The sequence below is a fragment of the Tursiops truncatus genome, chromosome 2, assembly GCF_011762595.2.
Source record: "Tursiops truncatus isolate mTurTru1 chromosome 2, mTurTru1.mat.Y, whole genome shotgun sequence".
In the NCBI taxonomy this organism is placed as follows: Eukaryota; Metazoa; Chordata; class Mammalia; order Artiodactyla; family Delphinidae; genus Tursiops; species Tursiops truncatus.
The window spans coordinates 84,926,495-85,407,132 of record NC_047035.1 but is presented as its reverse complement, the minus strand read 5'-3'; the positions used below and the strand labels follow the sequence as shown (position 1 = coordinate 85,407,132).

The window sequence follows — 480,638 nt, the reverse complement described above, 5'->3', positions numbered from 1 at the left end:
GCTTCTGAATGGCTTCTCTACTCACTGTGCTTTGCAGTGGAAAAAATGGCTGTATTAGGGAAAACAGTATGAAATTTCCTCAAAAAATTAAAAATAGAGCTACCTATGATCTAGCAATCTCACTTCTGGGTATATATTCAAAGGAAATTAAATCACTATCCCAAAAATATATCTGCATCCCCATGTTCACTGCAGCATTATTTACGATTAGCCAAGATGTAGAACAAACAACCTAAGTGTCCATCAAAGGATGAATGGGAAATTTGATATATATATATATATATATACATCTCAAATTGTATGTGTATATATTTATGTATATATATATATATATATATACACATACAGTGGAATATTACTCATCCTTTAAAAAAAGAAGGAAGTCCTGCTGTCTATGATAACATAGATGGGCATTATGCTAAGTTGAATAATTCAGACAGAAATATCCTGTATGATCTCACTTGTATAAGTATCTAAAAAAGACAAACTCATAGAAACAGAGAGTAGATTGGTGGTTGCCAGGGCTGGGGTTGGGGAAAATGAGATGTTGGTCAAAGGGTACAAACTTCCAGATGTAAGATAAATAAGTTCTGGGGATCTAAAGTGCAGCAGGGTGACAATAGTTAACAATGCTGTATTGTACATTCGAAAATTGCCAAGAGAATAAATCTTAAATGTTCTCACCACCACTACCATCACCAAAAAAATGGTAATTATGTGAGGTGAAGGATATAGTAACCAATATTAATGTTTCACAGTATATACATGTATGAAATAATCATGTATAATTTAAACTTCCACAGTGTTATATGTTAATTATATCTCAATAAAGCCGGGGGGTGGATGGAAAGTATTGCTGCATTAATATATTTCTATCTTGGGAATTCCCTGGCAGTCCAGTGATTAGGACTCCGTGCTTTCACCCTGGTCAGGGAACTAAGATCCTGCGAGCCACACGGTGCAGCCAAATATATATATATATTTCTATATTCAGGTTGGAGAAGTCAGCATAACAATATTCTGTATTTTTGGTTATATCACTCATAAGTATTTCAATATGTGTCTTTGAAAGATGAGGACTACCTTTTTAACATAACCATAATACCATTATCACAACCAAAGACATTAGTTTCTTAACACCATCAAATACTCAGCATTCAAATTTCCCTGATTTTCTCATAAGTTTTTTTAACAGTCTCTTTGTTTGAATGAGGATCCAAATACAGTGTGATTGATATGTCTTTTAATCTTTTATTCAGTAGCTTCCTCGTCCCTCTCCTTTTTCCCCCCTGGCATTTATTTGTTTAAGAAACCAGGCAGTTTTCCGGTAAATTTCCCACAGACTAGTTCTGCAAGTTAATCCCTATGGTGATATTTAAATGTTTTTCTGTCCTCTGCATTTTCTGTAACTTGGTAGTTCAATCTAGAGGCTTGATCAAATCAGTCGGCACCTATCTTTCTTTTTGTGTTATTTGCAGTCACTAATGAGCAGCCTCTGAGTTAATTAGATCATCACTTCATTAGGAGCTTAAAGGTTCTGGACCCAATTTCCAACGTGGGGCTGGGGGGCGGTCCCCACAACACCAGGCAATTCTCTAACACCAGCTGGGTGTCCTACAATTCAATTCTGACACTATCTACTTAGAGATAGCATCAGATTCCACAGGTTGAGTTCAGTCTCACAAGATTGCTCTCCACTTCTGACCTCAATCGTAAGCCCACGGTTGTTACCTCTTCTTCTGACCCACCGGCTATAGATTAGAGATTCTGACTGTCTCTTCCCTGGGCACAATTAATTTGCTAGAGCAGACTTCAGATCCCAGTCGAAAATCCAGGTTGTTACTTTTATTGATACTTCTGACCTTACTGGCTATAGAATCAGAGGTTCCCACAACCCCCTTCTTGGGTTTGACTTATTTGCTAGAGCAGCTCACAGAACTCAGGAAACCCATTTACTCACGAGATTACCAGCTTGCTACAGAGGCTATTAAAGGACATAAATCCACAGCTAGTTCAAGAGATACATAAGGCAAGCTCCTGAACAAAAGAGCTTCTGTCCTTGTGGAGTTTGGGGCCCTGCACATGATACATAGAAGTGTTCTGGTCCCCCAACCTGGAAGCTCTCTGAACATCATCCTTTGGGGGTTTTATGAAGGCTTCATTACATAGGCATGGATGATTAAATCATAGGCCATTGCTGATTGTTTAAACCTCCAGCCCCAGGAGGATTGTTTAAACCTCCAGGATTGGAACTAAAAGTTCCAATCCTCTAATTATATGGTAGCTTCTCCTGGCAACCAGGCCCCATCCCTCAGTGGGGTCAAAAAGTCACCTCATTAACATAACAAGAGACACCTTTACCAGACTCATCATTTAGGAAATCCCAAGGGTTTTAGGAGCTCTGTGCCAAAAGTGAGACAAAGACCAAATATATATTTCTTACTATAAATCACAATATCACAAGGTTGCAAAGTGATAAACTCCAATTTTATCCTTTTTCATTTATGTGTTGACATACTTATAAAGAGCAACTTTTCTTCATCAACTGAGGGACAGGTAGCATAGTAAAGGCAGGACAAATGCTTGTTTCAATTACTAGTTTTCAAAATAAGTTGGTTCCCTAGCACTTTCCAAAGGTGGATAATGAGCTGTTGTTTTTTTTAACATTATTATAAACTCATGAATTTAAGCATATTTTGTTTGCTTCAGCCTACTGCAGTTACTATTCTTTTTTTTTTTTTAATTTGGCTGCGCCGGGTCTTAGTTGCGGCATGCAGGATCTAGTTCCCTAACCAGGGATTGAACCTGGACCCCCTGCATGGGAGCGTGGAGTCTTAACCACTGGACCACCAGGGAAGTCCCTGCAGTTACTATTCTTTTTTTTTTTTTTTTTTTGCGGTACACGGGCCTCTCACCGTTGCGGCCTCTCCCGTTGCAGAGCACAGGCTCCGGACGCGCAGGCCCAGCGGCCATGGATCACGGGCCCAGCCGCTCCACAGCATGTGAGAGCCTCCCAGACCAGGGCACGAACCCGTGTCCCCTGCATCGGCAGGCGGACTCTCAACCACTGCGCCACCAGGGAAGACCAGTTACTATTCTTGATAGCCAAAATCATCCCAACTTTGGCCAGTGGGAGCCTCACTGACTTTTGACTCAGCTTCAGTAATCTTTGCTAGCTTCCTTTATTCCTGACGTGATAAGAAGTTCCAGGTGCCTCTTGAACATGTTCCAAGTGTGCTATCAGCCTTTTCTTCAAGGATTTCTGGTTCCTTTTAGGTCTCTGTTTTATTTTTTTTAATTAAAAATATTTAAATTGAGGTATAATTGACATATAACATTATATTTGTTTGTGTTAGGCCACAAAATAATTCTTAATAAATTTAAGAGGATTGAAATCATATCAAGCATCTTTTCTGACCATAATGGTATGAAACTAGAAACCAATTACGAGAAGAAAACTGGAAAATTCACAAATATGTGGTGATTAAACAACATGCTACTGAATAACCAATGGGTCAAAGAAGAAATCAAAGGAAAAATTTTTAAATATGTGAGACAAATAAAAATAATAAACACAACAAAATTTATGAGATGCAGCAAAAACAGTTGTAAGAGGGAAGTTCATAAATGCCTACCTTAAGAAACAAGAAATATCTCAAATAAATGTCCTACATTTACACCTGAAGGACTAGAAAAAAATTTCCAAAATTAGTAGAAGGAAGGAAATAACAAATATCAGAGCAGAAATAAGTAAAATGGAAACTAAAAAGACAACAGAAAAAAAATCAGTGAAACTAAGAGCTGGTTCTTTATCAAGATTTTTTGAGTTGATAAACTATTAGCTAGACTTACCAAGAAAACAAGAGAGAGGACTCAAATAAATAAAATCAGAAATGAAAGAGGAGACATTACAACTGATACTACAGAAATACAAAGGATCATAAGAGATTGCTATGAACAATTATATGCCAACAAATTTGAAAACCTAGAAGAAATGGATAAATTTCTAGAAACACACAACCTATCAAAACTGAATTATGAAGAAATAGAAAATCTGAATAGACTGATTACCAGTAAGGAGACTAAATCAATAATCAAAAACCTCCCAACAAACAAAAGTCCAGGACCAGACAGCTTCCCTGGTGAATTCTATCACATTCAAACATTCAAACATTCAAAAAAGAGTTAATACCAATCCTTCTCAAATTCTTCCCAAAAATAAGAGAGAACACTCCCAAACTCATTTTACAAGGTCAGCATTACCCTGAGGACACCACTAGAAAAGAATATTACAGATCAAATTCCTGATTAACATAGATGCAAAAATTTTCAACAAAATAGTAGCAAGCCTATTTCCACAATACATTAAGAGGATCATACACCATGATCACATGAGATTTATTCCAGTAATGCAAATATGGTTCAACATCTTCAAATCAATCAATGTGACACACCACATTAACAAAAGGAAGGATAAAAATCATACAATTATCTCAATAGATGCAGGAAATCATGCGACAAAATTCAACATCCTTTCATGATGAAAACTCTCAACAAATTAGGTATAGAATGAATGTGCCTCAACATAATAAAAGCCATTTATGACAAGCCCACAGCTAACATCATAATCATACTCAAAGGTGAAAAGCTGAAAGCTTTTCCTCTAAGATCAGGAACAAGACAAGGATGCCCACTCTCACTACTTTTATTCAACATAGTATTGGAAGTCCTAGACAGAACAATTAGGCAAGAAAAAGAAATAAAAGGCATCCAAATTGGAAAGGAAGAAGTAAAACTGTCACTAATTGCAGATGACATGATATTATATATAGAAAACCCTAAAGACTCCACCAAAAAAAACTCTTAGAACTCATAAAGGAATTCACTAAAGTTGCAGGATACAAAATCTTGCATTTCTATACACAAATAACAAACTATTAGAAAGACAAAAAATTTTTTTAATTCCATTTACATTGCATCAAAAAGAATAAAATACCTAGGAATAAATTTAACCAAGGATGTGAAAGACCTATACACTGAATACTACATTAATAAAATAAATTGAAGAAGACAAATAAATGGAAAAATTTTCCATACTCATGGATTGGAAGACTTAATGTTGTTAAAATAACCATACTACCCAAAGCAATCCACAGATTCAATGCATTCCCTATCAAAATTCCAAAGGCATTTTCACAAAAATAGAAAAAAAATTTCTAAAATTTGTAATGGAATCACAAAAGACCCTGAATAGTCAAAGAAATCTTGAGAACAACAAAGTTGGCGACCTCATACTCCCTGATTTCAAGCTATATTACAAGGCTATAGTAATCAAAACAGTATGGTATTGGCATAAAAACAGACACATAGATCAACAGAACGGAATAGAGAATATATGAAAACAAAGCAAAGAATATACAATGGTAAAAAGACAGTCTCTTCAATAAATGGTGTTGGAAAAACTGGGTGGCCACATGCAAAAGAAAGAAACTGGACCATTATCTTACACTATACACAAGAGTTAACTCAAAAAGACCTGAACATAAGACCTGAAATCATAAAATCCCTAATAACATAGGCGTTAAGCTCCTTGACCTGAGTCTTTTTTTTTAAATAAATTTATTTATTTTTTATTTATTTACTTTTGGCCTTGTTGGGTCTTCGTTGCTGCATGCAGTCTTTCTCTAGTTGCAGCGAGAGGAGGCTACTCTTCATTGCTGTGTGCAGGCTTCTCATTGAGGTGGCTTCTCTTGTTGCAGAGCACAGGATCTAGGTGCACAGGTTTCTGTAGTTGTGGCATGCGAGCTCAGTAGCTGTGGCTCGCAGGCTCTAGAGTGCAGGCTCCTTAGTTGTGGCACATGGGTTTTGTTGCTCCGCATGTGGGATCTTCCCAGACCAGGACTTGAACCCTTGTACCCTGCCTTGGCAGGCAGATTCTTAACCACTGCACCACCAGGGAAGTCCTTGACCTAAGTCTTGGTGATGATTTTTAAAATCTGACGCTGAAATCAAAAACAACAAAAGCAAAAATAAACAAGTGGGACTACATCAAACTAAAAAAGCTTTTGCACAGCTAAGGAAACCATCAAAGAAGTGAAAAAGCAAACTACAGAATGGGAGAAAATATTTGCAAATCATGTATCTGATAAGGGGTTAATATCCAAAATATATTAAAAACTCATACAACTCAATAGACCAAAAAAAAGAAACCAAAAAACAAATTCAATTAAAAAGTGGAGTTTTTAAATTAAAAATGAATAGACATTTTCCTTAAGAAGACATACAAGTGGCTGACAGGTATGTGACAGATGGGCAACAGGTACATGAGAAGATGCTCAACATCACCATCATCAGGGAAATACAAATCAAAGCCACAATGAGATCATCAGCTCACACCTGTTAGAATAGCTATTATTAAAAAAAGCAAGCTACAACAAGTGTTTGCAAGGATGTGAAGAAAAGGGAACCTTTGTGCACTGTTGGTAGCATTGTAAATTGGTGCAACCACTATAGAAAACAGTATGGAGGTTCCTCAAAAATTAAAAATAGAACTACCATAGGATCCAGCAATTCCACTTCTGGGTATTTATCCAAAGAAAACAAAACCACTAACTCAAAAAGGTATATGCAACCCCATGTTCATTGCAGCATTATTTACAATAGCCAAGATATGGAAACAACCTAAGTGTCCATTGATGGATGAATGGATAAACAAGATATGTTACACACACACACACACACACACATACACACACACACAGTGAAATATTACTCAGTGGTATAAAAAAGAATGAAATCTTGCCATTTGCAACAACATGGATGGACCTCAAGGGCATTACGCTAAGTGAAATAAAACAGAGAAAGACAAATACTCTATGATCTCACTTGTGTGTGAAATCTAAAACAAAACAAAAAACAAACAAAAAAATCCAGCTCAAAATTAAGAAAATAAATAAATAAAAATTTAAACTTAAAAAAAAGAAAGAAAAAAATCAAGCCCATAGATACAGAGAACAGATTGGTGGTTGCCAGAGGTGAGGGGTCAGGGGTGGGAGAAATGGGTGAAGGTGGTCAAAAGGTGCAAACTTCCAGTTATAAAATAATCAAGTTGGGACTGCCCTGGTGGTCCAGTGGTAAAGAATCTGCCTTACAATGCAGAGGACGCAGGTTCAATACCTGGTCAGGGAAATAAGATCCCACATGCTGCAGAGCAACTAAGCCCACACGCCACAAGTACTGAGCTCGTGCACCTCAACTAGAGAGACCGTGTGCCACAAACTACAGAGCCCACGTGCTCTGGAGCCTGCGTGCCACAACTAGAGAAGAGAAACCCACACGCCACAACTAGAGAGAAGCCCGCGCACCGCAATGAAAGATCCCGCACACCTCGACAAAGATCCCGCGTGCCTCAACTAAGACCCAACACAGTCAAAAATAAATAAAATAATATAAATAAATATTTTTTAAAAATAAATAAAATAAACAAATCATGGGGATGTACTGTACAGCATAATGTGGTTCCTTTTAGTATGAATTGCTTTTCAGAGACTATAATCTTGGTGCTTGTTGCTATTGTGTTTGTCATTGATTTAAGGCCTTTTTTCCATTTGCATAGTTTTTAAAATTTATTTTATTTATTTCTATTTTTTAAAATTGAAGTATAGTTGCTGTATACATACTTTTAATTCAAATTCAGGACCACAGAGTTTTTAGTCTCATTGAAATCTTACATCTATAAATACTGTTTCCCAATAGAGAACAGACTTGTGGTTGCCAAGGGGGAGGAGGGGAGGGAGAGGGATGGACTGGGAGTTTGGGGTTAGTGGATGCAAACTATTACATATAGAATGGACAAATAACAAGGTCCTACTCTATAGCACAGGAAACTATATCCAATCTCCTGGGATAAACCATAATAGAAAAGAATATAAAATATTGTTTTCCATTATGTATATATAAAATATATATGTGTATACCTGAGTCATTTTGCTGTACAGCAGAAATTAGTACAACACTGTAAATCAACTATACTTCAATAAAATCAAAAAGTTTCCAAAAAAGAGTATAAATACTGTCTTCCATAACATATACTGCTATCCTAACTATATCAACATAATTAGTCATTTGCTTTATCTCATGGTATACTCACAGTCTCTGAGTAATAATGATAATAATAATAATAATACCATCAATAAGAAGAGTACTGAAAACAGTTTATTTTTTTGGAGTTTTTTTGTTCATAGGGAATAGCTCACTAGGAATATTCAGTCAAATTTACTGAATTTTAAAGTCATTTGAAATAATTACTCTCAGTTTGATTAGGCCACCATCTTGATATATAGTCAAATGTTTCATTTTTCTATCAATGTTAGGAATCCTTTAATTTTGTTTTATAATTATATATTTACCTGGTTCCAAAGTCAAATTTACAAAACGAGATCTATTCAGAAGTTTAGCTTCTTACCCTGTTGCCTCTACCCTCTTGCCTCCCTCCCCCATAGGTAACCATGCTTTTTAGTTTTGTATATATATATATATTTTTTTTTTAATCTCCCCCCTTTCTTACATAAGCAGTAACATATCATACATACAATTCGGACTTTGTTTTTTTTTGTTTGTGTTTTTGGTTGCACTGCGCAGCTTGCGGAATCTTAATTCCCTGACCAGGGATTGAACCCTGGCCACAGCAGTGAAAGTGCCGAGTCCTAACCACTGACAGCCAGGGAATTCCTGATTCTGACTTTGTTTTATACTTTACAGTGGATCCTGTAGATCACTCCTTGTCAGTAAATATAGATATACTTCATTCCCTTTTACAACCGCATAGTGCTCTACAGTGTGGATGTCCATGGTTTATATTATCACTCCCTGATTAACTGCAAATTTGGTTGTTTCCAGTCTTTTGCTATCAGAAATATTCCTGGTATGAATAGCCATGTGCATACATATTTTCTTATTTTTGCCAGTATATCTCTGCAATAGTTCCTATAAATAGAATTGCTGAGTCCAAAAGGAAATGCTTATGTAATAAGCTAAATATTCCCCAATTCTCCTCTGTAGGGGCCATATGACTGATCTTTGCATTCCCATCAGCAATGCTAAGCATGCCTGTATTTCCACAGCCTCATCAACAGAGTATCTCGACAAACTTTTGAATTTATGCCCATCAGAAAGGTGAGAAATGATAACTCAGAAGTTTTCATCTGAATTTCCTCTGTTGTAAGTGAAGTTACACTGTTCTGTGATTTAACCAAGCTAGCTCTCTCCCTCTTGACTCCTTAGAGTGACCTCACCATGATTTACATGGTAAAATTTCAGGGAACCCAGAAAGGTCTCTTTAACTAAGTTCCACCATATCTAACTCATATTTTTGGAACTTATTGCCTGAAGGAATAAAAGGAATAGCTTAGAAAGGGAATTACCAAAGCCATCTTTGTTTTGGTTATAACTAATAACAGCAATGACTTTCAATTATTGTGTACTAGGAACTGATTGTTTTTTATGCATTATCTCACTTAATTTTCCCAAGAATCCATGAAGTAGGTACTGTTATCATCTCATTTAGAGATGAGGAAAGTGAGACTGATATTAAATAAGTTAGGAAGAACATAGGGCTAGTAAATGGCGGAACTTGGATTCAAAACCAGGTATAATTCTAAAGCCTTTGCTATTACTCTCCATATTGTAGTAGCTAAAGACAAGCCCTGTCTCTAAATCTCCTGAACTTGGGGGTGGAGATGGAGAGAGGAATATAAGATTAAGATGAGCTTGGGGAGATAAGGCAGTTCAGATTACTGATATCCTATTCCATGATTCCCACCTACCATCAGGTATTCTACGGAAAGACTTCCATCCAGCAGTTTTCCAAGTAAATCTTCATTGACCAAGGTAAATTTTTATGTCCCACAAAAGCTAAGACTCAGAAAAGAAAATGTAAGTTACAGAAAATTTTATTAGCATCTACTGATCAAAAATAAGTATATGGGACTTCCCTGGTGGTTCAGTGGTAAAGAATCCGCCTTCCAAGGCAGGGGACACGGGTTCGATCCCTTGTCGGGGAACTAAGATCTCACATGCCGCAGGGCAACTGAGCCTGCGTGCCACAACTACTGAGCCTGCACGCCTCAAATAGAGAGCCCGTGTGCCGCAAACTACAGAGCCCAAGCGCCACAACTAGCGAACAGAAAAAACCCCGCATCCCACAACTAGAAAGAGGCCTGCGCCCTGCAACGAAAGATCCCGTATGCCTCAGCAAAGATCCCACGTGCCACAACTAAGACCTGAGAAAGCTCCAAAAAAAAAAAGTGTATGTTGCCCTCTAGAGGTAAATTGATTTTTGATAAGGAAGCATATTCAGAGTTTGTGTAGGATCTCCTTGAAAATGTCATCTCACCACAACCTTCAAGAAATGAATGACTTTTACTAGCCTTCCACATTAAGAAAATAAAGTGATTCAAAGTCTCAAGTAAGATATTTGACTCCTATTTTTTTACCCTAAATTCTGGTTGAGCAACATCAGAGGTCTATAGTCTCCCAGGAAAAGTTCATAAACTGCTAATGGGACTCCTGCTCCTACCACATCCTAATGTAAATTTTTCCTACAAACATTTATGAGGTATTTCCAAAAGGAGAAGAGAAAATATAACTTGGAAATGGTGAAAAAGGAAAAAGAAAAGGCAAAATTAAAAGAACTCTAGAACGTGATCTGCTTATCTTGAACAAATTTAAAGTAAACTCAATTACATGAGTAGATTCCCCAAATTGTAGAATAAATCTCTTACATAAATTCATTTTACATCTCAGGAAATTCCACAATACATTGATTAGTTTTATTAAGATCTAAACTCTATATTTTGCATGTCAAGAAACCCTTTGGGTTTTCCTATTCCTCAGACTATTTTCCTAACTTTATGGAGGTTTGAGAGGATAACAGGGGTCAGGCTGGCAGAGTCACAGATCAGAGCAAGGAGTAAAGTAAGAAAAATGCTGGAAAAACCAGGTAGCATCTCAATTCCTTCAGAATAATCTTCATAAAGTGGCATCATTATTATGTTGGAAGTGAATTCACAAATCTCACACAACTTCTGGTGTTAAATAGAAAGACATTCAGAGTTATTTTTGTTTGTTATTATCCACATATCTAGAAGTGGAGGAAAAAAAAACTGATGCACACTTATTGACTCTAGCACAGACTAAATTAGCTTTTCTCTTTGTAGTAGACCTGTCTCAACTTACCTCAAGCTTTTGTGAATCAGATAACCTGTATGCTTACACTTTAACTGTGTATATTAAATAAAGAATCTGTCCTTTTAATCATATAGGATTCAGACAAGAGCCACAAAATTTTAGTTAAAAATCACAGGTTTATCTGTGATTTATTTTGAAAAAGACATAAAAGTCAAAAAAGCAAAAATAAAACCCAAAACAACCAGGTGTATCAATAATTGTGACATATGTGATGTAAAAATATACATATATATACACATATATATGTGTATATATATATACACATATATATGTATATATATACATACATATACTCATATATATATATTTGACAATACATGACGAAGCTTAGTAAGATGTTTGAAACTTAGGCTGGGCTTGAACAGATTTCTAATGAAATACAACTAAAAGTTTTGCTTAAAGAGTCTAGGCAATGTTCAAGAAATTATGACCACTCTTCTATAACCCATTTGCAAAGGTCAGCAAAATAGGCTTCAAGACATGTTTTTTTAGCAGGGTAGTTCTGGGTAATGATCCTGTTTCCTTATGAACAACTACTTAACTCATCCACTATGTTGAGGTCTTCTTGCCTTTAAGAGTGTGAAGAATACAAGGATGAGTGAACTCCAGTGATACAGAGAATAGGACAGTATAAAAATATTGAAGCATCCATTTAAAGCAGAAGAGGGGACTTCCCTGGTGGTCCAGTGGTAAAGAATCCACCTTCCAGTGCAGGGGACGTAGGTTTGATCCCTGGTTGGGGAACTAGGATCCCGCCTGGTGCAGGGCAACTGAGCCTGCGCGCCACAACTACTGAGCCCTCGTGCCTCAACTAGAGAGCCCGTGTGCCGCAAACTCAAGAGCCCATGTGCTCTGGAGCCCGCACACCACAACTAGAGAGAGAAAACCTGCACACCACAACTAGAGAGAAGCCCGCGGGCTGCAACAAAGAGCCTGGGCGCCACAACAAAGATCCCGCATGCCACAACTAAAACCTGATGCAGCCAAAAATAAAATAAATAAATAAAATAAAATTTAAAAAATTTAAAGAAAAAGCAAAAGAGAACCCCAAGTCTGAAAGTAAGCCAAGGGTAGTTCTACTACTGATATAAATGAAAGCATCCTGAGACTTAGTATACCACCCCCTTATATATGCATAATAATCTCAGGTAAAATATCTGAGCAATTTGTAACGTAAAACCGCTATAAGTTTTACAATAATGTGCCTTTTTCTTTGCTTTGCTCTACTTTCCTTCTTTGCCTATTCCTAAGGCTGCCAGTGAACACCCTCTGCAATTGCTTAGTGTGTCAGGTCCCCAAGAGCCCCCTCCCCACCTCCTGGGTTTGATGATATGCTTGGAGGAGTCATAGGACTCAGCATATGACTGTATTCATGGCTATGATTTACTACAGCAAAAGCATACAAAGCAAAACAGCAAAGGAAAAGGTGTATGGAGCAAAGTCCGGGGGAAACCAGGCACAATCTTCCAGAGTCCCTGCCAGTGGAGTACCACAGGAGGTGCTTAATTCCCCTAGCAACTGAGTTGTGACATGTGTGAAATGCTGTCTACCACAGAAGCTCATTAAAGATGCAGTGCCAGGGTTATTATTGAGGGATAGTCACATAGGTACCTTCTGCCTAGCATATACCAAAATTCTAGACTCCCAGGAAGAAAGCTGGTGTTCAGCACAAACCACACTGTACAAACGCCTTAGTCACAGCAAGCAACTCTTATCAGTGAGAGTGGAGGGAACCCTAGAAATCTAAGTTCCCAGATGCCAGCCAAGGACCAACCTTACAAGCAGGCCTTTCAAAGCATAGTGGTCAAGTCTGCTATTTTGCTGTTTTTTGCATACTTAGCGACAATCTCACAGGAATAAGCAACACACTTTCAGATTCAAGACTCTTCTAACCCGGAAACAAGCATTTTTTAAAAAAACAACATAATAAAGTCTGCTGCCTAAGATATGGTTAATGCATTCACGTTAATTATAGTTGTATTTGAGTTTTATTGAAAAGTGGAATGAAAATACATGAAAAACAAAGGAAAATTCAGTTTTGTCTTAATGAACTTGGAATCTCAGTATTTCAATATAAAGAGGGCTCTTTCAGTATTGCTAGTGGCAAAGTCTATAAATACCCATGTTATAATTGACTAGAAATGGATTTCACATGACTACATATAATTAAACAAAAATAAAAAGTTGATAATTACTTTTCATTAATAGTTTGAACATTAATTTTAGAAATAAAAGGTTAAGGAGGCACTGTAACATCATATTTATGAAGAAAATTTTCTTCAGCTAATATTCTGGGGATACAAGAGGAAATTTCCTTCTGTTGTTCTCGCCACTTGAGTATATTCTCTGCCAGTTCTGCTGTCTCAGCCACCAAAATATCCATCTCTGCTAAGGCTGTGCTCTATAACATTTGAAAGAAGGGGAAAACAGGAGAGAAATCATGTGTCATTAATACATTACTATATCATAAATAATTATGACACCAAAAGTTGACAACTCATCTTTTCCAGCCCCTTAATACAAAGGCTCCTTAAAATTGTGCTGTCCTACATGTTCTTTTTCTTTGTGAGTTCATCTCTCCTTTGTCTTCAATAATCACCTCAATGCAGATGACCCTCAATTATATTGTCAAACCTAATCTTCTTCCTAAAATTTAGTCCTACATTTCAGTTTGCTGGAAATCTCCATCTAGATGCATATTCAATATCTCAAACTTGATTTAACCACAGTTCAACAAACCATGACTGAACATTTACTGTCTCTGCAAGACATATCAAAAAACAAACTCATTGGCTTCTTTAATCTCTTGATCCTACTTATCCTCAAGTCCCCAAGGCTAGAAACTTCATTCTTTGGATGTGTCCCTTGTCCAAATAGTAGCCATGTGCTAGAAATCTGACCTCCAAAAATCTAAAAATCTACACAATCCTTTGTATTCCTATGCTTTAAATCTTTTATCTGAATGACTGTATTTATTCTCCAAGTTCCTCTGCCTTTTGTTGCTCTGCCTAGTCCTCTAACCCACAGTTCATCAAACTTTAATGTGCATAGGAATCACCTGAGGAACTTGTTAAAATGTAGATTCGGATTCTGAAGGTCTAAAGTGAATGAAGTCTGCAATTCTGCATTTCTAGCAAGCTTCCAGGTGATGTTGATGCTCTGCCCATACTTTGAGTGACAAGCCTCAGTCTACTTTACCCAATATTTTCTCCATGATTAAGGTACAGTCCTGCTCAAGTCAACCCTCTGTGCCCTTCTCTAAAAAACAAAAGAAAAAAACATCCAGTGATTCCCCAGTACTCAGACAAAGTCTAAATTTCTTAGTCTGGTTTTCAAAATATTCCATAAACAAACCCCGAGTCAATCTCCCCCTCAATACCTTGAAGCATCAGCGAAAGTGGAGTACCACTCTTCCCTCAAACTACCTGTACTCTCTAATTTTCATGGCTTTCCTCACATTGCTGCTTTCGGCTGAACTACTCTTTCTGATGCACATCCAGTTTTCACTGATTCTTCAAGATGGAGCTTGCTATTAACTCCTATTTAAAACTTTATTCAAGTATTCCTACTTCCTATCCTATTCCTAATCTCCCTAAAGTGAAAGTAATCACCCCCTTCCCTGTGTTAAAAGACAGCATCTTCTTTATAATTCTCTGCTGCACTCACTGTGCAAATACAATACTATAAAGTAGAGAGTATCTTATACTTTCTCTCACCAAACCTTGAGAATTTGAGGAGAGGGATTGGTCACATCTGTTTATCTCTCTTGATACCTATAGCACAGTCCCTTGCACAATGAAGATAACACATATTTAATAAATACTGGAATAAAACAATGTAAAATGACTTCTAAATAAAGAAAAGGCATCTTGATTTAAAAAAAGTAATTTGCTCATAATATTAGCCAACAAAGAAGTTAGACAGGGAGATCACACATTTGAGATTCTAGTATAAAAGAACTAAAGATAGCTAAAAGCAATGTGAAAGGATTTGATGAGGTACTTAAATGCTATTGGTAATACTCACCATTTTCTTTAGATTTTCATCTAAATGAGGGACATTTCTAATTATTTCAAGATGATCTTCTAATCTCTCAATGAAAGTTACTGCCAACTCCAGCAAATGCACCATGTATCTGAAGGAGGGAGAAAAAAAGTCAACTCTTTTTTTTTTTAGTTCAGGTATTTTGTGTTCTCTTTTTTCCCTTTAATTAGGACTTTTAATATGAAATTAAGAGAATTACAATCCACCCAATGAGCCGTTAATAACCTTTCTGCATTCATGGAAATATCAGTGATAAAAAAGGTTCTTCTTCTGGGCTTCCCTGGTGGCACACTGGTTGGGAGTCCGCCTGCCGATGAGGGGGACGCGGGTTTGTGCCCCGCTCCGGGAGGATCCGGCATGCCGCGGAGCGGCTGGGCCCGTGAGCCATGGCCGCTGAGCCTGCGCGTCTGGAGCCTGTGCTCTACAACAGGAGAGGCCACAGCAGTGAGAGGCCCGCATACCGCAAAAAAAAAAAAAAAAGGTTCTTCTCTTTCAATTTAAACAGGAATTAACTTTTCATCCAAACACAAAAACAGAAAGAGACAACACTAATCATATCTGTAGCCCAATCTATGTTAGACAAACATCAATGTTAATAATTTTCTCATATAAGTAAAAAATTGGGACTTCGGCGCAGTGGTTAAGAATCCGCCTGGGGCTTCCCTGGTGGCGCAGTGGTTGAGAGTCCACCTGCCGATGCAGGGGACACGGGTTCGTGCCCCGGTCCGGGAAGATCCCACATGCCGCTGAGCGGCTGGGCCTGCGGGCCATGGCCGCTGGGCCTGCGTGTCCGGAGCCTGTGCTCCGCAACGGGAGAGGCCACAACAGTGAGAGGCCCATGTACCGCCAAAAAAAAAAAAAGAATCCGCCTGCCAGTGCAGGGGACACGGGTTCAATCCCTGGTCCAGGAAGATCCCACATGCCACACAGCAACTAAGCCCGTGGGCCACAAACTACTGAGCCTGCGTGCCACAACTACTGAAGCCTGCGCACCTAGAGCCCATGCTCTGCAACAAGAGAAGCCACCGCAATGAGAAGCCCGTGCACCACAACGAAGAGTAGCTCCTGCTCGCTGCAACTTGAGAAAGCCCGTGCGCAGCAACGAAGACCCAAGGCAGACAAAAATAAAATTTTAAAAAACTTTAAAAAATAAATAAATTTTTAAAAAAGAGTGAAGAACTTAAAAAAAATTTCTCTAGGTAAAACCTCATTCCATTTCAATCTACACATTCTTGGTGAAGGGTGAAGACAATAAGGATAAATGTACTTCACTGAAATAGCCTACACATGAAACTACTTTGAATCTTTGTATTTGCAAAATGCCTTAAAACTATTACTCAGTTCTTCTGATATATATAATGTATAATATACACATTAATGATATTTAACTACACTGAATAGATACTGAATATATCCACAAGAATGGGATTTGTATATTTATTATTTTACTGCAAGATAAAAGATCTGACACTTAGAGGAAATATTGATTTGCTCGGGGTCAGTTAGTGAGGCACTGGTGGAGAAAGTTAGCAATCAGATCCCCAGATGACTGCTTTTTAATTTTATTGTTATTTATTATAAATAATTACCTACACCTTCAATTTGATACTTTCCATACTCCTATGAGAAAGAGAGCAATAGAAAGCATCCCCATTCTATGGATTGGGAAACTAAGGCAAAAACTTAAATCATTTGCCCAAGGCTTTGAGGCATATAAACAGCAGAGGTGAGATCAGAACTGTTATTTTTCTCCTTTCAGTTGACATTGTTTTCATCTGTCCCTGCTTAAACTCCCCCAACAGAATTTTTATATAGAGGCAACATTAATGCAACAATAAATTTACATCACAGAAAGCTGTCTATACATAATAAAAATGATTTTTATCCACCTTACTATATGTTATGGATCTAATTTCTTTCATTAAAGTCATTATTTATAATTCCTAAGACACAATGGGCAAAAGGAATGTCTTTCTCTTAACCATTGCTACAATTCTTTAAAAGTAAAGGATTTTCTTTCTGGTTTAATGTATCAGCATTAATAACAATATTAATAGATACGATCACTCATATACTGTTTAATGAATTATGCTATGAAATAACTATTAGTCTAAACAAAAACTACCCTCAGGGAACACGTGTGACTGTTAACGTCTACTTTTTAGTCTAACCTGTGATAAACAGCTTCAATAGGCAAGTTTTCTTGGCACATGGGTTTCAACAGTCTTTGCCTGAGGGACCGCTTTTCTTTTAGCACCGCTTCCAAATGATTATTCATGCTTTGCAGAGTATGACACTTCTGTGCTACACAAACCAGAAACAGTAATTATAATTAGCAGCAGGACAAGTTTTGAAGTCACTAATACTATCAATGGTCAAAAATTAATCCCATTTCTCTCCTAAATATCTCCCCTTTGCTGTTTTTAATACCAATACCAGTTTCATTTTCAACTATTTTCTCTTACTTTTCCTACTGACAACCCAATCTAGTGCTAAATTCTTTGTTTCCCAATTCTACTCCTAGTTCAGTGTTTATAGCCAGAGCCATATTCTTCACATAAAGTGTCTGTCTCTAATATTCTATATCAGAGCATTAAAAAACAAACATTTGTCTTATAAGCTACTTTTATTTCAATATTTTCCCCAGAATTGTTAATGGTTGTCAGTTGTCTCTTCTTTTAAATTTTCATTTAGAAAAAATTTGAAACTTAAAAGTTTCAAGAACAGCTCATTGATTGAACTCTCATATACATTTCCCCTAGACTCACCAACTAACATTTGGATACGTTTTCTTTTTTTCCCCTTCTTCTCTACACGCCCATACATATATTTTTGCTAACCAATCTGAGAGTAAGTTGCAGATGTCAGGACCTTTTACTCCTAAAACTTCAGCATGTATTTCCCAAAATAGGAACATTCTCTTATATAACTATACTACAAGTATCAAATTCAGATAATTTAACATTAGTACAATACTACCAATATTTAATACAGCCTATATTTAAACATCACCAAATATCCCAATAATGTCATTTATATTAAAAAAATTTTTTTCTAATCAAATATTCAATCCATGACTACCCTGTGCTTTAGCTGTCATGTCTCTTTAGGATCCTTTCATCTGGAAAGTTCCTCAGCCTTTGTCTTTTAAGCTCTACTGACTTTGTTAGCTTTGAGGCAATACCTGGAAAAATTATCATAATTTTATAGCCTAGTGCTTAAAGTAATCCAAGAAAAAGTTGAAATTTCAATGATTACTCATTTAACTAAACCACTTACCCAAAAAGGAAGGATGGACAACATCTGCTGCATCTTTTTCTAGTCTTAGGAGTTCAATTTCCAGGTTTTTCTACATTAGAAACAAAAAAACACTTAGCTCATGCAGAAAGTAGCCTGAAGTAAAGGCTTTGATAAAAATGGACAGTCTTTAACTCAGGAATATTTAAGGGGGCCAGGAGGATGATTTGTTATGAGAGCCCAGGGATTTACTGAATCTTTTCATTTTGGTGTTCAAGCCCTGTTGCTGCTACTGCTACTACTCCTAACTACTACTATGACCATTACTACTATTATTAACTACTGCAAAGAAAAGCCCATACGACTATGTGCTAGACACTGTTCTGCATGCAAGAGGATCACTGTTGGAGCCAGTTAAGATTTTTTTCCATACTAGAGGTAGAAAGTAAAAACTCCAACATAATTTACCTGGTAGATTTCAGCTTGAATATCTGTGATCTGCTGTAGTCTGGAGAAGTTCACAAAGCAAGAAGTTGATTTCTTAGATATATTTAACATCTCCTATTGGTAAGTGAACAGAGAAAGCAGCAATATGTCAGAGTTTATGTGTGTGTTGGAATAGCATGGCCACGTGTCTAAAATATGAGGATATATTATGTCCAACGCTGCCCCTGAAAAATGAAATACAGAGTAGGACAGTGCAATGTATATTTCCTGTTTTTTAAAACCTGCACCATCACAAATCTTTTGCCCAAATATTAATGTTTTAAAAATAAGAAAAAGAAGAAAATCACTTTGTACTATTTCTTAAGGCATCATGCACAATAGACTGGCATTGCTGATAGCTTAGCAAAAAATTCTAAAGTTGAAATTGTTGGAGAATCACTTCTACACAAATGACCTAGTCTCTCAGACCTTCCTGGGGCTAAAATTAAACACTTCCTGGGCTATGGAATCATTCACCTGACTCATTAAATGACCTCTATTGGTTACAAGTCATTCATACTGTCTCTTTCCGCATTCTCCCTCTCTTAGATAAAGGAATGTTTTGTCCAGGCATAATTATTCCTTGAAAAAGCCTACCCCCCACCTCCTTTTTATCCTTTCATTCTATATTATACTGCTTTCTTAAATTGCAGGTTATCTCAGAATAAGAATATTATCTTGTTCATCCCTTGGCTTCATCTATAATTTTTTCTATCCTCTTTTTCTTCTCTAGAATGTTAGCACAGGAAAGAACTTCAGATATCATATAGGCCAGGGATTGGGAAGCTACAGCCTATGAACTAAATGCACCCATTGCCTGTTTTTGTATAGCTTAAGGGCTAAGAATGGTTTTTATATTTCTTAATTGTTGGAGAAAAAAAATCAAAAGAAAAACATTGTGACACATGAAAATTATATGAAATTCAAATTTCAGGGTCCAGAAATAAAGTTTTATTGAAATTCAACTTCACTCGTTCATTTACTTATTATCTCATGTTGTTTTCATACTACAACAGCCTAGTTGCGACCCTATGGACCTAAAAGCCTCAAATACTTATGCTCTGGCCCTTCATAGCAAATGTTTGCTGACTGATGATAATCAATTTTATAACATTTATTGAGTTAGGCAATAGAAGATTCAAGGATGAACGAAACAAGCTCTCTGCCCTTAACAAGCTCATGATGGATGGGAAGGAAAAGGTATTCCAGACAGAAAGAACTAAACATTATAAATGCTCAGTAACTGGGACTTCCCTGGTGGTCCAGTGGGTAAGACTTCATGCTCCCAATGCAGGGGGCCTGGGTTTGATCCCCGGTCAGGGAACTAGATCCTGCATGTATGCCACAACTAAGAGTTTGCATGCCTCAACTAAAGATCCCGTGTGCTGCAACTAAGACCCAAGGGAGCCTAAATAAATAAATATTTTTTAAAAAAAGAACAAAGCTGAAACAAACAACATTTTCTATAAGAGTTGTATCATATCACATCACAATTTTAAGCATCACTCAATTTTTAATTCACATGGGAGGATGTGCACTTAAGGGATGGACTGCTTAAAGGGATCATATAATACATCATTTTAAAGAATCAATGATAAATCCTTGTAATAAAAATAGGTTTTTTATATGTAAAGTTTGCTTAAAGTAAAATCATGCTACAAATCTTCAAAGTTTCCTCACTGGGCCTAGCTGTGCAGTAAGATTATAAGAAGGTCTTTTTAAAAAACATTTATTTACTTATTTATTTGTTTATGGCTGCATTGGGTCTTTGTTGCTGTGCACGGGCTTTCTCTAGTTGCGGCGAGCGGGGTCTACTCTTCGATGGGGTGTGCGGGCTTCTCATTGCTCTGGCTTCTCTTGTTGCGGAGCATGGGCTCTAGGTGCACGGGCTTCAGTAGTTGTGGCACCTGGGCTCAGTAGTTGTGGCTCACGGGCTTAGTTGCTCCATGGCATGTGGGATCTTCCCAGACCAGGGGTCGAACCCGTGTCCCCTGCATTGGCAGGTGGATTCTTAACCACTGCACCACCAAGGAAGTCCCTATAACAAGGTCTTATGAAGCTATGGATTGACAAAACAGGTATCTGTCTAATTAGTGTTACTTGAAGGACACTATGAAGATCGTCCCAAAGACAACCCACAGCCCAATTCTCAGTCCCAAATGTCTTATAGTATGAATTTACCAAATTACTTTGTTACAGAACTGGACAATACAGGTGAGAGCACTAGGTAATCTGGTAGCAAGAAAACACAGGAGAGAAGTGAGGAAGGTGAGAACTGGGGAGTGCTGTGGTTATGTTTTGCCTATTTTCCAATGCATTCATTCCTACCCCTTGTTTCCCCCCAAATCCATAAGGTCTGGCTACTGGGTCTTCAAGTAATCTAGAAAAGTCCTTCAACAGACGTTTAAACTCTTTCAAGATAGTGTTACAGTATCTATCATCTATTACAGTTCATTTTAGAGATGATATAATGTGTCAGAAAAGGGAGAGCTCTGGGATCTAACTCTACTTCACTAGTTGAGTGGCCCTGGACACGTTTCTTGGTCTCCTCAGGTCTTAGTTTCTGCATCTTAAAATTACTGTAAGTAGATAGTAGAATTCTCTAATGACTCTTCTAGGTATAAAAAGTTGTCTATTTTTCATAAATCTTTCATCATGTGCATAGTGCTAATCTCTGTAGATGGTTTTACCTTTTCTATTTTTCTCAGTTGCCTTTTTAGTGAAATTCCTCAACTTCCTCATTGTCTCAAATTTTCTTTCCCTTCTCTCAACCTTCTCCCATTCCCTTGTCACATCTGCCATTTCTATTCCATTATTCCCTCACATCTTCAATTTCTCCCTCTGTTGGCTTGTTCCCTTTGGCCTATGAACATGCTCTACCCGCCGAACCTAAAACGACCACCCCTTGGCTAATCTCCCTCTTCTCTCCTTCTCAAAATTAACTCCTTCCTCCAATCATGTTCCAAGGTCTCTCGGGTCTTTTTCACCAATGTTTTTTTGTTCCCCCCCCCGGCCTTTAAAGATGCGTGCTTCCCTTGGCGCTCTCCTGTACCCGGCGCCTCCCGTAATGCTTCAATATTTCACACAAACGAGCGTTCTTTGGGAACGTATGTTTTAACCACCTACCCGTTATTTCCCAACCCCGCCACCGATTACAATCTAGAGGCGGTATCACTGGATGAAAAAAGGCGGGTAACACTAGTCTTTATTACCGCCCAAGAACTGACCTGGGATAACTCGCCTGCCAGACACTTGAAACACCATCTCCTTAGAGCCCCGCTTTTGCAGAACCCACCGCGGACCAGTCACTTCTGCTGCCTACAAGGAGCTCCATCGGCCCCGACTCTAGAACAGCCCCCAGCCAGCACCCTCCCACCCACTCCCGCAGCCAGCACCACCACCTCACAGCTATCTTCTGTCGCCACCGTGCCACCGCCCCTTAATGACGGCATCGCCCACCACGCACCTGAGTAACCAAGCCCGAAGCTACGAAATGTCCCAGCAGTAGCCCCGCAGCGTTTGGCCCGGACGCCGGGTCCCAAGGTTTCGCCTCAGCCATGGCTGGCAGCCGCCTTTCCGGGTGGCGCGGAGAGTGAGCGGAACGCACCGCGCGGCTCGATGACGTCACAGGGCGTTTCCGACCCGGCGGAAGCCTAGGGAGCGCATCCCAGGCGAGCGCGGGTCCCGGGTCCTCCCCTGCGGAGCCGGCTGTGAGCGGAGGGGTAGGAGGCGAGTTCGGGGATCCCTGATCCTCTGTAGGCTCCTAGCGGCGTCTAGCCTTGGAACAGCTGCAAAAGCGGTGGGGCCTGGTGTTCTTCCCTTTCTTCCTTGCCACTCTTGAGCTGGCCCCCAAGATCCAGGGATCGGCAGGAGGTGACAGCTGGAGCTTGAGACCTAGCCGGGAGGCCGACGGGGTGGCTGGGTGCAGGGCCGAGTGGTGACAGCTGCTCTTCCTTCCCGCAGAGACCCGAGCCTTGGCGCTAGGATGGGAAACAGTGCCCTCCGCGCTCATGTGGAAACCGCGCAGAAAACTGGTGTCTTTCAGCTTAAGGACCGTGGGCTGACCGAGGTGAGACTGGGAGGGATCCGACCAAGGGAATTTAAAGGGAGAGGGACGGCGGGCGGTGAAGTTAATAGGTAAGGGATTCTCCGCGCTGAGAGCCCCTTTCTTCAGTTCCCCTCAGAGTTGCAGAAGCTGACAAGCAATCTCAGGACCATCGACTTGTCCAACAACAAGATCGAGAGTCTACCGCCTATGATTATAGGGAAGTTCACTCTGCTGAAGAGCCTGTCCTTGAACAACAACAAACTGAGTATGGCTTTTGCGCCTGGGAATTTTGCTAGTTATCAGCTGTTAAGAAGGGTGGTTTTTCTCTTGGAATAGAGTGTGGAGTACGATTATAATGTTATTAAACTGGTTTTCAAATAAATGTATCAGAATCTTAAAAAAGAAAAAGAAGGGTGTTTTTTTTTCTTACAAGCTGATTTTTGTTGTTATGAAACTGTTCAGGAGCTCAAGATGCAGAAGAATGTCAGAGTCCTTGAAGCTTTCTATCTCTTGTAATTACATATATAAGCCTCCTCTCCTGGTGTAATGATTGGTAGGAGGTTAATTTGGACTTGAAAGGGACCATCTTTGGGGTATAATGTAAGCAGAGCTAACTTTGCTGCTAATTTGGAAGGGCGGATGGGATGGGAAGGAGAGGGCCTTCCAAATCCCACAAAATTGCTGTGGGATTGTGCAGTGGCCCCTTCACAAAAGGAGCCTATTATACACATAATGCTTTCCTGAATTTTGATGGCACCCTCACCTTCTGAAGACGATGTTGGTAAAAATGAAATACTTAAAAATGGCACAACATGTGAAATGCCTATGTATATTAACAAGAGGCATAACAGACTGCCATATAGTTTTTATAAACTTCATCAAAGGTGTTTTTCAGCTGTGTTGGATTCAGGTTTTTAAATTTTTCTTTGCCAGCTGTCCTTCCTGATGAGTTATGCAATCTGAAAAAACTAGAGACACTAAGCCTAAACAACAATCACTTGAGAGAGCTGCCATCTACTTTTGGGCAACTATCTGCCCTTAAGACCCTGAGCCTCTCTGGGAACCAGCTGAGAGCACTACCATCCCAACTTTGTAACCTACGGCACCTGGATGTAGTGGATCTCTCCAAGAACCAAATTCGGAGCATACCTGACACAGTGCAGGAGCTGCAGGTCATCGAACTCAACCTCAACCAGAACCAGGTCTACAGCTTAAGGGTTTTTTTCTACAGCATGTATGTGGGTTTACGGTCTCCTGAATAAACAATTGTTCTCTAAACTGTAATCATGGAGAGGGGTATCAGAGGCTAGAAGAGAGGTGTATTCTATGGGCTGGACTAATTTCAAAGCCCAAAGTGCCGTGAAGTTAGTTGAGACACTGGGTGTGTTTGTTGTGTAGGTGTTTTTTGGAGGGTAGGATGGGTAACATGGTGAGGCAATTTCAAAAGTTAAACCTCTGTTTCACAAACCTTGAGTTCTTCAGATCATCTTCAAATATACCTCTAATCATCTAGCAAGGAGCTATGTCAGGAAGATAGAGTGGAAAAGAGGCTTAAACTCATATGTTCTCAGAGTTGGACATCAGAGTTCATTCAGTTGTCCTTTGCTGACATCTTTGTCAAGTGTTTGTCCTGCTTTTGCGGAAAAACCGTCAGTGGTAGGATTTTTGGAGATTGTTGGACAGCTTTAACTGCAGTATTTGAAATTTATTTCCATAACTTCAGAAACTCTTTGGTTAACACATATCTGACGGGAGAAACAATCTTTGGTCTAGACATAAGGCACAAATGATGAAACACTGATCATAGTGAGACTGGGTAGTCTTTAGTTTTTCTAGTGTCTACGCTTCTAGATCTGCAGAGTCCATTACAGTAGCCACTAGCCACATGGCCATTAAAATTCATTTAAATTAGACTTAAAAATTCAGTTCCTCGGTTGCACTAGCCATATTTCAGGTATGGCTCAATACAGCCATATGTGGCTAGTGGCTACCATATTGGACAGCACAGATATAGAACATTCCACTAGTTGCAATAAGTTTTATTGGACAAAACTGTTCTAGAATGTCCTGACCTTACGTTATGATGAAATTCAGTCAGCCTTGGATGAAATTGGCTTTATCTTTTCCTTAAAGTGGATATTCTTGTATGTTCTTGAGCTTTTTGGAAAAAAATTCTGAATATTTGGGGAAAAATATTGGAAAAAACTTGTTAAGCAAATTGAGCACTTGCTCTACATTCACCTATGCTGCCTTAAATCAATGGTTCTCAGGTTTTAGTGTGTATCAGAATAACCTGGAGAGCTGGTTAAGAGATCACTGGACTCCACACTCATTGTTTCTGATTTTGTAGGTCTGGGGTAGGGTCTGAGAATTTGCAGTTTTAACAAGGTCCCAGGTGATGGTCTGAGATGATACCAGGCATAGTAAATATAACTAGGTGGCTTGGAGCATTTAAAGGGCAGAAGAGCTGAATGAATCAAAGATAACTGCTTGGTATTGAGCTCAAGAGCCTAAAAGAAGAGTGGTGCTATTGGGAATGGGCATGCTGAGTGGGTTATGACGGTGAAACATCCAATGTGTTTTACTAAAAATCAGAGACATAGGAGTGGAATAGAGGTGGGCAGAAATGAATGTAGATAGATAGCTTAAAAGAAGTGGTAGCTTTAAGAATGAATGGCGGCTTCCCTGGTGGCGCAGTGGTTGAGAGTCCGCCTGCCGATGCAGGGGATACGGGTTCGTGCCCCGGTCCGGGAAGATCCCACATGCCGTGGAGCGGCTGGGCCCGTGAGCCATGGCCGCTGAGCCTACGCGTCCGGAGCCTGTGCTCCGCAACAGGAGAGGCCACAACAGTGAGAGGCCCGCGTACCGCAAAAAAGAAAAAAAAAAAAGAGAATGAATGAGCTTTCTAGGAGAAAGTTTAGAAAGATTGAATATTAAGTATTAGGGACTGCTGTTTGAAAAATGTCCATACAAACAAGAAGGGAAGCCAAAAATCAGGAATAATTCAAAAGATAGGAAGAAAAACACAGCACTTAGGTACAAGAAGTGGGAGTTTCAAGAAAGGGATAGCACAGTCAAATGCAACAGGGAATGAGGGCAACGAATCCTTGACTTTGGCAGTAAAGTGGTTGGCATCTATGTACACGTAAAAGATTGGCAGTAATTGTACCAAAATGTTTACAGTGATGGATTACAGGTAACTTTTTTCTCTAACCTCGTATGATTCTCAAATTTTCTATAATGAACAGTGCTTTTATTATCAGAAAAATGTGTTTCCAAAAAGCCACTGGTGACCTTCAAAAAAGATTTGTTTTTTCCCCCAAAAAAGTGTAGTAGTAACAGAAGCTGGATAACACAAGAGGAGGCTTCTGGAGTGAGTGGGTAGTGAGAAAATGGAGGTGGTAGAAGAAAGAACTAGGACAAATAGTCAAGTAAAGATTTTTTAATTTAGTAAAAAATAATCATTACAGTGCTTATACTTTTTCCTATTATCCCTTTTATAAATTGTTCAATAGATAGCTCAGATCTCAGTGAAGATATCTTGCTGTCCTCGCCTTAAAGTTCTTCGTTTGGAGGAGAATTGTCTTGAGCTCAGTATGCTTCCACAGAGCATCCTCAGTGATTCCCAGATCTGTCTGCTTGCTGTAGAAGGCAACCTTTTTGAAATAAAGAAACTTCGAGAACTGGAAGGCTATGATAAGGTATGTATTAGTGTACTTCTGAATTTCTAGTCACTGCTCCAGAGAAGAGAAAGGTGAAGTAACTCACACGAGTGTTTCTAGGTACGGGACGTATGTATAATCCATTTATGTCAATAAGGATTTGTTCTCCATTTTGGAGGTGGGTTCTGAGAATCAGCCAAATGGTATTGTGCCAAGATGATCTTTTTCTCTAGACAGCTTATTGTAAAGCATCTTTTTCTTTTGATAGGTGTCCTATTAAGATATAAAGGAAAGAAAAAAAACACCCCACAAAACCATGTGCTTTAAATTTGCATCTAGAATAGGTAGATTTTGTAGGAAATGAAGGACCATAAAAACCTAAAGGATGGGCTTCCCTCGTGGCGCAGTGGTTGAGAGTCCGCCTGCCGATGCAGGGGACACGGGTTCATGCCCCAGTCCGGGAGGATCCCACATGCCGCGGAGCAGCTGGGCCCGTGAGCCATGGCCGCTGAGCCTGCGCGTCCAGAGCCTGTGCTCCGCAACGGGAGAGGCCACAACAGTGAGAGGCCCGCGTACCGAAAAAAAAAAAACAAAAACAAAAAAACTAAAGGAAAATAAATCATAAAATCCCAAATAACCAATAAGTTAGTTATTTGCTCAGGGAAAAATAACACATGTATTCTTTCATGATTTTCAGTACATGGAGAGGTTCACAGCCACCAAGAAGAAGTTTGCATGATGTTCTCCAGGAGCATGTGAACCATACAGGACACTGACTTGGAACCTGTTGCAATCTGGCTGAATGAAAGGCTCCTGTTGTTGTCAAGGATATCTGCAGTGAGGAGATGATATTCCAGGAGGTTATATTTCACTCAATGATCTTTTTCCTTTCCAGGGCTCATCTCAAATAAGCTAAAGGGAATCAAACACAGGAAGACTCTTCCATTTTGAGTCATGGATAGGGCAAAGGACAGTGTTGATCTTTGAAACCATCATTTGTTTGGCTTTGAGAAACCCAGTAGCTAGTTGCTATGTATACAGTGAGGGGATGCTGCCTGGTACCAGAATAGCTCCACACAACAGCTTGAAATTTCATGTGTCTCAATGTGCGAGCTTTCAGAAAATCATTTGCCATTCCACCCTGTGTTGACACTTCATATTTTTATGAAATTCAAATAATTCATGAGAGGCTGCTATGGTTAATCTAAGGATTTATGATTTTACTCCAGTCCATTAGTTCAATTGCAATGTTTATACTTGGAATTTAGGATGTACATAAAGGTATGACTCTTGATTAAAAGTGTACTTTGTCAGAGAAGCAACAACACAACACTAAGAGGTGTTCCCAAGGCTGCAGTAGCAATTTTTTTTTTTTTTTTTACTATTGCAGGTGCCTTATTGATAGAGGGCTCTGAAGAGCTAAAACTGTATGCAAAACTTGTAAGATACAGGGTTTTAATAATCAAGATTTTCCTGAAGCTTTGTTAGAAACAGTCTCTTATTTCTGGTCATCTTTTTGTATTTAGAACTCTAATAATCAAATTACCTATCAAAAAGCTACTGTTACAGTATTTTACAACAACTTATGTTTATCAAATTTATTCTCTGAATGAGAGAATATACTAAAGATTTTTTAATAACTATGGCTGGAAGAAAGGTTAATCCTTTAAAGTAAGACGACAGGGGAACTTTAACCTGTAAATGGCCCTTTGTTTGAAAGTAAACTGATAAGAAATGTTTTATGTTCTTGTTCGGGTTGCAAGAGTACTGAAATGCCTTCATGTGACTTATAAACATTTTGTGGTACTGGAAACCATGCTTATTAAGAGAAACTGAAGCTATAAAAGTAGATTTTTTCAGACTGTTACTGGCATGAACATTTAGAAAGCTACAACTCTGCTGTTTTCTGATGTTTTGTCTTAGCCAAGAGGCTGTCATTTACCATGTACTGTTAGTTCTCATTTTACAAACCTAGTTTAACCATTACGTCAAGAGATCACAAGAGCCTAGTGTTTATATGAGGAAAGTCTCTCTGACCTTAAATCTGGTCTAGGGGTTCTTTTTTCCCATGTTATTCTCTGTTTCTCAACTGGGGAGGGATGGGGGTGCCAGTTTACATTACCAATTGAGTTTTGTTTTTTATAAACTTTGTTTAATGCTTAATCTTATTGATCTACTGAACATTTCTCTATTTTATCAATACTTATCTAATAAATCAGAACTTATAAATTAAGTAACTTAAATGTCCCAAGACATTTATTAATGGGAGTTTTAAAAATCCCTACCCTTAAGAGAATCCCGTTTTGATGGCTAACTTTCACAACTTGGACCCAGCCTTGTTTCCAGATACCCTCTCTTCACTCTCATTCACTTGCCCAGTCTTACCAGGTTATTCTGCTCCTTAAACCCACAGTGCAACGTCTGTCTCCTTTAACTGTCTTTACATTGTTTGCTCAGTCAGAATGCCCTCTCTTACTAACACGCTCCTTTTCTGTCTAAGCCCCTTCCTGAGAAGTCTAAGCCGAATTAACTGCTCCATCTGTTACGGCAGCATTTCTCACATTCTGTATTCATCTGCCTCTTGCTAGACTGAGCTACTTGAGGGCAGGGATTAAGTAAAGTAATATGCCCAAAGATATAGTACACAAGTATTTAGACTTAAATATGAGCTAATAAAGTGGGTTGACTTGAGGTCTGGAGACTGAGATTCTAAATCACCTACCTTCTTTTAGAGCTTGGTTAGAAGTCAGTGTAGTATACTGAGTAAGAACATGGGCCTTGGAGTCAGAAAGATCCTGATTTGAATCCAAAGTCTATCATTTACTAGCTTTATGACTTTGAGCAACTTACTCTCATCCATAATATGGGGAAACACCTCCTACCTCTCATGTATGTTATGAGGATTTGGTGAAAAGATACATAAAAGCATTTAGAATAGTGCCTATGACAGAGTAAGCGCTCAATAAATGGTGCTATTTATTTTACCTGTAAAACATTAAAATAGAATTTAGCAAGTTGTACAGAAATGGAAGGCTTGGAGCAAACACTACATCAGGATGAAAAACAAATGAGTAGAGAATAAGGAACCTGAATATCAACCTGAGAACTATAAGTATGCTTAGGAATGTAACTGGGATAACTTAGGGTTTTAGTAAGGGAGTAACCTAAAGAATAGCGTTTAAAGAAACTAATTCCAAGAGCAATTGAGTATAGGATGTCTGGGAAGTAGAAGTTTAAGTTAAGGGGAGATTCCTAATCCATACATGACATGAAAAGATCTAGAGTTGAAATGTGGTAAACAAAGGATGAATTAAAACTGTGAAAGAAGAAAAAAACAGGCACAACTATAGGGGATAAAGATCACTGTCATAAGACCAGAAACCTGAAGAGGGAGCTTATTGTTAAAAAAAAATTAAGTTCAGTGGAGAATAATGTTTAACTCCTTAATTATAGGTCAGTTTTATGCTCAAGGTCACAAAACTAGTAAATGATTGAACCAAAACTTGAACACAGTTGGTCAGACTCCAGAGCTTGTGCTAACCACCTCAGTCACTACCTTTCAAAAGTAATAGAAACAAGTTTCCAGACAGTGTCACAGGAGAAGACTTTTAAGTCAACAGCTTCTATTTCTAGTGTATTATGAGCCTAAGTTCTAGGTCCTCATTCCTCTTTTCTCAGTAGCAGAAGCTTTGAAAAAATATGTAACCTGGGATCCATGGATGGGCTTTCAAGACCCATTTATGCATGATTCACGTGTGTGTTTGTGTGTCTGTTTCTCTGGAGAGATAGGCTGTGTTGTCTTTCATCAAATTCACGAAGAGATCCTTGACCCAAAAAGAGCTCCGCTCTAGAGAGAATAGCAGCTATCATTTAATAAGCTCTTACGTTTGCTGGGCACTGCTCTAAGTGCTTTACGTGCATTACCACATTAAGTCTTCGCAGCAACTCTATGAGGTAGGAATCATTAATCCCACTTTACGCACAAGGAAACTGAGGCACAGAAATGGTTTTATAGTCACTCAGCCAGCAAGTGGCAGAGCTAGAGTGTAAATCCAGACAATATGGTGCCTTAGCTCACACTTCTAACCAATTATACTGTTGGAACAGCATACTGGTATCTTTAGAACTATTTCCTTCAGCCATAATAGTGTTAAAAAATTTTTTTAACGCTTTTAGGAAGGATATTTAAGTATAGAACAGCCCCCAGTGTTTTATACCTTCTTATTATACACACACATTTACTACCACCTGCCAAACTACTCCTTTTTGGCATGTGGCATTTCTATTACTGAGGGCCTAATTAAATCTCACTATAAATATTTTCCTTTTCAGCCTTTGAAAGTTCCCATGTTAACTCTATCTCCTCCAGTAAGTGCGTTGCAGTTTTCACTCATAAACACTTTCAGTCGCTAGTGTATTATAAGCTCAAATGAATAAAACACCTAGTAATGATTAAAATGAACCTCATGACAAATCATAGCAATGAAAAGTCCTATATTTCCAATGAAAATGGGAAAGGTGCTAATAAAGTCAGGTGTTTGTTGGAGTGCCTTTTGATTTATGGATCTTTGCTCTATTCAGTTTGTCAAATAAGAGCTGACAAAATTATTGCTTTCCACCCCCCAAAAAGTACTCACAGAAGCACATCACTTATTTGAAAAAACAGTTCCATTAGTTAGTTACAAAATTTAATTGTAAGGATCAAACAGTGGTTATTGGTCAAACCAATCGACATTAATAGCTTTGAAGTGTGCAGAAGCTAGTTTTTAAATAAAGGTGACAAATACCAGTCAGATTCTTATTAACACTGTTCAGGATCTAAGCAAATGTGATTCTGGAAGTTGAATCCAAAAAGCTAAGAGAATCATAGTGCAATCATCAATAAGTAAACCAAAGACATAATTTTCTAAATCATTTTTAAACAGAATAAATTCTAGTTTTTAAAAAAGTTTAAAGCTACATAAAACTCAAAGTAATCTAACTATTTTCTACCTGAGATCAAAACAAGTTTCTTTTTTCCTATCTAAACAATTCTTGGCATTGAGGTAAATCTGAATTCACGTGATATACTTTGTCAAACTTTTCCAAAAAATTTTAAGCCCTGCTGTAGAGAGAAATTCTCATAATATATATACATATTTACATATTTCTTCTTCAAAGACTAATGACAAATTTATGAGGTTAATAGGCCTGTAATGGGACCATGATACTATTAATAATATGAAAATAAAAAGCCATTCATTTATACCATGTGTTCCTATATGGTGCAATATGAAATGGGATCATAGAATCTATGTACATAGATGAACCACCAAGAGTTCAGAAATTAAGCTCACTTTAAGAAAACTCATTCTGTTATTTGAAGCAGAGGTTGCAAAGTTGTGATGTATAACAAAAATATTGTGTATACAGGCTCCAAAACCAAGCATTGGCCTAAACTGGCAAAAACTGCAACTTAAACAGAAATTAAAACCAACTAGATCTTCACTGTGGTTATGCAACTTTTGGCTTTAGGGTCTGCAGGTTTTACTGAGGTAACAACCTCTTATCTCTTGCCTCTCCTCCTTGTGCCTGCCCCTACTGCCCCCAGCCTTTGACATGGCTGTCTTTGGCAATGCTTCCAAAGTTTCAAAGCAGAAGAACTTGCTAAGTAAATGGAAAGAATGAAAAATAACATTATATATGATGTATGAAAACCAACCTAAGAGTATGGACTGAGAAAGAAAGTACTAGAAGGAAAACTAAGCCACAGTCTACCCTCAAGGGAAAAAGAGAAAATAAAAGAATAGGGGGGCTGTTACTCCTAGATCTTCTTCCACATCATCTCCCGATTAGAAGAGTGTGGAACCAAAATTTCAAACTCTGGAAAGGTAATGACTGAAGGAGGAGCTAGGGAAGTGAATAAATGATAAAGAAGTACAGCAGTAGCTTTAGCTGTCAATGAGTTTCTTTGCTCTGGCATTGGCATTGTCAATACGATCTTTGTTGGTGTCAGCCTGGAAAAAAGAAAAATACACCCGCATTACTTCACAAGATAAGCTGCTCTAAGAAACATTAAATTTCATGTACTTAGAGTAACTGACACATTGAGAAAATTCAGGAAATAGTCCAAGCCACATTACAAAACTCATTTTGGGCAAGAAGTGACAGAATATCAAATTCATTTGGAAAAACCTGGGTGTATAAACATGACAAAGATATAACAGAAGAAGTTGCCAGTATTTCATGAGTTCTATAACATTTTTTTTCATAGTTTAACATGTCTGAAACTAGGATGCATCTTATAATCAATGGCATGTAGATGCAGTGAAAATATAATGCTCTTCTCTGCTATAGATCTGGACCTTGTGGGAGTCCCCTGAACTGAATCATAGAATCTCATCTGGAGCTAGCCTAGATCTCACCCAGAGACTGAAATAACCTACCCCAAGATCTGTGGAACAGATGTATCACCATCCATATCAATATGTAAGTTAAAATGATGGGTAATATGTAGCCTAAACCCATGTAACAGCATTGAAAACATCTTATGAACCATTGTTTGCCTCAATGAAATCCATCATAAGTGATTCAACAGAAAGCCAAGCTGAAAAACTTACCCCAACCTTTAAAGTATACTGAGATTTTAATGAAGTAACAATAAATAAGAACAGCTTTTAGATGTGACACAACCAAACACAGAACACAATTTCAGTATATTTTATATCATATGAAGTAACAAATAGCAACCACACTTTTTTGTTACTCTTGTTTTTGTGTGTCCACCCCATGAGAACCATTCTGCAGAACTGATTTTTACCTACTGACTCATGAGATTAAGATTCAGGAACTTACTAATTTGTTATTAGTTAACAAAATAAAATTCCAAAAGCTAACTCGCTCTTTCAGGGGAAAAACAAAAAAACAAAAAGAAAAACCCCGACAGCTCACAGAAAGGTTAGAGGAGATTGTGAGCTTCATGTGTGAAATTTTAAATAAAACCACTTCGTCCCAAGGTCTTGGTTTCAAAATGAACCAGTTGAGTAAGACAGGAGGACTCGACTATTGTTTTTCAATGTGTTAGAACTCATCAAAACTGCAAGGCCTGTGAGGACAGGATCTTACCCCTATTGCTCTCCCCCAGAGCATCTAGCACAGATGTCTATTACTAAACACTATACCGGATGTCTCATTTTCCTGTGGCACTAAAAAGCTCTTACCTTTTCTGTGATCCGTTCTATTTGTCGATTTTGAGCATCAATCTCATTGCCTATGTCCAGGGCCATGTTTTTTAGATTTCCTAGGATACTGCCCACTTGAGTCAGGTTCTCTTCCATTTCATCTTCCCTGGCATCATTTGTTATACTATCACAAAAAGATAGTTAATTCAGTACTTTGGGGTGAATTAGAAATGGAGTGAGTCTGGATTTAGTTTTTATAAAAATAAGTAACCAAAATGACCTCAGCAAGTGTTGGACCCAACAGATGCAGGTTACCATTCTTGGGAAACATTCCATAGTAAAAATGGAAAGACTAATCCAAGAGAGCACAACATCTTAAAGCCATTTAAGATTAAGAAGTAACTTTAGGATAGTGGTTTTTCAAAGTGTAATTCCCAGCATAACCTGGGAACTTGTTAGACATGAAAATATGCTAATTCTCACACTCCACTCCAGATCTCCTCAATCAGAGACTGGAAGGCACCCCAGCGATCTGTGTTTTAATAAACCTCCCAGGTGATTCTGATGCATGCTTAGGTCTAAAGAACTACTGCTCTAAAATAAGGGTTGCAGAATCCTGGCCCAAAGCCAAATCTGGCCTGCCTTCTGAATTTATAAATAAGGTTTTATTTGAACACAGCCATGCTCATTTGTTTATCTATTGTTTATGGCTGCTTTTACCCTACAACAGAGTTGAGCAGTTGAGTAGTTGTGACTGAGACTGTATGGCCTGTAAAGTCTGAAATATTTACTATCTGACCTTTTACAGATATCCTTATAGGGATTTGGTCGACTCCTACTCTAGATGATACATTTTAAAACACATCTTCTTATTTACAGAAGTAAAACATGATTACTTGAATAATTTGGAAAGTACTTTACAAAGAAAAGTTAATCCATCCTTGAATGTCAACAATCCCAGTCACCATTTTGTCAGAAGGCAAATATTAAAATGGAATAAGGGACTTCGCTGGTGGTCCAGTGGTTAAGCCTCCCCGCTTCCACTGCAGGAGGCACGGGTTCGATCCCTGGTCGGGGAACTAAGATCCCACACACCCCCACATGCTGTGCGGCCAAAAAAAATTTAAAAAAATCCAAAAAAAAAAAGGAATAAATGCTATTTCTAATTAATAAGTTGGGGTTCATGCATAATTACACCCAGTCTCCAGAGACAACCATTCATTTAGGAAAAGAATAAAAATATCGGGAAGAGCTGGCATACCGTTTAATGTATCCGCCGCTGGCTGCTCCTGTGGTTGCTTGCTGAGGCTGACCATTTGTCACTCGGCCTGGCTGCTTAGATACTACATTGCTAGGAGAGTTGTCTCCACCATCTCTCCATGTTGCCTTATAGACTTTACTAGACTCAAAGTTCTTTGTCCTATATAAGAGTCAGGAGTGTAGAGAGATACCAAAAAGCAGGAAAGGGAGAAATGACATTATTAGTGCTTGTTACCTTAGGGATGCCCTAGCACCCTTAGAATAAAAGCTACATGCAGCTAGATCTAGATTATCTACACTATGCTCCATCACAATCTGGCATTGAAAAAGATGAACTGTGTAAGCCCACTAACATTAAAAACATTTTTTTAAAGGTTAAACTACTTCCACCAAATCTTCACTGAGCAGTTAGCAAGTACCAAAATGTAATTATTTGATTTTTCAGGTTCTCCTAGCCTCTGACACTCTCCAGAAAAGAGGTTAATGGACACTAGGAAAAAAATTCCTTAGGAAAGGTGCTCTGGGATGCCTTAATGGTTCCTTGGAAGCGTCTCAGATGTTGATGAGGGATGGAAGAGAAAGAAGGCTGAGTGGGCAGTACTTAGACCTCAGTTGCTCACTTACTTAAACTGTAGTAGTTTCAGCTGATCTGTTTTTTAAAGTTAGAATTGTGCATTAAATTTTTTTAAAAAGGTTTCTTTGGGGGGTGGTGGTGATGTGATGAATTGGGAGATTGGGATTGACATATATACTCTAATATGTATAAAATGGATAACTAATAAGAACTTGCTGTATAAAAAATAAAATTTTAAAAAAGTTATTATAAAAAAATTTTTTTTAAGAAAGGTTTCTTAAGAAACAAACATTATGAAGGAAAGGCAATGAATGAGTTCTTTGGCTACAATGGTACCAGTTACAAATCCTTTGGTTTAGGACTTTTTCATTTAAGAGTTTACTGTTCCACCTTAAAAAAAAAAATGATCCTAAATCCAAGCCTCTTAAAAATAGAAGCATATGTTTAGATTAACTGACATAGCTAAAAATCAGCCAAAGCCAGAATTTTACCGTGGGATTTACTATTTGAACTGGTATAAATGGCAAGAAAAAGAACCTAGTAAAATGACTTTTAAGTGGCTGTTACAAAAAACACAAATAAAACTTTTTCTTACTGATTATTTGGCTAGGTAAAGTTTCCACTCACACAATTTTAGTTTTTGCTTTTCTATAAACAAAAACAAAGTAATATATGGCTATAACATTGGTTTCTGATTTATTCCACATGATACATTAATGAGGAAGTTTTGAAATCGCAAAAGCAAAGGAGAGATTTTAGGAAAGCAGTGGCTCCTTTCTTAATAGGATCCTGTGAGGATTCATGTTTGGCAAACCTAGAATTGGATCTTAGACCTTAATCATCAATGCCACAGAAAGGGTACTATATGTTTAATAAATCAATCTATTTAGTTATTAATAAGCCATGTTAAATCCTTCCTGGAACAAGGTGGGATACACATTATTTAGTACTACTTTTTTTTTTTTGGTTGCATCGGGTCTTAGTTGCGACACACAGGATCTTCGTTGAGGCATGCGGGAGCTTTCCTTGCAATGCGCGGGCTTCTCTCTAGTTGTGGCGTGCAGGTTTTCTCTTCTCTAGTTGTGGAGTGCAGGCTCCAGGGCACGTGGGCTCTGCAGTTGTGGCGCTCAGGTTCCAGAGTGTGTGGGCTCTGTAGTTTGCAGCACGCGGGTTCTCTAGTTGAGGTACACGAGCTCAGTAGTTGTGATGTGCACTTAATTGCCCCGTGGCATGTGGGATCTTAGTTCCCTGACCAGGGATCGAACCCGCATCCCCTGCATTGGAAGGCAGATTCTCTACCACTGGACCACCAGGGAAGTCCCTGATATACACATTATTTAAATGAATATTTATAAATAATTTCTGTTTAGTAAAAAACCCATTTACGTGTATTCTTTGTTAATAAGATGGGTCTCAGGCAAAATTCTGAAGCAGAGTAATAGCAACCAAGTAAAATAAACAACATATAAGTTTATCAGAAAGTTAACCAGAAATATTAATAGAAGTAATATAAGTGAGGCTTTTATCAGGATGTTAGACTGTAAAACAGGTCAAAGATTGAAGGCTGGAATTCTAATGTCACTAAATAATAAGACACTGTGCTTCTGAGAGTCTTAGCACAGAAGCACTGGGTTGGGACAGACTTGTGGGCTCTTGGTCTAGTAAGGGATATACACATGCTCCAACCTCCTCAACCTTAAGAAATAATATTTGAAATTCCTTCAACTTCTGAGAATTCTTCCTTCAATTAGATATAAGGGGCATAAGATGCAAATGAATTGTTTTAACATGATATTGTGAATGAGGTTCAATTAAAGCATAGTTTATAAATAATCAGACTGGTTATCAAACCCTTCTCCCTTTAAGAGGACTGGATCTTTGATGTTCTTCCAATATCAAGGGGAAAAGGTACAAAAAGCTGACTTGAATTGTCACATTTATTTTCAAATGGATTGGGGAAAAAATCTCTGCACTACTTTTTCATGCAGTTTTGACATGCTCTGCATGTTTATAAAGCAGTGATTTTTATATGCTGTTGATTTCATATCTTCATCCTTGTGATAGTTCCATGTCTCTTTCAGCATCTCTACTCCAGGTAATAATGCCTTCTGCTTGCTCAAGGTCCTGCCACATGCTGTTACCCTGGAGCTTCTCCCACTGAGTTGTAAAACCCTTAAAGACACCTGTTTTTAAGGGCATTGTCAGAGAGCTGAGTATCTAATAAAAACAATGGTTTTAATCTAATTTGTCTTCCTTCAAAGGGTCTTAAGTACTTTAAAAGGTAGCATTTCCTAAACTTGACTGAGCACCAAAGTGACCTGGATGATTCTGAATACACAGATGTGTATTTCAGGCTACATTCTGAAAATTCTACTTCAATTTTTGTCTGATGGAGCCTGGGAATCTTCTGTTATAACTATGATTTTATTTAAATTCAATAGATCATTTAGCTGCCCAACCAGGAAAAGAAACACTGTTCTAAGAGACATCCAATCTGTTGTAGAAGGAATATTTTAGATTACTATGGTAGTACACCTTAGTATTACTATATATTGGGACACTGAGGAATTAATCTGGAGGAAGTGAACGTATACATAAGGTTTTTTTTTTTAAGCCACAAGATTTAGAGTAAATTGACTTGAATCCCAATCCTAGACCTGTCATTCAGTAGCTACAGAACCTTATGCAAATTTCCATCTCTGAGCATCTTTTCCTTATATGTAAAACTAAGATGATAACAGTACTTAATAAGTCACAGGGCTGTTGATAATAGATGTAAAATTGTTCTGTAAAGCATTAGACAATTTTTTTTTTTTTTTTCAGTATGCGGGCCTCTCACTGCTGTGGCCTCTTCCGTTGCGGAGCACAGGCTCCGGACGCGCAGGCTCAGCGGCCATGGCTCACGGGCCCAGCCGCTCCATGGCATGTGGGATCTTCCTGGACTGGGGCACGAACCCGTGTCCCCTGCATCGGCAGGCGGACTCTCAACCACTGCGCCACCAGGGAAGCCCAGACAAATATTTTTGTTCTTTGGTTTCAACTCAACCTGATCCTTAGTTAAAAGTTCATGTCTTTAATTGCACAGATTACCAATTGGCATGTTTATTCTTATAGCCCATTAACATTCCCTAGCTTTGAGATCTACAAGCAGCCGAATATAGTTGGAATATAGCTATATAAAAAGACATCTAGGGCTTCCCTGGTGGCGCAGTGGTTGAGAGTCTGCCTGCCGATGCAGGGGACATGGGTTCGTGCCTTGGCCCGGGAAGATCCCACATGCCGCGGAGCGGCTGGGCTCGTGAGCCAGGGCCACTGAGCCTGCGCGTCCGGAGGCTGTGCTCCGCAGCGGGAGAGGCCACAACAGTGAGAGGCCCGCGTACCGCAAAAAAAAAAAAAAAAAAAGACATCTAGGCCAGGGTTGTTTCTGGTCTACAGTAAGAAAGAAATGGTTCTGATTTGCAACAGAACTCTTCTGCATAACAAAATTAACAGCCCCTCTGGGAAGAAATTAGATTTCATAATAAAATGCTTAAGCAAATTTGTGGTAGATTTTAATGCAATTAAGAACTCCATCTAGAAAGTTAGATTTACCCCTGACTGTCAGTTTTGAAGAGTTTAATAATCTTTAACTACTACATTTTTTCAGATAAATATCACATTCAAAAATGGCATGTTTGAAATAAGAATTTGAAATATCCCTTAAGAAGCTGCTATAAATGTAGAAAACAAGTATCAGGATATGAACACAGTAACTTTAACAATTTCTTTTTTGAGTTTTGGTTGTCAACATTAGTACTAACTGAATAAAATAGCAAAAAGAAAGCCCAAGCTGGGGGGCGGAGGGTGGGGAGAGAGGTGATCAGGTTATAGGAAAGAAGAAAAAGAAGGGCAAGAAACAAAGGGTAGAAATCAAACAATTTTCTAACATTTAACCATGGTATTCATAGTCCCCATAAAGATCCAAAATTTAGGAGTCAAACATTATAATAAACAGTAGGCTGACTAGAGGGTTAACTTCCATAAAAAAATTAAGATTAGTTAGCTCTGCATTAGTTCAGTACGAAACCACAGCAAGCTAACACATGACATAATAGGTATTATGGAACAGATGATAATATATACAAAGAGGGTAAACCCTCATTTAAAAAAAGGAGATAACTAGATATGGCAACATTTTAAATTTATATCCCACCTTGTTCCAAATGGCATTTAAGATGACTTACATTGGCAGTTAATTCCTCAATTTGGTAGTGGCCTAAATCATGGGGAATCCAAAATCATTAGAAGCAATACTTCAAGAGAGGAAATACTGATTCTGGAACCAGAAAGGAGTAGGAAAACTTAACAGAAGAAAGGAAGCTGAAATCAAAGTCTATGTATTTAGCCTGAATTCCCTTGCCTTTGATCAGAACTAGAATGCAGCAATTCTCTACAAAGATCAACCTATTTAAAACTTCTTAGGAAACTTTAGGGGTGTTTTTACTTTTATAATCTTAAGTGTTTTTTAGCAAAAACTTAGTATCAGAGCCATTAGTCAAAGGGTGGTATTATAAATTAAGATCCTTTCGTCAATCCATCTTCTGGCAGACAGCACTCATCAAGAACAAATTCACTTTACATTACACACCACAGCACAGCTTTTAAGAGTCTCTACCATTCACAAAATCCATGCACATGCACAGAAAAGCCATTTGAAGCATCACCTTTAGATAGCAGGTTAACAGCCCAAATTGCGCCACAAGACTGCATCTTAAAGTTCCCTTTGATCAGTTACTGAGCTCAGCTTCTGATGTTAAATCTTCATTTTTAGTAAGCATATTAGAAAGGAAGAGATTAGGTGAGAGAATGAAATGCAGAAAACAGTGAATGCCAATCAAACAGAACAGAAACAGGTTTAGTTTTCAAAGCATAATGCATTTAAATTCCTGCCTGGTTTCATAGAAACAACCAACATCTGAGAATCTAGATAAAAAGAAAAACATGAAAACTATTTAAACCAGAGCATACTTCGTTTTTCCTAAGAAAGTCTGAATGATGATATTCTGTCCTAAAATTATGAAAATTAACATGAAGAGAAGGCAAATACTTTGTATCTCGAGTGAGTAGGATGGAGGAAGCACTCAAATGTTGACTAAAATACAGTAATTCAATATTTATTTTAACTAGTCAGAGTTGAATATTTACATTTTAATATGACGTAAGATTCAATAGTATAAAACCTGTAGTACCAATTTTCAACTTCTCTAGTAAGTGGTCCAGAAATACCAACCTATCTTCAAACTATGTGCCAATATGTTTGACATTTTAAGCACAGAATGAAGAGAGGCAGGTTAAGACAGAGGAATACTTTGTCTGACAATGGTTAAAGTGGGACATCAGGCAGTTTACTATTCTGAGACTTCCCATTTTAAACCTGCCTCTTTTTAAACTCGTTAATTAGAATTACAACTTATCAAAGTTACTGACAAAGGGACTTCCCTTGAGGTCCAGTGGTTAGGACTCGGGTGCTTTCACTGCCAGGGGCCTGGGTTTGATCTCTGGTAGGGAACTAAGATCCCGCAAGCAGTGTGACGCGGCCAAAACAACAAAACAAAACAAAACAAAAAAACCCCAAACTTACTGACAAAGATATAGGATTTTTAATAAGGATCTGTTCTATTTTGCTTTTAGGATTCAAATAGTAGCAAGCTAAAAGAATGACATTTATTCACAATTTTAAAGTTTAATCCTGGTAGTCTGTTTTCAAATTCTAGTAGTCCTTTAAAAAGAATTAGCTAAAATTAAAATTCGCTTCTAATATAGGGTTCTGTTAAGTGAAGCTATTTCCATGTCTTATTAGAAAAAGATCTGCTGATATGGCTTTAATGAATACTACTAAAAAAAGAAATCTCAAAGAACAAATCTACTCAAGACATTTTCTATATAGTAATGCATCTAACAAAAGCAACAACAAAAAGGTTCATTCTTTTCTTGCCAGTCAAGCAATGTAGCATACAGTTAAAAACTAGGGCTCTGCCTGGTTTTGAATCTCAGCTCTTCCACTTGTTAGTGTAGCCTCCTTATGCCTCTGTTTCCCCATATGTAAAATGGTGATAATAAGAGGAACTATCTCATATTAAGGGTATTGTAAGGATTAAATTTAAAGTGCTCAGGATAGTAAGAGCCTAAATTAATATACAGGCTCACAACTCTCATGCAAACCTTTGGATGTGAGACATTTTGAGCAGTACCACACAATCACATACATCAATATTTCTGCAGTGAAACAGATTAACATTTATGCTAAGTGTAATAAAGACTATTAAATAGCTTCAGTTCAGGTTACATCTCGTAGCCTAATTAATAAGTTGTGGCACTACATTCCGAAAAAAACAAACGTTTGGCTCTCAGAGTTTTTTAGATTTCTAAATGGCAGATAGGAGACTGTGGACCTGAGTTGTTATTACTAGTACCAGAATTAGTACTAGCTTTATACAGAAGACTAAGATACCGTCTCTGCCTTTAAGAAGCTCATGTTATGGCTATTTATATGATAAGCCTAACTGAAACACAGATTAGCAGATTAAGCTTAGAAAGATCACGCCCCTGGCAGGAGTGAAAATAGATAAAGCTGAGGACAAGAGATACCATAGAGGGCAAGGACTCAATGGTGTAAAGGAGAGATGGATGGAAGGGAGGCAATTAAAATCGGAATATTTAAAGTGAAACACTACTCTCTCCTCTTCAGAGAACAAGTGTTCTGTTATAGGAGCCCCTTGATTCCAACTGTTAAGAAGTGCTTTCTTCTCTTGACCCACTAGGAAAGGGCTCTGCTGAGGTTAGAGGCTGACGACAGACTGCTTCAGGACCATACTCTACCTTCTCTCTCAGACTGTCCAAGAAAATCCTGCCTATGCTTGTCTGAGTACACAAAGAAAAATAAAATTAATACTTATGTAGCTCCATTTCCCACTTTTTATGATATCAGACCACCTTATTCCCTGCTCTTCCTACTCATCAGAGATAATTTGCTCTAGGTTCTAGGGAGGACTTCCTCTTCCTTGCTCTTCTCTTAATATGTATCTCAATGAAGTTCATTTACTTTTTCCCCTGAACTCTTCCAAGAGGGTACATAGAACACAGGAGAAAAGTGCAAGTAAGTTTGCAAAACATAGTTAAAAAAAGAGTTTAGATTTAAAAAAATCTGTGCATTTCAAACTTGTTTGCTGAAAGTAATCTGCTAAACCCTGATTCGCAGGTCATAGTTATTAAAATATGCACTTTTGGAGAGTCAACCAAGGTCTAAACAGGTCAACAGACTTGTCTTTCTTAGCTTCTTATGCCCAAAACAAACACTAAAGTTGACCAACAAGTAATTTAACTCTATTTTCTCCAGTAGAAATGGCACAGAGAATGCTGTCACATGAAACACTTATCTGAAAGCATGACAGAGCAAAACCTCCTCCATTCCTAACTCCTTTGAGGAGTAAACAAATGCTGAGAGTCTGTAAACCTTCGTATCTCATTTTTGGTTTACCACACCAGCTGAGACAACTGGATGGAAGCAGTAATGCTTACAAAGCTCTTTAAAAATGAATACTCTCAGCAGAAAGGATAGTCACTCAATCTCCAGACAACGTCATTTCAGCCAAAGGTAAAGTTCAAAGTTGCTTTGTTAATGACTCCTCATCTTTGTCTGAATACATGTACTTTTGTCAACACCATGGAGTTTGTATTATCCAAGATTAAGTAGAGAATTTAAATGTTAATAATAAAGTCACTAAAAAGAATGAATTCCTTTCTGTCAAGTATAATCTCATATACTATACACAAATAATTTGAAGACTTTTCATCTCCTAGTTTACTAGAGGCCTCAAATCTTCAGAGTCTTCTTTAATGTTTCCTTCTTCATGTTTGATATATAATCAGTTGATTTAACGTGAATTTTTTTGACTTACATTTTTCTCTCTAATCTTGATGATAAAGTTATACCCCACAGGCCTAGTTTACAAAAGGTTCCTAACTAGTTTCTTGGTGTGCAGTTATATACTCCAATCAATCAACCCCTTAGGCTGGCATTCAAAGTTCCTCTATTGCCTACTTATGTATTATTTTCCACTTCTCATCTATGTGAATCATGTAGTACAGTTAAGTCAAGCTCCTCTGTAATCTTTATTTAAATTAAATCTTCCACAGGAAATGTCTTCCCACTTCTTTCATGTCCATCCAGATCTTTCTAGTCATTCAGAGCCCATCTCAAGTCCTATCTCTCCTATAAGATGGTCTCCAAACCAACCTTTATCAGTTCTATACCTTTAGCCTCAGTTGGTATCACATGATCTAGCCCTAGATTTATATAGTTCTTACTTTTTGCTATTCTCTCTCATATAGCCAACCACCTGGTAAGTCTTTTGAAGCCAGGATCCAAGTCCTTTATTCCCTTGACCATCCCTCATGTGCCTACCACAGAACATATATTTTGTTAATTCTCCTTATTTGAAGGGAAAAGACACTAATTCTATCCTGCTCTGTATTACCCAGATGTATATTTCCTAACCTTTTCTTGTATTATTAAAAAATGAAATTGGGACTTGATCGAAAGATTGATCAAATTTAAGCGATGGTTTGCAGTGAACATGCCCATTTATACAAAAAGTTTGATCTGACTGAAGGAGAAACAGCTTCACTTGATCTAACAAAGTTCCTTATTTAGGCCCTGTCATACTTATTGGGAGGTGGGGAGGGGTGTGCTCTCACTTTAGATTTATTTGAAAAAGGTCTTGATTTATCAACTCACCTATTACAGGGGCATACACAAAGGCCACAGCACTTGTTTAGTTCTGTTAAAGTCTTCTCTGCTTCTCTCATGTCTTTGTTTATTTGGTCCATGCCTTCTTCTACGCGTTTTAGTTGTTCTAAGAATAAGTTGTGGAAGTTACATTTTGTGTTACATTCACGGTGCCAACCAGAAAACGCCATTATGATGGAACAGCAAAAACTTTAACCTTGAATCCACCAATAACCCATCACAGTGACTGTATCAGGGCCAGATGGTATTACAGACTGTCCAGAATGAAAATAGTCTTTCACATACTGATCCTGGGGCACCTGGCCTCTGACTGTGGAAAGATTTGTTCTAAAGAAATTTGTATAATAGGAGCATGTGAGGATTGGTTTAGACATCACTTCTGCAACCAAATTAAGTGTACTGTGACTAGACCAGATCCCCCACATTTCTATTATTGGATAGGCTCAAAACCTGAAGGCTGTCATAAGATTAATAAAAACTAGACCAGATTGCTCAGGGCCAAATCAAACAGAATGTTTCCAAGCCTGCCTGAATCTGACCTATTTAAGGACTTAACTTGATTTCTGAAAATGGTGCAAAAATATCATAATGTCTAGTTCATGTACGACCAATACACACAATAAGCCCTGCTAAATAATAAATACTTGGTATACAATGGGGTATTGTGGCCCCCACCTCAAATAGGCAACAAACATGATATAATTCAAATCAGCAGAAAAGAAGTAAAATGTCACTCTTATCTTACAAAGGGAAGGTACTCCCAAAGGCTTAATTAATTTTATACACGGCTGATTTGAAAAGGCTTTCTGGCATCCTAAATCAAATCAAGAATTTCTGCCAATGACTGCAACTCACCCCCTTGTTCATCCAGCGTAGTGATAGTCTTGATTCCTGCATCCTGAGACTAAAAGAAGGGAAAAACGCTGAGAGCACAGCAAAATAAAAACAAAACAGAAACAGAACCTACAAAGTCTGAAAAACAGCAAGAGAGAATCATTAGAAACTTAAGTTTCTCAGAGGACTAGAGCTACAGAGGAAACTAATCTCCCCAAACCAACACACTTTAACATATTAACCCCCCAAAATAAGTCGCAGACTCATGGTGAATTGTCTTCCTTGTCATATTCCAATACTATCAATTAGAAAAACAAAAAGGCCCATTACTGCATGGTTTGACAATTTCAGCAATTGCTGGTTTCAAATAATAAAGCTTATTGATACAATACCCTTCTGATTCTTAACAGTAATTCCAGCCTGTGCTATCAGAATCCCTTCTATACAGTTACTATACTTAACTTGATGATTAAACACCTTCTTACCTCAATGGCTAAACCCAGGATTCTCCTTGTACTTTCCAGAGACTAGGAAAAAACACAGAGTTTCAGCATTCTACAACAATTCCCTTACCCCCCCCCGCCCAAAATCTGAACACAGGCCATATTCATAATGCTACTCTATTTTTAAAGATTGCCAGCCCACCCACCTCTCCCTTTAAAACAAAAAAAGAAAGCTTATTACTATAATTTTGGTTACTTTCTTCCTAACAGATGGTCCTTAAGAGAAAATTTGGAAGGTGAAGTTAATGGGATTTATAAAAAATTTAATGTAAGCAGAAATCTAGGTATATTACACAGATATTAGAAAATTCTGTTAAAATTAAATGTCAGAATTCCTCAAATCTAGAATATCTTTGTTGTAAGTAACTGTTCAGTAATGACTAAAAAAAAAACAAAAAAAACATACAAATTGTTTTCACTTATTTAGCTTTTTGATGAGTTGAAAAAATAAGGAGCTAGTAATGGCGCTCTAGAGCAAATGCATTCTTTGATATAAAGAGACTAGGAAGAAGCCAAAATGGTCTTCTAAGAAGGTCCTCTCATCCTTCCACTGTGAAAACTGAAAGAGAATTATTACTTATTCCAAGTAAAACCTTTACCTCATCAGTAACCTGGTTAGCCCTCAGCTGAATTTCTTCTGCTGACAGATTATCCATGATGAATTAAAACTTGATAGGTGGAGAAACTGAAATGTGGATATTCTGTAAGAATAAGGACACAAAAAACAAGTTTGTTTGAGCAAAGAGTGTATATTTATGGAATTTAGGATACTTGGAAAACACAGTAAAATAGCCTATCTTTATCCCTATCTATTTATCTGTCTGTCTATCTATCTACCTATCTATCTATATTTCAGGTGAAGAAATTAAGGCTGAGAGATGGTAAGTAAATGCTTAAATGCTAGTTATTACCAGAGGTGAAACTAAAACTCAGGTTTCAGGACTTCCAGTGAAGCACTGTTTCTAATAGGAAAGTGGTCCTTCTACTTTGAGAAGGAAGGCATTACTAGAAGACAAGCTTCAAGAAACTATTAAAATGAATTCCTGGTTGTACAATGTTCTTGGTACATTGTCTGAATATGGAAAAGCAATAAGGTGAAGAAGTTGAAGTTAGGTAGTGTTCCATTAGTAAAGTAACAAATTCAAAGTCCTGTGCTTGCAAAGCACAGGAAACATTCTAAAAATGTGCCAGTTGTCCAGGCTACTCATTGGAAAAAATGAAATACTTTCATTCTTAACAAGAAAAGGATAATGCTGATACAGAGAGCTCAGAAAAGACCTAGTTTTTATTAAGAGTAGACTCTCCCTTTCCAATTACTGTATGGTCTGTTATTTTAGTGAAGTCCCTAAGAAACTGTACAATTATTCTTCTATACTTAGTAACTTAGTAACTCATAGTAACTCAGGAAGTGATCTCACAGACATTCAAACTGCAACATAAAACTTTTTTTTTTAACATAAAACTTTTAATAGGTGAAGATTCCAAGAGTCCTGCCCTCTAATATTAACAGCGATACACTGTTGTATAGTATTCTTCTTTGAGCAGTCATGTGGAGTAATAAGCACTGTGTGACTTACCTAGGTTGTTTTCTTTTTACTACATTTGCTAGCTTCGTTATTAAAAATTTGAAAACCAATTTTACCATAGCCCTTTCTCAATGACACATATAAAAGTGTGGTTCACATTCTGGATTTATCCCCAGGGGACATGTGGCAATGTCTGGAGAATTTTTTGATTGCCAGGAGTTGGGGGGGGTAAGGAGGAGTAATGTTACTGGCATCTGGTTGGTAGAGGCCAGGGATACTGCTAAACCTCCTATAATGCTCCTTGGGACAGTCCCACAACAAGAATTATCTGGCCCCAAATGTCAAAGTGCTCAGGTTGAGAAATCCTGCCATGGAGTACACTCACTGACGAGCAGGGAACTTTGTTAACTTCTTAGTACTGAACACTTGGAGGGAAAGGATTTTATTATATCTTTGTACCTCTAACACCTAACAGGATCTGACAGTTCGTACCCCAGTAAATGTGTGCTGAATGAACAAATAAGTAGAAAAACAAGATGTACGCTCATTTAAGTGGATCTTAGAAACAAAGCTACATGTAATAGTAGCACAAAGCCTTCAGATCAACACTAGAACCACAAACCAAAAATTGCCATTACATGTGTATGATTTAGAATGGCCTGCTGGTCACATACAGATATTTTTAGTCACATCCGTAGCTAACCAACACTTTTATTAGAACCATCTAAACAAAAAGCGACAATATCCCATTCCTAGGACAGGAAGGCATTACATTTAGAGCCTTGTTTATAATTCTACTGTCATTGCTAACCATTTCAGGATTTAATTAAGATTTTGAGCCTTGATTAAAGACATTAATGTTCATAAAACTACTGTTATTAAAATTATTAAATTGCCAAAAGTTGCAAATTTAATCTCATAGCTTGTATGCCATAGTAGGACTGTGGCTCTGCCAAAAGGTTCATATACTAAGATACATAATCAAGATATAAAGGCCTCTCTTAAATTAAGAACTGATCATTCATTAGATATAAGCATAAACAGAACCACATGCTTTATTACCTTGCTAATTGTTTATGAGACTTTAGCTTTAATCACACATATGATTATGCTACAGTTTCTCTTCTGTCAATCTTTCATAGTTGTAATTATAAAAAGAAAAGGAAGTTCCTTTGTACCCTCCCACCGTTTTTGTATGCTTTTCCTTTCTATAATATCCCCATCTGCCTGCCCAGGCAGTCTCGTGCTTTCCCACACAAGGTTCCTTTCAAAGCCTGTCCTTCCTAGGCGGTACGCTCCAAAGTTATCTATCCCTCTCACGTGAAACTCCTAAATGCCCCACAGAGCAGAAAGTGTTAAGAAAAGCAATACACACTAATCAGTTAGTATCTGGAAATGACATCCCGATTAGGTTTTCCGATATAGTGTACTATGGGTAGGAAGATATTTTGGGAGTAAGGAAGCTCAGATCTCTCAAACTGTATAATTTTGTAATTCTACTCCTAGAAGTGATTCTTGCCAATTACAAGTCAATATCTGTTATTCTCCTAGTAACTATGAGCAAAACTCCATGTAGGTTCAAAGAGAGGCTTGAATGTAAAACTGACCTCTGTCAAACTTAAAGATTCCAAGAGTCCTTGCCTTTAACTATCAAAAAGGCAGATTAAAAAAAAAAAGGCAGATATAGCTGGGAAGCAGATGTGAAGAGTCACTCCTGGCATAGCAGTGGTGCCATGTTTTAGGACACACCTTTTAAGTGAACTCAAAGTGCTGCCTAGTACTTCTTTTTTTCCCTCCCTGAGCAGATGACACACAAACAAGAAACAGACTTCTGTAAAGTTCTCACATGTTTGGCATGCTGATATCAGGACAGAGCTGCCTAAGACTTCTCTACTCTGGATTTTTGAGGATGTTGAGCACATTATTATAGTAAATGGGAGTAAGTGAGACAAAGCAGAATTGTAAGGGGAAGGCCAAAGAGAGATAAAGAATAATACTCCCTAGGCTCTTTTAGCCTTTACTAAACTGCTCAGAAGTGTCAGGCAGGGTGCAAGCTAGAACTAGCTATATAGCTTTACTCGTATTTATTATCTCCAGAAGTTTTTCTCATGCAGTCAGGAAAGGCTATCCAGAATGGTAGAGTAAAGAGAATTAGAGAAGGGGCGGGGAAGGAAAAATGAAACATCACTTGACACAAAGATCCCATTAAACTCACTTTTCTTAGGTATAACCCAATAGATTAAATATCTGTGTCATTTTCCCAATGCTCCTGGGAACTTACGCTACATGTGCGCCTTTGAGATGAAAATGCAAGATTTTTCTCATTGCCTTTACACCCTATTTCCCTTACTATGGTTCATTTGGGCTTACTAGCAGACTCCTAGTTATCTTTCTTAATTTCTTTTCTATTATAAACCTTGGGGGGAGAGGGGAGGAAGAAATGCTCACTGAGCATGTACTATGTATCATATAACCATCTAAGTTATTTATATATGTCATTATGTCTGTTATACCACTTTATAGGTGGGGAAACTAAGGCTCAGTTTAAGTAAGTAATTTGCCCAAGGTGACCGAGTAAAGAGCAGATTTATTATTCAAGGCTGGATCAACTCTGAAACCAAGGCTAGCTCATGGTCTGGTAAATAGTCTTACTGTTGGATGTACCACCCCTTAATAAGATATGAGAACTGTTGAATGTAAGAATATAGGCTAAGCACTCTACCTGATGGCTCATTTCAAAATTTCAGATACTTTCTATAGTAATACCATGAAATCTTATCTCTTCCACAGACTCAAAGATGGTTAAACTGAAGGAAGAACTAGAAAGACCAGAGTAATCATGGCGTTCATCTGTTTTATAATAATTTAGAACCTGAAAAATATCTACATTAATTTAGAAAATGAAAATAATACTACTGGGAAGAAGGAATACAAAGTAAAAAGGACTCAGAACTTAATCAACAGGAGATCCACATGTCTTCATTGATAAAAATGGAGGGATACTCAGGAAGTAATGAAGAAATAGCACTTTAAATCACTGATTCCTGAAAAGACCAATATAAGAATGATTTTATAAAGTATTAACTCAGTTTATACTGGAAGGCAAGGATTTTGCATTAAAATATTCTACCATTAGTTTCCTGCCTATTCCTTCTCTTAAAACATAGTTAATCACAATGTAAGTTGCTCTATGAGTTACACTCATACAGTTATTACTGTACTCTTTAACAGTTTGATAAAATGTGCAATTCTCTTTGGCATATTTTGATTAGACTTTCATGGTAACTAATGTATTTACAACAAGTAGAAACTTCTGTTCAGAGCAGGCTAGCACAGTGGTGAGTAGTGGGAGCTCCAGCATCCAAATTCTGGCCTCAAAAATGTATTTGTTGTGTGACCCTGGGCAAGCTACCTATCCCCACTAAAGTTCAGTGTCTGCGTTTGTAAGATAGAGATAACAGATCTATTTCAAAGGCTTTTTTGGTGAAGATTAAAAAAGATGATCCATACAAAGTGCTTAGCACAGTGCCTGAAGCATAGCTGATGTTCAAGTGTTAGCCATTATTTCAGTATCATTAGGGAAGCAGAAATAGTAGGCAAAACAAAAGTAAAGTAACAATGTTAAATATGAGTGATATCAATGTAAATGCAACTGAAAATAATCACTACTAATTAACTGTTCCATCTGAAGACTAAATTTGAATATTAAAGTTGACGATACTGTATAGGCTATACAATTTTCATGCCAGTCATGAGGCCTGTGGTTCTCCCACTTAATCAATCAGCTCATGGAAGTGATGCTGGTCCATGAAGGTCACCTTTCAGTACTGCTTAATTAAACTTCACTGCTTGTTATCAAAAAAAAAAAAAAAATCCATCAAGATGGAGAACTAAACCAAGTTTCCGGTTGATAGATACTTAGCTAGACAAATATATATAAATTTGCAAGTCTAAAAAATTAAAGACTGCCCTTAAATGATTCTTTTTTTTCTGGCTAAAGCCGGCAAACACAAACCACAAAAGGGCTTAGGTTATGAAGGTTAGTATATTATACAGTGAACAAAGAAGACTTAAAAAAAATCAAATATGTGCTATAATTACTGGGGGGTTAAAATATGTGTAGAAAAAAGTCTGGAAGGGAATCATCAAAATATAACCAATGGCTGTTGTGGTATAGTAGAATTAAGAGTGATTTTTCTTCTTTTTCCAATTTTCCAAATAGTTTGTAATGTACTACTTTTAAATTTCGTACATTTATTTTTATTGTAAAATATGATAGTTTATGACAACCAAGAAAAGAGATTTATAAGATTGGAGAAAACAAGGACAAGGAATAAATTCTAGACCCTAATTCATAAGCATAATATCAATTCTTAGCCTTTCCTGAGACAGATCTTCCAGTTGGCACATATTCACAGTAAGTGTAAATCCGTGGAAACATTTCTATCCACTAATTGATGATCACCCACCCCAACCATAAAAGTATAGAAATAATACAGTGGAAAAATTTGTCCTAAACTGCTAAAAGTTGTTTAGAGAAAAGGCCCTTGCTACGGTTTGGCTGGGAAACATACTTCACATGATGTGGCAGGAGCGGGTTCTAACTGAGTCTGAATAAGTTCTTAGTACTTTCATGGCAAAATACTAAGAAGTGGATAAAAGAGGATCCCATAAAGAAGCAGAGAACGTAGCTATAATTGAGAATTTACAACAGCTCCATCCTGGAGTACAGTCAATCTTCTGTCATAGCCCCTCACCTCCAGTGTATTCTTGTTCTCTAACTTTTCTACTGACATTCAGCACCGTCAGGGATTCAAAGAAAATGTATGAAATGAGAAGCCATTTAAATGAAAGTCTGGGACTTCCCAGTTGGCGCAGCAGTTAAGACTCCGCGCTCCCAATGCAGGGGTCCCAGGTTTGATCCCTGGTCAGGGAACTAGATCCCACATGCATGCCGCAACTAAAGTTCGCATGCCGCAACTAAGGAGCCTGCTGGCCGCATCTAAGACCTGGCACAACCAAAAATAAATACATAAATTAATTAATAAATAAATGAAAGTCTGTAGGATTTGCTTTAAAATAATTTGAAGTTGGGACTTCCCTGGTGGTCCAGTGGTTAAGACTCCACACTTCCACTGCAGTGGGAGCAGGTCTGATCCCTGGTCGGGGAGCTAAGATCCCATATGCTATGTGGTGAAAAAACAAACAAACAACAAAGGTGGGGAAATGGGTGGGAGTATAGAAGATGCAAAGAATGGCCATGATTGCTGAAGCTGGGTGAATAATACATGGAGGGTCATTATGCAACTTTCTCAACTTTTTATTATGAAAAAATTTAAAAATATACAAAAAATATTTTAAATGGCAGCTAACTTTTTAATAATCTTTACTCACCGTTTTGAAAGTCTAGATAGTGGGTAGGGGATTGAGAGGACTCTAACTACAATAGTTGATATTTATAAAGCATTATACATGCAAGACACTATTCTAAGAAATATTAAAAAAATATAAATACACACACACATTCATTTAATCCTTACAACACTGTCTTAGTCCATTAAGGCTTCAATAACAAAATACCACAGACTGGCTATTTAAAAAGTTCTTGTAAGGGCCCTCTTTATGATTTAAAGCACCCTCACATGGTGGGAGGGGTTAGGAGCTCTCTGGAATCTCTTTTATAAGAAACTAATCCCATTAATGAGGGTTCCACCCTCATGGTTTAAACACCGCCCAAAGGCTCTACCTACTAACACCATCACATCCAGCATTACGATTTTAACATATGAATTTTGGAGGGGAGGACATACAAACATTCGACCCTAGCAAACACTGTTTAATCCCACATTTTACAGATGTACAAACTAAGGAACAGTGAGGTTAAGCAACTTTTACAAGTAGAGCCAGGATGAAACCCAGGAAGATTGCTCTAGAGCATGTGTTTTCAATTACTATTATGCATATTAGATGGAGAGTAGAGAACCACATTATCAAGTCATTCAAATCTGTAGCAGCTTTGCCCAAAGAAAAGTACAGTTGACCCTTTAACAATGCAGGGGTTACGTTAGTACTGTAGTAGGTATTTATTGGGAAAAAAAAAATCTGAGTGTAAGTGTATCCACCCAGTTTAAACCCACCTTGTTCAAGGGTCAACCTGTATACACATGAAGTCCCTGTGAGACAGGAAGGGGGCTGGGCACAACCTTTAAAAGAATGGCATTGCCACTGAGGACACAACATAAACTGGTTACATAAACTGGTTAGGTCCAAGATGGCGGAAGAGTCGACTTCCACTAGACCTCGGGCCTCAGTATATGCTCATCATAATACATCAGCAAGCTAAATGACACACCCACAGGTGCCATGACAGTTCCGAGGCTGACCATAAAAGGCCAAAAAGTGGGTGGTGGCCCAATTCCTGGAAATCCCTGCCCCTTCCCCAAAATAGCTGGAATAATCTTCCCACTCATTAGCCTATGAAACTACCCACTCCTATAAAAATTGACAACCCCGTATCTTGGGGCCCTCGCCTTCTGAGATGGCCCACACTCTGTCTACGGAGTGTGTATCTCTCCCTGAATAAACCTTCTTTCACTTTACTATGGCGCTCTTGAATTCTTTCCTACGCCAAGCCAAGAACCCACATTCAGCGGCCCTCCCAGCGACTCACCTGAGAGCTGGGACATGACCATCCTCTCAAGTCCCAATTTCTTTCCTGCAACACCTTGCCTTCTGCCTTTTCCAAGTTGCAAGTCTGACTCCATGCTTCAAGCACATTTTAGAGCAGTAATTCCCAGCCTTGGTTACACGTTATAATCACCTGATGAGCCTTTATAAATTTAGAGGCCAAGGCTGCAGACCACACTAATTAAATAAGAATCTCTGCGGGTGGGAGCCAGGCATCAGTCAGTTTTAAAACTCTCCAGGTTTCCAATGTGTGGCCAAGGTTGAAAATCACTGTTTCAGATAAAAGTTTTCATTTTTTAATATACAAACAAGTACTAATGGATGATATTCTCCCTGTTACAATTCTGGTACCTAATGGAGGAAAAACATAGATAGAGGTTAACGACAAAGGACAAGAACAACTTAGGCTTCAAAAAGTTAAACACAGAACTACCATGGGATCTAGCAATTTCATTCCTACATATATTAGAAATGAAAACATATGTCCACACAAAAACTTGTACACCAATGTTAAAGCAGCATTATTCGTAATAGTCAAAAAGTAGGAAAAATCCAAGAGGGAGATGAAAATGGCAGAGTAGCATGACGTGGAGCTCACCCTCCCCAACAAACACATCAAAAACACATCTACAAGTGGAACAATTCTCAGGGAAAACTGCTGGAAACTGACAGAACAACTCCTATACAACCAAAGCTACAAGAGAGATCTCCACTTAATGGAGTAGGATAGAAAAAAAGCATCAGGTCAGGATCTGAAACCTTGGGAGGGATCTGGAAGGAAGAGAAGGTCTGAACGGGCAGACTCTCACCCTGGGGAACAAGCAGGTCAAGCAACAATCTGGGCATCCCAGTCCTGGGGGTCTGTGCAAAAGAGAAAAGCCCTGTTGGCTGCTGGGAGAACCACTATGACAGTATGAAGGGCTGGAGAAGAATAGATTCTACTTGGGAGGAGTGCACATTTGCTGGCCTGCCAACAATCAGGGAGAAGAGAGCCTTGCACTGGTAGTTGCCCCATCCCTGCAGATCCTGAGTTCAAAGGTGGTAATAAAAATGCTAATTGAATTAAGAAAGATTATCAATAGAAATGCAGGTCACTGTTACAAAGATCTAGAAACTAATAAAAATGAACTAGTCAAAAACAGATCATTCAATTGCTGAGATAAAAAGCAATCTGGGACTTCCCTGGTGGCGCAGTGGTTAAGAATCCGCCTGCCAATGCAGGGGACACGGGTTCGATCCCTGGTCTGGGAAGATCCCACATACCACGGAGCAACTGGGCCTGTGCGCCACGGCTGCTGAGACCCGCGCACCTAGAGCCTGTGCTCTGCAACAAGAGAAGCCACCACAATGAGAAGCCCGTGCACCACAACAAAGACCCAATGCAGCCCAAAATAAATAAGTAAATCAAATAAAAAAAAAATTCTAAAAAAAAAAAGCAATCTGGAAGCAATGAACAGCTGACTAAATGACACAAAAATAAGTGATCTGGACGACAGAATAATGGAAATAACCCAGTCAGAACAAACAGAACATACAACTCAATAACAACAACAAAAAACAACCCAATTAGAAAATGGGCAGGGACTTCCCTGGTGGTGCAGTGGTTAAGACTCTGCACTCCCGCTGCGTGCCACAACTACTGAAGCCCGCACGTCTAGAGTCCATGCTCCGCAACAAGAGAAGCCACCGCAATGAGAAACCCCCGCACCACAACAAAGAATACTCTCCACTCACCGCTACTAGAGAAAGTCGATGCACAGCAACGAAGACCCAATGCAGCCAAAAATAAATACATAAAATAAATTAATTTTTTAAAAAATTAAAAAAAAAAAGACTCCACGCTCCCAACGCAGGGGGCCCAGGGTTCGATCTCTGGTCAGGGAACTAGATATCACATGCATGATGCAACTAAGAGTCCGCATGCCGCAACTAAGGAGCCCGCCTGCTGCAACTAAGACCCAGTGCAACCAAAAAAAAAAAAGGGCAGAAGGGACTTCCCTGGTGGCCCAGGGGTTAAGAATCTGCCTTCCAGTGCAGGGGATGTGGGTTCGATCCCTGGCTGGGGTACTAAGATCTCACATGCTGTGGGGCAACTAAGCCTGCACATTCTAGAGCCTGTGCGCCACAACCAGACAGCCCGCATGCTGCAACTACTGAGCCTGTGCACCACAACTAGAAAGAAGCCCACATGCCTCAACGAAAGATCCCACACGGTGCAAGGAAGATCCTATGTGATGCAACTAGGACCTGATGTAGCCAAACAAATAAATATTTTTTAAAAAATGGGCAGAATATCTAAATAGACATTTCTCCAAAGAAGACATACAGATGGCCAACAGGCAGATGAAAAGATGCTCAACATCACTGACTATTAGAGAAATGCAAATTAAAACTACAATGAGGTATCACTTCACACTGGTCAGAATGGCCATCATCAAAAAGTCTATAAATGGGCTTCCCTGGTGGCGCAGTGGTTGAGAGTCCGCCTGCCGATGCAGGGGACACGGGTTCGTGCCCTGGTCTGGGAGGATCCCACGTGCCATGGAGCGGATGGGCCCGTGAGCCATGGCCGCTGAGCCTGCGCGTCCGGAGCCTGTGCTCCGCAACGGGAGAGGCCACAACAGTGAGAGGCCCGCGTACCGCAAAAAAAAAAAAAGTCTATAAATAATAAATGCTGGAGAGGGTGTGGGGAAAAGGGAACCCTCCTACACTGTTGGTGGGAATGTAAATTGGTGCAGCCATCGTGGAAAACAGTATGGAGGTTCCTTAAAAAACTAAAAATAGCGCTACCATACGATCCAGCAATCCCACTCCTGGGTATGTATCTGGAAAATAATGAAAACTCTAATTCAAAAAGATACATGCACCCCAATATTCACTGCAGCACTATTTACAATAGCCAAGACGTGGAAGCAACCTAAATACCCACTGACAGAGGAATGGATAAAGAAGATATGATATATATATATATATATATATATATATATATATATAGAATAGAATATTACCCAGCTATAAAAAAGAATGAAATATTGCCATCTGTAGCAACATGGATAAACCTAGAGAATATTATGCTTAGTGAAATCAGTCAGACAAATACTATATGATATCACTTATATGTAGAATCTAAAAACTAATACAAATGAATCTATATATAAAATAAAGATCGACTCACAGACATAGAAAACAAACGTATGCTTACCAAAGGGGAGGTGGGAAGGAACAAATTAGGAGTATGGGATTAACGGATACAAACTACTATACATAAAATAGATAAGCAATGTGGATTTACTGTATAGCACAGGGAATTATACTCAATATCTTGTAATAACCTATAATGGAATAAAATCTAAAAAAATAAATAATTGAACCACTATGCTTGTACACTATGCTTGTATAGTTGTAAATCAACTATACTTCAATTAAAAAAAAAGTAGGGAAAAACTCTAATGTCCAGGACTCCCGTGGTGGCACAGTGGATAAGAATCCACCTGCCAATGCAGGGGACATGGGTTCGATCCCTGGTCCAGGAAGATCCCACATGCTGTGGAGCAACTAAGCCCACACACCACTACTGAGGCTGCGCTCTAGAGCCTGTGAGCCACAACTACTGAGCCTGCGTGCCACGTGCCACAACTACTGAGCCTGCGTGCCACAACTACTGAAGCCTACATGCCTAGAGCCCATGCTCCAGATCAAGAGAAGCCACCGCAAGGAGACGCCTGCACACCTCAACGAAGAGTAGCCCCTACTCACCACAACTGGAGAAAGCCTGCACACAGCAACAAAGACCCAACGCAGCCAAAGATTTAAAAAAACCAAAAAAACAAAAAACTTGGGACTTCCCTCGTGGCGCAGAAGTTAGGAATCCGCCTGCCAATGCAGGGGACACAGGTTCAATCCCTGGTCTGAGAAGATCCCACATGCTGCGGAGCAACTAAGCCCGTGCGCCACAACTACTGAACCTGCGCTCTAGAGCCCAAGAGCCACAACTACTGAGCCCACGTGCCACAACTACTGAAGCCTGCACGCCTAGAGCCCATGCTCCGCAACAAGAGAAGCCACCACAAGGAGAAGCCTGCGTACCACAACGAAGAGCAGCCCCCGCTCGCTGCAACTAGAGAAAGCCCGTGCACAGCAACAAAGACCCAACGCAGCCACACATAAATAAATAAATTTATTAAAAAACAAACAAAAAACTCAAACGTTCATACAATGGAGTATCATTCAGCCATAGAAAGGAAGTTTACATGCTACAACATGTATGAGCCTTGGAAGCATTATTCTTAGTGAACAAAGCCAGATACAAAAGGCCCCATATTGTATGATGCTATTTATATGAAATGTCCAGGATAGATAAATCCATAAAGGCAGAAAGTAGATTAGTGGTTGCCACAGTTAGGGGGACGTAGGACTGACTACCAATAGGTATGGGGTTGTTTTGGGGTGATGGAAATGTTCTGGAATTAGTGGTGATGGCTGCACAGCCTTATGAATATGATAAAAGCCACTAAACAGCATACTTTAAAATGGGGAATTTTAAGTTATGTGAATAGTATCTCAATAATATCTCTCAGTTTTTCAATAAAAAACAAAAAAAAAGACTTAAGGTTGGAGAAAGAATAGTCAAGCAAAAGAAAAAAAAGTATGAGTAAGAATTAAAAGGAAGATAGGAAGGAAAACATTAATTTTGTAGCTTTTCCTATGCTAAACTATTTTCTGCCACAGTGTAAAATCTAAGTTAAGAGATTTAGTTAAAATAAATGATAGTAGTTATAGAGTAGGCACCACTGAAATAAAAAACATATTTTACATTAAATGAATCACATTTCTTCTCCAGGAAGAGAAATGGTTGTCGGAAAATAGGGTAGAACAACCACATTAAGAAATACACCTGATGCCCTTCTTCATTAACTTCTTCATTCCAACTTCTTGGAATTCTGTAAACATGACTTTCTGTATTTTTAAAAGGGGAAAAATTCCAAGTTTTCTTTCTTGTAATGAAAGAAAATTATTTTTTTTTAACTGGTACTCCTGGCTATTATTAATAAGTATGCAAGACAAAGTGAAACCTAAATAAGGCAACAAATTCATTATTTATGTTAGTATATCTGAAAACACTGACTTTTGCAAAAGACTTAAAATGGTCATTATATGAGGTTAAACACTGTAATTCTCATCAATAAATCTTAAGGCTACGCTAAAAACTATGTACAGTTTAAAAACTAAAGGCCCAAAATGTGAAGGTCCATCCTATCTTAAATTACATGGAATAAAAATGTTTAAAAAATTTTACAGGGCTTCCCTGGTGGCGCAGTGGTTGAGAGTCCACCTGCCGATGCAGGGGACACGGGTTCGTGCCCTGGTCCGGGAAGATTCCACATGCCGCGGAGCGGCTGGGCCCGTGAGCCATGGACGCTGAGCCTGCGCGTCCGGAGCCTGTGCTCCGCAATGGGAGAGGCCACAGCAGTGAGAGGCCTGCATACCGCAAAAAAAAAAAAAAAAAAAAAATTTTACAGGTGATTTTTAAAATAAATTTATTTATTTTATTTATTTATTTTTTATTGTGTTGGGTCTTTGTTGCTGTGCGCGGGCTTTCTCTAGTTGCGGTGAGCGGGGGCTACTCTTCATGGCAGTGCGTGGGCTTCTCATTGCAGTGGCTTCTCTTGTTGCAGAGCACAGGCTCTAGGAACACGGGCTTCAGTAGTTGTGGCTCACGGGCTCTAGAGCGCAGGCTCAGTAGTTGTGGCACACAGGCTTAGTTGCTCCGCGGCATGTGGGATCTTCCCCAACCAGGGCTCGAACCCATGTCCCTTCCATTAGCAGGCAGATTCTTACCCACTGCGCCACCAGGGAAGCCCTTTACAGGTGATTTTTATTTGCCTTATACAATAATGTATTTTCTAAATTTTTTGTAAAAATCACTTTAACATTAGAAAAGTTACAAACATACACTGGTTTTGTAGACAAATTTCAGCACACTCTAGAACTTTGTTAACAGCAAAAGTCTATGCTATAACTACAAACCTTTGACTGATAATGAAAAACTCTAAAAGATAAAAAATGTTGCAAGCTCCAATGACAAAAGAAAAATTGATATGATAGTATTTTTCAAGCCCAGGTTATCTATGGGCATTTCAGTTCTTACTCCTATACAATTAAAGTTTACTTGACCACTATTTAAGAAAATAAAATGCTGATTAAAAAAAATCAAAACTCTCGGGCTTCCCTGGTGGCGCAGTGGTTGAGAGTCCGCCTGCCGATGCAGAGGACACGGGTTCGTGCCCTGGTCCGGGAAGATCCCACATGGGCTGGGCCCGTGAACCATGGCCGCTGAGCCTGCGCGGCTGGAGCCTGTGCTCCGCAACGGGAGAGGCCACAGCAGTGAGAGGCCCGCGTACCGCAAAAATAAATAAATAAAAATTAATAAAAAAATCAAAACTCTCAAAAGATAATGCAATACAAGAAAAATTTAAATATCCCTATTCTTTGGCCTTTCCCACTTTTATCAATTTAGAAGAAAATCACAGATATAGGCAAAAATACATTAGTCCCAGTATTATTTATAGTGTTAAAATCATTGAAGTAGTCTAAATAACCAGTGATAGAGATTTGACTGAAAAATTATGGTATAACTACATGATGGAATGTTATTCAGCCGATAAAAGTTATTTTTGAAGATGTGATATTCTTCCATATTTAATTTTGATCTAATACATATACATGGTTTGAGACGTCGAACAGTTCTACACCAATAAATAGCAGTTCCCCTGACCTTCCTCTTCCCCCAAACCAACTCCTGCTCCCAGGACCCCAGAGGCAAAATTTTCAACAGTATTAGTTATTTTAGTGTTTAACTCCCAACTTCTAAATCATGCTTATGGTGTTGTTTCTTGATATTTGTCAATTTTGGGTATCATCCACTGACTTTCTACAATGAAGATATTTAGCTCTTACACCTTCCCATCCCCTCCTAGTTTTGATGCTTATCCTCACATTATAGACTGGCTGGCTTATTAAATTCTTGGCTGGAAATCATAAGTTCTAAAGAAGTGAAGGAGTATATTTATTTACATTTGTCTATCCCACTCAAATGTAGATGACCATAAAATCCTTCCAAGAATACTTCTATTAAACCCAAGGAACCCAGGGTTCCATGGAACACCATTTGGAAAACACCAGCCTACAGAAATTTCTGCTTAATTAACCAACTATGTGTGAACAAAGTTTCTGTTTAATTCTCATCTCAGAGAATTATCTCTAAAGAGAAACCTCAGAGATCATCTAGTCCAACTTTTTTATGCTAAGAGAATAAAATGCAACTCTTAGGCTTTCTTTACACAGTCGTTACTGGAGAAGTGGCAGGGGTGCGGTATACTTCTTGGAACAGACTTGATGATAGCTGAGAAAGAGAAAGCAGAGGAGTGTGGTCATAAGAGGGCAAGCGAAACAGAGGTCCAGCTGAAGAGGAAAACTATAGGCCAGGGCTGTCAGATGAGAATTGGTAAAAACTACCATGTAGCTATGGTGACCTCCCCAAGGGAGCTGAAAACTTCCTTTTGCTGACAGAGAGCAAGGAGGAGTCAGCAGCCTACCTAGTCTGAAGGTGTGGAAGAAAGGAACCCTGGTCCTAGAATTCATCTCTCTCAATACATTCCACAAACATTTTTCAAGCATCTACTATCAAGTAAGGGAACATATTTTGATGCCAAGAAAATTACCTTTATTTCTTTTGCAATGTTTATTTTATACTACCTGCCTCCAAATATATACAGTTTTCCTTTTCACTTAAGTTTTCTAATTGTTTTATGCACATAAATTCTGTCTCTCTACAAGACTATCCTCTTCCTAGCCTGAGGCTAAGACCATCTGAAATACTGTCAAGGCCTAGTTGGGTTGAATATGATTTCAGTTATAATTCTCCTGTGACTAAACTTTCTACATCCAGATAAGGTGAGATAATTTAATAAATTGTGTTGAATGAGCATAATGTAGTGGTTCATAACACAGACTCTGAGGTCAGATAGACCCTGAGTTCATCCTAGCTCTGGTACCTGGGCAATTTACTTAACATATTCAAGTCTCAGTTTCCTCATTCGTTAGGATTACAGTTCTACCTCTCAGGGTTGTTTCAGAAATAAAATTAGTTAAGGTATATAAAGTGCTTAGCACAGTGCCTAGCACAGAGCAAAGACTCATGAAATGACAATTACTAATGAACTGCTCATTTTCACTCATGTTATTTGTTATGTTCTCTGTGGCATCTGACTCCTGGTATCAAAATGTTTGAGAAGCTACTCAGAAAGTTTCCAGGTAAACTTAGAATCAGAGCCAAAATACTTGATGGTTGGGATGAATATTTTATTCAGGCTATTGGAAGCCTTGCCAATCATCCCTACCTCACACGTGGTATCTCATGTTGTGAGTTATTAGGTGCCATTCCAGGCGCCTAATAAAGTACTAGTATATGCACAATACACCTAAGCAGCTCTTTTTTGAAGACTCTTAAACATGAGTAATGGAGAATAAATGGAAAGAATAGAAAAAAGGATTACAGAGAACGGAGTAGAAATTCAGATATGAACCATCACTTACTGCATAAAAGAATTTAGTTTCTCTTTAGAAATATATTTCATTCTTAGATTCCACTTTTAATATGGAACATTAAAAGTGTTCACACACAAAGAAGAAAGGAAGGAAGAAAAAATGTTCACACTTATACTCACAAAGTACAGGTACATGGTATTTCAAAATACTCTAAACATTCTAGGTTAGGCCAAAAAGAATACACGCTCTGATCAGGAAATTTAATTCTTCCTGAAAGCATTTAGATGAGATGAGAGTCTTATTTATGTTAGGGTTCATTTCTTCCTTCTACTTCCCTCTATAGGAACAACTTTAGCAATTCTTATACCAAAGCCCCAAAGCTATGCAAATATAAGAAGTACACCTCTGAATCATACCTATTAAATACCTTGGTTTCAAAGACTGCTGAAGCACATGAATCAAGACAGAAATCATACTACTGAGGGGAAAAGTACCACTAAAGATCACTAACCAAAAAGATCAAAATTACACTTCAGTTTTACAGAAGCACCTATTATAACTTAATTGCTTGATGTCCAAAACCTAGTTTTCAAGTACTGCTCAGCCTTGGAACTTCTGCAATTCTACTCTAAGTGATCAGGATATAATCCTGGGGAGGAAGATCTAGATGTGATTATAATGAATTATATTGACCACGTCTAAAGGAAAGGCCGTGAGAACAGAAAAGGGATGATCTATATGAAAGATAAGAAGGAGGCTCAAGAATGCAGCAGTCGTTCCCCAGGGAAGACAGAGATGCAGTCTGGCAGACATAAGTATGGAATCTGCCGGGGAGATACCAAGTGTGAGGTGGGGAGGACTGGCATGGCTTTACCTTGCCTGAGAGAAATATTCATCTAAACCATCCAAGTATTTTGGCCCTAATTCCAAGTTTACTTAGATGTTTTCTGGTAAGTTTCTCAAATATTCTGATGGGAGGAGTCAGGTGCCACAGGCAAACATAAGCATTCAGATCCCTGGAAAGGAATATCCCCCACAGCAGATGGAATGGCATTCTTGTTTATACAAAAAGCAGTATGGTGTAGTGGTTAAGTGGCCAGTATTTGGAGGCATAATGGTTTCAAATCATGACTATTGCTTACTTAACTTCTCTGTTCTTCAGTTTTCTCATTAAATGAGAATATAATGCTTACTTCAAGTGTTGTTATAAGGATTGAGTTAATTTATACAAAGCATTTAGAACCCTGCTAGAATGTAATGCTAACTGAAACTAACTAAAATGCTAACTAATGCTAACTAAAAAGGATTTGATTTGGGAATCAAAGCACAATCAACTCTAAGAAAATTGTGATTTTGGACTATTAAAGAAGTGCCACAGGGAATTCCCTGGTGGTCCAGTGGTTAGGATTCGGTGCTTTCACTGCTGGGGCCTGGGTTCAATCCCTGGTCAGGGAACTAAGACGCCATGAGCTACACCACACCGCCAAAAGGAAAAAAAAAAAGAAGTGTCACAACGTAGTCATGCAGGAATATAACGTGTGTATGTATGTGCCTGTGTACAGAGGGGGCAGGATGGCTTTAAAAGGCAGGTAGGAGAGAGGTTATGACGGGCTTATATCCTATACCAAGAAGTTTGGATTTTATTTTATAAGTATCAAGAGGCAGTCTAAAGGTAATCTCAATTGTCAAACCTTGTTAAAATAAATGTTAAGATTTTAAGATGAGGGAATTCCAGAAAAACATAGTGAACAGTGATTTAAATATTTTAGTAGCAATTCGACCTAAACTGAAATCAAAACCAAAATGTCAGTGACTTAAAGGACTGCAAATGGAATCCCATCTCCACCCCCCAATATTACGAAAAGAACAGTAGATGCTGTTTCCTGGCTCCACAATCCACTTCCTCCAATTGTTAGAGGCACTGGATCCATCTGTTCCAAGCCTCTACCCGCCCAAGACAAAGAAAAAACCAGTCCTTGTCATCTACTTCTCTGTCAATCTACAGACCTGGAAACAAAATATGGCACTGGAATAAAAAGTTCAGCACTCTTAGATGCAAGCAACATCATATATTATAAATGTTAACATATACAAAATGCAGAGTACAAACACAGTTAAAAAACAGATTTCCAGAATATTTAAGACAGAGGAACACACAGGAGGAAAACAAAGCACCTTAATTCAGAGGAAACAAAACAAAAGGCAGCTGATTTCACACAAAAATGTCAAAGAGCACACATCCTCTTTTTCACTTTTGCTATTCTAATCTACTTTCATCTGGTGAAACCAGATAAGTAAGTTTGTTAGAACTGTGTCACAATAATGAAGGCCACCATCACAAGGCTCACAGAAAGAACAAAAAAAGAAAGAAAAAAAAAAAAGAAAGGCTCACAGAATTTTGGAGTCCACTGGCCTTAGAGTTTAGGTAGTCCAGTCTTCACTTTCTCTTAAAAATGAGTAGATTAGGCCCAAAACAGTATTTTCCAAAGTGCAGAACAAGAACAAGAAATTATTTTAGTTGTTATACAAGCAATACTTATGCACTTAATACTTATGTATTTATTATAATATGTACTAGAAAAAGTTATAAAATATAGCAAAACCGTGATTTCACAGATTATCACTTTGGAAGAGGGTAATGTTTAAAAGAAAGTCTATTAAAATTTGATGTAAAATAGTAACACAAATGATCTTCTAAAATGCATAATTTATGATGGTGGTATGGTTCATGCCAAGTGAAGTACCATAGCTGTCCCATGAGCAACAGGACCTGTTTGTTTGCTCTCCTCTTGGTTCAAGGTTGTGTCCTGAATGATTAGAAGAGATGTGATCTTTAGTTCAGTGAGCTTGTTACTAAAGTTGATTTAGAGTAAAACAAACAAACAAACAAAGAAACAAACAAACAAAAAAAAGATGCATACAGAAATTCTACTGTTTTTAGGAAAGAGTATAATATTGTTAAGAAAATAATGGCACAGTAAGTCATTCCTATTCTGGAACTAAGATAACAGCAATTTTCTAGTGCATACTCACATACCACAAGCACCTAAAAAAAGAACTCTAGCAACACTGATAAATATTTAAGTTGTAGGTTGTTATATGATCATTTTATTTACTTTAACATGACCTGTCGAAGGAGCAGGGTAATGTAAGAAGAGGTTTTTCTAATATCAATATTTGTTAAAATTTATATGAATGCGTTTCTTCTCATTACCTCTTGCCAAAGGAATGAATGACCAGTGATCACTGGATGCCTTTGGCATCAACTTTACTGGTGGCAGAAATACTAATATTTTTAAATTTTACTATGAAATATTTTAAGATTAGATGTCAAAGTATTCTTGCTAATGATGTCTCATGAATTTCAAGTGTGGTATTTTCCAGGCAAGACAAGAAAGTGGGAGAACCATTTCTATCTGGTCATAAGCTGCAGTATTTCACCCGGACATCTGAAAACCAGTCTTAAGGGCACCAGGGCAGACGGAGTAATATCACTCTCAATTCTCGAAATATCTGCTACTAAGAAGCTACATTATTTTCACAAGGCAAAGGGAACACTGTCAGAAGCTGCCAGTGTCCATAACTCTCCTTTCCCAATAGCCCCCACCCCTCCCCGAAGTAGATGACAAGTAGCAAAAAGCAAAATACTACCCCTTTCTCATCTTCTTTTCCTAACGTTGACGACTTTCGGTTTCCTCTAACTCCCACCTGCCTTTCCTAGTAGTGTGGTGACTAACAATGAAAAAAAGTCCCAGGTAAAATAGTACTTTCCAGGACTTTCCCCCCGCCCCCCTTACTCCGTGGAATTCGATCTTTAACCCACCCTTTCCTTCGTGTGTCTTCAGTAAAGCCGCGAGGTAAGAATGGATTTTCCTGGAGAGCATGGACTCCCCAATGCCATGAACCTCAGAAACCTTCAAACAACTAATTCAGAGTTATCTGATCACTGTGGCCACCATACAGTCTATTAATCCCGATCGCAGCAACACTGCGAGGGTGGGAGATGAGGGAGTGGGAGTTTACCTCTGCTAGGTTTCAAGGAAGGGTCCAGAGAACCACCATCTCTCCACCCTTCCTCCTCTAGCCCCTAGATAGTCTCCAGGCACCTCACGTCCTCGATCCGGGCCGGACCTGCCCAGTCGGGGCCAGAGCGCCCGCTCCTCCCCTTAAGCCCGACGCCACCAACTTTTCAACCGTCACGATATACTCTTTCTCCCTGGGATTATGATCACAATCTTCACTCGGCCAGCTCGTTCAGCCCCACTCCTGGAGACTCACCAAGCAGTTCCGGCCACTCCTCTCCGGCCGCGGCAGCTCGGACACCCGCAGGCCGGACTCCAGGCTGCACCCCAGCTGCGGCCTTTTTGCGCCTGCGCTCGCCGGACCTGCGCGCCTGCGCATTTCCCCAGCGCGGCGGGCGCGGACACACCCCTGAAGCTGGAGCCAACCACCGTGCGGAGGCTTTAAATCTCCTTGCCACGCAGGCGGAGAGCTTGGGGACTCGCCCGATAACCGGATAATTCGAGTCCCGCGCGAAGTTGGGAAGTGTTCACACAGCAAACATTTACTGAGGGCAAACAGTGTGCCAGGAACTGTGCGGGATGAATGCTGAGGAAAAGAAGGCGAATAAAATGCCTTCCCTGCCCTCTGTCTAGACTTGGGAGAAAGATATGTAAACAAATTATGGTGGACTGAATATAATGCTTGACATATAAAAAATCCGAGGCGCTGCTGGCGCACAATGAACTAAGCGCTTTATTCTTAGGGGTATCTGGAAGGGTTCCCGGAGGAAGTGACTTTTGAATCGTGAAGGATAAGCAGGAGTTCCCCCGGAAGTCCGGGAGGGAGATAGAGATTTCCAGACTGTGGGCACTGGAGAGTCCAAGAACATAGCGCATTCTGGAAATTTCCTTGTAGGTCATCCTACTTAGAGGCTTAAACTTCATCGTATATCTTTCGGTGAAGGGGGGAATGAGTTTTTAAAAGTTGGCAATGGCCAGATCTTGGAAGATCTTGCATTTTTGGACTAGTGAACCTGCACTTTACCATGATCACCGAAAATATTGAAGGGTTTTAAGCAGGTCCGGAAACGGTTCCAGGCACCTCTAAGAATAAAGCATAGTGCTGGAAATAAAAAGAGTTTCAAAGGAGTTGTCTGTTCCTAAGGAGTCAAGGAAGATGAACCCTGAGAAATATCTTTTCAATTTAGTAACAATGGTGATCTTAGTGAAAGCTATGTGGTGAAATGATGAGGTTGAAAGATAGATTGTACTAGTTTGAAGAGAGAGGAGATGCAGAAACGGGGACAAATTGTACGGCTTTTGGAGAGTTTGGTCTTGAAGGGAGGCTGAAAAGAGGATGACAAGGGGTCAAAGTTTTTGTTTCTGTTTTTTTGTTGTTATTAGAATTAAGACAGGAGAAACTTAAGCATGATAGGGAAGATACTGAGAAAAGACTGTTTTAAAGAGAAGGGTTAGTAGGTAAAGAGCTTGAGTGGGTAAAAGTAGAGGCAATCTAAAGCACTGTTGGAAGGAAAGTTCTTGGAAACAAGATAGAGAAGATATCTCCTCAATTTTAATGAGAGGAAGTATTTGTAAGTTTGTATGTTTAGTAACAGGAAGTTAAAGAATTTCTCATCTGATGGTTTCTGTTTTCTCTGTGAAGTAAGAGACAAGGTCACCTACTGATAAAGAGTTAGGAGTTTTAAGAAAAGTGGAGAAGATTTGGAATATTGTTGTAGAAAGTTATGAAGCAAGTTGACCAGAGAAAAGTAGTAGGACAGGTAAGTGGTGTTGAGGGCCTGTATAAGATTGGAAAAAATGAACTCACCAGTTTCTGCCCTCCTGCATGGCCTTCTTAAGCAGTAATCACTTCTTGAGGGTAGAAGTGGAGAAAATGAGCTCATTTAGGGTTGGGATGGTGGCTGGTATAATGCTGTGGTTCTCAACCAAGGATATTTTTGCTCCCCAGAGGACATCTGGCAAAGTCTGGAGATTTTTTTTTTCCTTTGGGAGATATTTTTGACTGTCAGGACAACAGGTGTGTATGTGTGGGAGGTGGGAGTCATAAGGGGGGTACTATAGGCATGTAGTGTCCAAGGATGCTGCTGCATATCCTGCAATGCACAGGACAGCACAAGTGTTATTTCCAAAATGTGAATAGTGCCAAGGTTGAAAAACGCTGATCTACGATTACCTTGATGCTCACCAACAGCTGACCTTGGTCTTCTACAAGCTTTCTCTTGGACTGTGGCCCTGAGATTACAGGGTAAAGCAATTCTTACACTGCATGCCTTTAACGCTAACCCTAACCCTAACCCTTGGTGTTTCAAAGACTTGTGATGTCACAAATACGGAACTGGAATAAGTTCCTCAATCCTCTAGAAGCAAATCTGGATTTACACATAGATGGAGGGAGCTGCTTACTTTGATTTGAGGTATTGAAGGTCTTGTTAAACATAGATATTATTAAAAGTTTTCAATAATATAGGAAATTCACATCATTATCAACTTTAATGTAATTTGGTTTATCTGACTAGTTTTAGTCACTAAAAGATCCTGAGGGAATGATTATGGGCTAACTTTAATGATGAATATAAATACATTAGGTACTAATAAGAAATATAATCATTGGTGTTGATGGATTTAGGCACCATTCATGGACAGGCATTTGACCTATGTTTTGTCATTCACTCCCAGCAACACCCTGAGAGATAAGATTCACTCCCAGCAACACCCTAATTTTAACTCTGAGGGAAGTGAGGTTCAAGAAAACTTGTAATTTTCCCAATATCACAAATTACTAGTATCTAGGTCAAGATTTGACCTGAGGTCTGTCTGTTCTAAAGCTCTTGCACCTTCCATTAAGTTTCAATAAGTTTTACAAGGAAGGCGTGGTTGGAAATTTAGCCACAACAGTTGCCACTACCTAAAGGGAATGGTCGGGACTTAAGAGAGTAGGAGCAAAAGGGAGGCCCAGAAAGAGCAAAATGAAAAAGAAACGAGGGAGGCTGGTCACAGCACCGTCCGGTGCAGCGGATGAACTCTTCCGGCCTTTGGTCTTCCTCCATTCTTTTGCAGTAAAGCCTCTTTCCTCTGTGTCCGTTGCTCACTCTCGTGTGTTCAAATAAAGCTAGGTTATTGAGAAAGGCTGAGCGCAGAGGGAAAAAAAAAAGGAGCGCGACGGCGGTGCTGTGCGCCTGCGCTCTGGCGGCGGCGGCGGCGGCGGTGCCAGGCGGGGAGCGGGTCCGGAGCGGGCCCTCGGACCCGAAGCTGAGGTGGGCGGCTGGGGCGTCCGTGGGCTCCGTCGCTGGGGCCTCGGAGGCCTGATGGAGTAAGAGGGTTCGGCTGCAAGTGTGAGTATCCAAGGGCCGGGTTGTGCTGAGGCATATCGGAGCCCGAGGGTCCCGGTGGTCTGCCACTTTAGGGAGGATGTTGGGCTTCAGGACGCGGCAGGTCTCTGCTCCTGCGGGCTGCGGCGCCGGCGCGGCGGGTCGTCCCCTCTCCCAGAATCGGCGCGGGTTTACGGGCAGGCGGTGCTTCTGGCTTCGGGGTACAGGTTCTCGCGGGGGCGTTCCGGCTCTGCTCCCAGCTCCAGAGGGAAACGTGGCTCCAGAGGCTTGACCTTTCGGAGAGGTCGCTGACCTCCTTCGCCCCCCCCCACCGGGGCCGCAGGGAGCCCATAGACCCAGGTGCCCTTTATGGCCTACACGTCTCAGGCCACGGACACCTTTCCACCTCTTGTGACCGACAGCCTTCGTTCTTTTTCCTCCTTACGTCTTCTGTTCCTGTGTGAGTCGTCTTAATAATAGCTGCTAATTATGGAGCGCTTACTATGGGTCAATTTAATATTTAGTCCGAATCTCAGTGTATACTTATGGAGAGGAAATGCTTTGCACCCCACTTCCCCTTCAACCTGCTCAATTTAATCATCTTTGAGAGGCAGATTAAGCCATCTTGTTGGGAAGTTTGAGATTTCCATGGCTTTTAGCAATTTGGGACACCCATCCTAGTTAAGGAAAGTTCTCTTACCTAGCAAATGAGTCTTTTTCCACCATAATGGTTTATATCAAAGTTACTCAAGCCAAAATAACTTTTGAGCACTTACTAAGAGCCTAATACTCTTCTAAGCCCCATGGAAAATCTTAAAATTTGTTTTAAGCCCTGTTCTCAAGTGAGTGAAACAATGGAAGATAATATTTAGATTCAACTAGGATTTATCTAACACCTACTGCACATGTGCCAGATACACTCAGGTCTGTCACAAAAAATTAATGAGATATTATAATGAAAGGTGGTTTTTTTGGAGCACATTTCAGGTGAGGTCGCTGAGAGTTTGATGGTAATTTGCTCAAGATAACCTAGCTAGGGTAAGTGATGAAGTGGTGAAATCCACATACGATTACAAATCTCATCCTTTTCCTGTTACATCAAGTTAGATATTGTAAGCACTTCTGTTGAGAAGCAACTATATTACAGTTATAGTTTCTAGAGTTAACTATTGAGTCTAGAAAATGATAGGAGCCTTAATTAAAGATACTAGATCAGGTTAGTTCACAACCAATTGCTTTGATTAAAAGGAAGATATTTAAAAAGGAAAAACTGAGCGGTGACTATTGTACGTATATACATGCATAGAATATCTCTGGAAGAATACATAAGAAACTGGTAACAGTGATAAGTTGGAGGTGGCTGGGAGTCACCAGCCAGTGGGAGAGGAATAATTTTCTCTATAAGCCTTTTTTTTTCTTTAATGAAAACTTCTAAACATCCAGAAAAGTAGGAAAAATACTACTTTGAATCCCCTGTAAATCGATCACTCAGATTTTAAAATCTGTTAATATTCTGCTGTATTTGTTTTTATTCCTGACATTTCACCCCTAAATACTTTAATGTGTGTTTCTAATAAAAGAACATTTTTTTGCCTAACCCTATATAATAATCACACTGAACAACAATAATTTCTCTATATTATCGAATACCCAATCCTTATTAAAATTTCCCCAAATTATTCCTTTTTTTTCTTTTTACCATTTTTGATCCATCTTCCAATCAAAGTTTGTGCATTGAGTTTGACTGTTATGTCTCTTGAAGTCTTTTTAAGTCTGGAAGTTACCTTTTTTTCTTATCCTTTTCTTTTTTCATCATGACTCATAGAATGTTGTACAATTATCTGGATTTATCTCATTGATTCCTAGTGTTATCATTTAACATGTTACTACAGAATTGAAGGTAGAGGTAATACTTGATTAGTTCAGGTAAACACTTTGGTGACTGTATCAAAGATCAGGCTGTGTAGTCTAGTTTTCCCCAGGATAGTGGTGCTAAGATTGATTAGTGGGTTCAGGTGGTAAGTCTGAGTCTTTCCTTGTAAAGTTGCATTTCACCCCTTGAAACCAGCTGTAAGCCCTTTTGTACCTTTATAATTTTGAAACTTGTGTTAACTATTCAAAATACAAATAATTATCTTTAAAAAGACAAAACTCACTGCAAGAAATTCTCTTTTTTTTCCCTCTAATCTGAAACCCTGATAACTAGGTGGCATTGTTCTCATAGAAGAGAGAACCAAATTTGGAGAGACCAAAATTTACTCAAGGTGGTAGACACATTAGTTATTTTTGCTTAATTCCAAGGTCACGCTTTTTCCACCATATTTTGTAAACTATAAACTAGTATGTAAATATAAAATTGTTATTACTCTTGGTAGTTATGCTGTTTGTCCCTTTGTATCTTTTTAGGTGGGTAATCAGTATCTAATGAGATTAGACTTTTTGGAGTATTAGTAAACTGGAATCGATCTTTGTGGTGTGATAGCCTGTAATGAACCACTCTGAAGGTTCAAAATATGTGAAAGTCAAACTTATTATTATTTTTTTTTTTTTGCGGTACGCCGGCCTCTCACTGTTGCGGCCTCTCCCGCTGCGGAGCACAGGCTCCGGATGCGCAGGCTCAGTGGCCGTGGTTCATGGGCCCAGCCGCTCCGCGGCATGTGGGATCCTCCTGGACCGGGGCACAAACCCATGTCCCCCGCATCGGCAGGCGGACTCCCAACCACTGTGCCACCAGGGAAGGCCAGAAAGTCAAACTTCTTGATGATTTCTGGAGTTCCAAAAAAGTTCCTTACCTGGAACCATTATATAGTCTTGGTTCTTGGGCCTAAAGTCGTCTTTGTTTAAAAACATATTATGAGTTAAAAAAATTTTTTTTTTAATTTTAAAAACAATTATACAGTTGACCCTTGGACAGCATGGGTTTGATCTGCATGGGTCCACTTATATGGTGATTTAAAAAAAAATTAAATACTACAGTATTGCATCATCTGTGGTTGGTTGAATTTGTATATAGCGAGGGCTGACTACAAATTATACATGGATTTTTGACTGTGAGGAGGGTCAGAGCTCCTAACCCCCATGTTGTTCAAGGGTCAACTGTATATGTGTATTTTGCTTAAATTTTTGGAGAGTACAAAAGGATTTATAGTGAAAAGTAAATCCCTGACCCCCATGTCCTCAGTTCTTTTTCCCAGAGGCAATGACTATTACTAGTTTCTTGAGTATCCCACTGGAGATATTCTATACATAGGTATATGTCATCAGGGTAAATTCTGACATTCATATGTAGAAGTATTTTAGTAGTATAACCTAAAATAATACTACTGTTGAAGGTTATACTGCAGTTTTTAGTATGTTTCTGTTACAGACATCTTTGCTGATTTCATTCATTGAACAGATATTGCATACCTATTCTATACCAGATGGTGTGCCACGTAATGGGAATAAAATGGTGAACAAGACAGGCATTCTGGCTTGCTGTCATGGAGCTTACACTCTGTTGGGAGAGGCAGTTATTAAGCAAATAATTATACTAATAACTAAATATAGCAAAGATTTAGTACCTGCTTTGTGCAAAACACTATGGACTTTCTAATTTATTCCTCATAACAGCCCTCTAACATTGGTACTGGTATTGTTTTTATTTTATAAGTGGAAACTGAAGTATAGAAAAATTAACTTACTTGCTCAGGATCACACAGCTAGTACGTGATAGAGCCAGGTTTCAAACCCAAGCAGTCTGGCTATATAGATCTTGCTTTCTTCCTTTACCCTAATGCAGTGGTTTTCAGTGATGGTTTGGGGATCATCCCTCAGGGAGGTTTGGAAATTTTCAGGGGTGTTTTTGGTTTCAAAATAATTGGGAGGGTGACACTGAGTTTAGTGGATGGAGATCAGGGGTGTTAGACATCCTGCAGTGTAAGGGACATCCATGTATAGTAAAAAGTTATTCCACATCTTGTGTCACTTTAAAATGTCCCAGAGGGTTTTTCACGTAGGTGAAAAATGTGTTTATGATTATCTGAGCCTAGAATCAAATTCATTTTACATATAAACACACAGTATTATTATTTTTTTGCGTAGAGCATAGTTATCATGTAAATCAAGAGACTGGTTTCTTTGTTTCAGAAAGTTTATCAAGAGTCGGTCACTATTTTGGAAGGTCATATCACAGACAGCAATGTTATTCATGGTATTTTTATCAACAATAAAATACCTATATCTGTCTATATTTGTAATTGTCACATTTGTAGTCTTATTTAATATCATGCCAAAGCATTTATATGTTGAAATACATATTGTTTTATGATAAATTTTCTTTTTTATTATAGCTAGCACATTATTTTAAAATTTACATGGGTAAGTTACAGTAGCTCTGAATTTCATTTCAGGAAGGATAAGGAGGTGTTATAAAATATTTACAATAAAAAGAAGGTATAAAAAATCTTTAAAGAAAAAAATTGTATGGTGACAATTGGGAAAGGTGACTGAGGAGCACACTGGGGATTCTTATAATAATCCCTCATATTTATGTATGAATGAAAGTTCCCATAATGTTTTAGAAAAAAGAGTATTGGGTCTGATATGGTTGAGAACTGCTGCTCTACTGTGTGCCTCAGAAATAGTCATAGTTGTGATAAGTGGTATAAAGAAGGTACTGGATTTTAGGGGAGTAGCATATAGTGAGGAAATACCTAGTCTGGGAGATCAGGGAGAGCTTCCTCAGGCAACTGACATTTGGACTGAGATTTGAAGGATGAGTAGTTAACTAGATGGAAAGGAGTACGAGCATTCTAAAGAGAGGGACCAGCATAAGAAAAAGCCCTGTGGGAGGAGCATGTTAGGTGGGAAAAACTGAAAATACCATTTTGTCTGGTGCACAGAGGTCAAGGGGGAAAGTAGCTAAAACATGTGTAGTACACATAAGCAAGGATCATATCAGTGGGCCTTGTAAGACTTGTTATATATTTTGGTATATGTCTTAAATAATTGGATGTCATTGAAGGGCCTTTAAAAATGAGGGACTGAGGCATGAAAACATAAGTGTGTGTGAGAAAGGCATTTTCTTTGTACGGTTGAGGGACTCATAAATTTCATGTTTAGATGGAGGTGAAATTGAAGTAGACTGGAATGCTGAGCCACCTCATGAAAGACAACTGCCATTCAAGAGTCACTCAAACCCCAGCAGACTTCATCACTAAGCCTAGGGCCTCTTACTCCATCACATTGATTGAGGAGTATGTCTTCTTTGATCAGCCCCACCTGCTTGACCATTGCCTGGAGTTATTCAAACACAGTGAGGGCTCTTAAAAGTGCAAGCATGGGAATCCAGTTCTGGTCATGACTAAGCTCCTCCTGCAGATAACAACTGTTAAATCTGGACAGAAATACATAAAGCAACTAAAATCACTGTAGAGTTACCAAAAGCAAACAGATTCTGGAAGGTAATTGACACTTGGGGAACAGAACTACGTGATTTCTCATTTTCATGGCCTCAGTTTGTGCCAAGTAGGATGGTTAAAATTCTGATAGTAAACTGCTAGTCTTTGTGATCTAAAGAACCAAAAATAAGGCTCAAGACAGTCACAGGTGTTGGAAAGTAAGAGGAGAATCCTGGAAAATAGAAACATCAAATTCTGTGAATAAACTCTTCCCAAATCTTGGCACACTGTTGAGAACTATGTGTGCGTGGAGCAGACTCCAGGAAGCCCAGCTCAAGATAAAAGAACTGAATCAAGATCTCATCTACCTGAGGAACAGAGTTTTCAGTTTGAGTCAACCAATTTAGATACTTACTAGAACAAAAATAAATAAAAATTAAAATCAACACTCTTCAAAGGAATATAAAGGAATCCAGAGTCTCCACAAATAACAGTTATGTTTGTTATTTAATTTAACAAATATTTACAATAGTCAGGATATATTCCAAAATTACTCATGTACAGAGAATCAGGAAAATGTAACCTATTCTCAAGTTAAAAGACAATCTACAGAGACGGACCGTAAAGTACCCAAATGTTGGGATTAGCAGGAAAAGATTTAAAACTTTTATAACTATTTATTAGTGAAGGAAAGGAAAATGATGCAAAGGAATTGTGCTCATAAAGAATGAGTATGAGATTAAGAAAAGACCAAATAGAGATTCTAGGACTGAAAAATATAATTTTGGAAATAAATTAAACTAGGTGGGCTAAGCAGCAGAATGGAGATGACTGAGGAAAGAATCCATGAAATTGAAGGTCAATAGAAATTCAATGCGAGGAACAGAAAAAGAGTAGGAGGAAAAAAGGGCCTGAGAACAATATCAAAAAATCCATCACACATAATTGGAATCCCAGAATAGGAGGAGAAAAAGTGGGGAAGAAAAAAAAAATACTTGAAAATATAATGGCTGAAAATTTCCCAAATTTAGTGAAAGGCATATATTGACATATTCAATAAGTTCAGCAAAACCAAGAAAAGTAAAGACAAGAAAACCTCTAGTTTATAAATGAAGAAAACCGTGACTGGATTTTTCATAGTCAGACTGCTAAAAGCCAAAAATAAAAGGAAAAATCTAGAAAGTGGCCAAAAAAACCCCAACGTGTTATATACAGGGGAGTAATCATGGAGGCCAGAGTGAATAGAGAATATTTAAAATGCTGAAAGAAAAATCTGAGAACCCAGAATTCCAGATTCAGTAGAATAGCCTTCAAGAATGAAAGCAAAATAAAAATATTGTCACATAAAACCAAGATAATTTGTTTCCAGCAGATCTGCATTACAAGAAATGCTAAAGGAAGTTCTTCAGGCTGAAGGGAAATGAAACCAGATGGAAACCTGAATCTTTGTTAAGGGAATGAAGAGCATCAGAAATGGTAAATATCTGGATAAATAGAAACTGGTTTTTTTCTTTTAATTTCCTAATACTGTCTATGATTATTTAAAAAAAAAAAGCATCATCTTGTGGAGTTCATCATGTATTGTAGATATAAAACATATACCATAGATCATGGAATGGGAAGTGGGGGTAAATGAACCTGTATTGTTGCCAGGTTTCTACAGATTACGTGAAGTGGCATGTTACTAACAGTGAGTACAGTGTGAAAATGATAAGGATGTATATTCTCTATCCTAGAGCAACCACTGTGGGAAAAAAATGATGCAAAGAAGTATTGCTAAAAATCTAGCAGAAAAATTGAAGTGAATAATGCAAAAGAAGACAGAAACAGAGGTACTGCCAAACAAAAAAATAGGAGATTAAAAATAGTAAAATGGTAGACATAATCCACCCATATCAGTAATTTCACTTACTTCAGCGGAATAAACGTTGATTCAGTGCATAAAGACAGATTGACTAAAAGTAAATGCCAGAAGATATACCTTTCAAACAGCATAAGAAGGCTGGAGTGGCTGTATTCATATTAGATAAAGTAGATTTCAAGATAAAGTATATTGCCAGAATTAAAGCAGTTCTTTCATAATAATAAGAGGGTCAGTTCATCAGGAAGACAGTCATAAATATGTATGTGCCTAATATCAGAGCTTCAAAATACATGAAACAAAAATGGATACAATTAAAGGAAGAAAGAGACAACAATCACAGTGATTTTAACAATTTTCTCAACAATTGATAGACATCTAAACAGGCAAAAAAATCAGTATAGATGATGATTTCCACCCAACAACTACAGAATACATTTTGTTCCCCAAAGGTATGTATAGGCCAGATGCTTGTCTATAAATCAAGTCTTAATAATTTTAAAAGGGTTGAAATACTACAGAATATTTTCTTTGACCATAATGGGATTAAAGTAGAAATCAAGATGTCAAACAGAACCCTGCAAATATTTGGAAATTCAGTGAAACTGGTAAATCGATGAGTCAAGGAAGAAATTGTAAGAGAAATCAGTAAATATTTTGAACTGGATGATGAAAATACAACATCTAAATCTGTGGGATAACTGTTATAGCCAAGAAGAACCTAAGGAGACATGATGATTAAACGTATGTGGGATCCTTGTTGAAATTCTGGAAGAGAAAAAGAATACTAAGTGAAAAAAGGAAACAAAGTATGGACTTGATAATATCAATATTGATTTATTAATTGTGACAAATTATACTAATATGAGATGTAAATAATACAGGAAAAGGGGTGGGCTATATGGATACTCTCCTGTTTTTTGCAACTTTTCTGTAAATTTAAAACTATTATAGTTTATTTAAAAGCGCTAAGATATTTGTAGGACACAGCTAATGCAGTTCTTAGAGGGAAACTTATAACTTAAACACCTTTAGAAAAGTAAGGTTTAAAGATAATGAATGAGCTAAATAAAGTTCTACCTTAAGCTAGTAGATGAAGAGCAAGGTAAACCCAAAGTAGATAGAAGGGAAGAGATAAAGACAATAGAAGAAATCAGTGAAATAGAAAAAGACAACCAATAGACAAAATTACAAAGCCAGGGTTGGTTCATTGAAAAAAATCAGCAATATTGATGAACCACTTGATAGATTGAAAATGAAAAACAGAGATAACACAGATTAGTAGTATCAGAAATGAAAGGGATCACTACAGATCCTGTAGGATAATAAGGGGATATTATAAACAAACTTTATGCCAACAAATTTGACACTATAAATGGACAGTTTCTTAAATGTCAATGTACTAAAAATGTCAATGTGCTAAAATCTGAATAAGCCTATATTAAAGAAATAGAATTAATGAAAAAAAAGGGTTTCACTGATGAATTTTATCAAGTATTTAAAGAAGAAATAACATCAGTCTTACATAAACTTTCAGAAAATAGACAAAAGGGAAACACTCATTTCACGAGGCCAAAACCTGCTAAAGGTATTACAGATTGAAAAGAAAATTACAGGGACTTCCCTGGTGGCTCAGTGGTTAAGAATCCACCTGCCAGTGCAGGGGACACGGATTTGAGCCCTGGTCCGGGAAGATCCCACATGACTCAGAGCAGCTAAGCCTGTGCGCCACAATTACTGAGCCTGCGCTCTAGAGCCCGCGAGCCACAACTACTGAAGCCCGTATGCTTAGAGCTGGAGCTCTGCAACAAGAGAAGCCACCACAATGAGAAGAAGCCCGTGCACTGCAACAAAGAGTAGCCCCCGCTCGCTGCAACTAGAGAAAGCCCACACGTAGCAATGAAGACCCAACGCAGCCAAATAAAAATAACAAATTATAAAAAAAAAAAGAAAATTACAGAACAGTGTGTCTTATGAACATAGACCCAAAAAATTCTAGGCAAAATATTAACAAATCATAATACATCATGACTAAGTGACCAAAGATAGATGGCTAGGTATCTGATAAAGCAAGTACTGTAGAGTAAAATGGTAACCATAGAATCAAGGTGGTGGGTATATGCGTATATGGTAAACTGGGTGTGGGATATTCACTATAAAATTCTTTAAATATTTCTGTGTTTGAAATTTTGCAAAATACAGTATAGGGAGAAAAATCAAGGGAATATTATGATCAGGTTTGCATTTTAAAGAGATTACTTCTGCTGTTGTATAAGGAATTAGGAAAGTACAGGATTACCTGAGAGTAGTTTGAGAGGGGCTGCTGAGACCACTTAGGAGGATATTATACAGGTATACTTTTTAGGCTGATAATTTCAAGGTGAGTTTGGGAAGTTTTTCAAGCTCTTGGAATACTGTACTTTTGAACAAGAGCTAATTTTGTCTAAGCATATTTTTTACTGTATTGCTGGGATTTGGGATACATCATTGCCACATGTACAGTATGCATGTGAGCTTTTGACTTTCGACATTTACAAGGATATGAGATTTTTGTAAATTCCAAAATTTGCAAATACCACTATAGTAGCATATAAATTCCTTCTTAAAATCTAATAAAATATATGGTGACCTTTTCAGAGACTTAATGATTTTTTAAATACAGGACAAAGGCATTTAGAAAGCTGTTAACATAAATTAAAACTGCTAAAATAAATGCTTTACTGTAATACTGTGATATGGTCACCCATGAACTTAAAAGATTCTATAAAAAGAAGAAATAGTGAAAATGATTGTTATTATAGTCATACTTGTATAAAGTGGATGAAGATTATTGAATGTACTGTTAGCAATAAGATGCACGGAGAACAGCAAAGCTTTTTGAGAAGAATAGTGAGCAGTTAGTAAGGCTCACTCAGCTTACATTGATTGTAATTCATGTCATAGAATTTTACATTACTATGTGGATCTTTGAGGTTGCTTGGAAATATATATAAATGATATGTTGAATACAGGAATGCCAACTTTTTCAACTGTTAAATAAATGCAACAAGCTACCCAGTTAAACTTTTAAAACAGTGTTTGTATAAGCTATCTTTGGGCTTATGACTTACTCTGTTATATGATGACAACTTTTGCTAGTATTTTTATTACCTTGTTAGAGTTGGCATTATCCCAGTTTCTTTCTCAGTTATTTTTCCCTCTAGAACATAATGCTTCCAAGTTCCAGAAGTGAGTAAAGTATTGGAACCTGACCATAGTTCTGATTCTGAGGTAAGGAATCAGATTGTGGTCTGCCCTGTCCATTTCCTTGCCTGGTGATGGGCAATATGAACAGCTTCATCTGTTGGATGCTTGACTTTTGATCCCTTTTCCTGAGTCACAGCCTTAACTTCCTGTCTTCGTTTTAGCCCTATGCTTACTAATAAAGAATAAAGAGTGGGGTGTGTGTGTGTGTGTGTGCGTGTGCATATGTGTGTATACACATACATATATGATACTGGTGAGTGTTATGTTAGGGCAGATAATATAAAAAGTAGGAATGCTAGTGAGTAAAATGCTTATGAACTTATGCTCCATCAGAGATAGTGGATGGATGCAGGAAACCACCAATCACTTGCCTTGGGAAACAAGAGCCAGCCAGAATTTAGACCTAGTAAATAGGACAGGTACCCAGAATAAGCCTTTGAAAGTTGTGATTACAGGTTCATATGCCCCAAAATACTTCTTGACCTCTGTTGTCAGCTTACTAAAACTCCTTCCTTAGCTAGGAGCCTTGAAACTTTCTGGGGAGTCCCACTCAGCAAAGTGAGGACTTTTCAGAAGTGCCAGTCATATCTTTGTTCCATAACCTGGGCAACCTAGGGGTAGTGACAAAAACTTGTTGTATCACTGAACACTGTCTCTCTGTTGCCCTGTCTTGCTCACCAGAAATCCATTAGTTTTTTTGTCAGGATTAAGGTGGACAAGTTACCTGTGGAATTCAGAAAAGGGATACTAATCTGACTACCACTTCCCCCACCCCAACAAACCAATAATTATGCTTTTTTTCTTCAGTGTTTTACAATATATTATCATATAGAGTCTCAATTGGTTTTAATTATGTCAGAGTTCAAATATCTTAAGTACTGTGTTCATTGTAACCAGTGTTATAGGTATATGAAAAGACAGATCCCTTCCTCATGGTAAGGTCAGTGAGACCAGACATACCTACCATCAAACAGCCTTCAAAGCATGGTGAAGTACAGAATGGGGTGTCTGGGGACTAATGCAATAGTTCTACTCTGCCCACACAACTGTATTTCTTTTTATTAGTAAGCTGTGTGGGTGATTCTGATGTACTGCTTGGATTTAGAACTTGTTCATTTATTGGGAGCAGGAGTCAAGGCAGGAAACATTAGTGAGTATAACAGTTGAGTGAAGGGAGAAGAATACATATAAAGTCATGCAGGTTTATCACACTGAAGAGTAAATAACAATTGTTTTTCCTCTTTTTAAAAAACTTTTATTTTATTGAATTACAGTTGATTTACAACGTTACGTTAATTTCTACTGTACAGCGAGCATAAATAACAATTTAAAAATTGAAATCTGTCAGGACTTGGTGACTAAATATGAGAATCTGAAAGAAAAGAATCAGTAATATGGTTTTGCCTATGAGAATGATAATTGTATTAATAGAATAGTAATTAAGATATTGAGAAAAGGTACTTATTGTAGGATTTTTTAGACTTATGACTAAGAAATATCACAGATATTTCTCACAGTTATTTGGGGAAAATTTGAAAGATTTCATAATGGGTATATTTAAATGATATGGGGGAAAATGTAAGGTGGTTAAAGTGAGGACAGCAGTAGTTGAATTGACTTACTTGGCTTGTATAATGTAACCTCTCAAGCATTTTGAGGTTGCAAAGTTGGATGGTTTCTATTTCCTTGACTTCTAATCCTTGTTAAGACCTTTAAAGAAGGCTGTGAGCTAATTTCAGTATTTCAGAAAGCGTAATGGAAATTATATTTTTACCCAGTTTAAGGATGTACAAATTAAAGTTCTTTTGTCTTTAGATGTAATCATATCAACTCAGTATTTTTATTTTTTATCTATTTATTTTATTTATTTATTTATTTTTGTGGTGCGCGGGCCTCTCACTGCCGTGGCCTCTCCCGTTGTGGAGCACAGGCTCCGGACGCGCAGGCTCAGCGGCCATGGCTCGCGGGCCCAGCCGCTCCGCGGCATGTGGGATCTTCTCGGACTGGGGCACAAACCTGCGTCCCCTGCATCGGCAGGTGGACTCTCAACCACTGCGCCACCAGGGAAGCCCTCAACTCAGTATTTTTAAATACTAGGTCTTTCTTGATTAAATACTTTGCTAGCAGTTTACACTTTTTATGAAAGTGAAAATTTTTACAGAAATGAAACTTAATATATGCAGATTAGAAACATGGAGCTCGTGAAAAGAAGAAATAAATAAAAAGAGGGAGTCTTTGGTTAAAAGGTTGATAGAGAGTATTTTTATTATATGACTTTCTCTATCCATTTACTACGAGTTGATGGCTTTATTAAATAGAAACACAGTTGGTATTTTAGTACTTAGTTTTCAATTGAGTAAATATATAAAAACCCCACAGCAACTGCTGTTGCTTGTGCCAGGAAGTCTCACTTTTTCATTGCTTTCAAGTTTTTTGTTCCTGTTTTGCTTTAATGGGTAATCATTTGAAGCAGTATTAAAAACATTTCTGGATATATCGTCTTTATCACTGATTTCGCAGCTCTTAGAACGATGCTTGCTGAATGAAATAACAAAATACTGCTTGCAAATAGTAATTAAAGTTAATGTTAAGAGATAAGGGAATTAAAAGAATAATTGTGCTTTGACACTTTGCACCACAGTGGTTTGTGTTAATTTTGAGATTTAGGATAGGTTAGTAATACTAGAAGCATAAATAATACTATACCTATCCATAAAGGTATATTTCTTTGTTTTATTAGCTAGTTAACATTCAGCTTTCTCAAATGGTCAAAATTTTACCCACAATCTTGTTTTGGTGCTTTGTAATTTGTTATTGAATAGAATTATTTCAGACATTTAGTAGTGGTATGGAGTGGGTTGCAATAGCAAGGAAACTGAGTGACAAGAGAGGTAGAGAACCTTAGGCTTCTTTCTCATTGGTTTTTCCACCATGTTGTGTAAGGGTTAAAGATTAAATTAGGGCAGCTTATAACTTCATTACATCACAATTTTAAGTCCCATAAGGAACAAGCCCAGGCAAGGAAGCAGATAAATCTATTAGAGTCTGGTGTGTGTGTGGAGGAAAAATAATTTTGCCTGGGGAGTGGAATTAAATTCTCAGGTAGGGCATCCTTGCAGGGATGCAGGAGGAAAGTATGGTAGTGCTAGAGGATTGTAGAATAGAGACCCTTCTGGTCTTAACCCAAACCTCAGTATTTATCCAGTTATCCCCGTCTTACATTTAATAACCTAAGATAGTTCTATTTGGAACAATTCAACAAATAATTATGGAGTGCCTACAGTATGCCAGACACTGTTCTCAGTGCTAGACCTATACTAGTGAACAAAATATACAGAGTCTCTGTTCTTGTGAAGCTTAATTTTTAATTGGGGAAACAAAGAATAACAAATATATACTATGTTAGGTAGTAAAGGATGCTTGTTTCAGATATTTCTTGCTGTTTAACAAGCTGTCCCAGTATTTACTGGCTTAAAACAGCTATTTTGTTTCTTACAATTCTGTGGGTTGAAAAAGGCTCATTTGCATGGTTCTTTAACTGGTCCCACTTAGGATCCCTCATTGGCTGTCGTTTGGGTGCTCAGCTGGGGCCTCAGTTCTTTTCCCCTTGGCCTCTCCATGTGGCTGGGTTCTAAGAGGGAGTGTTCCAAGTGTGCAAAGGCAGAAGCTGCAAAGTTTCTAAGGCCCGGCCTCAGAAATTGCATTGTCACTTCCGTTGCATTTTATTGGTCAAAACAGGTCACAGGGAGGGAAAATAGACTCTACCTTTTGATGGGTGGTGGTGACAACATCACACTGCAAAAGAGCGCGTGGGGTGGGAGATAATGTTGTGGCCATCTGGGGAAACAATCTACCATAGTACTATTAAAAAGTAAAAAATTAAGCAGGTTATTAGGGGGATAGAAGAAACGGAGGGCAGGAAGTACAGTATTTTATAGGGGGTCAGGGAAGGCCTCCCTGATGAGGCAGCATGAGAGAGTGAGCCTTGAAACCCATAAATACTTTTTTTTTTTGGTCTGAAGGATTTATTTAAATATTTTAAATGTCAGCATAACACAGAGAAAAGGCTCTTAAACCAGAAATAAGAGATGTGGGGTCAACTCTCTGCTGTGCCATAGGTACATCTAAGGAAGAATATTCCAGGCAGAGAGAACAGGAACTATAGAAACCCTAAGGTGGGAGAATCCCTGGTGTGATCAAGGAATGGCAAGGAGGACAGTGTAACTTGAATGGAGCAATACAGGGAGAGTGATAGGGCGTGGAGTCAGAGAATGAGAGAGAAACAGATTTTGTAGCCCGTGACAAAGAACTTTGGATTTTCTGTGAGTGAGATGGGATTCTATTGGAAGATTCTGAGCAGAGGAGTTAAATTTAAATTTTAAAAGAATCCTGTTCTGAGAATCTTTGGTTGCTAATTTGAGAATAGACCATGAGAGGACAGACAAGAGTGGAAATAGGGAGTCAGGTCAGTAGGCTGGTGCCATGTGAGATGGTAGATATGCTAAGCAGTGAGGGGTGGTTGGATTTCAGATGTACTTCAAGGTGGGACTGGCAGGATTTGCTGATGAGGGTGGATATGGGGTGAGAAAGAGGGATCAAGGATGACTCCCAAAGTTTTTGCCCTAGGTACCTGGAAACTTGGAATTTTCCTTTACCAAGATGGGAAGACTGGGGGAGCAGGGTGGAGGTGAGGGAGTTGCAGGATTTGTATTTTGGGCTGTGTTAAGATGAATCTAAAAAGACATCTGGGAAGAAAAGGTTACTAAATGTTACTTCCTCATTGCAGGTATGACGTTGAGTGCATCAGATCTGGTCACTATGGCACGAGAACGAAAATGCATATTGTGCCACATTGTGTACAGCTCAAAAAAGGTAATAATAGAAGAGGGAGAATCTGAGGCTTTTATGACTGATCATTTTTTCAGAGACATCATGTGGAATTTATAGATGGGTAAAAACTTTTAACATCTTACTTATGCTTCTTTCCTAAACCTTAGTCTTATTTCACTGGTTTTTTTCTCATTACTGCCTCATAAAACCAGTAACTATATTATTAAACCTCTACCTGGAATTTGAGGATACTCAACAGTATGATAAAGAGATATTCAGTTAGTAACCAGTTATAGAGAAAAGACATTAAAATTCAGGTTGAGATTATAACAACTTTCTGATTAGCTAAGGTAACAGCATTGATACGTAGCGGAGTTCTCTTTCTGCATATTCTTGTGAAAAGTGCGGCACAGCAGCAATGGTACTAACTATATTCTTAGACGTCCACAAGGTGGGGATGTTGCTCAAAGAAAAACGCATTTTTAAGCACTAAAAGAATTTACCTTTGCTTTATAGAAATTGGCTGCAGTTTGTCTCACATTTTGCTTTTCTTTTTTTTCTTCTTTATTCTTGCTTTCCAAGAGTGCTGCTAGCTTAAATACTGAGGAATTTTTTCTCCGTGTTTTTAAGATGTTCTTGATTGTCATTGGAAGTTCAGAGAACTGGGAAGATTATCATGAGTGAGGTTAGCCAGCGAAGTCTGAGTAAACCTTGAAAGGTTTGGGTGTAAAATGGCTTAAAAGAAATGGAGAAGAGATATTTTAGGTGAGAGAAAAGTACATACAAAGGTATAGCGGTAGAATGGAGTATAACAGTTCTAGGAGTTGGTAAGAAGGCTTACCTGATTAGAACAGTTTCATCTTGGGAGTAGCGGGACCACAATTTAATTTGTAATTTAAGTGAAGATAGTTAATAAACAGTGTTGAGTGCTAGACTGAGGGGTTTGATTGTGATCCATCTAGTAGGCTGGGGTGAGGAATTTTTTTTTTTCCTATTTAGGATTTCTGTTAGTGATGGAAAAATCAGCTGAGATTTTTAAATCATGTTTAGTAATATACTTGCTGCCTTTTACAAAAGGCTCTTCCAATTTTAAAAATTTAGACCAGGGTTAACTCAAATTTTCAATAAGGCTACTTTCAGATTAGAGGGAAATTGAGAAGGTATGAGATGGGTACTCAGAGGTGTGGTGTCAGATCTTCATGGAGTAGCAGGCCTGTCTTGTTATATTCTCATAATTTTGCTACTTTAAGTCTTTTTGGCATTTCTTCTCTGGATTAAAACATGTTTCGTCTCTTCATACTTTTCCATGGGTCACAACAAAGTTAAATAAGGGCTGGGGTTATTTACTCCTGCCTTAGGGACAGCCAACTATAGGTTTTTAAGCAAGGGAATGGCGTGATTAAGTGTTAAGATATGGGGTAAGAAATTAACAGAATGGGTTAACTGAAAGGGATAAACTCAGACACTTATTTTTAGATAGACTATGAACAACTTATGTTGATGTGCTTTCCTCTAGTTTCCCAAACTAGTATTACCTTGGTTTCTCCAAATACACTGTGAAGGAGAAAAGAATCTAGGGTGACTGTGTATTATATCCCTGAGTATCCTGATGCTTATTAACTTATGAAAATCTGAGAAGCCCTGGAATTAAAAAATATTAAAATTTTTTTCTGTTACTCAGTGTTTTCCAAATTTGTTCAACCCCAAATCCTTTTTTTCTCCCTTTCCCCCCCTCCTTTTAACAACATAATACTGATGTAAGGGACTAAATAGAAGCTTGGTAACTCTGCAGGTATGCATTTGGAACTGTGCCTGTGGATCTTTCTCAGTTATTTTGAAAACTCAGTTGTCTCATTATTTGCATTCATTCCTTATAGAAGGATGGAAGAGGATTTCACATTGTAAATTTAGAGACAGATTATTGAAGTATTTTAAACAATCAAAAGTCACATTAAGGGAATTCCCTCACGGTCCAGTGGTTAGGACACTGTGCTTCCCCTGCAGGGGGCACGACTTCGATCTCTGGTCAGGGAACTAAGATCCCGCAAGCCATGTGGAAAAAAAAAAAAAAATCACATTAAAACTAGTTTTGAATGATAACATTTTTTATAACTGAAATAGAATACAGAATTGGTTTTTACATCAGAGAGAGTAACCTATTTCAATGAATACTCCCTTGGTTAGGAATAGTTTCATTGCAAGAAACAGTCCCACTTAAATTTAGCTCAAGAAAAGGAGATTTGGCATATGTTAAATCTAATCCAAGGAAAAACTGAGCAACAGGAAACAAAAACTGAACAACAGGAAGCATAGAGATTTGAGCAGGTGTTGTATATTGTCCATGGATTTTTTCATTCTGTATCCTGTCACTAACTGAACTTAGTTTTCCGCTCTATAAATGTTCATTCTGGTTAATGGCCAATCAGTTGTATCTAGAAGGGGTCACATGTAAAACTATCCCTTCCGGATGAAGCATTTGTAGAGATAGGAAGGAAATGGTGGTCATCTTCAGTAAAATTGCCATTTAAAGGAAGTGTTTTGAATCATAACACTGTGTATCACACTGTGTGTAGATAACTTAAAGAAGAGGTTGTTGTACTCATTTTGACAAATGAATTGTATATAATAAAAAAATCTCAATGCACTAGATGTTTGCAACATGACATGGTGTTTGAAATGTTGACTTTGGTGTCGGATCTGCCAGAGTTTGATCTGCCAGAGTCGGATCTGCCAGAGTCCTAGTTTCACCACTTGATAATCTGTGACTCTGAGAGGGCAAGGCTAAATATTTTCACACTTATCCCTTCAATGCCTAGGTACTTGGCACCTAAGAAGCACTTGATAAATATTTGGTGAATAAACAAATTAGCTTCTCTACACCCTTGTGTCCTTATGATGTTAATAATCCTCCCTTAGCAGTGTTTTGTGGTTCAAATGAGAAAATGTTTGAGGCATTTAGCACAGGGCACAGTTAATAGTAATACTCAACAATTGTAGTAACCCTTTTATCATATTGGTAAACAGCCATTCTCTGTTATGGCATACTGGCTATATATACTTTGTGTGACAGAGAGACAGACATTTGCAACTTTGAGTTTTTGGAGGGGTGTGTGCGTGTGTCACGCTTACACTTATAAGTGGAAGCTCTTTCCACAGATTTTATTTCCTTCCCACCAAGGGTGGGAGGGAGGGAGGGGAGAATCTAGTATATTTTCAAACTTTTCATTGGAACCAAACAAATCAATTGGTGTGGGGAAGGGAGTGGGCAGTGAAGGTGAAGCCATGATTGAACTGCCGTGTTCAAGGCATTTTTTGACCTACCATAGGAAAATTCTGTTATATCTGTAACTTCTGTGTAGAATTGATGTATCCATCTGTTCATTCAACAAATATTAGTAACTGTATGTCAGGCCCTGGCCAAGATATGGGTAAGAGTTGTAACTAACTCTTGAGAAACTCTCAGTTGAGTGGGGAAAGAGAGTATGGTGAAAAGTAGCCAAGTAGTTGAGAAGTTACGTGATTTCAGGCCGTTTTTTAAATTTTTAATAAACTTAAGTAAATTCCTTATATTGGGATATAATTTAACATATTTGTTTATTATTTACTTTTTTGCCTCCTAAATACAATATACTTTCAAACCTTTTTGAAAAGCCACTTAAATAGGTCTTTCTTAACTATTGCTTTATTTAAAAATGAAATATGTCTAAAAACAAGCTAAAGAGTTACTTAATAAGGAACTGATTCCAATATTGAATTGAGAATGGTAACCACAAACACGACTTTGATACAAGGAGCTTGAGCCCCAATTGTTGATTGAACAGGACAGAGGAATTTTTTTCCCCAAAGCAATCCCCCTTAGTTTAACCTGCTTTCTTTAATTTTGAAGGAGATGGACGAACACATGCGGAGCATGTTGCATCACAGGGAACTTGAGAACCTGAAGGGCAGGTATGGGACGGCTGTCTTCCATAAACTTCTGGATGTGGGGGGATCTGAGGGCTGATGGTGCTTGTCAGCTTATTTTATAGTAATCCTTCATAAATGAATGTTGTCTTATGGCATAGTACTATCCTTTGGAATTAATAACAAGTACAGTAGATTTTTTTTGGCCTTCAAAAGGGATAAATCTTTGTGCATCTCAAATGTGTAGAATTCACAGCAACTCTAGCAAATAGATTACAACAAAGGTGGGTGGGGATGAGCTAGTTCTCTCATTAGTAAGCTTTCTTATTCCTACACAGCAGCCTTGCAACTAGGACATTTCATATTATTGCCTCAGCAGTGTTCAAATTATTGCAGGCCATAAACCTTTACTGTTGCTGGAATAGTCTGAAAAGTCCAAAGTCTTCTAAATAGCACTGAATCTCATTAGTGTAAATAAAATAGATGTATAAACCCTGAGTATCTAAGAATGCTATTTTGTGAATTAAAGCTTGAGATGTTTAAGGAAAGAAAATCTAACAAATAAGTACCTTTAAGACATTAAATGTAGCATGTATGTATATCCTGTGTCTTTTTTTCCAACTAAGTTTCCTCTTTTGATGTTTTGGACATGTGTGAATTTGAAGTTTGGAGACAGTATGGAACAGAGAAACTTTGGGAAACAGAAATATGCCTTATACCTTAGTCCATGAGTAATGGTTACAGTAGGTCCCTTACATATGAACCTTCAAGTTGTGAACTTTCACAGATGGGAATGTGTGTTCCCATGTCCAATTACGTAAGTTAGTTCATGTGTCTAGCATACATTGTCATGTGCGTGCATCCTCTGCAAGTGGTTGTGCTTTTGTGTGCTTTACTGTAAAGTACTATAGAGAGTACAGTAGTACAGTATTTTTATTTCAAGTCCAGGATGTACAGAAGCAAGCTTAAAAGCAGCAGTGAGGTAGCTGGTACTGCTAAGAAGCGCCAAGCGATAACGACGGAAACAAAGTGAAATTGAGAGAGTGGAGCAAGGCGAAAAGATGATAGATGTCACTTGTTCTTATAACATGAATTGTTCAACCATCAGCATGATTCTAAAGAAGAAGGACGAAGGCTTCCCTGGTGGCGCAGTGGTTGAGAGTCCCCCTGCCGATGCAGGGGACGTGGGTTCGTGCCCCGGCCCGGGAGGATCCCACATGCCGCGGTGCGGCTGGGCCCGTGAGCCATGGCTGCTGAGCCTGCGCGTCTGGAGCCTGTGCTCCGCAACGGGAGAGGCCACAGCAGTGAGAGGCCCGCGTACAACAAAAAAAAAAAAAAAAAGAAGGACGAGATCATGGAACAGCAAAGTCTGCTGGGCCAATGATGCCGACAATAATACTGAAGAAGTGTGGAAAAGTGATGGAGGAGATGGAGAAGCTTCTCAATGTGTGGATGTAGGATCAGCATCAGCGTTGAGTCCCACTCAGCCTAATGTTGATTCAGGAGAAAGCTAAAAGCCTTTATGAAGACTTGAAGACGAAACGCGGCAAAGAATCAGAGGGCGTGTCTTTTAATGCTAACCATGGCTGGTTTCATCGGTTCAAGGCTAGAGCCAACCTTTACAATGTAGAAGTAAGTGGTGAGGCAGCGAGTGCAGATACAGTAGCTGCCCGGGAATTTCCTGAAATGCTTCGAGAAATTATTGATGAAGGCACGTATTTACCCAAGTAGGTTTTTAATGTGGTTGAGACAGGACTGTACTGGAAGAAGATGCCAGACCAAAGTTATATCAATAAGGAGGAAAAGTGGTTGCCAGGCTATAAAGCAGCAAAGGATAGGCTAACTCTGTTGTTTGGTGGCAATGCTTCTGGTGATATGAAGCTGAAGCCTCTCTTAGGTTATCATTCAGAGAACCCAAGAGCCCTTAAAAACATAGCCAAGGGCTCTCTTCCTGCTGTGTGGAAGAGTAACCCCAAAGCCTGGGTTACACAGGCCATTTTCCAGCACTGGTTTTTCCACCACTTTATCCCAGAGGTAGAGACATACTGCTTGGAGAAGGACGTCCCATTCAACATTCTTTTGCTGCTTGACAATGCTCCAGGCCACCCCCATTCATGGACAACTTTCATCCCGAAGTCAAAGTAGTGCATCTGCCACTGAATATATGTCGCTCATCCAACCTACAGACCAGGGAGTTGTAGCAACTTTCAAGAAATATTATTTATGTCACACTTTTCATCAGGCGGTAAAGGTGAGTGACGAATCAGGAGCAACCTTGTGACAATTTTGGAGGGACTATAACACCTACAAGACCATAAAAAACATTGACTTTGCTTGGCATGAGGTTACGGCTGTCACCATGAATGGGGTTTGGAAGAACCTTTGCCTGCAGTTTGTTCACGATTTTTGTGGATTTGAGAAGGTGGATGAGTCCAAAGAGGTCTTCAGCAACTTAGTGACCCTCAGCAAGAAGCTGGAGCTTGATCTGCAAGAGGACAACTTCATTGAACTCTTTGCTGTGCAACAAGAGGAGCTGACTAATGAAGACCTGGTGGAATTGGAGGCCCAGAGAAAGGACGAAGAGAGACAAGAGGACGAAGAAGTAACTGAAGAACCGAAGAGATTCATGACGCAGGAAATATCAAGGGGATTTTCTTTATTTGAGGAGGCACTGTTAGTTTTTGAGGCACAGGACCTGAACGTAGAATGGTACATGAAGGCTGCAGCGGCCGTTAGAATGCAATCCAGTGCTACTGTGTTATCTATGACAAGAAAAAAAGAGCTACTACTCAGACATCACTGGATCGTTTTTTCAATATGGTAAATAGAATTGAATCCAGCAAGGAACCAGAATCTGTGCCGTCAACGTCAGGTGTGACGATCAAATAATTAAGGTAATCCACATATAGGGAATCAGAGGTTGACGGTATTTCATAGTTCCCAATGATAATGAGTTAAAGATCATATATATTCAAGGTATTATAAGGGCTCTCAACATTAAATCTGAGTGAACGCAAGTTGCAGCTTGCCCTCCATCTCATTGCTGACGATCCTTCAGCTCTACCATCTCCCTCCTCCTCTCCCTCCTCCAGTTAGTAACTCTTCTTGCCTGTTCACTTGATGCCAGCCCCTGTATGCCAGCTGGTGTACTGTACTACTGTACTTTTCAAGGTACTATACTGTAAGGTTAAAAATGTTTTCATTATTTTTTGTGTTTTTTATGTATTATTATTTCTGAAAAGTATTATAAACCTATTACAAGTACAGTACTATATCGCTGATGGTATTAGTTGGGTATCTAGGCTAACTTTGTTGGACTTACGAACAAATTGGACTTATGAATGTGCTCTCGGAACGGAACTTGTTCGTATGTAGGGGACTTACTGTGCAAGATTTGATCAAGATGCCAACCTAAGTCATTTGGAATTATTTGTGTTTTAAGTAATATAGTTTTAGGTTGTGTGGGCAAATTAATATGTTATTAAACTTTCAGCATCTGTTTAGCATACTGGTGGAATTTTTCCATGGTCTCAGTCTTTTACTGTGTGAAGGTTAGGTCTTAGTAGCAGTATAAAAGAGGTGTTCACTCAGATTTAATGTGGAGAGCCCTTATAATACCTTGAGTATATATGATCTTTAACTCATTATCATTGGAACCTATGAAATACAGTCAACCTTTGATTCCCTGTATGTGGATTATTTGATCCCATTTCCAACATACTTCTTTCTGGAATTCACCTTTTTCTGGGCTTCTTAGTGACCTGTAGTGTATTATAAAATCAAACAAAACAAATGAGGTTAGTAAATCTAGTCATTAGGAGAGAAGCTCATTTTGTTCTAAGACTAATGCCTTATTTTATTCAAAGATCACTAATTAGCTAATTAAAACATTAAAAAACAAATTTTGATAACTAAGATTCATGTTCATAGTCAGTGCAGAATCATAAAAAGTAAAAAACGTAGAGGTCCTTTCACTCTCTCCCCCCCTTCCTACTCCCCTCTTAGAGGAAAGTCAACAGTTTAGTGTATATCCTATCCAAACCTCTTTTCTGTGTGTATACATAGATTTATATTTATATATACACACATTTTGTTTTGTCTTGCTACTATAACTGAACCACATGCCATATATGTATTGTTCTGTAATTTGTTTCTCCTTTCCTCCCACTCATCAACTTAATTGTGCCATGGAGATTTTGTGTGCTGTTTTTAGTTATTTGGAGCATAATCAGATAGTTAAGGAATAAGCATTGGAAGCCTCTGAACTGACAATAGTAATGTCAGTGTTAACACCCAAACTCATTTTATTTAGAGGAGAGCACTTTGGTACTTAATTTACTCATATTTTAGATATAGTGCTATAAGGTTTGGTATGGTTTCCTGGCCAGTACAAATTATAAGGGAGAAGGCAAGCAGGTAGCAAGGAAAAACAGCTGGCAAAACTATAAAAAACAACACAATCTTAAAAATCATTTACTGACTTGGAACATTTATTGCCATGACAGTCATCACTAGTTTGTACCAAAGGGACAAATAGTTATCAGTCATTATGTTTTTTCCTCCTATCCTCAGTTTGTGATTATTTCCTCTGGATTCCATGTTTAACTACTGGCTTTCTGATATTAAGTATCACTATAATTTTTGGTTGTGATCTGGTTAAGAAATGTAAAGAGCATTTTTTTAGGTTTTGAATGCAAGCTTGATTGAGAAGTGAGTAACTTATTTAGTTCACGATTGTAGACATCTGGAACATTTCCCTGTTTTTTCCTGATGTACTTGTTCAGATGTATGGCCTGTAAGTAGTTTCTACAGATAGATGCTATTAAAAGGGCACAAACCTTAATTTATCAACCAGCTGTTGTGGTATAGTTAGAGCAAGCTTAATAAAGAGGAGCTTATGGATAGAATATCTGAAGGCTTTGCCTTTCACACATGAGAGGAAATTGTGTGGTAACAGGATGAAGCTAATTTGGGCCTTCGGTTAAAACGCTCTGAGGAAACTTATTGCCTGTATTAGTCAGGAAGTAAACCAGTACTTTTTTACCAACAATTATTTATATATTTATACAAAGTAGTATTTTAACTGGTTATTGATAAAAAATTGGAAAATAGCATCATTCAAATATTATTTAATTTGCTATTAGCTTTAAAGAACATGTGGTTTCCCAAACACCCTATTTGGGAGCCTGAATGCATATTGTAATATGCTTGACTCCAGACACAGACACATTTGAATTTTCACAAGATGTGGTTGACCTATCCTGCTCTTTCCCAGTATAAATGTAGAGTCTCTCTTTTCTCTTTTTGAAGTTTCTTGTAAAGCTTATCTTTAAAAAAAACAAAACAAAAGACTAGATTTCATTTATAAGAAAAATGTTAGGGATTTCTGTGTTTTGATAAATCTGTGTTTTTAGTGTTAACTTTTATGTTGCACTTATTGCTATACCCTTCTGGGTAGGATCTCGAGGTATTTTTCTATCAAGTAACTTCGGAATTATGGTTAATACTCTTTCTTGCAATGAAAGCAAAAATGTTTAAAAAATCTGTGTTTGAGCGTTTGATACATGTCCAACATATACTTGTGCCTTGGAAATTGCAAAATATGTGGGTTTATGATTATGGATATTTATTTTTAACAGAGTTAGTTACTGTCTACTTTGTACTACATTCCTTAATATTTTAAGAAGTCAGTGTCGTCTTCCAATTATGTCTTTTAAAGAGGGATTTTGATGGTTTGGACATATGAAAAATTCTCTGTGGGAATTCCCTGGTGGTCCAGTGGTTAGGACTCCGTGCTTCCACTGCAGGGGCCACAGGTTCCGTCCCTGGTCGGGGAACTGAGATCCCGCATGCCAAGCGGCACAGCCAAAAAAGAAAAAGAAAAAAATTCTCTGCATTTTGGAACTAAGGATAAAATCAGGGATTTTATTCAAGAATACCTTTTAGAATGATGTTCCTGGTACTGCAATATATGGTTTAGCGTTCTATAAACTTTGAGGTAGAAAAGTGGACTAAAAACATTTTCCACAGTTGTAGAGAGTTTAAAGCCCAAAAGATTTTCTAACCAGAAAATTCAGTTGATTTGAGTTGTTATTATAGTGTAAATTATGTATGCCAGGTTTGTTACAGTCTTCAGATTCTTCTGGTGCTGCCCATTGGGGATAGATTTCTATTTATATATACATTTTAAAAAAATTATTTATTTATTTTTGGCTCTGTTGGGTCTTCGTTTCTGTGCGTGGGCTTTCTCTAGTTGCGGTGAGTGGGGATCACTCTTCATCGCGGTGCGTGGGCCTCTCACTGTCGCGTCCTCTCCTGTTGTGGAGCACAAGCTCCAGATGCACAGGCTCAGTAGTTGTGGCTCACGGGCCTAGTTGCTCTGCGGCATGTGGGATCTTCCCAGACCAGGGCTCGAACCCGTGTCCCCTGCATTGGCAGGCAGACTCAACCACTGTGCCGCCAGGGAAGCCCTATATATACATTTTAAACTTCATTCTGTGTTGCTGTGAGAAAAGGCTTGCTTTCTGTTACAAGTTAACATTCACTTTGAATGAACTACCTTAATTTTAGTTGCTTGAGAGAAGAGTGTGGATATCCCAGGTAAACTGAGGAAAGTTGAGGATTATTTTTCTTTAACTATATAATTGTAGTAAAATACAGTTGAAAACTCTCAGCGAAAATAATGTATTTAAGTTCCTGGAGGATTAGAATGAATTAAACTATCGATATTCAGGGTAATTCAGGGAATCTGGTCAGAACTCATTAAAATGAATCTTAATGTCAAAGACTATATTGCCTCCAGAGCATTTGAGGTACAAAGTCAAGAAAAAAGATGGAAACTTATGAAGTTTCTCCGTTTTTCTGAGGTGTTTTTCATGATTCGTACAAAGTAAAAAACTGTTTTGTTTACTTACTGGGCATTGTTTGTTTATAATTTGTCACCATTAACCATATACTTAGCTTGTTTCCTGGAATTAGTAGTTGCTCAGTAAGTTTTTTGTTTTTAATGAATATTCAGATGATCTGTAACAGAAACCATCTTCTAGTAAATGAGGTGCTTAATTTTGAGGGTCTCTTCTGGCTAACTGATGTGAATTCTGCCCGTGTCTTGTTGGATGTATGTGAGGGGAAGATGAAGCAGTGTTGTGTATGTATTTCTTATGTCTGTCTGTCTTATCAAAGACAGCATGTCTTTGTATGTGTGTTTTTATAGAATGGCATAGGAAGTGCAAAAATATCACTAGTATTAACCCAAGACAAGTGATAGAGTTAAGCCAATTTGGATTATTGAGTGGATATTACTGTCCATTTATTACACATGTGCCCATGGTGTTCAGGTGTTTCTCATCAATGACTGCATAGATTGCTGAACCAATCAAGGGACTCAGGAAGCTAAAAAAGCAGTTAAATTATTCATCTACTACAGCTCTGGACATTGATTCAAGACTTTGGCTTCTTAAACTGGCCAAGTATGAGATATACCATTAAGTGTGTAAAGTAAAAGAAGAAAACGCCTGCCCAATTATCTTTCTTAACCGAGAACCTGATTATACTTCTCTCTAAATGGTGTTCTTTTCTGAAACCTGAGAAAAACCATTTGCCTAGCACAGCTGTTAACTTCCTACAACTGAAATGCTTTCCATTCCCTTTAAAATAAGCCCTTCTGAAGCAGAATGTAGATCACATGTATCATCCGACCAAAAAAGTTTGCTGAGACTACTAGTATCATTTGCCCTGGGGTCCGGAATCTTCACATTCCAGGCAGAGCTCCAGCTGCTCCGATTTAGTTACCAGGTTGTGATTGGCTACACCGCCTACCCTTTTCTCCACCCCTTAATTTTCACTGGGAGAAAGCTTTTGAGCCAGAGATTAAATGTAAGAGCTGTCGCCAGGCTTTCTGAGTGCAGCTGGCACCATGGGTGTGCTCTGGAGCAACTTCTGTTTGCTCTGAGCCCCCCGCCCTGCCTCCCCTTTCACCACGTTTCCTCTGGCAAGGTTTTAAGTACAGCAATTCAAGAAGATTTCTCCTCCTAAACTGTATTATTCTGAAGTGTATTGCCTCTTGATTGCTGGAAAAGAATCTTTAATTCATTTCAAAAGTAACTTATGAACAAACTTATTAAAAGTGATGAAAGGAGCACTGAAATTGATTAGAACTAATTTTTCACTGTGCCAAAGTGTGCAGTGTCTTTCAGAGGAAACTATAACAGATCTTGTGAGTGTGCCATGCCAGTGGGGAGAATTGAATGTCCCTCATCTGCCTCTTTCCCTAGGGACAGTAGTCATGAGTGCCGAGTGTGCGGGGTCACAGAAGTGGGTCTTTCTGCGTATGCAAAGCACATTTCTGGCCAATTGCACAAAGATAATGTTGATGCCCAGGAAAGAGAAGATGATGGAAAGGAAGAAGAAGAGGAAGATTATTTTGACAAGGAACTCGTTCAGTTAATAAAACAAAGGAAAGAACAAAGTCGGTAAGTAATAATTTTGATATTTTAAAAAGCCTATCTGCAACAGAATGTAGTAGAGAATACATTTTCCATTTACATTCTTTTCAGCCTATAGCATTCAGACTTATCTTTTTTTAAAATTAAATTTTGTTTTTTTATTGAAGTATAGTTGATTTACAAAGTTGTGCCACAGATTTATTTATCTTAATTATAAAGTTTACCTTGAAGTTGCTGTCTTATTTATAAAAGGCAATGGAATGCTTTCTTGAACTACTGTATTAACTCCTTAAAAAAACCCCAAAAACTCAGTATTGACCCTACCTAAAAGCTAGGCTATGTATCTGAATTTTACCATGTTGATAACTATGTTTGGAACTGTTTTTATTCGTTCCAAATTGTTTTGGATACCAATAAATTCTTATTTGGTATCCAGATTTTCTAGTGGAAAGGTATTAGTGAATAAGCTTCATTTGAATATGTTATATGGCATTTCTTATTTCATCCCTTAGGAAAAAATTGTTTTGCCTAATGTGAATTAACATGGTGCTTCTACCAAATTTGATTTATCCCTTTATTATTAATTTCTTCAGTAAATATTTATTGAATAAATTTATATTCAGTTGGACACTGTCAGGATCATTTCAGCAATAGAAGTTTTATAGCTTGTACTACATAATTTCATACCTACATCTATAATTCAGGTATTAGCGTTTTGTATTTTAACATTACTGATTTGTGGTCTGAAGAGTTTAATTAATGAAGCAGAAAATTTCAGATATGAGTAAAAGAGATATAGAACCAGTTATGAGGTGGGGTAATTTTTTAAGTCCTAGAACATGATAAAAAACATTTCAAATTATAAAAATTTTAAAGATCCTTCTTGAATACTAGTTATCCCTGGTCTGTATTTCATTTTCAGTTAGAGGTTTAAATATAAAAAAGAAGTAGTTTTTATTCTGTATGCTAAAAGTTTTTTGAACAAGTCCTTGAAGGAGACTTTCTTAGTTTTAAAATGTCCGTAGCAACATGGTTCTTAAATTGTTTAGTTGCTTATCCTTCAAATGACATTCTCACTACTTTCAGTATAGCTGTAGTTTACTCTTGTTTTAGGGTGTTGGAGCCTCTAGGAGACTAACTTCTATTTTTGTTCTTACACTCTTGTGCCACTATTAGCTTATCTGTGTAAATGATTAAACATTAAGTCAGAGGATAAAAGAGCTTCTCAGTAAATTAGACATTCATGTTGTAGATACTATTCTTTGATCATTTTTATATGCCTCTTTGGTGACCTATTTATAAAGTCATCTACTTATTTCTTCATGAGGTTTTTTTCTTTTTTCCTTCATGAGGTTTTTAGTTTATATTGTTCTTTCTGGGCTGTGGGTTTAGCTGCATGCTATTGTCCCCCTGACCTAGCCAATTCATGATGATCTAGGAATTTTACTTTGTGACTGACTTAAATTGCCCAATTCTCCTCATTTCTGGATGATAATTAGTAGAGCCAAGTCAGTGATCTCCTTGGATGTCATAAGTTTCATACTGCCTAGAAACAAAAAAACAATTTGGTTAATGGTGGTATAAAAATCTTCCAAGTATCTGTAGTAACACTTGTCACTTGGGAACTTAGGGTCTCCTGTTTAGAAACAGTTGTAATTCATAATGTAAGTGGATGTTTGAACTTTTAGGTAAATTAATTCCGTCTTGTGAAAAAGGAGGAAATTCCAATTTGTGTCCAAAATCTTATAGACATTCGAAGCTTTTAAAGCCAGTTAAAGTCAATACTGAGTTTAAAATTAAGGAGGGAACCCAACTGCCGAAACTTTGAGATTTTTATTCTATCAAGGTCTAGTGGTTAAGAATGTGGGCTCTAAACAGACTTGTGGTTGCTAACGGGGAGGGGAGAGTGGGGGAGGGATGGACTGGGAGTTTGGGATTAGCAGATGCAAACTATTATATATATAATGGATAAACAACAAGGTCGTACTGTATAGTGCAGGGAACTATATTCAGTATCCTGTGATAAACCATAATGGAAAAGAATATGAAAGAGAATGTATATATATATTTGTATATATATCCATATATATGTATAACTGAATCACTTTGCTGTATAGTAGAAATTAACACAGAATTGTAAATCAACTACACTTCAATTTTAAAAAAAAGAGCTCTCGAGTCAGACACCAAGGTTCAGATCTCTGCCGTAACACTCACTGCTATCTTGCTCTAGGCAAGTTACTTAACCTCTCTAATCCTCAGTTTCCTTATCTAAAAAGTAGGAATAATGCTACTTGCTGCAGAGTTGTGAAAATTAAATGAGATAATCTGTGTAAGGTGATTAGCACTAAATGCCTTATGATAAGTAGGTACTCAATACATTTTAATTAGTATTATTCAATTTTTTGAGCACATACCACATGCTAAGCACTGAGCCAGGCATACTATAGGCGCTTTTTAGAGAAAAATGGTTTTACGCCTATTCCTGTGATGTTTGCTTAAATTTATTCACGTTTCTGTGAGCTCCTTGTCTAACATGAATAGTTGAAACAGCTGTAGCTTCTTTATAAAAACCGCTAGCTCATGGAGCTCCTTGTAGCACTTACTGTGGGTGCTACTTGTTATGTGCTATTTTACTCCTGTTTGTGACCCTGCTTATTTCCTTAGCTAGATTATAAGCCCTTCAGGAAGAGGAACTATACATAAAATTTTTCTTTTACCACTAACAGTCACTGAATGTGTACTTAATAATAAAGTGTTTATTAATGAAAGTGATTATGCATAGTAAAATCTTATCACTTAAAATAGGTTAAGAAACTGGGTTTTCAGAAAGAACCAACTATTGAAGAAATCATAGTATTAAGAGCAGGTGAATTTAAATTGTATTAACTATGATAACTAACCATAGCTACAAAATATACTTGTTCTTATTCTCAAAAAATTGTATAATATAAAAATAATAATTGGATGATAGGGACAAAATCCCAGAATATGCCGAGAGAAACAGGAGCAGGAGAGGGAAGATAGTATAAATGTGTCAAGTTTTTAATATTTTGGGGGTGATAGGAGACACAAGATGTTAATTTCTAATCAATAAATTGTGAAATATAAGTTTATATCATTTAAAGATATGAAAGCATCTACTATTTGAAATAAAAGTAGTCTCTGTTACATATTCTAGGTAACAGAGGAGGAAGGCAGAGCGGAAGTTTGGTGGGTTATGCCTTTAGAGGGACCAGGAGAACTCTTTTAAGTCACTAATGAAAGACTTTTTTTTCCAGGCAAGATGAACCTTCCAATAGCAGCCAAGAAATAAACTCTGATGACAGGCGATCCCAACGGAGACGAGAAGACCGAATTCCTTACCAGGACAGAGAGAGCTACAGTCAGCCAGCATGGCATCATCGTGGACCTCCTCAGCGGGACCGGAAATGGGAGAAAGATGGCTATAATAATACTAGGAAAAACAGCTTCCCACATTCTTCGAGGAGTAGTGGTGGATCAAGAGGATGTTCTGGGTGGCATAAGGGTGTTGCAGGAGGCTCCTCAACTTGGTTTCACAGCCATAGTAATTCTGGAGGTGGTTGGCATTCAAATAGTGGAATGGTAGATTGGAATCATAATGGTACAGGAAGGAATTCCAGTTGGCATTCTGAAGGAACAGGTGGCTTTTCCAGTCGGCATATGAACAGCAGTAACGGAAACTGGAAATCCAGTGTACGTAGCACAAATAGTTGGAATTACAGTGGCCCCGGAGACAAATTTCAACCAAGCAGAAACAGAAATTCTAACTGTCAAATGGAAGACGTGACTATGCTATGGAACAAGAAATCTAAGTCAAACAAATATAATCAAGAGAGATATAAGTGGCAGCGGCAAGAAAATGACAAAGTTGGTGCAGTCGCCACATACAGAGGTCCCTCTGAAGGATTTACAAGTGATAAGTTTTCGTCAGAGGGCTTACTTGACTTCAATTTTGAGCATCTGGAAAGCCAAGCCACTAAACAAACAGATACCTTAGCTTCCAAAATTGGTGGGAAGAATGGCAGTGTGGCAAGGGAAAAGCTCCGTCGCTGGACTCCTTACCCTTCCCAGAAGACTCTGGATTTACAATCGGGAGTGAAAGAAGTCACTGGTAACAAGTTGGAAACGATAGATAATGATTTTAGCTTGATAACCACAGGAATACAAGAGCCCCAAACTGATGAAAGAAATAATTCTCCAACACTGAAAACACAAAAAGAAACACATACTAGATCTCTTAATCACAAAGCCACTTCTGACTGCACTGCTTCCTATGAGGTAGTGAGAGAGGGCCCCATTGTAGAAAAACCTGAACAAGAGCATACCTTAAATAAGATGCCATTGCTAAAATCCCCACTCCTTCCAATTCCAATCACTAAATCAGCTCCTCAAAAGCAAGATTCAAAGAATCCCTCAAAAAATACCAAAACGAATTCTTTTTTTCCTGGCGAACACTCAAACCCCTTGAACAAACCCACAGTGGAAAATAATCAGGGTTCTTACATATCCAAATTGCGAAATTCAGGTCCTCGTGTTTTAAAAGGGCATAAAAGTACATTTGGAACTCACAGGGAACCTGATGAAAATTTAAGTGATACGTTACAAAAAGCCAAAGATGTGCTAGAGTGTAATGAGTCATTGCAAAATCCACTTCTTAGTGCTTCTAAAAGGACCAGGAATTATGCAAAAGCAAGTAGGAATGTAGAAGAGTCTGAAAAAGGATCTTTGAAGATTGAGTTTCAAGTAGACGCATTAGAAGATGAAAGTGATGGAGAGATATCTGATGCAGAAAAGGATGGAACAAAAATTGGAACCCTGGGTTCTGCAACTACAGAAGTTTTATCCTGCAGTACTCATGCTGCTGATGAGAAAAGCGGGGAGGAGCAAAACCTGAAAACATCTAGAAAACCATCCACTTCCCCATGTAACTCAACAGTTCACCAGAAAGAATCTGAGTTACAAATGACATCTGTAGCCAGCCCACACTCTGACTTACTGCTAGATTTGAAAACCTCTCTAGAAGATGCACAGGTTGATGACCCTGTTAAATCTCCTGTATCTTATGAAACAGAAGGCTTTGAGACTACTAGCTTGGATGCCGAGCTTCAAAAAAACGATATAGGTCAGCCCTCAGGCCCTCTCCTGCCTGAACTAAGTAAGCTTGGCTTTCCTGCCTCACTCCAGAGAGATCTAACCCGTCACATTAGCTTGAAGAGCAAAACTGGAGCACACCTTCCTGAGCCAAACCTCAATAGTGCTCGCCGCATCCGCAATATCAGTGGTCATCGAAAGAGTGAGACAGAGAAGGAGTCTGGGCTCAAGCCAACCCTCCGGCAGATTCTAAATGCATCTCGGAGAAATGTCAACTGGGAACAGGTCATTCAGCAAGTAACCAAGAAAAAGCAAGAGCTAGGCAAAGGCTTACCCAGGTGTGTGCCTCTTTTCAGTATCCATTTCCCTTTTTTTCTTTTAAACTTACCCTTTGACTCTGGTCAAGAGAATTCTCCTTGTTAAATTTAATTAAATGTTTGCAAAAAATATACGTTGTAGATGTCTGGTTTAAATATCCAGGAGTGACTACTTGCCTATTCTATAACCAATGGAATAAAGTGTTTGCTAGCAGGGAATTCAGGTTAAAAAGAAGCCCACCTACTTCTGAGAAATGAAGTAGGGACAAGGAAAAAACTTAGAAATCTAACACTTTGGTGATAGGAGCCATAAAGTGACAGCATAAAAAAAGTCAATCTATAGCTCTGTGTCTATCTATAGATCTTAATGAGTGGTACAACTTTTAGGTATAACTGTTCTCATTACCTTTTACTTAGAACGTGTGGATGGTTATCCTTCTGTATTTGCTCTGGGCATTTGTATTTGTGATCGCAAAATACTTTCTCCTAAGTACTTGTGTCATAGTTCGGCTATTCATCTTATGTTGAGGCACTAAACTTTTCTGAATGGTAAAGCAGCATTCAACATAGGTTTGCTACTTGAAAATCATCCTGCTTTATAATTACATAGCCCTCTAGGCTTAAATTTCTATCCTTGTCGAAATAACATACTTATTGTGCCCCCTTTTCTTTTCCTGTAACTTGTGAGTATCATTGAGATTATAAAGTTCTTAGCATGGTGTCTGCTGCTTGTAAATGCTTAATAAACATTTTTATTTATTTTTTATTTGTTTGCTGTTAAAAATTACGTATTTATTATTGTTGATTTAGAGCTCCATATTAAATAAAACCCTCAGTTTTTATTCCCTCCTTTTGTATATAGCTGTATACAAATATCTAATTTGGTACTTGTTACATTATAATACTTACAATAGAGTTAACTTACTTTATGTTTAGAACTCTTAATGCTCCTTGCGGGCAGAAACCATCTATTTATATTTGTAACCTCAGTGCTTAACAGAGTCTGGCACATTAAGTGGTGCCCCCTCTCCCAACCATGTCTGATTAATTATTTTTCCTTTTCTTTCTTTCTTGAGGTTTGGCATCGAAATGGTGCCTCTAGTTCAAAATGAACAAGAGGTCTTGGATTTGGATGGGGAGCCTGATCTGTCCAGTCTAGAAGGATTCCAGTGGGAAGGTGTTTCCATTTCTTCATCCCCTGGGTTGGCAAGGAAGCGAAGCCTTTCAGAGAGCAGTGTGATCATGGACAGGGCTCCTTCTGTGTTTAGCTTCTTCAGTGAGGAAGCTACAGGCAAAGAAAATGAGCCCCAGCAGATTTTTTCACCTAATAACTCATTGAGGTCTGCACAGAGTCAAAAAACCATGGGCCTTAAGCAGGAAATGACACCTCTAGCTGCCTCCCTAAGAACAGGTGAAAGAGCTGAAAATGTTGCTACTCGAAGGCGACATAGTGCTCAATTATCATCTGACCATACGATACCTTTGATGCATTTGGCAAAAGACCTGCACAGCCAGGAGAGCTCTACACCACTTTCAGAGAATCACAATGCCCAGGAGAGTAATGGAGAAGGAAACTCTTTATCATCAAATGCATCCTTAGCCCTTGCAATCTCCAGTTTGACAGATGCAGCCACAGACAGTAGCTGTACTTCTGGTGCTGAACAAAATGATGTCCAGAATATTAGAAAGAAACGAAGAGCCACTGGAGTGAGTATCATTCCTGTGCTTTTTGTAGAACATTTCATGTGGTGACTTGGCCTTAATTAGAAAGACTTAACTGTTTAATTTTTCTTGGGTATCTGGGGTTGTGGTTCTCCCTACTCTGGAATAAAAGATTTTGAAGCTGACTCTTACTTTCATATTCTTATCCTACTGGATTCTTTAACTGAGTAACTCTAGTAAGTTAGATGTAATTGAATATGAATGTATAGTACTAGGAAAATATGAAGTCATCTCTAAAACTAGTATCTAAGCCAATGATTCTTTGTATCACCTGATCACCAGCCACATCTTCAGCTGTAACTTTATCTGTTTTCATGATGCATTCTGGACTGCTGAAGAAAGGTACTCTAGTGTTGCATTTGCAGGGCATGTGTGCTTGTCGGACCCAGGACTACTAGGCTTAACACTAAGGTAGTTTTATACTATGAGAGTACATCTATATGAGCATAGTCTTAGTCTCTGTTACTCTATCTTTTGTACTTAAGTTACCCAGCCTGGTCTTTTTAGAATCCATTACTTCACTGATACTTCTCTTTTGGCACCTCTGATGTTAATATTGCCTAACCCTTTCAGGAACCCTTTCTGAAAAGAAAGAGTTGCTGGTGGTAATATAGTCTGGAATCTGTCACTGTGTGAAAATGGGCTGTTTCCTTTAATATTGGGACAATATAACAAAGTAGTTATTCCAACTCTGCTCCTTTGAGCTAGATGCTGTGGTGGATATTATCGGATGAGAGATTGTCTTATGACAAAGCTAATATCTTGGGGCTTGTCTCAGGCTGTTGAGTTTTTGGTTGTAAAGATTTTCTTGCTGAATTCTAAAGTAGAAACTGAAATCAGATACATGTATTATTAGCTTTTACCAAGGTGATATGCTTTGCCTAAGCGCTGTGGGATTAGCATCCCTCTAGGTTGCTAGGGAGGTACTTGACCTTGGATTGTATTTTTTTTTAATCAGATACATTCATTCAACTAATATGAGTTCATACCATGTTCATGAGACTCCTACTGCCCTGTTAGAGATGGTAGCAATAATGAAGAATAATGTATGACTATCTTAGAACTGGTTCTTTTTTTCCCCTCCTGGATAATGGCCTTTACATATTTAATATTATTCAATTTTCTTTATCTCCTTAGGATGGATCTTCTCCTGAACTCCCAAGTCTTGAGAGAAAAAATAAAAGAAGGAAAATTAAAGGAAAGAAAGGTATAGTATAGAATATTCTGGCAGAAAGAAATTGTTCTTACAGCAATTCAGCCTTTTTACAACTTGATACAGAGTGTAGCTTATCAAACATGGAATGCCCATTTATTTATTTATTTATATTTGATATTTTTGTCATCTTGCTTAAGGGCATAGAAAAAGTTTGATTTCCTACTATATCCAGTTGCAGCTGTAGAAGAAATATGTGATGCCACCTAGACCTGAAAGCTAAAGTTAATATATATCTTGGACAAATTGAATTCAGTGTATAGCTAGAAAGTGTCGCTGGGCCTTTTCAGTGGGGTGAAGAGGAATAGGACATTTAGTAAAAATTTTATCCCTCTTGGTCATTTATAGCCATTTCTCTCACTTTCCATTTTTGAGGCATCTTGGTTGCTTTTCTCATGTGAGTTAAGTAGAGAAGTTATTAGTGTGGCTCCCTGACTGATATGCTTCTATGACTCTTGCCTTACACTGACTCTAACACTGTTAGGGTATAAGGGCTAGTGCAGGAAGTGATTGGATGAACTTTCGGTGATTGGATGTGATAGATAAGGTGGGAGTCAAGGGTGACCTCATTTTCTGGCTGTGGCAGTTGGGTGGATGATGACATTATTTGTAGAGCTAGAAAATTCCATGAGAGTTTCAGGTTGAGGGTAGAGGAAGGTGGTGAGTTCCCTTTTGGATCCCTTGAGTTAAAGGACTTTAGAGACACCTAGGTAGAGATATCAAGTTGGTAGTTGGATATGTGGGTCTGGAGTTTAGGGGGAGAGGTCTTGGAGTATTGAATGGGAAAGAGGCAAACATAAAGATGACAAATACGTGCACATAGTAGAACATTTTATTTAAAGTAACTTAAGTGTACTGTTTCAAAGCTATATTTTCTTCAGGATGCCTTTTGTAATAAAGAGAACTACTTTAAATTAACAGACTGGAAAAATATGAATCGGGAAGAGAGTGCAAGCAGTTCAGGTTTGGGGCCCAATCTAAGCCAAAGCCTTGGGTGAAGAGGGTAGTAGATAAAGGAGCATGGGAAATGAAACCTACAAGAGTTGATTTGCCTGGGGCAGAGATTTTGCTTGGAAGGGTCATGGTGGAAGATGGTGATTTGGTAAATTGGTACCATGTGGTGGTACGCTTGAAACCCTGAGGCTTGGTTTCTGACAGCATCAGGCTTGACTACATGATTTGTAAAATTTGATGAGTCTCCTTCCAGTGACCTAGTGGGGAGAAAATAAAGGCCTGTCCTAGACAATTGATGCAGTTCCATCTTCTGAGGAACTGTATTATTAATGAGAAGTCTCCAGTATTAAACTGAACCTTATGGTTTCTTTTGACAGAACGTTCTCAGGTTGACCAGCTGCTGCATATTTCTTTAAGGGAGGAAGAACTAAGCAAATCATTGCAGTGCATGGATAACAACCTTCTGCAAGCCCGTGCAGCTCTTCAGACAGCTTATGTTGAAGTTCAGAGGCTACTTATGCTCAAGCAGCAGGTAGTAGCAGATGGAATGTCTAGTGAAAATGGATCATCTTGAAGTTGGATTTAAAAATGCTTAACAAAATACTTTATTTTTAGATAACTATGGAGATGAGTACCCTGAGGACCCATAGAATACAGATTCTACAGGGATTACAAGGTATTCAGAGAATCTGATGGATTGGACCCTCTGTAACTTGTTACTTTTTGGTTCTCTGTGGAGGGGAATTAAAATGTTATGAACAAGTTAACATGATTTTTCTCGTGTCTCCTTGGCTTCATCCTTCTATAGAAAGGCCTGTGAGACTGTATATCCCCAAAATGCTTATGTTACAGAAAGAGTCCTGGGTTAGGAGTCCCAAGACTAGGGTTCACATTTTGTCTCTTCTTTTAGTACCGATGTGACTTTGGATAAGTCACTTAAAATCTGAAAAATTGGAATATTAATGCCTGTTCTTTGGTAGTTATATATATATATAATATAATATATATTATATATAATATAGCTTATATAATAATCTATTTTAAAGAATTATGAGGGTTTTTAAAATTCTCTTGTAATCTTTAAAAATACAAATTGGCTCAGAAATGAGTGGCTTTTCAGATAACATTTTTGCATTTGTGTATGTTTCCCATTCTAGAAACATATGAACCTTCTGAGCGTCCAGACCAGGTTCCCTGTAACCTTACACAAGAACAAAGGAACATTAGATCTCAAACATCTGCTGATGCCACACTGCTGCCTACTCCTTTTTTCCCGGTTTTCCTGGAGGCTTCATCTTCCCATGTGTCTCCGTCATCCACTGGAGCCCCTCTCCAAGGAATCACATCTACTTTCCAAGCCCATGGCAGTGTTCCTGCTCCAGACTCATCAGTTCAGATTAAACAAGAGCCCATGTCTCCTGAACAAGATGAGAATGTGAATGCTGTGTCACAAGGCTCTGCTTGCAATGTGTCCAAGGAATTACTGCAAGCTAATAGTATGTAAACTTTTCTCTGGGTTAAGGGCAACCCTGTAGTGGGTCTACGGCAATTTTATATCAGTGATGTAACATCATACTTGCCCATTAAAACTGAAGTTATTACAGTTTTTCTTGAAGTTTTCTTATTTAGGAAGATTATTTAAATATTGGTAACCTTTTTCTAATTTTCTCTAATGTAGGATTACTGAAGTGACTTTGGATTAGCACTTAACAGGTTTCATTTATTAGGATTGGTGCAGAATTATTTAGTTTTTGTGAGATAAATGGCATTGAAGTTATTTAGTCAATTTTCTAGATAAGATATATCCTCTGAATTTCTCATTACTTAACTATCTTTATCATTTCAAGTACAAACTAGGGTTAATATAGACCTGAGGAGCAGGTGGCCATGATGAAAGGCAGAGGGCTCTGGGGTTTGGAATCATCTAATAGAAACTTGGGTGTTTTTGAGAAATAGCCAGGGTTTTTACTCTCTTCATAGAATAATTCTTACCTAGTTACCATTTGAGAATAACTTCCAAGCTATTTAAAATCTCATCTGAAGTTTGCATAACCACAGTGGTGCTACATTGAAAATTAAGTAAGAAGCAAACAGGGACTTCCCTGGTGGTCCAGTGGGTAAGACTCCACCCTCCCAATGTAAGGGACCCGGGTTCGATTCCTGGTTGGGGAACTAGATACCCCATGCATGCCGCAACTAAGAAGTCTGCATGCTGCAACTAAGAAGTCCGCATGCCGCAACTAAGAAGCCCGCATGCTGCAACTAAGAAGCCTGTGAGCTGCAACTAAAGATTCCACCTGCTGCAACTAAGACCTGACACAGCCTAAATAAACAAATAAATAATAAATAAATATTAAAATGAAAGAAGCAAACTGATATTGTGTGATTTTTTTTTTTTTGAGCAAAAACAAAGTCTGAAGAATTATCCTACATTTTGCTATCTGTTGCAACACTAATCACTGATATCTACATCAAATGTATATTATCTTTCATATTGAATTATGTTATTTTTATATGGATACTATTTAGTATTTTTTAAAAACTAGTAGTATTTTTTTCAAAAATAGCTTGTATTTTATTTCCTTTTCTGATTGCAAAACTAATTCATGTTCATTGTAAAAAGTTGGGAAACTATAAAAATGTGTATTTGTTATTTTGTTATATATTTCAGTCTTTTAAAATTATAAATGTTTATGTGCTTACATGAGACTTTATACAAAGGACAAGTATAGTCTGTTATAACTTGATTTTTTTCCCACTTAATTATGATCATTTTCCTGTGTCATAAAAATAATTCATCTAAAACACTATTTTGCTAGTTGTATAATATTTCAGAAGTTGCATAATATGAATATACAATAATTTATATAATCTTTGAATACGTTTTTTCCTTTTTTTGTATTCTGTATAACGCTGCATTGTATATGTCTTTGAGTATGTCTGTGATTATTTCATCAGTTTAAATTTCTAGACATGAAATAACTAAGTCAAAGAAAATAGACATTTTAAGTCAGCTGACTTTTTAACTGCTAGTATGTAGCTAAATTGGATGATATACAGGTAAAATGCATAATGAAAACTTCTAAGAAATAAAGGTGAAAGCACTTTAGCTAAATAGATATTTGTGTCTACTAAGAATAAAACACATTGTTAAATATGTGGACATTTCAAACAAAAAAGAAAAAAGATCAATAGAAACAATCCCTGCCCATAAAAGGAGCTTTTGTAGGGTATAAGACATGCATGTAATTTGTGAAATTAATGCAAGGCAAAGTATATAAATACTGTAATAGAAATATGTGTAGGTTATGGGAAGCTGAGGGGTCAGATAACTAAACCATGACTGTTAAAGTTGTTAACATATCAAAATGTCATTATTTGGTAGAAGTTCAATCAGTGATAACTGTAGTTTATGACTACAAATACCAGACACAAAAACGATGGAATAATTCTTTTTTTCCTTCTCAATTCAGGAGAGATCAGTGACAGTAGTCCAGTTTATCCAGTTATCACTGCAGCATTGTCCTTATCAGAGCTAACAGAGAGATTCCATGAGCCTAGCCAAGAACTGAAGTTTTCTGTGGAGCAAGGAAATACCAGAAACAGAGGGAACAATCCCTCTTCCCAATCAGCTGGTCTTCCTAGCATAAATAAAGAAGGTGAAGAGCCAAACAGAGGCAACAGCGGGTCTGAAGCCTGTACCAGTTCTTTTCCAAGATTGTCCTTTGCTTCAGAAACCCCTTTAGAGAAAGAGCCCCACTCTCCAGCTGACCATCCAGAACAACAGGCAGAGTCCACTCTGACATCAGCTGAAGCTAGGGGGAACAAGAAAAAGAAGAAACTTAGGAAGAAGAAAACTCTGCGGGCTGCCCATGTTCCTGAGAACAGTGACACTGAACAGGATATATTTACTGCTAAACCTGTAAGGAAAGTAAAAACTGGAAAGTCCACTAAAGGGGGGAAAGTGACAACCTCCACCTGGGAAGATAGCAGAACTGGTCCAGAACAAGAGAGTGTCAGAGATGAACCAGATAGTGACTCGTCTCTGGAAGTCCTAGAAATTCCTAATCCTCAGTTAGAAGTGGTAGCCATTGATTCTTCTGAAACTGGAGAAGAGAAACCAGACAGCCCATCTAAAAAGGATATTCGTAACTCCACAGAGCTAAACTCATTAGAAACTTCTCGCTCTGGTTGTGATGAAGTTAGCTCTACCAGTGAGATTGGCACCCGTTATAAAGATGGCATCCCTGTAAGGTAAGGACACCGTGTTGGTCCAATCAGAACAGCTTTCACCATTCTATTCTTGAAAAATAGAACCTTTTGTTCTGAATCAGAATTTTTTTAAAGAGTCACATTTATAGAAAATCAGTAGGGATAATGGATATGGAAGAATCAAACCTTAGCAATGGAGATTTTGTGTTTTCTCATTTGTGTTGTAAATATTTACTCTACTTTCATTTCCTTTCATATAGAAATTTCAGATGGAAAAACCGATCTCTTATATCATTGCTATTTTGTCCATTGTTTAGAACAATCTTTTGAGTCAGGAAAATATAAGTTTTACTGCCTGGCCTGTTCACACAGATGCTAAGAAGACTTTTGCTATTATTTTGTAGTGTGGCAGAAACTCAGACTGTGATCTCATCCATTAAAGGATCAAAGAACTCTTCAGGTATTTGGTTGTTCAGTTTTATTTAAATTAATCACAGAAAAAAAGTCTTGTAAATATTAGAGCCAGGGTTTAAATCTACTTAAATATGCTTATACAATAGGGGACGGGAACTGGGCTTGTTACCAAGAGGATTGCTTTGACCAGCAGTTATGGTATTCGTAAATCCTCAGATCTGGCATTTCAGTTTCTTACTCCCATCTCTCTTACCTGGCTGTCTTACGTGTTCACCTAATTAGTATAGTTGGCCTTCTGTATCTTCGGTTCCGCATCTATGGCTTCAACTAACTGCAGATTGTGTAATATGCATTTATTGGAAAAAAAAAAAAACTCGTGTATAAGTGGACCTGCACAATTCAAAGCATGTTGTTCAAGGGTCAGCTGTAAACAGGAGGATGTGTATAGGTTATATACAAATACTACACCGTTTTATTTAAGGGGCTTGAGCATCCGTGGATTTTGGTGTGTGTGGGGGTGGGGGAGTCCTGAAACCAGTCCCCTTTGGATACCAAGGGACAATTAAGGTTTTTTGGCTCTTGGGGGGTTTTGCTTTGAGAAGGAACTACTTAAAGATAATGCCTTGGGCTTCCCTGGTGATGCAGTGGTTGGGGGTCCGCATGCCGATGCAGGGGACACGAGTTCGTGCCCCGGTCCGGGAAGATCCCACATGCTGCGGAGCGGCTGGGCCCATGAGCCATGGCCACTGGGCCTGCGCGTCCGGAGCCTGTACTCCGCAACGGGGGAGGCCACAACAGTGAGAGGCCCACGTACCGCAAAAAAATAATAATAATGCCTTACTCAACAGGATAACTGGCAGCAGAGGAAACTGGATGTGGAAAGATGCTTGGTGCCTTATGGGTATCACTCAAAGCTCACTATATAAGTATCTTGTTCCGAAGTGAAAGGTCTTCCCTGCCTTTTTTTATTATGAAATCTTCATAATGAAGATCACTAATGAAAATGTGGTGTTTTGCTGGGGGAACTAGGCTTTAAGGAGAATCCAGAGACCACTTTTTCATAATGGTTTAAATTTTTTAGTATCTTTTGAGACACAGGCAGACACATCTCTGAAACATATTCTTGTTTTCTAGAAATATCTTCAGAGCCAGGAGATGATGATGAGCCCACAGAAGGGAGCTTTGAGGGGCACCAAGCTGCAGTGAATGCAATTCAGATATTTGGGAATTTACTGTATACCTGTTCAGCAGATAAAACTGTCCGAGTTTATAATCTCGTGGTAAGTTGATACAACAATTTGAATATTTTTGCTTGGTTGCAGGTTTTAGAAACTCCAAGTAGCTCTCTCTTAGACTAGGAGTTTATTTGCTGTCCAGAGATGGAGTGGGCTTTAGACTAACTTTAGATACAGTTGATCCAGTGGCTCAGTGGGGTCACTGGAGACTTAATTTCTTTCTTTATTTCCATTCTGCCTTCTCTGATATCACCTTTTCCTAAAGCAAGTTCTCCTCCTGCTCACAGATAGATGTCAGTAGCCACAGGGGTTTCTTTTCCCTCCCACCACCAAAAAAGGGTCCTGTGCTTTCCTCTCCGAACAATCACTTGGCAAAAGGAAATGGGATTATAACAATAGGCTCGCGACAGTCAGGTCCCAGCCCTGGAGTTGATGCTGAGGTCTGTCACATAGCTGCTACATAATAGAGAAGGGATAGAGTGAGTACTGGAGAAGTAGTCAATATAAGAGGAGGCATTTTCCCTGAGAGTTGATTAATTATCCCGGTTATTAAGAAGAGCAACGGTCTTCCACTACCCCACACTTAGGATAATCTGATGCTCATTACTCTCAATTTTCATAGAATGGACTTTTGAGTTTTGAGTCTGGTATGCGTCAAACTAATTCTTTTTATCCACAACGATAGCCAAGAAACTTTAGGAACACTATGTTTGAACAAGTATGGTGAAAGTATTTGAAACTGATGAAGTCCTTGAAAATCAAAAGGTTAGATAGATGATGGACTGAGAAAACGTTTGCTGTAGGCAACAGGTATATAGGTTCCTTTAGCCTAATAATGTGAGGGCAACAGGGATGACTGAAGGAAGGAAGCAATGGTACCAGGAGGTGTGACTGTAAGATTTGGGGAATTGGCTCTAACTCTGAACTGAAAGGTAAGTATAGGTATATATGTACATTCTAAATATATAACAGTATGTGCACAGAGACAACAGGATGTTCCATTATGAAACCACACCTGGAACACTAGACCTGTGATGGCACCTGACATATCTTTGAATATTGTGGCGCATTCTCTGCGTAGTGATCAAATGCAGGAACTTATCTGGGTAATTAGCCATAGTTTGGATTTGCTAGCTTTTTGGTCCATATGTTAGAGAGCCTTGCCCTAGATATTAACTAAAATTCTGATCTGTCTTATACCAAATTGCCCTAAGTATTGGATTGGCCAAAAAGTTTGTTCAGGTTTTTCTGTAGCATCTTATGGAAAAACCCGAACTTATGGCTCAGTTAACATATAGTTGCAGGTTACCTCAGTACGTGTGACTGTTTGCTGGGCATTCAGTGAACAGGTATTTACTGAACACCTTTTGATACCAGGTACTGTTCTAGACTCTGAGGCTACAACAATGAACTGTATGTTTTAGCATCGTTTTTTTTTTTTTTTTTTTTGAGGAAATGCATTATCTAATCCATTTATATCCACAAGTAATGATCTGAACTGTGCTTGACTTTAGAGTCGGAAGTATATTGGTGTCTTTGAGGGCCATACCTCCAAAGTGAACTGCCTCCTGGTTACTCAGACCTCTGGGAAGAATGCTGCCCTTTACACTGGTTCCAGTGATCACACCATTCGCTGCTATAATGTTAAGGTAAGTGGGTCCAGCAAAATCAAACGTGATAATATTGAAACACTTTGACTGTATTTACTGTGTAGAGTGGAGACACTGAGACAGATACTACATTCTGTTCACTTTCTTGCTTCTGAACTTACTCCAGTACCCTGTATAGCCTTTGGAAGAAATGAGGCTTAGATCTAAACCATGTTTTCTGTTTCTCTCCACCAGTATCTTTTCACTTACTACTATTAATAATATACCTCCTTTGTTCTTTTCAACAATTACTCTTGATTTTTATTTTCGCATCATATGCCAAAATTAATACTAGAGAGAAAACAAAATGTTTAAATTTTTTAAACCTGAAAACATAGAAGTAGATATCTCCTCTGAGAAAGAATTTTCTAAATGTATTGTAAGAAATGAAGGAAAATCATTTGCATTAAATATATATATTATAGGACTTCCCTGGTGGCACAGTGGTTAAGAATCCACCTGCCAGGGCTTCCCTGGTGGCACAGTGGTTGGGAGTCCGCCTGCCGATGCAGGGGACGCGGGTTCGTGCCCTGGTCCGCGAGGATCCCACATGCCGCGGAGCGGCTGGGCCCGTGAGCCATGGTCGCTGGGCCTGCGCGTCCGGAGCCTGTGCTCCGCAACGGGAGAGGCCGCAGCAGTGAGAGGCCCGCGTACCGCAAAAAAAAAAAATAAATAAAAAATAAAAAAAAAATAAAAAAAAAATAAAAAAGAATCCACCTGCCAATGCAGGGGACACGGGTTTGATCCGTGGTCTGGGAAGATCCCCCATGCTGCAGAGCAACTAATCCTGTGCACCACAACTACTGAGCCTGTGCTCTAGAGCCCGTGAGCCACAACTACTGAGCCCACGTGCCACAACTACTGAAGCCCATGCTCCTAGAGCCCATGCTCCACAACAAGAGAAGCCACCACAGTGAGAAGCCTGCGCACCGCAAAGAAGAGTAGCCCCCGCTCACCGCAACTAGAGAAAGCCCGTGCACAGCAGCAAAGACCCAATACAGCCAAAATTAAATAAATTAAAAAAATAAATATATACACACATATATTCTTTAAAAGATTTGATTATTTAAGACAAAATTTATAATACCAAAGATTAGGTTTTTAACATATATAGATGGAATGTGTGGTAACAGGAACACAAAGGAAAGGGAGGATGGAATTGTGCTGGTGCAAGGTTCTTGTATTTTATTGGGGATAAGTCAGTTTTACTTTGAACTAGATGGTTACAATTTAAAGAGGTAATCTCCAGAAGGCTGGCTCACAGCTTCAGTGTGCGTCAGATAGACCTGGAGAGCTTGTTAAAACACACATTATTGGACCCCACTCCCAGAGCTTCTGATTCAGTAGGCTTGGGATAGGGCCCAAGAATTTACATTTCTAACATGTGATACTGATGCTACTGGTGTAGGGGCCACACTCTGAGAACAGCTGCCCTGGAGCAACCACTAAAAGAATAAAGCAAAGAAAGACAGCTAAAAAATTTAATAGAGGAATTAAAATGGCATACTAAAAAACACTTGTTTAATGCAAAACAAGGCAGAAATGGGGGAACAGAGAAATAAAAATGAGACAAATAGAAAGCAAATTGGAGTCTAAATCTAGCCATATTTAATAATTATATTAAATGTGAATTAACACTAAAATCAAAAGGCAGAGATTGACTAGCTAAAGAACAAACATCAAAATCTGTGCTGTCTACAAGACACACCTTTTAAATTCAGACACAAGTAGGTTGAATTAAAAGAATGGAAAAAAATGTACTATGCAAATAATAACAAAAAGAGCTAGAGTGATTATGTTACTATCAGGCAAATAGACTTTAAGACAAGGAATACTACTGAGACAAGGGTGGCATTCCATAATGATAAAAATGTCAATATGGCAGGAAGATAGAACAATTAGAAATATATGTACGTAATAACAGCACCAAAATATGTAAAGTAATACTGATAGAACTACAGAGGAGAAATAGACAAATCCACAATTACAGTTGAAGACTTCAACACCTCTCTCAATACTTGATAGAGTACTGGACAGAAAATCATCAAGGATGTAGAAGAACTGGACAATACCATTAACAAACAAGATCTAATTAATATTTATAGTTAAAAAAAATTAACATTCATAGACTCTGCCACCCGAAACAGCAGCATACACATTCTTTCCAAGTGCATATGGAGCATTCACCCGTATAGACCATTGCTGGGTCATCAGATAAGTCTTAGTCTTATTGAGAATCTTAATTAAAAGGATTGAAATCATTTAGAGTATGTTCTCCAACCACAGTAGAGTTAGAAATCAATAACAGAAAGAAATCCACCAAAAAAAAAAGAGAAAGAAATCTTGGAAGTCCGCAAGTAAGGGGTAATGAAATAGCATACTTCTAAGTTACCCATGATTCAAAGAAGAAGTCACAAAGGAAATTAGAAAATATCTTGAACTAAATGAAAATGAGCATCCAGCGTAACATTTGTAGGATAGCTAACGCGTTGCTGAGGGGGAAATTTCTAGTTTTAAATGCTTATATTAGAAAAAAAAGAAAGTTTAAAATCAATTATCTGAGTTTGTAAGAAAATAGAAAAAGAAGAAAAAGTTAAACCCGAAATAGATATATAAAGGAAATAATAAAGAGCAGAATGGAAACCACCAATTTATAAAACTGACACACAATAGGGAAAAATCAGTGAGACCAGAAGACTAGTTTTTTGAAAAGATAAATTAAAAAAAAACTTTTAGCTAAATTGATCAAAACAAAGAGAAGCCACAAATTTCAAATATCCTGAATGTAAGAAGGAACCTCATAACAGCGTTATTAATCAATACATCCATCAACTGATAAATGGATAAATGTGGTATATAAAAAGTGGAATAATGCTAGCAACAAAAAGGAATAAACTATTCATACATGTAGCAACATGGATGGATCTCAAAAACATCATGCTAGGGGAAAGAAGTCATATGTAAAAGACTACATACTGAATGTTCTCTTAATATGGCATTCTAAAAGAGGCAAAACTATCAGAGTTGCCTGGGGTGGCAGTGGGGACTGACTGAAAGAGGGTACGAGGTAACTTTTTAGAGTGCTAGAAATGTTCTGAAAGTTGATTGTGGTAATGGTTGCATAACTGCATACTTTACTAAACTTAATGAAACGTATATCTAACATGGTGAATTTTATTATATGGAAGTAATACTTAAGTCTGTTGAAAATTGTAAACAGATTTTGGCAAGAAATCGTCTTAGGTAAAAAGAGGGAAAAATAGTTGTAACAGGACAGGATAAACACAGGGTTAATATCATATGTTGTAAGGAGCTTACACCTTTGAGAAGAGAAATAGTAAAATCCCTACACATAAATTGAAAGACAGAAATTCTTTAAAAAGAGAATATACAAGTAACTATTTGAAAATAACAGTCTTGTCAATAAATGGAAGTTAAAACAGAAGTTCAGTACCATTTTGACTTATAAAATTAACAGAAACTTTTAAAAGATTTTTCAATGTTTTTAAGGGTTCTAACCCGCAGTAGTATTTGGCATAGTGGGACTGTATGTTAGTGAAAAAAATTCTTAGTTTTTGAAATTGAGGTGTAACTTTATATAGTAAAGTACATAAATTTTAAGTATACAGCTTGATGAATTTTTACATAGATACACATTTCTTTAACCACCACCAAGATCGAAACACAGATCATTTTCATCCCCCTGAAGCTTCCCTCATACACCTTGCACTCACCACCCCCAGCCAAAGAAAACCATTGTTCTGATTTCTGTTATTATAGATTATATTTGTCTGTGCTTGAACTTCATAATAAACCATACTGGATGTATTCTTTCACATTAGCTTTAGCTCGCTATAATGTCTGAAATTCATCTTTATTGTTGCATGCACCAATAGTTTTTTTATTACGGCAACGTATTCCATTTCTCCTATAAAATTACAAAATGATCTCACATGGATGGGTTAGCCAGAGGCAACATATATCTTATCATTTGAGCATATTCACTGTCTTTTCCTTTATTTTACAATTGCATATGCAGCATTTATATTTGTAATTTTATGCAGGGAAAGTAATTTAAAAGACTGACTCTTTCAGGTATGAAAGAAGGTTGGAAGAGATCAAAGACTTGGATAGTCTACAGCTTTTATCATCCAACCCATAGGTTGTCCCATCCTACTTATAGGATGGGACAAGCAGGTCCTACTTATAACTGTCTTGATTTTAATGTCTGTATCCAGACCTCTTTAAAAAGCTAAACTTGGGCCTTTAGTCACTTAGTATCATTCAACAGCATTCAGTCTTGAGCACTTACTATGTAACTGGCCCTGTTCTAGGTTCTAGGTAAGTAGATTTTATCAGTATAACCCAGTTCTGGAAATTCATGGAAATAGTTTCTTGAAGGTCAGCTCAAACTGTGTTTGTATAACCTGGATATGCATCAGAATTATGAAGGAAATTTTTAAAAACACATATTCCAGGGCCTGAATTAGAATCTCAGGGACTGGGGTGAAGCTTGGGGTTCTATATATTTTCAGAGCTTCTTGGGTAATTGTAGACCAGCTAACCTGATACTGGTTTGAAGGAGGCATTTGGGAGCTATTAAAATAGAGAATCAGTTGCAGGAAAGCACATATTTGATTAATGCAATTATCAGATATACAACTATAATCTTTATTTTCCTTTTTAAGTGTCAAGTGCAGCTTTAACTTTATCTTTGGCTACTTAATTTAAGAGGCTAGAACCCAATCCATAGTGCCCTTTGAAGAATTTCTACATTCCAAATTAGAAACATAGGTAACATTAGAAGTTACATTTGTTTACTATATTACCTACAGCTTGAGGGTATTTGGCTACATATTTCAAAGCAGAAAACAGTCTAAGATAGTCTTCTACAAAATAGAGGACGCTACATTTTCTTCCTCATAAAAAATCATTTCACACTATTCTCAGGAGGATTGTTTTCACATCTTATTTGCCTTTAATCTCTGCTGATCAGGTGTTGTGTGCTTTTATCAGACTCGAGAGTGTGTGGAGCAGTTACAGCTGGAAGACCGGGTTCTCTGCCTCCACAGTAGGTGGCGAATTCTCTATGCAGGACTGGCAAATGGCACTGTGGTCACCTTCAACATAAAGGTTAGTGGTTGGGGAGAGAAGGCTGAATTCCCATGCCACTTGAAAATGGTGTGAGTGTGTGTGGGAAGAAGTTGAAGGCAGATGTTTTCCTGTTTTTGTGTGTGTTTGAGAAAGCAACAGAATTAGCTGCTACTCAAAAATTTATCTTCTGTTGTAAGTGAAACAAGATGCTGCATTCTGTCTGCTCAGGCCCAAGTGTGCCAGGACCAAAGTGTAACTCTACTAAATTAAACCAGGCCTGATGATTTGGGGCCAAATAATGAGTCATAGGTTAAACTAGTCTGTCTCATTTTAAGAATGACACCGTGAAATGAGCTTAAATTCCTTTGAGTATGACGTTGATGTGGTTTGGAACTGATTTAGGGTTTCATGAGGGTAGCTTGTTCTTGACTTGAACTAAGTCAAGGTTTGCCTTCGTGCCTGTGGGCCTCATTCTTTCCTGACCCAAATATAAATCCATTTGTTGAGCAAACCTTTATGGAGCACTATTACATGCTAGGTCTCAGGATAAGGCTTAGGAAATGAATACGGACCAGTTCTTAATGGCCCTGTGTGCTTTGTTAATGTAGTTGGACTTGTAAGCTTTAAAGTAAGAGAGACATGATCTAATTTGTATTTTAGAAAATGTCACTCTGGAGTTGAACAGGATGGAAAATACTGCTACTAGTAGAAGCTTGGAGACCATTTAGGAGGCTTTGTTATGGCAGCTGACATGAAAGATTAGACTAAGGTGAAGAGAAAATGGATAAAAGATGTAATTGGAGGTAGAAGTGATAGGTTTGGTTACTAGTTAGTTGTAGCATTCTATCCGGAGGCCATCTGGTCATCTTTTAACAGTGTGTTAGAATGTTACTGTGTTATGCCTTGTTACAGTATCATATGTTTAGTTAGTACCTATTATCTCTCCTTCTACCAGCTAGCTGGAACTACTTACAAGGAATGCAATAAAATATGTCGTGGTTTCTGCCTTTAAGAAGCTTAAAATCAAATTAGAAGAAACTAGCACATATATAATCAAGCGTCAGATTATTTGGTTCACTAGATATGAATAGATCACAGAAGGGTAATTAGTAAAGGTTTTTGCATTCTAAATGCAAAGTGCTAACAACGTAGATTAGATTTGGTTAGGGCAATAGAAATGAAGACAGAATAGATTTAAAATATTTTAAAGGATAAAACTTGATAATTACCCAGTTCTCTTCTATTTTGTGAGATTAAGGTAATCAAAGGTAGGTAGAAGTTTTGGGGCAAGATGATGACAAATTCAAATGGGAATGGTCTTTACTTTTATTTTTTTGAAATGGTCTTTAAATGGTTTAAAAGCCCCAGCAAAGATGGACTTTGAGACAGAGATTTGAGAGTTTCTGCAGAGAGATGAATTTTGAAGCCTTGTTAGGGCTGGACCTTTTCTGTTTTGCCCATACTCCTGGAACGCAGTGCTTTCTGGGGCTCAACAGAAAGCATGGGCTGTTTACCTGGGCCTTCCCGCCATTGGGCCCTGAACTCCATTGATCTACCTCCCCAGCATCTCAAGATGACTGAGATTGATGCTCAGCTCTGTAGGCTCCCAGCTGCTGCTCTTGCCTAGTTTCTAGGAGTTTTATCTCGTGCACTCACCTTAAACTACCTCTTTAGAGTTTTGGGGAAGTAGGAAACTTTATGAACAAGTTTGGTTTGGGAATGAGGGAAGCAAGTCTAAAATCTGAGGTAAAGGAATGTTTGGGAATTCAGGATGTGACCATGCCACTCTGACTGATACAAAGGCTTCTGTAGTTTAACTTAACTGATGTCATGAGAGATAGACATAGAACCAGAAGTCAGAAGAAGGTCAGAATAACAGAAAGGTGGAGAATGAGAGACTCAGATTGTCTAAGAAGGTAGTTCTCAAAGAGAATTTTGGAAACAATCATGGCATAGTGCATAAATTTTGGATGACAAAAAAACAGTGAGAGTTCTTGGGTCTGTGGAAAGTGTATTCAAATATGAAAAAAAGGTTTATCATTCATTATCATTAACTTAAGGGAAGTGAGAGAGGGCATAAAAGAACCAAATTCTAATTATGATCAGGATAGTGCGGGTCAAAGGTAGAAATGAGTTTATAATGTAAGACTGTCCCCACTAGAATCAGGAAGGAAGGAGTCATGAATGCGGAGTGTTGGAATAGGAATGGCAGAGGTTGGGGAGTTAGGGATAGGGAGTAGATATGAGAACTTACTGGTGTTAGAATTTAGAGTTTGTATCAAGGTAGTGATTTGGGTTAGTTGATGTTGAGTTTTTCCAACTAAGTTGCTTTTACTTCATATAATGGTGGTGTATTTTTCAGAACAACAAACGACTTGAAATCTTTGAATGCCATGGCCCTCGGGCTGTCAGCTGTCTTGCCACAGCTCAGGAAGGTGCCCGAAAGCTGCTGGTTGTGGGGTCTTATGACTGTACCATTAGTGTGCGTGATGCACGGAATGGACTGCTCCTTAGAACTCTGGAGGGCCACAGCAAAACCATTCTCTGCATGAAGGCAAGTATAGTGCAGAAAATAGGAGTTCATTGTCTGGTACAAATAGAAGGGTTTGAATGAAATTTACCATGTTGTCTAATGCCTTATTTAGAATACAGATTACTATCCTTTTTTATTTTCTTTTTTTAAAAAATTTATTTATTTATTTATGGCTGTGTTGGGTCTTCGTTGCTGCGCACGGGCTTTCTCTAGTTGCAGTGAGTGCGAGCTACTCTTCCTTGTGGTGCGCAGGCTTCTCATTGCGGTGGCTTCTCTTGTTGCGGAGTACGGGCTCTAGGTGTGCGGGCTTCAGTAGTTGCGGCACGTGGGCTCTAGAACGCAGGCTCAGTAGTTGTGGCGCACAGGCTTAGTTGCTCCGCAGCATGTGGGATCTTCCTGGACGAGGGCTCGAACCCATGTCCCCTGCATTGGCAGGCGGATTCTTAACCACTGCGCCACCAGAGGAGTCCCTATGACCCTTTTCTTTAGGCTTGGATTACCACAGGACATACTGTTTTTTAATATATTAACCAAGAGACAAATAAAATTGTATCTTATTGTAGAACGTAGATATACTCGAATGCCCTTCTAGGCTGCTTCGTAATCATTCCGAAGAAGCAACAAACCCAGTAGTACATTGTCAATTCATCACAGTACTGGGTGGCAGCACATAAGTTTCAGTTCAGAAAATTTGTCTGAGAAACTTATTTCATACCTCGTTCATGCTCATCTCAAAATAGGGTGGGAAGTAGAATTTGCTAATGTGTATTACAAGTTAAAGGAAACTCAGAACGTTATATCGAATCTCATTAACTGAATTTTTTTTCTTTAAGGTGGTGAATGACCTTGTGTTCAGTGGCTCCAGTGATCAGTCAGTCCATGCCCACAACATTCACGTAAGCCATGTTGGTGTGAAGAAATCTTTAGTAGAATGATGATTGAAGCTTAAAGGATGCCTCAGACCTCTTGCAATTTAAATTAAGCCCTTTTTCTAGTGAAAGACTTAATAATAATCCCTGCGCATAAGCTCTTGGATAATATTAAGTACTGTAGAAATTCTGACCTCATCAAAATTCTTAGTGGGGAATAGACTCAAAATTTACGTAAGGTTTAGTTTGAATGCCTCATCTAAACATGAGATAAATTGAGCATCTGAGGCTCTAAGAAAGTAGATATGATACATAGTTTAAAATAGCACAAGTAAAAACAGCCAAGAGACTCTGCTCAGGTCATAGAGGCTGCTTTTGAAGCTCAGTTCTTAGTCTGTAAACCTGGGGGTTATCCAGCCTCAGGGACATGTCCAGATGCAATGAAATGATAAAAGTGAATATACTTCAAAAGCTATAAAATACATACACACATAGCTGTGGCCCTTCTCTTTCTGTGACTTGGGGTTCTCTCCATCAAGATACAGTGCAGGGCTTCCCTGGTGGTGCAGTGGTTAAGAATCCCCCTGCCAATGCAGGGGACATGGGTTCAAGCCCTGGGCCGGGAAGAGCCCACATGCCGCGGAGCAACTAAGCCCGTGCGCCACAGCTACTGAGCCTGCGCTCTAGAGCCTGTGAGCCACAACTACTGAAGCCCACGCACCTAGAGCCAGTGCTCCTCAACAAGAGAAGCCACAGCAATGAGAAGCCTGCTCACCACAATGAAGTGTAGCCCCCACTCGCCAAAACTAGTGAAAGCCTGCACGCGCAACAAAAACCCAACTCAGCCAAAAATAATAAATAAATTTATTTAAAAAAAGATACAGTGCATACATTTTGTAAAAGTAAAAAATGCTTGTGGGAGTGCTTCATCCGTTAAAATTAGTACAGCTACGTTTGTACAAGTAGTCTCAGAATTATGTCTTCTAGGATTACAGAATTATAAATCTCAAAAGTCGGAAGGAATCTTGAAGGTCAGTCTAGTGACTCTTATCTCTCTTCTGATGCAGACTGGTGAGCTTGTACGGATCTATAAAGGTCACAATCATGCAGTGACTGTGGTGAATATCCTAGGAAAAGTGATGGTGACTGCTTGCCTGGATAAATTTGTTCGTGTCTATGAATTACAGGTAGAATTTAGACCCAGTATTTTGCTTGAATGACTTGGGGAGACTGTCTATTTGGATTTGGTGTTGATTTTTCTATATGGAAAGGCTGGGGTGGAACTCAGGAATCTGAGTTCTTCACAAGTGCTATAGATGATTATGAAGTAGCTGGTCCTTGGAGGATGCTTTCAGAAACACTACTCTGAGATACCTGGTCAGGCTCACACGTGTTAAAAATTAAATGGTGGGCTTCCCTAGTGGCGCAGTGGTTAAGAATCTGCCTGCCAATGCAAGGGACACAGGTTCGAGCCCTGGCCCGGGAAGATCCCACATGCCACAGAGCAAGTAAGCCCGTGCGCCACAACTACTGAGCCTGAGCTCTAGAGCCTGAAAGCCACAACTACTGAGCCCACATGCCACAACTACTGAAGCCTGTACAACTAGAGCCAGTGCTCCACAACAAGAAAAGCAATGACAATGAGAAGCCCGCGCACTGCAACTAGGGAAAGCCCGTGCACAGCAACAAAGACCCAACACAGCCATAAATAAATAAATAAATAGATTTATTTTTTTAAAAAAATTAAATGGTGTCAAAAAAATTTAAATGGTTTATGGAGAGCAGCTGTAGTCTGTAACACCTGTCTGATTCTCTTTGTGTGCAATTTCAGGTTTGAGACTTTGACACTACACAGAAATTGGTTTTATTTTTTCCAGTTACCAGCTCTTCCCATGAGGAGAAGGAGTTGTTAGATTATGTTTCTGTTAACATGCTACTGGTACTTCAGCTTGGTACCTCAGGTGTAGTTTTAAACCTTTCAAAGGCCTTCAGGGACTATGCCTGTTAAACACAAGGTATAAATAACCTTAATTCTCTCTCTCTTTTTTTTTTTTCCCTCCACCCAAGTCGCATGATCGATTGCAAGTTTATGGAGGACACAAAGACATGATTATGTGTATGACCATCCATAAAAGTATGGTGAGTATAATTTGCTGTGCCACATATTTGTCTTTGAATGTGTTTACTAAAAATTGTACAAACTATTAATAATGTTACTACTTGTCACTTCCAAAAATGACTTCTGTTTTTGATATGCCTCATTACTGAATGTCTTTCTATCTCTTGGTATTATAATATTGAAAACCCAGTAATGCTGTTGAATATTCCTTTTTTTATTAAGAGCTAAAATAATTACAATACAAAATATAATACCACCATTAAATAGAAGGTAAATTTAAGATGTTTCCAAAAAAAAAAATTGAGTGGTGCTTTTTTCAGTGACATTATGATCTGGACAGTACATTGGAATAGAGTCAGGAGGTTTGGCCAGTGTGGCATAGTTATAGCAGACCTAAAAGTAGAAGCTAACTCATGTAACCCTGCTAATCCTTGATTTATTTTATTTTTAAATTTTGAGGTTGAACCAGAATGGATGTTTTTCAGACTTTAAGCAGTAGAACCTTTTGTTCCAATGAAATACAGATGCCTAATATGCAATGCCCAGTAGAAGCCAGAGCTACACCAGTTAAAGTATAAGTGGTGCCTCTGATCCCTGCCACTTCCGGTCTCAGCCACAATCCCAAGAGTGGCTCTCTAAGGAGCACAGCTTCAAAGTGTCCAGACTAGAAGATCTACAAGATACTTTCCCATTATGGTACTCTGGGGCTGGTTTGGGTTTAGGTTTAGGTTTTCTTGTTGTTGTAGCTGGTACCAGTAACTTTTGACTCTTATTTTGAGGATGATTGTAGTAGTTTTATTGTGTGTTGTTTTGGTCTGATGTGATAAACCTTTTTCTCTAGATTTATACTGGCTGTTATGATGGCAGTATTCAGGCCGTGAGGCTGAATCTGATGCAGAATTACCGCTGCTGGGTAAGGAGTGAAACTGTTCTTGTCACCAGACTTAGATGTTGCACAACCCCAGGCCAATTTATAGATCTTCATTATCATCGGTTTAGCATTTTTATATTGAGCGTCTACTTTTGCCTTCCGCTGTAGGACAAATAAGCTTATTTTTTAAAAACTACATAAAATGCTTCCATACTTCTGTAATGAAAAGTCTAATCTTAGGATTAGATATAAAGCATATTTGAGTATCCACTCAAAGTTTATCTCTTTTGTGTTTTTTATTTTGTTTTATTACTCTATTGATACATGCCTACAAAAACATCAACAGTACAGAAGTGTGTGAAAGAAAAGTATAAGTGCTTATTTTCATGACCTGCCCACAATACTTTACCCATTCCTCAGGCATTACATGTATAGTTTGGTTTGTTCCTCATTGGTTTTTGAGGAATAGGCAGATAAAAATTTGCATGTTTGAAGTTTTAAACCTCAGTTTACTAGGCTAAATTGCGTGGTTTTTATTTTTGGGTGGGAGCTGGTGATTAACCCTCAAAACTTTCATACTGTTTCTTATAAGCCTTAATTTGTTTCATCAGTTCTAATAGTTAGTTGTGACCAGAGAAAAGTTGATGGCACTGAATTTTTTTTCCCCTAAACCCTGACCTCCTTTTTCAGCATTGATGAAATGAACTGGATGCTCTCCATTTTAAAATTTGATTTTGGGTTTGTCTCTGGCCTAATTACTTTTCAGCTTTTTACACATCACTATCTTTGATTTTTAGTCTTCTCAGTGAAGACAAGCAAAATCTAGTACAACAGGCTCCAGAATATACAAATAGACTTAACTTATCTAGAGAAACGAGGAAAATACCTTCTGGTTTTAAAGCTGGGGGGTTGGAATAGTGCTTACAGAGGAGAAACTCAAATTTGCATTACTTTTTAGAAATGAACATGTTAGAATGAGAATCATAGGATTTCTTACAAGCCTGTAGGGGAAAAAAGCCAAGACAAAGAGTCTTTATGCTTTCTGACTAACAATTGAAACATAGCCACATTTATAATACAGTAAAAAAAAAAAAAGGTATCACAAGACTTGATTCAAGTAATAAAAATTGTTAGTAAAGTCAGGCTTCCTTGGCAGTTTTCTACAAGTTTTTCCACAAATGTAGTTTTCTTTATCAGACATTTGTATTTTCAAGTTTACAAGTCAACAGTTCTTAGAATTGTTAAAAATAACCCTTTAAGTATTGCAGGAAAGCTCTTTGCCTTTCTTAAATAAATGGACTAAGAAACTCATTTTATGATGGCACGATAAAGCATAAGTATGGTTTAAATTGAATTTTATGTAACTTGTCAGTCAGTATTTGCTAACAGCTTCCTTATCTAATGACGTAATGGCTGCCTTAGTGCTTTGCCTTCTCAAAATATTGCACTGTCAAAAGACTTCCCAGTCTTTTCAAGTTTCTCATTAAATTGATGATTCATTTGGTTACCTTTCGCTTTGTTGAATTTCCTAGCCAAGAATAAATTAAAGAATAGGGGCTTACTTACAGGATGCAAGTGAGGAATATTCTCATTGCATGTTTCCCATGCTCTTTATAACTTACCTTTTCATTCTGTTTCTCTCCAGTGGCACGGTTGCTCTCTGATATTTGGCGTTATAGATCATTTAAAACAACATTTGCTGACTGACCATACAAATCCGAACTTTCAAACTCTGAAATGTCGCTGGAAGAACTGTGATGCTTTTTTTACTGCTAGGAAAGGATCCAAACAGGTACATCAGTGGGATTTGAGGTCAACCTGGGGTCATTTGACTGCTCATAGCAGGGTTCAGTAAACCTTTTTTGCCTTATTAGAATGTTCACAATTGCAATAAACAGGGAGAGTGTAGGCATTTTTCTTTTTATTACTATCCAGGGATTTGGTGTATAGCTTAATGAGGTTTCAAATGAAGAACAGGTAGTTTTTGAGAAAGAGCCTAAAGAGAATGTTTTCACATGTTTCCAGTCCAGTAACTGAACCTAGAGGTTTATTACAGTGCTCTTGTTAAGAACTCATCTTTAAGTGCGCAGTTCCATGTAAATTAGAGTACTGGGTCCTAACTGCCTTTCATGTATGGATCTTAAAATGTACCTGTGAAGCTCCCTGGCTTTGACTTTCTCTTGTCCTCCTACCATCCTTTCTCTCATGGGCCCTTTTCCCTTTATTCCTAGGATGCTGCAGGACACATTGAACGACATGCTGAGGATGACAGCAAAATTGATTCATGAAGTTTTTTGCCTCCCATGTTGGGAAGTCTTTAGTTGAACTAATTTCACATCAGCCCCTTACACAGGCCAGTGTCTTCCCTTCCCTAGTGAATCAGGGAAGGAGAGAGTGGTTACTAGCCAGGCTTACCACTAGCATAAGTCTGGGCAGCTCTATGGGGTGATAGGTTACACTTCTAAGTTCTTGCTGAAGGTCTGTCAGATTTAAACAGATTTTTAAGGAACCATACTCTTCTGGGACAGCATGGCATATAGTAATTTATGCTACTGGTGTTCTCCAGATGATTATTAAAATACAGATCTTAATTGGCTACCCGGTTTGACCCTAATCATATGTATATTTTATTGATTTCAGTCGGTGATTGTTAGTTTCTGTTCTTATGATGGTTTAAACCTATAGGCAGGCATTTAAGTACAAATTTGTCCAGTGCTAGATTTTTAGGATCAGTTTTAACTTCTCCTTAATTATTACAATCAGTTAATTGTAACAGCTGGATATTTAAATTGGAAGCAAATAGTTCCCTTTCTTAACAATTATGTACAGTGTGTTTCAGTATGCTCTTTGTAGATAGACAGAGCTGGCTTTAAATGCTAAAGGGATACACAATAGGTTTTTAACAGTTAAAGTAACTGCTCTGCTGATTATATTTTAGGAACTCAGGCAGCAAATCACATAATGACAAGTCCTTACAGACAGTACTTCCTATTGAACTTCTGCAGATTTTGATAGAGTGCTCAGTTCAAGGCAGTGCATAGACCTAATGTCTGCTTGGAAATCTCACTGTTAGACCTGGGCACTCACTGCAGGTATTGGCAGGCTGTTCGAACTGGAGGTATAACCTTTATCTCTCTTTCCAGCTTCTGACTCTCCAGGCGGGCTGTGGGTTTGAAACCTTTTCATTTACTTCATTGCCAAACCCCACTCTTCTATTCTCTGGCTGTGCCTAGACTGACAGTAGCCATCATATACTTCCTCTGGGTTCACAGGGTACTTTCCACCCACCCGCAGTACCCAAATGGGGGAGTCAGGATAAAGCATCTGAATATAGTTTTCAAGGCCTCAGGCAGGCTTCTTAAAGACCAATGTCTTGCCTTCATCTCCCCACTAGCTGGGAAGGGTGGAGTAGGATGAAGGGAAAGACCCTACCTGTCCATTGAGAGCAGCCAAATGAACAAAGCCTTCATGAGACTGCTTTGTTTTTGGATTTTCTCTGGACTCTTAAGAGAAGCCATGGAGGCGTTGCTTTCCAGCCTTTTGTTTCTAGATTCTCAAAACTCCGAAAGTTTCTACAGAGAGAGAGAGGAAAAGGGAGAAGAGCCCAGCGCCACATACCAAGCTTCAGATGTGATGCCTATTCTTTCCTAGGACTGCAGAGCATCCAGGTTTATCTCCACCCATCTTAGTGCACACACTTCTACTCACATGTCTTCACTCAGGCTCTGGGGCAGGGGGACTTCCCCAGGGGTTCATGGATAGGTTTCAAGAGGGTATCCAAACCCCCTGGAATTGTGTGTAAGACTAAGTAGGTGTTTTTTTCCAGGGAAGCCTCCAGTGGTTCTCACTGGATCCAAAAAAAACATTAAGAACTAATCTAGGAGCTACATCTAGATAATGAATGGCTCCACAAGCTGTTTACTTCTGTCCTTATGAATGGCAGAACTCTTGTGTTGACCACACTATTGAGATTTGCATGATACTTGAGAGAGAACAGAGAAGATCCTGTTGCATAAAGTTTATGTGTGCTGTTTCTGTCTGAGAGCAAGCATTCCCATCTCTCACCCCATTTCCTGTACAGGTGACCAGAGAAGCTAAGCTGTTCTGTGGGTTTGGGAATGGTGATTCCCAGGAAAGTACGTTTGGATTTATTGCTAAACCTAGCATTTTCCTTTGGGCTGTAGTGAACCCACATTTCCGCGTTGGCTGGGCAGTGTGCTGAGGAAGTCTTGCATACTCTGTTGCGTAGGTGCCCTTCTGTCCTGCCTGAGGACATGTCTGAAAAGATGAGAGTGGTGGAGCCTCCGTACAGCTAGAAGGGGGTATATGAGGTGTTGGGCAGTCATGGGGAACTGTAGGTATGAACAGACTGATAGAATCAGTAAAAACTGATTTGATTTTAACTTTCACAGAATCGCGCACAGTCTGTCTGCCTTTATGTGTGCAGTTGTGGATGTTCTTTGTACATGTGTATGCGCGTGGGCACCTATACTTGTAATACTTTCTCTCATTTCACAAGAATTTTCTTTGAAGCCGTGGCAATAATGTTTTTGTTTCAAGAATGCATAAAATTCGTTTAACACCAGGTTAGTATATTGCCCTCAATGCACTGTTGTAGCCACCTGTTTAGAAATAAAGGCACCATAAGCATCTTGACTGCTTATGGTTGTACGTTATGACTTTTAAGTGTCTTGAAAGGTATGCAAAAGTCTTGTTTTAAGTCTTCTACAACGTGTTGGCTGATTCTGGCCTTCTGTTCCCCCTCAGAGTAGAGCAGTGGCTCAGGGATTTGTGTTGGCTCTGATATTTAGTACTTAGTTGAGGAAGGCAATTATTACATGACCTGACAAAACACAACTCGTTTCTTATAAGGAATTGGAGGCCATTTTTAGAATGTTGTTTTTAATCACTCGTGTTCACCTCTGACAGCTAGAAGACAAGAGAACCATAGCATAAATGCTTTTGTGCGCATATGCTCGGGTTTTAATGGCAGTTTATTCTGATGACATATCAGTCACTTCAAGTTTTATCCTGAAGTTTTTAATCAGGTTCAAAATTTTGGTATACGGCTCTACTCAGTATAAAGCAGTTAAACACAGTACAAAGTTATCTTGATCTGATGTTACTTGAATTTGAGAGAACGTCATTGCTATTACACTTCTGCTTTTGTGGAGAATTTTTTTTCTGCCTCAGAAGAGTTAGCAGTTGAGTGTTGAGCTCCTGACCTATCTATAATTTATAGGCAACATCACTGCCATTTAAGTGGTTATTTGCCTAACAAAGGGTTTTTTGTTTTTTTTTCTTTTTGGTAGATTATACAGTGCACAACTTTAGTGACTAGGTATGTGGATGATTTGGTGGGAGTAGGTGTACAAAACTTAGCGGAATGGTATGGTATATTTTATGGAAGAGAATTCATTGGAGGGGAAATGAAAGTATATTGTGAAGTGGGATTTAAACAGCATGTACCCTCTGGTTTGCAATTTATATACGCTGTCTTATAAATTTTGTTCCTGTTACCTAAAGGAGAACTCCTAAAACTGTTAAGAAGGCCATGCCTGTCACATTGTTAAAACAGTGATTTTATCCCTGCCCCAAATCATCAGATTCCTCAGGATTTCAGAGAAGCTGTCTAATGGTTAGAATTAGAAGTTGTGGTAGAGATGATTTGGGTTATACTGAGTTCCATATACAAGTGGATGTGAAATCCTGATTAAACCAAACCTACTGCTTACCAGACAATAACCTCTAACCTCACCTCCAACCCCCAAGTATGTGGCCTTGCTGGGTCACATGGTGACTAACGTTTCCCAGATTTCCTCTAAATTCAAGGTAGTAGCCCAACTGAATTGGGGGAGGAGGGAGTCAAGGAGGAAAGGCTGTTGAAGATCTTCCTCCTACTCAAGAGAAATATATGCCCTAGAGCTGTGCCAGCACCCTTGGTGTCTGATTTTTTTTTTTTAATTGAATATGGGTTAGAAGAATGAAATCAGATGACACTTGACTGCAAAAATGTTTATAAGCAAATAGCTTTAGCCTTCTTACATTTTGGTATAAAGCTGCGAACTTCCTAACTTTGTAAAGCAAGATATAAAGCAAATATAAGGGGAAAATAAAGTACTTTTACTAATTGTTTATTTTTGTTACCTTATCTGCATATTCATATTCACAGCCAAACCCTTCTCTTCCACATTGATATAGAGAACAAGAAGGAAATGGGGTAGAAAATGAAAGATGGTTGTAGATATGCCACAGATCATGGTCCAGATAAGCTCGGCGGACCGCTACATATAAGGATTTGTTCAAGGTCATACAGTAGGTCAATATTAGTGGAGGAACTAGGATTAAAAACTTTATCTCTGCTCCATTACACTCAGGTAACTGGCCCCTCTGGTTATAGGTGACCCATTTTGTCTTGATCTAGACACCAACAGCTATTCCCCTTCCTTTCCTCATGTGTCTTGGAAAGTATTTGACTGATTCCTGTGCTCAAGAAATAACAAAAGCCATGATTAAAGCGGGGTTTAGGATTTATTTGTGTATGTGTGTATTTTCCATTGCTGTGTTCTGAAACTACGGCTCTCTATACGTGATGGGTAAGATTGGAGCTACTCATCCCTGCTGTGGCTGACATCTAAATGTGAGAAAACAAAACACGATCAAGCCAGCTATACAGGTGCCTTTATTTAGATCAACTTTTTTTCAAAATGCAACCAAACTTATGAGTCAGATAACCCAAAGTGTCCAACCCTCTTCCGCCGAGCTAGTTTACTCTGGAGCAGGCCCATCCTGAAACAGTCAGGCAGAACCAAATGCTCATTGGGCTGCTGTCCCGGGACTGGGAGAATATAAAGGTGATAGAGGGCTCTAGCACCAGGAAGTGTTGAGTGCCACTGGCAAATGCTTCTGCGAACAGCCGAGGGCAAGCTAAAGGGAGTGTTTGCTTCAGAGCTGAGGCCACTCAGACTCCAAGCAAAGCTGTCACTGGGCCATGGCTAGCTGAGGCAAACAGAGACACTTGCCTCCATGTGGCACAGGGACAGAGTTGTTCTCCCTTCCCCATTCCTTAACTAAAGGGTGAGGCTGGGCATGACAGATGGACAGATACCCTGAGGCTGAGAAGGAAGTGAGTAGAGGAGGAACAAGACCGATGAGGTGCCTGGAGGTCTGCTGAGGGTGCAGCTACTGTGTCCTTTGAGGTAAGTGGCTCTAGCTCTGTTGGGTGAAATTGAAATCCTGAGTGATCCTGCATGGCCTTGGATGAGGCCAGCTTGGTTCAGGCATACATGGTGAGCTGCAGCCACTGAAAGAGGAAGTCCCAAGATCAGAATGCAAACAAGAAAAGGGAGCCCAGCCCTAGGGATCTAACGGGGTAGAGGAAAGGGACAGCCCCCAGCATGCCAGACACTGGGAAGATTTTCTGAGAAGCAGCGGTGTACTGCATCCTTCCCACAGATCTCTCCTAGAAGGTACATATTTTCCACCATAAAGTCATTGTAGAACTGAGGCCTCCCTGGAGCCTTCCCCGAGTCCTCGTTCCCGATGAGCCACATCCTGCTGAGCCGTGAGCTTCCCTTTATGTCCCTTTCCCATCCCATCCCTCCACCACCATTGGGAAGTGAGGAGTGCATAGTGTGTCCAGTCTTCCTCATGGATTCCTCTACCTCGAATTTTAAGGTACAGGGGGATTGTACGGCTTCTATTAGGCTTTACCTCTAGAACGTTGAGTTTGATGATACCGTCACCATCCTTGTCAAATGCATTAAAAGCTCCTGTGTGGAAGAACGCACAGGCCAGAGGCCAGTTAAAGGCTCAGTCCCCCTCCACTGCTCTACCTTTTCTTAACTGTGTGCTAAGTGCTGCTCTTCAGCACAAAAATCTACCAGGCAGAGTACCACCCGTAACCCTCCCTTTGCCATCCCATTCTGAGCCTGAAGAGGCCCTTCACCTTTGTTCAATCTGAATACAGTAGATTGGGATTTGTCCAAGGTCATACAGTAGGTCAGTTAGTGGAGATTCCCGCCACCACAGCTGTCGCTGCAGGAGAGGGGGCAGGAGGGGCAAAGAGAGCAAAAGGGTAGCTGTCCACTTACTGAACATGCCCTCCAGCCTGAGGAGGCAGCAGATGAAGCTGTCGAGGTCAATGTTCATGGACCTGTCTGCATAGCGCATGGTGATGATGTCGTAGAGCTGGTTGTTGAGGTGGAAGCCTGTGGGGGGAGCACAGGAGAGATGGGGTAGGCTTGGAGCCCTTAGGCCTGTGTGCTATCTCCCCTGCCTCCTGGTCACTCTGGGGCCTGGGAGAGGAAAGCGAGAAGCCCTCTCTCATTCCTTTCTCTAGTAGGGCCCAAGTGGCCCCATCCTCCCCTCCCATTCCTGCTCCCACCGGCTCCAGTCCGCATCCTGGCCACCCCCTTTCTTCCCCACACCTGCGTCATTGACTGCATTTCGCATCTCGTAGCTGTTGATGGTGCCGGATTGGTCTGTGTCATAGTGCTTGAAAATTTTCTGGCAATAGAAAATTTGAGGACAGGGGTCGCACACTGAATCTCTGAATCAGTCCCTTCTCACTCCCACCTTCGTTCTCTCATCCCACCTGCCAGGCCTTAATCTTCTTCCAGAGGTGATGGAACTCTTGCAGGTTCAGTCTCCCAGAGCCGTCTGTCTGGAGGAAGGAAGTCAGGGCTACAGGGCACATAGCAAAATCCCCCTGGTTGGGGAGAGGGCTTTCTAGGCGGCTGTGCAGGGAAAGTAGCCCCATAGGAGAGCTTTGCCCAGGATATCCCACTCTGCCCTGTCCTGGTATTTAACACCCCCCTCTATGCTTCCTGAGTCAAAATTAATGCCTGCTCTATAACCCAGGGAACCTTTCTCCTAAGGACCACTTTCGTTAGGGCCCCAGACAGAATCCTAGGCTGGAGGTTAAGAGCAGGGGCCAATGTTCTTCCCAACTGTACCTCCTCCAACAGCCCCTTTCAGACCAGCAGCCAGGAGGTTCTAACTCAGGGCCTCCTTAAATGTTTCCTCGGGCATGAATTTGAGCCCCGCTGCTTGACTGGGCCCCCCCCACCCCATTTGTTGCCCTAGCCCCCAGAGGCTGCTCAGGGGCTGATGACAGAGGCTTGGGAAGGGGTGGCAGGAAGGATACGTCCATGAGAGCAATCATGCTACGGCAGGACTCCAGCGTGAAGCCTTGTGTCTTCAGATCCTTATCTGGGAGGTATGGAGAAGAGTGAGGAGCTGCTTTCAGATAACTGGACACACACTGCCCCCACCACCCACCTGTTTCTCACAGAGTTTGAGCCACTCACGTTTGTTCACAACTCTGTTAAGGATATTCTTGAGCTCATCTGCACAGATCTCCATGTCCTGAGGAGGTAGGGAGAAGAAAGTCATGGTTCAAAAGTACAGCAACTGATGGAGCCCGGGCTTTGCAGAACAAATCCCGGCTGTCCATGGTTGTAAAGTCCCTGTCCGGGCTATTCTGTCGTGGGGAAGCAGGGGCTCTTCTGAGGAAGACACACTGCAGCCTCAGCTGTCCAGACTGCAGTGGGCAGCTCAGAGCCACCCAGTGGGTGTGTTGGTCAAAAACTCGAGGACTTCACTTGTGGATTTCTGCGCTACACTCATACACCCTGTTTCCACCAAAAGCCAAAATGACCTCTACTGAACCATAATGAAATAACTGGCAAATTGAGCAATTAAGGAGAGGAGTGTCTGTGGGAGTCGGGGTTGGAGGTACTCACGTCGCCTGCTATCTGCCTGAAAATGTTCCCAAATTGCTGCTGTTCCTCACTTTCCTGGTCAGCGCTGCTGGGCTCTGACTATGGAAGCACAAAGGAAAACTGGTTGGTGAGGACCAGGGAGATGGACAGACCCGAGAGGAAAGTTCCTCTGGACTGAAGGAGCCAGGTGCCTAAAACAGGCCTAGGTGGCAGCAGGAGCTGGATACAGGGCAAATGCTCTTCTTTCTCAGCTGAACCTGGTGATCTGGAGTGAGGATCGTCTAGGCCCAGGTGAGCCTTCACTCCATACCCCCGCAGCTCAGACATTCTAACCAGAGGAGGTATATTAGCTCTGCAATCATGTAGACAGCCCTCTTGGTCCTCTCCCCCCATCCCCACCTGCTAGAGCCCCCTCCACTGTTTTGAGCCTGACCATCCCAACCAAACCAGCCCCAGCAGGACAGAGGGGGCCAGACCAATCTGATAGCTCCAGCTGCCTCTGTCATCAAGGCCAAATCTTCAGAGGACCCTCCTCCCCTCCCCACTCCGTTGGGCACTACAGGATAGAGATAGCCCTGGATTTATCTGTGGACTTTTGCCTCTTAGTCTATAACCTCCTGTAAGCTTTATATGACCACCTCTCCCCCATCTAACACCGTCCCCTGAGCTCTGGAGGACTCCATTTCTGGTGTCATCCCCCTTTTCCACTACTATTCTTTATCCTCCTCATTGTTAATGACACCAGGAAACAGGAGTTGTTCCATCTCAAGCTGCTTCTGTCTTAGGCTTTGCATCCCTCTCTCTTTCCTGGCTGGATGGGCTCCAGCGGGGAGGCTCGGCCTGTCCTTCCCAGGCCTAGGACCAGCTTGGTGTGGCAGCCAACCCCAAGACATTCACCCAAGCAGCATCCCAGATTTTAGGAGAACTTGATGAGAGAAAAGGTCAGTGGGACAAAGCCAAACCTCTAGATGTTAAAGGGACACCCCACCCCTGTGGCCCCTCCAACCCCCATGCACCCCAAGAGGGTAGACCTCAGTTGTGTGTTGGCTACCCCATTCATGCACATGCTCGGAAACCTGTGGGGATTTCGCTTGCTTATCAGGGCTTGTTTTGTCTTTGCCCTCCTCTGATTCCTGGTCCACACCCAGCTCCTTGTTGCTGTTTGCTCTGTCTGATACGAAGATGATAGGCTGGAGAGAGGAGGGAAGTAGGGAGGGGGCAGGAAGGAGACAGGGATTACTGGCTGAGCGGGCACAAGGAGGCAACCTCCCTCCTGGACCAGCTTTGTCCAGTGGAGAGGGAAAGAGCAGAGTTGGGAGTTCCTGAACCTCCGTTCAACCTCCATCTCTGCCACTAACAAGCTGTGTGACTTGGGGAAAGATGCTAAGTCTCTCTGGACTTGCAGTTCCTTATCTCCTCATGGTAGAATTATGAGGATTAAGCAAGGTAGTTACTGCACGTGAAAATGCTAAGAATGCTAAAAGCAGCATGATCTAGTGCAGTGATTTTCAAGTATTTTGTAGATTTTTTTTTTTTCAAATGGAAGCCCTGTTCAAATTAAATTTCCCCAGAAGTCATTAAAAACAGAGCTTCTCTGCTTGATGAAGAAGGCAGAGCTCTTTTCCCTCAGCATCCCCACATCACCGTGGCAGCTACTGAGGCACCTCCAAGGAGCCTCTAGGACTCGGCAGAGGACACATTGAAAAAAGGACTCTGATTAATGGCATGGTCAGTGAGTGAGGTCAGAACACTTGGCTGGCGTCCCAGCCATACCCCTCACATCTGAGAAATATCCTCTGGACTTGGTTTACTCATCCATTAATGGGGATGATAAAACCTGCTTTGCCTTTCTCATTGGGCTCTTATGGGGATCACATGGGATACTGAATGTAAAATTGTATTGCAAAAACATTTAAGATGCTACACAAATATAAGGGGTATTTGCCAGACATGCTCATGCAAGTGAGGAGGATATAAAAGGGTGGAGAGCAGCTGCCATGCTGTGCCAGTACTGGTTGGTGTATACATCCCACAAGGAAAGCCAGAAGAGAAAGGCTAGGCTGATGGCTGCAGGGCAGAGAGCAAGGGGGCAATCAGAGTCTCTCAGAGCAGAAATGGAACCTGACCGCTGAGTCCCCATTTGCCTTTCCATACTGTTTGTCTGGGACAGCACAAATGGACAGACCTATGGAAAGAGCTTCCCTGGCTTTGGCTCCCAGCAGGCCCCAAGTACCTTGACTTGCTCTGCCTTCCAAGCAAAGGGTCTTGCTCAAGTAACTGATGGTTGTAGGGAATCGCAGAGCAAGTGGGGCTCACAGTCTGAGGCGGGGATGTGTGCCCATGGATATGGTGTGGCCATGGGGCACCCCTGCCAGGCACACATCTTGGGGCCCACGTGTGGGTCTGGGCAACACAGGCAATAGAGTATAAGGGGCCTGCACCAGAGAGCTGAGGGCAAGAAACATGGGTTTCGGAGCAGACAAATACAATTTCCAGTTCCATTAGTTGTGTGTCCTTAGGCAAGTACTTCTGAGTCTTTATCCTCATCTATAAAAGGGGAATCATAACAGCACCTACCTTGTAGATACTGTTGTAATGAAAACAATGTATATTTTACCCCCAGCACAGGGCCTTAATATGCAGTGTTAGGTGCTTAGGTGCTTGAGGAATCTCAGCTCTGGTCTGCATCAGCACCAGTGCTCGGAGGACCCCTATGACGGATCCTTCCAGACGCTGTCATGAACACTAACACCAAACCTTGTCTGATAGCCTATGGCTACTGCTCCGTGGGCTTGAGGATGCCCAAAGGTCAGTCATTTCTGGATGGCACTCTGGGTGGTCAAACCAGAATTCTAAAAGGGGCACCGTTATTGTGGGCACTACCACCCTGAAGGCTATGGGGAGGTTATGGGGTGAATGGAGCAAGGATGAGGTTGTAATCTCGAGCTCCAAAACCACACAAGGGAAACAGTGACCTTGGTCTCAGATGGAAGCTTTCATCTGAGGCCCCTGAGATGCTCTTAGCACACATGGTCACCTTTAGTGATGGTGTTCTTACAGCAAAGTGGTCTTAACCAGGACACCCGGGAGGGACTATTCCTTAAGACCCCAGGAGGGGAAGCTGCCCAGGTAGCTCTCCTCATTTCTCCCCTTTAAAGCAGTCACGTTGAGCAGCTCCTCTGGGGCTGTGCCAGTGAAGCTTCTCTTCCCCTTTCCCCTTTGCCGTCTGGACACGCACAGCAAGCAGAGTCCATCAGGGCCTATGACTTAGGGGGGCTTAGTTCAGAGAGAGAGGTCACTGTCTAGGAGGGGATTTGCAACAGGCTTCACCTGGAACAAGAGCCCTGGCAGTGACAGCCCCTCTGGGCGTCCTCACCGCCCCTTCCGCAGAAAGCTAAGAAAAAAGGAGGAGTGGGGAGCAGGCAGGGAAATAGAGGGGGGAGAAGGAGCCGTCCTGTCTGCTGAGCAGGCAGCTGGCATCACAAGGCCCTCACTCTGCATGGAAATCCTCACACAACTCTCTCACTGTCCCTTGAGGAACAGAACCCATTGCCATTACCCGCAAGAATCAAGCCTTGCTTAGCTTAGCCAAACCGGTTTCTGAAAAAGAAGAGGTGCTCCTTCTGGTTTGTGCAGGACCCCCATGTCAGGCCCATTTTCACTGGAGGGCCATCCTCTCCCTCCCTCTTATGAGCGGGCAATATAACGTGGTGGTTCAGAGCACGGACTGCAGAGCCAGACCTCCTGGTTCCAGCCAGACCTCCTGGTTCCAAGGGCTGGCTCTGCCACTTACTGGCTGTGTGGTCTTGGGCAAGTTAGTCAATCTGCCTGTACCTTTTCTTCCTTTGAAAATGGAGATAATAGTAGTACAGGCATACCTTGTTACATTGTGCTTTGCAAATACTGCCCTTTTACAAATGGAAGGTTTGCGGCAGCCCCGTGTTGAGCAAGTCTATCGGTGCCATTTTCCCAACAGCATTTGCTCACTTTGTGTCTCTGTGTCATTTTGGTAATTCTTGCAGTATTTCAAACTTTTTCACTATTATGTTATTTGCTATGGTGGTCTGCAGTCAGTGATCTTTGATGTTACTACTGTGACTTGCTGAAGGCTCAGATGATGATTAGCATTTTTTAGCAATAAAGTATTTTTAATTAAGGTATGTCCTTTAGTTTTAATGCTATTGCACATTTAATAGACTACAGTATAGTGTACACATAACTTTCATATGCACTGGGAAACCAAAAAATTCGTGTGACTTGCTTTATTCCGATACTCGCTTTATTGTGCTGGTCTGGAACTGAACCTGCAATATCTCCGAGGTCTGCCTGTACCAATCTGACAGAGTTGCCATGAGGGTTGAGAGAATCCATGGAAAACACCTAGAAGAGTGCCTGGCACGTAGCCTCCGCTCAGCAAGCATTAGCTATCGTTGCTGTGTACCCACAGATGCCACAGGAGCTCAGGGAAGGAGGTGGAGGGCTGGGGGGAGGGGGCAAGTCCAGTGCACGCATGCTCATGCGCACGCACACGCCGTGCTCTCTGCCCACTCACCCTCTTACACCCACCTTGGTTTTTTTCTTCTTCTGCACAAGGAAAGGAAATGATAAATGCAGAATAAGTGAAAAGCAAGTTCCCAGAAAACCCAGTGGCTTTTGGCTTCCCTGTGACCTGGTCCTCAGTGTGGGGTGAGGTTCCAGGGTCCAGAAATCCAGGTCACATGGAGCCAAATGGGCCTGGAGGGTGAAAGGAGAAGAGACTTCTCCAGGCCCAGAGACTGGTGGCTGCTATGGCTTTGCTTCTATAGTCCTATAGGCTATTGGACGTGGCCAAGGAAGGGGATCTTCTGGCAGATGTTTTGTATCTTTTAATGAAGTTGGTTACTAAAACACCAAAAAAAGTGGCTCACCCAAACTGGCCTGAAAATGAATTTTATTTGACTTACAGAGTTTCGGGTTTTGTTTTTTTGGTAAAATTAGAAGGTCTGGCAGGCTGCACGGGCCTGTGACCCCCTGTGACAGCAATCCAGGGAGCTGGGAGCAGCAGCTCTCTGCACCCTCCAGATTGCTACAGACACCACCACACCAGTTGTCTCTCCGACACTGAAACCAAGTGTCAGTTGAGAACTACAGGCAAATATACCAGTGTAGGGACACCAAAACCCCCATGCCTGCCTGCTCCACTCAGGTAGGTGACCTGCCAGTCCCCGTAAGCTTTTGAGTTTGCAACGTCTGATAAATACACTGATTACTGACATTCAAAAGATGAGACTAGCACCAAATGCACTTAATACTAAAACCAACATCTGTGATAATTCAGAAGGCACTTGGAGATCTGCCACTAGCACAGGGTCAGGATTAGAACCATGAGTGTCACTACCCAGAAGATGACTCAGTGGGGCATTTGCCCTCCTCTTATTGGCCCAGGACGCACCCACAGAACACAAGGGACAATTAATTAGCCAGAGCCCAAAGTCCAAGGCAGTCACAAGACTCCTCAACACAAGGAGACCCCAACACACACCAGCTCTGTGCATCTAACCCTGGGTCTCCCACCCTGGGGGGGGACAGGCCTTGGCATGGGATGGGGGAGAGAGCCTGAGTCTGGGCTCAGAGAATCTGGATGTGAGTTCCAGCCTTGCCATTTACGAGCTCTGTGAATTCAAGGGAGCCCTTTAACCCCACTGAGCCTCTGCTTCCTTATTTGAAAATCAGGGAGAATGACCTTATTATTACATCTCAGAAACCTTGCAAGGATCAAGTGAGATGACACATGTGAGAAGTACCTTGTAAGATGTAAAACACGTGAACAATAATCACCATTTAAGGGCCCGTGCTTTGCCAGACCCTTCATGTACATGATCTCATTGATTCAAAGCTCACAAAAGCCTTGCAAGGCACATATTACCATCCCTATTTTACAGGGTAGGAAACTGAGTCAGACGAGTTACATAACTTGTCTAGGTCACAGAGCTGGCAGGTGGAGGACCCGGGTTTTGAGACTCCAGAGCCAGTGTAGGGCTGGTTTTTTTCTATGTGAGATTCTAACTCAGAATCCAGAGCTGGCTGCTGCTGTTGTCATCCCTTCCTGTGGCCTTGATCCCTCCCCCTAATTATTCAAACTGCTGCTCCTTCTAGGACTCTCTTCTGTCCTTCTAGCCCCTGGACTAAGTAAATATCCCCAGGACGTAAGTCCCATGACTTCAGGCCATGCCGCACAGAAGTTGCAGTAACGCGGAGTAATTGCTCTGTGCACCCCAGACTCCCACGTCCCTCTGCTGATACCCACTCTCTCCTCCATCACCCGCCTGTGCCCTGGGCTTTCTCACACGTAAGAGCCAAACCACTTACCACTGGCCGATCCACGGAGATTGTATTCTCAACTTCCCTGTGAGGAACACAAACATGAGGGTATCTCAGTGTCACCAGGAGTAAGTAGGAAGCACAGAGGGGATTTGCTCAGGCCACCTGGCTTCTCAGAGTCAAGTTGGCACTGACCTCAAGAGAACCCCAGGAACTAACATCCTCCACCACAGGTATCATTCCCTGCAGCCAAGTGCAGACACAGGGCTTCTTGTTGGCTTTGTCCAGATTACCCCAAATGCATTACCCAGCCACCCTGTGCTTCTTTTAGGGACAGAGGTCAAAGTGGCAGGACCTATGAACTCACCTCTGATGACCAAGAGGGCAGGATGTGGCCTTGCTGCCCTCCCTGGACATCCTAATCCTAAAAGTTCAATCAACCCCAACTGTTCCTATCCCTCTTCCCACTTTATGTTTTCTCCTTATCATTTATCTAATGATATACTAATGATATCTAATGAGTATACTAATATACTCAGTATACTTTTTCCTGTACATTGTCATCTCATGCTAGAATGTTAAGCTCCATGAGGGCAGGGATTTCCTTCTGTTTAATTCACTGCTGTATCCTCAGTGCCTAGAGGAAGAGTGCCTGGGACATAGCAGGTGCTCGATAACTATCTGTGGGATGGATAGATGTAGGGGAAAAGTGGCCAGTGGCTTGGGAACAGGGGAAGAGGTACAGCCTGGTCAGCATATCCCAGGACTCCTGGAGGAGACCTGTCCAGCTGCCTCACACCTCTGATCTCTGGAATGGGCCATGTGGGCTCTTAGGGGGAAAAGCCAGGCTGGGACTCACTCAGAGAGGTTCCTCTTTTCAGAGAAGACCCGGAGGATGAATTCCCCCTCCTGGTGGGGCTCGTAGGTGGAGGGCACAATGACGTACTCGCTGGGAGGCAGGCGGAAGCGCTCAGACACCTCCCGCATGTTGATGTAGGTTTTGCTCCTGGCCTTGGAGGCGTTGTACAGGAAGAAGTCCTTCTGCAGGTGCTGCTTGTTCCCGTGCATCTGAGGGAGAGAAGAGCCCAAGGGACCTGAGCCCCTCGGGAGGGACGCCCTGTCCTGCTCAGTCCTCCTCTAGGGAGTCCTCCCTGCCGATTCCCTGGTCACCCATTTCGCAGTCATGACCTACCGACTTCTGATTCCTAAGGACTCGAATAGTTCAACATCCCTGGAGCTCCCTACTCCATCCATATCCCCTTCCTTTTCTGTTGTGATCCAGAAGTGAGTGTCAACTCTGGCATCCCCCACTCAGGGCCACTTACCAGAACTGCCACTGCTTAGCTCCAGATCACCTCCAGGCTGGGGAAGGACCCCAAGGAGGCAGGGGGAGCTGTGGCTGGGGTCTGAGGGAAGCGATCCCTCCACCCCAAAGAGGGCAGTCAGCCTCAGAATGTGTCTGTGTGACTCTGTGTGTGAGTGTGAGCGAGTGTGTGAGTGTGCGACAGTCTCTGGCGGGAGGGGTGAAAGGGCACATTGTAGGGGCGGTGGTCAGGAGGCCATGCAGTATGCTGAGGCCCTGACTCTGGAGTTGAGTAATGAGGGCAAGGCCCTCTCCTATCGTAGTCCTGCCCACAAACCCCACAGGAGGCTCCCCGATGTGCCACAGGTGGACACAGGCCCTCAGGTAACACTGCACGCACTGCTGGCTGCTCCACTTCTGTACCTCTTTGGGAACCTTGGGGAGAAACAGAAAAGGAAGGTGCTCAGATTCTGTGATTTCAGATCTGAATGGGGATGGAAAGCTTGCCAGAAGGGCATGCTAGCAATCATAGAGCAAATGCAGGGGTCTGACTCCCCGTGTAGCTACCTGGAGAGCCCTGGCCCCCCTCCACCTCCCCTAGACGGGGGGTTTTTTCCACTCATTACAAACTTCTAAGAGGTTCTGACACAAGTGGGCCCGATATCAGGAGTTTGGTGGGGTCATGGGTATTGGGGAAGCCGGGGGACCCCTCGGGAAGCCCCCTGAAAGCCTCCTTCCTGAAAAGGAGCTGATCAGGGACGGCACACCTCATAGATGGCGAAGCCGATGGTGAAGAGGTTGGCCCCCAGCTTCCGGTCCTTCCGCCGGTTCTTCTGCATCAGGGCCACCAGGAAGCTGCAGATCACCTCGGACTCGTCAGGGTCGTCATCCTCCTCCAGGAGCTTCAGACGGTACTGAGGGTTGGTCCAGAAAGTGTCTGTGCCCCGCAGAAAGGAATTGTACATTCAGATCTGCCTCTCAGAGACAAGGCAGGATGATGGGAGATGAGACAGAGGGAACCTATTCATCTCTATCCCACCACACCTAGGTGCTCAAATATGTACAGAAAAAAAATGATCCAGGCATTTGTCTAATTATTTGGTGTGTGTGGGGTAGCCTTTACACCTTTATACAGATGGAGCTGCACTGATGCCTGCGTGGCTCCTCCTTCGTCTCTGAACTTTCATTCTCTGTCTTTGCTGATGGTTTCACTTTCCTCACCTCTCTCGTCAGTGTTGTTGGTCCCTGGGATTTGGTCCTAGGCCTCTTCTCTCACCCCATCATTCTACCTCCCTAGGCTGTCTTATCAACTCCCACTTTCGAACTGCTCCTTGCATGCTGGTGACGCTTGAGCTGCAGATCCCAGCCTCAATCTCTCTCTTGACTCTCTCCCTTTGTCCCTTTTATCTTTCTTTTTTTCTTCCTCCCTCCCTTCATTCCCTTCTTCCCTCCTTCCCTCCTTTCCTTCCTCTCTTCTTTCCATCCTTTCTTCCTTCCTTCCACAAATCTATATTGAGACCCTATCGTAGAGTCAAGTACCATTCTTATCTATGCATCCAGTTCTCTATCACACATCTTCACCTGGATATTTACAGGTGCCTCAGACTTCCCATGTCCCAAAGTAAACTCCCCTCCCTCCCCTCCCCTCCCCACAACCGACTCCATCCAAAAAAACAAACAAAAAAAATCACCGATTGTTTTTCTCTTGTGTGTTTCATGTTACCTCCCTGGCACCATGTGCTCAGGCCCCCAGAGTGGGAATCTTGAAGTCGTTCTTCCATCTCCACATCACCCAGTATTGCCTCCCCTCAACCTGCCCCATCTCCCCTCCATCTCTGCTGCTCCTGACTTGGCCTAGGCTTTCCTCATCTCTGGCTTGAATTCTTGCAGAAGCTGCTAACTCAGTCCTCCAGACCCATCCTCAGCATTATGAACACAATCCTGTTCTGACATAATAACCTGCTTCAAGGTTGTTACCAGCTCCTTAATGCAAACTCCTCAGCATGGAGGTGTCCTCAGTAAAATGGGGACAGTTTAATAAGATAATGTGTGTCTGGGACTTCGTAGAGACTCAGCAAATGCTAGTTAGTACTCTTCTACCTGGAACTTGTTCTGCTTGGACCCTTCCCCCATCCAGAGCATCTCCCACCTGGGAAGTTGCGGCAGCCTCCAGCAGAGCAGCCCCTCACCCAGCGGCCCTCGTTCACGGACACTGTCCAAGTCTGAAGCTTGTCGGACTCCAGGGCATCAGCTGTGAGGTTGCAGATCTCCAGCTTTGTGAAATGGTAGATGAAATCGTCATAGGACATCCTGAGAGGTTGGAAGAAGAGAGAGACCCATATGGGAGGCTGGGAAAGGTAAGACTCCAGGGCTAACACAGCACAATGAAATAGTCCAGAGCCACTTGGTCATGATCCTAGAGAGGACCCTGTCCTTCCTTTTTAGGGTCAGTACTGTCAGTTCTGATGTATCCCTTGCAATAACGACTCAAACTCGTGTGTTCTTGATGGGAGAGCTTGGCAGCAATTCAGTTCTCCAACGTGTTACTGTGTGCCCCTCCGCCGGGCTCAGGCACTGGGCCAGGGGAAAGAGAGAGAGTTGGGGAAGGACAGACGATGAAACAAGCAATTTGAAAGGTGGTGAGTATCACAGATAAATTAATCACAATCCTGAGGAAAACAAGGGGATCCTGAAGAAAGTTCCCTTTAATCTGAGACTTGAAGGCTGAGTAGAAATGATCAGAGTGAGGGTGAGGAGGGCCTTGACTGAGCAGAGTAAGTAGAGCTTCCTCGGCTCAGGAAACGGCCCCGCGGAGGCCGGGAGGGAGCAAGTGGCTGGAGCAGCGTGCGTGGTGGAGGGGCACAGAGAGGTGGGAGCCACAGCGTGCTGGCCCGGTCCTGGGCTCAGTCATCGCCATGACTCTTGGGCTCCTCTCAAAACCTCAGTCTTGCTGGGTCTCTGGCTGGATTTGGAGAACAGGGCCCAGATGTCCCAAGGGCTGGAATCTGACGGCCTCTGTCCGGGGATGGAGGCTTGAGATTTCAGCTCCCACCCCGTCCCTTACCCTGTAGGGTCCTCTTGGGTCCTGGACTCACCAGAACTCTCCATCCTCCGTGACCTGGTGTTGCAGACGGGCCTTCTCGTTCTTGTCCACAAAGCTCCAGTTCTTCCAACTGGAGGGAGAGTGGAGGAGTTAGGGAAGGAAAAAGAAAGGGAAGGCCTGGTGTGAGTTGGGACAGGAGGTGTCAGAGAAATATGAATAAGTTCAGAGAATAGGTCATCTCCAAACTGCAGCCAGTGTGAACCATCGAAATGCAAATCTGATCTGATACCCTCAGTGTAAAACCCAATAATTGCTTCCCACCATCCTCAGGATTAAGACCACACTTTTTGAATGGTTTATAAGGGCTTGACTCTTCTCTGGCTGAATCTTTAACTGTTCCTCACACTTTAAAGTTAGGAGTTGGGCTCTGGAAATAGGTAAACTGGGATTTCAATTTAATCATACCAGTACTAGCTGTAACCTTGGGCAAGTCACTTCACCCCTCTCAGCTTCTGTTTTCTCAACTGCAAAAGGGGAATGATTATATCACCTACTCACAGGGCTGTGATGAGCAAGAAATGAAATAACGCATGCAAAACTTTTAGAACAGACCCATCATCTAATAAGTAACTGTCTGAGTTACTGAGAGAAAGACCAGACATGTAAACTTCTCCTTCCTCCTGCCACCCCACGAAACATCCCAGTTCTATGTTTTAAAAGGCTGGGCAGTTTTACACACTCTTTCTCCCGAAGAAGGAGGAAATAAAGCACATTTGTGTTTCAGGCATGTGGAGGAGAATGAAACTAAACGAGTTTGGAGAGGTAAGGGATTGAGGAAGTGCTTGGAACCAGGGAATACCTACCGGAGGGGAAGTGGAGATTCCTGAGACCGGCAGGAGGGGCACAGTGGCGGGGAGTTGGGGGGAGGGTCTCCTTGTGTGACTGAGGCTGGGCCCCACTAGTTAGTGACCCCTGCAGTGGAGGTGTTGGCAGAAAGTGAGTTAAGGCCGGACACCAAGATCTGAGACTGGAGGACACAGCGAGGGTCCCTGTGGGTGACTCGGGTCAGTGGAGTGGACAACTGATGGGGCACCGAGGGCCTTTGCAGAGCAGAGAGCCCAGTTCAAATGCCACTCCCTCCAGGCAGCTTTCTCCCTTCCTGTCCCACCCAGACCAGGAGAAGGGCTCCCTCTCTGTGACCCTTACCATAGCATTTCTCTCAACGACTAGTGTTTTTCTGTCCTTCCCACTGGACCTTAAAGCCTACAGGGCAGGCCCTGAATCTCTGTGTTCATTTCTAAGTCCCCAGACAGTAGCATGGGGCCTGGCACGTACTGCACACTGAGGAACTGGGGATTTGTCGCACGGATAAGAGAAGGGAACGGTAAGGAGACCAGGATCAGCACCTTATCGGTCTACTGAGCGAGGCTGCCTGCTCACGGAAGGGCCCCAGTGCTTAGACCTGTGCTTGGGATTCAGTAGGTGCTCAGCGAATACTTGCTAAGTGAATGCATGGCCAAATGAACCAGTAATTACGGTGCCCTGAGATGAGAGGTATGTTGAGGTAAGCCAGGGGCTGAAGGACACACACAGCCTGGGTGTGGTCCTTCCCAGCTGCTGAGTCCTGCTTTCCCCGCCTTGGGAATAAAGGAGCTCCAGGGCCTACTCTCCAACCAGAGAGGCGGAGTCAGGAGCCAGCGATTGGGGTGGGACAATAGAGGCTTTGTGAACATTCTGCAGCCTTCATAACAGCTTCCCCAGGTGTGCTATTTTTGCTGCCCCCAGTCACTTGCTCTCAGTGATAAGCAGTACAGTTCTTGCAAAGGGCCTGTGCATCTCTTTATGGGGATAGTGAGGGAGAGGAAATCTTAGCACTGGTTAGGCACTCTCCTGACACAACCGCATTTTCTCCTCATAACAGCCCACCGGGTAGGTGCTAACGTTGTTCCCATTTTACAGATAAGGCAACAGAGATTCCGAGAAGGGAAGTCACCTGCCCAGTCCAGACTCCTGCATCAAGACTCCCCTCCTGCCTGGACCTAGCCCAGGCTTTCTAGACATCTTTCCTTTCCAGACAGTGGCCATCAGCAAGCTCTCTGGATCCCAGGTTCCCATGGCTCTGCTCCCAGCCCTTCCTGAAGCCCACGTCCCCTCTTCTCCTCTGCGGATCCTTGGTTTTAAGGGTGATTTTAGACCAAGCATTTGTAGTACTCTTGTGGTTCGGTACCCAGCCCTGCCTTGCCCCAGGCCTTGTTGTCCCCTATTCGTGGGGTCCCCGCACCCACCTGTCACTCCAGGAGCCATTCCACTCCACCTGGCCCCAGGGGTTCCGCAGCCGCACCAGCTTCACTTTCTCACCCTTGTACAGGGCCTTGAGCAAAGAGAAAAAGCTTTCTCCCTTTGGGCCCTTTCTGAAAGGGGGTCTTCTGTCTTGCCCTGAGGGCTGGGGTGGGAGTGGGGAGAGAATCCTGTACAGGGGCCTGTCCTGCCTGGCCCCGGTCAAGGACACTAATCACAAGTGCCCTGTGGAATGGCAGGGTGATGGGTCAGAACCTTAGGGCTGAGTCTGCAGGAGTCAGGCTTGGCCACCACCTTGCCATCTTCTAAGAAGTGATTTTCCCAGCGAACATTTGGCCATTCAGAGCTTTGGGAGAGGAAGCAGGGAATATAATGTAGGGCTCTGCTAGCACAAGGTGCCTCTGTGTGAATTAGATAAAACGCCCCTGCTGGCTGAGGAACTATAGAAAATGTCCCTTCCAGATGGATCCATCAGAAAAAGGGGCCCTTCCTCCTGTCTGCTGCATGGGCTGCTGCAGACGACTGCCCCTCTCTGCCCATCTCTGTGAACAGGGCACCACTCACCCAATTGTGCACAAGGGGCCTGACAAGGTTCCTGTCTGTGACGTGACCCAGTGAAGGCCAGACATCCCAGGGGGAGCAAAACCTTGGAACTGACCATGGAAAACAAGGAACACAAGAGCCCATGATATCAACTTCATAAAACCAAAGTGCTTTCTATTTGTTTTTTGGAAATGTTGGGGCAATTGCTAGCTTTAGCACTAAAAACAAACATAAACAGCACCATCTTGTGGCAAGATCCACCTGCCAGTCCCAGTGGTCTCCTTCAACCCCAGGCGCTCGGCCTGAGTGCCTGATTGGAGGCAAATTCTACAGATGTGAAGGGACACAGAAAGCCAAGTCCTGACTTCGGGAGGTTCACCCAAGTAGCCCCTCAAGTCCCGTCCCGCCGAGTCCCGCCAGGCTCACCTCCTCCAGCCCAGTGACTGAGTAGGCGTGGCCTTTGACCAGCCCGCAGGCCATTCTTGTCTCGTACTGAACTGGAACAATCGTCTGTGGAGTGAAAACCAGACAACCTGTCAGGGGTTGCTGCCTGAGACAAAGTTCACACTGGTTCATGTCCTGGGTTCTGCGAGGACGAGGACTCCTCCGCGCCCTGGAAGTGTGCCTCCCAGCCATGAGAAGGCCCTCACCAGCCCTTTCAGAGAGCCAAGAAGATGCAGCCCAGACAAGTGGTTTCCCCAGACCGTCGGAGAGCGACATGGAGCTGGGGCACGAGGTGGGTGAGAGCGTGCCTGGCCCTCCTTTCTCGATCCCTTGGGGTCCTGCAGAGGAGGAAGTGGGGGCAGATGGAGGCTGCCCTGGATTGGGCTCCCCTTCCCCTGAGCCCACCCAGGGTTGACTATTCCTGGAAGAGAAAGGGATTGGGAAAAGACGAAACATGTAGGTCTAACCCTTTATCCTCACATCCCCTCACGTCCTCCACACACCCCCCACCCCAGAACACGCTCAAGAAATCAAAAGCGCCCAGGGAAAGAATTCTGAGGAGGCCAGAGGAGAGTCCTGCTGAGACATGACCGTGCCTCAGGGAGCAGGGGTAGCTCTTCCATTTGAGATTTGCAGCCACAGGAGATCCTCGGCAGAGGGGTAGGATCACCAAAGCCCAGTGAGCCCTAGACGGATCTCTGTGGCTTCACTTTGCCTGATAGCATAACAGCTTTAAGAGGAGCAGCCTGGAGGCCTTTTCAAGGTGAGGGGTTTGTGGAGGGCCAGGGCTTTTTGCATCTCAGCCTCTTCCAGATTCCAGTCTTTATAGGACCCAGACCATGCTGAATAGAGAGGGAGGGGGGCAGGAGATGCGTGCATCTCTCAGTTCTAGGTGGTGGGGGCAGGGGAGGAGGGGAGGGAGCCACTTGAAATGACTCTTGTGGCATTACTTATGCATACCTAGCTATTGCACTGCTAGCCATCTGTCCTAAGGAAATCATCATGGACAGACACAAAGATGTATCTTATAGGATGTTCGTCGTAACATTTAAACGTAATAGCCAAGAACAGAAAAAGAAAACAATCTAAATTCCCAATAATAAGGTATTGGGTAGATAAATGATAACTTATTTGCATGGTGGAATATTGTGCAGCCACTAAAAAAAATGTCAGAGGAGACACATTAAGAATATAATTCTCATTGCCACATTAGGAATATAAAGCTAACTGGAAAAAAGCATGCTGCAAAGAGGTACATACAGTATGACAGCTATTTTAAAATAAAAATTTAGATTCATAGTATGCATAGAGAAATACTAGAAGGACGTATACCAAACGTTATTATCCTTAGATGGGGAAAATAATAGCTTAATTTTTCTTCTGCTTTACTCCATGGCACATATTACTTCTAAAAGTACTAGAATATAAGCTCTGGGGCGGGGGTGTTGGGGGGAGACTGCTTGTTCACTAGAATCCTAAACAAAGGGGAGAGAATTTTCTGTGTTTGCTAGAAGACTACCTAGTGCCTAGTAGGAGCTCAATAACTATGTGTTGCATACATAAATGAACAAATTAGAAGGGGAGAGAAGTACTTTAAAATGAATGAAGTCTCTCTTGTATTTCTGTCTATTAATTCGTTATCAGAGAAACTGCCTGGACCATGGAGTTTGAAGGACCTCCCACAGAGATTCCCTCCAAAAGCTGCCTCCCGCACCTTCCTCAGGAACCTTGGAGAGGGCAAGTTATTCCAACCCAGACCCTTGGAAGGCCTCAGGAGGAGCCTGTGTGTGAGGTGCTGGCTGCTGAGGAAGGTCTGACACCACATACAACAGGGCTGGGTCATGCAGGTGGGAGGGATGGTCAGCCCTGACGATCAGAGGCGTACACACCCGGGTCGGTCTGTCATCTGAGAATCCCTCAGGGATGAGGTCTGAATCCCTGAGATGCGAGTTATTCATATTCCTCACCATCCGCTCAATCAAGTCCCTCATGTTCAGACCAGAAGGAGAGGTTCCATAGGTCATGTTTGTGCCATCCTGAGGCCCGACGGGGAGGGCAGGGGAAGGGGCGGGAGAGAAAGCAAACAAAGGAGGGTGATAGAAAGGGAAGGAGAGAGAAAGAAGGGAGGGGACAGACAAAAGAAAAGAGTAGAGGTAAGTAGAGCATGAATGCAGAAAAGATGGAGAACAGCGATGCAGAAAGAAAATGTTCATCCGTGGGTGCTTTATGCTGGCTTATCTTCCCAAGCTTCCCAGCTACTGGGTGTACTAGGAGAGGAAGGAACAGGAATTTAGCTTGGGGCTCTTCTTCAGCAATGGAAATCGCCAAGACTATTTATGATACGTTGAGCAGCCCCCAGGAAAGGTGTGTCTCCTGGCCAGTCTTCCATTCCCTTACTCTTGGCTCTGGTCTCAGTTCACACCACTTTGTTGCACAGGCTGAGTTTCTCCCAGATTACAACACAAAGTCCGTATCCCAAGTGAGAGATACAATCAAAGCTCAATGACCGGGAGGCTTTCTTAGGGAACTGGTGGGCTCAGGTCCATAAGCCAAGTGTGTGGCCAGCTTAATAGTGGCATGCTGGGACTGAGAAACACTGACCACAGAGGCCTACACTGACATAGGCCTCTGGACCTATTTCCACCTAAATTCCAGGGCTTAGAATGTCGTTGCTGAATATCTTCATTGAAAATCTCCACAAACTCTTCTCCCTTGAGAAATTCCCACTTTTCAAAGTTGAGAACCAGTTCCACCTTCCTAAAACAGTAGATTCACCCTGTCCCAGAGGAAAGCCCTCTGCTGCTAGTCACTGGGTAAGGCTTCCCAATAGTTGGCAGCTTCCTGCCCTGCATCCCACACCCTAGACTTACATCAATGGAGCAACCCATGAGGGAGCCCCTCTCGATGGCTTTCTTCATGATCTTGTACATGTCTCTGGGAGCATCCTTGATTTCAAAAAACTCTGTTACTCCTCCTGTGAAGTCCTCCATGGCCTCTGTAGTGTTCCCACCTTTCAGGGCTTCATATGAACCATGGAGCCTTAGAGAGAGGATGAAGACCAATCTGGGGTCACAGGGTTCTAGGAAACATGACCCAGGTACCCCTACCACCAGAACTTTACTCTTTGGTCCTGTGATGTTGTCTCATCCAGTTCACCAACAAGCCTGTAAGCTGTTGGAATAGGTACTATGATTCCCTTTCTTCACAATGGAGAAACTGAGCTCTAGAGGCTAAGTGACCAGCTAAGGCCACAGAGAGGAGAAACACTGGGATGGAACCCACTATTGCCACTTCCTGATGCTTTCCACTATACCCTGAACCTGAGGTAGGGCTCTGTTAAAGCCATTAGCAGCTGGGGTGGGGCTTCTAAGTTTAGAGACAACATGGCTTTATTAATATATTGCAAGCTCGTGAGGTGGAGCCAAGCCAGACTCTGGGATCTGAGCTCCAAAGATACAATGAGCTCATCTAGGATTCGCAATGCCACCAAGAAGGCAGGATTAAAGAGCTCACTACGAGAAGCTAAAGCTAAAGATTTCCTACACACGTCTTATTTCTACTCTTAGTGGTTTTACTTAGAATCACCGCTGCCTGGACCAGATCTTCTCTGACTTTGTGTCACAGTTGAAGACACACACACACACACACACAGATCTTCTCTGACTTTGTATCACAGTTGAAGACACACACACACACACACACACAGATCTTCTCTGACTTTGTATCACAGTTGAAGACACACACACACACACACACACACACACACACACACACACACACACACACACACACACACACACACACACACACGGGCTGGATTTTGCAGTCCACCTCCTCGCCTCTAGCCCTGCCTCTCAGTCTAAAGTGCTGCTTACTTAGCATAAGCCTTCTCCAGCAGAGCGCTCCAGAACTCATTGTGGTGGTTGGATTTGGTGAAAACCAGTTCATTGTTGTAAGTCGGCAGGCAGTCATCAATAACCACGTCCACCCAGTCTCCATAGCGCCAGAACTGCACAGAAGCGTCAAGCACAGAGTCACATCCTCAGATTACCATTGGGAAATGTGTCCCTACCCCACATTCCTTAATACCAAGCACCTTGGGTTTGGAGTGTGTGACTCTTTCTCTAACTGGACTGGGAGCTCCTTGAGGGCAAGAAGTGGTTTACAAACCACCCTGTCTTCCACCCAGTCCAGCTCGGTATGGGGGATGGTAGGCGCTCCCTACATACCTGAGGGCTTGAGATTTTCCTTTTCCTGCTCTGTAAGTCTGGGGTGTGGCTTAGGTATCAGTGTTTTTAGGCATCTCAACTGATCCTGATATGCAGTCAGGGTTGAGAACCACTGGTCTAGGTGAAGATGATGTATGATTTCTGTATTTCTTGATGACAAATAAGGTAGAAATTGCTGCTGAAGAAGAAGGATTGACGTGGAAAAGGAAAGTGACCCAGAATATACTCTGGCTAAAGCAGGAACACTGTCCAATATTCTCAATTCTGGATGATGTTCTTTTTTGAACAAATCAGTTTTGACCCAAGAAATCCAAATGTAGTTTAATTTCCTTCTAATGACATTTTCTCCCTTACGGACAAGAGGGCAAAAATCTATCTGGTCTTTGTGTTTATGATCCTTTAGATATCAGACCTTTTAAATATTTGAGGGAGGTGAGTCGCTTGATTTTGAAGAAACAAAATTCAGGGCCCAGCTGCCTTGCCTGAGCTGGGACGGCAGCAGGACACTGATCCTGAACATGCAGAGAAGACCCTTTCTGAAGTCTTCAGTCCTGGGAGAGGAGATCAACTGATGATCTGGGTCAGCCCAGGACATTTGGAGCCTTAAGGGCTGGAGACAGATTGATGCCTCAGAACCCCAATATCTGCTAGATGCCCACATACGAAGCTCATTTCAGTTCTGGGCCAGCACAGGGTTTGGCTCTTTGCCAGGACAGTTTGGATCCAGAAAGTTTCCAATGGCTGAATTGATTCTGGAACCAAAAGACTCATTGCGGGGCCGAAGCAGAAGCCTGGTTCCCAGATTAACCAGACTTTTCTTCCAGAGGCTGGAAAGGGTGCGTGATAGTCTTGGTATAGACCTGTGTTTAAGGGACACAAGTAAAAAGGAGCTGCAGCTGTGGATGGGATTGCCTTTACAACCTAAAGGGCCCTCTGGATTCCCAGTGCTAGTATCTTAGGGATTTACTTGAGAAGGGCTGCCAGTAATAACACAGAAGCCAGCCAGCTGGAGAGGAAAAAATAGACCCACAGGTCAGCAAACAGGATATCCTCCAACCTTTCTGGGGCCTAGCGGAAGGTGTAGGGGTTTGAGGGTAGGAAGAGATAAACAACTGCTTCCTCACAGGCTTGAGGCCTGAAGGGGATCACTGCCCATATCCATGGCCCGGAGGGTGGGTGGGAACCTTTCCTGGAGCCACTGGGAAGTGAAGGCAGGGAGACCAGTGGTGAGTAGACAGCAGCTGGCCCTCTTAACTACACTCCCTTGACCTCACCTGGAAGTGAAAGATCCCCGCGTAGTTTTCGGTGAAACTCTGATCATGGGGTATGACCCGGAAAAGCAGTCGCTTGTTCAGGGTCAGGCAAGCGATGGCTGCGAGAAACCAGCAATCCCCTGCAGGCAAACACGCGGCACAGGTCACGGGAGGGCCCACACCTCCAGGGAAGACGGAGACTCCATCCCCATCGGCTGCTCTACTTCTCTGGAGAAGGGCGTTCACTTGGCATTCACTGTCCCACTTCCAGATCTGACCTTACAGAGGTGTCAACCCAGGGAAGGAGTGTGACAGCAGTCTCTGGACCATGTGATCAACAGGGTAACTTACTCCCTTGTGACTGGCTTTCCTGAAAGCTGTAGGCAATTCCTCTGTCTGCAACATAAGCTCAGACCTCCATTTGGACCTCAGTGGAGATGGGGCAGTAGGGGTCATAACTGGGTCATTCTTTCCAACACCCGCAGGAAATCTGCCTGCCCTGTAACTTTGCAGTGTGAGTCCATTTCCCCTTCGGACCTTGGCAGAGACTGAGCATCTGAGAGCCATCAGTGCAGCCCATTTGTATTGTAAGGAAAGCTGGCTAGTAGTTGGAGGCGGCATCTTGCCCTGTGTATGTGTGTGTATGCGTGTGTGAATGCCCAAGGGGCAGGCCTGGATCACTAACAGAGCACAGACTATATACAAGGCCTTCGTTGTGCTCTGTGGGATATGACAGCATCTTTGAGACTGCAGAGGGGAGGCTGAGAGCTGCCACAGCCCTCCTCCCACCATTGGCCCCCCCCCAGACCCCCCCCAGGCAGCCAGCCTCTCCTCTGAAACAGGCCCAGATTATTAGCTTGCCCAGGGCTCTGCAGGCAGTCTTCCCTCGAGTGCAGGAACTCAGATATCCAAAACTTCTTCAGCCTCTCCTTCTGGGGCCAGATTAGCCAAATTCATTTGGTCTTGAGTGCCCTTTTCCCACAAGTTTTAAACTGTGTTTGTCGTTGTCTCTCCAACTTTATTTCACAGAGCTTTCCCACAGTCCATACCAAAGATAATACTTCCCGAACAAGAGGCTGAGACAGAGGAAAGACTGGTGAAGCAGACAAGCTAACCAACCAGACAGAATATTGGACGCTCATCCACATGGCAAATGTCGTCTTTGTTGAAAGACTCCTTTAATATGAAGCTATTCTGGGGCAATTTCAACAAGAGTTCGAGTTACAAAAGCACATTTTGTGAGCATATAGATTCCATGTGCCCAAGGGACACGCGTGGTACATGGACAGTTTCAGAGCTGACTTCTAAGGAAGGTGGGTACAGCTAAAAGCAGGGCTTTTGTCTCGCTGAGTGGGGTGTGTGAGTGTCCTGGAGACTCTGGAGAGGAGGCTGTGGAATGAGGCACACCTCCTGTGACACAAGGCAAAGAACTAGTGAGAAAGGTGGGAAGGACAGAAATTAAATGAAGCAATCACCAGCGCGTTGATAAATGAGTATAAGGTAATGTTATCAAAACCTCCTCCCCCCAATTCATTAAAAGCAAAAACAGGTTATTGTCCCTTTACTTACTGTGAAAGGATCACACCTTTTAATTACCCCTTGATTGTTTGGCTAGATATGACCCGAGGGACTTTCCTACCTAGATCTCCTTGACAGATGTCAGTTCTGTTGGCTCCGCCAATGATAAATCGGGGATTCTCACAAATTTCCTGTGAAACAAAAAGGAAATAATAATAGTAGCAGTAGCTATTATTTACTGAGGTCCATACGTAGTACTGGCATCACATATCAAGAGTTTTACACACACCACCCATTTAAACCTCCAAAAACAGCCCATGAATTGGATACTATCATTCTTGTTTTTCAGATGAGGACACCAAGGCTCAGAGAGGTTAAGAAACCTGCCCAAGGACACACAGCTAGTAAGTGAGAGAAGCCAGATACATGGCTTCTTTTCCCATTGTTCCACACTGCTCCCTCACACTGATATACTGTCTGAGTAAAGATGCACCTTGAGAGTTAGGGCAGTGTCATTACTGTCACAGCTTTGGAGGGACAATAGAAAACATGGCTCTTGCTTTTTTATTTTTTTCTCTGCCAGGGAAAAGAGGTACAGGAAGGAAAGTAAATATCTTTTTCCCCAAGACATGGTAACATAGATATTTAGTATCAGCATATGTCCCAAGGGCCACAGGACTTGAAAGCTGGGGAGAGCCGAGGGTAAATTTGGTGTGGGCCTCAGAGGCCTCCCCATCTGTTGGCGGGTGCGTTCTTTTTTTTTTCTGGCGGGTGCGTTCTTTATTCAAGGTAACCCAATAGGACACCCCTGGCCTGAGCAGTTTTCAAATCCAGGCACTGCCAATTATGTGTATTCCAACAGAGACCAACAGAGGGTGCTCTTGTTTTTGTTTGGATGTGTCATGCTTTGGGTTTTTTTTGGCTTTTTAAAAATTTTTTATTATTTTTTATTCTTTGGCTGCGTTGGGTCTTTGTTGCTGTGCGCGGGCTTTCTCTAGTTGCAACAAGCGGGGTCTACTCTTCACTGTGGTGCGCGGGCTTCTCATTGCAGTGGCTTCTCTTGTTGCGGAGCACGGGCTCTAGGTGCACGGGCTTCAGTAGTTGCAGCATGCAGGCTTCAGTGGTTGCCGTGCGTAGGCTCAGTAGTCATGGTGCGTGGGCTCTAGGGCGCGCGGGCTTCAGTAGTTGTGGTGCACGGGCTTAGTTGCTCTGCAGCGTGTGGGATCTTCCTGGACCAGGGCTCAAACCCATGTCTGCTGCATTGGTAGGCGGATTCTTAACCACTGCGCCACCAGGCAAGTCCCCATGCTTTGTTTTTTAACTTTTGAAATAATTGTAGATTCTGTGTTTTTGTTTTAACACCGTTCTTCACAGCTTCGAGAAGCTTATCGCAGTGACACAGCCCTCTCCTTCTGTCTCCCCCATCACAACAAGCTGGTATACTCACATGAGTTGAAGCTCCCTGCACTCAGGAATCTCTCTCTCCTACTAGATGGAAAGTCAGTCATGCTTAGACCACACCACACACACATCCCGCCTGAAGTTCTTAATCAATGGAAGGATAAACCCAAAACAATAATTTTTAAAAAGGTTACCTATAGGAGAGGGAAGGATTAAGGGGGTGAATATAGGGATGGAAGTAAAACTCTGAATATAACTGTTTGAAAATAGTTTTGACTTAGGAATCATGTAAATTTTATAGAATTAAAAGCCAAAATTAAATACAATTTTATAAAGCAATCTTTAAAAGCTGAGAGCAAATTGAAGCAGAGGAACCAAACGGCTTATCAAATTGATGGCATGGCCACACACATAAAATGAATTCTTTCAAGTGACTTAAAATATAAAATTTTGGTTGTTTATTCCTTTTGGGATATAGCCTAAGGTCAAAAACCAAAACCATAAAGAAATGTGAACCATAATAAAGAAAAATAACATTGTTATTACTTCAGAACTTTTACATGTAGGATAAGGTAAATAAGAATGTACATTAATGTCATTAGGAACCAGGATATTTTTAGTGTAAAAGAAAATATGTAAAATGATAAAACTGAATGACTTAAGTAACAATCCTGCAATGTTAAAGTTGAATTGGATATATAACTCATGATTTATTTTTGTCTCCCTAGAAAAAATTTTCTATCTCTCTGCACTAAAACAAAAGAAACAAAAAAACTAGAAGCAGTAAAAATCTAGCAGTAAAGAAAACATCAACATCCGGAATGTGGTCTTTAAAAACCATTTCCCACTAATAAAATATAAAACTCTCATTATTCCAAATAAGAGTCTTTCCTCTTAACAAAGAAACCAATTAAGGTATAGTCAACATATGTTATTTTTGTCTCCCCAGTGTTTTGCCTCCTTAAAATACATACCACTTTCTCCTGGCATTACACCTCAATTTTCAACTGGGGAGCAGCACCACTGTCAGCCCATGTTGTTCTGGTGGGCTTCCTTCTTCACCCAGATCCAGATGGCTATTAAGGGCAATTAGAGTGAGAGTGACTGGTTCAGGGATGGGCACATGACCAAATCTGGGCCAATGAGATATGGGCCAAGACTTTCGTCGTAACTATTGAGAAAGAAATACATTCTCCTCTGGGAGTTACTAAGCTGGTGGAGTGTCAGCCTGAAGCTGCTGGTGGCCATTTTTGCCCCTTTGTGAAGTTAGCCCACTTGAGAATAAAGATAACTCAGAGGAAGCAGATGGGGGAGTGGGTGGAGAGGTCGGAGGTGATAAATAGACAGACAGGTAGATAGACAAATAGATGATATTAGGGATTGTGTCTTGATGACATTGTTTGAGGCCTGGATTCAGTGTGTCTAAACCTGATCATCACTTTTGAACATTCAAGTTATAGAGCTTTTTTTCGGTTTAAGTTAGTTTGTGTTGGGCCTCTGTTACTTGCCAGCTGGGACACTTGACCACTGAATGTCATGCCCTGTTATAAGGAATATATTATAGAGTAACTCAAATACTAGAATTATAGCTACATTTTTTAGCTGTCACAAGGATAGATTTCTCTCCTTGGGTCTATAGGTACAGAAGCACACCTCATCTCCTCACCTGCCACCAATTCCAGGGCTGACTACTTGGAAAGGCAGTAGCAACTGCACTGCCTTCTCTTCCATCTGCTTAGAGGTCCAGGTATTTGAATGGAGTTACATTTTTTGCAGTAGTAGAGATTCCCCAATATACTACATTTACCTTTAATACTACCTCAGCTAAATTCACCAAACATTAATTGAGCTTCCAAGTATGCACAGGGCTGGGGGATTTAAGGATATAATAAAAATAGGAAATCGTCCCTGCCCGCCCTCCAGGAAACCCCCAGCCTAGGGACCCTCAGTTGTTTGTCCTCGTGAGAGATGTCTGTTTGGTGAGGGTCAGTTACCAAACTTGTTGAGGGTTAAATCATAGAACAGCTAGATTTACCTAGATACCCCTTCCCACCACCTACTTTCCTGGAGTATCTGAGATCTGTTTTTGTTGGTTAATATGAACAAAGGGTAAATTGTCCTGGCTCTGTCACTTTAACTTGGGGACCTAAGACTTCCAGTCACTTGTTTGGCTATAATTTAGCATGGAGACTGGATCTGTCAGTGATGGATTCCCAGCAATTAGCAACAGATGACCATTTCCTCAGTTTTTGAGTGCTATGGTTTGCAAACATTTTTTTTTATTGTATACCTCCATCATTAAAATATTCTGAACATGCAACTGTACATATTCTTATTAGTTTTAAATTATGTGTGTGTGTGTTATCCTAACATATAATGTGCATTATAAGAAAAACAAAAGCATACATTTAAAAGGGTGGGCTAATATAGATATATGTAGGGGACTTCTGGTTTCAGCTCCAACATGTAAAAAGCTTGGAAGTCATCCCTCCCATCCTTACCACAAGAAAAAGCCAAACACCTGAAAACCAGTGACTTTGCTTGGATCCATCAGAGAACTGAGGTTGCAGGGCAACCTACCACCCTGAGATATGGACACAAGTGAAACCAGAGAGTTATAGCCAAGATCTGTTTATCTGGAACAGAAGCTGCCTCAGCCACAAACTGGGAGGAACACTTAAATGGTTACTTTGATGAATTTCAGGAAGCTGAGTGTGGACTAGCACAAAAGTGAGAAACTTCTGGAGGCCACAGTTTTGGGAGAAACCCCCAACCCTTTCATGGTTTTTACCTCCAAAAATTCCAAGTTCTCATGGTGGAGATCCAAGAAAGATCCCCCCTACAGGGGAAAAGACTTTTCCAGTCTTACCTATGTTGGGGGAAGTGTATTACTCCCACTCCAGCCACCTCCAGGCTTTCTCACCTAAGAAGGGGTAAAAGCTATACCAATGGAGAAACGTGTATGAAGGTCATAGCCCAGAGAGACAGTCTCATTAAAAGAAAGAACTTTAATCATTAGATTATAGAACACTTCCTCTCCCTGATCATACCACCACATCAACAGAGCTCCAGTGAAATAACAGTGACTTACAGCTGAAAGAGCTGCAAGATGTAAACTCTGATAAGTATTTAGGAAAGCCCAAAGTCAAGAGAGGAGACAAAACAAGGATATTAAAGGAATTTGAAGCTTCTGACTCCTGCAGCTGGAGGAAACAAACACAGCACAACTTCTAGCCAGCTTAACGTAAATCCTTATACCAAAGGCTAATGTATCTCAGTTCTTATTACCCAAAGCAATGTGTCTGGCTTTCAGTAAAAAATTACAGGAGATGCCAAAAGCAGGCAAATGCAATCTGAAGAGCAAGCATCAGAACTAGATTCCGATATGACATAGATGTTGGAATTATCAGGCAGGGAATTTAAAATAACTATGATTAGTATGTCAAAAAGTCTAATGGAAAAAGTACATAACATTTAAGAAAAGATGTGCAATATAAGCAGAGAGATGGAAACTCTAAGAAAGAATCAAAAGGAAATGATAGAAATAAAAGACAGTATAACATGTATTTGATGGGCTCATCAGTAGATTAGACATGGACAAGAAAAAAAAATCAGTGAAATTGAAGATGAGACAATAGGAATTTCCTAAAGTGAAATGCAAAGAGAAAAATATAACAGCAAAAACAACAACAACAAAACAGAGCAGAACATCCAAGAACTGTGGGACAATTCAAAAGGTTCAGCATATGCATAATTGGAATACTGGAGGCAAAGAACAGAGCAGAAGAAATATTTGAAGTAATAATGTCCAAGAACTTTCCAAAATTAATGACAGATACCAAATCACAGATCCAAGAAGCACAAAGAACATCAAGTAGCATAAATGCCAGCAAAATAAAACATAACTACACTTAGGCATATCATATTCAAACTGCAGATAACCAAAGATAAAGAAAAGATCTTCAAAGAAGCCAAGAGGGAGAAAAATACCTTTGCTCTAGAGGAAAAAAGACAAGAATTATAGTAGACTTCTCTTCAGAAACCATGCAAGCAAGAAATATTTAAATTGATGAAATATTTAAATTGATGAAAGAAAAACCCACCAACCTAGAATTCTATATGCAGAGAATTTATCTTTCAAAACGGAAGGAGACTAGAGGCTTTCTCAGACAAATAAAACCACAGGGAAGGGACTTCCCTGGTGGTGCAGTGGTGAAGACTCCATGCTCCCAATGCAGGGGGCCCCGGTTTGATCCCTGGTCAGGGAACTAGATCCCACATGCATGCCACAACTGAGTGCGCATGCCACAACTAAGGAGCCAGCGAGTTGCAACTAAGGAGCCTGCTGGCTGCAACTAAGGAGCACACATGCTGCAATTAAAGGAGCACATCTACTGCAACTAAGACCCGGCACAACCAAATAAATAAATAAAATAAATGTTTAAAATAATAACCCACAGGGAATTCATTTCCAGCAGACTTGGCTTGCAAGAAATGTTTAAATAAGCTCTTCAAGGAGAAGGAAAATTATATAGATCAGAAACCTGGACTACATAAAGAAAGGAAGCGCATCAGAGAAGGAATAAATGAAGGTAAAATAAAACTTTTAGTTTTCTTATTTTTAATCTAAAGATTATTTAAAGTAATAATCACAGCAACGTGTTGAGTAATTATATCATATGGATAAGTGAAATGCATGACAGTAATGTCATGGGAAGGAAGGGAGGAATTGGGAATTTTCTGTTATAAAGTACTAGACTACATATACAGTGGTATATGTTATTTGAAGGTGAAATCAGATTAGTTGTAAGTGTATATTGGAAACTTTAGCGTAACCATTAACATTTTTTAAAAAGTATAATTGATATACTTAAGAGATAAATGGAATCATATAGAATACTCAATTAAAGCCAGAGAAGGCAGGAAAGGGGAGAGGAGAGAAACAAAAATTGCAACAAATAGAAAACAGTTATAAACATAGTAGATATTAATCCAACTATATTATAATCACTTAAATGTGAATGGCCTAAATATATCAATTGAAAGATAGAGATTGTGGGCTTCCCTGGTGGTGCAGTGGTTGAGAGTCTGCCTGCCGATGCAGGGGATGCGGGTTCGTGCCCCGGTCCAGGCAGATCCCACATGCCGCTGAGCAGCTAGGCCCATGAGCCATGGCTGCTGGGCCTGCGCGTCCGGAGCCTGTGCTCCGCAACGGAAGAGGCCACAACAGTGAGAGGCCCGTGTACCGCCAAAAAAAAAAAAAAAAAGAAAGGTAGAGATTGTGAGAATAGATTTTTTTAAAAGACCCAACGATATGTTATCTACCAGAAAATCGCTTTAAATATAAAGACTCGGATAGCTAGAGAAGGATACACCATGCTAATGCTCATCAAAAGAAAGCTGGAGGGCTTCCCTAGTGGCGCAGTGGTTAAGAATCCGCCCTGCCAATGCAGGGGACAGGGGTTCCAGCGCTGCTCTGGGAAGATCCCACATGCCACGGAGCAAATAAGCCCGTGCGCCACAACTACTGAGCCTGCGCTCTAGAGCCCGCGAGCAACAACTACTGAGCCCACGTGCCACAACTACTGAAGCCCACGTGCCTAGAGCCCGTGCTTCGCAACAGGAGAGCCACCACAATGAGAAGCCTGCGCACCGCAATGAAGAGTAGCCCCCGCTTGCCGCAACTAGAGAAAGCCAGCATGCAGCAACAAAAGACCCAACTCAGCCGAAAAAAATAAATAGATAAATAGATAAATAAATTAAAAAAAGAAAGAAAGAAAGCTGGAATAGCTGTATAAATTTCAGACAAAGCAGACTTCATTACAAGGAAAATTATCAGAGATAAAGAGATGCATTACATAATGATAAAGGAGTCCTTTGTCCAAGAAAACATACAATCCTAAATGTGGATGCACCTAACAATAGAGTGTCAAAAGACATGAGGCAAAAAGTGATACATCTGAAAGGAAAAATAGACAAATCTAGTATTATAGTTGGAGACTTTAACACCCCTTGTTCATGAACTTCAGCAGGTAGAAAATCAATAAGGATATAGTTGACCTGAATGGCACTAGCAATCAACTTAATCTAATTAACATTTATAGACTACTCCACCCAACAGTAGCAGAATACGCATTCTGCTCTCAATATCACATGGAAGAGTCACTAAGATAGACCACATTCTGGGCTATAAAACACACCTCAACAAATTTAAAAGAATAGAAAATATGCAAAGTATGTTTTCAGACTACAGTGGAATGAAACTAGAAAGCAATAAAAATAAGACAACTGGAAAATCCCAAATTATTTGGAAATTAAACAGCACACTTCTAAATAACACACAAGTCAAAGAAGAAGTTTCAAGAGAAGTTAAAAGTTGCTTTGAACTAAATAAAAATGAAAATATATCATCAAAATTTGTGGGATGCAGTGAAACCAGTGCTTAGAGGGAAATCTATAACATTAAGTGCATATATTAGAAAAGAAGAAAGATCTGATATCAATACCAATATTCTACCTCAGGACACCAGAGAAAGAAAAAAAATTTAAGCTCAAAGCAAGCAGAAAAACAGAAATAATAAAAGAGCAGAATCAATGAAATTGAAAATAGCAAAACAAGAGAGAATCAATAAAGCCAAAAACTGGTTCCTTGAAAAGGTCAATAAAATTAATAAACCTGTAGCCATGCTCACCAAGGAAAAAAGAGAGAAGACACCAATTACCAACAGCAGAAATGGAGAGATCACCACTACTGATCCCAGGGACATTAAAAGGATAATAAAGGAATACTGCAGATACCTCTAAGCCCACAGATTTGATAACTTTAGATAAAATGGACTAATTTCGTAAAAGACACAAAACTCACACAAAGACAAACAGACCATCTGAATATGGCTATACCTATTGAAGAAATTTATTCAATGATTAATAACCCTCCAAAAAAAAAGCACCAGATCCAGATGATTTATTGGTGAATTCTATGAAACATTCAAGGAAGAAATGATACAAATTCTCTACAATATCTTCCAGAAAAATCGAAGCAGAGGGATCACTTCCTAACTCATCCTATGAGGCCAGTATTACCCTAATACCCAAACCGGAAAAAGACATTGCCAAAGAAAACTACAGACCAGTATCTCTTATGAAAATAGAAACCAAATCCTCAAAAAAAAAAAATTAGTAACTCAAAAACAACAATGTATAAACAAAATTATATAGTACAAGTATATAATTTACCTGGGATTTATTCCAGGTATGCAAGACTGGTTCAACATTTGAAAATCAATCAATGACATCCATCACAACAGGCTAAGAAGAAAAATCACATGATCATATATCAGTTGATGCAGAAAAAGCATTTAACAAAATTCAATACCCATTCATGATAAAAACTCCTAGGAATAGAGGGGAACGTCCTCAAGTTGGTAAAGAAAATTTACTTTTAAAAAGTTTTAAACGAACTGCAGTTATCTTCATATTTAATGTTAAGAAATTAGATGCTTTCCCCTTAAGGTCAGAAACAAGTCAAAATGTCTCCTCTTACCACTCTTATTCGACATCATACTGAAAGTCCTAGCTAATGAAATAAAACAAGAAAAGGAAATAAAATTTATAAAGACTGGAAAGGAAGAAATAAGCTCTTTATTCACAGATGACATAATTGTCTATGTAGAAAATCCCAAACAAATGCCAAAAAGAAAAAAAAACCTTTTTGGAACTAATAAGCAAGCACAGTTGCAGGATAGAAGTTTAGTATATAAAAGTCAGTCGCTTTCCTATATACCAGCAATGAACAAATGGAATTTGATAAAAACAAAAACAAACTTCATTTACAATAACACATACACACACAAAGAGAAATACTTTGGTATAAGTTAGTATGAACTCATGTTTTGCTTATTATAAATACAGATAGTTAATATAGAAATACAGTTATGTCTGGGATGAGTCCTAGGAATCTGCATTTTAAACTGGCATCCCAAGGTGATTCTGATGCAGGCAGTCCAAAGACCACACTTTGAGAAGCACAGAGTAGCTGAATACAGTTGAAACAAATGGACTCCTCAATTGCCAGGCAGTAAGGTATCTTTGAGCAAACTGCTTCTCCCTGTAGGGAGTGTGGCTGGTCAGCATGGACCTTTTTGTTTACACAGAAGTGACACATCACTAATGAACCAGCCTTAGGCAAGAAGTTAAGAAGGCAAATCTCTAGCCTCCTGCAGCCTCCTATGTCATAACTGTTCACCAGATTCCAGGGAACTCTCCTTGAAACTGTGAGCCCTAGTCCTCTTCACCACTCCACTTTCCCACCCCCAGAATACCTGCTCTCGAGAAGAAACATCAATTATTCCTTACTGTTTTACTACGAATTTAAGTCAGTGCATTAGCTCTCTTAAAAATATTTACAGTCTCAGGGATCTATAAAGTATTAAATAATCTCTAGTTCAGGAATAGAAAATAACAGCTCCAGTTTCAGGAGGAAGCAGGAAAGTATTTTGGGGGCAAATGGGTAGGAGAATGTTGATAAGCCACTTGCTCAGATCCGGGATCTGTGGCCTCAGGCTCTGGACCACTTGACCTCCCATCCCCAAGAGCTGTCTCCTGAAGCCCCGTCCCTCCTATCCCTACCTTTGGCCTTTTCCACATGATGGCCTTCATCTTGGTTTTCTGGCTCAGCTCATGGGAGCCCAGGGACTGAACACCTGCTGGGAACACACGGTCTTCAAAGAGGCACTTCTGAGCCAGGCACCGTTGTCTGAGAACAACAAAATCCTGCCCCTCATACTTGAGGGGCCGTGTGGCGGTGCCTTCTCCGTTTCTCCTGTTCCTCTCCCGGATCACACGGTCACAGAAGAATCCTGGCAGCAGGTAGGGCATGGTGACCGCTCAGGGAGTGGAGCTGGGACTTCACTGTGGCCTCTCTCCTGCTGCGCCCTCAGTCCAAGGCCTAATCCTCCCGTGAATGGGCCGGAGCCTATATAGCTCCTCCACTCTCAGCAGCGCAATGCAAATGAACACAGCCCAGAGAAAGGCCGTGGTCAGAGTCAGCAGCTTTGGCTGGAGGCCCCTGAGCCCACGGTCAAGGGGCAACACCATGCCAGTCAGACAGGGAGCTGGCAAGGGGAGCGAGAGAGCCAGGGACAGCCCCAGGACAGGCCACAAGACCTGCAGACCTTCAGGCTACTTCCATCAGCCTTGCTGGGATTCTTTCTTTAAAAAGAGAAAATATAGTTACAGAGAGGCTTACCCTGCCTCAGCAAAAGGCATTCATGCCTTTAACACTGGCGGCCAATGGGATATAGCATGGGGCCTTCGAAACATGCTGTATACACTAATCCTATACAGGCTCCTGAATGCATAGGAGGATTCTGTTCCGGGCCATTGTCTGAGGTTAATGAAGCCTTCATTCTCCTGATGTCCCTGCCCCATCCCCCCAAAGACCTTGACTGGCCATTTAGGGACTCTAATCTGTGAGAGGGACCCAGAGGGTAGGTAGCTTGACCTCAAATGAGAGTCCCTGTTAGAGTGGGTTCCAGTGCAGTGAACAGACATCCACGGTTGTGAGTTCAGGACCTTTGAGGCAGAGAAAGTGGTAGATGGGGAAGGAGGATAAATGTGTGTTGGAATATATTCACAAGAAAACTGAGCTTTTTCAAAATTTCACCATGCACAGACGGGCAACTCGAGAGTAAGGGCAGGGAGCTGGCATGGGTGGAAACTCCGTTCTGGCAGCCTTCCCACTAGGAGGATGCCGTCTCCCTGTCCACTTGTTCACTCTTGTCAGTTTTTGTCAGTGCTTCTCAAAGTGTGGACTTTGGACTACCTGCATCAGAATCACCTGGGATGCAAGTTTAAAATGCAGATTCTAGGGCTTACCCCAGACCTAAGGATTCAGATCCTCTTGGTAGGGGTTTGGGACTCTGCAATTTAAATAAGCACATCAGAGATTCTATGTTCACTAGTGTTTGAAACCATGACGTTGGCTTTACAGGACACTATAATAGCTCAACGTAATTCTTTTTTTTTTTTTTTTTTTTTTGCGGTATGTGGGCCCCTCTCACTGTTGTGGCCTCTCCCGCTGCGGAGCACAGGCTCCGGACGCGCAGGCCCAGCAGCCATGGCTCATGGGGCCCAGCCACTCCGCGGCATGCGGGATCCTCCCGAACTGGGGCACGAACCCACGTCCCCTGCATCGGCAGGTGGACTCTCAACCATTGCGCCACCAGGAAAGCCCTCAACGTAATTCTTGAGGTCAGTTTTTTTAAGAAATAATTTTATTTTTATTCAGTTTATACATGAACAAAGTTTTAAAAAGTCAAACAAAAGTTACCTAGAGGAATAGCAGTCTCTTGCCCTGCAAATTTCTCTCCTCAGAGACAGCCACTTTTAATTCTTTTAGCTCTTTCTTCTGGTATTTACCTCTATATTTCTAAATAATATGCTTATTTTATTACTTTTTAATTTATTATTTTTAGAAAGTATCAATAGAATTCCTATTTGGGGGAATGAGATTTAGGTTTCTCACATTATGCTCTGCCCATCATCTTCCCAAAATACTTATGTCATAAATTTTAGAGAAATTAAAATTCATTATTTCCTTTAATATAATTAAATATTGTTCACTTCTTAACTAAGTAGTATGCTGTGTTACATTTCCTTTCTGTATAAATGTTTCTTTTCTCTTATTCTTTATAATTCTCTGATTTTTTTATGTATCCATCAGTGCTTTTCTTCAGCAGTAGTTTTTACAAATACTTAAATGCATAGATAACCTAGAGGTTCATTGCTCCCCAACCTAGGGCCTTCCTTTGCAGCCCTTCTCCCCTACAGACCAGACCAGCAATCTTCCAGGTCTGGAGCAGTGGCCTGGGACTGACTGCCCTTCTCCTGGGTGGAAATCTGTTTCCTGGATTTTAACCCTTCTTTGGTTCACTCCTCGATTTTACTGGCACACAACTTGCAGTTTTCGTAAGAATGGATGAGTGGGAGGTAAGTCACTTGAGTCCTTGCCCATCTATCTCTTTTCTATCTTTGCACTTGATTGAAAATTTGTCTAGGTGTTTTAGGTTGAAAATCAGTTTCCTTCAGAAGTTTTAAGGCATTGTCTCATTGCTCCTGGCATCTGGTGTTGAGAAGTATGATGCAATTTTTATGAACATTCCTTTGTATGTGACCTGTCTTTTCCCTCTGAAAGCTTTTAGGGTTTTCTCCCTTCTCCCTCTCCCCAACAATCCCCCACCCCAATTCCGAAAGCTACATTTGTGTGTCTTGGTATGAGTTTATTTATTTTTAAAATTCTTTGTGCTGAGCCCTCAGTGACTCCTTTCAAGGTAGAGAATTTTGTCCCCAGTTCTGGGATATTCTTATATTATTTCTTTTACATTTCTCTCCCTTTCAATTATTTTTTCTCCCTTTCTTCCTTTCTCTCTTTCTTTTTTTCCTTTTCCTTGATTTTATATTTTAACCCTGTTATTGAAATGTTAGATTTTCGCTATCACAGTTTTTTAGCTTTTTATTATGAAAAATTTCAAACTTGCAGAAAAGTTTAAAGAATGGACACCCATATAACTTACATCTACATTCAACAATTGTTAACATTTTGCCATCTTTGTTTTACCTACCTATGTATGTATAGATTTTATTATTTTTTTGCTGAACCATTTGAAAGAGTGTTGTTCATACAATGACAGTTTACACCTACTTAGGGATATACTTAGGATACACCAGGCATCTCCTAAAGACAAGAACACTCTCCTACTGACCATAATGCCATTATCACTAAGAAAATTAACTACTGCTCTCTAATATTATCCAAGATCCAAATCCCTGTGATAATTTTTTCAGTTGTTCCCCAAATGTCTTTTATAGATGCTTTTATTTTTTGAACCAGTATCCAATTAATGTTCACAATGAAATTTAATAATTCAATAATTGGATTAGGTGGTGTTAAAGTGGGAATTAGTGAATTGGAAGCTACTTCAGAAGAAATCACGTAGAATACCACACAGAGAATCAAAGATGGGAAATTTTTTTAAAGAAGAGGTTAAGATATATGTGATAGAGCAAGATAAGATCAGCATATATTTCATTGGAATTCTAGAAGAAGATAATAGAAAATATGGGGAGAAATAATATTCTAAGAGATTTTCTACAATGGATTAATGACTCCTATCCTCAGATTCAAGATCCTAATGAATCCTAAGCAGGAAAGATATAAAGAAATACACGTTTAGACACAACAATGCAGAATACCATAGACAGAGAGGAGTTTGAAAGCAGTCAGAGAGAAAAGGCAGATGGCCTATTAAGGGATACCAAATAGAATGATTGCTGACTTCAACAACAACGTAATCCAGAGGACAGCACTGAGAATAAACCTAGGGCTGATTACTCAGGAAAAGTATTTTAAGAGTGACAGCAAATTTCACACAAATAAAAATTGAAACGCTTACTACAAACAGACCCCCACTAAAGGAACTTTTAAACAATGTACTTTAGGAAAAAGTAAAATTATTCTAGAAAGAAAAGTCTAAGACTCAGGAAGGATCAGTAAACAAAGAAATTGGCAAATGTGTGTAAATTTAAGCAAATATTGAAAAATTATAATATTTTCTAAGTTTAAGGTTGAAAAATCAAGATAGAGATAAAATTCTGAACAACCATGGCATATTAGTTAGAAGAGGAGTACTTAAAGTGCTCTACGTTCCTCATATTATTTATGAGAAAAATAATGGTATTGATATTTCAGGCTTCGTCAAGATAATATGTATGCTAACAATTTAAGGCAACCACTGAAAAGACAGAAACAATCAATAACTTCCAAACTAGTAGAAAGAAAAAAAAAAATGAGAGAAAGCACTTTTAATCAATTAAAAGGACATAAAGAGGAAAACAGGAACATTTCAAAAGAAATACAAACAGAAAGGTTATGGTTAGGAAGATAGAAATAAACCCAAAGTACATCAAAGCTCATAATCAATGTAAATAGACTAAAATCTCCAGTTAAAAGACAAAGGTTTTGGACTTCCCTGATGGTTCAGTGGTTAAGAATCCGCCTTCCAATGCAGGGGACCTGGGTTTGATCCCTGGTCGGGGAACTAAGATCCCACATGCCGCAGGACAACTAAGCCCCCACACACAACTACTGAGCCCATGCACCACATCAGGACATAGAAATGTTGAAAGTAAAAGAATGAAAAAAAAATATATCAAGCAAAAACTTGCCCCCAAAGTTGCTGTATCTACATTAATATCCAATATGATTGACTTTAGAGAAAAAAAAAAAAGGTTTTTAAAGAGATAAAATGGTTACTAAAAATTCCTAGAAGAATAAATATTACCACTGACTCAAGAAGAAAAACAATTTCAAATGATCCCATTATTATTGAAGAGGCTGTATTTTCATTAATAAATAAAATCTTCCCTTAAAGAAAACACTGGCAAAATTCTACCAAATATTTAAGAAGCATATAACTCCATCTTACACAGTCTCTTCACAGAATAGAAGAAAGAACATTCCCCACTCATTTTAGGAGGTTAATATAACCTTGATCCCAAAATGGGACAGCACCAGAAAGGGAAATATTAAGCCAATCTCACTAATGATCATATATGCAAAAACCTAAATAAAGGATTTGTAAGCCGAAATTCAGTGACATGTAAAAATGATAATACATTCTAAGTTTGTTTTATTCTAAGAATGCAAGGGGTCAATACTGGAAAACTCTATTAATGTAATTTTGTATATTAACTGTTTAAAGAAGGAAAATCACGATTTTCTCAATAAATGCAGAAAAAGTATTAAAGTTCAACAACCATTTATGATTTTAAAAGAAACTCTTAGCAAAGCAGGAATAGAGGGGAACTTTCTTAATGATAAGTTGTTTCTACAAATCAATGTGTAGAAAATCTATTCAACAGTGAAACATTAAGAATACTCCCTTTAAAATGGGAAACCTGAGGAAGATGCCTGCTATCTCCTTAGTTATTAACATTATGCTAGAGGGTTTCGCCAGTGCAATAAAACACGAATTAGGCTGCTAAATACAGTTGTGCATAATGCACTGGGTAGCTCCATTATTATTTTCACATGACCTAACTATTTATACAGAAACATAGACTCTATAGACAAATAACTTGGGATCAATAATCAAATTATTAGAATTACTAAGAGTTTAGTGGGAGTTCCCTGGCAGTCCAGTGGTTACTCGGACTCGGCACTTTCACTGCTGTGGCCCGGGTTCAATCCCTGGTATCCTGCAAGCCACGTGGCTCGGCCAAGAGAAAAAGAAAAAAGGCTTATTGGCACAAGGTGTGTTAGCACAAAGATAGACACACACAACGGAACACAACAGAGAGCGCAGAAACAGAGCCACGCATTGATAGATATTTGATTTATTTAAAAAGTGTCATGTAAAAGGGATTGTCTTTTTAATGAATTGTGCTGGAAACTTTGAATATCCATATGGAAAAACAACAAAATGTGATCCCTATCTTATATGCAAAAATCATTTCTAGATGTATTATAGACCCAAATATGAAGGCAGAAAAATAAAGTTTCTAAATGATAATAAAAAAGAATTACTTTGGTTTAGGAAAAACATTCTTAACAGAACACAAAAAGCACTAACTATAAAGGAAAAAATAAATTAAGAATTAATTTAGAACTTCTAATTAAGAGCTTTTAATTTAGAATTTTTTAAGTAAAAAAATACCCTTAAAAGAGGGAAAAGTTTGGACTTCCCTGGCAGTCCAGTGGTTAAGACTCTGGGCTTCCAATGCAGGAGGCGCGGGTTCGATCCCTGGTCAGGGAGATAAGATCCCACATGCCACGTGGTGTGGCCAAAAAATGGGAAAAAAAGCACATCTAAACAATAAATGATTAGTATCCAGGATACATAAAGAATGCTTATGATTCAAGTTGAAAAAAACAAATGACTCAATAGAAAAATGAGCGAAAGACATTAACAGCTATTTTGTGGACAGCAAGATAAATAATCAAGAACTACATGAATTATGAAAAGATGATCTTCTTTATTCATAATCAATGAAATGCATCTTCTCATACCTTTCTTGGCTATTTCTGTCTCTGCCCCTCCCATTCTCAGAGCTCTACTGCTGAGTTATTTCAGCTTGTTCCTCCCATGATGTCTAGAGTCCTGTCTCCATCACGACTTTCAGGAGGAGCTGCTGTCTTGCGGAATATAATGGGAGGCAGTCCTAAATGTTATCGATATTTATAGAATTGTCACACTTTCGCCCAAACTTATGCTTCCCCAGCCCCACTCCAGGATGGCACTGTGATGATTCTCTGCTGAGTAGAGAGGGGGCTGGCTCTCAACTGGGTACCTCATTTTGCCTTTCACTTACCATCACCGCTATTGACAATCGCGCTAAGCAAGTCATGTACGGTATCTCATTTAATCCTTACAACAACTCTATGAAAGTAGGAATTTTCATTTTCTTTTCACATGGGAGGAAACTGAGACCCAGAAATGGTCCGTAACTTGCCTGAGGTCACATTGGTAAGAGGGGGAGCCGGGATTTGAATCCAGTTTCTTTGACTTGAAAGCCTGTGCACTTCGTCACCGTGTTATGCTCCTGTCCTCAGCTGCCTATCCTAATATTGCTACCTAACCTTGAGCACCTACTAGGATTTTATGGATACTCAGATACAGCCATATGATGAGAATATCACTATGTGCATTATAGAAGAGAAACTCGAAACTTGGAAAGTTTATGTGACTTGCTAGGGGCAGAGCCAAGGTTCAGACCAGGTCTGTTTGGTTCTAAATCCAGCTGTCTTAACCACTCTGCACCATGCCCCCAATTCTTCCTTTTAGCGGCTAGCCCAGGGATCCCCACTTCTTTCTAAACTGTCTGACAGATGATGACACTAAAACAGATTACAAGCAGACCTCCCAGCTGGTTTTACTGGAAAGATGATACCCCTGAGAGAAGCAGCTGCACAGCGACTGGGCTCTAGGCCCAGAAACAGAGGGCTCACTGCACACAGCATCGGTGTTTCTGTAGCTCTGCTCCCTCCCTCTCATCTCACACTGGAATGAAATAAATTTATTTTGTGCCAAACTAGGATTTCTTCTTTTCGGAATTGAGTAACTCAGGTCACGTGACCCCCTGCGGGGAAGTTACCCAGGGTGGGGTGTTAATTATAGAGGTGATGGGCATGTGGAAGAGGTCGTTAGAGCAACAGACCTCTGGTGTCCCCACAGATTGTCAGAAAACTTTCAACTTCAGAGTGCTGATGTAAAGGCCAAGCACTGGGTCCCAGGAAGTCAATAGGCAGCTGTCTTCTACATTTCACTCCTTTTCTTTAACTCTAGTTCAGACTAAAAGGAACCAGCCTCCTTGAAGAAATGATTCATTCCAGATCTAGAGCAAGAAATGTACAAGATGAGCCTGAGACTTTTTGTTGTGGCCAGAAAACAAGGAAGCTATTGAAAATGAATGGGGTCATGTCAAATGATACAGGCAACTTGTAGGAGGCTCCCATTGTCTGAAGATGGGACAATTTGAACATCAAAAAGAATAATGACTGTAATAGATTAAACTATGTTGCAGTGTTTCCTACTGATCACACTGTTCATAGGGTATTATCTCAAGCTGTGATACCTAGGAATAGAGAGAACATACGAATACTGTTGATTCTCATTATTCATGGTAGTTACATTCTATAAAGTCACTGTGACTGTGAGTGCTCAATTAGTGAATATTGAGTCATTGCACCTGGAGGAAATACAGCATTAGATTCCTGGGTGTCTACCGTCAATACATAACCTTATTTTATGTGTGTTTCTGTGTAAAGACACCTTATTTAATATATATATTAATTCATTAACATTGAACTCACAGCACTATAGCTCATGCCTGAATGAAGCTTATCTAACACATGTATTTTCTCTCCAAGGCACATCACAGCCTTCTTGCACTTAAGAACACTAAATAGCACTTCAGCACTACACGTTGGGGGACATTTTATTTATTTATTTATTTATTTATTTGCCCTAAGCCTGTTTGCTTCATTTTTTTTTAAAACATGTTTACTCTTCTTTTTTTTTTTTAATTTTATTTTTGGCTGTGTTGGATCTTTGCTGCTGTGCGTGGGCTTTCTCTAGTAGCGGCGAGCATGGGCTACTCTTTGTTGCTGTGTGCAGGCTTCTCATTGCGGTGGCTTCTCTTGTTGTGGAGCACGGGCTCTAGGCCTGTGGGCTTCAGTAGTGTGGCACGCGGCCTCAGTAGTTGTGGCCCAAGTGCTCTAGAGCGCAGGCTCAGTAGTTGTGGCATATGGGCTTAGTTGTTCCGCAGCATGTGGGATCTTCCCGGACCAGGGCTTGAACCCATGTGCCCTGCATTGGCAGGCAGATTCTTAACCATTGTGCCACCAGGGAAGTCTTCATCAGGGACATTTTAAACAGAGAAAAAACGTGGCACCAGACTATGAAAACGATACTTGGTTATAGTCTGAGAGCTGAAACTAAAAGGCAGAGGGTAACCTTGTCTGACTTCAGCTGGGAACATGCATGGAGGGAGACTCAAAATTTTCACTGCCCTACACATGTCAGCAAATGACCGAAGAGGCACCATGGATATTGATTTGGGGGTTACAAATAAATTTCAGTGAGTAGGTGAATTCACAAATACAGAATCCACAAGTCCTGAGGATCGACTGTATGTGGATCATAGCATTGACAACTCCAGGGTTGGAAAAATCACACCTATGGGGTAGAGTTGAGAAGTTTTATGACTATTTGATCTGAAGCAACTAAAGGAAGGATGGCATTATTCACGAATAAGGAGAATTACTATATAGAGGAAATCAGCTGACTCAATTTCACTGTCTGCTGGATCAGGGCCGGATATAATGTGCTAAAATTGTGGCCGGAAGAGTTCTGGCTAGAAATAAGGGTGAACTTTCAGACTGAGAAAGGTACTAACTATAGGTTAATAAAGGAGATGGGGGCATCGTTTTCCCTTCAAAACCTTAACATCAGGAAAGAAGTCCATCTACCTGGAGTGGCAAAAAGTAGTAGTTCCCAAACGTTTTTCAAGCCTATGATTTATAAGGAGTTTTTTTATAGCAGCTTTGATACTGCTTTATAATATATACTCTCTATTCCTGGTGTTCTTGGAGGGTATAATACACTCCTAAAAGTTCTGATGGTGATTATTTAAACCTGAAGTTTGGTTGAAACTGTTAAAGCAAGTGTCAGCTTCTCTTAAGCAGTATGCTTCCCAGGTGTTAGCTGAGGGCTCATGGTTCCTTGGAGATCCTGAATCCCCACATCATAGCCTCTGAGAGGTCAGACCCTCCTCCCTCCCACCACAGTTCGGCGGGTTCCGGGCAGCTTGCTTCTTTATGCTTCTGTCTTTCCCCACTCCTGTGCTTTCCACATTCTGACTTCCTGGTGTGCTGGCCCAGTTCGGCCTGTGTAAATCAAGACGCTAACTTCCGCCCTTTACTGAGAAAAGTTATATACTTGCCTCCGGCGTTTCACAAATTCATTGGTAAAGAGGTCTTTGAGGGTCAGGTCAAGGGGAGGGATGACCCTCACCTGTGTGGTCTCCTGCCCTGTTGCTTCCCCCACCCCCCTTTGGTTTCTGTTCTAGCTCTCCTTCCTCTTGTAAGTAAATCAGCATTTTTTTTTCCTTTTTTTTCCCCTAGAAAACAACCATGTCCAGCCCCCTTCCTATAACTACAAGAATCTTCCTACTTTTTCCTTATGTGTTTTCCTCTTGAAGAGAAAAGCTGACGATTCAGCCACGGTAAGGATTCACATATAAACACATCTGGATAAATATGTATAAAATATCAAAGATAATTTTGTAGTGGTAACAAGACCTAACCTGAAGAATGTAGTGGTTTATTTTATTTTTTAATTTTTGTCTGGTGTAACAGCTTGGGACAAGGGAGAAGTTAGCTCTGCCTGGATGCTGGGGACTTGGGAAGGGGTAGGAGACCAGGTCAGACAGAGAGCAGCAAAGCCCAGCTGGTGGGGTTGGATTCAGGCTGCTAGGCAACAGAGGAGAAAGAAATGGTTTGGGAAAAGGAGTAGGAAGGGGATGGCAGGACTGTGAGTTAAGGGGGAAAGGGGTCTTATTTGTCTATTCTCAAGGTACTTTTCCCCCCTCATATTTTAACATCCCTGAAATTGTGATGCATGTTATATTAGAAAGCCTCCTCCAATTGCATTCAGCTGGGTGGTGGTCGTGACCTTCCATGGATACCCTCTGATAAGATCTTAGTACCAGCATCAAAATCTTCTAGACTTGTTGAAAGATGGTTCATGATAAATTACAACTTGGGAAACTTACCTAAACTCTAGCCTTAAAAAGAGTGTAAATCAAGAGATTTCCAGGTATGGAAACTATAGGAAATAAAGTCACCTGTTCAGAATATAAAGGGGCTGCTGTCTGTCTGGGAAAGAGGTTTCCTCAGGTCTAGGTGTTGGCAGAGGGAGCTAGCTGACCCAAGGAGTGCAGGAGAGCAGGGCTGAGAGCCAGTTAGACCAACCAGGGCAAAGCACAGTTGGATATGGGGTTGTAATAATAATAACAGGTAAGAGGGAAGGCATACACCAGAGGAATGTGGGTGAAGTTGGGACCCAGCTCCGAACTGGCAAAGGGTCAGGCTCTGAAAAGATGGAGCCATGGGGACAGGACCTGAGGGGAAGAGGCAGTTAGGCAGCCTATGGCTGGAGGCCCAGCCATTGCCGGTCAGTTATAAAGCACTGGATCTGGAGATAAAGGAAAGATGGTAAATTCCCCCAACCCCCAAGAACAGTGGAAACAAAGCTGAGCAGAAAGTGGCTCAGGGAAAATGCAGAATCCCAGCTATCAGCCCCAGGAGCTTAGACGGCAGAGGAGGAAGGGAAAACAGATTTCCTAGGGAAAGAGCTGACGGGATAAATTGGGGGTGGCTGTCCATCAATGATGCAGTTTTGACCTCAACTCAGCTGTGAATGGGAGGCCCAAATAGGTTATAACCTCTCCTGGCAGAGCCAAGAGACACTGAGGCTGTATCCATCACGTGCAGTTTAACCTGAAGTCTGACTTAACCTGGTTCCCAAATAGGTTGACTCCTGCTTCTCTGGGGTCCAGGTTAGGGTGGGGCTGGAATGAGATGGAATTTCCTGAAAGGTGACTCTGCCTAGAGCCAGAGACAGGGGAGGCTCAGGAACACGTTGCCAGTCTCTGTTGTTGGCGGCCTTAGTGAGCTGAGCTGACTCAGAGGGTTAGCACTGCATAGAATCTTCTATGCAGAATCCTTGCACAGAATCCTTGTGCCCTGCACCACAAGAGGATGTGAGTCAACTTGCCTATGGAGGGGCCCTCGCCGGGAAGGGCAGAGGCACCAAGAAGGGAGATGCTGCCTCCCAAGGGAGAATTCCCTCGTGGGCTTCTGGGTCTCCGTGGAGCGATCTGGGGGTCCTGCATTCACAAGGGAAGGAGGGTACCAGATGCACAAGGCCTTGTAGCTGGCCCGTGTCCCATCCCTCCAAAAGCAAAAGGGATCTAGGTTGCCCCTGATTTTAAGAGTGATTGCAGGAGAGTACGGAGAAATAACCTGGAATGCACAAGGCAAAGGCAGATGGGGAAAATGGGAGCATTTGCTCACCGCCTTATTCCAGAGGTTGTCATAGCCGACAACTGAGTGAGGAGCCAAGTTCCCCGACCCAGTGTGATTCCCCCTTTATGTGGTCACCTTCACCCTCGAATGATGCACTCACATTTCACAATCAGACACACATTTTGTATTTGATGGGGATGACTGTAATGGCCCAAAAGGACAGGCAGTTTCCTGCCCACGAGGGGATGGTTCATACGCATATCCTCTTGTTCAGTTGGACCGATTCACTTAGATCAGGCACGAGATACTCAAACACATTGCTTTGAGTAGTATCTTGACTGGTCTAAAGGCTGTGTATGAGAAGACTTAGAACAACAGAGCAGCTGAATGTGTAGGGGTCCAGGAGAGAGGGTGACGGAGAGATGGACAGGGAGGCCGGGGCTGACTGGAGAAGGGCCTATAGCCCAGGTAAGGAGTTTGGACTTATCTGAAAACATGGGGGGAGGGGAGAACAGTGTCATTGAAGATATTTCATCAGGGATGCGACGTGTCCCAGTTCCCTCGCAATAGGGCAGTGACTAGGTTGGAGAATGAAGTTCTTTCCAGTCCTCCCTTCCAAACTGAGGGCCCTCAGGACAGTCACGGGCCTGAGCATAGAGCCGGCAGGGAAGGAAAGGGGCCCTTGTGGAACACACAGGGTGAGGACAGGGTTGTTGGATATTTAACCTGGATATTTCATCTCAGGTTAAAAGGAAACACATGGCTTGGGACTTCCCTGGCGGTCCAGTGGTTAGGACTCCGCGCTTTCACTGCCGAGTGTCCGGGTCCAATCCCTGGTCAGGGAACTAAGATCCCACAAGCTGCACTGTGGCCAAAACAAAACAAAAGAAACACATGGCTCATGAATAGCACTGGGCCTCAGTTTAACCTGATGAATCTCATGAATAGCACTGGGGCTCAGATGAAATGGTTTCCTCAGGAGGGTTTCTCTCCCTGGCCTGGGTTAGCTCTCCTTTGCCTTCTGAAGCGCTCTGAAACTCATCACTCTTGTTCAAAGCCTGTCTTGCCTTCAGGACTCTAGGCTCCAGGAGAGCAGGAAGTTTTGTTTTCCTTATTTACGCTGTCTCCTCAGTTGCTTGCCTGGTTTCTGGCTCTAGAAGATGTTCAATAAAGATTTCTTGAATTAAGGACAAGAGTCATGCTGGAGGTGTGATCAGAGCAGGGAGCCGGGGGAATGTGACTTTCCTCACTTTCCTTTCCTGACTATTCCTGGAATAGTCACTAAAAGAAACAGGGTTTTAATCCAGGCTGTCATGCGTGCCCTGGATGTACTTCACTCTGGTGTGCCTTTATCTCCTCATTTGTGAGGTGAGGTAGATGGACTCAAATGCTTGCAAGGGATTCTCCTTCTAATCCTAACATTTTGTGCATGAAAAAGTAGTCTTTGCTGCCACTCTCCTCTTCCCAGGGTTCTTTCCATTTCAGAAAGACATGGCTACTGGCAAACTTAAAAGAACATCATGATTTTAGCCCTTCAGTAAGAAAGTGAAGGAATCTTATAAAGATGCAAGATACTTAAACAGGAGGGTAGATCTGGACTACTCTCCAGGTCAGAATTTTGGAATTTGTTTGGAAATTCCAGTTTGGAATTTGTTCTGGGAAAGGAATATTTACTTTTATAGGGTGAATTAAACTGACTTCCAATTGCTTTCATAAAGAGCAAGGGTTTTTTTTGAGAGAGAGAGCAGAGAGTGAGAATCAGCCCTGCCTCACCTGAGGACAGAGCCCTGCAGGGCTACTGCCAGGATCCTTCGCCCAGTGCCCCATGCACCACAGAGCTGTGCTGTGGGGAGGTGCGGAGTGGGAGGACTACTCTGAGGGAAAAAAACCCAAGCTGCAACCACTCAGCTACTCACCGGAGGTCTCTTCCAGATGAACTGGATGGGGAACTTCTGGCTATAAAAGAGAGAGGTCTCATCCGGTGGGAACTCAGGATCCACATAAAGAACCTTCTTTTCTAGACATTTCTTGTGAAGCTGCTCAAATGTCTTCTCTTTCACCCCGATAATGGGAAAATTGCGGCTGATGATGGCTGAGTAGATGCCACTTGGGTTTCCGCCACCGGCCTCGGTGCCCTTGCCCTGGTCTGCCTGGGGGATTGGCCCCGGAGACCTGGGCTCAGCCCCTGTCTGTGGGGCCACAGACGTGCTAATGACGGTTAGCATGACAGGCAACTTTGGAAGGAACAGGCTTTTAAAGACAACAAGATTCAGCTACCTTTAAGGAAAGGAAGCAACTGCAAGGAGGAAGTTGTAGTGATTCTGTCATTGGAGAGAAAAATGTCCACATCCACTTCAAAGTTGAAAGCCCATCAGAAGGTCGTCCAGCTTGTGTTCACGTTAAAAACTGAGCTGTGATCCAGAAGCCATCCAGTTTTCCTGAGGAAGGAGTAAGGATTTCTGTAGCAGTTTTTACTTAGGGGGCTCCTACCAGCAGCATACATGCCAGAGGGAGAGAAAGAAAGTGAGGGTTGTGTTTCAGTGGCCCGAAGAAGCCTGAGCCAGGAAAACCAAAAATAGACATGAAGAAAGATCATGAGTATGAGAGCAAGAGAGAGGCTAGCAGTGCAGCTAGACTGCATTCTCGAGAGAGAAGGACCTGGCCAGGGATGGTCCTGTGTTGCCATTAAGTTCTGGTGTTGTCAGGAAATGAAAGGGGAATATTTGAGTAAATTGAACACTGAAACTTAGCAAAGAATGGCAGATACATTATTGAATTGGCAGTTATCCAGACTATCAAACTTAGCCACCAAATTAATGGAAAACAGTATTGAAAAAAGTTTGCAAGGGTGAATGTGAGATACTGAATTCTAGGAGAATGTTCTAGGCATTTTTGAGAACATGATTTTTACTTTTTAAAATTCTAGGATATCAGAATATTATTCAACTGGATTTGGCATCTCTTCTAGAATGTTCTGATATCAGCGTTCAGTGAAACTGTCTGGGTGGAAAATGCCACTCAGCAGAGTCCTCAGTTGAGAAAATCCCTGTCTCTTCTTGCCCACTTGACCTAGCTATCCCTTGTCTCTCCCCACCCCCAAGATAAACACTGGGACCAAATCTTCTACAAAAAGTGCACCTGAGTACAGATTATTCAGGCGTGCCACATTAGGCATCTGAGTCAGAAGTTGGAATTGGATACTGAGCCAGGTTGGCCATCAAGTCCTGGCATGTCATACCCAAACAGTTGGCTTCAGGGCTCTTAGATGAGACCACAAGTGGCTCTGGGGAAGGAAGTTGCCTGCCTGGCCTCTGCCTTGTCTTCTACTCACGGTAGCTGCTACCCAGGCTGTCAGGAGATGGCCATATACCAAGTGTGGCTGAGTGAAGGCTAGTCCCAGACTGCAGCTCTGCCTGTTCCCATGTGCCCATCTCATCAGCCCAAGGCTAGAGGCTATGAGAGAAGGTAGGAAGTGACAGCTGAAATAGGGAGTCCCGCCAGGCTCGTGATCCCTGGGGTTGCAGCTTTGAGGAACCATCAGCTTATTCCCCCATCCCTCTAAGGAAATGCCCAAGGATCTTTATTACTACTCTTGGAGAGGCAGAATAGAGAAGGGCAGCATCTGAAGCTGACTGCCTAGGTTCAAAGTCTAGGCCTGCTGCTCATTGGCTGTGCCTGTGTAGCTTTAGGTGAGTCACTTCTTCCTTTCTTCGTATGTCTCAGTTTTCTCACCTATAAAATGGGTATAATGATAGTCATTCTGTTATTGAGTTGTTGTAAAAACTAAACACATTGTGTACATTTAAAATAGTGGCAGGATTGTCTTAAGCACATAATAAATGTTAGAGATGAACCGAAGTTAATATTGTTTGGGGTTATATCAGGTTGAATGACAGTTACTCATTGGCACAAATCAGCTTTCACCTTATGAGCATTTATTGACCATCCTCCATGTGAACAGTGCATCTGCCCAGGACCATGTGGTCACAGAGTCTCCAATCAGAGGCGTGCCTATCTGCCTGCACTAAAAGAGCCTCTAAAAAGACTGACTTCCACCGTCAAACTCACTAATGGAATGGAAAACAAAGGGGGGCAGTTTCCTTCTCCCGCCATAATATGTGCCATCACATGTTTGAGTCCCAGCTCTATACCACCTTGAAATTCACAGCACCGACCCACATTTTATTGTTTCTCTTTACTGAGCTTCCTGTTTGCCCACAGGACTATAAGCTCTGTGAAGGTGGGAACTGGGTCCCCACTGCACCGTAAGGGTTAAGCACATAGAAGGTTCTTAATAAATATGTGTTGTATATCTGTTGAATGATGTTTCCCTACGTGAGAAGAAATTTCTTCCACTTCTTATTGCTTTGCCAATACAATCAAAGTATCTTGGCTGATCTGCCTCTGGGGGAGGAGCTGTCTCTGGCCCCCACACAGCTGACCTTCTCTTCCTCAGCTGTCTAAGCTAGCTCCATCCTTGGTAATGAAGATGGGTGTGCGATGGAGATCAGCCTCTTGTCATAGCACAATGGGAATACTGTATCAAACACACAGAGTGCAAGGTGCTATTCATTTTGCTCTACCAATTGTTGTGAATAAAACCCCCTCTCAGATTAGCAGGTCCAAACTCAAGGTTTATTCAGCTGCACAGCTGTAGAAGCTCATGCTATCAGCGAGAAATCCAATCTGAGCCCACAAACAAAGGCAGATGATGAGCATGTAAACAGCTGCATGTTTTCAATTCCCAGAGCCTCTTCAAGGAGAAAGAACTCATTTTTATAACATATTTCAGCTAAGGTCATGCAATATCTGCAGCTGGAATGGCTTCTGTTGCACCAACAAGGCAGTTAATGATTGCGTATCACTGTCTTCCATCAACATTTCTTTGATTCAACACTGTTGGAATTAATGCATTCGCTTATAATTAGAACACCTACCACTCATTAAGTGCCTACTGTGAGCTAGCCACTTCACATAGTTGTAAAAACGTTCTTTTTTTTTTGGCCACACTGCACAGCATGTGGGATCTTAGTTCCCCAACCAGGGATCAAACCCGTGCCCCCTGCATTGAAAGTGCGGAGTTTTAACCACTGTACCACCAGGAAAGTCCCCTAAAAACTTTTAAAGTAATTTTAAACATACAAAAGCATTGCAAAGATAGCACAGATTTCCCGAATACCCTTCAACAGCCTCCCTTAATGTTTACACCTTACATAACCATGGTACAATGATCAAAAGTCAGAAATGAATGTTGGTAAGATACCACTAACTGAACTACAAGACATATTTTGATTTCTTCAGTGTTTCCGCTAGTACTTTTTTTCCCCTTCTGTTATAGAATTTGATCTGCACTGCATTTAATTGTCATATCTCCTTAGTGTCCTCCAATCTCTGACAGTTCCACAGTCTTTGTCTCTCTTGAACTTGGCACTTTTGAAGAGTACTTGTCAGATATGTTGTAGAATGTCCCTAACTTGAGTTTGTCTGATGTTTTTCACATGATTAGACTGAGATTATGGTTTGGGGGATGAATATCACAGAGGTTATGCACCCTTCTCATCAAATCAGATCTGGGGGTACATGACATTGATGTATTTTATTACTGGTGATATCAACCTTGAGTACTTGGCTAAGGTGGCATCTACCAGGTTTCTCCAAAGTAAAGTTACTATTTTTTTCCTTTCCATACACATGGAATACTTTTAATCTGTACACAACCCTGCACGTTTGATTAATCCCATTTTACAGCTGAGAAAACTTGAGATATCTGCTCTATTTTTACAGTTAAGTCATGGGAAACACACAGAATTTTAGAGCTTATCTCTTTTCTTGAACAAAAGAGGAAACCAAAGCCTAGAGAGATTAAATGACATGGTCAAGGTCATTCTGCCAGTTAACTACAGAACCAAACAAGACCCCAGGTCTCCTGATATCCAGTGAAGGAATAAATGCATGACTAAGACTCCAGTAATGTGCATTAGGCATAAGATCTCTGGATCCTTGCATATAAATAGTCAGGGCTTCCCTTCCCCTAGCTCTGAAGGGAGTGGAATCTAACACCATCAGCCGTGCTGAAAACAACAGTCAAGAAGCAGCTGTCTGATTCTGGTTGGCCTTGCTGTGGCACTGCAGTCTTTAGCTGGTCATAAGACAGGCAGATCTGATATCAGATGCCAATGTCTCCTTTCTTTCTGCTAGAATGTGAGCTATATGGCCCCCATTGTCTGCGGTTAATATGGTAATCTGTTTCCAGTGGAGTTGCTGATGGCTTTCTATCCCCTGGACTGAGAAGTTATTTTAGTCTAGAGCGCCACTCCCCCCCACCCCCACCCCCGGAATTATGCTGGGCATTCAGAGAGTTTGGTAGATGGAAATCTTAAAAGCAGAGTGGAATGCTTGATATTGTCATAGGAGTTCCATGACTAAGAAGGCTTTTAGGTAAGATGGTCAGTTATGAGCTAAAACCCATTAAACTCCAAATATTTATGTGTTTTGACTGTGTTTCTGCTGCCTATCACTATGATACACTGATACTGAAAAGGATGTGAAAAAGTGAAGGAATTCTGCACGCAGACCAAACTCTGGAACTGCGGTCTTCCCTAGGGCTACAACAATCTGATAGGCTGGTATTAGTTAACCAGGATGTAAGGCTCAGCACAACTTTAAGGCAAACTCACGGTGACGAGCTGTGCTTTCCACTCGAGGGAGCCTTTAGGAGAATGGCCCAATCTGGGACTGGCCCTGGTCATGTTGATGTGTGGGACCAGGACCCTAGGATTCACTTAGTTCTGAAAGTGAATTGTACCCCAGAACATAAATAGTCCTATAGGTACATTTAAATGAAAATAGCCAGGACTTCCCTGGTGGTCCAGTGGCTAAGAGTCCATGCTCCCAATGCAGGGGACCCGGGTTCGATCCCTGGTCAGGGAACTATATCCCACATGCTGCAACTAAGACCCAGTGCAGCCAAGTAAATAAATAAATATTAAAAAAAAAAAAAAAAGAAAGAAACTAGGCCTCTAGGGCAGGGAATATTTTGGTACCTGGTCAAACTGGAATCTACATCCTGGGATCACTTCTGTCAGGAACTGACCACCCCAGGTCCACTATAGCCAGGATCCGCAGGATGATTTAGACCTGGGAAAAGAAGGAAGGTGACAAAACTGGCCTTCCAAATGCATGAAGGACTTTCCCTGACCACTATACAGGGCATCTGCCCTAAATAAATGCCTGCCATAAACATGTATTCCATTCTGTTTCTTAGTGTGAATACCCTCCTGAAAGCTCCATGGTCAGCTCCTGCAGTCAGACAGGACCTCTGTGGGGAAGCACATATAGAAGCACGTACAGCACTGCCATAGTGTGGGTGGTGTGAGGTCAGGGGCTGCTGGCCTAGTGCTCCGAGGGTGGTATTTGTGTTCCCTGAAGTAGGGGGCTTGGTTTGGCCCGGCATTTCTCCGGTGAAGAACAGCTGATCTGATGATTCTGAAGAGGTCTGCTGCATCAGAAATAAAGGTGTTTTCTTGTACTGGAGTTCATTATTTTCATTTTTATTAGAAAAAATTTTAATTGAAGTATAGTTGATTTACAATGTTGTGTTAGTTTCAGGTGTACAGCAAAGTGATTCAGATATACATATACTTTTCCAGATTCTTTCCCATTATAGGTTTTTACAAGATACTGAATATAGTTTCCTGTGCTATACAGTAGGTGCTTGTTGTTTATCTGTTTTATATATAGTAATGTGTATCTGTTAATCCCAGACTTCTAATTTACCTCTCCCGCACTTTCCCCTTTGGTAACCATAAGTTTGTTTTCCATGTCTGTAAGTCTGTTTCTGTTTTGTAAATTCATTTGTATCATTTTTTTTTAGATTCCACATATAAGCGATGTCGTATGATATTTGTCCTTCTCGGTATGACTTACTTCACTTAGTAAGATAATCTCTAGGTCCATCCATTTGTTGCAAGTGGCATTATTTCATTCTTTAAAAAAATTTTTTATTTATATATTTTTAAATATTTATTTTGGCTGTGTCGGGTCTTACTTGCGGCATGCAGGATCTTTGTTACAGCATGTGCACTCTTTAGTTGCAGCATGAATGTGGGATCTAGTTCACCGACCAGGGATTGAACCCAGGCCCCTTGAGTTGGGAGCAAGTGAGTCTTACCCACTGGACCACCAGGGAAGTCCCATTGTTTCATTCTTTTTATGGCTGAGTAATATTCCATTGTATGTGTATACCACATCTTTTACCCGTTCACCTGTTGATTGACACTTAGGTTACTTCCGTGTCTTGGCTGTTGTGAATAGTGCTGCTATGAACATAGGGGTGCATGTATCTTTTTGAATTACAGTCTTCTCTGGATATATGCCCAGGAGTGGGATTGCAAGATCATATGGTAATTCCATTTTTAGTTTTTTTAAGAAACCTCCATACTGTTCTACATAGTGGCTTGGAGTGCATTCTTAACTCCATTTGTTTCATCCTATTTTACATGCTACAGCTTATAAGCCTTTACAACAATAGAAAGCAAACATTTTAAAGCTATTAGATACTAGGAAGATATGGCCCAGCATCTTTGTTTTTAAAACTTTTTGTTTTGAAATAGTTTAAAACTTAACAGGAAAGTTGAAAATATAGTGTAAGGAATTCCTGTATACCCTTCATGCAGATTCTTCAGTTATAACATTTTAATACATTTTGCCAATTTTCTCTCTCTGTCTCTCTCTTTTTCTCATACATACATAATTTTCTGAGCCATTTGAGAGTAAGTCAGAGCTATGCTACTTTAATACTTCCATATGTATTTCCTAAAAATAAGGAAATTCTTCTATGTAATCATAGTACAATTCTCAAAATTAGGAAAATTACCATGTAATCAAAAGATCCTATTCAAGTTCTGCCAACTGTCCCAGTAATGTCCCTTATAGTTCCAGGATGGAACCCAGGATCATACATTTGTTGTCATGTCTTTTTAGTCCCCCTTTAATCTGGAACAGTTCCTCAGACCTGTTTTTCATGGCCTTCACATTTTGAGCAGTATAGGATGTGCCTCAATTCTGTTTTTTTTAAAAATATTAATTAATTAATTAATTAATTTGGCTGTGCCAAGTCTTAGTTGCGGCACGCGGGATCTTTGTTGCTGCATGCGGGATCTTCGTTGCAGTGTGTGAACTCTTAGTTGCAGCATGTGAACTCTTAGTTGCAGCATGTGGGATCTAGTTTCCCCGACCACGGATCAAACCCAGGGCCCCTGCATTGGGAGTGTGGAGTCTCAGTCACTGGACCATCAGGGAAGTCCCCAGCTTTGGTCTGTTTATTATAAACTTACATAAATGAAATCACTCAGTAAACATTTTATCAAACACATACTTCTATGTTGATATATATACATTGTTATTTTAATGGTTGCATAATATTCTACTGTATGAAAGGGCTATATTTAACCAATCCCCTGATAAAGGACATTTAGTTTATTTCTAGTTTTCCATAGTATAAACCACATTACAATTAATAGCTCTGAGCAATTTATCTGATTTATCTGAAGTGGAATTTCTGGGTTAAAGCAAATTTAAAATTTTGATGCTATTGCCAGATTGTCATCCAGAAAGATTATACTTAGCATAATTCCACCAATGATGCACGAAAATGCCTATTCTCCACACCAGCATTAGCATTTTCATTTTAATCTTGGCCAATCATGGACACCCCCATTTCTCTGAATATTAACAATGCTGAGTGTATTTCATGCTTATTTTGCCTATTTCAATTTCTTTTATGAATTACCTTTGCCCATATTTCTTTTGAGCAGTTTCTAACGTTTAAACTGATTTGTCAACTCATTCCTTGGCATTTAAGTCTTAAAGGAAAGACACATTATATATTCATTTTAGAGCTTTGTTTGAATCTTTGTTAAAATGATTCTAAGTTCTTACATAAAATCCAGTTTCCTGAGAAAACATATCGAGAATTAGCCACAACAAGGTAACTCAACACTGTAGGCCAACTCGGCCCCGCTTAGCTCTCTGGTCCTGAGCTTCAGATATAGGAGGGGGGTAAAGTGTGAGAAGCAATAAGAGCAGATAACATTTACGCACACCCAGGATGTATTTCTCTCCATTCAATGTATCTAGTTAAACCTTTCAGGATAGTTCTGGGTCAAGACAGAGCAGTTCCTCACTAACCTACTCTAAAGTTCTTATTTCATTCCTTCCTCCAAAAATATTTTAAATGGATGAATAATAGACACATAATAAATGTTGAACTGAAGATAGGTCTTAATTATACAGCCTTAAGTGCTGTTAAAAACCATCATTTATATTAGGTAAGAGCATTCAGTTTTCAGTTTAAGTCTTACTGTAGCTTGGCAAGGGAAACTTGAAGCTGGGAAATCGGACTTCAGCTAATGGAGGCTTCTTCCTTTCTCCTTAATTGCAAAACTTACAGAAATAGGAGCAAAGAATCTGTATATGTCTATGTGCGCTTATATATGGTGCAAAGCTCAAATCTCAACTGATACAATCAAATGTGTCCATGAGGAAATGTGTAATGTTTACTATATCTGGAGGGAAGAGTTCTAGGTCAGAAGAGTAAATTAGAAACAAATACATTCAATTCTCAATTTTAAATAAATCCATCAGTCAACCAATTATAGCCAACCATTACTAAAAGCCAAGTATAATCATGCTCTGGCAGATATAAGACAAATATAACATGATCTTGAAGAACATACAATCTAGTAAGGGAACAAGACAGACAAACCTGAAACACTGAGGCACCATCCCTGAGAATGCTAAGCAGAATGCATATTATAAGTGGGGCAGCATTTCAGAGAAGGGCAAAATCACTGCTCATAGTAAAGGGGAGTTGAGGGTGTTAGGGTAGTTAGAAAGGCTCTGTGGGGAAGTGGGATTTGAGTTGGGCCTGGATGGATGGTAGGATTTGCATAGGTGGAGGGCAGACCGTGGATATTGGGACCCAGGGAACAGAGGCATAGAGGTGACAGTTGGCAAGCTGCTGAGCGGAAGAAGCCTGATAAGCAAATGTGCATCTTGAGCAGTGCTGAGGACATGTGACTGCCCCAGCAGATGCTGTGGCCACAGGGTGTCCCTGGGGAGCATCCTGGGGAACTGGCATAGATGTAGTCTTCTAGCCCACGCCACGCTGTACTAGAGTCTGAGGCAAAAGTAAAACGCAGTACTATCGATCCTGTCCTTATTTAAAATTTTGATATTTTGTTCATCATGGATTTTTTTTGCTGTTAATTTTGTCTTTTTTTTTTTTTTGCGGTATGCGGGCCTCTCACTGTTGTGGCCTCTCCTGTGCACAGCACAGGCTCCGGACACGCAGGCTCAGCGGCCATGGCTCACGGGCCCAGCCGCTCCGCAGCATGTGGGATCTTCCCAGACCGGGGCATGAACCCACGTCCCCTGCATCGGCAGGCGGACTCTCAACCACTGCGCCACCAGGGAAGCCCTGCTGTTAATTTTGATTTTTAAAAATATTGCATTAAAATATTATTTATTTTGATTACTGTGTTTTGGGGCATCCCCTTAAATTTTGTGCCCCAGGCAAGTGCCTTACTTGCCTCCCCCTCATCCCGGCCCTGTGTTCTATTTCTGAAGTTTGAGGGTGGGGACATGGGTAATTATTTTATTATTTTAAATTATAGCTTACTCATATTACAAATAAGCTTTGGTTAGTGGACAATATTTAATAAAAAAATTAATATAAAGAAATGAGAATTTTAAGGAGATTAATTTGGAACTTTGGACCCCAAAAAACATGACAGGGAAAAGAGCCCTTTGTGTTCCTGAGTCAGTCTCTAGGGTAGAGTAACTCCCTGTTGCTGCAGTGAATACACTCTAAGCAGAAAAGGTTGTCTTGTCCAGGTCTAAGTGGGTAAAAGATAACTGGGGTGGGGAGGCACCAGAAGCTGCTGTCCACTTGGAGATAGGCCTTGAGCAGCTCAGCTGCTGGAGCCCAAGTGGCTCTGCCACATGGACTGAGACAAGCTTCCACAAGGTGGGTGGGCTTGGCCCACTTCTCACATAAAACAAACCCATCCAGCTGTGCTCAAAGAGAAACTGCCCACTGGGCCAGAGTGCATACCACAGGTCATGGCCCACGGAGCAATGCGAGATCTGTGAACGCTATAAATGTCTCTGGGCCACTTGCATGTAGGAGAAGAGGGCGTGTGTGACACAAAGAGTATTATTAGCACATCTAAAAATGTAACATCTGAAAAATCTGAAAGCTATTGTTCGTTAGTAAACTGGTGACTTATGAAAGATGACTTTGAGCCAGAGAAGTCAATAGCATGCAGCACAAATCGCAAAAAAAGGCCCGTGGAAAGGCAGAAAGGTGCAGCTGCTCCCATCACTTGTCACCAGGTGCACTGCTCTGTCACTGGATTTGGACCTTCCAGTCAGCACCAATGTTCAGTGAGAACTTCTCCAGGTTCAGGGTGGATGTTTTGGCACAATATGTAAAAGCCACAGGCTGAGCTTTACCATCTAGATATCAAAATTGTAAAAGGGAAAGTTTGATGAACATCTAGGAGAGAAATTTTGAATTTAAAATGTTTCTGACTCTGTTATAAAACCTTATGCCCCATATAGGAGAATCCAAATTAATAGTACTTGTACCCATGGACTTCCATGAAATTTTAAAACATGAAACACTCCACTGTTTTGAGTGCAAGACTGATTGAAAACAAACTAAGGAACAAAGTGATTTGTCCAACAAATTCAGTAGAAAGGATAATTCAGTAAAAAAGGACATATCCTATCCCATGTCCTTTAAGAAACTCCATAAACTCCATGAGCAGGATTCCCCAGGACTTCAGATATCTACAGTTTAAAAAAAATATTCAGAGAAGCTACAATATTATTTCAAGTCCCAAATAATTTCCTTTAGGAAAATATTAACTGCTTACAACGAGCAGAAAGACCAGTTGATGAAGAGAAGCAGAATGGCCTCACGCCCTCTAGATACTAGTATATTTGACTCCTGCCAGAAAGAGCAGAGTCCACTTGGCTAAGGACATTTTGTCAGTTTTAGACTAATCATCTCTTCACTGCAGATACTTCTATGTTTACAAAAACAAATGGCCTGTTTCCTCACCAGGTGAGTGGCTGGTCACAGAAGATGGCTGCTTCTTGAGGCCTAGGACCAAGATCTGCTCCACCACACACTTGCTGGGATAATGACCCCTCTTGTCAGCACAACTGGAATAGATACAACAAATGGCATTAGGAGAAGGAGAGGAATAGGGGTTTGTACTGGTTACCAGGTCACCATCCCGAGCCTTGTGAGTTCCCCTCCCATCTTTCTCTGTGGAGACATGAAACATATAGTGGGCACATTTACTAGGATGAAGAGATGGTAAAAGATGACCCTATGTGCCGAGGACAAGCTAACCAGTAGTCTCCCTCTAACAAGCCATTTGGAGAGGCATCACTTAAGGATACTGAAGTCCCAAATGTTACTTGGACGCTACAATCAAATTGTAAGAAATCAGATACTTAATGAATGGCTGAAGAGATGAATAAATTGGATTAATGGGAATTTATACTGAATTCTTTTTTATTTTTCAGAGAGGGAAGGAAAGGAAGACAGAGACAATAAGGAAGGGATGTTCATGAAGTGGTTGAAAAATACTCCTGGGGGGTTCCAGACCAAGATGGCAACATAAAAGCCTCCTGAATTTCCCTCCTTCCACAGACGCACTGAATATAAAGCTACACATGGAGCAATTCCCTTTGAGAGAAATCCGGAAACTAGCTGAGTGACTCCTATACATTGGGTGACTGAGAAAATACCCACATCAAAACAAGTAGGACGGACTTTCCTGGTGGTCCAGTGGGTAAGACTCCATGCTCCCAATGCAGGTGGCCCAGGATCGATCCCTGGCCAGGGAACTAGATCCCACATGCACGCTGCAACTAAGAAGTCGGAATGCCACAACTAAGACCCGGCACAGCCAAAATAAGTGATAAATAAATAAAAATAAGTTAAAAACAAGAAAACCAAAACAAGCAAACAAACAAAACAAGTAGGCGAGCAGAAGCAAGAAGAACTACAATTCTGCAGCCTGTGGAACGAAAACCACATTCACAGAAAGATAGACAAGATGAAAAGGCAGAGGGCTATGTACCAGATGAAGAAACAAGATAAAACCCCAGAAAACCAGCTACATGAAGTGGAGATAGGCAACCTTCCAGAAAAAGAATTCAGAATAATGATAGTGAAGATGATCCAGGACCTTGGAAAAAGAATGGAGGCAAAGATCGAGAAGATGCAAGAAACGTTTAACAAAGACCTAGAAGAATTAAAGAACAAACACCTAGAAAAATTAAAGAACAAACAAACAGAGATGAACAATACAATAACTGAAATGAAAAATACACTAGAAAGAATCAATAGCAGAATAACTGAGGCCAAAGAACAGATAAGTGACCTGGAAGACAGAATGGTGGAATTCACTGCCATGGAACAGAATAAAGAAAAAAGAATGAAAAGAAATGAAGATAGCCTAAGAGACCTCTGGGACAACATTAAATGCACCAACATTCGCATTATAGTGGACCCAGAAGGAGAAGAGAAAGGACCTGAGAAAATATTTGAAGAGATTATAGTCGAAAACTTCCCTAACATGGGAAAGGAAACAGCCACCCAAGTCCAGGAAGTGCAGAGAATCCCAGGCAGGATAAACCCAAGGAGAAACACTCCAAGACACATAGTAATCAAATTGACAAAAGTGAACTGAAAAATTCAATAAATACTGCATGGTGTCACTTATATATGGAATGTAAAAACATTTTCAAAAAAAGGAAAGTTGAACTCATAGAAAAAGAGAGTAGAATGGGGGTTGCTAGGGGCTGGGGGGTGGGGGAAGTAGAGAGAGGCTGGTAAAAGAATACAAACTTTCAGCTATAAGATGAATAAGGTTTGAGAATCTAATGTATAACACGGTAAATATAGTTGATAATACTGTATTGCATAACTGAAATTTGCCAAGAGAGTAGAATTTAAATGTTCTCATCAAAAGGGGAAAAAAAGGGTTAAACATGTGAGGTGATGGATGTGTTAATTAACTTGATGATGGGAATACTTTCACGATGTGTACATATATCAAATCATCACATTGTATACTTTAAATATATTACAATTGTATTTTTATACTAGTATATTTTATTAAAATTTTATTTCTAAATTATACCTTAATGACCTAGAGATTATCATACTGAGTGCAGTGAGTCACACAAAGAGAAATATCATATGATATCCCTTATATGCAGAATCTAAAAAGAAATGACACAAATGAACTTATTTACAAAACAGAATAAGACTCACAGACTTAGAGAACGAACTTATGGTTACCAGGGGGGAAGGGATAGTTAGGCAGTTTGAGATCGACATGTACACACTGCCATATTTAAAATGGATAAGCAACAAGGACATACTGTATAGCACAGGGAACTCTGCTCAATGTTATGTGGCAGCCTAGATGGGACGGGAGTTGGGGGGGAGAATGGATACATGTGTATGTATGGCTGAGTTGCTTTGCTGTGCACCTGAAACTATCACAGCATTGTTAATCAGCTATTCTCCAATATAAAATAAAAAGTTAAAAAAATTATACCTTAATGAATCTGGGGGGGGAAATGAAGAATACTCCACAAGTGGCCTTCATCATTAATTTCTTAAAATAGCAGCTCTGCATTTGAGGATAGCAAAAGGATAGCATAATTTAAGAAAGCACACAGCTCTTTTAGCTGCCATTACCTGTTGATCAAAACACCTGAGGCGAATGAAAACTTCCTGTGCAAGAATTGCTTCTGGTGGAGGTATTGGAATGAATGACCATCATCGAGATAGAATTCACCCACAGCAGAACCCTGGAGAGTGAATCACGGATAGAGAATGTGCTTATGTAATAGCTTTCTAGGAAAAGACTGTCGCCTCCCTAAAGGAAATAATAGATTTTAAAATCTATGAAAAATTATGTTGAACAACTGCTTAATATTCAAGCTGTACGAAGCAGTCATACAATATATACACTTACTACACATTTGTGAAATAATATGAATAAACAAGTCACACAAGAGGAGGGCAAAGAGTTAGGCCTTGTTGAAAGAGATTTAAACTATGAAGTATGGTCAGCGGCATAGGTGGCTTCCCCCAAAATACCATCCTAGAAGGTGACAACAGGTCAAGAAAAGTTCACAGAATGGAAATGAAATTAAAAGAAAAAATTACAACGTATGAGATCAGCTATCTTTAGAAGACCCTCCATTTAGAGAACGGCATCTAGTTCCTACTGTCTTTTAGTAGGAGGACCACTTTTGCATGTCAGATAATGTCACAGCACTCCATATAGCAGTTCACTGTTATTGACAATGTTTCATGTGCAATGGACCTTGAGTTTCTTGTAATTATTCCATGGCCTCACATGAGCCTGAGGTCCATAGTTTGACCCAAGAAAACATGCTTAAATGAAACGGATTGAAAAGAAAGATGTAAGAAAAAGAAAGCTTAATTATTTTATAATATTTGCTTAAGGGGCTTCCCTGGTGGCGCAGTGGTTGAGAGTCCACCTGCCGATGCAGGGGACACGGGTTCGTGCCCCAGTCCGGGAGGATCCCACATGCCGTGGAGCGGCTGGGCCCATGAGCCATGGCCGCTGAACCTGCGCGTCCGGAGCCTGTGCTCCGCAACGGGAGAGGCCACCACAGTGAGAGGCCCGCGTACAGAAAAAAAAAAAAAAAAAAAAAAAAAAAAAATATATATATATATATATATATATTTTTTTTTGCTTAAGAGTAAGGATTTGTGTTTGGCACTGTATTTTGGCAGATGGCTAGGGGAGGAATCTGTTATAGGCCTCCTTTGGCTCAAAAGATCTCCTCAAAAGGACAGATCAACTCTGGATCTTTCCAGGTTTTACCCAAGGAGATTGTAATTGTTTGAGCCATCTGATGAGCATAGAAGTCAGTGCATGAGACTGTGTCCCTGGAATGTTGCATAGACACAGGACCCTTTTACAGGAGACTGAGATTCAGGGCTAATCCGTATGGCAGGCTGCCTATGGCTCAATGAGCTTTCAGTCCAGTGGTAATCAATGTCAAGCTGCAGAGCACCAAGGGTCACAGTGCCCTAGAGGAGATTTCTATTATTTCTAGTTCTAAGAGTACCCTTAAGGATAATTCCAGGAAAGTCAGACAAGAAATGATTCAAAACTTTGATTTCTAGATAAACTTCAGAAGCACCTACCCTGTAGATGGGGTTCACCACTTTTACATAGTGTCACATACTCAAAGGCTACAACTATAAAGAGATAGAGTAGTAACAAACAAGATGTGTAAAAGTAACATTTTTCAAATACCTTAGTGCTTAGGGCCACCCAGAGTCCATATGGGGAATCAGTCATGCAGCCCGTGGATCTTCCTATAGTTGTCTTTATTGGTACCACACTTCCACCTCGTTGAAACACTGGTATCTATAACAGAGCAACACTCTCAGAGAAGGAGGATTCATATAAGGCAATTTCAAAGTAGACTTTTAAAATATTTCATTGTACAAGACTCACATTTGTTACAAGTATAGACTCAAAGGCAATATAAATTTGTGAACACAGAGATGGCAAATATGGGGGCCCTGGCATTAAAAGGAAAAGAGTTCAAACACTAAAAATGGTTCGTTTTTAAATTATTAGGGAAACTTCTCACCCTTCATCAATTTATTATCTGTTCTGACTATCCTATAAGTAGCCTTTCCTGTTTTGTATTTTTAATTTTCCTGTCAATATAACAAACAAGTTTATTTCTAGGACCCTGCTAAAGAGGGAATTTGTCTGTCTGTATGAGCAGGCCCAGATGTACATATGTATGTCTTTATAAAAGATGGTAGGGACTTCCCTGGTGGTCCAGTGGTTAAGATCTCTGGTCGGGGAACTAAGATCCCACATGCTGCGGGGCAACTAAAGCCTGCAAGCCGCAACTACTGAGCCCACGTGCCACAACTAGAGAGAAGCCCACGGGCAGCAATGAAGAGCCCACGTGCAGCAACGACAGATCCCATGTGCTGCAACTAAGACCTGACTAAGCCGGAAAAAAAAAAAAAAGATGGTAGTTTCTTGGTTTGGGAAAGATGACTGTTGTCCTTACTTCAGCCTATACCCTTCTTGCTCCTGCTTCCCTGATCACCAGGATGACTGACTCAATTCTGAGGGTAAAACTGTGAAACTTTTGCTATAGAAGCCACCAAGGGCACTTGAAGTGACTCTGACAACAGGGTTGTAGGCATGGCCCCTATCTATGGGTCTTCTGGAATGGCATTCCCAGCCAGGACAGCCCAGTAGTTTCCCTGCCTCCCAGTGCAATCCTCTGTAAGGAAGCTCCCTGAATCACGTGAAGGCCTGTACTTTGCTCTGAGTAATGTACAAGCAGGAAGAAGAGCAAGAATACAGTAGTCCCCCCTTCCCCACGGGGGATTCGTTCCAAGACCCCCAGTGGATGCCTGAAACCGAGGAGAGTACTGAACCCTATATAAAGGTATTTCCCCTACACTAATGGGCGGGTAGCACACACAGTGTGGATCTGCTGGACAGAGGGATGATTCATGTCCTGGGCAGGAGGGAGCAGGATGGCGCGAGATTTTGTCATGCTACTCAGCTCAGCATGCAATTTAAAGCGTATGAATTGTATATTTCTGGAATTTTCCATTTAATGTTTTTGGACCACAGTTAATGTTTTTGGGTTTTTTCTTTTTAAAAAATTTTATTTATTTATATTTATTTATTTTTGGCTGCACTGGGTTTTCATTGCTGCACGCGGGTTTTCTCTAGTTGCGGCACGTGGGCTTCTCATTGCGGTGGCTTCTCTTGCTGTGGAGCATGGGCTCTAGGAGCGCAGGCTCAGTAGTTGTGGCACACGGGCTTAGTTGCTCTGTGGCATGTGGGATCTTCCCGGACTAGGGATTGAATCCATGGTCCCCTGCATTGGCAGGTGGATTCTTAACCACTGCGCCACCAGGGAAGTCCCACAGTTAATATTTTTGGGCCATGGTTGATTGAAGGTAAATGAAACTGTGGAAAGTGAAACCGCAGATAAGGGGGACTGCTGTATACATGAAGTTGGGAATCAGGATGGAAGTAGTCAAGATGTCCACCCTCTGCTTGACTTGAAGTCAGCAGCAAGAAGTAAAGTACATTTACCTCCCCACCCTCATCAGCCAATCTCTTCTTATTCTTTTTTTTTCCTTCAAAGAATGCGGCAGTAAGTTAGTATGAATGGGCTCTGGAGTAGGTGTTCAGTTGACCCGGGGTCTTGTCTCAGTTCTGCCACAAGTTAGCTGCAACCCTGGGCAAGGAATTTAACTTCTCTGAACCTCACTTTCTTCACCTGTAAGCATGAGGGATTCAAATAGATGAATGGTGGGGTCTCTTCTAGACCTGAAAGTTGGCATCTGAAATCATTTTCTATATAATGGAGTTCATATTGCTGCTGAGATTTTAAAAAATAACATCAATATCTCTTTATAAATCTTTACACTACTTAGGGCCTGTGGTAGTCATGGTGATTCAGCTGCAGGAGCAAACTTCCCTTCAGAAATGCAGCCTAGATGGGCCACTCTGAGTCTAAAATCATAACACATAGCCTCCCCTTGGGCCTAGAGGTCCAACTAAAAACTCATGTTTTCTGAGTTGGTGTTGTAGAAGAATATTCTGTATGGTGTATGTGGAGACCATCATGTATACTCTCTGTTGTCAGTGTTATTATTTTTCTTAGACATACAAATGTAAATCAGAGTATGTTTTTTTGTTGTTGTTTTTGTTTTTGCGGTACGCGGGCCTCTCACTGTTGTGGCCTCTCCCGTTGTGGAGCACAGGCTCCGGACACGCAGGCTCAGTGGCCATGGCTCACGGGCCCAGCCGCTCAGCGGCATGTGGGATCTTCCCGGACTGGGGCACGAACCCGTGTCCCCTGCATCGGCAGGCGGACTCTCAACCACTGCGCCACTAGGGAAGCCCCAGAGTATGTTTTTTATATTCTTTTTTTTCCTCACATTTAACAGCCTTATTGATATAATTCATGTCATACAATACACCCATTTATAGTGTACAATTAAATGTTTTTTAGTATATTCAAAGTCATGCAACCATTACCATAATCAATTTAAAATCACCCCCAAAAGAAACACTATACCCATTAGTGGTCACTCCCCATTGCTCCCAAAACCCTCTCCCTGCCTTCAGCTCTAGGCAACCACTATCGTGCAGAACACTGATGTCCTTGGTTCTTTCTGTGTAGGCACATGTTATGGACTAAATGAGTCCCCACAAAATTCACGTTGAAGCCCCAACCCCCAATGTGACTGTATTTGGAGACAGGGCCTTTACAGAGGTAATTAAGACTAAATCAGGTCATAGGAGTGGAGCCCTGATCCAAATGATTAGTGTTATAAGAGACAAGAGAGCTCACTCTCTCCCTCTGCCATGTGAGGACACAGCAAGGTGTCTGTCTACATGCCAGGAAGAGAGCCCTCACCAGGAACCGAATTGGTTGGAACCTTCATTTGGGACTTCCAGCCTCTAGAACTGTGAGAAAAGAAATTTCTGTTGTTGAAGCCACCCAGTCTATGGTATCCTGTCATGGCAGCCCGAGTAGACAAATACAGCACAATAGGTAAAATATTTTACAATAGGTAAAAATAACAGTCTGAAAATAACTTACCGTGTCCAAGGCTACTGGGATCTTTACAGTACATGCTCCTTCCCAATGAGCAAATGTCTTAGAGTCATACCAGACCTGAAAAGAAACAGACCCTATGAAAAAGCGTGTATAAGCAACTCTGTTCACAATTTCATTATTTAGTGAAACATCCATTTATCTGGATTTCAAATAACCAGAAAGCTAAAATAAATACAATTAAAAAAAAAACACCTTGAGTAGAAGTTAGGAAGAACATATGCTTTTAAAAAGATCGCAAAGGAAAAACCTAGTACTGTGACGGATTAAGCTGACTGAAAGGCCATTCGTTTTTCCATTCATCCATCCAAAAGTTATTTATAGATCAATCTACCATGCACCCAGCATTGCTGGGTACACACGAGTGAACAGAAAGACACGGAACCTGCCCTCATGGATTTTACAGTCCAGTTGGCTTATAAAAACTTAATGATCAGGACCTCCCTGGTGGCGCCAGTGGCTAAGAATCCGCCTGCCAATGCAGGGGACACGGGCTTGAACCCTGGTCCAGGAAGATCCCACATGCTGCGGAGCAACTAAGCCCATGTGCCACAACTACTGAGCCTGCGCTCTAGAGCCTGTGAGCCACAACTACTGAGCCCACGTGCCACAACTTCTAAAGCCCACATGCCTAGAGCCCGTTCTCCACAAGAGAAGCTACTGCAATGAGAAGCCTGTGCACCGCAACGAAGAGTAGCCCCCGCTTGCCACAACTAGAGAAAGCCTGCGTGCAGCAACAAAGACCCAATGCAGCCAAAAATAAATAAATAAAAATTTTTAAAAAAACAAAAAACTTAATGATCTAGTAGTGAAAAAGACAATGGAAGAGAGAAAACCACAACAAAGCAGAACAGCACATTGCAAGCAAACAGATTACAAATGAGGCAGGAGAAAAAAAAGTGTCAGACAAGGAAACAGATCTTAGAGAAAAACAAATGGAAACTTGGATTACTACTATAGTGTCATTGTTTCCTAACAGAGTTCAATTCAGGGATGAGGTTCAAACTCTTACCTGAGAGGCCTGTCAAGGGGGTTTACTTGCTAAAGTGCCAAAAAAGTCCTGCAAAGTAATTTGGTGGGATAAATCCTTAAGATACCATCAGAAGCAGCATGAAAACAAAACCTTTTTCTCTCTTCTAGTTCAATATAATTTCTGGCAGCCACAGAGTCTATTTCGCAAGTTCACCTCCTGGGATTACCAGAGCCTTTATAAAGCTGGGCTGTTGAATCTGTCATTGTCTTGCTGTGAATGTGAGAGGGCTGTGACCTGACAGTTGCTAGCTACAGTGAACTCTTAATTCAACTGGATCAGCCCCACCTTGTCATGAAGTATTATCTTTGGCTGGATTCAATTTGCTAATGTTTTGTCAAGGATTTCTGCATCTGTGTTTACAAGGGATATTGTCTTAGCTTTCTTTTCTTGTAATGTCTTTCTTTGGTGAATTCTACTAGCTTTAGATAAAAAGCTGGTGGGAGGGAAAGGTAAAAAAAAAAAAAAAGGATTCAAACAATATTTGGGGATTTCCTGTCGACCATTTCCAGTCTAACTAACTGAAACGAGAGGTATAGAGTGTGTGCTCTGGTGCCATATTCAAAGATCTCCAGCCTAGGAAGCATACAACTGGCACAAAACATAATGTAGATCAGACCCAGAGCTTAGTCACCAAGCTCCTCACCCAGCAAGTACTTACAAAAGGCCTACTATGGGCCACGTGCCCATCTAGATGCTGGGGATACAGCAGAGACCATAACAGATAAAAATCACTGTCCTCAAAATGCTAACATTCTAATGGGAGAGATAAATAATAAACAAAACATAAAAGTAAATACATAGAATGTTTAAAATGGCATGTTCTGTGGAGAAATATAAAGGACGAAAGAGGGCTGGACAGAACCGGGGCAGTGGGAGTAGTTTATAATCTTTTTTTAAATTTTATTTTATTTATTTATTTTTCGCTGCATTGGGTTTTTGCTGCTGCATGCGGGCTTTCTCTAGTTGCAGAGAGCGGGGGCTACTCTTTGTAGCAGTGCGCAGGCTTCTCATTGCATGGCTTCTCTTGTTGCAGAGCATGGGCTCTAGGAGCGTGGCCTTCAGTAGTTGTGGCATGAGGGCTCAGTAGTTGTGGCTCACGGGCTCTAGAGTGCAGGCTCAGTAGTTGTGGCACATGGGCTTAGTTGTTCTGTGGCATGTGGGATCTTCCCGGACCAGGGCTCGAACCCGTGTCCCCTGCATTGGCAGGTGGATTCTTAACCACTGTGCCACCAGGGAAGCCCCGGTTTATAATCTTAAACAGGGTGTCAGAGAAGCCCTCCCCGATAAACCGATTTGCAGGAGAGGGAATGGGCCACACAGAAACACGGGGAAGGTAACAGCAAGGCCTTTAGATAGCTCCCTGCACAGTGTGATGCAATACTAGCTAACCAGCAAGGTAAGGTTCTGGCAAGAAACGGCTTGGCTTTCCTACCCAGGCTTTGGGAAGATGTAGCAAGAGAAACAATCACAGAACAGTCTGGGAAATAGTGTTGAAGGAATAGGTTACATAGTCACAACAATGTGATTGAAATGTTAATAGGTCATTATAGAAATTTGTGGCTAAGTCAGAAAGGGAGCTAGTTCTCATTGGGAACTTACGCTTTGTCAGAATCGACTTGAGAAACTCTCAGCAGAAATGCTTGGCAGGACAATTTATTTAGCTGTTGTTATATTTAACTTTTTTCTCAGGTTTCTGCTTGGCAGGGGAACCTTTGTAAAGAGCCCCACCTTCAGAACTACAAATTACTAGAGAAACCAAGCAGAAAGAACATCATTCATGAGCACTCTGTAGAAAAGCCTGGTTATTGTCATATCAGTAATGACAAGTGTAGTGGGCTGAATGGTGGCTCTTCAAAAAGATATATTTGCTTCCTAATCCCTGGACGGAGTGAATATTACTTTCTATGGTAAGAGATTTGACTAAATTAAGGATCTTGAGATAAGGAGGTAATCTGGAATTATTCAGATGGTCACTAAATAACAGACAATGGTAGGGGAGACACAGACACACACTGTGAAGATGGAGGCATGGACTGAAGTGATGCAGCTACAAGCCAAGGAATGCCAAGGAGTGCAGGCAGCCACCAGAAGCTAGGAGAGCGGTATGGAACAGATTCTCCCTCAGAGCCTCCAGAAGGAACCAGCCCTGGTGACACCATGATTTCAGACTTCAAGCCTCCAGAACTGTGAGAGCACAAATTTTTGTCATTTTAAGCCATCAAGTTTGAAGGGAAGAGACGTGAGGCACGTAAGGTATGCGGATGTTTGTCATTTACTTTTACCTCACTTGATCCTGGCAGAAACACATCAACCACAGTAGCTTTTGGTTCTGTGACTGGGTGAACCAATAAAGCGCTTCCTGAAAAATGGAGAAGAAATAAAGTTGAATATCATGATAAGAGGTCTGAAAACATCCCTTCTCTTTGTGGTTTCAAAGACCACTCAACTGAACTTCTTGAAGGTAGAGATCTTGGTGAGTTGAACCAATGATTCATCAGGGAGATGCACTGTTAGTTAGAAAGAGGACAGGTGCTCAGAGGTAACTGTATTATTACCTGTCATTAATCCTCCTATGGTATAGTAGGATTACAGGCAGCGACCCTGACAAGTCTGGCACAAGTCTTTACTTTTTTCTACTTCCCTTCCCTGTGGTGGTATCATAAGGCTTAGGAGTGGACCCAGACAAGAATCCCAACTTACATCCACAAATAAAATGGGTTTATGTGAAGTTAACATGTTATGCGAAGCGCTGCATGACAGGAGAATAGAGCTGTGATCCCACTAATACACTAAAGATCTTGGTGATGGAATTTCTTTTATTTTTGTTTTTGGCTTTCTTGAGATTAGGGATTTTTTAGCATTCTTACACTAGAAAATACAATAAGAAAAACATAATTAAAGTATTTATCATAACTATAATTAATCAAGAAATGCTCACCCAGCATGTATTCATCTTCCACACCGAAAGTCTCTACTTCATCAGGGAACTCTACCCACAGAGGCCTGGGGAAAGGAAAAAAGAAATTTCTTACTTCAATATCATTAGATTTTTATTATAATTCAGTCACTTAGATTTTCAGTTTTATAACTATTCAAAGGAAATTGGAAAAAGCCAAGACTCTTTTTGTATGATTCATGATTTTATGAGGGCTTCCCTGGTGCTGCAGTGGTTAAGAATCTGCCTGCCAATGCAAGGGACACAGGTTCGAGCCCTGGTCCAGGAAGATCCCACATGCCATGGAGCAACTAAGCCCGTGTGCCACAACTACCGAAGCCTGCGCGCCTAGAGCCCACGCTTTGCGACAAGAGAAGCCACCGTAATGAGAAGCCCGTGCACTGCAATGAAGAGTAGCCCCCGGGCTTCCCTGGTGGTGCAGTGGTTGAGAGTCCGCCTGCCAATGCAGGGGACACGGGTTCGTGCCCCTGTCTGGGAATATCCCACATGCCGCGGAGCGGCTGGGCCCGTGAGCCATGGCCGCTGAGCCTGCGCTCCGCAACGGGAAAGGCCACAACAGTGAGAGGCCCGCGTAATGCAAAAAAAAAAAAAAAAAAAAGAGTAGCCCCCCGCTCGCCGCAACTAGCAAAAGCCCACATGCAACAACAAAGACCCAACACAGACAAAAATAATAAATTAAACAAATACATTTATAAAAAAAGATTTTATGAGCACTTGTGATTACTATGTATTTTTCTTATGTGAAAGAGCTATGTATTAGCTTAAATGGTTCAATGAAAGCTTGAGAATTCTGGTACCTGAAATTTCCCCTTCTTATTATTGAACACTAAATACTACTCTGACAGAATCAGAGCTTTGTCCAAGTCCAAATGCCTAACACGTTTGGTGTAAAACAACTTAAATGTTTGTAAAACTGAATTTTATAGTGTTGTAAAATCTGTGCCATTTTTTCATTCTGTCACTGCTTTTCATGAATCGTTAATCATTGCCTATTTAAATAAAAATAACTGGTTTTTCTTGTTCTCAAGCTGGCAACATTTTTGGAGGTTTCAGAAACTTGTGTGGGTTTTGAGTTTTGTTTCATTGTTATTGTACACAACTAACTAGGAGGCACGTGGGCTTATAAAAATCATAAAACTTTCAATATCTATGTATCTGGATATTAACCTAATGGTTCTAATATTATTTTCAATTTCATGAGGAAAAGATATTTTTTAATAAGAGAAACTTACTTTTAGTTTATTCACTAGCCTTTGTAATAATCTATTCCTTTTCTACTAAATATAGCAAAGCAGCGGTCTCTAAACCTGGTTGATGTCTAAAATCACCAGGGAAACTTCTAAAAAATATATATCCCTGGAACTTAACCAAGGGATTCCTAGTAGGTTGGTGGTATGGCCTTGGAATCTGTATTTCTCAAAAGCTCCTCGGATGATTCTGATCTGACCCAGGCTGAGGAACTGCTAATCTAGAGGTCTTGATGTATTTACTGTGTTTGTCTCTGTGTGTACTGTTCTCTAACCCAGAAAGTTGCTATTCACATCCTGTCTTCAAAATAGAATCAGAATATAACTCATACACTAGGAAAAGCCCTAAGGGTAAGATAGAGCTAAGCCTGGCAGAATAAGTTGTTCTTCATGAGAGGATGCTTGTGGGTGTTGGGATGAAAAAACAACTTTCCTCTACCTGTCTAGGTTCTTCTGGCTGGTCTAAGAATTAAATCGACGTGAGAGTATTTAAAAGGAGAAAATCAAATTTAATTATGTACATATGAGGGGGTTCCATAAAAATATGATGCCTAAGGACAAGAACGGCAATTGAGGCTTATATAACACCTGAGAAAAGGAGAAGGGAGTGCGTTTGGGACTTTAAAGGGGAGGAAGGATATTCACTCGGAGATGGAAAAACAAATGTTTGGTAAACAAATGTTTGCTGGGCCATGCAGAGACAATGGGACACAGAGAGGACTTCGGTCCCCACGTTCCCCCTACCATGCTTAGCTCAAATTCCTTGTAGATATCTCTGATGATAATGCACTTCCTGGACCAGGTCCTTTAACTAAATTCTTTTAGGCAGTTAAGGAGGAGGTTAAAAAGAAAGACTTCCTGAGCCTTTTGTTTCTTAAAAACAATCAGCCCCCAAGAATCCTCAAGCCAAAGAGACACATTTTGCGGTGGCAAGTTTTGTAGGGTAACTACATGGGTTAAATATTGGATGAATTCAGTTACAAAGTCACTTTTTCTTTTCTTTCTTTCTCCTACAGGTGTTAACACTTGAACCACCAAGTAGCAGGAGATCTAGTTTTTATCTTCTGTGACCTCCACTGCCTGACCCTGCTCACAGTTGGTGCTCAGTAAGCCGATTGGCACTTGGTTAAACACCTGGCTTTTCTTTTGCAATCACTGTAATCACTCCACTGCCAGTGGCTAAGGGGATCTTCTGGTAGAGATTGGTTGCTGGTGTGACTGGTGAAGCCTGTTTACCTCATGACGGGTTGGGAAGCCACGTGTGCAGAGTAGAACAGAGAATACCAGTAGGGCAGGAGGGTGTAGCGCTCTCTGATGGCTTCTTGGATGAGCCGGGTGTGCTCCTCCCCAAAGAGCCAGGGTTCCCGTCGCTTGGTGTTCTTGGTGGCATGGCCACGGAAGAAGGGTTGGTAGGCTCCAGCCTGGTACCACCGCACTAGCAGCTCTGCCTTTGGATTCCCAATGAAGCCGCCTACATCCGCTGATTAGTCAATTAAGAAAGGTTGAGTCAGACACCCAGACGTCTAACAGACGATGTACACAGGTAAGATAAGGGCTTGAAGACGGACAGGGCAAAGGCGCTGTATGCGCACTCAAAATGACAGCATAAAACTGTGGCCTCAAATTAGGGAGCACATACTAAAAAACTCAAGGCTGTTTGGGGATCTGACAGTACGCTCTTTGAATATATTTTTTTCCTGTCAAAAGGCTTTACTGTAAGATCAACATTTCTGTATGTCCTGAGCCCAGGTAACCCAGAAATTGCAAAATGTCTGCCTGATTCAATAAGTCTGTGTTTAGGGGTGGGGTGGTGGTTTGGCAATTGATTTTGTTTGAAATCAACAGCTGAAGCAAGATAAAAATTATAGAAAGAACTAAAGGGAAAGATATAATCAGAATTAGAGGTTTAGGGAGAAATTCGTGCTTATCCCTTAAGCAGGATACATATTCCTTGTATTGAATGTGGACCAATGCCATAAAAAACCACATCTATCAAAAAGTGATATTAAGGTGCTCCCAGGCCCACTGAAAACAAGGAGCAGCTGGACCTGTAGCCATGCTGAGCACCTTCCATACTGGGATCTCTCATCTGCAGGGAATTGTTAGGATTAGGGAAAGGCAGCCCATCAGAGAATCTTATTTTAATTAAATTTATCTTTTCCGAGAGAGAGAGAGAGAGAGAGAGAGAGAGAGAGAGAGAGAGAGAGAGAGTGTGTGTGTGTGTGTGTGTGTGTGTGTGTGTGTGTGTATTTAACAGTTAAAATGTGTCACAGGAGTTCTGTAAGGCTGATTTCTGATTTGCTAAATTCTTTGTAGTTCTCTCCATTTTTCTCACTTTCAGGTAGAAAAGGCATGTTTTAAGAAGAGAAATTCAGTTATCAAGAGTGTCTAAGGAGGGAGCAGTAAGAGAATGAGGGAAAGAAACACTCTGGCTCACTTTCTGATGACTTTCTTCATGTTCTCAGTTCAGACAGTACACACACAGCTCTGAAGCATCCCCTTCACTCTCCTCTCTAGTCTGCTCTCCTTCACTCTCCTCATTTTCTCTTTCCCATGTTTACCCCTGTTTCCCATCCAAGTACTAACCAGGCCCGACCCTGCTTAGCTTCTGAAATCAGAGGAGATCGGGCACGTTCAGGGTGGTATGGCCATAGAGTATACCTGTTGAAAACAGCTCACAAGAAGAGATTTGTGACCAGCTTTGATGAAAATACCCTCCCTTTATATGGCTGATTGATTTTGTTCTGCAGTGGAGGCTAACAGCATTGTAAAGCAACCACACTCCAATAAAAATTAATAATAATAATAAAAAGAAAACACCCTCCCTTTGATTTTCTCTCACGTCAAGCTTGAGGATATCACTTACCTCCACAAAAAGAGATCCCAGTCACGCTGAGGGTGAGTAACATAGGGATAGAAATTTTCAGGTAACTCCACTTTGCTGTGTTGTCACCTGTCCACACAGCACCTTTGGTCATCAGTAAGAAGGTATTAAAAGAAAAAAAATCACAAATCAGCCCAGGTACTCAATTTCATATTTAGATTCCTTATTTGTAATAGGCAAACCAACATAAAGGAAAACATTTCTTTCTTTTTATATATTCTGGATACAAGTCCTTTGACAGATATATATGTATATTGCAAATATCTTCTCTCAGTCTGTGGCTTGACTTTCATTTTCTTAACAATATCTTTGAAAGGGCATAAGTTTTTAATTTCGATGAAGTCTAGTTTATCTTTTTTTATTTTATGGTTCATGTTTTTTGTGTTCTAGCTAAGAAAGTCCCAAAGTCACAAAGATTTTCTATATTTTCTTCTAGAAGCTTTTTGTTTGTCATAGCTTTTATAATTTAGGTCTATATTCCATTTTGAGTTACTTTGTGTCTATGGTGTAAGAGTCAAGGTTCTTCCCCCTCCCCCACATGGATACCCCATGTGCCAGCACGATTTACTGAAAAAACTCCTTTCTCCATTGAATTGCCTTAGCAACTTTGTTGCTAATTATTTGATCATATATGTGTGGGACCCTGGATTCTTTATCCTGTTCCATTAATCTATATGCCTATCCACCACACACCGCCCCTAACTCCACAAAATCCTCTATAAGAGGACTTAAGACGGTACAAGGGAGACATAATAGCAGCAATAACATTAGTTAACATTTACAGAGCCCTCACTGAGCCAGGTGTCACATTGCTTTGCCTGTATTATCCCACTTAATCATTACAACAACTCTATCAGGTAAACATTGTTTAACTTTATTTTACAGTGAGGGAAATATGGCAAACAATGGATATGGTAGGATTTGAGCTCAGGCAGTCTGACTCTAAAGTCAGTGCTCTTGCGCACTGAATAGTTGATAAGAGCTTGTAAAGGTATATAACACTAAAGAGGATCATAAAAGGAAAAAAACTCTTACGTTACTAAGTCTAGATTACTCCTGAAACATTTTTGTCAATCTTTTACCAAAATACTTTTGGTAGCTATTTTTGCTTTAATATTCTGAAGAAATTTTAGGCTGTCCTATGGGGAGCAAAGAAAAATATTTTCGAGGGACTTTTAAAATAGTATTCTCATAATTTCTCCTTGACTTCAGATGAGTTATGTACATATCTGCATAATGATGTTGAAACCCACATGACAACATTCTTATCAAGAAACGAAGTTCATGTAAACGTTCAGATGTTTTCAGGTCTCATGTGGTTGTTCTGCTGAAAGCTCTCTCTGGCTATTGGTCTCAGCATAGAACTTGACACAGCAGTGTTCTCTGTAATGCCTCACTTGCTATGCTTTGGGGCAAATCGATAGCTTCACACAGAGTACTGAAGACTAGGCAGTGAGCCAATACTTAAGAGATCAAAGATTACTTAGTATGCGTATCTTCTGTTATCTTCTTTGTAAATTGGAGTATAGTTGATTTACAATGTTGTGCTAATTTCTACTGCACAGCAAAGTGATCCAGTTATACATATATATACAGTTTTTAAAATTCTTTTCCATTGTGGTTTCTCTCAGGACATTGAATATAGTTCCCTGTGCTACATAGCAGGACCCATTGTTTATCCATTCTCTATGTAATAGTTTGCATCTGCTAACCCCAAACTCCCAGTCCATCCCTCCCCCACCCCCATTATCTTTTTTAAACTGCTGCTTATAAGTGTTTTCATTCAAAGACTTTACTTGTTATAGTGATTAAAAGGGATACTTGTAGAGAATTTGGAAAATAGAGATAAGTAAAAAGAAGAAAATTAAAATCACTCATAATCACCACAGTATTATAATTACTTAGATTACTACCTACATATATTTATTTTTTTTAACAAAATCAGGATAATATATAAACATTTAGGCTTTCTGCTTTTTTCTTTTATCATGATGTCACAAAAATTTTCTCATGCAATTAATGCTACTATATTAAATAGCCTTATGATAGTGTATCATACGGATATACCATAATTTAATAACTATTCCCGTATTGTTGGATATTTGTATTTTCTTTAATTTTTATTTTAAGGACTAATGCTGAGTATCTCTGTACTTGAATCTTTGCCTGATGATTATATTTTGGCGTCTTTCAGAGTGCCATTGGGGCTGGTTTTCAGGGGTGGAGTAGGAGGCCTAATATTGTCTGTGGTACAATAAAGGCTGGATTCCTCAAACTAGGACCTAAGCTTCAGGTTATTTATGCAAGGCCAGGGGACTTAAAATAGCCTTCCTGCCACAGGGTGGTTAAGTTGAACTAGATCTACATTAGCTAGTAAACTGGATCCAGTTATAGATGACGCTGACCACAAGCAAAAGCTGGGTCTATTTTAAACCACATTGCTGAGTGGAACAGGTGGTTGAAGGAGTGTGTTAAAGTATATTTTCTCTGGTCTTGATAAATAAAAGAGACAGGATCAGAGATGACCATCCCAGGACCTAGAGTCTGTCACACAGAGTGAAGTAAGTCAGAAAGAGAAAAACAAATATTGTATGCTAACACATATATATGGAATCTAAAAAAAAAAAAAAAAAAAAAAAGGTTCTAAAGAACCTAGGGGCAGGACAGGAATAAAAATGCAGATGTAGAGAATGGACTTGAGGACATGGGGAGGGGGAAGGGTAAGCTAGGACGAAGTGAGAGAGTGGCATTCACATATATACACTACCAAATGTAAAATAGAGAGCTAGTGGGAAGCAGCCACATAGCACAGGGAGATCAGCTGGGTGCTTTGTGACCACCTAGGGGGTGGGATAGGGAGGGTGGGAGGGAGGCGCAAGAGGGAGGAGATATGGGGATGTATGTATATGTATAGCTGATTCACTTTGTTATACAGCAGCAACTAACACAGCAATGTAAAGCAATTATACTCCAGTAAAGATGTTAAAAAAAAAGATGACCATCCCAGCAAACAGATACTCTGAAGTCATTCTCCCAACAAGTGTCCAGTTCTTCAGTGGGAAAAAAGTAACTAAACTTTATTAAAATTGGTTTACTCAGTCTCAAAGGACAAAATGCACACTTCAGAGCACATTGCTCTCTACAATCTAAGACCTGACCTACTGAAAAGGAAGGCATCAACACAGTAGCACCATCTGTCAAAAGAGACAGATTGCTAGCTTGTGTTTTTAAGTCTGATCATATGAACCAGTCCTTACCATATCTTTGTGATCCAGCAAAGAAAGAACGTGTAAGAACAAAGGGTCTCTCCTTCCCTTTAGATCGTTGGATCAGTCCTTCTGCAGTGGCCATTTGCTATAAAGTCAAAGGAGAAAAATTTCAAAGAGATGACTGGATTATGTCACTGTGCAGACATCCCCAATAAGCTATTTCACATGCAAAAAGTAAATAGTAGGTGGGAATGTGAAATGGAAAATATTAAAAATCTGCCCAATAATTTTCATGATGTAATGAAACTACTCTAAATTCTCCTATTAAAAGAGTGAAACAATTTATCTCATTAAAATAGCAATGAAATAATGGTAAATAATAGTATTTACTTGGTGCTTACTACTGTGAGGCATTTTTATAAGATTTTCTCTAGTAACCTACACAAAAACCTCTGAGACTGATTCAGAGAGGTTAAGTGACTGGCCCTGGCCTACATAGGAAAATTCTCCAGCTATAAAGTATTGATAGTTTACAGTTATAGCAAGAGGCTGTGTAGAGAAGTACACAGATAGCATCTGAAAATCGTGCTATATGTAGCCAGCAGCTCCCGCTGGAAAACAGCAATTTGTGGGAGGCCCATAGGAACACCATTACATTTTGAAGATAACAAAGAACCAAGGATATAAATTAGGGCAAGTGACTGCCAAGTTTTTTGGATGTGACTGGCAAGTGGAAAACAATCCTACCACCTTCTATTGAGAAGGCTAAGTACTTAAGGAAGGCTTTCTACATTTAGAAGTATACATATTGAAATTGTGCATCTGTGTTCTAAATCTTACTCCCCTGGTATGAATATAAGACTTGCTGTATTTAGACGTTTGTGAAGTTTAAAAAAATCTGTTTTAATTGCCTTTGTTTACATAATTATACACAGCCTACTTCAATAAAAGGTTTGAGGTATTATCTAATGCCATGTACCAATGGCTCCTGTCAAAGAAGATGTTTCTATGTTATCATTAATCAACCAATATCTATAAATTAATCAAGTTCATTATAGATGGAAAAGATGCAAAGGGAGAAATAATGAGTCTTATACTGGCTACAACCTGATGAGACCCATTGTATCAACAGTTGTCAGAAAAGACACACAAAGAAATGAACTGTATAGCATGGTTGTTAAAGCAAATGACTTTCAGCCCAAAAGTCAGGGCACATGGATCCAGGTGGCTGCTTCTTAGATGTTTTACCTGATAAAAGCCATAGATGTTGTGAAGTTCTCGGTGCTCCCAGTTGCCATGATGAATGGCATTCTTCTGCATGGTTAGTTCTGGCCCTCTAAAGACAGAGGGCTCATTCATGTCGTTCCATATGTGGAGGATGTCAGTAGATCCCTAGGAAGTCAATCTTGGTCATGATAAAACTCCTACAGTGACAAGGTTAATATGATAGCCGTCCCTATTCCTCTTTCTTACTCCATTTAATTTATTATTTGTTATGTTTATTATCTATGCTCTGTCCCCTGCTAGGTTAAAAGTTCCACAGGGCAGGGAATTTTGTCTGTTTTGTTCATTGATAAATCCCGAACACCTAGAACAACCTAAATGGCAGAGGGTTCTCAATAAGTACTTGTTGAGTACTTATGAATGAAAGAGTGCTGTGCTGTACTCCCATGTGGCCCACAGGTCTGCTCTGAGACCCCCTGGAGAACCACTACAGGAAAGGTTGTGAATGTTCACAATTAGGCTCCTCATCATCCATCATCTGCTACAACACTTAACTATGGGCAATTATAGCTGTCCATGAAAAGATTCCCCCTTCCCTCGAACACTATGAAAGGTTTGACAGCTAGGATACCCGTTTGTTAGCAGGATCTATAGTGTGTGTTCTACATAGAATTGTTAGCTTTAGAGTGGGAAGGGGCTGTTGAGTCATGTAGTTAACATGGTGCTGCAATCCCTTTATAGAATCCCTGGTCTCTCAGCATTTGACTCAATAGCTACAATGACCGGGAGTCCCTCAGGCAGCTCATTCCATTATCTTCTGAAAGTCTTGCTCCTTGTAACACCCTCTCACAGGGCCTAGCTTGCCTTCTGGGATACCACAGAATACATCTGCTGCCTCCCCGACATGGTAGCCTTTCAAATGACTGGAGGAGGCTTATATGTTTTCTTTTGACTCTTTACTTTGAATTATTTCTAATCATGTATACTTCTATGAACACGGCTATATGGGTTCTAAATATTTAACCACTTTGACTGTTCTTTTTAGCACCCTCTAAGGCAGGGGTTGGCAAACTTTTTCTGGAAGGACCAGACAGTAAATATTTTCAACTTTTCAGGCCATAAGTCCTCTTTTTCAATAACCCAACCCAGCTATAGTTATGTGCAAGCAGCCTAGACAACAGGGAAACAAATGAGCAAGGCCAGATTGGCCCACGTGTTCTTTACCCCTGCTCTAAGTTATTTTCTATATCCTAATACAGGATGCTCAGAAACTAGAGTTTAGTGGTTAAGAGCTGGGCTTGGGAGACAGACCTGAGTTCAAATCTTAGGTCCACCACTTACTAGATGGGTGAACTTAGCAGGTTTTTACACTTGTCCATGCCTTGATTTCCTCACCTGTGGGATTAGAGTTAATTACAATTCCAACTTAAAAGAGTTATTGTGAAGATGAAATGGTATAATGCACACAAAGTGAGTAGCATAGTGCTTGGCACACTGCACATACTCAGTTTATATCAGACATCATTATTCTCATCACCACCGCTGATTGAAAACGATTCTCTAGATGTGGCCTCTCCAGTTCTCTCTGTGATTCTTATAAGGTTTTAAGAATTATTATTGTACCTTACTTTTAATATCACGTTATACTTTGCAAGATACTTTCTCATATAACATTATCATCATCTTTAATAATATTATACAATACTATTTTATGTAAAAATTTATACAGTTTGAAAATATAATAAGTCTCTATTATTAAGTACTTTGATATATCATAGAGTCTATCATAATAGAAGTCAAAATCACAGCTTTTGTGCACTTGGTAATTCATATGGTACCACCAAGGTCTGTAATGTGGTTGGCATCCCCGTCTTTTTTTTAAGATTTATTTTATTACTTATTTATTTATTTTATTTCCTTTTGGCTGCCTCAGGTCTTAGTTGCGGCACATGGAAACTTTGTTGAGGCATGCGGGATCTTTTGTTGAGGCGCGTTGGTGGCACAGGCTTCTCTCTAGTTGTGGCGTGTGGGTTTTCTCTCTCTAGTTGTGGCGCGCAGGCTCCAGGGGACGTGGCCTCTGTAGTTTGCGGCACACAGGCTCTCTTGTTGAGGCGCCCAAGCTCAGTATTTGTGGCGTGCGGGCTTAGTTGCCCCATGGCATATGGGATCTTAGTTCCCTGACCAGGGATTGAACCCATGTCCCCTGCATTGTAAGGCAGATTCTTTACCACTGGACCACCAGGGAAGTCCCTGGCATCTCTGTCTTTTCATACAAGTATTATTTATCAAGAGCTCCTCAGTGAAGCAGAGTAGCTCTATTTAATCACTTCTTTTCCTTACTTTATCCTTCCAAGTAACTAGGAAAGAGCAAAAGAATAAAAACAAACCTGATAAACAGAGAAAGCAAAAAGACTGGAATACCACTCTCTGACTTTGGGACTGGTAAAATCCAGGTAAGAGGAGAGACCTGCAGAGGCAGAGGAGTAGACAGCCTGTTAGGAATGGTGCTCCTCATGGTAATATATTTGTAAAGAAGAATATCAGATGTGAAAGCTGGGTAATGAATGGGCACCTGACATCAAATGTGAAAGATAGCTGATACAGAGGCACGGTCTGGTGAGAAACGAATGAAGAAGGCAATGCTGGACTCCAGTGACAATCACTAGCTCTCTCAAGCTCAGCGGCCAGGGGAATGCCAATGAACAAGCATCAAGATGGAGCCTGTCCCTCACTGATGGCCTCAGACAGGCCCAGTAAGGATGGCAGATAGCCTGGAGTGACCTCTCTGTTCTTAAAGAGAGGAGAGACATGTTTATAAGTGGTATAGGGAGAAGAGGAATGCGTGTGGTTTCTCTACAGTGCATGGACTTGTGATAGAGTGCTATCATATGAGAGTGGTGATTCCCTTTTGTCCTTGAGGAGTTTTTACCAAGGCTTTAAACTAATAATTTCTGAAATGAAGACTTCAGAGTTGTCAGGGGCAGCTGAGGTCACTCATGAAAGGCTGGGAAGTCAAAACTACGGGCTAACAGGGCAAAGAAGAATCACAGGGAGAGAGATTGCAGGATTCTTCTTCTTTCTTCCTCTTTCTCCTCCTCCCATTTTCTCATTCCCTGGCTTTTAATTTTTATTTGCTTAGGGAAATAGCAAGTCACTGGGGTTTGCTTGTTAATTTTTCATTCATTCATTGACTTATAAATGTATACAAAGAACACTGTACCAGATGTTAAATGAAAGATATAAAAGAAGATAATACTATCATCTTCAAGGAAAGGCACATAAATGTAGCATGTGACAACTACAAGAAATTAGAAAGATGGCCATGCAACCTTCATTAGTTGGGACTAAACAGTGGATAACAGGTGTATCAAATGATCTTACCAGGCCAGCATACACCTTCAAAGTCTCCCCCTTCATGATTCCTCACAAAGAAGCCCTGTTCTTTGGCCTTAGCATACACTAAGTAGTCGGGATCAATCTTGATGTGGGGGTCACTAATGACCACAAGCTGTTAGGACATAAAGGTTTAAAGATTTCATCAGTTTTATATGAGCCATATGTTCATTTACTTGTTTTCATCATAGTTTTGGCATTCAAATTTTACTCAAAACAACTACTATTACTGAAGTATTTCAGACACCAGTAAAATCCTATAAACTTTCATGGGCTTATGGGAATATAAATTGATATCAGAACCAGACCCATCCTTTTTCACAATTATTGCTGCCCCACCAATACATGTTCTTAAGATCACATTTATTAGGCTTCTATCTCTCTGTGGTGCTGGGTGCTTTACATAAAGGATTAAGCAGGCAAGGTCCCTGCTCCCTAGAAAGCCAGAGGCTAAGATAACACAAAAGAAAACATTAAAGAAAAGAAACTAGCATATTAAAAACAAAAAATAATCCCCAAACCTAAATATGGTACAGCCATATTTAGGCAGGAGGTTTGAGAAGAGCTGTGACCACAGCACTATTCTCCAGTATCTCTCCCTGCCCTTCTAATACCATCACTTCCACCTACTCGGGGGCCTCAAAACCACTTTATTTGGCTAGAATAACCTTCTAATAATCCTTCCTCATATCTATCCAAATCTATTCTACATACTAAAGTTTAATTCTCCATTGCTCAAAAACTTACAAAATTTTTTAATTGTGGTAAAATATGCATAACATAAAATTCACCATCTTAACCAATTTTAAGCATACAGTTCAACAGTGTCCAAAAGATTCACAATGTTGTACAATGTCTAGAACTCTTTTCATCTTGTAAAACTGAAACTCTATACCTATTAAAAACAACTTCCCGGGACTTCCCTGGTGGTCCAGTGGCTAAGACTCCGTGCTCCCAGTGCAGGGGGCCCGGGTTCAATCCCCGGTCAGGGAACTAGATCCCACATACCACAACTAAGAGTTCGCATGCCACGACTAAAGATCCCGCATGCTGCAACTAAAAGATCCCACGTGCAGCAACTAAAACCTGGTGCAGCCAACTGAATAAATAAATATTAAAAAATAATACTCAAAAACCCCCCCAAAAAACAGAAAAACAACTTCCCACTCCCTCCTCCCCACCAGCCTTTGGCTACCACCATTCTTCTTTCTGCCTCTATGATTTTGACTACTCTAAGTATTACAGATTAGTGAAATCATATAGTACTTGTCTTTTTTTTTTTTTTTTTTTTTTTTGCGGTACGCAGTCCTCTGTTGTGGCCTCTCCCGTTGTGGAGCACAGGCTCTGGAAGAGCAGGCTCAGCGCCCATGGCTCACGGGCCCAGCCACTCCGCGGCATGTGGGACCTTCCAGGACCAGGGCACAAACCCGTGTCCCCTGCATCGGCAGGCAGACTCTCAACCACTGCGCCACCAGGGAAGCCCAGTATTTGTCTTTTTATGACTGGATTATTTCACTTAGCATAATGCCCTTAAGGTTCATCCATGTTGCAGCATGTATCAGAAAGTCCTTCCTTTTAAAGGCTGTATAATTTTGCATTGTATATGTATACCATGTTTCCTTTATCCGTTCATCTGTCGATGGGCTCTTGGGCTGCTTCCATAATAAATGCCTGATAAATGGTAGGTGTTTATTAACTGGGAGATTAAGAAAACAGCATTGGCTCTGACCACCTGTGAAAGGCCTGGGGCTCAATGCAATGGGTTGAAAAGGCAACTTTAATCTCGGATCCATTTATGTGATACATATGGGGTTCCTCCCTTTTCCTCTCTTGTTTTTTTCTCCTTCACCCTTTTCATTATTGCTATCACTCCCCCCCCCGCCCCGCATTACACACTTTCCAGTGTCTTCTCCCTGTCCTCATTTTCTATTTTAGTTCTTTCCTTGGCCATATGGACAGATGGAGTCCATCAGGGAAGCATGCAGGAAAAATGGTGTAATAAAGAAACTGACTCCATTTCTGAGCGACTGTTAAGAGTTTCAAGCCCCATCACTCCCCCTTAGCCTTCCACCCACATCCGTGTGTACTGACAGAGAAAGCCCTGATGCTCCCTTCTTTGATGCCAACAGGAAGTTCAAACCACACAAGCCCCGGTGCATGCACAGGAATCCTCACTCCAGTTCAACCCCCTAACCACCTTAAAACCTTAAAACCTGATCCTGTCTCCTTTCCCAGCTCTCTCAGGCCAATTTCAAAGGAGCTTGGGAGCTAGTCTGCTCCCCCAAGAACACCTCACTATGGGACTAATTAGCCTTTTCATACCCTCTTGGTGCCAGTGTGACATACTCAATCTTGACATCAAAATCAAATTTTGCATCATGGGGTGCATCCATCACAGCACTACAGGGTGGCCACAACGAATGGGACTGAATGCTAGGCCCCTTCATCCTTACGGGGACCTAGACCACTAAGGCAGGGATGGATGGCAGGGATGGCCACCTTCTCACCATTGCTTTTCTGTTATCACAGTTACAGTTACAATTGAAGGTACTATTTTCCTGGCCATTTTTTACCAGATGGTTCTCTTCCACTATTGTATCAAGGCAACTTTAAAAAATTTAAAAATGCTTTGTAATGAAAAGGTTCAGAGTGCTGGCTTATTTTACCTTACGTTTTTTGCTCCTGAGCAGCTCTTGCATCCTTTTGGGGTTTGGGAACCTTTTCTTGTCCCAGGTGAAGTACCTCTTGCCTTCAGTGTGCTCTATGTCCAGCCACATGACATCGTAAGGAATGTCATGTTCATCAAATCCTGCATCCACTGCCTTTACATCATGCTCATCTTCGTAGTTCCAGCGGCACTGATGGTACCCCAAGGAGAAGAGAGGGGGCATGGCTTGTGTGCCTAAAAGGGGGAGATGACAACTGAGCCAATTAGCACCACAATGATAATTATACAGTTGATAAATGTTTCCTGAATGTCTACAAGGTCTAAGCACTGAGCCTGGTACTTAGAATATCAAGAAGAAAGCAGAGTCCCTACCCTCAAGTGCTGTGGGACGGCAGAGGGGCTGATAAATTTTGGCTGCAGTGAAGTATGGAGTCTTGAAAGGCTTCACAGAGGTGGTAACACTTGGTTAGAACGTTGAAGAATAAGTAAGAGTATTCTCAGGCAGGGAGAATGAATAGATCATTGAGGCACAGGAAATAGAAAAGATACGGAGGCAGAGAAGGACATGATAAGCTTAGGGAAAAATAAATATTCCAGGGTGGTTACACTGTGAAGGAGGCCAGCAGAAGATGACACTGGAGAGGGTCAGTTTGTAAAGGACCCTGTAGTTCAGGCTAAGGACTCTAAATCTTCTTGTATAGGAAGTCATCAAAAGTTTGGCAAGATGTAACCTCAGCAGACTATGTTTTAGAAAAATTAGTTGGGAGCAGACTTGAAGGCAAAGAAACTGAAGGCAGGAAGAACTGTCAGGAAATTATCATCAAAACATTTACTGATAACATGGAGGACATCTGGTCAACCACTTGCATTTATCTCCTTCCCCTCTTAAAGTCCCACTAAAATCAGAATAAAGAAAAGAAAGAAAGAAAGAAAGAAAAGAATAAAACCACAAGAACAAAGAGAATGGGAGAGGAGTAATTTCAACAAAATTTGGAAGGCTGCAGGCAGGGGTGGTGTGGTAACTATTGAGCAAAACCAAGTAAGCTTTCACCATAGTGCTTATGAGGGGGATGACGACGAGAAGGGTTCATCCCTGCTCCCAGAACACTAGCGGACAGGAGAATTCCCCCCTCCACCTCAACACGAGAGTGTAAAACTCATCCAGGTACACAGAGCTTCCAGGCAGAACCTTATTCTTAAGTATGCATGGATAGCCAAGGATCATCCAACATTTGAGTAAAGCCTCCAAAATTAGACAGAGGGACTCACATAAAGAAATAGAGTAAAAGGATCTCTGAGAAAATAGGGGCAATACAAGGAATCAAAGTAAATATCAAAATGTTATCATTAGTACCTCTGGGAGATGAAAAAAAGTTGCACCCATAAAATAAGACTAGGGTAGCATAAAACAAGTATAAGATATTAGAAAAAAGGAACAATCAGAGGATAAGAAAGAGTCTGCAGAAATTAGAAATATGAGCATAAATGGAAAGGCCTGGAAGATAAAATTGAGAAAATTGCTCAGGATTGGACAAAAAAGAGAAGATTATAAAATCTGTAGAGTAGAAAGAGAAAAAGGAGGTGAAGATATTTTCAGAGGAATAATAACTTTTCCAGAACTGAAGGATACAATTCTCAAGAACGAAAGAGTCTACATCTAATGTGCAATTATTTTAAAAGGTCTATATCAAGGCATTTGGTTGTAAAATTTCAGAGTTTCAGAATATTAGAAATTTCAGACTATCAGAGATAAAGAGAAGATATGTCAGAGAGAAAAGATAGATCATATACAAAGGAACAGAGTTCAGAGTGATTTTGGAACAAGAAGATAGATTATAGAGAAATGCCTTCAAATTCTGAGATAAATAATTTTCAGTCCAGTTACCAAATTATCAAACAAGGGTGAAGGTAGGAAAAGAAGATGTTTTCATATCTGCAAAGATGCAAAAAGTAGACCTCTAATGCACTTTCGTAGGAAACTACCAGAAGATGCTTCGAACAATGAATAAAAACCAGGTTAAGGGCTTCCCTGGTGGTGCAGTGGTTGAGAGTCCGCCTGCCGATGCAGGGGACACGGGTTCGTGCCTCGGTCCAGGAGGATCCCAAATGCCGCGGAGCGGCTGGGCCCGTGAGCCATGGCCTCTGGGCCTGCGCATCCAGAGCCTGTGCTCTGCAATGGGAGAGGCCACAGCAGTGAGAGGCCCACGTACCGCAAAAACAAACAAACAAACAAAAACACCAAGTTAATAAACCATGAAAAAGAAAAACATGGGCCCCAAGAAGGGAGAGATCTACCACCAGAAAACAGAAAACAGTAAGTCCTAGGGTGACAGCTGTGCGGGGAGCCTAGAGAAAAACAGTCCAGATAGAGATCTGGGGGTAAGTCTCCAGGGGAAAAAGTGGAATGGATAAAGCATCTGACACCCCTGAGCATTGGAAAAATGTAAACACTGAATGTTGATTAACCAAAAATTATGATATAACAATGTTGGGAGGAAGAGGTAAGAGGATATTATTGAACTAAATCCTCATTAGGAGTTAACAGATAATCTATAAATTTATAAATCAGATTTCTTTGACCATGGTGGCAGATCCACTGTTTTTGAAGCACTTTCCTGTAAACCAGACTATTCTCTCTAATAACAATGTTGAAAGGGGCTGTAGGGGGGCTTTGATGGTACTTATTCCTATATGGGTGTCTTCCCATATCCACAAATTCTCTGTTGTTCCTCTCATCAAAATTGGAATCAAATTCTTCCCTTGCAAATGGGCTAGACTCAGGAAATTTTAACAATGGAATGCAGCAGAAACGATGCTACATTACTTTGATTTTTAACAGTTTTATTGATATGTAACTCATATATCATACAATTTACCCATGTAAGGCATACAATTCAATGTGGGTTTTTTGTGGGGAGTGGAGCATATTACATGACCAATTTAAAAAAATTGTGGTAAAATATATGTAACATAAAATTTGCCATTTTAACCATTTTTAAGTGTACAATTCAGTGGCATTAGTTACATTCACAGTGTAGTACCGGCATCACCACTAGCTGTTTACAAAATTTTTATATCACTCCAAACAGGAATTCTATAACCACAAAGCAATAACTTTCTGTTACTCATCCCAACCTTCAGCCCCTACTAACTGCTAATCTTAACTTTTTGTCTCCATGAATTTACCTACTATAGGTACTTCATACAAGTGGAATCATGTTATATTTGTTCTTTTGTGTCTAGCTTATTTCATTTTGCATAATGCTTTCAAGGTTCATCCATGTTGTAGCATGTATCAGAACTTCATTCTTTGTTATGGCTGAATAGTATTCCATTTTCTGTATATACCACATTCTGTTTTTCTTTTTCTTTTTTTTTTTTTTTTTTGCGGTACGTGGGCCTCTCACTGTTGTGGCCTCTCCCGCTGCGGAGCACAGGCTCTGGACGCGCAGGCCCAGTGGCCATGGCTCACGGGCCCAGCGGCTCTGCGGCATGTGGGATCCTCCTGGACCGGGGCACGAACCCGCATTCCCTGCCTCAGCAGGCAGACCCCCAACCACTGTGCCACCAGGGAAGCCCTATCCATTCATTTTTGATGAGCACTTGGCTTGTTTCTACCTTTCAGCTATGGTGAATAATGCTGTAGCGATCATTGGCATACAAATATCTGTTCAAGTCCTTGTTAAGTTCCTTTGAGTATGTATCTGGGAGTGGAATTGTTGGGTATATTAGTTAGGGTTCTGCAGAGAAACAGAATCAATAGGATGTGTGTATATGTGTGTATGTATTTGTACATATACAGAGAAAGAAAATGATTGATTGATTTTAAGGAACTGGTTCATGTGATTGTGGGGACTGGCAACTCTGAATTCTGCAGGCAGGCCTGGAGACCCAGGGAAGAGTTGAAGTTGTAGCTTGAGTATGAAGACAGTCTGGAGACAGATTCCTGTTTCTTTAGAGCATACCTCAGTCCTTTTCTCTAAGGTTTTCAGCTGATTGTATGAAGCCCACTCATGTTACGGAGACTAACCTGCTTTACTCATAGTCTACTGATTTAACTGTTAATCTCATCTAAAAAATAACTTCACAGTGGTATCTAGACTAATGTTTAACCAAATATCTGGGCACCATGACTTAGGCAAGTTGACGCAAAATCAATCATCATGCTGGGTCATATGGTAGTTCTATGTTTAGCGTTTTGAGGAACTGCCAAACTGTTTCCACACCAGCTGAACCATTTCACGTTCCCACCAGTAATGTATGAGTTTCCAACTTCTCTACATCCTCACCAACACTTATTATTTCCCCTCTTTTTTTGATTTAGTCATCCTAGTGGGTAGGAAGCAGTATCTCATTGTGGTTTTAATTTACATTTTCCTAATACCTAGTGCTGTTGAGCATCTTTTCATGTTCTTGTTAATCCATTTGTACATCTTTGGAGAAATGTCTATTTAAGCCCTTTTCTCATCTTAGAGTTAGATTGTTCCTTTTTATTGTCGAGTTATAAGAGTTCTTTATGTATTCTGGATACTAGACCCTTATCTTATGTATGACTTGCAAATACTTTCTCCCATTCTATAGGTTGCCTTTTCACTTTTGTGATAATGTCCTTTGATGCACAAAAGTTTTTAGGTTTTCTTTTTTTTTTTTTTTTTTTGCGGTACGCAGGCCTCTCACTGTTGTGGCCTCTCCCGTTGCGGAGCACAGGCTCCGGATGCGCAGGCTCAGCGGCCATGGCTCACGGGCCCAGCCGCTCCGCGGCTTGTGGGATCTTCCCGGACCGGGGCACAAACCCGCATCCCCTGCATCGGCAGGCGGACTCTCAACCACTGCGCCACCAGGGAAGCCCAGTTTTTAGTTTTAAATAAGTCCAACTTGTCTAATTTTTTTTTCTGTTGCTCATGATTTTGGTGTCATAGCTAAGAATCTGTTGCCAATCCAAGGTCATGAAGATTTATCCCTGTTTTCTTCTAAGAGTTTTATGACTTTAGCTCTTATATATATGTCATTGATCAATTTTGAGTTAATTTTTTGTATATGGTGTGAGATAGGGGTCCAACTTCATTCTTTTGCATGTGGATATCCAGTTGTCCCAGTGCCATGTGGTTAAAAGACAATTCTTTCTCCATTGAATGGTCTTGAACATTTATTGAAAATCAATTGGCCAGAGATGTATGGGTTTATTTCTAGACTCTCAATTCTATTCCATTGGCTTATATGTCTATCCTTATGCCAGTACCACACTGTTTGGATTACTTTAACTTTGTAGTAAGTTTTGAAATCGGGAAGTATGAGTCCTCCAACATTTTTTTTTCAGGACTTTTGGGCCATTCAGGGCCCTTTGAAATTCAGTATGATTTTAAAGATCAGCTTTTCCATTTCTTAAAAAAAGGCCATTGGAATTTTGGCAGGGATTGTAGTAAATCTGTAGATTGCGTCCAATAGTATTGCTTGCTTAACAATACTAAATCTTTCAATACACAAACATGGGATTTCTTCCTATTTATCTAGGCCTTCTTTAATTCAGGAATTTTTTGTAGTTTTCAGCATACGAGTCTTTCACCTCCTTGGTTAAATTTATTCCTGGGTATTTTATTCTTTTGGATGTTATTGTAAGTGGAGTTGTTTTCTCAATTTCTTTTTTAGATTGTTCATTGCTGGTGTATAGAAACACAGCTCATTTTGTGTGTTGACCATGTACCCTGCAACTTTGGTTAATTGTGTGTGTGTGTGTGTGTGTGTGTGTGTGTGTGTATTCTTTGGGATTTTCTATCATATAGTATCACATCATCTACGAATAGAGATAATTTTACATCTCCCTTTCCAATTTGGATGCCTTTTATTTCTTTTTCTTGACTAATTTCTCTGGCTGGAACTTTAACTACAATGTTCAATAGCAGTGGTGAAAGAGGGAAGCCTCATCTTGTTTCTGATCTTAGGGAAAACCTTGCAGTCTTTCACCATTGAGTATGATGTTAGCTGTGAATTTTTCATAAATGCCTTTTATCATGTGGATGAAGTTTCCTTTCATTCCTAGTCTTCTGAATGTTTTTATCATGAAATAGTGTTGGATTTTGTCAAATGCTTTTTCTGCAATCAATTGAGATGATCTCATATCTCTTATTTTATTTTATTTATTTTTTTTGCGGTACGCGGGCCTCTCACTGTTGTGGCCTCTCCTGGCGGCATGTGGGATCTTCCCGGACCGGGACATGAACCCGTGTCCCCTGCATTGGCAGGCAGATTCTCAACCACCGCGCCACCAGGGAAGCCCCAATCTCATATCTTTTAAAGATAAAATGCTTTTATAGTGCTAAAGCCACTATATTTTAATGGAGAAGAGAACATAGAAAAGTTCAGGTTGGGATACTGGTCATCTGAGATAAAGGAAGAGAAAGCCCAGGGGTTAAAAGGCTCTAAGGAAGGCAGATGGTGAGTATTAGGGATTAGAGATTGGAGAGTTCCAGCCCTAGTGGAATGTTTAACCAAGCTGAATGGGATGAGAGTGGGAGGAGAAATGCTTGCTTCTTTAAAAGCTTGGGTAAGTTGTTTATAAATACTATATGGTGTACAACAAATATTAATTTACAGTGATTCTACATGGGATAGAGGAAATATAATGGAACAAGAAACTGGCACTTCCACATGCAAGTACCTGTAAGGTATGAGTACTGCTTGAAGACGTCAGAAGGTGTAGGTCCTGTCAGCAAAAAAACATCAATGATTCCACTCTCTGACATCCAGTGCACATCAGTTTGAGATCTGACCTTTTGTTTAACAGCAACTGGGCCCGTCTGGGTCAATGCATCCTGGAAAAGGAATGGAATGAAGGTCTGAAAAATTTCCCTCTAACCCACAACACCCATCCATATGTGTGTAATAGTCTGATCCTTTAGTACATACCAATAACCTTCACTGATTATACTGCGAGGACTCTGGAGGCAGAGGACTGCCATTAAAAGCCCAGAGCTACAATTACACTTCAGTGGTTTTGTTTCTTCTCTGAGTATGACATGCAGCCATGATCCATTGCTCACCTTTACAGCAGGCTCTGTATCTCCACTAGTGTTGATCTCCACTAGTGTTTCTGAGGCATTTAGCCAAAAAATGCCTAGAGTCCTGCCCAGTTTGTGGGCCAGGAGATAAGGCACTGAACCATAAATGCCCATTTTGTCATGTATTTTATATCCATAGACATCTAGGTTATAAAGACGGTAAGCATCTCCATCACTGAAACACACAAGGAAGGATTACCAATTACCACTGCATATATATTCTTAATGAATATTATAGCTCCATTCTCCCCTGCATTCTCCCCTTGGGTACAATACATCTTTCAAAGCTCAACTCCTAACACTTCCCTAAAGGTTTCCTGACCCAATGTGGGTGAATATGATCCTCCTCCTTTGATTCCTTTGGCATCCCCTCAGGCTACTATTGGCGTGTATGATCTCATATCTTAGATAGCTTTTCTAAATATCTCTTGTGAGGTGAGGACCATTTCCTGTGAATCCTGCATAATAGCAAGCACACAATAAATTGACAAATTTTGTATTTCTCTGTCGTGAAAGCAAAATGATAGTATCCTAACATGTTTCCACAGTGCTGAGTAGGGAAAGATTAGGAACTGAATTGAGGTGGGGAACACGGAGCTCAGGTTGGTGTGAGAGCAACACAGTTTCTGATTCACTTGTCACTATGTCTCCCTATTATCTAAACAGCATCTGAACCTGGCAAACAGCAACTTTGACCAGACTCTGTTTCTCTTTGGTTCCGCTTCCTCTTAGAGTGATACCCCTGGCATTTGTTTGTCAATAGTGTTAGTTTGAAATAATCTCCCCGAGGGAATCAAAGGTGATATGAGATGCCACACTCTTCCATCCTCTGGCTCACTGTCCTTTTTTGGTAAAAGCCTTTTTCTAGGTCAGTGATCTTCACAGTGTATTTCCCAAGGTTCCACAGAAAGGCCTTGGGAGGTGAAAGCAAAACCCGGGGAGGTGATATTATGAAGCTCTCCCCGCTACTTCAACCACAGCAGCTCCATATTTTTACTTCCTCTATATTTTTAGGTTCAGCAATACAGTTTTTATAATTGTCTTCTTTTTGCCAAAATATAAAAATTGAAAACCACTGCTCTGGGCGATCATTAAAGGGAAATTCTTAAAGATCTACAAGCAATATCAAGAGGGGAAAGGCCAGATACATATTAGCACTGGCTCAGACATCTCACATATTTTCCTTTCAAACTTTTCCAGTCCAGAAACCAGAACCTCCTGTAAGAATTCTTGTTTTCACTTTACCTGGTATTTTTAAGTTGGTGTGATTCTGCATGTTGCGGGATCCCATAGACATGCTCAAACCCATGCAAGGAGAAATCCAAACCAATGGAGGCAGGACCTGCAGGGACCAGGATAGTGACTGAGTTTTGCTTCTCAGTGGGACATTCGATTAAGGAGATTCAGCAACTATAAGAGCAGCAAGATGACTAGACTAGGGATCAAGAGACCTGAGCTTGCCCTGATCAATCAGTAAATCATGTATGCTGACTCTCTGTACGGTTATATTTAGGTATTGTGGGGATACAAAAATGCACATGGCAAAGTTCTGGGCACTTATTAGTTATGTTTCCTTAGCTGTGTGCTAAAGTTCTCTGTGTCCTCATTTATAGTAAATCTCCTTTCTATCTGTAAAATAGGATTACAAAGTTTTAGATTTTTTCCCTAATCTAAATTTTCCAGAAATGTATTGCATACTTGTTTGCTTTAGGAAGCAGATGATAGCGAGCACTTTTAATACTTACTAGATGAAAGGCTGGGTGTCTTCTGCCTGACGGTTCATTCTTACTGCATACAGAAACTATAAGGTCAAGGGCACCAGGAGGACCTTTCCTGGCTCCTCAAAATACCCCCTTTCCTGTGATTGTAGATATATAAATTTCCTTTAGCCAAAGACAAGTCCTTTATCTAACAATTATTTTAGAGATATGGGGAAAATGAAAGTAACTAGGAGAGATAACATTGACTTAAATTCCCTCTCAGGTAAAAGTATTTGCCATCAAATGGTCCTTATTTGGAGGAGTTTATGGAAAGGGGGTGCTTTAGGTAAGGTAAAAAGGATTATAATGTTACAGAAAGGGAAGCTTTAGGGCCCCTCTACTTATAATTTTTGGGCACATGTCAGTCCTGATCATTATATGAGGCTATAGAAATAGATGCTAGAACAGAGATTCTCAAGGAGTTAGGGAAGGTCTGTTATTCCCCAGGGTAGGGAGAAATAAGGAGAAAAGTGAGTGTTTTTTCCAACTAAATAAGCCCCAAGTATTTGAACCGTGTCTCCTAAAGGGACAAATTCCTTCCCAGCCACCTACACCCTCCCCCTCCATCACTAAGCCTAGTGAGAAATGTCACATGATGCTCACATAAATGATGGGGAGGCCTGGAAAAGGCTGAGAACCACTGCATTGAAATGTTGGAGGCAATGAGCTCTAGAACTTGGTTTCTCATCACTTGACTCTCATAAAAATAGAATGTAGAATTTGCAGCTGTCTGATTCACTGCATAGTGCAAGCAGTATGCGGACCTCCATGAGACCAGAAACTCCATGAGGCCTATACTTCTACGCACCCCACAAGTCATACACTCACTATTTCTCTATTGCAATGCATTACTGAAGAATAGGGGACCCAAACATGAGATTTCTGTTCACCTTACAGAAGTCATGTGTTTAGGTGCCAAAGCTCAAGGGACTTTTAGATAGAGACTTTTGGCCATTTTGGAAAGGTCTGTTTTAACACTACACCAGTTTTAATTGTACCATTATCTTTGACATCCACAAAATTTCTGAATTTCTCCTCCCACAGGCCCAGTTCCTCTTGATTTTCCTGTTGGCACAAAAAAAGGGAGCAAACTGAGGTTATATATTGCAACAAATGTTGTTACCACAATAGCACATTTATTTGATTAAAATATTAGACTGAGGAAGTGATTTCATCTTTTAAAAGGCCAATTTGTGATATCAGTATATTAATCAAATTAGATCTATGTTCTATATAAACGCCATTAATCATCCTTATGATCTATAGCAGACATGAATATATTTTTTATTGTGGTAAAATGTACGTAACTTAAAATTTACCACTTTAACCATTTTTAAGTGGCATTAAGTACATTCACATGTTGTACAACCATCATCACCATCCATTTCCAGAATTTTTACATGCTTCCAAACTGAACCTCTGCACCCATTTAACAATAATTCCCCATTCTCCCCTCCCCCCAGCTCTTGACAACTACTTTTCTATTTCCTGTCTTTATGAATTTGACTACTCTAGATATCTAAGTAGAATCATAAAGTATTTGTCCTTTTGAGACTGGCTTACTTCACTTAGTATAATGTCTTCAAGATTCATCCATTTTGTAGCATGTATCAGAATTTCCTTCCTTTTTAAGGCTGAATAATATTCCATTGCATGTATATACTCCATTTTGTGTGTGCATTCATCTGTCAATGACTCTTGGATTACCGGATTGCTTCTACCTTTTGGCTACTGTGAATATCATTCTGCTATGAACATAGGCTGCAAATATTGGTTTGAGTCTCACTTTCAGTTTTGGATATATATCCATAAATGGAATTACTGGATCATATTGTAATTCTTTTTTTTCTTTAATTTTTAATTATTTATTTATTTATTTTTATTTTTGGCTGCGTTGGGTCTTTGTTGCTGGGCATGGGTTTTCTCTGGTTGTGGCAAGCAGGGGCTACGCTTTGTTGCGGTGCACGGTCTTCTCATTGCAGTGGCTTCTCTTGTTGCGGAGCATGGGCTCTAGGCACACGCAGGCTTCAGCAGTTGCACCAGGCGAGCTCAGTAGTTGTGGCTCGCGGGCTCAGTAGTCATGGCACGCGAGCTCTAGAGTGCAGGCTCAGTAGTTGTGGCGCACGGGCTTAGTTGCTCCAGGGCATGTGGGATCTTCCTGGACCAGGGCTCGAACCCGTGTCCCCTGCATTGGCAGGCGGATTCTTAACCACTGCACCACCAGGTGAGCCCCTCATATTGTAATTCTATGTTTAATTGTTTAGGAACTGCCACACTGTTTGACGTGAATATCTTTAAAAGAGCCAAAATGATGTGAAAGCACTTTGCAAAATGCAGTCTTTTACATATGTAAGGCAAAACATTTAGAATCAAATAACTTGGGTCTCTTCTGAGAGACCCTAAGCAAAGATTTTGGCTGAGATGGGCACCTTCCCCCCTGCTTCAATTAGCCAAACTACTGGCTGTGTTCTTGTGCTGGATGGAGAAGTCAACTGGGATGGCCACTGCTCAGGTTCACTATCTTTTGACCTAGAGCCATGAACTTTCAAGCTTTACAAAAGTCACCTTTTCTCTGGTAAAATGAAAAAAGTTTTAAAAGAATTGTGTGTGTATGTGAAAAGCACATTTCTTTTTAAAAAGTGAGGGACTTCCCTGGTGGTCCAGTGGGTAAGACTCCGCACTCCCAATGCAGAGGGCCTGGGTTCGAACCCTCATCAGGGAACTAGATCCCGCATGCATGCCACAATTAAGAGTCCGCATGCCACAACTAAAAGATCTCTCATGCTGCAACTAAAAGATCCCGCATGCTGCAACGAAGATCCTGAGTGCCACAACTAAGACCCAGCACAGCCAAAATAAATAAATAGATAGATAAATAAATAAATAATAATAAAGTGAGCCCTTTCCCTATTTCTAGGCTGTTTCTTCATAATTAAATCTTCTGTAAAGTGAGTCTGTTTTTTTTAAAACGACACCTGAATTCTTTTTTTTTTTTTTTTGCGGCACATGGGCCTCTCACTGTTGTGGCCTCTCCTGTTGCGGAGCACAGACTCCGGACATGCAAGCTTAGCGGCCATGGCTCACGGGCCCAGCCGCTCCGCAGCATGTGGGATCTTCCCAGACCGGGGCACGAACCCGTGTCCCCTGCCTCGGCAGGCGGACTCTCAACCACTGCGCCACCAGGGAAGCCCGACACCTGAATTCTTAATGTGGGATTATTATCCTGAGGTCTAGATAGGCTTTAAAGTTTGTGAACTCCCTGAAACAGTAGGAAAAAAATTTTTTTTCTACAGAGGTGGTTCACAGCTTTCATCAGAGTCCTGCAAAGGGGTGTTTGACTCAAAACCACTATCTAAGCTATCTGATTAGAGGTCTCCCAAAAGCTAATATAACATATTGTCACAAAGCTGTGTAAGGCACAAATGTGTTAGTTTTTATCTTCCCTATTTGAAAATGGAAAAATTATTCTCTCTCATATTCATCAGTATGGGCCAGTTCTCAAGAGGGAGAAGCATTTGTCTTATTGCACTGGAAATATTTTTCACCATTCTTCGTGGCCATAGCTACTGTCAGGGTTCCTTTAAAGATGTGTGGGGCTTTGGATGAAGAGACGATTTCTGGAATGTCCATTCTCCAGAATTTAGCCAAAATAATCTTTCCGAAACAGAAATCAGACCATGTATCTCTGCTGCTTAAGACCCTTCCATAGTTCTCCTTTGCTCTTAAAGTCCAAAAAAGTTAATGTGACTTAGAAGAATATAAGCTCCATGATAATGAGGGAATCGGATTAGTTTGATGATACAGCACCAATTCCTTGAACGGTGCCTGGCCTACAGGAGGTCCCATTTATATGTGGTAAAGCATTTACCAACTACCCACCTGTATAAGGGAAGAACAGACCTATTATACTCCACATAATGATGATGATAGTGAAAAACATTTTAAAAAGATAAATTACTCTATGTAGATTACCTGAGTGGTATCATCTGATGTATCCTCCTCATTTTCCTTGGTGGCTCTGCTGTAATATAAAGTTGTTTCACTCATGGCAAGACTGACAATTTGTTCAATGATAAAGATTTCCATTTCCAAATATTGAGACCCCATAAATTATATCCTTTAACTTATTAAAAATAACATCATTATAAAAATAAATTTATGAAATTAAACATTTATGATGAACATTAATCCAACAGCTTGATTTCTTATAAAATATAGAGAGATTTGAATTTCCTTAAGTCTTTTAAAAATACATTAATCAGTTTTTTTATTATAAATGTAATACATGTTCATAGTATTTAAACAAAACGTAAGCAAGGTAGAACACAGTTCCTCTCGTGCAATATTACCCTAGAATGGAGCAACATGATGCACTGTCTTGCACGATGATGACAACTTATTCTAACACCTATAGTTGTATTTGAGTGCATATTTCTTCCATTCTTAACAATACTAGACTTCATGGATTTTTTTTTAACTCTTTGCCAATCTAAAGTTTTAGAAAAGATAATGCATTTCAATTTGAACTTGTACCATTAATGATGCAGACTACCTTTTTATACATTAAATGGTATTTCTAGTTCTGTGAATTGTCTATTCATACTCATTATACATTAATTTTTTCTTTAGTGTAAAATGCAGCATGCATATAGAAGAGTATCTAATGTATGCACAGAGTTTAAAGAATAATACTAAAGTGAACAATTATGAACCTACCAGTGAGCATAAGCAACAGAAATGACTTGTTCTTTTGGAGTTCCTATGTGCCTCTCTTCAAATGCATCTGCCCCCCTAATATTTGCATTCAATGCTACAAATTTCCCTCTAAGCACTGCTTTTGCTGCATCCCACAAATTTTGATGTTGTATTTTAATTTTCATTTAGTTTGAAATCTTTTCCTTTCTTTCTTTTTAGATTTCTTCTTTGTGTTATTAAGAAGCATGTTGTTTAATCTTCAAGTATTTTGGAATTTTCCAGCTTTCTGTTGTTGATTTCTAGTTTAATTGCATTGTGGTCTGAGAGCTGGCGTTGTATGATATCCATTTGTTTAAATTTGTTAAGGTGTTTTATGACACAAAATATGGTCTTGGTGAATGTTCCATGTGAGCTTGAGAAGAATGTGTATTCTACTGTTGTTGGATGAAGGAGACTATAGATGTCAATTATAGCCAGCTGATTGATGGTGCTTTTGAATTAGAATATGTCCTTATTGATCTTCTCCCTGCTCAATCTGTCCATTCCTGATAGAAGGGTGTTAAGGTCTCTAATTGTAATAGTGGATTCATCTACTTCTACTTGCAGTTCTATCATTCTTGCCTCAAGTATTTTGATGCCTTGTTATCAGGCACATACTTTCCCTGTTTTGAAGTTAGCTCTTTCTGAAATTAATATAACTACTCCTATTTTCTTTTTTTTTTGAGAGTTGGGAGTTAAGTTTTATTGGGGGCAAAATGAGGACTGCAGCCCAGGAGACAGCGTTTCAGATAACTGAAAAACTGCTCTGCTATTTTCTTTTTTAAAGATCATAATGCTATCATTTATTGGATGAAAAAAACAAAGAAGAAAAAGAATTGTTTTGGAATGTTTGGGGGAAAAACAGCTTGCTTATAAGTAAAATTCTTTCTCTTTGAAATGAGTTAGTAAAAAAGAAAACAATCTTCATTATATGAAATAACATCACCAGGTAGGAAAAGCAGCACACAAGAATATATTTTTGGATATAAAAATTTATATTTATATATAGTTATGCCATCAGCAGCATTCAAAATTAGCTGAGTATCTACACAATTACACATATTGATTCATGTTTTAACGAAGTGTTTTAAAAGCTCATCATATTAGAACATGCACAATATTCTGAAGGCATATAAATTCCCCATGGGTTTCTGAACATCCTTACCCTCAACTTCACAATAGAATGTACAAAAGCAGTGAAAGATCAGAGTTCAGAGGTGTTTTATTTTTCTTTTCCTTGTTCAAAGTGCCTAAGTCAAGCAAATATATTGAAAAAGGCAAAATAAACACTTTGCATAGCAGAAGACTGCAAGATTGCATGTAAACTATGATTCTCCTTTATGACATTACACAAGTACAAGGTACATCTGTACGTAGAATAAGGCTCATTACCTCTTCTTGCAGCATGAATGTTCAACAGGCAGAGAGCAACGTTCTGCCCAGGGAACAGTCTCAATTTGGTCTCAAAGAATGCCTCCCAAGGATCCACAAGGACAATAAGTCTAGGCAGCCATTTATATCAGGGAACTTTTGTCCCCACTATGTCTACTTTTTGGTGCTGTCTGTTAAATGTAGTGACATTACTTTGTTGTGAATATACACATTAGTGTCAATACGATGCTGTGGACTGACCTTTCACTCCAAATAGCCATGTTCCCCCCATCTAGTGAACTCACTCTTCCCTGGTTTCAGTTCAGCCCGTCTATAGAAATTTTTTTTTACATTTCCAAGCCCAGTGTCAGTTTATCAGCTCCTGCTAAGAAGGATATAATTTTATTTGGTCAATTTACATTAACAATATGGTCGGCCTGTTAAACTTTAGCCATTCTAATAGGTGTGTGGTAGTACATCACTGTTGTTTTAATTTGCAATACCCTAATGACTAACGGCATTGAACATATTTTTCAAGTGCTTATTTGTCACTTGTATATCTTCTTTGGTGAAATATCTGTTCAAATCTTTTGTTTATTAGATTATTTTCTTAAATTTTGAGAGTTCTTTCTATATTATGTCAATCCATACAACTTCTTTATTAGATATATACTTTGCAAATATTTTCTCTTAGTCTATGAATTATCTTTTCATTCTCTTCATATAGTCTTTTTTTAATATACTAAAGCTTTAAATCATTATACAGAGGGATTAATATCCCTTTTTTATTGTTGAATAATATTTTATTATAATTGATTATGGTTAATTATTCAGGTTTTTTCTAGTTTTTACTATGACAATGCCACAATAAACGCCTTCATACATTTATCTTAGATACATGTGTGTTTGATTACAACAGGACAAAGTCCCAAAACTGGTACTGCTAGTTCAAACTATGCATATTTTAAATTTTAATGCATTTCCAGATCATTTCCTCCAGTTTGAAGCAACTCATACTCAAATGAACAAAGTCTAAGGCCTGGATGAACCTTGAGGACATTCTTCTAAGTGAAATAAGCCAGTCACAGAAAGATAAATACTACATGATCCCACCTATATTAGGTATCTAAAATAGTCAAATTCATAGACTCAAAGAGGAATGGTGGCTGCCAGGGGCTAAGGGGAGGGGGAAATGGGGAGTTACTAATCAATGGGCATAAAGTTTCAGTTAAGCAAGATGAATAAGTTCTAGAGACCTACTGTACAGCACTGTGCCTACAGTTAACAATACTGTATGGAACACTTAAAATTTTGTGAAGAGGGTAGATCTCATGTTAAATGCTCTTACTACAGTAAAATAAAATAAAATAAAAAAATAAAACAAAATAAAGTAATTAATAGTCAATGCAAATTAAAGGAAGAATAATAACCTATTTCTTCATATAGTCTTTGAATGGGCAGGCATTTTTACTTTTGGTTATATCCATTTAACCCATTTTTTCTTTTGTGGATCATGCTTTTGGTGTAATATCTAAGACATCTTTGCCTGATCCAAGGTTTCAAGATTTTCTTCATTGTTGTCTAGAAGTTTTATAGTTTTAGGTTTTACATTTAGGTCTATATTGTATTTTGAGTGATTTTCTTTTTTTTTTTTTGATTGACGTTTCATTCTTGTTTGTGGCAACTTCTGAGCTCCTCACATGCCAGACTGGAAATTACAAGTCCTTGCCTTTTCATTTTGTTCAAGTTTTTTTGTTTGTTTGTATTTTGTTTTGGCGGTTATAATAAAGTTTAAAGTTTAAAATTTCTAAGTAATCGAATCAATCACCCTTTTTCCTTATGGCTCTTCAGTTTTTCTTACACTAATAAGATTTTTTAAATTCTACATTTTTTCCTATTTTTATTTTCTTGTGTGCTTTATTTTTATTTATCTGGAATTCATTTTTGCTAATGTTCTGAGGTTAGGACCTTACATTTTTTTTCCAAGTGGATAATCTAATTTTCCTAACACAAAGATAAATACAAATAATGGAAATATAAACTAGTACACAACCTCTATGGGAGGCAATTTGGAAACATCTATCAAAAGTATAGATGTACAAACCATTTGATCAGAAATTATACTTCTGTGACTCTGGTCTATGGATATACTTACATGTATGCAAAATGACACATATACAAGGTTATTCATGAAGTAAGTAGTTGTAAAACAATATCAGAAACAACTTTAAGGTCTACTAGCAGGGATTAACTAAATGAATCACAGTGTAACCATATAATAGAAACTATGTAGCTGTTTTAAAGAAATTAGAAACTACCACATTGGTAAAGGGAAAAAAAGCAAGGTACAGAATAATGTGTAAAGATGATATCATTTGTGTCAGGAAAGGAAAAAACAAAGAATACATTAATCTTATTGTATAGGCATAAATTATCTCTGGAAGGATACACAGAAAACTGGAAACACTGATTACTTTCAAGGATGGAATGAGGTAGCTCAAGCACAAATGGTGAGGGAGACTTTTCACTATATACACCTTTTTTTTTTCACATCTTTATTGGAGTATAAATGCTTTACAATGTTGTGTTAGTTTCTGTTGTACAACAAAGTGAATCAGCTATATGTATACATATATCCCCATATCCCCTCACTCTTGAACGTCCCTCTCACCCTCCCTATCCTATCCCTCTAGGTCGTCACAAAGCACCAAGCTGATCTCCCTGTGTATATACACCTTTGTACAATGTGCTTATTTAAAAAAATAAATAAAAATTAAAAAGCCCAACTTAGATATCACCTCTAAAACAAAAATAATGGGAGTTTAGTAAAAGGAAAAAATGTTTTAAATATTAATGCTTTAAATATAAATAAATAATGAATTAAATCTAAATAACGAATACACAGGGATTTGTTATGCTATTAGTATTTTCAGTCAAAAAAAGTAATTGAATTATATTCATAAGGCACTAACAGAGTAGGTGGAAGGATTATGGGTATTTTTTCTTCTTTTCAATATTTTCTATTTTTCCTTCAATGAACACATTTCTGTGATAAAATAAGTCGTTTATATTTTATAAATTTATAAATTTATTTATTTATTTTTGGCTGCATTGGGTATTCGTTGCTGCATGGGCTTTCTCTTGCTGAGGCGAGCAGGGGCTACTCTTTGTTGCGGTGTGTGGGCTTCTCATTACGGTGGCTTCTCTTGTTGCAGAGCATGGACTCTAGGTGCGTGGGCTTCAGTAGTTGTAGTGTGCAGGCACAGCAGTTGTGGCACATGGGCTTAGTTGCTCCACGGCATGTGGGATCTTCCTGAACCAGGGCTCGAACCCGCATCCCCTGCATTGGCAGGTGGATTCTTAACCACTACACCACCAGGGAAGTCTCAAAATAAGATTTTTTAATATTAAAATTTTAAAATAGAAATAAGTTGAAACTCAGAAAAAAAATCACTATGTTGAATGCTTTCTGCAGCTCATATAAGATGTTCATTATTTGGGTAAAAATAGAAAGACTGGAGGATTTAAAGACAATATTGGTAAAAATGGAAGAAGAATCTCCTTCTACTACTATCTTCCAATTCATGCGACCCACACACAAACAGCTTTGATCAAATGGTTGGTTCCAGAAAATTCCTGGACAACTATTCAAGTCTAAGGTAACTCATGTTATTCTAAGGAGGTAAAATGAAATTCTGAAGACATGTTAGTTCACATTAGCATCTATCAAGTTAACACGGTGTGGGCTTCCCTGGTGGCACAGTGGTTAAGAATCTGCCTGCCAATGTAGGGGACATGGGTTCAAGCCCTGGTCCGGGAAGATCCCACATGCTGTGGAGCAACTAGGCCTGTGCGCCACAACTGCTGAGCCCACGTGCTGCAACTACTGAAGCCTGTTCACCTAGAGCCTGTGCTCCGCGACAAGAGAAGCCACCGCAATGAGAGGCCTGTGCACCGCAATGAAGAGTAGCCCCTGCTCGCCGCAACTAGAGAAAGCCCGCGTTCAGCAATGAAGACCCAATACAGCCAAAAATAAATAAATACATTTATTAAAAAAAAAAAACAGTTAACAGGATGATTTTTTAGAAGGATGTGTAGGGTAGAGAACATCCTCAGTCAAACATATAGGATGTGTTAAGAGTGTCATCTTCACAAATGTCTGAGAATAATTTTTGTCATCAAGCCTGCATTCACCTGCACAGGTGAAAAGATGAAATTTCTCAGAACAATATCCCAGCAAATAAGGCAAACCAGTTTTCTATGGTGATGTATTATCTATTTAGGCAACTGGTATTCACAGTCAGGTTTTCTTAAGTTCTTTGTGTGTTAAGTAATGTGCAAAAATACCTTTGCTTGGGAGGAATCTGCAGCTGCTCAAAGTACAATTGGCCCAGGGAGTTTATGCTCATCACAACCTCTTCTTCAGATACCAAGTCTATCTTGAATGGGTTTGCTGTGATGTGACACTTCAGATCTCCTTTTCCATTTGCCAATACAAGACCGCCTGTATCCCCTGAGCATGAAATCAGCCTGGAAAACAAGGCAGGAAGAGAAAAATAAATTGCTGTAGGTTTACATGGCTCAATGCAATTCTCAATTCAAATTAGTAAATCAATATTCATGTGACATAGCACAGATAAGGCAGTAGAGAGCTGTAATTGAGAGCATGGGCTTTGGTGTCAGAAAGACTGGACTAAACATAGCTCTCCCACACACTAGGTGTATAACTGTGGACAAGTTAATCTTTCTAGTTCTTGTTTTCCTCATCTGTAAAGTGGAAATGATAAAAGCAAGAACAAATAGAGATTTTTGAGAGGATTAAATGAGATCACACATGTAAAGCACTTGGCAAAGAGCCTGGCATATAATAAGCGCTCAGTAAATGTTAGCTCTCATCATCATTATTACTTTGGTCTGGTAACAAGTTGGTGCATAGAATTTAAACATTTTGCTTTTCTTTCTCGTTCCAACCCTACACTCAGAAACTGAGTAAATAACACAGATTCGGTTATTGATTCACTCAGTCCAAAGTGAGATGGAAAGGTGAAACTTTTGTTTATTTATCACCTAACTTCCAACAGCCCAATCAGACACGTACACTTTTTGGATGCTTTGGATCCCCAGGAGTTATATAAGCTCAGAGACAGCACTTAAAATCCCTAGGTCTATCATCAGGAAAAAAAGGGAGACTCAAATCAACAGAATTAGAAATGAAAAAGGAGAAGTAACAACTGACACTGCAGAAATACAAAGGATCATGAGAGAATACTATAAGCAACTATATACCAATAAAATGGACAACCTGGAAGAAATGGACAAATTCTTAGAAAAGTACAACTTCCCAAGACTGAACCAGGAAGAAATAGAAAATATGAACAGACCAATCACAAGCACTGAAATTGAAACTGTGATTAAAAAACAAAAGCCCAGGGCCAGATGGCTTCACAGGAGAATTCTATCAAACATTTACAGAAGAGCTAACACCTATCCTTCTCATACTCTTCCAAAATATAGCAGAGGGAGGAACACTCCCAAACTCATTCTACGAGGCCACCATGATCCTGATACCAAAACCAAACAAAGATGTCACAAAAAAAGAAAATTACAGGTCAAAACCACTGATGAACATAGATGCAAAAATCCTCCACAAAATACTAGCAAACACAATCCAACAGCACACTGAGAGGATCATACGCCATGATCAACTCGGGTTTATCCCAGGAATGCAAGGATTCTTCAATATATGCAAATCAATCAATGTGATACACCATATTAACAAACTGAAGGATAAAAACCATATGATAATCTCGATAGATGCAGAAAAAGTTTTTGACAAAATTCAACACCCATTATGATAAAAACTCTCCAGAAAGTGGGCATATATGACAAACCCACAGCCAACATCATTCTCAATGGTGAAAAACTGAAAGCATTTCCTCTAAGATCAGGAACAGGACAAGGGTGTCCACTCTCACCACTACTATTCAACATAGTTTTGGAAGTTTTAGCCATGGCAATCAGAGAAGAAAAAGAAATAAAAGGAATCCAAATTGGAAAAGAAGAAGTAAAACTGTCACTGTTTGCAGATGACATGATACTATACATAGAAAATCCTAAAGATGCCACCAGAAAACTACTAGAGCTAATCAATGAATTTGGTAAAGTAGCAGGATACAAATTAATGCACAGAAATCTCTTGCATTCCTATACATTAACAACAAAAAATCAGAAAGAGAAATTAAGGAAACAGTCCCATTTACAACTGCAACAAAAAGAAAAAAAATACCTAGGAATAAACCTACCTAAGGAGATAAAAGACCTGTATGCAGAAAACTATAAGATACTGATGAAATAAATCAAAGACGATACAAACAGATAGGAAGATATACCATGTTCTTGGATTGGAAGAATCAACATTGTGAAAATGACTATACTATGCACAGCAATCTACAGATTCAATGCAATCCCTATCAAATTACCAATGGCATTTTCACAGAACTAGAACAAAAAATTTCACAATTTGTATGGAAACACAAAAGACCCTGAATAACCAAAGCAATCTTGAGAAAGAAAAACAGAGCTGGAGGAATCAGGCTCCTTGACTTCAGACTCTACTACAAAGCTACAGTAATCAAGACAGTATGGTACTGGCACAAAAACAGAAATATAGATCGATGGAACAGAATAGAAAGCCCAGCGATAAACCCACACACATATGGTCACCTTATCTTTGACAAAGGAGGCAAGAATATACAGTGGAGAAAAGACAGCCTCAGTGGAGAAAAGACAGCCTCTTTAATAAGTGGTGCTGGGAAAACTGGACAGCTACATGTAAAAAAAGAATGAAATTACAACACTCCCTAACACCATACACAAAAATAAACTCAAAATGGATTAAAGACCTAAATGTAAGGCCAGACACTACAAAACTCTTAGAGGAAAACATAGGCAGAACACTCTATGACATAAATCACAGCAAGATCCTTTTTGATCCACCTCCTAGAGGAATGGAAATAAAATAAAAAATAAACAAATGGGACCTAATGAAACTTAAAAGCTTTTGCACAGCAAAGGAAACCGTAAACAAGACGAAAAGACAATCTGCAGAATGGGAGAAAATATTTGCAAACAAAGCAACTGACAAAGGATTAATTTCCAAAATATACAAGCAGCTCATGCAGCTCAATATCAAAAAAACAAACAATCCAAAAATGGGTGGAACACCCAAATAGACATTTCTCCAAAGTAGACATCAGATTGCCAACAAACACATGAAAAGATGCTGAACATCACTAATCATTAGAGAAGTGCAAACCAAAACTACAATGAGGTATCACCTCACACTGGCCAGAATGGCCTTCATCAAAAAATCTAGAAACAATAAGTGCTGGAGAGGGTGTGGATAAAAGGGAACCCTCTTGCACTGTTGGTGGGAATGTAAATTGATACAACCACTATGGAGAACAGTATGGAGGTTCCTTAAAAAACTGAAAATAGAACTACCATACGACACAGCAATCCCACTACTGGGCATATACCCTAAGAAAACCATAATTCAAAAAGATACATGTACCACAATGTTCATTGCAGCACTATTTACAGTAGCCAGGACATGGAAACAACCTAAATGTCCATCAACAGATGAATGGATAAAGAAGATGTGGCACATATATACAGTGGAATATTACTCAGCCATAAAAAGGAATGAAATTGAATTATTTGTAATGAGGTGGATGGACCTAGAGTCTGTCATACGGAGTGATGTAAGTCAGAAAGAGAAAAACAAATACCGTATGCTAATGCACATATATGGAATCTAAAAGAACAGTACTGATGAACCTAGTGGCAGGGCAGGAATAAAGATGCAGACGTAGAGAATGGACCTGAGGACACAGGAGCAAGGGGAAGCTGGGACGAAGTATGAGAGCAGCATTGACGTATATACACTACCAAATGTAAAATAGATGGCTAGTGGGAAGCTGCTGCATAGCACAGGGAGATCAGCTCAGCGCTTTTTGATGACCTAGAGGGGTGGAATAGGGAGGATGGGAGGGAAGCTCAAGAGTGAGGGGATATGGGGATATATGTATACATGTAGCTGATTCACTTTGTGGTACAGCAGAAACTAACAACACAACATTGTAAAGCAATTATCCTCCAATAAAGATATAAAAATAAAAAAATAAAATCCCTAGGTCTAGATATTTTTCTAGTGCATAGTCACCCTGGTCACAGGCCACTTTAGGGAGGATTAGGAAGGATAGTTTATGATCTTATATATCTTTACAACCTCCTCCATGGATTCTAGGCCTGCCCCTCAAGCAAGATGCTTTGGGTTCTGGAAATTAACTTTGTAGTTTGAGAGGTTGTGTCTCACTGTTCATCAAACTTAAATAGAGTTCTTTTGATTATTCTGTCAAGTAGGACTCTAGTCCATCTATTTCAGCCTAATGGACCCCCTGACGTATCATGCACTGCCCTGAGGCTTGAGCCATTTTGAGTACCACACAGGCCCTGTTATGGAAACACGTCTACCTTGTCTCTTACAACTAAATGCTGCTACTTTGACTCTGCTACCTAGAGTCTCATCATTTCCACTGAAATCAGGGAGCCCATTTTAATGGTACCATTCCCACCATTATCTCTAGCTCAGAAAAGACATTCACTCACTATAATGCTTTCCAAGTGTTCCCTCACTAATGTATTTCTCAATGAAGGAAGTATCTTTTGGATCCTTTGGAGAACAGACTTAGGGGCTAGATGCATATGACATATCCACTTCAACATTTTTATCTCCCTAAGTCTATGAATCATTTCTTCTACACAGCGCCAAGGAATTTCTGGTATCTCAGCTTCATTCAGCACAGTCCATAGCTGAGTTCAAGTTATACTTAACCAAGCAAATAATTAGAACCATTTTCAGCTGTCTAAGCTAGCATATTAAATCTGGATTCTCTGGTACCTGTACCCATGTCAGTAAATTTAGCATGATCCTAAAATTATGGTCCTTCCTTCTGGTCTAGAAGTCCCTCAGAAATCATTTCCATGCATATTTCCCAGATTTTTGCCAGTATAAAATCTTACAATTCTTTAGGTGTGTAAGCCTTTTCCTCCTGGGTTTGACTGTAATTGGCTCCCTAGGCATGTTGGGGTCTGACTTGATAGTGGGTCTGGAGGCAGTGAAGAGTGGTAAGGGTGAAGCACAGGGAGCACTGGAATCCCCTGGCACAGTATATTTCAGGTGAGGTTAACCGGGGTGTCCAAGCAGGTGAGATCAGCCTTATCAGATGGAGGAGAAGGAGCTGCTTCTGCTGAACTGGGAGGCTCAGTGGAATTTTGAAGTTTGGGACTCATGGTTATCCAAATCTTCCCAAATGTTGCTATTCAATTTTGGGGAGTCCTACCTTTTCACAGCGATGCCCTAAATTCATAGCCCTGATGAAGCTGTGAATTCAACTTACGCTCTAATTCAGCAGACCACAGAATCTAACTCTGTATCTGATTTTCAGCTACGAGGACTCTGTAGATATGACTTTTAGGATTGTCACAGAAATCTGTTAGGTTTCTGACAATTTAAAAGCCTGAAACTGCTGTTTTCTTTAAGTTCTTCAGTGAAATTAATAGCAGCCAGGCCACCTCAGAGTTTTGAATTTTGTATGGCAATCATGCTATGCTATGGCCCCACCACTTGGTTTGCCAGAGCCATGCTTTCAATAGGCACTCTATTTAAGGCAACCACAAGTAGTAATTTGACTGTCACAGAATGCCGTGGTTTATTGCTAGTCGTACTAATTTGCTAGAGCTTCCATAACAAAATACCACAGACCGGGTGGCTTAAACATCAGAAATTTATTTTCTCACAATTCTGGAGGCTGGAAATCCTAGATCAAAGTGTCAGCCGGTTTGGTTTCTTCTGAGGCTTTTCTTCTTGGCTTGCAGATGGCCATCTTCTTGCTGTGTCCTCACATGGCCATCCCTCTGTCTGTGTTATCTGTATCCTCATCTCCTCCTCTTACAAGACACCAGTCATACTGGATTAGGGCCCACCCTAATGACCCTATTTTAACTTAATTACCTGTTCAAAGGCTCTGTCTCGGAATAGTCACATTCTGAGGTATGGGGGGTTAGGGCTTCAACATATGAGTCTGGTTGGGGAGGGTAGTATTCAGCCCAAAACATTAATATCTCACCGCCTAATGAAAACCAGGTCCTCACTGCCTTCAAATCCAAGTAGATCAGCTAACTAAGCTCAGATTTCCATCCTTGAGGGTCTGTTGCTTATACTCATTCTGATATCAATGACTGTGTTAACCAAAACTCAACTGCAGATAACAGAAACAACTCTGGCTATTTTAAGCAGAAAGTAAATGACTTAATATGGAGGAATTATTAGCTTACAACATTATGGAAGGTTTGAGGTAGCAGGTTCCTGGCTGAGTGTCCAGTAATGACTCCTAGAACAATACTGCATAATTGCAGGCCAACAGAACTTCTCTCTTAGCTGGAATCAGGAAGCTGGGTAATCAGAAGTCAATGTGGCAACTGGTGGGCTCCAGGATCATGCCAACTTAGCTGCAATCCAGAGACTGGGAAACCACTGCCCTAACTAGTGGCTCTAGAGTCATTCTATAACTGCTGATGCACACCAGCAAAATGGGAGACTCAATTCTGAAATCAAGATAACTGTAAGTGCATCTGATTGGTGGAACATGAATTACATCAGAAACTAGCTATATGGGAGTCTGGGAAATGGAGAAATGTAGTTTTTATTTATTACAGTAGCCAAAGGTCCTCTAGAAAAAGGCTGAAATAGAGGCAAAACTAATATACCACATTTACTACACAATGCTAATATTACCCTGACTCCAAAACCTGGCAAAGATAGCACAGAAAAACTATAGACTAATGTTACTTATGAACACAGATGTAAAAATGTTAAAGGTCTACTAGTAAAATGAATCGTCCAGGAGAGTAAAAAATAATGTAATGTGACCAAGAGGAAATACACACACACACACACACACACACACACACACACACACACACTCTCTCTCTCTCTCTCTCTCTCTCTCTCTCTCTCATTTGCCAAACTGCAAAGCTATGAGAATAGTCCCTTTTTAATTCTTATTTCCTAAGTTCTTAGCCTATAGTAGTGGCTCAGTGATATATTTTAAATTTATGATAGTTCTAGCATAGCTAAATTAATTTCTCCTTATAATTTATTAGCTTTTTTTTGGCTGTGTCAGGTCTTAACTGCAACACGCAGGATCTTTGTTGTGGCATGTGGGCTCTTTCGTTGCGGTGCACAGGCTCTTCGTTGCAGCACGCGAACTTCTCTCTAGTTGCCGTGTGTGGGCTCCAGAGAGCATGGGCTCTGTGTTGCAGCGTGGAGGCTTAGCTGCCCTGCAGCATGTGGGATCTTAGTTCTCTGACCAAGGATAGAACCTGCGTCCCCTGCATTGGAAGGCGGATTCTTTACCACAGGACCACCAGGGAAGTCCCATAATTTATTAAGTTTTTATTAGATTTTCATGGAAAAAATAATCTACATAAAACTATGATAATGATGTAGTGAAAATTAAAGCATCTGGCATAATCTTATATTCCCTTAGTGACATGATATAAAGAAAATAACAAACCAACAGACAGAACCAAGTTAAAATATCACCGGAAAATGTGCTGAGAACTGATGCAGATTCTGCAGGTACATGAAAAATGCTTTAATCCCCAAAGATTTTTTTTCCACCTAGAAACTGATCATTAATTTATCTCTGACTCTAAGACAGATTATATGTTAGACTTCTGAGACTGCCGTTAATTAAAAGTGAGTCAGTCTAACTGTATAAATTACTGTAAGCATGGGAGTTTTGCTAGTACATTGGATCTCTGGAGCCCTGCTGTTCATCTGAGTGAGTCAATTAAACAGGTCTCCTGCTTGCTCCCAAAGTCTGGCTGATAAACCGCTTACTTTGTCAGGAGGAGAGAAGATCAGAAGCTCTGCTTCTGCCCATTAATAAGTGCTGATGAGTCAAATGGTGGAGGAAGAGAGTACAGAATGGATAGCATCAAAATGGATAAATTTATCCCCAAATAACTAAAAACTAACTCTGCCAATGGTTGTATCTTTGAAGAAACAAAATAAGAGACTCATACAAAAGCTGCTACTCAAGGTATGATAGAAGAATATATTAAGGGTGTATCCAAGGTAACGTGTTTCTTGGCTTACCTTACAGTGCTTGGCTTGCTTGTGAGGACATCAGGAACTTCATACCTGGGTTTCAAGGGTGTTTCTTCATTGATTTTAAGCCTGAAAATATTTCCCTCTATACCATAAACTTCAGCCAGGAGAGGAACCTGGGAACACACACGCGATTAGTTTCAACAGGTTACCCAGGTCAGTTCTACAAATTATGATAATTAGAAAACTATGTTTAAATTATTATAGGCCAAGCAAATTGGAGAACAATGGCAATCATGAAGGAAAGCCTTTCCAATCTATATGTACTTGCTTGGCTCTATCTGTAGTAGAAACAAACACCTCCTATGTGTTCTATGGTTAGGCAAACATATAATTGTCCAGACCAGGACTGTTAAGAGTGAGAGGGCTCTCTATTAATAACGATAGTGGATGACAGGCATAAACTGAAACTGCCCTTGGAAAATTGGGACATGTGGCCCACTGTATCTATGATACATATCTAAGATATGTACAGGTATCTTAAGAATAAGTGTTTGGTGTTAAAACTAGAGTAACTGGATTCCAGTTGAACGAAAGATGAAGGGTAACAAGCCACAGAATAGAAAAGAATAGACAGTAAAACGGTGGTCATTGGGGTTCTCTACTGTAGATGAATAAGGCTTCCTGTGTTAAAATCAAGGCACTTCCTGTACACTTAGATTAAGGTCTGGGGAACTTTCTCTAGAGGCTGGGATATTCTCAGCTTTCTCAAGAAGATCAAGAATTTAGGTTAAATACTGCCTACGATGAAAGATGGAAGCAACATAGAATCATAAAGAGAATACAGAGTTTGAAAAATAAAACAATAACAACAAACTCTGAAGGCAGAGATGGCTGGATTTAGATTACAAAATGAGGCATCAAGATTAGGGAAATATCTTAAGACAGTGGTTTTCAACTGATGTGCCATGCTGCACTGGCTGCAAATCATTAAGTACAGTATGATGCCAAATTCTGGTTACAACTGGGTCTGTGTATTGTTACTATAATGTCTGTTAAATGAAAGGCTAAGCTGGGTAGCCTGTGTGAGGTAACACACAGAACGGGTATGCCGTGGTGCAAGCAAGATATAGGAAGCAGGGAGAATATTAATGCAGCACCAAAAAACAAAAACAAAAACAATCCCTCCCCCACAAAACGATGTTACTGGAACCTTGCTTCTTCAGAATATAGGAAAGGGCACTTGAACAGTGACAGGACACTGAAGAGTCACCAGGTAAATAATGGTAAATAGGCTGTGGCTGCTTTTACAGACATTCTTAAAACAAGGTTATGGGGCTTCCCTGGTGGCGCAGTGGTTGAGAGTCCGCCTGCCAATGCAGGGGACACAGGTTCATGTCCTGGTCTGGGAAGATCCCACATGCTGCAGGGCGGCTGGGCCCGTGAGCCATGGCCGCTAAGCCTGCGCGTCCAGAGCCTGTGCTCCACAACGGGAGAGGCCACAACAGTGAGAGGCCCGTGTACCACAAAAAAAAAAACAAAAACAAAAAAACAAGGTTATGATGTAGTACTGATCATACAATAATAATTTTTTCCCCAGCTTTATTAAGAAATAATTGACATATTCTGTAAGTTTAAGTTGTACAACTCCTTGATTTGATACTTATATATTGCAAAAATGATCACCACCATAGCATTAGCTAACATCTGCATCAAGTCACATAATTACCATTTCCTTTTTGTGGTGAGAACATTTAAGATCTACTCTCTTAGCAACTTTCAAGTATATAATAGAGTATTATTAACTACAATCACTGTGCTGTTAGTCATCTTATTATAGTTGGAAGTTTGTACTCTTTGGCCAACACCTCCCCCCTTTCCCCACCCCCAATCATACTGTAATTACTGCTTATATGTTTAGTATTCTTTTGTATATTTGATTTACTTCAAGTGTGCCATCAGAATTCTAAGATTTGAAAATGTATCCAAGTATAAGGCTGAAATCCTGTTAGATTATGTATTCCCTCCCAAGTTAGACATAAATTTCCACTACTCTCTCAAATTTAATTCAACTAACATTTATTTGGCATCTAATATTGTGAAGTGCTGATTGCTGTGAAAAGGATGGCTAAACTCTTAGGGAGAGTGCAATTTAGAGGAGATGCAACACCTATGTTGTAACCGTAAAGCGTTTTATGATAAATGCTGAGATAGGACGAGGACATGTGCTGCGGGAGAACAAGGAAGGGGAATATTGATGACTGTAAGGAGAGGGGTTCTGGGACATCTCTCTGGAGGAAGAGGGACTTAAGCAGGGCCTTGAGGGATTAGTAGGACTTTGGGGAGGCAAAAATGGGCAAGAACATCCTAAGCAGAGGGCACACAGGTTGTCCCTTATATGTGATTAACAAATTGCATTTCGTTTATATACTCAGAGATCCTCCCATTATTAGTAAAATAACTTTCTTAAAAATCTTTATTTTTTTAAACCAAAGACTGGTCTGATATGTTCTGTTCTTGAGGCTGTGGCCTAGTAAAGAATCCTAATTATATGAGAGAAGGTAGCAATAACCCTGCTTTTCCTATAATAACCCTAGGCAAGCAAACATACAAATCAGAGTAAAAGCCCCACTTTGTTTTCATTTTAACTTAATTAAGCAAACCAATTTTGCCAATAGGTAACCCTTTTCAAAGTCAATATCCAAATTCATTCTTATCTCTTATTATCATCAACATAGCTTCATATTCCAAGCACATAATTTCCTTAGACCTTAGTATACATTTGCTTGTATGATCTGGCTCATGCCGTTTTTACTGGCTTAAAAAATCAACAGCAGCAGACTCTCAGAAGTCCAATAAGTAAAGCTACTTGGACTGAAAACAGCAGGAAGTGGCTCAGAGCCTCTACCGTTGAGCCCGCTCCCCTCCCTGCATTGAGTTCTGACACCCCTCTACGGAAACCTCAGGGCTCTGCGCATGACAGTTTATAAACCACTTCCCTGGGCTTCTTAACTGCCAGTTATTGTCCAATTTTTCAACCAAAACTGGGCTGTCAAAAAGTCTGGACATGAATGTTATATCCTTCTATCTAAAACATTAAGAATTTCTAAACATTTCTGTTCTCTAGAGACCTGTTTGGATATTTATTTTAAAATAATATACAAATAAATTATTGAATCTCTATTAGTGATTAAAAATGACAATAAAAAACACGTTGTGGGCTTCCCTGGTGGCGCGGTGGTTGAGAGTCTGCCTGCCGATGCAGGGTACACGGGTTCGTGCCCCGGCCCGGGAAGATCCCACATGCCGCGGAGCGGCTGGGCCCGTGAGCCATGGCTGCTGAGCCTGCGCGTCCAGAGCCTGTGCTCCGCGGCGGGAGAGGCCACAACAGTGAGAGGCCCGCGTACCGCAAAAAAAAGCAAAAACAAAAAATTATGTTGTTACAGAAGTTAGACTGCATAAACTCAGAATTATTTAACGTTAATATTTAGAGAATAGCAGTAAAGATTGCGGCAAGATGGATTTATGTAAAATAAGTGAAGAAACATAAAATTAAACATTTAAAATAAGGTGAGACAGCATGGGTTTTGCTCCCCTAGAAAGATTTAAGATGTGTAAATGTCCTCCTACACAGAGAAGATGAAATAAATCCTCAAAGAAAGGAATACATTTTGGAGGTTCATTTTAGTACCACAAGTCTCTACTTGGTTTTTCATTCAGAGGCTCACCTCCCATAATCTGGGAGAGCATAAATTCCCTTTTCCTATCTTATTTCTCCCATACCGAATAAAAATAAAACCCAGTAGTTTGTCATCCCTAAGTCTAGTTTTTTTGGCCACAAGGGCAAAAATATGAGACAGGTTATAAAAATCATGGTGGTAACAACAGCCTTGTCTGTACATTCAAGCAGTGGAATGGATCACAGTTACATTAAAAGTTTTTTTTTAATTTCACCCCAAACTAGTAGAGACTATGACTGAGTTAACAGAATAGCCCTCTAACATATATTTAAATGATGGTGGGTATTAATAAGGGAAATTATGACCCCAACAACTTCTCCGTGATGGGTAGATCTTGCTTGTCCTCTGGAACCAGGTCTTTCTACTATATTATAAGGAATAGTTAACCTAAAAGGCCTAGAGAAGTGAGCAAGGACCTCTCTCAGCTATTGGTCAAGACCTTCCAGGATTCAGAGAATGGTCTAAGATTCATTAAATTGCTGTAGGGCACTTATTGCCCCTTCCATAGTTGTAGCCAGTTGGTTTATTGCAAGCACTGATTCTCTATGGAGAACGCTGGCAAGTTCACACTGGGCATTAGCATGTTCCCCAAGGACAATTAGCCTGTCCAGGTATGCTTCTGATTGCTTGGCCAGTTCCCCAATAAGCTGCCTGTTCCTGGACATTTCTGCAGAAACAGTCCTGGTTAACAAGTAGTAGTTGTTCCTCATCTGTTGAGGAGGTGGCTGGTTGGGCAAAGTCCCATTGCTTAGATGAAGACGCAAGGGATAACTTCATGGAGGTGCTCAGAGATATCCCTGCATCCTTGGAGAAGCTGCCAGAAGTGTTGCCACCAGTGAAAACTTGCAAACAGGCTGCAAAATAAACATTTTGCCAAATAGTTCATCCATGTCATGAAAAAGCATAAAAATTAGCAATATAAAGTAGGTCAAAGACGTAGGTCTGTTCCAAATAGCCTTGCTAGCAGTGCTTTTTAGGTACACTCAGAAGATAGCATAAATTTCCCTGCTCTGGTGTCACAAGACTAGATCTTCTCTTTTTCTCAATCCAGGTCAAATTTTGACTGAAGGTAAAAAATTGATAGTAGTAGGAAAAAAGGAGGTCTAAAAAAGCAGTCAACACTTTACTGATAACTCCTTTAAGATTATTTTCTGGAAGCTTCTTTATCAAATATCTGATTATTTTGTCATAAGAAATAGGACCCTATGTGAGAAAACTTAGGGATCTGAACCTGCAACCAGCTTTTCTTCAAAGCCTAGATGTCCTGACCTAGAGGCAACACACAGGGCAACACTTCAGTTTGTTTTGTAACATTACTGTGTCCCAGGAACATCATGTTTGCTATGGACTGAATTGTCCATTGTCATTTTCCCCCCTCCCCAAACCTTCCCCATTCTCCAACCCTTCAATTCATATGTTGAAGCCCTAACCCTCAATGTGATGGCACCTGGAGATGGGGCCTTGGGAGGTGTTTAGGTTTTGATGAGGTCATGAGGGTGGAGTCATGATGGGATTACTGCCTTTACAGGAAGAGACCAGAGAGTTAGCTGTCTCTCCATCATGTGAATATACAGTTGACCCTTGAACAGAGATTTGAACAGCATGGGTCCACTTATACATGGATTTTTTTTCAATAAATACTTACTATAGTACCATACAATCCTTGGTTGGTTGAATCTGTGGATGTGGAACCATGTATACTGAGGGCTGACTGTGAAGTCATACTTGGATTTTCCACTGCTAACCCCTGCGTTGTTCAAGGGTCAACTGTACACTAAGGAGGTGACAGTCTACAGGGCAGGAAGTGGGACCTTGATCTAGGACTTCGCAGACTCCAGAACTGTGAGAAATAAAGGTTTGTTAAGACACCCAGTTTATGTTATAGCAGTGTGAGCTCACTAAGACAACGGTGAATGAAACTTGGTTCTGTTTCCTGGTTGCTTATTAAGTAGCAGGTTGGGAGAAGGGAATTGGGAAGAAGGATTTCAAAAATTAACAACAGGGCTTCCCTGGTGGCGCAGTGGTTGAGAGTCCACCTGCCGATGCAGGGGACACGGGTTCGTGCCCCGGTCCGGGAAATCCCACATGCCGCAGAGTGGCTGGGCCCGTGAGCCATGGCCGCTGAGCCTGTGCGTCCGGAGCCTGTGCTCCGCAGTGGGAGAGGCCACAACAGTGAGAGGCCCGTGTACCGCAAAAAAGAAAAAAAAAAAAATTAACAACAAAGCCTGACAACAAAATTATTGCTTTAAGAGTTTTAATGGTGTGAGGGCAGGTAGGCACTAAGAATGCTGGGTTTGTCAGAATCTGCCTCATCAGTGAAATCTGAGAACTGCAGCTGTGAGCTGAATATGATCCTCTTAGACTTTGGGCTCTGTCTCTCTGAACCTGAAATAAAAAGCTATCATTCTAAATAAGTGGATGTACGTGGCTTTTTAAAAATCTCCAGACCATATCCATACCATATCCTACTGTGAAATCTCCCATGAAACACCCATCTCACCCCAGAAAAAACCTCTAATGGAGGCTCCTTGACTATGCAGTGAGCAGGATACAAGGTTCAGACAACTTTAGAAATTACTGTTTGGATCTTTGTTGTCCCTATCAAACTGATATAGGGCACGAAGCCTTAAGTCCCTATTAGTCATCTCAACTCCAAGTGACAAGGAGGACATTAAAATGACATTCAGTTCAGAATTTTAGGGTGACCTCCCAAAACATACATTGCATGCATTTGCCTGACATCAGAGCATGCAGATTCCCTGTGCAGCACTGTTATTTCCAACACCTGAACATTGTGTCTGTTCCAAGGGGTCCTCAAAGTTCTCAGTCTTGGGAGCCACGTTGCTGACATCCTGGATCACTTGCCCTTGCTTGTCCGGCTCCTCAGCTCCCTTCTGAGCCATGTGCTGTCTTGCGCTGAGCTCCCGTGGGTCCTCCTGGACTGTGGCTTCTTTTCCTTTGAAGGCATCCATAGCTGGTGGGCTCTGGTTCTGGCACCTGACCTGAACAGCATTGTCCCTCATATTTTCAGGATCCAAAGAGCGGTGTGTACAGAAAAACTGACCTATAGTCTTGTAAAAGGCAGTGTGAGAGGCTCTACCACTAACTTCACTGGTATGGAGCTGCATCGAGAAGTTGCATTTTGGCCCACACTGGTATTCCGAGTGCCTCATTTACTCTGCCTCGGCATGTGTCATCATGACAGTGGATTGTTCAGGTGCTCAACAGACTGAGCCTCCCCAAGGAGAGAAAGGGACTGTCCCTGACCATGGGACAGCTATAACTCTCTGGGGCTAGACACATCAGAGGCAAGAAGGAAAAAGAGCAAATGACAGGAAAAATGAGAAAGGAAGGGAACTGACTGCTGGTATTAAACTCCTGGAAGGTCTCTGGTGGACTCCTTGCATTTCCTGGAGCCAGCTGCTTCTGCTGACCCTGAATACAGGGGTTTGGCGGGGTACTGGGCTATTAGACCACATGCAAATGGCGGGTGGCTCTCTAGGAAAGAAATTAATGCTGCCCCATGTTTTCCCATGAACAGCTTTCAAACTTGGTTACAAAAGGATGTAAAGTTTGGGAGACCTGGATCAGTACTCTACCATGAGCTGTGAACTCAAAGGTTGCACAGATGCCAAGCAAGGAGGGAAATTCCTCCAGAAAAAAATGAGTGGTGTTAAGAAGCAGCACTAGGTTTTGAAGAAAGGCTAACCATCCCTTCAGTGTAGTTAAGAGAAAAGAACTAAGTGTGCTGCTACCACAACTACATCCTTAAGTAACCATAAGTTGGGAAAAAGGGATGGGGATAGAGAACACAAACTATTGATATGATTCTAGCCCCTATTTTGAATTCAGGTAAGAAAGCTATGTTAGAGAATTCTACATCTTTGAAGTGACTAAAATCTCTAAAACTTCATATGGAAGGTAGCCTTCCTCACTGTGCCATTGCTCCTCCTGCCTGGGAATAAAGTTGAGCCTCCCGACGAAGTTAGAGACCTTACAAATGTTACAGAGAATGCCCTGATGTTGTGGGGCAGTGTTTGCTCTGTCTTCTCCGAGAAGATTCCTCAGTGTAATGTTATACGGCAAGCTCTACGGTAGTCACAAGATCTCTCACAATGCTGCAGTGAAAGTGGGGATGTCTTCTCAGTCTGCTTCCCAGAACTGGGATTTGTTAGTGAGCTGATGGAATTACTATCTAAGCTGTTATGGGACTAGACTGCATGTCTTTACCTATGTCCTTCAGCGAATTACCAATTAAACCAGATTGGTCTGGGAGGCCTTAGAAGCTTAGGACACCTTTCAAAGACAGGGGAGGATGTGAAGTGAGGGTCAGGTTGGAAGCATCAACTACTTGTGCATAACCACACTTCCTAGCCCGGCCCACAGCACTTCCTCTGTGACTGGCCCATCTGAAGTAGTGTGAAAATTTGACAGATGAGAAAAAGCACTTAGGATACTGCTCTAATCCTTTTAGCATGTAACAACTATGGTGATCTGTTAGTGAAGCAGCCTAGGGGTGGGAATATCTGTGACTTATTCAACTGCATAGACCATTGTTCCTCTTGCCCACTCACATTTTGAGGTTTGGACATTCACTGAATCTGTACCTTGCTTGAGGTATGTTGTATAATAGTGATAAAAAGAGCATGGGTGCGTGACAGAGTCTACAGTCACAGGTGAAAATTCTGGTTACTAGCTATGACTTTGAGCAAGTGGCTTTTTAGACTTCAATTTCCTTATCTGAAAATTAGGGACAATGCAATGTACCTCTTAGATGATTCTGAAGATTAATTAATAGGAAATAACATTCGCAAAACATCTAAGAAAGCATCTGATACAAGGCAATCTATATGTTGATAGTCATATTACTTTTAAAGTAGCATTGTGTAGATATTAAAAAGATGGCATTACTTCTCTCACAAAGTTTGTTTTTGAAGCATACATAGTTTAATTAGCCTTTGTGGAAATTTACTTCATTCAACCCAAATAAATACAGAAACAAATAATTCTCTGTAGAAAATACTTTTTCTCACCTTAGCTGCTTCGTTGATGATTTGGAACCTGGTGCTCTCTTTGCCTTCTGTGACTGAGTCTAGTAATGCCCGATAGGTAGACTTCTTGGAGAGCCGCTGTTTCTGACGCCTACAGATTTGGAGTATACAGACGTCTGAGAATGATTTGTGATTCTCAGCCTCCAAAAGACTATATTACCATGTGGAAGTCATTAAAATTCACTTCAATAGTAGGTGAACTGGGCACAAGCAGTATATTAGTACTCCAATAAAGCACTAAGAGGAGTATCAATAATTTAGAGAGCTAAGAAAATTAATAAGCAGAGTGCTAATGCAATTAATAAAATAATAAGAAGAGTACTAATAAAATTGTTCACCATAACACTACTCAAGGATGGTATTTTGTCCCCTTTATTGAGAAGGTGGGGCAGTTTTCATAGATGACACATATTAGCTTGTTGATGTCCCTCCCTCTTTCCATGAAATGTATACTTTAATTGAAACTTAATAAATTTTAGTGGAAATCCAATATAATCCAGTGGTTTGTCAGGGTGACCAGGAGTTCACTATAGAATTCCCTCTAAGGTACCTGTTCAGAATTAAAATGATATGATTTTCTTTCTCTAGAGTTGTGTGTATAAATTAGAAAGTTGTATGATATAATTTTTGGTGATTTCAGTTTCAGGACCACATAAAGGTAGACACTCAAAAAAGTTTTAAAGAAATATTTTTTGAGGCTCTGGGGAAATAGGCAATCATATAGTGGTGATGGTAGTGCAAAATGACACAATCTCTATGGAGGGATATCTGGTAATAGTTAAAATTTCAAATACATTTACTCTTTGACCTAGTAATCCCACTCCTGGAAATTCATCCTACAAATATACCTGCGTGTGTAGGAAATGACATATGTATAGCTTTTCACTGTGGCAGTGATGTTACAGCAAGACTGAAAACAACCCAAGGGTCTAGCAATAGGAGAGTGAATACGTTATAATTTACCCAATGGAATACCATACAGCTATGAAAAAGAGGACAATTTCCATATACTCATACAGAGCTCTTCAGAATAAATTATGAAGCAGAAAAAAAGATGTATACAACAGTGTATATAGAAAGCTACTTGGCCTAAGAATGGTGGTGATATAAGAATATGTGCATTCACAAAAAGAAATACTGGAAAGATAAATAAGAAATTAATAAATCTGGTTACTTACAGGGAAAGATGTTGAATGGGGTGGAAGGGGACAAGAAAGAGAGTAACATTTTTCAATGTGTATCTTTTTATATTATTTGATTTTTGAACCATGTAAAAGTATTATTTCTTCAAAGATTCAAAATTTTAACGTTAGTTGAAAAACACTTTGACTTTTAAAATACCTGTTTATTAACACAGTAATGTTAATTATAATGTATAAGTATACAATATAATTAATTATAATTAATAACATATTAATAATAAAATGATACAGGAGTTAAGCTAGAGTAGTAAAGGTGAATTTCTCCTGTCAATAAATTATTTAATCACTGAATTTCCTAATCGACTCTTTCCTCAGAAAGTCTATCAGTTCTCAAAAATTTAATAAACATCAATTTTGAAATATTTTCAGAACTATTCTATCTAGGTCATATACTTCCTCTTCTTACCTGTAGAAAGCAATCTTGCTGCAGTCTTTGAAAATGTTTTTATCCACAGCTTCATCTTCAACACTAATAAAAAGACATTTTAAGAAACTTATTTTATATAGGGTTTGTGAATCCAAATTTTGTTCTTTCTCTAACTATAATATAAATCATGGGACATAAATCATTGTGATGCAAAATTGTGTCATGGCCATAACACAATAATGTGTTTGCTGCAGAACAACATCCTTTTGTAAACCACCCATGGTAAACAACAAAACATGAAGTTCTGGGATTGCTCAGAAAGCAACAGAAAAAGAGTACTGTCACTTATGAGAAAGGGTTCTTTAAAATGAATGACTGAAGGCTATGGCTACAACAATAAAATCTGAAGGAGTAAAAACAAAAAGCCCCAAACCGGACCAACAAAAACAACCCTCCCACCTACTTATTCAACAAAATATTTTCAGAACTTTCTTGCTGAGTGTTGGGCTCTGAAGAAGATAAGAAGTACTGTGTCTGAGTTTTCTTTGACAGCCTAACCAACATCACAAATCAACCTGACAAATGATATAACAGAGGTATGTACGAGGTGCTAGAATAAGGATAGAAACAGAGAAGGAAAATCCTTTGCTTTTTAAGATGATGCTGATCATCTAGGGGCCAATGTTTTTTATTTCTTATTTATTTTTAACATCTTTATTCGAGTATAATTGCTTTACAATGGTGTGTTAGTTTCTGCTTTATAACAAAGTGAATCAGTTATACATATACATATGTCCCCATATCTCTTCCCTCTTGCATCGCCCTTCCTCCCACCCTCCCTATCCCACCCCCCTAGGTGGTCACAAAGCACAGAGCTGATCTCCCTCTGCTATGCGGCTGCTTCCCACTAGCTATTTTACGTTTGGTAGTGTATATATGTCCATGCCACTCTCTCACTTTGTCCCAGCTTACCCTTCCCCCTCCCCGTATCCTCAAGTCAATTCTCTAGTAGGTCTGCATCTTTATTCCCATCTTGCCCCTAGGTTCTTCTGAACATTTTTTTCCTTTTCTTTCCTTTTTCTTTAGATTCCATATATATGTGTTAGCATACGGTATTTGTTTTTCTCTTTCTGACTAACTTCACTCTGTATGGCAGACTCTAGGTCCATCCACCTCACTACAAATAACTCAGTTTCGTTTCTTTTTATGGCTGAGTAATATTCCACTGTATATATGTGCCACATCTTCTTTATCCATTCATCTGTCGATGGACATTTAGGTTGGTTCCATGTCCTGGCTATTGTAAATAGTGCTGCAGTGAACATTGGGGTGCATGTGTCTTTTTGAATTATGGTTTTCTCAGGGTATATGCCCAGTAGTGGGATGGCTGGGTCATATGGTAGTTCTATTTTTAGTTTTTTAAGGAAACTCCATACTGTTTTCCATAGTGGTTGTATCAATTTACATTCCCACCGACAGTGCAGGAGGGTTCCCTTTTCACCATACTCTTTCCAGGATTTATTGTTTCTAGATTTTATGATAATGGCCATTCTGACCAGCATGAGGTGATACCTCATCGTAGTTTTGATTTGTATTTCTCTAATAATTAGTGATGGTGAGCATCTTTTCATGTGCCTCTTGGCCATCTGTATGTCTTCCTTGGTGAAATGTCTATTTAGGTCTTCTGCCCATTTTTTAACTGGATTGTTTTTTTGATATTGAACTCCATGAGCTGTTTGTACATTTTGGAGATTAATCCTTTGTCTGTTGTTTCATTTGCAAATATTTTCTCTCATTCTGAGGGTTGTCTTTTTGTCTTGTTCATGGTTTCCCTTGCTGTGCAAAAGCTTTTAATTAAGTCCCATTTGTTTATTTTTGTTTTTATTTCTGTTACTCTAGGAGGTAGGTCAAAAAAGATCTTACTGTGGTTTATGTCAAAGATCTTTCCAGTTTTGAAGAATAAACTCTGGAATGATATAGGAAGAGATGTACTTAGCTGAACCTGGAAAGCAACCTGTTTGAAATTCATGTGTTAAGAGTTCTGATCACAGGGCTTCCCTGGTGGCGTAGTGGTTAAGAATCCATCTGCCCATGCAGGGAACACGGGTTTGAGCCCTGGTATGGGAAGATCCCACATGCCGTGGAGCAACTAAGCTTGTGCACCACAACTATTGAGCCTGTGCTCTAGAGCCCACGAGCCACAACTACCAAGCCCGCGTGCCACAACTACTAAAGCCCACACCGCTAGGGCCGTGCTCCACAACAAGAGAAGCCACTGCAATGAGAAGCCCGCGCACCGCAACAAATAGCCCCCGCTCACCACAACTAGAGAAAGCCCGTGCGCAGCAACGAAGACCCAACGCAGCCAAAAATAAATTTATAAGATAAATAAATAAAATACCACCATGTTAACGTTAAAAAAAAAGAGTTCTGATAACAATTCTTCCGGTTTTGTTAACCATCCTTCAAGTATTTCACGAGAGGCTATTAATATCAATTAATTCCGTGGAGAATTGAGAAGGCTAGAGATTGAGTCCACAAATATAAAATATGCAAATAAGACATGCAATCAAACAATCAATAAAGTCTTCAGGGTCTTCCCTGGTGGTGCAGTGGTTAGGAATCTGCCTGCTAATGCAGGGGATACAGGTTTCAGCCTGTGTGCCGCGGAGCAACTAAGCCCATGCGCCACAACTACTGAGCCTGCGCTCTAGAGCCCGCGAGCCACAACTACTGAAGCCCGCGCGCCTAGAGCCTGTGCTCTACAACAAAGGAAGCCATCTCAACGAGAAGTCCGCGCACGGCAACAGAGTAGCCCCGGCTCCCCGCAACTAGAGAAAAGCCGCACGCAGCAATGAAGACCCAACGCAGCCAAAAATAAATAAATAAAATTTATAAAAAAATAAAGTCTTCAAAGCCAGAATGTTGTTTTCAGGTACTATCTATCCCCTGCTTCCGTGGACCCTGGGGTCAGTCCCTGCTGGACCACTGGGCCTTTACCTGATTTCCTCTTTCTCAGCTGCGTCCATGGCTTCCCAGTCACTTCACAGGCTCCCAGATCTCAGGCCAAGGCCCCAAGCGATCTTTTAGATTGTCAGTCTTTCTAAATAACCGCCAGCACTTCACCACCATCAAGTTTCTGGGACTTTCATGTCCTTAAGGAGTGACAAATTGACACTTGCTCCCGGGATTTCCAGGCCCAGATAAGGGTTTCTACAGAGATTGATCTGGCAAATTTTTCTTGGTTCTGAGTAGCTGATGAGGAACTGCCTTCATTAGAAACTGAAAAGGTTTTTGCATCCGAGGAGGCGTGTACTCAAAGAGCCCTAGAGGATGCAGACCAAGGGCGTGACAACGAGGAAGTACCGACACGCCCTGCGTGATTAGGGCGAAGCTTCTGCAGATCTACCTCAGTGACTGTCACGCCACGGATACTGAAAACTGACCCACTCTCTCCTGTATTTTAGTTTTGAGTAGGAAGTGCCGGCGGGGTTGTTGCTGGAGGTTGATGTTCTCCGACCAAACTCTACATCATACTCTTCACGGGTAGAATGGTCTTTTAAAAGGGGTTGTCTACTACATTATTCCGTTTAGGAAGGCTTATACTCCACCACCGCCAAACTCCAGTCTTTGCTTAAATACCTCCGGAAACCGAGTACTCACTACTACACGCTAAACAGGCAGCCAGACTTACGGCTTTCCCAGACTTTTGGCCCCAGCGTCTGACTCAAACGATGAGGGACTGGGGCGAATGGGAGGAGGAGAGAGCCAAACGCCACATGGGGTTCTTCCCTGGTCCCCAAACCCTTTAAGGGAGAGAGAAGAGCCAACAGACTCGGCTGGTAACTTTTGCAGATCATCCTAACACTCCAAGGTGACCAGGTTACGGCAGGAAGACGCCTGCGCAGTAGGTCCAAAGCCTCATACGAAGCCTGACAACTGCCTGAGGGCGGGGCCGCTGAGTCGCTAAACAAACAAGCCACCAGAGGTTTTGAGGACCCGGATTATCCCGCCCCCAGAGAGGAGCCGGAAGAGGGCGGGACGAACCGGAAGAAGGTGAAATGCTTTCGGTAGGCACTCCACGGCTGTGAAGATGGCGGCGGCTGCGTGGCTTCAGGTGCTGCCTGTCATTCTTCTTCTCCTGGGGGCTCAGACGTCTCCATTGTCGCTTTTCAGTGTAGGACCGGCACCCGTCGCTGCTGCCGACCGATCCAAGTGGCACATTCCGATACCGTCGGTGAGTGGTCACTTCAGGAGCAACTGAGTCCGGAGGAGCAAGGGGTGGGGCTACGGTAGCCCAAGGGGTCCATGAAGGTTCCACTAAAGTCCGCTTCCAAAGGGGTGGGATTGCCGGGAGTGTCTGTGTAGCTGCTTAACCGGGACTCACCTCCCTGGAGCGAGAAGCTGTACGCTTCTTTGGGTAAATTAGCAGGAATGTCAGGGTCAATTCAGGAGCGGAGAGTGGCGGTGGAGCGGTTTCTTATCAGCAAAGGCAGAGAACTTTCATTGTCTGACTGGAAACGTGTAAACTTGATGTATAGGTGGAGAGTGGTTTCTCTTTCAGCAGAAGTTTCACAGAATGTTGTGACCCCGGGTTGGATGAGAGGAATATGTAAATAGACATCTTTCTTTTTTTTTTCTCTGCACTTTTTTGTTACTGGATAATTCTACTTACGAAGTTGGTGGATTTCATTTGGACTTTGAAATGGTTATTCTAAGCCCTGCCGTGTAATTAGGAAGCCTAGGCATTTAAAATGATGTATTCAAACGTGAGAATGTTTAAAACGGAAGAAACAGTATTCTAAAATTTCTTATGATAAGTTCGTTTTTCTTAAGGATAATTAACTGGATTGGTTGACCCTTTCTTCCCTTTACCACGTTTTTGAAACGTCGTTTGAGTAAGAGCTATAGTGCTGTGAGCCGACAAATCAGATGCTGGCTGGAAATGCCGAAAAGCATTAGTCTTATTAAAACCACGGTAGCCTTTTTGTTCTGCTGTGCTCACTGGTTGTAATGCCCAAATCTTATTTGAGCTTTTGATATGGTAAGAATTACAGCTTTTGTTAATTTGGTGACGATGTTCAGATTCTCAGTTTTAGGTATTTATTTGTTACCTGTAAAATGGTTAATAGTTAAATATGGCTGTCTGCTCATAGAATAGTTTATTTGAAGAAATGATTGGTTATTCTGGACGGTGATTAGTGAATAAAGGGAATGAACTGATTAAGGAGGACCTTTTAGAAAGATTTAAGTTAGGTTAGGATTTCTAGCAGCCTTCCTTCTGGAGTACTTGCTTCATGGCCTGTGGAAAAAAGAAAAAACTTGTCTCTGCACCAAGCTTCAAAATCCTGCAGTTTGGATATGGTTGAATTTTACTAAAAGGAAGGATATTGATGCCTTTTTTTGTGTGTGTGTTAAGAAAACTAACGTCAACATTTTATAAATTTTAGCTTTTTATATCAGTTATATTCTGCTTTGGGAATTAAAGTGATCTGATGCTAATTATCTCTCCTTTATCTTTGCAGGGGAAAAATTATTTTAGTTTTGGAAAGATCCTCTTCAAAAATACCACTATCTTCCTGAAATGTGAGTTTTTGCATTTCATGAAGTTTTTATTCGAGTTTTTGAGTGATCTTTAAACTTTCAAATTACCTGTTTTCTACCTCTGATGATTTACTCTCAACATAAGTTCTGAAATTTAATAGTCAAGCACTATCTAGGTATAAACCTATGTAGTGTAACTAAGGTCCTTTCACAGAATAATCTTTAGAATACTTACTTTTATGAACTTTATTTTCTTCTCTTGTTTTTCTGGTGTTAACAATATATAGTTAGACACATTGTTTTGGTTGATTGCCTCCATGGGTTTTAATCTGTTCTGAGTCATGGAGATAACTGCCGATTTTGTTTTTGTGTGCTTGTTAGATGTTTACTGGACACATGACCTAGGTTTGTCAGACCATTGGCTCTGAACAAATATGTTCAGTAAAGCTTTTGTTTGCTGAAGGAGTATTTTACCACTTGGATCTTTGGAAGAGGAAGCTCAAAGATAATTACCAGGAAATAGGAATAGTAGAACAAAACCAGTCTGTCCAGTGGGAAAACCACTGTATCTGAATCCAGAATACCCCATTGTGCATTAAAGAAAAGCTTCCTTTTATTTCTGAAACTGGCTTTATTTTTAGAGAATGAATGATCACGGGCAGCTCCATTTCAAGATCAGGAATAAAAATCCAGATCATCCATGTGTGCTCCTATGCATATTTCTCTCTATGAAAATGCAAAGTATGTCATAGTTGGATGATTTTATTCTTTTAATCACTTAGTAGGTAGTTACTGAACACCTACTATGTATAGTGCCAGGCACTGTTTTAGACAGCAAGGAAGTGATAGAAAAGACCCTTTCTCTTATTGAGATTATAGCCTGGTGGGATGGAGGGGTTAGGTAGAATTTCTATGAAGAATGTACTGTGTCCATGAAAATATGATCTCTTGGCTGATAATTTAAGTTTGATTTAAATCAAATCTACTCTGACACGCTGGTATTTCTTGTGAGATTGGCTTTCTAGAAAAGAAGAGCTTTTAGGGATAGCAGTATTTTGTCTTTTGAGATACCCTGACAGCCTGTATGCTATTCTGTCCTTTTATTTTGTACAGTTTCTTCTTACCTGTATTTTGTTCTAATGGTTTTTCTAGTGGTTTTTGGTCAAGCTGCATATTTTGAAGTGTCTGTGTTTCCTTGTTTTTGGAGGGTTTGAAGCTTCTTAAAATTTGCATTGTCTTTCACTTTGTTACTTCTGTGTTTTCTCATACTTACCTTGTCTCTGATTTTATGGTTTTGTGGGTATGGTATACAGTAGATTTCCATGAAATTGGCAGGGCCATTTTCTTTTCTTTTCAAGCCTAAAATTACAATTTTTCACCTACATTAAAAATGTCTGTTTTGGAGAAAGAAGTGAGATTTGCTCAAAGCTTGGAACTCCAATCCTTTCTAGAGGTAGCCACTTCTCCCTTACACCTGCACCTGGCTCATGTAAGATTCTTAGGGACTAGACCTGCCAGCCAAGGGAAGGTGAGGAATGTGGCAGGACCATTTTCATTGTCTCTTAAAGCCATTCATTTAAAGTTCTTTGTGTTTTGGGAATTCCCTGATGGTACAGTGGTTATAACTCCGAGCTTTCACTGCAGAGGGCCAGGGTTCAGTCCCTGGTCTGGGGACTAAGATCCCGCAAGCCTCGTGGCGTGGCCAAAAAAAAAAAATTCTCTGTCTTTTAACATAAATAGTAGTATTTTTGCAGGCACATTTCCCTGCAAATCTCCTGTTAGGGCTTTGATTTAATTAATTCCTTTTCTGTTTGGTTCTTCTGAGTAGTTCATAACAAGATTGCAGTATCCTTTACAGCATATCCATACATTCTATCCAACACATCAGATTTTTGTGTATTTTAGCCTTATAAAAGCCTTATAAAAGTTGAGCTTTATAAAAGTGTGCCGCTTAAAATTAGTCTGAGAAAACCACTTAAACCAAAGAAAAGGGAAAGTTTGTAATTTTAGGTGTGCTGCTTTTAAGAACCAAAAGTAGGTTTTTAGATGCAGTCGTGTTTATCTTTGTCACATTTGCACAAAGTATGTATTTCTAGTATATTTTCCCTTCCTCAGCTGGAATCAAAGATAAAAGGAAATACTGACTTCCCCCAGGTGAGACAGTTAACAGTCATATAGTCAGGTTTACACCCCAAGTCTTCAGACTAATGCTTTGGTTCACTAGAATATTGTGCTCCAAAATATGTTGAATGAGTTATGTGAGGCTTCTATGATTTCATGAGGTTCCTTGAGGCTTCTCTTAAGGTGAGTTTTAAAAAGAATCTAATAACTCTTTTTATCTTTGTTTTTTCTATTCCTGCCTTCCCCAGCCAGGTTTGCTTTTTGTTGATAGTTCTTTTCTATCCAATTTTGATATCTCTCAAGGTTTAAGCCATGAGGTTTTCCCTCAGTGGAACTATTTTTGTTGCCTTGTGACATTCCTAATGTTGTTATTCCTTGACTCTTCAACTAGAATCTTTTTTAAGACTTAAGAGTCTTCAATAATTTGTTCCCTTCTGTTCCCCTGTTTGGCCTAACACAGTGCCATGTATCTTTGTATACTTAAGTGCTCTGCTCAGTAAATATTTAAATGATAACAGAAGACTGATTTTAACTTAAGGCTGCTTTATCACTTCCAGGTTTTTTCCCAAGAGAGAACCAGAAATGAAGGTTTTAAGGCATAAAAATAGATACACGGTTTCAAAGGTTAAAAATCCTTAACTGCTTTTTATTTCTGTGAGCAACAATTCTTACTTTTAACTGAAGAATATCTAGTTCTTTTTAAATTTATTACTTCATTACCTTCTGTTTGGAGAAAGGATGGTCTTTGAGTATCTTAGTTTAGCAGGAAATGGGATGTGGGGTAATAGTTTAGGAAAAATGCTTTGTTTTGGGAATTATCTTTTATTCACAAAGATTTCTTCTTTTATAGTTGATGGAGAACCTTGTGATGTATCTTTGAATATAACCTGGTATCTGAAAAGTGCTGACTGTTACAATGAAATCTACAACTTCAAGGTATGGAACATAAAATTACAGACTTTTCTTAGTGTTTAGATATCATCGGGTCCCAACCTGATAGAGGAAAGAGTGTCATGTAGCTATGGAGAAGAACTGGAACTAGAATCATGCTTCCCAATATGCAGGCAAATTTGTACTATCAGTTCTCAAACTTATTGGTCTCAGAACTCTGTTTACTTACTACAGACCCCAAAAAAGCCTTTATTCATGTGGGTTACTGAATTAGAAATTATAACAGAAAAATACAGAAATATTTATTAATTTGTGAAAACTATTTTTCAAAGAAACTGGGAAGAGTGGTGTTATTTTGTATTTTTGCAAATCTATTTGTTTAATATCTAGTGTAATAGAAGATAGCTGGATTCTTATACTTCCTTCACTCAGTCTATTGTGATGTGTTATTTTGGTTGAAGTGTATGCACAAAATGTGGCCTCACACAGATATGTAGTTGGAAAAGGGAATGGTATTTTAATAGTGTTTTCAGGTAATTGTGGATATTGTTCTTTGATTCTATACCCAAACGCAATAAGTGGAGTTTCTTAAAGGTTAGTTGCAGTGTGGAATCTGAAACCATATCAGTGAACTTTTTCTGTGCTCTGTTATATTAAAATAAATTGGTATGTCTTGCACTTTGAATGGTCTTTTGCCCATGTCTGATTTGGCAGCATCTTTCATGGTCACTTAGAAAATATTGGTTGGCTGAATTATATAAACCTTCCAAATACTAATTCATTTTACAATTAATTCAAAATTACATTTGTTAATATGACCTTTCAGTCTCATCAGATACTCTGTAAGTATTGGAAACTATAAATCATGGTAGGGAACATGCAAGTTTTCCAAAATTCCAGTTTTTCCTTGAAAGCTCAAATTTTATTTATTTACTTATTTTTTAATAAAAAAATTTTTTTTCAAGGTCCAAGAAGACTTTATTATTTATTTATTTTTGGCTGCATCAGGTCTTAGTTGCGGTACGCGGGATTTTCATCGCAGCATGCAGGATCTTTTGTTGCGGTGCGAGGACTTCTCTCTAGTTGCAGTGCGCGGCCTTCTCTCTAGTCGTGGTGTGCGGGTTTTCTCTTCTCTAGTTGTGGCATGCAGGCTCCGGGGCGCCTGGGCTCTGTAGTTGTGGCATGTGGGTTCCAGAGTGCGTGGGCTCTGTAGTTTGCGACACATGGGCTCTCTAGCTGTGGCATGTGGGCTTAGTTGCCCCACAGCATGTGGGATCTTAGTTCCCCAACCGGGGATCGAACCCAAGTCCCCTGCATTGGAAGGTGGATTCTTTACCACTGAACCACTGGGGGAAGTCCCTTAAATTTTATTATTGACAATGGATGCTGTCAGTTGCCTTCTTTGACGTGACAGCCTCCCTTTGCCCATTTTCAGGAAAATATCTCCCAAATACCCAAGTCTGAATATCTGTAGTTTGTTGGTCTTTCTTTCAAGTAAATGAAAACGGTGGATAGTTTAGCTTACAAGTTAAAATAGTTGCAAAGTGCTTTGTCTTAAGACAGTCATTTATAGTATTTTGCATACTTATTTTTTTGTCTGATAGAATATTTTAAAAGGCATGTGCTCAAAGGTCCAGATTTAATGACATTAATAATTTTTACTGTTTCATCAAGGGCATTCTTACATAAAACTGGCCTTTTTTTTTTAACTGCAAGTTTGTGACTGTGAGAGTACAATGACTACTAACTAGTACAGTTAGGTACCACTGATAGGAGGCTGCCATTTTTCGCATCATTACTTTTGCACTGTCAGTACAAGGCAAATAGATGATGATGATGATGAAGATGAAAATAATTTTGACCTGTTAAACCTCATGAAAGCATCCATGGGCCACACTTTCAGAGTTGCTATAATACACTGTATATGAGCATTGAAGATATGTAGCTCCTAGATGGATTTTTCAGGCCTTTTGCATTCTGTTTTCATCCCACTATTTGCATCATTTCTTTTCTTTTTTACATTTCCCCGACTATTCTTGAGGTTTCTTTTAAAAAAATAATAGGACTAGTCTTTAAAAAATGTCCACCATCCAGTTGGTTTTTTTAAACCTTAAGCATTTTGAATTTCTGCCCAGTATTAGGGTTTTACATTATCTTTTTTGTAGTGTTGCTGATTGTATTTTGCTTTTGTTATATAACATTGGGTAAGGTTGGTGTGATGAGGAGGACTGAAGAATTTAGAGAGAAATATTTCCAGAATATGGTTTGAAATATCATTGACCTTTTCTCCTAATCGAACACTAGTTAAATTTACATATGCTTGAAACTTGTGATAAAAACTGGTCAAGCTTATCAGATTCAGTCTTCATGGGTAGGACAACTTAAGAATGTAAAAATTATTTTGAATTGCCACAGGACAGAATTATGGAAATGACAAGCAAATAGTTGGAGGTGTGAAATTAGAGCTTCGAAAAAAAGAGGGTGCGATTAGGGATGTTGGTATGGGAGAAAACTCACAGAACTGATGAAGCCAGAGAAATGATGATTTTTTTTTTCATAGTATTAATAGTGGGTTGTGAATGGCTACAACAGTTTTGTGCTCTAGCTTAGAAGCACAAGTTTTTTGTTGGTGGTGGTGGTGGTGTTAATTTAGTCAAGGAACTCTCTTGTAAGTATATTTTCTTATAACAAAACCCTGTGGACTCTGACAGTTTCCCAGTCTTCCTAGAATTTTTAAGAGGAACTATCCTTCATGAGTCGTAGACTAGAATTCTGCACTTTAGAGTCCAATGCTATTAGATTCTTGAATACTAATATATAGTCTTTATCTGATGTTGTTAATTTTATTTATTTATTTTTTTTGTAAATTTATTTATTTTTATTTATTTATTTTTGGCTGCATTGGATCTTCGCTGCTGCGCGCGGACTTTCTCTAGTTGTGGCGAGCGGGGGCTACTCTTTGTTGCCGTGCGCAGGCTTCTCATTGCGATGGCTTTTTCTTGTTGCAGAGCACGGGCTCTAGGGCTTCAGTAGTTGTGGCACGTGGGCTCAGTAGTTGTGGCTTGCAGGCTCTGGAGCACAAGCTCAGTAGTTGTGGTGCACGGGCTTAGTTGCTCTGTGGCATGTGGGATCTTCCCAGACCAGGGCTTGAACCCGCATCCCCTGCATTGGCAGGAGGATTCTTAACCACTGCGCCACCAGGGAAGCCCAAGATGTTGTTAATTTTAAAAACAGCAAATCCAAAACTATATTTCTACCAAAGGCAATCTATTTGTTTTCTTTTAAATATCTTACATAAGTTAAATACTTTGTATTTTCTCTGTTTTTCCAGGCAGAAGAAGTGGAGACATACTTGGAAAACCTTAAGGAAAAAAAAGGCTTGTCTGGGAAATATCAAACATCATCAAAATTGTTCCAAAACTGCAGTGAACTCTTTAAAACACAGGTAATATTTGATAGTAGTTGGAGGGAAATAGAAGAGGTGAATAATATGATGGCTGTATTTTTGGTGATACGCATTTCTCACTCCTCAATTCCTTCTGACAGAAGCAAGTTAGAATCATGTTCTGATAGGTACATAGTCAGCCACTTAAATATTCATCTCAAAGAGAGGATGGGCTTTCCTTTGTGTGTAAAAAGCAAAGCCCTGGGTTTTTTTATTATAGTAAAATATATATAACATAGAATTTACCGTTGTAACCATTTTTAAGTGTGCCATTCGGTTACATTAAGTACATTCACCTTGTTGTGCAACTATCAGCACTAGCCATCTCCAGAACTTTTTCATCATCTGCAGTGGTTACTTCATAACGATTAAATAATAAAAACACCCACCCCCCCTTCCACTCCCACTTCCCTGGTAACAACTATTCTACTTTCTTTCTCCGTTAATCTGACTGCTCTAGATATCTCAAAGAAGTAAAATCATACAGTATTTTTTTGGCTTCTTTAACGTAATAAAATGTTTTCAGGGTTCGTCCATATAGCATGCATCAGAATTTCATTTCTTTTTTAAGGCTGAATAATATTTCATTGTACATATATACCACATTTTCTTTATCCATTCATCCATTGATGGACTTTTGAAACCCTCATTTTTTAAACCTCTTGTCATCTCATCTAATTTATATATCCCAGAATCAACATTTTTAGATTTTCCTACTATAGACTTGAAATCAAAGGGTTGAACTTCACAACTTTTTTCGAATAAAGGGGAAGAGGTGAATAATACTGTTTATTTTATTTTATATTATTATTATTTTTTCTTGGCCGTGCTCTGTGGCTTGCGGGATCTTAGTTCCTTGACCAGGGATTGAACCTGGGCCACGGCAGTGAAAGCACCAAGTCCTAACTACTGGACTGCCAGGGAATTCCCAATATTGTGTATTTTAATTCTTATATATATGTAATCATATAAATGGGGTTTATATTATAAAATTCTCCTTTCTGAGAAGTAGAATCTGACCCCAGTTTTTTGATAGAAAAATTATGTATTTTATAGGTGTTGAAAATAGTTATTTTAGCTATAGCCTTTACTTTGTTTTACTGCATTTAAGTACTGCTTCAGATTATTTAGCACCTTTCCTTGAAGAGGCAAGTTCATGGAAAGTTAGGTTTTCTGTCTACTTACTAGAAGTAAAGTTTATTGATAAGAAGTCTTTTACTTAATAATTATTAATTGATGAGCAAATGAAGTCATTGATAATTGAACTACAAGGGTTGTGTTCTTGTCATACCGTAGATTTTATGACCTCGGATAAAAAGAAAATAGCTTTAAAATAGTGGAAGTATGGTAGAAAAAGGAAGCTAGGCACAATGTGATATTGAGGAGGGGGTTTTCTGTTGGTTTTCCAAATTTATTCCCCAGGCTAGGAGGATTGGTTGGCCTTTCTTGGATTTGATTGTGGAAAGTTACCTGTTGTATATTGTTGCCCAAGGTTCACTACTTTTAGATCTGTTATCAGCTTTCCAGGGTTTTGGCATAAACCCCTCTTCATAAGGTTTCCTCCTCCAGTCTAATGTAGAATTGAAATACATGTCCTAATTACTCAGGAAGGATAATGCCTCCTTTGCTGATAACTGGTAAGAAAGGTAATTAGTGGAGGTTTTTTTTTACAGGCATGGCATGTGTTGTGATGGAAGGAGCAGTGGACCTCAGAGTTAGGAATCTTAGGTTCAGATCCCATTTCTGCATCTAAAGCTTTATAGCTTTGAGCCACATTTTCCTCATGTGTAGAAATTCAGGGAACTATGACATCCATTTATCCTACTAGTATGTTTTCTGTCTAAGGTTTTGTCAAGAATGACAATATCTGTAATCTTATAGAAAAATTGAGTGGCCAGTTTGGTTTGATACTATTTTTTAGTTTCTAGCAAGGTTTTATTCACTTGTTTGTGGTTAATTGGAAGTATTTTGTCTGTTACTGCCATATTATTATGTCTACTTTTATATGTTTTGCTTTAACTGTTTCTGTGGATTTTGAGCTATGCTTTTCTTTTGCTGTTATGCATCTTTAATTTTAGTTTTCTATTTCTTTCATAGAGTTTTTCTGGGGATTTCGTGCATCGATTGCCTCTTTTAGGAGAAAAACAGGAGGTAATTGTTTTCCTTTTTATATATTTCTGAGAGTACAGTAGAAATTCTGAATTAATTTTCTTTTTTGTTTGTTTGTTTGAAGGCCAAGGAGAATGGAACAAATCTTACCTTTACTGGAGACAAAACTGTAAGTGTGATAGGGAATTTAGGGCATTGAACACATTTTAGTGTTCTTATGTTTGTTTATTTTAAATTCTTATCTTATGCTTACATTTAAAAAGAAACTTAAGAATGGAAGTTATACACCAAAATGTTAATAACGGTTATATCTGGATGATATTGTGAATGATTTTTATTTTCTTTTTTATGTTTTCTGTCTTTTCCATGTTTGCTACAATCAGTCTGTATTGTTTTGTAATTATCACCTTATAAATATTGTTTGTAAACAGTAAGAAACTTTTAAGGAAGAACCTTAAACTCCATGTAAAATCTTGTGATAGAATATAATTGGAAGAGTACATCTCAAATTTTACCCTTTTAAAATGTACAATTAAGAGGTTTTTAGTTGTACGACCACCAATCACTGTCTAATTCCAGAACATCTTCATCACCCCGAAAACTAACCATGCAGTCATTAGCCGTCACTCCTCATTCCACTGTTCCCCCAGCTCTAGGCAAACACTATTCTTTCCGTCTCTGTGGATTTGCCTGTTCTGTTCACTTCATATAAATGGAATCGTTACAATTTGTGGCCTGTGTCTGTCTTCTTTCACAATTTAAAACTCTGTTTTAACTTTTACTTCCTTCTTGTACAGAGCCTTAAGATCAGTCGGGGTGAGCAGTTAGGGCCTACTCAGGCCTCTCTTGGGCTGCTTACTATTTTACCATGATTTTTATAATAAACTCCCAGTTGATGTACATTGGGTTGCTTCCAAATTTTCACTGTTATGGATAGGATCATGTTCATAGTGTCTAGCTGTATCTTTGTGCACATTTATAATATTTTCTTTAGCCTAAATTCCTAGAGGTGGAACTGTTGGGTCCAAGTATATGCACAGTTTATAAATTCTTTTGTAATGTTTTGTCAAAGTGCTCTGGAGAAAAGTTGTAGTGATTTGTGGTCCGAAGAAGGTAAGATTGCGTTTCTCTCTTTCCTCACAAACAATGGCTATTATAATTTAAAACAGATTTATGCAATTTTTCAGGTTAAATTTTTGTAAATTGTATTAAAAAATAATTGTTGATGCTGAATATCCATTTACATGCATATTGGCTGTTTGTAATTGTGCTTTATTCAGTGGTCTTCTGTGCATAGCATACTTTTAAGTTCTACTCAGGGCTTGAGCCCTGTTCCCAGTGATTAAAGCTGGCTGAAAAGATAACCCTGTTGAATATCACAAGTAATATTTAGAAATATTTAGTCTGTTTATAGTCAAAAGAAGTCAAAGAATTATCTGTCCTTTGATTATTCTTCCTGAAATTGAGCCTAAGAGAATATAATCCTATTTAAAGGATACTAATAAGTTCAGTATCTCTACCCACTTTTATTAAAACTCTGATAAAACATGTTTTTTAGAGGAAGGAGCCTCTCTCTGTCCCTTCCCCTAAGAAAAGATTTAATATCTTGATTAACTGAGTTTTCTGGTTTGATTTAAGGAATAATGTGATATGTTTACTATTATAATTTTTTTTTTATTAATAAGTTTTATTTTTTGGAGCGGTTTTAGGTTCACAACAAAATTGAGCAAAAAACACAGAGAGTTCCCGCATACCACCTCCACAAATGCACACTCACACTCCCACACCATCAGCATCCTGCACCAGTGTGGTACACTTGCTACAATTGATGAGCCATCATTGACACATCATTATCAACCGAAGTCTAGTTTACATTAGGGTTAGTTCTTTATGTTGTACATTCTTTGGGTTTTAAGAAGTGTAAAATGACAGATAAACACCATTATAATATCATACAGAATAGTTTCATTGCCTTAAAAATCCCCTGTGCTCCAGTTATTCATCCCTCCCTATCCCCAAGCCCCTGGCAATCACTGATTTTTTTTTTTTACTGTCTCTATAGTTTTGCATCTTCCAGAATGTCATATAGTTGGAATCATATATAGTCTTTTCAGATTGGTGTCTTTCACTTAGTAATACGCATTTAAGGTTTCTCCATGCCTTCTCCTGGCTTGATAGTTCATTTCTTTTTAGTGCTGAATAATATTTCATTGTCTGGATGTACCACAGTTTGTTTATCCATTCACCTATTGAAGGAGCTAGTAATAGTATCTGATAGGATTGTTGTGAGAATTAAAGAAAGTAATAAATATTACATGCTTAACAGAGTGCCTAGCCTATGAATATTATTTTTACAGCATCAAAATATCTATATTTCAGAGTTAAGTGCAAACTTTATCAAATCTTGGAATATGAGAATCAGTCCCTTTGAGATTTGTAAGAGGTAATTTTTAAGATACGTAAAATTAATAGCAGAGCAGCTTATTATACCAAAGTTTTACTGGTTAATGAACAGTTAAGTTCAGGAGAGCTTCAGTGGATAAATAGGACATGATTACCTATAACTTTGAATATGTACAGTTTTCTTACAAAGTGCCCCTGCATTTTGTCAGAAAGAGACTATCAGGCAGAGGTAAATCAACGTATGATTCAACATGACATTTATGTCCTTAAGTTACTAAGATAACCTAGTAAATGTAAAGCTGAAGAATCATTTAATCTGCTTTGTTTTGACACTTCGAATTTGTATCATGGAATATAATTTTTGAACTCTTGTTCAGAATTTTCTTGGGTTGTAGGATAATTTTAGCATTTGAGAAAAGCTGTGGCTCCCTAGGAAAATGCAGAATCTATTATCCACTTTGAGGGGTTTCATAGATCAATGAAGCTTACCCAGAGGTCTCTGGATAAAAGTTCCTTTTAAGACCAGAAAGTAATAAATTGCAAGTCTAAGTAGTAGTGCCTCCTTTCAGACATGAGGAAGGAGCAGCCAAGCTTTTTCTATGTTCATCTCCCTTGTCTTTCTGTTTTAGTCTTGCTTTTGTGAAGGTCCATAGTCCATCTAGCATTTAAGGCAACACATCCTTTGATGGCTTTTTGGTAGGGCTGTGCACAGACTAACTGGCTTTGGATCAGGTAACCAGTTCCATAAACATGGAGGCTATTTATTCTACTTTCTTGACTTTGGGGGACAGTGACTCTTGCTTTCCATATAGCCTAGCCAAGATTAAATTTTTGATATAAATGTGAGACCTTGTTAGCAGAAATTGTGGTGGTCTTGGGAAGGGCATTGAACAAAGGGAATTAGATTCAGGAGCTGGTGTTTATAATTCACCGATGTCATCATGGGTGATTTTTTCCAGGTGATTTAAATTAAATTTCTTTAGTTTGTTTGGGATATCTGTGTAAAATATAACCTAGCATCTTAGCATGGCTTAAGTAGAGTTTCATTTTAGGAATTTAAATTGAGGTTTTCTTTGTGAAAAGAAAAATGTTAAACATGAGATTTTTGTGTATAACAAAATATAAGATGTCCTGCCTTTTAGTAATTTATAATTAACCTACTTTATTGTATACACTGTAGGCCTGTTTGTTTTGTTTTGGCTACTGTTGTAATGAGTAAAAGTGAAGGACTCAACCAAGTTTCTGGGCACATTCTGGAACGAAATATTCATATTGTGTAATTAACCTGTGGGGTTTTTTTTTGCCACTTTGTAATTTTTAAATTAATTTTTATTGGATTATAGTTGCTTTACAATGTTTTGTTAGTTTCTGCTGTACAGCAAAATGAATCAGCTATACACATACATATATCCCCTCTTTTTTGGATTTCCTTCCCATTTAGGTCACCACAGTGCATTAAATAGAGTTCCCTGTGCTATACAGTATGTTCTCATTAGTTATCTGTCTTATACATAGTATCAATAGTGTATATGTGTCAATCCCCATCTCCCAATTCCTCACCCACCTCCCGCCAACCTGTGTTCTTAATTCTTAAGATTGGGAGATTTGATGTCTTCTTTCTTCTCTAGGTAATGCATGAGCCCTTGAAAACTTGGCAAGATGCACCATACATTTTTATTGTACATGTTGGCATTTCACCCTCCAAAGAATCATCAAAAGAAAATTCACTAAGTAATCTTTTTACCAGTAAGTACATTTTGTTTCTTTTTATCATTTGTATTACTGTTATCTAGCTGTGTCGCATGGTGGGTAGTGTAAAATTGCTTTAAAGAGGTAATAATAAGGGGAATTCCATTGCTGTCCAGTGGTCCGGACTTCATGCTTCCACTGCAGAGGGCACAGGTTCGATCCCTTGTCAGGGAACTAAAATCCCACAAGCCACGCAGTGCAGCCAAAAAAATAAAGAGGGAATAACAAATTAAGAATGTTGTCAAGTAGAAAAATAGAGGGAGAGAAATTAACATTTTTCTGCATTCAATATGTATGTGATAGGCACTTCATGTATGCTTTCTTATTATGTATTATAGATACTAGATTTCATTTCCCTTCATTTGATCCTCCTGCTTTTAAAATTTTCAATTAGTATTATGTTCTCAGTAGACTTGTTAAAACTTAGTTATGAAGTCAAAACTTGGAAATTTTTAAATCAATTGACTTGGATAATTTTTTAATGTCTCAATTTTTCTTAGTGTTCTCCTTTCTACTTTTGCCGCCCAGTTTAGGGATTCATCATTTCTTACCTAGAATTTTACAATAACTTACTAATTGGTCTTATCTTCTGTGGTTTCTTTTTTTGTTTCTTCCTTCTCTTTTACAGTTTTCTTCCCTCCCCTGCTTTCTCAAGTAGAATGTTGAATAGAAACAATGATGGTGGCCATCCTTTCTTGCTCCTGACTTTATTGGCAATATTAGCACATTTCACCATTAAGTATGATGTTTACTATAGATTTTTTATTGTCTTTTTTTTTTTAAGATTTTTATTTTATTTATTTTTTGGCTGCGTTGGGTCTTTGTTGCTGCATGTGGGCTTTCTCTAGTTGCGGTGAGTGGGGGTTACTCTTGTTACAGTGCGTGGGCTTCTCGTAGCCGTGGCCTCTCATGTTGCGGAACACGAGCTCTAGGCACGTGGGCTTCAGTAGTTGCAGCACGCAGGCTCAGTAGTTGTGGCTCCCGGGCTCTAGAGCGCAGGCTCAGTAGCTGTGGCGCGTGGGCTTAGTTGCTTCACGGCATGTGGGATCCTCCCTGAGCAGGGCTCAAACCCGTGTCCCCTGCATTGGCAGGTGGACTCCCAACCACTGCACCACCAGGGAAGCCCTACTGTAGATTTTTAAAAAGTATTCTTTATTTGGTTCAGGATATTTCTTTCTATTCTTGGTTTACTAAGTGAATTTTTTCTTTTTTCTTTTTTTAGTATTGAGAATGAATACTCAGTTTTGTGGAATGCTTAACTGTATTGATTAAATTGATCATATAGATTTCCTCATTTAATCTATTAATGTGATGCATTGCATTAACTGGTTTTCTAATGTTAAACCATTCTTGAATTTCTGAGATGCCACTATTTAGCCTTGATACACACACACACACACACACACACACACACACACACACACACACACACACACACACACACACACACACACACACACACAGATTCTATTTTCCAGCATTTTATTTAGAGTTTTTTGTCATATGTTCAAAGTAAGATTGGCCTATGATTTTAATTTCTCGTACATCTTCTATGGGTTTTGGCATCCAGGTTATGCGAGTTTCATACAACGAATCAGAGAATGTCCCGTTTTTATATTCTGTTGAGCAGTTTTTGTAAGGATAGAATTATCCATTCCTTGAATGTTTGATAGAACTCACTTATGATAGTGTTTTGGCCTGATGTTCTTTTTTTCCCTCATGAAGGTTTTTGGTTTTTTGGGTTTTTTTTTGGCTCACTGCGCGGCATGCAGGATCTTAGTTCCCCGACCAGGGATCGCCCTGCAGTGGAAGCACGGGGTCTTAACCACTTGACCACCAGGGAAGTCCCATGCCATGAGGATTTTAAACAACTGATATATTTTCTTTCTTTCTTTCTTTATTTTATTTTTGGCTGTGTCAGGTTTTAGTTGCAGCACGCAGGATCTTTCGTTGCGGCACATGGGCTTCTCTCTAGTTGTGGTGTGCAGGCTCCAGAGTGCATGAGCTCTGTAGTTTGTGGCACTTGGGCTCTCCAGTTGAGGCACACAGGCTCAGTAGTTGTGGCACGAGGGCTTAGTTGCCCCGCAGCATGTGGGATCTTAGTTCTCCAACCAGGGATCGAACCCACATCCCCTGCTTTGGAAGGTTGATTCTTTACCACTGGACCACCAGCAGAGTCCCAACAACCGATTTATTTTCTTTAATAGTAATAAGTATTTTAGCTTTAGTTTTTCTATTTTTCCTTGAATCAGGGTTTTTCTTTTTTTTCCCACTGAGAAATTGTCCATTTCATTCAAGATTTCAAATTTGCTGGCCTAAAGTTAGTAATGATATTACTTTACAAAAAAAAAATCTTTTTTTATTCTTAATATTGCTTTTGTGACTTCTCTTTTTAACTTTTAAAATATTTCTAGAATTCTGTTTTACTATATTTTTATCCCAATGAAGCAGCTTCTGGTTTTGTTAATTTTCCTATTTCATTGTCTATTTCATTGATTTCTACTTTCGTCGTTATTCTTTATTTCATTTGACTTAATTTTAAACTTTTGTTTTTTATGGATTCTTGTATTGAATGTTTAATTCCCAAGACAGAGATGGGTCTTATTCTCCATAGTAATATGGAATATAGCAGATCTAGGCAAGCCAGAGGTGGCCTGGCAGTTTCTAGACCCAAGACATATGTATATCCTCCTGTATCTAGGCCCATGGCTTCCTAATGAGTAATAGTCTCAAGGAGCATTTGCCAAGATTTACTTTGTACCTTCTTTCTTTGAAAAGGGTGGAGAAGAAACCTTGCTCCACTCCACTTCAGGCTCTTCATGCATCAAATCTGGCTCTGGTTCCCCTTTATCTTAGACTCCTACTAATTTCAGTGATCCCACAGGAGCTGCACGCTCAACTACTGTAGCATACTTTGGGGCCCAGAGTCCACCATGACCATGGATTCAACCTCATGCACTGTTCTGAGTTTTTGTTCAGTTTTGATACATGGAGCTGTTTATCTTGTTTTTGAGCTCATGTCCTTTTTGTTTCCTCTCTTTTTTGTTTTTGTTTTATCCATCTGTTGTTTGGAACTAAAAAGACGATACTCAAAACTTAACTACACCTTGTGAAAGTCCTAAAATTCTCTCTCTAAAACACTTTTATCATCTTTCTTACCTTCATTAAAACCTTTGATATCTTCCTGTTACTATAAAATGTCCAATTCTGCAGCAAGGCTTACAAACTCTACAAATTGTCCCAGTTTACCTTTTGCTGCGTTGTGTCAAAATGCTACTGTATGGTACCATATGGAGTCTCAAACTACATGTTCTTTAAATATATCATGCATTTTCACACCAGTCTTCGTTCATGTAATGTCCTCTACCTGGATGGCTTTTTACTTCATCATAGAAAATACACACTCATCCTTCTGGGTCTGGCTCAGGGGCACAGTTCTCTGTTGCTTTCCAACTCCCTGTCCCCTGAAGATAGTAATCCGTTAGATGGCAGAAAACATCCTCTACATCTTTCCATCTCCTATATTTTCCATAGTGTGTGTCACGTGGTAAGTGCTCAGTAAATGTATGTTATATTTTAGCATAGAGCAGGGATTAGCCAACTTTTTCTTAAAGTGCCAGATAGTAAATGTTCTCTCTGCTACAACTACCCAGCTCTGCCACTGTGGTGTAAATGTAGCCATCAACAGTATGTAAGTAGGTGGATGTGACTATTTTCCAATAAAACTTTGGAATAGATGGCCAGATTTGGTCCATGTGCTATATTTTGCTGACCCCTGCTGTAGAGTCAACAGAGAATTGACAAATATTTACTAATTATTTTATTTACTCTTTTATTAAATTAAGAGGGCTTAGATTACTAACCAGTTCAGCTATGAAATTTTTGTGATTGCTACTATGGGATGCTCCTTTTCTTCATATAAGTATTAGACCTGATTTACTTTTAATAATGGTATGTCCTTTTTGCTTGATAAAAATTAGTAGGAAATTTTTGTTGAATAGTCTCTCTCTGGTGATAGATACCACTTCTCAGATAAATCAGTTTATTTATTAATCATACTTAAAATTTATCCAAGTAGTTTTATCACTTACAGTTTTAAAGTAGTTATAGGTTTGCTTCAGGAAGGCAAATCTTTCAAATTCTTGTTGTTACTGTCATTTGTTCTCTTCATTAAACACTTCCTTATTATTAAGCACCTTCTGAAAATGATGTATTAATTATGAAAGTCACATAAAGTTAAAGTAGGTAAAAATGAAAGAAAGCAGTAGGAAAATATAGGTAAGGAGAGAGAAAAGAACAAAGAGGGCAGCAGAATGAAGGAATGAAGTCCAATACTTTTCAAAGCATATTAGTGATGTAAGAAAAAGCATACATGAAGTATGTTTGGAATTTAGAGGAGATGGGGAATAGTTCCACTTGGGCAGCTCACCAGGTTTTGTGGAGGAAATACATTCAACTTAGTCTTTAAAGGATGTGAGTATGGGAACAGAGGGCTTTTCCACCTAAGATACTGACTAGAGCAGAGTCATGCTGAGGCCTGTGCAGGACACAGCACAAACCATCAGAACACTTCATGAATTTCAGAGTGCTTTACAAATGTAATATTCACCAGGATTGAAATGGATAAAAGTAAATTACCCAATGGAGTTTTCATTAATTTAATCAAACAAATATCAGATAATGTTCTTGTTTAATTTTTTCATTCTTTACATTAATTCTGAGGACTGTGTTTTGGCAGTGACTGTTGAAGTGAAAGGTCCCTATGAATACCTCACGCTTGAAGAATACCCATTGATGATTGTAAGTGAACTTATATTCTTTAACCTCAACATTAAATGAGTTTAGCTTGAAAGATTGTCCATGTTTTGTGGCAGTATTAAAGACTTGTTCCTGAACAGTTCCGAAAATACTGCTTGTAGTTCTGTACTTACTTCCTACTAGAATGTGATCTTGGAAGTGTCAGTGAACCCCCCTGTGCCTCATTTTCTCATTTGTAAAATGAAGTCAGTGACTTGTGGAATTTTAGAGTTGGAAAGTACCTCAAAGGTCATTTCACCTCTCACATCCTCTCTAGGATCCAAAATGGGGTACTTCTTAAAACCCTATAGTTTCTGATCCCATTTAGGATGAGTAAATGATGACACTTTCTCCTTTTCAGTCTGTGTGTCTGAGAACATCCTTAATCTGTTTTCAGATTTCGTTTGTTTGTGGAGTTTTTTTCTTTTTCCTTGTGCTTTTATAGTTTTCCCACTCTGTTGTGTTTCCTTGCCTTCAGCTGTATCCTAACCCTACCGTGCCTTTTTTCCTTTCATTGTCTTCATTTAAATAATTTTAGATTGTGAGTTGAAAAAACTCTTTTAATAAAAAGAGTGGTCACTCTCTAAGGGAAACTCTTAGGTAGTCTCTCTCTGCCCGAGAGGAGACAGTTTTTTCATCTTAGTATTGAACTTCAAAGAAATAAAATAATTTTTAAAATAGAAGGTGTAGTATGTATATTTTTTACATTATGTTAAGACACTGTATTGATTCTAAATTGGCTCTTGGCCTTAATCCTTCTTTTTCTCTTTTACCCACTTGGATGACAGTTTTTCATGGTGATGTGTATTGTATATGTCCTATTTGGTGTTCTGTGGCTGGCATGGTCTGCTTGCTATTGGAGAGATCTTCTGAGAATTCAGTTTTGGATTGGTGCTGTCATCTTCCTGGGCATGCTTGAGAAAGCTGTCTTCTATGCAGAATTTCAGAATATCCGATACAAAGGAGAATCTGGTATGTGACCAAAAAATGTTTGCCAGTTTGTTAGTGGTTGGCAGGTGAAACTTAAGACAATTTTCCTAAGGTCAGCAGTCATTAAGTAGCTGTAACTTTGCAGTTACTTAATTATTAGAATAACTTAAGCAGAATCACTATGATTGTGACTTTGTTTTTAATCTCTTAAATTGTGGTTTCAGTTATTTAAGAGTAATTTTATTGAAATAAACTCACAAAAGTTACTACAGTAGTGGCCACTTTGGGACTATTATTATCATTATTGAATCTCAGTTGCTGTTGATTTTTAAGGTACCATTATTATATGCATCTAAGAAAGAAGGTAAATACTGCTAATTTAATTGTAAGATGCCATTGATTGTAAGACCTACCTTGATTTCAGAGATACTGGGTTGGGGGGCGGGGTTGGTAAAATATACTAATACCAAGAAAATAGGAGGGTATGTATGGTTTAGTAAGGTAAACAGGTAGTGATAGAAATTGTTTCGTACTGAAGTGTTTTTTTTTTTTTGCGGTACGTGGGCCTCTCACTGCCGTGGCCTCTCCCGCCGCGGAGCACAGGCTCCGGACGCGCAGGCCCAGCGGCCACGGCCCACGGGCGCAGCCGCTCCGTGGCATGTGGGATCTTCCCAGACCGGGGCACAAACCTGCGTCCCCTGCATCGGCAGGTGGACTCTCAACCACTGCGCCACCAGGGAAGCCCTGAAGTTTTTTTTTTGTGATAGCTTCAGTTCTCTCTCATCAGACCACTTAATTATTAATAATTCTTGTTGCAAGATATACTAATTAGATCTTTCCCTGGTCTTTGAAATGGCTTGAAAATAATAGATGTGAAAGTGAGTTGAAAATTCTGTGTTGTGTTTTGTGCTCTCCTACATATAGGTAGCTATATTTCACAGTTTTTTAAACTGGGAGGAATATTCCTTAGATGCTATAAATTGTTGAAGTAGGCTGAGGTATTTTGCTGAGGTTTTAGTGAAGCAGGAGGTGGAGAGGGAAGGTAAATTGAGCACACCCAGATTGCTATCCACATGAGTAAGATAGTAAGTGATATCAGCTTGTACTTGTAAACATCGCAGAAGAGGTATTCTTTTTAAGTAGGACTAATATCAGTGCTTATTCTGAAGAGTGTTAGAAATCTACATTCTGGTTCTAGAATTGTGCCTTTTCCCAAACCTAGTTTACATACTGCATTTTTCCCTCCTTTTTTCTTTCTTACAGTCCAAGGTGCCCTGATCCTTGCAGAGCTGCTTTCAGCAGTTAAACGCTCACTGGCTCGAACCCTGGTCATCATAGTTAGTCTGGGATATGGCATAGTCAAGTAAGTATTAACTTCCTATATGGAAGAGCAAATTAAAATGCTGATTAAATTGAAACAGTGTTGCAGGTTTCCAGTGTAATTCTGAAAGAGTCGATATAAGAAATATTTCTGAAATCAAAGGTATCTGAAATATTGTAGATTTGTAAAAGTTGGAAAAATATTAGTGTTTCATTTTACTACTTAGAATTTAAGGAGCATCTGCAGGAAAACCTGCAGTATAGCAAATGACATTGAAACATCAAACTTTTAGAGTAAACTTATTGTGACTTTCCTCTTCCAAAGTATTCTTGCAAGTCATATTTTTTTAATGGGAAGAGCATTCTTGAGTGCCTTCTATATATTAGACATTCTAGGCCCTAGGGATACAGCAAGAAAACAAAAGACTTGGAGTTTACATTTGTGGACAGACTGGTGCACAGATAAAAATATGTGAGTAAAATAAAAATACGTGAATGAAAAATCTAATATGTCAGTGAGCAGATAAAGCAGGGAAAGCATATAGAGTTCTAGGCAGGAGGTGGAACTTTCATTTGTAAATATGGTGCTCAAGGAAGGCTTCACTTTGGCAGTTAAGCAAAGATCCAAGTTGGTGAAGAAGCTATATGTACACCAGGGGAAGAAATGTTAAGATGTGGTCAGATTCTTTTATATTTTGAAGGTAGATACAGTGGACTTTGCAGGTAGATAAAATGTGTGATGTGAAAGAGAAAAGGAATCAAGGATGATGCCAACTATTTTGATCTAGAATCAAGGATAATGTCAACTATTTTGATCTAAGCAAGTGGAAGGATGGAACTAACGTTTACTGAGTTCAGGAAGATCTTAAATGGAATAAGTTTGGAGTGGAGGCAGGATTAGAAGGTCAGTTAGATATCCAAATGAGGGAAGTAGGAGGGAGAAATTAAGGCAGAGATATAAATTTGGGAGTCATAAGGATGTAGCTGTTATTTAAAGCCATTAAGACTGGATGTGATCATCAAGGAAGTGAGTGTATACAGAGAAGAGGTCAAAGGACTGAGCCCTTGGACTATTATTATTTAGAAATCAATGAGGTGAAGTAGAATTAGGACAGAGGAAATTGAGTAGTGACCAGTGAAGTGGAAGACAAAGCTGAACACTGTTTCAAGGGGGGAGTGATTAATTGTGTCAAGTAAGAGGACTGAGAAGTGATCACTGGATTTAACTACATGGAGGATATTAGCGACCTTAAATGAGAACAGCTTTGATGAAGGGGGTAGGACAAAAAGCTTGATTGGAGTGAGTTTAAGAGAGAATAAGGGGAATTCTCTCTTAAATAGGGGGAGAGGAATTGGAGTTAGGTATAGACAGTTATTCAAGGAGTTTTGCTTTAAGTAGAATTAAAGAAATGGGGGACTTTAATTTTTTTAATTTATTCATTTATTTAAAGGAGTTTTGCTTTAAATGGGATTAGGGGAATGGGGGGTTCTCACTTTTAAAATGTATATATTCATTTAACATATGTGGTTGCCTCCTGTATGCCAGGCAGTATTCTGGGTTTCTAAGATAACACCATTGGGGAAATAAATACCTGCTCATTTGCAGTTTTTCTAGCATATAACAAAATATAAGAACAAATATTGCTAAGGCTTAGGTAGACATGATTTAAGGCAGTGCACCTCCTAATGTAATGCACTGATGAATCACCTGGGGATCTTGTTAAAACGTAGATTCTGATTCAGAGGTACGTTGAGTATCAAGGATCTAAGATTTTTCCTCCTTGACACAGAAGCTACTCAGACTTTTCACATTTTGCTGGATTTTGAGCTTGATAACAGACTATTTAATGAGTTTCAATAAGATTTTGATTGTATTAAGGAATTGTTAACATTTTTAGATTTGATAATGATATTGTGGTTATGTTTTTTCAAAGTCCATATCTGTGTAAAAACATACGGAAATACATATAAATAAAAGGTAAGATCTAGGATTTGTTTCAGAATAGTATGGGAGGATGGGCAGTGGATGAGGTGTGCATGGGGCAGGATTAGATGGCTTTTGGGACTGGATGATGGTTTTATAGGGGTTCATTATACTATTGAATATGTTTCAGAATTCTCTGTAATAAAAAGTTTTTTTAAAAATGCAGTAACCAGGGACCGGATCTCAAGTTCTAGAGTTCACTGTCTTGATTTAAGACCATATGTGTGTTTGAGTTTTTCTCAGCTGAATCAAGTATGTCTGGCTTATATCTGTTAAGTTGTTGGCCTGCGTTAATCAACATGAGTTTTTGTTACTTAGCTTGTCTCGGGGTTTGTTGCATTTGTACTCATTTCTTTGCTTCCTCTTTAGGCCTCGCCTTGGAGTCACTCTTCACAAGGTTGTGGTAGCAGGAGCTCTTTATCTTTTGTTCTCTGGCATGGAAGGGGTCCTCAGAGTTACTGGGGTCAGTATTGCTTAATCAGAGTTTTTGTGGTCATTTCAGATATATAGTTTTTGTCTTGAGGAGGTTAATTGGAAATGTCTGTGGGCTTCTTTACTACTTCCTCTAAGTCACCTTTGGGCTGTGGTTTACCAAACGTATGTATAATTCATTTTTTCTTTTTAATCTATCTATTAGAGCTTCATAAATTTAATGTGTGATGGGGAATGAACACTTTCCCACCTGTCCCCAGATTACTGCTTATTTACTAGTTCCCCAGTGGGAAGCAGCAATGGAGCAGCTGGCTCCATTCTTGCGTAAGTGACAAACATTGTAATCATGCACTTGCTGGTTAATCTGATTTTTGTTTTAAAGTGACAGTGCTCTTTGCTTAATCAGCACTTGCATTTCAGAGGCTTTCTTAAAATTCAACTGACTATACTTTACATAATTATTTACAATTACATAATTATGCCTTTTGTTAGGGAAGGAAACCAAAGCACTGAGACATATGTGATAAAGAAATTTATGTTAGAGCTGGATTAATGTGAAGAAGTGGGCCTCCCTAGGTCATTCCAGTTATTTTCCTATTTATTTAAAAATTTCTGTCTGCAATAACTTGTTAGATTCAAGATGGTAAATGCTGTAAACTTTTCTCTCAATTAAACAGGGCTCAGTAAGTTTTGCAACAAATTGCCCCTTAAATGAAACACTTTATGGATGCAAATTTGGTTTTCAAACCACACTGTCCTCTGTATGTAATTTCCTTAGACTTTCAGCAACTTTAACCACCTGTCAATTTCATTTTCTTTCTTCTGCTGCTGTAGTATTTTTCTTATCCTTTGGCTTTGATAGTAAACCTGGCCCTCTCAGCAGTTGATGCCTGTATTATTTTATGGATATCCTTTCAGTAATGCCCTGGTGATTGGGTAGTTAGGGTTAAATAAATAGCGTCTTAAACTTTATGAAAGCAAGCAGCATAGTTTTGGAGATAGATACTTGCCTTACATCTTATTTTGAAAAATACATTGTATATTACAATTCCAGAAATCAATAATTCTTAGTATATTAATGATGCAGTAATTTTAAATATGAGAAGGGTCTTTAGGACTTATAGCCAAAACCAAAATGATGGGAAATGATAGGATGGAATGGGAACTTATACTGCCATAAAGTTTTTGGTGTGATCGCTTCTTACCATCGATCTTAGGGTGCTAAGAACTCTATTAGCACGTTATAACTCTGTATTAAAAAAAAAACACTTATTAGTTAGCAGCACGTTTCATTGTACTGAGATTGTAATCAACAATTTGTGTAAAATGCTTATAGCTGTATATTATACATGATGGTTTGTCAGAAGGGAAGAATGATGCAGGTGCCAAATGTTACTACCTTTTTGTTTTCTTTCAGTTCAAATGCAAAACCACTCCAGATGATTATATAAATGCAGAATCTTGTGCTGGTTTCATCTCTGTTCCTCTCTGGACATCTCTTTTTTCACCACCTCTTTTTCTTTGTCTGCAGGCCCAGACTGATCTTGCTTCCTTGGCCTTTATCCCCTTGGCTTTCCTAGACACTGCCCTGTGCTGGTGGATATCCTTCTCATTGGATTCTTTGATGGCAGTCCATTTTCTCCTTTTTGGAGATGGGTTTCCATTGATCTTTCTGCAAAGATTTTTTTTTTTTTTTTAACAGTTTTGTTGATTACTCCTTAGTCTGGGATTAGGGTGTTTTTAGTCTAACAACCTGGGGCCTCAGGTAAGCAGTTTTTTTGGTTTTAATTTTTAAAATTGCATCAGAAATTGGTGACTGTGATCTGAGCACAAGATAAAAGCTTGTGGCTTTCCTTTTTTTTTTTTTAATGAACATTTCACTTTAATTTTGGACTTATTTGTGCACCCCACTTAGCATTAGAATCACTGGCCGCTCTGCTCCTGACATTTCTTTCAGCCTCTAGGAATTATTAAATGCTTTGAAAATTATGAAAAGATTTTGATTCTTAAAATGTGGTTTGGGGACTACATAAGGTTGTTTGACTCTCTTAAAATTCTATGTAGGTTTAGCAGATTTAAATCCTTATGGGGTAAGTGTTTTATATCCCTGTTCAAAAGCTGACTTGGGATTGTCTGAAGGCTTCCACTCTTTGAAGTAAATATTGATTCATTTGCAGGTGAAGTCAGTCAGCATGTAACAGACAAATTTCTATTTAAGTAATCGTTTTCTCTTGCTTCTTAAAATTAAATACTGTTTATTAGGGACTTGGCCTATTGGATGAAGGATTTGGCTTTTGGGACTTTTATCCTTTTTTTTTTTTTTTAAATTTGTGTTGCTTTTTGTGTATTTGCTTCTATGTGCAATATTATTGTCTTGATAAACTGTTATAAATGGCTGAATGTAAACAAAATAATAATTTTATGGATTTGAGTAGATTATCATATATCAAAAATCTTTGAAATCGAAGTGTTCTTGCTTCAAATGGTCAAGCTTTTCCAGATCACTATCTTTCAAGTGTGCTTTGTGAACCTCTATAAATATTAGGAGGAGTGGAGAGAGGAAAGTGGGACTGGACCAAACAATGAGATAACCCAGTGTTTAGGTAGCAGCTTGTTAATAAGTCTTTGTCAAAGCACAGACCAAGCTCCACCTCATTCATTTTTGTATCTGCTCATTCTGAAAGTCAGACATGAGAGCAGATATCCTCTTCAGTAGTCATCAATTCCCTTCCTGTCTTCTGTGGCAACTTCTCCTTGGGAATAATGTTCTGAAAATGGAGAGTCATTACTTTTAGAGCCTAACTGCCAGGAATACTCAGCCAATTGTAATTGTACTGTCCTTTTAATTCAGGATTGATCTGGCAGCTGATGGCAGTTCTCTTAATATGGCACAAGGGGTCTAAGTGTAGAACTCTGGAAGGTTGTAGGCACAAGTGTATTTATGACCCTAGACTGGATTACCTGGGACAGTGAGAACAGAGCTACCTACCTTAAAGGAAGAGAGAAGATAATGCTGACTTCTCTTCCCTTACCTGTTACTCATTTTCATTTCATTTTCTTCCATTTGTCTTTCTTTTTCTTTTTGTTTCTCTAGAAAGCTGCTTCCTGTCTTTATTTCTCTTTTTAATATTTTCCTCTTTTTTCTTCTTATTTTTCTCCATTCTCATTTTATCCTGGTTCTGTCTTCTCTTCAGTATCTCATTGAAAATGAAGACTTTCTTATTAATCATGGTGAAGCTTGGGGTGTTTGTGAGATTGAGAATAAGAGAGCTGTAAGTCCTCTGGGATCCATAGCTCTATCATTATGACCCCAGATCCTCAGAAACTTGAGGATTAATTTAATAGCTTATGGTTTTTCTGAATGTTGATTTCCTTGACCTTCAAACACATATTTATTAGCCTGACTCAAACAATGAAGCTATTAAAACTTCGGAGGAACATTGTAAAACTCTCTTTGTACCGACATTTCACCAACACACTTATCTTGGCAGTGGCAGGTAAGTTGGGGACTTTCTTCCTGATGTTTAAATGTGATCCTTTTAGAACAGAGATTCTTAACCTGAGAGGTTATAGGTGTGCTCTGTAAAATTACATGGAAAAGTTTTGTGCATTTTACTTGGGGAAGGGGTCTTTAGCTTTTGTCATTCTCCAAGGGGTCTGTGGTTCAAAAAAGATTGAGAACCATTTAGTTTAAGTATAATAGATGAAAATTAATTCAGCTGTTAGTATATCCTGTCTCCATTCTTTTTCTTGAGGCAAGTTAGCTTGAGTGCCATAGAGCATTCAGATTCCTTTTAGAAGACATTAATACTTACTTGGTTTTATTAAATAGCTATAGTATTTTAGGTTAGGGTACATTGCCATTATACTCCTTTTATGTATGTTACTAAGCATGCATAAAATATAGACATTAGGTAGACCATAGCCAAAGTAGGCTTATTTTCTGCCTTTTGGCCCTTGTAGCAGGAAAAGTGAAGTCCGGCCTGTGATTGGAACCAACAGTTATGTTTGTCGTGCAGTCATTTTATCAGCCTTTTTTTCCCCCATCTGACCAGCTAAAGAAAAATTAGCATTACTATACTAAGGATTAAAGGAAGGGGAAAAATTGTATTATTGATATTGCTGGGAAAAGCCACGTTTCCAATTCTCAGGGTTACTGAAGTAGCCAGATAGTAAACAAAACTATTCTTTAAGTACAGAAAGGTTTGACAAGAGTACATGGGCCTTGTATAGAGTAATTAAGTAAATTTGTATTGAATAAATATGTTAAAATAACAGAAAGTGACGGTGATGTTTGGGGGTTAGGGATGTGGGGGATTCCACTTAACCAGAATTGGAGAATGTAATTGGGGATGTAAACCAACATTCATACTGACCAGGTTTTATATTTCCTCTTAGCATCTATTGTGTTTATCATCTGGACAACCATGAAGTTCAGGATAGTGACTTGTCAGTCGGTGAGTTAACAAACACATGCATTTAGGAATAGTGTACTGTTTGTTATACACAGACAATGATGTTGATGACAGTGGTAAGGTTTGTACCTTATAAAAAATTAGGGTTAGGGCTTCCCTGCTGGCGCAGTAGTTGAGAGTCCACCTGCAGATGCAGGGGACACGGGTTCATGCCCCAGTCTGGGAAGATCCCACATGCCGCGGAGCCTGTGCTCCTCAACGGGAGAGGCCACAACAGTGAGAGGCCCACGTACCGCAAAAAAAAAAAAAAAAAAATTAGGGTTAGGTCTCCACTCTGAGGGTTAGTATGCTTCTCTCCTCTTGAGTATTCTATATGTATCATATACTATATATACTAGTAGTTCAAGAGAATTTTATAAGTGATAACTACAGTCTGCCATAACCCAATTTTGCTTTAACTAAAAATTCTCAAATAAGAAATCCAGAGTCTTAAATACTAAGTATGTGTGAATAATGCTAATCTGAGTAAAAACCATGTCCTTAAGATCTGAGCACAAAGACTATGGCCAGTAGCATTTCTTTGGAGGCAGCTATGGCTCTGTTTTGGTAAAACTAAATAAATGAAAATGAAAATTATAAAAAATAACAACCTGATGTTACTTTCTCTTACCTTATATAAAAACCCTTCCCTAAAGATTCTCAGAGCTGTAATGAAGCATTGACAAGCACTCTGTTTGGTTAGTGCCTTTTCTTTAACAATGGTAATCACTACAAGGGAAGAAATTAGGTTCATTCACTTTGTGCTTGGCGCAGTGCTTGTTAGCATATATAGCAGGCCCTTAGTAAATATAAGTTGAATGAATAAACAAGTAGTTCTTGTTCTATGCAAAGGGCTTTGCGAACAAAGGGTTAAGATAATGTATATAAATGTGTTTTTTCCCCTTTTGGTAGGATTGGCGGGAGCTCTGGGTGGATGATGCCATCTGGCGGTTGCTGTTCTCCATGATCCTCTTTGTCATCATGGTTCTCTGGCGACCATCTGCAAACAACCAGAGGTTTGGGGATTCTTCTTATTTACGCTGCTAACCATTGAATGGCCACGTTATCGATTGGGGTGGTTCAGTGGGTGACACTGTCAGGGCTGTATCATGTAATGGAAACAGTACTCATTGGGTCTGGACTCAGGAAATTGGGTTCATGTCTCAGCTCTCCTATTAATGTGAGTTGTGTTTTTTGGCATGCTGCCTCTTTTCACCTCTCTGAACCTTAGTTTCCTCTTCATAAAAGAGGGGGAATTGATACCTATTGATATGAGGTCCCTTTCAGTTCTGCCATCTTCTGTTAATATAAGTATTTGTATGGGTAAATAAGGGAGGTAGATAGATTGTGACAATTGTAATGAGAGTCTCACCTATCTAGTGTCCAGAAGGAAGTAACAATTTCTATAGTCGGTAGCTCAGCTTATTTTGTAACAACAGAGAGGGTAAAATGAAAACTTAAGTGACTGACTATGGAATAAAAATCAACATGTGAATTTGCTTTGTCTAACTATAGGCAAATCTCAGTTATTTACGAATTGGCTATCTTTATTTTGTTATTAGCCATGCCTTTATTTCCCTTCTTTTTTTCCCCCTCTTCATGTGCTTTTAGACAGTTAAGAGCTTATATTATGCAGCTATACCACCGAAGAAGGAAAAGGATGAGATGATATAACTAAGGGTCTTGTGACCCTCCTTTACATTAATCTTTTTTTTTTTTTTGTAGATAGACCTCTTGCAGATTTATTTCTGTGTCATGTTATATATAGATATATGTATATATACTCTTTTTATTACAATATATCTCCTGCCCTTCCCCCACCAAATTCACAAAAGGAAGTATAAATCCGTCCAGGATTGCCATCAGGCTTTCTAAGATAGTCAGGGCCAAGAATGAACCATCTCACAACAGCCCAAGAAACAGCTGCCCTTAGGCTATGGAGTCATCAAAGCAGTAGCATTCCAGGACCCAAGGTGAGGAAAGAGGAAAGGAAACAACAGCAGTGTGACAGGATTCTGGGTTGAAAGTGTCCTAGACTTTCATCAATGACTCCTAGAAAGGCAGGCTGGCTCCCAGAACTCTCAGGATGGGAATAAAGGTGGGAGCCTTGTGGCTCTTCGGATGCTCCCCAAATAGCCTGGGGGCAGGGAGTAAGAGCTGGGGGTTAGGTATGCAGGGCTGGGGTGGTGGGAGAAGGAACACGTGTGGGTTATGCTGAGGACATAGCAGCCCTGCCTAGTCAATGACATAAACAGGGACGGATGCTGGCTTCTAAAGAAATAGGGGAGAGAGCATGGCAGGGAGCAGGAGGGAACAATGGGACACATAAGGAAGTTAGGTACAGGACTTCCCTGGTGGCTCAGTGGTTAAGAACCCGCCTGCCAATGCAGGGGACACAGGTTTAACTCCTGGTCTGGGAAGATCCCACATGTCGCAGAGCAACTAAACCCATGCACCACAACTACTGAGCCTGCGCTCTAGAGTCCGTGAGCCACAACTACTGATCCCGCATGCCGCAACTGCTGAAGCCTGCGTGCCTAGAGCCTGTGCTCTGCAATAAGAGAAGCCACCGCAATGAGAAGCCCTTGCACCGCAACGAAGACCCAACACAGCCAAAAATAAATAAATAAATTTATTAAAAAGAGAGAGAAAAGGGAAAAAGAAAGAAAGTCACATAAAACAAAAAGTACCAACAAAAACATGACTTGGGGGCTTCCCTGGTGGCGCAGTGGTTGAGAGTCTGCCTGCTGATGCAGGCTACACGGGTTTGTGCCCTAGTCCCGGAAGATCCCACATGCCACGGAGTGGCTGGGCCCGTGAGCCATGGCCGCTGAGCCTGCATGTCCGGAGCCTGTGCTCTGCAACAGGAGAGGCCACAACAGTGAGAGGCCCGCATACTGCAAAAACAAAAACAAAAACAAACCCATGTACTTGCCTCCTCCCTTGGGAGTCGGGGAGAGAAGAAGGGAGGTGTGAAGGGTCATGAACCTAGGATTATCAACTGGTCAGGGGCACAAGAAAGCTCTCTGAGGACTCCTAAGGGGCAGGCAGATAGCTGGGGTCCCACAGTCCCAGGGAAGAAATGACAGTCCCTTCAGTTCGACCTGGACCAAATCTTGGTGCTCCCTCAGAGCCCCTTGCCCTTTGAGGCTTTCTCGCTGGGCTGGCACTGGTTGGTGCCAGGAGTTGGTTCCCTCAGCTCAGTCACGTGTTGCTCAGGTTCCTGAGATGTGGCTACATGGCTCACCTGCTCCTCAGTGCCTGACAGCACCACTTTGCTGCCCACTCACCACTCCTGCAGGGTTCAGGCAGTGGCACTGAGGTCCTGGTGCTGGATGTCAACCTCCAGTCTCTGGTTGGGCTGGTCGAGGGAGGCGAATCACGTCAGCGTACACGGCCTCAGTGACAGGGTCTTCCAGATGCCACACGTTCTGCAGGACAAGGGCCTCCAGTGGTACTGCATATAGGATACACTTGACTTTGGCAGCCAGGGTGACGATTGATAGATGCCAAAACTTAACCCTTCTGAGCCTCTGTGAGTGGAGGAAGATTCTGGGCTTCAGCTAAGTGGTCAGCATGTGTCCTGTAAGCAAACACTGTGAGCAGCCGAAATGTGGACTGTGGAAGCAAACGTCCCTTTCACCCACCTCTCTTCCAGCACACTGTGTGAGGCCACTGCTCTGTCACTTCCAGCAGCTGTTCCCAGCCTTTCCTGCCACCTCCCTCTACACTGATCTATTGATCTTCTGTTCACTTGCTAGCTATATCTATACATAAAATTTTTCCCTTTCTTTAGTCTTTTTTTTGTGTGTGTGGTACACGGGCCTCTCACTGTTGTGGCCTCTCCCGTTGCGGAGCACAGGCTCTGGACGCGCAGGCTTAGCGGCCATGGCTCATGGGCCCAGCCACTCCGTGGCATGTGGGATCTTCCCTGACCGGGGCATGAACCCGTGTCCCCTGCATCGGCAGGCGGACCCTCAGCCACTGCGCCATCAGGGAAGCCCTCTTTAGTCTTTAAAAATTTTTTTTTGCTTTACCTGTCCTCTTCCTTTCTCCTTTTTTAAAAAGCATTGTGCCCACTCCCTATAACTCCAGTGTTAACAGCCCAATGTGATGTATCCTGCCACATTTTATTCCTTGTTCATATGTGGAATCTTTTACTCACTCAACAGTGCATAGTGGAAATGCCTTCCAAGACAACTGGTTTAAATTAAACTCATCTATTTTCATGGATGGCATTATATTACATAGTACAGATGTAGTATAGTTAATTAACTTGTTTCCCTGTTCATGGGCATTTGGACTATTTCCAGTTTGGTTGTTTTAGGGTCCTCAAGATCACTTTTTTTTCTTTTAATGTATCTATTTTATTTATTTATTTTCGGCTGCGTTGGGTCTTCTTTGCTGTGCACTGGCTTTCTCTAGTTGCGGCGAGCGGGGACTACTCTTCATTTAGGTGTGCTGACTTCTCATTGTGGGGGCTTCTCTTGTTGTGGAGCACGGGCTCTAGGCGCTTGGGCTTCAGTAGTTGTGGCTCACGGGCTTAGTTGCTCCGCAGCATGTGGGATCTCCCCGGACCAGGGCTTGAATCCGTGTCCCCTGCATTGGCAGGCAGATTCTTAACTGCTGCCCCACCAGGGAAGCCCAAGACCACATATGTTTAAAAGGACTCATGAGACTCAGCATACAGTTGTACTTGGAGCAAAGGTTTAGGGACTTCCCTTTCCGTTTCCTTCAGGGAAAGGCTTTTAAAGACAGAGTAAGGGAGCAGGGGTGTGGGGTGCATGATCAGCTTGTAGACATTTTTCTGATTGGTTAGAGGTGAGGTAATCCTGTCAGCCTTCTGGTTCCAACCAGTCTAGGATCTACAGGCTTTTGGCAGCACACAGTTAACTTCTTCCACCTGGTGTGGGTTTCAGTATCGGCAAAACAGCGCAAAGGATATGGCTCAGCATATTATCCATAGCCCTTAAGGAGGAACTAAAGGTCCTTGACTTGGTTTAATGGCTAAACTATTATTATTTTGTCTTGCTTGACTGTTTTCCTTTGCTTCTACATTTTCTCATTTCTCTGATTAAATTTATTCTTTGGAACTCGGGGAAGGTCTAGGAAGCTAAAGTTTTTCTAAAGACAGGCAGAGGGTTTGGGGCCAGGGAAGAGGGGTTATCCCAGGAAGGTCCCATAGGGTCTTGCTCGGTTACATACATTTATTTTTATACACTCGAATACCCCTATGCCTCATTTTTTTTCTCTCATTGCACTTATTATCTTCTAAAATCTATATACTTTATTTATTACTTACTATCTATCTTCTCTTCCTATCCCCCAACCCTCAAACCAGATGTAAGTTCCATGAAGGCCAAAAACTATTCCTGGCTACATGGAGTTAGCCAAGCTGCAAAATCTGAGGGAATGGTCCCTATAAGACTGTCCTCACTTCTGATACACAGTTGCGAGTTCAAGGGTTTGCAAAACCGTCTCAGGTTTGATTATTCACTAAAAGGACTCAGAACTCACTGAAAGCTGTTATGTTGATGGCTATAGTTTATTACAGAAAAAGGATAAAAATTAAAATCAGCCAAGGGGAGAGACTTACAGTACAGAGTCCGGGAGGGGTCCAAATGCGGCATTTCCAGTTGTCTGCTCCCATGGAGTCACAGATGGTGTTCCCTCCTCCTGGTTGCAGTGTGTGACAGTACACACTGAGTATTGCCAACCAAGGGAAACTCACCCGAGCCTTTGGTGTCCAGAGATTTTACTGGGGCTCGACCACCTACTATCTGTGTGGCTGAACTTCAGTCTCCAAGGAGGGCCTGGAGGTCAGGCTTATCTTTAATTGCTAGTTCCTCTGGAGGCCAGAAGTAACATTGTGTGCCCCAGAGACCTTGTCACAGGTCACACTGTTAGACTGTCCTGTGGCCAGAGCCAAACTGGGTGACCAGAGACACTCCCATCATGCAGGACATGCCAGGGGCATAGAGATCACCTCTCAGTAGTCAAGGGCAAAACCAGTCCTCTCTTTGTGTACACAAGGTTAAATTTTCACTACACACTGGCACATAGCAGATGCTCAGTACATATTAGTGAGTGGCCTTGAGATTGCTGGGTTATAGGGTATGTGTATTTGTAATTTTTAAAGTATGACCAGATTGTATTCCAAAAAAAATCTGAAACAAATTGCGTATCTACCAACAGTGGTATGAGGAGCTCTTTCCTCTTCCCTTCTACACTCCCATTATTTTATTTAATTTTTGCAGATCTGATGGATGAGCGTTAATATTCAGTGTTACTTTTATTTGCATTTAAGACTGAGCTAACTTTTTGTGTCTTTTATATGTTTACCGTCAGTTACATCAATCAGCTTTTTATATCTTTGGCTATTTTTTTATTGCCTTGTTGATCATTTTTGTATTGATTTGTAGGAATTCTTAATATATTTTAGATGCCAATATTCCAGATATTTCCAATGTTCAAGTATTCCAGATATTTTCTCCTAGTTTGATTATCTTTGAACTTTTTTTAGTGATGTTTTTGGTTATAGAAAAACTCAAAAATGTGGAGTCAAATTTGTCATTTTTTTTCCTTCACAGATTATACATTTTGTGTTCTAAGAAAATTATTTCCTACCTTGAGGTGAAGTCATAAAGTTCTTCTATAAGTTTTAAAAAAATTTCACAGTTGAGCTTTCATTCATAAAGAGTATGTTTGTTTATAGGATCTCTTGTCCCTTTTGCTCTCGTCCTGCTCAGTAGCACATTGTCTTAATCTTAATTATCTTAGCTTCCTGATAAATCTTGTATCTCCAGGGCCTAAACCGCCCTCCCCCTTAATCTTCTTTTTAAAAAATATACTTTGTTATTGGGTCTTTGCTTTAAAAAAAAAAAAAAAAGGAAATCAGCTTATTTAATTCTAGGAAAACCTTATGAGATTTTGATTGCAATCTAATTAAGCTTAATGGATTAATTAGGGAAATTTTGTATCTTTTTGATAATCCCATCCTTGAGTGTGTTATCTCTCCATTTTTCAATCCTTTCAGTGCCTCGGTTATGTTTTATAACTTTAAATGTGTTTTTTAAAAACCTTTGTGGATCTTATGGATGCAACCTCTTTTAAAATAATAATTTAGGCTTTTCCAATTATGTAGGAATGCTATTGATTTTTGTATATCACATCCATTAACTCTCCTGTGTTACCTTGTTCTAATAATTTCTAGATTTTCTCATTAGATTGGTTATTATCTCAAATTAATAGTCTTCCGGTCTCATTTCTGATTCTTGTGTTTGCTAGGCCTTCCTGTATAATACTGAATAGAGGAAATGAGAGTGGGCCTCTTCATCTTATGCTGACTTTAAAAGAAATGCATCTCAAGGATCACATTGACTTTGATATTTACTGTGAATTTTTTTTTTTTTTTTTTTTTTTGGTGGTATGTGGGCCTCTCACTGTTGTGGCCTTTCCCATTGCGGAGCACAGGCTCTGGACACGCAGGCTCAGCGGCCATGGCTCATGGGCCCAGCCGCTCCGCGGCATGTGGGATCTTCCCGGACTGGAGCACGAACCAGTGTCCCCTGCATCAGCAGGCGGACTCTCAACCACTGCGCCCATACTGTGAATTTTTGTTAGTTACCCTTTATCAGGTTACAGGTGTTCCCTATTATTCCTAGCTTATAAGGAGTTTTATCAGGTAAGGGTGATTTTAAAACAAAGTAGAGTGAAAGTAATAGGCAACAGTAAAATGGAAAGTGCAGAATGAGTTCAAAGCTAAAGCATTCTAGGAATTACCTATCTGGTAGCTGCTTTGCTGAATCTCTTGTAAGTTGCGAAGGAAAGATAACAGATATTCCAGATCAGGCCTTCATCTTCTCAGCTTCCCACTTAGAAATTGAGATTTTAAATTACTTGGAACACAACAAGATCAGGCTTTCCCAATCATAACTACCAATTTGAAGTCTGAAATTTTGAATTACAAGAGAATTTACTTACCCCTGTGTGATACATATGCTTATAAGTGAACATTTATTGAGTGCTTACTGTGAGGTATTGTTCTAAGCACTCTATTTGAGATGACTTACCTGCTTTTTTCATTACCTCTATAAGTAATGTTCTGTTATTATTCCCATCTACAAATGAGGAACCTGGGGCACAGAGAGAATAGGTAACTTGTGTAAGGTCACAAGTAGTCTGTGGCTGAGCCTGCACTCATAAATATGATACTGTCCTGCTTCTCTCTTGTTAATAGCGGCAATTGAGAGCTTTCTGAAGGGGAAGAATTACTTTATTATTCACTAAACTGATGTAATGAATGACTATAATTGAGGTTTCAATAATTAGTCCTGTAAAATCCAGATAGTGGAGTAGTTTTTTTTAGTTTTCTAATTTTTTCCTTCTGTTACCTTTGTTCTGTCAGGTTTGCCTTTTCACCATTGTCTGAGGAAGAGGAGGAGGATGAACAAAAGGAACCTATGCTGAAAGAAAGCTTTGGTAGTGATAAAATTCACCTTTTGTGCTTTAAATATTCTTTTCTGGTTTTTAGAAATAGAGTAAAAGAAGTATAACATTTTGAGTATCAAAATCAAGAGACTTTGATGCATGTATTTATTCTTTTACAACATGTTCTTCAGTTTGATATGCAGTGAAGTTAGGGGGAAGTGAAAGTAAGGGTATGAATCTTTAGATGAAACCATGTTCAGTAAATAATGGCACATTAAATGTCCAGTTTACTTGCTAGAGATGGGCTGAAAACTTGACTTTGAACTTTGCAGCACAAATGTAAAGATGGAAAAACTTATCTGTAGTATAATTTAGTGCCAATAAGCTTAAAATAAAGCTCTGAATCCATTTTTGCTATCAATGCTGGTCTACTGACCTAGTTAACCAGTGTATTTTTTTTCTTCTACAGAAGGAATGAAAATGAGAAGTACCAAACAAGAACCAAATGGAAATAGTAAATTAAACAAAGCAGTAAGTATGACTTCTTTTTTTTTTTTTCTGTCTAGGACCTAGTAATCTTTTAACTAGATGGTTTGCTGCTATGTCCTGAAAAGGTTCCAGACCATTCTGATGGTTCTGTTTAATGGTTTTCATCAATGAAATCATAGCCCCATTAATAATCTAAGGTGATCTTTTTTGTAGTAAAGATGATTTTTTCAAAACTACAATGAGGTATCACCTCACACCGGTCAGAATGGCCATCATTAAAAAGTCTACAAAAAAAAAATAGTCTACAAATAACAAATGCTGGAGAGGGTGTGGAGAAAAAGGAACTCTCCTACACTATTGGTGGGAATGTAAGCTGGTGCAGCCACTATGGAAAACAGTATGGCGGTTCCTCAAAAAACTAAAAATAGAGTTGTCATATGATCCAGCAATTCTACTCCTGGGCATATATCTGGACAAAACTGTAATTCAAAAAGATACATGCACCCCTATATCCATAGCAGCACTGTTCACAATAGCCAAGACATGGAAACAGCCTAAATGTCCATCAACAGATGAATGAATAAAGAGGATGTGGTACATATATATACCACGGAATACTACTCAGCCATAAAAAAGAATGAAATAATGCCATTTGCAGCAACGTGGATGGACTTAATCTCTGTCATACTAAGTGAAGTAAGTCAGAAAGAGAAAGACAAATACCATATGATAACACTTATATGTGGAATCTAAAATATGATACAAATGAACCTATCTACGAAACAGAAAAAGACTCACAGACATAGAGAACAGACTTGTGGTTGTCAAGGCGGGGGGTGGGAGAGGGAAGGATTGGGAGTTTGGGATTAGCAGGTGCAAACTATTATATATAGGATGGGTAAACAACAAGGACCTACTGTATAGCACAGGGAGTGCTACTCAATACTCTGTAATGACCTATATGGGAAAAGAATCTAAAAAGGAGTGGATATATGTATATGTATAACTGATTCACTTTGCTGTACACCTGAAACTAACACAAGATTGTAAATCAACTATACTCCAATAAAGATTTTTTTTTAAATTCTGTGATAAACCATAATGGAAAAGAATGTGAAAAAGAATATATATATGTATAACTGAATCACTTTGCTGCACGGTAGAAATTAACACGGCATTGTAAATCAACTGTATACTTCAATTTTTTTTTTTTTTTTTTTTGCGGTACGCGGGCCTCTCACTGTTGTGGCCTCTCCCTTTGCGGAGCACAGGCTCCGGACGCACAGGCTCAGCGGCCATGGCTCATGGGCCTCGCCGCTCCGCGGCATGTGGGATATTCCCGGACTGGGGCACAAACCTGTGTCCCCTGCATCGGCAGGCGGACTCTCAACCGCTGCGCCACCAGGGAAGCCCTGTATACTTCAATTTTTTAAAAAAATCAAGAGTTTTTCAGTCAGCTTTTTTTTCCTTAAGAACTGTGCATTCACTCTGCATTTAAAAGGGCTTTAGAATTTATCTCAGTTTTAAGGAGCAAAGCTTACATGAAGCAAAAACTCTAGGTATTAGATTACTGAGAAGAAAGCATTTAGGGATGAGGATATCATTTTATATTTCATTCATATAGTTTAGTTTTTTAAATTAAATTATTTGACTTTTCTGTTATTTGTCCTGTTATGTGAACATACTAGTTCAGAGTGACAAGAGACTAAATTGAGACCTCTTTAGATCGTTACTTGAGATGTATATTTTGGTGCATTTTGGTAACATCTGGCATTTATATGTTCTCAGCAGGAAGATGATTTAAAGTGGGTAGAAGAGAATGTTCCTTCATCTGTGACAGATGTGTAAGTTTTTGAATCCTTACCACAAGAATCCTTTTTCACAGTTAGTATTACTTTTATTATTTTAAATGAATGAGCTGAAGAGCATAGTAATGAGAATGCTTGTAGTTAACTCTAGAAGTAAAAGGTTAAATTACTGAAATAATTTGAAGTGTTAAAAATATTAAAAAGATGTTAGAAAATAAAGACCAGGAATGATATACAAACAAAAATAATCCAGATTATTCATTCAGATGACACTTCTGCTCAGAAAGATTTAGCTATAGGTCTTCCTAAAATCAGTGGGATAATCCTTTTGGAATTTTTGAGTTCCTTTCCATGCCTATAATTTTAATTAAACATTGTTCCTATTAAAGTCCATACAATTCTAGTAACTGTGATTCTTTTTTTTTTTTTTTGTATTTGCTTTTTCTTTTCCTGAAATGTCTTCAATGGGATGCAAATCTTAGGTAGTTACAAAAACTTTAAATTGTAGTCATTATTCACTGTCCTTTTTGAACCATTTATGGCTTTATTTTACATTGTTTAGTTTGTTTTTCTCTCTGCAGAGCACTTCCAGCCCTTCTGGATTCAGATGAGGTTAGTAATCAAATCATATGCACATAAACTATGGGTCTGGTGGCTTCTGTTCAAGGAGATTTATTTATATGACTCGGTAATGGACTGATGAACTATAGTTGGTATAGTTGACAAAGGATGAAAAGAGAAATACTAATATTATAACTAAAATATTCAAGAATGTTTCCTTTCTGTACATGTCCTCCTTTTATTTCTTACGAAGTGTGGTCAGACTTGAGAATGTCTTTGTTTAAATTGGGTAGCCAGTACCGTACTCTTCCACTAATTCCTTCGTCTTTAAGAAATTCAAATTTAACCCTTATCTAGTCTAGGCAAAAATAATAAAGAAAAGTTGGGGCTTCCCTGGTGGCGCAGTGGTTGGGAGTCAGCCTGCCGATGCAGGGGACACGGGTTCATGCCCCAGTCCGGGAGGATCCCACATGCCGCGGAGCGGCTGGGCCCGTGAGCCATGGCCGCTGGGCCTGCGCGTCCGGAGCCTGTGCTCCGCAGCGGGAGAGGCCACAACAGTGAGAGGCTCATGTACCGAAAAAAAAAAAAAAAAAAGTTATTTTAATTTACCTACTATGCAGTGTTATCTGTGTCACTGTCCTCCAGATAATAAGGATAATTAGTACCTCTAATGTTTATGTTGATTATTAGTCTTTTAATATGGCTCCATACACTTTATCTAGAAGATTTCACATGAGGTTTTATGTAAGAATTGCAGTCTGAGTTCGTGGAAACCACTTCTAGACGTGTTCTGAATGTTTAGGTTATTCTAGGGTGACGATTTGAGAAAGCCTTTTAAAAGCCTCTGCCCAATTGTGACTTACTGTGTTGGATTGACTGCTAAAAAATGGTCACTTCTCACTGCCCTGCTGTGTGGTGCAGTACACAGTGTCAGATTTCTTAGCTGTTGCATGCATTGAGATAATTGAGAACTCTACCTTTCAGACAAGCCTTTGCTTTTTGTGGTATATTCTGCAGTTCCTAGATCTTTCTCTTGGGAGCCATCTTCTGCTAACAGTTTGCCTTCAGGGTATCCCGTTGGCTCCAGCTCTCCAGACACGCATATTTCAGCCAGAGGAGGCTGAGTATGTGAAACCCAGTTGTGCCATTTATGGGAATATGGGTTTATTGTAGTACTTTTGGTGGCACTGAATTCATCTGTTTATATTTTCCTGTGTGAAAAAATGATTTAAGAACTGAAAAAGAACAATGAATTACAAGAGAAACAAATAAAGGACTAGGAATCAAAACAGCATCAGACTCTTCAACAATGTTGGAAGCTAGAAGATAATAGAACAATGTCTTTGAATTCTGAGAAAAATTATTTTCAAACTAGAATTCTGTACTCAACTATCAATATAAGGGTAAAACAAAGATGTTTTCAGTCATGCAAAAACTAAAATAATTGACATCCTATGTGTGCTTTCTCAGGAAAGTATTAGAAAATGTTATTCATAAAATGAGGGAACTAAAAAGAGAAAGACTTCGGATCCAGGAAGTAAAGGATCCGACACAGAGAGGCAGGGATAAATTCCTAGGATGATGTAAGAAATTCTCAGAGTGTGACAGCTGGGCAACAAGTTTGGAGAACAGCTAGTCCGGAATGGAGCGGGAGAACAGAGAGCTTCAGGGACGAGTATTTCTAAGGGAAAAAACCTGAAAAGGATAGATAATCTGATGTAATTGATCATATTGAAAAGGGATTTACAGTTCTGTCAGAGTTTGGGATAAATTTGTTATAGGTACTTAGCAAATGAAGCAAAGGAAAAATGAAAAAATACTCTAAGGTAAAATTACTATAATTACTGTGAAATTTAATAGTATTACATTAATTTTCTCAATTGAAATGGCATACTATAAATACTATTTTATAGTCAAATGTAATTTTTTTACATGATTTTAAAAAATTATGGTGAAAAACACGTAAAATCTACCATTCTAACCTTTCTCAAGTGCAAAGTGTTGACTTATATGCACATTGCTTTGCAACAGATCTCTAGAACTTTTTCATCATATGTAATTTTAGTCAGCATATTTCATTGAAAGGATATACTATAGTTTGTTTATACAGTCCTATATTTTGAGTGTTGCAGTGGAGATGCTAGTGGCTAAGTCTTTGCCCACATCCTTGACTATTTCATTAAGTTAAATTCCTGAATCAGAGGAGGTACACATTTTTATTAAAGCTTAAGTGACTCTAAAACATACAGTTCCCTTTGATTTGTGGTTTGTTGTCCAGAAGCCTAGAGGTTTTGCTTCAGTTAATCTTGGGACTTGGACATCTGTGTGTATCAAAATCTTCATAGATGGTTAGGAACCATTGCTCTAAATATTTAGTGAACATAAGCAAGTACTTATAGAAAATGTGTGTGTGGTCATCTTTGGAAAAGATATTTGGAATGTAGACCATTTAAAATTAATATACTTAGCATAACCTTTTTCCCCTAGGAACGAATGATCACGCACTTTGAAAGGTCCAAAATGGAGTAAAGAATGGGAAGATTTGCAGCTGAAGATGGCTAGTATCTGGGAAGAGATCAGCTTCTGTGTTAGTCTTTACACTGCTCCATGGGATTAAAGGAGGCAATGACATCCTGATCTGTTCCTTGATCTTTGTGCATTGGAGCTGGCGAGAGGTGTTGGAACAAGGAGAACATTCTATTGAAAACAAGGTCATAGGATGAGAAAAATCTACAAGTTTTTTATTTGCAGCATTGATGCCCCTTTCCCTCCCACACCCTGACATGGATGTTTATGCAACTTGTGTATGTTGTTCCTAAACCTTCTATAATGTTTAAATTGTTTAATCTGTCAAACTAAAAAATTTAACATCTTCTGAAGAACTGTGACATCAACACCATAATAAGTAATATCCAGGAGCAACTGCCTGTAATTTTAATTTATTTAGGGAGTTACATAGGTGATGGGGGAAATTGTTAATTATTTTTGCATTTCCTGGGAAGCCAAGGTTAAATCTTGCAGAGGTAGTTTTGAGAACAAGGAGTCCTTCTGCGTTAAGGAGCCATGGTTCTAACAATGATTAAAAGAACAACCAAAAAAAAAAAGAAAGAAAGAAAGAGAGAGACTGTTACAGTGTGATTTAGATCATTTGAAAAAGCAAAATCAAGTGCAATTTTGTTTACAAACGGTGTATATTAAAGATTTTTCTATTTCAGATGTACTTTAGAGAGAAATATTAGCTTAACTCTTTTGACATCTGCTATTGTGACACATCCCATTGCTGGCAATGTGGTGCACACTCCAGAACTTTTAACTACTGTTTTGTAAGCCTTCAAGGGCAGCATTGCAGAGTCCTAGGCAATGCTTTGCTTGTCTTCATGCCTTTTACTGGGTGTTGCACTAGATGCACAAAGGCACTCCATCGTAAGTGCATGTGAGTGAGCACCCTGTTAAAGGGATTATAATGCTTCAGAAGCAGGAGCTAATACAAAGGAAACAGGTCCTTCTGGCTTAAACAAAAACTTTCTGCATGAAATAGTGTGGAGGCCCTGGACTGCTGCTCATTCTTTAGGATCGACTGTTCTTGTATCTGGTGTTGGTTTAGGGATGGTTTATAAGAAACATCACAAGGTGATGGGATTCATTTGAAGCACTATATTTGTTTGAATGATTTTGTCCAATTTTGCCTTCCCAAGATTTTTTGTTCTACATAGAAAGTTCATGCCACTTTTTAATATTAAAAAATTTTAACAAAATTGATATCTTTTTCTCCAGACTTTCTTTAAAGACCCTTCTTTCTCCCAAACTCTCTCCTGTAGAATTTTCTTTCCATGGTTTTTATTCTATGTTGTCTTATTTTCCACTCAAAGCAGTGACCACACTACTACAATCTTCACTAAAGTGTTAAATATTTATGTAACATTTCTCTATAGTTGTGTATGGTGATTAACAACAACAAAAAAAATCACCTAGATAGTATCTCTAAGAAACAATATGAAGAACTATTCTCAGGTTAACCCATTTGCAAAAGGCTGGTGTTAACTTCATGTGCTTGTTCTTCCACAGTGAAACTTAGCAAGTGAACAGTAGCATAATGCAGCAGGATAGTTGGTCAAATATTTTTCGAGACTGATTAGATATTAACTTGAGACTAGGCTAAAAAAAAAAAAAACCCACCCCGGCCATGTCATGTGGCTTGCAGGGTCTTAGTTTCCTGACCAGGAATTGAACCTGGGCCTTGGCAGTGAAAGTGCCGAGTCCTAACCACTGGACCACCTGGGAATTCCCAAGAACCTGTTGTTTTAAGCAGGAGTGTATAGCACAAATTCTATAGGTTGATTATTCTTTCTGCTTTCTCTTATGGCTTCTTGTGTTACTTTGCTTGGTTATAGTGTATCGGTTCCTAGAAGAGGTTCAGAAGGAATTTGTAGTATCACACTGACCTGTTACCTTAGAGTTTACATTGTTTATTTTGGTCTTGGTCCTTGGGTCTGGAACTACAAGGTATTCGGCCTTCTTCTAGCACAGCAGCTGGTAATTCTAAATTTTCAAGTTGTTCAGTTTCTATGGTGAAAACCACATAGAACCACAAGATTTGTTTAGCAATTTTTCTGTTTCTTACTACTTGAAAATATTTCATTTGATTATCAGAAACAGCATTTGATAAAGATGGGACAGTATTCCTAATGTACAGATGAAGAGACTGTAAAAGTGACCAGGGCCAGTCAGTGGGTTTTTGTTTTTTAACACCTTACATCATAGACTCACTCCTTTTTTCTTTTATATTTTTCTTTAAATCAAATGCTTAATTTTATGACATGTCTGCTGTTTTCTTGGGGCTAAACTGCCAGATACAGACCATTCTTGCATTGGTTCTCAAACTTTAAAGTTCATGGACTCTCCTTGGGGACTTATTAAATGATTACTGGACTCCCCACTCCACAGTTTTTGAGTCACTATGGCTGGAATGAGGTCTGAGATTGCCTAACAAGTTCCCAGGTGATGCTGATCTAGGGACCACACTTTGAGAACCACAGGCTTAGACTAACCCGTAAAATACAAGGGTAAGGTACTCGAACTAGTTGGGTTTATAATGGTAATACTAAAACTACCATTGAGTGCTTAGATTGTTAGCCGTTGCCAAGCGCTCACACGTTAGATAGGTACACAACACTACCATCATTTTGCAGATAAGGAAACTAAGACTTCTAGAGATTGTTTCTTAAACGCCACAGCTACTTAGCTCATTTCCTAAATGGTACGTCTCCATCCCAGGTCTAACCGACACCAGAGCCTGAATTCTTCACTACCCTATGCTGCCCAAGACAGTTGTAAGATTAAAATCCTTTTTCCTTCTTGTTAAGCCCACGGCCACTCGCACTCCACGATGGAGAAGGTCGGTCCAGGGTGAAACGCAGTCTCAGTCACCAGGGCATTCCTCGAGTGTGCTCTAGGAACCGGAGCGGAAGGGGCGAGGCTTCGGTTGCGGAAGGGGCGGGCTTGGCTCTGCAGGAAGTCCGGTGTTGATGATGGCTCTATTGCCCAAGAGCCAGTAGCAGGGGTCCCGGCTCTTCCCTTGGGCTGATTCCGTCCCCACACCCGACCCGGCACAGTCCGGGAGAGACTGCGGCGGCGGCGGCGACTCCGCCCGCCGCCATGCACGACGCCTTTGAACCGGTGCCGATCCTAGAAAAGCTGCCTCTGCAGATCGACTGTCTGGCTGCCTGGGGTGAGCCGAGGGGCCAGGCGGGGTCAGCGCGGGAGCGGCTGGGACCTTTCACGAGGCGAGGGAAGTGGACGGGAGTCTGGCTGTGTGGACTGCGGTCGAACGCCGTCAGAGAGGGGCCTAGGATGAGGGAGGGCAGAGCACTGTTGACAGCGAGGGTGGTGGAGCTGTTTGCTTTTGATGGTTTGTTTGTTTTTTTTGCATTGAACAAGTTAACAGCTATGTCTTTTCCCCCGTAATGATCGCTCATCGCTTACTTCTAATTACTGTAGCTAACTTGTTACTCTCCACTCTTAATCTAGCCGAGTGGTTGATTGCCTTATAGTCAAAATGCCCAAGTTACCTAGCTTTTCTAGGTAGAAGAGCATCATTCCAGGCTGTCATGAAACCTAACCTATAAAAACTTGCATGATCCTTTTGGGATTGGCCAGTGCAGAAAGCAGGGTCAGGTATCTCTTCTCTGCTCCAGAATACAAATGGTTTCTGAAATAAACATTGACTCTTAACTACAAACATTATGCTCCTATCTGTGAGTGTGTGTCTGATAACCAAAGACCAAACAGAAGTAATTTCAGTCTTTCCTGTTAATGTCCAGGTCCTAGAAATCAAGGGCCATAAAAAGGTGGCTCAACCCTCAATCAGATCTTATATTGAGCCAGGTACCCGTGATGGGCCTGGTGGAAGCTGGTGTCCTATTCATTATCTGTGGACAGTGCCACCTAGTCAGAGTTCTCCACATCAGTTTCAGTAAGGTGCTTTCACTCTAGATCTTCTTATTAATGTGTGCCCCTCACCACCACCCCAGCCTTTAGCAGCCCTGGACCTCTTTTTTTTTTTTTATTGAAGTATAGTTGATTTACAATGTTGTGTTAATTTCTACTGTACAGCAAAGTGATTTAGTTATATATATATATATATACACACACATTATTTTTCATATTCTTTTCCATTATGGTTTATCACAGGATATTGAATATAGTTCCCTGTTCTCTACAGTAGGACCTTGTTGTTTAGCTCTGGGCCTCTTTAAAGTCACACCTCCACAGCAAGCTGTCCTAGGGTTAAGGAGAGAATCCTTCTTCCTCCAGATGTCTCAAGAAAACCGCCATTTTTCTGTCATTAAATGCTCTCAGTAAAAATTAAAAATAAATAGAGGAGAAATAAAGAAATTGAAAAAATGAAAGACCTGACACTCAGCACAAAGGGGCTCATTCTCCTGTTTCTTCATCAAGTATGTATTAAGTGCCTACATGGACCAGTCTCTCTGCTAGAGACAAGAATACAAGGATGAATAAGAAACAGTGCTTGTGCTCCTAGGACACAACATGGCAGGCAAAGAAATATGAACAGACTACGGTGCAAGATAAATGATACTAGAGACATATGCTGCCTAACATGGGAACGTGGAGGGAGGGGTATTCCACTCAGCCTCGGACATATACTTCTGAAAAGGATGGATGCAGCTACTTATCACACTGTACTTAGCTTGTCAGAATTCTTGACTCTGATACCCTGTGGGACTAGCAGTACACATATCTCAGTCTCTTTCACCAACTCCGGTTCGTGTCAGTGAAGATTGCCTGAACCTGTGCTTTCCAGAAATACAGTTTTTGAAATGGTAGATAGCTTTCACTCTGCCTGATCTCCAAGCAAACAGGAGAAACACCCATTGCCTACTAGGATGCTGTGATAGGTATTGGCTACAAGAGGCCATTTACTGCCTTGTGCCTCAAAACTACTTTATTTTCAGACTTTACCAGCACTAAATATTGCTATTTCTAGTTGTTACCCCTTCTATCTACACCATGACCTTAGGCGGAAAGTTCATCCAGGAACCTCCAGGCTTCTGGAGAGCCAGACAATATTGGAGGTGGAAGATGTCACAGAGCCACCGTAATCCATCTCCTGGGATATGGAAATGAGGAAAATACTGATGATGACTTCTCCTGAAACTCTGTAGTTGTAGAATCCAGCTGCCTCTTCAGCATCTTCATTTGGATATCTGGTTGCATGGCCAAAACAGTTCTTGATTTCAAAACATGCCTGTCCCCCTGTATCCCATAGCTCAGCATATGGCATTTCTGTTTGCCCATTTGGTTAAGGCCCAAATCATTGGAATTATTCTTGGCTTCTCTTATTCTCTTATACACCACATCCAATCCATCAGCAAATCTTGTCTGCTCCACCTCCTGAAAAATTCCACAATCCAGTCACTTCTCTCCATCTCTGCTGTTAACTACTGTTGACGAAGACACCAGTCTCTCTCATCTGAATTACTGTAGTAGTCTTCTAACTGATTACCCTGGGTTTGCCATTGTGCCATTTGCAGTATTTTAGCCACACAGAGGTAGAGTGATCCTTTGAAAACTTAATCTAATTGCATCTCTCCTCTGCTCAAAACCCTCCAGTAGCTTCACATCACAGCTAGAATAACAACACCTGTCATCACAGCACCTGTCATGATCAGGCCTCTGGTTACTTCCCTGATTTTATCCCCTTTGTTCTTATCCCTTGCTCCTTTCTGATACTAGTTACACTGTCTTCCTTGTTCCATGAGCACAAAAGCATGTAACTATCTCAGGGCCTTTGCACTTGCTGTTTCCTCTGCCTGGCACTCTCTTGTCCTAGGTATTACATGGCTCCTTCCTCATTTCATTTGCTGAAATGTCACATAAATCTGCAAGACCTTCCCTAACTATTCTATATAAAAGAAAATACCACATCCACCAATGTGCTACTCTTTTACTCAGCCTTATCTTCTTTCACAGATTGCCACCTAATGCTATTTTATATGTTATTATTGTCTCTCTCATTCCATATTAGAATATAAATTTCTTCAGAGCAGTAACTTTGTTTTGTACATAGGTTTATTTGCAGTGCCTAGAACAGTTCCTGACTCATAATGGATACTTATTAAATATTTGCTTAATTAATTAATAGTAGTAATGGCTTCCATTACTGAGTACTAATCTGTATTAAGCATTTATGAAATAATAACAACTCCATTTTGCAGAAGAAGAACCTGAAAATTTAAGTAGTTTTTCCAAGGTCACATCCAGTAAATCATGTCTGATTCTAGAGCCTGTTTCTCAAACTTTGATGTATATTCAGAGCCTATAAAAAATGTAGGGTGTGTGTGTGTATCTGTGTGTGTGTATACCCAATCATTTTTATTTATATTTTCCAAAGAAACAATGGAAAAATAAATCAAGAATGATTAAAATGGTTACCCATAGGGCTTCCCTGATGGCACAGTGGTTGAGAGTCCGCCTGCCGATGCAGGGGACACGGGTTCGTGCCCCGGTCCGGGAAGATCCCACATGCCGCGGAGCAGCTGGGCCCATGAGCCATGGCAGCTGAGCCTGCGCGTCCGGAGCCGGTGCTCCGCAACGGGAGAGGCCACAACAGTGAGAGGCCCGCGTACTGCAAAAAAAAAAAAAAAAAAAAGTTACCTATAGCAGAAGGAAGAAAACAGGGGGAAGTGGACAAGGAGGGACTTCTCATAGTTTTAGCTTTGGAACTAGGTAAATGTCTCATGTAATTAAAAAATGCAGATTTGGGGGCACCACCACAGAATCATTGCATCGGAATCTCTGGGAGCAGGGCTTAGGAATGTGCATTTTAGTAAGTCCAAGTGATTCTGATGCAGCTAAACAGGGGCTGATGCTTTGAGAAACACTGTTCTTTGCCGTATGACCCAAAGAAGAGAAGTGCCCACTACCGTGTTCGTCTGTGTACTCCCTGCTGTGTTCAGCAGTGGTTGTTTATCACGTGAGTTTGGACTGGGTTGCAACGTTGGATGGAGCTTCACTAGGGTAATTGTGAGCTAGAGGGCTCTACCTTCCTTCCCAGGAGGAATCATGTCTAACCTGTGGCTCAGGATTAGGCCATCAGGAATTTTCTAGGGCTGACTCTTGTTTGTTTTTGCATGTGTTACCCGTTTGTGTAGTGTGTTCCACTTTCTGATGTGCAATGTTGAGTCTCAGAAGGGACTGTCTATCCCGTGCTCTGCCTGCTCTGCAGGCTTTTCATTTTCTGTGTCTTGTGTGCACGGCTGTGTTATATGATGACATAGAGTGTGCACAGGCCAGCCTGGATCAGGTCCTCTGGCCGTCTGAGCCCCCACTGACGTCTGTAACCAAATCAAGCCTCTTCAGAGCTCTGTGCCATCATTACCTCTGGGTGATACACTGTTTTTCTTTTCTTTTTAATAAATTTAATTAACTTATTTATTTTTGGCTGCATTGGATCTTCATTGGTGCGTATGGGCTCTCTCTGGTTGCGGCGAGCGGGGGCTACTCTTCATTGCGGTGCGTGGGCTTCTCATTGCAGTGGAGCACGGGCTCTAGGTGTGTGGGCTTCAGTAGTTGTGGCGCACGGGCTTAGTTGCTCCGTGACATGTGAGATCTTCCTGGACCAGGGATCGAACCCGTGTCCCCTGCATTGGCAGGCGGATTCTTAATCACCACGCCACCAGGGAAGTCCCCACTGTTTTTCCTTATGAGTTTGAGGATTAGGAATGAGTATGTGTGTGGTGCTTTTACTAGTTAAAAGAAAGCTGTTAACAATACTTTGCATGTATGAGAAATGCATTTTCCTCAGCATCTCCAAAGGAATGCTTGAGAAAGGTCAAATAAAATTTCAATTTAATTTTTTTTTTAATTTCAGTGAATTTGTCTGATTCAGTTTCATGACCAATAGAGTAGACATTTGATAGAAACATCTATTGGTAAATGAACATTTCAATAAAAATGGAAAGCAGACTCTTAAAAGTCATACTTAGGAGTTTGGCTTCATATTTTGGTAGTACAGCTTCATGAGGATTTTGTTAAGCCCCAGTGTGACAGCATTGGAGCTGTGCTGTAAGGTAACAGATAGCAAACACGGAAGTACACATAGAGTGAGACCAGCTGAGGGGTCCCTGGAGAGACTCTGTTGGGGAGGGCTGTTGCCGGGTACCTTGTAGAGGTAAAATTGATAGGCCTTGCAGACCAGGGTGGGAGATGAAGCTGTTTTGAAAGAGGTAAAGAAAAATAGGAACTGGCAGGGGCTTGGGGGTCACAGTGGAGAGGATGGGGAAGATGGTGAACATTATGGTGGCCTTTTTGCTATAGATTTTTCTATATGTTATAAGTGAATTAAAAAAGATTCTACTTCATTTTATTTGTATTTGAAACATTAGTGGGTGTCCTAAAAATCAGCATTAATATTTTCAATTGCTCAATACAGTGATATCTATAAGTAAAGTTCTAAACATAATATCGTTTGCAAAGCAAGCATTGTGAACTGAATTCTTTTCTTTTTTTCACCATGTTCTGCTCCGACATAAATCACCAGTGTTCCAATGGAGCTAGTGTTATTTCTGATTTCCACTTATGTCATTGAGAGCACACTGTGTCTTAACTTTCTGTGCTCTGCCTTTACTTTAAAACCCAAAAGAGGACAGAGTCACTGTCTTTTTCTGGAAGGTTAAGGACATCAACCTGGAGAAATGTTCCTGATGTGGCTCCTGACCTGTTTTTATAAACATCACCATTGTCTTTCAGACAGCCTCTGGCTGACACCTATTCTTTTGAGATGGGATGCCTTAGTAAGTGCATTGTAGCATGGGGTTAAGGATCAGACAGACTGAAGTTGGAATCCTGCCACTGCTACACATGTCTTACTACATGTGTGACTCTGGACAAGTTACCTAGGCCTCAACTTTCTCATCTATAAAATGGGGATTTAAGAAAAGGACATAAGTCAAAGGATAGTTGTTATAACCTATGATAAGTGTTTAGCATTTCGTGGAACACAATGCATGTTCTATAAAGTTTATCTATTTATGTCATTATCTAATATTTTATTTTGCAAAAGATCAAGAGTTTATGAAAGGAATAAGTGACTGTTACAACCTCAAAAACCTGAGGAAGTACATGCTTAACTTCCCTTAGTGATTTAATATAAATCTGTCAGAGTAATTATTTAAGTCCTTTCAGAACCTTTTGCCTTTTAGCCTAGACCGATGTCTCCCAAAACGCTGTCCCTGAACAAACAGCATCAGCATCACTTGGGGACTTGTTAGAAATGCAGATCCCCAGGCCCACTTCCAGACCTACTGAATCAGAAACTTGAGGGCAGGGCCTAGCAATCTGTTTTAATAAATCCCCAGATAATTCTGATACACACCAAAGTTTAAGAACCACTGGCCTAGACCATCATTTTTTAAATTTTAAATAATAGCTTTATTGAGATGTAATCCATATACCATACAATTCACCCATTTAAAATGTACAATTCAGTGGTTTTTAGTACATTCACAGAGTTGTGCAAGTATTGCCACAATTTTAGAACATTTTCATCACCCTAAAAAGAAACCCCGTTTCTTTTTCCCCAGTCCCACCAGCCCCATTTTCCTAAGCCTACGAGCCCCAGGCAACCACTGATCTTTCTGTCTCTAGATTTGCCTGTCCAGGACATTTCATGTAATAGAATCATGCAATATGTAGCCTTTTTTGTCTGGCTTCTTTTATTTAGCATAATATTGTCAGATCCATCCTATTGTAGCATATATCAGCACTTCATTCCTTTTAATGGCTAATAGTCCATTGTATGGATACGTCACATTTTGTTTATCCATTCATCAGTTGATGGATACTTGGGTTCTTTCCACCTTTTGGCTATTGTGAATAATACTCCTATGAACATTTATGTACAAGTTTTTGTGTGGACATATGTTTTCATTTCTGTTGTGTGTATGCCCATGGGTGGAATTCCTGGGTCATATGATAACTCTATGTTTAGTCTTTTATGGAACTATCAGACTGTTTTTCAAAGGGCTGCACCATTTTATTTTCCTGCCAACAATGCGTGAGGGTTCCAGTTTCTTCACGTCTTTGGCAACACTTATTATTATCTGTTAGACCATGTTTTGAGATGATGAATTCTGTAAGTTTAATATGCTATGGCACTTCTTATTTTTCCTAAAGTAAAATCATCAAACCTTCAAAGGATGCCTTTTAGCTGTTATTTCTGAGATCAGATACCTAGTTTTATATTTATACTACCCATTTTATGATTTTATAAACTTCCATCAAATTTTTGGTCAGTTTCATTTTGAAACAATGAAGCCAGGGACATTTTTCATTCTCTAATATGTCTCACCTAGTTCAATAAATATTTCTTCAATTAGTTGATTCTGAAACATTTCTTTCTCTTTTTTTTTTGGCTGCACGGCACGGCATGTGGGATCTCAGTTCCCCAACCAGGGATCGAACCTGTGCCCCCTGCAGTGGAAGTGCAGTCTTAACCACTGGACCGCCAGGGAAGTCCCTCAAACATTTCTTGAATATAAACATTCCTTAGTTTTGCAAAACACCGACTATCAAAAGCAACTCATTTTCTCAACCCTTTGATTTCTGATTATAAGCTCCAGCTAAAGAAATAGGGTCTTACTAAAGCTGATGGTCCTTTTCTTTTCCAGAGGAATGGCTGCTTGTTGGAACGAAACAGGGTCATCTTCTTCTCTATAGGATTCGGAAGGATGTTGGTAAGTGGCAGCTTTTCAGAACAAAGTACGAGGCGGCTTACTGCTCATGTAAAAAAAAAAAAAAATATATATATATATATGTATACACTGTAAAATCAGTGATTCCTGGACCATTAAAAGAGTGCTTGCTTCAGCAGCACATATACTAAAACTGGACCGTTAAAAGAGTGACTGCGGGTTGGCAGTAGTGCAGTGGAAAAGTGGGGAGAAACTTGTGAGAATCTCCAGGGTTTTCTCTTTTTTTCAGACTGTATTTCCCTACCCCCATCTGGGAGGTGCGGCTAGATGTTTTTTCCCTTCTCACTTCTTGGAGACTCATACCAGAAATAAGAAATATTACAATGAGAGTAAAATTCTCATGAAAATGGTATGGTAGTAGGAAAAAAAAATTAAGAGCCATTGATGTTAAAGATCTTGTTAAACTTCTGCGGGGTGGACTAGGACAGAGGGGACCTGGGCTTGAGTCAGGTTTTACTTCTCCCCAGTCACGTGACTATGAGTAGGTCCTTTCCAATGTCAGTTTCCTCTTCCATAAAGCATCTCACAAAATTGCTGGGGTCAGATGCAAGGACTTTGAAAACTAAAACTTTAATCAAATATTTCTTTGTCAGTAAAAATGTAGAATAACTAAAAGTATTTGACGTTTATTCTGTTAGAGTGCCCTCTAATGGGGAAAAAAGTACCTTGCTCCCTTTTCCTAATTTTATTTGTGTTCTCTGTGGAAAATTGATGTGTTTGGATATTATACCCTGGAGCTACAGAGTATAGAAGTCAGCTATTAATGCCAGAGTAGGTTGAACCATATTAAATTGTCATTATTTGGCTATATTAGAAAAAACAAAATTTCATAGCTTTCAACCTAATATATAACTTATCATAGTGAATAGCTTAATGTAAGTGTGGAAATAGAGCCTTCTCTTTGGAACCTGTAGCAAGGGTAACATATTGGGAAAAAAAGAGTATCTTACTGGTGTAAAGGAGGAAAAAATTCTTTTTAACTCTACCCATCTTAGGTTGATTGTATGGGGACCTGTAAATCAGAGAAGCAACAAGACAAAGGAAAAGGACTTTGAGTTTCTACAGTGGCAAATTATGGGAAGGCAAATATATGGGGGAACTAATTAGAGATGTTTGTTATGTAGATTCCTCTGGTGCAGTCTGTGGGCTGATATGGGTCTCGAGTTGTCTCTAAATTGATTAAATATTGTCCTTGATAGAGAGGAGATGGGAGGCACCTTTGTAAATTTGTGTCTGGCTCTTTGGCAGATGGTGGAGAGCAGAGGGCTTTTCTTGTATCTGCTTCTTCTCAGTTACCTTCAACTCAAAATAATCCTTGTGCCAGTGTAGCATATTTTGGGGTAGCATATTCTGCTACCCTTCACCGGTGCAATTGGGAGGGAGGAAGGTACCTGGTCAGGTTCTGTGGTGGGATAAGAAGAGAAACCAGAAGATCAAAACAGGGTTTACAGTAAGTCCCCTACATACGAACGAGTTCCATTCTGACAGCCCGTTCGTAAGTCCAGCAAAGTTAGCCTCGGTGTCCAACAAAGTTAGCCTAGGTAGCCAGCTAACACAATCAGAGGTCAAGCTGCAATTTCACTCACGCCTGATGTTGATGGAACACGCATTCGCATCTTCTAAAGTTCGCAACTTGGAAGGTTCGTACGTAGGGGACTTACTGTATTTCATTTCTAAGTTTTTCAACTTTCCTTTAAATCAGGAGTCAGCCAACTTGTTCCAAAAAAAGGACTAAATGTTACCTGAAAACTGGGTTTGCCTCTTAGTGGGTGTTGAGCCAAAAGACACAACCAAGGCAGAGAGTGGGAGCAGGAAGGATTTATTACTTGCAACAAGTAAGGAAAACACTAGGGATCTTTCCCAAAGCACTGTCTCCCCAAACAGCAAAGTTGGGGAAGTTTTTAAGCTAAGGGTCCATGCATATTCATGAAGGGCCTTGGATAGTTGAGAGTCCAAGCGTTAGCTGAGTGAAGCGACTGAGGGTCTGAAAAGGTCAACATCATCATCCCTTAGGTTCCAGTTGATCTGGTGGTTGAGCACCTTAGAGGGGGTTAAATTCTGCAAAATCTCAAGAAAGCGAGGCTAATCTTTACCACTGAAACAGAACTGGGAGTCTTTTCACCTGATTTTTTATCTTTGTTATTGTTACTTCTCTTGCCTGCTGAAGGTTTGTTCTTTTGTTCCCTTAAGATCGTTATTACTGAGATCTGTCCAAGGACAAGCGTTGTGGCCAGGCTTAGCTCACAAAATGGCTTAGGCCAAAAATGGCTTCTCTTATATCAAGAAAACCATGACTGGTTCTCTTTCTCCAGGTACCCTCTACCTTATTGACTTACACAAATAGTAAATGTTTTAGGCTTTGCAGGTCATAACATCTCTGTGGTGACTACTGTACTCTGCTACTGTAGCAAAAGAGCAGCTGTAGACAGCATGTAAATGAATGGGTGTGGCTGTGTACCAGTAAAGGGTAATTTACAAAAACAGGTGGAGGACTGGATTTGACCCCAGGCAGTACTTTGCTGGCCCTTGCTTTAAATTTTAGTTCTCAGAGCCAGAATATTTGTATTCTGTGACATTGACCCACTCTGTAATTTAAAAATTAAGCCTGCCTTTGGTTTTATTCGGCTTTCAACAACCGTGTTTTGACTGTCTACTGCGGGCTCAGATGACATGCAAAGCAGGGAGATAAAGAGAGCCTAATAGGGCTTCCCTGGTGGCGCAGTGGTTGAGAGTCCGCCTGTGGATTCAGGGGACGCGGGTTCGTGCCCCGGTCCAGAGGGATCCCACATGCCGCGGAGCGGCTGGGCCCGTGAGCCATGGCTGCTGAGCCTGCACGTCCGGAGCCTGTGCTCCGCGGCGGCGGGAGAGGCCACAGCAGTGAGAGGCCCGCGTACCGCAAAAAAAAAAAAAAAAAAAAAGACCCTAATATTCTTATCCCAAGACATAATCAGTTCTTTGTGCCATCAAATACTAAATACGCTGATAAAGTAACTTGTTTAATATATCATTTCTGTACTAAGGAATTGAAAACTAAACTATAAGAATAAACTTTTCAGCATACTATAGACTCAAACTGGTAATATTAATGTTGATGTGACTTGGAACCCTGGTGCCAACTGTTCCTTGCCCTGTGACCAATTCACCATGTAACCTTTGACAAGTTAGTTAATCTTACTCAGTTTCCCCACAGGTAACTTGAATAGCAATATTAACCTACCTTAGATAATTAGGAAATCAAACTGATTAGAGACTTCACTTCTCCCTATACCCCTAGAGAACAGTTCAGTTCTGGACCAGCTCTAGTCTGTTTATGGGCCAGAAGTAGACCTGGGCCTCCATGAATCAGCCATAGAACTAACTGGGTTTCTAAATTTGAGATATTCCGAACTGAAACCACTAGATGGCATTTTGGGAGGCTCCGAGGAGCTCCAGTTCTTTAGGTCTCAGCGCAGAAAGAATTCATTGAGAGGCAAAGTGATAGATAAGAAGTGATTTATTAGAATAGGATACTTGTGAGGCTTATAAGCGGGTGGGCGAGAGCGTGCCATGCCCCGAGAACTTAGTGGGCTACAGTTTTATAATCAAAGGAAAAGTGGGGAGGGGGAAAAGACCACCTTCTTCCTCATTCTAGAGTGGGTGTCATGCTTCTGTCATCAGTTCCTCCTCCACGTCAGGCAAAGGAATTTTCTTATCCCTACATGGTCAAGCCAGGACTGTCATGGCGCAATGGAAATGAGCAAAAAGGTAGTAACATATGCTAAAAGTGGCACATCATCTCAGGTTTCAGTATAATGTCACCTTTTCCTTATATTTTTGTTTTTAGTGCGTGCAGAGGAGCATGTTCTAGGAATCAATAACTTACTGAGCTCACTGGGAAGGATGTGTTGTTTTATTGTTTTGGAGCATGTCTCATGCTTCTGTTGCATGGTTTTGTTGCTAAGCAAGCCTGCTTGGTTTTGTGGTTAAATAAACCAGCTTTCTTGAGTGGTCATTAACTTACAGGGGTCTCCCATACTTTTTTCTTTACTTACAGTCCCCTAGTGGGATTGACTTTTTTTTTGGGGGGGGGGGATTGACTATTTAATTTCCTACTTTGTCCCTTTACTCCGTCCCTATCAAAACCTCAGTAAGGCTACGACCAGACTAACTTTCTGAGGGAAGGGAGAGAGTGGGTAGTGAGATGTCATGGAAAGACGGGGGTTAAGGGGACCTTGACTCTGATCTGATCTGAGCCATCCCCTTCCTGTGAGTTCACAAACGTCTCTAGGCTTCAATCTACTCAGAGACTTCAGTCTACTCTTAAACAGAGGAGTTAAATTACTTCTTACTTCTTATCTAAGATCTTAACAACTTTGTGTTTACTTCAGTGATGCCTCACCCTAGAGCAGTGGTTCTCAAAGTTTGGTCTTGTGGAGGAAAAATGTCACCTGCCATGTCAGTAAACAAAGGATGTGGCCCTCAAGCCATCAGGCAGCCACTGCAGCCTCAGACTGTGCGCCCTGAGGGTATTCAGGAGGGAGAAAAACAGAATGCTGGCCCTAGATAGTTAAGGTGCATATCAAAGGAATGATTTCAATGAGCCCAAGACTCTTGCATCCTACCATACATAGAAACTTGAGAAGTCTGATTTTCTTACATAGCAGTAATCTTTTGATGTCTGACTACCTGTTTTTTTTTTTTTTGTCTGAACTCCTATATATCCTGGCTCCTCCCTGGCTTAAGTCCTTAGCAAGTCTTCAGAATAAAACAGAATTCTCAACTTTTAGGTTGTGCATTTTTTTCCAGTCGACAGTTTCTAGACCCCAGGAGGTTCCCCAAAATCCTTTCAGAGGAGCCACAGCGTCAAAACTTGAGTTCACAGTAACACTAAAACATGATTGTTTTTTCACTGACATTTGCACAGACGGTACACAAGTAAGGCAGCTAAAACTGCTGCCCCTCATAACAAGTTCAAGACAGTGGTCGGCAGCCTTGTTGGCACCACACTGTCCAAACAGTTGTATTTTTGCCCAGCATGTGCTCACAGTGCTTTTTTTTTTTTTCTTTAAGCCAGTTTCACTTAAGAATGTTCTTTGTGGGACAGTAAAAAGTATTAATTTTATTCTATCTTGACCTTTGAGAACACCTCTTTTCAATAATCTGTAATACAATGGGAAGTACACATGAAGCACTTCAGCTGTGTGCAAGGTACAAAGCCCAGTGGCTGTCTCAGGAGAAAAGTACTTATGTGATGGTTGGAGCAACGAGCTGAACTGACCACTTATTTCATGGAGCATCATTTTTGCTTGAGAGAATGGCTAACAGATAGACTGCGGTTTTTCAGACCATTTGGGTGTTTGGTAGATGTTTTCTCACAAAGGAACAAAGAGAGTCTGTCACTTCAAAGAAAACAACTGGCAGTGTTTGTTACTAATGATAAAGATAGAGCTTTCAAGAGAAAATTAGAATTGTGGAAAAATTGTATCCATCCCCATGAGCTTGACAGCTTCTCCATACTTATGATTTTCCTGATGAGATGAGGGGTGATAATGAGCATGATTGTTTTTCAGCCCTTATAACAAAATGTGTCAACATTTGGAAAATCTGCGTAACTATGTGAACCAGTATTTTCCAGTGCATGAAATTTCTAAACCAAGCACGAATCAAAGAGCCATTTGACGTGTAAGATAGACCAATGGACTTTTACAGAAAAGTTCATTAATAGGTTTCAGATTCCAGATTGCAAGAAACTCCATTTGTCAAATTTTTGTATAGCATCAAAGAAGATCTACAATTATCTGAAAAAGCTGTTAAAATATTCCTCTCTTTTCCAACTAAATGTCCACACGAGGACAGATGTTTGTCATATACCACAACCAAACAACGTATCAAAACAGATTAAATGCAGAAGCAGATGTGAGAGTCAGCTGTCTTCTATTAAGCCAGACATTAAAGAGATTTATAAAAGTGTAAAACAATGCTTTTCTTTTAAATTTGGAAAAATAGTTATTATTCATAAAAAATGTTATTTACACTGATATGTAATGAGCTTATTGCTGTTATGTTTAAGTCAGTTAATACATGTTTTGGAACTTCCCTGGTGGTGCAGTGGTTAAGAATCCGCCTGCCAATGCAGGAGACACGGGTTCGAGCCCTAGTCTGGGAAGATCCCACATGCCGCGGAGCAACTAAGCCCGTGCGCCACAACTACTGAGCCTGTGCTCTAGAGCCCACGAGCCACAACTACTTAGCCCATGTGCCACAACTACTGAAGCCTGAGAGCCTAGAGCCCGTGCTCCACAACAAGAGAAGTCACCGCAGTGAGAAGCCTGCTCACCTCAACGAAGAGTAGCCCCCGCCCGCCCGCCGCAACTAGAGAAAAGCCCTCAAGCAGCAAAGAAGACCCATAGCAGCCAAAAATAAATAAATTTATTTAAAAAAAAATTTTTTTAAATACACATTTTTTAAATTCCTCAGTTTTAATTTGTAATGGTAAGCATTGACAGCTATAATCTATGTAAAAGTTCTGGTCCTCAGTAAGTTTTAAGATGAAGGGGTCCTGAGGCCAAAAAGTGTGAGAATCTCTGCCCTAGATAATTCTGCTCATAAAGAGAATTGTTAGAGGTAATAAAGTCCTCTTCAAATACAGAACTCTTTATCAAGCAGTAACGGCTGATTTTTTTTTTTTTCTTGTGCAATGTAATGGCATAATACAGGGCAGGTTTCTGAATCTCCCGGAACTTCAGGGCCCTGTCTTCATCTCCTCTTCTGCGGGACATGTGGAGGAAGTAAGACCAGCTTTGGTGGTGTGGGCCCTGGTGGCTGCCTCAAAGAATCTCCATCGATTTGAGCGGTTGGCCGTGTACATAGTCTCCCCAAGCTGGGAGGCAGGTGGCAGGGTGCGGGCTCAGCACACAGGCTTTACGTAAAGTCAGCCCTGAGTTTGCCTCTGGGCTTTCTCTCACTGGCTGCTACCTAACTGCTTGACCTGTCAGGTTCCTCAGATATGAAATTGGAATAATAATACCTACTTCTGGAGGTGGTTGTGAAGTTACAGAGAATACATAGAAATTTTAAAATCCAGAGCCTGGCACTTAGCTATTGCTTAGTTAATGATAGCGGCTGTTATTATTGTGATAATTATTCTCTTTTTGACTCTGGGGACTTTTGACCCTAAATGTTTTGGTCATCCCAGCAAGGCTGGCTTCATGTGTTTTTTATGGTCTATAACTTTCTTCCCCTTTTTAGCAAGTGTCAGCAGAGGTAGCATCACCTGAGAGTGGCAGTAAGTGTAGATGCATTAAATTGCTTTAGCTCTGGGGATGGTATTGTTCGCTCTGTCCTGTCATATGGGACACAGGGTAACCGCTAGGATTTAGTCTGTCTTAGTCTAAGGATGCTTTGGGCTGGGATTCATTGCTGCGGCTCCTATATTTGACTGTTACTTTTTACACTCTTTTGGTGACATACTTTACCAAGGTACTATTATGCAGGATAAAATCCTCATAAGTACCTTGCAGCCTCAGTAAAATGTGGTGTGGTCCTTTCTGCTAATGGCAAGTGAAGGTGCATGAAACCCTCTGTTCTAAAATTGGAGTTGAAAGCAACTTACTGTACTCAATAAAGACAACTGGCTATTTTAGATCTCCAACTTCTAGTCTTTAAGGAATTTTTTATAATTCATGTAGGAGAGCAGTATGGAGCAGCATTTTTTGTCATAGTTATTTTTATATGTATCCCTGTGTTTGGAAACGTGAATGTTTGTTTCTTTCCCATAGGTTGCAACAGGTTTGAAGTGACATTAGAGAAATCCAATAAGAACTTCTCCAAAAAGATTCAGCAGGTAGGCCGTGATGGTGGTCGCTACAAGAATATTTGACTTCTATGATACCCTGTCAAAGCTAGGACTTTGGTAAAATTATTTATTCATCTTTGAATCCTCTGCTCTTTGTCCTCCCATTTATGCCGGGATCTCTGTCCATCCATCAAGTACTTGAGATCCTCTTTCACAAGCAGAAATTGTGTTTGCACATAAGTCAGATCCTTGTCATTGATATGGGCTTTTTAGTCCCTTTTTAGTATTGCAGTTAAAATGAACATTTGTTAAACCTTGTCAGAAGTGTTTGAGTCTAATGATTTACTATTTTCCAGATCCATGTGGTTTCCCAGTTTAAGATTCTGGTCAGCTTGTTAGGTAAGAAAAGGGGTTGCATTTGTATTTCATGTGTCAAGAAACAAAAGCTATGACCTGATTAACCCTTTCATGGTTAATTTGATAGTTATTACTTAACAATGAAACGGACACATTCCTAACCAGATGCAGCAGGGTACACAGGTAATAAAGGCACCAGCATCCCCCATATCTTGAGCTCTGTTCTTCAAGAAGTATCACTTCATTCATTCATTCATTCAGTATTTATTGAGTCCTACTCTAGGCATTGGGGATACCAAGTTGAATGAGACATGGTTTCTATCTTTGAAACTTAGGTTCTGGTTTTGAAGACCAAAATGACAGAAAGTACTCATGTTACAGTGTGATAAGTTACAATGAAAATTTATAAAAAGTGTCGTGGGATCTTAGTGATGGGAGAGACAGCATTGTCTAGTGGATGACTAGGGTTTCAACAGGAAGAGAGGGGTAGGCAGAGTGTTACAGGCAGAGGGAACAGGTTAAGCAAAGGCCCTGAAATCTGGCCAGACTTAGGGTATATGGTGGAGACTGGTAAGAGACAGGTGAGAGATCAGGGCCAGACTATTCCAGGCCTTGTTTGAAAAGCCATAGTTTCATGGAAGGTGGCCAGTGAGGCCTTTTCATGACAAGCAGAAGAACTAGAAACTTGCCTCATGCTCTGTACTGTTCAGCCCAGGGCCCAAATGGTAGAATCATTTTAAACTTAGTTTCTAGTCAAGAGAGAAACATTTAAATTAACTAAAACTAGCTAAGAGGCCCAAGTGAAATTATTGCGCTGGCTTTGCTAGAAAAGAAATCCTTGCCATAGGTTTGTACAAAATCCACAGGGGGTTTCCTTTCTCTTACTGGAGCCTCCTAATGTGAGTAGCTTTGAAAGGAATTTCTTGTACAAATATTGCATCACAAGTTTCCAGACTTGAGAAAGACAGAGTGTAAGAGTGTTCTTTGGAAGTGAAAGAGCTCTTTAATTCAAGCCAGCCCAAATTTAAAGGAACAAAATATACAAGTTTAGAAGACTAAGTGACTTCCTAAATGTTTCCGTACCGGTCATGGACCAGAATAAGTCGTTGTTAGTGAAGCTGAAGGTACATCTTCGACCAGTATTTGCCATTTGGTTCTTCTGGTTGTTACACAGTTATTTTGTGTGTGTGTGTGTGTGTGTGTGTGTGTGTGTGTGTGTGTGTGTCTGTCTGTCTGTCTGTCTGTCTGTCTTGAAGGTGGCTATACTAGAGAATTGTGAGAATTTATACGGGTGTTTTACCTCCTTCCAAACAGAAAATAATATTTATGTCCATGACCTATTGACATTTCAACAAATCACCACAGTTTCCAAGGCAAAGGGAGCATCACTGTTCACATGTGACCTCCAGGTAAGTGTGGGCGAGATGAAATTTGGCTTTGTGCTTTAATAAATGCAGCCTTTCCTACATCATTCCTACCATTAGATGGGAAGAATAACGTTGATATCCAAATTCAGCAGAGACTCCAAAGAGAATATTTGATTTTGGATTGTATTAGAGAAATTTCCCCCTTAAAATGTTGAAACATTTGCATTCCCTGTGTGTGCGCTACCGGACAGCTGTATTTCAGGAGGCAGCTAACCGAGGACAAAAATGCTTGCCATGGACAAACCATTAGTGGGAAATCAAGACTGTAACAGTACATGAACATAGCTCTAGGGCATTAAAGTGACTCTCGTTCTGAACGTATCATTGTGGTCTTTGTCCTTAGGGAGTTTTCGTTATTCGGAAAAGACGTTTCTCCTGATTTTTGCCAATTCATCATCCTTACCTTCTTCAAAATCTGCGTCACCCCTCTACTCAGCTTTGATCACTTTTTAGCACTTATGGTCTATATTGATGCTGCATCGTTTGTTGTATGCTTAGGCATTTCCGTCCTCCACTTCTTTAAAGGATTGAAAGTGGGCCTGCTGTCACTGACACAGGCTGATCCCTGCCCCTGCAGGTATTGACAGCAATGAGCAAGAAGCATTTAAGAAAAAAAGGAGGAAGCAGTTATATAGGTTTTCCTCTCTAAATATAAAGGCCCATGACATTTGCTGGGACTGGGACCTCTGACTGGCAGCCCTTGGGGAGGAAGCGCTTCTCAGCCTGTTGTTTTTGAGCGCATCTTAGAGAGAATGGTGTGCTTTGGTTCAGCTTATCTGGCAGCATGACTTTGTATGACAAGAGATGTTCAGATTAGTAGCCTTTTCAAGGTAGAAAAGTCTCTAATATAGTTGTCAGTTCTGGAGTCATCGTGTGCACATCCTCATTCGCTCTGGGTGTCTCTTCCCAGCACACAGAGACTGGGGAGGAGGTGTTGCGGATGTGTGTGGCTGTGAAAAAGAAGCTGCAGCTCTATTTCTGGAAAGACAGGGAATTTCATGAATTGCAGGTACAGTCCACTGTTTCCTGGCCCATGGGTTGGGTGAGAGCTGCTGCTAAGTTGACCCACAGCTTGAAAGACTTGCTTTTCAGTTCCTGTGAAGCTCAGGAGCCCAGTCTTGATGTTCTCCCCAGATGAATGCTCTGCTAGGAGTACCTATGAGTTACTTGTGCCCACTTGTCAAAGTCTCCTGGCCTTCAGAGGCAGGAGTAGGACAATTCTACATCTCTACAGATTCATTTATATCAAAGGGGGTTTTCACCTTTTCCGAATGCACCTTGTCCAGTTCGTGGGTGACTTGTATTTTTACTATGGGTGGTTTCCTGGCCTTGTGCTAAGAGAATTGTATTCAGATGAGGGTGAGAGTAATTTTGCGGAATGGGGGTGGAATCACAGGAAGGTCATGGTTTTTTTCCTTTGACATCTTTCCAAGTGAACTCTTGCTGTCTTTCTCCAGGGAGACTTTAGTGTACCAGATGTGCCCAAGTCCATGGCATGGTGTGAAAATGCTATCTGTGTGGGTTTCAAGAGAGACTACTACCTAATAAGGGTAAGATTTACTATTTTGCAAGTATCATCAGTTTACCTTGGGGAAGGTGATTATGAGTCTACCTGGGAGAGATGATTATGTGCTTCTGAACTGTAGGTCAAGAGACTGCCTTAAGTAGAGTTTTTGGCATAACAGGGTTTGTGTTTGTATGTTTGGTTATCTTTCATGCGCTAAACATCTTTCACAAATAAGATGTCTGTGTATCTTAAGCCAGGCAGAGTCAACTCTCAGTTCTCTACATAATGAATTATCCATATCCTGTATCTAGTTATTGGGCTAGATAATTAGGGCTGCATGCCTCTGTCCAGTAGCATTATCATGGACTGCTATCTTGAGGCTTCAGTGCTGAGGAATTATATACTAATTTTAGTATTAACTTAAGTATTTTTAAGACTTTGAGTTTCCTGCCCCCCAAAATCTTTTAGTATATTTGTTGTAAAAATTATTTTCACTGTTTTTTTCTAAATTTCAAAAGCCGTATGTGTTTATTATAGAAAATAAGAAAATATAGATAAGGAAAAGAAAAGAAGTGCAAGTCATCCATAATTCTCCCACTCAGAAATAATCTGGTCCACTGTTAACATTTTGGTAATGGGCATCTGCCCTGTTTACAAAAATCTCATGTTATACACATTGTTTTATACCCTGCTTTTTCTCTTAAGTGGTAAATATCCACGACACATTGGTTTTTTTCCCCTCCAGCATGCAGGCTGTATGTAAAAAAGGTTGGTTTACCATTCATTTTATAGAATAACAGAAATTCCTTAGCTTCATACCCCTCTCATAACCCAGACTTGACAATCCTGGAGGTCTTTCTCCCCACCTCCCACTTCCCTACTCCCTGCTGTGTTAGCTCTTCATTGTTTATCTAGTTAATATATATGTTCCCTGTTTATATTCTTGGACTAGCCTAATTTCATCAGGATCCGAATTGCAAGCTCCTAGGCGAGTTACTGCTATGTAACTGACTGCATAGCCACTAGGCAGACAGGTGCCTGAGAGGAGTCTGTGAGGGGCGGGGGACAGAGCCAAAAGTTGGAAGAGGGCTCTCATTCCTCTGACTACCTTAGGTGTTGCCATCAGCTTCTTGAGGGTGGAGTGTTTTGAGGGTGAGGAATCTTGCTTTAGGACCAGGTTATTCAAAACGTATTCATTTATTTGCAGACAGTAAAATTTGTTCTTTTGGATGTGCAGTTCTGAGTTTTGACAGATGCCTAGAGTTGTATAACCACCACCACAATCAAGAGTCAGAACAGGGGACTTCCCTGGTGGTCCAGTGGTTAGGATTCTGTGCCTCCACTGCAGCGGGCACAGGTTCGATCCCTGGTCAGGGAACTAAGATGCTGCATGCCGTGTGGCCAAAAAAAAGAAAAGAAAAAGATTCAGAACAGTTCCATCATCCCAAGAAATTCCCTCATGCTGCCCCTTTGAAGTCAGCCCTCCTTCCACACCCCAACCTCTAGTAACCACTGATCTGTTCTTCATCTCTTATAGTTTTGCCTTTTCCAGAATGTCATATAAATGGGATCATACAGTATGTAGCCTTTTGAGCCTGGCTTCTTTCACTTAGCGTAAATGCATTTGACATCCAACTGTGTTGTGTGTGTGTCAATATATTCTTTTTTATGACTGAATAGTATTCCATTATATGGATGTACTACAGTTTGGTTATCCATTCGTCAGTTGAAGGACAAAGTTGTTTACAATTTTTATGCATTATAAACAAAGCTGCTATAAACTTTTGCACACAGATTTTTGTGTAAACACAGGTTTTCATTTCTCCTGAGGAAATGCCTAGGAATGGGATTGTTAGGTCCCATGGTAAGTGTATATTTAACTTTATAAAAAGCCAACAAACAAAATGGCTGTACCATTTTGTGTTCTCACCAGCATCATATGAGAGTTCCAATTGCTTTGCATCCTCGCCAGCAATTGACATTGTTAGTTGCCAGGCTAGATGCTTGTCTCCATGTTAGAGAAAAAGAGAACTGGTTCAACGTGTGATGACAAAATTTGTCATAACAGACTCTATAATATTTCTTTATGCCAAATAAGGAATATTATTGGCTTCTGTAGGTTTGGGGTTTTAACTTGATTTTTCCGGGCCATGTGTGTTCATGCCTCTGGCTGGAGAATGATGGGTGACTCACTTTGTGTCTTCCTATAGGTAGATGGAAAGGGGTCCAACAAAGAGCTATTTCCAACAGGAAAACAGCTGGAGCCCTTAGTTGCACCTCTGGCAGATGGAAAGGTGGCTGTGGGTCAGGATGATCTCACCGTGGTGCTCAATGAGGATGGGATCTGCACACAGAAGTGTGCCCTGAACTGGACAGACATCCCTGTGGCCATGGGTGAGACCACCATAGCTTCTCTTTCCCACGTTGGGCCACCCTCGAAGGATGGAGCCCCATTCATAGCTTTAGCAGACAGTGGTTTCCAGTGTCATTCACTCTCAGTTCCCCTTCTTGTAAGTAGAATAGTGTTTTAGGGTTATTAAAAATGGGATATTCTGGGGACTTCCCTGGCAGTCCAGTGGTTAAGACTCTGCACTTCCACTGCAGGGGGCACAGGTTTGATCCCTGGTCAGGGAACTAAAATCCCGCATGCTGCGTGGTGTGGCCCCCGCCAAAAAAAAAAAACCAAAAGGGATATTCTGGCTTTTGTAGGAAGTTGGGTTTTGCCCCAGAGGGGGAAGAATGTAAACAGAATTGTACATTTTAGGAAGTGATTATCTACTACTACTATTTTTACCTCTTAGTTCCTTTTCTTTTACCTTCTTTTTAATGGTTTGTGTCTCTGCCAAAAAGACTACATTTGGAAATTAGTGGAAATTTTTTACTTCGTCCTATAATCCGTATAACTCAGCATCAAAAGGTTTTTGATGTGGTGGTTATTGCTGCTCTTGTTTTTGTAGCTTCGAGGCACAGAGTGTGTTCAGGTGTGTCTGTCCTACACATCAGGTGTTTCTGCACCTACACCTGCCTCAGGCTTCCAGCTCTCTGCGATGGTATTGCCTGGAAGCATATCACCATGCTGGCAGCAATCATTTTTAGTCCGAAGAGTAAGCATTTTAGTTACTGCTCTGGAGAGGCATACAGACATGCTGTCTTTAAGGGCTCTAGCTCGGGAAACAAGGATTACATCTTGCATAAAGAGATGAAACAAGACCCTGCTTAAGGCATTAAATCGGATGAGTTGAGATTTGCTAGTTGAGAAAGGGGAAGTTCATTGTTCAATTAATCAGTAAGAAGTTCCATTAAGATTGCACTAGACCAGGCAAGGAGTTCAGGATCTAGCTTAAAGAAAAATTTCTTTCATTTTAGGCAGAAAGAATAGTTTGAAAAATGAGCAGAAATGCAGAAGACATGCTGATTTGTGAGAGGGCATTCCAGAGACTGACCTGACTGAAACAGGTGGTGTGGATTATGGAGGAATGAGGATGGGGCCAGTTGTTAGAGGCCCACTCGAAGGTCTGAGAGGCCATTAGATTCCTAAATGGTAGAATTGATAAAAGCATCATGTTCTCGGGTGGTTATTCAGGTGGTGATTAGAGATGAATAGACCAGAAGGAAGATAAATCAAAAGGACAGTATTTTACAGGGCTCAAGATTATGTATATTCACAAGTTTGCCATGGGTGGGGGTGGTTAAGAGCTTCACAAGAAGCTTCGTGATGTTCTAGGGGCCCTTGTTTTCCTTTAGAAGAAGAGGCTTGGTAGACTAGGTGAAGCTGTGTGTAATATGCTGGAAGTAGGTTTCTGGTTCCCCAGCGTGGAGACCCTGTTTTAAGACCTTTGTTAGTTCCCAGCCCCTTTGACAGTGTTTCGCAAAAACATTTTTGTGCCTTAACACATGGAGGGAGGGGACATTCTTCCTGGGTAGGGTGGAAGAACACCATCTGACAGGAAGAAGACTAAACTTCTTATAGACTTCGATTATATTTCTGCTCTCCTCTTCACTACTGCACCCAGGCTCCAGTCATTCTGAAAGGACTCCCCATCCCTGTGCCTTCATCTGTGCTGTTGCCTCTTCCTTGCTTGTCTGCCCAGCAGCGTGCTGCTCATATGACAAGGCCCCCGTTCAGTGGCTCTTCCTCTCAGAAGTCTGCTCTGACCCACAGGCAGAATTAGTCACTTCCCCCTTGGTGCTTCCACTGCCCTTTCAGGTTTCTCCGTCACGCTAGCTGCACTGTCCCACTGGATGCAGTGAGTTGTCTGTCTCCTCTGCTCGTGCAGGAGCTCTGTGGGCTCTGGGCTTATGTCTTGGTCCACTTTGAGAGTGCCTGAAACATCATAGCCTCTTACTAAATGCTTGCTGATTGATGAATTACTGTCATTGTCCGCCATTCATTACATGCTTGCTGGACACCAGCCAGTCTGCCAAGTTTGAAGACATAGAGAGATCCAGACCATCTCTGTTGTCAAAGACTTGGGGAGAGTGAACAAATGATAAGACATGACAACCAAAAGGGTTTCTAGTATAGATTACTTCTTTTATTGAATTAGGCCTTATTAAAGTGGACCAGATTTTAAAACGACAGAGAAACTTTACATAGTTAATCTTTCTTAAAATGAGGTCAGCATAAAAAAAGAATCCAATACAAAAAAACATGCTATTAAATTTTATTTTTTGGTAAGATGAAAAATATCAACATAATAACAACAATAGCATTCAAACTGATGAAGGTATTACTAAGGCCTTAGTTTTTCCTCATTTCTGAGTTCCCTTCTAGCTTTGAAATTTTATTGTACTATTCATTTAGAGTATAAATTGTGAATATAATATGAAAAACTTTTTATCTGAAAATAAATAATGAGGAAAATAAATTTATAGCAAGTTAGTCACACTAAGAAACTATTCTTATAAATATATTCTTTGAGGTTACATTTTTATATGATAAATATGCCATCTAGTGGTTCATTTTTTACTAATTAAAAAAATTCTATTTTTAATTGTAGTTAAAAAAACACATAGCATAAAATCTATCACCTTAACCATTTTTTGTTTTTCTTTTACATCTTTATTGGAGTATAATTGCTTTACAATGTTGTGTTAGTTTCTGCTGTATAACAAAGTGAATCAGCTATATGTATACATATATACCCATATCCCCTTCCTCTTGCATCTCCCTCCCACCCTCCCTATCCCACACCTCTAGGTGGTCACAAAGCACAGAGCTGATCTCCCTGTGCTATGCAGCTGCTTCCCACTAGCTATCTGTTTTACATTTGGTAGTGTATATATGTCAGTGCAACTCTCTCACTTTGTCCCAGCTTACCCTTCCCCCTCCCCGTGTCCTCAAGTCCATTCTCTATGTCTGCATCTTTATTCCTGTCCTTCCCCTAGGTTCATCAGAGCCATTTTTTTTTAAGATCCCGTATATATGTGTTAGCATACGGTATTTGTTTTTCTCTTTCTGACTTACTTCACTCTGTATGACAGACTCTAGGTCCATCCATCTCACTACAAATAACTCAATTTCATTTCCTTTCATGGCTGAGTAATAATAATATTGTGTATATGTGCCATATCTTCTTTATCCATTCGTCTGTCGATGGACACTTACATTGCTTCCATATCCTGGCTATTGTAAATAGTGCTGCAGTGAACATTGTAGTACATGTCTCTTTTTGAATTATGGTTTTCTTAGGGTATATGCCCAGTAGTGGGATTGCTGGGTGATATGGTAATTCTATTTTTAGTTTTTTTAAGGAACCTCCATACTGTTCTCCATAGTGGCTGTATTAATTTACATTCCCACCAACAGTGCAAGAGGATTCCCTTTTCTCCACACCCTCTCCAGCATTTATTGTTTGTAGACTTTTTGATGATGGCCATTCTGACCAGTGTGAGGTGATACCTCTTTGTGGTTTTGATTTGCATTTCTCTAATAATTAGTGATGTTGAGCATCCTTTCATGTGTTTGCTGGTAATCTGTATATCTTCTTAGGAGAAATGTCTATTTATGTCTTCTGCCCATTTTTGGATTGGGTTGTTTGTTTTTTTGATATTGAACTACATGAGCTGCTTGTATAGTTTGGAGATTAATCTTTTGTCGGTTGCTTCGCTTGCAAATATTTTCTCCCTTTCTGAGGGTTGTTTTTCGTCTTGTTTATGGTTTCCTTTGCCGTGTAAAAGCTTTTGAGTTTCATTAGGTCCCATTTGTTTATTTTTGTTTTTATTTCCATTTCTCTAGGAGGTGGGTCAAAAAGGATCTTGGTGTGATTTATGTCAAAGACTGTTCTTCCTATGTTTTCCTCTAAGAGTTTTATAGTGTCTGGCCTACATTTATGTCTTTAATCCATTTTGAGCTTATTTTTGTGTATGGTGTTAGGAAGTGTTCTAATTTCATTCTTTTACATGTAGCTGTCCAGTTTTCCCAGTACCACTTATTGAAGAGGCTGTCTTTTCTCCATTGTATATTCTTGCCTCCTTTGTCAAAGATAAGGTGACCATATATGTGTGGGTTTATCTCTGGGCTTTCTATCCTGTTCCATCGATCTATATTTCTGTTTTTGTGCCAGTACCATATTGTCTTGATTACTGTAGCTTTGTAGTGTAGTCTGAAATCAGGGAGCCTGATTCCTCCAGCTCCGTTTTTCTTTCTCAAGATTGCTTTGGCTATTTGGGTCTTTTGTGTTTCCATACAAATTGTGAAATTTTTTGTTCTAGTTCTGTGAAAACTGCCATTGGTAATTTGATAGGGATTGCATTGAATCTGTAGATTTCTTTGGGTAGTATAATCATTTTCGCAATGTTGATTCTTCCAATCCAAGAACATGGTATATCTCTCCATCTGTTGGTATCATCTTTAATTTCTTTCATCAGTGTCATATAGTTTTCTGCATACAGATCTTTTATCTCCTTAGGTGGGTTTATTCCTAGGTATTTTATTCTTTTTGTTGCAGTGGTAAATGGGAGTGTTTCCTTAATTTCTCTTTCAGATTTTTCATCATTAGTGTATAGGAATGCAAGAGATTTCTGTGCATTAATTTTATATCCTGCTACTTTACCAAATTCATTGATTAGCTCTAGTAGTTTCCTGGTAGCATCTTTAGGATTCTCTCTATATAGTATCATGTCATCTGCAAACAGTGACAGCTTTACTTCTTCTTTTCCAATTTGTATTCCTTTTATTTCTTTTTCTTCTCTGATTGCTGTGGCTAAAACTTCCAAAACTGTTGAATAATAGTGGTGAGAGTGGGCAGCCTTGTTTTGTTCCTGATCTTAGAGGAAATTCTTTCAGTTTTTCACCATTTAGAACGATGTTGGCTGTGGGTTTGTCATATATGGCCTTTATTATGTTGAGGTAAGTTCCCTCTATGCCTACTTTCTGGAGAGTTTTTATCATAAATGGGTGTTGAATTTTATTGAAAGCTTTTTCTGCATCTGTTGAGATGATCATATGGTTTTTTATCCTTCAATTTGACCTTAACCATTTTTAAGTGCACAGTTCAGTAGTGTTATGTATATTCACATTGTCATGCAGCACATTTCAGAACTTTTTCATCTTGTAAAACTAAAACTCTGTACGTATTAAACAAGAACCCATTTTCCCCTCCCTCAGCCCTTGGCACCATTCTACTTTCTGTTTTTATGAATTTGACACACTAGTTACCTCATGTAAGAAAATGGCTACACCGAGAATGCCATCCAGCTGCCTTCTCTGTGAACCATTGAGCATTAGGTGGAGTTCTGCATCTTTTCGCTGTGAAAATCTCAAGCAGAAATAACATTGGCCAGAAATGTGGATCTCTTTCTCTAGCATAATTTTAGGGGAAAAAAAAAAAAGAGAAGTTGCCCTCCTCTTGCCTTTCCTAAGAGAATGAAAGAAGTTATGTAACCTTGTTCTCCCACTGACTCATTGTTAGGGGAGCTGCAGCTGGCCTTGGTCTGGCCTGGCTTTGTGACGAATGAGAAAGGAGCCAGTGACGCTTTCACCCAGCTCTCTTGGGGAAACAGTAGGAGTGGAGTCACGTCCCTCTGAGCAAAGCTGGATGCATCTTTTTTGTGCAGGAGATTTAGCATCACTGAGACAAACATTTTTTTTTCTTTGTATATCACAGTGTAGGATCCTGGCTTGGTATTTGACTAGTGGACCATTTGGAGATCCAAGTGCAGCTTAGAACTGAGAAGCTGAAACGGTGCATAACCCTAAAGGCTTAGAACAGAAGCGCAACTCAAGATGTTCTCTCTTGTGCAGAGCACCAGCCTCCCTACATCATTGCAGTGTTGCCTCGATATGTGGAGATCCGGACATTTGAGCCAAGGCTTCTGGTCCAGAGCATTGAATTGCAAAGGCCCCGTTTCATTACCTCAGGAGGGTAAGGAATTTCTTTCTTGACTGTAGCTGCCATATTATTGCAAAGCTTTAAAGTCATCTGTGTTATCATAAAGCCAGCGCTCTTTTGCTAATCCTCTTACTCCTGTCTCCAGATCAAACATTATCTATGTGGCCAGCAACCATTTTGTTTGGAGGCTCATTCCAGTCCCCATGGCAACCCAAATCCAACAGCTTCTCCAGGACAAGCAGTTTGAATTGGCTCTGCAGCTTGCAGTAAGTCTTGTTTCTGAGATTTGGGTGTGAGAAATGGGCTTTCCTCATTGTTCTCCAGAGTAGCGGATTTTAGTTTAGATGTTCTTATTTAGTTTGGACTGGAGGAATAAACACAGAGCTGAAAGTCAGGGGGCTTGGATTCAGGATCTGACCCTGCCATAAAATATCTATGTGACTCTAAATGATTTCACTATCTCAGTTTGCTTATCTGTCAAATGTAGAATGAATGCAAATTATACAAAATTATACTAGTATTTCATAGAATTAATAGGACAGTAAAATAATTTAATAGATATGGTATGGCCTTGAAAAATTAAGGACAATGCTAACATTAAAATAACAGTCATAACTGTCAAGATTACAGTGTGGTTGAATGCAACAACTACAGGGCCTCTCAAAATCCCTTTCACCAGTAGTCTCCTGGGCTTGGGTAAGTAGGCCTTCTTTAGGTATTCTGAACCCACCTCAGGTTGCTACATTCAATTCAGCAGGGCTGCAGTCACAAGACTCACTCTCCTTGAATGGATGGGATGTTACTTGTGGGATGTTACTCACAGCAAAGTACTGACCATACTGTTCTTTCAGTGATGCTCTCATTGCCAAAACACTTCTTGGAGATTGACTTTCAAGTCTTGTCTTATGCTTTTAAACATCCCCAGTGGTGATTATTGTCATCTCTAAAGGGTGGATTTGATTTTATGAAACAACTAAAAGTCATTCCAAGCCTCACTGAGTCACTAAACTGGGCAGTGCTGATTTGGTAAAAGAGAAGAGATTTTTTGAAGATAATAGTAGGAAAACTTAGTTTTCAGAGTATCTTATAAATTACTTCTGAAAGGAAAACAGTGGGCACAAATTTTGGAATATGTATGTTTATAATTCTATATGGTGTATACTTTTGAAGAGCAACATTTATTTTGGGTGTATAAGTTCTAGATATAAAACAAAAATCCAGTCTTAGTAGTTAGACACATTTAATATACCATAGATTGTTTCTGTCTTGGGCCATTTAATTTTAGCATCTTACTATTTTTCTCCCCACTCATCTATTTCTCTAAATTATTTTATTTTCATTTTTAAAATAATGATACCCATGAACCCACCATCCTACCCCCCAAAAATAACTTACGTAACCTATATGTCCCTCCCCATCCCATCCCTCTGCCTACCCTCCAGACACAGCCATTATCCTAACTTTGTGTTTATTGTGCCCTTAAAATTTTTTTGTTTTATCTTTCATATATATTTGTGTACTTGAATATGTATTTAGTTTTTGAACTTTATAAAAAGGGTATTATGTAGCACATAGCTTTTTTTAGTATCTATTTTTCTTAAAAGGAAGGTCTCAGGTCTTTCCAGTGATCTTCCTGCTGCAGGTTGTCTGTTAAATCTTCCGTAGAGAAGATGGAAGTGGGTTTCCATTTTCCCTTCTCTTTTCTAGGCTTGTACTTACTAGGTGTTCTGCTCTATGACAAAAGAAGGTTGCTTGATATCATCTTAGCTCTTGAGGCACCTATCTTTTATTTAAATTAATCAGAGAACGTACATGAAACTTTCAGAGGGCAGTTATGTACTAAACTTTGCTTTGGGCTGGAAAAGGCATCCTAAGATTGGACCTTTTAAGGATAGGTAGGAGCAGGAGCAGGAAACAGGGAGAGTTACAGAGCCCGAGGAAGTTAAACAAGTGAAAACAGGGCTCCCCTGGTGGTGCAGTGGTTGAGAATCTGCCTGCCAATGCGGGGGACACGGGTTCGAGCTCTGGTCTGGGAGGATCCCACATGCCACGGAGCGACTAGGCCCGTGAGCCACAGCTACTGAGCCTGCGCGCCTGGAGCCTGTGCTCCACAACAAGAGAGGCCGCAACAGTGAGAGGCCCGCGCGCCGCGATGAAGAGTGGCCCCCACTTGCCACAACTAGAGAGAGCCCTTGCACAGAAATGAAGACCCAACACAGCTATAAATTAATTAATTAATTAATGAACTCCTACCCCCAACATCTAAAAAAAAAAAAAGAAGAAGAAGAAGAAGTGAAAACAAGTGTGGAAACAGGTATTTCCAGGATGCATGGAGGCCATCCTGACTGGCATGTAGGGTGTGGCTTGAATGTCTGGGAATAACCTAGCTAAGGAGGCTGTGCCAGGCTTTGAGAGCCTTTAAAACACCAAGCAGGAGAGCTTAGCCCAAGCGTGGCAACATGCTGATGATGGCCTGGACTAGGGTGAACGCAATAGAAGAGGAAAAGAAAAGAAGGGAAAACATGGAGAGACCTTTTTTTTTTTAAAATTGGGGTATAGTTGACATGGAGAGACATTTCAAAGGAAGAAATTAAATGTGGCAAAGATTGGTTAAAAAGGATATAAGGGGGGAAAAGGTTAAAGGAAGAAGCAGAGATAATAAGTAGCTCTATTTATTTGGATTTTACTGTGAACAGGACCTTTCCCAACTGTGCCAGCTGTGTTAAACGTCTTTCATTCCTTGAGCAGGCCATGTTCTCTCTGTCATTTTAGGGCCCTGCGCACACTTGCTGTCCTCTTGGCCTGGAATCTCCTCCCGTCTGTCACCTGCCAGCCTCGCCTGGCCAACTCCAGCTCATCCTTTGTGTCTCAGTTTACGTTCCTCCTGGGAGCCTTCCTGGACCCACTGCTCACACTAGACTGAATACCTTACCCACATGCTTCTGTCATCACTCACCCTGTTTTGTTTTGATTTTTTGTTTTAAAACTGAACTCTAGACTTTATTCAGATTTCACCAAGTTTTTCCAGTAATGTCCCTTTTTCTGTTCCAGGTTCAAATCCAGAAATCACATTGTATTTAGCTGTCATGCATTCTTAGTGTCCTCTGAGCTGTGGCAGTTTCTTAGTCTTTCCTTGTTTTTCACGACCCTGACAGTTTTCAGGAGTACTGGTCAGGTATTTTGTAGGAACCCTATTGTATTTTAATTGCATAGTGACTTATGATTAGAATGTAAGGGCAGTCTGTGAGGGCGTAGCATGTTTCAGGGTATTGTCTGATACCTGGTGTATACTGAATAAATATTTGTTGAGTGAGTGAGCTCCTACCTATTATATTCTCTTATCAGGAAATGAAAGATGATTCCGACAGTGAAAAACAGCAACAGATCCATCACATCAAGAACTTGTATGCCTTCAACCTCTTCTGCCAGAAGCGTTTTGATGAGTCCATGCAGGTCTTTGCTAAACTTGGCACAGGTAACAAGTGGGTATGGCCTAGGGATAAAGAACTAAATCGAGGGAGGAGGAACTGGAAAGGATTGGGAGGAATGACACCAGACTTCTGAGAATGGGGAAAGTTTACGCTCATCTAAATTGATCCTCGTACCTAACAGGATCCTGTGGGTGGCCATGTGGCTACATATTTACAGTTCTGATCTTACGACTCTGGTCTCACCTACATATACAGACTTCCAGTTTTCCGGGATGCTTTGCCCTTGCCATTAGAGGAAGGTAACAGAAAGTCATTCAAGTCAACACATGTGTGTGTGATCATCTAGTGGTTATTGACTGCTGTTCTAGACAAAAGTCACTGGCCTGAACTTAGTAGGATTCAACAGTAGGTCATTTTTTAAAAAATTTAATAATTTATTTATTTTTGGCTGCATTGGGTCTTCGTTGATGCACGCGGGCTTTTCTCTAGCTGCGGCGAGTGAGGGCTACTCTTCGTTGCGGTGCGTGGGCTTCTCACTGCAGTGACTTCTCTTGTTCAGAGCTCGGGCTCTAGGCGCGTGGGCTCAGTAGTTGTGGCACACAGGCTTAGTTGCTCCGCAGTTTGTGGGATCTTCCCAGACCAGGGATCGAGCCCGTGTCCTCTGCATTGGCAGCCGGATTCTTAACCACCGCACCACCAGGGAAGTCCCACCTGTAGGTCATTTTTAAGAGCCACGTAGGGCAGTGCTGCAAATCCCTTTCTTTTCTCAGTGTCCTAAAAGCTCTCTAGACACTAGAGCGTTGTGATGAGGAGCAGGTACTTTGGAGGCAGACTGCCTGACCTCAGGCAGACTGGACTCTCTCTGCTTCAGCTTTCTCCTCTGCAAAACAGGGAGAATAATACTACTCACCTCATGGTGTGGCAGTAACGATTATGTCAAGTGCTTAGAACAGGAAAGTGCTTAGAACAGTGTGTGGTACTTAATAAATGCCAGTTAGGTGTTTGCTGTTATTATTATTAAATTTTTCGTTTGGGTATATTCCATTTTTGCTTAATTTAGATAAATCTATATATACTTGGTTTGACTCTCTATCTTCTCTTTTTTCCTCCTCTTTGTTTACCTTTCTTGCATCTTCCCTTGACCTTGGCCAGCAATAAACTGTGGTAACTCCCTGTATCAGTTAAGGTTCTTGGTTGTGAGCAGTAGAGACCAATTCTGGAGAATTCAAAAGTATCTGGTTAAATTAAGCATGGCTTATTGGAATATTAAGGGAATGGCAGGTGGAGGAGCCTACCAAATGAATGGGGGACCAGGCTTGGGAATAGTAGGAAGCAAGGTTGCTCCGGAGGACCTCCCAGCAGGAAATAGGAAGCTGGACAGTAATCCCTCTGTAGCCAGGACAGCCAAGGCAGTCCTCCACCGGCACAGCCACTTCCTTAGCTGTTACTGCCACCACCTCCCCTGTTGTTGCATCCTCAATAAAAGTTGCCCCCATCAGCTTGTATTAGCTGTCTAATGCCATGTGGCAAATTATCCCAGAAGTTAGTGACTTAAAATAACAAATCGTCTGTTATCTCTCTTGGTATCTGTTGGTTAGGAATTTGGGAAGTGCTCAGCTGGGCAATTCTTGCTTGGGGTCTCTCATGTGGTTGCAGTTGTGTACTGGCTGGGCTACCTTTGTCTGAAGTCTTGACTAGGCTAGAGGATCTGCTTCCAAGGCGGCTCACTCTCATAGTTCACATGTTGGCTGGTTATGGGCTGGGGGCCTCAGTTCTTGTCCAGGTGGGTATCTCCATAGGGTTGCGTGAGTGTCCTCATGCAGAGTGACTAGCTTTTCCTGGAGTCAGTGATCCAGGAGGCCTAGGTGGAAGCCTCAGTGCCTTTTACGATGGTCCCTTCTCCTGTATTCTATTGATTTACAAGGGCTTTCCAAGTTCAAGGCAAGGGAACACAGACCCCACCTCATGATGGAGGAGTATCAGCATTACATAAAAGAAGCATGTAGGACTGGATATATGTTGATGTGTGCCATACTGCTTGTCATCCTTGAATCACTTTCTTAAGATCAAAGGGATCTGATTGGCCAGGATTAGGTCATGGTCTCACTCCTTCTGACTGTCCTAGGGGTGGGAAAGGAGGTTGTGGCTACACTCTGCTTCTAAAGGCAAAGGTAGTTGCCTGAACTATTCTCCCACCAAGACGACACATGGTCTGGAAGAAGGAGCCCACCAAAATGAAATAGTTTGCTCTTAAGAAGGAGGATGGAAGCTGGGTACCCTGAAATTGATAAATATTTACCATCCTTCCTCTGAATGAACTCAGTTGGGGCATTTGTTTTCAGTATGCCACCAGCTCTTTGGGAAGACACTGGAATAATAAGCTAGAACTGCTGTAACAACTTGACCCTTTTTCCATGTACCAACAATACTTGAACTTTTAAATCAATCCTAATGAAGCTACTACTTTTTAACTTGTTCACTCCACAAATACATACTGAGCTCTTAAGAGAGTGCAGTGCATTCTGCTGGGCCCCAAGCAACAGTAATCAGACAGGAATTCTGCTTTCAAAGAGCAGTCTAGTAGGGAAGATAAGGCACAAGTGGACCCTTACCAGCAGCAGGAGGTATGTGCTGGTGGTGATGTGGTCTGGGGACAGCTGGCTATTGACTGGGCCTTTGGGGCCTTTTGGGCAGCATCTCCATTGACTGACTTCAATCTAAGGACTGGTCCTTAGGTCCTATAGTAGATATTCTTAGTATATTCAGAGATCATCAGACCCCTAGTGACAGATTGACCCTGACACATGAGACTGATATATTAATAGAATGTCCCTTTATTTGCTTATAGTAGGGAGGCTAGATCCCTTACAATGGCCAGAATATTCGTGTGGCACCCAGGTGCCCTTTTTTATATGTATCGAGGTACAGGCATTTTTGCTATAATGCCTTGAATGTGGTCCTGCAGAACCTTATGTTCTATAGCAAATATGAAAAATAACAGGACTTAAGGGGCAAATAACATTGGAGCTGACCACTCAAATCCTAGGCAGCTTTGTAACTGGAACACTAATAAAAATAGCTATCCTACTAAAATGAAATTCCCACTGTTTTTGGTACCCAGCATGATAGTCCTTTGCAATCTTAAACTCTGGGGCTGTGCTTTCTCTTTTGAGATAAGATCTTTGAGAACATTTGCTTCTGATAGAAACTAGTTTCATCAAAGTAAAAAGTCTGATCCTGGGTGCAGACTTCTTTATGAGACCTCCAAAACAATTAATGGGGAGGAAACATCTTTTTTTTTTTTTTTGAGGTACGCAGGCCTCTCACTGTTGTGGCCTCTCCCATTGCGGGGCACAGGCTCCGGACACACAGGCTCAGTGGCCATGGCTCACGGGCCCAGCCGCTCCACGGCATGTGGGATCCTCCCGGACCGGGGCACAAACCCGTGTCCCCTGCATCGGCAGGCGGATTCTCAACCACTGCGCCACCAGGGAAGCCCCTAGGAAACATCTTTGCTTCATATTTACTCTCATCTTCCCCAGATGGCTTAACTTAGTAGAAAGTATAGTGGTTTTTGAAGCTACTAATCAGCCATTGCACTAATTTATAGGATTTTCAGCTCTTTTCTTTAGATCTTCCTGTATAAGTTAAGGTTTCTCATTAATTGTAAGAAAGCTTGCCCCTGGTCACTTCAAAGCATTAACAAGCTGGGGAAAATTGCATACCAACCAAAACAACTTTTGCCTCATACCTACACCATTCTCCCACTTACCAGCTGCACATGAGCCAATTCAGATTAAAAAATCTATCACACATAGTATAATACCCTCTAGGTCCATCTGTGTTGTTGCAAATGGTAAATTTCATTCCTTTTCATGACTAATATTCCATTGTGTGCGTATATATATATATATGCCACATCCTCTTTACCCATTCATGTATCGATGGACACTTAGGTTGCTTCCATGTCTTGGCAAAAATAATACTGCAGGGCTTCCCTGGTGGCGTGGTGGTTGGGAGTCCGCCTGCCGATGCAGGGGACACGGGTTTGTGCCCCGGTCCGGGAAGATCCCACATGCTGCAGAGCGGCTGGGCCCGTGAGCCATGGCTGCTGAGTCTGCGCGTCCGGAGCCTGTGCTCCGCAGCGGGAGAGGCCACAGCAGTGAGAGGCCTGCGTACCGCAAAAAAAAAAAAAAAATTAATTAATTAATTAATTAAAAAAAAATAATGCTGCAGTGAACATTAGCGTGCATATATTTTTTTGAATTAGTGTTTTTATTTTCTTTGGATAAATACCCAGAAGTGGAATTGTTAGATTGTATGGTAGTTCTATTTTTAAATTTTTGAAGAACCTCCATACTGTTTTCCCTAGTAGGTGCACCAATTTACATTCCCACCAACAGTGCATAAGGGTTCCCTTTTCTCCACATTCTTGCCAACACTTGTTATTTCTTGTCTTTTTTGGTAGTAGCCATTCTTTTTTTTTTTTTGGATGCGTTGGGTCTTCGTTGCTGTGCGCCGGCTTTCTGTAGTTGCGGTAAGCAGGGGCTACTCTTCGTTGCGGTGCACGGGCTTCTTACTGCGGTGACTTCTCTTGTTGTGGAGCACGGGCTCTAGGCACACGGGCTTCAGTAGTTATGGCTCGCGGGCTGTAGAATGCAGGCTCAGTAGTTGTGGCGCATGGGCTTAGTTGCTCCTTGGCATGTGGGATCTTCCCAGACCAGGGCTCGAACCCATGTCCCCTGCATTGGCAGGTGGATTCTTAACCACTGCGCCATCAGGGAAGCCCCAAGAGTCATTCCTTTTAAAAAATCAGTCTGGAACTTATATTGCGATAGAACTAGTCTTGTTTTAGTTTATCCTTAAATTGCTGTGTTCCTTTCTGGGGAATCATGTTTACCTTCCATGTAGATCCTACACATGTGATGGGCCTGTACCCAGACCTGCTACCCACAGACTACAGGAAGCAGCTACAGTATCCTAACCCGCTGCCTGTGCTCTCTGGGGCTGAGTTGGAGAAGGCTCACTTAGCTTTGATTGACTACCTGACACAGGTAGGTATATACAGAGGTATATGGAAGAGCTTACCTGGAAGTTCCAGTACCTGCTTCTCTGTGGCAGGGAACTGGGGGCCTTCTATAATGCCACAGGTGTTCCATAAATGAACACTATTGAAGTCTGGGGCGGGGGGGACATTTTTTTCTGCTTCATCTCCCTGCTTAGCAATAGTATTGAGCTCTTTTTTGCTAAATCCTGATACCAGGAAACACATTCAGTTCATGGTAAATTCACACTAAGCTATTATAGGAACTAAAAACAGAAAAGTTTAGTTGATAGAAAAGAATACATTTTTTAAAACAAACTTTTTGGGAACATATATACTTTTGGAAAAAATACCTGCTCTATGCAGCAAACTTGGAAAACACAGAAAAGTATAAAACAAAAATAAAAATCACCTATAGCTCTACCACCCAGAGAAAATTAACTAACATTTTAGTGTTGTCCTTCCAGACTTTTATTTGTACCTGTGAATAATTTTTGTTTATTTATATATTAGTTTACTTATTACAAATGGATATCAAGCTATATATTGTTTTATAGCTTACTTTTAAAACATTTAGCCACATATTAGGAAAGTCCTTCCCTGTCATTAAATATTCTTCTATAACATGTTTTTTTTAGGGGGAGTATTTAGACTTAAATTATTTTCAATTTACTGTTATGGCAGATAAGTGAAATTTTCATGTCAGCACTAAAACTAATGTCTCCATTGAAGCCTCTGAACCCTACATTTCTGTGCAGAAGGTTATTATTTATTTCCTGTTCACCCACTCAGAGTCAGAGAACTTACTAAATTTTTTCCCAGAAGTGTTCTGCTGACCTTTGTAAGGGGTCCTCTGGATGGGCATGAGAAGTATTGCTAGGAAAATTGTAAGCCAGCTTCCCATCACCTGCTTCTGTGTCAGTGGGTGTCCCACAGGTCCAGTCAGGCATCCATTGCTTTGGCACTTCCTTGACATTGGGTTCCAGGGTGGCTGACAGCACACAGACTTGCCTCTGTCTGCATACTGCACACCCCATGAGCCAAGTGAAAAAAAGTTCCCGGGGCAGAAAGTCTCCCAAGCGTGTGGCATCACAGAAGACCCTCTATTTTCAACATCTTAGCTTTAGGGGACTTCAAGCATACATTTTTCCCTGGCCTTTTCCACTGAGCTTGGAATATGTGGAGGTAACTGACATGAGCATTGTGCCACAGAGTTGGTAGAACAAATAAGACCATGGGCGTGTCAGACACAAAACAGTACAAACTGGATGATTCCGTTTATATAAAGTTCGAGAACAGGGGAAAAGTAATCTCTAGTGATAGAAATCAGATCAGTGGGGGTAGAGGGTGGGTGAGATTCTTTGGGAAGAGCACAAGGGAACTTTCAGGGGTAACAGAAATGTTTCGTTTTTTGATTGGGACGGTGGTTACATGCACGTATATATCTGTCAAAACGCATATGATAGTATACTTTTTTTTTTTTTTTTTTGCGGTACGTGGGCCTCTCACTGTTGTGGCCTCTCCCGTTGCCGGAGCACAGGCTCCAGACGCACAGGCTCAGCGGCCATGGCTCACGGGCCCAGCCGCTCTGTGGCATGTGGGATCTTCCCGGACCGGGGCACGAACCCGTGTCCCCTGCATCGGCAGGCGGACTCTCAACCACTGCGCCACCAGGGAAGCCCCTGATAGTATACTTTTAAGGGGTACATTTTATTGTATATAACTTATACCTCAATAAAGTTGATTTAAAAAAAGAAAAGAACAGGGGCTTTGGAATCAGACCCTAATTTGAAATCTGCCTCTGCCACTTAGGAGGTATCTAATATCTGTGCCTTAGGTTCTTCACTTATCAAATGGGGCTAATATTACCTGCATTTGTTTTAGGTTTACAATAGGATAATATATAAAGTGCTTGGCATAGTGCCTGGTCTGTAGTAAATACTCAGTAGATAATTGTCTTTGTGTCTGGTGATTTGGTGGTCATCTATTTTGATCCCTGATAAAAATTGAATGCTAATGTGGGATCAGGGTGGGTAGGTGTGAGCTGATTTAGACGTATTTGGAATTGCCTAGTAGCTCGGGTGATAAAGAAAGATTTAGTCCTGGCCTTGACCCTGCATTTTTGACCTTGGCAGAAACGAAGCCAATTGGTCAAGAAGCTGAATGACTCTGATCACCAGTCTAGCACCTCCCCGCTCATGGAAGGCACTCCTACCATCAAATCCAAGAAGAAGCTGCTGCAAATCATTGACACCACCCTGCTCAAGTGCTACCTCCATGTGAGTCCTCCAGCACTCGGGTCCCCACAGTCCCCTACTCTGGGGTCCCTGCCCCTGGTAAGAGTGAAGCCTTTGATGACAGGAACCAGCTACTCTTGGCCTGACGTCTGTGAGCTTCTTGGAATTGAGGGGATATGGCGAGATGTTGACCCAGAATCTTACAGTGGGCTGGTCTTCTCTGCTAAGATGGGGGTTAGTGCTACGAGGTGAACAGGGACAGTATTTCCCCAAAGAAAATTTCCCCTTTCTTTACCCTCCCTCTCCAAAAAAAACCCTTGAAACATGTTGTTTGAAAGAGCATAAATGCTTTACAAGGTACTACCTGTAGTCCTGGGAAAGGATTGTTTGCTCTCTCTTGCTTGTCACACCCCTGGTGTTTCAGCCTGAAGCAGGCCGGGGCTGGGGAAGGGGCGGGCTCCCCAGGAAGCAGCTTCTGCTGAAATCCTGCCTCCTCTGCAGACGAACGTGGCCCTGGTGGCCCCCTTGCTGCGCCTGGAGAACAACCACTGCCACATCGAAGAGAGCGAGCACGTGCTGAAGAAGGCTCACAAGTACAGCGAACTGATCATCCTGTACGAGAAGAAGGGGCTCCATGAGAAAGGTGACTGGAGGAGAGGTTTCTTTGGTTGGGAGAATCTCTTGTATTTTGACTGAGGTGTTGTTACCGAATCAGGTCCGGCTGCTCCCCGCTCGAAAATCAATACACGAGAGAAAGACAAATGTTGGTAAGAAAGGAAAATTGCTTTTAATGAGAGTGCTGGCAGTCTGGGGAGATGGTGGACTCAGTGTGCCCCAAAAGCCCCCTCTGAAGATTCTGCTCAACAAAGGGAAAAAGGGAAGTAATCTCAGTTAATCATTGAGATAGGGGCCGTCCCCCACTGTGTGCAGGCCTGTTGCCTTCTCGTGATTTTTCTTTAGATGCTATCTTGTTCACACAGTTCGTTCACAAGATTACTGAAGGGGAAGCTAGGGAGAAGATCTGGCCCTCTTTTAATTACTTATTCTTCATTTGTACTTCTTTGATCTATGGAAAGAACCAGCGAGTTAAGCAAAGTATTGTGTGATCACAAGATTCGAAAGGTGTGCTAGGGCTACAGATAAGCAGAGCATGTAGGTGCCCAGTTTAAGGTTAGTGCCAAGACAAAGGGGCCTCCTGCAGAGACCTCTTTCCTGCCAAAAACTGCTTACAGTGTGATGACTTTCCAAGGAGATACACCTTCTGGAAGGGGTTCATGACCTTATTCTTGGGCTTCGTGGCCAGCTCTGCAGGTGCTGGTGGACCAGTCCAAGAAAGCGAATTCCCCTCTGAAAGGCCATGAGAGGACAGTGCAATACCTGCAACATCTGGGTAAGTCCAGCTTGTGGAAGGGGTGCAGGGAGAGGATGGTGCAAGTGGACCTGACCTCTCTCCCTTTCTGATTCCGACTGGTCATTCCCCTCCCTCCCTCATGTTCACCCAGCTGGGTTCCTCTGACTGGGGTGAAAGTCTCCCTGGTGATGGAACCATGACAGCTCCTTCGTGTGTAGCCAGCTCGGTAGGCCCAAGCAGCCCTGAGTGACTGGTGCTTGGACAGAGCTATCTTCTCTGGAAGATAAATCCTGGGCAACCTGGGCATCTGCCTTCCCGGTCCTATGGGCAGGGTGGGTGGGCTTCATCTGCTGACTTTTCCCTCTAGGTACAGAAAACCTGCATTTGATTTTCTCCTACTCAGTGTGGGTGCTGAGAGACTTTCCAGAGGATGGGCTGAAGGTAGGTCACGGAGCCCCTTGGATTTATCTGGCACCACGGTTGGTCCTGATTCTACTTCAGACGGCAGTGGATGGAGGGGGAGGAAGGATTCATGCAGTTCTCTGGTGTTTCAAAGACTGGGAAACATGGAACAGCAATGAGTGGAGTGAAAAGAGCCTGGTGCAGATGCCAGGAGACCTGCGACCTAGTCTGTCCCATAGTAACTGGCCACAGATGCCCTTCCCATACAGCGTCTGTCCCCTTGACCCTACGCTTGTGCGCATGTGCGTTTGGAAGAATTCCCATCAGGTGGTTCTGCTGCTAGAACTCAGGTTTTGTTCCAACAGATATTTACTGAGGACCTCCCAGAGGTGGAGTCTCTACCGCGAGACCGAGTGCTTGGCTTCTTAGTGGAGAATTTTAAGGGTCTGGCAATTCCATATCTGGTAAGGTATTTTTTTGATCTGAACTAAAAGGCTTCAAACCCAGGATCCAGGACTGCATGAGTCAGTGATCAGCCAGTTCAGATTAGGGTTTGTGTCCCTTGGGGATTGGAAGGAATGTAAGGAATGTAATATCCTCTGAAGACAGAGATCCCAGTAGACCAAGCTGGAGATGGCACTTTTTGATGCTACCTTCTAAAGATGACGTGCAGAGGGATAAAAGAGAAGGATGCTGGAGAAAAACATTTCAAAGCCACATTTGTACAGCCAGACTCAACTGTGACCGAAGGACAACAAATCAGTCCTAAGTACCAGAATGTAATACTCAACCTTCATTACATGGGCTGATTTGGAGGATTATGAGACAGAGTTTATAAAGGAGCTTTGACTGGAAATCAAGACAATAATTCCTGATACTGCTGGGTTGTACTGTGAAATTTCCCAGTGGTTTTAGAAGAGCTATCCCTTGGTAATATTTGTGGCCTAATTAGGGGACAATCTGGATGGGACCTCTTGGGCCTTAAAAATGTGAGGGAGCCTGGGCAATGGGCTGGGTCACAGCATAGAGGGTACCAGGCAGACCTGCATCTTGCCTCAGGAACACGTCATCCACGTTTGGGAGGAGACGGGCTCTCGGTTCCACAACTGCCTGATCCAGCTGTACTGTGAGAAGGTGCAAGGTCTGATGAAGGAGTATCTCCTGTCCTTCCCTGCAGGTACCAGTTCTTGGAAAGCGGGGTGGCCCCAGGCCTTAGAGGAGAGCTGGACCTGAGGGTGTCATGGGTGGTTTAGGGAAGCAGACCTTCTCTGCAGGCCCAGGTGGGCAGGAAGTGCCTCAGAGGAGCCAGGGCAGCTAAGTGACCCCGCAGGTGAGACTCAGGGGCTGGTGCCTGGATCTGGGCACCTCTTAGATCCCCTGGGCGTCACCCCTGGTGGTGGGGAAGGAGCAGATCTGTCCGCAGAGTGACGCCTGTGCTGATAAGAAACAGGTTTGTGTAGCAGGGTGCTTCTCTACGCAGCTTGGTTTCTTTTCTTCTTTCCTCAAGCTGATGTTTTGGGGCCATGTAGAGACCATAAGCTAAGAGAAGGCCAACTGGAAACCACCATGGAGGCCCTTTCTGATTATTGAATCCCGTCCCTCTCGTCTTTCTTAATGACCCCACATTGCTGCCCGACAGCATCCTTTCATGCTGAGCGTGGTTTTCCTTAAAGGCAAAGCTCCAGTCCCTGCTGGTGAGGAAGAAGGAGAGCTGGGAGAATACCGACGGAAGCTCCTTAAGTTCTTGGAAATTTCTAGCTACTATGACCCAGGCCGGCTCATCTGTGATTTTCCTTTTGATGGTGAGTGTCTGGCTTAGGTCCAGAGCCACTTCAGCAGAAGGTAATGCAAAAACGGATCTTTCCCTTTTACCAGTTCCCCAGCCCTCCAAAAGGTTGGGCCTGGGAAAAACCACATGTTTCAGGCCTGTGCTCCTGTTCTGTCCCCTCTGAAGGCTCAGTTTTGTTTGAGAGGAGTCTCTTTTGGGTATGAACCACATGCTAATTTTTATTTATTTATTTATTTTTGGCTGCGTTGAGGCTTCATCGCTGCACACGGGCTTTCTCTAGTTGCGGCGAGCGGGGGCTACTCTTCGTTGCGGTGCGCAGGCTTCTCATTGCGGTGGCTTCTCTTGTTGCGGAGCATGGGCTCGAGGCGCGTGGGCTTCAGTAGTTGTGGCACGTGGGCTCAGTAGTTGTGGCTCGTGGGCCCTAGAGCGCAGGCTCAGTAGCTGTGGCACGTGGGCTTAGTCGCTCCGCGGCATGTGGGATCTTCCCGGACCAGGGCTTGAACCCGTGTCCTCTGCATTGGCAAGCGGATTCTTAACCACTGTGCCACTAGGGAAGCCCCACCGCATGCTAACTGATGGCCAGGTTGAAAGCTGTTTCTTGGTTCAGTACATATTCTTGGCCAAGTTCATTGGTTAGCACTTTTTATAATCTGGCATAATGTCTAATTATACATCAGACAGACATATGTCTGAAAAAAGACACACGTCTGTCTGATGTATAAGCTCCATGAGAGCAGAGACCAGGTGTCTGTTTACCTAGCTGAAGTGCCTGGTACATTGTAGGTGCTTATTATGCACTTGGTTGATCATCAAGTGTTGTTGCCCCATTTGTAAGCAGTCACAAAAAAGATGGGATAAAGTACCTCCTAAAATAGCTCCCTCCCCTCTTCCCTTTTAAAAATTTTAGTAATTTTCTCCTTGAAAAAACCCCAAGTAATAAAAATACTTTTTCCCCTTTTATATTTCGCCAATATCCATTCCTCTAATAGCTTAGCCCCTGGCCTTGGGCTTGCCTAATGGGGATGATGGTTACTTAAACACCTTTTTCCCCACAGGCCTCTTAGAAGAGCGTGCTCTCCTGCTGGGACGCATGGGGAAACACGAACAAGCTCTCTTCATCTATGTCCACATCCTGAAGGATACGAGAATGGCTGAAGAGTACGTTGACCCTGTCATCCCACCTCGCAAGGGTCTAAAAGAGGCCCCCCAGAGAGATGAGAGGCGTGAGAGGCTAAGAAAGCCACCCCTCCACCCTTCAGCAGGAGCGAGAATCACCTCGTGTGCTGGCTTCCGATTTTGTTGTCGTTAGGCTGCTCACGCAGGCAGCATCGATGCGCTGTCTCTAGATGTGGCCTTGTCTGACCACTTTCTCCCTTGCAGGTACTGCCACAAGCATTATGACCAAAATAAAGATGGCAACAAAGATGTAAGTAGTGACCCTGGCCCCAGGGAGCACGGGTGCATTGCACTGTCCCTCTTAGCATAGCTAACCCCTCTGGTTTGGCCACAGGTGACCCTGGTATGAATTGCTAAGATAAGACAGGTCATGGGTCAATGTGCTGATTGGTTTTGCACATGCGTGTTGAGGTAGAGGCAGTGTGACCATGATCCTGGTTTGCTTGGGATGGTTCTGGCTTACATCTGTCGTCGTCCGTGTGATTATTCGTAGCACCCCTGCCCCTTTACTCTCGAAAGAATCCCGACTTGTGTAATAAATTTATGTGGTCAGCCTGTTGAGAAGGAACATCTGATGGTTCTGGTAAGGTGCACACGTGTGCTCTGTCTAGATTGCACATGGATCTGTCAATGTACAAAGACCTTTTTGGTGGCCATGACTGGGGGTAGGGGTGCTACTGGAATCTAGGAGGTAGAGGCCAGGGTTGCTATTAAACAGTGCACAGCACAGACCCAGCAAAGAATTATTCGGCCCAGAATATTGAGTGCTGAGTCTGAGAACCTCTGTGGTACGGGTACCAGTAGGAGATGCAGCATCTCATCTTGGGTAATCCTCACCTGCTAATACGTGGCAGGGTCTCAGCCTTCGAAGCCAAAGGAAATGAGGGATCTCTTTGAGTCGTTTTGTTAACAGTGTAATGCAAAACAAATACAAGGCATTTGATTTTTTTTCCTCTCAGGGAGAACACGATCTTTAATTTTTGACATCTTCAGTTGACTGACTTTACAAAATTTTTTGAAAGGTGAAAAATGATGAGTTTTAAATGCTCCGTGACAGCTGTTCCTATAGACCAACCCTCTTGCCTTTAGGTGTGGTCACACTGGGGGTTCTGGGAGGGTTGCTGCCAGCCTGACATGCGTGGCTTGTTGTGTATGAAACAGGTGTATCTGTCCCTGCTCCGGATGTACCTGTCCCCACCCAGCGTTCACTGCCTGGGGCCAATCAAGCTGGAACTGCTGGAGCCACAAGCCAACCTCCAAGCTGCCCTGCAGGTCCTCGAGCTGCACCACGGCAAACTGGATACCACCAAGGTCAGGAGTTCTTCTTGGGGAGACGGAGGGCGCGTGTGGACAGCATGGAATGAGAAGAGGGCCCAGAGGAGGGACTGGGGTTCGAGGGCTCCATGACGTCAGGCATTTCCTCAGTCTCACTCGTGTCCTGCCTCACCCTATTCCCTTCTCTCTTCCCGTCCCCAGGCCATCAACCTTCTGCCAGCGAACACTCAGATTAACGATATACGCATCTTTCTGGAAAAGGTCTTGGAAGAGAATGCACAAAGGAAACGGTTCAATCAAGTGCTCAAGAACCTTCTCCATGCAGAGTTCCTGAGGGTATGAGCCTTTCAGACATGAGGGCAGGCGTGTACTTTTCAGTGTGAGACAGTTACCGCGTTCCCTGTAGATCAAGGCAGAGCTTTATGCTTTTGAACTCTAGTTCAAGCTGATCGGTAACCAACTGGGCATTTAAATGCAGGTGTTTCAATTAGGGGAGTCTCTGTGGGCCGGGAAATGAGACAGCGCCGGCCCTTCCTTCTGTTCTAAATACCTGCTGGACATTGGGACTTTTCCCCCCATCTCTCTGCTCCCAGGTCCAGGAAGAGCGGATTTTACACCAGCAGGTGAAGTGCATCATCACAGAGGAGAAGGTGTGCATGGTGTGTAAGAAGAAGATTGGGAACAGGTGAGCCTCATCCACAGCTATGCACTGTTGGCTCTGATGCGGGTCACACTCAGGATGGATTTAAATGTCCCTCACACTCAGGATGGATTTAAATGTCCCTATGCCCCTTAGCCAAAGAGGAAAGTGCAGCTGCAGACTATCTGGGCCGCTTTTAGTTCTTGAGCCTCCAGAGGGCAGGCTACGTTGTCTGCCGGGGGTGTGGAGGGGGTTTGAGAATTTAAAGGCCTGAAATGTATGGCATGGAGCTCTTGACTCCTTGCCCATAAAGCCCTTCCCCTCTGGCAGCTAAACACTGTGACGTAGCCAGGGGGTGTGTGAGAGCTGTATGTGGGCAGGAAGTCCTTATCTTTTAAGGATACACCTCCGAAGGAAGAAAAAGGTCTTTCCACCTGCTGCCTCATGACTTGAGTAAAATCCTGAGGCAGCATCATTCTGTTTTAAGGCATATGCTCCAGTCAGTCCCCTTTCCTTCAAAGAAGAATGATTTGTGCTTTTTCTTATATGGCTGGAAGAACCCTTTCCTTTAGAAAGACTCGCTGTTCTTTGTTAAAATTAGCCCAAGGGACTTCCCTGGTGGCGCAGTGGATAAGACTCCACACTCCCAGTGCAGGGGGTCCAGGTTTGATCCCTGGTCAGGGAACTAGAGCCCACATGCATGCTGCTACTAAGAGTTCACATGCCGCAACTAAGGAGCCCACCTGCTGCAACTAAGACCTGGTGCAACCAAATAAATAAACAAATATTAAAAAAAAAAAAATTAGCCCAAAACTTGTTCTGATGAGCAGTCGGCTCTCAGCCGCTGCTGAGCCAGGCTGGGGTACTGCCCCATCTGCCTGTGCTTGCACATTGATGACAGTAAGAAATATCCCCATGCGCTCAAATGGCGTGGACCTCATCCTCTGTTCGGATATTTGCCAGAGATGGTGGCTACGTAAGTCCAGAGATGCCAGGCTGTTCTTTGTGGTTAGGGTGGGCGGCTTCTGGAATGGCACCCGGTAAGGTGCCTTTTCCAGTAAGAAGTGGTCTTCTCTTAGAGGCAGTCCTCACTCCCAGGTCATTTTCCTTCCCTGCAGTGCATTTGCAAGATACCCCAATGGGGTGGTCGTGCACTATTTCTGCTCCAAAGAGGTCAACCCGGCTGACACCTGAGCCCAGCAAGCCGAAGACTGAGCAGCGGACAACTCGGCTATCCCAGAGGCGGGGAGAGCCCCGGCCTGGGGAATCGGGGGCTGCTGCCACCACCAGGAGTCTCCCCATTTGGACACTACTGGCTACCTTGTGCCGTGGAACATCTCTGAACCAATGAGACTTGTGTTCTGGCGTTGCCAGACTTTTAATAGAAAAAACAATTAGTTACACCTTATATACCATTATGTTGCAGGCAATTCTGGAGAATTTTATACCTGCTTGGACAGGAGGAGACGGGGAAGGGCACCATCCTGTCTTTGCATTCCAGTCACCCAATAAGGAAACTGTCTTAAGTGTTTGCAACCCTGGGGTTGTTTATTCCAAGTTTTCTATTAAGATACATGCAGGACTTCACAGGAGCCCTCAGCTCAGCTGCCTGAAGTCCTGGAGTACCAGAGCTCCTCTGGCTGCAAAGGCCAAATGGCCCGTCCTCTAGGTAATGCTGGTCACTTTATAGTCACTGACCCTGTGTCCCCCCACCAGTCTCCCCACTCGGATCTTTATTTTTCAGTCTCCTTCACTTTCTACTTATTTTCTTCCTTTATCTCACCCCCCAACTTCTCCACCCAGACTTTCTCTCCTATTTTCCTGACACCGGGAATAACTAGTATTTTAAACAAGGTAAAATGAGAAGCAAGAGGAAGTCCCAGTTTCTAGGAATACATTGCTCGATTGTCAGGTGTGTTGTAAATAGATCCTCCCTGGACTGTATGCACTGTGCCTGGAAGCTTAGGAGAGCCTCATTCTCGGTCCCTCGGGCCGAGTGTGACGGCTGCTCTAAGGGTGGGCTGCCCTGGGTATGTGACCTCTTGGCAGGTGTCCACAGAGGCCCCTGCTCCTGGTTCATCCACCAGCCACCCAGGGCAGGTTGGTTTAGGCTTTCTGAGCAGCGTGCTTTGTGCTCTGGGCACCTTTCTCTTCCCAGCCAGTGTCATCCGCCTACCTTACACCTTGGCCTGGCCATTGTTCTCCAGCTTTGTTTTGCAGGGGTTGGAGGATGGCTCTGGGTTATGGTAGGTAGGTGGATCTCTGCTGCACTCAGAGAACGATCAGATCAGGAACTGACACTGACGTGATGTAGGGCGTGCTTGTGAGGTGCTCGGGGACAGCCGAGAGTCGGCCGAGCTGCTGGCAGCAGGAGTTTGTGACATAACTCCCCGCCAGATCCGCTGAGCACTTGTTTGTGTTCGGGGGAGACCCTGCCTCCCACGGGGCTCTAGAGCCCACAGGAGGGGTGCCTAGCACTGCAGGCTGAGGACACAGGGACAGCGGCCCTGCATCCTGTCATCCTGGGGATTTTGTAGATGCACCGTCTTGTTACCCCAGTGTTTCTAACAGTAATGAGGGTATGTGCCAGCACCCGATACTGACACTGTTCTAGTGGCCTGTCCTTGACATGAGATCCTTTCTAAACCCCAGCACCGTGCTATCTGGGGCCTGTGTTGTAGCCTGACTTGCTGGTGTAGATGAGGGTCCTCCCAGGCACGCTCTCTGCGGAGGGTCTGAAGGGACGGAGTGAGGGCCGTCAGTCAGCATCGCTCACAGAGGCAGCCGAGCAGCGCTTCACAAGATCCGTGTCCCACTGGCCACGCCCCCGCTAAGATGCAGTGCTTCCCTGGGGCCCTGTTTGCAGTGGCTTGGACTGAGCTTCCGCTGGGAGCAGCCGCAGAAACTGGCCCCGCCCCACGCGCCCTGCCTTCCCCGCCTGCAGTGTGTGTATCTCCCTACCTGTGTGGCACACGTGTTTGAAGCAGTAGAATGAAGAATGTGTGTCTCCTTCCCTTCTGGAATACATAAACGACCCAGTTTTCCTGAACTCCATTCTCCTTCCCTGGACTCTCTGCCCTCCGTGGAGGTGTGGAGAAGGCTGGAGATGAAAGCTCTGTAGTGAGGACGACGAAGATCTCTCATAATAAACATCATGAAGTACGAAACCAAGCCTGTCTGGGTCTCTTTTTCCCCCTTTCCTGTGGGATTTGGTGAAAATAACAAAGACGTTAATAATCGAGAGGACTAATCCAATTAGTGACTGAGAAAAAAAGTCAGTATAACACTGCTGTCTTGATGTGTGCCGTCCAGTACAGCTAGCGTTTAGCTGATATTGACAGCACAGATACAGAACATTTCCAGCATCACAAAGTGCTAGTAGACACTGCAACTCTAGCTGATCCAAACTACTTGCCCTTCGCTTCACGTATTAGGGCCTTGTGCGTCTTCCTCTTCCTGCAGCTCATAATGACTGAGACAGGCAGGAAAGATGTTGACTTGGTGGGATTAAGGGACCTAGGGATGTTTGAGAAGTGGAGAAGTGTTGGTCCACTTTGGCCAGCTCCAAAAAGGCAATCTGGTCCTTCTGTGTCCCTCTCTGGAGCCATCTCTGGCCATCCTGAGTTTTTCCTGGGGATGAAAAAACGTCTGGGACTAAGAGGTATGACTTTCTTGAGGCATGGGTCCGATGACTTCCAGGAGAGAGTGTGGTACAGCCCAGAAAGCACTCTAATCAGTCAGGGGTCCTGGACGCCAGGCCTGGCTCTGCCCCCAGCTAGCTCCGTGCCCCTCCCTCAGGCTCCCCTGCCGTGGCTCCGTGGGCCTCCACATTGTGCATACAGGTCACTAAGAGGCTGGAACTGGCACTTCTGAGACCCCAGCACAGGTCTTGGCCTCATGCTCCAAATTAAGCAAAAACAGCCCCTCCCCCTTGGGACCTTGCCAACAGCAGTTCTGGGAATTTCTGGTCTGAACTTGCCTGCAGAGTTCATTTCAGAGTTGAATCACCTTATTTTGGAATGTCATCTTTTCAGTCTCCCAACTTGGGCACTGGGGAGGAGAGTGGAGATGATTGGGTCTTGGTTGAGGAAAAGAAATGTATCTCCCAACAGCTCACTGCCCTAGAGATCCTTTCTTCCAGAAACTTTGCCTGTCTTGGCCACCTAGGTGGCTGCGGTCTGCAGAAAAGGGAGCATTACACACCACCTGCAGCCTAAGGCTCACGATGGTCAAAGGGGACCCTCTAAAGCCTTTATCTCTAGTAGCTTAAGGACAGGCAGGCCGGTTTTTACCTGCCCTTATCGATACCACCTGACCATATCCCTACTTCTGTTCCTGGACCATCCAGGTATTTCCGCGGATTCAGGAAGGGGTCCTGGTTAGAAGCCACAGCGGGGAATCACGAGTCTGAATTTCTTCAGGATACAGTTGGGCCCTCCTCACCCTTGGACCAGGGCCTAGCGCAGTGTCTGGCACACAGCAGCCTCTCAGTGTTTGGGGAACAAATGAGAGAGGCCCTGAGGGATTAGAAACACCTTTGAGTCCAGATGAAACACTGTGGGGAATCAGAGATTTCCATGTTTCTGCTTAAGAGCCATGGGGGAGGTGGGATTTGAAAGGTGTTAGTTTGAGTCTCTTCTGATAGCTGGGGGAACCTAGGCCCCTGATGCAGCACTTTCTGGCTCTGCTGTTCCCTGGACCACCTGTGTCTGCATCATCTAAAAGGCTTGATGGAAGTACGAACACCTGGGTTCTAGCCACACCCTATAAATCAAATCGTCTGGGGAGTAAGGCACAGGCATCTATTTTCCATAAGCAGCGCCATGATAACCAGGGTCTAGGTTTGGGAACCAGAGTGCCAGTTCCTCATCCTCTTTGAGAGGGTCTAAAGTCCCTCCTGCTAGAGGACACTGGGCTCCAGTCACTTCCTGGAGCTCGTCAAACCCCACCTCCAGCCTCAGCTGTGAATCCTCAGCAGAGCAGCCTGCTCCACCCTCCCCACTCCAGCTACCTGTCAGACCTGAGCCGGCAGCCAGTGTAGCCAGAGGAGCGCAGGCAGGGCTTCCTGCCGGGAGCCAGGCTGCCCGGCCATGCTCTGGGCGCTGTGGCCCAGGTGGCTGACAGGCAAGGAGCTGTCCCTCGTGGGTGCGGTGTTGCTGCAGAAGAGACAGAAGAGGGAACCTCAGTGGAGGCGGTGGTGGGTAAAGTACCTGATCTCCCCGGGTGGGGGGGGGGGGGTTGTGTGGACAGGAGGAGTCCTGGGTGCACAGGGCCCTGTGGAGACTGGGGCCAGCCCTGGGAATGCATTTTGATCTGGGCCAGGACCGATTTGCTCCAGATTACCTGGTAGAGCTTAGAGAGCTTGGCCAAATAATAATAATCTTGAAGTTAATCACCCCCGGTTAGGAAATGGAAGCCATGTGACACTTGCAGCTGATTGGCTTTAGCCCGGTAAGCCCTAGCCTGGCTGTAGAATGGGGTTTGGGGGTTGAGGGAGTGGGGGGAATGAGGCACTCTCTGGGATCTGGAGGAGATAGTCTCACTCCCAGGAGGCGGCAGTCTACTGTTATCTCTCCTGAGCCCGAGCTGCCGTCTCCTTAGCGACTCATCAGACCGGTACCCGCTGGGTGACTCTTGGTTTCCCTTTACCTGCCCGCACCCTCTTGGGCCGTCTTCTAGCCTTTGTTAGGAGCTAGTGGGTGGGGTCCATCACAGTTTTCTCTGTTGATACTTAATCTTCTTAAGCACGTCTCTCCAGCTCTCACTTTGACTCTCAAGCTACAGCCCCAGCACTGTAGGCAGGGGGGCTGCACGTTCGTGGTTCATAATAAACATAATTAGTGAAAATGGCTCCACGTATTAAGCACTTATGCCAGGCAGTTTGTACGACTTCTCGTTTAAAACTCGCTACAACCCTGTGAGATTATCATCATAACCCCCACTTTCGAGACAGAGAAACTAAAGCACAGGGAAATCGAGTCTCTTGCCCAAGGCCAGTTAGCTAGTCCACAGTGCAGCTTAGATTTGATCCCAGCCTGACTGATTCCAAGGTCAGGTTCATCACCGACACACTCAGCTCCCAGCGCTTGCTCTGTCGAGGCCTCCTGGGTCCCTGGCACAGTGACGTCAGTGACCCTGGGCCAGGCTGCCGCCCTGCGATGGGACAACGGAAGCCCTGGGTGGGCACCACGGCAGGGAGGTCAGGCCTCACACCCGGCTTCCTGGAACTGAGTCCCCGGAGTTCTGTCCTTTCAGCGGGAGACCCACCCATACTATGACCTCCAGGTGAAGGTGCTGAGGGCCAGAAATATCCGGGGCGCAGACCTGTGTGAGTGACCCCCAATTTCATGCTTTCTCCCTTCCTCTCCCTGGGGCCTCCCCAGAGCTCAACAGGGGCTGGCCTGAAGCATGCATGTGTGTTTAGAGTGGAGCGGATGGAGGGCTCTCTGGTGAGGGAGCCCGGGACACAGCCCGGGGCAGGTTGCGGGAGCTGGAGGGGAAGGCAGTGTGCAGACCACCACCTCCTCCCTGAGGCTGGCTCGTGGAGGTTGCCAGCCTGGGTGAGCGTGTGAGGCCTGCTGCTGCCACAAGTTACCGTCTCTCTCTAGGGGTTTCCACGCCAGTGCTCACGCTGGGCGGGACCTTGTTTCCTGAATCAGGCCCTTTCTGGGAATGACTCAGTGCTCTGCGCTGTCACATGACCTTTTGAATTGGCTGCAGCAGGATCTCCATTCAGTTGAATAGGAGGTGTAACTGGTGGAGACGGAGTCAAGGACATGGGCTCTCCGGTATCTCTCCCCGCCCCACCCTGCTATGCGGGCAGCCTCCTCTGCCCCTTCCCGTCCAGCCCCAGTCTCCTCCAGGCAACCTTTCCAGCCGTAAGAGCTAGAGGCTGAGGAACCCTCCCCATCCCACCTACAGTGTCCAAAGCAGACTGCTACGTGCAGCTGTGTCTGCACACAGCGTCCCCCAGCCCGGCCCAGACAAGGGTGGTAGCCAACTGCCGTGACCCCGAATGGAACGAAACCTTCCACTACCGGGTCCACGGCGCCGTGAAGGTGAGGGTCAGCGAGGGGCTGGGGCTGCGGAGGGAGAGGGCTCCTCCCAGGTGCCTGCCCTCCGCCCTGCCTCAGGCCCCCCTGCCTCCTGCCCTGCCCCCAGAACGTCCTGGAGCTCACCCTCTACGACAAGGACGTCCTGGACAGTGACCAGCTCTCCCTGCTGTTGTTTGACCTGAGGAGCCTCAAGCCCCACCAACCGCGCAGACACACCTTCCCACTCAGCCACCAGGTGAGCGGTTCCACCTGCACCAGCCACGAGCCCAGTACCGGGAGAAGAGGCCCTGGCACGGGGGGCTCCCCATCAGCACAGGCCCAACCTCCAAGACAGACCCTCCTCCACCCTGCAGCAATGACCCCACAAAGCTTTCCCACAAGCACGCCTTCCCTGAGGGAAGCCAACACGTGGGATCCTTGAAGGCAGGGGCTTTGTGTGTCTCGGTCACTGCCGAATCCTCAGTGTCTAGAACAGCGCCTGTCCACAGCCTTGAACAGATGGAGCTCCTAGTGGCGATGTTGCTACCCTGTCCTGTGCCCACGAGCAGCCCCAGCATCAATCTGGCCTTCTAGTCGCTGGAGCTGAGCAGAACCAGGGGTGGGAGGGGAAGGTCCTGAGGCTCTGGGACCTCTGAAAACTGGCGCTCCCTTGCTCCCTCCATGTAGGATTCACAAGAGCTGCAGGTGGAATTTCTTTTGGAGGACAGGTGAGTCCAGGTGGAGCCTGTACCCTCCCATTTACTCTGAGACCCACCCAAAGCTCCCAGCTGTCAGCCACCAGGTCCTGCGTTGGCCTGGCCTGAGAGGGGATGTCCTGACCTTGATGCCCACCCCTACCCACAAACCTGCCGTGCTCCCCAGGCTCTTCCAGCTGCTCTGGTTACATTATTATAGTAATAGCCATCTTGAGGGATTCAGGCGTCCCATAAGCCCCTCATCCTTTGTAGCCAGGTGCCGGCGTCTGAAGTCATCACCAATGGGGTCCTGGTGGTGAGTAGGGGTGGCCAGCTTGGGGCTGCCCAGGGCTGGGGGACGGGGGACTGGGGAGTCCACGACTGAGCCCATCATGCCCACTTGCATGAAGGACACTCAACCCCTCCTCAGAGGGGAGATGTGCTGGGGTGGCACCTCCAGGGACAAAGGGGCACCTTGCCTCCCACCTGATGGAATAGCCCAGAAGCCAGGCTTTCCACCTGTGCACAGCACACTGCTCACCTGGCTTCTGAGTTGGCCAAGGAGCCACCGTCAGGGCCCCTCATCTCCTCCCCCTTTCCCACCAGGGACCACTTCCTCTGAGTCCTGGGGTGGGGGTGGCTGTGACAGAAGACCCCTGCTCGTAAGGCACAGGCCCTGGGAAGGATGTTAGCTCGACCCTGCCCCAGATACCCTTCCCTCCCTCCATCCTGGTTCAGGCCTTGTGCAGGGCCCTGTGGACTGTCTGGCTCCCACAGGCCTCTGCTTTCCTCAGGCTCAGCCCTGTCTGAGAATCCAGGGCACCCTCAGGGGAGATGGGACAGCCCCACATCAAGAGTATGGTGAGTCTGGTCAGGGGCCTTGGGTCTTGCCTTCTCTCCTGGGGGATTGGGGACTGCTGGTTTCAAGAAGATGGGTCTGGGGCAGAAAGTTCTTAATTTTTCACTGCTGAAAGCTGACCAAGGATGACATGGATTGCCTCCAGAAGCAGTAAATTTCCATCCCTGGGAGTATTCAAGCACAGAGGCTGTATCGGTTCAACTACTGCTGTACAAAAGACACCCACAAAATCTCAGTGGCAGACACATCTGGTGGTCAGCTGGGGCATGGCTGATCTAGGCTGGGCTTGGTGGAGTGACCTGGCTCTGCTCCCATGTCCCTCATCCACCTCCTGTGGCCAGCGTACAAGCCTGGGCATGTTCTTAAGACACTGGCAGAGGTACAAAAGCGCATGGCCGGATGAGCAAGTGCTTTTCGAGCCTTTGGTCACATCACAGCCCTCACTAACATTTTGTTAACCAAAACAAGCACAAGGCTGACTCTAAGTTGAAGGGCAAGGAATATAGCCAAGCTCTTTAGTGAGAGAAAGCAAGGCCACATGGCAAAGAGTGAGAACTCCAGAAGTGAAGAACTGGGGCCATGGCAGTCTGCCACAGGGGACAGCCACTCGGGAGGGGTGCCAGCTTTGGGAGGGGAGCGGAGGCTGCATGACAGCTAAGGTCCTCTCCGACACTGGGAGTCTGAGCCTACGGGCTGAGTCGTGCCCAGGTAACATGGCGCACTTACTATGAGTCAGGCACTGGTCTAAGCATTTTACAGTGTTTCATCTTTTAATCCTCATAACAACCTCGTAACGTAGGTACAGTCATTATCCTCCTTTAATTCATGAGACTGAGGCTCAAAGAAGAAACTTTGTTAAGGTCACACAGCCAGTAAGCGGTAGAGCCAGGCCCAGGCCCAGCTCTGTGACACCCGGGGCCCATCTGCTCTCCCCACCACAGCTTCTGTTGTCTCTGACAGTGAACAGCCCTTATCAATCTCAGTCTGTAAACCGTGATATGAGAGAAGGATCACTTTCCTTATTTTCTCTAATTCCCTCCCACCCCTGGTCATGTCAAGTCCCCCGGTCTCATTTAGTGCTAAGGAGGGCATGTAGGGACAGGGATTCCATTTGGACGTCGGTTCCTGAGGCGTTAGGGGCTCTTTCGTGGGTCTGTCTGGGGTCCCCTCTTCCTGGGTGTCATGTGTAGCCATTTCTCTCTGGGGTCTTGCCTGCTCTCCAGAAAGCTACAGGAACAGGGTGGGCCCCGCTGCTCCTGGGCCCACAGGCCTCCCTCTGCCTCCCCACAGCTGGCCTCACCAGGCCGGGGCTGGCTCTCCTCCGCTTCCCCAAGCCTACCGTCCCTGTGCCACGAACCCACTTCTTCCTTTTACATCCCCTGCAAACCCTCTATGTTCTCCCAAGGGCTTATGCTTTGGAAACAACGTGCAGCCTGTTTGCTTTCTCTCTGGCCACAAACCTCCCCCAAGGCAATGAGCACAGGGCTTGAATGGAGCAAGAGAGGGGGAACTACCAGTTGAAAACTGGTAATTAATGTAATAATTAATATATGATCATTATAATATGGTAATTATAGAATTATATTTTATATACTTAATATAATAAGTATATTAAGTAAGGGGCCCTTCCCTGAGCACTGTGTGTGCCGTCCCCATCCCAGGCTCCCAGCTCTGACCGGAGCAGGTTATAGGACCCCGAGTGTCCTTCATGATGTCTGTAGGGCCCATTGCCAGAGAGTGGGCAGGGCGATGAGTTGGCACTTCCAAGGGGAAGGAAAGGGGACTTGCTGCTCGGCGTGCTACCGTCACGGGCCACGCACCCCCCACTCTCACCCCCTCACCTGGCACTCACCTAGGCCCTCTGCTCCCAGGCTCCAGCCAGATTCGGCTGGCAGTGCCCGGGGCCTACGAGAAGCCCCAGCTCTTGCCCCTGCAGCCTCCCCTGGAGGCAGGCCTCCCAGCCACGTTCACCTTCCACGTAAACCCAGTGCTCAGTTCCAGGCTGGAGGTGGAGCTGGGAGAGAAGCTCACGGCCCTGCAGGTGAGTGACGGAGCCTGGGAAGGCGCAGACGACAGAATCCATCCAGCCTGGACGAGGCCCCTTTTCCTGGGTGTTTTCTTCTCTGTAGAGCGGCCCAAGTGCTGAGCTGGAGGTCCAGACCAGCAAGCTGGGCGAGGCGGGCATCCTGCTCTCCTCTCTGGCCCTAGGTCAGGAGCAGCAGCATGTCGTGGCCCTGGGCGAGGTAAGGCTCCGTCTGGGTGCCTGAGGGGCCCCTGCCTGCTCTGTGACCCCCACAAAAGGTCTGGGGGAGGGGGTCAAATCAGGCCAGCCATGGTGTCCACACCTGGGCCTGAATTACCAGAGCAACCGGGGCTGCAAATGAGAGTCCCTCTCAGTGCGCTCAGGGATGGGCTGTTGTCTCTTCCAGGGCCAGGAGGTGGCTATGAGTGTGAAGGCAGAAGTGAGGTGAGCGGCGCGGAGACTCTTCTGCCTACGGCTCAGCGGGCGTTGGGGGTGACTGGGTCCTGTGGCATCTTTCTGGGAGGTTCCACGGAATGTGCATCTGTCTGCTCCCGTGAAAATGGGTTTGGCTGGAGGCTCTCCACTGAACAGTCACCCAATACCCCACCCTCACCCCCTCTGAGGCAGCTCTGGGGACCTGGACCTGCGTCTTGGCTTCGACCTCTGTGACGGGGAACAGGAGTTTCTGGATAAGAGGAAGCACGTCGTATCCAAGGCCCTACAGCAGGTGCTGGGATTGAGCCAGGCTCCCGACAGTAACCAGGTATGGAATGGAGGAGCCAGACACCAGAGTTGCTGGGACCAAATCCAACCTCTTCCTTGAGAGGACTGTGTGTCTAAGAGGTGACAGGAAGCGTTGAGGAAGTGCGGGGACCAGAGGAAGAAGGGGGCAGGCCCGTTTGCCTGAGCTGATGGGCACAGTCGGGAGAGTCATGTGACCCCCATATGAACGAGGGCTGAACGGCCCCAGCCAAGGGAGGTGTATTAGTCTGCTCAGGCTGCCATAACAGAACGCCACAGACTGGGTGGCTCAAACAACAGACATTTATTTTCTCACGTGGAGGCTGGAAGTTCAAGATCAAGGTGCCGTCAGAGTCGTTATCTGACAAGGCCTCTTTCTGACTGGTAGACGGCCACCTTCTTGCTGTGTTCTCACACAGCCTTTCCTCTGTGCACGTGCAGGGGTTTGTGGGAATCTCTCTCTCTCTTCCTCTTCTTACAAGGACACCAGTCCTATGGGATTAAGGCCCCACCCTTATGACCTCACATAACCTATATTACCTCCGTATAGACTCTTTCTCCAAAGAGAGTCACATGGGGGCTTCCACATATGAATTTGGGGAGGACACAATTCAGTCCATAACAGGACAAAGGGATTTGGAAGTGGAGGCAGGAGGAAAGGCAGTGCTGAGGGGGAGACCTGTGGTAAATCAGGAACAGGCTGATGGCTTCCTTCTGGCTGCAGATGTCTAAGGAGACATAGCCTGTGCCCAGTGCTGACAAGCTGAGCAAGCCTACCGCTCGTCTGGTAATGCCTGCTCTGTGCCCCATCTCCGCTCTGTGGGTGGAGGGTAGAGAGGGCACAGACCTGCCTTCAGGGAGCTCTGTCTCCTCCAGAGCTCTGGAGGGACAGTGACCTTGCGGGGCAATGGCCAGGGAGCATTTTTTTCAAGACAGGGGAAGAAAGGAAGGACAGGGAAAGGAACCGGAAGTCTGGGGTGGAATGAACCAAACCTTCGTAGAAAAGCTGAGCAGCCCAACAGCTTCTAGTCTGATCCCACCAGGAACCTCTGATCCTGAAGAGACATCTGGGGACCTCCCGTGTCTGGGGCAGGTCAGGCTGCCTGCTGGTCTTTGTCACTTCAGTTCTGTGGTTCTCAGCTGGGAGCAATCTCATCCCCCCACCCACCTAGGGGACATTTGTCACTGTCTAGAGACATTGCCACAACTAGGGGAGGGGAGAGGGATGCTACTGGTATCTGCCTGGTGAAGGTCAGGAACGCTGCCAAACATCCTATAACGCACAGGACAGTTCCTCACAATAAAGAATTATCTGGTCCAAAATTACCAACAGTGCCAAGGTTGAGAAACCCTGCTTTAGCTGTTTTGAGTGAATCCAATATACCTCCCAGGTACATACTTTCCTGATACAACGTTAAGAGCCATCTCTGAGGTTATACTGCTTCAGTCTGACAGCCTATTACTTACTGATGGTATGATCGTGGGCACATTATCTAACTTCCTGTGCCTCAGTTTCCTCACCTGTAAAATGGGGATGCCATTGGGTTTCTTTGAAGACTGAAAGAGATGATACAAGTTGGGCTCTTAGACCAATATCTGATATGCTAAGCAATAATATATGAACAATAGTGGGGGTAGATGTTATCATGATTATTATTGTGCCCAGGTGCCTGTGGTGGCTGTGTTGGGTTCGGGAGGTGGAACCCGAGCCATGTCTTCCCTCTATGGCAGCCTGGCCGGGCTACAGGAGCTCGGCGTCCTGGACACTGTGACCTATCTGAGCGGAGTCTCTGGGTCCACCTGGTAAGTGAGGTAGGGGCAGGGCAAAAAAAAAAGGAGAGCCCTGAAGAGGCAGAGGTATGACCTGGTGATCTGGTGGGGAGGGGCGGGGATCCAAAGGGGTCAGGAAGGGCAGTAAGGGACTGAGTCCCCAGGGCCCTCTGAGTGGGTGGTGCAGGCCAGTGGGTGCAAGGGATGGGGGAGGAGGGGTGACTCAGAGACACCTGTATCCCTCTCTCCCCTTACTGTGCTCCCACGCTCCTAATTCCCTCCATGCCCAGGTGCATCTCCACACTCTACAAGGACCCAGCCTGGTCCCAGGTGGCCTTGAAGGGCCCTATTGAGCGCGCCCAGGCGCGGGTCTGCAGCAGTAAGATGGGGTTAATGTCCATGGAACGCCTGCAGTACTATGCCCAGGAACTGGGGATCCGGGAAAGCAGTGGCCACAGCGCTTCCCTCATCGACCTCTGGGGGCTTCTTATTGAATATTTCCTATACCAGGAGGTAAGAGAAGAACAGGTAATAGATGAACATGGCTCCTGTCCACCAGCACTTAGTTCTGCCTTACCCATTAGGCTAAGATCTGAGATTTGCAAAGCTATCCTTTAAGTCTGAGCTCCCTGGGGGCAAGGGGTGGGATCTCTGGGTGGGCTGACACGCTTCATCTCGCTTTCCCTGGGAGGGAGAGGCTGGTCTGCTGTTCTCAGGTCTGTCTGCATATTAGAATCACCTGTACAGCTTTCCAAAAACACCATGCCTAGGTCTCACTTCCAGAGATACTGGTTTTGGTTGGTGAGGGGTCGAGCCCTAGTACAAGTGTGCTTTGAAAGGGTCCCAAATGATTTCAACCTCCTGCTGAGGCAGAATGCCACTCCAGCCCGACGGCCAAGCAGACATGATTCTCGCCACCTGGTGGCTTCTCCTAGAACTGCAGGCCCAGCATGCATCGGGAGATGAGATTAGAGCTGAGCGAGGTTCTCAGCCCTGGGGCCCGGCGGGGCCTGGCCTACTGGTGTGTGGCTATCTGTTATGAATGTGATGTCTAAGAAAAGAATACATGTTTTCTAGTGATTTACTTTTTCAAAGAAAGTAGATTGGATTTTCAGTTATTCCTTTTTTTTGGCCTCTCACTGCCGTGGCCTCTCCCGTTGCGGAGCACAGGCTCCGGACGCGCAGGCCCAGCGGCCCTGGCTCACGGGCCCAGCCGCTCCGCGGCATGTGGGATCTTCCCGGACCGGGGCACGAACCCGCGTCCCCTGCATCGGCAGGCGGACTCCCAACCACTGCACCACCAGGGAAGCCCCAGTTATTCTTTTAAAAATGTCACTTGACTCCCTTGGGTTCTGATAGGCTTTCTTGAATGGGAGGGAAGGGGGTCCAAAGCCCCTGGAATTGCACGAACCCCATGTGGCCTCACCTCTGCTGCAGCCCAAAGCCTGTCCCTTAGAGAGTTGTCTCTAGAGCCCTGGCCTTAGCAACCAAAGTCTTGTGGGCACGCCACACCTGCAGGGTGCCGAGCCTCAGGCCATGGGGGTGGGGAAAGGGAACTCCCTAAAGGCCAAGTGGCCTCCCTTCTTTCCTGACCAGGAAAATCCTGCCAAGCTGTCTGACCAGCAGGAGGCGGTCAGCCAGGGCCAGAACCCTTACCCCATCTACGCCAGTGTCAACGTCCGCAGCAACATCAGTGGGGAAGACTTTGCAGGTGCCTGGGCGTGGGAACCTAGGAAGCCGGTGGGAGCAATGGTCAGTGTGAGGATGTAGAGGCCAGGGCTGTCAGGGCACAGGTGGGAGCCTTGGAGCACAGTGGGCTTGCTGCCTCCTGCTCTTGACAAGGCAGAGATACCTGCTAAGTCACAAGGGCTCAGGGGAAGCATGGGGTCCTGGTGGGAAGCCCCTGGTGACATTCCCTCCTCTTTGCGCCCCCAGAGTGGTGCGAGTTCACCCCCCATGAGGTCGGCTTACCCAAGTATGGCGCTTATGTTCCCACTGAGCTCTTTAGCTCAGAGTTCTTCATGGGGCGACTGCTGCAGCTCCGCCCCGAGCCCCGGATTTGCTACCTGCAGGGTGAGTCTAGGCCAGAGGCCTGGGGACAAGGGGACAGGGCAGGCGCCAGGCCCTGAGTTGGTGATGCCGGTGGAGGACTTGTGAGGGCCGGGGACTTTGCTTTTCTCCTTAGGTATATGGGGCAGCGCGTTTGCAGCCAGCCTGGATGAGATCTTCCTGAAGACCGCCGGCTGGGACCTCGGCTTCCTACAGAGGTGCAGAGGCAGTGTAAACATCACAGGTGAGGGCAGAGAGCCTGCTCCCCCAAACCTCCCCTCCCCCCTGCCAGCCCCTGCAATACCTCTTTCCAGCAGCAGGGCCCTGGCAGAAGCATGAGCAATGTGGGAGGAGGCAGTGAAGGACTTGGATGTCCTACTCGGTTCAGAGAAATATTGAGAAAATGACTTCTAGCTTAGGGTCTCTGGATGCCCAGAGGTCTACAGAGAGGCTAAGGGGTGGGGAACCCATGTCAGAAAACCTAGTGGGAGTTGTGAGTGCTCCGTGATAGACCTGTGCCTTTAATTCTCCGCTTGGGCTCCCATTAGATCAACTCAGCCCAGGGCCACTGGGTATCTGGTTGACACTCTGTCCCCCCACCTCAGAGCTCCCCTTCAGCCCCTGCTGCATAGAATACCTTTCCCACTTTTCTTCCCTGGATAACTTTTGCTCAGTTCTTAAAGTTCAGCTCAGACATCATTTTGTCAGGGGACGTCTCTGTTCCAGTCCATCCCTCCAGGCTGATCGAGGGTCTGACCACCAAGGTTCCCTAGAACCGTAGGCACATCCCATGTTGTCCTTACCTCGGGACACTGTCACCATTTATTACCTCTTTAGATTCTCCCCTAAATAGGCCGTGAGCCCTGGAGGGCCAGGGTCAGGCCCTGTTCACTTCTGCATCCCTGTGCCCAGCACAGTGGCCACCACAGCACATGGTAACTGTTCAGTGGGTGTTTAATGGGTGAAATTCTGGTTGGAAGTTGCATATGCAACTTTAAGGGTAGGTGATGTTGTTTAATACATGCAATGTCAACTTTCAACTTTTTTAATACGTGCATGTCAACTTTCAAAACGTGGGGAACATGAAAGAAAAAGTCATTTAAAAGGGGTTCGGGGAAGCAGTGGTCAGAGACCCAGGAGGCGGGGTGGGGAAGGAGGAGAGACGTGGGGAGGAGACAGAGGGGCTCCCCTGAGATGTGAGGACCGCTGGACAAAGGAGGGCTTCTCACGGTATTTCACCATCCCACCCCCACCTAGACGACCGCCAGAAGCTCCAGCTGCATGACCCAGCGAGGCTGCAAACCAGGCTCTTCACCCCGCAAGGGCCCTTCTCCCAGGCTGTGCTGGACATATTCACCTACCGCTTCACCTCGGCCCAGAACTCGAACTTCACCCAGGGCCTCTGCCTGCACAAGGACTATGTGTCTGGCAGGGAGTTTTTGGCCTGGAAAGGTGGGTGCTGCTCTGGGCGGGGTCCCGCCTGTTGCCTGTGCCTCTGGCTCCCTGGGGCCAGTGCTACCTTTTGACCTGGGGGCTGGGTGGGGGGGGCTCCTGCTGCCCAGGGGCTAGTGGGGGAAGGACTGTGATGACTGTGCTAAGGCAGGCCGGGGGCTGCAGTGGGAGACCCCGTGGCTGTAGGAAGAGGAGAACTCTCAACAGTGGGGCATTCCCAGTGCGCAGAGAAGAGGGCTGCTGCAGACAGCAAGCATTTGTCTTCTTGCAGATTCGCACCCGGACGCCTTCCCCAACCAGCTCACTCCCATGCGGGACTGTCTGTACCTGGTGGATGGAGGCTTTGCCATCAACTCTCCGTTCCCGCTGAGCCTGCAGCCGCAGAGAGCCGTGGACCTCATTCTGTCCTTCGACTATTCCCTGGATGCCCCTTTTGAGGTACGGTGCGGGGTGGGGGGTCCTTGCTAAGGCAGCCTGGCTGGGTGTCGAGAAGGGCCTGGGCAGGCACCTTGCGATCGCCGCTAGCAGCATTGGTCTCCCCAGCTGGAAGCTGAGGTGATGGAGGAGAGTGGGGTTCAGGAGAGGAGGCCAGAGGGAGTCCTCGGGAGACTTTATCCCGGTGAAGAGAAGACCCCTGTTCTGGACGCTGCTGCTCCTGATAGGATTCCTTGCTCCTATCTGGGCCTGGGTTCAGGTTTGCTGTCCCTTTGTTGCTATGGTAACAACAGAGCCATCAGGGTCCCTCCAGGGAGTCTCTGTCAGTGGCTCCCTCGAGGCTTGTGGGGTGATGGACAGGTTGCACGCCCAGATGCGGGTTCTCTTCTTGCTGCCTGTAGTCACTCAGCTGCTGGGAGACAGGGCTGGCGTTGAAGCCTGGGCCAGCGTGAGTCCAGGGCGCCTCAGGCAGGGCCGGAAGCTCACAGGGCTGGGTGTCTGCCCAGGTCTTACAGATGACAGAGAAGTACTGCCTGGACCGAGGCATCTCCTTCCCCAGCACTGAGGTGCCCCCTGAGGACTTGAAGGAGCCCCGTGAATGCTACCTGTTTGCCAAGGCCGAGGACCCGCGCTCACCCATCGTGCTGCACTTCCCCCTGGTCAACCGTACCTTCCGCACACACCTGGCCCCAGGTGAGGGGAAGGTCTGGGTCTGGCCCACGGAGCCCTGGGGTGGTGATGGGGTGCGGGACCCAGGACAGTGTACCTCCTGGAGGCCCCGAGCTGGCCACTGCTTCCTGGACTCGGCATGCACACTGGCCCGGCTCCTCCCGGTGGGCGAGAGAGCTGAGATGTGGCCCCAGGCAGAGCCCACAGACCAGCCAGATGCTCTAGGGAAGGGGGGTTTCTGGACTGGCAGCTCCTAGCCACAGAGTGCCCTAGCCCAGACTCTCTCCCCGTCCCACTGCAGGTGTGGAACGACAGACGGATGAGGAGAAAGCCTGTGGGGACTTTGTCATCAATGGGCCAGACACCCCTTATGGCATGATGAACTTCACCTACGAGCCCCAGGAGTTTGAGCGGCTAGTGGCCCTGAGTCGATACAACGTTCTGAACAACGTGGAGACTGTGCGGCAGGCCCTCCAGCTGGCTCTGGGCCAGAAACAGGCTGGGGACAGGGCTGGAGGCTGACCCGGGCTGGAGTCAGGAGACTGGGACAGAGGAGGGACTGTGGGCTCCGGACCAGGGCTCGGTAGAGGGAGGGGTGGTGGACCCTGTGGGATGATATCCCCTCCTGGCTGGGCTCCAGCTGGTGGGTCCCCCTGCTAATTACTCATCTTCGCTCTTTAAACTTGGGTCACATTCTCTTATCAGGGGTACAGCTGCCACCTCGTGCAAATAGTCTCACCCTTCCCAGAAGCTAAATGTGTGTGTCTAGAGGGCGTATCCATTTATCAGGGGCGGAGTGAACGTGAACCTGCGTGTGTGTTCGTGTTCCTAGTGGGGGCCTGTCAGCTGCCAGGGATGGGCAGAGGTAGAGGAAGCCTGGCTGGGAACTCAGAGGCCCAGGTTCCTGCCTTTTCCACAGATGTACCCCACCGATCTGGGGGATCTGTTTCTCTCTCTGGAGGATCTGTTTATCATTTCTTCTGACCCACCCGGGACCTTCCGAATACCTGGAGCCTCTCCAGCATGGGCAGATTTTAGGTGTGTGGGAAGGAGATCCACCCTGACTGGGCTTAGTTTGGAGGTCTTCAGGCCCTCTCCCTCTGGCTAGCGCCTCTGCGGCCTCTTCTCACCCACACCCCACCCAGCGCTGAGCCACCTGGGGCCCTTCACTGGCCCGGCTGCCATACTCATTACTCACTGCCAGGAGAGCTCTCTTTGACTACAGCCCCTCCCTCAATCAATCAATCAATCTCTCTCTCTCTCTCTCTCTCTCTCTCTCTCTCTCTCTCTCTCTCTCACACACACACACACACACACACACACACACACACACACACACACGCATGCTCTCCAGGGCTAAAGTCACAATTCCTCTTCTAATCAGGGAACTTATGTGACAAAGCCTCACCCATCCTGACTCTGGGAAGAAGACCCTAGTTCTGGCTCCCAGCTGGGAGGAAGGTGTCTAGATCCCAGCCTGTGCCTCCAGCCTGGCCTGGGACCCCAGGCCTCCAGCTGGACATGAACTGGGGAGGGGGGGCCGCTGAGGGAGCTGGGCTTCTAACAGGCCGGCGCTTTTGGCTGGCGTGGGATTGGGGTAGCTTGGTTCTCTCATGCCTGCTCACTGGGGACAATTGCTCTTGAGATAGGCTATCTGGTTAGCTGGTGTTTACACATCTTTTATGAGTCTTTATCCTTTGACCTGCTGTCTTCCTTTTGGGTTTATCTTTCTTTTTGTTGGAGTGCAAAATTGAATAGTTCTATAGTGGAGGATCTGTGGAATGTAAACCTTCTGAGACCTGATATGTCTGGAATTGTCTTTTCTTGCCCTGACTTATAATAGTCTGGATTAGGGTAGGATTCTTGGTTCAGGCTTACATCTACTCAGATTTTTTTTTTTTTTTTTTTTGCGGTACGCGGGCTTCTCACTGTTGTGGCCTCTCCCGTTGCGGAGCACAGGCTCCAGACGCGCAGGCTCAGTGGCCATGGCTCACAGGCCCAGCAGCTCCGCGGCACGTGGGATCTTCCCAGACCGGGGCACGAACCCGTGTCCCCTGCATCGGCAGGCGGACTCTCAACCACTGTGCCACCAGGGAAGCCCCTACTCAGATTTTAATGCCTCTTTGCATTGCATATTGCCAATGGGCAGCCTGATGTCAGCTGAATTCTCATCCCGTTGTAGGTAATTTATCTTTACCTAATTTTTAGGGTTTTCTCTTTGTCTTCGATTTTCAAAAGTTTCACTATGATTTTTCTAAACTGGGAACTTAAAAAAAATCAGTGACCTCTTTCGATTTTGAGATTCATGTCTTTTTGAAGCTCTAAGAAATTATCTACCAATTGTATCAAAACACTACTCTTCTTCATTCTCTTTCTGGATTCCTATTAAATGGATATTGAAATGTATGAATCGATTCTCTGTATCCCTAAACTTTCCTTTTACACATTCTATTTTTTTTCATTTGTGCTGCACTCTGGGGATTTTCTTTGCATGATTTTTTGGTTCACAAATATATACTCCACCTGTGTCCAGCCTGCTTCTCTATCCATCTTTTGGGGGGTTTTGTTTAACTTTTGACTGTCACATTTCCCTGTTTAAGTTCCCTAATAGGATCTTCCAAAACTACTTGTTTTCATTGCATGGAAATGCTTCACCACTTCCCTCAGATGGTGTTAATATGTGCATTTCATGGCATTTTCCTGATAGTTACGTGAACAGTTTCCTTGGGGTAGGTTGCCTCTCCTTCATGGGCTTTACCTTCTTTATATATTTGGTAATTCTTGATTGTCATCTCATGTCTGAGAAGGTTGTGTACAAGCTCTGGGCTGTGACGGCTCCTGGTCAGGTCACTGGCCATGCAATGGCACGGTGACCTTCAGGTGGCAGTGTGGGACTTGGGGAGGAGGCCGAAGGGATGCAGTTCTAGAGAACTTCAGAGCCTTGAAGTGATGTTATGAAATTATTAATCTGTATTTATATCTGATGGGTTTGGTGCTGTGGGGGGTAAGTAAAATATTACAAAGGAGAATTCCAGTTTCAAGATGAAAGACAGAGGACAGGCTGAAATCACTTCCCAGCATTTTAAAAAAATTAACAATTTTCAGTTACACAGTACATTTTCTGAATTTGTCTTTTTAAAAAATAACTTAGGTTAAATCAGCAACTGCATATCCTAAATAATAGAAAAAGTTAGGAATCATTGTTCCATAACATTCTATTAACAATATCTGAGTTTTTTGATCACCAATATATTTTTTAGTCCCCAAATGCACCATCAATCAGAACTGAGGTCCACTCTTCCACGGGACAAGTTGACTCTGACACTTGCAAGGGTAAGGAGTCTCTTGGTTTGAGGGCTGCTGGCCTCACTATGACTCTCAGAGGCTACTTACAGGGAGCCATGAGGGTGAAATGAGACAAGGTGTGTGACATGCTGAGCACAGTGGCTGGCGTGCTGCGTGCTCTCAGTACTTGCTGGTTGCTCTTTTCTAAGGGGTGTTGATGGCTCTGAGCTACAGAGAAGTGACTTCTTGCCTGGTCCTAAATGATTTGGTCCTCATCGCTCCCCGCCTCCTGCCAGGTACATTCAGAGCAACCTGGCTCAGACCTGGGCTTGTTGCTGCTACCTTGCTGGGGGTAGGGCTGGCTGGTAATGCTGGCCAGAGTGACCTGTCCCTAGGCCCCAACCCTCCCCTAGGCCAGGGGAAGGACCTGGCCTTCTGGGGACATTTGACAGGACTCACTCCTTGTCTTTGCTCCATGAATCTTCCCCTTCTCCCTCCTTCCTCCTGGCATGGGAGGAGGTGGTCCATCTTCGTGTGTCCCTGTGTGCACGTGTGTGTGCTCTTTTTTTTATTAGCTGTACCAGAGGTTTCTGGTGGTGCTGGCTGACATCCAAGAGGTGAGGAAAAAGCCCTCAGTGTGGGAGCCACCCAGAGGGTGGAGCCCTGATCTCCTAACAGATCCTTGCCTTGCTAAGCTGGGCAGATTTAAGGCCCTGTCCCTGTGGGATTGTTACTGCCACCATCCAGGGAGCGAGGGTGGGAGGGGAGGGGCAGAGTGAACCAGTAGCCGAGGGCAGGTCTTCCCAGCCAGTGGCTGCTGTTCTCTGATATTCCTGAATGAGACATCGAGTTCCCCAGCCCTCAAGGTGCCTGGAAGGGCCTGGGGCGTTTGGAGCCCTCTTGGCCATCCTCCTCCAGTTCCCTGCAGACTTGTCCATTTACCCTAGTGATTCAGGTCAGTGACGTGGCAGCATAGGAGTACTGTGACACGAGGGGGTGGGAAGTACAAGCTTAAGAGACCACCTGGCCTTCCTCAGACATGACATTCTTGCATTACCTGCTGGGATCAACAGCTGAGGCCACAGCCTTCACACAAGCCCCTTTCCCTGCCCTCACCAGGCTGGCAAGTGGCTCCCAGGGGTACCTGCAAAGTTTCAGGCTCAGTGGAAGCCCCTGATGACCTTAGCCTAGATGCCTCCTTTGCACCCCCCTTTCCTGATCTGTGCCTTCCTCTGAGCAAGAACTGCTGCGGGCTGGCTGCCTTCTCAAGTCCCCCCTGATGCCCCATATGCTGGCTACGGAGGGGCCTGCATGTGACAGTGCCACTGTCTGGAGGCTCCTTCTCTCACTCCCAGACTATGCCCGGTTTGGGGAATCTAGTCCTGAGCTGTGTCTGGACAAGCAGCTTCCCATCAGACAAGCAGCTGTCCCTCAGTGAATTCAGGGGTGAGAGGCAGCGTGGGGCCCCAGGACCCAAGATCCCCTTTCACTGAGGGACAGCATGGCCAGGGACTTGCTGCCATGGCCTGCGCCAGCCTGAGGTCCTGATGTTTCCAGCTGCTCCAGAGGACATCACCCCCGTGCAGGTACCCTTCTATGGGCTGGGAGGAGCCCAAGGCTGCAGGAATAGGGTGGGTGGGAAAAACAGCAGCTGGAGAGTAGGCTGGGCATCCACACTCTTCTGGAACCTGTTTGCTGTGTGGACTGATGTAGGTCTGGAGAGGTCAGGAAGGTGGGAAGAAGCAGCAAAGGTGATTGAGAAGGAGTGGGTGGCGTAGGAGGAGAAATACCAGGTTAGTGTGCTGTCCAGGAAGCCAGGGGAAGAAAACATTTCAAGGAAAACACCATCACCTGTGTCACATGCTGCTGAGACTTCAAGTAAGGTGAGGACTGAGAACTCATCACTGGTCTAGCCACGGGCTTTGACTGGAGGTCTTGACAAGAGCAGTTTGGTAGAGCAGTGGGAGAGAAACCTGACTGGTTCAAGAAAACGAGAGGAGAAAAATTGGAGACAGTATAGGTAACAGAAGCAATTAGCAACAGGAATCAAGGTCATCAGCTGAGAGTTTGGAGGAGGTTTTAGAGGTTTACGGATGGTGGAGAAAGTATGACCAAGTTATTGGAGTGGCAGAGGGGAATGGACTAAGGACAGGGGCTAGGCCTGCTGGGCAACACAGGGACCCACTTGAGGCTCCTGGTCATGGGGTTAAAGTGAGTGCAGGTGCCAAGTGGTCCAAGAGTTGGATTCCACCAGGATTGACTGTTCCCCAGTGAGTGTAATGAAGCAGGAGATGGGTTAAGAGTGGGTGTCAGTGAATCGTTATAATGATGGACCATAGAACCAATGACGTTCTCCTCACTCCTGGGAAAGGACGATAAACAGTAATGGACCCCTTGGATTCTCAGGTGGGGACCAGCCCCCAGGTATTTCCAGTTCCAAACATGAAGGCCAGCCTGTGCCCGACCTGGAGGCCTCGTGGGGGGCTTCTGTGACTTGCTCCTAACCTCCTCCTCTTCTCCCTGAGGCAGGTGTCCAGGGCAGTAAACTCTTTTGACTTCTCCTCACGTTGTTCTTTTTCCCACATGGTGTCCCAGGGGAAAGACTTTGACAGCTTGTACCCATGGGACCACAGTACCATGCTGCGGACCTCAAGGCTCCCTGATACAGTGGGGGTTAGGGGTGAAGGAGGCTGCCAGAGACTTTGGGGGCCACACTCTGTCCCTCTAAGGGCTGGAGATTTAACCCAATCTGTGCTGGGTACAGCCACACCCCTCCCTGGGCTGCTCTTCCCAGCTCTCCCAGGCCAGGGAGCTTCTATATGGGGACACAATGAGTCACACTAAACTTAAAACTATGGCTGCTGCCTTGTCACTTTGGGCTCCTCATGCTGATAGACCAGCAGGCAAAGAAAGGAATGACTTACCATACTGGTAGGGGTAATTGGTTCTGATCGTCAGGAGCTAGGGCTGCTGCTATAGAACGAGAGCAGGGAGGAATATGCTTGGCATCAGATGATCCTTGATCTTCTCACACAAAGTTTTAACTGTAAAATGGGCAATTGTAGCAACCATGGTCTGATAATAGTGTGGTAACCCGAACTCCAGATCCCTCAGGGATGAGGGTCTAGGACACCCCACCATGAGAGCTGCTTGGACCAGCAAAAGTGCTGGTTCGGGGGGGAGGAGGACCTAGAATGGGGGGTAGAGGAGGAAGATGACAGTATCAGCTACAGATTTGGGACCAATGGTAGCAGCACAAGCTGTATTCCACTAACTCTTCTCTTGTATGTGTCCCCAGAAATTGTGACCAACAAGAATCATGGAAAAGCTGTTCCTGGACTGAATGAATTTAATTTGGGAAGCAAGTGGATCTGAGTGGTGCAGGAGATGGACTGTAGTGGATGCTAGTGGTGCCCTACCCAGATTCTCTTTATCAGACCAGTGCACCCATCCTCCAGCTGCTGGAATGGTTAGTTACTAACAGGTAACTCCTCCAGAGATTTACCTTTGGCTGAATAAAAGCCCCCTTACCTGCTGTGTCAGTGAGGCTTCTCCAGAGAAACAAAACCAGTTGGAGAGGGCGGCAGGAGGAGGGGATCTGGGAATTGGCGCATGTGATTGTGAGGTCTGACAAGTCTGAAATTGGTAGAGGGGCCATTAGGCTGGAAACTCAGGCAAGAGTTGATGTTCCAGTCTCTGGCAGAATTCCTGCTTCTTTGGGAAAATTCAGTTTTTGCTCTTCAACTGATTGAATGAGGCCCACCCACAATACTCCTTTATTCAAAGTCAACTGCTTATAAATTAGTTACATCTACAAAATATCTTCATATCAACATCTAAACTAGCATTTGACCAAACAAGTGGGCACCATAGCCTGGCCAAATTAACACATAAAATTAACCACCCACCCAAGGAAGTGATGTTCTCACTCATACCCCCAACTCTGGGGTAGCCCACAGTCAACATCCAACAGACACAGAAGTTCAGAGAACCAGGCCCCTTGCTTCAAAATGGAAACAATCTGGTGTCATTTGTGCTGCAGAAGTCTCCAAAGGATCGTCCTGAAGCTAGACTGCAGCTTAGAGCTGTTTAGCTAGTTTTCCTGCCCTGATTCCCCTCACTGCTAGTCTCCTGAGAGGATTTCCTCTATAAAACAAGTGCATCCAAATCCCTGCCTCAGGCTCTGCTTCTAAGGAACCAAACCCAGGACACTGTGATGGTTAATTTTATGTGTCAACTTGGAGAGTGTTTTTGGATGAGATTAGCATTTAAATTTGAGTAAAGCAGATTGTCCTTCATAATGTGGGTGGGCCTCATCCAATCAGTTGAAGGCCTGGCTGCAACAAAGAGACTGGCTTACACAAGTGAGAGGGAATTCTTCAGCCAGCTGCCTCAGACTTCATGAGCGTCATTGGCTCTCTTGGGTCTCCACTCTGCAGTTTGTGGACTTGTCAGCCTCCATAATTGCATGAGCCAATTCCTTATAATAACTCACTTTATATATATATATATATATATATATATATATATATATACATACATACACACAACCTATTAGTTCTGTTTCTCTGGGGAACACTAATAACAGATACAAACTATTTACAGAAAGTTAATCTCAAGGCTCAAGGGGAGGCCTGAGCAACTAGTGCCTCAACAGGAACCATCTTTGTGTCTTAGGGTAGTGAGCATGATGGGTTCCTTTACTTCACCATTATGCAGCCAAAGGAGATAGGCAGCTGTGGGTCTGCTCAGGTGTTGGAATACTCAGCTTCGTGTTCAAGGGACTTGTCTCTGGGATTTATCAATCAGCCCTACCTCCTATATTTCTCATAACTACACCAATCCCAGGGAAGTTCCTGCCACAAGCCCATGCACCCCATTCCTTATTTTGGCTCTGCAGTTCAGGGTGTGCTCTGCACCTTGGTATGTACACTCTGAACTGTCTCTGAGCTCAGGCATCGCCTGCATCCTTGCTTCTCTACCTGCCCCTACTGCTTGATCTTCATTACTTTTGGCAGTCCTTCCAGATATTTTGTGGGTTGGGATTCAAATGTCTTTTAGTTTTATCAGAGGTGGAGTTTGTGTTTCTGTTATTATTTTCTCATGTTGCTTTTGGAAGACTTCTAATGGGAGAAGGAAAAATGCTTAATTTACTTCATCATTTAAAAATCTTGTAGGATTTTTGAATGTTTGCAAATCTGATGTGTATGAAGTAGTATCTTACTGTGAATTTAATTTGCATTTCCCTGAATACTAGTGAAGTTGCACGTATTTTTTGTGTGTTTCTTGGCTATTCCCATTTGCTCTTCTGTGATGTGCCTGTTTATATACTCTGCCCATTTTCTCTATTCATTTCTTTTTTTGTTTCTGACTGATGTGTTAATGTATAAAGATATTTTTTGATTCCAATACTTTTTTGACTAAATGTATTGCAAATATCTTCCCTCAGTCTGTAGCTTATTTTTTCAACTTTGGAAGGTGTCGTTCATTAAAAAGAAGTTTTGTATTTTAATTACATTTTAATGTAATTGAGTATATTATTGTTTTCCTTTATGGTCTGTGGTTTTTGTTTCTTGCTTAAGAAATCCCTTTTTATTCTGATGTTGTAAATAGCAAACCCTTTACTTTTAAATATAAGACCTAAATTATGTTTTTGCCAGCACCATTTAATGAATAGTTCTGTCCCCTCTGATCTACACTGCCAATTTTCTCATCTAACGATTTTCCAAATATGTGTGGATCTGTTTCTTGGCTCCATAATCTGTTGTATTTGTCCAGTTGTCTACTCCTGCACCAAGACTCAGCTATAATTAATTTATAGTAAAGCAAATCCCCTTCCTGTTCTTTAGAATTGTCTTGGCTATTATTGATTTTTGACCTTCTCTCTATATATTTTAGATTCAGCTTGTCAAATTTCAGTGAAAACACTTCTGGGATTTCATCTGGAATGTCATTAAATGTATAGGTTATTTTTGGAAAGAATTGACGTCTTTAGATATGGAGTCTTTCTATCTAGGAACGTCTTTCCTGTTTTGGGGGGTTTTTTTGTTTTTCTTGGTGCCTTTCAAATGCACTTTTAAAATTGTGTCTATTCCTTGAATTCTTGGTAAGACTTGTCATCAAACAATCTGGGTCTTGAGTTTTATGTTTGTTGTTGTTAGATTTTTAATTATTAATTCATTTTTTGAAAAATCCCAGATGACAAGAATGAAGCACAAGGTACTGGGTTAGAGCTAGAGACTCTATGAGTATGAACTTATGTTTAACTTAATATAGATACTGATAGATACATGTAGAAATAATTATGGATATGTGTACATACATGGATTAATATATATTAATATATAATATATATTATACACACACAGGTTTATATATACACATGTAATTTTTTTTTTTTTTTTTGGTACGCGGACCTCTCACCGTTGTGGCCTCTCCCGTTGCGGAGCACAGGCTCCGGGCGCACAGGCTCAGCGGCCATGGCTCACGGGTCCAGCCGCTCCGCAACATGTGGGATCCTCCCGGACCAGGGCACGAACCCGTGTCCCCTGCATCAGCAGGCGGACTCTCAACCACTGTGCCATCAGGGAAGCCTCTGTAATATTTTTAATATATATTACATATACATATAAATTTGAGCAACAAAATAACTAACATAGTATTTATAACCCAAAGCATAAATAAATATCCATAGGTTCACACAGGTGTAAATAAATGATTGAATTAAATAAGTCAGGGAGGGAGAGAGGCAAATCAATCTTCAATGCAGAAGAATTCCAAATGATTTATATAGATACTCCCCTCTAAAGGAGATGGAATATAACTCCCACTTCTTAAGTGTGGGCTAGGCTTAGTGACTTAGTTCCAAAAAGGACAGTATGAAAAGTGGGAATAAAGTAAATTACAATAGAGAAGATAGACAAACATTATCTCAGCAAGATGATCAAGGTCAACAGCAACAGTGATGAGGCACCTTGATAGTATTAACCCTTCATGTGGTGGGAGGAAAATTTTGTAAAATCATCTTCTTTAGATCACATAGAAAGAAATCTTCCCCCAGCCTGGATGAATGAAATTTGGTTTTTTAAATTATTGATAGCTAGTAATAGTTAATTATTTGTAGTCTCCTTCTGCTTCACAGCTCTTCATTGACGATGCCACGTAAAACTTTAGGATTGTTAGCAAATTTGAGAAAAGCTCTGATTTAGTTACTATGGCTATGTAACAGACCACCCCAAACTCAATGACATAACACAGTAACCCCTTTATTAGGCTCCTAGTTTCCATGGGTCAAAAATTCAGAAAGGGCACAGGCTGGGGGTGACTCAGTAGCTGGGCTGGAATCACCTGAAGGCTTATGCATCCCCATGCCCTGGACTGGGAGGACTTGGGGATGAGGACTCTTGACCTCTCCACATGGCCTGGCTTCCTCACAGCACGGAGCCTCAGGGACTGGGACATCTGTCATGGTGGCTCTCAGTGGGAGTTTTCCAGCCGTCAAGGAGAAGCTACATCGCCTTTTGTTACCTAACCTCAGAGTCAAGCAGCGTCAAGTTCCTCACATCCTATTAGTCAGCGGCTCCAGCCCAAAAGGTCCAAGAGAAAGGGAATCTGTGTCCACCTCTTGATGAGGGAGGGGTAAGAGCATGAGGACAGGAGACATTGTTGCAATCATCTTTAGAAAAATAAAATCTGTTACAACCTCTAACCAGTTTCTCTCCTCTCTGAGCTATCTAGATGTGCTAGCTGCTTGTAGTACAGGAATATGATAACTTCTATTTCTTGAAATTCCCATCAAATAAAGGAAAAAAAGCATTTAAGCCATGATTGAAAACATCTCTTTCAGGAGACTTATGTTTTGATCATATTTCAACAAGATTGTATTTTCCACTTAGGATTTCATGTGTCTGTTTGGACGAATTTTCCACAGGCTAGTTTTGGTCTGTATGTTTCAGACCTTGTTTATCTTCCTCTACCTTATTCTTCTTGTATTGCAGCACAGCCTCTGCCTACACCTCTGTGTCACAATGTCAGATGAGTTGGCACAGTGCATGGTAGGAGTATTTTGGAAACTATTTCTAAACCAGAATGGCTGGCAGTAACTTCACTATACATGAAGCCAACTGAAAACCACATAACTATGTCCCACTGAGCCGAAATTAATGTACGTGTCTCTAACCCAACTTCTCCTTGGATCCTAAAAGTACCACAGTTGCATCAACGCTAACAGATGAGATAAAAGAATGGGAAGACAGCGGTCTTCACCGTTTGTAGTTAAAGTAGCTTACTTTTGCAGATTTTACTAACACATACGAAAGGTCGTTAGCTTTACTAACACATACGAATTAAGAATCTCTGACTCAGGGTTTCATGGGCTTCTTCAGGTGCAGCGTTTACCACACCATCACTGCACAGGTGGGGAAACTGAGCCAGCTGAGCCCAGGGACCACAGGCACAGGCTGGGATCTAGACACCTTCCTCCCAGCTGGGAGCCAGCACTAGGGTCTTCTTCCCAGAGTCAGGCTGGGTGAGGCTTTGTCACATAAGTTCCCTGATTAGAAGAGGAATTGTGACTTTAGCCCTGGAGAGCATGCGTGTGTGTGTGTGTGTGAGAGAGAGAGAGAGAGAGAGAGAGAGAGAGAGAGAGAGAGAGAGAGATTGAGGGAGGAGGCCACCAATGACCAGGGCGTTCCTGCTGGATGGGCTCCAGGCTGGGCTGAGCCCACTCTGGGGTGGAGGTAGAGCTTTCAGTCTAGAGAGCGTAATCCTGGGCTCTGCTACTCACCAGCCAGTGACTTTGTGCATTGCTTCATCTGTGACCCACTTTGGAATAAGTTGTTCTTTGCAGTGTTCTACATTTTTTAAAGTATTGATATTTCTCATTCAAATGATTTTTCATAGGCCATTACTAATGTTCTTTTCTGGCTGATTCTGTAATAATACATTTTAGATCCATTTGTAATAGGTTAACATTAATTCAGTTTCACTTGCCTCAAAAAACAAATCATTATTGTTCAATTATATAACGAATTGACAGTAAAATGACTGAGTTCATGGCATTTCAGGAGAACATTTCATGTTGTGCATACTGAATAGTTTAAACAGGTGACTTCACAGAGCTTTTTTCTGTAATATTCATATTCTAAGAGTTTCCTGATTGGTCTCTTACCTTTACTACAAAGTTTGTCACTCTGTTTTAACAGAAATCCTCTAAATTCCTAGGACCAGCCACACGGAAGGAGTGAGAGGCCTAGAGCCGGAGTCCAGAGCCCCCTGCAGCTAGGTCTCCAGAGACTGCTCGGAGCCCGCCCCTGGGGCCGCCCTATTATTACTCCCAGGCTCCTGGCTGCTCATCTGCTCTCAGGTGCTCAGCCCTCCTCCCCCAGAGGCTGGCCTGGCTCAGGCTGGGGCTGGGCTGCAGGGGTTTCCTAGCTCTGACCCCACCCTGCCCTCTGCCCTCAGCCTCAGGGAAACCAGCTTCCTGCCGCTGCTCCCGGGACTTGACTTCCCCCTCTCTTGTATCCTGACATCCCAGGTCTGGAAGTGATGCTCCACCTGTAGGTCCTGGAGCCTTACCAGAAGTTTCTGGAAAAGCTAGTTGATCCAGCCTCCAGGGGGTAGAGGAGAAGGTACTGGGCTGAGGGAGTGACCTGGAGGTGGGGCTCCGGCTGTTTATAGGATCGTGGCTCCTCAGAGGCTGGCAGGTCCACCGTCAGTCCCATTCCATCGGAGTAGTCGCTGCCAGCCAGCCAGGGAGCTGTCATCTTGGAGGGAGCTGGACCTGGAGTGGAGCCAAAGGTTTGGCATGGAGAGAATGACAGCTAGGGGACCACCTGGCCATCCTCACCAGGTAATAATGTCCCTGAGCCTGTCGGCATCACTCAGGGCAGGGCCTGGAGCTAGGGTGCATTCTAACAAGCTTGACATAGCTGAAACCAAGGTGATCCTGGTCTCTGTGGGGGGGGCTGGGTCCCAGACCTGGAGTCTCTGCCTAGGCAGAGGCTGGAGGTGGGAGGCAGATGGCGAGGGAATCTGTGCTTAGGGACGGGGAGTGGGTGGGATGGACAATTGGCATCCATAGAATCTAGGGCCCCGGAGACCAGGGTGAGGAGCATCATCTCAGCCTGACTCAGAGGCTGTGCCCGCAGCTCCCACTTCCCGTCTCTCCAACCTCCCCGCGCTGTCCTACTGCGGGTCACTGGGTGCCAGCAGGGAGAAAAGGCAGCCTGATCCTTTTACTCCCCCAGCTGAAGACCTCATGGTTATAGATCCTCTGGACCCCGCTCAATCTCCCTTGGGCTCTATCCTCCGTGATGGGCAGAGACCTGCACTGAGCCACGGAGGGTGGAGGAGGCCCTGGGGCTCCTGTGCAGGGGCAGAGAGGGTGGCTGGGGCTCTCAGCAGAGAGGCACTTCCGGGATGCTACAGGAAGCTGGGTGCAGGCGCCCTGCTTGAGACCCCTCCAGGAGCATCCAGGGTCAGTTATCAATGAAGGCAGTAGTACAGGTGGCAGGATCTTTCAACAGGCAAGGTGAAGCCCCAGAGCCCTCAGGAGAAAAGAATCCTACTAATTAACACATTAGTTGTCTAAATAATCCTATTTGTCTAAAACAAATCTATGAAATTCTAATGTTTAGATATCCATGGGGCAGGGGATGAGAGTTGCATGCGTTTACAAAAAAGCAAAGTCCTAAGAGTGTAGAACCACAAAGGGGTTGTGAGCTCTGGCCTTGAAGACCTGGGTTTCAATCCTAACTGTATCACTTAACTAACTCTGTGACCTAGCGCAAGTCAACCTTGCTGAGCCTCAATTCTCTCATCTGTAAAATGGGAGGAAATGAGAGAACTATCTTATGAGGGTGTTGGGAGGATAGATAGAGTTTGAATATGTAATATGTTTAGTATAGCACCTAGAAACATAACAAGCACTTAATACATAGTAAGTAATAAGAGCAATTATCTAGAAACTGCTTACTTTTTGCTAAGCATTCTACAGGCATTAACACATTTCAGCCTCAGAACGCTGTGTCAGGTTGATACTATTGTTTGTCCCACTACAATGAGGAAACAGAGGCACCAGGAAGTTGAGTGACTTGTCCAAGCTCACACAGCAAGTAAACAGAGGACCAGGGTTTAGATCCAGACAATCTGGCTGGGAACCTGCTCTTCTGCCCCAGCAATGGCCAGTCATCATAGTGATTGTCACAGCCCATCCTCCAGGTGCTCTGTGTTAGTGACACTCTTAGAGGTGAGGAGAATGGGGTTCCATCTTAGGAAAAATACCCTCCAGGAAACGGTGGGCTTTCTGAAGTTGAGAGGCTCTCAGTGACCAGAGGGGGAAATGGGCAGCAACACCCAATTTGGGTATGGTGGCTGGCTAGAAAGAGGGCAATTGGGGGCGATTCTTAATAGCCCCAAGTGGCTTTAGAGCAGCCCACAGGCTGTGGCCCTGAGGATCGGGGTGGGAGCTGGGGTACAGCTTGGCTGCCTCTGCCTCGCCCTGGCTTGGAGCAGGCATTGAACCACAACTCCTCACAGGAACCCAGGTCCCAGCCAGCACCACCTCTGTGATGGGCAGTGATGGAATCTGGGTGTGGGGAGGAAACGGAGCCAGGTGCCTAAAATGACACTAAATCCCTGTCAACTACACCCTCTGGCTTAAGGCCTGTGGATATCACTAGCATTGATCCCCAAGAAGGGAGAAATGAACCTACCTTGCTGGGAGGGTCATGTGTGCTCTGCCAGAGAGCTGACAAGGATGACAAAGACACTTAGTAAGAAGCCACAAGACAGGGATGATGTGGGGACACAGGGTGGCAGGGCCGGGACAAGGGCACAAGCCTGATTGGCTTTGCTGTGACCCGTTGTCCTTTAAGCTTCTCTGTGGGGCATGGAGAGCCGGTGCTGTGGACACTGAGCCAGCCCCTGGCAGGTAGCACCTGTGCAGAGCAGAGACGTTTCCTGGTGGGAGCCTAGACTTGCAGACACACGCACAGAAGTAGGACTGGTCGTGGGAGGGTGCAGAGCAGGAAAGAGCTTTGGTTTCATCGCAGCGCTGTCTCCCAACCATGCAAGGCTGAATGTCCACCACGCAAGCACGGTGCCGTCTCTGCCTCAGATCACGGGGCCTTATCATAAGAAACGTGTGCAGGTGCTCAGAAAAATCTACTCAGCGGGGCCTCAGGAAGAACAGAAACCGAAGGGCCCCCTGGATCTCAGCAGTGGCAAGGACCTCAGAAGCAGGGGTTTGAGATACCCGCCCCCCGCCCCAGCCGGGCCCTGTCCCAGCAGGATTCAGCCACATCCCCCCTGCCCTCTGCTTTTCCTCCTGCCGCCTATTACTGCTTGTCTTCTTGGTCCCTCCGAGCTTCTGCCCGCTCCGTTTCTTCTTCCACCTTATTGGGCTTGCCTGCGGGCTGATGTGGCCTTGCCAGCACCTTAATAACTTTCACCCCCTGCACACGGTAACAGCCTGATGCTCTTGGAGTTTCCCAATTCACACCCAAGAGACAGTTTGTACCTGAGGCCATCACGGAGCACTGGGATCCCCAGAGCTCAGGGTCCTAGAGTCACGTGCCCACTTCCTGTCCAGAGGCCGGGGGAATGCCTGGCAGCAGGGTCCCATGCTTCACCAAAGGGCTGCCCTCCCTGTGAGCTCTGGGGGTGGCTGACCCCAAACTGACATGTCCAGTGTGGTGGCTGTTCCTTGGCCCTCTGTTTCCTGCTTTCTCTACTGTGCAATCCTGTCCCTGAAGGGAGGGCGCCCCACAAACTCTACCGCCATTCCCTGACTGCTGCGGCCCAGGACCATGGCCCTAGGGACAGTGATGGGCAAAGGCTGTTTGGCCCCAGAATGCCTGGCAGCGTCAGCGAGCAGCATCTCAGGAGAAGCCTTGGCACGAACTGGGGGGGCTCGTAACTGAGCAGGAGGGACTCTGTGGCCTATTTCTCTCCAGGGGGAGACCTCTGCCTGCTGGCAGCTCACCGTGAGGGTCCTGGAGGCACGGGGCCTGGGCTGGGCTGACCTCTGTGAGTAACTGTGTCCTGGGCCCCAGGAGTGTGGGGAGGACCAGGTCCTACGGGGAAGGCCCAGTGCCTTGGGGCTGGGCTGGGCTGGGCTGGGCTGGGCTGCCCGCAGTGGCTGCAGGGGTCTTGGGAGGAACCTGGTGAGGCCCCTGGAGAGGGGTGTGAGGAATTCTGTCTTACACGGTTCTCTTGATGTTGGCAGTGAGCGAAGCAGACCCCTATGTGATCCTACAGCTGCCAACCGCACCTGGAACAAAGTTTAAGACCAAAACGGTCACCAACTCCAGTCATCCTGTGTGGAACGAGAGCTTCACTTTCCTGATCCAAAGTCAGGTCAAGGTGAAGGCCAGAGGACCCCTGGCCACCCCCCTGAGGACAGGCTGTGCCCCACACTGGGAAGGTTCCTGGGGTAGAGTACACCTTCCTCCGGAGCTCAGGCAGAGAAACTGGGGAAGGGGGTGTCTTTGTGCCCCAGTCTGGATGTGCTGTGTGTGAGAGAATGTGTGAACAGCACGCTACTGGTCCTCCCTAAACCCATCCATGGAGTGGAGGCAGCAAGAGCCCTCCTGCCTGGGTTGTTTGAGGTTAAATGCGATCACGCACAGAGCACTCCCAGTATAGTGCCTGGTACCTACCAGGCCTTAGGGAACCAGCCAAGCAGGGGTGGGGTTGGGCTGGGGAAACTTCAAAAGAGTTTTATTTTTTATAAAAACAAAAATGAGCAGGGGGGAATTAGGAACTTTGCTGGATTTCCTTTTAACCACTTCTAGGTTTTACCAGTATTTTTATTTTGAAGTACAAAGTGCAGTGGCATAATAATCTTTTCCGGCCCTCGGCATCGGGTGAGGATTCAACAGGTGTGAGCCACGCTATGTGTTAATAACGTGCTACGTTGCTGTTCTCGGGTCCTTAGAATGTTCTGGAGCTGAGCATCTATGACAAGGATGACTTCAAGACGGATGACGCCTGCTTCAAGGTTCTCTGTGATGTCTCTGAAGTCCTCCCTGGCAGGTTGCTCCGGAAGACCTTCTCCCTGCATCCCCAGGTGGGTGGAGGTTCCCGCCAGCCCCACCTCTCAGCTCCAGGCTGAGGAAGTGGCACAGTTTCTCCCGTCTGTTGGGATGCTGCTGGGTTTGAACTCCTTTGCAGGAAGACGGAAGGCCCACCCAGAGATATTTACATTTTCATAGGAAAGGAGGAGGTGAACTTGACTGTTACTGGCTGAATCACTTAAGGGAGGAATTCTAGTCATCTACGGGGAAGGAAGGTTTTGGGTGATGGCAAACCTCCTCATGTGCCACAAAACACAGCTCGTGGTGACCAACTCTTCGGGGGGTGTGGGCTCGTCACTCTTGCTTACTGCCTCTGACCCTCTCGTGGTGCCCAAGACCTGGAGAGAGGGCAGAGTTCTGGGGTTGGTCCCCCTCGAGAGGAAGATGAAATGGGCCCTGGGCATCTTCAAGCCTCCTTTGGCTTGTGGTCTACATCTTCCCCTACAGCCTTGCCAGGCAGGGATCTAGCTAGCTGTGGGTAACTTGGGCAGGTAGCCCATCTTTCCCCAAGACTCGATTTCCTCATCTGTAAAATGGGAAGAGTTGTAACACCGTGCCTCCCTTAGAGGCTGCTCGGGATGATGAGATACATAAGGGAGCTGTGTCAACTCTAAAGACATGTGTGCATGTTGACAGCTTGCTCAACTTTAATTTCAGGGACCGGAGGAGCTGGACGTGGAGTTCCTGATGGAGAAAACGTGAGTAATACCACACAGCTCAGGGGGTGTCTCAGGACCCAGGCTTTCCTTAGGAAAATGCCTTTAACCCAGATCTTCCCATTGGTCTGACCAGCCCAGATTTGCTGTTCCTCATCTCCTACCCCTGCCAGTTGGGTTGGGGGGACCCTCAGAGAAATGAGGAGAGGAAGGCTGGTGTTTTGTCTGCCATGGTGAAAGGTGAGGACCTTTCACTCTTCAGAAGCCACTCCCCACACCCTGGATCATACGCAGGACGTAGAGAACCCTCAGTGTCACCCAGGGAGGCCCCACCTGGGTGCAGCCTGGCTGGGAGGGGGCACATCAGTGCAGGAAGCCTTTGCCTTTGCAAGGCCGGACTCTGGATGGTTTGATTTTTCCAGGTCGGGCTGCCCAGAAAACCTCATCACCAACAACGTGCTTGTGGTAACCACCTTCCCCAGGCCTGTGGGGTGGGGTGCGCTAAGGGAGGGGCCCCAGTGCAGACACGGGTAGGGGCGGGGCTGCCTGGCGGGTGGGCCTCAAGGGACAAGGCAAGGATAGGGCTTTGCAGTAAGACCAGTCCACTTCCCTGCTAGGTGGTCACCTGGGCTGCAGTCTGGCCTCGGAGGGGCCTGGGGCTAAAGAACTCGGAGAGAGAGGGGAGGCCCGACTGCTCTGCTGAGAGGAATTCTGGCCCAAGGCAGGAGGATTGAGGGAACATTGGGGGAATTTTAGGCATTTCCTGATGGTGTTCTGTTCTGTGTGAGGACTTCATAGTTCTTAGCCCTGAAGGGGGCGAGGAAGTCTCTCGAAGGCCAGGCCAGCAGGCTCAGGTTACAGTGTGGTGTGCTTCCAGTCAGGGAGCTTTGAGATAGGATCAGGGGTCAATCAGCTTCTCCTCCGGACAATGGAGGGTCAGCTCTCCTAAAGCATAGCGAGCTCACGAAACTGCAGTGGACAGGAATGTGCGGTGAGCGAGGATTAGAAACTTTCTACTCACAGGAACACCCTCAACGAGCAACACAGGCATGACCGGGGAGCTAAGCCAGGCCCTGCATGTAGTAAGGCAGCTGGCGTTCAAAACTGAAGCAGGCGTCCACCCTTGGGGTCCTGCGAGTGCTTGTTTGAGGGGCTAGTATTACTTTTTCAAATACGCCTTAAAATAGCCACCCCTATGCCAGCTGCCTGTTATCTGAGGTGATGGAGACCAGCGGCATGTTGATGACCTCAGCAGTTCTCAGGGAGAGGGTAGCGGCCAGAGCTGAGTGGGCTGCAGGCATCAGCTGGCACGCGTTACAGAGAGAATGCAGCAGGCTCGCTTGGCACGTCGGTCAACGGGAGGACTGGTCCTACCCTGGACCCTACTTCTGGCTCTGCGCGTGGTGGATTTGGGACAGGGGGCTCAGGGGGTGAGGCTGAGGGGAGACCTCAGCTTCCCCTGCAGAGCCCCCTGCCTATGACGTGGTCTCTGCCCCAGGCCCGAGAACTGTCTTGCCTGGATGTTCACCTGGACAGCACGGGGAGCACAGCCGAGGCTGCAGGTGAGACCTGCTCAGCATGAGGTCTGGCCTCTGCCTGGAGTGTGGAGGGTTGCTGGGTGTGGCTGGGGAACCTGTCCAGCAGGAGGCTGCCCACACAGCGCAAAGGCAACTGGTCTCCTCTGGGCAGGAGAGTCCCCCTGACCTGGGGGAAGGCCTGTCACTGGAGGTGGGAGTCCCATGGGGGGTGTGGGGAGAGCCCTCTCCAGAATGCTGTTTGCCATGGTCCAGCCACCCGGCCTCCCCCATGGCCTGGGCAGTACTGCTGGTTTCCTGGATCCTAGCTGGGGTTCCGGGCTCTTGTTTCCCTTGTGCTAACCTGTCCACTCTCTCCCTAGATCAGGATGAGCTGGAGCTGGAGCTGGTGCTGAAGGGCTCATATGAGGACACACAGACATCTGCCCTGGGAACAGCCTCTGCCTTCCGCTTCCACTACATGGCAGCCCAGGAGGCAGAGCTGAGTGGGTGCCTGAGGGTAGGTTTTGGCTCTGGAGCTCCCCTGCCGACCCCAGCCTCGGGCCAGCTCCACCTGCTGCAGGCTTCTCTCTGGCCGTCCGCCTGCCAAGGTCAGGGCCCTGTGGCCTTGTCAGCCTCCCCCAGTTAGGCACCGTGCCCTTGGCAGACAGGGAGGATCACCAGGGGCCTCGCGTGGGCATGGGGGGCTGCTGTGCCATGTCGGTCTTTGTTTGAAGTCTTCAATGTCTCCTCCGATAAGGCTCCTAGAATAAAATCCCATGTCTGCGTCCATAGGCCCTGCATAACCTGGCCCCTGCGCACCTCTGTTGCCTCATTTTCTTCCATGCTCCCCCTCATTCACGATGCTCCAGCCATATTCGTCTCTTCTTGCTTTTCCAACATACCAAGTGCTTTCCCTGTCCTCCTGCGGCTCCTTCCGAGGCTGCCTGCTCCTCTTTCTCCTCCTCCTTTAGACCTCAGCTCAGATGGCATCTCTTCAGAGGCCCTCCTTGACCGCCCCCCACATCTTAAACAGATTCTACATACCCCACCTTTGGTTACTCTATCACATCACCCTGCTTATTTCCTTTACAATACTTACTAATGTCAGTTCGTTACCTGTTTCTTTATAAGTTCATGCACATGACTCAGAATAATAAATAAACACATATCAGCTATTAATACACTAAATAAATATAAGATATGCTTATTTTTTTATTTTTATTATTTTTTTTGCGGTACACGGGCCTCTCACTGTTGTGGCCTCTCCCGGTGCGGAGCACAGGCTCCGGACACGCAGGCTCAGCGGCCATGGCTCACGGGCCCAGCCGCTCCACGGCATGTGGGATCTTCCCAGACCGGGGCACGAATCCGTGTCCCCTGCATTGGCAGGCGGACTCTCAACCACTGCGCCACCAGGGAAGCCCCCTATGCTTATTATTTTTTATTGAAGTTTAGTTGATTTATAATATTATGTTAGTTTCAGGTGTATAGCAAAGTGATTCAGTTAGCTATTATTATTTTTGTAATGATTAGTAATTGTAATTTTTTAATTACAATAATTGTAAATACTGTAATTATTTTTGTATTATCAGGGAGGGCCTGTGTCTGTCCAGATCGCTGTCTAGATACTCAGTAAGGATTTGTTGAGTGGGTGAATGAATGAATGACTTTTCTTTCCAGACCTCTAAAAGCAACGGCTGGAACTCAGGCAACTCAGATGCGTACCTCACTGTACCCCTAAGGTCCTTGGCCATGGGGGAGGAGGTGACAGTTGATGTTCCTGCTACAAATGTAAGTGGCCTCAGCTGGCTGGGAAGTGCCAGTGAGAATAAAGACCCCAAGGCCCCCACGGGATACCCACACTCCCTTCAGGGTCTAGGACATTCTGAGTGGGATCTCTTGTTTTGATTTCAGGCCCCAGGAGTGAAGCTGCAGCTCAAGGCTGAGAGCTGGTAAGGGACATTCATATCTGCGGGAGACAGGGGTAGTCACGGGGCTAGGGAGTGTGTGGAAAGTGTGGTCCTGGGGGTTGGGAGCAAGGAGTTTATCTGGCAGCTATTGTGGGCTCGACCAGCCAGTAGCTGAGCTATGCAGGTGCCCCCTGATCCTTGGATCCTCCACTGCCCCAGCCCGAAGGAGCTGGCTGTACATCTGGGCTTCGATTTGTGTGCGGAGGAGAAAGCCTTCCTGAGGAGTAGGAAGCAGGTGGTGGCCAAGGCCCTGAAGCAGGCCCTGCAGCTGGACAGAGACCTACAGGAAGATGAGGTTTGTGGGGGAAGGGGGATATGGGTACAGATACCTTGCACTCACCTTAAGGGAGTGCCTGATTGCTATGCCCTCTCCAGATACTCCAGTCAGCAGAGACTGAGGAGTGGGCATATGTGGGGAGATGTGGGGCATGGGGAAGCTCTCTTTGGGGATCTATCCAAGGCTGAGAGCTGTCATTTGCTGGGGAGGAGCCGGGCGCTAGCTCTAACCCTGACTCCTTCAGGCTCTGACCTCGTGGTCCCTTGCCTGGAGGCAGGAGGCAGCTCCATCCCTGTCCTTGTTAAGCCAACCTGTGTCTGTGCAACCCAGGTCCCCGTCGTGGGCATCATGGCCACAGGAGGAGGTGCCCGGGCCATGACCTCTCTCTATGGCCACCTGTTGGCCCTGCAGAAGCTGGACCTTCTGGACTGTGTGACCTACTTCAGTGGCATCTCGGGCTCTACATGGTGAGGGCCCTTGGGACTTGGAAGAACAGAGATGATCAGGCCCCAAGGGGAAATGGAGTGGACGTCAGAGGGGCCCTCTAAGTGGGTGTGAGCAGTATGTTCTGATGGGTGCCAAGTGACTTTCTCAAAAGCGGGGAAACGGACATTCAGAGGTCCTGCCATGAGCAAGGCATTGCAGGACATCCATTCCATGCTACTGATCCAGAAGGAGCTGGGTTTGAGTTTCTGCAGCACTACTTACTGGCTAGGTGACTTTGGGCAACTTATTTCCCCTGCTTCTCAGTCGACTCATCTCCAAAGTGGGGGAAATAATACTACATACTCCATAGGACTGGAGTGGGACAGCCCAAGTAAAGCACTTAACATGTCTGACACTTACCAGGAGCTCCAAATTGGTAGCTTTTTTTCCTTTAATTGTCATTGCCTCATTTAATCCTCACAACACTCTCTGGGGTCGTTTCTCTTATTGTATAGTATAGATGAGGAAACTGAGGTCAAGAGATGCTATTTTACCTAAAGACAACATTGCCACACTATGCTCCACTCTGCCTATGACGAAGTGGAAATTTTCACTATTAGAGATTCATTCCTTTGAGTCTTATCGAAATGTGACTTTAAGGAGTAAAAGAGGAGTAAACTCAGAGTTTAGGTGACAGCTGTTGACAAGCAGAGTCTTAAAGGGCTTCAGGACGGATCTATAAAGATGGGAGTAGGAGTCTACAGCTGTGCTGTACAATACAGTAGCCACTAGTCACGTGTGGTTATTGACCACTTGAAATGTGGCTAGTCCAAACTGAGATGTGTTAAATATAAAATGCACAGTGAATTCTGAAAGAACAGTTTGAAAAGAATATTTATATTAATTTTCATATCGATTACACACTGAAATGATAATTTTAGATACTGAATTAAATGAAATATACTGTTAAAATTAATTTTTCAGATCTTTTTTTACTTTTTGAAAATGTGGTTACTACGAAAATTTAAATTACATATGTGGCTCACATTCTATTTATATTGGACAGTACAGATCAAGAAGGAGAGAATGCCCTGAGGCAGTTTCCAGATAGGTGGGGCTTTGGCAGCCAGAGCCACGTGTTGGGAGAAGTCGGAGGGTGGAAGTTGGAGTTGCAGCGACCCATGCTGGGCCTTGACCTCAGACTGTAATGTCCCTTTGTTCTCTCAGGACGATGGCCTATCTGTATGGGGACCCTGAGTGGTCGCAGAGGGACCTGAAGGGACCCATCGGACACGCCCGGGAGCACCTGGCCAAGAGCAAGCTGGAGGCCTTCTCTCCTGAGCGCCTGGCGAGCTACTATCGGGAGCTGGAACAACGGGCTGAGCAGGGCCACCCCACGACCTTTGTGGACCTGTGGGGTCTGGTGCTGGAGTTTGCGCTGCACGGACAGGTAGGGCCCCTGCGCATGCGAGGCAGAGCCTATGTGCAAGGGTGAGGGCTGGGACAGCCTTGTGACTAGCTGACGTGTGCACACACATTTCCTGCTGGGTAAGAGGCCAGTGGTTAAGGGATGTGGGAACTGCTGTACTTCCTTGTCTGCCAACTTTGGGATGCCGACATTTTGAATCAGGTTATTCTTCAATTGATTGCCATGAAACAGAAATTTCTGGGTCTCCCAAGAGCTAAGGACCAATGTCAAAGTCAGTTAAGCATCGTGTTAAAGAGTCAGTGAGGTTTTTGGAACAGCTTTCATTTTATTTTATTTATACTGTAATATGAAATGTATTTTTCTTCATCTTCATGGTAGTGTTAAAAGCACAGACTCGGGCTTCCCTGGTGGCGCAGTGGTTGAGAATCCACCTGCCGATGCAGGGGACACGGGTTCGTGCCCCAGTCCGGGAAGATCCCACATGCCGTGGAGCGGCTGGGCCCGTGAGCCATGGTCGCTGAGCCTGCGCGTCTGGAGCCTGTTGCTCCGCAACGGGAGAGGCCACAACAGAGAGAGGCCCGCGTACGGCAAAAAAAAAAAAAAAGCACAGACTCTGGAGCCAGATTTCCTAGATTCTAATCCCAGTGTCTCTTACCAGCTATGTGTCCTTAGGCAAACTACTTAACCTCTCTGTGCCTCAGTTTTTTTCATCTGTACAATGAGGATGAGAAGAGTACTTAACACATAGGGTTGCTGTGAGCACTCAGTGGCGCCTTGGCATAGAGTAAGCATTAAGTGTTAGCTATTCTGTTTCTTTACTATTATCCTAACACCATTAATACAAAACTGAGCAAATAAATTTTTTATGCGTTGCTTCTTTAAGGAAAGCTTAGTAAGTTAATTGCTGAATCTTACATTAACTGATGTAATTATTAAAATCAGGAATTTTTTTCACATTGTTGTTTTACCACATATAGTTATCTGAACAAAGTTTCTTTTAAAGCATTTGAAACAGCTAAAACACAGAAAGTATTTTTAACATGTATAACAAAAAAGTAAACTATCAAATATATTAGCACAGGAAAGATTCTTACGTTTCTTATCTTTGGATATCAGGTGTTTGACCAAGAATGATTAGCGTGTAAACTAATGCCAAAAGTGAATTTGTTTTAACTTTTTTCTTTAAATTTTATTCTTGTTGGCAAGCACAGTGCTACTTGGAAATTACCAACCATTCTTGTTTTTTAGTTATTAGTTTAAAAATATTTATTATAAAATATTAATATAAAAAATTTATCACAATGATCTTCAGACATAAGAAAATGCATAAAGCATGAAGAATAATATAAGGAATATGCATGATCTCACTAATCAGCCTAAGAAGTGAAATATTACAGATAGAGCCAAAGCCCCCCCTGTGGGCCCCCCTTTCAGTCCCATTTCCCTCCCACCCCCAGAGGTAACCACCATCCTGAATTTAGTTTTATCATCACATACATATCTGCAATCTGTACACTTTATAATATTATATAATATATAACATATTTTATAAACCTTTATTATATACTTTATTAGATATATGTTTATTATGCATACTTTTATTAAAAATATATATCCTTAAGAAAAATGTAATATTATTTGTACAATGGTTTTGTAGAAGTCTCCCTGTGCCCTTGTGTTAGAGATTCTCTAATCCTTGAAGAGAGATGATAGCCAGTAGTGGAATTGTTAGGCCATTGGGTAGTGTATCTTCAACTTTTCTAACTATTGACAAGTTGTTCTCCAAAAAGGTTGTATTAATTCACACTCCCACCACCAGTGTATCATAGTTTCTTTTTCTCTACATGCTCTTCACACTTTTAAATGTTTTTTCATTTTATGGGTGTGAAAGGAAATTTTATTGTAGTTTTCCATTTCCTTGGTTTTTAGTGAGAGTGAGCATATTTTCAAGTATATTTGTCATTGGGACATCCTCTTTTTTTTAATGCTAACTTCTTTAAAACAATTATTTATTTTATTTATTTATTTTTGGCTGTGTTGGGTCTTCGTTGCTGTGGGCGGGCTTTCTCTAGTTGCAGCGGGCAGGGGCTGCTCTTCGTTGAGGTGTGCAGGCTTCTCACTGCAGTGGCTTCCCTTGTTTCGGAGCACGGGCTCTAGGTGCGTGGGCTTTGGTAGTTGTGGCACACGGGCTCAGTAGCTGTGGCTCGCGGGCTCTAGAGCACAGGCTCAGTAGTTGTGGTGCACGGGCTTAGTTGCTCCGTGGCATGTGGGATCTTCCCGGACCAGGGCTCAAACCTGTGTCCCCTGCATTGGCAGGCAGATTCTTAGCCAATAGGGAGTCCCTCTATTCCATTCTAATGGGGCTCATTCTCTATCCCTGTGCCAATCCTGCCCTGGCTTAGTTACTACCTTTGTGATAAATCTCAGTTTCTGATAGGGCAAATTTACCCCCATCTGCCACCTTGGTTCTCAGAATTATCTTGGCCACTTTTGGCCCTTTGCCCTCCTATATACATAATAGAATCAGTTAGTCAAGTTTCATGATAAATATTGTTGGGATCTTTGTCGAAATGGCATGGAATTTATAAAACCAACATAATTCCTTGAAATGTTTTTATCTTATTAATATATCCCATGTATTCTTTGGATCTACTGTTCAAGTTCATGTTTGGTTTTGAGGGTGCTGTGTTTTATTAACTGACTTTTCTGCCTGGTGGCAACAATTAATTACTATAGAGTGGGGAAAGCTTGTTTTAACAGTTCATTTTATGAAGTGCTAGAAAATGCAATTTGATCCTAGGCTGTAAAGAAGACATATTTAATTACATTTGATCCTCCAGTAATGACTTAATACAGGGTTTTATGGACACAGTTTGTAGTCATTTTAAAAAAGACAAACTTATTGTTCACAAGAATAAAAATCCTTGCGATATTACTGAACATCAACGCATTCTTTAAAATGAGTACCCATGCAGTTTAAAAAATTTTGTCACAATGTGAAAGCTTTGCAAATATTGTTTCTTTTTTTTTCTTAGTCATCATGCTTTCTCTCTTAAAGCTCACATTTTTAAAATAATTCTTTATTGAGAAAAATTTAGTGTTGATTTCAAATTTGCCTTTAGATAAAAATAAGTATTTATTATCTCTATACTATACAGAGCTACAGTACCAAAAGTCATTTTAAGTGGTCAGAAAATATAACTCCATATATAACAAATCACAATTTCATTAATACTAAGTATTATTAGAGAAATATTATACCCTGAAACTTAGAACAAATTACTTAGTCTATATACTTTTATAATATTACTTCAGTTTTTATAAGAACCCACTTACAAAATACACCTGTTGTAATCAGTGCTTCTCAAATTATCTCTTTGAAACTTTGTTTTTACTCTCTTGCTGGCAAACACTGAAAGGCTTAGAAGCTGCTCACCATTCTTCAAGGAGAAACTTACAGTTTTTCTCCTATCTTTTCCTGAGTTAAAAAGGTCTTACATATTTTTCTTCAACTCTAGACAAAAGGTTTTATATACACTTTAGTGCCACCCTGTGCAAGACCCAGATCACACTGACAGACCACCAACTGCACCCAGCTCCCACCCTCCAGGTGGGACCCTTGAGTCATCAGAGTGGTGTTCTGCAGGGTTGGGGACCCTCATTTGGAAACTGGGGGGGGGGGGGTGCGGGTAGAGATCCAGAGATTTGCCATGACTTACTGGTGAGCTATTAAAAGGAAAAGGAATACTGGGTGCTGTTTCAGTTGATAGAGAGGTGTGCTGACCCTTTTCCAAGGCTTTCCCAGGGCAGAAATTGCATCTGTAGTAAAAGATTGTACACGTCAAAAGAGCAGGCAAACAGGATTCCTAAATAAAAGACTTTGAGAAAGGAAATCACAGGTATTCATCAAGCCCCCTCCCTCCTCAGCACACATACATACTCACACCCACAGGACTAACTTGTAAATATAACAAATGCTCAGTGCCAGGCCGCTTGAGCCGTATTTGGAGAATTTCCTGTGGATTCCCCATAACTCAAGTCGTATTGGGTACCACTGAAGAACTGGAGGAAAAGGTGACTGTGACCTGAGTGCTCTCACTGTGTGACAGAGGGCTGCCAGGGGAAGGGAAGCACACCAGGTGTGCTGAGGCTTTGTCATGGTTGTGGGAGCCGGACTCCCTGTTGGATGGGCTAGGCTAGAGTCCCGGGATGCACATCTGGCTGATCATCAGAATCACCTGGGGAGGTTTTAAAAAGACAAATTCCTAAGTGGCTTCTGATGATTCTCAGAAGAGACCCAGTCATCTGTATATTTAACTCTAAGTAAATCTGATGATAAAGGTTGATATGGCAGGGTGGGAACCTCCTAGGTCTAGCTGCTGAGTGGGGTGCCTTCCAGCTCAGAGAGCCTAAGAGAGAGGTGGTGCGTTCATGGTACACATACTGCTCCATGAGTAACAACCCAGGGCCTGTGGCAGCAGGATCCTTCCCCAGGTGGGGTTCCAGGCAGTCACCACCCTTAACCTTGCTGAGGCTTGAGATGAACTCTATTTTCATTTCTGGTCCGGGATAGAAGGAGACCTTTCTGTTCCCCTAGAATTCAGTGAGGCTCTGTGGAGGCTTCCCCAAAAGGCAAGCCAGAGACCTTGCCAGAGCTTGGAGTTCTATTGGAGGGAAAATTAGAAACAAAAGGCAAGGATAAATAGTGGGGTACAACTTTGTACTGTGCAAAGCAGGAAAGGTGGAGATGAGGATGTCAGGAGAGTGTTTGGCAGGGGCTGAAACTTGAACTGGTCCAGATGAACCTAGAAGGGGCAGCCCATCCCCTGGCAAAGCTTACAATGTACACTGAAGGGGGATTTCTGAGTCCTTTCTGGAAGGCAGCGTCTGTGTGTGTGTGTGTGTGTGTGTGTGTGTGTGTGTGTGTGTGTGTGTGTGCGCGCGCGCGTGCGTGTGCCTTTGTGCCTGTGCATCAGGGTCCATGTACCCTCCATGCTTCAACCCATAAAGATGGGCCACTGGAACCACAGGATGCAGGGGTGGGTGTCACTGTTGACACTGTGGTCCTTGTGAACAGTGCTGTCTGCAGATACGCAGTGCACAGCCCTACATGGAGACCCCGACGCTCCTCACCCCCAGCCTGTGCTCCCACCCTGCCTCGAGGGTGCTCCCAACCTTACTTTGGCCCTCACGCCCCCACCCCAGGTGATGGATCAGAAGCTGTCAGGACAGAGAGCTGCGCTGGAGCGGGGCCAGAACCCTCTGCCCCTCTACCTGAGCCTCAATGTCAAAGAGAACAATCTGCAGACCCCGGACTTCAAGGGTACAGTCCTCAGTCCTGTCCACTCCACCCTCCAACACACACACGTGCATGCACACCTCCTTTGCACCCTGAGGGCCCCCAGAGAATTCACACAGGAAACTCCTGCACAGATGGCCAGCCTTCTGGAAGGATGGTGGTTCTGATTGCCTGATGAGGCAGCCAGCAGAGCTCGCCGTCCTGGGGCAGGGCTGTGGTGGTGAGGATGTAGACAAGGGGCTGGGTGGGGGAGAGGTCAGTTCAACAGTCAGCCGGGCGGGGAGGAGGCGGAGGCCTGCTGGGGAGCAGTGTCTTTGGCCCTTGTCAGAGCTGGGGCTCCCCAAACCCACTGTCCTTTCATTCCTGCCTTTCCCTCCTGGCCCCTCAGAGTGGGTCGAGTTCTCCCCCTATGAGGTCGGGTTCCTGAAGTACGGCGCCTTCATCCCCTCTGAGCTCTTCGGCTCGGACTTCTTCATGGGGCGGCTGATGAGGAGGATCCCTGAGTCCCGCATCTGCTTCCTGGAAGGTGAGTGGTCATCACTCTGAATGCCCTGTACCCAGGTCTGGGCAGAGCACCCGGGGAGGGCAGATATTGAGCTGGGGGGAAGGGCCATTGCAGAGGCAGCCTGCTCCCCCTCCTATTCTCCATCTGCACTCAAGGGTGGGGACCACTGCCTTCCAAGTGATGGGGGGCAGGGCACTGAGGCCTAAGGCTGACCTCTCTTGGGAATTTGGCCTTCAGGTATCTGGAGCAACATTTTCTCCCTGAACTTGCTGGATGCCTGGTATAACCTCACCAGCTCCAGTGATGCCTGGAAGCAGCACATCAAGGACGAGATCAGGAGCCTGGGTAGGAGAGGGAGGCACTGAGGGGAGCCTGCGGTGAAGCCGCTTCCCCTTCAGATGCTACAGGGTCGGCGGGGGGACTGTCGGGGGAGGGAGGGCCAGGCATTTCCAGACCCCTCAATGGACCAATGTCTGCTTCTCTGGGCTCAGAGGAATCTCCTCCCTCCTCGGGGACCTCCTCAGGGCCGGAGGCCTTGTGGCTCCAGCCTGGAACAGCGCTAGCCCAAATGTTGAAGGGCTTCCTGACGAGCAGACCACTCTACCAGCACAGCTCCAACTTCCTCCAGGGCCTCCAGCTGCACCAGGACTACCGTGCCCAGAAGGACTTCTCCACCTGGGCAGGTAAGGGCCACTGCCATGTGTCCCCAGGTAACAAGGTTGGGCTCCTGGGTGGAGATGGACCATGGCTGGGGCTGGCAGAGGCCTGGGGGGTCCCAGCATCCACTCCTGGGGTGTGGCTTGGAGGAGGTCTTGGGAAGGGCTGGGCTGGCACGTGCATTCAGGGAGTGACACCAGGGGTTAGAAGGGGACGTGGAGGCGAGTGCAGTATAAGGGGTGGGTGGGTTATCTGTGTTGGACTTGCTGCCCCTGACTATTGCTACCTCTCCCATCAGACAGCCAGGTAGACTCCTCCGCCGGCCAGCTGACCCCACAGGAGCCCCAGCTCTGCTTGGTGGATGCCGGCTACTTCCTCAACACCAGCTGTCCCTCCATGTTCCGGCCAGGCCGCAGGCTGGACCTCATACTATCCTTCGACTACTCTCTATCCTCGCCCTTTGAGGTGCCGCTGGTCACCCCATGGGAACCCCAGACCCTTCGCCCACCCAGGCCATGCTCCAGGGACGAGCAGCAGGGCCACTGGCCCAGACCTTCTGGGTCCCCAGGGGGAGGGAGAGATGACAGGCTGTGACTCAAAGGCTCCTGCCAGGGTTGGGAAGGGCTGTGGAGGTGCTGGGGCCCTGGGCTCCCAAGAACGGTAGACAGGGAGGAAGCTCGCCATGCCCACCCCAAGAGGAACCGCCGGACAGAGCTAGGAGGAGAGCCTGGCCTGTCCACGTCCATCCTCCCAGGGGCCTCCCTGAGGACTCTGGGGAAGGGGGTGGGTAGGGCTGTGAGACAGAAGTGGGTCCCCTACTGAGGCCCTGGAGGCTCTGAGATTGAATATCCCAGAAACAGCAATCCCATATGGGGTGCAAGATCTGTGCCCCACCTAAAGATTTTAGTCAAACAATACTGCAGACCACCGGGATCCTTTGCTTCCCTCCGAGGCACTGTGTAGCTTGACTGGGCCACGAGCAGGACAGAATCAGGTTGTCTTGAGCAGTCAGTTTGGGCTGGAGCTGTCCTAGCATCTTCTAGAGTGCTGACCTGGGATGACTGGGAAGTAGCCATTGCTCTCTGAGCCCCCTCTGCCCCACCAGGTGCTGCAGCAGACGGAGCTAGACTGCCGGGCCCGGGGGCTGCCGTTCCCCCGTGTGGAGCCCAGTCCTCAGGACCGACGCCAGCCCTGGGAGTGCCACCTCTTCTCAGACCCCACCTGCCCTGATGCCCCTGTCGTGCTTCACTTCCCGCTGGTAAACGCCTCCTTCAGGGACCACTCAGCCCCAGGTGAGGCAGCCCCCCTTCCTAACAGCCTGGAAGCCTGGCCCCTCAGAGGCACCGCTCTGGGCCCTCCCAGTGCCCCTGCAGCCAGCAGAGGCAGGAGTCTTAAGGCTAGTCCCACCCAGTCTGGGACATGGCAATACCCTGGCCTGTTGTGGATGCCCAGATCCCTGCAGAGGCCCTCCGTCTGCAAAGCCACTGGGCTGGTGTCCTCTTTGTCATGACCCCAGGCTCCTTTGGCCTCCCCCTCCCCATGCCCGTCACTACAACTGGGCTCTGCTCCCCTGCTCTATGGCAGGGGCCATGTATGGGAATCCCTGCACTGTCACCGTCCACCACTACTGCGCACCACATTGTTGGAGGACTTCCTAAAGGCCCCCCAGGCTGGACAGCCAGAAAAGAGAAGCCCCAGTCCCCTCTCTCTCAGATTCCCCTAAACCTGTCTGGGGTCACAATTGGCCTCTCTGTCATTCTACCGCAGACCATTCTGGGGTCCTTTCTTAGGGAGCTGGGCCTCTACTCCAGGGCCCCCGAAATCTGAACTCTCATCACATTCCTTCTAATCCTCGCCTCCCACCAACTGGTCAGACTTTTATCCCCTTTTGATGGGAAAACCTAATTCTGCCTTTGTGCAATCTTCTGGCTTTCTAGTTCCTGCCATAATTCCAAACCTTCTAGCTTTACTCTTAACATGCTAAGCCCGCATCTTGGGAGTCTCTTTCTCTCTCAACAAAGACTGTTTCTTGCAAAGCAAAAGCTCTTTGGTTTTCAGACGCTTGCTTCCATCATGAGTTTTAAGAATCCACCCACTAACCTAAAGGGCTTTGTTTTTCTGCTGCTTCCGCCTTACCCCTGGGGGTGAGGTGGATACCAGGGTGGGGGCCTGAACAGTGGAAGATGTGTAATGCTGTGAGAAAATGTGGGAAGCAGCACATGCGTCATACCTCAAAATAGCATCCTGCTATCCACAGTTATAGTTCTGGGCAAAGGACACGGGGCTGGGAGGAACCCCTTCAGTGGGGAGCAGCTCACCCCTGTGTCCAGCCACCAGGAGCCGTTCTGCCAGCTGTGGAGGCCTCTGGGCCCTGCGCCTAACCCCCTTCCACCCCTGGACAGGTGTCCAGCGCAGCCCTGCAGAGCTCCCGGCCGGCCAGGTGGATCTCACGGGGGACAACTCCCCCTATTCCATGTTCAACATGACCTACAAGGAGGAAGACTTTGACCGCCTGCTGCAGCTCAGTGACTACAACGTACGGAACAGCCAGGGCACCATCCTGCAGGCTTTGAGGACCTCTCTGAGGCACCGGGCCCCGGGGGCCAGGCCTCCAGGGCCGCAGACTTGAGACTTCTCGGGGTCCCCAAGATTTGAGGGCCACACTCTGATCCTGGGGGCTGGGGGCTTAACCCACCTGCAGTGGGTACAGCCACGGCCCTCACGGGGCTGGAGTTCCCGGGCTCTCCCAGGCCTGGGCTGCCTCTGCGGCTGGTCTCATCGCCCAGAGGGGCTGTGTCCCACCCAGAGTTCTCCCTCACCTTCATAGCTGGTTTTGGAGGAGCTGACAACAAACTCCTTACCAGGCCAGCATATAGAACAGCTGGTTCGACCAAACATTTACACGTAGTTCTTTTCACGCCTGAACAGAATGGAGTTGAGGTGCCAGGCCAGGAGTGGAGACAGGCAGGGCAGGGGAGGGCCTGGAAGGTGGCTCCAGGTATCAGGAATCACAGTACGTCCTGACAGGCTCCCCTTACTGCCTCTGCTCCTCTCCTCTTATACTATTTTGACGCAACTTTAGTGAGATATAATCCACATGCCATATAATTCATCCATCTAAAGTATGTAATTCAATGGCTTTTACTATATATTCAGAGTTGTGAAAGCATCGCCACAATCAATTTGAGAACATTTTCATTAACCCAAAAAGGAACCCCTCATCCCTTCACTGTCAACCTCAAACCACACCCACCCCAGCCCTAGGCAACCACTAATCTACTTTCTGTTTCTTTAGATTTGCTTATTTTGGACACTCCATATAGATGGAATCATAGAATATGTAGCCTTTTGTGTCTGGTTTCTTTCACTTAGCGTAATATTTTCAGGATTCATCCATGATGTAGCAGGTATCAGTACTTCATCCCTTTTACGGCTGTGTAATACTCCACTGTATAGATATACCACACTTTATTCATGGGCTGATGGACATTTGGATTGTTTCTGCTATTTTTGGTTATTATGAATAATGCTGCTATGAACATTCATGTACAATTCTTTTGTGTGGACAATGTTTTTACTTCTGTTGCATGTACACCTAGGAGTGAAATTGCTGGGCCATAGTCTTTTGAGGAACTGCCAGACTGTTTTCCAAAGTACCTGCACCATTTTACATTCCTGTCAGCATTGTATGAGGGTTCCACTTTCTCCACATCTTTGCCACCTCTTGTTACTGTCTTTTTTATTATAACTATCCTAGTGTGTGAAGTGGTATCTTGTATGTGTTTCCATAATGTTGATGTTAAGGATCTTTTCACATATTTATTGGCCTTTTGTATATCTTTTTTTTTTTATAAGTGTATGTATTTATTTTTGGCTGCGTTGGTTATTCATTGCTGTGTGCGGGCTTTTCTCTAGTTGCAGCGAGCGGGGGCTACTCTTCGTTGCAGTGTGCAGGCTTCTCATTGCAGTGGCTTCTCTTGTTGTGGAGCACAGGCTCTAGGCATGCGGGCTTCAGTAGTTATGGCACATGGGCTCAGTAGTTGTGGCTCATGGGCTCTAGAGCGCAGGCTCAGTAGTTGTGGTACACAGGCTGAGTTGCTCCACAGCATGTGAGATCTTCCTGGACCAGGGCTTGAACCCGTGTCCCTTGCATTGGCAGGTGGATTCTTAACCACTGTGCCACCAGGGAAGTCCCTGTATGTCTTCTTTAGAGAAATATCTATTCAGATCTTTTGCCCATTTTAATTGGATTATTTGTCTTTTTGTTGAATTGAGAAAGTTCTTCATGTGTTCTCTGATTTGATATATGATTTGCAGTGTTTCTCCCAGTCTGTGGGTTGTCTTTTCACTTTCTTGATGATATCCTCTGCAGCACGGAAGTTTCTGATTTTGATGGTTCCCAGTTTATCTAAATTTTCTTTTGCTGCTTGTGCTTTTGGTGGAGTATTTAAGAAGCCATTGCCTAATCCAAGATCATGAAGATTTACACCTATGCTTTCTTCTAATGGTTTTATCGTTTTAGCCCCTACATTTAGGTCTTCCATCATTTTGAGTTAACATTTGTATATGTGTGAAGTAGGGGTTCAACTTCATTCTTTTGCAAGTGAATATCCAGTTCTTCCAGCCATTTGCTGAAAAGGCTGTTCTTTTCCCATTGAATTGTCTTGACACCTTCAGTTGAAAATCATTTAGCTGTAAATGTGAGCGTTTATTTCTGGACTCTGATTCTATTTCATTGATCTGTTTGTCTATCCTTATGCTCATATCACAGTGTCTTCATTACGGTAGCTTTGTAGTAAGTTTTGAAATCAGGAAGTATGAGTCCTCCAACTTTGTTCTTTCTTTTCAAGATTGTTTCGGCTATTCAGGGTCCCTTGAATTTCCATATGAATATTAGGATTAGCTTGTCAATTTGTGCAAAGAAGATAGCTGGGGATTTTGATGGAGATTGAATTGAAGCTATAGATGAATTTGGGGGGCACTGCGTCTTAATTTTAAGTTTTCCAATTCATGAAGATGTGCTGTCTTTACATTTATTTAGGTCTTTAATTTCCTTCTACAATGTTTTGTAGTTTTCAGTGAGCAAGTCTTACACTTGTTTTGTTAAGTTTATTCCTAAGTATTTTGTTCTCTTTAATGCTATTATCAATTGAGTTCTTTTCTTAATTTTCTTTTTGAATTGCTCATTTCTATTATAAAGAGATAAAATTGATGCTTTTGTATATTAATCGTGCATCCTGTAATCTTGCTGAACTTGTTTAATGGCTCTAATAGTTTTCTCTTTTTCTTTTTTGACTCCTTAAGATTCTCTACATATAAGATCATGTCACCTGCAAATAGAGATGGTTTTACTTCTTTATTTCTGCTCCAGATGCCATTTATTTCTTTTTCTTTTCCTGACTAGAACAGTATAATGTTGACTAGAAGTGGCAAGAGCAGACATACTTGTCTTGTACATAATATTGGAAGGAAAGCATTTTTTCTTAGATGCCCTTTAGCAGGTTGAGGTAGTTCCCTTCTATTCCTAGCTCCTTTAGTGTTTTTTATCATGCAAGGTGTTGAATTTTGTCAAATGCTTTTTCTGTGTCTATTGAGACAATCATATTTTTTCCCCTTTATTCTTTAATGTGCTATGTGGCAATAATGGATTTTTTGGATGTTAAACCAACTTGGCACTACTGGGATAAATCCCACTTGGTCATGGTATATAATCCAGTTTATGTATTGCTACTATACTCACTTATGATCTCCCACACTCAAAGGGGACACACACACACACACACTCACATACAACTCTGGCTGCCCTGGCAGCATGTAGGTGTCACAGTGACAGACCGTGGCCCTCATCGGATGACCTCTCCTCAGGACATCCTTCCCTCTGTCTCTCATGTATTTGGCTTTATTTTGATTCTACAATTTCTCCATTTTATCACAAACTCTTATTTTTCAGTGATGTCGATGATGGTATCTACTGGCTTGAGTAGGAAAACACACTCCAGTTTCTCCTTTATTTCTCAAACAGAACACCTCTGACACTTCTGGTCACCAAAGGAGTGGGGCTTTCTTCCATACCAAGCGATTCTCTGCAACATCAGCTGGGTGTCCTACAATTCACCTCAATTCTGACACTATCTACCTGGAGTTAGCATCAGATCACAGGTTAAGGGATCAGCCCCATGAGACTGCGTCCGCTTCACATGTCAATTGCAAGTCCCAGGTTGTTATCTGTATTTCTGACTAGTCAGCTATAAGTTAGGGTTCCCATGACCCCTTTCTTGGATTCGATAATTAGCTAGAATGGCTTACAGGATACAGGGAAACACGTTTACCAGTTTATTCGATACAGATGAACAGCCTGAAGAAGGACATAGGGTGAGGTTTGGAAGGCTCCCAAGTGCAGGAGCTTCTGTCTCCGTAGAGTTGGGGGTGTGTGTGTGCAAAGCCCCTACATTGCAGTGGAAAGAGAATGCTTTTACAGAGAGGAAAAGGAAGCTGGGAGGGGTCTAGTAAGCGGAGTCCATGGCTTTTCATTGGCTGAGTCCTTGCCAGGAAAGGAGTCTTTCTTCTTCCTGTTGGTCTCTGCTATTGTTCATAGTGCATGAGAACACCCCCTTCTGGCCTCCCGACTCTACCTGAGGTTTCTGTTTATTAATTTTTTACACTGTAAATCACCTCATACAAGCCCAAATCCTACAATAAGCCCCTCCTACCTCCTACTTACTGAGACACTCCATGGTTCCCCACAGTGTACGTTCTCCTTGGTTGCAACAAGTACCAATAAACTCAAATTCATTCAACTACAGTGATGTTCCTGGGTGTCTTTGGCTGGTGGGTATCAACAGGGGTAAAGCAACTTGCTAAGATCACTAAGCTCAGGAGTGGCAAAGCCAGAGCTGGAACTGGAGGCTTTAAAATCAAGGCCAGGCTTCTAACAGCCACACCACCCTGTGTCTTTGGGCACTTACTTTGGAGCTGGCCCTATTGTACTGTGAAGGATTAACCTGACTTAAAGAGGGGTCTGGCCCCTGGAATGGCCTGCCTGATGGGAGAGTCTTTGTTTGCCTGGGGGCTTTGGCCGCTGGACAGTCTGACAGTGTGATCTGTGATGAGGCCTCTGAAAGAGACTGTTATCAGTTCCAACCTCCAGAGGAACTGGGACTAAAGCTATTAGCCTGACCTCCCAGAGGGCTTGGAAACTAAAGGTCAGCCACGTGGGCAGTAGGTGAGGGAGCCCTGGTAAACACTCTGGACATCAAAGGCTCAAGGCCCCCAGTTAGTAATACTCTGGGCATACTGTCACTCACTGTGGCTGGGAAGAGGTGACTCCACGGAGAAGGGACAGCTGGAAGTTCCCATTTAGCTTCTCCCAGACTCTGCCCTGTTGTCTCCTTCTTTGGCTTGTTTCAATTTGTATCCTTTCACTATAAAAAAAACAAACTAACACACTGTAATCCTAGGTGTAGAGCTTTCCTGAGTTCTGTGAGTCATCCTAGCAAATGATCAAACCTGAGGGTGGTCCTGGGGACCCCCGAATTTGTAGCCAGCTGGTCTAAAGTGAGGGTGGTCCTGGGGACCCCTGAACTTGCAGCTGGTGTCTGAAGTGAGGACAGTCTTGTAGGGGCTGTCCCCTGAGACTGCACAGTTGGGTAAGCCCCTCTAAAAGTGGGTCAGAATTCCTGGCAGTCTGGAGGACTGTGCCCTCAACCTTGCAGCCTGGCTGACTCAGTGCCTAGGCTCTGGAGACTGAGAAGGGGGCATAAGCGGAAAAAAAAGACTTGTCCCATCTGGGGAACTTTCAATAAAGCCGGAGAGACCCAGAGCCAAGGAGTGCTTACGCAGCCCATGGCTGAAGCTGAAGTCTTTACCTGCTACGTGAGTGTGCATGTGAGTGTATTTGTCTGTTTCACCCCCCAACCACCAGCTACCTGCTGTTACCCCAGGCCTCTCGACTACCAGGACATCCCGTCAGCCCCACCCTTATCTGGGTGAGGATTGTGACTTGGACAGCTGTCAGGTCCCACCCACAGGCTCCGGGTAGATTGTGCAAGTCTCTTCCTGCAGCCTGTGGGCCGTCCTGGGCCAAGCCCAGAGATGGCTGGGGTCGGGGGTGGGCACGGACCAGAAGGCCCTGCAGGGGGTCTCATCCCTAGTCCTGGCACTGGGCTGGCACTCTGCTTTCTGGCCAGCACATGTGGTGGCGGTGGGAATGGTGAGCAAAGGGTGAACTGAGAAACATTTCTGTTTCCTGATCAAGTTGGATTTATTTCAACAACGCAAGAAGGGTTTTAGAAAACTTATAAATTTTATGTAATAACATATAGATCAAATGAGAATAGTAATATAAAAGTGTAGCTTGAGGGGCTTCCCTGGTGGCACAGTGGTTAAGAATCCACCCGCCAATGCAGGGGACACCGGTTCCAGCCCTGGTCCGGGAAGATCCTACATGCTGCAGAGCAACTAAGCCCATGCACCACAACTACTGAGCCTGAGCCCTAGAGCCTGCAAGCCACAACTACTGAGCCCATGTGCCACAAGTACTGAGCCCACAGGCCTAGAGCCCTTGCTCCACAAGAGAAGCCACCACAATGAGAAGCCTGTGCACTGCAATGAAGAGTAGTCCCCACTCACCTCAACTAGAGAAAGCCCGCATGCAGCAACAAAGACCCAACACAAATAAATAAATTTTAAAAAAAGATTTTTTGATAAAATTCAACACAAACTCAGGACTTATGAAGAGCCCTTAATAAATTAGGAATAGAAGGGCATTTACGGGCTTCCCTGGTGGCGCAGTGGTTGAGAGTCCGCCAGCCGATGCAGGGGACGCAGGTTCGTGCCCCGTTCCGGGAGGATCCCACGTGCCGCGGAGCAGCTGGGCCCATGGGCCATGGCCGCTGGGCCTGCGCATCCGGAGCCTGTGCTCCGTGGCGGGAGAGGCCACGGCAGGGAGAGGCCCGCATACCGGAAAAAAAAAAAAAGAAGGGCATTTACTTAACTGGTACAGGGTATCTGTAATGATTAATTTTATGTCAACTTGGCTGGGCCACAGTGCCCAGATATTTGGTCAAACAGCATCCTGGATGTTTCCATGAAGGTGTTTTGCAAATGAGATTAACATTTAAATCAGCTGGACTTTGAGTAAAGCAGATTACCCTACACAATGTGGCTGGGCCTCATTCAATCTGCTGAAGGCCTTAATAGAACAAAGACTGACCTCCCCAGAGCAAGAGGGAATTCTGCCAGCAGATGGCCTTTGGCCTCAGGCGGCAGCTCTTTTCTGAGTCTCTGGCCTCCTAGCCTTCCCTGCAGATTTTGGACTCCCCAAATCGCTCTCCCTTTTCCGTTTCTCGGAAGAACCCTGACTAATAGAGTGTCCATTAGAAGAAGAAAAAAAATTCCTTTCATCCTGAATGGTGAAATCTTAGATTCATTTCCTTAAAGTTCAGGTACAAGATCAGGATGTCTGCTGTCTCCACCTCTTGACAACAATTGCCTGCAGCTCATTTGGTTTCTGTGGGCGGAGCCCAGGCGTGATGTAGCCTTTCCTCTGCAGTCAAGGCATTGGCTGGGGCTGTGATCATCTCAAGGCTCCCCTGGGGAAGGATCACCTCCAAACTGACACACGCAGCTGCTGGCAGAACTCAGGCCCCCATGGGCTGTTGGCCTGAGGCTGCCCCCAGTTCCCTGTCAGCGGGCCTGTCCACAGGGCAGGTCACAGCATGGCAGCCGCTTTCATCAAAGTGAGCAAAGCAATAAGAAGCAGAGAGGGGGCCTGAGGGGCATAACAGAGGAAGGAAATGACCAAATTGTGTGACAGATTGGATTCAGGGGCGTAAGGAAGGTGAAGAGCCACAGAAGACTCTGAAGGTTGCAACCTGAAAGAAAGGTTGTGAGGTTGTGGTGAGAATGATGCTTTAGAAAGACTTCTGGCCTTCGTGGCGGGCTTAGCTTGAGAAGTTGTCCTGCGGTGGGTGAGCTGCCTCTGAGAAGTCACGTCATGTGGTCAGATGAATGTGCCGTGGAGGTGAGCTCAGAACTGCAGCCTGGCATTTCTGAGAACATCCATGGGGAATGCTCTGGAAGACTGGAGAAGCAAAGGCTGACCTCTCAGCGCCACAGAGGTTGGGCCCAGCTATGATTTTAAGAGACACAAGAGGAGCAAGGAGGAGGATGACGAGGCAGCCAGAGCTCACAGTGCAGAGCCAGACGAGATCGCAAGGACCTTCAGCTCATCACCCTCAGCCATGCAGAAAGAAACAGACACCGAGGATGCGACATACCTTGTCCAGCCACATGCAAGCCCAGGGCAAGTCAGACACTCACTGTTTTAGGCTACTTTGTGGTCATTACCCTTCTTTTAGGAGCAGTACCCATCTCCAGGTGAGGAACTCCCTTCTCCTTTACTCTCAGCCCACAAGCTTAGGGCTCTGACCCACCACCCCAGCTCCAGGGCTGGGCTTGTAGCTCAGCCTGGCCCATCAGAGCAGCACACTGTGCTCCCCTGGCCACAGGGACTGGCTCAGGGATGAGTAGGTGACCAGCCAGAGGGACACCAAGAGACTTTTTTTAGGGCTGCAGAGGTGATACTAGTTTAAATCAGTCCCCCTCCTGACTGCTCAATCATACATTCATTCCAACACGTTCCTCCCGCACCCGTGCCTCACTACACACACACACACACACACACACACACACACACACACACGCTCATTTTTTGGCTTAATCTCACTTCAGTTGGGATTTTTGTCACTCACAATCATGAATCCTAACTAATACACAGGGAAAGAGGGTTTAGTGGAAATGCGAGTGTTGAACTCGGAACTCTGAGGTGCAAGGAGAATCAAACCAGAGAACAGCACTTTGCCATTGGGAGATCAGTAAAGACTTTCAGGATCAGGTATATACCGGAGAGTAACTTGTACACACGCACACCAGGAGTCATATATGAGGCTGTTTGCGCCAGCGCTGTCTGTGTTACCAAAAAGCTAAATCTAAATGTCCATCAATAGGGGAATGGATAAATAAATTACAGAATAGTCAAACAGTGGAATACTATACAGCAAGGAAAATGATGAACTATAGTTTTTGCACATTATTGTGGATGAATCCCCAAATCACAAGGTCAAGTGAAAAAAGAAAGTATGGTTGCATTTGGATTAGTACTCAAGTATCCAAAAGCCAACAATCTATTATTTATATGTAGTAAACATATAACAAAAGTTGAGAAAATGATAAACACAAAATTCAGATGAGTTGTAACCCTTACGGGGAGGCACACAGGAGCTTCAAAAGCATTGGAAATATTCTGTTTCTCAAGCAGGGGTGGTAGTGGCGGTGAGTACATGGGTATATGTGTTTGATTACTTTTTACATCATATATGAGCGTGTATGGTATGTATCCTTTTGTATCATGAAACATTTCATAATAAAAATAAAGACTTAGGGGCTTCCCTGGTGGCGCAGTGGTTGAGAGTCCACCTGCCGATGCAGGGGACACCGGTTCATGCCCTGGTCTGGGAAGATCCCACATGCCGCGGAGCGGCTGGGCCCGTGAGCCATGGCTGCTGAGCCTGCGCGTCTAGAGCCTGTGCTCCGCAACGGGAGAGGCCACAACAGTGAGAGGCCCGCGTACCACAAATAAATAAATAAATAAAGACTTAGGATCACTAACTGGGGGACTATCACAGCCTGTGGTTAACAACACGGTATTTCCATACCTGATCGGGCAGCTCTGTGTACAACAAACCAAAGCCTGTACCCAGGCCACCTGCAGAACCCACATGCTGGGCCATCCCACATGCTGTCAAAGCTCACCTGATAATCCTCATTCCTAATGGTAGTTGCTGATTGCTGATTGGCTCATGTGTCACGAACCAGGAGGCCTAAAGAATGTCTCATCCTGTTAGAGAATCTAGAACAGCTGAGTCTGTGGAACAACTTGGTCCTGACCTGCCCACGGTTGAGAAGGGAAGTCAAGTCGCTTGGGGACTGAGGCAGTTCCTGTGACTTGGGAATTTCAGTGCACAGGGGGGAAAGTCCCCAGCAAACCAAGAAAGGTTTGTCATCCTCCCTAATACCTGGTCTGGAGCAGCTAGCAAGGACAGAAGAGAGGCTGACCTGATGCAGGTGCAGGAAGACGGAGAAAACACCCACACGACTCTTGATCTGTAGGTGTATTAACCCATCCACTAGTACGGCACGACCCAATCAATGTCTCGAGCCTCTGCCAATCACAAAAACAACGCATACCCCTTGCGGGAATGGACGGGGGAAAGCAGGAGTGCAAGTCCCTTCCTCTTGGACAGAGAGGGAGATGTGAGAAGAGGATCTGGAAGCACTTGCCTCCCAGCAGATAGCCCCAGGAGGGGTGCAAGCTCTTGTCCAACCCCACACCTCCTCGGGGAGAGGTCTGGGGGAATGAACCTTGAGTGAGTATTGAACTTCCTTAAGTCTGTTTTCTCACCTCAAAAACGAGACAACAATAACCAGTACACAGAATACTGTGTTGAAGTTGACATAATATCTGACACATAGTAGGTACTTGATAAATGGTAGTTGTTATTTTGAATTTTTATCAGTATTTTAGATTGTGAGATGGAGATGGAGCACTTTTATTTCCATAAACATCACCGGTTACTTTATATAATACTTTGAAAAGCCGGTAATTAACCTCGGCTATGAGCCGTGGTTGCAGTTCAGGAAGTCGCCACCAGGGGGCTGTGTTGACAAATAATTGTTGCCCAGACAAAAAGAGGTGAGGAAAGGTGGACCTCAAGTGTGCAGAGCATCCTCATCCTTCTGTAACACCTTTCCACAAAATATGCTTTTAAGCTCATGTAGCAACCTTAAGTATTAATTAGTGACACAGACGTAGAGAACAAATGTATGGATACCAAGGGGGAAAGAGAGGGCAGCTGGGATAAATTGGGAGATTGGGATTGACATATATACACTATTGATACTGTGTATAAAATAGATAACTAATGATATCCTACTGCATAGCACAGGGAACTCTACTCAGTGTTCTGTGGGGTCCTAAATGGGAAGGAAATCCAAAAAAGAGGAGATACATATATACGTATAGCTGATTCACTTTGCCCTACTGTAGAAACTAACACAACACTGTAAAGCAACTATACTCCAATAAAAAGTAATTAAAAAATATTAATTAGTAACCAGCATTTACATGTATATCAAAGAAGGATATAATTCAGAGCAAAATTCAAAGACATAAACGCCTAGGTAAAGCCTCTAAGATATATAAATTTTGGCATATTCATGCAATGCGATGCTATGCAGCTGTGAAATGAACACTTTGTGTCTACATGCAATAATATGGATGGATTTCATAAACATAATATTGAGTGTAAGAAACTAGGCATGAAAGAATAATACTGAATGACTGCATTTATATAAAGTTCCCAAATTGATCAAATTAATTACCATATTAGAAATGAGGAAAGTGTTTTCCTTTGGGGGGTCAGGAAAGTGGTAATTGGAAGGAAGCATAAGGTAGATTTCTAGGATACTGATAATGTTCTGTCCCTTGATCAAGGTGCTGTTTCTGTGAGTGTGTTCAATAGTGAAAATTCATCAAACTACACACTTATGATTCATGTACTTTTCTGCTTGTATGCTAAGGTCCAACTGGGAGTTTATTATAAAATGCTGCGGATACCAGCATCTGCAGGGTGGACTGTGCTAGTCTTCAATTTGCTCCCAGAAAATGAGAGTTCCCATCACCCTTCTCTGCCCACAACCCCTGCTCAGTGGCCTCAGGTGAGAGGGTGTGACCAGGACTGACCTATCACATATGTCATCTCCTTGGCACTAGTTGGCCCAGGGGTAGACACTGACCCACTGCAAGCCGATCAGAGCCCTTCCCTAGGATAAAGGTGCCTGGTGAGAAAACTTCTCCCTTGGTGGGCTTGGGAAGCTTGGGCTGCTAATGACTATATCCCCTGCCAGTGGAGGGGAACTGTCTACATTAGGAGAGACTGAGGTCCAGGGCAAAGAGAAGCAGAGGAAGAGGAGAGGAGAGCAGGACAGGGAAAGAGTTCTGCTGCTCCGAATCCCAGGTTCTCTCCTTTCTCAACTTCCCAGGATCTTCATTTCTCAATTTTGTGAGTTAATCCAGCATCTTTCCCAGCTAGATGAGGCAATACATTCCTGTTGATGCTAAGCTTGCTCCCAACACCTTCAACTGAAAGAGTTCTGACTAATCCGTTGAGCAACTGGACGGATGACAGGGCCACCTACTGAAGTAGGCAACAGGAAGTGGAGGAGAATCCTCTTCTGTGGAAAGTGTGATCACTGTGAGTCCATCTCATCCAGGAAGGGGGTGAGGACTCTTCTGGGTGTCAGGAAGTTTCACAAATTGGCATTGGTATTTTATGTGATTTTTGCCTACACCTGGGCTGATGATTAACCCCCAATGTAATAATGTGTAATCACTCCTCTAGCTGGGAGTTCAGATTGAGATGATACTCTTTTTAATTATCTATCTAATTGACTTCAAGCCTCCAACTAACCGAGCTTAGAAATATGTTTTTCCTTCCTGGATTTCTCCCGTCAGTGATAACCACAAAACACCCAGGGCTGCTTATTAGTCCAAAGAGGTGGGTCCTGGCCATTAAAATCGTGGTGGGGGGAAACTGGGCAGCCTCCCTTCAGTCAAGGTTTTCAGCTGACTTTTCAGTTTTTTTTTTTTTATTGAAGTATAGTTGTTTCACAATGTTGTGTTAGTTTCAGGTGTACAGCACAGTGACTCAGATATACATATACACTCCTTTTCAGATTCTTTTCCCTTATAGGTTATTACAAAATATTGAGTAGAGTTCCCTGTGCTACACAGTATGTCCTTGTTGGTTACCTGTTTTACATACAGCCGTGTGTATATGTTAATCCCAACCTCCTAATTTATCCCGTCCCCCAGATTCTTTTCCATTTAGGTTGTTTAAGATATTGAATATAGTTCCCTGTGTTATACAGTAGGTCCTTGTTGTTTATCTATTTTATATATAGTCAGTGCCACATGGTGTCACTGCTGAAGCACAGGCAATGCTAGCACCCCACTACCGCCCTCTGCTCCTGTCCTGAAGCATTGGTGATGAAAGACAGGTGCTCCAGCTGCTCTGGGCTTGTCCTCTTTGCCCACTACTGGACAAGCTGGGGATGACAGGGGACCCCACCAGGTCTGCTGCCTGGCTTGCCCCTGCGCGCTTCTTGGGGAATGAAGCTGAGAGGGCTTTGCGGGGCACGTACCCACAGGCTCCGTGCCCCCCGGGGCAGGTGGCTTTGGCTTGTCTGCCATTTCCCCGACTCGGACCCACTCTGGCTTCCTCAGCTCATGAGGCTCGCACCAGCCCACAGCCACTTTCCTCAAGGCCTGACGTGCCAGGATGGCAGGGTCCAAAAGGGTTTCTACACTGCAGCTTCAGCCCCGTACTGGCTCTGAGCTACCTTCCTTTCCCTATTTCTGCATTCTGGCCTCAGGAATGAGGGAAATTTTAATTCAAGCCAAGCCCTGTCCCATTTCCTGCTCTGTGATGAAGAATTCCTGTTGTGGGGAGATGGGGATGACAAGTGCACCCCCATCAAGGCTAGTTCTTGAAGGAAAAATTAGGAAAATGTCCACTCTCCCCTTCATGGGATAAGACAAAAAAGACGATGTATCTTTTTCTCTGTAAAAAAAAAAAAAATCATTGTTATATTGAGATCATTTTAGTCCCAACAGATCTACAATATTTACATGAATCAGTTCTGATATTAAGCTGGGTTATTGAAGCCACACTTTCTGTAATGGGGATTGAGCAGGAAAGGAACTAACGTTGACTGCAGCCCACTGTTTGCCGGGTGTTAATTCTCACACTTCTACGAGGTCAGCATCATCATCATTATCCCTATTTTACAAATGAAGAAACCAAGTCTCTTGGGGCTTCCCTGGTGGCGCAGTGGTTGAGAGTCCGCCTGCCGATGCAGGGGACACGGGTTCGTGCCCCGGTCCGGGAGGATCCCACGTGCTGCAGAGCAGCTGGGACCCGTGAGCCATGGCCGCTGGGCCTGCGCGTCCGGAGCCTGTGCTCCGCACCGGGAGAGGCCACAACAGTGAGAGGCCCGCGTACCGCAAAAAAAAAAAAAAAGAAAAAAGAAAAGAAACCAAGTCTCAGAAAGGTTGGTAACTCGCCAATAGTTTGCTCTGGAGCCGTGGGAACCCCTTTCTGCCCCACGAGCCCATACCGGGCCCTTGGCGGGCTTGCCCCATCCAGAGTGGGATCCAGGCCTGCAGGAGAGGCACCTAGCCTTTTGTGTCTCTCCTGATGTCATCAGATACTTTCTCCCTGGACCTGTAATGAGATATTCTAATTATTACCTCCCTGTATCCCTGGCTACAGACAAATCAGCTCCTTTTGATAAAGCCCCACCTCCCTTTTTTTTGAGCAAAATGAAGTGAGTTTTTGTTGCCTGAGACGAAAGTGCCTTTGGGAGACCCTGCCTACAGCTGATGGGGTGACAGCTACTATGCCCTGGAGGCTTGCCAGGCACCACTGGACTCTGAGCCCTTTACAAAGGGAACCAGCTCATGGGGTAAATATGGAACAATGTTATTTTTCTCACTAACTGTCCCCAGCTATACTCTGTCAAAGCCTCCTTTCCTGCTAGATACAGATATTTGAGAAGAGACAGTCCTCCTAACAATGAAACCAGAACCATTTTTCATTTAAACACACACATTTTGATGCATATTATGTTTATGTTTGTAAATTTTTTCTTTTTTGTTCCCTAAAATTGAAGGCCTGCAGGTGCACAAAATACTTATTTAGTCCTTAGCTTCCAAAACCTCAAGACACAATGTACCCCTACACGACTAATGAGTTCACTGTGCCAGGAGCCAGTTCTAGAATGTAATGTAATTTAATGTAAACACAAATGGGATAATTATTATGGAATGGTTTTGTATCGCTGGTCTATTTGACAACCCCTTTCTCTGCATGGTTTTCTCCCTCTATTTCTCAGTATGGGGACTTTCTTGTTGGAAAACTTCCTTCTTTAAAGAACTTTCCCCTGGAAACTGAGGATGCCTTTGTTTTTAATCTGTAGGACTTCCCACATTCTAAAAGTTTATTTTAACCTAACAAAGCACCCTGCCATTTAGCCATACCATGGAAAATGCTTTTTCTTTATCAATGCTTTTTGCAATAAAAAAGAAAAGCAATACACCTTAAACTTATACACTGCTGTTTGTCGATTCTATCTCAATACAACTGGAAAGAAAACAAATTAATTAGATTTTTAAAAATCAGTCTTTTATCCAATTTCCAGTGAGCATTACTTTTAGGATTAATCAATGCAAAATAAAACCAGGAACAGCTAAAATGTCACATGGTAAACTTTTTTTAAAGTTAATTAATTTTGGCTGCGTTGGGTCTTCGTTGCTGCGCATGGGCTTTCTCTAGTTGCGGTGCGCGGGGCTTCTCATTGCAGTGGCTTCTCTTATTGCGGAGCACAGGCTCTAGGCACACAGGCTTCAGTAGTTGTGGCTCGCGGGCTTGGTTGCTCCGCGGCATGTGGGATCTTCCCAGACCAGAGATCGAACCCGTGTCCCCTGCATTGGCAGGTGGATTCTTAACCACTGCACCACCAGGGAAGTCCCTATGTGGGCGTTTTATCTCCAGCTTGTAGGAAGAAAAAGAAAGGTCAGCGTATCCTTATACATCTGCTATTTTTTTCAAGTGCCTTTAACTCAAAATAATCAATAAGCAGAGCAGCATATTTGAGGGCAAATCTGCTTTCTTTCAATAACTTCACCTTTGTGAATTTTCTTTTGTGGCCTCTATTTCTTGACAAGTCTAATTTTTTCCAGGTCATTTCTTTAAATCTCCAAGACATGATTCTTTTAAAGTTTACCATGTGAGGGACTTCCTTGTTAGGTTAAAATAAACTTTTAGAATGTGGGAAGTCCTACAGATTAAAAACAAAGGCATCCTCAGTTTCCAGGGGAAAGTTCTTTAAAGAAGGAAGTTTTCCAACAAGAAAGTCCCCATACTGAGAAATAGAGGGAGAAAACCATGCAGAGAAAGGGGTTGTCAAATAGACCAGCGATACAAAACCATTCCATAATAATTATCCCATTTGTGTTTACATTAAATTACATTACATTCTAGAACTGGCTCCTGGCACAGTGAACTCATTAGTCGTGTAGGGGTACATTGTGTCTTGAGGTTTTGGAAGCTAAGGACTAAATAAGTATTTTGTGCACCTGCAGGCCTTCAATTTTAGGGAACAAAAAAGAAAAAATTTACAAACATAAACATAATATGCATCAAAATGTGTGTGTTTAAATGAAAAATGGTTCTGGTTTCATTGTTAGGAGGACTGTCTCTTCTCAAATATCTGTATCTAGCAGGAAAGGAGGCTTTGACAGAGTATAGCTGGGGACAGTTAGTGAGAAAAATAACATTGTTCCATATTTACCCCATGAGCTGGTTCCCTTTGTAAAGGGCTCAGAGTCCAGTGGTGCCTGGCAAGCCTCCAGGGCATAGTAGCTGTCACCCCATCAGCTGTAGGCAGGGTCTCCCAAAGGCACTTTCGTCTCAGGCAACAAAAACTCACTTCATTTTGCTCAAAAAAAAGGGAGGTGGGGCTTTATCAAAAGGAGCTGATTTGTCTGTAGCCAGGGATACAGGGAGGTAATAATTAGAATATCTCATTACAGGTCCAGGGAGAAAGTATCTGATGACATCAGGAGAGACACAAAAGGCTAGGTGCCTCTCCTGCAGGCCTGGATCCCACTCTGGATGGGGCAAGCCCGCCAAGGGCCCGGTATGGGCTCGTGGGGCAGAAAGGGGTTCCCACGGCTCCAGAGCAAACTATTGGCGAGTTACCAACCTTTCTGAGACTTGGTTTCTTTTCTTTTTTCTTTTTTTTTTTTTTTTGCGGTACGCGGGCCTCTCACTGTTGTGGCCTCTCCCGGTGCGGAGCACAGGCTCCGGACGCGCAGGCCCAGCGGCCATGGCTCACGGGTCCCAGCTGCTCTGCAGCACGTGGGATCCTCCCGGACCGGGGCACGAACCCGTGTCCCCTGCATCGGCAGGCGGACTCTCAACCACTGCGCCACCAGGGAAGCCCCAAGAGACTTGGTTTCTTCATTTGTAAAATAGGGATAATGATGATGATGCTGACCTCGTAGAAGTGTGAGAATTAACACCCGGCAAACAGTGGGCTGCAGTCAACGTTAGTTCTTAAATGCCGCGGAGCAGTCAAGCCTGTGCGCCATAACTACTGAGTCTGTGCTCTAGAGCCCATGCTCCACAGCAAGAGAAGCCACTGCAATGAGAAGCCCGTGCATGGCTACGAAGAGTAGCCCCCGCTCACCTCAACTAGAGAAAACCCACAGCAACAAAGACCCAATGCAGCCAAAAATAAATAAATAAATTTATTTTTTTAAACAACTCCATGTGTTTACAAGATATACTAGGAGGAAAGAAACATTCTTATCCCTAAAGATGAGGAGTAGAGGCACAAACAGACCTGGTTAAATTAACCCTTATCTTCCTAGTCACATAATTTTCTATAATTTACTGTTATAGCACTGGCGCTTCTGTGGGCTGATGAAGGTCTGGAATTAAGTTCTGATTAAGGTCTGATTAAGTTCTGTTCTAACTGGTGGAGAGGGAAGGAAACGTACCTACTGCTTTTAGGCAAATAGAGGGAGAGCAGAAAGCTTTTCTTGTATCGGCTTCTTCTTAATTGCTTTCAGCTGAAAATAATCCTGAATGCTAAGTGACTTAATTAGGGGTAGAGGGTGCGAATTCTGCTACCTTTTAGCACAAACAGAAAAGTGACACTTTACATACATCTCCCCCCAACCCCGCCCCCCAAACAGGACTGTAGTCAGTCAGACCTGGGAGTCTGACTGCTGCTTGATTTCTGACAGGGCTGTTTAGGCCAGAGGCCGGCCCCACGGGAGAACCACAGCCTCAGAAAAGAGAGTCTTGAAATGGGGAGGGGGATGATGGAGTGGCCCCAGCTAGAGAGGATGCTGGATCACTCAGAGCCCACACACAGAGAAACGGAAAGATGCGCATTTTGAATGTATATTTTAAAACACTTGTAAACAGACACAAAGAGGGTTTGTGTTTTGTTTTTATTTTTGCATTTTTGTTTTTACTGTGGAGCTATGATGCATTGTCTTTAAGCTGCCAGAAATGGCGTCTATCAAACCAAAGACAGGGCTGAAAATGAGAGGCAGAGTAGATTACCGAATTCCCTTCTGGCCTGTGGCCCCTCCGTCAGCGCTGAACACCAGGCTAGGGATTTATTTTCAGGGCTCAAAAGAGAGATCTGGGGGTGTCAGCCAAGAGCCAGGGACTCCACCAGGGGCCTAGATGGTCTCAGCCACCTGACCCTCAGCCCTTGCTCCCTCTTCCCTCCCCACTGACATATTGAGTGTCACACTTTTAGAAATAGCCCTGAGCAGTGAGGAGCCTGGATCTGAGCTCGGAAATGCAGGCCTCCCCTGAGGAGAGCTGCTCCAGGTGAATGTAATTGTATCTTGCTGCTGACTCTCTACACAGAGCAGGAACATTCTCTCCACCAGAGTCGGCCCAGATTGGCTGATGTATTCACAGAGGTGTGGGACTCTTTTAGCTAAGCACTGACTTCCTTCACTTCTTTAACCATCAGGCTCATTTAGCTTCAGGAGGAATCCGATGACATTGCTTTGGCTGTTTTGCAAACCCCCCTTGAAATTTCCCAAGGATATCCGCGGTTTGCCTCGCTGTTAAGGACCAACCCAGTACCAAACAGCCTGTTTTAAGACCCAGAGAGGTGGATGTGGCTGGAATGACTATCCAGACCTCAGAAGGCCAGCCTGGCTCGGGAACTGATGTGTTTGTCCTGCAGAGCCTACAAGGGGATGAAGAAGGCAGCACAGCAGGAAGGAGTGTCAGTGAGTTGGAGCAGACGCAGGTCTTGGAAACTCCCCATCTCCCACCTCTACTTCCCATGGCCCCTGGGGGCTCTCAGGTATGTCTGCATTTCTGGGGAGTGCTCCTGGCCCCTTAAATTTTACCCCCGCTTTCCTGACTATAAGTAAGATCACCTGCGTTGCTGCAGAGTTAACAGGTTGTGTTTTTGTTAATGTCTTTCTTTCCCAGATGCATCCCTTTGGCCCCGCCCATCACCTACCCGTCCTTACCTGTCTCTGTGCCCCAAAGAGTTGTTAACTCTGACGGTGATGACCTTTCACTGCATGCACTCTATGTGCTTGGGAGGGATTAGTGGTGATGACGAAAGTGAGGCTCAGTGGGGTTAAGGTCACCCAGCTAAGTCCGTAGGAGAGCTGAGATGGCAGGTGTTTCGACTGATGTGATACTGAGGGGTCAGCATCCTGCAGGTGAATGACTTAGCAGACCACCTGGCACATATAGATTCTAGGCCTGTGCCGTCTAGCCTAGCGGCAGGGCAGGGTCATAACTGTAACCACGCGCAGCTCTGAGGAAGTTGGAGGGAATGTACTGATTTGGCCTTCCTCACGGACCCCACCTATGGGCCAGTGAAGAGAAAACCTTGACTAAGTCATTCCCGTCTGGTAAATTGAGTGGGCTACAAAAATTGAACCTTGGCTTTAGGCAATCATCAGTAGATCCAGATCTGCCTCCCCAGCTTCTCCACCGGGCAGGTGTGTGAGCTTCCTGTGGGCTCCCAGCAATGGGGAGGGGTCCGTGTTCTTGTGCCCCTCTGGCTGCTCTGGTCTCAGCAGCAGTGCCAGGCTGAGCTCAGCAGGGGGCAAGGCTCGCATCCGTCCATGGGCCTTGTTCACAGGAGCACTGCGTCATGGTCACTTTGCCCCCTGTGGACCCCTCTGCCTCTGTCCTACTCTGTCTGGACCCTGGCTTGCTGGCTCCATCCTGGCCCTCCACCACGGGGTCACCTTGCCTGGCCCCAGTAGGTCCCACTTCATAGCTGTGGCTGTCAACCCAGTGTCCACCACCCAAGGTACCTGAGGGCAGCTGGGCAGATGACCAGTCCCCCCAAGATTCGTCCCCTTGACCAGACTGACTGCCCCATAGAAGCACCAGGGCCCCTGCTGGTGACCCCTCTCAGAGTCACAGGTGAAGAGTGGTGGCTCCTCTCCCCCTCTCTGCCCCACACCTTCCCGCCCTTCCTGTAGTCCCCTGTTCCCCAGTGGGGAAGTCCCTGTGGTCCAGTAGGCCAGGCCTGCTCCTGATGTGATGCAGCGGGAGATGCACCAGCTACAGCCCTGCTGGGAGGTCAGGGGCCTGCACCCCCTGCCCCTCCCTGGCATCAGAGGCCTCCTGACTCAGAGGTGGCCCCTCAAAGCTGTGAGAGCCATTGAAACACAGGGATTTGGTATCTGTAAGAGCGCCGTCCTCCTTAAGAGTGGTTGAGAGCGTGGGCTGTGAAATCAGACCAGGGCTTCCACAACTTTCTTTGTCAGTTGCCAACCCTGGGACCTCAGACCAGTTCCTTAACCTCTCAGACTTCACCTCTCAGTTTCTCCACCTCTGGGGCAAAATCATGTCAGGTGTGGATAGCAGAGTGTTTGGAGCACAGGAAGCTGGAACCATGCTGACCGCTGTCGTCATTGTTGTTGTGACGTTACAATTCTTTCTCCCCTCTGCCCTGTCATCCCCATGCCTGACATGGCTCAGGAATGAGGCTGTGCCCTTGTCTTGTTTCAGCTGCTTGAGGGAAGAGCGGGAAGGCCACAGGGCTGGGACAGAGGCAAAGACACTGTGCTTAACCTTAATACTTTCTTTTTTATGTGTGTAAAAGTCATTTCAAAAAATGTCTGGAAACATAAAGGAAAAACCCATTGTAATCGCATTAACTCAATACGATAACTATTCCCTTTCAGTCTTTTTTCTCCTTAGATAATGTTGATATAGTTGTGCTTATAATACTTATACCAGATCTATGTCCAGGTTTTTTGTCTTAACCTAAAATTACAGCCATGAATGTTTTCTTCGTTGATAATTAAACTTCATAATTGTCACCTCAATGGCAGAATAATATTCCATTGCGTGCCTGTACTATAATTTGTTAAGATTTATGGTGAAATGTCAGAGTTTATAGTGCTTTATTTTTGCAAATTTCCATGGAATTTCTCAGAAGCTTGTCAATTGGTTCTTCCCTAAGACGGGTATGAAATACCTGAACAAGATAAGAAGAATCGCAGTCAGCTCTGCAAGAGGGGGTGTAATATTAGGGAATGTATGTATGTGGGGGGAATGTGTATGATTGGGGAGGATGTGTCTGCATTCAGTGACAGAGGAATCCTCCATATGGCAAATTTTGAGGGACCCACAAGGACCCACCAATCTTCCAATAGTCTCTCATCTGCCCTCCATTTTGGTCCTTGAAGGGTTTCCCTCCAGGACCACCCTGTAGATTACGTCTTCATCTTTCTAGGGCCCCGTGGAGGCTGGCATTACTGGGTAGCATATCGTCATCCAGCAATACTTCAGCAAAAATGAGTTTATCGGATTCGTTTTCAGAGTTACCATTTCCTGCACTGTATTCTTAGGCAACTCTTCCTGTGGTTTGTTACATGTCTTCCATCTCAGGAAGACCAGGAACCACATCTGAAGCCCATATTCATTCCTTGAACAAATATTTATCAAGGTCCCACTGTGCCCCCGGTATTGTTCTAGGAGTGGAAGACAGAGCACTGAGCAGGTCAGACAGGATCCAGTCCTCCTGAAACTTACATTCTAATGGGGGAGACAGACAGTAAATACATACATGACTGTTTCTATGTCAAAGCTACTGGAACGAAACATGTGATAGAGGGTGACTTTCAGCAGGGAGGGGACAGACAGGAGGTAGGATGGTGACATCTGAACCAAGATCTGAGCCATAAGAAGACCGGTGGGAAAATGTTCCACAGAGAGCAACTTCTAAGTGCAAAGGCCCTGAGGTGGGCACAAGGCTGGTCTGTTCTGGAAACACAGAGAAGACCAGTGTGTCTGGAGAGCAGAGAGCAGGGGAAGAGAGGAAGCAGTCAGAGCCTTATGCTGACCCGGTGCAGCAGGAGGCAGCTTTGGGGCTGTTCTGAGGCGTCAGGCGGGAGCCACTGGAAGCTTCTAATCTGACGGTGGACTTTATCTGATTTCTGTTTTACACCGACCACTGCGGCTGGTCTGTGGAATGGACTGCCTGAGGGGAAACAGGGAGGCAAGTGAAGAGGCTCTGGCTGTGATCCAGGAGGAAATGGAGGCGGCTTAAATACAAGTGGACAGATTCTGAATTTTTCTGGAGGCAGAACTTCTATCTTGCTGATAGATTGGATATGGAATGAGAACACAAAGCCGCCTCCTAGGTTTTTGCCTTAATAACTGGGAGGTACCCCTTAGTCATCTAGGGAACACCAAGGTAGGGTTCCCCAAATGGGTTGGGATGGAGGAGACTGGAGGTTTCTGTGTTGGACATTTTAAATTTGAGGTGCTTGATATATGCATATCCGAGCAGAGATGTCAGGTGGGCAGGTGCAAACACAAGTCTGGAACTTGGGAGATAGGTCGGGGAGATAATTGGGTTGCCTACATGAAGCAGAATATAGATGGTTGTTGAAGCCATGAAGCTGGATGAGGTCTCCCAAAAATGGGGGTGGGGTGGGGCGGACAGAAGGGAAGAAGCAGAAGCCTATGCCCTTCTGCTCCCCACCTTCTAGACGCCTGGTGGAGGCAGAAGAGCCACCAAAGAAGACTGAGAAGGAATCGCCAATGAGGTTGGAAGAAACCAAGGAAGCCAAGAGACTTTGTCTATAAACGCCCCGTACTTTTATCAGAGTGGGTTGTCAGTAAATTTCTTCAGGAAGCACAAGCTTTGTGGCTGCTTGTTAGTGTCTTTGCGGCCTCTGGTGCACATCTGGAACGCTGAGTGACAGGTGGCTGACTGCAGGCCTCAGAGCCCACGCGGCTTCCCATGATCTCTGACATCAAGGCTGATACCTCTGCCTGGCTCCAGAGGCCTGACGAAATCGGACCCCACCCCAGCTGCCCACCCTATGGCCCAGCGCCTACCCTTCCCTCCTGGCGGGACTCGCCCTACTCTATGCCGCCTACAGGGTGTAAGGCAAGCTCATTCCCACCCCTTCACCTGGATTCTGCTGCTTCCCTTCCTGGAATGCCCTCCCTTCCTGCTGCCCTTCCTAGCCTGGCCCACATTTCAGGCCCAGCTCAAAGCTCAGTTCCCCAGTCTCTCCCCTTCTGCCCTCTACTTTTTTTTTTTGTAGTACGCGGGCCTCTCACTGCTGTGGCCTCTCCCGTTGTGGAGCACAGGCTCCGGACACACGGGCTCAGCAGCCATGGCTCAAGGGCCCAGCCGCTCTGTGGCATGTGGGATCCTCCCGGACCGGGGCACGAACCCGCGTCCCCTGCATCGGCAGGCGGACTCTCAACCACTGCGCCACCAGGGAAGCCCCTCCTCTACTTTTGTACTTGATGGATTTCCCTCAGGACCACCCCTGTGTATTACATCTTTTCACCTCAGGTTACTGAAGCCCACTGGACATCTTCTGCCCCGCCCTCCATATCTAAACCATCATACTGTGATGGTTCTATCCCGAAATTCGTCTTTTTTTTTTTTTTTTTGGCTACGTTGGGTCTTCGTTGCTGCACACGGGCTTTCTCTAGTTGCGGCGAGCGGGGGCTACTCTTCGTCTCAGTGAGCAGACTTCTCATTGCAGTGGCTTCTCTTGTTGCAGAGCATGGGCTCTAGGCGCGTGGCCTTCAGTAGCTGCAGTGTGCGGGTTCTAGGGCGCAGGGGCTTCAGTAGTTGTGGCACGTGGGCTCAGTAGTTGTAGCTTGTGGGCTCTAGAGTGCAGGTTCAGTAGTTGTGGTGCACGGGCTTAGTTGCTCCGCAGCATGTGGAATCTTCCCAGACCAGGGCTTGAACCCGTGTCCCCTGCATTGGCAGGCGTATTCTTAAGCACTGCACCACCAGAGAAGTCCCCTGAAATACGTCTTGAATCCCATCACTTCTCTCCATCCCTGCCACTCACCCTGGCCTGAGTCACCATGGGTTTCCCGTCTGAACCACTACAACTCATCTTCCTACCCCCAGGGAGAGTGGAGAAGTGCCGAGGACAGGAGGCTGGGATTGTCAGATGAGCCCAGATGTGACATCACACTAGCTCTGGGTCACTAGGTAAAAATCAGTCAGACCTAGTCATTCCAGTCGTAGTTATTTTCCCAAGAGCAATGAAGACTCATATTTACGCAAACACCTGTATGTGTGTATTCATAACAGCTTTATTCATAACTGCTGAAAATTGGAAACACCTTTATCCTTTAACTGACAAATGAATAAACAGATTGTAATTTTTACAATGGAAAACTACACAGCAGTGAAAAAGAAAGAACTCATACAACAACATAGATAAATCTCAAAAACTTTACACCAAACGAAAGAAGTCACCACAAAAGATTGAACAGTATGACTCCACTTACGTGAAGCTCTAGAAAAGACCCATCTAATTGGCAGCAACAGAAAGCAGATCACTGGTTCCCTGAGGCCCAGGGAGAAGTGGAAGCGTTGCCCAAAAGGGCCATGAGGCAAATTTTGGGAGCAAAGGAAATGATCTCCGTCTTGATTGTGGCAGTGGTTGCACATTTGTATATAGTTGTCAAAACCCATCAAATGGATAAACTTTATTGTGTTAAATTATACCTCAGTAAAGTTGATTTTTAAAGTAAAAAAAATAAGTCAATTCACCAAATGATGAGTTTGCCAAAAGTGCAATCATTCTACTGGGCCGTCCGCCAAGATGCCCTCATGCGGCTTTTCCCGAGCTGGGTCCTCAGGCTCCAGCAACCCCAGCCCAGCAGTTCTCACTGTTGGTTCACTCAGCCCCACCATCGCCCACAGGCCCACGGCTCTCCTTATTTCCAGGGCCCCTCAGGCAGCCTTGCGGAGTTTCCATGAGTCTGCCCAGACCTCTTCCCTCTACTCTCTGGGAGCCAAAGGGCACATCTGTGAAGCTGCATCTCACAGAGGTCAGACGTGCTCTCCGCTCTGGATCCCAAGAGTTTCTCGCTGTTACGCCAGCTGTCGGATGGTGGAGGTGGGGCAAGGATAAATGACTGCCTATGTATTTTTCCATATCTGTTATTTACAGGAAAACTGAGGCCTAGAGAAATTTAGAAACCAAGATTTATCTTCTGTTTCTCTTTGTATTTTGAAGACGGTCTCCTTCCTCAGGGCAGCAGAGGCCAGGGGCCAGTTTGAGGGAAGAAAGGACCAAAAGGATTGCAGGGACAAAAACAAAGAACAAAACCATACAGGTTAAAATGTTCACATTTCATCCGTTTTTTTGTTTTTTTTTTTTTAACTCTTTGTTAAGTCTTTGATTCCCAGGAGAGACTCACCAAAGAGTTCCTTACATACAAGAAATCTCTGTTCAGAGTCAGTCTGTCCAGAATTAGAGCCGGTGCTGGGCACTTCCTGAGTGCTCAGTGAAGGTTCTCCACCTGTGTCACATCAGCTGTCTCCTCCACTGAGCAATGCCACCTGCGGCTAGCACTTGGTGCCCTGCGGGCTCCATGGCCAGGTGACTCCTGCCCTACCTGGTCTCTGCCCATATCCGGCCTTGAGGCCAGCAGGAAGCCCTTCCATCTCTGTAAAGTGACCAGAGAGAAAGGCGGTGTCTGCCTGTGTAGACTTAGCCTGACCTAAACACAGATGGATGGGACTCTGCTCTGGCCAGGTGACCAGAGGCCATGAAGAAACGAATGGAGCCTGCAACCTTGCTTCCCATCGTCTCCCTCTGACACTCACAGGCCCTGCTCCGGATTCCTCCTCCTCCTCCACAGACATGCATGTTTATCCTTCCTGGGTACCGTCCCCTCAGGCCCAGAGTGACAGCTAGAGAAGCTGAGGCAGAGTCTGCATGGAACTGGGGGCCCTGGGAGACTGCAGGGCATTTGGGTAGGACGAGACCAGCGGCCGCTCCCGGCTGGTGAAGAGGGGGAGGCATTTATTTATCAGGGGGCTTTTGCAGGCCACGGCTTGCTCCAAGGAGCTACCCTGGGCTGATGAAGGAGGCATGCCTGCCTTCCAGCTCACCCAAACCACACAGTGCCGACGGCCACCTGTTCTGCCTGTAGGAGTAGGATTTGCTCTCGTTCTTAAATATTCTCTGCTCATGCGTCACCACTGCCAACAGAAGAATCATCATGATTCTTACACCTGACATTTGGTACCTTATTTAATAGCCTTTCTGAGTCTTCATACCTTTGCTCATGCTGTCTCACCAGACAAAAATGCTCTTTCCTGGGTCCTTATCCTTCCTTCGAGGGCAAGTTCAAGTTTTTTCTATTCCAGGCAGCCTCTTCTGACTTGCCCAGCCCTGGGTGGCTGTGATCCCCAAGGAGAATATTTTTACACCTCTCCTCATACGTAGCGTGAGCATCCTGAGACCATTTGCATGACCTTCCTGTCTCACCCAACGTACGTTGTGAGCTCCTTGGGCAGATGACATCTTTGTGTCTGAGGTTGCTGTCCTGTGGATCATAGCACTTGTATTGAATCCATCGCTAACTAAGGGCCGGCCATGTGCTATGACTTTATCTCGTTTAGTCTTCACAACCACCCTATGAGGTAGGAATTCTTTTGCTTCCCACTTTTCAGATGGAGAAACTCAGGCTTAGAGGGATAAACCTACCCAAGTTCATGCAGCTAACATGTGGTGGAACAAGTGTTCAAATCCAGGTCTGTGAAACTTCAACATCTAGACCTTGAACTAACTGGACAATGTCATCCTCACAGAGGTGACTGGTGACAAAGAGCAAACTCAGTGTACAGAAAGCTCCAGGCAGTCTTGCTATGTGTGAGAGAGAGTCAGGACGATAAAACCTATCATCCAGTTGAAACCAGAGGCACAAGCTTTAGTAGCAGAAACCTCACAAGATTGAGAAATGTTGAGCTATGGACACAAGTGCTTTGAGAATACAAAGCACTGAGTAGGACTTTAACATCTGCTTATAAAGATAAAGAAGGGCAGGATCTGTTGACAACATTAGGAACATAAATACTACCTACATTGGAATAAAGAGCCTTTCTTGTCATATTTATCTTTTTTTTTTTTTTTTTTTTTTTTTTTTTCGGTACGCGGGCCTCTCACTGTTGTGGCCTCTCCCGTTGCGGAGCACAGGCTCCGGAAACGCAGGCTCAGCGGCCATGGCTCACGGGCCCAGCCGCTCCGCGGCATGTGGGATCCTCCAGAACCGGGACACGAACCCATGTCCCCTGTATCGGCAGGCGGACTCTCAACCACTGCGCCACCAGGGAAGCCCATATTTATCCTTATTTTATATCTTGTCATCATGAAATAGTCACGTCTAATCTGTTGACCAGAAGTTCTGAGATATCTTGACATATTAACTTCAATGGTTGATTTTTTTTTTATCTCCCGTTACTTGGAGGGTATAATATTTGCTTTACTTTATGTTGTCAAAACTGTGTTTACTCACTGTATGTTTTTTTTAATGGAAGTATAGTTGATTTACAATGTTGTGTTAGTTTCTGATGTACAGCAAAGTGATTCAGTTATACTTATATATACATTCTTTTTCATATTCTTTTCCATTATGGTCTATTACAGGATATTGAGTATAGTTCCCTGTGCTATACTGCAGGACCTTGTTGTTTACCTATTTTATATACAATAGTTTGTATCTCTTAATCCCAAACTCCTAATTTATCCCTCCCCTACCCCCTTTTCCCTTTAAGGGAATCATAAGTTTGTTTTCTATGTCTGTGTTACTCATTATAAGTTTGTTTTAGGAAACTGAGCTTTATCAATGAACACAGGAACATAAAGAGACATTTAAAAAACATAATGGAGAATCTTGATTTTCCAGGGCAGTAGCATCTCCCAAAAGGCTGAGTGTATGAGGGTTAAGGCCAGAAGTTCCGGGACAGGCTGATTTGCATCACAGCCCTGTCACTTACTATGGTGACTCTGAGGAAGTGGCTTACCCTCTCCATGTCTCAATTAGTTTTTAAAATGAGATCATAATAGTATCTACTTCACAGGTAATACAAGATATGAAGAATAGTCCCCGTCACTTTGTAAACATTCAATAGATGGTAGCCACTCTGTTCCTGTCGGCATCTGTGTGATGGTCCAGTGGTGAATGTACCATAACTAACCGTCTTCTTACTGATGGGCGTTAGGTGTTTCCAGTTGATGAACAAGACCAGCAATGTTCCTGCCCTGAAAAGGGTTACGGTCTGGTGGAACGAGGCAAAAAGATGAACATGATAAATCAACATATGATATATTAAGTTAGATTTGATCTAATTTAACTTAATTAATAACCAGAGAAACACGGAAGCAAATAAGTGGTTGAAAGGCATACATGTTATAAAGGGTGGTCAGGGCAGGCCTGCTGGAGAAAATGACACTTGAGCAGAGCCATGAGAGAGAAGAAAGAGCCAGCTATGCACAGAGCAGAAAGTCAAGGACTTCGGGCAAGGGAGCGGCGAGCGCAAAAATCCCTGATGTGGAAAAGGATTTACCACGTTCAGGGCATGGAGGGCCATGAGACAGACCCTGATATTTAAGGAAACTTAATATATCATAAATTTGGCACCACGGATCAATAGGAAAAGAACACACTGTTTGATAGATGACATGGCTGCAAGTGGCTCACTATACAGGGTGAAATAAAGCAGCATCTCCACTTCACAAGCTGAACTGTGTTCAAGGGAAGGAGTAGAATGTGAGAAGCCATGACAAGAAGTAAAAGCCACCAGAAGCTATGGGAGGGTTCTAACCGGGGCTGTCGAATAATCTAGTTATGTTTTTAGGAGATTCTGTAGAGAATGGCTTATAACAAGGCAAAAGTGCAAGCAGGAAGACCAGTTAGCCTAATGCCATAGCTGAGATGAGGGAGATGATGACTCAGGCTGGAGCAGTGGCAGCGACTCTGGGGTAAAGCAGGAGGGAAAATAATTTCACTTGAGTGCAGAGGGCCGAGGACATGGCCTGTTATCACCCTAGGTGCCCATGAGCCCCGAGTTTGTCTTCTTGATTGTTACTTCCCTGAACCCACAAATCCTTTCCCATTCTCTCCCCAAAGAAAGGCAATCTTTATTCAACTTTCTCAGTGCTTTCCAATTTAATAGCTGCAGTGAAATTTCATTTTGGTTTTAATTTCTCTGATTACCAATGATTTTGAGCATCTCCTCAAATGCTTGTTAGTTTTTTGGGTTTCCCCTCCTATATATTGCAGGTTCAAATCTTTGGTTCACTTTTGTGTTGGCATGGCCGTCTTTTTCTTGTGGAGTATGTAAGAATTCTTCCTATATACTAGACATTAATCCTTTTGTGATTTGCAAATGCGATGCGAATGTCTTCTGTTATTCTGTCGGCTGTCTATTAACTGTTTCTCTGTGTTCTTAGTTGACAGAAACCCTTAATTCTTATGTAATCAAATTTAGAAATTTTTTTCCTTGTGGTTTGTGGATTCAAAATGATGTTTAAGAAATCCTCATCCCCAAGACCACAAATAGACTCTCCTGTGTTATCTTCTGCCAACTTCATAGTTTTCCCTTTCTTATGTTCACCCCATTTACAGCCCATCTTTTTATATGGGGACAGGTGAGGATGCTGTTTTATTTTACATTATACACTGAGCCACTCATGACCATGTCACCTCTTAAACAATCTGTTCTTTTTCTATTGATTTGTGGTGCCAATTTTCTCATATGTTAAGTTCCCTTAAATATCGGGGTCTATCTCTGCCCCCTCTACTTTGTTCCATTGGTCCTATTCTCTCACCAACACCCTACTGCTTGTGTTAGTGTGACTTTGTAGTTTATTTTAGTATCAGGCAGGGTAAGACTCTCCTCTTTACTGTTATTTTTTAAGAGTGGTTTGTTATCCACAGATATTTATTAAGAGGAAGGAATTTGGGATAAGTTTTGGAGGTAGAACGGTGCTTATGGCATCTTTTGCTTTACCCCAGTTTTACATTTCTATGTTTTTTGTTTGTTTGTTTTGTTTTGTCTTTTGCTGTGTTGGGTCTTCGTTGCTGTACGTGGCTTTCTCTAGTTGCAGCGTGCGGGGGCTACTCTTTGTTGCGGTGCGCAGGCTTCTCATTGCGGTGGCTTCTCTTGTTGCGGAGCACAGGATCTAGGCATGTGGGCTTCAGTAGTTGCAGCACACAGGCTCAGTAGTTGCAGTGCATGGGCTTCAGTAGTTGTGGCTTGAGGGCTCTAGAGTGCAGGCTCAGTAGTTGTGGTGCACAGGCCTAGTTGCTCCATGGCACGTGGGATCTTCCCAGACCAGGGATCGAAGTGTGTCCCCTGCATTGGCAGGTGGACTCTTAACCACTGCACCACCAGGGAAGTCCCTTTCTATGTATTTAAATCTGGCAACAGGGACTTCCCTGGTAGCGCAGTGGTTAAGAATCTGCCTGCCAATGCAGGGGACACGGGTTCGATCCCTGGTCCAGGAAGATCCCCCATGCCGAGGAGCAGCTAGGCCCGTGAGCCACAGCTACTGAGGCCTACGCACCTAGAGCCCATGCTCCACAACACGAGAGGCTGCCATGGTGAGAGGTCTACGCACCACAGCAAGGAGTGGCCCCAGCTCGTCACAACTAGAGAAAGCCTGTGCGTAGCAACAAAGAACCAACATAGCCAAAAATAAATAAATTGTTTTTAAAAATTTTTTTAAAAATCTGGCAGCATTTCCCTATTGGTTTCTAGGTTTTATACCTTGTTTAGGAAAATCCTCCTCTTCCTCATCATTCTCTAATATTTCATTTTAAACCTTCTATAGTGTTATTTTAACGTTTAGATATTTAATGTGTCTGGAATTTATTTTTGTGTGGTTATGAAGTTCATTTTAACTTTATAACTAACTTTATATTATTCCAAATGGTAAGCTATAATACTTTTTCCAGTAATGAATAGTCCATCGTTTCATCACTGATTTGAAATACTTCCTTCATTGTATAATGAAATTTCATGTGTACATAGGGCTGTTTCTGGGCTCTGCTTGGAAGGTATTGGAATCCAGAATTCGTTGGCAAGAATGGAAACGCATTAGATGTGTTGAGCAGGAGAATGACAGGTTGAGGGCGTGGTTACGAAGCTCCCTGGCCAGCCTGGTTTGTGGGGCAAAAACTCGTGAGAGGCAAGAGGCTGAGAATCAGATGCTGCTGATGGGGTGGGACGGAAGGGACAGGCACCCGAGGCATCTTGAAAGAGGAAAGGTGAAGAATTCATCCTTGCTGGTTCTCCTGGGAGTGATGTCAGCTGAGCCACTGGGAGGAATGTACTTTCCAATGCTGGGTTACCTGAGACCAAGAGGCGGCTGGTGAAGGCAGCTCCTGGTCACCCTGATAAATGGGAGCCAGTTAACAAGACCCCCGGACACAGTCAGAGGTGGAGGCTCAGAAGAGCAGGTTGGGGGGCTCTGGGGAGATCTCAGGCTTTCTGCTCATTAGGGAGGAAAGGGCGGTGGGTAGAAAGAAACCAAGTCCCCCCCACTTTGTGCGGAGGTGGCTTCAGAATTTCCGCATGAAGGAGCTCTGGAGCATCAGATTGTGTACCAAGAACACTGTTGTAGCTTTAATTGTGGGTTCATTCAGAGACACACTGGATCAGAGGAGGGGGTTAGGCTCCCGTCACCCCATAGTTGGACGTTACCTTATGCCTGGCACTCCCCACCTTCCCAGCCCACTCCCACAGCTCCCACCACCAAGGCCTCTGTCCCCTCCTGCCCTACTTAGAGTCCACACTGGACAATTCACCACTTAACTCAGCCCTCTCTGCTCCCCTCACTAGATCACAAATGCTTTGTTGTTTCCTTCCCGACTGCACCCTGTCAGCTCAGAGCCAGGCGGTAAATGCTGGCAGGTGAGTCCACTCTGTTTGCTGTTGCACCAGCTCCCACCGGGGTCAGAGGCTGTGTAGAGGGTGTGGAGGAAGAAGCTTCCACCCCACCTCCTGTGAGCTTCCTATTCAATCTGATTTCATTCAGCTAAAGTGAGGCCCCGCTCTTGAGGAGTTTATGCACAATGAGGAAATACAAGGATTGGAGACCCAGAGTTTTCACAGGCTGCCGAGGATGGATGGAGCGGGGTAGGGTGGGTGTTTGTGGCTAGGCTCCTTCAGTGAGAGGAGGATCAAGTTCTAGGCTTTGAGGAATGTTTTGGAGTTTGGGGCTTGCCCTGGGCCCATTTGATGGTGAAGGGTGGGGGAGTGGAGGGAATGGGTACCAGGCGGACACCTCCGTTGGGGGGAGGGTCCCCCTTCCCTCACTATAGCCTCACCACATCACATTCAGGACATTGTAGTGCTGTGGGCTGGGTTGTCTACAACATGAATCACCATTGCCTTCCGAAATTTCAGCTCTGATCATGTCACTGTCCTGCTCAAAAACCATTGATGGCTCCCCATTGCCTAGAGAATAAGTCCAAATTTAAAGCACACCTTTTATTTTTCTTTAATTTTTTAAAATATTTATTTATTTATCTGGCTGCTCCAGGTCTTATTTGCAGCACACTGGATCTTCCTTGCCATGTGCAGGTCATTTAGTTGCAGCATGAGGGATCTAGTTCCCCGACCAGGGATTGAACCTGGGCCCCCTGCATTGGGAGTGCGGAGTCTTAGCCACTGGACCACCAGGGAAGTCCCTAAAGTATGCCTTTCAAAGGTCACAACTATGGGGGCCTAATATATCTTTCCAGATTTGTTCCTTCACAGAACCTCCCTTCTCTCTGCCCAACTTCCACCACCCTCTGTGTCCCACTCTCCACCCCCCCATACCTCCTCCCACACAACTCGCTACTCTGATACCAGCCCACTTACATACCTGAGCATAGCCTGCTTTCTGGCCTCCTTATTCCTGTTCCTACTGCTCCTTCTTCCCATGATGCCCTTCTCACCTATCGTTAGCTACTGCAATCCCATCTCTCCTGCAAGACCCAATTCAGATGCTGCCTCTTCCACGAAGCCTTCTCATGCCCACTCTTTCCCTTCCCAGCTGACACTCATTTCCCCGTTTCTGTGCTCCGTAGCCAGTTATTAGGTCTGCAAACCACAGATTTTTACAAATGTAAAGGGTTTATATTGCTCCTTCTAGGATACCCCAGTTACCACAGGAGACTCAGACCTCTGAGCTTCTGAGGGGTTGGAAGCATTTGGTTCCCCAGCTGGACTGTCAGCAGCTTCAAGCTTGGACTTTCCTCTCTTAGTAGCACGTATGCAGTAGGTGCTCACTAAGCGCTGTGAACTAAATTGAATTTGGTAGAGTCCACCGAGGGGCGCGGATGCTGTTTGTGTCCCTGGCAGTGCGCCATGGCAGCGGCAGGGAAGGGTGCAAGCTGGGAGGGGTCCAAGCTAAGGCCCCATCCCCCGTCTGGAGAGCCTGGCAAGCAGAGAGGAGCAGGGTGGGGATGTCCTCCACCTGGCATACGGAGAGGCCCCACAGATACCACTGACCAGGTTCCATCCCTGCCTTCAAGCCCAATCAGCCCTGTATTCAGATCTCACCCTTAGTTTCATAAAATCACTTTAATCCATGGGCCGGAAAAGCCGGTTGTGGGCCCCCAGGCAATAGCTCAGGCAGGAAATTCCCAAAGCTCCCAGCTGCGCAGCTGAGTAAGCAAAGCTGCCTCCCCAGACCCCTGGAGTGAGCCAGCCACCAGGACAGAGATAGGGATCAGCTGCATGGGGCGAGAGCGTCTCTGAGCCCGGGGAAGGGGCTGGGCTCACCCTTTCTCCACCTGCCTGGGAGGGCAGGGACCACTAGCCCTTGACTCTCTCCTCACCAGGGATTCAGGCGATTACTTTCCTTCTTCATCCTCTAACTTTGAGTCCTGGTCATGGTCCCTGCCTCTCCTGAGGTCCCTGCCTACAGCTCCTGGGGCACTGAGCCATGGGGCTAAGTAGAGTCAGGAGGGAGGGCATATCCCCCAGAGGGGCACCTCTGAGCCATGACCTTGACAAGCTGTAGAGACAGCTTTTCCAAATCGTGGCTGGGCTAATCCTGAAGTCATGAGGGTCCAGCAGCCTCTTCCTGCCATTCTCTGGGGCAGTGGACAGGCTGGTCATTCTTCTTGGGGCAGCAGACCCCTGACCCTGCTGGTCCCTGCATTTCCAGGATCTGAAGACCTGAGGGTCCCTTGATACTAAGAGGCCTGTGCCCAGGAACCCCATCTGTCTACCTACCTAAACCCCTCCCCGGGGAATCCGAGACACTGCCAAGAGTCTTCCAGAGGGCGGGGCTCTGAGTAAGAGTATAAGTTCCCCATCTCACGGCCCAACGGCAGAGCCACACCATGCTCCAGAAGGAGATGCTTGTCTCAGCCTCCCACCACCTGTCACACCCAAGCCAAGCAGAAGATGGCAGGCCCTCCGCCACCTGCACCTTGGAGGTGAGGGAGCAGGGCTGGGTGGGTCCGGTGCTGAGAGCAGGAGACGGGTTCAGGGAGGGCTGGGGGCACCGCAGACTCCAGAGACGTGGAGCACCTCGGCTAGGGCAGCCCCTGCCTGGCGCTGGGAGACACAGTCTGGCCCAGTTGGGGCTGGGCTCCTGGGTGGATGGCCCAGCTGCAGATACCCACGGGCTTGACAAGACTCCATGGAGTGGCTCAGGGATGTCCTGGGCCCAGCAGCACCCAGGAGGACAGTGCTCAGCACTGCTGGGGGTGGGTCACATTTGGCCTCTCCTAACGGTGAGCAGGCATTTACCTTGTGGACGTCTTGAACTGCCTGCTGGGAGAGTGTGTGGTGTGGTGTCCGGTGAGTATCTGTGCCATTGCCAACCTGTCTCCATTGGCCACGAGGCACCCCTCCTGGGTCTGTGGTCTAGACTCCTGGGTCTCTGCAGCCCCTCACGGCCTTGCAGAGACACCCCAGGTTCATGGGTCAGGTTTCCAGGGCTCTAGACCAGCCCTGCCTTGGCTTTCCCATCGTCTCTGTCTTCCAATTTGCTGTAGGCATGCCATGGCAAGGGCTGTCAGCAGCAACATCTTCCTCCTTACCTTCCCCCGGCCCACACTAAATCATGGAGTGAGGCGAGTGATGCCCTGAAAGTGTCTTGTCCCTTTGGGGTGGGAGGTGGAGACCCTGCTCAGTCTCCAAGGAGCCCAGGAGGGAAACCCCATGCTGTATGGTGCCTGGTGTCCCGCCGCCTGGGCCAGGATAGACGTTGCCTTCTGGGCTGTGTTCCTCCACAGCCCTCAGGGGGCTGAGATAGCCTCTGGTCCACACGTGCTCCTGCCTCTCCTGTCTCGTTGAGTCTCCTGGAGCTTGGGCAAGGAGAAACCTCCACAGAGGGACAGAGCTTACCTTGAAGCGGGAATGAAGCAATTGAGAGCTGTGCCCATCCCTCTCAGGTCCTGGAGGGTCCATGACTCAGAGCTGGGATTTCTTGCCCTGACCTCTCACCTAGCCTGGGTGATAAAAAGGAAAACAGCCATAGTGGCTCCTCCCAGGTGACCCCTGGTCTGGGGTGCTGCTCAGACTAGCAGGGAAATGCTCTGGGATCCCACAGAGTTCCCATCCCAATGCTCTCCTTTTAGGGAGGGCCCTTGCCTCCTGGAAGCTATCGCCAGGCTGGTCTGAGCTCTGACACAGGTGTTGCAGGGAACTGATGGATACACCCAGCTCTCTAGGGAGGAGGAGGTGGCATCGCCAGCCGGGCCTGCCCTGAGAAGCGCCGCGGAGGAGAGTTCCCACAGGTTCCCCGGGAGCTGTACTCCCTCGTCAGCACCCAGAACTCATGCGCTGGTGTGGTTTGGGTATGTCTGACCCTAACCACTTCTGAAACAGGGTTGTCAGACCCTCCTCCCAACCCTCCCCCGCACCTGGGAGCCAGGCCCTGGGAGCCCATCTGTAACTAAATATTCTTCTAATTTGTGATGATAGCTAGTTTCTTGGGGTGTGAGGACAGTCCCAGAATGGGAGCTGAGGGTTTTACTCCTGCCTCTGCTATTAACTAGTCTAGTGCATGACCTGGAGCAAGCTTTTAACTGAGTTGGTTAATTCACGGTGAGAGCCAGCCTCCAGGTGGACGGAGAGGGCTCTGCCCTGCAGTCAGGTGGATCTGCGTCTGAGTCCTGGCCCCGCCCCTTCTGGGCTGTGTGACCCCATGTGAGATGCAAGCTCTCTAACCTCGGTCTTCTCCTCTGCAAAGCAGGATAACAGTACCTTCCTCAGAGTCTGGCTGGGATGGGGGGGGCGGGGGCGGGCGGTAGTTGAGAACAGATGCAGCAACCCCAGGTAGAGCAGAGCCCAGCGCACTAGAGGAGGGTAAGGAATTGTATTCCCAACTTCCCCGCCAAAGTCCTATCTCTAAAGTGAGGGTTTGGGAAGGGGTAATACTGGATTGCACAATAGCCAGTGCTGAGAGTCAAGCTCTTTTCCATATGAGCTGGCAAGATACCCCTGTCCTGAGGAGTTTTCGGGGGAAATGGAGTCCTGGCAAGTCCAGCCCCAGGGACCGAGGTGAGGGAGGAGGCTGGAGCCAGGTGTGTCTGCAGCCTGAGCAGTGACTTCCCAGGAAACTACCATCCAGCCACCCTCCCTGCACAGCTGTTCTGGTTATTAAAGTGTCTAAATACACTCCTCCACTGGTTGCCAAATAATCCCTGCCTTCAGTTCTAGCCCCTCCAGGGAGTGCTCCCTGGTCCTTATCCCAGGACCCTCCAATACCCCCATGAACTGGAGGATTACTGCCCATCCCAACTCCAGGGCCGCAGCCTGGCCATGCCTGTTGTTAAACTTTCACCCTGATGCCCAGCCAGGGCATCCTATTGGAAGGATGAGCTTGTCTAAGTCCCTGAAGTTCTTACCTGGATCCCGTAAGCTACCCCATACACTTGGGTTCCGTAAGCTCACTGGTTTCAGGTTCCCATAGTCACGGACTCTGTACTTTGATCTATTACGTCTTTCTACGTCTTTCTGTTCATTACCTCTGGGGCCATGAAGTTTTGCTTGTGTCTAGCACCACTCCAACTGAGCTGATCATATCAGGAGCAAAATATGTACACTCATGTTAATCCCAGAAGGTCATTTTTCACAGACCTCATTTCTGGAATCGTCTGGGCCCAAGACCCGAGTCCCATGTTCCCACTGCCTTCCTCTCCGCACCGCCCCTCTGGGCTCTCTCTCAAACCCTCCAGGCTCTGGCTCCCTGCTGGCAGATGTAAGAGTGCTTTGCAGAGTGCTTTGCAATTGGGTGTCTTCTGCAAATTCCTGGGCTAAAGGTGTAATCTGAGGCTCCAGAATGACCACAAAGGAGCCATCTGTGGCTGCTAGAAAGCGAGAGCTTCTCCAAGTACCCTTACAGTTCTGACGTGCTCTGTCTGTTTAAAACAGAGAGAGGTGATGAAATGTGTCAGAAGAGCACTGTAAATAGAAGGACTGCCAGAGTGTGGGGATTATTTGGGGGCTTTGGGGGAATGAAGGGTGAAAAGAAGACTCTGCCGGGAAAATAGATTTTCAGAGGACAAGACCAAGCACGAGGAGATGAGGGTAAGCAGCACCTGTCTTCGTGTTTGCCCACGGTCGCTTTCAAGTAAGGTGACAGTATAATTGTGGTTGTGAACGTGGGCTTAAGAATTAGAATTGGATTCAAACTCAGTTTCCTTTGATTCTAGCTGAGTGCCTGAAGTCAAAGGACTTAGGCTCAGATTCTCTATCTGTAAAGCAAGGCTAATAGTAAGATAAAATATAGAGATTATATACACAACACTTAGCATTTGGAAGACACTCAGCAGATGGTAGCTGTGTTGTTAATGGGGCTGAGTTAGAGTAGAAAGAAATGGTCAGCCTCGTTGGAAGGTATCGTGTTAGATGACAGCAGAGAGCTTTTCCTGGAAGGCAGGGAGACCTCAAGTGAGGTCCTGCGGGAAGCTGTAGATGCTCATTCTCTCCCAGCGAAGACACACGGGAGCTGGGCAGGGCCAAGGGCAGCCCCTCCTGGAGGCAGGAGAAGACCTATGATGGCCAAGAGGATCGTGACCCTGGGTTCAGAGACATGAGGAGTGACCCCTGCCTGGGCTGAGTCCTCAGGCAGCTCCCCTCTTGTAGCCCTCTAGCTGCCTTCTGAGAAAATGGGCCAGGGGGAACAGGTTTCACCAGAATTGCTCTCCTGGATGAAAGCTGACTCCTGCCTCCTCACCAGATCAAACCAGGACACACGCTCTGCCCAGGTGGGGAGTGAGAATGACGAGCCCACGTGCCCAGAGGCTGAGCCGTATTTCCAGAACCAAAAGAGAAGCAGTGTTGTGACCTTTGGCCCAGTTACAAAGCTCAAAAGGCAATCCCATTAGAGCAAGTTATTGACCATGAATATATTCAACATTTCAGAGTTAATCTCACAGAAGGAATCCTCAGGCCTGTATGTGTCTGCCAGTGTGGCTTTTGTTCCGATTGTGAGGCAGTTGTTGGGGAGAGAGGAGGAAGAAGCCCTAAAACTGACGTATGTATCTATCTCAGGGACTAAGCAACTGTCTTCCCAGCCATCGTCCTATTGTTCCTGGTCAGAATTAAGCCCCGAAGAGGCTGGAAGGACAGCCATCAAAATAACAGTTCTCATGACAAGGAAAAAAAAATTTTAACTACGTGTGATGATGGATAACTAAACTTCTTGTGGTAATCATCTGGCAATACTAAATACATATAGCAAATCATTATGCTGTATACCTCAACCTTATACAATGTTATACGTCAATTATTTCTTAACTTTTAAAAAGAGGGCAATACCTCTATTATAAAGGTTTTATGAGGATTAGAAACTATAAGAGAAGTGTCTAGCAAATAGTAATGTTACCAAAGGCAAGTCCGTGGACCCGATGCACAGTGAGGCCAAACAATACCAAAACGTCGGAGTTTGGAGCGGAGGAAAGTTTATTGCAGGGCCATGCAAGGAGACTGGTGGCTCATGCCTTAAAAATTCCCAAACTCCCTGAAAGCTTTCAGCGAAGCCCTTTTATAGGAAAGGTGAAGGAGGGGCATGGTTAGTTGTTGCAGACTTCTCGGTGTCCGAGCCTTTGTTCTTGAGGTCAGGTCACAGTCAGGTCACGATGTTCCTGTAAACCTCCACCAAAACAAATGGTATTCTCTCTTCTGACAAGAAAGGGCAAGGTCCCAAGGCTCAACTTTTGCCCTCTGAGGTCCAGCCTCTGGTAAGTGGAGGGGGTCCCTACGTGGGCTGGTTCCCTGCCTGGGAGTGTTGGACCAGCCTCCAGTCTGGGTCCTCGCGCCAGTGCCCAGGCCTGGCTGAGGAGGCAGATCTCAGCTGACGGTGTCCTCAGGGCAAGATCCCCAGACCCTGCACAGATCTCATCACTGAGGAAGCCAGGCACCCAGGAACCAGCTGGCCCTCGGGCTCCTCAGGCCACCCAAACAGGGGTGGGTCCCACGGCCTGTGACCCATGGAGACCCCGCCGCCATTAGGTCGCAGAGGCGGGGACTGCGGAGAGGTTCACTGCTGCTTCGTGGCCTGGGCCCGGCCAGTGGGTGGCCATGGCAAGGGCTCTGGAGCTCTGCGAGACCCAGCACCCAGCCTGTCCCCCAGGAGCCCAGCTCACCCGCTGGCCTGAGGCTGGAGGGCCCTGGGGAGAAGGCCGCTGTCCACCTCCACTGCACTCTCTGCCCCAGGACCCCCGTGAGGCTGACTGAGTGGGACCTCTAACCCCTGAGCTCAGGGTCTCGTACTAAGGGTCGGTGCCTGCCCTGCCCCGCTCTGCCCCGCCCCTACTGCAGTACGTGTTCAGTAGATGCTATTACAAATAGTATTATCTCTGATAACCGCCAAGGCAGATGAACTATCTGTGGGCAGTCTGAGTTGAAAATAAAAATAATTATAAATAGTGACCTTTTCTGAGTGGTGGCATTATGGGGACTTTTTTCCTTCATACTCTCATGTTTTTCCCTAAATCCCAATGTTATATTGTTTTTAATTTTTATTTATTTTTTTGTCTGTGTTGCGTCTTCGTTGCTACACACGGGCTTTTTCTAGTTGTGGCGAGCGGGGGCTGCTCTTCGTTGCAGTGCGCAGGCTTCTCACTGCCATGGCTTCTGTTGTTGTGGAGCATGGGCTCTAGGCGCCCAGGCTTCAGTAATTGCAGCACACGGGCTTCAGTAGTTGGGGCTCACAGGCTGTAGAGCGCAGGCTCGGTAGTTGTGGCGCATGGGCTTAGTTGCTCCACGGCATGTGGGATCTTCCCGGACCAGGGCTCGAACCTGTGTCCCCTGCATTGGCAGGCAGATTTTTAACCACTGCGCCACCAGGGAAGTCCCCCAATATTATTTTAAATACAGAAGAATTGCATCTTCTTGGAAGGGTAGAAAGTGATTCTAGTAACATGGAGTGGACGATGTGGAGTAAAGGGTTCCAGTTCAGAGGCCTCTATAAATGTCGTTGGGTGGGTTGGAGGAGTCCGATGGTGTCTGCCATGGGCGTGGGCTGGGAGTGGACAGTAAAAAGACTTGTCTAAGCCTGGGTAAAATGCTCAGGAAAAGGGCTTCCAATTCCCAGATCCAAACAAGCAAGACAGGGACGGAACAGGCATGAAGCTGTCCCTCTTCCCGGGTGTGCTGGCTCAGAGTAGGGTGAGGACAAAGCCCCTCACGTCCATAGCCTCGGGCCGCCTGGGGACCAGAAGCAGCCTCCAGAGCCCAGAAACACCGATGGACAGTGGGGAGGTTGCTTGAGCCTGGGCAGTGGGAGCCTGTGCTGCTCTCTCCGTCAAGGCCACCTGCCACAATCGCCCAAAGAGTGAGTCCACTGTCCTCTCAATCCACAGGAGGAGCTGTCTCCATGCCACCTGCTGACAGTGAGGGTCATCCGGATGAAAAACGTCCAACAGGCTGACGTGGGTAAGTATCCCCCTCCCTCTTCCCTCCTTCTTCTCTGCATCTGGGGCCAGGATGGAGACAGGCCCCGGGGGAGAAATGGTCAGGTGTGGCTGTGTGTGTGTGTGTGTGTGTGTGTGTGTGTGTGTGTGTGCACGCTCTATGTTCAAGTTGTATTACAGACTTTGGGGTTTGTATCATTTTCCCAGGCCCCTCCCTCTAGCTGCACCCTTGGCATGACCGGCCCTTGCATTCGGCCTCCTCCAACGGCTCACTTCGCTCTCTCCTCCCCACTCTCCCCTCCCTAGGATCCGTTCCAGGAGTAGCTTCTCCCACACTGGGCACTCCTTGTCTCTGCATGAGTTTACGGCCTGTTAGGGGTGGCAGGGAAGGAAGGGCCCTTGAGTACCATGGAGCCAGCTGCCGGCCAGCCCCAGTGCCCTTCTCAGGACCTGGATCTCAAACGGGTTCTACAGTGCATGCCGGGTGCCCCATAGCGCCGAGTTCCTCAGTTCAGGCCATGGATGTGGTTTGACTCACCAGGGCTCTTTGTGCAGTGTCTTCTTGCAACTTTAACGTCCCTTTCATCCCAGCCCCTGCTGCATTCCCAGACCACGGGGGCCCAGGGAAGTCTTTGACTTCAGGAAGAAATGAAGGCATCTGGGTGGGCAGAACAAAAGCCCCTCCCTATGCTGCCCTCATCTCCCCCCACCCCATCCAGTGAGGAAGCTTGGCCCTCAAGGAGGAGAAAGCTCTGTGTCAAGGCCCATGGCTGAGGGGATCCCCACTCACTGGTGACCACACAGGAATCGCCCAAGGGCTCCAGTTTCCCCAAAGCTCTGTTATACTGCCCTCACCCCAGGATTCAATTAGCCTGGGAGAGCCGTGATACATGGGGAGGTGTCTATGCCCAAAGCAATTATAGAGTAGTAATAGAGGACGGCATTCTCCTCTTGTCACCACGGAATTTAGAACTGGAGGACACTGAAAGCTGGGAGTAGCTGAGGAAAGCTGCTTTGACGGGACAGGGTGTGAGCATCCAGAGGCCTGGGGAGCCCAGTCTGAGGGAGAGGAGCTGCGTCCCCCTGAGCCCCTGCTGGGGGCCAGCTGGGGCCAGACATCCAAACATCATTCATCTTCCGCACAACCTGAAGGCAGGGCTGTGGGGCCCATTTCGCACATTGAGGATTAATTGCCGAAAGCAGAATCAGTGTTTGATGCCAGGTCTGGACCGCTGGGGGTTAAGGGAGACAAGCCAGGAGGAGGAGGTCAGGGCCGTTCAGAGGGTTGACAGGAATCTAAGTGATGGGCACCTGAGCTCTTGAGGAAGGGATTGCATGACTTCCCGAGGGCTTATATGCAGATGGTGCAGGAGCACAGGTGGGAGAGGCTGACACACCTTCCGGGAAGCTGTCGCTGCAACACTGCAGTGTAAGGATGAGTGTGGAGGGTGGAGGAAGGAGGGCCCTGGAGCCCCAGGGAGAACAAAGGGATCAGGCAGCATTCAGACTGGGCCCCTGGGAGGGTGAGTGTCCAGAGCCCATGCCGGGGGAGCAATTGCAGCCAGCATCATCTGGGGCCTGGCTCTGTCACAAGACCAGCCAGAGGGCCACGGACTTCTTGGGCTTCTCGGGACCTCTCAGGCCACCAGTGAGTGACCTGAGGGGCCTGGAAGTGTCCGCTGGACCCAGGACCTGCCTGCCTCTTCTGCCTTTCCTGCCGTGCCAGCGTGGGTTATCAGACACCTCAGCCCATTTCCCTCAGGGACGGCCACAGCTCTCGCATGCCGGCAGCTGCCTCGCCTGCCTCGGCTCCTCTGGAGGCGTATCTGTCCCAGCCCTGTGTGTCATGCGGGCCTCACACTCGCACGGCGTGCCTACACCTGTGCGCTCAGACCTTCCCCCGCGTCCAGGGCCCTTCCTTTTGTCTTCTCCCTGCTACACCCGTCACCTACAAGCCCTAGAGGAGGGGGTGGGATGGGGAACAGGAACCAGAGAAACAGGCTGAGGTCTGCTCCACCACCCTCCTCTCCCCCTTCCCCCCACACGCCTCTGGCACACAGGCTGCCCTTCGGGGACACCCTGGCCCCTTTGGGAACCCCTTTTTATGTTTTCCTCATTTCCCTAAAGAACAGCGTCCGGGGGCAGCCATGGTGTCTGGGGGTGTCAGCAGCCCAGGTCACGTGTCTGGATCCACAGTTGTCACAGGCTGGGATCTGTTGCTGCCTCACCTGGGTTGAGTCTATCCTAACCTCTTGCAGGTCCTGGGTTACCCTTGCCCCACATTGTGCCTTCCAGCTTGGATCAAAAACAAGTTCCTCTCTGGTTCAGTCCTGTAATGAGTGCCTGAGTTTCTAAGATTTCCAGGAGGCTGAAAGGGATGAGATTCAGGGATGAGATTCAGGGGTGACTGCCCCATCAAGGAGCACACCACCCAGCCCTGCACCAGAGCTGGGAGAAAATCAGCCCGGAAATCTCCCCGCTGTCAAGAGTTTTTACTCCTCTTGGGAAAATAAACTCAAACCAGCACTCCCAGGGGGTGTGAGGCAGGTGTCTCTAAGGTATTAGGAAGACAATGTTCTTGACATCTATAGAGATCATTGAGTCATCTTGGCCACCCACATTCTGGGAAAAGAGACATGTCATTCTGATGACCAAGCCCTCTGTCACTTCATGAAGAACAAGGATTAGAACCTATCTGTGCTTAGGAAATTCCCTGAAGTCCCTGAAATTCTCAGAATTGGGTCATCCTTGCTTAACCACTCTTCATTGCCAGCTCGATGGTCACTGCCTTACAGTCAGTTCATTATGCCCATGCCCCAGATCGTCATCTGGGTCCAGCGGCTACCTCATCATCCCTCCTTCCCCAGGATTATCCCCTCTTGGGCTTCACTCTCCTTCCCAACCTTGCTGGGGAGGAGGTGGAACGGCTCCCTACGAAAGGACTAGGAAATAAATTAATGCTTGACATGTGGGTGTCTGATCAATCCTGGCTCTTCCAGGAGTCTTTTTATCTTAATTAGAGATTTAAGCCTTCGGCCAAAATACCTGAAACTTTATTTAGTGGATTTAATGGGACAATTTTAGGCATGGACTGATGATAGGAAAGGGATGTTAGAGGGAAATGGGCCTTTACAGGGTCCTTCAAATCATGCTAAGCAAGTGAGTGTAGGCCTGGTGGGTCCCTGCCTGCAGGCTCCTTGTGTACAGGAGGCAGACCAGCAGGAGGTGCCCCAGAGCCCAGGAAAAGCCAAGGGAGGGGTCCAGGAGGACTAAGCAGGTCCCCAGGGAGTCTCTCTCTCTGAGCAGAGCCATTAAACGTGCCTATCTATATCTGTGGTGACTCAGCCCAGAATTTCTTGGGTACTGATACAGCCCAATAGCAGGAAGTTGGGCTTTTCTATCATTCATTTATTCAACAAATATCTAGCGGTGCCAACATGGGTTTCCTGAGCTTCCCAGGGTGCAGTGGGAGGTGGAGACAGATGCACCGACCTGCCATTGCAGTGAACTGTAGCCAGTGCTCCATCGGGAGGAGAGCAGAGGGCCCTGGGCTACAAGGGGCACCTGGGCCAGACTTGGAGGTTCAGACGAGGCTTCCAGAGGAGGTCTCTTCTGCAACCTGAAGGGGCTAACCAAGGAAGGGTGGCGTGAAGGAGGAACAGAAGGGTGTTCATTGCAAGATGGCATGGCCTTTGAGACCTACAAGGGACTGGGTTTGGCTGGAGTCTGGAGTGTGAGTGGTGGCACGTGTGTGAGTGTTTACGTGCGTGCATGTGTGCACGCACCTCTGTGTGTGTGTGTGCGCGCGTGTGTGTGTGTGTGTGTTTGGGGGCAGGGAAGGGGCTGGGGTGGTAGGGAAGATGGAAAGATGAAGCTGAGGCTGGGGAAGTGGGAGGGGCATCCATGCTGAATGGGTGGGACTCCTTTCTGAAGGCATATGGGAGCCGCTAAAGGATCTTAAACTGGAAAGTGACATGGTCAGATGGGACAAGAGCCCTCTGGTTTCTCTAAAGAGAAAAGATCAGGGTGGGGCAGGACAGAAGACAGGGCATCCATTGGGGCAGTGGCAGCAGAGATGAAGGTGGCTTGTACCAAGGCAGTGGCCATGCAAGTAGGGAGAAGTGGACAGGCTGGAGAGCTCCAAGGAGTTAAGTCGACTCAAGGTGAGAGTCAAGGGCGATATTTGGTGTCTAGTCAGGACACCTGAGTTGACGGTGAGGAAGAACAGGTTGGGTGTGGAAGGAAAGATAAGGATGATGTCATCATTTTCTTTTGATTCTGTTGGGTTTGGGTCATTCTTTGTGTTTGGATTAATGATGATTATGACATTTAAAGGACAGGGTCATCTCACCTCTATTCAGTGGGAGGAAGGCCATGAATTCCAATTCATTGAATGGTGAGCCCTCACAGATTAACCAGACAGCGGGGATGAAATCAGAAACTAGGGATGCTTGTGATGCAAACCATGGTTATTAAGTCTGATAAAGTTCTCAGTATAGAGACAATATAGGACTAAGTCAGTCTGGGGAGTGGGTCACCTCTGGTTCCACTCTCACAGGACATTATTAATTATAATTAGGAGGTAGTTTGGATGAGTCTCGCATCCCTGCCCAGCTTTACTATCTAGAAGACTCTCTGACACTGGAAACTGTATTGACGGTTCCCGTTCTCTATGAATTGGGTGGGTACCCTGGGAATGACCGAAGAAGAGTGACAAGGGCAATCGTGGCACCTCTTCCTCCCTCCTCCCAGGTACAATGGAAGGAAGGAGCTGGGCTGGGCTGCCATTTTTCACTGTATGCCTTCTGCTGCTCCAAACAGAAGACCCAGGAGGCCTTCTTTCACTTCAGGAGGGCCTGTTGAGGTCACAGCCTTTGTCCTTCTCCAGAGCACTTACAGCATCATCACAGTTGTGTTGTTCTTTCAAATGAAAAATAGAGTATGTGGTCTTAGATGTGAGGGTTTCTTGGGTCACACACCCCATGTGGGGAGACCAGCAGAGATATGAAAAGCCCGTCGGGGTGTATCTGAGATGTTAGTCATGTGTGGATGGTAGTCCCGGCCCCTAGATCCTGCTGAATAGCTTGTTCCACTCAAGCCCTTCCCCGCTGGGGCCCTCTAGGCTGACTCCCAGCCGATGGTGTCCCTTCTAATCCTTGCTGCTCCTCAGCTCAGAGGAAGAGCTGGGCCCTACTGTGGTTTCCCTGGTGCCCTGGGCTAAGGCAAGAGATAAACTGGACACTTGGGGGCTAGTCTTCCAGATCTTCCCCTGGCAGAGGGAAAACTGTGCAACTGTACCTTGTCCCAAACCAACAGGTGTTTGCTCAGAGAGCCAGGGTGCTGCTGAGAAGAGCCAGAGGCCATCTGTGTCCACGAGAACAGTCAGTGGGACCTGGGTCCCCTCTGTGAAACCTCTAGCCTGCAGTCCATGACCTTCTCAGGGTTCTGGGACAAAGGTCTCTGGAGAGTCAGAGCCATGAGTCAGGAGGGGACCAGAAGCTGGCTTCTGCCTCCACACTCTCTCCTCTCTGGACCTGGGTTGACTCCTCACCCTCCCCTCCCACCCTTGTCTTCCTCGGACAGTAAGCCAGACAGACTGCTTTGTGAGCCTCTGGCTGCCCACAAGCTCTCCTAAGAGGCTGAGGACTAGGACCATCTCCAACTGCCGAAACCCAGAGTGGAATGAAAGCTTCAAGTTCCAGATCCAGACCCGGGTGAAGGTGAGACGTGGGGGACAGCACCTGCCTGCCCTGCTTGCTATTCCCCTCCTTCCCTGCTTGTCCTTCTCTTTGATCATGTGCCCTTCTTATGACTATTTGTTTTTCTTTCTTTTTTTAAATTAATTTTTATTGGAGTACACTTGCTTTACAATGTTGTGTTAGTTTCTTGCTGTACAGCAAAGTGAATCAGTTATACGTATACACATATCCCCTCTTTTTTAGATTTCCTTCCCACTTAGGTCACCACAGAGCACTTGAGTAGAGTTCCCTGTGCTATACAGTAGGTTCTCATTAATTATCTATTTTATCTATAGTAGTGTATATATGTCAGTCCCAATTTCCCATTTCATCCCACCCGCCTTTCCCCCTTAGTAACCATAAGTTTTTTCTCTACATCTGTGACTCTATTTTTTCTTTGCAAATAAGTTCATCTCTACTGTTTTTCTAGATTCCACGTATGAGTGATAGTAAATGATATTTGTTTTTCTCTTTGACTTCACTCTGTTTGACAGTTTCTAGGTCCATCCACATCTCTGCATATGGCACTATTTCATTCCTTTTTATGGCTGAGTAATATTCCATTGTATATATGTACCACATCTTTTTTATCCATTCCTCTGTTGATGGACATTTAGGCTGTTTCCATGTCCTGGCTATCATAAATAGTGCTGCAATGAACATTGGGGTGAATGCATCCTTTCGAATTATAGTTTTCTCTGGATATATACCTAGGAATGGGATTACTAGGTCATATAGTAGCTCTATTTTTAGTTTTTTAAAGAACCTGTTCTCCATAGTGGCTGTACCAATTCACATTCCCACCAACAGTGTAGGAGGGTTCCCCTTTCTCCACACCCTCTCCAACATTTATTGTTTGTAGACTTTTTGATGATGGCTATTCCGACTGGTGTGAAATGATACCTCATTGCAGTTTTGATTTGCATTTCTCTAATAATTAGTGATGTTGAGCACTTTTTCGTGTGCTTTTTGGCCATCTCTATGTCTTCTTTGGAGAAATGTCTATTTAGATCTTCTGCCCATTTTTTGATTGGGTTGTTTAGTTTTTCAGGTTTTTTTTTGGTTTTTTTCTTTTTTTTTTTTTATTGAGCTGCATGAGCAGTTGGTATATTTTGGAGATTAATCCCTTGTCAATTGCTTCATTTGCAAATATTTTCTCCCATTCTGAAGGTTGTATTTTCGTTTTATTTATGGTTTCCTTTGCTGTGCAAAAGGTTTTAAGTTTAATTAGGCCCCATTTGTTTATTTTTATTTTCATTACTCTAGGTGGTGGATTGAAAAATATCTTGCTGTGATTTATGTCAGAGAATGTTCTGCCTACATTTTCCTCCAAGAGTTTTATAGTATCCAGACTTAGGTCTTTAATCCATTTTGAGTTTATTTTTGTGTATGGTGTTAGGGAGTGTTCTAACTTCATTCTTTTGCATGTAGCTGTCCAGTTGTCCCAGCCCCAGTTATTGAAGAGACTGTCTTTTCTCCATTGTATATTCTTGCCTCTTTTGTCATAGATTAGGTGGCCATAAGTGCATGGGTTTATCTCTGGACTTTCTATCCTGTTCCATTGATCTATATTTCTGTTTTTGTGCCAGTACCATACTGTTTTGATTACTGTGACTTTGTAGTATAATGACTATTTGTATTTTTTTAAATAAATTTGTTTATTTATTTATTATTTTGGCTTCATTTGGTCCTCGTTGCTGTGTGCAGGCTTTCTCTAGTTGCAGCGAGTGGGGGCTACACTTCATTACGGTGTGCAGGCTTCTCATTGCGGTGGTTTCTCTTGTTGCAGAGCATGGGCTCTAGGCATGCAGACTTCAGTAGTTGTGGCACGTGGGCTCAGTGGTTGTGGCTTGCAGGCTCTGGAGCGCAGGCTCAGTAGTTGCGGCACACGGGCTTAACTGCTCCATGGCATGTGGGATCTTCTCAGACCAGGGATCGAACCTGTGTCCCCTGCATTGGGAGGCAGATTCTTAACCACTGCATCACCGGGCAAGTCCCTATTTGTCTTTCTTTCTACCGACTTCTTGTCCTCCTATCGACCTATCTGTCTCCCCACTCACCCACTCCTTCCTTCTGCCTGTCTCACGCTCGTCCCTCTAGGCATACTTATCCTTCTATCCTCTTTCCTGTCTCTCTTGTCCTACCTAATTGTCACTGGAACTGGATGTCTCCTGCCCCAAAATAGAGTGTGTTTCCAGTATCTTCCAGAACATACTCCAAGCAGGAGCATATAGAGAAGAGGCATTCTACTCACTAGGCCCAAGACCAGTCTAATTCCGGCCAGAGGGCTTTCTCTATCTTAAATCCTTTTTAGATGGCTTTATTATTTCGAATTCCTTGGGTGTGTGTTCTTCATTTGTTGAGTTGCTGTTTCATGGTATTTGTCTTCTTCAGATATACGGTGACTCTAAGTTGAGCTCACATCTCCTGAGGGAGAATCCTCTCTTGAACATCCTGAGTTGTGACAGCTTCATCAGGGTGGCCTTAAGACAAGCTTGGCCTCATCATGGAGGCATCAAACCCAGTCTTGAGGCATTTGAGGCTTGACAGCTCCATCAAGCTTACTGCTTTCATATTTTAGGGATGCTTCTCCGTTCCGAGTTAATGACTTATCCTTTTTGTTTTCAAGAAGGGCTTTATATTTATTGTTTTAAAAATATCTTTTCTATCATATATATGGTTTTTGGTGAGAAAGGGGGATTTCAGTTTGGGCTCGGCCTACCATCTTGAAAACAGAATTCGTGTTTCTTTTGTCTGAAGATCTATGGGGCTGCTGGGTTGGTTCAGGGACACACCTGGTTTCTAGTCATTACAAAGTCAACAGATCTCATTCAGCTGGGAACCCCCAGAACCACCTCATGCCCACTAGATAGGAACCAAAGAGGCAAACCCAGCCCCAACCTACATCTCTCAGGATCCTTGGAAAAAGTGGCCTCAGAGGCCAATCCATGTCACCTAAAATCATTGACCTTAGAGTTCAGCCAGACGACAGGGTAACTGCTCCATCCTTGACATACAGCTTTGGGACCATCCATGAGACCTCTTTAGGGGCTGATGAGCCAAAGGATAGAGTTCTAATACGTCATCCCAACCCAATCAAACCCTCTATAATCTTTGCCACATCACTCCCCTGGAGTGTGAAGATGTTAGCTTCCCTTAGCTCGGTTTTCTAGTGCCAAAGAAACTGTCTTCAGCTCCTGGGTCCCAATGCTGGATACATTCTATGTCTTGACAGGGGTCTTCTCTGCTGTGCCCTTCCATCTCTCCCCCAGGTGAAATGAAATCCCTCACACTTCACAAGCCCCTGCCAAGCTTGCAAAAGAGCAAAATTTCCCAGTAGGAGAATCAGAGAAGAAGGGCAGGAAGGCTTCAGAGAGTTGCAAAGAAGGGAATAGACACTTTCCTCTCTTAATTCATGTCCCTACAGATGTCCCTCACACCTGAGCTGTGCTGGCTCCCATCCCTCAGACCCACCTCCTCACTAGGACTGAGGTCAGGCTGCTCATCCTGGGAATGGGTTGATGCAACCTTGGTAACCAGACTTGAACCCTCCGTTCTCCCCTAGAACGTGCTAGAGCTGAGCGTCTGTGATGACGACACGTTGACACCAGATGACCATTTCTTGACAGTTCTCTATGACCTCACCAAGCTCTGCTTCCGAGAGAAAACCCACGTGAAGTTCCCACTCAACAGAGAGGTGAGTGCAGGTGCCCCAGCCCTCAGCCTCCTGCTTCACGAGGGGCAGCTGGTTATTCCTATGATGCTGTTCTATGGGATCCTCTCTCTGTAGCCAGGTCAGGAGAAGATAGCACTGCTGTTCAAATCCCAGCGCTTTGGCTTACTATCAATAGCTCTGTGACCCTGCAGAAATTGCTTCATTCCTCTGAGTTCTGTTACCTCGTCTATACAATAGTGATAGTAAGACCTACCACACAGGGTCACTGTGAGGCTTAAATAAGAATACATAATTAAGGCATCTAGCACTGTTCACAGTACAAAATGGAGACAGAATACGTGTTGATTCCCTTTCTTTCCTCAGAGTCCTGCTTCTGGGATGGTCCCAGGGGACAGAGGACAGATAAGGATAAAGGAGTGCAAATCTGCAAATCAGAGAAAGGCAGAGCTGAAAAGGCCCAGGATGTTATCAATTCATTCAACAAGTATTTGAATGCCCTATGGGCCAGGCACTGTGCCGTGCACGGGCGACACCTCAGGGACGAGCATCCCTGCCCTCACCTGGCTTATACTCTGTGGGGAAATTAAGGTCCAGTGAGGGAGGTCATGACTTCCTGAAGTTACACAGCAAGAGATGCAAAGCAGTAGCTGAAGGAAGGGGCTCCTAGCCTTCAGAGTTGAGCTTGCTGGGGGCAATATCTCCCTTGCCCCAGGCCCTGAGCCCCTTGGAGAAGAAGGGGAGCAATGGAAGCTGGAGGGAGAGGATGAAAGGAAAATGTTCTGGGGCAGAGAGATTTACCTGCTGGGTCTAGGGGTCAACTCCACACCCTGACCCTCCCCTGGGTGGTCAGTGATGTTCCTGATATCAAAGACTTGGGGACAGAGGGAGGCAGAGGGGACAAAAAGAGCCAGGAGCAGCTGCCCCCACGCCAAGACAGCAGGACAGCCCTGTGCGAAGGACAGGGGCAGGTCCACAGGGTCTCCTGGGATGGCACAGGGTCCTGGTCTGCAGAGAGGCGTAGACACAGCTCACAACTGCAGTCTCTTCCTCCCCCTGCAGGGCATGGAGGAGCTGGAGGTGGAGTTCCTGCTGGAGGAGAGGTGAGTAGGACCCAACCCCCCAGGATTCCACCAAGGTCCTGACCCCAAAGCAGCTTCTGGGCACAGGCATTGTACAGCTGGGTCCTCCTTTCTGCGGTTCCCCACCCCCACTTCTACTCCCACCCTTGACGCTCCTCACTGTGCATCAGAATCACTTGGGAACTTCTAAATCCCATAGGTGCCTGGGCCCCACCCCTTCTCATCCAGGTCTACTGATGTCAGTATTGCTTTAAAGATCTAGTACTCTGGCCAAATCACCTGCCTCAGCTCCCCAGCATTTCTGAGAGTGGCCTCTGGGAAGACTTCCTGCCACCCTGGGGATGAGGCCTTCTTGAGGCCACGCTAAGAAAGAGATCAGGACCAAGGCGTCTCCTCCTGGACCCAGGACTGTTAGAACAAACTCCCCCAAACCTGGCCTGAAGCAGAGGCCATGCCCCTCTGCAGTCAACTCTGGAACCAAGTCAAGGGGAGGCTCAGGACAGAGATGTGGGGTTATTTCTCATCATGTCCAATTAAGAAAAAGGTCCAGGGTCCTGGACGTATGACTGTGCCGTGGACTCAAGTGGAATTGGGTCACAGAGCTGGAGTGTGGGAAGAAGAAGACACAGAGAGAGAAAGGAGAGGAAAGGGCGGTGAGGGAGGGGAGTAGGGTTCCTGCCGGGAGGGGACAAGCCTGCCCTGGGGCAGCAGTGTGCCTTGTGATTGGGCAACCAGCTTCTTAACCCTGGCAGAACTGAGTCCCCTGGACTTAATAACAGCCCAGGGACAGGGGGACAATGAGAGGCAGGAACAAGAACAAGAGGGCTTGTCAAATTCCACCCGGAGAATCCTCTGCATAGGGGGTCTTGGAACTATTTGAGGTGCCTCATTAAAATCAACTTAAATTAAAATTAAATTTGACAAATTAAAATCAACTTTATTTCTTTCATATTAAAGAAAATCTGGGCTCTCTCCTTCAGTTCTTGGTTTGACAGGACTTTTATGGGGAAAAACATTCCTTGGGTGAATTAGAAAGTGGCTTACAAAATGAAATACGTCAGCATTGGTAATCAGAGTTGATATGGAAACACAGTCATCTTGGGCTTCATTTTGACAAGGGAGGCTGTGGACTCCCCTAGGCGAATTGTAACCTTGGAGGCTTTCTCAGCTTTGTAACACAAGGACATTTCACACTCACCAGGCCCCTCTCTAGCTGGGTCAAAACTATTTGTTAAATGCACAAATTAAATAGGATGAGTCCGTTTTGCTACCAGAACTGTTTACATTTGCTCGAGATGGTGGGCTCTGGCCTTTTCTTGCAACCTGTTTATCCTCATAACTCCATGCAGTTGCGTCTGGTTGGACATAAAGAACAGCTATCCTTTAAGGAAGAAAAAGAAAAGAAACTCTTCTACTCCCTCTAACTTAGAAATCTTTTTTTTTTTTTCTGGACATTCTATTTAAAATGTATGCCAGTTTTCTCCTTGACAATCTGCAGATCTAAGGTTTCTTAAGCCAATATTTTTCACAAGGATTAAGAAGGCTCTGCTATCTCCTTACTGACCCTACGTAGGCTGTTCGTCAACCTTGTGAGAAATCAGTCAAGAATGATATGACTTAGAGAATAGACTTGTGGTTGCCAAGGGGAAGAGGGGGTAGAGGAGGGTTGGATTGGGAATTTGGAATTAGCAGGTGCAAACTATTGTATATAGGATGGATAAACAACAAGGTCCTACTGTATAGCACAGGGAACTATATTCAATATCCTGTGATAAACCATACTGGAAAAGAATATGAAAAAGAATGTATATAACTGAGTCACTTTGCTGCACAGTAGAAATTAACACAATGTTGTAAATCAACTATACTTCAATAAAATAAATTTTTAGAAAGAACGATATGACTGACCAGGAGTTCTCATTTTGTTTTTCAGCCCCTCTCCACCTGAGAGTCTCATCACGAATGGCGTGCTGGTGGTAATTGTCCTTCCAGGCGCCTGTGGCTCCAGAGGCCACCTGTGGCTGCTGCTCTTGGGAACAGAACTGTGGGAGGGAAAACCAGGCCCAACTTGGGCCCTTGTCCCAGAGCCCGCTAGGAGTCAGACTAACTGAAGCCAGACAAAGGGGGTGCGGGCAGTGGTGGGGGCAGCAGCTGGGCTCCTGCTCCTGGGGAGGAAACACCTGGACCAGCATCCCATCTCCCAAAACGATGACCTCAGCAACCTCCCTAATAAAGCACCCACTGTCAGAATCGGTCTCGTCCCATTTTCCCCCAACTCCAATCTCTCTATAAGCACAAGTTCAGAATGAAAAAGATTTTCATAATTAGGCTGTTGGTACAGCCATTTCAATTAGATGCATCTAAAGCCTCAGGATTCAAGGAAATCTCTCCCCCGAAAATCAGTCTTTGGGAGTTTGTGGCCTGGTAGAGCATCCCCGGAAGCTTGTGCTCAAAATGACCTCCCCTTCCTTTGTTTCAGTCTCGACAAATGTCCTGCCTGGAGGTTCATGCAGAATCCAGGAGACAGAAGAATAGGAAAGGTGAGCCCTTTGACTACCTCTGCCTGCTGGGGGGTGGGGAGGACAGTGCCACTTCCCAACCCTGTCAACACCAGAGTTGGCTGCTCCATGGCTGCCCTGGGCTCCATGGGGAATGCATTTTATAGCTGGCAGGGACCTAAGAGATCCGCAAATACGCGACTCTCCTTCTCACCACTCCACCCCATCCCCCCCATGCAAGGCTTCCAGCCCTGTCTGCAGAGAGGAGAGCGGCACAGCCCAACTGGCATGGGGGAGGGAGGGGGAAGGAAGAGGTTCTGCCCCCAAACTGGCAGCAAGGAGAGGGCCTGCTTTCAGTGCAGTGGGAAGGTAACTTCGGGGCACCTTGTGGAGGAGCAGAACCTAGGAGGACTAGTCCAGAAAACTCAGCCTCTCAGACCTCACACACACACACACACACACAAAAGCCTTGTAAAAACGCAGATTCCTGGGCCCCGCCTGGCCCTTCAGAATGAGACTCTCTGGGGCATTTTAACCAATGCCCTCGGTAATTCTAAACCCCTGTCCTGGGTGCCTCCCCTAGGCCTTTTATTGGGCCGAGTTGGGGTAGGAAGTGGGAGGCTTCCCAGGGGTCTCAGCCCTCTTGTCCTCTCTTCCAGTGAAGGGCCTCCCGGTGACAGTGACGGAGTCCTTCGAGCACACCCAGCACATCTCACACTGCCTGGAGCCCTGCGGCCCAAACCCTGCCTGCTTCCACTACCCCAAGTACTTCCAGCCCCAGGTCCACGTGGAGGTGCCCAAGAGCCAGTGGAGCTCTGTGGTAGGAGGCTGCGACAGTAGGGGGTTAGGGGCTGGTTCAGACTCGAGTTGGGAGGAGCCCCTCCCCTCACGAAACGGCCCATCCTTCCAGCTTTGCTGCTGCAGTGCGTGCAAGAACGACCCTGTGTGCCTGTCCCTGGATTGCCTCCCTGACGGCCAGGCGGTGACCCTGCCTGTGGTGAGGGCCTGGGTCTGGGAAGGGGTCCCTGAGCAGCGTAACCTGGAGTGCCTGTGGAAGGGAGACGGGGACAGCCTGGGGAGCCCGGCGGGGAGCATGGCTTGTGGCGGGTCTCTCAGGCAGGGTACAGGAGTCTTGGGGGATAGAAGACTGCTGAGCTGCATTGTGGAGCCAAAGACAGGGTGTGGAAGCTGAGCCAGGTTGGGAGCGAGAGACGTCCAGAAGAGAACCTGTGTGCGCATGCGCGGGCGGGGCGCTGCATGCGCATGCGCTAAGTCAAGCGTCCCGGGGTGGGGGCGGGCACGGTGTGGTGAGTCTCCCCTTATTTGGTTGGGACCACTTGGCTCTGAGCTGTCATCCCTGACAAACTTTTCATCTTTCAATTCCCAGAACAAGAATTGTGAATTACACATGAAGTCTACACCCTGGTAAAGTGCCCTCTTTCGGTCTGTCCCTCTGACTTATTTATCTTTAGGGACTTAAAGTGGTATCTTGTTGTGGTGTTGATTTGCATTTCCCTGACGGCCAGGGAAGTTGAGCATTTTTTCACAGGCTTATGGGCCATTTCTATATCTTCTTCGGAGAAATATCTATTCAAATCCTTTACCCATTTTTAAAGTGGGTGACTTGCCTTTTATTGTTAACTTGTAAAATTTCTTTGTATATTCTAGATACAAGCCCCTTGTCAGATATATGATTTCTAAATATTTTTCCTGTTCTGGAGATTGTCTTTCACATTCTTAATGGTGTTCTTTGAAGCACAGAAGTTTTCAATTTTGGTGAACTTCAGTGTATGTATATTTTTTTCTTTTGTCACTTGTGCTTCTGGTGACATATTTAAAAAACCATTGCCTAATCGAAGGTCATGAAGATTTACTCCCATGTTTTCTTTTAAGAGTTTTATAGTTTTAGCTCTCAATTTGGGTCTATGATCAATTTTGAGTTAATTTGTATATACAGTGTGAAATAGGGGTCCAACTTCATTCTTTTGCATGTGGATATCCAGTTGTCACAGCATCATTTGGTGAAAAGACTGTTCTTTCCCCCTTTGAATTGTCCTGGCACCCTTGTTGAAAATCAAGTGACTGTAGTTTCCATTTACAATTTGATAGCTGTTTGTCCTTGGTCAAGTTATTAAGGCTCTCTAAACCTCAGTTTTTCTCACCTGTAAATTAGAGCAATACCAGGAGTACTGTCTATCATTGGGTTGCTTTGAGGATCCAGTGAGATAACACATGTGAAGAAATCAGTGATCTGCAAAGTGGGAAACTCAGAAAATATCAACAAATGTTATTATTATTGCTGTTTTATTATTCATTCCTTGTTGAGGCCAAGGGAAGATTTCCTCACAGCTGTGTCTGCAGGCCTATACCAGACATGAAGGAAACATAATGAGAGAGCTCCCAGGCCCTACCTTCAAGGAGATGTGACCTTTATAGTTACCAGGGTCACTAAGACTCAGGCTGGAAATTGTCAAGGTCCATTCTCCTGGAGTCACTGGGGAGGAGGGCCTTGGAATGCAAGGGATGTTGATGGGCAGAGGGAGGAGGCTTAGAACCCAGACTACTCCTGGGCTCTGAGAGCCGATGGACCCTTCCAGGAAGTAGCAGGAGGTGAGGTTGGACAGATCAGGTGGGGGCTTGGATGCCAGGCCAGAAGCCTGGACTTGCTCACATCAGGGATGTGATAAAAAGGGGGCAAGCGTTGGGCATGCTCTTCCTGCCCCACCCACCTTGCAGACCTGTGGGGGTGACAGGGTGAGATCAGGGATGTGAAGGGTTTTTGTCACACAGGATGATTTTTACTCTGGGAGCAGGAAAAGCTCACCAAGGAATATGAGCTCCATGAGAACAGGACCTTGTTTATCCAGCTCAGAAGAGCCCTACTGTAGAGCCTTATTCAGAGGGACTGGCCAAAAGGATCTCAGGGCCTCTTGTCACCCATGTCTGGCCTTGGGCTCTAGAAGGTGCCTGGGGGAAGGCTTTCAAGACTTTCCAGATCTCGTTGAAGAGGCAGAGGGTTCAGTGAGTCCCTAGTTGTGTTGAGTACCTGCTTACGGTCCACCAGCTAAGGCTTTGGGGCTTTACATTTGTTATCTCATTAAGTGCTGAAGACAGTGCCAGGAGTTAAGCACGATTAGCCCCATTTTACAGATGAGAAAGCAGGGGCCCAAGGTCACAAAGGTGATTCCTGGCAGAACCGGGCTTCAAGCCTAGGTCCAACTGACCCTAAAGCCATGTCTTCTCCATGGAGGTGGAGTCTACAGACCCGCTAAGCCAAGCTCCTCTGTCCCCACAGCTCCGAGGCACTGGACGTGCGGCTAGGCTTCAGCCTGTGCCAGGCAGAGCTGGAGTTCCTGCAGAAGCGGAGGGTGGTGGTGGCTGAGGCGCTGAAGCAGGTGTTGCAGCTGGAGGAGGACCTGCAGGCAGACGAGGTGGGTGAGCAGAGGTCCGCTCAGAGCCAGGCTTGTCCTTCGAACACTGTGCCTGCCAGCTGCCCCCTGCAGTCCATCCCTTGCCCCAGGGCAGCCTCAGCACTGCCTTTCCTGGTGGCCCTTCCTGCTGAGGTTCCAGGTGCCCAGGTGACTGGCTGTGCTGGATGTGATTCAGTTGTGTGTTCGCAAGGGGCAGGAAGGGCAGAGTAGAGAGAAAGGAAGGAGCCCCAGCTGCTGCTCCCCGTGCGCTAACAGATCCTGAGATGATGAATGATGTCTTGTCTACACGGGACAATGTGGCATCCTTTCCCCAGCCAGGAAAACACTGGAAGCTCCACCACCACCCACATTCTACACACCTCCACCCAAAAGGCCCTGGGCCTTTCATTCTTCAATTCTCCCTTCCCATAAATGTATGCGCACGTGCGCGCACACACACACACACACGCACACGCACACGCGCACACACACGCACACACACACACAGAACGAACAGCAGTGGGGGGCTGGAGAGAGACAGCTTCCTCACGCAGGGCCAGCTTCTGCGCACAGGTAGATGATGGTTCCTTTGCCAGAGCCCTCTGTCCCCTCCCTGGTAGGGGCTGAGGCTCACACTCCCCTCGGAGAGCCCGCACTTCAGAGGCCAACCACAGATGTAGACAGAGACCTCGTCCCTGAGGAGGGCTGTGATGGGGCTTCGGCCGACAGTACATCTTACAGTCCCCACTCAGATGAAAACTGAGTGAGTCTTGGCAAAGACTCCACGCCTCGCTCTCCCATCTATAGGGAAACACACTGAGGACATCTTAAACCTAAGTAAACCCAGAGGTGACAACTGTGCTCCTTCCCACATCAAAAATCCATTTACCCCTGCTTTTACACATGTGGTCTATAGGGACCACATACCATGTGCCAGGCCTGAGCCTGACATCCAATCCCTCTACAGCAGGTGCTGATTTGCAGCCATTAGAGAATCACACGCTAGCTGGGCTCTTGAGCGAGCCACCCAGCCCTCTGGCCCCAGTTCATCATCTGTTAACTGAGAGCTAGATTAATAGTGCCAAGAACTCCTCCAGCCATGGCCTTCTAATTTACCAAGCCCGACACCGACCACTGGGTTTGGAACTAAGGTCCAGTTCTAGACCTACCAGGCGGCTTGACACTCTGTGAAAGGCAGTTTTCAGGTCACTCAGTCCCCACTCTCTGCTCTCTGTAGCCAGCTCTTCCTCTTCCACTGTTATTTCTAAGCTCCTGTCTCTCCAAGTCTTCCCCTACCCAGCATTGCCCCAGCAGTCTGCCTCCATGTGCCCCCAGGTCCCATTGATATCCATCATGGCTACTGGGGGTGGGACAAGATCCATGACTGCCATGTATGGCCACCTGCTGGGGCTGCAGAAGCTGAACATCCTGAACTGTGCCAGCTACATCACTGGCCTGTCAGGGGCCACCTGGTAAGGAGCGGGGGGCCACTGTCTGGTGAAGCCCAGAGCGAGCAGCCAACAGCCTGGCCGGCGGGCGGGGGTGGGGTCTCTGGTAAAGCTCATCCGCCCCAAGTAGAGTGACTCGTGACACCTGGGCAGCTCTACCCCTCACCACTGTGTGACCTTGGGAATGCAGTTGAACTTCTCTGAGTCTCATTTTCTGTATCTGTAAAGTGGGGATAGTAATAGCCCTGACCTCATGGGGTTGTTGTGAGATGCTCTCCCAGTACTGGGTACACCAGGGACACGTGTTGGTCATGACTCCATTACTGTGGCAGGGTCCCAGGAGCGTGGCAGCCAGTTATGAGTGAACCACTGGTGCCACTGGTGCATCTCCCCAGCAGCTGCCCTCTCTCAGACTGTGCCAGGTCTCCTGGGGTGGGTGGAGCTGGCCCGCTGCTCTGGCTGCCACGTTCCAGCCCACCCCCAGCCCTGCGTGCTCCCTCTGCCCTGCAGGCGTCCTCGGGCTCCCATCCTCACTCTTGCTGGTGAGCAGGGAGGGTGAGCCCTTAGCTCCCCTGACAGGTGAGGCCAGCACAAGGCCGGCTTCTCCACAGGAGCCACGGCACCTGGGATTCACGATGCCGCTGGCGGCCCACAAAGATGTTGTAATTTCTTTTAAGTTCTTTAAAAGAAACCTAGGTTGAAGAAAGTGTTTTAATATATAGTAATATATCACTATATTTGTCTTTATACAACAGTCATAGAAGATAATTTTTAATATTTTTATGGTGGAAGGGGCCCACCAAAGTCGTAATGCAGCCCTGGTCTAGGGTGACCCAGGCCTTGTGACCACCCACATCCTCTCAGCCAGGGCTGCATCTTATTCTGTGTGTAACTAGTGGGCCTCAGAGCCCTCAGCGTCCCAAGCTGTGTCCCTCATCCTGGAGGGGCTCTGGGTAACTTTCATTTGAGGGGGTGGATGTGAGGAAAACCAAGGGTTCCTGGTGCACCAGAGGCCCCGAGGCTTCAGCCCAGGTGGGACAGAAGGATAGCTGACGATTACGGTCATTGCCTCTGCACGGAGCACTGGGGTGACTGCTTCCAATGGACTATCTCATTTCTTCTTCACAAGAAGACTATGAGGATGATGTTGTCATTATGCTCATTTTACAGCTGGAGAAAGAAAGGAATTTGCCCAGGGTCACTCAGCTAATGAGCGGTAGAGCTGGGATTTCAACCCAGGCTGTCTGAGTCCAGGGCCCACATTCTTTTTTTGGGGGGGGGACCCACATTCTTAATCTCACCGATAAACCGCTGCCCATGGGAAGTAGGTTAAGGAGATAAACTTGTTTGCACCAGGGTAGAGGGGCACCTGCATCCTCCTGGCCTACCTCTGGGCCAGGCAGGAAACTGGGAGGAACTCAGACCCAGCTGGGGTGGGGGTAGGGTGTCTCCTGGCCTGGGAAAGCACTGGGAAGGAATTTTGTAAAATCAAAATCAATCATTTGTAATGTTTTTTTTAAAGCTTTTTAAAGGTATGAAAGTAACAGCGTGAACCTTATGGAGAGCAGGGTACTTTTTGTTGAAGAAATCTCCTGAAGGGAGAGGCCGCTGCTCAGACAGCTGTGCAGCTGTAGACCAGGTCCACTGTGGGGAGGGGGATTCCTGGGTGCTGTCCTGACCTAGACTGAGAAAAGCCGGGTCCAGGCCAAGCAGAGGCAGACAGAGGCAAAGACCCAGGGCTAGGGGGATATCTATCTTTGTTTTACTCCTCCCCACTGCCCACATAGAAGTTAAGAAGAAGAAGGGGAAGTAAGTCTTAGCTGGCATCACAATTATGGGAATTAATGTGGCAGAGTGGGAAGAGTCCAGGATTTGGAATCAGCAAAGCCTGGGGTCAAATGCTGGCCCCAGCACTTACTTCGTGCCCGGTACTGTCCTAATCATTTTACATTGACTCATGTCATCTTCACAATAACGCTGTGAGGTAGGTACAGTTATCATCCTTCTCCCCAACCCACAGATGGGAAAACTGAGGTGAGGAGCAGTTAGGTACCTTGCCCAGATCCCATGGCTGGTGAGTGGCAGAGTCTGGTTTTGAACCCAGGAAGATCTGGGTCCAGAATCTTCACTGTTAAGCACTGTGCTCCACCTGGCACACGGCAGGCAGTCAAGAAATGGCAGCAATTGTGACTTTGAGTAAGAATGTTCTCCCCTCCCTGACTGGGCCTCACCCCATTTCCTCCAGGCTCCTCTCCTGGCAGGTGAGGGTTTCCCATGACCTACCCACCTCCTTTCCTGCCAGGGTCCAGAGTCGATCTGACCAGGGCTGGCTCAGCTCTCTCAGCCACGCCTGTCTCTCTCCAGGACCATGGCTACCTTGTACCGTGACCCTGACTGGTCCTCCAAAAACCTGGAGCTTGCCATCCTCGAGGCGCGGAGGCACGTAGTCAAGGACAAGACGCCCGCTCTGTTCCCAGATCAGCTCCTCAAATTCCGGGAGGAGCTGCAGCAGCGCAGGCAGGAAGGCTACAAAGTCACCTTCACAGACTTCTGGGGTCTGCTGGTCGAGGCCTGTCTGGGGGACGAGGTAGGTGCTCAGCTTCCCCTGGAGCCCAGCCCGCCCGGGGCTGATGCCCAGCCCTCCGCCTTCACTGGGGCACCGGGAGGTACATCGCAGCAGGAGGGAGTTAGGTTAGACCTGCAGATGCACCCGTGGGCCTTAAGAAGCATGAGGCATCAGAACGCATGATGCAGGCAGATGGTGGGATTGTCTTCCCGAGTCCCTTTGGAATATGACTGAAACCCTCACATCAGGGGTGACTTAGGTGCAACCTTTCCGAGAGGCAGCGGGCCCTCTGAGAACCTGTGAGAGAAAATGGGGAGGGAGCCATCAGAGTGTGATGTAAGCCTGACCCCAAGTGGAGGAGAGAGGGAAGGAAAGGCCAGGTGGAAGCATCCTAGCCCCCTGTGCGGTCTGAAAGGTCAGCACAGTGACCCTTGCAGAGTTCCCCAGCCAAATTGGCCATCGGAGGAGTCTGGCACCGCCCCCTCCCCTCCACCACAGTGGGCCTGCCTCAGGATCCCTGCCACGCTCAGTCATGGGCTGGGACCAGCCCAGTGGGAAGTGTGGCCTTAGAACAAACTCAGCCCTGGATTTCAGAGCACGGTAGCTGGGCCATCAGCCAATTACACTCCTGTAGTTGGAGGTCTGCTGGGCCCCTTCTCATGGCCGCCACACGGAGGATGAGCCCAGTGAGGTTCCTTCCAGCTCTGATATCCAATGATCTGAGCAGTGTGTGCCCAAGAAGAGAAGCAGCCTGTGTTGGGACCCAGCTGCTGTGAGAGCCATGCGGGCCATGGTAGGGCAGTGGGATCCCCATGGGATGCTGCCATCCCGGACATCAGGGTGAGCTCCGCTAACACCTGGACCCTTCCGACTGCCCAGGCCCCAGGGTGGAACCAAATTTGGCTGTTGCTTGACCCCAGAGTAGGGCTTCCCATCTAATTTCTATCCAGGCCTATGGCTGTCTGCCCCACTCCCAAAGGTGTCTGAAGAGTTCAGAATTCAAATCAGAACTTACCAGAAGGAAGAGGGACAGCAAATTCTTTTCTAGTAGATCCCCTCTTCCAGAAAACACAATTTGAGCAACCAAGGACAGACCAAACCTCATCTTCAACATTCATTCATTCCCCCATTCATTCTTTCGACAAAATTAAGTACCTCCTGCATGCCAGGAACTGTGCTAGACAGTGGGGATTCAAACGCGGGCACTCACAGCCTTGGATGAATCCCTGCCCTTTCTGATAACCCACTGTCTACTCTGTCCACATGATGGAGCAGGGCAGGCAGAGGCTGAGGGTGTTGGCTTTTGGATTCAGGCAGGACAGGATTTGAATTCTGGCTCTGCTCTGTGCTATTCCTTAAATGGGAATTTCATCAACCGTTTCGTCAACAGTTAATATTTCTTAGAGTAGTTAGTGCTCCATGTGGTGAGGAGGAAAGCTCCAAGGCTTTTAACATTAGAGTCTGAGCATTGCCCAGGGTTTGGTGTAGGAAGGAGCCTATGTTCCTGGGAAAGCAAGTCTAGGATTGATGGAAGGAGGCCTCTGCTCTTCCACTCTGGCCAAGGCAGGAGCTCCTTTGCCTCAGGCCCCCTTGACAATGAGTATGGATTGGGCTCTTCCCCGGGTCTGCAACTTCCTCTCCTTCCATGACGGTCATTGCTGTGGTGCCCATATCTCTGGGCCCAGTTCTGACAGGCATCCTGTTGGCCTTGCAAGGGAGGCCTAAGAGTTGTTTGACCCACACATGTTTACCATCCCACACAAGTTCTGTGCCTTTACACACTCGCGCAACCATGGATGTCACCCACCAGGCAGCTGCTTGGCCTGGGGTCAGAGCCTGGTCCTCTAAAGCCTCCAGTGGCCTTGTCTACACTGGCTGATTCATTTTGGGAGGTGGCCTGTGGTCCAGGCTGATCTGCAGGACTCCCACTTTGATTACACCACTTAGTGCTCTGGGGGCTTAGAGGGAATTTGACTGCCATCCAGTGCCAAGTTTCCAAATCTTTTGTTTAAAAAGAAGAATCTTTTTTTTTCCCTCCCAAATGAATTTATGAGAGAGCCCAACCTGCAAAGCAGATTTTTAAAAAAATGGAGCTGCTCTGGTTTGAGTAGGGTGGAAGGTGATGAGGATGAAGAGGGGGCAGTGGTGGCCTCCTCCACCCCTGCCTTTTCATTCTCTGGTCCCTGAGACTCGAGGAGAACCCCAGGACTCTGAAGGACAGCTCTAAACTGCAGATCCAGTCCCACCCTGTCCATGTGTCTGGGGTGATGAACGGCCCAAGGATGAGTGAACATTTTCTGGGTACATTTTAAGAGTAGCTTTGACTGGTATCAGGTGAGACCTCCAGAGCAGCCTGGTGGGCTCAGGAGCCTGGTGGGCTGCCAGAGGTCCAGACTGTCCTCTTACTCTGCACCGCTTCCTGGCTGCTTGTCTGCTCCTTCTCCTTAACCATTATTTTTCCACACAGAGATATGAATGCAAACTGTCAGATCAGCGTGCTGCTTTGTGTCAGGGCCAGAACCCCCTGCCCATCTACCTCACCATCAATGTCAAGGATGATGTAAGCAACCAGGATTTCAGAGGTAACACTGGTGGCTAGCAATTTCCCCGGGGCGGGGTGGGTCCCTTCTCAGCAGGCAAAGGCACTCAGTACCCCAGCGCACACGTCCCGCCACCATACCTTTGCCAGCCTCCACAGCAAGAATGTGCTGACAGCCGAAGAAATCCACTTGGCTACCCCCTTCTGCCCAGACGCGTGTAGCCGGTGGGCAGCAGGGGTCCTATGGCTCCCCTGAGCAGAGATTTGATGGGATAGAGGAAGTAAAGGTCGTGAAGGGAGAGAGTCCTAGACATTTCTTAAGCTGCCAGGATGGAGGGACTCTAGAGACCTGCCCTGCTTCGGGGTCCGGTTTTGGTCCGGGTTTATGAGGCGCAAACGAGCCTGTGCAGCTTGCAACACTGAGTCTTGCCGGGCCAGCAGAAGCCGGTCACGGGCGCCCCCCTGTGCCCTGTGGGGGAACTGCGGCCTCCCCATCCCAGGCTCCTCGCGGCCGGGGAGACGGCGCGAGCAGGGAGAAGGGTGGGCGGGGCCGCCCCGGCCTGAGACTGACACCCTGCCCTGCTGCTTCGTGTGCAGAGTGGTTCGAGTTCTCCCCCTACGAGGTGGGCCTGCAGAAGTATGGAGCCTTCATTCCCACCGAGCTCTTCGGCTCCGAGTTCTTCATGGGGCGACTGATGAGGAGGATCCCAGAGTCGCGGATATGCTACATGCTAGGTGACTCCTGGCTGGGGGAGGCCCCTGGGAACCCTGCCCCGTGCGGAACAGGCTCCGCGTTTGATTAGAGGAATGACGAGGAGACACGGTCTGTTCCCCCAGGATCATGTGCCAGGTGCTGGTGCTGGTTTGGGTTATCCCTTGGGCATGTGACCCTCCTGGCATTTGTCAGCATACCCTCATTCCAGGAGAGGCTCCGGAGCCTCCCAGCCTCCCAGACTGCCCTGATCTCCCTGTGACCCTGTGGGCCCAGAAGGACCTGACAGGGGCTCCTGGGTCACTGGGGAACAAAGGGGACTCTCCCAATGTCCTGGTCTCCAGTCGTCTCCCTGGTGTCTGTTCAGAACAAGACTGGGAGTTGCAGGCTGAGATGGAAGCTTCTGGAACTTCTACCCCCTTCTCCCTGGTTCCAGGAAGCAACATGCCTGTTTCCGGGGCTTGAACCAGCCCCTGGGATCCAAGGGGCCAGAGGAGACCTCAGGGTGAAGACAGAGTGTCTGGGGAAGCCTGGCCCAGCTCCCAACACTATGTTCCCTGGTCCTCCAGAAGCCAGGCCCACTGAGTGCAGGGGCCTGACTGTGATGTCCACTCGTAGAGTTCTCCCCTTCAGAGCCCAAAGTACATCTGTCAAAGGGCAACCGCAAAAAACGGACCCATTTTTACAGCCTCAACAACAGTTATGCCCTTATTTAAACTAGTTGTCTGCCTCCCCCTCCCTTCCATCTATCCCAAATCCAACCCATCCCAGAAAGTCCCACTTAAGCTCCATTTCTTCTGGGAAGTCAACCCCGAAGCCCACAGCCCCCAGCAGCCTCTCCTTCCTCTGAACACCTGTGCTGTTGAGCATGTGGCTCAGAGATCTGTAGGTGAGACACTCGGACTTGAACTCTGGTTCCTCATTTGTTAGCTGTGCAAAGTAGGCCAAATTACCTAACCTTCCTGAGCTTCAGTGTTCTCATCTGTAAACTGGGCTTAAGAGTAAAACCAACCTTACGGAGGATTCAAATGGGTCAATGTATGTGAAAGATTTCACATGAGTATTATTATTACTGTGTTGCATTTTTTAAATCATAATAAGAGATGGTGTTACATTTATTGAGTGCTCACCATGTGCCAGGCGCTGTCCTAAACTAGTGTGTTAACTGATGCAAGGGGTGATTTCTGGACTTGAACTTGAAGCCTGCACTTGTCAGCATTAAGTCTCTCCTGGGGCTGTGCCTTATATGCCTTCATACCCTCTTCCAGTTCCAAGAGGAGAGTGGAGGAGAGCTGAGTCACTTATGTCGAGCTGCACTGTGGGGAGAGGGAAATGAAAGCCCGTCCCACTCCCTGAGCAGCTTGACTTGGAGGGGGCATCGAGTCCAAGGCAGAATCAATCAGTATTTGGGTGGGCCTGGAGGCTCTTGGGCACAGCAGCTCACCGCTGATCCTGCTCCCTAGGTCTGTGGAGCAGCATCTTCTCCCTGAACCTGCTCGATGCCTGGAATTTGTCCCACACCTCGGAGGAGTTTTTCCACAGGTGGACAAGGGAGAGAGTGCATGATATCGGTGGGTGACCCACTGGCTTCCCCTCCTGGTTGGGCGATGGCAGGGTGGGGAAGGTGGATCAGCAACTGAGGAGCAGTCCACCTGCCAGGTGTTTCAACCTCATCCCTATGGCCCATGGAAATAGGAGGGCAGCTAGGGGGTCTTCCCTGCCTGGAAAGGAGGGTGGTTGCATTTGGATACACCTTTGCCAGCTCTGGCCTGGCCCGGGGGAGTGGATGCACCATGTGGTAGGCTTGGAAGAGCTGCACGGTGCCCAGGAGAGCTGCAGAGGGTGGGGATCTATGAATGCAGTTAAAGGTCACCCTTCTGGACTCTCTGTCTTCTCTGGAACCCCTCCTTTCCTGTCACCCCACTCCTTCTCCTCTACCCTGCCCCTGTTCTATGTCTCTCCCCTGGGTCCTCCTGGCTCCGAGAACTAGACAAGGAAGGTGTGCACTGCACTTACAGGCTGACCCCTGGGTGCAGGGCAACCATGGGGTGCTTCACCTGGGCAATCTGGGGACTCCAGCTCTGTAACCTGTCCTCCATCCACCCCCCTCCCCTGCAGAAGATGAGCCACTCCTACCTGAAATCCCCAAATGTGATGCCAACATGCTGGACACCACGGTGGTGATGCCAGGGTCATGGCTGTCCAATACTTTCCGCAACATCCTCACCTCCCGGGCCTTTTTGTCTGAGTTCCACAACTTCCTGCTGGGGCTGCAGATGCACACCGACTACTACCAGAATGGCCAGTTCTCCACGTGGAAGGGTAACCTTACCTGCTGCCCCTTGAGGCCTACCTCTGTTTAGAGGAAGGGGAAGTGGATGTGGAGGGAGAAAGGATGAGAAAACTCCTCTGCCCATGTTCATTGGGCCCAAGTGGCAGACTCTCCCCATAGTGTATTCTACATCTGGTGAAGCCTTGAACAACAGGTGGAGTGGTGGTGTATTTAATTAATTGAATCTGTACAATGAGTCTATACAGCATCTGTATAACAATCCCAGCAGGTAGAAGTTGACCCCATTTTACAGTTGGGGAAATATGGGCCCTGACTTTCTACAGTTGTGTTCTGGGGACACCTTTTTTCTTTTTCTTCATTTTAAAAAAAATGTATTTATTTTATTTTATTTATTTTTGGCTGCGTCGGGTCTTCGTTGCTGTGTGCGGGTTTTCTCTAGTTGCGGCAAGTGAGGGCTACTCTTCGTTGCGGTGCGCGGGCCTCCTGTTGCAGTGGCTTCTCTCGCGGCAGAGCACGGGCTCTAGGCATGCGGGCTTCTGTAGTTATGGCGTGTGGGCTCAGTAGTTGTGACGCACAGGTTTAGTTGCTCCGCGGCATGCGGGATCTTCCCGGACCAGGGCGCAAACCCGTGTCCCCTGCATTGGCAGGCGGATTCTTAACCACTGCACCACCAGGGAAGCCCCTGGGGACACGTTTTAATGTAAGTGCTGCCCCCGGAGTTGGGCAGGAACGGCCCAGCCCAGGCTCCTCCAAATGGTGAGTGGCAGAGCTGGCTCTTAAACTGTGGTCTTGCAGCTTCAACTCAAGACTTCGTCCCTACCCTGCTGAGGATCTAAATTTGACTTTCCACCATCTTTGGTATTTTACTTGGCCACAGCCTGCAATGGCTGCTTGAGCCTAGGCTAATGATCTTTGTCCTCACTATCTGGGGCAGAAAAGGCAGCTGGCTCTGGGCCCACGGTCTGCACTAATTTATAGGATAGTCTTAAGCCCCTGCTGCACCACAAATTATGGGGCTGAGCCTTAGTGGGCTTTCTGTGCATGTTCCATAAAATACTTGCTAAACTCCCCAGATAATGCTGTTCTTCTTCAGCCTACCCAGGGGGACACTGGGACTCACCGGGTACGCTGGCCGAGGGGAGGGCTGGAGGCCAGGCTGAAGTGGATGAGCTCCGGGCAGGGCATCCCATCCCCACCAGGTGCCTCTGACCATCTGCTGAGATCAGGGCGCCAAGGAGTGAGGATAACCACAAGCCTTGACTTTCAGACTCGGTGCTAGATGGCTTCCCAAACAAGCTGACAGCGTCCGTGAACCACTTGTGCCTGCTGGACACTGCATTCGTCATCAACTCCAGCTACCCGCCCGTCCTCAGGCCGGAGAGAAAAGCTGACCTCATCATCCACCTCAATTACTGTGCTGGGTCCCAGACAAAGGCAAGTTTGGCAAAGAAAGGCTCCCGCCCCACTCCCCACAGGCTCCTAGACTTAGCATCGGAGAAGCTCAAGCCACCATCCCTGATGGAGGTTACACCTCCAAACCTCAGAGGCGTAGCCCGCTGGCCCGCATGCAATGGGTTTACTAGATTCACTGAGCTAATTCCAATTTTATTCTTACATTTGAGCATTTCCCATATTTGGCAATTCTTTAGCTGCAAAATAAAAAAGAGTTTAAAAAATAACCTTAGGGCTTCCCTGGTGGCACAGTGGTGAAGACTCTGCCTGCCAATTCAGGGGACACGGGTTCGAGCCCTTGTCCGGGAAGAACCCACATGCCGCGGAGCAACTAAGCCCATGCACTACAACTACCGAGCCCGTGCTCTAGAGGCCACGAGCCACAACTGCTGAGCCCGCAAGCCACAACTACTGAGCCCGCGTGCCACAACTACTGAAGCCCGTGTGCCTAGAGCCCGTGCTCTGTAACAAGAGAAGCCACTGAAGTGAGAAGCCCGCACATAGCAACGAAGACCCAATGCAGCCAAAAATAAATAAATTAATTAATTAATTAAAAAAATAATAATAACCTTAATAGAACCCAGTCAATTGTAAAGTTTTGTACCACTTCAGGAGCTTGTAATGTCCTATGTTCAAAGTGATCACATGGTCTCCCCACTACCAGGAAGTATGAGCCTCCATGTAATTACACCAAAGAGTTAGGACCAGAGATTTTTATTTATTTTAATTTATTTCCTTTTGAAAAGTTCTGGATTTTCAAGGGAAAGAAACTGTTTTTTGGTCTACTTTATTTATTTTATTATTATTTTTCATACAGCAGGTTCTTATTAGTCATCAATTTTATACACATCAGTGTATACATGTCAATCCCAATCGCCCAATTCAGCACACTACCATCCCCAACCCCCTGGGGTTTTCCCCCATTGGTGTCCATAGGTTTGTTCTCTACATCTGTGTCTCAACTTCTCTCATGCAAACTGGTTCATCTGTACCATTTTTCTAGGTTCCACATACATGCATTAATATACGATATTTGCTTTTCTCTTTCTGACTTACTTCACTCTGTATGACAGTCTCTAGAGCCATCCACGTCTCAACAAATGACTCAGTTTTGTTCCTTTTTATGGCTGAGTAATATTCCATTGTATGTATGTACCACATCTTCTTTATCCGTTCGTCTGTCAATGGGCATTTAGGTTGCTTCCATGACCTGGCTATTGTAAATAGTGCTGCAATGAACATTGGGGTGCATGTGTCTTTTTAAATTATGGTTTTCTCTGGGTATATGCCCAGTAGTGGGATTGCTGGGTCATATGGTAATTCTATTTTTAGTTTTTTAAAGAACCTCCATAATGTTCTCCATAGTGGCCATATCAATTTACATTCCCACCAACAGTGCAAGAGGGTTCCCTTTTCTCCACACCCTCTCCAGCATTTGTTGTTTGTAGGTTTTCTGATGATGCCCATTCTAACTGGTGTGAGGTGATACCTCATTGTAGTTTTGATTTGCATTTCTCTAGTTATTAGTGATGTTGTTGAGCATCTTTTCATGTGCTTCTTGGCCATCTGTATGTCTTCTTTGGAGAAATGTCTATTTAGGTCTTCTGCCCATTTTTGGATTGGGTTGTTTGTTTCTTTAATATTGAGCTGCATTAGCTGTTTATATATTTTGGAGATTAATCCTTTGTCCATTGATTCGTTTGCAAATATTTTCTCCCATTCTGAGGGTTGTCTTTTCGTCTTGTTTATGGTTTCCTTTGCTGTGCAAAAGCTTTGAAGTTTCATTAGGTCCCATTTGTTTACTTTTGTTTTTATTTCCAGTACTCTAGGAGGTAGATCAAAAAAGATCTTGCTGTGATTTATGTCAAAGAGTGTTCTTCCTATGTTTTCCTCTAAGAGTTTTATAGTGTCCGGTCTTACATTTAGGTCTCGAATCCATTTTGAGTTTATTTTTGTGTATGGTGTTAGAGTGTTCTAATTTCATTCTTTTACATGTAGCTGTCCAGTTTTCCCAGCACCACTTATTGAAGAGACTGTCTTTTCTCCATTGTATATCTTTGTCTCCTTTGTCATAGATTAGTTGAACATAGGTGCATGGGTTTATCTCTGGGCTTCCTATCTTGTCCATTGATCTATGTTTCTGTTTTTGTGCCAGTACCATATTGTCTTGATTATTGTAGTTTTGTAGTATAGTCTGAAGTCCGGGAGTCTGATTCCTCCAGCTCCGTTTTTTCCCCTCCAGAGTGCTTTGGCTATTCGGGGTCTTTTGTGTCTCCATACAAATTTTAAGATGATTTGTTCTAGTTCTGTACAAAATGCCATTGCTAATTTGATAGGGATTGCATTGAATCTGTAGATTGCTTTGGGTAGTATAGTCATTTTCACAATATTGATTCTTCCAATCCAAGAACATGGTATATCTCTCCATCTGTTAGTATCATCTTTAATTTCTTTCATCAGTGTCTTATAGTTTTCTGCATACAGGTCTTTTGTCTCCCTAGGTAGGTTTATTCCTAGGTATTTTATTCTTTTTGTTGCAGTGGTAAATGAGAGTGTTTCCTTAATTTGTCTTCAGATTTTTCATTAGTGTATAGGAATGCAAGAGATTTCTGTGCATTAATTTTGTATCCTGCAACTTTACCAAATTCATTGATTCGCTCTACTAGCTTTCTGGTGGCATTTTTAGGATTCTCTTTGTATAGTATCATGTCATCTGCAAACAGTGACAGTTTTACTTCTTCTTTTCCAATTTGTATTCCTTTTATTTCTTTTTCTTCTCTGATGCCATGGCTAGAACTTCCAAAACTATGTTGAATAATAGTGGTGAGAGTGGATACCCTTGTCTTATTCCTGATCTTAGAGAAAATGCTTTCAGTTTTTCACCATTGACAATGATGTTTGCTGTGGGTTTGTTGTATATGGCCTTTATTATGTTGAGGTAGGTTCCCTCTATGCCCACGTTCTGGAGAGTTTTTTTCATAAATTGGTATTGAGTTTTGTCACAAGCTTTTTCTGCACCTATTGAGATGATCATACGGTTTTTATTCTTCAATTTGTTAATATGGTGTATAACATTGATTGATTTCCGTATATTGAAGAATCTTTACATCCCTGGGATAAATCCCACTGGATCGTGGTGTATGATCCTTTTAATGTGTTGTTGGATTCTGTTTGCTGGTATTTTGTTGAGGATTTTTGCATCTATATTCATTAGTGATATTGGTCTATAATTTTCTTTTTTTGTAGTATCTTTGTCTGGTTTTGGTATCAGGGTGATGGTGGCCTCATAGAATGAGTTTGGGAGTGTTCCTTCCTCTGCAATTTTTGGAAGAGTTTGAGAAGGATGGGTGTTAGCTCTTCTCTAAATGTTTGATAGAATTCACCTGTGAAGCCACCTGGTCCTGAACTTTTGTTTGTTGGAAGATTTTTAATCACAGTTTCAATTTCATTACTTGTGATTGGTCTGTTCTTATTTTCTATTTCTTCCGGGTTCAGTATTGGAAGGTTATACCTTTCTAAGAATTTGCCCATTTCTTCCATGTTGTCCATTTTATTGGCATAGAGTTGCTTGTAGTAGTCTCTTAGGGTGCTTTGTATTTCTGCAGTGTCTGTTGTAACTTCTCCTTTTTCATTTCTAATTTTATTGATTTGAGTCCTCTCCCTATTTTTCTTGATGAGTCTGGCTAATGGTTTATCAATTTTGTTTATCTTCTCAAAGAACCAGCTTTTAGTTTTATTGATCTTTGCTATTGTTTTCTTTGTTTCTATTTCATTTATTTCTGCTCTGATCTTTATGATTTCTTTCCTTCTGCTAACTTTGGGTTTTGTTTGTTTTCTTTCTCTAGTTCCTTTAGGTGTAATGTTAGATTGTTTACTTGAGATTTTTCTTGTTTCTTGAGGTAGGCTTGTATAGCTATAAACTTCCCTCTTAGAACTCCTTTTGCTGCATCCCATAGGTTTTGGATCATCGTGTTTTCATTGTCATTTGTCTCTAGGTATTTTTTGATTTCCTCTTTGATTTCTTCAGTGATGTCTTGGTTATTTAGTAACGTATTGTTTAGCCTCCATGTGTTTGTGTTTTTTACGTTTTTTCCCCTGTAATTCATTTCTAATCTCATAGCATTGTGGTCAGAAAAGATGCTTGATATAATTTCAATTTTCTCAGATTTACTGAGGCTTGAGTTGTGACCCAAGATGTGATCTATCCTGGAGAATGTTCCATGAGCACTTGAGAAGAAAGTGTAATCTGCTGTTTTTGGATGGAATGTCCTATAAATATCAATTAAGTCCATCTTGTTTAATGTATCATTTAAAGCTTGTGTTTCCTTATTTATTTTCATTTTGGATGATCTGTCCATTGGTGTAAGTGAGGTGTTAAAGTCCCCCACTAATATTGTGTTACTGTCGATTTCCTCTTTTATAGCTGTTAGCAGTTGCCTTATGTATTGAGGTGCTCCTATGTTGGGTGCATATATATTTATAATTGTTATATCTTCTTCTTGGATTGATCCCTTGATCATTATGTAGTGTCCTTCTTTGTCTCTTGTAACATTCTTTAAAGTCTATTTTATCTGATATGAGTATAGCTAATCCAGCTTTCTTTTGATTTCCATTTTCATGGAATATCTTTTTCCATCCCCTCACTTTCAGTCTGTATGTGTCCCTAGGTCTGAAGTGGGTCTCTTGTAGACAGCATATATATGGGTGTTGTTTTTGTATTCATTCAGCAAGCCTGTGTCTTTTGGTTGGAGCATTTAATCCATTCACGTTGAAGGTAATTATTGATATGTATGTCCCTATGACCATTTTCTTAATTGTTTTGGGTTTGTTTTTGTAGGTCCTTTTCTTCTCTTGTGTTTCCCACTTAGAGAAGTTCTTTTAGCATTTGTTGTAGAGCTGGTTTGGTGGTGCTGAATTCTCTTAGCTTTTGCTTGTCTGTAAATCTTTTGATTTCTCCATCAAATCTGAATGAGATCCTTGCTGAGTTGAGTAATCTTGGTTGTAGGTTCTTCCCTTTCATCACTTTAAGTATATCATGCCACTCCCTTCTGGCTTGTAGAGTTTCTGCTGAGAAATCAGCTGTTAACCTTATGGGAGTTCCCTTGTATGTTATTTGTTGTTTTTCCTTTGCTGCTTTCAATAATTTTTCTTTGTCTTTAATTTTTGCCAATTTGATTACTACGTGTCTCGGTGTGTTTCTCCTTGGGTTTATCCTGTATGGGACTCGCTGTGCTTCCTGGACTTCGGTGGCTACTTCCTTTCCCATGTTACGGAAGTTTTTGACTATAATCTCTTCAAATATTTTCCCTGGTCCTTTCTCTCTGTCTTCTCCTCTGGGACCCCTATAATGCGAATGTTGTTGCGTTTAATGTTGTCCCAGAGGTCTCTTAGGTTGTCTTCATTTCTTTTCGTGCTTTTTTCTTTATTCTGTTCTGCAGCATTGAATTCCACCATTGTCTTCCAGGTCGCTTTTCTGTTCTTCTGCCTCAGTTATTCTGCTATTGATTCCTTCTAGTGTAGTTTTCATTTCAGTTATTGTGTTGTTCATCTGTTTGTTTGTTCTTTAATTCTTCTAGGTCTTTGTTAAACATTTCTTGCACCTTCTTGATCTTTGCCTCCATTCTCTTTCCAAGGTCCTGGATCATCTTCACTATCATTATTCTGAATTCTTTTTCTGGAAGGTTGCCTATCTCCACTTCATTTAGTTGTTTTTCTGGGGTTTTATCTTGTTCCTTCATCTGGTACATAGCCCTCTGCCTTTTCATCTTGTCTGTCTTTCTGTGAATGCGGTTTTTGTTCCACAGGCTGCAGGATTGTAATTCTTCTTGCTTCTGCTGTCTGCCTTCTGGTGGATGAGGCTATCTAAGGGACTTGTGTAAGTTTCCTGATGGGAGGGGCTGGTGGTGGGTAGAGCTGATGTTGCTTTGGTGGGCAGAGCTCAGTAAAACTTTAATCCGCTTGACTGTTGATGGGTGGGGCTGGGTTCCCTCCCTCTTGGTTGTTTGGCCTGAGGCAACCCAACACTGGAGCATACCTGGGCTCTTTTGTGGGGCTAAGGACAGACTCTGGGAGGGCTCATGCCAAGTATTACTTCCCAGAACTTCTGCTGCCAGTGTCCTTGTCCCCACGGTGAGCCACAGCCACCACCCCTCCCGCCTCTGCAGGAGACCCTCCAACACTAGCAGGTAGGTCTGGTTTAGTCTCCCCTGGGGTCACTGCTCCCTCCCCTGGGTCCTGATGCACACACTGCTTTGTGTGTGCCCTCCAAGAGTGGAGTCTCTGATCCCCCCAGCCCTGTGGAAGTCCTGCAATCAATTCCCACTAGGCTTCGAAGTCTGATTCTCTAGGAATTCCTCCTCCTGTTGCCAGATCCCCAGGTTGGGAAGCCTGATGTAGGGCTCAGAACCTTCACTCCAGTGGGTGGACTTCTGTGGTATAAGTGTTCTCCAGTCTGTGAGTCACCCACCCAGCAGTTAAGGGATTTGATTTTACTGTGATTGCACCCCTCCTGCCATCTCATTGTGGCTTCTCCTTTGTCTTTGGATGTCGGGTATCTTTTTTGGTGAGTTCCAGTGTCTTCCTGTCAATGATTGTCCAGCAGCTAGTTGTGATTCTGGTGTTCTCGCAAGAGGGAGTGAGAGCACATCCTTCTACTCTGCCATCTTGGTTCCTCTCCCTGGTCTACTTTAATACAGTCCTATCCTGAGGCCAGGGAAAGGGGAGTATGGACAGATGACAAGGATGACACCAATGATAATGACCTAAGTTTGTAAACAAGGGACAACATGCTTTCCTACACATGATCTCCCTTGATCCTTACACCAGCTCTTTGAGGTAGATGGCACAACTGCTATTATTCCTGTTATAGGTGAGGAAGGTTAGGCACAGAGAGGGTAAATGGCTTGCTTAAGATCGCACAGCTAGTGAGCTTAGAACGGGGAAGAACTAAGGGGATTCTGATACTCCAAGTCTGCTGCTTTTTCTGTTACATCCTGTTTATAAAGATGCCCTTTCAGAGTCCTTTCTGGCCCTGTCACGTTCCAAAGCCCATGAGTGTCCTGCAGGAGCCTGGCCAGCCATGGCTGTCACCCTCTTAGGGAGCCAGCCACATCTCCAGGTCTGTGGGTGAAGCATCATCAGAAGGGCTTCTGTCCAATTTACTTGGGGAAGGAGCTTGCAGTTGGACACACACCAACCTACTGCCCCTGGCTCTTCATCCGGATCCAGGTTTGTCCTAAAAAGAGCACACATAGGCAGAGCAGTTGGAGACCTGAGTTGTTAGCTGGGGAAATCAGAAAGCTGGACCTAAGAATTCTGTGTTTCTTGCCCACCCTCACCCCTCCTGATACTCAAACATGTCCTCCTGTGATGTTCCAGCCCATGAAACAAACCTGCAAGTACTGCACCGAGCAGAACATCCCCTTCCCCAAATATGAGGTGCAGGAGGAGGAGGATAACCTCAAGGAGTGCTACCTGATGGAGAGCTCCCAGGAGCCCGATGCCCCCACTGTGATTTTCTTCCCACTCATCAGCGACACCTTCCAAAAGTACAAGGCCCCAGGTAAGCCGCCGGGAGCTCAGGTCGCACCCCAACTGGTCTTGGACGGAGAGCTCCTGTTCTTAGACATGTGCAGTCTCCTGACAGCACTAATGGGAAAGCCTGGCATAGCTCCTGTCTGAGCCCAGCTTGGCTTCGGCGAGAAAGAACAGCCCCCCATGCCCCCGTGCGCCGGCGATGTCAAGCTCTACTCTTTCAGTCATTCACAGCCTGGCGCTGTGCGGTGCCAGGGAGGTCCTGAGATGGGCAAGCTATGTCCCTCGCCCTGGTGGGCTAGGAGGTGTGCGTGCGCATCTGTGTGTGTGAGTGTGCACATGGGCACGTTTTATTGTGGGTGTGCAGGGGTGGGCCTCAGGGAGAGGGGCAGAAACAAACCATTACAACCTCACGTGATAAGGGTCTACAGCAAGTCCTTCTGCTCCTCCAGGTGTGGAGCGAAGCCCCGAGGAGCTGGAGCAGGGCCAGGTTGACATCTATGGTCCCAAATCTCCCTACGCCACCAAGGAGCTGACGTACACAGAGGCCGCCTTCGACAAGCTGGTGAAGCTCTCCGAATATAACATCCTGAATAACAAGGACAAGCTCCTTCAGGCCTTGCGACTAGCAGTAGAGAAGAAGAAACGCCTGAAGAGCCAGTGTCCCCCTAAAGTCCCAGGACACCCGTAAAGAGTCCCCCCTAAAGTCCCAGGACAGTCCTGTGTCTGCTTCTAGCATCAGAGGTGCAGAACCCAGGGCTGACCGGCCCTCAGAGCCACCTCCGCTGCCTAGCAAGGGCTGCAGGCAGGCTGGCCTGGGCTTTCTATCAAAAAAATTAAAATTAAAAAAAAAAAGGTTGAAGGAGAAAGAGAAAGAGACAAAGGAAAATAACAAGGGGATGTAATGGGGCTTTATACCCACTGGAATTTTTTTTTAAACATCTTTATTGGAGTATAATTGCTTTACACTGTTGTGTTAGTTGCTGCTGTATAACAAAGTAAATCAGCTATATGTGTACATATATCCCCATATCCTCTCCCTCTTGCATCTCCCTCCCACCCTCCCTATCCCACCCCTCTAGGTGGTCACAAAGTACGGAGCTGATTTCCCTGTGCTATGCAGCTGCTACTCACTAGCTATCTATTTTACATTTGGTAGTGTATATATGTCCATGCCACTCTCTCACTTCGTCCCAGTGTCCTCAAGTCCATTCTCTATGTCTGGGTCTTTATTCCTGTCCTGCCCCTAGGTTCATCAGAACCTTTTTTTTTTTTTTTTTAGATTCCATATATATGTGTTAGCATACATGTATATTTTGTTTTTCTCTTCCTGACTTACTTCACTCTGTATGACGGACTCTAGGTCCATCCACCTCACTACAAATAGTTCAATTTCATTTCCTTTTATGGCTGAGTAATATTCCATTGTATATATCTGCCACATCTTCTTTATCCATTTGTCTGTTGATAGACACTTAGGTTGCTTCTGTGTCCTGGCTATTGTACATCGTGCTACGATGAATATTGTGGTACATGTCTCTTTGAATTATGGTTTTCTCAGGGTATATGCCCAGTAGTATACCCACTGGAATGTTTTTTAAACCTTCCCTGCAGGGAAGGGGATCCAAGAGCCACAGGCTCCCACACATGCCTGAAGTGTGGAGAATAATAGCATGGCCCAATTTTATTTATATAAGAGGCTGGTTCCCCAGAAACCTCGGATTCGGAGCTGGAACTCAAAGCCCTCCCCTCACTACTCCTCTCTGCTCAGGAAATGCACAAGAGGACCTGAGAAGCATTCTGGGTTCTCTGGAAAAATGCTTTTTCATTTTTTTTATTTCTGAAGGTGGTCTTTATTTTTTTTAATTTTTTAACATCTTTATTGGAGTATAATTGCTTTACAATGGTGTGTTAGTTTCTGCTTTATAACAAGGTGAATCAGCTATACATATACATATACATATATCCCCATATCTCCTCCCTCTTGCGTCTCCCTCCCACCCTCCCTATCCCACTCCTCTAGGTGGTCACAAAGCACAGAGCTGATCTCCCTGTGCTATGCGGCTGCTTCCCACTAGCTGTCTGTTTTACATTTGGCATTTGGTAATGTATATATGTCCATGCTACTCTCTCACTTCGTCCCAGCTTACCCTTCCCCCTCCCCGTGTCCTCAAGTCCATTCTCTATGTCTGCATCTTTATTGCCATCCTGCCCATAGGTTCTTTGTAACCATTTTGTTGTTTTTTTTTTTTTTAGATTCCATATATATGTGTTAGCATACGGTGTTTTTCTCTTTCTGACCTCAAATGCTTTTTTAAATTTAATGCAATTGTATTCTTGTGATTTTTATAGGCAATTGTATTTTGTGATTTTTATTTTTATGAATCAGCTTATTACTAGGAAGCATAATGCTTGAAGATCTAGATGGAGCACTAGAGACATCCTGGTCTCTTCAACAACAAACACAAACAGGTGATGGGGTTTCAGCAGCCCCTCTGCAACCACTTAAAGGCCGAGGACAAGTGATCCCTTTGATCCCCACTGGGCAGCCTCGACTGAGCATCCAGCTCTGGCGAAATGCCAGGCAAAGCCCAAGTCTGCAGCTCCAGTTCACCAAACAAGGATCTGGGATGCAGCTCTGGGACGTCTGGGCAGGTACCTGAGGCATCAGGTGAGTGATGCTGCCTGGTGCCACCACTCCACAGGGCCACCACTCGCTGACCAACCTGCTCCAGAGGCACTTCTCCAACCCTAACCCTCCTCTCTGGTTTCCAGATGGTATTACTTATTTCTAAGCGGCATTTCTCTGATTTATCATGTAAACACCATGGCCAGAACATCCCAACTCTTGAAGAGTCACCCTGAGATAACAAAACTGGAAAGGATCAACCCAGAAAGGACTAGGTTAACCCTGAGGGAAATGCTCATCTTTGGAGATGGTTTCCAGATGAATCTCTGGGAAAGCCCTGGGACACAGAAGCTCAAAGTATCCACATCTCCCATCAGGCTCCCATCCACATCTCCAATGCAGGGGACACAGGTTCGAGCCCTGGTCTGGGAAGATCCCACATGCGCGGAGCAACTAAGCCCATGCGCCACAACTGCTGAGCCCACGTGCCACAACTACTGAAGCCCACGTGCCTAGAGCCCCTGCTCCACAAGAGAAACCACCGCAATGAGAAGCACACGCACCACAACGAAGAGTAGCCCCCCGCTCTCCACAGCTAGACAAAGCCCTTGCACAGCAGTGAAGACCCAATGCAGCCAAAAATAAATAAATAAATTTATTTTTTTAAAAAAGGAGAGAAATGTGTAACCTGAGCCATTGAGATGCCTGTGCTGATGGAAGGCGTGACCAGAAAGGCATGTGGTCTACATGAAGCCCAGCAAACCTGGAAGACGTGGCCCTCTCTCTGGGCCACCATGTTCCCTAAGCAGTCCTTTGGATGTTAGGAGATGTGTGGTGACAGGTGTCAAAAGTTTACCAAAATTGTCCTCTGATTTACATCCTTGCTACCCAAAGTGTGGTGGGGAATGAGTTAGAAATGCAGAATCTCAGGCCGCACCCCAGCCATACTGAATTCAGAATCTGCATTTTAAGGAGATTTTCACCTCCTCTCCACTGCCTTCAGGTGATGCTTATGCATATTAAAGTCTGAGAGGAGAGGGTTTATGGCATGCTCACTCATAAGCTGGAAAGCATGAATCCATCACTTCCCCTGAGCCACCGATAAACTGTGCTCCTGGACCTGCAAAGCTGGTCCCCACCCAAAGAATGCTGACTTGGGACCCCACCCTGCTCCAGCACCAGAGCAGCCAGCTGCCTCCACTTGGCCATCTTTTCTTTCCATCTGCAAGAAACAGGTTCTCCTAAAATGATCAGAGTGAGCCGCTGGGTAAGACCTGGGTGTTTATTGTAAGGTGAAGGCAGCCCTGCCTTGGATTCATCAAAGTATGTAAAACGAGGTTTATAAAATCATTGTATTTTTTGAGCACAGAATAAACTGGCCATGTGGGTAAATGCTGTTGACTCATCAGCCTTCATCATCTGGTGCTGCAAACCCTGCATAACTCCTGCCCTCATCCCTGCCTGGGCTTCCCACACGCACTGCCAGAGGTGTGAGAAGGCTGTTTTCGTCCCAGCCCTCCTCTCCTCCCGCAGGGGTTCCCCCTTTCTTGTGTGGTGGGGTGCCCCTCTGTTTTTGTGAAGCCGCGGCAGCGACTAGTGGAGCACCAGCCCTTGCTGACTTACGCTGTTTGAAGCTCAGATGGTTTTCACGAAGCACTGATTGATGGAGAGGAAAGAAGGGCGGCCAGCATCAGCCTAGCACCTACCTGATATACAGCAGTCTGTGAACAGCCTCTGCTTTCCAGGAACTTAGATTTGGGTTGGGGGGTAAAACATGAAAAGATTTGTATACAGACTCGAGAAGTTAAATAGTGACTTAGCTTCTAAAACAGTGCTGGCAGTGTCACAGAGCAGGGGATGAGTAAGGGCCACACAAGGGATAAGGACAAAGTGTCATCAGCTCCGAGAAGGGCAAGAGCATAGGGTCCTGGGGAGGACAGGGAGGCTCCCGCCTCAGGTTCCGTGCTCTCCGCCTATAACATGATTTAATAGAAAAATTAAATAAAACTCCTTTCTCCCCCAATGTCCCTCCCTCCCTGTCTCCCCTTTCCTTCCTGAGAGCAGGCAGCACACCACACTGCCACACAGCCCAGTCACCCTGCCCCACAGTGGATGTTTTCTGCCCTTATGTCTCCATGAAAACACTTCTCCCCGAGGTCACCAATGCCCTCCTAATTGCCAATACACTGAGCCAAATGGCACCAGCCCTTTACAGGCCTTATCTTACTCGATTGTTCACCGCCTTTGGCCCCGCAGACCACTCCCTCCTTCCTGAAACCCTCCCTTCCCATGACTTCCTTGCCAACAGCAAGCAGTTCAATTCAGTTCCGCTTGCAAATATTTATTGCCTTCCCACTACGTGCCAGTCACTGCTCTAGGCACTGGGACAACAAAAAAAAAGGATGAACAATTGACCCCACACTTCAAGGAGCTTCCTTCTGGTCCCATGCAGGAGACCTCCATGGAAACAGAGGCTTGCAATACAAAGAGGAAGTTCCATATTAGCTGTGTACACAGGGGCACACGTTAGGGGCTGCCAACCCAGCCCTAGAGGGAAGGGGCCACATGTGCTTGGACATTTTCAAGCCTCTTCCCTGGCTTCACCTCCCCTCTCTCCTTTAACTGCTAGTATTCCTTGAGGCTCTTTGCTTAGCTCTCCCCCCTTCTCACTCTATACTCTCCTTAAGCAATCTCATCTACACCCAGGTCTTCTACTACTGCTTCTATTTTGAAAACTTGCAACCCTTTAGTTCTAGCCAAGGTAATGTCCTAAGTTCTTGATTCATGTATTCAAATTCTATATCAGTTAACATTGCTTTTGCTACATACTCAAAAAGGATCTAAAGAGGCTTAAACAAAACAGAAGAAGTTTATTTTTCTATTTCTTATCAGAGACCCAGGCTCCTTTCAGCTCTTGCTTCTGCCATCCTCAAGTTTTCCTTCTGGTCCAATATGGCTGTTGGAGCTCCACCCATCATGCCCACATTCCAGGCAGCAGGAAGGATAAAGGAGTCTCAGCATATTTCAGGTAGCATAATGTTTTCGAGGTTCATTGAGATTGTGACCTAGGACAGAATTTCCTTCCTTTTTACGGCTGAGTAATATTTCATTGTATGTATACACACATATTTTGTTTATCCATTCATCCATCAATCGACACTTAGGTTGCTTCCACCTCTTGACTATTGTGAGTGGAGCTGCTATGAACATGAGTATGCAAATATGTCTTAGAGACCCTATCTTCAATTCTTTTGGATATATACCCCAAAATGGGATTGCTGGATAATATGGTACTTCTGTCTTTAATTGTCTGAGGAACTGCCATACTGTTTGCCATAGCAATTACATGGATTCACTTCTGTAATCTGCTTTTTTCCACTTAAAAATATATTCTGAGCATTTTCTCAGGTCATTAATACTCATCTTATATAACAGTTTTCAGAGACTGCATAGGAATCCATCATCTGCTTAACTAGTCCTTCATGGGGGGACAACTAGTCACAGCTTTTCACTATT

The 480,638-nt window shown here is 43.0% G+C and overlaps 11 protein-coding genes, 2 long non-coding RNA genes and 1 pseudogene across 66 annotated transcripts; 8 read left to right on the top strand and 6 right to left on the bottom strand.

Moving 5' to 3' along the window:
* Window positions 1–13,193: 13,193 nt before the first annotated feature.
* On the bottom strand, window positions 13,194–22,632 carry HAUS2 (HAUS augmin like complex subunit 2). 8 transcript variants are annotated; one of them, XR_002176427.3, is made up of 7 exons: window positions 22,481–22,620; window positions 18,997–19,089; window positions 18,571–18,640; window positions 17,463–17,595; window positions 15,274–15,382; window positions 14,306–14,505; window positions 13,511–13,648 (listed from the first exon to the last, which is right to left on the bottom strand). XR_002176427.3 is itself a non-coding variant. In XM_033851551.2 (7 exons), exons 1-6 carry the CDS (start codon window positions 22,571–22,573, stop codon window positions 14,464–14,466), a joined length of 540 nt encoding a protein of 179 aa, XP_033707442.1. In that variant the 5' UTR covers window positions 22,574–22,622; the 3' UTR covers window positions 13,529–13,648; window positions 14,446–14,463. The 8 variants fall into 8 exon arrangements, 7 of the variants coding, with proteins under 7 accessions (XP_004320993.3, XP_019790917.1, XP_019790916.2 ...); XM_033851551.2 differs by having other exon boundaries at window positions 13,529–13,648; window positions 14,446–14,505; window positions 22,481–22,622; XM_004320945.4 differs by lacking the exon at window positions 14,306–14,505 and having other exon boundaries at window positions 13,194–13,648.
* On the top strand, window positions 22,631–50,501 carry LRRC57 (leucine rich repeat containing 57). Of its 7 annotated transcripts, none has more exons than XR_012330071.1 (8): window positions 22,978–23,083; window positions 23,189–23,327; window positions 23,996–24,264; window positions 26,578–26,763; window positions 27,422–27,584; window positions 33,061–33,192; window positions 43,097–43,351; window positions 50,160–50,501. XR_012330071.1 is itself a non-coding variant. In XM_019935354.3 (6 exons), exons 2-6 carry the CDS (start codon window positions 23,000–23,002, stop codon window positions 27,461–27,463), a joined length of 720 nt encoding a protein of 239 aa, XP_019790913.1. In that variant the 5' UTR covers window positions 22,631–22,736; window positions 22,978–22,999; the 3' UTR covers window positions 27,464–28,961. The 7 variants fall into 7 exon arrangements, 4 of the variants coding, with proteins under 4 accessions (XP_019790913.1, XP_004320992.1, XP_019790911.1 ...); XR_002176424.1 differs by having other exon boundaries at window positions 43,094–43,351; XR_004525143.1 differs by lacking the exon at window positions 43,097–43,351.
* On the bottom strand, window positions 31,375–67,031 carry SNAP23 (synaptosome associated protein 23). 3 transcript variants are annotated; one of them, XM_019935355.3, is made up of 8 exons: window positions 66,882–67,031; window positions 46,443–46,544; window positions 45,826–45,867; window positions 45,362–45,410; window positions 44,495–44,612; window positions 35,146–35,304; window positions 33,924–34,068; window positions 31,375–32,720 (listed from the first exon to the last, which is right to left on the bottom strand). In XM_019935355.3, the coding sequence occupies exons 2-8, from the start codon at window positions 46,497–46,499 to the stop codon at window positions 32,655–32,657; spliced, it is 636 nt and encodes a 211-aa protein (XP_019790914.1). In that variant the 5' UTR covers window positions 46,500–46,544; window positions 66,882–67,031; the 3' UTR covers window positions 31,375–32,654. The 3 variants fall into 3 exon arrangements, with proteins under 3 accessions (XP_019790914.1, XP_033707443.1, XP_019790915.1); XM_033851552.2 differs by lacking the exon at window positions 66,882–67,031 and adding an exon at window positions 66,627–66,766; XM_019935356.3 differs by lacking the exon at window positions 66,882–67,031 and adding an exon at window positions 54,040–54,407.
* A 2,772-nt stretch (window positions 67,032–69,803) lies between these two features.
* Window positions 69,804–132,050, top strand: ZNF106 (zinc finger protein 106). 5 transcript variants are annotated; one of them, XM_019935332.3, is made up of 23 exons: window positions 69,807–69,957; window positions 76,687–76,790; window positions 85,208–85,293; window positions 89,138–89,199; window positions 97,428–97,625; window positions 100,880–103,051; window positions 104,107–104,737; window positions 105,890–105,959; window positions 107,297–107,451; window positions 107,535–107,595; window positions 108,077–108,415; window positions 110,393–111,173; window positions 111,536–111,591; window positions 112,680–112,825; window positions 114,295–114,429; window positions 119,446–119,562; window positions 121,886–122,077; window positions 122,890–122,952; window positions 123,993–124,112; window positions 124,993–125,064; window positions 125,886–125,957; window positions 127,561–127,707; window positions 128,147–132,050. In XM_019935332.3, the coding sequence occupies exons 2-23, from the start codon at window positions 76,772–76,774 to the stop codon at window positions 128,201–128,203; spliced, it is 5,751 nt and encodes a 1,916-aa protein (XP_019790891.1). In that variant the 5' UTR covers window positions 69,807–69,957; window positions 76,687–76,771; the 3' UTR covers window positions 128,204–132,050. The 5 variants fall into 5 exon arrangements, with proteins under 5 accessions (XP_019790893.1, XP_019790891.1, XP_073656903.1 ...); XM_019935333.3 differs by having other exon boundaries at window positions 69,810–69,957; window positions 76,684–76,790; XM_019935334.3 differs by lacking the exon at window positions 76,687–76,790 and having other exon boundaries at window positions 69,804–69,957.
* A 510-nt stretch (window positions 132,051–132,560) lies between these two features.
* Window positions 132,561–180,789, bottom strand: CAPN3 (calpain 3). 5 transcript variants are annotated; one of them, XM_033851548.2, is made up of 24 exons: window positions 180,476–180,789; window positions 156,693–156,762; window positions 155,075–155,193; window positions 153,447–153,580; window positions 152,442–152,610; window positions 151,461–151,607; window positions 149,554–149,637; window positions 148,572–148,657; window positions 146,339–146,416; window positions 145,393–145,553; window positions 144,011–144,180; window positions 143,667–143,678; window positions 142,800–143,008; window positions 141,989–142,025; window positions 140,207–140,224; window positions 136,717–136,830; window positions 135,662–135,739; window positions 135,227–135,284; window positions 135,064–135,128; window positions 134,512–134,580; window positions 134,345–134,423; window positions 134,009–134,125; window positions 133,629–133,687; window positions 132,561–133,218 (listed from the first exon to the last, which is right to left on the bottom strand). In XM_033851548.2, exons 1-24 carry the CDS (start codon window positions 180,782–180,784, stop codon window positions 133,192–133,194), a joined length of 2,469 nt encoding a protein of 822 aa, XP_033707439.1. In that variant the 5' UTR covers window positions 180,785–180,789; the 3' UTR covers window positions 132,561–133,191. The 5 variants fall into 5 exon arrangements, with proteins under 5 accessions (XP_033707439.1, XP_073656916.1, XP_033707438.1 ...); XM_073800815.1 differs by lacking the exon at window positions 140,207–140,224; XM_033851547.2 differs by lacking the exons at window positions 136,717–136,830; window positions 140,207–140,224; window positions 151,461–151,607.
* LOC117311085 (uncharacterized) lies at window positions 145,611–193,427 on the top strand. The gene is made up of 7 exons (XR_004525139.2): window positions 145,611–149,863; window positions 151,216–151,382; window positions 155,325–155,395; window positions 156,083–156,366; window positions 156,921–156,975; window positions 176,655–176,755; window positions 192,162–193,427. It is a non-coding gene; the product is annotated as an uncharacterized lncRNA (long non-coding RNA).
* On the bottom strand, window positions 180,889–259,384 carry GANC (glucosidase alpha, neutral C). 7 transcript variants are annotated; one of them, XM_033851542.2, is made up of 25 exons: window positions 258,389–259,384; window positions 255,428–255,490; window positions 253,802–253,910; window positions 245,077–245,204; window positions 237,198–237,380; window positions 230,718–230,766; window positions 227,744–227,810; window positions 226,231–226,327; window positions 224,968–225,160; window positions 224,586–224,739; window positions 217,929–218,164; window positions 215,251–215,377; window positions 214,257–214,336; window positions 211,894–212,037; window positions 210,694–210,790; window positions 207,419–207,520; window positions 205,789–206,032; window positions 203,288–203,352; window positions 202,632–202,708; window positions 199,302–199,376; window positions 195,953–196,066; window positions 194,353–194,465; window positions 191,689–191,792; window positions 185,603–185,696; window positions 180,889–180,997 (listed from the first exon to the last, which is right to left on the bottom strand). In XM_033851542.2, exons 1-24 carry the CDS (start codon window positions 258,415–258,417, stop codon window positions 185,641–185,643), a joined length of 2,706 nt encoding a protein of 901 aa, XP_033707433.1. In that variant the 5' UTR covers window positions 258,418–259,384; the 3' UTR covers window positions 180,889–180,997; window positions 185,603–185,640. The 7 variants fall into 7 exon arrangements, 6 of the variants coding, with proteins under 6 accessions (XP_033707433.1, XP_033707434.1, XP_033707432.1 ...); XM_033851543.2 differs by lacking the exon at window positions 180,889–180,997 and adding an exon at window positions 182,158–182,291; XM_033851541.2 differs by lacking the exons at window positions 180,889–180,997; window positions 185,603–185,696 and adding an exon at window positions 187,936–191,078 and having other exon boundaries at window positions 230,718–230,763; window positions 258,389–259,382.
* A 58-nt stretch (window positions 259,385–259,442) lies between these two features.
* On the top strand, window positions 259,443–302,614 carry TMEM87A (transmembrane protein 87A). 13 transcript variants are annotated; one of them, XM_073800807.1, is made up of 20 exons: window positions 259,450–259,625; window positions 260,914–260,974; window positions 263,904–263,989; window positions 267,276–267,389; window positions 269,487–269,540; window positions 269,623–269,667; window positions 273,530–273,647; window positions 278,389–278,450; window positions 279,236–279,419; window positions 280,641–280,740; window positions 283,051–283,144; window positions 284,531–284,717; window positions 286,506–286,610; window positions 287,512–287,570; window positions 288,480–288,583; window positions 295,975–296,048; window positions 296,467–296,528; window positions 298,278–298,330; window positions 298,876–298,906; window positions 301,343–302,614. In XM_073800807.1, the coding sequence occupies exons 1-20, from the start codon at window positions 259,482–259,484 to the stop codon at window positions 301,382–301,384; spliced, it is 1,779 nt and encodes a 592-aa protein (XP_073656908.1). In that variant the 5' UTR covers window positions 259,450–259,481; the 3' UTR covers window positions 301,385–302,614. The 13 variants fall into 13 exon arrangements, 11 of the variants coding, with proteins under 11 accessions (XP_019790910.1, XP_073656910.1, XP_073656912.1 ...); XM_073800812.1 differs by having other exon boundaries at window positions 259,451–259,625; window positions 284,645–284,717; XM_073800806.1 differs by having other exon boundaries at window positions 259,451–259,625; window positions 298,275–298,330.
* Window positions 290,662–295,565, bottom strand: LOC109549979 (COP9 signalosome complex subunit 7a-like; annotated as a pseudogene).
* LOC141278005 (uncharacterized) lies at window positions 301,828–304,234 on the bottom strand. The gene is made up of 2 exons (XR_012330070.1): window positions 304,165–304,234; window positions 301,828–303,418 (listed from the first exon to the last, which is right to left on the bottom strand). It is a non-coding gene; the product is annotated as an uncharacterized lncRNA (long non-coding RNA).
* Window positions 304,235–304,372: 138 nt separating this feature from the next.
* VPS39 (VPS39 subunit of HOPS complex) lies at window positions 304,373–352,039 on the top strand. 3 transcript variants are annotated; one of them, XM_019935340.3, is made up of 25 exons: window positions 304,373–304,583; window positions 312,046–312,111; window positions 319,887–319,951; window positions 320,260–320,302; window positions 321,575–321,669; window positions 322,598–322,696; window positions 323,145–323,237; window positions 325,405–325,588; window positions 331,440–331,560; window positions 331,673–331,793; window positions 334,873–335,002; window positions 339,870–340,012; window positions 342,138–342,281; window positions 342,741–342,882; window positions 343,543–343,629; window positions 343,958–344,031; window positions 344,358–344,456; window positions 345,052–345,169; window positions 345,666–345,794; window positions 346,837–346,939; window positions 347,162–347,207; window positions 348,119–348,268; window positions 348,434–348,568; window positions 348,826–348,917; window positions 349,991–352,039. In XM_019935340.3, exons 1-25 carry the CDS (start codon window positions 304,511–304,513, stop codon window positions 350,064–350,066), a joined length of 2,628 nt encoding a protein of 875 aa, XP_019790899.2. In that variant the 5' UTR covers window positions 304,373–304,510; the 3' UTR covers window positions 350,067–352,039. The 3 variants fall into 3 exon arrangements, with proteins under 3 accessions (XP_019790899.2, XP_019790900.2, XP_033707437.1); XM_019935341.3 differs by lacking the exon at window positions 322,598–322,696; XM_033851546.1 differs by lacking the exons at window positions 304,373–304,583; window positions 312,046–312,111; window positions 319,887–319,951; window positions 320,260–320,302 and having other exon boundaries at window positions 322,605–322,696.
* A 1,853-nt stretch (window positions 352,040–353,892) lies between these two features.
* Window positions 353,893–369,005, top strand: PLA2G4F (phospholipase A2 group IVF). The gene is made up of 20 exons (XM_033851539.2): window positions 353,893–354,073; window positions 355,128–355,200; window positions 355,794–355,930; window positions 356,034–356,162; window positions 356,594–356,634; window positions 356,875–356,917; window positions 357,396–357,462; window positions 359,332–359,501; window positions 359,590–359,703; window positions 359,890–359,927; window positions 360,111–360,246; window positions 361,891–362,027; window positions 362,285–362,507; window positions 363,591–363,705; window positions 363,930–364,067; window positions 364,180–364,287; window positions 365,301–365,495; window positions 365,767–365,933; window positions 366,437–366,623; window positions 366,901–369,005. The coding sequence occupies exons 1-20, from the start codon at window positions 353,963–353,965 to the stop codon at window positions 367,119–367,121; spliced, it is 2,550 nt and encodes an 849-aa protein (XP_033707430.1). The 5' UTR covers window positions 353,893–353,962; the 3' UTR covers window positions 367,122–369,005.
* Window positions 369,006–369,841: 836 nt separating this feature from the next.
* Window positions 369,842–403,500, top strand: PLA2G4D (phospholipase A2 group IVD). 10 transcript variants are annotated; one of them, XM_033851529.2, is made up of 21 exons: window positions 369,842–373,368; window positions 379,107–382,129; window positions 382,841–382,913; window positions 383,113–383,249; window positions 383,824–383,955; window positions 384,620–384,660; window positions 385,041–385,083; window positions 386,117–386,180; window positions 386,516–386,652; window positions 387,816–387,926; window positions 388,050–388,087; window positions 388,265–388,400; window positions 388,713–388,849; window positions 390,036–390,258; window positions 395,443–395,560; window positions 395,925–396,062; window positions 396,279–396,386; window positions 396,533–396,724; window positions 396,997–397,163; window positions 397,804–397,990; window positions 399,101–403,500. In XM_033851529.2, the coding sequence occupies exons 2-21, from the start codon at window positions 381,965–381,967 to the stop codon at window positions 399,325–399,327; spliced, it is 2,574 nt and encodes an 857-aa protein (XP_033707420.1). In that variant the 5' UTR covers window positions 369,842–373,368; window positions 379,107–381,964; the 3' UTR covers window positions 399,328–403,500. The 10 variants fall into 10 exon arrangements, with proteins under 10 accessions (XP_033707420.1, XP_033707426.1, XP_033707427.1 ...); XM_033851535.2 differs by having other exon boundaries at window positions 379,088–382,129; window positions 396,566–396,724; XM_033851534.2 differs by lacking the exon at window positions 369,842–373,368 and having other exon boundaries at window positions 379,106–379,734; window positions 381,960–382,129.
* A 29,474-nt stretch (window positions 403,501–432,974) lies between these two features.
* PLA2G4E (phospholipase A2 group IVE) lies at window positions 432,975–478,514 on the top strand. Of its 2 annotated transcripts, XM_073800798.1 has the most exons (21): window positions 433,007–433,117; window positions 433,682–433,759; window positions 439,499–439,571; window positions 445,133–445,269; window positions 448,853–448,984; window positions 450,023–450,063; window positions 451,976–452,018; window positions 452,522–452,582; window positions 453,200–453,360; window positions 453,451–453,537; window positions 453,928–453,965; window positions 455,836–455,971; window positions 457,286–457,422; window positions 459,763–459,985; window positions 462,432–462,546; window positions 463,101–463,238; window positions 464,679–464,786; window positions 465,334–465,537; window positions 466,776–466,942; window positions 474,338–474,521; window positions 474,946–478,514. In XM_073800798.1, exons 1-21 carry the CDS (start codon window positions 433,022–433,024, stop codon window positions 475,182–475,184), a joined length of 2,598 nt encoding a protein of 865 aa, XP_073656899.1. In that variant the 5' UTR covers window positions 433,007–433,021; the 3' UTR covers window positions 475,185–478,514. The 2 variants fall into 2 exon arrangements, with proteins under 2 accessions (XP_033707418.1, XP_073656899.1); XM_033851527.2 differs by lacking the exon at window positions 433,682–433,759 and having other exon boundaries at window positions 432,975–433,117.
* The last annotated feature ends 2,124 nt before the right edge of the window (window positions 478,515–480,638 follow it).

Bases quoted from the DNA above. Each gene is read 5' to 3' on its own strand.
- GANC (XM_019935338.3), bottom strand. From the start codon at position 258,417: ATGGACGCAGCTGAGAAAGAGGAAATCAG. The intron at 212,038-214,256 runs GTTTGTTTTTAT...TTGACTTCCTAG, and splicing joins TTGCTTTCTCTGTTTATCAG to GGATCTACTGACATCCTCCA. The intron at 191,793-194,352 runs GTAATGGCAGCT...TATCTATTCCAG, and splicing joins TCAGGTGTTTTGATCAACAG to TTGTGCTGACAAGAGGGGTC.
- CAPN3 (XM_033851548.2), bottom strand. From the start codon at position 180,784: ATGCTAACCGTCATTAGCACGTCTGTGGCCCCACAGACAGGGGCTGAG. The intron at 134,581-135,063 runs GTATCCTTCCTG...TCCTTCCTCCAG, and splicing joins GCATGATTGCTCTCATGGAC to ACAGACGGCTCTGGGAGACT. The intron at 134,126-134,344 runs GTGTGGGGAAGA...CTCCCCCCACAG, and splicing joins AAATGCAGTCAATGACGCAG to GCTTCCACCTCAACAACCAG.
- PLA2G4F (XM_033851539.2), top strand. From the start codon at position 353,963: ATGCTCTGGGCGCTGTGGCCCAGGTGGCTGACAGGCAAGGAGCTGTCC. The intron at 354,074-355,127 runs GTAAAGTACCTG...CTGTCCTTTCAG, and splicing joins CTCAGTGGAGGCGGTGGTGG to CGGGAGACCCACCCATACTA. The intron at 362,028-362,284 runs GTAAGTGAGGTA...CTCCATGCCCAG, and splicing joins GGAGTCTCTGGGTCCACCTG to GTGCATCTCCACACTCTACA.
- LRRC57 (XM_019935354.3), top strand. From the start codon at position 23,000: ATGGGAAACAGTGCCCTCCGCGCTCATGTGGAAACCGCGCAGAAAACT. The intron at 23,084-23,188 runs GTGAGACTGGGA...CCCTTTCTTCAG, and splicing joins AGGACCGTGGGCTGACCGAG to TTCCCCTCAGAGTTGCAGAA. The intron at 23,328-23,995 runs GTATGGCTTTTG...TTTCTTTGCCAG, and splicing joins CTTGAACAACAACAAACTGA to CTGTCCTTCCTGATGAGTTA.
- SNAP23 (XM_019935355.3), bottom strand. From the start codon at position 46,499: ATGGATAATCTGTCAGCAGAAGAAATTCAGCTGAGGGCTAACCAGGTT. The intron at 45,411-45,825 runs GTAAGAAGGTGT...CCCTTCTTTTAG, and splicing joins TCCTGGGTTTAGCCATTGAG to TCTCAGGATGCAGGAATCAA. The intron at 35,305-44,494 runs GTGAGTTGATAA...ACTCTTATATAG, and splicing joins TGTGTATGCCCCTGTAATAG to GACAAAGAACTTTGAGTCTA.
- HAUS2 (XM_004320945.4), bottom strand. From the start codon at position 22,573: ATGGCTGAGGCGAAACCTTGGGACCCGGCGTCCGGGCCAAACGCTGCG. The intron at 18,641-18,996 runs GTAAATTATGTT...TTTCTAATGTAG, and splicing joins TTCAAGCTGAAATCTACCAG to AAAAACCTGGAAATTGAACT. The intron at 15,383-17,462 runs GTTAGACTAAAA...TCCCTCCTTCAG, and splicing joins ATTGAAGCTGTTTATCACAG to ATACATGGTGCATTTGCTGG.
- ZNF106 (XM_019935332.3), top strand. The intron at 107,596-108,076 runs GTATTCAGAGAA...TTCCCATTCTAG, and splicing joins GATTCTACAGGGATTACAAG to AAACATATGAACCTTCTGAG. The intron at 124,113-124,992 runs GTAGAATTTAGA...CCTCCACCCAAG, and splicing joins TTCGTGTCTATGAATTACAG to TCGCATGATCGATTGCAAGT.
- TMEM87A (XM_073800806.1), top strand. From the start codon at position 259,482: ATGGCGGCGGCTGCGTGGCTTCAGGTGCTGCCTGTCATTCTTCTTCTC. The intron at 259,626-260,913 runs GTGAGTGGTCAC...TTATCTTTGCAG, and splicing joins GGCACATTCCGATACCGTCG to GGGAAAAATTATTTTAGTTT. The intron at 298,331-298,875 runs GTAAGTTTTTGA...TTCTCTCTGCAG, and splicing joins CCTTCATCTGTGACAGATGT to AGCACTTCCAGCCCTTCTGG.
- PLA2G4D (XM_033851529.2), top strand. From the start codon at position 381,965: ATGTCCACCACGCAAGCACGGTGCCGTCTCTGCCTCAGATCACGGGGC. The intron at 382,914-383,112 runs GTGAGTAACTGT...TGATGTTGGCAG, and splicing joins CCTGGGCTGGGCTGACCTCT to TGAGCGAAGCAGACCCCTAT. The intron at 396,387-396,532 runs GTAGGAGAGGGA...CTCTGGGCTCAG, and splicing joins GGACGAGATCAGGAGCCTGG to AGGAATCTCCTCCCTCCTCG.
- VPS39 (XM_019935340.3), top strand. From the start codon at position 304,511: ATGCACGACGCCTTTGAACCGGTGCCGATCCTAGAAAAGCTGCCTCTG. The intron at 323,238-325,404 runs GTAAGATTTACT...GTCTTCCTATAG, and splicing joins GAGACTACTACCTAATAAGG to GTAGATGGAAAGGGGTCCAA. The intron at 348,918-349,990 runs GTGAGCCTCATC...CCTTCCCTGCAG, and splicing joins AAGAAGAAGATTGGGAACAG to TGCATTTGCAAGATACCCCA.
- PLA2G4E (XM_073800798.1), top strand. From the start codon at position 433,022: ATGCTCCAGAAGGAGATGCTTGTCTCAGCCTCCCACCACCTGTCACAC. The intron at 433,760-439,498 runs GCGAGTGATGCC...CTCAATCCACAG, and splicing joins ACACTAAATCATGGAGTGAG to GAGGAGCTGTCTCCATGCCA. The intron at 453,966-455,835 runs GTAAAGTGCCCT...CTGTCCCCACAG, and splicing joins CACATGAAGTCTACACCCTG to CTCCGAGGCACTGGACGTGC.